Source organism: Leucoraja erinacea, chromosome 20, assembly GCF_028641065.1.
Source record: "Leucoraja erinacea ecotype New England chromosome 20, Leri_hhj_1, whole genome shotgun sequence".
NCBI classification, from domain to species: Eukaryota; Metazoa; Chordata; class Chondrichthyes; order Rajiformes; family Rajidae; genus Leucoraja; species Leucoraja erinaceus.
Genome location: NC_073396.1, coordinates 32,645,261 through 33,092,883, shown reverse-complemented (window position 1 = coordinate 33,092,883; position 447,623 = coordinate 32,645,261). Strand labels below are relative to the sequence as shown.

The 447,623-nt window shown below is 41.8% G+C and overlaps 5 protein-coding genes across 11 annotated transcripts; 2 read left to right on the top strand and 3 right to left on the bottom strand.

Annotated features, from left to right (window-relative positions):
• Positions 1-3,921: 3,921 nt before the first annotated feature.
• On the bottom strand, positions 3,922-59,429 carry dcun1d3 (defective in cullin neddylation 1 domain containing 3). 4 transcript variants are annotated; one of them, XM_055651838.1, is made up of 4 exons: positions 59,011-59,429; positions 21,690-21,773; positions 9,502-10,031; positions 3,922-6,368 (listed from the first exon to the last, which is right to left on the bottom strand). In XM_055651838.1, exons 3-4 carry the CDS (start codon positions 9,936-9,938, stop codon positions 5,849-5,851), a joined length of 957 nt encoding a protein of 318 aa, XP_055507813.1. In that variant the 5' UTR covers positions 9,939-10,031; positions 21,690-21,773; positions 59,011-59,429; the 3' UTR covers positions 3,922-5,848. The 4 variants fall into 4 exon arrangements, with proteins under 4 accessions (XP_055507813.1, XP_055507814.1, XP_055507812.1 ...); XM_055651839.1 differs by having other exon boundaries at positions 9,502-10,028; XM_055651837.1 differs by lacking the exon at positions 59,011-59,429 and adding an exon at positions 48,276-48,396.
• A 185-nt stretch (positions 59,430-59,614) lies between these two features.
• Positions 59,615-74,151, top strand: lyrm1 (LYR motif containing 1). Of its 4 annotated transcripts, none has more exons than XM_055651844.1 (5): positions 59,615-59,813; positions 63,733-63,891; positions 72,372-72,432; positions 72,531-72,562; positions 73,896-74,151. In XM_055651844.1, exons 2-5 carry the CDS (start codon positions 63,733-63,735, stop codon positions 74,010-74,012), a joined length of 369 nt encoding a protein of 122 aa, XP_055507819.1. In that variant the 5' UTR covers positions 59,615-59,813; the 3' UTR covers positions 74,013-74,151. The 4 variants fall into 4 exon arrangements, with proteins under 4 accessions (XP_055507819.1, XP_055507817.1, XP_055507820.1 ...); XM_055651842.1 differs by lacking the exon at positions 59,615-59,813 and adding an exon at positions 60,363-60,501; XM_055651845.1 differs by lacking the exon at positions 59,615-59,813 and adding an exon at positions 60,540-60,689.
• An 11,062-nt stretch (positions 74,152-85,213) lies between these two features.
• dnah3 (dynein axonemal heavy chain 3) lies at positions 85,214-242,869 on the bottom strand. Its single transcript, XM_055651884.1, has 60 exons — positions 242,395-242,869; positions 233,911-234,012; positions 229,666-229,888; positions 227,957-228,011; positions 225,563-225,725; positions 221,687-221,876; positions 215,687-215,882; positions 213,270-213,395; positions 211,537-211,732; positions 210,804-210,983; positions 208,694-208,830; positions 206,784-206,889; positions 205,067-205,245; positions 201,405-201,589; positions 195,953-196,076; positions 195,072-195,225; positions 192,474-192,618; positions 191,597-191,808; positions 189,273-189,364; positions 181,509-181,623; positions 180,677-180,793; positions 179,667-179,846; positions 178,578-178,714; positions 173,671-173,872; positions 171,727-171,819; positions 168,458-168,568; positions 166,153-166,267; positions 163,967-164,165; positions 161,975-162,083; positions 157,713-157,826; positions 156,095-156,271; positions 152,121-152,212; positions 150,625-150,844; positions 149,004-149,138; positions 145,451-145,562; positions 143,018-143,259; positions 140,668-140,768; positions 140,473-140,578; positions 137,425-137,554; positions 134,916-135,152; positions 134,723-134,823; positions 133,845-134,139; positions 132,873-133,052; positions 128,035-128,158; positions 123,463-123,619; positions 121,154-121,297; positions 118,571-119,237; positions 116,603-116,768; positions 115,404-115,620; positions 114,804-114,986; positions 113,912-114,110; positions 109,535-111,676; positions 108,850-109,075; positions 106,270-106,514; positions 105,921-106,037; positions 105,620-105,777; positions 101,691-101,858; positions 96,546-96,794; positions 94,471-94,608; positions 85,214-86,390 (listed from the first exon to the last, which is right to left on the bottom strand). Exons 1-60 carry the CDS (start codon positions 242,407-242,409, stop codon positions 86,037-86,039), a joined length of 12,054 nt encoding a protein of 4,017 aa, XP_055507859.1. The 5' UTR covers positions 242,410-242,869; the 3' UTR covers positions 85,214-86,036.
• Positions 242,870-245,946: 3,077 nt separating this feature from the next.
• On the top strand, positions 245,947-268,668 carry LOC129707064 (lipid droplet assembly factor 1-A-like). Its single transcript, XM_055651832.1, has 5 exons — positions 245,947-246,230; positions 254,944-255,099; positions 257,733-257,901; positions 261,047-261,185; positions 267,875-268,668. The coding sequence occupies exons 2-5, from the start codon at positions 254,992-254,994 to the stop codon at positions 267,960-267,962; spliced, it is 504 nt and encodes a 167-aa protein (XP_055507807.1). The 5' UTR covers positions 245,947-246,230; positions 254,944-254,991; the 3' UTR covers positions 267,963-268,668.
• A 6,196-nt stretch (positions 268,669-274,864) lies between these two features.
• On the bottom strand, positions 274,865-376,735 carry wdr90 (WD repeat domain 90). The gene is given in 45 exon segments (XM_055651822.1): positions 274,865-275,365; positions 279,081-279,165; positions 279,500-279,625; positions 282,912-283,055; positions 283,766-283,896; positions 284,031-284,211; positions 284,441-284,563; positions 285,917-286,088; positions 286,297-286,408; positions 286,483-286,651; positions 288,575-288,765; positions 288,950-289,106; positions 290,697-290,818; positions 291,177-291,276; positions 293,737-293,831; positions 294,688-294,867; positions 296,062-296,172; positions 302,844-302,872; positions 303,971-304,098; positions 304,923-305,051; positions 306,418-306,579; positions 308,124-308,254; positions 309,873-310,003; positions 310,149-310,288; positions 311,475-311,710; positions 313,576-313,692; positions 315,674-315,804; positions 319,328-319,489; positions 326,363-326,481; positions 333,795-333,814; positions 333,817-333,845; positions 335,338-335,483; positions 338,049-338,159; positions 338,887-338,955; positions 339,511-339,573; positions 343,523-343,753; positions 349,645-349,754; positions 351,403-351,473; positions 354,205-354,322; positions 356,561-356,731; positions 364,156-364,294; positions 367,085-367,261; positions 369,138-369,235; positions 370,270-370,400; positions 376,589-376,735. Coding segments are annotated over 44 exon segments (5,574 nt in total). The 5' UTR covers positions 370,289-370,400; positions 376,589-376,735; the 3' UTR covers positions 274,865-275,177.
• Positions 376,736-447,623: the final 70,888 nt, after the last annotated feature.

Below are 447,623 nucleotides of genomic sequence, written 5' to 3'. Positions count from 1 at the left end.
TTCTACCCTGGGGAAAAGACCATCTACCCTCTAATTTTCTCACTTGTGATGTTTTGAACAATTCAATTCATTAAACCACTCCCCTCATGTATGGACACAGATTCCTGCAATAGGAGACTTTCACCCCAGCCTCCCAAAAAAAGGTAATCTACTTATTACAAAGATTAGAACCATCAAAATAACATGTGTACAATAATAGACAACCTTCAAACAGTACACTATCCTAAGCACATTTCATTCTTTCAGTACTAAACTTACAGAAATAACAACTACACCTGAAATACTACTTTTTAAACCAAGCAGTAAACATTATTGCCTAGATCTTGTAATCCAGATTTGATTTTACATATGCAAATTCTGAAGATCCATTTTGTTCATTTCTGGTAAAAAATCTTCCCCTGGGCACTGCACTACTGGTCACGACCCATAATAATGCAGCTGTCCTTCTGGCATCAGTGATCTTTGCAGGTCTATGAGCCCTCGCTTCATGGTGGTACAGTACAGTAATGGTGCCAATGGTCACCAGGTGAATGGAATAGCCATAGGTACAGAAGGTATTCATCATGCATCTTAACCCACCATGTTGTCATGGCAACCTTTTCCACAGCTACTCTGGTTGCCATGAAGATGCTTTTTTTTTTTACAGCTCTGAGAAACTTCAATTTTTGACTTGCATCCTCACCCTCGTACCAGCAATGATGGAGCAGCTGCAGTCTCTGCAGACAGCTATTCTCAGGAATCATCCAAGTTACATCTTAATGCAGCAGATGGGACAAAATGCTCATCATTTGATTAACAAACACCAAATTTAATCCAATTCAGTTATTTTTATGTTCCCCATTTTTTAGCACAAAAAACAGCTGAAAGTTAGTCATAGATGTTAATGATTTTCTTTTAAAAGTTATTTCTGTCATACACCCTATTGTTGCTTCTACCCAACTTTTGAAATTTATCATTGGACACATTTGAACATATATTACAATCTAGGCATTTCTACTCCTGGCCAGCTTTTGACAGATTCAGTGCCACATAGGAAACAGACTTCAAAAAAAGTACATATTTTAACCCAGCATAAAACCCAGTAGAAGATTCAGAGCAAAATGTGTCAACTGACTGAAAAAGCAACCTAGGATGCAGTCAAATGACAAAATAGCCCGACAACTCTCAAACGTCAAATAGCCTGGCAAATGAACATAGTTCCCTCACTTCTTATTTTGTTGTAGGTGTTGAATGAGATAATGACAAAGACTATGCGCTATTGCACCAAACTGGCCCCATTGCAGTTCTATAGGGACATATTTCACATCATTGGATTGGCCAGCTTTACATTATTTAGCAATTACAGGCATCCTCCCAAAGCAAGCTATGCATCTGATGATCAAATTCCCAAGTTGGTAATTTCCAAGAATGTTGCCAGGATCTATGTTTACAACGATGGTGGCAGCATCATAGCAGGCGTGGGCAACTAACAGGTTGTTGATGTAGTCATGCATCACTGGAGGCTCAATATTTTCAATGGTGTGACTTCCAATGGCAATATTTGGGCTGTCACATGCCTAGCATTGCTTGGGTTGCTGTTCTACCTTTGTTCTGGAATCCCATTCCAGATGTTTTCATTCAGGCATAACTAATAGTCAACTACAACATTAAAATATCGAAATTAAATTCTTAAATCAGACACATCATTTAATGTCAGAGACAAATAGGTTTTATTCAATGGCCCTTCCTGAGATAAATGACTGGGAACCATTCACTTTCGTGCAATCAAAAACAGAAAATTGAAAAAGCAGAGAGGTACTGGCGATTTAAAAATTGGCCAAGAGCAGTAGGGAACAAAAAAGTCTTAAAAGTCAGAAAGTCTGAATGTAGAATTGGTAAGGGTGGATTCCAGAAATAAAACAAAGTACACAACTGAGGATGGCTAATAGGCCACAGAATAAAACCAGTGTTGAACACAATGATTATAAAAAAATATATAAAGATTAGAAATGAACAACGGGAATAATAAGTACAGGCCCAGGGGATTTAATTTTCATATATATTGAGCAATTCAAAATGGCAAAAACAGCTTGGAGGACATGTTCATATACACTGGAGTCTTTTTCTTGAAAAACACCAACTTTGAAGAACTATCAAGGGGCCAAACCATCGTAGGTCTGTGTATTGGGACCGGGTTAAAAAGGTAAATTGTCCTATAGAAAGTGATTTCAACATGATGAATTGTATAATTAATTTTGTTTCCCAGGTGTTAAACTTCAAGTGTCTGCATTCAAAGTTAAAGCAAATTACAGGAATCAAATGGGGAGTTAATTTAAAAACACAAATGTTCCCAAAATAATTAGTAATAACAAATGGTTTAAAAATCAATGGAAATATCTGAGAGACCTATTACATAGATTAACAAGAGTAACAAAACTACACTTAAAAAGGTTACAATAGAATGGGACATTGAAAAAAGGCGGATATTAAACCATATTTCATGTTTTGGTAGTTTAAAAAAATACAGAGAATCAATGATCAAATGAACTCGATGAAAACACAAGTAATTCATATTAATAGTGTACAAGAGATGAATAAAACTAAAGAATCATCTAGACCTGCTGGTCTTCTTCATAATGTGTCAAGACATGGCAACAACGTTAGTGGATGTGTAACTAGTTGGCCGTTAGTTAATAGTCCAAATTCTTTATTTTCTGGAACAGTACCTAGGAATTGGAAGGCACCAAAATAATTTTCCTATTCAAGAAAATAAATGTTAAAAACAAACGGAACCGCAGGCCGGTTTGCCGGATACCAGTTGTAGGGGAAATGAAATCTATTGTGAAGGAAGTGGTAACGTGACAATTGGAAAAGCTTATGATTTGTTTTTGGTAAAGGTTAATTTTTTTTGCAATAATAGAATTTTTGCAGGATGCAAGATGGATCCAATGAGGATGTAGAATATTTATATTTACAGAAAGACATTCAACAAATTTCAACAAAAGATGTGTTACACAAGACTGAGACTCACGTTTGCTCGGATTAAAGCAAAGCGTTATCGGTTAAAGGACAGAAAACACAGTCGGAACTGGCAGGTTATTTTCAGAATGGCATAATTCAACTAGTGTATTATTATTTGATCTTAGTTATTTTGCAATCTCTATCAGATGGATTTGATAAATGTCAGATGGGGAAGATGACAGGTATGTAATAGGCTGTGCACCCTTTAAGGAAATGGCAGGTGAAGTGAGAATATGGGGCAAAATAGGAAATGATCAAACAGGTAGAAAAAAAATAAATACATTGGTATTGTTGGTATCGTATAAATGTCGGTGTTTACAGTGATAATGCGATACAGAAATAATATTGTTATCATATAGCATGGCAGCTTTGCAAGAGATTAGATGATAATTATATAGAAACTTTATAGTAATTATAAAGGGGCTTTAGCAAGATCTCACTTGGAATGTGGAGTGCAGTGTTGGTTTCCTTATCTAGTGATAGCTATACTTAAAGATGGCTCAACAAAGAATCTGAAGATGAGAAGATTTATTATATAAATTGAATGAGTCTACATTCTCTGAAATTACAAGAATGCAAATAAAGTATATTGAAATATATATCTATTTGTAATATAACTTAAGCCGAGTTCACCAGCTGGAATGTCAAGAATTTGGGCATCCTTTAATGAACCCAATAAGAAACTTTCCTTGGTGGAATTCTCCATTTTAGAAGATCGAAAATAAGTGAATGCCAAAGGAATCAAGGAACATGATGACATGGAAGAGAAGTGATTTAGGTGCAGATGTTCAGTCACATTTGTTTAGAATGGTAGCAATGTCAGGGCTCCTGTGGGACATGTGGCCCTTCTGTATGATAAAGTTACAAAAGATTTTTGGTTAAAATTGAAAAAGGGAATAAGTAATTGATGATTGAAGTGGCTAAGAATGCAATCGACTCTTTTAATTGGAAAATAATCAGTACGTAAAACATACAAAGCATTTCAACTTTAAATAAATCCATTATTTATACAATATCTGAATACATAACATGTACAGTTGATGGTAACATGACAGTGTATTGGTAGAAACACACCATTAGCAAAATGTTGTTCATTTCAGTAAGTTACCCAAGTGATGCAAGTTTCAGAAATGGAAAAAAAAAGTATCTTAAGTATGGTAACACAATTAAACAAACCAACAAGACTCACAACAATCCCACAGGCCACAGAATTGCAGTCCAGAGTGAAACCACCGAAACTTATTCTATAAAATATACATGTAGCACAAGCTAAATGCACAGATTATATATCAGAATTTTAAGAATTCAATTTGTATTCCAGCCACGGAAAATTCAGGTTTGTTGGTTCTGTTTAAAATCCAAGGTAGGAAGAACTTGTGATCTAAAAGGACAGTACAGACAAGATCGAAAGGTCCTGCAGAAACTATGAAGGAGGGGAAATTTTAAACTGGAAACCAGTCATCAGATGTATTTGTAAAAATCAGTAAAGGTACACACAATAGATGTAACACACCAAACAAAAAGGTGGTAGAATGCAATACGACATGTTAGGACACAAGTACACTCGTCACATGTCACCCATTAACTATAAATGTCTTTGTAACAAAAATACAGTGGACAGTTCACAAAATGTTGAATGGACTCAGAATGGGTTAAAAAAAACCTCATTAGATTAAATAGAAACCTGTAGTTCAGTAATAAATTCAAGAAAAAAAATAAATTCCATTTCAGTTGATTTTAGTTAAGGCAACAGTATTTGCCGGACTGAGCCCGTTCCTTTAAGTCCTGCTGCCTATTGCTTCTTGAATATTCGGTGTTAAACCTGTGCCAAGACTCTGAAAATAGTGCAATGAGCTTTGAGAGCAAACTACCTTGAGACATCAGGGTAACAACACTGTTCCCTCTAGTAAGATGCTAAGGCAGCTATAGATTTTATTTTATTCAAAAGGTTGGTCTTTGAACTCACTAGTAATTGAGGCAAGAATCATCGATGGGGTCATTATGGTACCTGCAGGTGCAATTGTCATTTATGCACATTTTGTGCCCCCAAAGTGGACCGGTACTAGTGAAGATCATCACGCCTCATGTGCCTCAGTTGCACTATCAAAATTGTAACAACTGATTCTAAACCTAACAAGCTGAAACACACCAATGCTTTTATATTAACATCCAGATCACTGTGACTTTATCAGGGGGAATTTAAAATAATCCATATATTTATTAGGTGTACACACAGAAACAGATTGCACAGAGATGGGGCCACACAAAAAATGTGTGTGCGTGTACTGCAAACCCTGGAACCTTGCACCGTGTGCAAGAGTACAGTGCTAACACACTACCAGCTAGATATACTGAAAGATCACAGTGCCAATTCAACTGGCAAGAGTCGAGCACTTTGAATATAGCAATGCTTCTCCAATCCTCGATCAGTAAACTGGTGAATGGTTAATACTGACTCATGTTATATTATTCTCACTGCCACAAGCAGCATTACACACAGCAGTCTCTTACTCATTTAATTTGCAGAAGTGAGCTCTGGCACTATTCAATAGTTTAAATGAAGGAATTCCATAACATCACAATTTTATAAGCAAAGAAAACTCTGCAATAACGATATCAGACTACTTCATACTAGAAGTATTCAAAGGCTGAAACTGATGCTGCTTTTATTAGGGCAACTAGTGAATTACTGCATACTTTTGTGAACAAGCATTTTTAAAAAAGTATTACCCAATTGCTTAAAAAGTGCCTATAAATTATTACAGCATCTTGGAGCCCTTTTAGCAACAAGGCAATTGAGGGTGATGAGGAGCAGTAAACTACATAGATCATGTTTCGTTATTGCTCACTACTCATTATCTGTAACATGGTAGTCTGTAGCAATTTGTCCTAACATTTCCACATTTGCAGCCTCTGTAACTAAATGCAATTTTTCTTCAGCCAGACCCTCTTTTCTTCTTCTTTCCACTTCCCACTCTACAAAAGTGTCAAACAGGCTTGGCCAAGCCTCGTCCTCGCTGTAGTTTGTTAGATCAGGACCTATCACCTGAATAAAATTTAAGAACATGTTCCATGTATCTCGAGAGATTCCCTTTACTCCAGGCGGATTCTCAGTTAAGAAGCTCAGCCACTGGTCCAATATGTAAGGTATGTTCTGCGTGAACACCAGTTTCCAGAGAGCAACAGCTATTTCCCTCCGTAGCGATCGCTGGCCTTCATCAGAGTCTAGTCCAAATTGAAATGTAAACCGGTACAAATCTTTGAACTTGTCCTCAACTTTGGCTTCATTCATAAGGCTCGGGAATCTGGCACGAATCCCTTCAATACTGTCTGCATTTAATGCTTTACATCCCTCAACAAATTCTTTCCTGAAAAGAATTAAAAGAAAATCAAGAGCTTGAATCACATTAGCAGTAAAATTATATTAAACAATGTAAAGCATTACTCGACTGAAAATAAAATCCTTTAGATAAATTAATTTTTTTAAAGTTAATAATTATTCTATACAAGTAACCTTCACTTATTTTGTACATTACTGTGTAAATTAATGCAGTGACTTAAAGAGACTTTACCCTGGAAATAAATATAGTGCCCTCCATAATGTTTGGGACATACACCCATCATTTATTTATTTGCCTCTACGTCACAATTTGAGATTTGTAATTTAAAAAATCACATGTGGTTAAAGTGCACATTATCAGATTTTATTAAAGGGTATTTTTATACATTTTTATTACACCATCTAGAAATTACAGCTGTGTTTATACATAGCAGCCCCCCCCCCCCCCCCCTGAAGAATTCACACTATAATAAAAAAAAATCCCCAAACACCTGTCCGACAGATCAGAAACATTCTTCAGGAGTCAGGTGTGGATTTGTCAATGACCACTGTCCGCAGAAGACTTCGTGAACAGAAATACAGAGGCTACACTGCAAGGTGCAAACCACTGGTTAGCTGCAAAAATAGGATGGCCAGGTTACAGTTTGCCAAGAAGTACTTAAAAGAGTAAACACAGTTCTGGAAAAAGGTCTTATGGACAGATGAGACGAAGATTAACTTATATCAGAGTGACGGCAAGAGCAAAGTATAGAGGAGGGAAGGAGCTGCCCAAGATCCAAAGCATACCACCTCATCTGTGAAACACGGTGGTGGGGGTATTATGGTCTGGGCATGTATGGCTGCTGAAGGTACTGGCTCGCTTATTGTCATTGATGATACAACGCTGATGGTAGTAGCATAATGAATTCTGAAGTGTATAGACACATCCTATCTGCTCAAGTTCAAACAAATGCCTCAAAACTCATTGGCCCCGCGGTTCATTCAACAGCAAGACAATGGTCCCAAACATACTGCTAAAGCAACAAAGGAGTTTTTCAAAACTAAAAATTGGTCAATTCTTGAGTGGCCAAGTCAATCACCCGATCTGAACCCAATTGAGCATGTCTTTTATATGCTGAAGAGAAAACTGAAGGGGACTAGCCCCCAAAACAAGCATAAGCTAAAGATGGCTGCAATACAGGCCTGGCAGAGCATCACCAGAGAAGACACCCAGCCACTGGTTATATCTATGAATCACAGACTTCAAGCAGTCATTGCATGCAAAGAATATGCAACAAAATATTAAAGATGACTACTTTCAAATTACATTGCCGTGTCCCAAACATTATGGTGCCCTGAAATGGCGGCCTGGACACGGATGACGGGGAGAGAGAGGGGGAGAGAGAGGAGGGAGAGAGAGAGGAGGGGAGAGAGAGAGGGGGGAGAGGGGGGGGAGAGAGAGGAGGGAGGGGTAGAGAGAGAGAGAGAGGGGGGGGGAGAGAGGGGGGGAGAGGGGGGGGGAGAGAGAGGGGGGGAGAGAGAGAGAGAGGGGGAGAGAGAGGGGGGAGAGGGAGAGGGGGGAGAGAGAGAGGGGGGGAGAGAGAGGGGGGGGAGAGAGAGAGGGGAGGGGGAGAGAGAGAGAGAGAGAGAGAGGGGGGGAGAGAGAGAGAGAGAGGGGGAGAGAGAGAGGGGGGAGAGAGAGAGAGAGAGAGAGAGAGAGAGAGGGGGGAGAGAGAGAGAGGGGAGGGGAGAGAGAGAGAGAGAGGGGGGGGAGAGAGGGGGGGAGAGAGAGAGGGGGGGGGAGAGAGAGAGGGGAGGAGAGAGAGAGAGGGAGAGAGAGAGAGGGGGGGAGAGAGAGAGGGGGGGAGAGAGAGAGAGGGGGGGAGAGAGGGAGAGAGGGAGAGAGACCTATAATGCATTGAATTTGTACATTCAACCTGGCTTCTCGAGTTTCCACCCACAACACAAAGACATGGTGCTGTTAGGTTCTTTGGCAACTACAAATAGATACTTGGTAGGAAGATCAATGGCAGTGGATGGGCATATGTGAGAGTAGGTTACAGGGTGATATATGGGAAAATGGGATAGTTAAATAGACTCAATTCATGCTAGCATAGACTCAATGGGTTGAATGGCCATACGCAAATTGGAGGACAGGAACAGCACCTCAGATTTTACTTGGGCAGCTTATAACCCAGCAGTATGAATATTGATTTCTATAATTTCAAGTAATCCTTGCATTGCCTCACTCTTCCACTTCCCCACTCTTCTCAAGCTGCCAGTTTTATTCGTATCCCCTCATTATCACCTCCTCCACAGCCAACAATGGACCATTGTGCACTTTCTGGCCATCAGTGTCAGCTCCGATCTGTTCTGTACCTTTTCAAGTCTCTAGTTTCCCTCTCCCCACTCTCAATCTGAAGAAGGATCTCGCCACAATACGTCACCTATTCTTTTCTCCAGGGATGCTGCTTGACCCGTTGCGTTAATCTAGCAGTTTGTGCCTACCTTCGATGTAAACCATCACCTGCAGTTTCTTTCTATCCATTTGATACCTGCCTGGGGCCTGTCTGGAATATTTCTTCAGAAAGTTAATGGGAACACCAGGGGGGTGTTAGTTTCCGTTTCATGGCTCTTTGTGCTCAACATGCAGAAGATGACATAACTCACATTTGTTTTCAAATCCTGCCAGCATGCAAAACCCCACTCCTTGTAAGATGCTGGACTGAGAATAATTCAGGTCGGATGTTCACAATGTTTCTAGAATTTGAATGCAATGAGTTTGATGGAAGGAAACTGGACTCCACCAATATTTTAAAACATTTTCACTCAAACAACTTCAAGTGATTTTAAAGTTAACGTCATTAAGGGGATTTATCAGAATTACAGCATCCACATGGCAAATATCCTAAGGTTAGAATTCACTGGATATCGAGCAGTGAAAAAAAAAATCAGTTACTTTACTATTCCTTCTGGTATCTTTGAACATCTGTTCCATCCATTCAGCAGAATGGGGCCTTGTCAATACTTTCCATTCATTTAGAATACAACCAGTATGGTAATTTGTTATTTGATAAATGAATGCAAATGTCATGATGAGTTTGCTCACAATGTTGCCACCAGAATTAATACAACTAATATATTTCTGGAACGATTAATTTCAAACATTATCTGGAACTTACCTGGTAAACTTGCACATAGTACCTGCTTGAAATTTCCATGCTAACAACAATACTATGAACTCTGTCGGATCCACAGAAAGGTCATTGCAAAACCACTCCATGCCCTCCTCTAAAATGGTATCCTCATGTGCGTCCTTATACCTGGTGAACAATTCTTCAGCTCTCTTTAGCGAGAACTCATCACGATGCAAAAATGATTCATCTTTTTTACTGTCTCCAGAGTGAGCAAGCTGAGGCTGGGTTGATTCCAATACAACATCAGTTTTCTTTGTTCCATTGGCAAGTATATCTCCAGAAGCCTTTTCACACATCGAGTTAAATTCTTCACCAGAGACAGCCAATTTCTTAACATGTGATTTGCTACCAGATTCTTTATCTCCATTCTTACTGCCCAGCGAGGAAGGGGGATTTTTGCACTTGGTGACACACTGGCCCATGTTTCTTCACTGCAGCTCTAAAGCAGTCCCCTTCCAGTCACACTCCCGCTACACTCCTGTCGCTCCATCCACTTCAACTTGCCATCAGGACTACTGATTAAAACAAAACAAAATCATTACACTTTATTGATAATTTCACCACTTACGTTTTTAATATTTCATGCATAATATTTACTCAATAATTTTATAAGCAAAGATATTAATAAAGGATACCTAAAGGATACCACATGAACACTATTGTTAAAGATATATAATGGTGTAAATGACCTTGATTAATAATTTGAGAATTACCAAGATTATCTTGATTGAAAATATAAATCGTGTCTTTTTCAGATCCAATAAATTATTTTTTTTTTTTAAATAACCCTTCTCAAACAAAATCTCACCCCTCTCAATTAGTTTAAATCTGGTAGACAATACAAATATAACTTAATGTGTTTGCTAATTAGTTTCAGTTTAAAAAAAACTTAAACCATGAATATTTTTAATTATCGTTTGTTTAATAGATTTGACAAGTACAACATCTTTGCAGATTTGTGAAAGTCTGCAGCATAATTACACCTAACAAAAACTTTACACTTTATCATTGAGATTTTTGTGAAGGAGAAAAATGTTTTAATAATTTGTCACAAGGTCGATTACTCCACTTCCTCCAGTGGCAACCAAAAGCATAGGCCCTATTGCAACAGTAGTGTGGACACCTGGCAGAATCATAGGAATCACTCCAGCATTAAACACTAGGGGACATTTATAATGGAACAATAAATAATGCAAAGTAATCCAAATCACTCTGAGATTACAATTTGCATGTCAACAGGCTTTGTACAATTGACTGTAACCTTGATTGCAAAGTGAAATGAGAACACAGTTGCTTCAAAACATTATTTAATAAATATCTACATTTATAACATTTCATACAATCATCCTATCATTTCAACTAGTCACTAACAGAAGATTATCCATTACCACTTGTTCAGAAATAGGTTGACTTAATTGTATTTCTTTACCACATAAATAAGAGGATATCCTGTTTACAACAGAATAACAACATTCTCAGGTCGGCACGAAGGAACTCGCATTTCATTTTGAATAAATACCAAGTTGGAATAGAATTGTGGATACCTACAAATCATTTGCCTTATTCCCGGTTTGGTAAAGCTGATCAGCAACCAGCAAATATAGCTCTCGACTGTTTATTCCTCAACAAATTTAGACTACACCTTCAATGTTTTTAATCTTGCAACAACCAATTCTGCTTGTTTGAGATTCACTAACTTCAAACTTGCATTGTCTTATGTTTAGGTTCATGGATGCTTAAAACTACAAATTCCAAAACAATTGAAAGTGTTGCATTGAAAGGAATTGAAATGAATTTACAATCACAGAATCACCATAACATAAGAGCTGGGGCTGTAATTCTGAAATAACAATTCTCTAATGTTAGGAATTAGTTCATGTACACTCAAGCAGCAACAACAAAACAAAAACCTTTGAAGAATGAAGTCTTGGATAATAAAGTAGGCAAGACTTGTCCCAGTCAATAGATCTGATGAGCATTTCCAAAATTATCAACTAACTTTCTCTTGCTGCATTATACACAGCTCCAAGACAGCCTGTTCACAAATAGATTGCTCAACATAGCGCTCCAAAAAAAATCTTCTTTTTGCCTCAGTAGTATTGATAATTTGATTTGATCATTCTACATGTAAATTAAAAGTCACCCATGACTGCTGTTGCACACTTGCTAGTTTTGTATACTATTGCCATGTGCACCAAGATAGAATGGAAAGCTTGTTTTTTTGCATGTTATCCAGTCAAACTAGACACAACTGCAATCATACACAAGAGTGAAACTAACGCAAGTAGAGAAACAAGGATTTGTAATAGGCCTTTCTCATGGGGCGACGACGCAAGATGTAACCAGAGTGAAGTGGTCGTGGTCTAGCACGATATCACACGATATAACAGGGGGGGGGGGGGGGAGTTCCCACGGTACTCGGCATTTCTGTTATTTGTGCGAGTGACTTGTCCGTCTCTCGCACGATATAACGGGGGGGTAAACAAAGAGTTCCCACGGTACTCGGCATTTCTGTTATTTGTGCGAGTGACTTGTCCGTCTCCCGAGCTTTCCCGTTAAATCTTGAATGAACATTGTAACTGTCAAGTGTAATTAAATCATCACATGGCACAAATTATGTCACTTTTTTTTTTCACACACTATAAATATCCTCCCTTGGTTGAATTGGCTCATTTGGAGACATGCCTGTACTAATGCCGTGACTTTACTGCAGGAAGATGCCACATTACTTAGGAGAGAGGGGGAGAGAGACAGACAGAGAGAGAGGCACAGAGGCAGTGTGATGTACTTCGGAGTGACTGGCAGAACAGAAAGAGCGCACATGACCTTGGTCTATCTGTGTGTGTGGGAGCGAAGAGAGACTAAGCAGAATACATTGGTCTTATTGTGTGTGGGGGGAGAAAGAGAGAGGTGGGGGAGGGGGAGAAAGAGAGAGGTGGGGGAGAGGGAGAAAGAGAGGGGAGGAGTCGTTTCGGGCCGAAACCCTTCTTCAGACTGATGGGGGGGGGGGGGGAGAAGGAAGGAAAAGGGGAGGAGGAGGAGCCCGAGGACGGGCGGAGAGGAGGGTGGGAGGAGACAACTCAAGGGTTTAAGGAAGGGGAGGAGACAGCAATGGCTAGCAAAATGGGGAGAATTCAATGTTAATGCCATCTGGACGCAAGGTCCCCAGGCGGAATATGAGGTGCTGTTCCTCCAATTTGCGCTGTTGCTCACTCTGGCAATGAAGGAGACCCAGGACAGAGAGGTCGGATTGAGAATGGGAGGGGGAGTTGAAGTGCTGAGCCACCGGGAGGTCAGGTTGGTTATTTCCTTAGCTCCATAGATGCTGCTGCACCCGTTGAGTTTCTCCAGCAATTTTGTGTACCTGGGAGAAAGAGAGAGGGGGGGGGGGGGAGAAAGAGGTCAAGGGGGGCGGGGGGGGGGGGGGGGGGAGAGAGAAATGAGGGGAGACGTATATACACACACAAAGCAGAATTTTACTGTGTATGTTGGAGACACAGATGGACTGAGCACAGTACCTCGGTCTTACTGTGTGTGGGAGAGGGGGAGAAAGAGACATACACTCACAGAGGCAGAGTCTCTCAGACTGTGTGAGAGGGAGGGAGGGAGAGAGAGAGAGGCACACACAAGGTGGATGTGAAATCTCACCTGCCTGTTTCAGTGACAGACACCCGCCGCCAGTAAATGAAGGCACACCCCCATCTGTCTCCCCCTCCTCTCCCTCGACTCCCCCCACCTTTCCCTCCCAACTCCAGTCCCGTCCCGACCCCCTGGGAAACTGAAGGGAGCAACAATTAACTGCTGCCTGCCCGCTGAGTTAAAGAGTTCCCACGGTAGTAAGACGATGTTAGTTGCGCCCAAGTTTAAATTTCCAACATCCTAATCGGCATTGAGTCTGAAGATGTGTCCCGTCCCGAAACATCACCTATTTTTCTCCAGAGATGCTGCTTGACTCGCTGAGTTACTCCAGCTTTTTGTGTCTGTCTTCGTTTTAAACCAGCATATGCAGTTCACTCCTTTACACGGGTCTCTGGAGAACATTGATTGGTAGCGTTCCAGACCCTGCTTCGGAAAGGCATCGATCGCTGGTCGGCGAGGACTCCGAGCATCTATCTCTCAAAGACGTACATGTGAAAATTTTCTCACGGACCATAAAAATGCGAGACCTTGCAGTAAAGTCCCTTTTAAAGATTATAGTTATTTTCTTGAATCTCATTAACATAACTCATGAATAAGTTGATGTCCATATGCGGATGCAAATCTTTATTTTTTAAATTCAATCCCACAGAAGACAATTTTTACTCCCCTTCTGTCCCCTCTGTCCAGCTTCTGGGTTCACCGTTCGCAGGAGTTCCCACGGTACACGCAAGAGTCAGTGCGGATATCGCACTGGCCACTACGTGCATATAATGTTGCAATGTTCAACCACAAGTGTACAAGTCACTCTTGGAGAAATTCAAGCTTGTTTGAATTTTCTCCCGAGTCACCAAGTTACACGAGTACCTGCCGTTAGCGCCGCGGTGGTCAACGGTGGTCCATGAATGCCGTATGGTTATCGCAAGAGGTTCCCACGATGTTCAACTCTGGTTAACTCTTGCGTCAAGTCGCCCCGTGAGAAAGGGGTTTAAATCAGCATTATGCAGGTGGTGGTTTACAAAAAAGACAGTGCAAGTAGATTCTCTTCTGGGACAACATACAAAGGGTCATCATGTTTCAATCCACCTTGCAAATTTCAATGGCTCAATGGTATTTTATTCTCAAGTGTGTAGGAAGGAACTGCAGGTGCTGGTTTAAACCGAAGATAGATACAAAAATCTGGAGTAACTCAGCGCGACAGGCAACATCTCTGGAGAGAAGGAATGGGTGACGTTTCAGGTTGACACCCTTCTTCAGACAAATCTCAAGTGTCAGGTCTCTGAAAAGTCTGGCCTAGGAAGATGTACAATTTCTTATTTTCTCACTTCAAGGCCTGGGGTCCTAGCTGCACTGGATCAATGATGTTGGAGTCAGCCTGTCCTGGCTGGTTCCTTTCTCTGCCACCATGTACTGTGCGGCCACCTGCCATAGCCACTCCTCACTCTGCCGAGGTCTCAGTGTCCTACTTCCTGTACTGGCCACAGAACTTCAAGGCATTTTCCAATGATGCAGAGGCAAGCTTGTAGACCACTTATATCCACTAACTTTCCCCCTCACGATCCACGTGACCATCTTGAGCATTTGTTATGTGCAAATGTCGACATTACTGCCCTGTAATAGGCATACAAACAATCCATCACATGGTGATGCTTTGCTCCATCCAGACTAATTGTGCATCTTTTCCTGAACCTATACTTTCCCCACTATTTTACTGACTATTCATTCTAACTATGCTACCCCACCTTTTCCTTTTTGCCTGTTCATCCCAATATGAATATCCTGGATATTTAGCTTCCAGCCACGACTCTGCAACCACATTCCTGTATTAACAATCACATTACGTCCATTTTCAACTATTTGAGCTATTAATTTATGCATCTTGTTATGTGCATAAGGAGACAGCATTTTTGGACTCATTGTTTGTGTTCTTAGAAAATCAACATTTTCATTGTATATCATTGACTGACCGATTTATCTTACTGCTATTTTTCTTGCCCAAACACCAATTGTTAATCCACTCTTTTGTTTTTATATGCACCGTCTCTTCCTGCCATGATCTGGTTATCCCTACAACTGTTTCCTGTTTTGCTTCCTGTGCACTTCTCTTCAGCATTCTAGATCCCTGCCCCCCCTCCCCCACCTTTTCCATTTAGTTTCATGTACCTTTCTAGTTATTTAATTCACTCAAACTCTGGTCTTGATTCAGACACAGTTCATCCCAATGAAATGGCTCTTTCCTTTCCCAGTACTGATGTGAAAATCCATCCATGTCAATTAAGTCATATCGTCATCTCACTCCCTGCTCCTAATTAACCTTCTGCCAACTTGCCCATGACTCCAGCAACTATCACCTTTATGCCGTTTCCATTTAAAAAAAATCTCAAGTTACTAAAATGTTTAACGTTCCTTTCCAGCCTAGAGGAGGTGTCCCTGACCTTGGCAAGAGGTAAGCAATGGATCCATCAGATCTATTACCCCTGGGCTGCAGAATGCAATATCCCTGATCACCTGTAAATTCTGGAGTTGTTAATCTAAGATATGTGACAGACCGTTGGAGGAAATGGCAGAACCTAGTCTACACATGGATTGCAAAATAGTCACTTCAATAAATGCTGCTTCACATTACGTCAAATGAATCAGCGAGAAAGTCAAACAGACTCGTGTTTATTATTAAATGTGAGGCGTTGCATTTTAGGAAGTCTATCATGGGCAGGACTTACACGGTGAATGTTAGGGGTCTTTGGAGTGTTCTGGATCAGAGGAATCTAGGTGTGCAGGTAGATAGATCCTTGAAAGTGGCGTTACAGGTATATAGGGTGGTCAAAAAGGCTTTCGGCACATTGGCCTTCATCAGTCAGAGTATTGAATATAGAAGTTGGGAGGTCACTGCAGTTTTATACAAGATATTGATGAGGTCACATTTCGAGTATCGAGTTCAGATTTGGGCACCATGTTATAGGACAGATGTTGTCAAGCTGGAAAGAGTGCAGAGAGGATTTATGAGGATCTTGCCAGGACTCGAGGGCCTGAGCTATAGGGAGTGGTTGAACAGGCCAGGATTCTATTCCTTGGAGAGCAGGAGGATAAGGGGTGACCTTAGAGACGTACAAAATCATGAGAGAAATAGATCAGGTAAACACACAGAGGCTCTTTCCCAGAGCATGGGAATCGAGAACCAAAGGATATAGGTTTAAAGTGAGGGGGGGGGGGGGGGGGGGAAGGAAGATTTAATAGGAACCCAAGGGATAACTTTTCTTTTCATATAAAGGGTGGAGGGTGTATGGAACGAGCTGCCAGAGGAGATAGTGGCGGCAGGTATAATTGCAACGTTTAAGAAACACTTAGACAGGTACATTGATAGGATAGGTTTAGAGGGATATGGGTCAAACACAGGCAGGTGGGACAAGTGTAGATGGGACATGTTGGTGGTTGTGGGCAAGTTGAGCCGAAGGCCTGTTTCCACACTGTATAACTATGACAAGTAGATATGTCACAGAGAGGATGTGTGTTATCTCCTCACATTACTTTCCATCCATGATGTCCCTTATTGGCATCTTAAAACTCTATTACACGGGCACTTTCACATTACTCAACTCACTAGCCAGTCGCATCATCTGTTATATTTTTACAGCAACTATTTGGTCCAATCAAAACTTTAAGTAAATCATAATTACTCCACACTCATTTAACACAATTCCCTCCAAATACCTTGACTCCATCCTATCACCCTTGGTTAAATCCCTCCCTACCTATGTCCAAGACACCTCAGACACTCTCCGTCGTCTCCGCACATTCAATTCTCTAGGCCCTCACCCCCTCATCTTCACCATGGACGTCCAATCACTATACACCTCCATCCCCCACCACGATGGTCTCACAGCCCTCCGGTTCTTCCTCGACCAGAGAAGCAACCCATACCCAGCCACTGACACTCTCCGCCGCCTAGCGGAGCTGGTCCTTACCCTCAATAACTTCGAGTTCGACTCCTCCCACTTCCTCCAAATACAAGGCGTAGCTATGGGCACACGCATGGGCCCCAGCTATGCCTGCCTATTTGTAGGTTACGTCGAACAATCCTTGTTCAATACATACCAGGGCCCCATCCCCAACCTCTACCTCCGCTACATCGACGACTGCTTCGGTGCCACCTCCTGCACCCGCACACAACTGACTGACTTCATCCACTTCACCACTAATTTCCACCCGGCACTGAAATACACCTGGACCATCTCCGACACTTCCCTACCATTCCTTGACCTCACTATCTCCATTGCAGGTGATAGACTTCTAACCGACATACACTATAAACCCACTGACTCCCATGGCTATCTGGACTACACTTCTTCCCACCCTGCTTCCTGTAAGGACTCCATCCCCTACTCCCAATTCCTCCGTCTACGCCGCATCTACTCCACGGATGAGGCGTTCCACACCAGGACATCTGAAATGTCCTCACTATTCAGGGAACGGGGGTTCCCCTCCTCCACCATAAATGAGGCTCGCACCAGGGTCTCTTCCATACCCCGCAACACTGCTCTCTCCCCATCCCCGCACTCGCAACAAGGGCCGAGTCCCCCTAGTCCTCACCTTTCACCCCACCAGCCATCACATACAAAAAATAATCCTCCGTCAGTTTCGCCACCTCCAACGTGACCCCACTACTAGCCACATCTTCCCATCTCCCCCCATATCTGCCTTCCGCAAAGACCGCTCCCTCCATAACTCCCTTGTCAATTCTTCCCTTCCCTCTCGGTCCACCCCCTCCCCGGGCACTTTCCCTTGCGGCCGCAGGAGATGCAACACTTGTCCCTTTACCTCCCCCCTCAACTCCGTTCAGGGACCCAAGCAATCGTTCCAGGTGCGACAGAGGTTTACCTGCATCTCTTCCAACCTCATCTATTGCGTCCGCTGCTCTAGATGTCAGCAGATCTATATCGGTGAGACCAAGCGGAGGTTGGGCGATCGTTTCGCCGAACACCTCCGCTCGGTCCGCAATAACCTAGCTGACCTCCCGGTGGCTCAGCACTTCAACTCCCCCTCCCACTCCGCCTCCGACCTCTCTGTCCTGGGTCTCCTCCATGGCCACAGCGAGCAGCACCGGAAATTGGAGGAACAGCACCTCATATTCCGTTTGGGGAGTCTGCACCCCGGGGGCCTGAACATCGACTTCTCCCAATTCTGTTAGTCCTTGCTGTCTCCTCCCCTTCCTCAGCTCCCCTGCTGTCTCCTCCCACCCTCCAGCCTTCCGGTACTCCTCCTTTTCCCTTTCTTGTCCCCACCCACCCCCACCCCTGATCAGTCTGAAGAAGGGTTTCGGCCCGAAACGTTGCCTATTTCCTTCTCTCCATAGATGCTGCTGCACCCGCTGAGTTTCTCCAGCTTTTCTGTGTAACCTTCGATTCTCCAGCATCTGCAGTTCCCTCTTAAACACCTAACACAATTCCCTTCTCAATCGGATTGTTCCTCGATACAACTTCATCATCAGGCAAGGAATTTACTCAATTTTTCACCAGAAAAGTAAAGAACATAAGAACAAATATTTCCCTTCCCACCCCTGACCTGGCTGTCTCATTGGTCTGTTCTTCAAAATTAGATTGTTTCCAACCCGTTACTCTACCCTCCCTTGTAAAACTGATCTCCACCATGAAACCCCCTCGACACTGTCCCCTCTGCCCTCCTAAAGGACGTCATTACAATAGCTGGTCCCAGCATCCTCGCCATTTTCAACAGTTCTCTGGCCACTGCCACTACACCTACCTGCTTCAAGCATGCGGTGGTCCAACCACTCCTGAAAAAACATAACCTCGACCCCACCTTGCCAAGCAACTACAGACCCATTTCTAAACTGCCTTTCCTCTCAAAAGCCCTTGAAAAGGTAATTTTAAGTCAACTTATGCCTTACCTTCACCAAAATACTATCTTGGAAACTTTCCAATCAGGTTTCAGGGCTCACCACAGCACAGAGTCTGCCTTGCTGAAGGTACATAATGATCTACTGCTCACCGTTGACTCCGGCGACTGTACAATCCTGCTCCTTCTCAACCTCAGCGCAGCATTTGATACTGTCGACCACACCATCCTAATTGACCGTCTCCGGTACGGGGTTGGTATTGATGGCACTGCCCTGAGCTGGTTCATCTCCTACCTCAAAGGTAGGAGTTTCTCGACTAACATAGGCAACTCTTTCTCCTCCCCAGCTAGTCTCTGCTGTGGGGTTCCACAAGGTTCCATCCTTGGCCCCATTCTCATCTCCCTGTATATGCTCCCCTTAGGCCAAGTCATTGAAAGGCATGGCATTCCCTTCCATTGCTACACAGATGATACACAACTCTATCTCCCCCTGAAGCCCAAAAACCAATCAAAGCTGCTTAACCTTACCCGCTGCCTCGAGGATATAAAGTGTTGGATGGCCCAGAACTTCCTCCAACTAAACGAGAGTAAGTCTGAGGTCATCCTTCTCGGCCCCTCGGACTCAATCAAAATGATAGCAGGCAGCCTTGGAAGCCTTACCCCACTACTCAAACCTCACGTTAAAAACCTTGGCGTGATATTTGACTCAGCACTGAAAGTTGACAAACAAGTCAATGCTGTGGTAAAAGCTAGCTTCTTTCAGCTTCGGACGATAGCTAAAATAAAACAATTCCTCCAGTTTGACGAGCTCGAAAAGATCAACCACGCATTTATCTCCTCCCGCCTAGATTACTGCAACTTCCTTTACACTGGCATCAGCCAATCTTCCCTGTCCCGCCTGCAACTGGTCCAAAACGCCGCAGTGAGACTCCCGACAAGCACCCGAAAAAGGGACCACATCACCCCGATCCTGGCCTCTCTCCACTGGCTCCCTGTGCGGTTCCGAATAAATTTCAAGATCCTCCTTTATGTCTACAAAGCCCTCAATGGGCTTGTCCCCACGTACATTAAAAGTCTGCTCACCCACCACACCACCTCCAGGTCCCTCAGATCGGCCGACTTGGGGTTGCTGAACATCCCGCGGTCTAGGCATAAGCTCAGGGGCGATCGCGCCTTTGCGGTTGCAGCTCCTAGACTGTGGAACAGCATCCCGCTTCCCATCAAAATTGCCCCCTCCATCGACTCCTTTATGTCGAGACTAAAAACTCATCTCTACTCCCAAGCCTTTCTTGACGTCCTCTGAGCGAGGGCTATATGTATGTAGTGAAGGTACACAAAAAAGCTGGAGAAACTCAGCGGGTGCAGCAGCATCTATGGAGCGAAGGAAATAGGCAACGTTTCGGGCCGAAACCCTTCTTCATGTATGTAGTGATGTTTGTTTTTAATCTATGAACCACTGTTGTTTGTTACACTATTCTTATACCAATGTAAAGCACTTTGGCTAACGAGAGTTGTTTTTTAAATGTGCTATATAAATAAAAGTGACTTGACTTGACTTGATCAATCCTTCCAGATCAAAGACCACAGATTTGTGTGGAAACAGCAGATAAATGCTTTAGCTATTCGCAATCAGATGTGGCTGGACATCTTATAGGTTTTTCGTATTTGATTTATGAGCTGGAGACCAGCATTCAATTCTATTGAAAATAAGTTGGCTCCCAGATCAATCCCACCAAACTCACTTCCCCCCACTTATTTTCTTTGTAACTATTGTCTTCCACATGTTTAACATCACTACCATCATTCTGTTGCCATTTACCTATACTAGTGTAACCACATAACCTATCAATATCTTTGGGATATGAAAGGCAACCAGATTACCTAAGAGAAACCAATGCCGTGTCAAGAACGTAAATGCCATTCTTTGATTTGCAAAAAAAGGTCAACAGGGAATGCAAAGATGGCACCCCTCTCCCCTCCTGCCAAGTTCATTTCGAGTGCAAACTGTGCTCTTAAATCCCTCTCAGCTTCTCCAACAAACACAAAGAGCTCATACACAAATCAAATGGTCAAACAATTATGACATTTGATTTGCTGCCACTGTGGGCAGCAATTCCCTGAGGGAATCAAAATGGACTGAAAACTGACAAACAGATTAATATGCAAGTGGCCAAGAAGTACTTCAGAAGCTACTGCACTTTTGGTTGAAATTTACAAATTTACAGTGGGAATGAAGTACAATTCTTTTAATTGACTTGTGAATCATATTTCAAAAGTAAAATTGAACAGCTAGAGCATTGTTCTTTTCAAAAAGATATGGGAGTGAGGTTGAGGTAAACAGTATTAAGGTAATACAAAGTGGCTGGCAGCAGCGTGAAAAATCCAAAGCACAGACATCATGAATCACAATGCAATACACAAATGTTAACAAAGGCTATGCTGCCCAAGAATAATCATAAAAAAGGTCCAATATCAAATAATACAAGTACTTCCGGAGCTTCACAAAAGGAGCTGTTGAACTTATATAACTAACAAATAGGGCTCAAAAACCTGTGCCTCCTACATAACCTCTCTATTACGATTTCAGGTAACTATCCCTACAGGACAGAATATAGGAATTTCCCTTTTAAAATCATCTCATGACAGACAATTCGGACAAGAAGTCATAAGCCCACATTTGTACTTACAGAAACAGGTGCAGGAGTTATGGGTGATCTCTAACATAATCGGTTTGTTGTACACACAGGGATATGGTGTCGGCACATCTAATGCTGTAAAATAGAATTGAGAATTATTATCTTCAGCAAGAGAATAACATTCTAAATGGTTGCATGTAGTAACTGTCACAGTCAACCAAAGAGAACACCATTGAGTAATTCTGACAATCGTTGGCAACAAGTGCCAAATTGATAATGTGAACATTTATAAATATTTCACTTCATGTATTTATCTGAAACAAATATTCTGATTTTGTTGGGGCATGTTTCTATAGTTTGTTTCTCTACTCTTAACAAGACTACTTGCTGAGTAAATTATTTGTTTGCTAAAATAGACTGGCATTTTGTAAGCATCGCACCAGCTCAACTCAGTGACTGATGGATGCTGTTTTGCAATAATATCCTTTAATATCAGAATCCCTGATCCCATAAAGAAAAGGTATATGTGCATACGTTTTGAAACATGAGTTACTCAGTTTTTTTTACTACCAAATCACTGCTGCTTCAGGATTTTTTTTTTCCAAACATTTGACAAATACTTGCATCTCCTTAGTCTTAATGTTCGCCTCTTCACTACTTATGATGGTTGAACTATTAATAGAATATAAGATGGAGAATCGTCGTATAAAAACTAGGTGATTTTTCCACACACTATTTTGGTCCCTGCAATTCATTCATCTTAAAATTATGTTCAATAAAATCACAGATGACCCAGTAAATGTTAAACTTTAATCTTCAGTTTTGCAATAACTTTCCATAAATTGACACATGCATAGAAATTGGATAGCATATGCTATGCAATTCAATTACAATGTAAATCACTTGCAAAAGGAAAACCTTAGATTGACTGCGAGATCCACACAGTTTGCATATTTCCTTCTGGGGCCTCCACACAATTAACTAAAGCAGATGAGCGCAGATGTGCATCACTAATTACGAAATCTCTTCGGGGATTTTAGATAACATGCATGTAAAAGCTCATCTTCATAATACTTTGTCTGTTTCCACTTTACTTGAAGGAACTTGCCCAGCTTGTGGAGTCAGGGCTTCAGGTAGTATGCCCACCATACGTTGCAAACATTGCTTAATCTCCAATCCCTTCTTTGCCCCCAACCGTTCACCTACTGCCTTCTCACCACTCATCTTTCAGCATGTCCCTTGCTCCAAAAGCCTATTGACCTCTCAAGCTCCACCAAAGGCTAACCTGAGCATTCCTAATTATTCGATTCCAGCAAGAGACCCAACTAATAATTCCCAGCAATTAACATGTTCACTGCCAAGTTTTTCCCCCCAATATTGGGTATGGCCCGAGTATTCTCAGAGGTGGCAGTGAACAGGTTAAAGATTTCCCCAACATCTTGCATTAATCTTCAGGAAGGAACATCCTGACCTCCCTGCCGATAGAGCCTCAACCTCACCACTTCTTCCACCAACATTTAGTTGATCACAACATTTTTCAATGATTCTATCCTACCCTTCAGATCCTAGAACCACCAGATTGATGGACCTTGCCTGCAACTTCACAAGTCCCCCCCTTGACCAAAAGTTACCCAAGTTTCCTTGCATTCTGTGGAGCTGGCAAAAAGATACTCCTTTAGCAACATTGCCGTATTTAGATACACTGTGCTTGGGCCATATGAGCAAAGCAACTGGACTTTGCAATGGCAAGCTACAAACAAAATCTTGGATGAAATGAAAGGAAAGTAATCACAGTAAATTTAAATTAGTTTTGCTTAGAGATACATGTAAACATGCCCTTTGACCCAAGGTCAAACCAACCATCCATTAACCGTTACCCCACTTTCTCTCCCATTCCCTACACACAAGGGGCAATTTACAGATGCCAATTAACCTGCATGTCTTTGGTATGAGGGAGGAAACCAGAGCACCCAGAGGAATTGCACACAATCACAGGGAGAATGTGTAAACTCCACACAACAGCATCCGAGGTCAGGATCAGACCTAGATCTCTAGCGCAGTGAGGCAGCAACTCTACCACTGCACCACTGTGCAGTCCTAAATGCGACATTAATTGTATGACGAAAACTACATCATACCAATACGGTCTTAGCTACATTAGGTTCTTTTGGAGCCAGCAGCCCTAAATGTCACTGAATGTTCCTACCCGTTAAATTTAGCATCAGATTCTGATTTTTGGCAAATTAGTTCTACAAACCAATTAAGAAACTATATTTGGCATTGAAACAGCCTGGTGAATTGCGAACAGATTTTCTGAATCGCAACCTTCCACAGATATAGGCCAAGTGACAAGGGGCGTGCTAAAGAGCCTCGCCATTCTGCACACTTGTAAACATTGGAAAAGGTGTATTTGAAGCTATATCCAATAATTATAAAAAAGAAACATAAACCAACAATAAATTGCCCAATTTAGTTATCATTGCAGCGTACAATAATTTCTTATTAAAAAAATCAATGTGATGAAAATGCACTAAAGTCAGAAGATTTGAATTATTTGACATACAAATACACTTCCAAAGTACAGCACATAGAAATATCATTCTGCCCAGCAAATCTATGCTGGCTTGTGGTAAAATATCTTATTTTATCCTCTTAATCTCACTCTACCATCAAAATCTTCTATTCTTTCCTTTTGCATCAAATGCATTAAACGCTCAGGAACATTAAGCAATAAGCCACCCCAGATTCCACAAAGTGGGACCTGTTCAGGCAAATCCCTTTTAAGCACAACTGAAACAAACTTTGCAAAAGTTGCACAGGCTTGCTTCTGCATGCAAGTGCAATCCTAAATCTCATGACAGATGAATAGGTGTGTGGTACACATTAATGGATATTACAGTAGATGTCAACGCTCCTCTGCGATTTAGCACACCAGTCATTGTAAAATAAGAATAGGAATAAGCTATTTAGCATCTAAAGACTATTCACATATTTAATGAATCACACAAAGCCCTGCGTAAGTGATGGAAGGCATTATCAGCTCACAAAACCTCTGCCCACTGATCCCATCAGGCACCACCTGCTTCTCGCTGGCCCCATTCACCACTTCACAACCCACTAATACTGGGTGGGAACAAATTGTCCCTAATCCTTACAGATTGATTTTACAGAGTGACAAAAGTGCTTCCTAACTTCACTATAGCACTAAATCCCCTTGCTTAAGACTGAGCAGCCGGCAGAAATTGCTTTACTCAATTTAATCCATTTAGATTAATAACTGGTTTTCAATTTTATGAGCACCATCAAATAGCTCCAGGACATCCAAGTTACAAGAGATTCACATAAAACCATTTCTGTCAGACAGAGGAACCTGGAATTACAAGACAGATCCACGGTACAGGAGGTGACACAATTAAAACCGAGATTAAACAAAATGATCAAACCAGGGAACAATAAATCTCATAAACTCTGTTCCAGAGAGATGCAGATGCACAGTTTATGAATATATTGATGGCTATCATTACTATATCTTTGAGCACTATGGCAGTCATGGGCTGGGCTGAAGAGCAATAGATAATCTTACAGAATGCCAGATGTTGCAGGAGGCTCCATAACCGATTCCCGTTTTTTACATTTAACAGTGACTTTTTCCAAAAATGTATCACATTTTTCAGACATGGCCTATGCATAAAGGTGCTTTCAAATCAACTGAAAATTTTCAAAACATTCAACCACACTATTCTCCATGATAAACTTGTATAATTTCCACAAAACAAAAGCCAGCCTAATTAGTCTAATGCACTTTAATTTCATGCTCACTTCCTACAGTGCCCTCCATAATGTTTGGGACAAAGACCCATCATTTATTTATTTGCAGGTATAAGAGAGCTCTCAGTACCTAGTCTTGCCATCACCTTTGGAAACTTTTATTGCTGTTTATCAACATGAGAACTAAAGTTGTGCCAATGAAAGTCAAAGAAGCCATTATGAGACTGAGAAACAAGAATAAAACTGTTAGAGTCATCAGCCAACCTTCGGCTTACCAAAATCAACTGTTTGGAACATCATTAAGAAGAAAGAGAGCACTGGTGAGCTTACTAATCACAAAGGGACTGGCAGGCCAAGGAAGACCTCCACAGCTGATGACTGAAGAATTTTCTCTATAATAAAGAAAACTCCCCAAACACCTGTCTGACAGATCAGAAACATTCTTCAGGAGTTAGGTGTGAATTTGTCAATGATCATTGTCCGCAGAAGACTTCATGAACAGAAATACAGATGTAAACCACCGGTTAGCCTCAAAAATAGGATGGCTAGGTTACAGTTTGCCAAGAAGCAGTTAAAGGAGTTCTGGAAAAAAGTTTTGTGGACAGATGAGACGAAGGTTAACTTATATCAGAGTGATGTCAAGAGCAAAGTATAGAGGAGAGAAGGAACTGCCCAAGATTCAAAGCATACCGCCTCATCTGTGAAACACGGTGGTTGGGGTGTTATAGCCTGGGCATGTATGGCTGCTGAAGGTACTGGCTCGCTTATGACAATACAACTGCTGATAGTAGTAGCATAAAAAATTCTGAAGCGTATAGACAACATCCCATCTGCTCAAGTTCAAACAAATGCTTCAAAACACATTAGCTGGCGGTTCATTCTACAGCAAGACAATGATCCCAAACATACTGCTAAAGCAACTAAGGAATTTTTGAAGTTATAAATTGGTCAATTCTTGAGTGGCCAAGTCAATCACCCAATTTGAACCTAATTTTATATGCTGACGTGAAAACTGAAGGGGACTAGTCCCCAAAACAAGCATAAGCTAAAGATGACTGCAATACAGGCCTGGCAGAGCATCACCAGAGAAGACACCCAGTAACCAGTGATGTCCATGAATCACAGACTTTAAGCAGTCATTGCATGCAAAGGATAGACAACAAAATACTAAACATGACTACTTTCATTTTCAAGACATGCAATGTAAAGAAAACAATTCCTGAAAAGAAAGAACTTTTAAAATGTTAAATAGAGCATCTGCACTATTCTCACCCGTTTTCTTTAAAACCTCAATTGAAAATAATCTCATCCCAGGAAAATTCCATTTGTAAGTGCCATTTGTCATTACTACTTGTCAATTATAGCAAGTCCTAATTCCCGTCTCTGTCCCTGATTCGCAATTTTTTCAAAGTTACCTTCTTCCTCAGTATACTCCAACCTAAAATAATCTGACCGTTTAATTGGAGGTAGGTAAAACTATAGGGCATAGGTTTAGGGTAAGAGGGAAGAGATTTAGGAGAGATATGAGGAAGGACTTCTTAACACAGAGTCGAAGTAGCTACAATGCACTGCCTGAGCGGGATGGTTAAAACAGGGGCACTTACAACATTTAAATGTCTAGATTAGCACTTGAATCGTTAAGGCATACAAAGCTATGGACCAAGTTCTAGGTGATGGGATTCATACAGAACATTGTCCACAGTTCCTATGCTGTATGATTCTATGGATTATATCTGCAATTTTCTTGGTTTCATTCATAATATCATTTCTGTCCACTTTTAAGAATCCCCATATTGCTCTTGACCAATACCCAGCAAAGCACAAATAATTTTGTGGTGGTTTTGGTGTTTATTTACATTTTCTTTTCATACTCCATTTTGTAGCTTTACATTTTGTCACAGACATTCTTTGTGTCTCTCCCAGTTGCCAAGAGCTGGTGTTCTTTTTTTCCTTTTAAAATGGTTTATTTTTAAGTTTTATGTTATTTTGGACGATAAGGGCAAATTTTGGACAAATCAAGCCTTTATTCCCATTTTGCGCATCAGATTTACCCAGTTTACTGGGAACAACCTCTGCATGTCTATAAACCTTGTACAAATCTTCTTGGTAATCATTCTACATTTCTCGTTTTGCAATGCTACATTGAACACGGTTGCAGTGTGATTATCATCACAAAACAATCAGACACCTGCTGCATTGATCTGATATACAAGAAGAAATGGTCCCATGGCAATTTTCTGCTGTTGTTATTGTTGAACACTCAAGGACATTTCTGTAAGTTGCTGTGCAAGGCTAGAAATCCCCATGACAATTCTTCACTAAGTTAGGGGTTGTAAAGCGCAATGACAACTGAAAGTAAAGTGTAAATATAATGGAGAGGATGCAGCTTTGGAAACCAGCGCTCCAACAGTGTGTTAAAGAACAGGAAAAGGGGGCAGTATTTCTCAAACCTCCTGGTGAACCATAGATGTGGAGATGATTTTAGAAATGAATCAAACCGTAGTTTTACCAAGATTAGACATAAAGCAGGTAGTCTGACAAGACAAGATCTGTGGAAGGAAGTGGTGCAGCGTAAGAGCTGGATTTAATCAACACTCATGTGGAAAATGATGCAAAGGTAATATCACCATGGGTATTACGCAGATGGGAAAAGCCCAAATCAAGTCAAGTCACTTTTATTTCTATAGCACATTTAAAAAACAAATCTTGTTGACCAAAGTGCTTTACATTGGTGGAGGTACTAACATTATACAACATCACATATAAAATCACATTTTGCTCTCAAGAATAGAATAGAATAGAATAGTTTCTTTATTGTCATTGTAACATGAACCATGTACAACAAAATTTAAAATGTCAGCCAGTCAGTGCAGCATTCAAACATTTCTAAAAGCTAACGATACATACAAGGTAAAATATTAAAGATAAACAACTAAATAAATATCACGGACAAAGCACGCATACACACCCAACCCTCCATCCTTCTGTCGATTCCACAGTTACCACAGTCCCTTAGTCTGTATCGCCCCTGCGTTCCTTGGCGGCTACATTTAGTGCTTTTATAGCAGTGGGGTAAAAACTGTTTTTTAGTCTATTTGTCCTTGTAGATCTGTACCGTCTGCCTGACGGCAACAGTTCAAACAGGGAGTGTCCGGGGTGGGAAATGTCCTTTATGATACTCTGGGATTTTTTGATGCAGCGGGAACTGTGTAAGTCCTCCAAGGTAAGGAGAGGGCAGCCGACAATCCTCTGGGCGTTGTTAATGGCCCTCTGGAGCGCTTTCCTCTGAGCCGCTGTGCAGCTGGTGTACCACACGCATACACAGTATGTTAGTATGCTCTCAATGGAGCACCGATAAAAGGACAGCAGCAGCCTCTGAGTGATGTTATTCTTCCTGAGCACCCTCAGGAAGTGCAGTCTCTGCTGGACCTTTTTCAGCAGCGCAGTGGTGTTCACGCTCCACGTCAGGTCCTCCTCGATATGGATTCCCAGGAAGCGGAAATCCGCCACCCTCTCTACACAGTCCCCTCTGATAGTCAATGGTACCATGTCCGTTTTGTTCTTCCTGAAGTCTATTATTACTTCCTTTGCCTTTAAGGTGTTGAGGAGCAGGTTATTTTCTTCACACCACACTGTCAGCTGCTCCACCTCATCCTGGTAGGCGTACTCGTCCCCCCCAGAGATGAGTCCCACCACTGTAGTGTCATCCGCAAATTTGACAATGGTGTTGCTGTGGTGGGCGGGGGTGCAGTCATGTGTGTAGATGGTGTAGAGCAGGGGGCTCAGTACGCAGCCCTGGGTACTGAGGCTGAGGGCCGTGGATGTGTCATGGCCCACTCTGACTCTCTGGCTGCGACCCGACAGGAAGCTATTTATCCACGTACAGGTGGAGTGTGGAAGTCCCAAGTCCCCCAGTTTGTCCACCAGTTTGTGGGGAAGGATGGTATTAAAAGCAGAGCTGTAGTCCACAAAGAGCATCCGCACGTAGCTCCCCTGCTGCTCCAGGTGAGACAGTGCAGCATGGAGAGCTGTGGCTACAGCGTCCTCTGTAGATCTATTCGCTCTGTACGCAAACTGGTGGGGGGTCAAAGCTTCGGGGCAGGAGTGATGTGATGTGACCCCGGACCAGTTTTTCAAAACACTTCATCACCACTGGTGTGAGTGCGACTGGCCGGTAGTCGTTGAGGCTGGAGATGTTGGTTTTTTTGGGCAAGGGGACTATGGTGGAGGACTTCAGACAGGGTGGGACAGTGGACTGGGCCAGAGACTGGTTAAAAATCCTTGTAAAGACTCCAGCCAGCTGGTCTGCGCAGTCCTTCAACACGCGTCCAGAGACGCCATCAGGTCCAGTAGCCTTCCTTGGATTGATGGCCCGCAGCGTGCGCCTCACCTCATGCTCCTCTATCTTGAGGGTTAGGCTGCTGCGGACCATGTGCTGTGATGTGGCTGTCTCGGGTGGCTCCACTTCAAAGCGAGCAAAGAAGTGGTTCAGCTCCTCTGCCAGCGAGGCGTCACCTTCAACAGCTCCAAGGTTGGTCTTGTAGTTGGTGAGATACTGGACCCCCTGCCACACCTGCCTGCTGTTATTACTGTCCAGGTGGTCCTCGATCTTCCTCCTGTAGTTTGATTTGGCCTCTCTGATGCCTCTCTTCAGGTTAGCTCGGGCCGTGCTGTATAAAGCCCTGTCGCCAGACCTAAAAGCAGTGTTCCTCTCTTTCAACAGCAGCTGGACCTCCCGGGTCATCCAGGGCTTCTGGTTGGGGTAGACCCGGATGCGTTTGTCCACTGTGACCGTGTCCATGCAGTTTTTAATGTAACACAGTACACTGTCTGTGAACACCTCCAGGTCCCGGTGTTCAAACACCTCCCAGTTGGTCCTGTCGAAACAGTCCTGCAGCTGCTGAGAAGCACCATCAGGCCAGGTTGTGATGGTCTTTGTAATAGTAGGAGCGGTTTTCCTGAGGGGGGCATATGCAGGAATTAAGAGCAGGGACATATGGTCAGACTGGCCCAGGTGTGGTAGTGGTCTAGCCCTGTAGCCCAGCTTGATGTTGGAGTAGACCTTGTCCAGGGTGTTAGCTCCTCTTGTAGCACATTTAACATGCTGGTAGAATTTGGGCAACAATAATCACTTTCGATTACATTTTACAAGTATTTTCTAATCAATTTGACAATTAAGCAATGATGTTATACTGCGAAATGCAGAAGTAAAAACAAAAAACATTCACAATCAAAATGGATCAGTACCAAGAATTTTCAAAAATAATCATGTTGCCTAGTCTCATTTACATTACCTTTTGAAACAGAGTTTACACCACAGTCATTACACCATAGTACCATAGCAAGATTTTGGGTTACAGAACAGATTCCAAAATTAGCTCCTTTTTTTCAGCTGCCAAACAGAAAAGTACTGTTTTTAGATCAAGACCACAAACTGGTATTAACCTATTAGTTTACCAAACATCTCCTGTATGGTTTGTTGATTGGACCATCTACAACATTAACTTCAAAACACTTTAGCACCACAACGCTGTCTCCATAAAATCTTCCAAATCCATTGGAGGTCTAAAGGAACCAACGTCACCACCCTTTCCCAAGCCAACAGCTCAACATTGTCAGTTACACAGTCAGTTCCATTGAACAGGACATAACCAAGCTCTTGAAATAGAGGTCTCCCACAGCAAGTGGATTCCATGCCAACAGAGAAACTCGAGAACATTTCAACCTCATTGAAAAGAAAAGCAAACATTCGTGTTAACTTGTGAGAATCCATGAACAATAATTGCTTAACAAGAGGCACCTAAAAAGGCACCAAGCATCTTTGAGCAGAATCAAATAAAAATGGACTACAAGAAAAGAGTACAACAGGAAAGGAGGTCTTACTTCAATTGCCAGTCATGTCTCACTCTCCAATCTGGCTATTTACCGCCCAATCAGTCCACTCACAATCATTAGCAAGCTGTCTCAACAGTGCTATCGAGCAGCACGTACACACCAACAGCTATTCATTGCTGCCCACTTAGAAATTCACCAGAATTACTTACACATAGGCTATAATAAGGTTTGCAGCCAGCAATGGAACAACTGAATTCTGGAAGGCAGGCAGCAGTGATTGTCCTTTACATTATGGAGTCATTCGACTGAACCTGACATCAAGGTGCCTGGGTAAAACTGGTCAATGGGCATTGATAGGAAAAATTAGCCAGTGCTTGGAGTTATAGCTCCCACAAAGAAAGATGGCCGAGGTTGTCAGACGTCAATCATCCCAGCACCTGGGCATCCCAGCATGCAGTGGTTTAAGCACAACTTATTTAGCAAGCTTTCCTTCCACCATAAGGTTTGAACTGGTGATGCTTGTACAATTCCATTCAAAACTTTGACGCAAGGCAGTTATGCTTGCATGCAATATGACCTGTGCAACTCTCAAGCATGGCATGATCAGTGGCAAGTACCATTTTCACCACAAAATTGCCAGTTAACAATTATCACCAACAAGAGTGGCTAACCATCTATCCCCAACACTGATACTGTCAAGTCTCCCACCATCACTGTCCTGGGTTCGATGGCTAAAAATTTAACTGGACCAACCATATAAATACCACAACTACAAGAGCAGGTAAAAAGAAAGTCAGCCCTCAGAATGACACACCTCCCAACATCAAGATCTTTCCACTATTTGCAAGGTGCACGCTGCAAATTTGATGGAAAATCTCCTGCGTGGATAAGTAATACACCAACAACACTGTAGATGCATTATAATATTCAGGGAAAAACTACCCATTTGTATAATATCCCACCAATCACCTTGAACATTCATTTCTTCCAACACCAGCTTCGGGTGCACTGTGCCACTTCAAAATACACTGCATTTGCTTCCTACAAGGAGAAAGCCTGGGCTAAGCATCAGGTGGAGGCAAAGCCCACGTTACCCAGGGGAGTTGCGTTCCTAGAAAACAGTCCATATCAGTATTTTCCATTACACAAAGCTACATCACCTGAGCATGAGTCAAGAAATTAAAGTTGAAAAAAAAACCCATGTTTAGTTACTTTCTTTCATCACAAATTCTGAAGGGGCAAATGTTAATCCACATCTCAGTTATCTGTGAATTCTGTAGGGCTGTTACCTAAACAGCCACTCGACCGAGGTCACTAAAGCAAAAGGTATAGTTACATTTCCATATGACAAATGCACATCAAAACATTTTACTCAATGATACCATGACTATTACTATTAGTAATATAAACTTTCCAGCTACTGAAAGTGTCAATTTCTCCAGCATTGATAACATGTTTATTGACAGCTAGAATCTCTCAGACTGGAATGGCATAATATACAAAAAAAAATCATTTTGCTTTGACAGGAAATTAAATAAAAGGAAAATATTAGCATAGTAATTAGGTTGTTACACCACATGGTATATAACTCATACTTCAAGGGTTGTATTTGATTTGCGAGAGCTGACCGTTTTCATTCTGAACAACAGTAGCATCAGATCTGAAACAAGTGTCAATCAGATTTCTGGCTGGCGGAAGTACAGAACATTTTAACCTTTATTTCACCCCATGCATTCAACCATCCATACAGCAAATTAAAACTGATGACAACAAACTATAAGAGGAATAATTCATGTACATCCAAGCACATACATTCCAATTTTAAAGCAAAAAGCATTCCTATTATTTAAACATTTCTTTAATCCTGAAGATTGTCAACTCATGATCAGGAATTTAATAACAGCTGTATGTTTAGGAATAATATTTTGGCAGCTTAAGATTTCTGCAACAGTACAAAATAATTTTTAATTTCTGTATTTCATGCCTAAAACAAAAAGCATTGTGCAGTTCTCCAACACTAAGCTTGGGAGTACTGAAGTGTGGGCAAAGCCAGAATATGCCTAAACACAACATTTACAGTTGTTGGTCAAAGTCTTTAGTTACATGATTTTAAAAACAAGCTAGATTGTTTTCACATCCAAAAAGAAAAACGTTAATAACTTGTAATTATGAACATTTTCTGCATGATGTACTTTTTCTAACTCATGTGAGAGGGTGCAAAATCTGAATAGTTATCCACCTGTCAGTGAAGGGAGACATCAAGTGATGAAAGTGACACCCTTTGGCCAGCTCAAAGACAGGACTTAAACATGACACCAAGCTCACTATCCAAGGAGCAGCAGTGACATCCATTCTCCATATGGATTGAAGACTTGGACAACCTACAGTTTTTGCACCTCAACGCACTAGAGTACATAATTTGAGTAACCAATGCAGATCCTTTATCAATGCCAATACTCACAACATGCAGCAGGTTCCAACTGAGCTCAACCAGCTCCTATGAGCGGGGTACTTGGACAGCATGCTTAATGGCAGACTCCAAAATAAGCAATTTATTTCATGCTCCATCACACGATGCTGTGGCGCAGCGGTAGAGTTGCTGCCTTACAGAGAATGCAATGCCGGAGACCGGGGTTCGATCCTGACCACGGGTGCTGCCTGTAAGGAGTTTGTACGTTCTCCCCGTGACCTGCGTGGGTTTTCTCCGAGATCTTCGGTTTCCTCCCCACACTCCAAAGATGTATAGGTTAATTGGCTTACTGTATGTAAAAATTGTCCCGAGTAGGAAAGTGTTGATCCGTGACAGCGGGGATCGCCGGTCGGCACGGACACGGTGGGCTGAAGGGCCTGTTTCCGCGCTGTATCTCTGAACTAAACTAAATACGGATTTCCAGAAGAGAAAAATAATATTTCAAAGTTTATTTCAAATATTACATCTCAACCATATATGGTTTTCATAGTTTTTTTTAAATGTAAAAGCAAGTGCAAAGGTGCGCTCAACACCCAGAACTACCTACTCTGACAAACACCACAGCCTCAGAGACAGAATCTGTGGATCCCGTATAATACTATTCTGCCACCTCAGAACCCACAGAACTGAAGTGGAAGCAAGTCATCCTGAACCCAGGACTGCCCAAGGAGAGAAGATTTATTAACACATGGTTCTGATTTAGTCAATCTGAAACTTGATCATGTTTAGTTTTCAGACCAGACGGTAAAGAAGAATTTATATCAATTAAATAAAATATGCAACAAAAGTTTGAATGATTTGAGGGCAACACCATAACTTCAGCATTATTTTCCAATCGGAGTAAAATCTTTTTCTTAGCCATTTCCCAGTTTTTACCCTGAAGTGAAGCAGAGAGAATGGCAAAGATATGCTTTTCAAGCTCTACCAACACTATGAGGCATTAAGAGGTCATTCTCACAAGAATGTAGCCAACGAGGCAGAAATTACGTTTTCATCCACCATGTTTCATCCACCATTATTATATTTGGTTAACAAATATACCCCATTTAAGACTCAAATATAAAAATCACAAAAAAACTAAATAAAGGAATGCTTTAGTAGTTAAGGGCCTGTCCCACTACGGCGACCAAATTGGCGACTTTAGAAGAGTTTGCCCTCGACTCATACTCACAGCATGGTCGACACGAGGTCCAAGGAAGTCTTTGTAACTCTCCTTCATGCTCGAGAGTAGTCCCCGCGTACTCGAGGCCTCAGCTAGGTTGCAGCGTATTTTTCCCAACATGCTGAAAAATGCCCGCGAGTGAAAAAAGGCAGCCATGGAAAAATCAATATTTCTTTTACTCGTAAGTTTAGTCGAGGTAGGTTGTAATGCCATTGTATGTAATCGAAGGCAATCAAAGGTAGTCGAAGGTAAAGCTTGTTGAGAAAAAAAAGTAAACCGACCAGTAATGTTAAATGCCCGCTAAACTTTATTAAAAGTTGTTGGGCTTCTTAAAAGTGTCTCCACTCCTTCTCCACACTCTCCCCCCCCCCTCCCCCCCTTCTCTCCACGCTCTCCACCAGTGGTGGGGGGAGGTGGCGGCTTTCTGGAAGGGACTGGTTTCCATAGGGCTAGTATGGACATTGTGGGCCAAATGGATTCTTGCGGTGGCAGCTCAGTCATTCAAGCCTGATGTGCTGGCAGCTCACTCACGGCTGGTGGTCTGGCAGTTGACTCACAGCTATTCCTTGAAATTCCATTTTAAGCAGGGTGCAAGGCCACCAAATTCAAATGCAGTTTCCTACCATTTCAAGCAGAGTGCAAGGCCACCGAATTCAAGTTCCGTTTCCGACCACTTCAAGCAGGGTGCATGGCCAACAAATTCAAGTGCTGTTTCCGACCGCTTCAAGCAAGGTGCATGGCCACCAAATTCAAGTGCAGTTTCATACTATTTCATGCAGGGTGCAAGGCCACCACATTCAAATGCAGTTTCATACCATTTGAAGCAGGGTGAAACCACCATCAGACCGCACAAAACACCCCATAAACACCACACTCACAGTTCAATAGACATTCAGTGTGTTCAGTTGATTCACAGCTCAAACAGAGTTGTGACCTCTCCCTCCCCATCTTCCAGAGACTGAGCAACACCCATACTTCAGGGTTTTATGGCGTGATTGACAGGAGATATTCTCAACATTTTTTAAACACTAACAACACTTTTATTTTTCATTGATGGGAAGAATCCTCTGCACCTGATGAGCGGAGGGGGACGGAGTAAGATGGCCAAAAATCACAGCCGTAAGTGGTAGCATTTTATCTAAAATCAATATACAGTGCAAACAGGAAGTTGTCAAGTTTACACTTTTAATAATTTGCCATTTTGAACTAACCACCACCAACCATTTGCTGTGCTTTATTTCAAACCAACCACATTTTTATTTTCAAACCACATTAAGGGCACTCAAGGTCAGTAAAACCACACTCACAGTTTAGTAGACATGTGTTCAGTGTTATTCACAGCTCAGACTGAGAGACGTGACCTGCTCGCTCCCCCCCATCTTGCAGAGACTGAGGCACTCAACACTTCCGGGTTTTTTTTAAAAATGTTTTTATTTTTTTAATTATTTTATTAGAAGCGTAAACACATCATAGCAACACAGCTTGTATATCAATTACATTCATACAGAGCTTGTATTCTTTTTCTAGAATTTTTTTGAAAGATAGTACAGCTATAAACTAATAAAGTTGGAGATAGATCCGTAGATTATAAGCCATTGTTATTCATCCAATCCTGAGTTCAGGTTTCAGTCCAGATTCTGTGTTGAACCAATTTACCTCTTTAAGAAATCAATAAATGGAGACCATATTCTAGAAAATAGTTCTGATTTGTCAATTAAGACAAGTTTAATTTTTTCCAAATATAAGGTCTCTGTAATTTCTGTAATCCACATTTTAATTGTGGGGGTTGTTGGATTTTTCTTTGATTTGTTGTAGGTTTTACACTTTGTTCTGATATTTCCAGTATTATTAGTTTAGGATCGGGATCCAATTGAATATTAACAACTTATAGTCCCTCCGGGAGGGGCGTGGCCTTCAGGAGAGAGAATCTCAACATTTTTTAAACACTAATAACTCTTTTATTTTTCATCGATGGGAAATATCCTCGTCCTGCACAGCGGAGGGGGACTCTGAGTAAGATGGCCAAAAATCAGCCGCAAGTGGCAGCGTTTTTTCTAAAATTAATATACAGAACACCAAGAAGTGGTCAAGATCAGACTTTTAGTAATTTAGATTAATCACTTGTAAAAAGAGACCAAGAGTATTGTAGCCAAATGTACTGATTACAAATAGCTGGGTTAGCAAACTACGAGAAGAGCCAGGAGTCTGTAAAGGAATACAGGTTAGCTGAGCCAGCAAAACATTGCAGATGGAGTGTAATGTGGAAACTGAGAGGTTATACTCATTGTAAGAAACAGTAACATGCAAATTCTCATTTGTGTGGAGTTAAGCCAAAATGTAGCAGTATGTATCGATCTGGGAACCCTAGTGCATGAAATGTAAAAGACTAGCAAGTAGAGCAAGTGATAACGAAGGTTAGTGAAACACTGGTATTTAATGCAAGGAACATTTCCATATAACTTTACAGAACGCACCTGGAGTATCGAATAGTCTTGATCTTCATATAGATATTACGACCATTCAAAGAACAGAAATTCATCCTAATTAAATTCACAAATCACAGCCGAAAAATTTGAAATGGGAAATAAAATTCACTCAAGAGATTATCGGAAAGAGGTAAATTTCAACAATGCACACACGACACGACTTTGCAATACAGAAAACCACAATGCAGAACATTTTCTAGACACACAACCACTCTGTATTGCAGGGGCCATCAGTATTTATAAAATATTTTCTTCACTATTCAACCATAGCCGACCTTCCACCTTAATATTACTTTCCTGCCCCATCCTCATATTACAGGTCCACCACCAATGTTTCAGCAACTGGTGGCCTGACACCTCCTTTAATCCAGATATAATTACAAGAGCATAACTGAAAACCCACCCAAACTCCCCTCCCCCCATAAAACTTGGTGCCAAGGCCAGGTGAGGTAGCCGATCTTGACCTCATCAGGAATGCTGCGCCAATCAGCGGGTCGAATTTGCCCTATGAGGCCGGGGCTCTGGAACTCTAGCCCGGCCATTGCCAGCGTATCCGTTTCCATAGCAGACTTCTACACTCGATCAGCGAGTAGACTTTGCTGTCTGGGACCGAGGCTCCGGATCTCAGGTGCGGTCGGAGCCAGCAGATCCGTTCCCATAGACTGCGTTCAAGGCAGAATTTGCAGCCCAATATCTCAGCTCCACAGCTACCTAACCAGACCGTTCCAGTAGCATTGGTCTTCTTTAAGAGGACAAGATCTCTGTTGGTCCAGCAAAATGGATAATCCAAAAAGACTCTGGAACCAAGGATGCTAGAAAATTGATGGTGGACCTGTACTTAATTTCTCTCGCATCCAATGAAAAAATAGTAATCTCACCTTTCATTGCTATTGATGACTGAACTTTTGCAACTATTGTTGATACCATTCCGATGAACCTGCTCTGCACACCCTTTCTAACAAGCATCTTTTTAACACCATCTTCAACAGCAAAGGGTCGGACAATCTACTCATCACGAGAGCGGTCGTCCAGTCCGGGAAAGTAATGTTGGATTGCTTCACTAATTGCTAGAAGGTGGGTTGAGATCTCCTCGTGGAAGTGGCATTCAGAATCTGGCGTAGCATCCAGGAGAGTCATCATCTCAGGGAAGATAGTCGTGTCACCGTCCTGGACTCTTCTCTGATAAAGATGAATCTTCCTCCTGAACACTGCCACTTGGTCACTAGCTGTGTGTAGCATTGGGAGGTTTCTTTTAAGTGACAAGTTCAAGGATTTCACCTCGGCGAAGAAGTCAACCAAGTAACCTTCATCACGAACAGTTCATCCTGCAACTTTTCCTGAAGCCGATTCTCCTTCTCGGTACACCCTCTCTCCAAGATCAGCACTATTTCTTCTTGAAGTCACACGATTGAGAACTTTACCACGCGAAAGTCAGCGCACCTCTGTGTGGAATATCAGAACAGTAAAATTGGCGCTAATTTCTTCACACATCGCTTGTGTGAAGATGCTTGAGTTTGTTGTACTCCCTCGGATGTAGTTCACAATCGTCACGACATCTGAAAGCACTTCACGAAGACCAGGAGGGAGAGTCTTTATTGCTAAAACACGGCGATGTATCATGCAGTGCGTGAAAGAGACATGGAGAGCGACATCCTTCATGAAGGCTTTGAAGCCGGATCTGCAACCGACCATGGAGTGTGCCCCATCTGTACACACCCTGACAAGTCGTTCCCAGCCAAGCTCATGTTTGATGAAGAAGACTTCCAGCATTCTGAACACATCTTCTCCCCGAGTGGTAGTGGCCAATGTCTCCGAGAACAGTTACTCCTCCATCATGGCTTCTCCGTCGAAGTAACGAACGTAGACTAGCAGTTGGGAACACGAGGCAACATTTGTTGACTCGTCCAGTTGCAGTGAATACACTGGACTGCTCTTCAAGGAGCTCACTTCTTGCAGTAGAATATCATTACTCATATCCGAGATTCGACTTTTGACTGTGTCATTCGAAAGGGAAACCTGCCTGAACTAGTTTGACTGCTGTTCCCCCAGCACCAACTTTGCTGCTTCGAGAAGGCATGGCTTGATAAGCTCTTCACCAATGCTGTGAGGTTTCTTAGTCTGTGCGGTTCGATAAGCAATCCAGTATGAAGCCTCCAGCGCTGTTTCAATTTGGCGAGCGCAGTGACCCGTCGTATCGATACAGGGAACCCTTGATTGCAGCTTCTTTTTGTTTGAAATAGTCCACGTCCTTCCCCGCCAGATCGCTGTGACAAGAATCCGAATGGATCTTCAGTTTGCTGGGCTTCATGCTCTCGTGGCTCAAAACCTTGGCACAGATAACACATTGAGGCCTGACCATGGATTTTTAAACAATGCTTGTGAAGCCGAACTTGAGAAATGCTTCACTATACGTGCGCTTCTTGGCAGACATGGTTCACAACCTCAATGTAGCACACACTCGTGGCCTCAAAACGACCGTGATTTGTGAGAATTACAGAAATTTGTTCTGTGACCTGAACTAAAGTGCCATTATGAAATGATAGCGAAAATGGGTAAATGTAAGACCTCCTCACAGTTTGGCCATGCACGAATGTTAACACACGGCAGTTGGCAAGCATGAGCCTCCATCGCACATGATCCAGGCCACGCACAGTTTGTGTGCGTATACGTACGCGCATACACAAACAAAATACTGTGAGTGGTATGTACCTTTGTTAGGTTCCTAAAAATGGGCTCAACAAATTGATGTTATTTATGGCCCCTTCATGACCCCCGAAAAACCTCAAACGACCCCAATGGGGGTCACGACCCCAGGTTAAGAACTGCTGCACTAGAAGGTTATAATGCATGGGATCCCGGGGAGCTAACAGAATGAACTGAAAATTGGCTTCATGGAAGGAAGCAGAGGGTGAAGGTGAAAGATTATTTTTCAGACTGGAGGCCTGTGATTAGTGGTGTACCTCAAGGATCCGTGCTGGGCCCATTGTTGTTTGTGGTTTATGTTAATGATTTGGATGAGAGTGTACAAGGAATGGTTAGTAATTTGCAGATGACACTAAAGTAGGTAGTATTATAGATGGCAAAAATGGATATCAAAGATTATAGCAGGATCTTGATCAGTTGGGCAAGGGGACAGACAATGATTAATGGCGTATAATGCGGATAAATGCGAGGTGTTAAACATTGGGAAATCTAACCAGGACCTTCACGGTAAATGGCAGGAACCTGGAGTGTGTAGAGCAGAGACCAAGGAGTGCAGGTAAATAAGTTCATTGAAAGTAGCATCACAGGTAATGAAAGTAGCGTCACAGGTAAATAAGGTGGTTGAGAAGGCTTTTGACACATTGGTCCTTAGTCAGGGTATTGAGTATAGAAGTTGGGGTGTTATGTCACAACTGTACAAGGCACTGTTGAGGCCAAAGTTGGAGTATTGCGTTTAGTTTTGGTCACCCTGCTATTGGAAAGATATTAAGCTAGAAAGAGTTCAGAGAAGATTTACGAGGGTATCGCCAGGATACGAGGGCCAGAGCTATAGAGAGAGATTGGACAGGCTTCCTTGGAGACTGTATTCCCTGGAGCTCGAGGATGAGAAGTGATCTTATAGAGATGTATAAGATTACAAGGGGAATAGCTTGGGTAAAATACTGTGCATCTACCCAGAGTTGGGGAATGTGGAACCAGAGGACATAAGTTTATTAAGGGTAAAGATTTAACAGGATTATGAGTGGCAACTTTCCCCCCACACAGGTGGGTATATAGAATGAGCTGCCGGAAGAGGTAGTTGAGGCAGAAACTATAACAATATTTGAAAGACATTTGGACAGATACATTGATAGGAAAGGTTTATAGGTTGAACCTTTATCCACAAAATTCTGAAATTACAATACATTCAAATGTCGATAATGTAATAATCTATCAAACTAACCATATGCATCCACATACATGCTGAAGCATTGTCCTTGATTTGTCAATTATTACAGATGCTTCACATCCAAAAATAACCACTTCCATTTTATTTATTCCATCTTTTGCCTATTTTCAGTTTGAACGTCATTTTGTCATTTAAATGTTATATGTTGCCATAACCTAAATAATATCCGTTATCACCCAAGTTTCTGAAAGGAGTGGCTACAGATATAATGAATGTATTAAAGAAGCCCTTCCAAAATTATCTTCATTATGGAATGATTCCAGTAGATGGAAATCTATCAATTCCAAGGAGCAAAAAAACAAATTATGGTTTAGTTAGCTTAACTATTTTTTTGGAAAAGACTGTCAATTCAGAGCAATTAATAAAATCACAATACATTTATAGGCAGTCAATACAGTTTCATGAAAGGGAAGTCACGTATGACAAAACTAATAAGAGTTTCTGGGATTTTGTACAGAGATGATAGATTTTCATTTGACATTTGCTCAGGTGCCACTTTAAAGGCGCTGCACAGAGGTGCACAAATTTTTAAGCACACAATTCTAAACATGCAATCTAAATCACTTTGTGGACCACTTATGCAGAGAAACCTCAAATTTCAGCTATCATTCCAGCTGTGCTATACACTGTAATCTAGCAGTACAGTTAGTAGATTAAATCTGTCATATAACTCCATTCAATTCAATTTAAGGAGGCAGGTTTCATGCGATTTACCTGTTTGGAAGAGACTGGATTTTTAATTTCATTTTCTGGCTCACAGTCTGTATATTAGTGGGTGCCACAATGATCAGTACCAGCCACTCAGCTACCTTTAATCTTTATAATGATTCAACAAAATGGCAAAATGTCACATATCAGTGTTGCTGATATAGAGCTTAACAAGAAAATTGGCTACTTAGAGAACAGAAAAACTTTGCAAAGGAATATCAAGGTTAAACAAGTGAACAAGATAGAACCCAGAGTTTATAGAACTATACGACATGGAAACAGAACCTTTGGCCCAATTCATCAAAGCCAACCAAGTTGCTTAACCAAGCTAGTCCCATTTCCCTACGTCTGGCCCATATTCCTCAAAGCCTTTCCTATCCATTTAGTTGTCTAAATGCCTTTTAAAATGCATTATAATAGTAAGATTAAATGAGAACTTACCAGTTTGAAGTATGATCTTTATTTTATGAGGAGTTACGTTGAGGGATTACGTGAAGAACCCGCCAGCCCGCATGCACGTCAATCTTCAAAGCAGCGGTGTGAAATCACAGATAACAGTTGATGAACTGAATATAGTAAGATTCGAGAAACTAGAACTACCAGCTGATCTTTATGAGAGAGGGTTGGGCGCGGAATCTTACTATTTTACTTCAGAGTCACGTGAGTGACTACGTGAAGATTTCAAAGCTCTGTGAATTCATGCCGTGGAAACGGGTCCATGCATCACTCACTGCATCAATTGACCAAGGATGAGTGAACATTAATAATGCATTCAGACATGACATACATTTAGACATACTGATGCCTTTTAATGAACAAAAAATGACAATAGTACCCCTCTCATCCGGGAGGAAACTATGAACAGAACTAAAAATAGAGTTGACAAATACCTCCGGTCTGGCAATGGGTTTGTTATAAAATGTTTGGAAAAATCGTTTGTTTGACCATCCTGCAGTCGCTAAGATGTGGTACAGCGGAAGGTCCATAACCCTGCTGCTGAAATTGTTGCAGCTCTGGTGGAGTGAGATTTGAAAATGTCAGTGTTCACTCCTGCACAAGCCAGAACCCGTTTAACCACCTGGAGATGGTCTGTACTGATACCTTCTTATGAGGTTTTATGTAACTAACAAACATTGCTAGATCAATGCCCCTAAGGCTCTTAGTGACCTTCACGTATTGTAGTAGATATGACCACACACAACCGAAGGTCCATGGGGTATGCCCAAAATCTAGTTTGAGACCTGATGCCCCTGGTCTGCTCCGCTTGACTAAGCCATGAACATAAATTGTTATTTTGCCTGCAGATGTAACCATCCTGTCTAGTCGCAGCTTATGCAATGACTGGACCCGTTGCGCTGAACCAGCGCCTTGAGCATAACCACTTTGTAAGTGAGTTTGACCAAGGACAGGGATGTAGCTGGAGGCCACCAGCGAAGCGGCGTCAGCACAATGTTAACATCCCATATCTCTGCGTACCTGGGCCTGGGAGGTTTGAGTTGAAGATACCCTTCATGAATCTAGATATCAGAGGGTGAGACCCGACAGAGTGGGTCCCGCTCGCTGCAGAAAATATGATGAGAAGGCACGTTTGGCACAGCTAATGGTACTATAACTTAATTTTTGTCAAAGACCCATTCGAAAATGAACTCCCAGATGTCAGTTATTCGTGCCGTGTATATATAAATTAGCATTTAAACAAAATACTTCCCATCTCCTGATGACGAAAAGTACTGCTTATCTGGTGTTATCCCTGCAAACTGCAGTGAGCACATCAATGGTTCGGCCTAACAACCCGAGCATGCAGGAACAGTCTTTTCAGAATCTGCAAGTCAATGAATTGATTTTATCATGCATTGGATGGTTGCCCGAGTCACGGGATGAACCAGCAATTCCATGTTAGAAATAACCATATAAGGTTCTATTATCAATCCCAACATCAGCGGGAACCATGACTGAAAAGGCCAGTCACTACAAAAAATGACTGAAGCCGGATTTTGGTTAATTTTTTGCAACCCGACTGACGAGGCAGAATGGAGGACATTCCTCCCTAGTGTAGCGAGAATGCATGCCTCTGCCATGCCACATTTTTTTCCCTCCTCTTTTTGCAACTGGTGATTGAGCCTGGATGCAAACATCTAGGTCTTTAGTGTTCCATGAGCCACCAAGCCATTAATACTTTGTGATCCAACATCCATTCTGCTTTGACATTGATTTTACGTGATGATACACCAGTGCCAAATGAGATTAGGTAAACTATCACCGGATACTTTGACTTGATTGCACCCATGTGATTAACATATGCCACCACCAAAGTGTATCAACTTGGATTTGCGCATGCAGATTATGCATATTCGCACAAAAACCTTTAACTCATAGAATGCACCTCGTGTCTATAGGTAGTTGATATCATATAACTGAAGAATTGGTAACTCATGCAAATCCCATCACCTCCGTAATTAGAGATGGTATTAGTAATTTCCCATCTTTGAGCACTAGCATCAGTTTGTAATATAACTGAAGATTTTCTGACGAAAGTTAGTGGAGCAATGCTAAATATTGTTCGTCCACCATAGTGACTTTCATGGAGGTAAATAACAAGACCCACTTACCAGCGTCTCTAACTCCAGGTCCCTTACCTTTGCTGGAGTTCCAGCGAAATTTCATTCGCAGACTCTGTCCATGTTGTCATTTCCATTAGATCGCTGATGCTGCTAACCAACTTCTCTTGTAATGGCTAGTCCATCTCTGATGGAGCAGCAATTTTAGAGGCAAAGCACACCTCTTTCCCTCATGCAATTGTCGTGCATTATGCATTAAGCATGGGACCCCGGCACCATCATATTCGGGTTCCTGTTTGGAGTTAATCCATACCTTTGACGCTTTTTTTTTTTTTTAGAGTGGGAGTAATTGCACCTGAACCATCCGTATCCTCACTTTGTCTGTGCATGCCTTGTACCAAGTATGTTTTGCGACACCATCTCCCATGGTCTTATAATATATATGGCTCCATTTTCATCCTTTATACATCTGAATGGGAGGACTTATGCAACCTGAACCAGGGGCTGCCTCACCATCTTCATCCTTCCGAATGGGAGGACTTATGCAACCTGAAAAAGGAGCATATTTTACCTGAAGGCCACTCACGTGACTCCGAAGTAAAATCCACGCACCCCGGCAGTCCTACCCTCCAGATCAAGGATGGGAATGGTACGTACATCAGGGGCCTTTGGGCTTACCTCAAGACCACCGGTAACTATGCAGGTACGTGAGTCTGGGGTTCCGAAACATGGGTTGTGTGGACTAGTTATAGTGTATTCTTTTAAAGTGGTATACAGGGTGGGCATTTATATAGTTGCCATTAGGTCACGTTGTGACTATCATAACCAAAATAAGTTTTTTATTATCACTTACACCAATAAATTGTGTAGTAGAATCGGACCTGCCATGGCGGTCTAGATCCCTGGCTTGGAAAGCCTTGTTGAGCTATACCTATCAGTCACCTGTGCGAGCTACACATGGTGGCGTCATGGTAATTTCGCTCATTTAAGGGACTGTGGAAGATTCTTCCCCAAGACGCCGATTTTATTCATAACAAGAAGTATCAAATCTCTGATTTAACCGGGATGGGCGTCTTCATTCATGTAAATGTCTTTGCCCATGACAAATAACTGGCAGGTTTTTGTTCCAGCATTTCTCCCACTATGTCTGACATAAGGGGGCCAGAAGCGCTCCAGTTCTTCCGGTATACTGCATTGGCATTGGAAAGGAGCAGGATTCGGAGTCACTAGCACGTGCAGCCTGTTTAGGAAAGAGGATACCAACAGAGCATCGATTTGCACAGCTAGTCCTGGCGGCTGCTGAAGGAAGCAACCTGACAACCCCAACTCAGAGTGAGTGGCAAGGCTTGGGCATCTATATCAGACAAGATTGTGACTCGGCGCAGTCAAAGAACGCTCCATCTTAAGTCATGTCAGGCAGCAGCTCCTGGTTCAGGGTTGCAAATTTCCTCCCACTCAAAGGACAGAGTGGTAGAGAGAGAGTGCTACAGTTCAAGTTCATACGCGTTTGTGGTGTCATAGGTTAATCACTTGGGTGCAATCAAGTCCAAGTAGCCTGGGATGGTTTACCTAACCTCTTTTTGCACGAGAGTAGAATCATGTTCAATCTATGTCAAAACAGAATGGATGATGGATCACTAGTATTTTAATGACTTGATGACTTATGAAACACCAAGATCGAGATGTTGCATCCAGGCTCAATCACCAGTAGAAATATATTTTATATACATAGGTGGCATGGCAGTGGCGATAGATGCACTCTCGCTACTCTGGGGAGGTTTGTCTTGCTCCATTTTGCCTTGTTGGTCGGGTCTTGCATTCAGTAATCCGCTTCAGGCATTTTGTAGTGATGGTCCTATGCAGCCATGGTTCCCGCTGATGTTGGGAATCATACAAGAACCTTACATGATTATTCTAACATAGTATTGCTGGTTCAGGCCGTGACTTGGGAAACCATCCTATGCATGATAACTAATTCATTGACATATACACGGCATGGATACGGACCACTAGGAGTTCAATTTCGAATGGGTCTTTGACATAGTTAGTTATAGGACTATTATCTGTGCCAAATGTGCCTTCTCATCATATTCCTGCTAGAAGCAGGACCCACTTTGTTGGGTCTCACTCTCTGATATCCAGTTTCATGAAAGGTATCTTCAACTCTAACCTCACAGGCTAGACACGTAGAGATATGGGATGTTAACATTGTGCTGACGCTACTTCGCCAGTGGGCTCCGGTTTCATCCCCGTCCTTGGTCAAACTCACTTTAAAGTGGTTATACTCATGGCACTGGTTCAGCGCTATAGGTCCAGTCATTGCATAGCGTGCCTGGTCAGCATGGTTACAGCTGCAGGCAAATAACTATTTATGTTTATGGCTTAGTCAAGCAGAGTAGACCAGGGGCATCAGGTCTAACTACTGTTTGGGCATACCCTATGGACCTTCGGTTATATGTGGTCATCTACTACTATAAGTTAGTTCACTTAGAGCCTTAGGGGCATGGATCTAGCTATGGTTGTCAGTTACATAACCTCATAGTAGGTATCAGTATAGACCATCTCCAGGTTAAACGGGTTATGGCTTATGCAGGAGTGATTGACATTTCAATCTCACTCCCTCACGGCTGTCACAGTTCAGCGGTAGGGGTATGGACGTTCTACGGTACTACATCCTTGTGTCTCCAGGGTGGCCAAACGAACGATCTTTCAATACTTTGTACGAACCCTTTGCCAGACCGGGGGTATTTACCAATTCAATTAGTTCTGTCATAATTCCTCCTGGATGACAGGGGTTACTATTGTGATTATTGGTTCATAGAAGAGCATCAGCATGTCTACATCTATGTCATGTCTGAATGCATGATTATGTTTACTCATCCTTGGTCAATTGATGTAGTGTGTGACGCATGTACTCGTTCCACGGCATGAAGTCACAGAGCTTTAAAATCTTCACGTAGTCACTCACGTGACTCCGAAGTAAAATAGTAAGATTAAACGAGAACTTACCAGTTTGAAGTTTGATCTTTATTTTATGAGGAGTTACGATGAGGGATTACGTGCCCTCCGCTCCCAACCCCTCCTCATAAAACTCAGCTGGTAGTTCTAGTTTTCGAATCTTACTATCCTCAGGTCAATGTTTCCTGTCTGTGACTTCATACAGCTGCTTTGAAGATTGACGCGCATGCGGGATGACGGGGTTTTCACGCAATCCCTCATCGTAACTCCTCATAAAATAAAGATCAAACTTCAAACTGGTAAGTTCTCGTTTAATCTTACTATTATATGTGGTACTAGACCAAGTGCAGACCCGTTGGTCTGCTCCCCCAACGCAGCTGTTCCCTACCCGTAGCCCCCACGGGAGACGTGGTCCTCCAACTCAAGCGGCTCAGGAATCAGCAGTGCGGCTGTTTTTAAATGGCGTCTTTGAGGCGAGATGCGGGCGCCAGCAGCCGTTATGGTCGCTGGCCAGCAGGAGGTGACAAAATGAGTGAGTGGGGTGGGGGGGGGGGGGGGGGGGGGGGGGGAGAAGGATTTGATTAAAAAATATGTAGAAATGTAATCAGGAGTGGATACTTTGAAAGAAAAGTGAAATCTCTACCGAAATGGAAAAGATCTCGGCGATTCTGCGTCTGGATTCGGCGTGGCAAGGAATCAAAGGAAGAAAGGCAGCCGTATAATATGTCGGTAAATACGAACTATGAAAAGCAAGAACTTACAATAATGTGAGTGTAATTAAGGCATCGTCCCGTTTGACAGAAGAGCGCACCAAACACCGATGTTGCTGAGTTTTAGCGGTAGCAGGGTTAGACTCAGAGGTTGTACGCAGTCACTGGAAAAGAATCAGTTTTCTGGCTGCTACCAGCTTAGAGAAATGCTACTGCGTTTGGACGTAAGGGTAATGTTGCCGCTAGTAACGCGAGGGGAACTCTGGTATTTTATTCATAAATGTAGAATGTGCCCTGGACACACTTCCAGGGTTGGGGTCAGTCACATACTGACCCTTGCACTCCTCTCCACTTGAGGGGAGATTAGTAAGCAGCCCTGAAGACTGCGCTGCCTTAGTTCCCCGAGGACCTGCGCTGATATGGCCCTGATTTGTGGACCACATCAGGATGGGTTTAACGTCCGAGGACGTACCCTAAAATGACGGAGGGGAACCCTCCTGGCCGGGCTCGTCCAGCCCAGGCCTCTCCAACTCTGTATGGTTGCCCTCCTTTTGGGCTGCCGAAGTCGGGGTCGCTGACCGCACTGTCAGCGAGTCGGGTAGCGAACCCGACGGCCACCCGCAACTCGCTCTACCATGGACCGTAGCCGGCATCACCGTGGTCTGAAATACCCCGCGGCCTGAATTAAAAACCCTCGGGAGTCGCTGACCACACTGTCAGCGACTCGAGCAGCAAACTCAACGGCCACCCGCTACCCGCACTTCCACAGTCCGTAGCCAGCATCCCCGTGGTCTGACCGGGTTTCGCCCATATGTAATATCCAACAGGAAACCCTACGAGAAGAGATTCCTGCAACAAAGGACAACCTGAAAAGTAAGTTTGAACTTACCTGTAGGATTTGAAACTTACCGCTGCAGGAGCAGCGCGCCTGCCAGCCAGTCGTTGCGCCATGCATCGACATAATGACGCGCATGCGGGCTAGCAGGTTCTTCACGTAGTCACTCACGTGACTCCGAAGTAAAATTGTACTGGCCACCATCATTTCCTCTGGCAGCCCATTCCATTTTCCCAGCCTTTGTGTGAAAAGGTAGCTCCTAATATCCCCTATGAATCTTTCCTCTCACATCTTTAACCTATGCCCTTTAGATTTAGTCTCACCTACCTTGGGCAAGAGACTGTGGCTGTTCACCTTATCGATGCCCCTCATGACTTTATACATTTCTACTAGTTTATCGTTCAGCCTCCTATGATCCAGGATAAAGACCCAGACTATCCAGCCGCCATTACAAATGAAACCTTCCAAGTCTGTTAATATCTTAGTAAATATTTTTTGTAGCCTTTCCAATGTAAATTCCATCCTTCCTCTATCAGGACTACCAGAATTGTAACCAATACTCCAAATGTGGCTTTGCCAATGTCTGTATAGCTGAATTATGATATCCCAGCTCCTGTACTCAATGTGTTGAAAGGGTGCTGGTTTATACTGCGTCTGAAGAAGGGTCCCGACCCAAAACATCACATCCTTTTTCTCCAGAGATGCTGACTGACCTGCTGAGTTACTCCAGTACTCAATACCCTGACTGATGAAGGCACGTGTACCGAATGCCTTCACTGCCCTTTCTACTTGTGTTGCCACTTTCATGGAACCATACACCTGGGTTCTACAACTTCCCAAGTCTCCACTATTTTCTGTTGAAGTCCTGCTCTGGTTTGTCCTATCAAAATGCAACACCTCATTTATCCGAATTAAACTTCTTCTGCCATTCCTCGGTCCATTGGATCCATTGATCAAGATCAAGTCAAGTCAAGTCAAGTTTATTTGTCACATACACATACAAGATGTGCAGTGAAATGAAAGTGGCAATGCTCGCGGAACAACAAACCAACCAAACAAATTATAAACACAATCATAACACACATGTATTTTACATAATAAATAATAGACTTTCTGTATTAGTCCCTGGTGAGAAAGGCGTTTACAGTCCGAATTGCCTCTGGGAAGAAACTCCTTCTCAACCTGGGTTGCGTGGCAACGGAGGCGTTTGCCTGACCGTAGCGGCTGGAACAGTCCATTGCAGGGGTGGAAGAGGTCTCTCATGATTTTGTTTGCTCTGGAGTTGCACCTCCTGTTGTAGTCTTCCCATAGTGCCACTATTTTCGGCCCGAACGCACTACTCTCTGCAGAGCCTTCTGTTGAAGTCCTGCTCTGGTTTGTCCTATCAAAATGCAACACCTCTCATTTATCCGAATTAAACTTCTAGAAGCACTGGAGGATCCTCGGAGACCAATTCCTTGCCTGAGGTGGTAAAGGCGCTGCCTTGCCTTACTCACCAGTGCTGAGGCGTGTGATGACCATGTCATATCCTCAGAGATGTGGACTCCCAGGTATTTAAAACAGTTCACCCTATCCACAGGATCCCCATTTATACTCAATGGAGTGTACGTCCTCGGATGATGTGCCCTCCTAAAGTCCATGATCAGCTCCTTCGTTTTGTAATCTTACTGTATCTGCCTGTGTGTGAGTGGTAGACTTTGAGGAGACTTTATCGTCACACTGTAATCTTAGATAACCTACTTTACTGTCAACCACACCACCAATTAATTATAATGTCACCTGCAGAAAATACTAACCTGCCACGCACATTCATACCCAAATTGTTTATAAAAATAACGACCAAAAGTGGACATGGCACTGATCCCTGTGACACACCATTTCTTTCAGGCCTTCAAGCCTCTACCACCTTTCTGTTTCCTACAAGTCAACTTTGCATCGAATTGACTAGTTCTCCCGGGATCCCTTCCCAACCAGCCTACCACACCGTACCTTACCAAAGGGCTTGCTAAAGTAAAGTTCATGTGAGATGTGATGTCCTGCACAGAAAGGAATGGTGACTATCCCTAATCAGCCCTTGCCTTTGTATGCACGTAGATCCCATCTCAGAATCCCATCCAATAACTTACTTATCAGTGAAGTTTGGTACACTGGTCTGTAGTTACCAGGCTTTTCCTTGTAGCTTTTCTTAAATAGAGGTACAAAGTTGGCATTGGAATTGAGAAAAATATGAAGTTATGAAAACCTGAAATACATTAAAGTAACGAGAAACCTACAATGAGATGGGATGGAGGGATCTGTGATTGATGGTGCGATTAACATTGAAAATTAATATTTCAGTAGGTGTGAACAGCAATCAGGAAATCCAATGGAATAGAACCAGATAATGCTGTACATATTCAACAGTGGGGAAAGAAAACATTTCATACCGATTTTACTTCACGGATTTCTTACAGTATAATTCTGAAATGTTAGTTTCAGATTTCATCCGTTTAGTGTGTTTGACTTAGGGCAAATTTAATCAATCGCACAGCATGGAAACAGGCCCTTTGGCACACCAAGTCTGGTATACATTAAGTGCCCATTGATGCCAACATGTTATACTCCCCACATGTGCATTCTCCTCAAAGTCTACCACTCACACACAGGCAAAGAAAATCCATGTGGTCACACATGCAAAGTCCACACGCACAGCCCCAGAAGATAGGATTGTGTCTGGGTCACTTGAACTTTGAGATAAAACTCTACGAGTTGTGTCACACTGCTGCATAGGGTGCACTGACTTTTATTGTAGGCGACCTGCGAGTTCAAGGGTCAGTCTTGCTGCAGCTGTACAAAGATTTGATGAAACTCCACCTAGAGTACTGTGCAGTTTTGATATTTCCATCTGAGCAAGGGTATTTGCCTTGGAGGTGGTGCATTGTAAATTAATTAGATGAATTCAGGATAAAAGATTCTCCAACATGGAGAACGGGGCATTTCTTACAAAGGTTTAGAAGCGACTTTATTGAAACGTATACAATTCCCAGGGGAATTTTGACTCTTCTGGATGAGGCATCTACAAGTCTTATTCAGGAAGCTTACATCAGTCAATTAGGACAGTCTAGAAAGGTTATTTACTCACAGGATGTTTAAGAAGGAACTGCAGATGCTGGAAAATCGAAGGTAGACAAAAATGCTGGAGAAACTCAGCGGGTGAGGCAGCATTTATGGAGCAAAGGAAATAGGCAACGTTTCGGGTCGAGACCCTTCTTCAGACTGATGCGAGTGTGGGGGTGGGGCGGGAAGAAGAAAGGAAGAGGCGGAGACAGTGGGCCGAGGTAGAGCTGAGAAGGGGAGGAGAAAACAGGGACTACCTGAAATTAGAGAAGTCAATGTTCATACCGCTGGGGTGTAAACTGCCCAAGCGAAATATGAGGCGCTGCTCCTCCAATTTATGGTGGTCCTCACTCTGGCCATGGTGGAGGCCCAGGACAGAAAGGTCGGATTCGGAATGGGAAGGGCTGAACCACCAGGAGATCAGGTGGTGTAGGATTTCCTGCGGTTGCAAGGGAAAGTGCCAGGAGAGGGAGTGGTTTGGGTGGGAAGAGACGAATTGACCAGGGAGTTACGGGGCTTTCCGGGGAGACCGCTCCCTCCGTACCTCCCTGGTCAATTCGTCCCTTCCCACCCAAACCACCCCCTCTCCTGGCACTCTCCCTTGCAACAGCAGGAATTGCTGCACTTGTCTCTTTACCCCCCCTTGACTCCATTAAAGGACCCAAGCAGTCTTTCCAGGTGCGGCAGAGGTGCACCTGCACCTCCTCCAACCTCAACTATTGCATCCGCTACTCTAGGCGTCAGCTGCTTGGCGATCGCTTCGCCCAACACCTCCGCTCAGTTCGCATTAACCTACCTGATCTCCCGGTGGCGCAGCACTTCAACTCCCCCTCCCATTCCGAATTGACTTCTCTAATTTCAGGTAGTCCCTGCCTTCTCCTCCCCTTCTCAGCTCTCCCTCAGCCCACTGTCTCCGCCTCTTCCTTTCTTCTTCCTGCCCCGCCCCCCCCCCACCCTCACATCAATCTGAAGAAGGGTCTCGACCCGAAACGTTGCCCATTTCCTTCGCTCCATAGATGCTGCTTCACCCGCCGAGTTTCTCCAGCATTTTTGTCTACTCACAGGAAGAGAATCTTTCAGAACTCACGACTCTTCTCTCCTTGGCTCACATCTCTGGATATCGGCCACCCATTTGCCAATCAACCCCCATTACCTGTATCCACCTATCACTTGCCAGGCTTTGTCCCACCCCCACTCTCTTCCAGCATCCTCAACCAACCCCCCCTCTCCTACTGCAATCAGTCTGAAGATGGGTCGCAATCCAAAGCGTTGCCTATCCATGTTCTCCAGAGATGTTGCCTGACGTGTTGAGTTACTGCAACACAATGTTGTTTTGCTCAAGATATCAGCATCTGCAGTTTTTTGTGTCCACACAACACCAGACTTAGTATAAAAGTGAAATATTGGGATTGTTGCTAAAATGTTAGCTTGAATCATATGAAGGCCTGGAACATGACATCTTTCAACTTAAACATTTTTATTTTCTTCCCACGCTCACTACATGAGATGGTTCTACCAGGCACAAGGGCATGTAACACATTTCAACATTCACTGAAAAGCAATCACTTCATAGCTAGTTTTGTAATTACTGCTCCATTTAAATTGAATCTTAGTTTATTTTGTGATCTGAGCATTCCTTGGGTTCATTTGATTCACAGGTGCCCCCCAACCAAGTTTCTCCCTTTGTCTCCTGAGGAGATTATTATTGAATTAATCTTTTCATGCTCATCCACCACTTATTCACGTTCGTACGTATAGGAGCAGAATTAGTCCATTTGGCACATCAAGTCTACCCCACCATACAATCATGGCTAATTTATCTCTCCCTATTATCCCATTCTCCTGCCTTCTCCCCATAGCCCATGACACTCCTGACCTATGGGTAAAATGCAAGTCACAAGTTGGCCCATCTAAAATCTCATACGGCACATGGACTGCCCTTGAGCAATGGCAATCTGCTACTTCTCAGAAAAATTATAGGGCGCATGATTTGTACTCTAGTCCCATTTCACCATGTTATCACTTAACCAAGCAACTTGGGTATGGAAGTGCTGTTTTGTTTTTAGGAAGCTGTTCAGTCATCATAATGCTGAATCCGATCTTACTTTCAAGTTGCACGTGCCACAACTCTTGAGGGTAGAAAAAGGATCAGCCTAATATTTAGGCATCTATCCTGAAAGTGATCCAAATAGCAAATCTAGCCATTCTTAGACCATCAAACCAAGGAGCCATCCAAGTCCTGCATTAGACCCAAAGAATGCACATTACCACACAAAGTAGTTGACGGGAGATTTTCAGATCAACAACAGCTCAAAAAGATTTTGCCATTCCAATTGCAATTTCAATGACCACGTGCACAAATTTGCCGTCATGATTTCCGAAAACAGTGGCTGCTCTTTAGCACCTATTCAGCTGTGAATTGCTGTAGGAAATGCTGAGGCAATGAAAAATATTATTCGTATAAATTTGTTCTTTCATTATCACCTGGTAACTGAAATAGAAGACTAATTGCACTTGCAAAAAAAAAAACCCATCAAAAGTATGAGAAGTTTTTCGTATGCAGACTTAGCACTCTGTGATTACAACATCAAGTGTGTATATGTAGACCACAAGTGTTTTCACAGGAATAGAAGGTGGAGTTATTTCCTGTGAATAGACCAAGACAGCAAGATATGCCTATAGTTGAACATTTCTGAAAAAATGTAATGTAAATGTATGGATTACTTAACTTTTCGCCCCAAATTATTCCTAGTTTCATTTTGCACCACCCACCAGTTCGGGAAATCCTTTACCAAGATATATTTTACGAACTTCATGATTAAATTATTCTGCTTTTAATTTTCCCTGCAACCTTCATTCCAGAGGGACTGCAGAATCTTTAAATGCATGGGTGATTTCATTTCAGTTAGCGATAGAAGATCCTCATGAATAATGCTTAGATGCTTTGAATTATATCTATAATGGTACTTTTGTATTGTATTTAACTGTTCACAATGCAATGCCTTCAATTGAGACCTTCATTCTGTGTGATTGGTACTCCATCACCCACAGTGTTACTTCAGAAATGCAAATTCAATAATTGTGATTCAGTTGTTTAACAACAGATAATGGTTGGCTAGAACATGTTTGTGCAAAGAAATCCTTAAAATTGAATAAAGGATCATTTTAATGGAGTGAATGCTTTTACTTAACAATACCATGTTGTTGTTATTTAATTATAAAGTTGTTAGAGAGCTAATAAATAATGACATCATTTTTTTATTTAGAAATGTTGGTGAGTCAAAATCTCCAAAAGTAAACAACATCTTTGGCTCAATCAAAACTATTTATCAATCAAAAGGCTTGGATAGAGCAGATGTGGAGAGGATGTTTGTGGGAGAGTCTAGGACTAGAGGTCATAGCCACAGAATTAAATGACGTTCCTTTAAGGAGATGAGGAGGAATTTCTTTAGTCAGAGAGTGCTGAATCTGTGGAATTATGTGTCACAGAAGGCCACTAATGCATATTTTTAAGGTAGATAGATAAGATTTGTGATTCATGTCAGGGGTTATGGGGAGAAGTCAGGATAATGGGGTTATGAGGGAGAGATAGATCAGCCATGATTGAATGGTGGAGTAGACTTGATGGGCTGAATGGCCTAATTCTGGTCCTATCACTTATGACATCCTTGTTCTAACTATTGAATTTGATACATCCAGGAACATTGGTCATCAGTCTCTGACCTATGTACACTGTTACCACTCCATAGGTTAAACAATACTGCAACAAAACTTGCATTCAATTTCAATAAAAGAGGAAAAGGTCACTGATTGCCCAGAATATAGGTCCAAACAGATAGCAATAGTCACCAATACAAAGAAACAGGTAAAATAGAGATGGCACATCAATATATTGTGACTTTCATGAATGCCTGATATCGCTGCTTGGATATAATTGAACAATAGCATTCATTGCTTTGGATATTTATTTTGTAACTTAACATACCTCTAGTAGTCTCTGATTAACCATAACAGTGCAAATTTTACGCAGCATTGAATTGACAAGGATAAATATGATGTAACAGAACAGAGTTCAATGAGGTAGTTTTCTGGGAAAAGATGATGCAGAGATTTAAATGAGAATTTCACAATGCCAGATGGTGTAAGGCATTGCCTTCAGTGGCAGAGCTTAGTAAGTCATGGAACCCATGATAAAGAAAGTATTAAGGTTGGAGGTTACAGCACAACGTATGAATTAAGCACGAGGACATTTCACCTGTGATCATACTGCAAAAATACGAGTAAGAAAGGTCAAGGGACACACGCAAAACAAAAATGATATATTACATATACACTTGTGTATTTGATAGAGGGTAATTGCACCCACCAATCTTTCAATGAATGCACCACCCATATGCACCACACCCCTTCTTTGATTTGGTGCATAGCTTTCAAATATTAATGCCAAATATGACTGTGCATTATATCTTGCATTTTTACCTGATATGTCACCTATCCACATTTGCCAGAGATGCTGCCAGACCTGCTTAGTTAATCCAGTGCTTTGTGTTATTTTTCCCCAAAATATCTACTCCTAACTACATGAAATGATTCAAGCCCTTTTCATTTTGCAAGTCAACATCTATTAGTTAGAAATTATTGAAAGTGGTTCAAACACTTTTATTAATTAACCAATTGTTTTGGCTACAGCCTGCTTACCTACTGCTGGAGTTAATAATATTATTTAAGAGATTTAACATTGTCAATAAACAAAACATTACATACTATGAGAGCAAAGTCAGATTTGTGGTTAAAATGAAGCCACTGCTTGATTTTTTAAATGTTACACTTAATCTATGGAATTGATACAAACATTATATATTGTATCTCTGTTCCCGCTGGGCTCCTTATATTAATCATGCGATTACAACAGTATTCTCAGTAGTTTATCTTTAGCAGTGTTCATTTATAACTTCCTTTCCATGCATGTGCAATTTCGGAGAAAACTCAAGAATATTCAATTTTCTTTAAATTTATTATTTTGTATTAGCATTATATTTGCAATTTGATGCACCAATATTAGTCCTAATCAACAAAACACTTATTGTAAAATGTACAACATTAAACTATTTACTGACTGGTATTTAAACTATTAACAGATGCTGATATTGTACTCGTTGAAAGCAATAGTTCTTTCCATTGTCGTACCAGGCACTATGCACAGTGTGGATCAGATACATCAGAATAAAGCTATTCTCCTCTGGCTCTCATCCTCAATTTCAGAAAATAACTAAGAATGTTTTCTCGACATGGCAGCGTTTCAATGCTTGGCTAATTTAGTATACCAGCAATGATTTGTCAGTAACTTAGTATTGACTAAAGGACTGGTATTGGACCAGTAAAGCAGTTTGGTCAAGTGCATTTGAACCCAAATACCTGAGAATTAAACAGATAATGGAGCTCATAAAAATATTTTTCTGAATGTATTTCAAAATTCTTCAATTCTTCTCATCACTGAAACGATGTAGAGAAGAAACTAACGTTTAGCCTCTTCAGCATATCTCCAAGTGGGAATTAATATTCAAATAACAGTTAGGACTTGAATTTAAATAAAAAAGGAATTGCACTAATTAGTCTCCTAGCTAGCTGCATGTGTTCAGGGAGTAATATAGCAATTTAATCCTATTATTTTGATGACCAAAGACATCCAGGGCACTTTATTGAAATCTGAAGCTCCTGTAAAAAAAGTCTTAGAAAATGTGCACACTTAGGAATTGATCTAATATCTCATGTCAATTTTACATATACATACAACTTAAAACCTTTAGATATTTAAAATGAATGTAATGTACCATGCAACTTGGGTCACAGTTTGTTTCTATGGGCTTGTCTCAACATGTTCCCAATTGGGTATTAGAGTATAGTTCCGACTCAAGTAGAAGTGCTTCTTCTCAAACAAGATGTATTGGCTTTTTAAGAGAAAGTCAGGGACGAGGAAAATATTCAAGAGACCAAATGTTTGTCACTCACCATCAAAATAAAAAAACTTGGTGGTTATGATATTGCAGAACTTGTTGTGCACAAACTGTCTGTCGCAATTTGTTCAACAGTCACTACAACTCACATGCATGTTGGAGCATTTGTAAGATATTTAATGAAGAACATTAAAAAATCCAGCTATTTTATATCGGAGTAAATAATTTGTTGAAATTTCTACAATAAACTGATTCAATATACATGAACATGTACCTTGATTTCAAGTTTAAAACAAAATTAAATCATTAACAAGGCTTCTATGTTTGAGATGTATAACAGTTGTATTATGAATGGGAACAGTTGGTAATCCCAGAAACACAAAATTCTCAAATTTAGGCAGGTGTGGCCAGGTAACACCATGTTCCTAAATAAACCACTGAACATTGCCTACTTTTTCCACAACTTCAACATGTAGCTTATTTTTAGAATAAAATGATTGCATGCATGACTATTGTTTACATCTACTATGGATTAGGCTCATGAAAATTAACCTACCAAAAATCATCTCCATAACAAAAATCTGTAATTTTCCTTTCTAGTCTTACAACTTTTGCTGAAAAACATGCAATCTGCGAAAGTAATAGCACATACCATCTCTTTTTTTTTTATCCACCTGATTTCAAGCAAAACATTTAACACGGTGTTTCACCGTAGAGCACCAACCATATTTAAATATCCAGCACCGAAGAAAAGTTGTCCCACTGATCTTAAATAAAAATGCACAACGTCTTCGTGTTCAGAGTTAACTTCGACAGACTTAGATCAATTGTTACAAACTGTCATTGCTGCCATTCTGTATAATATGTCGGTAAATACGAACTATGAAAAACAAGAACTTACAATAATGTGAGTGTAATTAAGGCATCGTCCCGTTTGACAGAAGAGCGAACCAAACACCGATGTTGCTGAGTTTTAGCGGTAGCAGGGTTAGACTCAGAGGTTGTACGCAGTCACTGGAACAACGACGGGCTTCCCTTCGCCCACTTTAGTCGTCCCAGAGAGAGCAAAGCCAGCAGTAGGCCTTCTTACGACATCACGGTCGATAACCCCGATCCTTTTGGGGACATGCCTTTCAAACCGCCATTAACAGATGGGAAAACTACGATTTCGAGAAATGTATGGATGAAAACACCCAGCGTTCCGCAGATAATTTGAGGAGACAGAAACTTCCCCTCATCACTTCCTACTGCGCCGGGCAGGCAGCAGCTTTTTCGCCTGCGCATTACCTCACCAAACCTTGTGGTCAGACAACAGTGACGCAGGACGCAGGCGGCGCTGGTGCCGGGTAAAGGAAAGTGAAAACAAACGCTTTATTTTCACAGCGATACGGAACGTCAGGGCGTGCCCGGCCCGGGACCGAGCCCGTCTCCATTGTCACCGTTGGCGGGGGCCGCGCGTACTCGTACTCGTGCCCGGCCCTCGTGCCCGCGCTCACCGGCCTGAGTTCCTGCACGAGCACCAGCCGAGGGCTGCGAGGGAAGGAACTGCAGATGCTGGTTTACACCGAAGATAGAGGCAAAATGCTGGAGTAACTCAGCGGGACAGGCAGCATCTCTGGAGGAAAAGGAATGGGTGACGTTTCGGGTCGAGAACCTTCTTCAGACTGAGATTCAGGGGAGAGGGGAGACTAGAGATATGGAAGGGTAAGGTGTGAAAACGACAGGTCAATGCAAACGCTGCTGCCTCAACTCAAGGCAATGAAAGATAGACCGATGATTGATGTATTAGACTATGGAAGATGGATGCTGGTTTAGACCGAGATAGACACAAAATGCTGGAGTGACAGCAGGTCAGAGATCATTTATAATGAAAAGGAATAGGTGACGTTTCGGGTCGAGACCCTTCTTCTGACGATTTTGTGTCTATCTTCGGTGTAAACCAGCATCTGCAAGTTCCTTCCCACACATCGAGGAAATGTAGAATGATGGTTCATTATTGTCTATAGGGAAGTTGACAGCGAGGCATACAAACAGTAAAATGACTCAGGAGGAACCAGTCGGATAACCATGGTGATGAGGGAGGTGGACTGGTCCAGGTGCACGCAGCGGCGCTCAATCCTCGCCTCCCTCCTCCGTGTGTGGGAGAAAGGTGCGTCGGCGCATGCGCGGCGCTCCAGCTGACGGGGGTCATTGTTCGCCGTGAAGTGTGAGAGGGGTCAGTTGGCGCATGCGCGGCGCCCAAGGTCGCTGTTCTCAACGTGTGTGCGTGAGCGAGAGGGGTCAACGCATGCGCGGCGCTTGCACTGAAGTGCTTCGCCGTTGGAGATGCATTAGCGCATGCGCGACGCTTGAGCCCAAGCCGTTCTACGCCTGCGCCGAGGAGCGCGCACAGGTGGGTGTCGGGCGGGCGGGCGGCGCGCGTGCTGATCATTCCCCCATTCCTCCCCCTTCCCATCGCGATGTCACAGGCTACTTGTAAAAAAAACACAACATATTTGACAGGATTATTTTTTTAGGAGGGGGTTCCTGTCAATAAATTTGCGATGTCAGTAATGTAGACCCTCCGCTTTACTCCGAAATGTAGGTACATCGATGGTGTGATCTGGTAGTTTATTTCGTTTTAAAACTTCACCTGTGAGCTTCCAATAGATGCATCGTCCTAAAGGCGAGGAACCCTTTGAGTCGCCGACAGATGTGAGTCACTGTATCTGATCCCCCTCCCTCCCCACCGTATTCATAGAGTGAAAATCAAGTCATTTCCAGAATAGTTTGTATCGACGTTATGGCAACTGAATTTCACATGATAAATGTTTCATGCCGTGGATGCAAGCCATGGTTTTAAATCGCTCTTTCCGTCTACACTACACAATCCCTTCCCACCTATGTCCAAAGCACCTCATCCGCCCTTTTCAATGACTTCCGTTTTCCAGGCCCCCACTACCTCATCTTTAATATGGATGTTCAGTCACTCTACACCTCCATCCCTCACCAGGAAGATCTTAAAGCCCTCCGTTTAGAAACATAGAAATTAGGTGCAGGAGTAGGCCATTCGGCCCTTCGAGCCTGCACCGCCATTCAATATGATCATGGCTGATCATCCAACTCAGTATCTCCGTACCTGCCTTCTCTCACTACCCTCTGATCCCCCTCGCCACAAGGGCCACATCTAACTCCCTCTTAAATATAGCCAATGAACTGGCCTCGACTACCCTCTGCGGCAGAGAGTTCCAGAGATTCACCACTCCTGGACTTCCTGGACTTCCCCAACATCGGGAGCAATCTTCCTGCATCTAGCCTGTCCAACCCCTTAAGAATTTTGTAAGTTTCTATAAGATCCCCTCTCAATCTCCTAAATTCTAGAGAGCATAAACCAAGTCTATCCATTCTTTCTTCGACCGCAGAACCAGCCAATTTCCGTCTACTAACACTATCCTCCATCTAACAGAGCTGGTCCTTACCCTTAATAACTTCTCCTTCGACTCCTACCACTTCCTCCAAATCCAAGGCATAACTATGGGCCCCAGCCATACCTGCCTCTTTGTAGGGTACGTCGAACAATCACTATTCCAGGCCTAAACTGACCCTACCCGCGAACTCTACCTCCGCTACATTGACAACTACATCGTTGCTACTTCCTGCACCCATGCAGAACTCACTGACTTCATCAACTTCACAACTAAATTCACTTGGACCATCTCTGACATCTCCATACCGTTTCTAGATCTCACCGTCTGCATCATAGGAGACAGACTATCGACTGACATCTATTACAAACCCACTGACTCCCATAACTATCGAGCCCCACACTGTCCCTTTACCTCTCCCCCCCCCCCCCCCCCCCGACTCCATTCAAGGACCCAAGCAGTCGTTCCAGGTGCGACAGAGGTTCACCTGTATCTCCTCCAACCTCATCTACTGCATCCGCTGCTCTAGATGTCAGCTGATCTACATCTGTGAGACTAAGCGGAGGTTGGGCGATCGTTTCTCCGAATACCTCCGCTCGGTCCGCAAGAACCTACCTGACCTCCCGGTGGCTCAGCACTTCAACTCCCCCTCCCATTCCCAGTCCGACCTCTCTGTCCTGGGTCTCCTCCATTGCCAGAGTGAGCAACACCGGAAATTGGAGGAACAGCACCTCATATTCCGCTTGGGGGGCCTGCATCCGGCGGGCATGAACATTGAATTCTCCCAATTTTGTTAGCCCTTGATGTCTCCTCCCCTTCCTTAGCCCTGGAGCTGTCTCCTCCCATCCCTCAGCCCTCGGGCTCCTCCTCCTCCCTTTTTCCTTCCTACTCCCCACCACCCCCTATCAGTCTGAAGAGGGTTTCAGCCCGAAACGTTACCTATCTCCTTCGCTCCATAGATGTTGCTGCACCCGCTGAGTTTCTCCAGCATTTTTGTGTACCTTCGATTTTCCAGCATCTGCAGTTCCTTCTTGAACACTTTGGCTATACTTAATGTTGAGTTGGAGGTTGGAGAGTTGTACATTCTGAGCAATATGCGTATTTCTCAATTGGCAAAAGAGATACTTTCCTGGAAAACATTTTTTTTAAGCTAGGTTTTGTGAATCACAATGGCTGGGCAAAATAATCTATGGTATTTTGGTGAAAATAGCCCAACTGTCCACACAAATGCAAAATATTTTTGTAAATCAAAGACCCCTACGCTCTCTGTACAAAGAAATACATAACCAAAATATCTAAATTTTATTTTATCCAACCATTTTACAAAATGTTACTTTACAAAATATTTTCTAGGAATTCTTCCCTTGTGAAAATCAACAAACTGTTGTACAGACAAAGTCCTGTGAATTATTTGAATTATATATTCTAAATATCTTGCATGTAGTGGCATTGAGCAATTATTGTATGTATCATTTTTAATTTCTCCCGCCCCAAAACACCTGTGATCAGTGCTTTCTTCGGGCCACCGACAGTACGCGCTCGGTCAGTGTGCAGCTTCCCTCTCAGCGGCTGTTACTTTTCCCTTTGCTTTGTCTGCTCCCCTGCTGCCACCGCCTCCTCCTCTCGTCGCTTTGTCCACTTGGCCCCCTGCCACTGCTGCCTTCTCCTACCGCGGAGTCGCCAATGTACTCCACCTTGGTGGGTGAGGTAGGAGGGGAGAACGGGTGTATTTTATAGTTGACAGCAGACTAAGCCAAGAGCTGGCAGCCAGGGGCTGCGGCTTGGGAGAAGCTCGATGGTGCAGTTCAGTAACATTGGCATCTAGTTTTAAGGTGAAACAACATAAAATGCTGGAGTAACTCAGCCGAACTAATCAGTCTTAAGAAGGTCTCGAAACGTCACCTATCCATATCCTCCAGAGATGCTGTGTGGCCCACTGAGTTCCTCCAGCACTTTGTGTCCTTTTGTGTATTAACCATCATCTACAGTTGTTTGTTTCAACCATAAAATAACAATACTGTACTGTTACGGTAGACAATCTGCAATAACGCGCACCAATCTTCCCCCCCCCCAATGGTCCATTATAACCAGGGTTTACTATGTATCCTTTCTCTCGACTAAGCCATGTAGAGCTGTTGCTAACCTCTTTCCACTACCACAGTTAACCCAACTGCATATTCGTCTAAATCATAATTATATATTTTTCTTCATTTGATCAGATGACAGCAGCAACCAGAAACGAAGTGCTTGGTCTTTATCGAAGAATCTTCAGAATAGCAAGAACATGGCAGTCAATAACAGGCTTAACAGATGACACTTTAAAAGAAAAACAATACATCGTCATGGAGGCCAAAACGTTATTCAGAAAAAATAAAAATGCAAGTTAATAGTTTTAATTTATTACATTTAATTTCAATGGGGAAAATATAGTACAAAGATGCATTGCCACTCGTGCCTTTTTGATGGTAGGGTGTGCACGAGAGTCAATGTAATCAATTTTAATCTGTTTCATATGTTTGAATTTTTTGTGTAAGCTGTAATACATCGTGCCAATTGATCTACCTTCGATGGGGCATCTTGGTCAGCATGGACAAGTTGGGGCAAAGGGCTTGTTTCCGTCCTGTATGACTCTTTGACATGCCAAATCTCATCAATCTCTGATGAAATTGAGCCGTTGATCAGTTTCCTTTGTGACTGCATTAATCGGAGGTGCACATCCAATAACTTGAAGCAGTTGACTCTCTTCACTACATTCCCTTCAATGAAGGCATGTTCACAGATCCCTGAAGTCAACAAGCATCTCCTTTATTTTGCTAATAGATACCAGATCTCTCTCCTGTACACATTGTTGCTCATTATTTGTCCAACAACAGTGGTATAGTCCTTTAGGTGTCCTTGAGACTCTTGAAAGGCGCCCATAAATAAAATTTATTATCATTATTATTATTATAGTCGGTAAATTTAAGTATTTGCAATATAAGTTCATGACATGGCCTCCACAGTCGTCTGTGGCAATAAATTCCACAGATTCACCACTCTCTGGCTAAATAAATTTCTTCTCATCTCTTTTCTAAAAGTACATTATTTTATTCTGAGGCTGTGCCCTCTGTTCATAGACTCTCCTACTAGTGAAAACATCGTCTCCACAACCATTCTATCCAGGCCTGCCACTATTCAGTAAGTTTCAATGAGACCCCCCCCATCCTTCTAAACTCCAACTAATACAGACCCTGAGCAGTCAAATGCTCATCATACATTAACCCCATCGACCCCGGAATCACTCTTGTAAACCTCCTCTGGACCATCTCCAGAGCCAGAACATCCTTTCAGATATGAGGCCCAAAACTGCTCACAATGCTCCAAATACATTCTGATCAGTGCCTTATAAAACCCCAGCATTACATCCCTGTTTTTATATTCTAATTTTCTCTAAATGAATGTTAACATTGCATTTGCTTTTCGTGCTACTGATTCAACCTGCAAATTAAGCTTTTGGAAGGCCTGCACCAGCACTCCCAAGTTCTTTTGCACCTTTCTGAATCCTCTAACTATTAAAAAAATAGTCTACGCCTTTATTCCTACTATCAAAATGCATTACTAATACCATGGGCTCTCATCTTGTTTAGCAGCCTCACATGCGGTACCTTATCAAGGGCCGTCTAAAAATGCTCACGTTGTGCAATGTCCTTGAGACATTTTAAAGTTGTAACTTAGAACTTTTTTGTTTAAAGCTGAGGTAGTAATTGAATAGTTTGTGACCACCATGACCTGCTGGATCTCCCAGTTGCTAACCATTTTAACTCCCCATTCCCATTCTTTCTGGCCGGGGTCCTCTCCTTTGTCAGAGTAAGGCCACACATAAACTGGAGAAATGGCAGCGTGTATTACACTTTTAGCCTGACAGTATAGTAATTGAACTCTCCAATTTTATGCAACTAACCAACAACCCCCTACCGCACCCCCCCCCCAAAATAAGATTGAGAATCCCAAGACATTCTGTAAATATATCAAGCAAGATGGTTACCTGGAAAACAAGTGAGAGGCCAGTGGATATGGGCGAGGTCCTAAATGAATATTTCTCATCTGTATTCACAATAGAGAACGATGTGGAAGATAGTCTGGGGAGGAGAACGTGGATAATCTGGAGCATCTCAGTATTAAGGAGGAGGATGGTATTGGATGTCAAAGAATGCATAAACATTGATAAATCCCCAGTGTCAGATGGGATCTATCCCAGGTTGTACCTAAGGGAGGAGATTGGTGGCACCCCGATGGAGATCATTGCATCCTTATGAGCCACAGGTGAGGTGCCTTAAAATTGTAGACTAATTCATATAGTTTATTTTATATAGGTAGCCTGGGTAAACTGGATTAAGTTCAGGCCAGTGAACCTAATGTCATTATTTTGGAACTATGAATTAAATTGAATTGGATTGAATGATACAGCTTGAAAACAGGCTCACGCAGACCATCAATCACCTGCTCACACTAGTTCTATGTTATTCCATTTTATCATCCATTCCCTACACTCGTCTAAGAATGTGCAAACGCCACACAGACATCACTCAAAGTCAGGATCTAACCTGGGTCTCTGCGCAGTGAGGCAGCTCCTCCATTAGCTGCGCCTCCGTGCAGTTTTATGGATGTTAGTAAGGCATTTGACAAGATCCCATGTGGTAGGTCAGTTCAGAAGTTGTTAGCACATGGAATCCAAGGCTAATTGGATCCAGTGATGGAAGCATGTTGATTTAATTGACATTTGTGAGCAATGGAGTACCGCAAAGAATGGTGCTGGAACCATTGTTGTTTGTGATATATTATGGCTAGATGTGAATGTGAGAGACGAGATTAGCATCTGTGGATGACACGATGATGTGGATAGCGAGAAAGGTTATCTAAGGCCAATGCAGGATATAGATCAGATGTAGTTGGGCGGAGTATGGCGGAGCTTACTGCCCAGTGGAATGAATATTGATTTCTCTCACTTCAGGTAACCCCGGTATTCCCTCTCTCTCTATCCCTTTCCCACCCAAGTTGCACTAGCTTCTTATTTCACCCCACAAATAGCTTACGATGGCCTGTTTCCTTTATCATCGATACTTTTTTACATACAGTGCCCTCCATAATGTTTGGGACAAAGACCCATCATTTATTTATTTGCCTCTGTACGCCACAATTTGTGATTTGTAATAGAAAAAAAATCACATGTGGTTAAAATGTACATTGTCAGATTTTAATAAAGACCATTTTTATACATTTTGGTTTCACCATATAGAAATTACAGCAGTGTGTACAGTGCTCGAAATTAACACTTGCCCGGTTGCCGATGGCCACCTAAAGTCCCGTTGAGCAACCTGAAAGCCGTGTCATTTCGCTCGGCTTGGCAAGCACCCGGGACTTACTGTTCAACTCTAAGCAGGCCCCCTCTCTATCTCTATCTCTCTATCTCTGTCACTCTCCATCTCGGCCCGCCATCCGTGTCCGGGCCGCCGGGTCTCCGCTCTCCTTATCCACCGGCATGGCCGGCTGCCTTGCACATGCGCACCGCCACGGCCAGCACATCCTCGGCTGCCCTGCACATGCGCATTACCACGCCTGCACATCCTCCCCCTGCACATGTGCACAACCACGGCCAGCACATAATCGGCCGCCCTGTACATGTGCACAGCCACCTCAACTAGTCGGCGCCGGGCACTTTCTCCCTCCCTTTGTATTGTGGGAGATTCCGCCCCGAAACGTCACCCATTCCTTCTCTCCAGAGATGCTGCCTGACCCACAGAGTTACTCCAGCATTTAATGTCTTCCATTATAATTGTATCATATTTGAGTGTCTTGATTGACCTGGCAAAATTGTGCAACAAAACGTCAAAATGAGTTTAAAAACTGAATAAATAAGATCTTTGTTTCCAGTGGCATAAGGATGGTAAGTAACTGGGGAACTAATTCCTTAGTCTGGTTCCGGTGGGCATTAGAATTGCAAAAATAAGAAACTTGGGATGCTGGTTTACCAAGGAAAGACAAATTGCTGGAGTAACTCGGGGGGGGGGGTCAGGCAGCATCCGTGGAGAACATTAATAGGTGACGTTTTGGGTCGGAACATTTCTGATAGCTGACAGCACTAGTATTGTAATATCCACATGGGATGCTTATGATACTTTGCCAAATATTCATTATTAATCTATCCATCCCCATTCATCTGGCTGTGCCATACAACAAAACCTGCAAATGCCTATATAGATGAATGTTAACATAAATGCATAACTAGGTGTGAGCATAGCTGTTTTTTCTCACTTTTTGCCTGAGCAAATCATCTAACTTCATAATATCTCTATCAGCAAGCATGCCTCATTGAACCCCATTACATCGTGTGCTTCTCTTGCAAGCTATCTGTTGCTTCTCTCATCTATTATTTTCCTATCTAAATACTCTGCTAACTTAATGACCCTAATGCCTTTCCCTCTTAAATTTGCTCAGCACAAATTCTGGCAATATCTTTACTTAATCTAGATTTGTAATACTTTAAATTTGATCAACCGTGTTTATTTTTTATCTCTTCAGCCCTGCTACCCTCCAGTATTCCACATTCCTCCATTTGTGTAACTTAACAATTTCCATTCTCCCTCTAGCTGATATGTCTCCGAAATTCCTTTTCTAAATCTCAGCGTCTTTAATTCCCTCTCCGTCATTAAGATATTCCTTAAAACATATCTAGCTTGATGTAAATCTTGTTGTATGATAGCTGATGCACTTTTGGGAAGTTTTACTTTGTTAACAAGGCCATCTGTTCCTGATATCAATGATCATAATCATACCTTATTAGCCAAGTATGTTTTGCAACATACAAGACATTTCATTTGTCATACAGTAGGGATGTTACAACATTGTGAGATGTTAAAAATCAAGCCTGTAATTTATCACATCAGATAAAGCATAAAAACAAATTACATTTGATACCTAATTCACTTTCATAACGTCAGTATTAAAAAAGTTATGATCATTTTCATACTCGGAAATTAGCATCTTGTTCCCTATTGCTTTTCCATTAACTTAACAGAAAAGCTGTGATCAAGGACAGTCAATTAACATAAAAGCCCATAACCTTCTTAAAAATTAAGAGAACTGAATTATAGATTGAAGCATTCTGAAACAAATATGATACATCTTACTTGGATGACCTGAAATTAAAGTATATAATTAGTTAATTACCAAATTAAGTAGCGAATTACAAAAATTTTCGTTGTGACGGAAATAGTAATAAACACCCAGACTGCCTTGAAAATTAAAAAATGTGATATTCTCAAGATCAGAACTTTATTATTGTAATGTTAAACAAAGTAAATACACAACAAAAAATTCATATTCATCAGTCATCAAATCAATTAAATTCATCTAAATTCAATTATTAGATCTAAACATCGATCCCATTCTTAATAAAAGGCTAAAAATAATTGTTTAAATAGTCAAAGTATCCAAATAACAAACTGATCCCATTCACACAAGAATTCACAATACAGGTGCACAACCTTTTATCCGACAGCCTTGGGACCAGACACTTTTCGTAATTCGGAATTTGTCGGCCTTCGGAATGGAAATTTTTTAGCGTAGATTTTAATGGCTGGCTCAGTGGTAGAGTGCTCGGCTCATATCCGCAAGGTCGCGAGTTTGCACCTTGATCCCGGCAGTTCCTCGGTCGCGTGTTTGAGTCTTCAATGTAGTTTTTTCTTGCAGAATAAATGTCTGTATGAAATGCAGTGTGTTGAATGAATTCCTGAATTTGTAAATGTGACCGCAGCATTGAATCACCTCTCGCACTCATGTCACCCTAGCGGGGCTACATGGCCTTAGGCGGCCTAAGGCGACATTTTCACACTCTTATATCCGTGTGCAGCAGAGGCGACATGCGTTTGGCGCCAAACGTGAGTTTTGGTGTGCAGACGACATCCTGGAAAAAATGTCCGGTTTCTTCCAGGTAGGCGATATACCCTCCACTTCTCTTTTATGAAGGGGATTTAGTTCCCCTTTCTTCCAGGACCGACCGGAGGTTCCGCTGTCACCTCTGCGGGCCACCCTCGGTGAACGCTCACTCAACTTTGTCTTGGGATTCATACTCTCCCGCGCAATGTACCCTCACCTTCTCTTTTATGAATGGGGATTTAGTTCCCCTTTCGTCGAGGACCGACCGGAGGTTCCGCTGTCACCTCTGCGGGCCGCCCTCGGTGAACGTTCTGTCTCCCTGTCCCTGGGATAGCAGGGGGCGATCAAACAGCACAATACCCCCCTCCCCCTCCAACTCCAGAGGAATCCGCTCCCCGATGGGCCGCTACGGCGACAAGTGGCAGTTCGCCCACAGCCCGAGCTGCGCGACCCCAAGAACACGACGTACCTTGCACAGCATCAGCTTCTGCCCCTACAGGGAGCGTGTTCCTCTGGAGTTGGAGCGGGGCTGGGCTGGAGTTGCTGATCTGGGATCTCCGTGCTTGCAGTGGGCCTGGGGGTCGGTGTCCCGATGAGGGGGCGCAGCTCGGGCTGTGGGCGAACTGCCACTTGTCGCCGTAGCGGCCCATCGGGGAGCGGCTTCTGGTGGTCCTGATGTCTCCCGCTAGTTTGCAGTTTTCCTCTGGAGTTGGAACGGGGCTGGGCTGCTGCTGGCTGTGGGTCTCTGGGATCTCCATGCTTGCAGTGGGCCTGGGGGTCGGTGTCCCGTTGGTCCTGACGTCTCCGGTGACTGGCATTGTATGCTGGCATCGCCGACATGAAGACAGTGCAAAGCCCCCACGCCGGTGCAATGGGCGGGGAGCTGGAGAGGGGAGGGAAGGGGTCACACACATGGCCGGGAAGCAGAGGGGTGTAGGTGGGGTGAAACTGATGGGAGCGACAATTTGCTGCTCCCTGCCCACTGAGTTAAAAAGTTCCCACGCAAGACTCACGATACACTGTGTATCGTGAGTCTACTGTGGGAACTTTTTAACTCAGCGGGCAGACAGCAGCATATTGTCAATTATTAACCCTCCCGCGCAATATACCCTCACCTTCTCTTTTATTAATGGGGATTTAGTTCCCCTTTCTTCGAGGACCGACCGGAGGTTCCGCTGTCACCTCTGCGGGCCGCCCTCGGTGAACATTTTCAAGGACCTTTCTTCAAGGACTGAAAAAATGGCCGCTATTCGGAGGTTTTCGTTATTTGGATCTTCGGATAAAAAGTTGTGCACCTGTATAACAATTTTTAAATCTCACTTTGTCATGAATTTCTATGCAAAATTGAAGGAATTGAATGTTTAATTCCCATAAATTTTACTCTGTTGGTTTATAACACTGCAGCAGGCATGGGCCGTTTTGCACAGACATGTGTTCAAAATCCACAAACATCCACTCTCAAGATAATCAAAATCATTATCTTTTGCACAATCATGTCATAAGAACATCTAAATGATCTATATTTTGTGTAATTGTTTATCCATGATCAATATTTTCATACTAAATATCTGACTAAAAACTATGCACTGTGGATGTTTTTAGTCAGATATTTAGTATGAATGGATATATCTTGAGAGTGGATGTTTGTGGATTAAGATACAGAGATCGGATTGTGGCTGCCGCCATGATTTTGCTCACATTCACAGCCAGCAGGCAAGACACAGCCGATATCGGGGGCCTAAAACTAGACAAGGGTAAATAACCCCCTACAGTGCATACCTTATGTTTTGTCCTGAACTTACGATCCGTGATTTTGAAGGCGTTGCAGGGGTTCTGGCGATTCAATAGTGATTCAATAGTTACACAACGTTTTTTTTTAATATCGCGAACGGGATTACTTAATGAAATTTCCTCATAAGCTTGTTTTACGAGGATATCCCTCTCTGACAACCAATAAAAACCTACATTTTACTAAACCACCCCCACAGCCTGTCAAGTTGCACGCACAGTCAGTGGGCAGATCAAGAGCGCCACTGAAGGCAGGAATTTGTAACAACGCTACATACAGACATACCAATAAAAAGCAACAGAACACACAAAATACATTTTAACATGAACATCCACCACAGTGACTCATCCGCATTCCTCACTGTGATGGAAGGCGAATAAAAAGTTCAATCTCTCCCTTCTTTGTCCTCCAGCACTCGGGGGCTCTAACCTTCCGTTGATGGCTTGATCTTACTCCCGTAGCCAGCGGCGGGCCTCCTCGTTGGGATGAGCAAGCTCCTTCTTCTTGCGTATGGCGTGCACAGCCTAAAGTTGTAGGACAACTTGTTCTATTTGATCTTATTTGATTGTGCACGCCGGGTTGATTGCATTCATCGACACAGGGTGGACCATGTGAAGGTTGCAATCTTCCACCCCATCAAGGTCCTGTATCGGGGGGGGGGGGATCTCAGCTGAAACTTTGATTAATATTCCATTTAAATTAACAAGTTAATTTTGAATATAGACACAAGGATTTGCTGATGCTGGTTCATATAAAAAAGACACAAATTGCTGCAGTAACCCAGTGCAGCATCTCTGGAGACCATGGATAGGCAACGATTCAGGCTGGGACCTTGCTTCAGACCCTAGAGATAGATTTGGATGGTTATGTTAACTCTTATGAATGTCTTGTTTATATATAATGATTTGACTCAAAATCAAAACTCTGACACAGGTTGACCTGTAAGTAAAAGTTCCAATTTAGATTATTGGTAAATATTTGTACATTTTTAGCCAAAATTACTTGAAACTGAATTGTCTTCCGTGCAAGTTATCGTTAAAAAATCTTCCTTAACCTGAAGGGAGGTTATTATTGCAGGTTAATATGTGTACATTTATGGTAGCTTATAATACATTTTGTCAGTTTTCATTACCTCTGAATGAAATGCTTTTGCAGTTAACAGATGTAGAGGCAATTAAAAACTGCATAATGGAATGCCACACAAGGATAGAGATGGGTAAGAAGAATAATTTAAAAGTTCATCAATATTTTAACAGTAATTTTCTTAGAAAGGTACCCGTGGCATCTAACTTTGATCTTTGGTTTCATTTACAGGATTACATTATAGAATTCCTTATCCAAGACCTGTAAGTTACCATCTTTACATTATACATATATCCTGAAATGGGTTTATTAAATAAATCAATGCCGAAGTAAATATGCTGAACTTGGGTGTTAGCCTTCCATAAATCTCTACTCTTCTGATTCTCGGCAAATTATCCCCAAATTGAATTGCATGACTGTACTGGAATTCTGCCTTCACTTATCAAGGCTCCGAATTCTGCAATTCCCATTCTAAATCGCTCTGCTTCAGTTTCAGGTTTTAAAATGCTCCTCTTTAGTCCTCTGTTGTCACGTGACTCAGTATTTGTTTAACAACACTCCTGTGAGGTTCTGTGTAATTTGACACTTTTAAATCACCAGGTGCCACATTGTACATAATCCACTTAAATGGATACTCCCTTCAAAACAATTTAATGAAGGATATTTTATATTTAGATGTGACGTGATGGATTTTTGATCATATTAAAGAGTGTAAAAATAGGTCTAGAAGCTTCATTTTCCTGGTGGTATTTGCAAGTCTGTCATCTATGGAATTAATTTCCATGAAATGCTTCTTTTGGAGAACTCTGGATCTGAGACCCAAGCTTCAGAGTAACTAAAACTAAATGGTCAATTTATAACGTGTGAAAATCTTCCAACTAATGTTGCAGATGTTGGGTTTTATTTGGAGATGTTGCAGAAGCATTAGTCTTGTTCAATCTAAGTGTTCTGAGTAAATATGTTTTTGATGCTGTCGTTATTAGGCACTGATTGTATTCAAGATATTAAATTACTCTCTATATCTTCCTGTTAGTTTTTCCTTGGATTGCTTTGTCTACATGGTATGGCTAGAAATGTATTTCATTGTGCCAATATACAAGAATCAAACAAACACCTTAAAGTTTTATTCCATGTACTACAACTTGTTTTTCCTTTGCAAGTTTAAATAAAATATTAAACTATGATATTACCAAACTGATTACTTAAAAAAAGCATATAAATCATTTGACCTAAAGGATGTATACTTCATTCTTATTAGATTATTCAGTTTCTATTTTTTTTAATTGCAACTGAAGTATGCAAACCAATCTTATTTAAACAAGATTTGATATAACATTAATATTCATCACCCTCTGCAGGTCAAATATAGAGCTTTACTATTAGTATCAATTCTTGACTGAATGAGGTTGCCAGGAAGATAACTGAATTTTCACCTCAATCTCAAAATATCTGTTCTTGTCAAACAGCCATTTTGGTAGATGTTAAGATGATTGCTACAGAAAACTTGTAAATATGATAGTTTAGAATTGTAAAATCATATTTTTAACTTTAGGTACATCTTATATTGGACTTAATCTTGTTCATGTTTATTTACAGATACATTTACCTCCTATGGGACTTGCTGATAAAAAAGGACGAAAGTTTAAAATGCAAGAGAGGCTGAGGAAATTTGCCAAACCAGTGTACCTGCAGTCACATGAGGAAATGGATTAGTGACACAAAAACATTTTTGATTGTGTGGATATGATTTATTACTTAAGTCGCATTGTTTTTTTAAGTACTAAAGTTTCTATTATGAAAATCCATAGGGTACAGTAATATGTTTAAATGAATAAATATCCATTGGAATTGTCTTTAGAAATATTTTTAACTTTGTCTTTTGGGATATTGTACAATACTCTCAAAATAAGTACATCATGAAAAATAGAATGGCATCCTTCTGTGCTTAATTATTGGCCTTTTTTTTGCCTCTTCTGGGTCTATTCTGTTATAAGGAGTGGAAAAATCAAAGTTGCACTTCATTCATGGGTCAGCTTAATTCAAACCACAATTCACATCTCAAATGATATTTGAGAGAGTGATGTTTGATGACCTCCTGGATATCCGCATTCTGAGTGTCAAGCTGCTCCCATGAATCCTTTGGGTGACAAGTTCAAGATTTTGGTTTAACAACAATGAAAAAATGACTATATATGCTTAAACTGAAATGTTGCAATGGCCCAGATAGGGAATTAGAGATAAAGATATCACCATGTACTTATGTCCTGCTCCTCCATAATGGAGTTCCTCCATGGAAGGTGGAAAGGTAGATATAATAATAAAAAAAATATTATTATATCTGGGCTAGCCTTCAAGTTTTTTGAGTATTTAATGTGACAGAAGATTTCATTGTTCAGAAATATTAGTGTTTTAGTGAATATTGTAATTGTAACTTTATTATTTTCCTTTGCAATTCAAGATTTTTTGAACCTTTTTATTATGGTTGCAATGAATCCCTTTGTAAAGTACAGTATTTTGCAGCTTAGATGGCATTGAGTTACATAAATTAATGATCAAGATCACCAGATTCAGGATAATACTTTGACTTCAGCACACTATCCAGCACTGACTTAGGACAATTGCCTTTTATGGATTAGTGGTTCTAGTCAGAGAGTTATGTCTTCAACAACACATACAGATGGAATGCAATATTGGGACTTTCTCCTACAGATGTTGAATGGCTTATTGTAAGTATCTTTACCTATGCAGTATTATCAATCTAATCTTCTATTGACTGATCAAACATTTCTGTTCTTCAGTAGGCATGGCCTGCGTTTTATTATTTTTCTACTAAACAGTAGCAATGTTACAAAATTTTGAGATTTAAAAAATCAAGTCCGTAATTTATCCCATCAGATAAAGCATGAAAAGAAGTTTAATTTGACACCTATTTCACTTTCATATCTCAAGTATTTAAAAAGTTATGGCCATTTTCATACTCGGAAATTAGCATCTTGTTCCCTATTGATTTTCTATGGACATAACAAAAAAGCTGTGATCGTGTGCAGTCAAAAGCCCATAACCTTCTTAAAAATTAAGAGAACTGAATGAAATTTTCAGTTATCGTAGATTGAACCATTCTGAAACAAATATAAAATAATCTTACTTGGATGATGTAGATCAGTGCATGTTCCTTTAACCATAGTGACCTCCCGTAGTACTAACCACTCCCCATTGTCTCCAGTATAATTGTAGTGTCCCCACCTCTAGCTCGCTCTCTAGCTCCAGTGATGACCACGGACAGCTACAGCATAGTGCCAAAAGAGTTAGTTTAATAAACAGTTACAGTAAAAGACTTGTGTGTGCAGTAAGTCATTTTACATGGTGTCACAGCGGTAGACCTGCGTCTCCTGTTTATCGGTTTTTGTTTTATTATTTCTTTCTCCTACTCCTTCCCTCCGTTCGTTTTATCATGTCCCACTCCTGTCATCGACCAGACACGTTGGTTTTCGACACGGACATTATCCATCGCTGGACCGTGTTCCAGCGCGATTTCGAACACTACATTGCCATTGCCCATCCTGATGCTACTCCTGCTGTACAGGCTCACCTATTGCTCAACCTCGCGGGTCCTGCAGCTATGGATCAGTATGCATCGTTCCATTTCGCCGCCGGAGAGGACCGTAACGACCCGGTATGTCTCATCGCTAAGTTTGCTGCCCTCTGTGATATACCCACCAACAACATCATAGAACGCTTCAAATTCTTCCAGAGGCAGCAGCTGCCAGGCGAGCCTGTCGGCACTTATATTGCCGCCTTGCATCACCTGGCTCAGCGCTGCCGCCTTGACACAATCACCCCTGACGAATTGATTAGGGACGTCCTGGTTAATGGTCTCCGCAACGATAAACTGCGTGAGCAGCTCCTAGTGAAACCCGATCTGACACTGCGGGATGCTATGTATGCTGCCCACATGTCCGAAGCCGTTGGTTCCGTGTCCAGACAGGCTCCCCAGGACATTAACTTCACCGGTCAAGCCGGTCGCCTGACTACACGACGAAACCCACCGGCCCTCCCCATAAAGGTCGCCACCTCGACTGTCCCGCGACGCTGCCCTAACTGTTATTTTACAGCACATCCCTCCAACGTTTGCCCCGCACAGGGCAAGACCTGTCTTTCCTGTGGCAAACTCAACCACTTTTCTGCCGCCTGCCGTTCCCGTGGGAAGCCCGTCCCTGCTCCAAGAAGGAGTCTAAATAACCTCGTCGATCTAAACAACCTTGCACTCCCTGATAGCGCTCTGCTTCCTCAGTACGAGCTGGAGGAGCTCCCAGACTCTGATGCACCCCCCTCACATGAAGATCCAACTATTTTTTCACTCTTGGGTGCACCTGCTCTGATTACGGATCCCTCTGTGCATGTTACTGTGAACGGCCATTCCTTTTCAGCCAAGGTCGATACTGGCGCTTTCGCCAATGTTATGTCAATAAGCCTTTTCAAGCAGATCAGATCTGGTGAGAAAGTTCTTCCTGGCGACACCTGCCTCCATGCCTACGGGGGGGGCGTCCTGGTTCCCGTGGGAAAGGCAACTCTTATCTGCACAGTTCTAGAGACCTCTCGGCCCCTCACTTTCCACCTGCTGGACTCTTGACAACGTCACCCTGCTGGGCGCCCGTGCGTGTCAGGACCTGGGGCTAGTCTCATTCCACCACAGCATTCACCTGGTGCAGGCCCCCATGGACCCACTGACCGAGTACCCCGACCGCTTTGATGACGTTCTGGGCAAGCTGCCCTGCGACTATAACATTGTTGTCGACCCGAACGTCCACCCGGTGATTCGGCCGGCACACCGCGTCTCCTTTGCCATGAAGGGCCGCGTGGAGTCTACTCTGCGCGATATGGTGACCATGGGCATCCTCAAGGAGGTGAGCGCTCCCACCAGGTGGGTCTCCACCATGGTCGTCGCCGCCAAGAAGGACAAAAGCGAGATCCGGATCTGCATTAACCCCAAGGACCCCAACCTTGCCATCAAGCGCCCCCACTACCCCGTGCGGACGGTAGAGGACGTTGCTGCACAGGTCGGCCCTGCAACTGTCTTTTCAGTCCTAGATGCCAAGAGCTCCTTCTGGCAGATCCCTCTGGACGAACGCTCCTCATTCCTCACTACCTTCAGCACTCCCCTTCGGCCGGTTCCGTTTCCTCCGCATGCCGTTTGGGATCAACTCCGCCAGCGAGGTTTTCCAGCGCACCATGGAGCAGCTGTTTGCCGGTTTACCGTGCGCCATCATCGTGGATGACATTCTGGTGTACGGGAGGGATGTTGCTGAGCACGACCTGAACCTCCGCAAAGTCCTGGACAGGGCGCGGGTGATAAACCTCAAGCTTAACCCGAAGAAATGTCGATTCCGGGTCCCGGAAGTCACTTACGTTGGCCATGTCTTCACGGCAGGGGGTCTCAAGCCCGACCCCCAGAAAACATCAGCGGTCACAGATATGCCCGCTCCCACCGACGTCCCTGGTCTGCAGCGCTTCCTGGGCATGGTCAATTACCTGGGTAAGTTCATACCCGACCTCAGTGAACTGAGTGCCCCCCTGCGGGAACTAATCAAAAAGGACTCCGCGTGGGTCTGGGTCCCGCACCATCAGTCGGCTTTCGTGACTCTGAAGTTGAAGCTTGCCGCTACCCCGACTTTGAAATTTTTCGACCTGCACCGACCCATTATCCTCACTTGCGATGCCTCCAAGTTTGGTCTCGGTGCCGCCGCTTGTCTGCAGCTCTACGACGGCCTTCAGCTGCCCGTCTCCTACGCTTCTCGCACCATGACCCCTGCCGAGCAGCGCTATGCCCAGATTGAAAAAGAACTGCTTGCCGTGGTCTTCGCTTGCTCCAAGTTTAAAGACTACATCCTCGGCAACTCTTTCACCATCGAGACTGACCACCAGCCGTTGGTGACAATCCTGAATAAACCTATCCACGTTGCTTCTTCCCGGTTGCAGCGCATGATGCTGCAGCTCCAGCGTTTCACGTTCCAGATCGTCTACCGTAAGGGCAAAGACATGTTTGTAGCTGACACCCTTTCTCATGCTCCGCTGCCTTCCGTTGTCCGCCACCCGTACGAATCCTCCGACCTTCTGGTACTAAACGTCAACATTGTTCCTTCACAGCAGATGCAGTCCCTGGTGCAACACACTGCTGATGATCCTGCCGTGCAACAACTTGCGGACGTTATCCGCCGTGGTTGGCCTGACCGTCGCTCCGAACTGCCTGCTGGCGCTGTGCCTTATTTCCTCGTTCGCGATGGACTGGTGCTTCACGCCGGCGTGGTGGTAAAGGGTCACAAAGTCGTGGTGCCTGCCGCACTCCGGGATCATTATTTCCAGACTGCTCACAGCGGTCACCCTGGGGTGGAAGCTACTTTGTCCCAGGCCCAGAGCCAATTCTACTGGCCAGGTATGGCTCAGGACATCCGTGACAGGGTCTCCGCCTGCGCTGCCTGCAACACCCTGCACCCCCATCAGCAGCGCCAGCCTCTCCTGCAGCCGCCGGCTCCAGAGCTCCCGTGGATGGCCGTTGCCACCGACCTCTTTGAGTGGCGCGGAAAGCACTTCCTGGTCCTGGTGGACTCCTATTCCAGCTGGTTCGAGGTCGACCAGCTGACCTCCATCACCTCTGCCGCTGTCATCGGGAAGCTTCGCCGCCACTTCTCCACCTTCGGCTCCCCGGTGACCCTCCGGTCCGACAACGGCAGCCAATTCTCCAGCGACGAGTTTAAAACCTTTGCTGCCCGTTGGAACTTTCACCACATTACCAGCAGCCCCGAGTATCCTCAGAGCAACGGACTTGCTGAGCGGGCCGTGCGTAGCGCCAAGGAGCTGCTGGAACACTGCCGCCTGTTCCGTGCTGATTTCCACCTTGCCCTGCTTAACCTCCACAACATTTCCCGCGACCCCCCGCTCGGTTCCCCTGCCCAGCGCCTTATATCTCGCACCACCAGACCTCCCCTGCCAGTCTCCCAGCAGTCCCTCAAGCCCTCTGTACAAAATCCTGCCACTGTCACTGAGCGCATTGTCAAAAAACAGGTGATCCAGAGGCGCTCCTTTGACAGATCCGCCCGGCCCCTTCCACGTCTGTTCCCGGGGCAGGTTGTCCGTATGCAGTCCCCCTCTGGCCACTACCGCCTGGCCGTCGTAGTCGGCGACGCCGGTTCTCCGCGCTCCTACTTCGTCGACTACGAGGGGGCTATCTACCGTCGCTCCCGCCAGCACCTACTGCTTGTGAATGAGCCCGCTCCGCCTCCCGCGGATCCTTCCCACCCCCCCATTTCTTCTCGAACTCCCGTTGCCCCTCACGCCCCGACAACACCTCGCATGCCGCGCACCCTACCCTCACAACTGTCCGCCCGTTCCCCTGCCTCGCCTGTCAAGCAGGCCTCGCCCGTCAAACCTACCTCGCCTGCCAAGCCTGTTTCTCCACCCGGAGCCCTGCGTTCCCCTCCGCCTGCCTCTCCTGCCGATCCCCCGGCCGCTGTCCCTTCTGTTCCCGACGATGAGGAGGAGGGCGGCTTACGCACCCGCTCTGGCCGGCTGGTCAGGCCGCCTGTCCGCTACGGGGAGCTCGCATAGTGTTGTACTGTTGCCGGTGCGGTTTGGTGTTCGTAGTGTATGAGCCGTGGTCACTCTGTATAGTACCTGCCATGCTTTTGTTTCTAAGAGGAAGGATGTAGATCAGTGCATGTTCCTTTAACCATAGTGACCTCCCGTATTACTAACCACTCCCCATTGTCTCTAGTATAATTGTAGTGTCCCCACCTCTAGCTCGCTCTCTAGCTCCAGTGATGACCACGGACAGCTACAGCATAGTGTCAAAAGAGTTAGTTTAATAAACAGTTACAGTAAAAGACTTGTGTGTGCAGTAAGTCATTTTACAGATGACCTGAAATTAAAGCATATAATTAGTTGGTTACCCAAGTATAGCTAATTTCAAACTTCAATTACTAGATCTAAACATCTATCCATTTCTTAATAAATGATTAATATTTTTAAATAGCGTAAGTGTCCAAATAATATTCATAAATAATTCACAATAAAACATGATTTTTAAATCTCATTTACATTAATTTGTAGGCCAAATGGAAGGAATTTAGTGTTCAATTGCTGTAAATTAATGTCCATTTAAATCAGCTTTCTAGTGGGTTCCTGTGAACGCGCTGGTTTAGAGCGTTCACATTGCGGTAGGTTTGTGCCTCAAATGCCCAGAAAAATACAGCGGGATATAATGGGCCCAAAATGAGCTACTCGCAATATTAAACTTTTTATAAAGGGATCTTAAGAAGCCCTTTTTAATGTAAAAATAAGCAGCCTACCTTCTGTTATTTGCTCTATGCGACCCTGACAGCTGCCGGTGGTCGCGGGTTTAGAGATTGATTTTTAAACTACTATAACTATTATACGAGGCCTTGAAAACTAATAATAGCTTTTGCGACGGGGTCTTCCAGCGATTTTTCGTTAATAATTAACTAGGTTGAACATCTTCGATTTGCACACCCTAGAGAAAATCGTGTTTTAAACCCGCCCCCCTCTAAACGGCGCCAAAATCGCGCACACCCGCAGCGACAGATTTTCAGCGACGCTTCAGGTAGGCTTTGCAACATACCTATAAACAGTATGACCTGAAATGCCCTGAAAAGTTAGTATCTATTTTGTGCTTAACTTCATAAGATCATAAGTGATAAGAGCAGAATTAGGCCATTCAGCCCATCAAGTCTACTCCGCTATTCTATCATGGCTGATATTTCTCTCCCTCATAACCCCATTCTCCTGCCTTCCCCCCATAACCTTTGACACCTCCACTAATCAAGAATCTATCTCTACCTTAAATATAACCACTGACTTGGCCTCCACAGCCTTCTGTGGCAAAGAATTCCAGAGTCGCCACCCTTTGACCAAATAAATTCCTCCTCATCTCCTTCCTAAAAGAACGAGACACTCCGACTAGTGGAAACATCCTCTCCACATCCACTCTATCCAAGCCTTTCACTGTTCTGTACGTTTCAATGAGGTCCCCCCCTCATTCTTTTAAACTCCAACGAGTATAGGCCCAGTGCTGTCAAACCCTCATCATATGTTAAACTAATTCCTGTGTGATTTGATGATTGTTTTAAGTGTCCATTAGTGAGCAGTTTAATGTGAGTGTGGCAACATTTCTACTTGATTAACAATATGGCTGGGATGAAATAAAAGGGTTTGATAAATGATGTGATTGTCTCATTCTCCATAACACAATGGAGAGGTAGATCTGCGTCTACATCACGTATCTTGGAAAGTGAAGGCTTATCTGTGAGACTGCATCTTCCTTTGCTTTTGTGAATATGTTCTGTCCTATATTTACTCTTCCTAATTAAAACACATTTCATGAGTACAATAGACTTACAATAAAGACGCATGGATCTGCAGATACTGGAATCTTCAATAAAATATTTTGCTGGAGTAACTCGGCCAGTCTGTGATGGGGATGCAGATTGAGAAAGGGCATAGAGGAGTCCAAGATAGTCCAAATAAATTTATGGGCAGGATGGAAATTAGTGGTGAAGTTGATTAAATCAATGTTCCTTACGGGTGCAGGAGGCTGCTCCAATGTAGTCCTCTATGTAGTGGAGAAAGAGTTGAGGGATGGTAACAAGTGAACATTTGAAACAAGGATTGTCTGAAGTAACCTACAAAAAGGCAGTCATTGCTAGGCTCTATACAAGTATCATATCTACATCTTTGACGAAGAAAGTGAGAAGAGTCAAAATAGAAGTTGTTGAGACTTACCATAGTTGTATTAATGCATTGGACCACTTGGACACTAAAAACATAAATGATTGACTACAGCTCAAATTGTGTGTCCCTTTGCAACTGGACCACCTCAAGCTTGTGTGCTCAGTTCCCTCCTCTACTCATTGTATACGCATGACATTGTAGCCGGACACAGTCCCATCTCCATCTTTCAATTTGCTGATGACACTTCTGTTGTTGAACAAATTATAGATAATGATGAGTCAGAATATAGGAGGGGGATTGAAAAGCTGATTAAATGGTGCCAGAACAACAACCTTGGTCTCAATACAATAAAACCAAGAAGCTGATTGTTGACTTAGAAGAGGAAGACTGAGCTTTCAGGAGTGTATCTTCATCGATGGGTTGGTGGTGGAGAGAGTCAATAGCTTCAAGTTCCTGGATGTGCATATCTCTGAAGAACTATCCTGGACCCAGCACATTGATGCAGTCATTTAAAAAAGCCCATCAAGGCCTCTACTTCCTTCGAAGATAGAAGAGATTCAGTATGTCAACAAATACTCTCTTGAACATCTAAAGTGTGCCATTGAGAGCATATTGACATTGCATCATGGCCTGGTTCGGCAAATTGAACGCGCAGGAATGAAAAAGATGATAGGTGGTGGACACCATCCAGTCCATCATGTTTACTGACACCACCCTCCCCAACCACACTGGCCATGTCATCCTATCATTTCATTCCTGTCGTGGGAAAGAATGTACAGGAGTCTGAAAACCATGACCTCCAGGTTCAGGAACAACCTTCGGCTTCTTCCTAACGATCATCAGACTATTGAACACCACAAACACCAACTAAGCATTGAACTACGAACTGTCTTGGTTGCTCTAGGGACTTGCAGCTTTTGTTTTGTTTTGCACTAATATTGTTTTTTTTATTTATTGACTTTTTTTGTTTGTTTCATTATGCTATCTATAGAGAACTTTGTATACAGACATGTTATGCTGCTGCAAGTAAGAATTTCATTGGTCCATTTCAGTATATGACAATTAAACACTCTTGATTCTGTTGACTTTTAATGAGGGAGATAGTCAAAATTTAATTTGTAGCTTTGGGAATTGCCACTTTGTTATAACTACATTGTTGCTTATCAGGCAACCTAATCCATTGTTTAAATTGTGATGGCTGAAATTAATTTAGTTATATCAGTATATACTATGAGAATATTCTATGATAAAGTCAGTAGTTGGCTTTGCCACTTCTATCATGAAAATAAATAATATGTATCAGTAATCCAGTACAATCTCCCCAAAATCCATGTTTTAAAAATGAGCAATAACTTTATTGACCTCAAAGTACATTTCAAAGCTAAAACATGTATTTTGTTTAATTTGAGTTTAGACAAATAATCCTGGAGTACTTTTGTACTGTCACCCAATCACCCTCCAATAAAAGCAAAATGTAAACTTAAGTTCATTTTTTATCAAGCTTTGATAATTATGCTTTAAAATGAAGAGTGCTAAATTAGTCTAGAGTATTGTTCTTTTTTTTGTGACATTTGGAAAATTGGGCTTTTCCTGTTGTGTCACCTTGCAACCCCCTTGTATACCTGACAATGTTTGCAAATGTTGCAGTTTTATACAGGAGCCTTTAATTGAGCACTATATATGGATTGGCAACATACACGCATACTCCGCATAAACATGTGGACTTCAGTAAGGCCTTTGACAAGGTTCCTCATGGAAGGTTGGTTAAGAAGGTTCAATTGTTGGGTATTAATGGTGGAGTAACAAGATTGATTCAACAGAGGCTGAATGGGAGATGCCAGAGAGTAATGGTGGGTGGCTGTTTGTCAGGTTGGTGGCCAGTGACTAGTGGGGTGCCACAGGGATCTGTGTTGGGTCCACTGTTGTTTGTCATGTACATCAATGATCTGGATGATGGTGTGGTAAACTGGATTAGTAAGTATGCAGATGATACTAAGATAGGTGGGGTGTGGATAATGAAGTAGATTTTCAAAGTCTACAGAGAGATTTATGCCAGTTGGAAGAGTGGGCTGAAAGATGGCAGATGGAGTTTAATGCTGATAAGTGTGAGGTGCTATATCTTGGCAGGACAAATCAAAATAGGATGTACATGGTAAATGGGAGGGAATTGAGGAATGCAGTTGAACAGAGGGATCTAGGAATAACTGCACAGTTCCCTGAAGGTGGAATCTCATGTAGATAGGGTGGTAAAGAAAGCTTTTGGTGTGCTGGCCTTTATTAATCAGAGCATTAATTATAGAAGTTGGGATGTAATGTTAAAATTGTACAAGGCATTGGTGAGGCCAATTCTGGAGTATGGTGTACAATTTTGGTTGCCTAATTATAAGAAGGATGTCAACAAAATAGAGAGTACAGAGGAGATTTACTAGAATGTTGCCTGGGTTTCAGCAACTAAGTTACAGAGAAAGGTTGAACCAGTTAGGTCTTTATTCTTTGGAGCGCAGAAGGTTAAGGGGGGACTTGATAGAGATCTTTAAAATGATGAGAGGGATAGACAGAGTTGACGTGGATAAGCTTTTCCCACTGAGAGTAGGAAAGATTCAAACAAGAGGACATGACTTGAGAATTAAGGGACAGAAGTTTAGGGGTAACATGAGGGGGAACTTCTTTACTCAGAGCGTGGTAGCTGTGTGGAATGAGCTTCCAGTGGAGGTGGTGGAGGCAGGTTCGATTTTATCATTTAAAAATAAATTGGATAGTTATATGGACGGGAAAGGAATGGAGGGTTATGGTCTGAGTGCAGGTAGATGGGACTAGGGGAGAATACGTGTTCGGCGCGGACTAGAAGGGCCGAGATGGCCTGTTTCCGTGCTGTAATTGTTATATGGTGATATGTCATATAGGTTAAGATTGGTAAAGACCTGGAATCACGGCCCAGTTGTTTCAACCACAATATCCACTGTTTATAGAGACAAATAAAGATATGTTAAGATAACCAAGCCACAATTTCTGTTATTTGTTCTAACTTCAGTGTATTTGAGTCATTGAGTATGTTTACATTTTAAGTTGTTTTACCAATATTTAATATTGGAACAGATTGCCGGCAAAGCCACGGCTTAAGCTTTACTTGTACTCATTTTGTTTTGTATCTGCTTAGACTTGTTGTTTTGGCACATCATTTTGGACCAGATTTTTGCTTTTTACTTTGGGTAGGTGCTAACTATTAAAACTGCGTCTCAATTAGCAAGATCCATACCAATGAAGTAGAATTTCAATCTTGGTCATTTGTGCCAAATAGAATCAACAATGATTTGTATGCAGCTTCTCAAATTTATTTCTACCAACTTTACTGTTGCATAAGTGAGAACATTGATCACATTACTATACAATAATCCTTAATTATGGATTAGCAATATAGAGCTGTGATTTACAAATGTTTTTACAAGAAGGAAATCTTTTCTTACCCAGCTTGGCTTTTGCATGACATCCAACCCAGAGCAATATTTATAACTTGCTACCGGTCTGATTAAAGGGGTTAAGTGGTGTTGCAGAAAGATCAGAGACAGGAATACTTGTTAATGATCGTCACCGTATAATAAATTATTAATTTGCAGCTGACAAATTGGAAATAACTTTATTTCTATTCCTAACATAGTCCATTCAGTGTGTGCATTAAAATATTCAATGCCTGTAGCTCAAAGGCCAGACAGTGCAAAAATAATTGCATTAGATCTTGTCCACAAGCTGTATGTCCATGTTTCACAGAAGTCATGTGAAGTTTGTACAAAACTGTTACAAACCGTATTGGCTGAAAGTGTTTTATGTTACACCTTTTATTTTATTTTGTTCATGAATATTGAGTAATTTGTTATTGTTAATGACAAATTCATCTCAGTAAATGGTGTGTGCTAATGTTTTATTTGACAAAAAATTATTTGCTTCAACAATGTGAATAAACAACCAGTCGTGTTTTTGGGGATTCGACAACTAGAAAATCTAATCATCCAGTTGACAAAGAGCTGCCACGCCACGATTTATCCAGTGCTGTTCTGGTTGATTAGAGGAAAGCTCTATTGAAAGAACATAATTTGTTGAGTGGCCAGTTGTGGATAAGGTACCTCTGCGAGCACTGGTCTTGTAGACTGGACAGAAATAGATATTTTCATGCAGAAATTTAGCACTAATTCCTGGTTTAAGCCAGATAATAGGCATAACATCAAACAATATTTTGGGAAGTGACTCTCCAATAGCCATTTTTTCCATATCCCATCGAGCACCTTCCAAAAATAATCCCTTAACATATGCTCCATCATTTGGTTTTTGATCCACATTTTTTTCTTCTTTCAATACCTAGAAAATGAAGCAAACTAATGGTTAAAAATTTTGGCTAACAAGACATTTGCTGGAGTCAAATATTGGACTTGCATAATAACGAGAAAATGTTATATAGTAGAAAATAACATTTTACTAAAGATTTAATTTAAATAATGTATTGATTAAATATATAAAAATAAACATCACAACTATAATTCTTGAAGAAAAACAAGTTATACACATAGGGAAGGTTCACTGCCTTTAGAAGCAGTGGTTGATGATCAATATAGGGACTATGTGACCCTTGTACACTGTATCCAGGTATTTGCTAGCAAGTTCAGGAATCCCAGATACGTGGAAGCAAATGTGAGAATACCAAACATGTTGAGAGCTTTTCACCAACACTGGTTCTTGTGAATTTCAGCAATGGAACTATAAAGTTGTTGAAATTCACACGTACTTGTGATGGGGAATTGAATCTGAGAAGAGTATTAAAATAACCTAATTTGCTGAGTGGTCAGTTGTGGACCAGGTACCTATGTAAGACGGGTTTTATAGACTGGGGAGTAATAGCTATTTTCATGCAGAAATGGGGCACTAATATAAAGACAGAAAAATCAACAGGTTAAGCTGCATCTGTTGGAAGAAAAACAGTCAACATTTCAGGTTGAAAACCATTCATTGGACTGAAAAAGAAACAATAACGCTGCAAGAAAGGGAGAGGTGGATCTTTCTAATAGGGACACTCAAGTGTTGTCCTATCAGAGGCATCTCTCTCCCCAATCGTCCTTGTAGGTTTACCACCTTCTTTTGTCTCCTTCACATTGTGACAAAGGGTATCTGATTTGTTTCCTTTTCCATAGATACAGTCGAACCCACTGAATATTTCAAATGTTTTCCATTTCTGTTTCATATTTCAAACATCTGCAGTTTTCCTTTTCAATTTAGCACTAAGGCCTGGTTTAAGCCAGAAAATAGACAGAGCAACCTTTTTCTTGATATTGTTCTATTAGAAATCAAAATAGTTTTTGATAGTTTAAATGTTTTCAAATTATATAAATGCAGAAACCTTATCATTTGATAACCAACCAGGTCATGGGATGTGACTAAACAATTATCTGTTCTGCAGGCTGGGCTTATTTTGCACCCATCAATACATTTCCTCACCCGCATACGAGGGCCACTAGGGAGATGAAGGTTCTGCTGCCACAACAGATGGAGCAGTTTCTTTCAATTTCCAACAGAGGGAACTCTGAAAATTGCTGAAATGATTTTGCAGATCATTAATGAGTGTACAGGGCTGCTATGTGATTTAAATCTGAAATAGATTACTTGAAGAGAACACTTGAAGAGGGAACAAGAGGAGGCTGTGACAAAGTACAGTAAGAACGGGTAAGGTCTTTTAACTTTACTTTTAAGGCTTAGTGAAGTCAGGATGACGTTTATGGTCGTGCCCGTGGCATGTTCTTCCTGAAGGATGCGGGAGATCAGAGATCATATAAAGGAGTTTTAGTGAGGTAGTCACGTTTTATGTGCAGGAACTAGTAGCTTTCTGGTAAACACCAGGAATTGTAAAGGAAATGGGCAAGCAGTGCAGGATCCCCTGGGCCATTCCTTTCGGTGACGGATATCTCTCTTTGGATATCGATCGGGGGAGAGGGTGATTGACCTTTCAGAGAACAGCAGCAGCTGGGTCTGTAGCACTGTGATGGGCATTGAAGGTCAGCGGGGAAGGATGGAGTCGGAGAGAGCGATAATGATCAGAGACCGAAGAGTTAGGGTGCGAAATGGAGATTCTGGGGCCTCAAACGATACACCAGGATGGTGTGTTGCCTCCCACGTGCCTGGATCAAGAATGTTTCTCAGTGATTGTAACACATTGTCCATTCGACATAGAAGCAGAATTAGGCTATTTGGTCCATCAGGTCTGCTCCGCCATTAAATCATGGCTGATCTATTTTTCCTCTCAACCCCATTCTCCTGTCTTCACCCCTAAACTTTTAACACCTTTACTAATCAAGAGACTGTCAATCCATGCTTGGCCTCCACGGCAATGGATTCCACAGATTCACCACCCTCTTGCTAATGCAATTCCTCATCTCAATTCTAAAGGTATGTGATTTTTCCTGAAGCTGTACCCTCTGGTCCTAGACTCTCCCACTACTGTAAACATCCTCTCCACATCCACTCTATCAAGGCATAAGGGGAGTGAGCAGTCAGCTAAGTGTTTATATTGGTATCAACAACATAGATAGAAAAAAGGATGAGGTCCTGCAGAGTGAATATAGGGTGTTAAAAAATAAGTTGAAACAGGACCCCAAAGATAATAATCTGTGGCTCACTCCTACTTTCCATGTGTCAGTGAGCGCAGAAATAGGATATGCCAGATGAATGAGTGGCTGGGGAACTGGCACAGGGGGCAGGGTTTTAGGTTCTTGGATCATTGGGATCCCTTCTGGGGTAGGTGACCTTTCCAAGAGGGATGGGCTGCGCATGAATTGGAGTGTGACCAATAACTTGGGAGGGAGATATGCTTGCATGACTCGGAAGTAGGTTGACAGGGTTGTGGATCCTAGAGCAAAAATTATGCAGATGAGAAGTTGGGCATAAATACTGTAATCAAAGAAAGCAAGTTTAGAAGACAACAGACTGGAGCATAGCAAAAAGAGAGGAAATACCACAACACAGCATGGTGAGAGAAGGACTGCACTGGCAGGTCAACGAACCTGGGTATTGATGCTTTAGATGTATGGAGCTACAGGTAAGAAAGAAAGGGCCCCTCACCCTCTATTTCTTCCTTCCTTGTAGCTCTATAATGTCCATAGCATCTGTACCCTGACTCATTCAGTTGCCAGTGCGGTCCTTCATGAGCGAGTGAATAACAGTATTTAGAGAGGATATTTTTAGAACATCCAGTGAAGTTATATGGAAAGAATTTAGAAACAAGAGGTGAACGGTCATCATGATGGGACTGTGTTATAGACCCCCCTCTAGTCAGTGAAAATTAAAGGAGCAAATGGGAGAGAAATCACAGAAAGCTGAAAGAATAATGGGGTAGTATTAGTGGGAGATTTCAACTTCCCGCATTTTAACTGGTTCACTCGGTGCAAAGTGGACAGGGGGCCTTACACGAGAGAACACAACACTGGATCTTCTCTAGGGGAACGAGGTAGGGCAAGTGACTGCAGTGTCAGTGAAGGAGCACCTTGGGACCAGTGACCATAATCTATTTCACAGCCTGACAAAGTACATCCTTGGACCGTGTGGGAAGCTAGTGACGAAATTGTGGAGGCCCTTGCAGATCATCTATAACCACAAGTGAAGTTCTGGAAGTATGGAGGATGGCTAATGGATTATTATTTAGGAAAGACCGCATAGACGTGCCACAGTACCACAGGCTAGGCAGCCTGACATTATTGGTGGGTAAGTTACCTGATGGTATTCTGATGGGCCTGTCCCACTTAGGCAGCTTTTTAGGCGACTGCAGGAGGCTATGCAGTCGCCACATGTTCTCGTTTAGTTGCCGGGGATTCGCCTTCACGATCACGAGGAGTTCCCGCATTCTGGGAAATAGTCGCAGCCACATTATGGTCGCCGCAAATTTTTCAACATGTTGGAAAATTAGCGGCGACTGGAATGAAGCCGTCATGGAGAGTAGCGAGAGGAATCATGCCGTAGGTGGGTCAACGAGGTCCTAGTGGGTTGCCAGGTGGTCGGAGGTTCTCATAGGTTGTAGCCGGTGCTGACCGGTGAATTTCTTTGGCTCATTGGGGAAAAAAAGGTAATGGCTGGTAATGTTAAATGTCCACTGAGCTTCACAGCCGGGTTTCTCTGGCTTCCATATAAAATTAATCTATATGGACTTTAGCAAGGTCTGTCATTCTAGGCTAACCTGGAAGGTTAGATCACATGGGATCCAGGGATAGCTAGCTAATTGGATACATAATTGGTTGATGTTATAATGTAAAGGGTGATTGTCGAAGATTGTTTTTGGACTGGAAACCTGTGACTGTTGGCAGGGGTACAGGGATCGGTGCTGGGCACATTATTATTCATAATTTGTAAATGATTTGAATGAGAGTGTACAAAGCATGATGAGTAATTTTATAGATGACACTAAAATAAGTGGCTATCCTAAATGAGAAATCATAAACTAGAGAGCATAGGTTTAATATGAGGGGAAAGCTTTGGAAGAGATCAAAGGGGCAACTTCTTCACACAAGATGGTAATATAGCAGTGGCCCAAGGAATGGCAAATGGCATTCAACTCGGATAAGTTCAGTGCGTTGCATTTTAGGAAGTCAAACCAGAGTAACACTTTCACAGTGAATGGTCAGGCCGTGGGGAGTGTTGTAGAACAAAGGGACCCAGTAGTATAAGTACATAGTTCCCTGTAAGTGGCATCACAGGTAGACAAGGTGGTGAAGGAGGTAATTGGCATAATGGCTTTCATCAATCAGGGCGTGGAGTATAGAAGTTGCAGTTGGAGAAGATGTTAGTCAAGCTTCAATTGGAATATTGTGTACACTTTTGGTCACCCTTTTGGTCACTACAGGAAAGAAGTCATAAGCTGGAAATAGTACAAAAATAATTACAAGAATGTTGCCTGAATTCAAGGGTATGAGTTATGGAGAGAGTTTGGGCAGACTACGACTTTATTCCCTGGAGTGCAGAGACTGAGTGACTAGCCTTGTAGAGGTATATAAAATTACTAGACTAAGTGGGACCCGTAGGGTCCCATGTTCACATGGGAGATTGGTCCCCCGACGCAATATTCCACCTCTCCACCAATTCCAATATTGGTGGCCAGTGGGGGGGCTTTCTGGAGTCCTGGCATGGGTTCTTGGGGTGGCAGCTCAGTCCCTCAAGCCTGATCTGCTGGCAGCTCACTCACGGCTGGTGGGCTGGCAGTTGACTCATGACTATTCCTTGAAATTCCATTTTAAGCAGGCTGCAGGGCCACCAAATTCAAATCCATGTTCCTACCATTTCAAGCAGGGTGCAAGGCCACCAAATTCAAGTGCAGTTTCATACCACTTCAAGCTGGATCCATGGCCACCAAATTCAAGTGCAGTTTCATACCACTTTCAGCAGGGTGCAAGGCCACCAAATTCAGTGCAGTTTCATACCACTTCAAGCTGGATCCATGGTCACCAAATTCAGTGCAGTTTCATACCACTTTCAGCAGGGTGCAAGGCCACCAAATTCAGTGCAGTTTCATTCCACTTCAAGCAGGGTGCAAGGCCGCCAAATTCAAATGTAGCTTCATACCATTTCATGCAGGGTGAAACCACCATAAAACCACACAAAACACCAACCTCACAGTTCAGTAGACATTCAGTGTGTTCAGTTGATTCACAGCTCAGACAGTCGTGACCTCTCCCTCCCCCATCATGCAGAGACTGAGCCACACCCACACTTCCGGGTTTTATAACGCCTCCCCCTCCCACCGGAAAAGGTGTGGCTTTCATGGCATGATTGACAGGAGAGAGATACTCAACATTTTTTAAACACTAATAACACTTTTATTTTCATTGATGGGAAGAATTCTCTGCACCTGCTCAATGGCGGGGGGACTGAGTAAGATGGCCAAAAATCACAACCGTAAGTGGTAGCGTCTTATCTCAAATCAATATACAGTGCAAACAGGAAGTAAGTACTTTTGCAATAGTGCCTTTTAACTTCAAGCCAAAGCACCTAAGCTGCCATTTGCAGTAAGTAGTGCCTTTCAACTTCAAGCCAATGCACCCACGCCACCAGTTGCAGTAAGTGGTGCCTTTCCACTTCAAGCCAAAGCACCCGCCACCATTTGCAGTAAGTGGTGCCTTTCAAGTTTAAGCCAATGCACCCACATCACCATTTGCAGTAAGTAGTGCCTTTCCACTTCAAGCCAATGCACCCACGCCACCATTTGCAGTAAGTGGTGCCTTTCAACTTCAAGCCAAAGCACCCGCCACCATTTGCAGTAAGTAGTGCCTTTCAACTTCATGCCACCATTTGCAGTAAGTAGTGCCTTTCAACTTCAAGCCAATGCACCCAAGCCACCATTTGCAGTAAGTAGTGCCTTTCAACTTCATGCCACCGTTTGCAGTAGTGTCTTTCAACTTTAAGCCAACGCACACAAGGCACCATTTGCAGTAAGTAGTGCCTTTCAACTTCATGCCAAAGCACCCAAGCCACCATTTGCAGCAAGTAGTGCCTTTCAACTTCATGCCACCATTTGCAGTAAGTAGTGTCTTTCAACTTCAAGCCAAAGCTGCAAGTCAAGTCAAGTCAAGTCATTTGCAGTACACATACGAGATGTCAGTGAAATGAACTTCATGCTCGCGGAAAGCACCCAACCAAACAAATTATGCAATCATAAGTAGTTTTACCTTAATCAAGGAAAAACTTTCAAGCCAAAGCTCCCTGGTGAGAAACCGTTTGCAGTAAGTCTGGGCCTTTCTCAACTTCAAGTTCTCACTGCACCCAACGGACCATTTGGCAGTAAGTAGCGGCTCAACTTCATGCCACCGTTTGCAGAGTGTCTTCAACATGAACTTGTTTGCTCTGGAGTTGCACCTCTTGTTGTATAGTGCCTGCAGGGGGGTCATGCCACCATTTGCGTTAACGTAGTGTCTCTGCAAGCTTCAAGCCAAAGCAGAGCAAGCCACCATTTGCAGTAAGTAGATGCTTTTCAACTTGCATAAACCAAAGCTCCCGGAACACTCTGAATTTCCATTGCCTGAGGTGGTAAGGCGCTGCCTTGCCTTACTCACCACTTCTGAGGCCAAAGCTGACCAAGCATATCCATTTGCAGTGGACTCCCAGATATTTTTCAACTTCACCCTATCCACAGGATCCCCATTTATACCAATGGAGTGTACGCCACCATTTGTGCCCTCCTAAAGTCCAGTCAGCTTCTTTTTTTTGAACTTCATGCCACCTCCTTTGCCAGAGTGCTAGTCAGCCACCTCTTCCCGGTTCAAGCCCTCTCATCATTGTCTGAGATCAGGCCCACCACCACAATGTCATCAGCAAACTTAATTATTGAATTGGAGCTGAACCTAGCCACACAGTCATGTGTGTACAGGGAGTACAATAGGGGGCTGAGGACGCAACCCTGGGGCGATCCTGTGCTCAGGGTGAGGGACTTCGATGTTTTCCCTCCCATCTTGACTACCTTTGGGGCCTGGCGGTGAGAAAGTCCAGGACCCAGGCACACAGGGAGGTGTTGAGCCCCAATTCCAGTAGCCACCATTTGCAGTAAGTAGTGCCTTTCAACTTTAAACCAAAGCTCCCAAGCCACCATTTGCAGTAAGTAGTGCCTTTCAACTTCAAGTCAAAGCATCCAAACAACCATTTGCAGGCAGTGCCTTTTTTACTTCAAACAAACCATATTTTCATTTTCAAACCACATTAAGGGGACTCACAGTTGTGTAGACATTTGTTCAGTGTTATTCAGAGCTCAGAGAGACGTGACCCTTGGCTTCATCCATCTTGCAGAGACTGAGTGAGGCACACCACTTCCTGGTTTATAGTCCCTCCCCCTCCCTCCAGCAGGGGCAGCAGAGAAAATGGTGAATTATTTTAAAAACATTAATATTTATCTGATTTGTCATCAATGGGGAAAATCCTCCGCACCCGTAAAGCGGAGGGGGGCTCTGAGTGAGGTGGCCAAAAATGACGGCTGTAGGTGGCGCCATTGTGTCAGAAATCGCAGCTCAGTGGGCCAAAAGCGGTCAAGATCAGAGTTTTAGTAATATAGATGAGGGGCAGAGATAAGGCAAATGCACGGCCTCTTTCCCAGAGAAGGAGAATCAAAAACTTGAGGACATAGGTTTAGAGAGGAAAGATCTAACAGGCATCTGAGGGGCAGTTCTTCACAGAGGGTGGTATGTTTTAGGCAAACGCTGTCGGAGAAAGTGGTTGAGGCAGGTAAAATAAGAACTATAAAAGACATTTGCACTGCTACGTAATTAGGAAAGGTTTGGAGGGATATTGGGCACATAGGAAAAGCTTAAGATGGACATATTGGTCAGTCATTATGGATGAGTAGGAGCAATGGGCCTGTATTACTCTGAAAAAAATCTAACATTAAAAGGAGGTCAGAAACAATTAATTTAGAATATCTTACCTCAAATTCAAATCCAATGTGATCGATGGGTATGGTATATTTTCTTGCATAATTCTGAGAGACACCAGTTAAAAAAGACTGGGTAAAGTAGAATCCGGATAACCAAAATACATTGGGAGGCCCTTTGTTGATCCAATCCTAGACACAAAAGACATTTAGTAAACAAGCACCAATAATTATAGCTTTGCCCTACTTCATTATTTAATATCAATTAGCTTTTTATTGTGTAGGAAGGAACTGCAGCTGCTGTTTTAACTCAGTGGGTCAGAAGGCATTGCTGGAGAAAGGGAATAGGTGATGTTTCGGGTCGAGACCTTTCTTCAAACCAACATTTCCTACACTTCCTTACCATTTCCACCAGCTGCAATGAGATCCCACCACTATCTCCTCTCCATCTCTTCGGCCTTCCCCCCTCCGGTTGCTTTTCCCTGCATCTGCAGGAGATGCAACAGTTATTCTTGTATGTAAGTGCTTCAACAGCTTTCCCTGGTGAGGGAGAGATTCACATGCACCTCCTCCAGCCTCATCCTCTGCACTCGGTGCTCTTGATGAGGCCTCGATATCGGCGACTGTAAGAGCAGACCAGGTAACCAATTTGCAGAGCGCCTGCGCCTCTGTCTACAATGGCCATCCAAAGCTCCCAGTTGCAGGCCACTCTTAATTTCCCTTCCCATTCTATCACTGACGTGTCAATTCTCTGCGTCCTCTGCTCCCAGGGAGAGGAACAACATCTCATTCTCTGCCGGGATAGTCTTCAACCTAAACCCCACCTCTAGTGCACTTCTATGTCTGTCTCTGTCCCCTGAATCCATAAGCCCCCTCCCGACCCGTCACCTATTGTTAGTTTCCAACACCCTCATCCTGGTTCCATCCACAACACATTTCAACGACCAGCTCTCCCATCAGGATCCATCTGTCCCTCACTTCTCCCCAAATGATTCCCATTACACCTTCCTTACCAATCAGCTTCTAGCAGTGGTAGCTTTTATGCTCATACTCATCACCCACTTAGTTGTCTCCACTTTCACCTTCCCTCCTCTACATGACTCCATCTGACCTTTTTGTTTGTCTCCCTCATCTATTACCCATCTCTCTCAAATTTACCCCTCCCCATCCCATACCTGGCTCCATCTGCCTGGCATCCATCACCCTTCTTGCCCCATCAATCACCCACATGGCCCTATCTCACCACTCCCCCTCTTCATACAGGGTATCTTTCCTCTGCAGTCTTTGTCCTGATGCACAGTTCTGACTTGATATGGTGATAACTCCTCACCCCTCCCACCAACTCACCCACTGATGCTGCTCGACGCACTGAATTCCTCCAGCAAATTGATCGGTGCTCCATTAAAACTATCGAATTCTAGCGTTTTACAAAAAGGAAGTGCTGGAGGAACTGATTGATTAGGCAGTATCTCTGGAGGGGAATGGACAGATGAGGTTGCTGGCTGGGACCCTTCTTCAGATTGAAGGGTCCTGACCCAAAATGTGATTTGTCCATTTACTTCCACAGCTGCTGCCTGACCTGCTGAGTTTCCCCAGCACTTTGCTTTTTGCTCAAGATTCCAGTATCTGCAGTTTCTTGTCTCCTCCGGCTATTTACATTTCAATGGTTCAATCAATTATGCATGAAAACAAACTCCTTTGAAAAAAGTTTAAACATCAACATTGCTTTAAAAATTGATTTAAAATTGATGGTCATTTTAAAGCTGAAATAAGAAAATATGTATTCATTTGTACAGGATATTTTTATTACCAGGGCTTAAATTAACATTGTTTTGACTATTGTGCCCAGTCCCGCTGCTCTATTTATTGTCCAAGAATCCAAATATACTAATATATAGAAGAAATAAAAATAATTTAAATTATACAGCAAAGCTTTCATATTGAGATGCATAACTATATATTCTAATAGGTTATACTATCATCATAGCAACAAATTTGACAAACAATACCATACATTGGTTTTAAAGTAGAATGTTTCTTAAAATAGCCTGTACCAAAATAGCCAGAGGGATCCTTCTTAAAGTGAGACATTCTAAAACATGCCAATATTTTAAGTAACTATCAAATACCTGGAAAAATTGTAACCTTGAAAGAAGGTCTACAATGTAACTGCCCATTGGTTTCAGAGATGGGTAGGATTTGGCTGCCCACATATTTGGGACTTTGCCCACCAACATACTGTCAAACACATTCTCCAGTTCAGAAGACATTACCACAAGTCCTTTGATAGCTTTACGAATATTTATGAGACTGCTACGTACAACTTCAGTGAGTCTGGGGGAAAAAAAAAGCATAAAAGTAGAACATTGCCAAAAAGGCTAGTATTTAATGCACAGTTCTTGGCATTATTGATGAGGCATCTTGCCCACACTAAATAGAAATGGGCCATTCAACCCATTCAATAAGATTGAGACAGGTCATTATAAACTGAAGGTACACAAAAAAGCTGGAGAAACTCAGCGGGTGCAGCAGCATCTATGGAGCTCCATAGATGCTGCTGCACCCGCTGAGTTTCTCCAGCTTTTTTGTGTACCTTCGATTCTCCAGTATCTGCAGTTCCTTCTTAAACACTCATTATAAACTGAAGTCTGCAGTGATCTCACATCTCCTTGTTTACCACTGCCGTATAAATATTGACAAACTTAAACCCCACCAAGAGATATTATTCCCTCATTTTTCCTAAGTGGGCGACTCTTTATTTCTGAACATTGACACTTAGTTCTAGATTCTCATCACATCAACATCATTAATATTCCACAGCGTCCTGTACTGCCATCTCTCATTTTATGCAGGGCTTGAAAAATAATTTGTATCTTAAAAACATGTATATTGTACAGATTTTCTAACATAAGAATGCATCTAAATGGTACAGGTTAGGGTAAAAGTCATCTAACTGCCTACAATACACAATAAATAGTACAACTACCATTATTCGTTTATCTTTCTCGTTGACAAAACAAATTGTTAATAAAGAAAAAACAGTAAAGACATCTTACAAATTGCTTGATAATAGCTGTGAAGAAACTGTCCCAGAATCTGGAGGGAGGCGTTTCACACTTGTGTACCTCTTGCCTGATGGCAGGGAGAGAAGACCGGGATGAGACTCTGCCTTGATTATGCTTGGTGGCCTTGCTGAGGCAGTGTGAAGTGCAAATGCAGTCAATGGAAGTGAGGTTGGTTTGTCCCGTCACCCTCTGTGTGAAGAAGTTGCCCCTTGGGTTCCTATTTAATCTTTCCCCTCTCACCTTTGCCTTATAATCTGTGCCTTTTTTGATTGCACTCTGCTGGGTAAAACTACTCTGCATTCACCCTATCTATTCTCATTTTAATGCACCTTTATAATAGCTTGCTGCTGCCACTGATGGATGGGAAATGTTTTGTGCAGTTTCCCACTTTTAAAATTTCCGTAAGTATAAGCCCCTCAATCCAATAGCTTTTCTAAATGACAGCAATTTTGTGCAAAATAATTCTCCCAGTTGAACTACTTAGTTTGACCAGAATAAATTGTACTTTCAAGATAATTTGTATAAGTTTCCCCAGATCAATCCAATAAATCAAGTTGATCTTTTTACTAAAAAGAAATGACAGCAATTTTGTTTGTGCAAAATAATTCTCCCAGTTGAACTACTTAGTTTGAGCAGAATAAATTGTACTTTCAAGATGAATTTGATCAAATTCAATGTTTCCCACAGATTTATGCCCCCTGCAAATTTTTTTGATTCTTAATTTGTTAGTAAATCTTTTGGGACTTCAGATTTTCCCAAACAAATAATTTATCAAAAACAGCTTACGCTTGGCTCTGAAATCAACGGTTTCAAAGGTCTTTTATTGTCGCATATACAAATTAAGGTACAGGGCCATTCTTTGGAAAATGAACCAAAATGTCACTCACGTAACTAGATGGCATCACATAAAGTCATATATTAATAAATTCTTGAATCGAATAAGCTCTAAAAGATGAAATCGGCACATTTGGATGCACAGGATCGTGTTCAGCATGGATTTATGATGACTCCTGATAATCTTCTGGACCACTGGAAAATATTAGATGTAGTCCACCTGGACTTTCACAGCCTTTGATAAGGTCCAATAGGAGATTAGTAGGCAAAATTAGGGAACATGTTAGGGGGTAGAGTGCTGACATAGATAAAAATGTCTGGCAGACAGCGAGGTTAAACGGGTCCCTTTCAGAATGGCAGGCAGTGACTGAGGGGTATTGCAAAGATTCTGGGACCGTTATTTACAATATACATCATGATTTAGTGAAATAATTAAAAGCACATTAGCAAATACGCAGATGACACAAAGCTGTGCCAGTGAACTGTTGCTTTGGAATGCAGAGTCTTGGATATTGGGTGAGTAATGCATGGCAGGTTTAATGGGACTTCAGGTTATCCACTTTGGAGGCAAAGAGTGGGAAAGATTATAAAAGGTTTCATTAAAAAAGTACAATGAGACTTACGTATTGGCTCTGAAATCAATGGTTTCAAAGGTGAAGAAAGCTTTTCTTGTTGGCATTTATACCAATTAAGGTAGCAAAGAGGTCCATCTCTGTTGGAAAGGGCCCTGAGACCAAACCTGGAGTATTGTCAGTTTTTGATCTCCTAATTTGAGGAAGAACATTCTTGCCATTGAGGGAGCGCAGTGTAGGCTCACGAGGTTAATTGCCGGGATGGCAGGACTGTTATATGATGAAAAATTGGAGCGGCTGGGCTTGTAGTCACTGGAATTTAGAAGGATGAGAGGATATCTTAATAGAAACATATAACATTATTAAGGGATTAGACATGCTAGATGCAGGAAACATGTTCCCGATGTTGGGGGAGTCCAGAACCAGGGGCCTCAGTTTTAGAATAAGGGGTAGACCATTTAGAACTGAGATGAGGAAATCCAGAGAGTTGTGAATTTGTGGAATTATCTGCTAGCAGGCAGTAGAGGCCGATAAATTGGATGCATTAAAAACAGAGTTAGATAGAACTCTTAGCCGAATCATGGGTTATGGGGAAAAGGCAGGAACGGGGTACTGATTGTGGATGATCAGCCATGATCATATTGAATGGCTCAAAGGTCGAATATATTGCCTATTGTCCATGTATCTATGCTTTAAGGATTTTCTTTTACTTTATCCATGTCATGAACATGAATAGCTGTCATTCCTAATAGTGTCATAATTAATCGAAGTAAGCATTCACATAACGATAATCATGGACCATTTGTATCTATTTTACTGAGTCAGATGGCAGAGAGTTCGTCCCAAACAAAATTTATTGAGGCAACGTTCCACCATAGCAGAAAGATAGTCTGTTTGAATACGCTGCAAGTTCACGTTATAGGAGTAGAATTAGGTCATTCGGCCCATTGAGTATTCCACCATTCAACCATGGCTGATCTCTGCTTCCTCATCCCATTTTGCTGCCTTCTCCCCATAACCCTTGACACCCGTTCTAATCAAGAATGTGTCTATCTCTGCCTTAAAAATATCAACTGACGGACTCCACAGCCCTCTTGTGGCAATGAGTTCCACAGATTAACTACCTTCTGACTAAAGAAGTTTCTAAAAGAGCGCCCTTTACTTGTGTGGCTATGACCTCTGGTCCTAGACTCTCCCACCAGTGGAAACATCCTTTCCATATCCACTGTATCTATGCCTTTCATTATTCTCTAAGTTTCAATGAGGTCCCCCCTCGACTTTCTGAACTCCAGCAAGTAGAGGCCCAGTGCTGTCAAACGCTCATCATATGTTAACCCATTCATTCCTGGAATCATTCTTGTAAATTTCCTCTGGATCCTCTCCAGAGCCAGCACATCATTCCTCAGATATGGGGCCCAAATTTGCTCACAATACTCCAAATGCGGCCTGACCAGCGCCTCTATAGAGTCTCAGCATTACATCTCTCTTTTCCAATTCCAGGCCTCTTGATATAAATGCTAGCAATGAATTTGCCTTCCTTACTGCCGATTCAACTTGCAAATTAACTTTATGGGAGTCCTGCACCAGTACTCCCTAGTCCCTTTGCACCTTTGATTTCTCGATTCCGTCTCCATTTAGAAAATAATCTACGCCTTTAATCTTATTACCAAAATGCACGACTCCGCACTTTGCTACACTGAATTTCATCTGCCACTTCTCTGCCCACTCTCCTAACCTGTACAAGTCCTTCTGCAGAATTAATAGACAATGGTGTAGGAGTAGGCCATTCGGCCCTTCGAGCCAGCAGCACCATTCAATGTGATCATGGCTGATCATCCACAATCAGTACCCCGTTCCTACCTTCTCCCCATATCCCCTGACTCCGCTATCTTTAAGAGCCCTATCAAGCTATCTCTTGAAAGTATCCAGAGAACCGGCCTCCACCGCCCTCTTTGCTTCCTCCACACTGTCTGCCTCTCCACCTATCTTAGCATCATCTGCAAACTTGGTCACAAAGCCTTCAATTCCCTTATCCAAATTGCACTTGACTGGATGAGTGCAGGTCTAAAAATATAGAGCATCACACCAGTGGAGTACTGTGGCAGTACTGCACTGCCAGGGGTATTATCTTTTGGTGGAGACTTGAACTAAAGCTCTTTTTGTCTTCTCAGGTCTAGGTAAATAAATGGCTAGCACTATTGGCAAATGTTATCCCTCAGCCCACATCACTAACAGTAAAGATATGATTATTTTCACACTCATATTTGTGGGATATTGTTGCATGTAAATTAGCTGCCAAATTTCTTACATTACAATGGGGACTACAATTTAAACATTTTATTAACTGTAACATGACTTTATAATGTCCCATAGTTTTAGAAGATACATTATAAATGCATTTTTTTCCCAATAATTACTAATGGGTTGGCACAGCACATCACAAAGGCAAAGTATATATAAATATAAATGACAAAAAACAGAAACTGCTGGAAGCAAGTTAGGCAGAGGAAAGAGAATTGGAGACCCTCCAAATATCAAAGTAACGTGGCTTTACAAAAAAAAATCAAATAAACTAAATTCATACTTTGTATGGTCCATTTCAAAATGATTAATTATTATATAACAAATATATAGTAAAGTTATGGTGAATATATTTCAATAATAGATAATTACGCGGAATTATGTTTCAATTAAAGACGGCAAAGTTATTATATTATTTTTAAATATCGTGTGGGTTTGCAGTTCAGTAAAAACCATCAATATTTTCTACATAATCATCATCCCTCTCAATTGTTCATCTTACTTGAGGAGATTTCGCACCGCCTCCAGACTGCCTGGGAAGAGTCAACAGTACCCCTTCAAATAGCTGATTAGTCTCCTGGTTATCTTTCGTGATATCGGCATTTTCATGAAGTCCAAAGACCTCTGGGTGAGCTACAGCTGGTAGATTTCGCAGGTAATCTATGTAAGACTAAATGTCAAAAATAAAACACATTAAACATTCAAGTAGAAATATGTGTCAGCATTAAAAAAAATCCAGCAGTATATAATAATCATTATTATTATTGTTATCATTTTTATTAATTTGTCATTCAAACATCTAAGTATACATTTCAATGAAATTGTTGCTCATGGGGCTGAGGTGCAAGGTGCATTGTAGTTGATATTGATGTAAGGTGTATTGATGTAAGGAAACTTACAAAATTCTTAAGGGGTTGGACAGGCTAGATGCAGGAAGATTGTTTCCGATGTTGGGGAAGTCCAGGACAAGGGGTCACAGCTTAAGGATAAGGGGGAAAAATCGAGATGAGTATTTTTTCACACAGAGAGTGGTGAATCTCTGGAACTCTCTGCCACAGAGGGTAGTTGAGGCCAGTTCATTGCTATATTTAAGAGGGAGTTAGATGTGGCCCTTGTGCAAGGTGCAGGGTATGTACGGGATACTGAGTTGGATGATCAGCCATGATATATTAAATGGCGGTGCAGGCTCGAAGGGCCGAATGGCCTACTCCTGCACCTAATTTCTATGTTTCTAAGGTGCCAGTGCAGAGCGTGTGTGTGTGTTTAAGATGAGGTGTGTGTGTGTGCGTCGGGGGGCAGCAGGGTGTTCATCATTCTAACAGCCAGGGGGAAGAAGCTGTTGCACATCCTGGTGGTGCTGGCCTTGATGCTCCCGTCCCTCATGCCAGAAGGCAGAGGGGCAAAGAGTCTATGGGAGGGGTGGGAGGAGTCCTTTATAATGTTGGAGGCTTTTTGGAGGCATCTCTTGTTGAAAATGTCTGGAATAGATGGGAGAGGCTCCCTGATGAAGTTCTCCACTGTCCTGACTAATCGCTGCAAGGTCTTCCTGCCTGATGCGTATGTAAATGAAACAGATTTTTGAATATTCACACCACCTTTATATTTCTAATTTCATGCTCTTTTGGAGATTTAAAGTCTCAGGGAAATAGAATTGAAAAATAAATAGAATTTGAAGATGCAAATTTAAGTGGTCCAAGGTAAATGAGATCCCACAATTAAAATGCTTGAGTTCTGCAGGTGATGAGATGCACAGAAAGTAGAACAATGCCCGTCCCACTTAGGAAACCTGAACGGAAACCTCTGGAGACTTTGAACCCCACCTAAGGTTTCTGTGCGGTTCCCGGAGGTTTTTGTCAGTCTCCCTAACTGCTTCCACTACCTACAACCTCCGGCAACCACCTGCAACCTCCGGGAACCGCACGGAAACCTTGGGTGGGGCGCAAAGTCTCCAGAGGTTTCCGTTCAGGTTTCCTAAGTGGGACAGGGGCATTAGGCAAAAGGTGAAGCAGATACTCAGAACTTGGTGCATGAGAAAGCCTGGAAGAGTGTAGAAAGTGTAGGACTACCAAAATCAAAATTGTAGGCAAAAAGATGGTAAAGGAATTAGTGAGTAAAATGATGATGGCACGGTGGTGCAACGGTAGAGCTGCTGCCTTACAGCACCAGAGACTACGGGTGCTGTCTGTACGGAGTTTGTAGGTTCTCCCCATGACCGCGTGGGTTTTCTTCGGGATGTTCCGTTTCCTTCCACACTCCAAAGACGTACAAGTTTGTAGGTATAAATGTAAAATTGTCCCTAGTGTGTGTAAGGTAGTGTTAGTGTGTGGGGATTGCTGGTCGGTGCTGACTCAGTGGGCTGAAGGGTCTGTTTCCATGCTGCATCTCTAAACTAAACTAAACTAAACAAAATATACATAAGAAGAAGAGAATGACTTAGGAAAAAGTAGGGTCCAAAAAGTAAAGCTGTGTATGGAGATAGGGAATCCAGAATGCCACCAATGCTGAGGATAAGCCTGTGACCAACAGAACACCCACTGTTGGCAAGAGTGAACTGCAGGGAGAAGCCTGAGATTGCTACACCTTCTCCTGCGAGACCAGAACTGATTTGCCGTGACAAGCTCGAGTTCAGCAGCACCACTGCACACGAGCCCTGATGGTGAGGGACAAGCCCCCATGTGGTCCTGGACTTTCTTACCACTAAATAAAAAATATACGCGAGTTCACCCTTACTGCGAGTGTTGCGTGGTCAGTGTCAAACCCAGCGTCATCCCTGACACCACACTATCTGATTTCTAAATTTTCTCTACAGCCACATTGGTTTACACATTTCGGATGTGGAAGGAAATCAAAGCACCCAGAAAATGCAGGTGCACGGACCTCTGTGAATTGTTTGTGATGTGGGTAGATGACAGGAGAATTAGAGAGAAGTTGAAATGTGAGGGACAAGTGAGAGAATGTGTTACAGGGAAATAAATAGGACTGAAGAAAAGATCTATGAATGGGGTGGAGTCAATGGACCAAGTAGCCTCTCCCTCTGTCATAAACAAACATGAAATATAAAATAACGTAAAAGGATGATCCACAACCATTACCATAATCAAAACAAAGTACAAATTTCCCTTCAGAATACCCAAAATGAGAACTGAACAGGGTCACTCAGTTCTTTTTTAACTGCAGTAGATCAATTTGACCAGCCGTGCATACGGTGGAAAATAATAATTGGATGCCATTGATCACATCTCTGGATTTTCTTTTCCCAAATAATTTATTTATTAGTAGCTTTAAAAGTATCAATCTTGGAGCTGGAGAAGCTGTGTATTAGCCACACCCGAGAACTTGGGTGATTTACTGATTCTGAGATCTTACAACAATCATTTTCATTTACTGTACATACTCCTTAACACAGTAACAACACTTTACTGTGATTCACAGTAGCATTAGTAAAAAAAAAAGATACTAAATCACATACAAGATATATTTATTTAGTACAGTGAAATGTGTTGGCACCATACAGCCATACGAATAATAAAGAGCACAGAACACGATAGACTTTAACACAGACATCCCCACACAGCGGAATCAAAATTTCCCACTGTGAGGGAAGGCTCCAAAATTCAGTCATCCTCCTCCGTTGTTCACCTGTGGTCGGGGGGCTCCCGAACCCCTCACAGGCCATCACGCTGGGATGATGGAACGGGAGAACAACCTCAACGGCTTGAACATCCGAATCGGCCACTTCCTACCAGAGTCCGCAGCTCCCGAAGTCCACAGGCTTCCACCGTCCACTGGTCGGTGACTCAACGCTGGCGGCCCTCGGCAAAGGGTCCCAGTACTCCTCGATGTTGGTCAGCGCCGCCCGCGCTGGGAGCTCTCCAAACCCCAGCTCCGAGATGTTGAAGCAGCAGGCCCAGCACTCCGGGGCTTCAAACGGCAATCCAGGTAGGCATCACCCGCTCCGCGGTGAATCCAGCGCTGCGCCGCCGCCGCTGAAGCTTTGGTCCGATCCCCGGCAGGAAAGGCCGCGCCAATCCAGTTGGTAGGCCGTGAGGAGGGGGGCGAGGACTCGGAGAATAGTCGTATCCTCGCCAGGAAGTGACTGGGAAACGGTTTCCCCCTTACCCAACCCCCCCCCCCCCCCCCCCCCACATAGAAAAACTAAAGAAACCTCCAAACTGTTAAAACAGACTAAAAATTTAAAAAAAGATAGAAAAACAGACACACTGTAGGCAGAGGCTGCCATCAATGCGGCGCCCCTAGTGGACATTCTTTACTGCCTAATATTGCTCGGAGTAGGGCAGATAATTCTACCAGATAATGTTATGTAGAATAATTGTTATTCTATGTTATAAATTTTGTTAGTCAGAATACATCTCTGGCTTTGCCTCGCGTTTATAAGAATGTTCTTACCTTGTATTTTAATTGTTAATATACCTGATATGAACCATGCAATGGGACAAAATAATCTTCGCCAGGCGCAAGTTTATAATGGTCTTTGTGTATTAAGTTGTCATTGTACACAATCGATAGAAGAGACAAAAGTAGCCGCCTGTCTTTGTCATCTGTAACTCTGCCACCATAATTACATTCACCTTTATGGATTAATAAAGATCAAGTTTAGATTTAATTTGAAGAACAGCATTAACATCACAACAACAAAAATCCATTAAAATGATAATGCTGATATTTAAATTACTGTCAATGATGAAAAATAATAATTGATACAATCACTTGCCTGTTAAATATGTAAGAGCTTCTAGTGGTACCCCTTCATATTCATTCAGAAACATTTGGATCTGTCTTGTGCTTATTCTCAGATCTGACTCATTAAATTCATAAGGGATATTCCAACCTATAAAGAATGCATTGCAAGCGGCTAAATATTTATGATTAAGTATATTATAACATCTTAATTATCGCAGTATAAAATAAATGTTTTATTTTTTATTTGAAAGTTACATGGAAAATATAATTTACTTGCTTGAAAATATTAAATAGAGCCATCACATGGAAAAAGATACTTGTTACAATTATTTTTCAAAACCATAACTATTTGAACCATTTCTGTAATAGTGGAGACTCACCCAAAGGACCAAAGTTCCTCCTCTCTTGCACTAGAGCATGAAAGAAGCAAAGGCCAAAGAGGAGCTTTTGCCAGGTTTCAGGTTTGTTACAACTGGTGAAGAAGGCAGTATCTGAGATTGGGTCATTGAGATAAGAACGTAGCATATTTGCCCTGAGACCCTTAGGTGGTTCATTTGTCATCTTTACCCCATTCTGGAGAATACTGACTGGAAACTTGTCTGATGGGTAGCTGGTCAGCCACAACCTGTAATTACAACTTAGTTTAGTTGGTACAATCGGATAACAATATCATAAAATGCTTTGGCCATAATTCACACGCTAAAAATATCTGTGATTCATCTTTTGTGTTTACATTTCCCTGACATGCAAGCGGATCTAAAATCACAAGGACAAGTTTACAACAATGCAATTAACAGTGGGCATAGTTAAATTAATGGTAGACAAAAGTGCTGGAGAAACTCAGCGGATGAGGCAGCATCTATCCTTCGCTCCATAGATGCTGCCTCACCCGCTGAGTTTCCTTCACTCCATAGATGCTGCCTCACCCGCTGAATTTCTCCAGCACTTTTGTCTACCTTCGATTTTCCAGGATCTGCAGTTCCTTCTTAATCATAGCTAAATTAATGATGTGTGGCACTTAGTCGTTCAATCTATTTTTACATTTCAGTTAGATCATGGTTACTCTGTGCATAACATATGAAAATATTACAAGGATGTGTTTAAGCACATTTATAAATCCATTCCAACTAAAGAAACTGTTCTCATATATTATTTACATACGTGTTTCAGAAAGAACTATGTAAGTGCTTCCTTGGATCTGAAAGATTGAGCAAAGAGATCACTGCAGTGACATTAGATCCTGTCGTTGTTGTACAACCGTTCTCATCTGCAGCTTCTATTTCCCACATCGACCCAATGAATCATTTTAAATCTTCACACATTTTGTCCTGTAATCTGCAATTTTCTAAATGCAATTGCTCATTTTTCCCCCCAAAGGTGGCAACACAGGTTGATAGGGTGGTGAAGAAGACTTTTGGCACGTTGGCCTTCATCAGTCAGGAAATTGGCACACTGGCAGAAATGCCAGAGGTAGAAAAAGGGATGAGGTCCTGCAGAGTGAATATCATGAGTTAGGCAGAACGTTAGAAAGCAGGACCTCAAAGCTGTGATCTCCCGATTACTCCCAGTGCCACATGCGAGCGAGCAAGTGAATGTGAGGCTGCGGAAATGGTGTAGGGGGCAGGGATTTCAGATATTTGAACCATTGGAATCTTTTCTAGGCAGAGGTGTTCTAGATAAGTAGGTTGCACCTGATCTGGGGGGGGGACCAATATCCTGGCAGGCATGTTTCCTCATAAATATGGGGCGGGGGGGGGGGGGGGGGGGGGGAAGGGGGGCATTTAACTAGATTGGCAGGAGGAAATGGGGTCCAATGCAGTAGTGAGCCAGTTGAAAGGCTAGAAGTCCATAAAGAAGGCAATGACAGATAATTCAGTCTACAGGACAGGCAGGGACACAGCAGGGAGCGAGGAAAGGCAGTTGCATTAAATTGCATTTATTTCAATGCTAGAGATCTAACAGGTATGGAGGATGAACTCAGGGGGTAGATGTGCTACTGGGACATTACAGCCATTGCACAAACCTGGTTAAGGGAGGGACAGCACTAGCAGCCTAATATTCCAAGGGACTGATCCTACAGGCAAGATAGAGATGGGAGTAAAGTAGGAGGTGGCTTTGATGTGTTGATTGAGGAGTAGTCCCAGATTACATTCCCCAAAGATCATCCCGTGAGGCTGTAAGGGTGACGCTCAGAGTAGCAGTTTGGGATGTTGGAATTGTACTATAGGCCCCCAAATAGTCAACAGAAACAGGAATAAATATACTGTTCTGAGTGCAAGAGAGAGTGCAAGAGGCAAAGGGTGAATTTAGAGATGTGTTAAATCATGAGAGACAAGATGAATACACAATCTTTTCACCAGGATATGGGATTCTTGCACTTGGGGACATAGGTTTTAGCTGAGAGGTGAAAGGTTTAATAGGAGCCTGAGGAGCAACGTATTCACACGGAGGTTGGCAGTTATATGGAACGAGCTGTCAGAAGCAAGTACAATAATGACATTTAAAAGACGTTTGGACAGATACATGGATAAGAAAGATTTGGAGGGATATAGGCCAAATCTGGGTAAATGGATCTAGCTGAGATGGGATATCTTTGTATGGACATGCTTGGCTACTGAGGCTGTTTCTATGCTGTACGACATGTATTTCTTTTCTCTATTTCTCCAGTTTGGTGCAACTCTGTAATCTTTGATTCATTTCTTTTTAATAGTCACACTGTTGGTCAACTGTGCTATATGTCAGTTTCTCCTTCCAGTTCACCTTTGTGAACTTCATCTCAACCGTTCCAAAATCGGGTGCTCCGGGTTGCTAAGAATCCAATCAAAGATAAAAATAAATGCAACACATTTCTAAAAAAATAATCATTTGGCTGACAGATTACAAATGTTGTCATGTTTTTACATTTTTGAAATTAATTATTCGCAATAAAGTGCATTCAATAGAAATAGAAATATTTGGACCTGAAGCTTTTGTTTGTGCTCTCTGGTATTATGACTTCCTCACATATTTTCTCCAGAGCAGGCATCCAACTGGTTGCTAGATGGCAGTTCTGTAGTACAACCCAGGTTCCAGAACGAAGTGCGCTTGCTATCATTTCTGCTGCAATTGGTCCCTGGCCCTGGCCTAGCGAGATTGTTTGAGTGCTTTCGCCACCCATGCCAATGTCATCTGCAAACTTTAGCAAGCCTGTGAGCAGGGAACAAAGCATTGATAAATCCACACAGCCATAACTTATACTGCTTGGACTTTTCACATGGCAAGAGTCTGAGGTATCTTTTCCAGTTGTGCAGCAGATAAACGTATCAAAAACTGTATCAATGGAAGGGCAAGCCTTCCTGTGGAAAAAACATAAACATTCCAAAACAGGAATGTTTCAAAAATAAAAATAATCAAATATAATTGCGACTTCTTGCATCAGCATTATTTGCACAATGAAAAACAAGATGATGCAACATCAAATATTTTCAGCCTTTATGAGATATTGTACCATTAGCAAAAATATATAGTATGCTGTAACAATGTTCAATATACATCATGGTAGAAAGACAATATACATTGATGAGATTAAAAGGCCAAATTATTTTTTTAAATCCTTGTTTTCTACAAAATACAACAATGAGCTAAAGGTTCAACTGATCAGTTTACCTGCCATAGGGTCGGCTCCAGGTGAGAGAATAAATATCAAAGGTGCACAGCAATGGGAATCATGGTAACTGCCAGCAAGATCAAATGTTGGCGGTTCAATAAACGTTTTTCCCATTATAGTCGTAATGAAATCCTGCACTGCTGGAATGATTTTGTCCGGTCGGAAGCATCTAATAATAATCAAATGATTCATTCCGTTCAATGCATTCCACTGATCAGGAAGTACCTCTTTATGAGGCTTTGCAGAATCATAAATAATTTTCCACTTTGTGATGTTTTGTACCACGTGATGCATCAAACCCTCAAGCTCTGGCAGATTTGATGCTCGTACAATCTCGGCCCAGTTTTTTTCCGATAACCATTCCGAAGCCGGATTGTGAAATGGATTCTCAAGAGCCACACCGCCAGTTAGTAAAAATCGCCAGATATCTTCGTTGACTTCTCCTTTGCCTTTCATGAGCCCCACATTAAGAAGCAGCGAAAAAAGCAGCTTGTCCTTCTCAAAAAGAGAACGACAAACATTGTTATAGATACTCAAGGTGAAGTTTTCTTTAATAGCTGAAATTCTTTTAGTCACATCATCACTCTTTTCACTCTTTGCAATAGCTTGCACATACAAGTTAATGAACCAAGTGAGTGAGTACTGATACATTGGCTCAATGTGAGCTAAGTCGGAGATGCAGAAGAATATAATAGATGAATGCACAGCAACAGGTTTGTAACCCATCCGTGTGATGTCTATTTCTTTCTCTGTTGCACTTGCAATAAACTGCTTTTCAGTTATTTCTTCTGAAAGGTGTTTAGAAGAAGATAGGACCTTAATGGCCGTTTCATCTTCTAGGATATTTCCCTCTGATGATGACAGAACCTCAAGGATTTTGTCTTCTATCTCCTTAAGCTGCTTCTTGTTTTGCGCACTCTCCAAGATCAACATGTTCTTCTTTTCTTCCAACTCAGGCTTTTCTTTGGCTGCCACAATTCCCAACAATTGATCTTCCAGGCCCAGAGGTGTAATCATGAAGTTTAAAAGACAAACTTTTACTGCTACTTCTGGGAGATAGTGTGGGTTTCTCAAACGTGTAGTAATATAGAATTTGAAATCATGTGAATACTCAATGATATTTTCCCCTACTTTCATGACCTCCACCCCCTGCTGTTTAAATGTTTGTTTCAGCAGTACTGGTTCGAGCATTGGATCCAACTCTTCGCCAATATTTTCTAACAAGAGTGGGGTGCCAAACTGGATGGAATTTTCTAAAGTCCTTACATAATTAGTGTCAGTTAATTTTATAACTCCAAGTCTGTTGCTTTTTTCCATATTTTTGATCCATTTGTTTGCCTGACCTTGAGGGTCAATCATTAAGGACCACCTTCTTGAGTTGGATGTAATTATCCCGTTATCAATGGAGAAAGCATCGACAGGCAGGCCTGCAATCTGCCAAGCACGAATTTTCACTGGATCTCCTAATGTGTTGCTGAGGGAAAAATTATCTGAACAAGGGATAATCTTTTCTTGACATAAGATCTGCCATTCAGTTTGGCACTCCACACGAAAATCAACTGTGAAAGCCCCTAAATAAGCTACAGTGCCCGATGACAGAAGCACATCCCCAGTTAGATCTATGTATCTTATCCCCAACAAACGAGCAGCTTCAGTCCATCTATCCTTCTCTCCACCAAGTCCCCCTATCAGCTTCTCAGCGCGCACAAGCTTTTGTGAGCAGAGATATATGTTATCTTCTAAATCCTTCTTTTTGTTATTCATAATTTCAAAGTCGTCATTCAGTGCTTGAAGTTTGTCCTCCAAAGTTTTCAACTCATCTCGTTTAATATTCAACATTTCCATTTGGACTGCAAATTCTCCTTCGGCAATCCTCAGCTTTTCGCGTTTCGGTGTGACCACCTTGATCACACGTTCATACACTTCCATGGCTCTAACCCATTTGCACAATCCTTCACAGGCAGAGGATACATTTCTAATAACTGACGGCAGGAAATCTGGGTGCTCTATAAACCTTTCTCTGATTCTTTTCATGACTGTGGGGGAAATATTGTCCTTGTCATAGCTCTTCAGGCTTTCAAGGAATTTAAGATCTCCAAGAATCTTCTTTGATGGACCCCAATAATCCTCAATCATTTTGCCTGTGTAAAAAAGGAATAAAAAGGCGTAAACATAAATATTTTTTGTGTCATTCCCTGGTGTAACAATGCCTTATTCAGGATCATTAGTGCAAGAACGCAGTAATAAAAGGACACTTTATGCAAGCAGTCAATGTTTTTGGATGTTTCTGAATATTTGAGGAAATCATTTGTGAAACAATTATTTTCCCTTCATCAGACTAACTTAGCTATGATTCTCTATTTTTTCTCTCCTCTCTCTCTCTTTTAAATGTTGTTATTATATCTGTCTCAACTACTTGCCTCTCTGTCTGCAGCTCCTTCAATTTTGGTGCCATGAAATAAACTCACTCACCAACCCATCTACATACATCAACATCTGAAGAAGGGTCTCGATCTGAAACCTCACCCATTCCTTCTCTCCAGAGATGTTGCCTGTCCTGCAGAGTTACTCCAGCTTTTTTTGTCTATCTTACATTTCCGTCTAGGTTGTTTATATATGTCACAAACAGTTGAGGACCCAGTACAGATCCCTGTGGAAATCCACAAGTCACAGATCTCCAGCCAGAATATCTACCTTCCACCACAACCCTCTTTCTTCAATGAATAAGCCGGTTCTCAATCTATATGAATAATCCATCATCAATGCCGTACTTCTTAATCTTCTGGATCAGCCTACCATGTGTGACCTTCTAAAATCTCCATGTATACAACATCCATCGCCTACCTTCATCAATTTCCTTTGTCACCTCCTGCAAAAAATCAAGTTAGTGAGACATGACCTGCTGCATACAAAGTCATGCTGGCAGCCCATTCCCTTCCAAATGGGGGTAAATCCTGCCCCAAAGAATTCTCTCCAATAGTTTGCCTACCACTGATATGAGGCTCACCAGCCTATAGTTCCCTGGGTTCTTTCTACTTCATAACAAACAAAGGAAGAACATTGGCCACGCTCCAGTCTTCCAGGACCTTGCCTGTGGCTGGAGAAGTAGCAAATATCCTCGTCCCCTTAATCTCCTACGATCTCCCCTAATAACATTGGATAGATCCCATCAGGCTCTGGGGATATTCCCTTGATGTTCTTCAAGAGCGTCACCACTACCTCCTCAATCACAAACTGCCCCAGTACATTTGTATTCCCCACACTGATCTCACTGTCCTCCAATTCCCTCTCCTCAATGAATACAGATGTAAAATACTAATTTAGCACCTCACCTACATCCTCCAACTCCGAGCATCAATTCCCTCCTCTGATTGGTCCTACCTGCTCCTTGCTCACCTTCTTACTTTTAACGTACGTATAAAAAGCCATGGAATTTTCCTTAATTTGACACGAAATGACATTTCATGGCCCCTTTTGGCCCTTCTAATTGCCAGCTTGAGGTTTTTCCTACTCGCTTTATATTCCTCATAAGCCCTGTCTGATGCCATCTTCTTAAACCTGGCATAAGCTTACTTTTTCTTCCTGACCAAGTTTAGGACCTCCTTGGTCATCCACGGTTCCCTTACCTTGCCATCCTTACCCTCCTCCCTACTGGAACACGCTGAGCCTGCACTTTGATAAGCTGGCCTTTAAATGACTCTCACATGCCATCTTTGGATTTACCCAATAACAATTGCTCCCAATCTACCCTCCATAGCTCCTGCCTAATGACATTGTAATCTGGCTTGCCCCAATTATGTACCTTCCCCCAACATCCAGACAGCTCCCTATTCGAAACAATCTTAATACTTATGGAGTGATGATCACTTTCAGCAAATTATTCTTCCATCGCAACACCAATCACCTGGCCAGGCTGGATTCCAAATACAAGATCCAGTTTGATCAACTTTGCACCTCTAATGATCCCGGTTTATAAAGGCAGATTAGGTTACAGTTGCTGTCAGTGCAATACTAACTAAACTGAATTGAGGTCTAAATAATCAGCAAAGATTTTGCAATACAATTTTTCATCTGAAGTTTTTAGTTTAAAAGGGGTTTTAGCCCTTCATTGGGGAGAATTGGATGTAGGGCAAATCCTATAATGTGCATTTTACCATTTAGCAGTTTATAGATATCTATTCAGTTTTCTGCCATGCAAAATGTATTAATTTCAGTCATAAAATTGATCTTTCATAATTCAGTCCAATGAAACAGCTCATGATCTGGTTCAGTGGGTTCAAAGCAGATTTGTTTCATTGCCTATATTGTAACTGTACTATAAAGGAGGTATGAATTATTACAGTTAAAATCATCCAATGAATAAATAAGTACTGTACCTGATCCAGTTGGATCTGGCTTTCTTTCTGGTTTTATCCCTTTCATTACACAGATACTTTCCATCACCAGCTTGATGGGACCCGGTGGATTCTGCATAGTTTTTACAACTGTGATGTCAGCTGGCTTCAGAGTATCGAGAGCCGATACAGCGGCCTCTAGTGCTGGCATGGCTTCTGCAAGATCCCCCTCACATTCATCCTGCAGAAAGGTATAAAATAAAACACTGAGAAGCTGAACTTCACTACCCCAAAGAAAAAACTCTAGCTAGTATTTTTTTTTCCGTCAGCAATTCACTTCTTAGAACATATTTTCAATCCCCAGTTTTCCACCAAAGTTAATTAGATCATTGAGTGATTATCTTAAATCAAATCTGGTAAAAAGTTTAACTAACATCTGTAAACAAACCTAGATTGTCAACAATCATATTGTTAACATACAATCCACTACTTTATTTGTGGTAAACCAATAAATAAATTCAATCCATGATTGAATGGTAGAGTACACTTGAGGGGCCAAAAGGCCTAATTCTGCTCCTACCACTTATGACTCCATCGACAATCTTACAACGCAATTAAGAAATACCAGGACAACATCCTGTAATGCAATATACTCAATGTTTAATCGATACGCTTGGTGCAGTTACAAACATAGGGTTCTCCCACCGTCTCACTCCTGCACCAATCATTGCAACAAGAGCTGAGAATATAATTGGGAAAAATACCATTCAGATCCTGGCTTGGAGAAATAAGATTGGTTTACAGTAGTTTGAATGGCAGGAGCAAATCATGCTGCAACCTGACATTACCAAGGAAATTAAATCAGCTTTGCAGTGAAATAATGCAATAATAATTGTTCATCAGAAAGTGGTTTGTGTTCTAATCATGGTCATACCTTGATTGCTTGTGCAGCGGCTGCAGCCTCGTTAGCCACCACCTCGTCAGCTGCCACCAGCTCCCTTTTGGCATCAACCTCAACGGTTTCCTGTTCAATTTTTATCATCATCTTGTCAGTCTCAGCAGATGTCTTAATTAGCTCTGGCTGCAGGTCTGTTAGTTCCTTCTGCATAACTGACACCTAACGATGGATCACAACACAAATCAACAATTGGAAATAGCTGCATAAAATATAATGCGGCCACGTAAAATTCTACAGGTGGTACTGAAATATCAGAGAGCAGAACAATCCTGTGTGATTTGGGAAGATCTTTCCAGTCCTGCCATGAACGTCGACAGCAGAAATAGCTGGATTTCTTTGCTTAATTGAAAAGTAGAACTTTACCAAATAGATGGCAGACTAACAAAGTAATCCACCCACCTACAGCATATGCTGCTCCATCATTGTTAGTTTTTATTGAAGATATAGTCCATATCTTCCTGTGTATTACAATACAAGGAGAATACATCAAAGCTGTGTACCACAGTCACAGGTTATTTCAGGTAGGCAAGGTAAATGATCGATAATGGAAAGACGAGCCAGCATCAGTAAACTCACCTGTGAAGATGCAAATTCTAGTTTATCCAGACCAACAAGATAACGATTTCTCATCAGGTCAATTTCATGTCTTTTCTTATTCAGAAGGACTTTAAAGGTCAGGATCAATTCTAGGTAGGAGGTAGGAGTTACATAGTTGTATCTCCGCAGCGTTGAGAAATACTTTGTTGACAGGCTTCTTGCACTCGCTTGGAAATACTTGCACAATGCAACAACTCTGTAAAAAAGTGGAAATAAAATCTTGATTACAAAGATGTAGCACACAACAAAACCTCTTCACTGTACCTCAGTCCACGTGACCATAAACTAAACTAAGTATTTTTGTTGAAATTTGTTTCACATTGAAAATTACACTGAAACTATTGATCAATTTACAATTTGTAAGGTCTTCATGAACTAGTTGATTTAATCTGCAGTGTGGCTGGAAAACTGTGATGATAGCATAGAATAATGACAGGCATTGCGAATGAGAATGCATTAGCAAAAAAAATACAAATTTGATCGTCCATTGTAGTGCTGAAGGTTAAAACGCAATAACATCTTGATAAAAAAGTAAGCATTCATCTGAGAAAATAACAATGATTAAACAAATTGTGTAACAGTATTATAATGAGTAATAGCCCTGTCCCACTGTACGAGTTCATTCAAGTGCTCTCCCAAGTTAAAAAAAAATCAAACTCGTGGTAAGCACGTAGAACTAACGTAGTGGGTACGTCGGAGCTCTGGGACATCTCTTAGCGGCTCGTAACGCTAACGGCAGGTACTCGGGAAACGCGGTAAGCTCGGGAAGATTCGTGAAGATTTTTCAACATGTTGAAAAATGTCTACCAGAGCCCCGAGTACTGACGAGTGGCCATTACCGTAAATCTCCGAGTTCGAATCAGGGCAAACCCGGGAGAACTCTTGAATGAACTCGTACAGTGGGACAGGGCTTTAAACATCACAGCTGAATTTTGGTTACAAAGATAATCGCTATCAACTTTATTTAAAAGCGAGAAATCTATCATTAACCGGATTCAGAACATCATAGCGACCCACGTAATGTGACATTTACTGCTTTCAGCTTAATTACATTTTTTTAAATTATAATTTGGTTTTAGATTCCACTGTAGATTTGCAAACTTTCAATTAAAAAATAAAATTGTGGACACTACAGATATTGTTATTATATGGAAAGTAAATGTCGCTTGCAAACTTACTCTTTCCTGACTTCATACTCCAATTCTACATCTTCCAAAAATTTGTGTGCCACCATTTCTAAAGCATCAAGTGGCCAAACTTGGAACCAATCGATGGTACAGCAATTTATGAGTGAAGGGAACATTCGCAAACGATTCCGAAAGGCATCTCCAATTGGACTCATGACTGTTTAGAAACACAACAACGAACAATGGGTTATAACATGTGGAATTAGATTTGCCCATAATGTTAAACACACGAGCTGCAAGCCAAGAGGCTGTCATATGGGAAGTGCTCAGTTTTATCCAATATGTCCAATTTAAGGAATCATTTTACTAATCATTTTACTAACATAAATCTAATCATTTTAAGGAATTGTCCTTGGGCAACGTAAATACCACAGCTACTGTATAATCAAACACTTTATAGTATCTTCCCTTATTTTGTACTTGTACTAAGAAGTTCACTTCCTGATACAAGTACCAAATGAGAGAAGATATTGAGGTGCATCCATTTCAAGTACCACATTTTTTTACATGTTTTATGTTGGAATGTATCACAAAATCTCAATCACTGAAAACAATCAGTTACTTACACCAGGTTTCTATATATAAAAACTATATTTGTTCTTTATATCTGTGCAAATAATGTGTTTACAAACAGAATCTGGCAGATGTGCAGAGCCATCATATGATGAGCATTTATCCCAGGTTGGGAACCATCCACTAGGGGCAATTCACAAATGCTAATGAAGCTACAAACCGGCATGTCTTGGAATGTAGGAGGAAACCGGAACACCCAGAGAAAACCCATGTGGTCACAGGGAGAACGTACAAACTCCATACAGACAGCACCCATAGATAGGATAGAACCCGGGTCCCTGGCGCTGTAAGACACTGTGGGAATTGTCTGGCCAGGTGACTGACATGTCAGTGAAAGAGCTTCAAGTAACCAACCTCTCTCCATCCTTCCCCTACCCTAGTTGTGTACTAGTTTCACTGTCTTCCTGGTGAGTTTCATTGTCTGTATAACTCATTTTTACCCAGCCCACAGTTTACAATGGACTGTTTCCTTATCATTGTTGCTTTTTGCAAATCTTTCAATCATTTCTTCAATATCTCTCTATATCACGGTCTATATCTCTCATTTCCCTTTCCCCTGACTCTCAGTCTGAAGAGCGGTCTCGACTCTTAACAGCATTGATAGAGAGATCTTGGGGTTCAAGTCCATAGCTCCCTGAAAGTAGCAATACAAATAAATAGGGTGGTAGAGATGATGTAGGGGCATTGAGTATAAAGAAGTCATGTTGCAGCTTTATAAAACTGGTTATGGCAGATTTAGTGTATTGTTTGCATTTGTTTGTGGAAGCTTTAGAGAGAGTGCAGAAGGGTTTAACAGGATGATGCCCGGATTAAAGGGCATTAGCTATAAGGGGCCGTTGGGCAAATTTGGATCATTTTCTGTGGCGCATCAGTGGCTGGGAGAAAACTTGACAAAAGTATAAAACTACAAGAGCCATGGATAGGATAGACGGCTAGAATTTTTTTTCCCCAGGGTGGAAATATCAGGTATGAGAGGACAGAAATTTAAGGTGAGAGGGGGAAAGTTTAATGGGGATGTGCAGGACAAGTGTCTTCACACAAAAAGTGGTCAGTGCCTGGAACATGCTCCTGGGGTGTGATGGTGGAAGCAGATACAATAATGGTGTTTATGAAGGTTTGAGATAGGCATATGGATCATGTGTAGGTAGAAGGCATTGGTTTAATTTAGTGTCATGTTTGGCACAGACATTGTGGGCTGAAGGGCCTGTTCCTTTGCTGTACTGTTGTATGTTCTAAACCCGTGGAAGCCTACATGGATGGAGAAGAAATACTTGCATTTATATACTGTCCCTTTCATGATTTCGGAATGTCCAAAAGGAATTTACATTTCCTACGGTAGTTTTTGAAGTCTAGTCATTGGTGTTATGCAGGAATATTAAATCTTACCTAAGACAATGTGCAAGTTCGCTTTTACTTTCTCAATGAAGTAATTGTACAATGACAATGGAGTGGCTTCAATTCTCTTCCCATCTGCCCTGGCCACTGATTGCATCTTTTCCAACAGTTCAGCTTTCTCATCTGCTGGGAAGATATTGGGTACATCCCCTGTGTTCAACAACATGTTGATGTCTTCCACAAATGACTCATCTTTAATTTGGCTGTCATTAAACATGAAGACGGTTTGAGTGCTTTCAACTCCAGTTTTGATCATTACCCGCTTAAGATCATCTCTCCATTCATTCTTGGCATAGTTCTTTGTAATTTCAATTTGAAAGAGATTAAAGTCATTCATGAAAGTGGACAGTTTTGTAGCACTCTGTCTGCCACTCCCACCAACACCAACCAGAAGCAAATGGCCATTGTCCTGCTTTAGCACCCTGCATATTCTTGAGATGTGTTCAATAGCAAACTTGAACATAACCAAGGCCATTGGAGTTCTACTGACGTTGTTGTACTCGGACAGATAGTATTCCATGATTGATGTCAGTTGTTTTAAGTCTGTGATCTCATCATAAGCCTTCGCATTAGCATCTGGCTTTAGATAATCTCCAAAAAATAGACTTCGAATATTGTCATCTGTAACTTTTCCTGATGGAGTCAAGTGGCTCAAAACCTGTGGGAGATGGATGGAAACTGAATTTCTTAACATACTGTGATGTATTTCTTTAAAAAAAAACGGAACAAAGGATCATCAGAATAGTTATCAATTCTTAAACCTTAAAAAAAAGTCACAGTTTCAGAAAGTAGCTCATTCCCTGATGCAAGAACAAATTGGTAAGAGTTCCATTCACAAATTATAATTGCAAGGTGCTGCTCACTATTTATCAAATTGAATTGTACATCTGAATTGTTGGAATAAGCAAACGGATAGTTGGTGATATTAATCCTCATCCAACACTGAATTGGCCTCAGCGACCACAATGGAGAACATAAACCCATCAAATCCAATGTGTGCAGCATGGATAGGAAACAAAGTCTGAACAGCAAGAACAACAAATCCTTTTCTTTAGCAACCCCTCCCGCCCCAAAATTCCCATCCACATCACTCATATCACACTATGTTATCATGAAAGGAATGAAGAGAAAGAACAGCAGGACAAAGACCACAAGAACAGACAATATTCAGGGACACAACCTGATCTCCAGACTCGACACAGTTGATCGCTTTCCACCCTTAAACTCTACATAATTGTAGCTCAGAAAAAAAAGGCAGCCCTTGCCTATTCAGCAAAACCTGGGCAATACTCACAGCACATAAGTGTGAGACAATGACGCCACCCGACTAAGAGGAAGTCTAAGCAAGCTTGATCTACTGCAGATGGACACAAAACATTAGAGTAACTCAGCAGGACAGGCAGCATCTCTGGAGAGAAGGAATGGGCAACAAGGAAGCTTACTCCTTAATCTACACTGCCTATCCATTGTCCACATGCCTAAATTGTGGGTTATGAAATAAAATGATCAACTACCCTCCCAAGTCCGATCCCTTCTCTTGGTCACTCTATTTCTGATCCCTTTCTTCTAATTATGTCCTTACTTGGTCCCCACCCCTTTCATTTCCCTAATCCTGTGTTCACCTCCTGCTTGACTAACTTGTTCCCCCTTCTCCTGCTGCAACAGAATCTCCAGCTGCTGGTACTCACTCTCTCTCACCGATGTGACTCACCCTCTTCAGTGGCCAGTTCACAATTGCTAAGTCGCCCTCTTACCCCAGCCATGCCCAGTCCCAGGATTCACACTACCTGAAACCTGAACTCTAGTGCTGAACCCCCAGACCTCTGCCAGAAAACCTCACGACAATCGTTGGACACTTCTGGTGTTGCCCAACGTTGGAGGTCAGTGGTCTCCTGCTGGGAGAAGTGCTTCATTCTGGATGTTAGACACAAAATGCTGGAGTAACTCAGCAGGACAGGCAGGATCTCTGGAGAGAAGGAATGAGTGACGTTTCGGGTCGAGACCCTTCTTCAGGCTGGAGAGGTCTGAAGTTCTCGACCCAAAACGTCACTCGTTCAGTCTGAAGAAGGGTCTCGTCCTGAAACGCCACCCATTCCTTCTCTCTGGAGATGCTGCCTGTCCCGCTGAGTTACTCCAGCATTTTGTCCCTATCTTCGGTGTAAACCAGCATCTGCAGTTCCTTCCTACACATTCTGGATGTTGTTGTGCCTCTTCTGGGTTGCCCAGGGAGGTAGAGAAAATTCCATCATATTCCTGATTTGTGCCTCTTAAATGGTGGAAAGAGTGCCACAAGATACCCAGCCTCTGACCTGTTGGTGTATATGTGGTTGGGCCTGCTGAGTTTCTCACCAATGGTGACTCCCCCCCATAGGATGTTAATGGTGTGGGATAAGCAATGGTAATCCCACCGAATATCAAGGGTAGGTGGTAAGACTCTCTGGTTAGAGATGGCCAATGCCTGGATAAACATAGCTGACTAATTTTCCACATTGCCAGTGTTATGCTCCAAGATCAGTCTATTTTCTACCAAGGCAATTGTAAAAATATAGTATAAACATAATTATTTAACAATACCTTATCAACAGTTTGTTTAAAGAAATTTGATGTGGTTTCTTTGATGATTTGGAAGAATGTCTGCCTGTCTTCTTCCGCAATCAGTCTATCATAAAAGACTCTGTAAACTTCGTGGATCCAGAGGCGAATTAGTTTGTCACCCTCCTGAGAGAGAAAATCATTCACCGTTAGTAACGGAATATATCTCGGGCTCTTTTTTCCTACAAATGCAATAGTCGAGGGCACGAGTTACAATCCTAAATCACCACAGTGCACAACACAAGCACTTCAGTGGAATGTGCTTTTTAATCCCATATTTGAGAGGCTCCAATTTTTGCTTAATGTACACCTGCTAAACGACTACCATTTTTTTTTTCCAACATTGCATCAAATCAATAAACTTTTTTGCAAAAGCGTCGGATTTTCATGGCACAATGTCTATTCATTCTCATGCAGTTTGCAAAGCAGTCGGTAGTGGAGACGCAAGAGACTGCAGATGTTGGCATCTTGAGTAAATAACAAATGAATGGAGGAACTCATCAGGTCCGACAGCATCTTACAGATGCTATAAACAGTTGGAAATGATGCCTTTCTTTAAATAAAATCTCTATGGAGTCTGTCGATGCAGCAAATAACGTCTGAGATGAATTTAAAAGTCTTACAAAAATGGTCACGACATTTATAATATCTGTAGTGTGCATTTTTGTAAGACTTTGTCAGCAGACAATCTTTTTGTTGGGGAAAGGTGGGTATTTCAGAACGTACAAACTCCGTAGAGACAGCAACCGTAGTCAGAGTCTTTGGCACTGCAAGGCAGCTTTACCGCTGCGCCACTCTGGTTGATACAAAGATATTTGCTGAGGAACCTTACACAGAGTAAAAACCTTCTCTGCAATGGACGAATAGGAGTTTTGGTCATTGACCATAAGCAATCTAATACCCCTGGGTCTCAATTTGTAAAATCAACTAGTACAACCAGAGCACTTTGTCCATTCCATATTACGTGGAGGCATTGTGCTAATCAATGTGTCATGGTTATTAGCATGCCCATTTTGCAATTTACTAAACAAATCGAATCAAGGTGGAAAGACATTATGGTAGCTAATTAGTAAATATTTTCAGTCATTTCAAACAAAATTGGTGGTGCTTAACATTGTAACTGGTGTTTGCTAAATGCAATATTGAAATTTAGTTAAGAATTATTTTAGAACAAAATTACACATACACCTTCGGAATACCTAAGTGCAATCTTTGGTGATAATTACATCTATCCATGTAGCTAAAGACTTGAACATTTCCCGTAAGTGTTCCAAGAAGACCAAGGAGCTCATTGTAGACTTCAGGAAGTCCAGAGGCGGCACGCACACCCCCATCCAAATTAACGGGACGGAGGTGGAACGTGTTTCTAGCTTCAGGTACCTGGGAGTCAACATCTCCGATGACCTCTCTTGGACCCACAATACCTCAACTCTGGTCAAGAAGGCTCACTAGCGTCTCTTCTTCCGGAGGAGACTGAAGAAGGTCCATCTGTCTCCTCAGATCCTGGTGAACTTCTACCGCTGCACCATCGAGAGCATCCTTACCAACTGCATCACAGTATGGTATGGCAACTGCTCTGTCTCTGACCGGAAGGCATTGCAGAGGGTGGTGAAAATTGCCCAACACATCACCGGTTCCTCGCTCCCCTCCATTGAGTCTGTCCAAAGCAAGCGTTGTCTGCGGAGGGCGCTCAGCATCGCCAAGGACTGCTCTCACCCCAACCATGGACTGTTTACCCTCCTACCATCCAGGAGGCGTGGGCTACAGGTCTCTCCGTTGCCGAACCAGCAGGTCGAGGAACAGCTTCTTCCTGGCGGCTGTCACTCTACTCAACAACGTACCTCAGTGACTGCCAATCACCACCCCCCCCCCGGACACTTATTATTATTTTTATTCAAATCATTTGCTATGTCGCTCTTCCAGGGAGATGCTAAATGCATTTCGTTGTCTCGGTACTGTACACTGACAATGACAATTAAAATTGAATCTGAATCTGTAAAGGAACGTGTAATCAACTTTTGGTATTTAGAGAGAAATATTCACTACATTTAATAATTATTCAATGATAAATGGGAATGGCTCACTATGATCTTTTTCCACAATGAACTGAACAATGTGACATTGCCAAGCGCATCATGGGATGCATGTTTGCAAAAAAACATGCAAATTAAAGTTCTCCATATTTTAATATAAAGACATATTAGGTTTATGTTTAAAAAAAATCCTCATGTCCATTTCAAGAGATAAAGCATGTTTGTCATTAAAATTACAAAGTAAGCTTCATCACCCACCTTGAGATTGGTGCTTGGGCATAACAGCACTCCTTTAATCACTCGGGAGAAATCTCGCAAATTGAACACGTAATGAGATTTGGAAGGAGTTGGAAGAAAACTGCTTATTGCAGCCTTGTACACTGCCATGGTCGCTTGCACCATTAACCTTCCTAAACTATAATTAAAAAAAGAACAATTTTAACATTAAATTCATACTCCCTGCAAATACTGCAAATTATGAATGTAGATTATGGTGCAAATTATACTGCGCAGTGGTGAAACTGGTAGAGGCAATGCCACACAGCATCAGATACCCAGGTTTGTTCCTTGTAATGAGTGGAGTCTTACACACATCAAAATACAACACATATTTATTAAAGTCCACTTACAGCATTGGTCTGCAGAACGTTACAGTACGTAGCTACTCAGACTGAATTACATAAGCAAGCTCTTGGTAATATAAATCACATATTAGGCCGAGCAACTACTGACAAACACCACAATTGGTTAGTGGGAAATAGCCAATCTACATTCCTGACCTCAGGTACGGTCTGAGTGAAGTTTGCACATTCTCCTTGTGACTCCATGGGTTTCCTCCAGGAGCCCCAGTTTCCTGCCACATCCCAAAGATGTGCTGGTTTGTAGATGAATTGGCTTGTGTAATTGGCTTGCCCCTTGTGTATAGGGAGTGGATATGAAAGTGAGATAACATGGAACTGGTGTGAACAGGTGATCAATGGTGAGCGTGGACATGGTGGGCCGAAGGAACTGGTTCCATTTAATTCAATTCAACGTTACCCAGACAAACAACAACATTTTATCTGGAGCCTTTAACATAAGTAGTCCCACTCATATCATAACATTAAAATGGGGATGTAACTAAATATTTTATCAGAAATAAATTTGATGGCTATCATTGCAGGAAGGAGACGATGCTTTGATAACTTAAATGTTTCAAAGTAACAATTGTAACAGCTAAGATAGACACAAAATGCTGGAGTAACTCAGCGGAACAGGCAGCATCTCTGGAGAGAAGGAATGATGGGTGACATTTCGGGTCGAGACCCTTCTTCATGCTGAGAGTCAGGGGAGAGGACAGATTGTATTTGTACAACACCTTCAATATGGCTAAGCATCCCAAAGCACTTCATGGGAGAATTACCAAAAATAGTCATGTATAATGCAAGGAATATTGTGGAGAAAGCAGATAAACTTGGAGCCTGGATCAGTGATTGGGACAATGATGTTGCGGCCGCTGTGGAAACGTGGTTGCAAGAAGGACATGATTGGCAGCTCAATGTTCCGGGGTTTCGATGTTTCAGACGTGATGGAGTAGGAGGCAGAAGAGGTGGAGGGGTTGCGCTACTAATGAGGGAGACTGCCACGGCTGCACTCAGAGAGGACATATTGGAGGGTTCATCTACTGAGGTGATAAGAGTAGAGCTTAGAAAGAAGGTGCAAACAAGCTAATGGGGTTGTACAAAAGCCCCCCCCCCCCACCAGTAGCACGATTACCGAAAGATGCCAAAGCAACAAGGTTGTCTTAGTGGGTGACTTTAACTTCCCCAAAATTGACCAGGAACTTGATCTATAACTAAAGGCTTAGATGGGGAAGATTTGGTGAGGTGTATCCATGTGATTTTCTTTTGTGTTGGAAATTAGCCTGGCCAGGTGACTGGTGTTTCAGTCGAAGAGCAGGTTGGGGGGAGTGATCGCAGCTCCATTAGTTTTAAGATTGTTTTGAACATGGAGAAGGATGGACCCTGCAGGAAGGCACTAAATTAAAGTAAGGCAAATTACAACATTATTAGGCTGGAGCTCGGGAGGGTAGACAGGGAGCAATTGTTATTGGGAAGCCCACATCTGAAGCCGAGGTATTTATTTGAAGGCCAGTTGATCGAAGTTCAGGACAAGCATATTCCAGTAAGGAGGGATAACAATGGCAAATCAAGGAACCTTGGACGACCAGATTGGTTGTAAATTTGGTCAAAAAGAATCAGGAACCACATGCAAGGCTTAAGAGGATGGAATCATACAGGGCCTTTGAAGAATATAAAGAAAGTAGGAAAGAACTAAAGCATGCTATTAATACGACCTAAAGGGGCCACAAAATGGTTCTGGTGAATCAGATTAAAGAAATCCCCAAAGCTTTTTGTACCTATGCTAAAAGCAAGAGGGTGACCTGGGAGAAGGTAGGACTGCTCAATGATACGGAAGGGAATTTGTGTTTAGTGTCTGGGGATATAGGCGAGGTACTAAAACAAGTATTCAAGGTTTTAATATAAAACTAGAACAAGTGCGGACTCGTTGGGTCCCATTCCCCCAATGCAATATTTCACCAAAGTGTGCAGCTGCGTTCAAAGTTGTGCCATTGACAGCAGAAATTAAGTTAAAGTTAATACATTGAAGAGAGGAGCTGTGGAGGCATTTGTAAAATAGAAGGAAACTTACCCATGGGAGGCCAGACAAGTACAGGCATGAGGAAAAAAAATGGCGATCTGAAAATCTGCTTAGGCCCCAACTGCGCAGGCATGGCTGATGGGTTCCCATTGTGAGGCTCGAGATCCCCGTTGTGACGCGCACAGGAACCCTCCCCCAACTGCGCATGCACGGCTGGGGGCACCATTTTAAGTTAATTTAAGTTTAAAATTCAATAACTTGTAAAATATAACATCAATCTGCACAAAAATTGCTACTGGAGATCACAGGACAATGATGAGTAAGGTAGGCCAAAAATTGTCATGCTATTGTGTACCGTTTTTGCAAACGTTCAGAAACAAATATAGGTACAAACAAACATACAAACAAGATGAGAGTTTTAGTAATAGACTAGACCAAGGGGGACCCGGTTGTGGGGGGGGGGCGCCTTTTGGTGTCACACACACTAACCACACCCCCCCCCCACCCCACACACGAACCACACCCATCCCCGCCCTATCTACTCATGCAAAACCCCCCAACTGCGCAGGCACGGTTAGAGAGGGGGGGTGGAGAGGGAGGGAGGGGGTGGAGAGGGAGAGGGAGGGGGGGGGGGAGAGATTGAGGGATGGGGGGTGGGGCGTGGCATCACAGGGGAGGGCTGGTTCCCGAACGTAATACTCCACCACTCACCCATAGATCCCAATATTCACCACTCCCTAGCGATTGAGGGGGGGCAGAGAGGAAGTGGGGGCAGAAAGGGAGGGCCCCCTCCTCCTCCTCTCTCCTCCTCCCCCCTCTACTCCCCCTATCCTCTCTCCCCCCCTCTCCTCCTCCCCCCCCCCCCCCCCGCCCCCCCCTCCCTCCTCCCTCCACCCCCTCTCCCTCCAGCCCCCTCCCCCTCCTCTCCTCTCTCTCTCTCTTTCTCTCTGCCCTGGGGAGGGTTTAGAGAGGGAGGAGGAGTGGGTAGAGGTAGCACCTACCCAGGTCGTAGAGCAGAATCCTCCCCACCTGGTGCCGGGCCCGGGCTAGGTTGTGGCCGGCGTGGACCAGAGCAAGGCCCGGAGCAATCTGCGGATGGTCAAAAGCAGCAGAGGGCCGGCTCATCAAGGCTTCCACAAGGGGAAGCTCACCCGCCCGCATAACAGACGATCGGGCGGGGGAGATGGAGAGGAGGTCGTCCCCTGTAACGGCCGCCATGGCCACTTTTCCACCACACTTGTTCGCGCACCCGCACTGCGATAACGATCGCCGCCTCCATGTTGTGGAACTTCAAGGAGCCCAGCGGAGCAGGCAGCAAGACTTGAGCACGTGTTTTTAGCGGCTTCAATCCTGAGCCCTGGGGGTGGGGGGGGGGGGGGGGGGGGTGCGGAGGGCGGCTGGGCCACGTAACTCGCAGCTCATGGAAAACAGTGCCCAGCATGCTGCGCGTTGAAAGATCTGCGCAGCTGCCACGAGGAGCAGAGCCATTGTGACGTCATCCAGCTCGCTTCAGCTCGATAGCTTTTAAAAAGATCTCAGTTTGGTGAACAATTTTAGTAAAAATCTCAGGAAATAATGAATCAAATTTTCAGATGAGGTCATTTTCGAGATCATGAGGTAAATCTCTACCGGAATATGTAAAGATTTCACCGTTAGCGCTTCAGAGGAGATGTGAATCACAGACAAACACATAAATCCGCAACAAATAAATACATCCACATCCAAGATCAGAGTTTTATATTATGATAGATGGATAGAAGATGGATAGATAGATAGGATGAGATAGAAGGACACTTGGAATATGTTATGGGAATGGGATGAGGTGATTATTGAGGAAAATGCATTTGAAGACGAAGTTAGATTTAGCGTTGGGACAATGGTTGAGACAGGGACTGACAGAGAGACTTGGTAGACACAAAATGCTGGAGTAACTCAGTGGGACAGTCAGCATCTCTGGAGAGAAGGAATGGGTGACGTTCCTGGTAGACCCTTCTTTCATACTGAGAGTGAGGGGAGAAGAAAACTAGAGATATGGAGGGTAAGGTGTGAAAACAGTTAAAAGCAAACGACGATAAGAAATTGTAGAATGGTTCAATGCTAGCTGAGTTGGTTATGGATTATGTGTCATCATTCCACATACACAAACTAATCATCACCCATGGAGTTAAATTGAATTTGATTGATCCTTACCGCGAAAAGGTGTTTTCAAATCCTTTTGAAAAATGCCATTCCGAAATGGAAGTAAAAATCTTCATCATTGTATCATCATCAAAAGAATCAATGGACACTACATTCAAATGCCGAGTGAAACGTCCTGTCATAAAACAAATAAGTGACTTCAAATCATATAAAGCTTGAGGGAACAGCAACCAAAGTCTGAAAATTAAAATAAAATTTCAGATGTTGAAAATCTGAAATAAAAACAGAAAACGCCAGAAACAGCCAGCCGGTCAGGTTTGGAAAAATGAAATAGTCGAAGTTTCGGGTCCATAACCCTTTGTCAGAATTGTTTCTCTTTCTCGGGATACATCCAGATCTGCCGAGTGCTTCCTGAATTTCCTTCTTTTAAAGCAACTCAGGTTTTATACAGTAGTTTGGAGATTCGGGGAGCAAAACAGCATAGAACCAGATCCTTCAACCCAAATCGTCGATGCTGACAAAAATATATATCATGAGGGATTGTTTGACATTGCTGCGATTGTCCTGCACTTATTGCTGCAATCATGCTATGAATGTGAACCCATTGGGGGACATGTGAATATGCCAGGTACACAAAAATGCTGGAGAAACTCAGCGGGTGCAGCAACATCTATGGAGCAAAGGAAATAGGCAACGTTTCGGGCTGAAACCCTTCTTCAGACAGTCTAAAGAAGGGTTTCGGCCCGAAACGTTGCCTATTTGCTTCACTCCATAGATGCTGCTGCACCCGCTGAGTTTCTCCAGCATTTTTGTGTACCTTCGATTTTCTAGCATCTGCAGTTCCTTCTTAAACAACAATGTGAATATGCCTTCCTTGCTGGGTGACTAGATAATGGTGTCAGTGGGTTATGCCATTTTAATACTAACGTTTGGCATGTTAATGCCAAAGTTGATTCCAGGCAGGCCTGTTTTTAAATAAAATTGCACAGAAATTAAGTGGCAGAGTACTGCATGGAAATAAGAAAAGGACAAGTGAATAGGCTCTGTCCTGGGATGTAGGACTGAATGCCTGGAGATCATTTTATTTAAGGTACATAACTCAAAGTAACAGAGTGGGGGTTGAATCGTGGCTTTCTCATTTTCTATCATAATGTGAATATATGTTATATCTATTGACAATTCATACCCTTGAATCTGTTCCTGTCACCTAAAAGTAGCATAGAGCTGTCTGTAATTTAAATTACACACTTAAAATCATGTGTTAGCTCTGAAGATCTTCTTTCACAAAGCTAAAAGAAACATTTGTGAGAAAGGCAGATATATCATGGTACTAGTCTCAAGGGTACTCTCCAGGCTACACGCCAACTAGCTTCTTTACACCAAGGAACATATAATGCAGAAAATGATGGAGTAACTCAGTGGGACAGGCAGCATCTCTGGAGAGAGGGAATAGATGACGTTTTGGGTCGAGACCCTTCTTCAGACTGAGAGTTAGGGGAGAGGGAGTCTAGTGATATGGAGAAGGTCTGAAAATGACAGATCAAAGCAGATGTTGATAAGGAAATGTAGAAATGGTTCATTGTTAGCTGAAGGGAAGGTGGCAAGGAGGCATGCAATCAGTAAAATTAACCAGAAGGACTGAAACTGGTCAGAGAACTAGGGTGGGGGAGGGACGGGGAGAGAGGGAAAGCAAGGGTTACTTGAAGTTAGAGAAATCAACATTCATACCGCTGGGTTTTAAACTGCACAAGCGACTCCCTGGTTAACTCATCACTTCCAACCCAAACTACCCCCTCCCCAGGTTCTTTCCCCCGCAACCGCAGGAGATGCAACACCTCTCACTATACCATCATTGGTTATTTAATTAGTAAGGATGTAAAACGTTATGGGGAGAAGGCAGGAGAATGGGGTTGAGTAGGAAATAAAGATCAGCTATGACTGAATGGCGGAAGAGATTCGATGGGCCAAATGACCTCATTCTGCTCCTATATCTTATGGCCTTTACTATTATGGAAACTATTATTATGGATATTATTGGCTATCAGAATAATTTCATCAGTGCCAATTTCTTTGTCCACTTACTTGCCTTTAATACATTCTGCTCAGATGCTGTGGAAGCCAACCTGTGCTCGAGTCAATTTACAATAGCCAATGAATCTACCAACCACCATGTCTTTGTGATAAGGGAAGAAACAAGATCATCTGGGAAAATTCACACAGTCACAGGGAGAATCTGAAAATTCCTCACCAGAGGTCAAGTTGGACTCCCATCTCCTCCCCTTTTGGCTTTCCGCAGAGACCGCTCCCTCCGTAACTCCTTGGTCAATTTGCCCCTTCCCACCCAAACCACCTCCTCCCCTGGTACTTTTCCCTGCAACCGCAGGAAATGCTACACTTGTCGCTTTACCTCCCCCCCCCGACCAAAGATCTTATAGCGGAGCAAGATGGGTTACTCTCACGCAAACGTGTAGTACGCTCATGGGCGGATTCATGGGTGATTATATGACCCATTTTAGCAACCAGCCCCCGCCATCTTGCTCCGCCATCTTGTTCCGCCATCTTGCTTCCGGTCAAAGATCGGATCTTTGTTTCCGCAGCGGGGAGAGGGAGTGTGGGGCCCGGGGAGAGGGAGTGTGGGGCCCGGGGAGTGGGAGTGTGGGGCCCGGGGAGTGGGAGTGTGGGGCCCGGGGAGTGTGAGTGTGGGGCCCGGGGAGTGTGGGGCCCGGGGAGAGGGAGTGTGGGGCCCGGGGAGAGGGAGTGTGGAGCCCGGGGAGTGGGAGTGTGGGGCCCGGGGTGTGGGAGTGTGGGGCCCGGGGAGAGGGAGTGTGGGGCCCGGGGAGAGGGACGGGGCAGCGGTAGAGGGGGTGTGCGGCCCGGGGATAAGGCCTAATGTGTGTGAAGTTGCGGGGACGTTTACAATGTTTCTTATTTAATGTCCCTTGTCTAGTCTGAAATAAAGTTCATCATTGGATCAGAAGAAATCTAATTGTGTGTGTTATATGATAATATACATTTATATCACATTCATGTATGTGTGTTTATAAACATTTTATTCTTTAACAAGAATTAACAGAATTATGAACTAACAGAATTATGAATCTAACCCTATATCACACACAAAAACTCCCCCGCAATGTCAATTACCCTGCGAGTCGGGTCGGTTCCGGTTACCACAAAATAAACTCAAACACTGCTTGTGAGCCATTTAAAAATAAATGATTTACAATATACTAAAAAAGACAATTACCAGAGTCAAATTTTATTCTTGACAAGAAGTATGAACTGACAGAATGATGAATCTAACCCTATATCACACACACAAACTGTTTCATTGATTACACTGCGAGTCGGGTCGGGTCAGGTAGGATCCGGTTACTAAAATGGGCGGGGAAAAATGCCCAGGATCCCCTCCTTAGCGTACTACATGTCAGCCCATTGTATTTAGCAGGAGTAGCCCATCTTGCTCCGCTATAAGATCTTTGCCCTCGACTCCATCCAAGGACCCAAGCAGTCTTTGCAGGTGAGGCAGAGGTTCACCTGCACCTCCTCCAACCTCATCTATTGCATCCGCTGCTCTAGGTGTCAACTGCACTACTTCGGTAAGACCAAGTGCAGGCTCAGCGATCGCTTCGCCCAACACCTCCGCACAGTTCGCATTAACCAACCTGACCTCCCGGTGGCTCAGCACTTCAACCATTTCCATTCCGAATCTGACCTGGGCCTCCTCCATGGCCAGAGTGAGTCCCACCGCAAATTGGAGGAGCAGCACCTCATATTTTGCTTGGGTAGTTTACACCCCTGCGGTATGAACATTGACTTCTCCAGTTTCAGGTAGTCCTTGCTTTCCCCATCCTCCCCTCCACTTCCCAGCTCTCCCACAGTCTACTGTCTCCGCCTCTTCCTTTCTTCTTCCTGCCCCCCACCCGCACATCAGTCTGAAGAAGAGTCTCGACCCAAAACATCACCTATTCCTTCGCTCAATAGATGCTGCCTCACTTGCTGAATTTCTCCAGCATTCTTGTCTACCTTCTATCTTAGATACAGCCCAGAAGATCACCAACACCCAACTGCCTGCCCTGGAAGACATCTATAGCTCTCGTTGGCTGTGGAAGGCATCACGCATCCTAAAGGACTCATCTCATCCCACACATCACTTGTTTGCCCTTCTGCCCTCAGGAAAGCGTTACAAGTCCATCAAATCACACATCACAAGATTAACAAACAGTTTCTACCCCAAGGCCATCACCACTGAACTCTGCACTCAACACACAGCCCCCATAGGCAATAATTTGTACTGCCACAACACTATACTGTGAAATATTACACATTCTGACACGGCTTGACGTTTTTCTTGCTGTTTTTGTTGTTTCCATTGTCGTTATTATTTAACTGATACATTGGAGCTCCGCTCGGGCAGTGCACCTGAAATTTTGTTGTATTATTATTATTATTATTAAAGCTTTATTTCAGACACAGGTCCATTTACACATCAAACAGAACAAAGAATTACAAAGAATTTGCATATTAGCCTAAAATATATATAAGCCATTGCACCAATGCCATCTTATGTATGTATAAATGTATTATTATTATAACCCAGGTCACTGGCTGCTATAAGGCAGAGGCACTACCTGTTGTATCATTGTGCAATATCATAATTGTGACCAACGTACATAGAGCAACTCTGTACATAGAGCAATATCAATGTTTTGGTAAGTGTAAATTCGGGTGAACAAATAACAGTTCATCTAAAATGAGAGCTGCCTGCCGAGGAAATTGAGATGCACATAAAAATATTTTCAAAACTTACTGATTTCTGACGTTGGAATGCATTTAAAGCCAAAATACTCTTGATGTTATTATTTGCCATTTGCTACCAATGTTCTTACCTGTTATGTCATTTCTTCCTCCTCCAGGGGGACCCATTGCCGAAATAAACAATACATTTATAATGGTAAGTTTTGACGTATCTTTCCTGTCATACCAATGGCCGTGATCAATCCATTGTCGAAGGAGCTCAATGGGTGGCTGGGCTCCATAAATTTCCTTTGCCGGCATATTAAGATCATCTGGAATCAGCACATGAACATACGGGATCAGGATTCTCTCTTAACAAGTAAAAGAAAAATCAGCTCGTAGCACATCCCAATGCAATTGATAAAGCTGCATTTCCCCATTTCTGAACCTAGGTTATTTTTCATCATTATAGCTGCTGCTACAACTCTTTACGATATGGTACGATAGAACTTTATTTATCCCAGGAAGGAAATTGATATGCCAACAGTCATACTGTTAAAATCTTATCATACTGTGTGCTGCCCACCCAAGTCCCTACAATTCCTAGTCCTCAGATATGGGCCCAAATCACATCCAAATGCAGGCTTCTAAATGGACCGACTCAACCCCCTCTCCCGTTTAGTGAAACTTTATTGAAGGCCTGAAAAATAAAGTGGTGGCCATGTGACAACGAGTTCTAAGGCACAAAACCAGAAGTCATATCTCACTATTTTGGTACTTCTGAATGTCAAGAAATGTGTTCAACTGAATATCTAGACTCTTTCAATAAAGGAAATGTACAAATCACTGCATTTCCACAATCACCAAACACACAGAAGCCGTGCACAATGTGCCAATTTATCTTCAGTATTAAGTAACAGCAGCAAGTTAGATAAATGGATTGATTGTAATCATGTATTGTTTTTCTGCTGACTGGTTAGCACGCAACAAAAAGCTTTTCACTGTACCTCAGTACATGTGACCAAGTAAACTGATAAATCTTTGATCCACTATTAAACAAAAGTCATTTTAAATGAAAAATTATTTATATTGCATCGTATCTAATCAAAAGATAGATCCCTTACCTACAAAGACAATGGATTCTTTCCCCACAGGTGGACCATAAATACCCTTCTTCCTCCTGTCCAGTTTTGACATTATTATATCCTGGGTTTGATTAGCCGAGGTTCTAGCAGAGAGGCTGATGCAGTTGGGAATGTAACGGTCTTTGGGTAGTTGCATGAGGAAGTTGTTTGTAAGTACAGATTTGCCTGTGCCAGTGGGACCCAAAAGTAGCAGAGGTATTTTGTGCGAGATGTAAACCTCCAAGAAAAATGTCTGCCTCGCAGTTTCCACGGTGGGAATGATAAGGTCTGAAACCTGTAAATCAAAAATAAATGTAATGAATAAAAATAAACAAGGTAGCAGCAGTAAGTTAGAAGGCAAGACATTATAGTGTTTAATTTTTGTATGTGCACCCTAAACAATAAATTATTTAATAAGGTTTCTTATCTCTTGGTATACTAAACTCCTGGGGGATCTAAATTTCAAAGCAAGGTAGATAATCAAAGCTTGGGGAGAGACAAGGCAACGATATGGGATAAACGGCACACGCTTTCTCCTGCTTGGAACACAGCACCAAGCCCTTAACTTAAATACATTTTCCAAGCTATATTTTCAAAATCAAAATTACAGGCTTTGAATTCCTGAATTGTTAAGAATGCATTTGAGGTAATTGCAGCCAGAATTCATGTGTGCAAGAACTTTTTTTTAAGGATCAATTTTTGGGGCGGATTTTAGATTAATAATCTAAGTATTAATGCCAAAAATGTATAAATTATATTAATTTAATAAGGAGATAGCTTTGCTGGAAAATCGAAGGAAGCAAGGTATAGTACATTCAACATCAAATATTGTACTGATCTCAGCCGAGGCAAAACATGATAATATAGTGCCATAATACCTTGGCTCCTGAAGGGATCTCATTTTCTGTGGTGATATAATCTGTCCACAGAGTCCACTGTCCACTGCCAACCTTTTTGAAGTAGTAATCATAAACAGTTCCTGGATGATAATAGTAATAATAAGAAAGACAATTAAATACATCAATTAGAGCTCCTGTACTTTCAAAGTTTTATATTTGGTTTATGTCTAACCTCTTTCAGGAAAGATATTGTTTTTTGTCAGTTTGACACTCTTGGGACGAGGATTATTGTCATCCATTCCCAAGATCAAATTACGGAAGAAAGTATCAAACTTCTTGCGGCTCTCCCCATTGATCGTGGCACCAACAGTCCACACAGTAGCAAAGAGGAATAAGCCCTGCAGCCAGAGGGTGATTTGCTGACTCGACATTTCTTCGTTATCATCCTGTCCTGACTTAGCTATTTCACCTATAGATTGGAAAAAGACAAACTAATTGTTAGCTATGCAAGTCATAATTCCCTTTGAAACTGCCGCAAACTAGATTCCAAACCAAACAAAAGCCCAACGTTTGTTATTACATCAACTTAGTGGGAAGGAAGAACGGAACTTCTCACCCTTAACCTCGTGAGGATCGTACATTCTATCCAGATACTCATTATTTAGCTTCCTTGCGTAGTTTTATTCAGCATTACATTGGATTGGGTACCAGTTTAATTCATCCACAGTGCACATATTGTTTAACCAGTATTTTTATTTCTACTATCTTGCACTCTGACCAGACGCTAAACTGCATTTCGTTGTACCTGTACTCGTATTTGTGCAATGACAATGAAGTTGAATCAAATCAAATCAATCAATCAAATCAAATATAGGCATTGAAAGGCTATTCAACTCATCTACTCCCTACCCCCACAATGCACCATTTGATCTTCCTCTCATCTAATTCTATCAGCGTAACCCTTGATTCCATTCAACTGCATCTTTGTCCAGCTTCCCTATACTGGACTGATCAATTCATGAATTTTGTTAGATCTTTTCCTGGAAATTCAATTAGCCTTTCAGCATAATGCATCTCAAAACCGATGATGTGGTATTAAATGTGATCATGGCCGTTTCTACGTTATTTTATGTTATTTGGGAAATCTGACTAGGCTCTCTGACTACTGACCGACATCTACTATAAACCCACTGACTCCCATGGTTATCTGGACTACACTTCTTTCCACCCTGCTTCCTGTAAGGACACTATACCCTACTCCCAATTCCTCCGACTACACCGCATCTGCACCCAGGATGAGGTGTTCCAAACCAGGGCATCAGAGATGTCCTCATTCTTTAGGGAACAGGGGTTCCCCTCTTCGACTATAGATGAGGCTCTCATCAAGGTCTCCTCTATATCCCGTATCTCCGGTCTCACTCCCCATCCCCCCCACTCGTAACAAGGGCAGAGTCCCCCTTGTCCTCACCTTCCACCCTACAGGCAGTCACATACAACAGGTAATCCTCCGACATTTTCACCATCTCCAACAGGATCCCACCACTGACCACAGCTTCCCATCTCCTACTCTTTCGGCTTTCCGCAGAGACCGCTCCCTCCGTAACTCCTTGGTCAATTCGACCCGTCCCAACCAAACCACCACCTTTCCCAACCAAACCACCACCTCCCCTGGTACTTTCCCTTGCAACCGCAGGAAATGCTACACTTGTCGCTTTACCTCCCCCCCCCTCTACTCCATCCAAGGACCCAAGCAGTCTTTCCATGTGAGGCAGGGGTTCACCTGCACCTCCTCCAACCTCATCTATTGCATCCGCTGCTCTAGGTGTCAACTGCTCTACTTCGGTGAGACTAAGCGCAGGCTTGGCGATCACTTCGCCCAACACCTCCGCACAGTTCGCATTAACCAACCTGATCTCCCGGGGGGGGTCAGCACTTCAACTCCTCCTCCCATTCCGAATCCGACCTTTCTGTCCTGGGCCTCCCCCATGGCCAGAGTCTCACCGCAAATTGGAGGAGCAGCACCTCATATTTTGCTTGTTTACACCCCAGCGGTATGAACATTGCCTTCACCAATTTCAGGTAGTCCTTGCATTCTCCGTCCTTCCCCTCCCCTTTCCAGCTCTCCCACAGCCTACAGTCTCCGCCTCTTCTTTTCTTCTTCCCATCCCCTCCCCCCACCCCCACATCAGTCTGAAGAAGTGTCTTGACCCGAAACGTCACCTATTCCCTCGCTCCGTAGATGTTGCCTCACCCGCTGAGTTTCTCCAGCATTTTTGTCTACCTCCGATTTTTCCAGCATCTGCAGTTCTTTCTTAAACAGGCTCTCTGATATCAGTCATTCTTGGAACCTTGATGTGAATCCTACATATGTGGTGCTCAGATGTTATCCTGCAGTTCCAAAGATATTCAATCTGCTCTCATTTGTGCCCAAGGCTGAAGCTTCGAGCCATAACTAAAACAGTCAGTTTGTTTGTAGGCATTAATCGGAGCACCACCCAGGGTGCACAAGAATGTCTTAAAAGATGCACATGGGAAACTGATCTTCCCTCATGTATTCAAAACACCAGAAATGTATTAATTCTTGTTAAAAGTACTGCACAATAAATCCCCGATGTATCATTGCATACTTATTAAAATGTTGCAGCCTACACTGCCAAAATATTAGCCTTTGGCAGATAGCTGAACAAAACAAAAGTTGTTGTGGAAATGCAATAAGAAGCAGATTTAAATGGAACACTTACCCATTAAGCAAGAATAGAGCCTCATCATACTGTAAGCCAGGTGCATTGGAGAGGTCTTTACGAAAAACTTGCAATATAACCGGGTAAAGTCCAAACTTGGCTGTATCAGCCAATGGAACATGTCATTGATCTAAGGAACAAAGCAAATCAGCTGCCTACCTGATCAATTTTATTATGATTTATAGAATCATCAAAATAACTCCCCAATGGCATGACAAATGTATCTATTGATCAATTAGATAAGTACTGATTTCCCAATTTATAAGCCTATGAGCCAAGAAATGGGAAGCAGGATTAGGCTGGATTCCTTTTCATGAAAGGAATGCCCTCTATTCTGCGGTAAAGTTTTGATTCAATCCAATGAACATTGCATGAAAAAGAGCAATAGGTCAAGTCCTCTTAGCAAGACAGCAATAGAGATACTCTAATTACTCTCAATTCTCCTGGATTAGGAAAATAAAATCAGTCAGGGATCCCATTTTTGGCTGTTAACCCCTGTGTATATGAATGCTGGACAGGGACTAGATTGGACTCAGTTGTCACCACCCTGTAGTTGTCAACACTTCCTATCAGGACAGGAAAGGTGACCATGGCAACTACAGGAACCCGTTAAGGTCATAGGAAGAAACATAAGTGAATCTTCCTCATCATCTGTGAAGCTGCATCTTAAAAAGGAGTTAGAATCTTCAGGAGAAAGAGAGTAGACATGAGAAACTGGTTGATTTTTATTTTTCAAATATCAAGCTGGCCAATGGATATTGGTTATATCCCTAAAAGAGTATTCCCATCTTTCACAAGAACCCACAGATGTTTGTGGGTTTTTTTTTTTAAAGAACTAGCTGAAGAAATCAGAAGTAATTTGGTGATTTTCTCTACGCTGTGATACCAATTAAATTGGAACACTGCATATTTTCTTACGGTTTTTTTGGAAACATTTATCCATATGGATATAACTATCCAGTTGGTCTCTATCACTTCCCCATCAACAGTATTTGTAATTTTCTTTACTGCCAGGTTGGGCCTGAATCATTAGTTGGGGTGGGAGATTGCAACCTTCCCTGTTTCGACGAATGCAATCAACCTGGAGTGCACAATCAAATAAGATCAAATAGAACAAGTTGTCCTACAACTTTAAGCTGCGCACGCCATATGCAAGAAGAAGAATCAGTAGTTAGGAAGGTATGAAAGAAATATTTATGTAAATATATTTTTTAATCTCCTGTTTTATTTTATCTTCTTATTTCTCCTGAGGTCAGGAGTAAAGGGGTCAGGTGCCGGGGGCGTAATAACAGTGAATGAGAGGCTGACAATTTGTTTCCATGACTCCAATATTGTTATTTTCATATCAGACACTGGCTATGCATAAACCACGTTTTATATGATTTTCTGCATTTCTTTGGATAAGACCCTGACCATTTCACGATTATTCAGTTACTGGTCATCCCCAACTTCAGTTCCTGTTTACTGTAACCACAACAGTTCGAAAGTCAGAAATATAGCTCAACAAACCAAGTTCCCGTATGGCAGAAGATGTCTGCAATCATATAGCAGCCAGCAAAACCGGACTCTCAAATGCTCATTCGTATCTATGGGCTGTACATGAGCGAGGCATTCGTAACCTGGGGAGGAGTGGCATATGAAAACCTGGCTGCCAGTCGTCTATGATACTTCAAGAATTCCAGATGGGCTTACACGGACTAACTGTGTAGGAAGGAAATGCAGATGCTGGTTTAAACCGACGATAGACACAAAATGCTGGCGTATTGCAGCGGGACAGGCAGCATCGCTGGAGAGAAGGAATGGGTGACGTTTCGGGTCGAGACCCTTCTTAAGTCTGACTAGACCCAAAACGTCACCTATTCCTTCTCTCTAGAGATGCTGCCTGTCCCGCTGAGTTACTCCAGCATTTTGCGTCTATCTTACAAGGACTAAGGCTGACTTTAATCAGGAATCTGCAAGAGAAGTCGGAAATGTAAGTTAACAGGGTGTAGTGTAGGAAGGTACTGCAGATGCTGGTTTAAATCGAAGATATAGCCCTTTCCTTTGTTATTGTTATTTATGCATATCTTTCATTAATTTGTCTATATCTCTCTTTATCACCGTCTATATTCCTCTGTTCAAATATTAAATCAAAAATTCCAAAGGGCATTATGCCAGGTCAGTCTCCAACCAGTACTTACAAGATCATTGAAATAAAGTGGCAGGAGACGAAGATATGGGAAGGGATAAGGTGGTGTCAGGGAGCCATTCTAGAACTTGGGGTGCCTGCATACTGGGCCTGCATATGCTCACCTACCAGACTTGACGTGTGGTTAGGTTTGCATATCGTATGTCAACTAACCGTCTTGTAGTATAGAGATAGCTAAAGAGGTGGTGGGGAGATAGGTTACCAGATATTATAAACATTAATGCAGAAAATGAAATTCACACATTCCACAGAACAGTCACTGGAAAGGTTTTTTTTTCAATCCAATTACTATGATTTCTATATTTCTTCCTTAAAGGCTTTCAATACAGCACATTACTGGATGGATGTTTAGATGAGTTTAACTTAGCACTTAAGCTATGTAATGCCTTAATGATTTTCAGGGCTATTGGTTTTCCTTTATAACATTTGTTGCACAGTGGGTAGTTAATGATCAATACTAAACAGCACTTACACACACCACAGGTGATTCCAGAACCATTTAGCTTTGGACATGGGGAGCTAGGTTTAGATTTTTGTCATGTATTTCTATTTGACGAAATTTCATTCTAATTTACCTTTTACAAAGAGTCAACAGTGACGTCATTAACTATAAACACAGATATTTTTTTATAACCAACCACACATTTTGGGTGGGTGTTGAATTGTGTAATTAGAGGTTCCCTTATCTGGATGTACGGAGAGAATTGCCATGTTAAGAAGGATGTAGAGACATAAAATGAACCTTAAAAATGAGCACCATTTTAAAGCTCAGCATGTGCCCATATTGACATCAGTAATGGTGGCCATGTTTCCCCCATGTTCATCATTGAAACTTAAACTTTCAAAAAACAAAGAGTTACCAGTTCTTTATGTTCAGCGGTAATAGTTGGAGGTAGAGTGTCCATGTAAGAGTCTTTCAGGGGAGCCCAACCAAGCTGATGGGGTTCCAGATAAATCATACCACACCTGTTCAAAAAAGGTTTCCAATTCAGCACATGTGAAGTTATCTGCATCTTGTACCGACTGCTCAAGTTTGATAATGCCACAGTTAATACCTGCTGACTGTCGCTGGAGAAGCCTGTTCCAAATCTGCTGGCTCAAATATCAAATTCATTTTGGAACTCATCTGGATAATTTCACCACTCATCAAACACAACTGGAAGACAAGGGCACATAAATAATTACGAGCAACACAGTGCCATCGAGCATTTCATTAAGCTTATCAGATCATGAAGAGAGCAGGCAACCCAAGTGAAGATTGAGGACCATCTTGGTAACAGTGGCCAAAACAGACTGTTCTCACCAGACGTTACAGTTCGGCCAGAATCTTATTGAAGGCTTGGCGCATTCTTGCACATTGTTCTTCTATTCTAAAACCAAAAATTCCAGAGGCTTTATGCCAGTTTATTCTCCAGCCCGTCCTGGAGGTCACTGGCATAAAATGGCAAGGGATGGAGATGAGGGAGAAGGGTCAGGTGGACCCCCAAGTTGTAATCTATGGAGTGCTTCCAGGCCCATGAGCTGGAAGGATAGGTCAGGTGAATGTGTGGATGAAGGGATGATGCAGGAGAAGGGGCTTTAAGTTTCCAGATCATTGGGATCCCAGTCTGGGAATAACACACGCATGACAAAGGTCACGGAAATGGATTGGAGAGAAGTGAGGAGATTTGAGGAGAAGAGAATTGAACCTGCAAAAATAGCAGGAGAACAGCACCTACTAACAATGATATACTGGGGAAGGCCAGCAATAGGAATCATTCAAACCCGTGTTCAACATAGTTCAGGATAAATGTATTCTGATAAGGCATAGGCAGGACAAAATCCTAAAAGTAGCAATGGCAAAATTATAGAAATATTATTTAATTATTTTGTTTCAGTCTTTACTTGAAAGATGTGCCAGATGGACATGGCATTTTATAATGAGATTAAAAGGATGTAAACCTATGAAACGAGTTGTCATGATATTACTTAATTAAACTCAAAAAGGATAGAATCCCTCCTTCAGATGAATTACTTCCAGGGATTTTCGAAGAATCTATCCAATAGAAGGACCAGACACATTATTACATCATCTTAATACATTGTGATAAATTAATGCCCCTCTGGTAGATTCACGGATAGCTAAATTATTCTCTCTGACTAAATAGAAAAACACCCAGAAATGAAAATGAAACAATGAATAGTTGGTGTGTAGAAAGGGTCAGGCTGCAACTCTGGAGAAAAAGGATGGGTGACGTTTTGGGTTGGGACTCTTCTTCAGCCTTCTTCCGAATAGTTGGTGTAGATTTCAGGAAAATATGTCTTGTTTGATCAGAAAAGGAAGATTATTTAATATTTGTAAAATGGGAATCTAAATTGAATAAAATAGCTCAGGGAATTAAAAGTATAAATAAATAAACCACTATTCATATCCATAAATTCCCTGTAGAGGTAATACAGTGAGAGAGATACAGTGAATTTAATTAATCTATATTTTCAAAAAAGATGATGAGTGAAGCAATGAAAGTTGCAGGAAATGGGACTGAAGTCCCACTATGATATATGATGTGTACAATTTACATGAATGATTCACACTTTAGAACCAAAAGCACGATTTATTAATTTGTGGGTGAAACCAAATTGGAAGAGGTGGTTGGTAATCATTACTATCAGGAGGGCAAGTTTATAAAAGCATCAGTAATCTTACGGAATTTGTTTCAGTGCTACTACGGGTGAGGTATTACATTTTGGAAAGAAAAACAAGAATATATATTATTCGAAAAAATCTAAATAGGATAAAAGAATAATAAAATATTTAAAATATAATATTGACAAAAAGTTGGTTGTAAGCGCATAAAAATACAAACCAAATTTGGAGGGTTTATACCCAGATGGACATGTTTCAAAAGTAGAGAAAGTCAACTAAACATATAAAACTTGGTGAAAACGCAGTGTTAGCAGGTGTGGTTGCCCCTTTATTTAAAGGACACGATCACACTGGACAAGATGGAAAGATAAAAATGATGAGGATACATCATAAATCTAAGAATATAAGCATTAGGAAAGTGTGGACTTTTTCCCTCTTGAAGAGAAATGGAGAAGTACCCTACTTAATGTCACTAACATTATGAACGCTTTTGTAAGAATAGATGCGTTCAATTCATGAACATGAACAAAACTAAACAACATCAATATCATTTTTTTTACAAAGAGGTCCTTTGAAGATTTCAGGAAAATAAACTACCCAAACTGTGGTAAAAATGTGAAGTTTGGTGCCAGTGAACGGTTGAACCGAATAATATAGTTAGATTTAAGGATTAATTAATTAAACAGACGAGGGGGAAGGAAGTGGAGGGTTCTCTATGCTCTCCTCTTTTCTTTAATCATTTTTGTACAAATATCTCAATTTATTTTTAAATCGCCTACTTTCTTGTTATCATCCAATGCAGTGTTCATATTTTCAATCCAAACAGCATCAACTGGTCCATCAAATACAATCCACTTCCTTGCATCAGTGATAGAAGTTGCTTGAGCTCGGAAAGTTGTCGCAAGAACCCCGTCAGTCCATTCGTGGCTTACGAGATCAAAACACCCATACAGCTGTCCCATGGTGATAGCCTTGGGATTTATTATGCAGTATTCAACAGAATATTCATCCATTGACTTAGCTTGAAAAAAAATATGAAAAATTATGAGAATTCAAAATAATTCGACAATTTACAGCGTATATTCACCATGTCCGCAGTTTCAATTGTGTTTAGCACCATTTTCACCTTAAAATTATATCCGATTCTGACTCTCCACCTTAAATACTCTTATTTACCAATGCAAGATCCATTTGTGTGTACTATGTATTCCAACTATTTTAGATTTTATAAATCCATTCTCTCTTGAAGAGCCAAGCTGTGGAATGCCAATGCAAAATTAATAGAAGGATGGACAGATGCTATTAACCATACAATAGATGGACACAACGTGCTGGAGTAACTCAGCAGGTCAGGCAGCATCTCCGAAGAACCCCCTAAGTTACTCGAGCACTCTGTGTCTATCTTTGGCAACTGCAGTTCCATAAACCCCACAAACCGATACAATTCACCTCCTTGCAAAGAATGCTCAGCATATGATAAAATGTTCACAAACTATTTAGTTAAGAAAGGTCTTGAAAAGCAAGCCGGGAAGCTCGTGAGTGCCGTGAGCGCTCGTGACTTTGGAAGCCCTCGTTAACGCTCAGGAGTGCTCGTGAGCGTTCGGGACCTTGGGAGACCTCGGAAGCCCTCGGGAGCTGCAGTAAAGAGCCGACTTTGCTCGTTCTTTCTGCGTCTTTTGAAGAACCGGGAGGGGGGGTGGGAGGGGGGGGGGGCATAATGGGGGGGTGATGTCACTCTCGCTGCGCATGGAACATAGGGCCTCAGGCCGCGAGGAGAGGAGCCATTGTGACATCATCAGCAAGACCATCTCATATATTTTCCATGTTATTTGAAATTTTTGAACATTTTCATAAATAACTCAAGAAATAATGCGTAAAATTTTCAGGTAAGGTGATTTTTGACAGCATGGCGTAAATCTCTGTCGGAATATGTAAAATATTTACCGTTAGCGTCATGTTTTCGAGGAGATGTGAAACGCACACGAACATCACACAAATAAATACACATCCAAGATCAGAGTTTTATAAGTATAATAAAGATAGAATGGTTGTGTGTCAACGCATTGTGCAGAATAAAAGGAACACAACAGCACAATCATCCCTACTGGCAGTAATACCACGATGCAACAAATAAAGATTAAGGTCAGACTATTAAGGCAACCCATTATTTTCAAACAGTGGCCCATAGTTCTGGATTCTCTGAGAAGAGGGGATATCTTCTAAACTTCTACAATCACATCTACTCCCCTCAGGATCCTGTTAATTTCAATCAAAGCCCTTTTCATTCTATCGAACTCAAGTAAACAAAGTCTAGGCTGTCCAATATAAGACAACCATTCCATTCAAAAATATTAGACTAATACACTTACGCTGAACTTCTTCCAAGTTATTAAGATCCTTCCTTAAATAAGAAGGCCAATATTGTATACCATCGTCCAAAGTCTGAAGAAGGGCCTTTCTCCCAAAACGTCATCCATTCCTTCTCTCCAGAGATGCTGCCTGTTCCACCGAGTTATTCCAGATGTTTGCGTCTATCTTTGGTTTAAACCAGCATCTGCAGTTCCTTCTTACACATGATACCAAGATGAAGTGATCTCACCTGTCTGTACATTATCCATATCCTCCCCCAATACTTCCATATCCATGTGCCTATCCAAAAGCATCAGAATTGTATCTGCCTCCTCCTCCACCACTCTTGGCAGCACAATCCAGGCACCCACCACTTTTTTTGCACCATACATCACCTTGAAGTTTTGCCTCAATTTAAAGCTATGCCCCCCTCGTCTTTAATATTTCTACCCTGGGTAAAAGGTTCTGACTACCTGCCTATCTATGCCTCTCATAATTGTATATACTTCTATCAGGATTTCCCTCAATCTCTGGCGTTCCAGAGAAGACAATCCAGGTCTGTTCAACCTCTCCTTGTAGCTAATACCTTCTAATCCAGGCATCATTCTGGTGAAAGTCCTGAACTAGGAGACCCCCTCTGCACCTCAGATCTCTAAAACCTATCCGCATTTAGATGACGTGATTGTTTGTAATTTGTTTTCCTGATATTTCACATTTTCCAATAAAATACTCGATCTCATAGATCTTTGTCCATTGTCCACTTATGTCCTCCTCACAAATTACTTCCCAGCCATGTTTGCAAACACTTTTATTCTGCAAAGCTACAACAAGTACATTGGTTTAAGTATCAGTTAAACCATTACCTGCATACAGATCGCCAAGTGCTCCTGCTAACACTTTGAAGGCACAGGTTTTACCACCCATAGGATCACCAACAATCATAAATCCATGACGTACTAACATCATCTCATAAATCTGTTGAAGCAAAATATAAATTAATTCAATACTTCATTTCAGAAACCAGTTTTTTTTTTCCAATCTATTACAGAATCACGTATAGAAACAAAAAAACCCCACCAGAAGTTAATAAAAACATAGGTTATTATATACAGTGGCTTGCAAAAGTATTCATACCCCTTGAACTTTTCCACATTTTGTCACGTTACAACCACAAACGTAAATGTATTTTATTGGGATTTTATGTGATAGACCAACACAAAGTGGTGCATAATTGTGAAGTGGAAGGAAAATGATACATGGTTTTCAAATTTTTTTACAAATAAAAAACTGAAAAGTGTGGCGTGCAAAAGTATTCAGCCCCCCTGAGTCAATACTTTGTAGAACCACCTTTCGCTGCAATTACAGCTGCAAGTCTTTTGGGGTATGTCTCTACCAGCTTTGCACATCTAGAGACTGAAATTTCTGCCCATTCTTCTTTGCAAAATAGCTCAAGCTCAGTCAGATTGGATGGAGAGCGTCTGGGAACAGCAATTTTCAAGTCTTGCCAGAGATTCTCAATTGGATTTAGGTCTGGACTTTGACTGGGCCATTCTAACACATGAATATGCTTTGATCTAAACCATTCCATTGTAGCTCTGGCTGTATGTTTAGGGTCGTTGTCCTGCTGGAAGGTGAACCTCCGCCCCAGTCTCAAGTCTTTTGCAGACTCTAACAGGTTTTCTTCCAAGATTGCCCTGTATTTGGCTCCATCCATCTTCCCATCAACTCTGACCAGCTTCCCTGTCCCTGCAGAAGAAAAGCATCCCCACAGCATGATGCTGCCACCACCATGTTTCACAGTGGGGATGGTGTGTTCAGGGTGATGTGCAGTGTTAGTTTTCCACCACACATAGCGTTTTGCATTTAGGCCAAAAACGTCAATTTTGGTCTCATCTGACCAGAGCACCTTCCTCCACATGTTTGTTGTGTCTCCCACAAGGCTTGTGGCAAACTGCAAACGGGACTTCATATGGCTTTTTTTCAACAATGGCTTTCTTCGTGCCACTCTTCCATAAAGGCCCGATTTGTGGAGTGCACGACTGGTTGTCCTGTGGACAGATTCTCCCACCTGAGCTGTGGATCTCTGCAGCTCCCCCAGAGTTACCATGGGCATCTTGGCTGCTTCTCTGATCAATGCTCTCCTTGCCCGGCATGTCAGTTTAGGTGGACGGCCATGTCTTGGTAGGTTTGCAGTTGTGCCATACTCTTTCCATTTTCGGATGATGGATTGAACAGTGCTCCGTGAGATGTTCAAAGCTTGGGATTTTTTTTTTTTAACCTAACCCTGCTTTAAACTTCTCCACAACTTTATCCCTGACCTGTCTGGTGTGTTCCTTGGGCTTCATGATGCTGTTTGTTCACTAATGTTCTCTAACAAACCTCTGAGGCCTTCACAGAACAGCTGTATTTATACTGAGATTAGATTACACACAAGTGGACTCTATTTACTAATTAGGTGATTTCTGAAGGCAATTGGTTGCACTGGATTTTATTTAGGGGTATCAGAGTAAAGGGGGCTGAATACTTTTGCACTCCACACTTTTCGGTTTTTTTATTTGTAAAAAAATTTGAAAACCATGTATCATTTTCCTTCCACTTCACAATTATGCGCCACTTTGTGTTGGTCTATCCATTAAATCACAATAAAATACATTTACATTTGTGGTTGTAACGTGACAAAATGTGGAAAAGTTCAAGGGGTATGAATACTTTTGCAAGCCACTGTATTAACATTAGCAGCAACTTCCTTGTCGACTTTTGCCCGATTCATCTTTTATTCACAGATCTGCCTAATGTTGAAGAATATTTGATGATGAGGAAGGTCAACATTGCTTCAGTCCATGACTAAAGAACAATTCCATCTCCCTTGCACACAGTGAGAGGGATAATAATCATATTTTAGATATGTATTGTCAAGTTACATTGGTACCCTATTCCAGCTATGAAAAGGAGCGACAAATGCAGACATAGACGTAAACACTTCCAACACCTCTCCTTTCCAAGTTGTGACCATCCAGGAACATTCTACTTTCAGGCACTTTGAAAGACACTTCACCACAGCCATGGACCTGGCTCAAGATGCCAACAGTACCATCTCACGAACATTTAAGGATGGAAAATAATCCTCTTTTCCATTCATGTCCAGGTCCCACAAATGACTGTTAAAACATTTCTAAAAGGATGTCAAATCAGAAATATAAAATTTATAAATTTACAATACAATTATTCTCCATCACACTGAGAATTAAAGGAGGTAGTCTTTATATTAATCACTAAAAATCAATTATTCTTGGGCTGATGCAATATTGACCTAACTGTATGCTGCTGTTTTTTTGTGAATAAAATAAGGACAATCAACAAACAAACTGGGAGGAACACTGCATTTAAGGAAAGAAATATAACAGAAAATAAATATGACAGATTGATATCTCAGGTAACACCAGGTGCAGTTTTATTGTTCATGGTCACACCTTTATATTAAGGTTGTATTCACCCTGAATGCAATTGTCAAGCATGAAAATTATAAGGCTGTGAAATTCTGGAGAATTTCTATTGACCTCATATCATAACTTTGGCAGCAGAAACCATTGGGACATAGTGACAATAATCATCTACAGCCATCTACAATCAATTACCTGACATTTCCACTGGATTTCTGGTGAAGTTATAGTGGGAGAGCAAGAACATCAGAATTTCAGGACCAGAGTTATGTTTTTGCTTCAATTGTGGGAACAAAGGTCACCTGGTCTCCTGAACCTATTCCATCATTCAATGGGTTACCACTCACAAGCTTAGATGGCCAATTTTAACTGGAATGATGTGCTGTCTAACCCCTGCCATGCCTTTCCAATCCACACCTCCCCCTCTGCCTTTGAAGTGTCCGCCCTTAGCATAGGTCTCACCTACATGACCATCGATCTCACCAATGTAGCCCACCGCCCTCACCTCAATGGGTTTCAAGCCTGCAATCATATTGAGCTATCCTTTCTATTTCTCAATCAAGAAGGCTCGAGGGCCCTGTGGCTCTCCCTAGAATGTAGATCCAACCAGTTCCCTTCTACTAACACTCTTTGCTGTAGGTAAAGCTTGTTCTCACCCGTAACAATTTCTCTTTTGATTCCCCCCAATTCCTTAATTGGGGGTTAAATTGACAGTACAACATTCTGGTTTAAATTAGCCATCTAAGGATTAATTCATAATTGTCTTTGTTTGTGTCTCTCTCAAAGGCCATCCCAGTAATTAAAAGGAGACTATCCATTTTACTATTGAAAGTGCATGGTGTAGTGGGACAGATGTGGTGGTAACGCAACTCAAAAGTAGATGATGGTAATCAAAAATCAGAAACTACTATAAATATATGCTTCTTTGAAACATCAAACAAAAGAAATGATGACAACGTTAAATAATTTAAGTGACCTGAATAATCTTCTCAATAAACCACGGGACAGCCTGCAGCTTCATTCTCTTAATGTTGCTCTTCAAAGCATTAATGAAAACGTCACGTTCCGGTACAGGAAGCACCACACCAGGGAACAGGTCGGATATTATGCCCTGAGGTAATGAGAAAGATAGGCTAGATTTTAACAATAAAACATTTACATTTATACAACCACTTTCACGCCTCTTTCAGGAAGTCTGAAAGTGTTTTACAATCTATGAGGCCATGTTGAAATGTATTGTAATAAATCACAAAGAGCCGGCATAACTCAGCGGTCAGGCAGCTTCCCTGCAGGACATATATAGTTGACGTTTCACCCGAAACGTCACCTAGACATGTCCTCCAGAGATGCTGCCTGACTCGCTGAATCACTCCAGCACTTTATGTTCTCCACAAGATACCAGCATCTGCAGTTCCGTGTGTCTGTATGGTCATAATTTAGAAACACAATAGCAAAATTGTGATTAGCAAGTCCCCACAGTCAAGTGAAAATGACAGAATGACCATGTTAATGTCTCATTCAAGAAGCTATGGCTTAGAAAGTGCTCCACTGGAGGCAGAGAAATGGGGAGAGGAAATAGGATGAATGAGACTGCTCCTCTGAGCGCTGGCAAGAAGCCAATGTACCTATTCTATACCCTACAAAGACATGAGAGCAGTGTACAAACGCCTGTGTATTGGTGAAGCCCAGGCACATCCAATTTCTCACCTCAGTGAGCTGAAAATAAAATAGATAAAATCTCTTCCACTTGCGTTCAGAAATTGGTACTTCCCCAACCCCCTCTTTGAAAAGGCAGTGATACTGGGAGATGTGACAGAGATCAGCAACAGCACACTGTGATCCCGAGATTGGGACTTTGATAATGACTATGAGCCAAACCTCCACAGGCAGATTAATCAAGATACTGCATTGGAGGTTGCAAGAGGTCAGAGATCTGAATGGGGACAAGGAATGCGGTAGAAGTGTTTTAAGAATTATACCAGAAAGGATGACAATCCTGCCAAGAAATTAGATTTATATATCAACAAGTTATGGCACCAAGAATTGTTCAGGATATGGCTCTGTTTTGAGTTGAGTTGATTTTCAGGGATTTTTTTTTCCAGAGCTACATGGGTAGAGTTCTAGGACAACATGTTTTACAACCTTGCCTTCTACGTTTATAGTCTACGTCCAACCTAATGAACCATTGCTGAAACAACAAATCACAAGCCTTTTAATTACAGATTCTCATGTTAGCCCAAAAGACGCCACAACAGTTTTGTTTTGTTTTGAACAATTGGAACTGAAAATGCAGGCAATGAAAAGATTACAAATGAGAAGTTGGAAAAAAAGTTATTTTTAACCATTGAGTCTCAACCAATTTTTCCATGTGGGGGTCTGGTAGTTTGATTGGCATTTTCAACTTTTGTCTCAATTTTCCAATGAATTAAGTTTTGCTTTTATTTAATTGTTAAGATTATGGTCAGTCAGTTCATGGTTCTGCACTATGTCCTTACAGTGCTCACTAATTATTTTCAAGTAAATCTATTTGCAATAAATATGTTGTGCACTGCAGACTCGATTTCCTCCAGTAATGTTTTTATTTCTTCATAATCTACCTGAAACAGAGGTACATCCTGGGCTAAAAACTTGGCCAAATTCACATCCAACAGGGCTTGTAACAACAACACACTCTCATTCTGAGCTGTGTATTTGAGTTTGAGGTTTCCAGCTGCTGTGAGGACTGACTTCACTGCACGCATTCCATAATCATAGTGATGCTGCGATGATAACTGCTCGGAGCACAGGCGATAGGTAGCCACAATCTTCTGAGAAAGACTGGAGAAGAAAAATTAAAGGTAAGAGTTGATGGAGGGAAGAGAGCAACAAGGTGCAGTCAGTTTGGTCTAACACAATTATTTAAAATCGGAATATTGTAAAGAATTAACAGTTGAGAAAACTCAACAGTCGATCCTTTGAACCAGACAGTTGCATCATGTGATATTGTACATTAAATATTCAGTCCAAGGGATTTTAGAAGATCAGCCTAAAAACACATTTTTCTAAAGTTATTTTTCAGTTGTATTGTCAGTCTATACGAACTAGAATGAAAACAAAATACACACACATAAAGGGACCTTGAAAAATAGCCCATGTAGATATGTACTAGATATAGTTAACTAATGATGTTGTGACTCTGACATCGGGGGGAGAGGGAAGTGCAGGGGAGAGATACGTTTTTTTTGCCTTCCATCACAGCGAGGTGGAGATGCGCTGTGATGGATGTCTGTGTAAATTGTGTTGTGTCTTGGGTCTTTTTTTTCTTGTATGTATGACTGCAGAAACAACATTTCACTTGAGCCTCTATGAGGTTCAAGTGACAAATAAATTGTATTGTATTGTATTGTATATGTATGGGATGTTGTTTATACTTGAAGATATACCTCAATCCACCTATCAGTGATTTCTGCTGCTGGTATTGCCAAAATGTGTAAAGTTATGGGAATGTTGCTTGATTCTAAATAATTCTATCTGGCATATGCATCTCTAGTGTTTGGTTGGCAAATAAAACCAAGATCTGCAACCAGATCTGTTGTGTTTAATCAGTGATTTCTACAGTTTACATCCCAAAGATGTTCACCACTGATCAGGTAACTTCCCGAGTTTATCTTTGTCCTGGTAAACTGTTCATCCTGTCTGATGCTTGCAAACCTATGAAGGGATGACAAGGAAGGACTGTGGATTCTCAGTCCTGCAATATCATCACAAGTGTATACACTACTCGACATAGACCTCTTTAACACTGATGCTTGGCACATTTCGTTGGCAGGTATGGCCACAACTTGGACAGGAATTTGGTCCTGCCGTTCCAAAGAAAGGAGATACCTGGTGCATCAGAGTGGAAATGGCTGTTAGTGTGAGATCAGAACAAACTCACCAAAGTGGGCAGGCAATGGGCATTGCACCCACCTTTCATTGATAATGAGTTAATCCCTCATTAGTCTCACACATGATGGCACCTGTCACAGTTCACCGATTTTCCTGTAGGTAAGATTTATGTATTGCTACATTTTAAGAGGATTTAAAATAATTAAAAATATATTTAGTTTTTAACCTTCGTGAGTCAATGAACCCCATTGAATAAAGCGAAATTTCACCAATCAGAGCGTAGTCTGGCACCATCATAGCGACAGTACGGAACAATGCCTGTAAAAATTCAAGAACATGGAGTACATTCAAAATATCAGTCATAAGGAGAATCAACATGATCCAACCATTAATATTCTGGGGAGGAAATGTATCTAAACACCACAAATTAGGTTGTCCTATTCATTGTAATCCATGACATCATCAGTACATCAGCAATAATGGGCTATGGGATTCAAAATCTCCCCTAAAATAATTGATATGGAGATTATTTGGTTAACTGCATATTCATAGAAACATAGAAAATAGGTGCAGGAGGAGGCCATTCGGCCCTTCGAGCCTGCACCGCCATTCATTGTGATCATGGGCGATCGTCCCCAATCAATAACCCGTGCCTGCCTTCTCCCCATATCCCTTAATTCCACCAGCCCCGAGAGCTCTAACTCAAATTCAAATTCAAAAACTCGGCCGCAGAGATCGTAAGTCTGATGACAAACCAATTCTTTGCTTATAGTTATATTAAAAACTAGACCAAGTGGGTCCCATCCCCTCAACGCACAGTTGGATCCCATCCCCTCAACGCGCAGTTGCGGCGGGGGGCGGCCTGCGGTGTCTCACACACACTAACCCCCCCCCTGATATTATATTAATATTATAATTAATATTAATTAATATTTAATTAAGAGAGCGACAGAAGGAACTGCAGATGCTGGTTTACCAAAAAAGACACAAGGTGTTGCAACTCAGTGGGTCGGACAGCATCTCTGGAAGAAGATAAGTAATTTTGGATCAAGACCCTTCATCAGATTTATTTAGTTAGTTAGATTTAAATCCCACAGATGCCTTAGAGGGATTTGAACACCTCTCTCTGGTTCACTGCACTATCAAGCACAGTTTACTGATCAGGAACATTGACCTGTGGAGTAAAATCTGACAATTCCAAGTTGGAAAATATCCAATTTGAAATGGTGCTGCAGGGTTTGTAGTATACGAGATCAGTTCCCCACCTGCTTGCTTCCTGGATTCACATTCTGGAACCTGGTCTATGGTTCTCTGTAAACTGATTTTCCATTGTTTGTTTTATAATCATGACACAAATCTAAATATATTAAACCTGAGAGCTTTGTCTAACAGCAGTCAGGTTCTGGGACCTTTACAAATGTAGTATTGATGTCAAATGTATTATAATAGAGCAGGTCAATGAATTAACTCCCCTTCCCATTCCAAAACTGATCTTTCTGTCCCGGGCCTGCTCCACTGTCAGTGTGAGGACAAATGCAAATTGGAGGAACAGCACATTTTATTTCTCTTGGGCAGCTTACAACCCAGGATTTTTGAATGTTGATTTCTTTAATTTCACATAACGCTTTAATTTGCTCCTTTTTCCCCATCCCCCACCCAATCCACATGCATATCCCCCAACTGCGCAGGGAGTGGGAGGGGAGTAGAGAGGGAGAAGGAGAGGGAGAGGGAGAGGGTAGAAAGGGAGGGGAGTAGAGGGGAGAGGGTGGTAGAAGAAGAAGAGGAGGGGGGGGTAGAGAGTGAGGGGGAGGGGGTAGAGAGGGAAAAGGGTGAGGGGGGTAGAGAGGGAGGGTAGAGGGAGGGGGGGTAGAAAAGAGGGAGAGGGTAGAGAGGGAGGGGGTAGAGAAGAAGAGGGAGGGGGGTAGGGGGGGGTAGAGAGAGAGGGAAGAAGGGTCGAGATAGGGGGAGGAGGTAGAGAGGGAGAGGTGCAGAGGGGATGGGGTTAGAGAGTCGGGGAAGGGGGCTAGAATTGGGGGGAGCGAGGGTAGAGAGGGAGGGAGTAGAGGGGGGAGGGGAGGGTCGGGGAGGGGGGGGGGGGTAGAGAGGGGGGGGGGAGGGAGGGGGGGAGGGGGGAGGGAGGGGAGTAGGGGGGGGAGGGAGGGTAGAGAGGGAGGGGGCATAAGAGGGTGTAGACGTCTGAACAACTCTCCCTACCACCTCTTCTCCCTCAATCCCCTCACTCTCCCTCCTCAACTCCCCAGGATTTTTTCCTCTCCTCCACTCCCCCAATCCCTCCCTCACCTCTTCGAGTGGGGCTGAGCGGAGCCGAGCGTGTGGGTCCCAGCAGAGCTGAGCGGGACCAAACAGGTCCCAGCAGGGCCATGTGGGTTGGAGTGCTGGAGTTCCCCTTGTAGGGGAGTAGAGAGGGAGGGGGAGGGCGATAGAGAGGGACAGGGGCAGAGATGGAGGGGGTTAGAGAGAGGGAGGTAGATTCGGTAGAGGAGGGTAAAGATGGAGAGGGCGAGGGATCCCAGCAGGGCCAAGCGGGTTGGAGTACACCTCGCGCCTGGAGTGGATTGTGACGTCAGTCCAAATTTTTTTCTTCAAAATGGTTGAGCTTGAAGAACTTTAATTTTTTTAACTCTTTTTAAAAGATTAGTAACTTGGGAAATACAGGTTGAAATACAGTGGGAAGATATTTATCGTGTCCGCAGGAAAATATCAGTAGCATGTGTGAATGCGCCGTAGAAAGCATCGGTAGGCGGCGCGACTCTCGTCAGCAGCGGCCTCTGCAGCCCGTCTAGGCGGCGCGACTCTCGTCAGCAGCGGCCTCTGCAGCCCGTCTGCATTTTTATTATTTTTTTGTCTACGTTTTTTATGTAGTTTTTTTGTTATTTTTTTTGTTGGGGGGTGTGTGTGTGGGGGGGGGGGGGGGGGGGGGTGGGAGGGAGAGGGTAACTTTTAATCTCTCCCTGCACGGGAGACCCGACCTTTTCTTTGTCGGGCCTCCGTTGTCGTTGGGGCTGCAACGAGGAGCGGCCTCCAACAGGAGAAGACCGGGGGCTCTGGTGCCGACGACTCACCTCACCGTCGCGGAGCTGGCCGAGTCCAGAGCGGGTGGAGCGGTGGTGGAGCGCTGCTGTGGCCCGACCTCCGGAGATTCGGAGGCTGCAACTGCGGGTCTGGTGGACGGCAGCACCGGGAGCCCGCGGGTCACTGGAGGGAGACCGCTTTTCAGGGCTCCCGCAACGCGACTTCTCCCGCCCGAGTTGCGGGGTTGAAGAGCTCCTGGAGCGGGGCCTGACATCACCGCCCCGTGCGGCTTGGAATGGCCGCGGGACTCTGCGAGCGCACGCCGGGGGCTCTAACATCAAGACCCGGTGTGCGACCTTGCACCACCCGGCGTGGCTTTAAAGGCCGCGGGACAATCACCATCGCCAGCCGGGGGCTTTGACTTTGACTTTGACTCTGACATCGGGGGGGGGGGGGGGGGGGGGAGAGTGCAGTGGAGAGATACGTTTTTTTTGGCCTTCCATCACAACGGTGTGATGGATGTTTATGTAAATTATGTTGTGTCTTGGGTCTATTTGTTTGTAATGTATGGCTGCAGAAACGTCATTTCGTTTGGACCTCAAGGGGTCCAAATGACAAATAAATTGAATTGAATTGAAAATGGGAAGGCTGTGGCCTAGCATTTGGAAGAAGATAGGAATTAAGGAGATTGATAGAAATCAGACACAACCCTGGCCCACAGACACTAGAACACTAGAGAGGGGACAGAGGGGGACACAGAGAGGGGGACACAGAGAGGGGGACACAGAGAGGGGGACACAGAGAGGGGGACACAGAGAGGGGTGTGTGAGTGAGAGAGGGGGACACAGAGAGGGGGACACAGAGAGGGGGACACAGAGAGGGGGACACAGAGAGGGGGACACAGAGAGGGGGACACAGAGAGGGGGACACAGAGGCACTCGCAGCGCGAGCAAGAAGTCAGCGGGGTTTCTCTCAAAGGTTTTTCATCATCGACAGGACGGACCAGAGAGCTCTAGTACAGGGCCCGACTCGCTCTTCCTTGACTCGTTAGAGCGTCTTTTTTTCAAGCAGATGCGATTATACACATTTGGAAATATTTCCAAACAATTTTCAATATCGTGACTAATTTGAAGCATCTTAAAATCCCAAACAAAATTTGTGCCTTACCTTAAGGTTGTCAGGCAGCTCTGCCCGACCCGCGTAGCCAGGATTCATCGTTATGAAGACCGAACATGTTGGGTTGAGAGAAAGTTCAGTACCTTCGAAGTGAAATGTTTTAAGTTTCCGTATAATAGCTTGCTGAATGCTGAGAATCTGTTGTGCAACTACAGACAGCACTTCAACCTAGGAATCAAAACAGCAACCCAATACTGAGATTTGTAATACTCTGCATTCATCCTTATTGCTTCATTATGTAAGTCATAGATAACAAAACAATACTTTTCTGCTTTATGGCAGGATGATGTCCTAAAGAGATGACAATCTGCCATCACATATATCTTCTGAGTTCCTAAGTAATTGCGAAGTGTTTAAAAAAAAACAAGGAAATACGATGTGTAATCCTTGCCAAAAATCTGTATCATTTGCATACGTGAAGCATGATGATACTTCTACTGTAAAAGCAGTGACAGCAAGTAACAGATTTGCTCTGAAGCATTGCCTTCTCACCCTATTGCAATGCTAACATGTTCTCTTGAGCAGGAAAGCGAGTCACCCACAGTAGGTGGAGTCTGTTTAAAAAAGTATGTGGTTTGATGAATATTATTGTTATGCGATTGGCAATTCCAGCAGAGGTCTGAGAAAGAAAGCAGTGACAGCCGCCCTGTAAGAATCTTCCTAAAGCAGTAGCAGTCCAGGTAGTTACGTAATTAAATGCAATTAAGTTTTCTTTTAAATTAGAATGAGTAGCTTTGGACGCCAATTGATCCAAGCTCCCACTATCTGCATTCAGTACCATCCTCACCACAAAGGGAAATGTGGGTTTAGTCCACAGCCTACATTGAGTTGAATGTATAAGTTTAGTCATGGTCTAAATGAATGGAATAGCAGACCTGAGGGATCGGAATAGCTTCTACATGTCCCTATATTCTTGTGTTCCGTTGTATTTAGCCATATCAAAGGCAATTGCAATTTCAGGAAATAATGTAATTGTTCCTCATATATCTATGCCCACCTATCACCCATTTGTTGATATTTTGTTTTAAAATGGTCATCTACGTGTTGTTTTAATGGCATTGTACCTTGTACCTTTGTCACTAAGATTTGAGATTTTGTTTCTAAGTTAATTTGAGGGCCTTGGGACATTCCACTGTAGCAAAGACGTTCCTACTGTTCCTGGACTGGAATATATTACAGTAATCTTCAAAATGCTGGTTTCATTCATGGCTTGTGTTGAGCTAAGTGTTCAGTCAGAGAGCAATAAACCTGGCCATGTCACACCTGAGTTACTGAGCAGTATAAGAACAGGCTAGATGTCAAGCTCCTGGTTGATATCCAGTGAAAAGATTGAGATGTGGAGAATGCTAGAGCTTTTTTTTTTTAAATGGAAGTAAAATAAAATGAAAATAATAGCTAATAAAAGTTTAGCTTTGATTTTTTTTTTTGCCAAACTCCACCACAAGAATTAAGTGTAAATGCTTAACTTATACTCTGAGATAGGGTCACATCAGGTTCCGTTCTTCAGGTGAAACTGAGGATCATCTCTCATTAAGTCCCCGGCCCACGGACAAAAAGAAAATTAAAAATCCCAGCAAAGATCATGATCTTTCTAAGTTGGTGCAATTACCTCTATTCTGTTGAACTCATCGAAGCAGGCCCAAGCCCCAGCTTGGGCAAGACCTTTGAAAAATTTCCCCATGGCTTTATAATCCAGACCATCAGAGCAGTTGAAAACCACACACTACAAGAACAGAGAAAACATGTCCTGTTGAATAACATACTTAAAGGCAACAACTACATAAATGAAAGGCCTTCTTTCTCGTAGTTTGATAAATATATTTTCTTTTAATTCCTGAGATTAAGCACTTTAGTGCCACAACAATTATTATTGGAGGCATAATTATGGCAACAATGTATTTATTAATTGGTTTTTATACTAGACTTTAGCAAGCACCATACATATAATGCGTAGGAAAGAACTGCGGATGCTGGTTTAAATGGAAGGTAGAGACAAAATGCTGGAGTAACTGAGTGGGACAGGCAGCATCTCTGGAGAGAGGTGATGTTTCGGGTTGAGATCCTTCTTCAGAAACCCGATTTCAAATCTGAGCTGTGGAATTTAGTCTAATTTATTATTATTGCCACGTGAACCGGGGAACACTGAAAAGCTTTGGTTTGCATGCTACCTAGTGAAAGAAAAGTAATTTCATTTAATTAAAAAATTATCAATTAAAAGTATCAATAACTACAAAACTACCAGTTCCTTATCAATTCATATGTGATTATCCAAGTAACTAAGAGGAAGATGTCTGCCATTGTGCCTGGTCTGACAACAACATTGATATTTTGTGTGGGAAGGAATTGCAGATGCTGGTTTACATAGAAGATCGAGACAAAATGCTGGAGGGTCAGGCAGCATCTCCGGAGAGAAGGAATGGGAGACGTTTCGGGTCGAGGCCCACCTTCATATTGATGCCTTAGTGGAATGAGGTCAGATATCAGAATGTACTACAGGGTCTACATCAGTTGTGATAGTAGGCCATGGTGGGAGATGTAATTTAACTCCGACAAGGGTGAGGTGTTGCACTTTGGTATGCCAAATCAGGGCAGGAACTGGCACAGTGAATGGTAGAGCCCAGGAGGGTGTGGTAGAACAGAGAGATCGTATTGAAGTGTATAAGATTATGGCAGGCATGGATCACGTGAACGTTCACAGTCCTTTAATCAGACTGTAGATTAGTATGTCTTTACTAATTATATATCACCACACAGATTATGCATGCTACACATTCCTTAAGTAGTCCAGTCCAGATCTTCATCCCTATCCTGGACACACCGGTCCTGTTAGTCGGTGCAAATCTCTCTCTTTTTAGTTTGATGCAGAATACGGGGATGAAATCATGTTGTGTTCCCTCTGCTTGTACTACAATAAAGACTATGAGTTATAACCTCTATGTGTGGGTCTGGTCATTCAACAGGAGTGGATTAAAAATATATAGAGAGTATAGGTTTAAGATGAGAGGGGAGAGATTTAAAAGGGACCTCAGGGGCAAGTTTTTCACTCACAGAGTAGTGACTAACTAAGAGGTTTTTCAATCCCCTCTGAATGGAAAATTTGCCCCTGAGGTTAGAAGTTTTTCACTCTATCTGGAAAGAGCCGTCAGAGGAAGCTGCAGAAGTGGATACAAATATGACTTTTAAAAGACATTTGGACACATATAGAATATGGATAGGAAGAGTTTAAAGGAACTTGGCTGAAAAGCAGGCAAGTGGTTTTAGCTCAGAATACCAACTTGGTCAGCATGGACTGTACGGCATAGCTCTATGACTCTTTAACCTAGAAGTGATTTCAGACCCGCCATTACAACCAACTCTAAACTGGCAAAAAGCTGCTCAATTATACCACGACTGTTACATTGAAACAGTGTAATAAACCTAGATGGACCACTGCCATCGATTTAGATGTCCTAAGGTTGACATGGAAAAGTCTTAGCCAATCTAGCCACCCATACAAAGTCCATCTCACAAACACTTAGGGACTTGTGTCTAAATTGGAAGACCTGTCACATGGTTTTGTCAATAGATGTACTCATAGAGTCATATATTCCAGACAACATGCAAACGCCTCCATCATAATCCCTGGCATCATCCTTATCCACTGGCAGAAAGAACCCATTAGAAAGGGTGGTATAATCGTATTCAAGGAAGAAAGAGCAATCCTGGGAGTCCTGAATATTGATTCCAGATCCAATGAAATCTCATGATATCAGGCCAGTCCTACTGATGAAATCTCCCTCTGATATACAATCAACTGTCCTCCCTCACCTGATGAAACGATGTTCCCCTGGTTGAACAACCTTTGGAGAAAGAAGGGCTGAAAGCAGCAAGGCCACAGAATGTGCAATCTGTGGGAGACTTCCATGTCCATCACCAAGAGTTGCTTGGTTGCACCAACACTCAGTGAGCTAGCTGAGGTGTGAAAGACTAAGCTTCTAGAATGGGTCTGCCACAGGAACCGAGTGAACCAACTCATTAGATAAACCTACTTGAAGCTGTGCTACATCTATTCAACACACCTGCCCCTGGCATGAATGGGAGTAGTCATCATTACAAATGTTTTGGGAGACAAAGTCTTGCTTTCACTTCAGGGGATGCCCTATGTTGTTTTCCATGGCACTGTGAACAGATCTGGCAATCTGGTAAGCAGCAACATTAAACACCAAACATAAAACAGTAAATAGACACAAAATGCTGGAGTAACTCAGTGGGACAGGCAGTATCTCTGGAGCGAAGGAATGAGTAACGTTTCGGGTCGAGACCATTTTTCAGACTGAAGGTCTGAACATAAAACAGTACTACACAAGAACAGGCCCATTGGCGCCGTACAATGGCTGTCTCTGTCTCGTTCCTTTCTCTCTTTGTTGTTTTTTAGTCTGTTGTTTTAGCGTATCTTTAGGTTTGTATTATGTGGGGGGGCGGGGGAAACTTTTTTATCTCATTCCTCGATGGAGATGCAACTTTTTCCTTATCGTATCTCCGTCTGCACTGTGGCCTGACATTGAGGAGCTGGCGGCCTCTTGCTGGGGATCGACCTTGGGAGCTCCAAGCGCGGATGCCTGTGGATTTAACATCTCGGAGCTGGCGGGCCCTTTGCCAGGGATCAATCTCGGAAGCTCCAACTGGGGGACCCTGTAGACTTTAACATCGAGGAGCTTGCCGTCCTTGGTCAGGGACCGGCTTTGAGAGCTCCAAGCCGCAGGAGCTTCGACCGCCCCAATCACACGAGCTTCGATCGCCGGCTGCGGGAGCTTCAATCACCCTGACTGCAGATGGTTCGATTTCTCCAACAACGGGAGAAAAAGGAGGAAAGAAGAGAAGACTTTACTGCCTTCCATCGGAATGAGGAATGTGGAGGAGCCACTGTGGTGGATGTTTATGTTTAATTTTTATGTGGTTGCTGCTTTTTTGGTATGACTGTATGTCAAATCAAATTCCTCGTATGATTTACATACTTGTTTTGTTTTCATACTTGGCTAATAAAATCAATTACAATTACAGTTAAACCAATCTCCTTATTCTGCACATGATTCATATTTCTCTATCTCCTGCATGTCCATCTGCCCATCTAAAATCTCTTAAATGCCATTATCATATCTATTTCCACCAACTCTGCTGGCAGCACATTCCATGCATCTACCACTATCTGTATAAAATGACTCACCCCATACATCTCCCTTAAACTTTCCCCCCTCTCAATGTAAAGCTGCTTTGTCCTAGAGTATTTGACATTTCCACACTAGGAAATAGTTTTCGACCATCTACCCTAGCTGTCCCTCTCATCATTGTAGATATTTTTTATCAAATCTATCCTCAACCTCCAAAGCTCGATAGAAAACAATTCAAGTTTGCCCAACCACTCCTGATAATTCACAGTACACACTCTAAACCAGGCAACTTTCCAATTAACCTGTTCTGCAGCCTCTCCAAAATCTCGACATCGTTCCTGTAATGGAGCAAGTAGAATTACCGCAATATTCCGAATGAGATCAATATTGGTGCAATGAGAGTGCAGCAAGAAATACCAAGAACAGCACCTCACCTAAAAATGAGCTAACACCCTAATAAAGCAATGCTAAATAGCATGCAATCAACAGTGCCAAGTAATCTCACTATCATTGGATCAGATCAAAGCTCCGCAGAGCTACCACACCTCGTTGACAAACAGCTAATAGAAAGGACCTGCACTCCAGAACCTGCACTCCAGAACTGGTCATAGCTCGAGCCAAGAATCATGGGTTATTGAATGAAATCGCAACCCAGGTTAGGTTATTTTTTAAACTATTGCTGTAAAAGCATTACGTGACAATCATGTACTTGGCATCAAATTACCTGCTTAGCTACAGCTTTTGCCAAATCTTTTGTTGTTTCTGTTTTGCCAGTTCCTGCTGGTCCTTCAGGGGCACCACCGAGATTTAACTTTAATGCTCCCATCAACGTCCTTGGTGCCCCATAAGAAAAGACAACATTTCATCAGGAAACCAAAAATAACATGCGAATCTCATGGATTCTCAAAACTACCCGCACACAAATAATATTCTTGCAATAGACTATATACTTTTTGTGCCATAATCTGCCCAGATTTAAAAATGTTTCAATTTATTCTGTTTTCAATTATGAAATATAATGATTTATTACTGATAAATCACAGATCTATTACATTTATAGTCTTTTACTTTGGAGCACCCCATTTTTAATGGTATTAAATTCCATTGATAGTGAATGTGCTGTATATTATATTTAATCCTCTGGAGGATTATACAGATTGTAGTCAGTTTCAATGGAATGATATCCCCCAGTCATGTATTCTCTGAGCATGTGCATCAATTGTATGTCTCATTTTCTGGGTTTAAGGCTGCAAGGAAAAAATGTACTCTTGGAAACTTCAGAAACTTCCTCTTCAAAAATAGAACTCTTGCCGTGTGAAGCAACCTCAGGAAATAAAGCCATCAATAATGTTCTCAGGAAAGATCTTCCATTCTTACATGGTTTGGGTTATATGAGACTCCTGCCCCACACCAATGTATTTGACTGCTCCCTTAAATGGTAGGTTGGGAGATGGTGCAGAAAAGGTTCACCCAAATACTTCTGAGATTAGTGGGGAATTAGCTATGAGGAGAGGATGAACAGACTTGGATTGTTTTGTCTGGAATGCTTAAGATTGAGGGGAGACCCAGGTGGCAGAGGTTATGGGGAGAAGGCAGGAGAATGGGTTTAGGAGGAAGAGATAGATCAGCCATGATTGAATGACGGAGAAGACTTGATGGGCTATTACTATTCCTTATAACTTTATGGAATGTCAATAACTAGAGGGTATGGCATTAAGGTGAAAAGGGCAGAGTATAATGGCGTTTTTTTTTTTACGCAGAGGGTGGTGGGTGGAGAATGGAACAGGCTGCCAGGGGTGGTGGTGGAGGTAGATACAATGGCATTTAAGAGACTTTCAGATAGGCACATGGGAAGGTAGATGGATCACATGCAGGCAAATGATATCAGGTAATGGAAGGCGATGGATCACATGCAGGCAGATGATGTTAGTTTATTTTGGTATCATGTTTGGCACAGACATTGTGGGCCGAAGAGCTAGTTCCTGTACTGCACTTTTTTATGTTCCATTAGAGCGAGTCAAGGAAAGTTGTTACTATCACTTCAATGGCAAATTGAGGTGTGTATTAAATCCTAGGCTTCTCAATGACATGATCTATGCAAATGCATCTACCTGTGTTTACATACTCACATAACTGAAAACAGAATTCATGTTGTTCTGTCAATCTGCTCTGCACTGAATCTTAATAAACATTCATACACATTGCTGAAGTATTGTCAATTTCATAACTATGTCCTAACAATACTGGCTGGGAATTTAACTGAGAATGTCCACATTACTTCAATTGTTATGTATGTTTCCTTACTAGGCTGCGATGTATATATACAAATTTCCAATTAAAATGAACAAAATTTGCTTGACTTCCTATTGCAGGCTAATGCATAGATTGCAAAAATAAAAATTCATTGATTTTATTCACATTTTTTAAACTGAAGGGAATTTGAATCAACTTGAGCAAGTTTGATGAATTTCATATTCTTCATTCGTTTGAAACTGGAGAAAAATAGTATTTTCCTCTATGTGGACATAAATGTTCATCATGCAGACTTACCAACATTCAGCAGACACACATATAAAAAGCAGAAATCTTCATTCAATGACAAGCATTGTGCAAAGATGAAATTACTTTGCAAAACTATTAATCCATTGTCACAAAGCACAAATGATCAATTCAGCAAATCTAGTTTATCTTTTAGAAGAATGAACTTTCATTTTACCTGTAACATCGATCTGTGAGTGGTGTTATTACAAGTCGTGCAGAATTACCCAGGTATTCATAGCCGTATGTCAAAACAGTCGTGATCATACGGACAATAACCTCGTTTGTTTCCCAATAATTTCTCATCTGAGATATCCACATGAAATCATTGAGGCTTGATACATTAGCATCTGTCAATTGGGCAACTACATCACGTGCTGTTGGAATAGAACACACAATGAGGCATATTATGTACTATTCCCGTGAAGTAGAGTCCTAAAAATGTTTGAACTCCAGTTACCCCAAATGGTTTTTATTTACATGAGACCATTAACAACGCTACCTGTCTGCCCAATACTCCATTCTTCTGGGATTGCATGTACATATCACCAGAAAGGGAGGCTGTAAAACACTGAGCGAAAGAAACTAAAACTAACTTCACTTCCCTAAACCAAAGCATTGAGGCCAATTATTGCATGCTTATCTCTGTCGTCGGTGACCAACTTATCAAACCTGGAGCCTCAGGTTCCCCGCTTTGACTTATGCATGGGCATGGTATTACCCATGGTCAGGGTCATAATTTGAACCATTCTTCATGGTCCACTTATGGAACAGGAAGATGGTACATCCTCAGTCTGTGCCTAATAAGTTTCCGTTGGTAGGTAACGTATCAATTACCAGGTTGTGGTTGGTGGTGTTTGTGATCAACCATCAACAGATGGGACTGTCATTAGTTTGGAAGGATTTGGGATGTGCGATTACAATACAGGAAATAGGAAGAGAAGGCACCAACTTGGCCCCTCATGCATTCCCTACCACTCGATAAGATCATAGTTAATGTTTAATCTCAATGTCACTTTTCTGTATTATCTCCAGATTCCTTTATAAACTAAAAATCCATCTATCTGCCTTGAATGTACTCAACTACTGAGCCTCCACAATACTCAAGTAAGTACCACGTGTCAGGTGAAGAAATCTCATAGCATCTCAGTCCAGAATAACCAATCAAGCACTTTGAGATTCAAAACACCAAAACTAGGGAAATATAATTGTTGCATTCATCCTGTCGGCCCCATAAGAAAAATTGATATTTTAATGAGACACCTCTCATTCTTCCAACAGCGATTCACATGCAACTACTCTAACCTCATCTACTGTATTCATTGTTCCCGATGTGACCTCTTTAATATCGGCGAGACAAAGCGTGGACATGGTGACTATTGGCGACACTTGTGTTCAGTCTGCCAACGTCTGCTGGACCTCCCGGTTGCTAACATTTTTTAATCCCCTACCCATACATTTCTGCCTGTGGCCTCCTCCATTGCCAGAGTGAGGCCGCAAGCAAACAGGAAGAACAGCACCTCACATCCCGCTTGAGTAGCTTACAACCTAACAGTATGAACATTGAGCCCTTCACTTCCAGGTAACTAATCTACAAACTTCTCCCCCTGTTGTTCTCTCCCCTCTCTTTGTTGTGCCCCAGCTGGATTCACACTCATTTCTCCCCTTTCCTCTTCCCCTTCCACCTGTATTCCTTTCTCACACTTTAAAATTCACGCCTCTTCAATCCTTATCTCACACTCTTTGCCTTTTCATCTCTGGCCTTTGTCCAACTATATGACTATTAGAGTGTCCCTCACCTGTATCCATTTATTATTTACCAGGCGCCCCCTGCCCTGCCCCCTCCTCTCTTTCAGCTTTCCCTCCACCACAATCAGCCCGAAGAACGGTTCCAATCTGAAACGTGACTTCCACATCACCTTCTCCAGAGGTGCTGTCTGACCTGCTGAGTTACTACAAAACTTTGTGCTTGTTTTTTTAGAAACCAGCAGCTGCAGTTGTCTATATCTCTAGTTTGCCTTTCCCCTGGCTAGTCTGAAGAAGGGTCTCGATCCAGAAAGTCACCCATTCCTTCTCTTCAAAGATGCTGCCTAGAAAGTCACCCATTCCTTCTTTAATTAAAATGAATCATGATCCAGACCAACAAAACTTGTTAAACGATTCCCTTCAAATAAGGGAGTTTGTCACATTCACATAAAATCGCTGACTTTTGAAAGTTTTAGTTGTCTTGGCAACTACTTTTAGAAAGAAATAGGGCTTTATCAGCACTGCCCACATACCTAGAACAAATTATTTTATGTGACTTTTTGAGATAAGCATTTATTGTTACTCCCCCCAAGATGAGAAGCTACAGCAATTATTTACCATGCACATCAATGACAGTAAGTGCTCCAAGAGTCATGCGTTCTCCACCAGATAGCTTTCCTCGTACTAGTTCCACAATTTCACTAATTTGTTCATTGCTTTTCTTTAGATAATCCTTCAAAGTAATGTGAGACGTGTATTAATATAGTAATTAGTGCAATTGCAGAGAAATAGAGACATTCAGAATTTCTCTGTTACAGTAATGATGTAGAAATATTGAAGCCAATATATTTTTGTTACAAATTTGAACAATTTTTCCACTGCTTTAAGGTTTATCCTCACAAATAAACTGATTTATAGCAAGGCACCTGCTCCTATAAATAACACTTTAGTTATTTTACATTATTGCTGTCAGAACCACCAGTGTCCTAATTATCTGTCCATTTACATTGTAAATCAAAGCTTTGCAACAATACATTGAAGTCCAAGCGGATCCAATGAAATGAAAATAGAGAAAATAGAAAAAAGTTTAAAAAGTGAAAATGAATCTATCTGAGGAAGTGGTGTACCATGTATAAACACTGCTGTGATTTCTACATGGTGAAACCAAACTGTATAAAAATCCTGACAATGTGCACTTTAACCACATGTAATTGTTTTCTATTACAAATCTCAACTTGTGGAGTAATAAAGGCAAATAAATAAATGATGGGTCTTTGTCCCAAGCATTATGGAGAGCACTGTACAAGCTAGGTTGGTCATAAAGTGAAATTTGGATGACATTTACATTCATACTGCATTTATATGCAATTACCTTAACTCACCAAAACACTTTCTGGTTGAATGTATCTCAATAGCAATGTTTTGCTGACTAGCTGGAAAATATATAACCTAGTTATCCGTTTCATAGTAAATGATATCTATGACCACAGTCAGTAATTGTTGCATTATTGAAGGCATTGGGTGCACTTTTGATGCAGAATCCTAATGTCACTAAAATGTTACTGTTGCATAATAAATATGAAGTTCTTTACAAATGAATTTGCAAAGGTTTGTGGTAAAAGTAATTGTAAATATTTCCTCTTGAAAATGAACATTCATATCCCTGATGTCCTCAACTAACGGACCATCATGGAGACAACAATTGAGGGCAATTTCATGTTTATCATTTAAGTCCTTTGCTTTAATAAAGTTAATTATAATTTTGTTTCAAGTTAATCCAAGAATTAAGAAAATTATGTGCATGAGAGGGATCGACAGAGTTGACGTGGATAAGCTTTTTCCATTGAGAGTAGGAAAGATTCAAACAAGAGGACATGACTTGAGAATTAAGGGACAGAAGTTTAGGGGTAACATGAGGGGGAACTTCTTTACTCAGAGAGTGGTAGCTGTGTGGAATGAGCTTCCAGTGGAAGTGGTGGAGGCAGGTTCGATTTTATAATTTAAAAATAAATTGGATAGGTAGATGGACATGTTTTAGGTCTCTTCCTTCGGGGGGATGCGACCTTTTCTTGTCGTATCCCCCGTCTCCGTCTGCGCTGAGGCCTAATGGCGGAGCTGGCGGCCTCCAACTGGGACCTCAAGACTCCGGAAGCAGAGTCAGCCAGGACTTACCAACACGAGGCTGGCCGACTTCAGGGCTGTGGTGGCGTTGCGGCGGCAGGGCCTTGGGAGCCTCGGAGGCTCGGCCGCGGGCCCAGTTGACTTGGCCCGCGGGCCCAGTGGGCGACATCGTCGGAGCTCGCAGGTCACAGGTTGGTGACCTGTTTTTCCGGAGCTCCCGCAACAACAGCTTCGTCCGCTGGACTGGAGGGCGGCAGCTTCGACCGCCCTGGGCTGTGGAGTTTGAACCGGCCCGTTCGCGGAGCTCGGATCAGCCACGGGACTTGCTTACCATTACCTGGCGGGGTCACCCGGCGGGGTCTGGATCGCCTCAGCGCAGAGGGAGAACGAGGAGGGAAGAGACAAGGACTTTAAGACTTTTGCCTTCCATCACAGTGAGGAGGTGCCTGGTGGACTCACTGTGGTGGATGTTAAATCTGTGTTTATTGTGTGTTTTGGTATTTTATTCTATGTTATGACTGCAAGGCACGAAATTTTGTTCAGACTGAAAAGTCTGAATGACAATAAAGGAAACTTGATACTTGGCTGTTTGTCAAGGAGAAAAGTACACAATCCCTTCTGGCATTAAATTCAACAAGGACACTGGCATTTGTTGTTTCTGACAGCTGACACTCCTGTCTTCCCAATTCTGCTTAAAATATCAGGCCTCTAAGGTAGCTGATGAAAATTGTATCATATCATGATCTTCTGCCTAAGGATATTACAGAATTAAATAGACGGAAAATGTGCAGATTTAACTTACAGGTAAAGTTCCTTGTGTAATTGCATCAGAAACCTCGCTGGTCCAGTAGATCGAGGACACGGAAATCACTACCTGTCCAGGCCATTGAATAACCCATTTTCTACGAGGAAGCTTCAAAACCAACACATAACACATTTAGGTATTCTCAAATAATAAACATTATTTGGGTTCGATCTCGACTACGAGTGCTGTCTGTACTGAGTTTGGACATGCTTCCCATGCCTTACAGCGCATGGTGCACAGAATATTTTCATACAGCAGTGTCTGGACATTAACACATTTTCTCTAATTTGCAATTGGTACTTTACATTATCCATCTTTTTTTAACTTTGCTTTTCTGACGTATTTCAGCGCATGAACGTAAATACAGATCAGAGAGAGGCCGTTGCACCTGTACCAGCATACGGTTCCAGTAGTGACACTGTGATAAAACTATTGGACTAGTAATCCAGAGCCCTGAGTAAAAATCCCATCTACATCTTCAAAAGTTAAATTCAGATTAATAATCTGAAACATGGACAAAAACCAGGCATTATCTCCAACCTCATCTACTGTATCCGTTGGTCAAAGTGTGGACAATGTGTGGATACATCGGCGAGACCAAACTTAGACTGGGCGATCATTTCACTAAACACCTTCACTCAGTCCGCCTGGGCCTATTCCTCTTCCCATTTCCACACTAACCTTTCTGTCCTGGACCTCCTCCATTGTCAGAGTGAGGCCAAATGCAAATTGGAGAAACAGCACCTCATATTTCTCTAAATTAATTTCTCTAACTTCTGACCTGTTGAGTTACCCCAGCATTTTGTGTCTTTCTTCAATTTAAACCAGCATCTGTTGTTTCTTCCTACATTACCTATAATGATCATGAGTAATGATTATAATATAAAACGCCTACTTCCCAAATGTCCCTCTGGAGAGTAAATCAGCCATCCTTATCTGGGTTAGCCTCTCAACCTGCCCTATATGCTTCACTCTAAAATGGTCCAGTATCCCACTCATTTGTAGATGACCCACCACAACCTTTCGGAAGGACAGTTAAGGACGGGCAATACACGTTGGCCTTAATAGTAATGCTCAGACCATGAACAAATGAATATATAAATAAACATATTGGGCGACACGGTGGCACAGTGTTTGCTGCCTTACAGCGCTTGCAGCGCCGGAGACCCGGGTTCGATCTCGACTACGAGTGCAGTCTGTACTGAGTTTGGACATGCTTCCCGTGACCTGCGTGGGTTTTCTCCGAGATCTTCGGTTTCCTCCCACACTCCAAAGATGTACAGGTTTGTAGATTAATTGGCTTGGGTTTGTATACTTGGTATTAGTGTAAATTGTCCCTAGTGTGTGTAGACTTATGTTAATGTGCGGGGATCGCTGGTCGGTGCTGACTCGGTGGGCCGAAGGGCGTGTTTCCACGCTGTATTTCTAAACTAAATCTAAACTATACAGAATACCTAGCTGATTCATGATTAATCAATTAAATTTAGAATAATTTGAGACTACAGAAGTTGAATTACAAGCTATCGTTTGAACTTAGAGAAGCTATGAAAGAATAATTTAGAAACTGATCAAAGTAGAGTCGGCAAAACTTTTTCAGAATAGGTTAGATTCGAAGGTCTTCAAAGAAGAATTTGGCAGAATAAAATTCCCCCGAATATGTGAAAAGTGCAAGAATTATACTCGATTAATTAAATAAATTTGGACGTCAAGTGATGTGAGGAGTACAAAGCTAAAATGTAAAACAAAGAATGTGAAGATATCTGTGGAAAAGTGATGTGAAAGGCAGCAAAGGGATACTAAAAGTAGATCATGGCAGAATGAGGGATGCAGGAAAAATGAGGGGTGTGAAAATAATGATAATTACAAGCCACTTAAAAATAGAGGTAAATGATTGCAGAAGTAAATAAAGCTTGGAACAGAAAGGTGTACTGAGGCATTTTTAGTTTGACCAATCAAAACTGTAGCAGGCAGAGTTCAACAGAGAGAAAATATCAGGTCTTTCACTTGGACACGAGAAAATTACTTCAAAGTCCTTTTTAAAAGGCAAGAAACTATGAAAAAAAAGTGGAAAAGAGATTTCAGGATCAAAGTATTGAAACCACTTCAGGATAAAAAATATAAAAATCTTATAAATTAAAAAATATCAATCTTACAGAGAACAAGGAAGCTCTGCCAAGTAAAGTTCAAGGGGTAATAAAGGAGTTGACAAATATTTCAGCAGCATTTGAGCTGAGGCAGGGGGGGTAATTAGCAATGTTACAGAGGAGAAAATAGCTTTCTCACTGATTGCAAAGTATATGATTTGATGCTTATTTTTTGGACAAATATAACACCAAGGATGTGAAAAGACCGACTCGTAGCATGCAATTACCAGGGAGAGGGACCTGGTTAGCAGTTGAAGAGCAGAGTTTGTGATGGGAACTGAATACAATGGCTCGGACTATCCTTGATCGGATTTTGCTGGCTTTACCTACCACTAAACGTTATTCCCTTATCATGTGTCATATGTACATGTAAATGACTCGATTGGAATCTTGTATTGTCTTTCAGTTGACTGGATAGCAAGCAACAAAAGCTTTTCACTGTACCTCAGTACACATGACAATAAACTAAACTGAACTAAACTGGCTTCAGATTTTCAAGGAAGTGTGCATTACAAATCAACCATTTTCAATGTTCTTACATATAGGGCCATTGAGTCTACTGCATTTATGCCAGTTCTCAGAGCAACCTATCAATCCTGTTCCGCCACTTATTTCTCAGTGATCCCTTCATTCTAACGAGATCCATTAGATCCCCAACCATTTACACAACGAGTAATTTACAATAGTCCATGAAAATATCAATCAGAATATCATTGGAATGCGGAAGGAAACTGGAGGATCTGGGGAAAACCCATGCATTCACAGGCGAAACTCACAGATTCCATACAGATAGAAGCAGAGGTGGGAATGAACCTGGATCACTAAAGATGTAGGCAACAGCTCTACCTAATGCCACTGTGCACTCATTATTAAATACACAACTTTCATTGGCAGGTAACACTCTTTATAATTTAAAATAGAACATCAAAATATTGTTTGTTTTTAGTTTTAACCGAATCCAGAATCTTTTCTGCACGCATTCCATCTTGATGACTTCCTTCCCAAAGGAAGGTGATCAGAACTGCATGCAATGCTCCAAATCTGGTCTCACCAACGCCTTGTACAGGTGCAACGTGTACACGTATAATGCTATAATTATGATTGCCTGTTGTGTGCCATTACCTCAACATAGTTGGCAATCCCTTCCTTGATCACATGCTTTATGCTGCTGAGCATCATCCCTTCAACTTGCAAAAGCCATTTCTCCACCATTCCCTGTAAGTAAGAAGCCACAAGGTTATTTTTAAGCAAGGTTTGATATAATAGTTTTCAGATCTGATAAAACTAATTGATGTGAAGAATAAATAAGAGGGAACCATGGGGCATAGGTACTGGTGCTGTCGAGAAACTCAAAGCAACCCTTCACAGATCTCTGAACATTTTAAATTCTCTTTAGAAAAGAAAAACTTCCAGGATTTGTGGTAGTCTGATCATGAAAGGAATAACACCAGTCATTCTCTGGATTTAAGAGCCCAATTACATTTAAGAGCCCAATTACATTTAAAAGCCCAGTTACATATAAGATTAACAAGCTTGCATCTGATACTAAAGTGGGTGGTATTGCAGATAGTGAAGATGGTTGTGAAAAATTGCAGCATGATTTTGATCAGTTGGCCAGGTGGGTTGAGGAATGGTTGATGGAATTTTACACAGAGAAATATGAGGTGTTGCACTTTGGGAAGTCTAACATGGGCAGGACCTACACAGTGAAGGGTACAGCTCTGGGGAATGTTATAGAGCAGAGGGATCTAGGAGTGCAGATACATAGATTCTTGAAGGTAGGTAGATAGGATGGTCAAAAAGGCTTTTGGCACATTGGACTTCATCAGTCAGAGTATTGAGGGTAGAAGTTAGTGGGTCATGTTGTAGTTGCATAAGACGTTGGGTGAGGCCGTATTTAGAGTATTGTGGTAAGTTCTGTGCACCATGTTATGGGAAAGATGTTGTCAAGCTGGAAAGGGTACAGAGAAGATTTACAAAATGTTGTCAGGCCTCGAGGGTCTGAGCTATGGCGAGTGGTTGAGTAGGCTGGGACTCCATTCCTTGGAGTGTAGGAGGATGAGGGGTGATCTTATAGAGGTATATAAAATCATGAAAGGAATAGATCAGATAAATGCACAGAGTATCTATCCCAGAGTAGGGGAATCGTGGATCAGAGGACATTGGTTTAAGGTGAAGGGGAAAAGATTTAATAGGAATCCAAGGGGTAACCTTTTCATACAAAGGGTGGTGGCTGTATGGAACAAGCTGCCAGAGGAGGTAGTTGAGGCACGGACTATCGCAACTTTTAAGAAACAGTTAGAGACGTACATGGATAGGTTTGTAGAGATATGGACCAAACGCAGGCATGTGGGACTAGTGTGGCTGGGACATGTTGGGCGGTGTGGGCAAATTGAGCCGAAGGGTCTGTGTCCATGGTGCATGACTCTATGACTCACTCTGGCAGCCCCAATTCATAATTTCACAGCTAAAAATGAAAGTGTCTTTAGTGTCTGTTTAGAAAGTGGTTCTAAGAAATTTCACACCACAAAGCCTTCCAGAATTGGGGAATAGAAAATGCTTGCATTATAAGATGGAAACACTTGGGTTTCTTTTCAAAAAAAGTTTAATATATTTGGTTGGTTGGATAAAACAAAATACATTTCCTATGAATGGTCTGTGAATAGTAAATCTGTTCCTAACTGCAAAGAAGTTATGCAGCACTGTTCTATACCGCATTCTGCAATGTACATATAATTAAATGTTATCTAATTAAATAGTCTCCTTCATCCTTTTTCAGACCTCTTTAGAAATTACAACAGTTTGTTCATCATTAATATTGAAGTTTAATTTTAAAAAAAAGCTTTTTACAGGTATCAAAGAAAACAGATGTTTTATATGTGTTTAAATATGTGATAGACAAATATTTCATTTGGAAAAATTGATATATGGTATATTTAAATTATGATTTTCAAAAGTTTTCAAGTTAAAAGAATAACCGATAATCTTTTGTAAAATTGACCCTTGTGCATAACATGGATTGTTGAACAATCATTGAGGAATAGTTCATAGATTTAAGATGTGTACCTTAGCTTTTGCTGGATTGATACTTTTAACAAGTGGTACGATTTCTCCCTCAGAGCTAATCATTCCTGTGATTTGCATCTGATCAGTGAACTGAAGTTTTGCTATCCCTTCAAAGCATTTCTTCAGATGCGGCTGGACTCTGAGTGGGTCTTTGGTTTCCGAAAGAATTTCAAGCAACTCATCATTGGACAAGAAAAAAAACCTGTAGTGGGAGGAAAACATTTTTTTTCAGGACCAAGAATACAAGAAAATAAATAGTGATTTAGTTTGCTCTTAACATTTCATGAAAAAGTGACGAGAATCCCAATCTTTCTTATCTTTGAATTCTCTCATTCTAGCTCAAATTCTCTTTAATTGACCGAATGCTAATGGTTTAAACAAAAGTAGAGCAAAATGTTGGAGAAACTCAGTGGGTGAGGCAGCATCTATGGAGCGAAGGAAATAGGCAACGTTTGGGGCCTATTTCCTTTGCTCCATAGATGCTGCCTCACCCGCTGAGTTTTTCCAGCATTTTTGTCTACCTTCAATTTTCCAGCATCTGCAGTTCCTTTTTAACCAGTTTAAACAAAGGTTTTATTTTAAGTAGTAACGGCAAAAGAATACTTGTTGGTATTGAATCCGAAAATATTTTCAGTACAGTTGCAAATGAATACGGCCTTTCAAGAGATTATAGCGTTTCCAGTCAGAGGGTGGAGCAAAGAGCAGCAGAGGGAAGATTTGAAAGTACACCATTAAAAAGTAGAACTAGTCAGTTCCTAGCCTGGAGGTGGAACAGAACAGTAGCTGGAAAAGGCCCTAGTTTGAGGAGTATGGCTGGGAAAGCAGTTCTGATTGTAAATTGCGAGACACGACAGCCAATAAAATAAAGGTAAGGTACAGTGGAGCAGCCCTCTTTGGAGTGGTGGCATCTGAGGAATAAACGCTGAGACTTTGGCTTGTGAGACATTTGCAACGAGGCTGAGCAGCAGTGTAGGTAATATTAGGAAAGGTCCTTCAACTTTACTTCTTAGACAGTGCAGTTGGGACAGCAGTTAGGGCTGTAGTATGTTCCTCTTGCAGGATGGGGAGACTCCCCTGTGGAAACTGCGCTCAGCCGCAGCTCCAGATTGACGGTGTCAAGGAATTAGAACGGGTTAAACACATCCAGGATGTTGAGAGTATCATAGGTAGGAATTTTGGATGGGTAGTCACGCGTAAGGTACAAGATGCAGGTAGTTAGGTGACCACCAGGAGAGGTAAAGGGGGAAAGGCAGCCTGGGCCATTCCCCTCAGTAATTGGCTTGGTATAAATGTATAAATGTAAAATTTTCCGTAGTGCGTGTGGGATAGTGCTAATGTGCGGGGATGGCTGGTCGGTGCGGACACAGTGGGTCGAAGGGCCTGTTTCCGGGCTGTATCACTAAACTAAACTGGACTGAAGCAGCATCCAGGCACTGTGGCAGGCTCTGAGGCTCAGCAGGACAGGTGGAGTCAGACAGAGCAATACTGTAGGAGACTAACTCGTTAGATTGACCAAAAGGAGATTTTGTCACTGAAAACAAAAAGCCACGATGATGTATTGCCTCCTGGGTTTCATGGTCAATAATGTTTCCAAATGATGCAGAACATCCTCAAGGGGGAGGGGGAGCAGTCAGAGGGTTGTCGTGCACACTGATACTAACAATATAGATAAAAAAAGGGATTCTACAGTATATGAAGAGCAAGAATGCACAATACGATACGGTCCCTTTAAAGATCAGCATGGATGGCTCTGTGGAGTCACAGGGGATATGTGAGATTTGTAACAAATACTTCTCATCAGATTTTGCTGTCTGGAAAACCATAGAAGCTAAGGAATTGAAGCAAATGATTGGTAATATGTTTCTGGTCCAACACATCACAAAGAGGTGGCATTGGCTGCCTGCAGGTTTATGTTGGGGCATAGGGAAAGGGAAACATGGGAACGCTGAGAAATTTAGAAAGCTTCCCTTAGCCTAGGTCGTTGACAGGAAAATGCCGAACAATTCATAAGGTGCAGATCGCACCACAGGTCATATAAGATGAAATCATCCACAGGCCCTTTTAAATGGCTTGGGAACCACATCCTTCATAACCAGCATCTACTGCATGGGAATCCATTCCCTATAAAACAAAAATGTGCTATCAAGCTAAGAATTTTATGGCTGCCCAGCAGAAAGATTGAAGAACTGCTCCTTAAACATGAATTGAGTTTCAATGTGGTGTGAAGGAAATCAAAGACAGTGAAGATAGGGGATTCACTATATGGAGAAATAGAGTGACAAGTGACTAGAATACTTGCGAACCAAATAGACTTGATTGTAAGCTGCAAGTACAGCAATCTCAACTGCAAGTAGAGTGAATCTTGATTTTATCTCAGAAGCAAAATTTGGACCTTAGATGATGGAAAAGGTGTAATAAAAGAACAGGTTTTTCAAAATGCCCAAAAGGAAATGAGTGAATGGTGCGTTTTGTAATGAAATTGCTTAGAAGGTCGTGGAAATAACTGACATTTATCTGCAGAATGTGACGGTTCTTGAGATGGTAGTGGAATCCTAACTTGAATCTGGGAAAGATCTGGGACAAATAGAACAGAGTGTAAAGTGTATGACTTAAAGCCACAAACATGCTACTGGGATATTACAGTTTGAAATAAAAGGAAGATAACGAGTATAAACCTGACAGGCTTCAATAAACGAGCCACACCGACAGCCAACAGAAGATTTATGAATGAACCGCCGCAAAGGTGTCCGAACTGTAACTATTTCCACAACAAGGGACGGATGTTCTGTCCAGCGAACGGCAAGCCATGCAACTACTGCAAGAAGATGAACCATTTCGCCGTTTGCTGCAGGTCCCATGGGAACCGCAATTCTAGCTTGGCGTCTAATCTGCACCTGCTGCAAGACCAAACATTTTCAGACTCCCAAGACCAGCTCGAAGCTGCCCATGAGGACGATCCAATTAGGAGAGAAGGCAGGTACGGGATACTGAGTTGGATGATCAGCCATGATCATATTGAATGGCAGTGCAGGCTCGAAGGGCCGAATGGCCTACTCCTGCACCTAATTTCTATGTTTCTATGTTTCCATGTTTCTAAATGTATATTGGAAAATACCACAAGAAATCTGATTTTCTATATCCTAAAATCAGACTGTGACTTTACTGGGCATCCATGCATGCCAGGACCTTGGGCTAGTCTCTTTCGATCGCTCCGTTCACAAGTTACTTATATCTGAGGACCCAATTCGAAACTACCCTGATCTGTTCGATGCCAAGCTGGGCAAGCTTCCTATGACATAAAATCGCCGTTGATCCCACCTATCCGTGCTCCCCACCGCGTGCCACATGCCATGCATGACAGAATCGAGACTGAACTTAGAAATGTGGTTTCCATGGGTGTGCTGGCTGAAGTCAGTGACCCCACAGACTGGGTCTCCACCATGGTTGTCATGCAAAAGAAAGACAAAGACGAGCTCCGAGTGTGCTCAATCCAAGAGACCTAAACGCTGCCATCAAGCGCCCACATTATCTGATGAGAATTGTCGAAGATGTCGCGGCCCACATCGGTTGCACAACAGTGTTTTCCGTACTAGAGTTGCAGGGTCAAGTGGTCCATACGCAGACCGCTGTGGGACATACCCGTCTGCGTATCGTTGTCGGCTCATCTAAGGAACCCCGTTCCTACCTTGTCAACGTCGATGGTACAGGCGAAGCTGGCAGCATTTGCTGCTTGTGAACAAATCTCGACCACCTCCAGCTGATCCATATGCTCCACCCCTGCCGTTTAAACCCTCTGCTGCTCCTGCTACCACCATTCCCAGTGTGCGCTCTCCGCCTCGGTTGGTAACCCCATCTAAACCATGCCAACATTCCCGCATGCTCACTCCACCAGTCGCCTCAAGAGTCCCTCCCCCACTAACCTCCCTCCCCCACTAACTTTTCTAGTATGGAGGGAGAGGGGTTGGTCCACACGCGTTCGGGTCATATTAGTAGACCGCCTGATAGATACGCCGAGTATGTTTAATTGCGTGTGTTAACATTTGCCTGGCTGTTTAACATTTGCTTAACAATCTTTTCTCTTTACGGGGAAGGATGTAGATTGGTTATTGCATGTGAACAATCAGAGTAGTGTAGCATCACTAACTCCACTTTACTGTACACTTTATATTAACACCTATTTCCTACATTAAGTAGTCTTGGAAGCGGTAGTGATGAACTAACAACCTACGGTACCGCACTACTATATGCTCAAATTAAAGATGATTTAAACTTCAGACCAGTGTTTATTAAGTCATTTACAGAACCTATCATTGAGCTTTTGCTACCACTGTATGGTCTTTAGATTTATGAGGTGAGCAGTGCTGGGAGGGCAGATCGGTTCAAATGTCTAAAAAGAGTTCCTCCTTGCTTGCTGATTTTAAGTTAAATGGAAAAAAAAAAATTGCATTTCAGTAACTCCATCCAAGTGATATCTATATTTCATATCTGATGAGAATATTGGTTTATTTTTGCAATGCGTGCAATGAAATCAAGATCAGCAAACTTCCAAAAATGTCCATTTATATTTTAGATTACTTTCTGATATTACCCCAAAATCAAATACAGCAAAGGTAGACACAAAAAGCTGGAGTAACTCAGCGGGACAGGCAGCATCTCTGAAGAGAAGGAACGGGTGACATTTCGGGACATGTCGAGACACTTCTTCAGACCCGATCCGAAAAGTCACCCATTCCTTCTCTCCAGAGATGCTGCCCTCCAGCTTTTTGTGTCTATCTTCAGGTTAAACCAGCATCTGCATTTCCTTCCCACACATCTAAGATAGCAACTTTTATTATACTACCATTATCCTATAATTCTATTCCACTTTAATAAAGTAACCCAGTATATTTTCAAAAGGGATCACTTACCTCGGGAAATAGAGCCTTTTCTTCTCCAGGTATAAATTAAGGCCTTTCTGGATATCCTCCAAGAGAATATTAGCCTCCAACAATCTTTCCAACATATTTGGCTGAGCTGTAGCTTGCAAGATATGAGTATCTTTTACCTTGTAACAAAATTAGCAAATTGCATTAGAAAACATGCCTTGTACAACATCTCATTGACTTAAGTTATTTTAGAGATACTGCGCGGAAACAGGCCCTTAAGCCCACCGAGTCCACGCCGACCAGCGACCACCCCGTACACTAGCACTACCATGAACACTGGGGAGAAGTTACATTTTTTACTGAAGCCAATTAACCTGCAAACCTGGACGTCTTTGGAGTGTGGGAGGAAGCCAGAGCACCTGGAGAAAACCCACGCGGTCACAGGGAGAACATACAAATTCCTTACAGACAGCATCCAAAGTCAGGATCAAACCCAGGTCTCCAGTGATGTAAGGAAGTAACTCTACCACTGTGCCACCGTGCCACGCCCAAATATTAGAGCCATTGACAACATTAAGACATATACTCAGAATACAGTATTAAATTAAGGCCAGGGAGAAAGATATCAAAGGATGAGTGAAATTGCTCCCCTTCATTGCAATTCCCAATTCAGAATTAGCAAAGTTTGACAAAACTACAGGAGCAGAACCAGGGAACAAAATTTAAAAGGAAACAAGCAGAAAATAATTTCTGAAAATAGGGAAAACCAAATAAATATTAAAAGTTCAACGCATTTTGATTAGGCATGGCAGCAATTCCGCACCTGCAACTCAACATTAATGTAGACAGATACAAGAAAGCCAAGCATTGCTTTGAAAGCTTTCCCCAACTTCCTAAGTTTTTGGGATGCTATAGGAAATACATAGTGTAGAAAGGAACTGCAGATGCTGATTTAAACCGAAGATAGACACAAAATGCTGGAGTAACTCAACGGGACAGGCAGCATCTCTGGATAGAAGGAATGGGTGACGTTTTGGGTCGAGACACTTCTTCAGACAAATACATAGTATTTGCTTCACCGCCTGAAATCAATATCAAATTTTGGATTGAAGAGATGGATGATTAACTTACTGCTTCAGACATTATGTCTTTCCAGTAGCCATCTACAATACCGAACTTCCGACCTTCTTCTGGCATTTGAGCAATGATGTCCTCAGAACTAAAGATAGGCTCCAGGTAAAGCCAGGTGGCCTGGCATTTTAACCAGGCATCAAGAATATTCTGCATCAGGACTAGCTTGTCCTCCCATACCTAGATTTTTGAAAGTTAAACACAGCATAATTGTTACACTGAGTGCTTCTAATACTTTAAAAATAATAAACAACATCTTGTCTATGTTATAAATGCATATAAAATAGTTTTTAAAATATCATATCTACTGAGGAACATGAAATATAGCTCAAAGATAGGCACAAAATGCTGGAGTAACTCAGCGGGACGGGCAGCATCTCTGGGGAGAAGGAATGGGTGACATTTCAGGTCGAGACCCTTCTTCAGACTGACATCAGGGGGGAGGGAGATACATAAATAAGGAAGAGTGAAGGTGTGTAAACAGGGCAACGGGAATGGAGATCCAGGCAAATGTGGAATAGATCGTTGTTAGCGTGGAGAAGGTAACAAGAAAGCAAAGAGATAAAACGTAGTCGGAGACAGTAAGACTGGCCAAAGATCTGGGAAAGGGGAGGGATGAAGAGAGAGGGAAAGCAAGGGTTACTTGAAGTTAGAGAAGTCAATGTCCATATCCCTGGGGTCTAAGCTGCCCAAGTGAAATATAGCTCCTTGTTTCAATATAGGCAAACCATTATAGAGAACAGTAATGTGGTATTAAATGAAGATTAAAAAATAAGGGCCAATGTCAGGTATCTTATATATTTAATCTTCCCAAACAAATTATTTCAAATTGCATTGTAGATGGAAATCTAAATATAAAGGTGTTTTTTTATTTCATTTAATGTACATCATTCTTTTTGGAGGGGAGGGAAACTAAGATTATTACATAGTTAGAAAAGAAAATCAGCGCAAAAGACAGGCATCATTTTCAGTATTGCTGTTTCACAAATCTCCAATGTCTCAAATCCTACCTTACATTCGTTTTCAACCGGTTTAATATATGGTGATCCACGCATGGTCTGTACCTTAATGATGTGATCGTCCAACAATACCTGGATATCATCCACTGCAGACAGAATGCTTACATCCTGAAAACACAGAAGGTTATATTATAGTATCTCATCTATAAAATCCAGCATTTTGTGCAATTCATGTGCTCCATGTTGCATTATTCATCACAAAATGCTTACAGCTTGGAAGGAGAACACTTCGTCCATCAACCCTCCAGCAACTCTTTTTCCACAGTCCAGCAAATTCTTTCCTTTTAGTTACTTATCCAGCTCCCTCGTGAACAGTACCATTTCACTACCATTACTTCTAACAGACCCCAACCACGATGCAGTGAAAGCTTGATGTTTTGCTTCACTTTTGGTTCTTTTGAGCATTAGTTCATTTTTTTGTCCTCGATTCTTTACCCTTCCACCTGAAACAATGGCTTCATTTAGGGATTAACTCCCTTTCCCTTTTCTTTTTGCTTCACTCGAGGGATCTATGCCTCTCTTCTTTCTTTGGCACTTTCCTTCTGAGCTCTCTGTCACCAGCCTAGTTCTCATTTGTGTTAACAACCTGGCGTCTGTCATACCTTCTTGTCTGATCTCTCTTAATGATTATCACTGCGAAGGAGGTTGGTTAATGCAACATGGTAAATACATGATAATTGAGAGGATTTACTAGACACCCGACTGCTCTGAGGCAGGCATAATTTGATATTAGGGGAAATTGTGCAGGATTAATAACCTGAATTTAGTAGAATGACGATGAGGAAACAATTATCTGAGTTGGCTTAGCATGAAATATACCCACCGTATCCCGATACTTTGTAAAGCTGAAGATGCCATCCACCCATTCTGCTTTCATCTTAGCAAGAGCTTTCTCCAGTGAATACTCTTTGCTTGCTGCTACTCCAACCTCTTCCAATCTAGACAAAGGTTGTTATTAAGTCATTTCATTATGCAATATGTGGAGAACTAACCGTTTGTAGCTTTCTACAACAGTTTTTACTTTTACGATTTGCTGAGACAATATCACAACCACAATCACAATACTTTATTAGCCAAGTATGTTTTGCAACATACAAGGAATTTTATTTGCCAAGTCAGTCATACAAATAAAAAGCAACGGAACACACAAAATACATTTTAACTCCTCCACATTCCTCACTGTGATGGAAGGCAAAAAAAAGTTCAAATCTCTTTCCTTGAAGCGAAGATGATGCAAAGGGAGTGGTTTCTTTTTTTTTTTTTTTTTTTTTTTTTATTTAATTTTTTTATTATTGGAGATAGGTACATAATCTATTACATCATTACTGTTACATCATTTTTAAAATTGATAATATTGTCAGTTATTATTACATTGTCTCCAATACTTTTTGCATTTTTCTTCATTTTTTTTTTTATAACTAGATAGAGCTAAAGGGATAGATGAAATAGAGAGAGGGAAGAAGGAAAAAGAAAACTAAAATAAAAAAAAAGGAAGAGGAGTGAAAGAGGTAATTGAAGAAGAATGGAAAAATTTGTTAGAGTTTAAAAACATCATTCGAGATATGTTCGTACATTTCGAAGTATAGCATTTCATCCAATCTTTAGTCCGGGTGCTAGTCAGGTTCCTGTGCTGAACTATTCTGACCCTTTAAGTAATCAATAAAAGGAGACCATGTTCCAACGAATAATTCCTGTTTATCCAACAGGGAAAATCTGATTCTTTCCATGTTTAAGGTCTCCGTCATTTCTATAATCCACATTTTGATTGTGGGGGCCGTAGGGCCTTTCCAAAATTTTAGGATTAATTTTTTTCCTGTTATTAAACTGTAATCGATAAAGTTTCTTTGTGTTATTCTAAGTGTTTGATTTAATTCTAATATTCCGAGTATTATTAAAGGGAGTGGTTTCTGCAGAAGGAGGGGGATGGGAAGTTTCGACAGGTGGTGGGATCACATTGAGGGTGGAAATGTTGAGGAATGAGGTGATGGCTGCAAAAAGTGCTGGGGTATAAGGTGAGGATCAGAGGAGTGCTATGTGCTATCAGAGGAGTAGGTTCTGTGCTAACCAGGTGACCGGAAGTTCCCTGAGCTGAGTAACAGTGCAGAGTGGAGTTTCAGTACCGTGCAGCCCACGGACGATGAAGCCGAGCCTCCAGGAAGCCAGCCCGGCCGCGAGCACAGCCAGCCCGGCCGCGAGCACAGCCAGCCCGGCCGCGAGCACAGCCAGCCCGGCCGCGAGCACAGCCAGCCCGGCCGCGAGCACAGCCAGCCCGGCCGCGAAACACAAGTCAGCCCGGCCGCGAGCACAGCCAGCCCGGCAGCGAAACACAAGTCAGCCCCGGCCGCGAGCACAGCCAGCCCGGCCGCGAAACACAAGTCAGCCCCGGCCGCGAGCACAGCCAGCCCGGCCGCGAGCACAGCCAGCCCGGCCGCGAAACACAAGCCAGCCCGGCCGCGAGCACAGCCAGCCCGGCCGCGAAACACAAGTCAGCCCCGGCCGCGAGCACAGCCAGCCCGGCCGCGAGCACAGCCAGCCCCAGCCGTGAAGCCAGCAAGCTAGCAGGCCAGCAAAGCAGCAGAAGCCAGCCCGTGAAGCCAGTAAAGCCCGTAAGGACAGCCCAAGAGGTCGCCGAGAAGTCCCAGACTACCTCTATCAAGTCCCCCCTTAACCTTCTGCGCTCCAAAGAATAAAGCCCTAACTTGCAAGGGAGCAGTGGACCAGACAGGAAGAGCGGAAGGAATTACCACTAGACAGCCAAAACAGTAGGTAATTTACGGCTGGGGTGAGTACTTTCCCATTTATAGGAGGTAGGATTATATAAATAAGGGGTGTATCAATACAGTAGGAGATTCTTAAATAGGACCAGTTAATTACTTATATAAGATGGGCGGTCAGGAGATGTGCCAATACTGCGAGATGTGGGAATTTGTCGACACCATTGATGTAGAAGATCCCTACAGCTGCAGTAAGTGTTTGAGGCTAGAGGAACTCCAGCTCCGCATTGATGAGCTGGAGACCCAACTTCATACGCTGCGGTACATCAGGGAGGGGGAGTATTACCTGGATGTTTTGTGCCAGGGGATGGTCACACCGACCAGTTTAACTAATTCAGTAGGCAGTGAGCAAGGAAAGGAAGGTGTGGCCATAAGCGAGGCAGGTAGGGGGAACCAGGAGGAGATGCGGCAGGAGCCACAGCCCTTGTCCCTGACGAGCATGACCGAGGCTCTTACTCAATGTAAGGACGGGATCAGGGGCTGTGGGAGGGATGAGCAACCTGGCTGCAGCACCGTGGATCAGGAGGCCATTCAAGAGGGGGGAGTTAGAAGAAATGCCGTAGTGATAGGGGATAGTATTATTCGGGGGGTAGATAAGGTTCTCTGCGGCCAGCAGAACATGTCCCGAAGGCTGTGTTGCCTACCCGGTGCTAGGGTTAAGGATATCTCTGCGATGCTGGAGAGAAATTTGCAGAGGGAGGGGGAGGATCCAGTGGTCGTGGTCCATGTGGGGACCAATGACATAGGAAGGACGAGGAAGGAGGATCTGCTGAAGGAGTTTGAGCAGTTAGGGAATAAATTAAAAAGCAGAACCTCGAGGGTACTGATCTCCGGATTGCTACCTGAGCCACGGGCCAAATCGGCGAGGGTACGTAAAATTAAGAAGCTAAATGCGTGGCTCAAAGACTGGTGTGGGAATAATGGGTTTGGTTTCTTGGGCCACTGGCACCAGTACTGGGACAGGGGGGATCTGTTCTGTAAGGACGGACTTCACCTGAACGGTGCTGGGACTGGGGTCCTGGCAAATCATATAACTAGGGCAGTAGAGAGGTCTTTAAACTAAGTAGCGGGGGGGAGGTATCAAGGGGGGTAATAACGGCAGGGGTAGAGGAAATAGAGCAGGGTATCAGTGGGGAAGCGGAAAGTCAAAATGTGACAGGAGACAGAATGTGTGAAGATAAAGCTTTAGATGTAAAAGGGGCAAAAACGGAAAGGAAGGGTAGTAAAAATCATCTGAAAGTGCTTTATCTAAATGCACGGAGTATTCGTAATAAGATAAATGAATTAACGGTGCAATTAAGTATATATAGTTATGATATCGTGGCCATTACGGAGACATGGCTGCAAGGGGATCAGGACTGGGAGTTAAATATAGAGGGGTACTCGACAATTAGGAAAGATAGACAAGAATTAAAGGGAGGAGGGGTGGCCCTTTTAATAAGGGAGGGAATAACGGCAATAGAGAGGAAGGATATTGCGTTGAAGGATCAGGATAGTGAAACAGCTTGGGTACAGATAGAGAATAATAAGGGGAAAAAAACACTAGTGGGTGTAATTTATAGACCTCCAAATAGCTGTGACACTGTTAGTCAGAACATAAATCTGCAAATAATTGACGCATGTAAAAAGGGAACTGCTGTAATCATGGGGGACTTCAATTTTCATATTAATTGGGCAAACCAAACTGGGCAGGGTAGACTAGAGGAAGAGTTTATAGAATGCATTAGAGACGGGTTCCTAGAACAGTATGTCACAGAACCGACAAGGGGGGAGGCAATCTTGGATCTGGTCCTGTGTAATGAAGCAGGATTAATTAAAAATGTCATAGTTAGGGACTCGTTGGGAACAAGTGACCACAATATGGTCGAATTCCATATTCAAATAGAAGGGGAGCAGGTTGAAACTCAGGCTAGGGTGCTTAGTCTAAATAAGGGGGATTATGAAGGTATGAGGACTGAGCTGATCAAAGTTGACTGGGATAGCAGACTCAAGAATAAGACGGTACATGAGCAGTGGTGTACGTTTAAGGGTATACTGTATAACCTTCAAGAAAAATTTATTCCTATGAAGAAAAAAAGGGGTAAGGGTAAGAACAGTCAGCCATGGCTCAGTAAAACTATAAAGGATAGTATTCGGCTGAAGGCAAGGGCATATAAGGTAGCCAGAGATAGTGGGAGGGTAGAGGATTGGGAGCATTTAAAGGTCAGCAAAAAATAACTAAGAGATTAATTAAGACGGGGAAAATAGACTATGAAAGGAATTTAGCGAACAACATAAAAACTAATAGTAAGAGTTTTTATAGCTATATAAAAAGAAAAAGGGTGGCTAAGGTGAACGTTGGTCCATTGGAGGGTGAGACTGGAGAGTTGTTGGTGGGGAACATGGAAATGGCAAAGGCATTAAACGAGTATTTTGTATCAGTCTTCACCATAGAAGACACAAAAAATATTCCAACGCTGGATAAACAGGGGGCGGTAGGAATGGAGGAGCTAAATACTATTAAGATCACCAAGGAGGTGGTATTAGGGAAATTAATGAGACTGAAGGAGGATAAATCCCCTGGGCCTGATGGATTACATCCAAGGGTCTTGAGGGAGATAGCGGTGGGGATTGTGGATGCATTGGTGATAATTTTCCAAAACTCCCTGGAGGCAGGAACGGTCCCAGTGGATTGGAAAATGGCCAATGTAACACCTATATTTAAAAAAGGAAGTAAACAGAAGGCGGGTAACTATAGACCGGTTAGTCTAACATCGGTGGTGGGTAAAATGTTAGAGACAATTATTAAAGAAACACTAACGGGGCACTTGGATAAACATGACTTCATCGGACAGAACCAGCATGGTTTTGTGAAGGGGAAGTCCTGTTTAACGAATCTGCTCGAATTCTTTGAGGAAGTAACAACCCGGGTGGATAAAGGGGAACCGGTGGATGTGGTATACTTGGACTTCCAAAAGGCTTTTGACAAGGTGCCACATAAGAGACTATTGCTAAAAATAAAAAATTATGGGATTGGGGGTAATATATTAGCATGGGTAGAGGATTGGCTAACAAATAGGAAGCAGAGTGTGGGGATAAATGGTTCATACTCGGGATGGCAACCGGTAACTAGCGGGGTTCCGCAAGGGTCGGTGCTGGGACCCCAGTTGTTCACAATTTATATAAATGATTTGGAGGAGGGAACCAAGTGTAATATATCAAAATTTGCGGACGATACAAAAATGGGAGGAAAAGTAGGGGATGAGGAGGATAGGAAGAGTCTGCAAAAGGATATAGATAAGCTAGGTGAGTGGGCAACAACTTGGCAGATGAAATTTAATACTAATAAATGTGAAGTCATTCACTTTGGGAAAAAAAATGATAGGGCAAGTTATTTTCTAAATGAGGAGGAGCTGCGTTGTAATGCAACGCAAAGGGATCTAGGGGTATTAGTACATGAATCACTGAAAGTTAGTATGCAGGTGCAGCAAGCAATCAGGAAGGCCAATGGAGTTTTGGCCTTTATTGCTAGGGGGATTGAGTATAAAAACACGGAGGTCTTGCTGCAGCTGTACACAGTATTAGTGAGACCACATTTGGAATACTGTGTACAGTTCTGGGGTCCATACTTAAGAAAGGATGTACTAGCCCTGGAGGCAGTGCAGCGAAGGTTTACAAGATTAATTCCTGCAATGAGGGGATTGACATATGAGGAAAGGTTAAGTAGGCTGGAACTCTACTCTTTGGAGTTTAGAAGAATGAGAGGCGATCTCATTGAAACATATAAGATCGTGAGGGGCCTTGATCGTGTGGATGCACCGAGGATGTTCCCAATGATCGGGGAAACTAGAACTAGGGGACATAGTTGCAGAATAAGGGGGGGTTCTTTTAAAACTGAGATGAGGAAGAACTTCTTCACCCAGAGGGTGGTTAATTTATGGAATTCACTGCCCCAGGGAGCAGTGGAAGCAGAAACTTTAAATATATTTAAGACTAAAATAGATGGTTTTTTAGCTGCCAAGGGGATAAGGGGCTACGGGGAGAGGGCAGGGATATGGACCTAGGTATGGTTAGTATAGTAAGACCTGAGTGATCTCCTGGACAAGTGTCGATCGCCTGGATTGGGGTCGGAGAGGAATTTCCCGGATTTTTTTTCCCGAATTGGACCTGGGTTTTTATCCGGTTTTTTGCCTCCCCCAGGAGATCACGAGGTTCTTGGGGTGGAGAGGGGTGATAGCGGTAAAAAGGGGAGGGTAGTGTCTTGTGTTCTGTGTCTTGTGTCTACTGTTTGTGGGTAAGTGTGTCTGTTTAGTGTTCAGCCATGAGCGAATGGCGGTGCGGGCTCGACTGACCTGGTGGTCTACTCTCGCACCTACTTTCTATGATTCTATGATTCTTGTTCCAACTGCTTTGGAACATTACCTTAAATGCCTTAAAACCTTATTTGTTGATATAAGAATATGAAATATCTTTCATATTTTGCATGAACTGTTACAAAGAAACATAAATCCGACATACTTTAAAAAAAATGCTCGTCTCGCTTTTAATTAACCCAAGATTCAGCTAAAAGACCGATATCACTAACTGACTGAAGGAAGCACAACAATGTCTCCAATACCATGAACCGGTCTCAGGGCTCCTCTCTACCCTTTCTCCAATGGTTCCGCCTTACATCTTTGTAACCAGGACTGGACACAACACCTAGCAGTGTGGAAAAGGGTCCCAACCCGAAATGTCACATCCATGTTCTCCGAAGATGATGCCCAACCCGCTGAGTTACTCCAACACTTTGTGCCTTTTTTGTAAACCAGCATCTGCAGTTCATTGTGTCTCCACAATACTCCATGTTTGATATTGCACTTTAAACATGAATTGCTTCACGCTGATCGTTCTTTCCATTGCAATATTTGTTTTACTATTTTGATAATAATTAGGCATGTTAAAACTTGCATCCATCAACAATTGGTTTGGGCTTTATTATTCATTATTTCAATGCTATTCATGAAGTATTCACGTTACATTTGTTCCGTTGCTGATGGGGTGCTAAACACAAGACACCCAATGTTGAACAACATGGGTCACTCCATTCAGAATACCCACTCCTTAAACAATCCTTCAGCCAAGTAAAAACAATATCGAGATTTTTTTTTAATACTGATGATTCAAATTTGAGACACAGCATGTGTGTAGAATTCTGATAAAGGGATTTCAGCACACTCACAAATAAAAGTTGCATGCCGGATTCCAAGCTACAAACTCATAATATTATATAGCTGAAGTTCATTTCTCTTGTTGTGCATAATATTCCCCCAGAAATTTATTAACTGGTTAATAAAAGGAATAAAATTGAAGAGAAAATTGAATTGCATTTGCCAATTGATTACAATATTGACAGAAATGTGTAATATAGCTAACGCGAAATCATTACAAATCTGATTTTGTATTTTATGTGTGGAGAATACAGTGCAAAGATAACCAGAAGAAATGCCGGGATTGATCATCGAATTTGCAAAGAAATGGTTGAAGTTTGAACCTTTCATCTAGAAACTATAAAAATCCTCAAGCTCAGTGATGCTGGATATCAGACGTCGTGTCACACCGTGAATATCACATACCACCAGCAACATCATAGGGGGTTATTAGTAGAGATTAAACAGTCAATTACTCTGTGCAGGTCCCCTGGTCTGTTCACGCATGAATAGACTACTCTCGGATCAGTATGGGAGCCACAATGGTGGGGAAGTTATGCAAGATCACTCTTTTAAGGGGAACTGTGCAGTTCATGAGAAAATAGCTGAAAAAGAAATTCAAAAGCAAGTGTATGGACTGCTTACTTATCAAGGAACTTTTCAAGTCCAATTTCTAGCATTTCCTGCAAGGTGGTCTCTTCATGGGGTTTCACTTCAAATCCAACAATTGCACTGATCTGTAAACAACACATAAATCAGCACAAATTATATGTTGTCGAGATTTATAAAAGACCTTTCCACCTTATTCATTTCCCTTATGGTTTACTGCAGAGTAACGGGTGGCTAATTGCTCAAGGAACAACTAGTTTATATAAAAATGTTTGCACTACAAAGGTGAAATGCTTTCGAGCCACCCATCTCACCAGTCAATGTTTTTTTCTGCAATCCTTCAGCAACACCAATCTTAGGGCAGGTATAATTATTGGCCTGAATTTAAGGTTAAAATGTAGGCAAAAGTTGCTTCCAGCGTATTTGTCAACTATGCTCCGATACTCATCAAGTTCCAACTGGAGCAATAGCGTATAGAGATTCTCAACCACTCATCATCAAGATTGTTTCTGGGTTTTTTTCACATCTGAAACACTGGCCTAAAGTCTACCATTAGTCATCCGTACTTACCAGTTACTACTGAACAAAGCTCATATTTCTCTTGTGCAGATTCCCCAGCGGGAATTTAGAGTTTAGAACTGCCATGAACTTCAGTGATGGAGCCCTACAAATCAATAGACCCTTTCACAATGAAATAGATTTACTTGTGGAGTACAAAAATAGATGTCAAAGCAAACAAACAGCTGGCTATGTATCATCTCCTTGTTTAGATAACTGACAAAACTCAAATATTTGAAACTTCTAAGAATCCAGACAATCAAAAACATTCATGATTTTAAATCCAGGGTTGGATGCATTAGGATTAGCAGAGATAGAACATCATGCGTAATCTGGGACTTTACGGGGATTATGCCAACAGTAACTTGGGAATATATCAACACAAACATGCAGTACATGCCTCAATCGTTCCAGGTAAATTAGAAGGCGTGGCCTAATCCATTGTCAACATTTTGGAGGTATGCACGTATGCACAAGTAGAAGGGTGTGCTATTTAGCTCCAGCACTTATTTCATTATGGTGAAGACCTTTGCATTGTTCATAAATTCATGTGATAGGAGCAGAATTAGGCTATTCGGTCCATCAAGTCTACATCACCATTCAATCATGGGTGATCTATCTTTCCCTCTTAACCCCATTCTCCTGCTTTCTCCCCATAACCTCTAACACCACAGCTTTCCATGGCAATGAATTCCACAGATTCACCACCCTCTGACTAAAGAAATTCCTCCTCATCTCCTTTCTAAAGGAAAGTCCTTTGATTCTGAGGCTGTGGCCTCTGGTCCTAGACTCTCCCACTAGTGGAAACATCCTCTCGAAATACACTCGATCCAGGCCTTTCACTATGCAGTAAATTTAAATGTGGTTCCCCCCCCCATCCTTCTAAACTCCAGCGAGTAGAGGCCTATTGCCGTCAAACGCTAATCATATGTTAACTCCATCATTCCTCTGATAATTCCTGTAAACCTCATCTGACCTTCTCCAGCACATGCACATCCTTCCTCAGATATGGGGCCCAAAATTGCTCACAATACTCCAAATGCGGTCTGTCCAGAGGATTAGTCAGAGGGTGGTGAATCTGTGGAAATCTTTGTCACAAAAGACTGTGGAGGCCAAGTCAGTGGATATTTTTAAGGCAGAGATAGATAGATTCTTGATTAGTACAGGTGTCAAGGGTTATGCGGAGAAGGCAGGAGAATAGGGTCAGGAGAGATATAGATCAGCCATGGTTGAATGGCAGAGTAGACTTGATGGGCCAAATGGCCTAATTATACTCCTATCCCTTATGACTTTATGATCTTATGACCAGCACCTGTGAAGGGCTTAGCCACGATAGATTAATCTAATATTTTCACTGTATTTCCCATTGGGGACAGTGGCAAATGTAAATATAAATTTTGATCGAAAGTCTGAGGCTCATCACGAACAGAAAACTCTGCCCCTTAGTTTTTTTTTATTCCATTCAGCAGTATTTCTATCAGCAGCAGACTTGATTTCAACCATGATTAGGTAAGACTTCACACACGGTCAATTTGTCAATCAATTTAAATTTCACAAATTAATTGATAACTAATTAATGACCCATTGTACTTGTCGCTCAATTTTCTTATATACTAATTTCATTCAGGAAATCAAATTCCATGTATGTTTACATACTTGGCTAATAAATTAATTACAATGATGAAAGTTGATTCTATCTCCAGTTTATGGTGAATTGCAGTTCTACCGAGTAGAGGCATGTACAAGAACACCCGACACTGTTCACTGTCCTTTTCTCAATGCATTAATTTATCAAACTTTACCTCTTCCCAGTGTCTCTCCTTGATGCCGGGATTGCAAATAGTTGAGATAATAGGTAGATGTGGCTTGAATTTCTCAATTTTAAATTTTGCATTCTCTGCTACACGTTTAGGTCCAGAAATATCTGCGAACGTCTTTGTCAATTTGTACATTGTTCTCCACATATTTGAAACTTCGTTTGTAATCTCTTCAGCATCTAGACCTTGGAAGGGTCCTAAAAATAATGGAAAAATATGGAAGCATTTTTATATATTTATATATACACAAATATATAAATACATATCTTTGTGCACTTCCGAAGAAACTAGGTTTTAATAATTCTCCTCCAAGATGTGACTTCACTGAAGTAAATTTTGTTTCTCATATTCTCTCCTCATGTGAACTCCTCTGTCCTCACCCTCCCCCAGCTCTCACCCCCAAACCCCCAGCCCATGCCCCATGCAACTGCTGATCTCACCCATGATTGACTTGGGACCGACTAGCCATCCTCTTCTTCGCTACTTCCCCCCCCCACCCAAAAGGGGCCACTTTCCCACACCTCCCAAATCTGATCACTTAAACTACCAACACATCTAAACTCAGCAACTCTTCCCCAAATTCCTTTCCCTCACCGGTCACCCCTCCCCCCATCACGACTTTGATTTACAGCCACCTTCTAGAAAGTGCAAAGAAGCAATTTCCAGACTACACACAGAATAGTGCATAATGGATGGTCTGTAACAAGGCCTTCCTGTACTTGTCATTTTCAAGTCTGTGACTGAAACAGTCACTGGTAGCTTCCATGGTGGCTTATTGCATTTTAAGGCGCACATCAGTTTCTAAGCACTCCTCATTTTAGGATCCTGAATGTTTCTTACTCAATTATCTTTTGAAACTCACCATTTAGCCATGTTTCTGATTTGGTATAAAAGTTATATGCAGTGTTCCACAGTTGTTCATAAGGTTGCTTCTGTGCCACCGTGGCCATTAACTGTGGGAAATGGGACACCTGATGCCCCAACAACTCCTCTTCTCTATTTATAGTCTTTAAAAAGAGAAAATGAGATTCATGATGGACATAGCTGGTATCAGAACTTAAAAAAGGCATATTAATGGGTAGAATGCAATGCATTTGAGTAATTCAGCAGGTCAGGCAGCATCTCTGGAGGACATGGATAGGCAATGTTTTGGGTTGGGACCTTTGGTCTCGACACTAATGGGTACATTTTGATCTCAAGGTTTCATTGGTGTATAAATTTAGCAATACTCTACTTACGAATAGTTCCATTATTTCCGTCAACATCCAGAACTGGGAATGTTACAGATGTCAATGAAAGGTAAGAATAAAGCAGATAGAGTCACAGGGTAGCTTGAAATAATGCTTTACTTTTGGTTTCAATCTAATTAATTTCGGTGCTTTTGATTTACAGCATGATGTTGGTATCAGGTTGCTCCCTGTATTCACACCAATGGACCCAATTGCCTTCATCTGATGCAGAAACAAGGAACTGCAGATGCTGATTTACACAAAAGAGCACAAAATGCTGGAGTAACACAGCAGGTCAGGCAGCATCTCTGGAGAACAAGGATAGGTGACGTTTTGGGTCAAGACCCTTCCCCTCCTGGGGGAACATTACCTATCCAAATTCTCCAGTGATGCTGCCTGACCCACTGAGTTACTCCAGCGCTTTGTGCACTTCCCTTTATATGGTGATAAACACCAAAAAAACTGATAAAATAATTTTCTTGCATCTGAAATTGAACTATTGCTATTATATTTTTAAAAAAAGTTCCCTTTACCTGCTCTCAGAGAATTGTGATTGACAATTGCATTTGCATCCACAAACACATATAATAATATTATGAAGCACATATAATATCATAAACTCTAATGAATAAACCACCCGAGGAACGTTTTGGATACATGTTCCTATCCCCAAAGATTATTATGTACCATCAAGAATAATATTTAAATACATTCCATGAAATATACAATGATAATTATTTATAAATAAATTACCGGATTGAAAAAGAAAGAGTATAAATGTCTATATAGTAAAGTTGTCTAGAAAGGTTGTCTTATGAGGGAAGATTGAACAGCTTAGGGCCTCACTACAAAGATCTGATTGAAATATCTAAGATTCTGAATTGACTGATCTGGCCAAATGCTGAGAGGATGTTTCCCTCATGGTGCTGGGAGCTATACCTTCAAAGTAAAGAGTTATCCATACAACCAAGCGGTATGAATGTTGAATTCTCTAATTGACGGTAACTTCTACAAACATTCCCCTCCCCCCCTCCCTGCCTGGGGTCATCTGTTGACGGCCCTGATTTGAGAGAGAGAGAGAGAGAGAGAGAGAGAGAGAGAGAGAGAGACACACATAGACAAAGACACACACACTCTGAAGAAGGGTGCCAATCAGAAATGTCACCTGTCCATTTTCTCCCGAGATGCTGCCTGACCTGCTGAGTCATTCAAACACTTTGTGTCTATATGGGATCAGCCATGATTCTGTTGAATGGTGGAGCAATCCCAAAGGGGAATACAATTCACCTTTGTTTCTATTTCTTATGTTCCCGTAAGAATTATCTGATTATTCCTACAAAAGGCACTTAATTTAGATTTCTAAAGTGCCAGAAGAAAATAACATATCTAAGAACTAGATAAGAACTGAAAATTAATGGTGGCAATGGCGGAAGTGTGAAGTGCTAACTATCTGACATTATAGAACTAAAATGTCAACCACAGATGAGGTGCTGTTGCCCGAGCTAACTTTGGGCTTCATTGTGATAGAGTAGAAGGTTAAGGAGACATAGATCAGAGAAAGACTGAGACACAATCTCAAAGTGATATGTAGTTGGAAGATATTAAATTATAAATGGCTGTAGATAGTCAAGGAAATGACAAAGACAACAGTTATAGGCAGTGTTCCACAGGTTAGGTGTAGGAAGGAACTGCAGAAGCTGGTTTAAACCAAAGATAGACACAAAATGCTGGAGTAACTCAGCAGGACAGGCAGTATCTCTGGAGAGAAGGAATAGGTGATGTTTCGGGTTGAGACCCTTCTTCAGACAGGTCTCGACCAGAAATGTCACCCATTCCTCTCCAGAGATACTGCCTGTTCCGCTGAGTTACTCCAGCATTTTGTTTCTATCTGCAGGTTAGGCTTGGTTCCTGATGTACTTTTACCTCAGCACAATGTTTAGGGATACTTAATATATATAATTTTTCTTCTGGCACTTTAGAAATCTATGTTGTGTCTTTTGTAGGAATACTTAGATAGGGAGAGAAAATGAGGGGAGTTCAGTAGAATAAACGCAAATCAGCCCAGATTACAGAAAGGACCTAAGCCATGGGAGCTGAACATGTGGCTTTTTGAGAGTGAGAAACCTTCATTGAAGTGGACAAGAAAGCATGCTCATGTACTGGGAATACCAACTTAATAAATCAGAAAGGTTACATCTAAAGGTCACATTACACATCAACAGGTTACTAACATCTAGTTCATCCATTGCAGCGGTCAGATTATCAGACAGTTCACTGAGCTTCTCCACATTATTCTTCATTTCATCAATTGTTATAATTTCCTTTTTCTTGAAGCTGTCTACATCTTTGCCATATGCCACAACTTTCTTCTGAAATTCTTTTACTCTAATAACACAAACAATGGCATTAGTGGGAACAAACAAAATGTCAGCTGAAATTGATTTTTTTTTAATGAATTAGTGATGAGATGTATTGAGCTGATTCTGTCCAGGTAACGTTACAATTTTCGCCAGCGCTTTGTTTTCAATATGTGTGTTTAAAACTCTAATACAGTGATTGAAAGAGTGAAGAAATGATAGCCATGGGATATAAGCAAGTTTTGAACTTTAAAATATATATAATTCAGGATTACAGATCAGCTTGTCCAGACCAGAATAGATAAGGTTTGAAGCCTTTTTTTTGTTAGACCAATTAAAATCCAGAGAACCTACATTTAAAGTAAGAGGGGAAATATTTAACGGGAATCCGAGGGGCAACATTTTCACACAGAGGGTGGTTGAACAAGCTGCCAGAGGAAGTTTTTGAGGGAGGTACAATAACATTTATAAGACATTTGGACAGGTACATGGGATAGAAATGTTTTGTGAAGGATATGGGCCAAGCGCAGGGCTAGCCTAGACAGCCCGTCTTAGTCGTAATGGACAATAAAAGGAAAACCTGATCAAAGCTGAATATGCAGAGAGGGTCCCATGCAGGAAATTTAATTTCAATTTGTCAAGAAGATTCTGAGATTTTACTAGAATTATTACTGTTACCATGTTACCACTTTACTTAAAAGGGAACAATTCAACAATTTCTGAAATGCATGGAAGATTTTTTTTGAGGTACAAACCGATTCCTCAGGTTATCATCTACATCATCTCTCTTGCTCAGCAGTCGGTCCCGATGTGAATCAAGCAACTGTACAATCTGTCCCGGCCAGTTGAAGACTTGACTATTCAGCTTCAAATCATCCTCTATAATATAAACGGAAAATGTCAGAGTCAGGAAGAATCATCTGAATGGTGCAAGTTATTACAAATCACATCATAACACTTGTTTATTAACCGGCCGAACAATTTCAGTAGACAATAGATTCAGGAGTAGGCCATTCGGCCCTTCGAACCAGCACCGCCATTCAATGTGATCATGGCTGATCATCCCCAATCAGTACCCCACTCCTGCCTTTTCCTCCTATCCCTTGACTCCGCTATCTGTAAGAACCCTATCTAGCACTCTCTTGAAAGTATCCAGACAACCGACGTCCACCGCCCTCTGAGGCAAAGAATTCCACACTCACAACTCTTACAAGAAAAAGTGTTTCCTCGTCTCCATTCTAAATTGCTTACCCCTTATTCTTAAACTGTGGCCCCTGGTTCTGGACTCCCCCAACATCGGGAACATGCTTCCTGCCTCTAGAATGTCCAAACCCTTAACAATCTTATATGTTTCAATAAGATCCCTCTCATCCTTCTAAACTCCAGAGTGTACAAGCCCAGCCGCTCCATTCTCTCAGCACATGACAGTCCCGTCATCCCGGGAATCAACCTTGTAAACCTACGCTGCACTCCCTCAATAGCAAGAATATTTCAACATATCTAGCTTGCTTTTGGAGTGATGTGGCCATTGTACAAATTAATATATTAACATCAGGTTTGATACCAGCTTTGTGGTGTAATAGTTAACTCCTATTTCCATGTGTAAAGGAAGAATTTATGACATTCCTCAGATACTGAAACATGATCATTAATATCGACTTGTGCAACCAGGCAACCTGCAATTTAATAAGTAGTCAAAGTTAGATAAATGACACCAAAATTACAAGGGGCGTAGAATTGGAAGAGAAAGCTCAGAAATAACTAAATTAATTGAACTACCCTTTGAAAGTCTTTGCCCGTAGTTGCCCAGGTAAACCAAATTTCATCAGCGTACAAAAAAAACACAATAACGACCCAATTGAAACAGGTTTATAAAGAATTCCACTCAGTTTTCCAATATGTAGAGCAATTGAACCATCATCTAAATGTTACCAAACAGAACAATTATAGGTGAAATATGCTGCTGTCAAATGTAATGCACATTTTATTACCTTCTTTTATTTGCCTCATCACCACTTTCTTTATGCAATCTCTCCTGCCTTCCATCCCTTTGTCTTTCCCTGCACTTTAAAATGTATTCTATCTTTAAAAACTTAATTAATCTCTAATATTTCCCAATTCTGGTTTACTGTCTTCAACCTGAAACATTAACTCTGCTTCTCTCTTCACAGATGCTGTTGAAATAGCTGCTAATGGAGTATTTGTAAGTTTGACACAAAATTATATACAATTACTGGATAATGCCAAACAAAAGGCTAGACTGGCAGAATATTGTTGGATTCTCCGCCTCATTTCATTCATTTTGGGCCACGTTAAGGTGACCACAAACATAAAAGGGCTGCTTTATATTCCAGAACATCTGGATCTAAACAAAAACCAGAAAAAATCATCATGCCAACTATCACATTCCAGTGCTTGGAACAGGGGTCCAGGATTTGAGTTTTGGGAACCATTTCAGCTTCCTCTAATAGCAACTAAGGTGTAACGTAAAGGTTAAACAGACTTGTCAGCTAAAATTGAGCTGTCGACTAAACTAGCAGCACTGCATCTCAAACTCTACTTAGGAAAACAAGTAGATTTTTTCTAAGAATGCTAAGGCTAAATCGAAGGGACCAGTATATCGTGAGGACACCTGCAAGGTTACTACGATAAGCTTTGCTTTCCTAGAGACATCAGAGACTAACTCAGCATCTGATAGGGCATATAACTCACGCCATTATGGTACCAAGGAGGATAGCTAGTTTGACACGTTGATTACCATTAGAAGATATCTTCACCAGCAGGGGAGATAGAGAGAGAGAGAGCTTGGACTGTAGTGTGTGCCAGTCAGTGCAGACAGGAGACTCGTGTATGCAGAGGAGCGTGAGACCAGTTATTTTGTATTTTTAATCTACAGATAGTTTTTCTGTACTTTACATGTATTTTGCTTTAATAAATAGTTATTTGTGCTCTTCAGGTTGTTGTTTCTCCTATCCTTGTTCCGAATCCTTGAATCCTGCATATATTTTATTTTGTTACATTTTGGCACAGTTGGCAGGATTCGATGAAAATGTGGATAAAGAGGATTGAAGATGTGGAACCCGCGACATTTCAGGTCCCAACATGGGAAGATAATTCTGAAGGTTATGGCAGTGTGGCCAATGTGTTGAGCGAATGAGGACCTCCTGAGTGTTGGGAGGGAGAGTTAAAGGATAAGTCAACGAAGCTACCACACTTGATTAATAAATGTTTGGAGAAAGTGGGCTTTCCAAAAAGGAAAGAGGACCTCCCACAGATGGGATGGATATTTGCTCCTGCACTAAGGCATCTCAAATTAACAAATTGAACCAGTGAAAATGAAAGATTACATTTAACTGATCTGGAAAGACAATGTGTTACCTTGACTGAGACAGCAAAGACTGCACAGAAACGGGCTGAGAAGGTGGAATTGAAACAAATTAATATCACGTGTAGATTAGCCACTGTGAAGCAGAAATTAAATAGGAAGGAGTGGTATGTGGACCTAGAAAATGTATGTGCAATGTTATCACAGGATGACTGGGACCCCGACCATTGGGACAGGGATATTTGGCACTCAGATGAGTCAGATGCAGAATAGACAGAGGGGGGAAGAACGGGATAATAGACCAGTGATAGGATCTAGGCTAGTCTAGACCAAGGTTAAGACTGAACAAAGAGAAAAGAATCAATTGGCTTAGCTGGACCCAGGGACTGAAATCACTGAGACTGTCGTCAGGGATTATAGTGCGGCTGAATTACGAGAGTTATTGGCTAGAATGAGACAGCAACCCGGTGAACCCTTGGCCACCTGGCTCACCCAACTGTGGGAACAGGGTGCTGGCCAGGATCATTTAAAAGACACTGAGATTAGATGCACGAATGCTTTAAGTACAGATCCACGTGGTGGCAGCAATGCGTGCCGATACAGTGATGGATTATCTCTGGTACTGGATCACCCAGGCCAAGTCAAGATCGCATACCCCATAGGAATCAGAACTCCAGCCCTGGCGCACAGCTCAAGATGCTGTTTCCTGACTGCGAGACATGGCTTCTAAAAAGAGGATGTACGGGACATTGATCCCCACTGCTATCAGACTCCTGAATCCATCACGTCTTTCACATCCTCATCCCTGAGGTACTGCCACATATTCTTACTGTGAACTATACTATATTCGGATATTCCATTAATGTATTTTTAGGCATTGCTTCAGGGATTGATCCCTGGGATGGTGGGACTGTCATATGAGGAAAGATTGAAAAGACTAGGCTTGTATTCACTGGAGTTTCAAAGGATGAGGGGGGATCTTATAGAAACATATACAATTATAAAAGGACAGGACAAGCTAGATGCAGGAAAAATGTTCCCAATGTTGGGTGAGTCCAGAACCAGGGGGCCACAGTCTTAGAATAAAGGGGAGGTCATTTAAGACTGAGGTGAGAAAAAACTTTTTCATCCAGAGAGTTGTGAATTTATGGAATTCCCTGCCACAGAGGGCAGTGGAGGCCAAGTCACTTGATGGATTTAAGAGAGAGTTAGAAGGAGCTCTAGGGGCTAGTGGAGTCAAGGGATATGGGGAAAAGGCAGGCACGGGTTATTGATAGGGGACGATCAGCCATGCTTACAATGAATGGCCTCCTCCTGCACATATTTTCTATGTTTCTATGTGATCTTGCACCATTCTGCTGTTTTACACTTGCCATGATTATTTCTGCATTCAGAATTAATTTCTGATTACTGTTTACCCTATGAGCTTCAAGTGAACAGGGATTTCATTGCTGTGTATAACAATAAACTAGTGTGAGGGAAATGGTTAATTTAAAAGCAAAATACAGAAGATGAAGGAAATGTGAAATAAAACCTCAAACACTGAAAATACTCAGATGGTTAGACAGCTTATGTGAAGAGAGAAGCAGAGTTAATGTTACAAGTTGATGGCATTCCAGCAGAACTGGGAGAAGTTAGCAATGAGTTCATTTTTAAAAGTAAAGAGAAAGACAAAGAGATAGAAGGCAGAAGAGATTGGATGATGACAGTGATAATGAGGGAGGTGAACTAAAGTAGAAATATCAGGAGGCATTCCAGATAGAGCAAGACCAATAAAATCTGAAATTATCTGAAAAAATGAAACATTAAATACTGAAATAATGGCATTAGTCATTGCTTGAAACTATTAAATGCAATGTTGAATTTGTATTGTTTGTCATGTATTAAAATGGAAAATGAGGTGTTGTCATCGAGTTTACGTAAAACTTAAGATTATCATAATTAAATAATGAATGGAGCTTCGGGGAATGTGAACTATTAAAGTTAGTTTGAAACTTCTATTCAAAAGTCTGACATACGAGGCCAAACATCTGCACAGGAATTAATTACAAATAATAATAATAATAATTTTATTTATAGAGCACTTTAAAAACAAACATAGTTGCAACAAAGTGCTGTACATCACTAATCATTGACAAAAAAAAAAGTTAATACACACCAAAAATAACAATCAAAAGAAATAGTAGGAAAAGACATGCAAAATAAAGAAACATCAAAAACACCAAAAACAGAAGCAAAGTCTCAGGCACGGTCAAATGATGGTTAAAAACATTGTAGGAAAGACCACATCGGTTAGGGTGGAGCTACCCGATTAAACAAAAAGGTGACTTTTTAATACAGGTACACCATCGATTTTCCGGCACCCTTAGTTCCAGAGCCTTGAATGATTATCCATTTTGCCGGACTAACTGAGGTCAGGTAATAATTAGTCAACAATACACCTCTGACCCACTAATTTTACCCCTCGCATGTCTCCAATGCACCATGGACTGCTAGAAATGGAAATAAAGATTTAACGATTAAAAAATAAGTAAGCAATGAGCAATGAGTAAGCAATGGATGGAGCATGATGGAGCATGATTCAGGATGGAGCATCCTGAAAGTGCATGAGCCACATGCTCTCGTAATGTTGTCCGGATTATAGGAGATGTCGGACCATCCATTGCTGGACAAGCGGTGGTGTATCTATATAAGGGTCTTCCTTAGCTTTCTTCCCTTGTGTTTCTCTGGTAGGTTTTTTTTTTACTGAATGCATTGAATTTCTAAAAACTACGAAATGAAGAAATTAGAACAGTGTATATATAAATTCAGGAATGATGTGCATTTTAAATAATGCTAATTCTAAAAAATGTACATCATCCTCAAAATATTCTCTTGTTCACCTGACAGTGTGGCAAAGTCCAGTAAAAAGTCCAGTCTATCTGCTGCTTCAAAGATTTCTTCTTTCAGCTTTACAATAAGCACGTCACTGGCCTTTTTCATGTAAGTGTCAAGTTCCACCAGCTCTTCTGTGCTCTCGGGAATTTCATGGATCCGATCAGATATTTCCTCATACTGCGTGCAAATACTGGAGAGAAAGGAAGACCAACCTGTACTATGACATTTAAGATACAGTCACTGCATGCATGGTCATAGGGATCATACATCTCTAACTCAAAAGTAATAGGGAGTCATCAGCAAATGAGTGGATAATCCTCCAGAAATGTCATAGACATATTCATCATGGAAACAAACCTTTCGGCCCAACCCATTCATGCTGACCAAGTTGCCTAACCAAGCTAATCCCACTTGCTGAGCCTGGCTCATATACTCTTATCCAGTCTGAGGGAGGGTCTCGACCCGAAAAGTCACCTATTCATTCGCTCCATAGATGCTGCCTCGCCAACTGAGTTTCTCCAGCATTTTTGTCTGCCTTCGATTTTTCCAGCATCTGCAGTTCCTTCTTAAACAATTTATCCATGTACCTATTCAATCGTCTTTCTAATGTCATAATTGTACCACCTCTACCACTTCCTCTGACAGTTTAATCCATATTCACACCACACTGTTTACAAAAGATGCCCTTTGGATCCCTTTTAAATCTTTCCGCTCTCACCTTAAACCTATGCCCTTTAGTTTTAAATTCCCCTACCTAGGCAAAATAAATTATGACTATTTATCTTAACCATGTGCCTCGTGACTCTATAACGTCACTCTAAAGCCTCCTACACGTCACATTCCAGGGGAAAAAGACCCAGTCCCTCCCTATAACTGAAACCATCTAGAACCATTTATATCCTTATCAAACGTTTTTGCACCCCTTCTGTTCATGATATCCTACTTGAAATGTGGTCTTACCAACATCTTGAACAGCTGTAATATGGTGTCCAATCCAAACTCTTGTACCCAATATACTGGTTGATGGAGGCAAGTGTGCCAGACATTTTCTTCACACCCTGTCCATCTGTGCCACCACTTTCATGGAACGTTGTGCCTGCTCTAGTTTTGGCCAAATTGCCACTCTCTATCTAAATTAAACTCCACCTGCCATTCCTTCACCCTTTGGTCCAGTTGATCAACATCTCATTGTAATCTCTGATAAACCTTTCCACTGTATGCGATACCATAAATTTCAGTGTAATCTGCACACTTACTAACATGCCACCTACATTCACATCCCAATTGTTAATATAAAATGCGAACAACAGTGGACCCAGCACTAATTGCTTTGGCTCACCACTTGTTTCAGACCTCCAGTCTGAAAAAACAACCCTTGTACAACCACCCCCTCTCTCCCACCTTCAAGCCAATTTTGTATCTAAGAAAGACACAAAATGCTGGACTAACTCACCTGGTGAGGCAGCATCCGTGGAGAACGTGGATAGCTGTCGGGACCCTTCTGCAGAGTTTGTATCTAATTGGCTAGCTCACCCTGGATCCCACGCGATATAACCTACCATAGAATATATTGTCAACGCCTACTGCATAGTACTGTCCCCATGGCAGAAGCGTCCACGTCACGGGGCTGGAAACTGGAAGTATCCCGAGCTAATTCTGCTACCACCATCATCTATTGCGACAAGTGATGGCTTCCACTGATTGTCGCTGGAAGCTTGCGTCCTTTTCAGGATGGACGATGACAGCGAGGTCAACGTTTGTAACAAGATGGACACGAAAAGAAGAAGAAGACTGCATAGCACTCAATCTTCTTGGTCAACTCTTCAAAAAACTCTTCAAAAAACTCAATCACGATTTCCCATGCTGACTATCCTTAATCAGTTTTTGGCTTTCCAAATGTCTTAGAACTTGTCTCAAAATCCCCTCCGACATGCTGCCCATCACTGATGTTAGGTTAAGTTCACTAGTCTGTACTTCCCAGCAAAGATCTTAAAGCTCTAAGATCTTTGGTTCCCAGGCTTTTCCTTGCAGTCTTTCTTAAACAGAGGCAAAACACTAGCCACTCTTTAGTCTTCCTGTACCTCATCCATGGCTATTGATGACAGAGGTATCTCTGCCATGGGCCCCACAATTTCTTCCCAGCTTCCTCAGATACACTTTATCATGACCAGGATTTAACTGTATTTATCTGTATTTGGATCTCCAGCACCTACTTTTCAGTAACGTGGACTCTCTTCAAGGCAGCACTAAGTCCCCGTTCCCCCGTGTTCACACCTTTCTCCATAATATATACAAAATATTCATTTAACCTGTCAACATCTCCTGTGGCCCAACAGACAGACAGCCTCGTTGATCTTTACAGGGCCATATTCCCTCCATGGGTACCTCTTTGTTATTAATATAATGTTAGAATTTCTATGTGTTCTCCTTTACCTTATTTGCCAAAGCCTTTTGATCTTCCTATTTTCCTCTTGTGCATTCCTGCACCTCACATATTCTTCAAGGGATTCATTTGAATCCATCAACTCATACCTGACACATACCTCCTTTGTTTTCTTGCCCAGAGCCTCAATATTTATTGTCACCCAAGGTTCCCTACTTCTCCCTTCACTCAGGCACATTGTGGCCCTGAACTCTCCCTATTTCACTTTCAAAAGCTTCCCTTTTTTTTCTCTTCTCTGTGGGGTAATTGTATAGAATTATAGAGAATTGTTTTCTCCAAAAACACGTCACAAATTCCACTCATCCACTCCCTTCACATTACAGCATTCCCAATCGATATTTGGAGTTAAATTCCCCCACTGTTGCAACCATACAGTCCTCTTTTGACAATGAATGGCCATCGAAAAACTCTTTTTTCTGGAGCAGTCTAGAATAGCAGTTCAATTTTAAATTGTGGGAGGCTCCATTGTAATGTTAGTGTTAATTTTAGGATTAAGAATGAATGGAGTTTAGTTTTGGATTTAGTTTCAGCTTCAAAGGTGGACAGAAATTTGAAGTTACTTCAAGTCAAGAGAGTTTATTGTCATGTGTCCCAGATAGGACAATGAAATCCTTGCATTACTCCAAAAAACTTCAAACTTCAAAAAACAGTCAAGGGTAAAATGAAAACAAAAAAATAGCTGTAGATGCTGGGAGCCTGAAACAAAAACAGAAAATGTGAGAAACATTCAGCAAGTGAAACCTTCAAAATCTAAAATGTCTCTGTGCTCCTTTCCACACTTGCTGCCTTATCCACGGAGCATTTATTGATCAAAAAGTTGAGTGTCGTGGCACTGAATACATTCCCTTCACCAAATCTGAACAACCTGCATTCTATAAAATGCCCGGAGACAGCTTTTTTATATTCAGCACGACTTTACTGGAAAATAAAAAAGTCCTAAGACAGCAGGTCTGTAAACATACAGCACCTTGTTTTTTTGCAGGTAGTTTGATGCATCCAAAGAATGAATGTGCATTTAGAGTGCAGAGGTCTCTGATTTTCACCATTGTAATTTACATGGCTATTCCTTCTGCAACTAGAATAAGCTGCAAGCTCCCAGAAGCCACATTGGAAATTCAGGATGACTAGGATAATTAATTAGAGCCTACTTTTATTCCATGTGTTAATCACAGAAACATTACCCATTTTCAACAAACACTGCAAATGTCAAATTGTACAATTTACCTTGTGTTTAATTTCCGATTTTCCTGCACCACGGACTCAATCAAAGTCTCCTTTAGCTTCATAGCACGAGCGCAGAGATCAGCATTCAGGCTGACAGCATCAAGGCAAAACATGGCAAGTGGGACAGTAATGCGCATCAGGGATATTTCATTGCAGAGTTTCTGCAAACTGGCTATTTTCTAGCAGTGAGAGGCAGCGGTTAGTAAAAATCACACGATTCAGCAAACAGTCTATAATGCAACAACTAATCTTTAACAACTCTAAAGTGCAATACAGGTACTGCATAAACTCTACTCTATGCATGTGGAACCATTATATTGAGTCATTGTAAAGCACAAACATATTAGGGCACATTCACTTGCTTCTCCCTTCCCAGGTCGAAAAGAATACGGTTTCAGATTTTTAACCAAATTACAAAATTATTCACCTATTTCATCAATTAGTGTCATTATGCCATTATGGAAGAACTTGCTTAACCTCAATATTCAAACAATGTTAATTAAATGTGGTTGCAATACTTCTACTTATCATTTTTAATTACCAAACAGAATAAAGAAGAAAATGAGGGGAACTTTAAAGTTAACAAAATATGGCGTCTCTTTAGTAGTATGAAGCAATGGCGTCTCTTTATAAAATAAAACAGGTTTCAGATCCCCCTGCGTTATTTTTTGCATAGTGCTGGTAATTGCTGCAACCTGCACTGCAGACTTCAAAGCTAAACACCTCCGTTTGAGTATGGAAACCAAACTTGTAGATACTTCAAGTGGTCTGAACAAATCCCTGGACTATTACAGCAAGACTTATTCTTATATTCAGACTCCTTTCCATAAAAGCAAAACTTGCTATCTTCCTTCTCAACTGCACGCTGAATCCCCAGGTTAAAGAAATAGCAAATAAGTAATTTCCTAAAAATCTAATTTATGCTGGCACAAGGGAAATCCATTAAACTCTACTCTATGCATTTGTTTAATGTGGAACCATTATATTGTCATTGTATAGGTTCATCAAATAATTGAATGTATAATATTGCTCTCAGTTGCTCTTGTGGTGGGAGGGTTCACCAAATGCAGAGTAACCATGTAGCATTTATTTAATTTATGTACTGAAATGGAGACACCAGTTTTCTCAGAATCAGTGTTAATGATGTTAATTGATAGCTACAGGCCAGTGTCAGTCAATGCAAAGCACTGTTGCACAGTTAAGTGATTTGACTTCTGATATAGTTATTCTACTAATTAGAGTGAAATTGAGACTGTACTCATATTCCTGATCAATTTATATTGATATTTGTGCATGTCAGGTGCAAAATGTACAGAACAATGAAATCCATGAGAGTCATAGAGTGATACAGTATGGAAACAGGACCTTCAGCCCAACTTTCCCACGCCGGCCAACATGTTCCAGCTACACTAGTCCCACCTGCCTGCGTTTAGTCCATATCCCTCCAAACCCATCTCATCCATGTACCTGTTTAACTATTTCTTAAATGTTGGGATAGTCCCAACCTCCTCTGGCAGCTGGTTCTATAAACCCACCACCCACTGACAAACCTTTTAGCAAAAGTTCTAAAGTGTTTTCTGAAATAACACCAGAAAGGTTAGAGAGATAAATATGTTGTGGCTTTGTTCCTGAAACAAATGATGATTTGTAATCTTTGAAGTATACAAATGACTACTTATTTGGAAAGGTCTGAAGCAACTGGAATATGTAAACATACCTTTATAACTGCTTCAGTTGAATGTTTCTGTGACAAAAAAGCAGCAATTTCTAGTTCTGCCTTATTATTCATAAGATCACTGTATATTTTATATACATTTAGATAGCTAAACAAAAGGGAAAATAATATTTTTACTTGCAGGTGTAATAAACGGTATCTGCAAATGATCCTAACTTGATATGATCATTTAAAAAAGAATAAAATAAATTCACATAAGTCTTAATGAGCTCCAAGAAAATGTAACCTTAACTCTGGCAATAACCAGCCTAATCAATGCTTTGGTTGGAATTAGTATTGACATGGGAGGAGCTTGTTATGGGCAGAACCACCATAAGCCTCACTATGTATAATAATTATACTAATAGCAGAGATGCACTATAATGATTGTCATTCTGTGAACAGAAAATAATCTGGAGAATAACATTTCCTATGCAACCGGAGGAACTTATCCATTCACCTTTTCCCTGCCCATCATCCAGGTATCCAAACAATTATTCCTGGTGAAGAAGCAATTCACTTGCACTTCCAATTTAGTCTACTGCATCAGTGTTCACAATATTGAATCCTCTGCAAACCAAATGTAAACTGGGGTATCACTTTGACCCTTAACGTACTGTTGCATGCCACGTTAATTCTCAATCCCACTACATTCTGATCTGTCTCTCTGCAGTCTACCCCATTGCCATTGTGTGGCACAATATAAACTGGAAGAACAAAATCTCATCTTCCATCTTAGCACTTTACAACCTTCTGGAAGTAACACTGAATGTTCCAAATTCAGGTAAGCCATGCTCTCATTCCCATTATCGTGCTTTGTGTTCCTTTCTCCCAACCCCTCATTTCTTTAAAATGTCTTCTCATCGGTCAGTACTCATGCTCCATTTCACCAGATCTCTCTTAAACAATCTCTATGTGGTTTGAACAAGGCAAAATAAATTGTAGGTGCTAGAATACGTAACACAAAACAGATTGCTGGAAGAACTGTCAAGCAGCATCCATGGTGGCATAAACCTTAAGTCAATGATTCGGGTCAAGACCCTACATCAAGAGGGATACACAACCTTGCCAAATTAATGAAAGCAAATCATAAATATCAGTGTTACTGTACACTCCCTTGTTTTTGGAAGGTTAACAGTTATTATAATTAAATAATCCAAGGATTTAGTCAGAATGCAGACTGAACACCTATATACATATTTGTAGATATAGGGTTGGAGTACTCAAACTAAGAAAAAAAAATGTAAGTAGGAAACAGCCCATTCATGTCTTAAATTAGGAAACATATTCGCACAAAGGATAGAAAAAGCATGAGATTTTCATATTTAGGAAGGTATGGAATCTGGAAAATTTCCAGGAAGTCCAGTGGTGAGTCTGTGGAATTCTCTGCCTCAGATGGCGGTGGAGGCAGGTTCTCTGGATGCTTTCAAGAGAGAACTAGATAGGGCTCTTAAAAATAGCGGAGTCAGGGGATATGGGGAGAAGGCAGGAACGGGGTACTGATTGGGGATGATCAGCCATGATCACATTGAATGGCGGTGCTGGCTCGAAGGGCCAAATGGCCTACTCCTGCACCTATTGTCTATTGAAAGACCAACAGATGCTTGCTATGCAAAGAATGTTGAATAGAAGAAATAAGCTGTTGAGGTTGAAATTAACTTGGTCTAATGACCGGCGGTATAGGTTCAAGCAATGAATGTGTTCATCTCCTTCAGTCGTAAACTTCAGCTCAGTATTTATTAACCTTGCCAAGTATACTCTGGATGAGGCTGATAAATTTATTCTGTTTGGTGCTCAATAATACATTGGATTGTGTGGTATAAAGTACTACAATTAAATCTGTGTGGTTCCATTAGTTTATAATTTGAGAACTGAACATCCCTGAAACACTCATCAATTACACATAGATTTACCTTTGAGGCCCAACAATATTTACATTAAAAATCTCCATGGATTTATTGATAATTTCATTGACCAGGGCCTCCTCTTCTTGAACTGTACGAAGGGTGAGCTTTTTGTCCATGAGATCAGGTAGCAATTCACATTCCACCTGTGCCAAAAAAGAGCTAAATAAATCAAAAGCAACTGAGCAGCCCTCTGAGTTTACACGTATTCATTACTACAATCAGAATGTTGATCGTTTTCCTGAAATTTATATTTATTCCCGAGGGGAGATTGTTCTCAGATGTTGCAAGAAGATGGGAAGAGGCACAGAGAAGTATTATTTTGCAATCAAATCAAAGGAATAGTCCAAGACCCTGCAGCTGAATAGCCGCCCACAGTGTTGACAGTGGCCAGCAGAAATGCGGTAACGTCGATCAAACATTCTACTCCAAAATACTCTGAGATGAAGGCCAGTCTTTTGATGTTCAAGGTGACCTAGATCCCTCTGCTATTCAGCAGAGCTAGAAACTATGTAGATTAAACCAAAAAAAACACCTCACATTTCTCTGTATTAAATTCCATCAACCATTCCTCAGCCCACCTGGCCAATCGATCAAAATCTGCTGCAATCTTCCACATTGTCTTCACTATCTGCAAAACCACTAACTTCTGTATCATTAGCAAACTTGCTAATCTTGCCCTGTATGTTCTCATCGAAATCATAGATGTAGATGTCAAACAGTAACGGGACCAGCACCGAACCCTGAAGCACACCATAGTCACAGGCCTCCAGTCCGAGAGCAGCCTACCATGCGGAACCTTGTCGAACGCCTTACTGAAATGCATGTACACAACATCCACAGCTCTGCCCTCATTGACCTTTTTGGTCACGTCTTCAAAAAAACTCAATCAGATTTGTGAGACATGATCTCCCACGTACAAAACCATGCTGACTATCTCTTATCAGCCCTTGCCATCCAAATGCCTGTATAACCTATCCCTCAGAATACTCTCCAGTAACTTTCCAACTACAGATGTTAAGCTCACCGGCCTGTAGTTCCCAGCATTTTCCCTGCAATCCTTCTCGAAAAGAGGCACAACATTTGCCACCCTCCAGTCTTCCGGCACCTCTCCTGTATTAAAGGACAACTCGTAAATTTCAACCAGGGCTCCCGCAATTTCCTCTCTAGTTTTCCACAATGTCCTCGGATATACAGTATCTGATCAGGCCCTGGTAATTTGTCCACCTTCATACATGATAGTACCTACAGTACTTCTTTGACGCTAACACTGACTGCTCTCAAGACATTTCCATTGACTGCCCCAAGTTCCTCCGTCCTACTGTCTCTCTCATCGGTAAATACAGAGGAGAAATATTCATTGAGGACCTTATCCATCTCCTGTAGCTCCACACAGAGGTGACCACTTTGATTCCTGAAAGGTCCCACTCTCTCTTTCTCTAGTTACCCTTTTCCTCCTTATGTATTTATAAAATCTTTTGGGATTGTCCTTGAAATAGGTGACATATCGGGTTGGGACCCTTCTCCAGACGGCTTCTTTAGCTACCTAGCTTGATAATAAGTTAAAATATTCTTATGTTATCCAGCCCGGCAGCTGGTTACTCCTGCTACATTAGTACGGTCGTATGGCACAAAGAAGCCATGTTCAAGTCTGACAGCCTCGTTTCTCAGTGTTTGCACGATTTCTCTGGAAGGACATGCATTTTCTCCATGGGTCTCCAGTTTCCCTCCACTTCTCTGAGATCTGTTCTGAGGTTAATGGATCTATAAATTATCATGAGTGCATGAAATGGCAAAGGGCTTAAAAGTGAATTGATGGGCATATGTGGGACAACACACGTGGAGGCCAAATGGCTTCCTTCTGTGTCTGTCTACGTGTAGACTCTTTGGTGATACATGAACCAAGGAATCAACTGCCAACCCTACAAATTTCAACAGAAAATAAAAACAAACGTTCAGAACATCGAACATTTAATCCAGAAGGCTGGCAGGGTAGGATTTTGATCCCCATGTTCAATCAACAGTTGCTAGTTATTTTATGAAGAGTTCATAATAAAATCCATTGAACATTCCCTTTATCAAATGTTTTTTTGGACAAGAAATCAAGAATGATCAATACCTTAAGAATTCCGTTGGCACTGTTTAGAATTTCCACGTAACATCGATGAATTAGATCCCAACACTCATCCAGGCTCGGTTCAAAAATGATTTTAGGCTCTTCCACTTTCAATTTGAATATCATAATCTGTTGCCTAACATATCGCAGCTCATGAAATTCATCTCCAAAGTCATTTCCATCCTGTTTGAAGAATAGCAAAGATTCAAATGCACATTTCAAAGCTTAGAGCATTAGCAATTGATGGATAATTCATTTCAGGATAATGAAGCTTCGTCAGACACTTCAGACACTCTAAGGAGGGTTCCGACCCAAAACGTCACCTATTCCTTTTCTCAAGTGAGTTGAAATAGAGGATAAGAGTCAAGGCATTCCTCAACAGGGTTGAAGCAGGTCAGGAAGCAATTTGGAAATTGTAGAATGGGACTGTGCAGGTTATGGTCTGCTGAAAATGTTTTAAGTGACTCAGGTATACTTAGGGTAGAACAAAAGAGACAAGCTGGGAGGTCGTGGTATAGCAGTGTCCATTGGTAACAAATATGAGGTGTATATCACATGTGTACTGCGTGCGATAAATATTATAATATCAATATCATTTTCTTTGTCTACCTTGAATAATATTCCTAATATTTGCTGAATATCCCCAATGCTTATTCCGTAAAATACACTTTTTAAGCCACTTGATTCATGCATATTTAATGCATATTGACGCATACTGCATGGATTTCAAAAGTACCTTGTGTACTGTAAAAAACGACAGAAGATCCTCCAGAGATTCGATAACAGCCCCCCTTAATTGCAGGGACATAATCGAGGCAGCACATGCAAAGAATTCTTTCACTTGCTGAGTAGAATCACAATCATTTTGCGGTACTAAATGCATCCAATTTTCTTTGTGAGCGATGAAAAGATTGGCACAGGTTGGAATCCATCTGCAATCACAAGTTAACAAGCTAATTTGTTTCATAGAAAAAACAGTTTGATCTGAAAATCCAAGATGGACAAAGTCTGGAAGAACTGGGTTACATTCTCATTTGTAGCTTATTGCAACATCAGTGAACTTTAAGACAGACACAAAGTGCTGGAGTACCTCAGTGGGTCAAGCAGCATCGCTGGAGAAAAGGAATAGGCAACATTTCGGTTCAGAACCCTTCCTCAGTCTGAAGAAGGGTTCCGACCTGAAATGTCGCCTATTCCTTTTCTCCAGAGATGCTGCCTGACCCCGAGTTACTCCAGCATTTTTTGTCTTTGGCATAAACCAGCATCTGCAGTTCCTTCCTACACATTAGTGAACATTACTGTGCTTTTCATCAAGTTTTGTAATTCATTTTTTGGGAGCTGGGCATCACAATAAAGTCAACATTTATAGTAAGGAAATTAGCCAAACAGTAAGGAAGAAGGGTGGCAACCCGAAACATTACCTATCCATGCATTGGTGGGTTAGCCCAGATCAGGTAACCTTGAATAACCTAACAGAACTGATGAGGTTTTAGTACAAGTTTGTTGGTCACCATAACCATGCTGTCTTTCTGACACTTGTACTCAGATATCTGAATTGGTAGTCCAGGGATCTGAATTTCCAATCCAGTAACTAAAACACTGTACACAGGAGGATTAGTTCCACAACATCCTGTGGAAGTTGAATTAGTTTAGTTTCTATGCGAGCCACGATCATCATCCAGTATGGGACGGGTTAGTGGGAAAGGAATGGAACCGATGATTAGACCGCAATAAATAACATTATTTTACGTCTCCCCATAAGCCCACAAAAAAGATTTGAAATCAGTCAGTTTTGGTATTTCAGCAGTGGTTCCATAGGGAAACAATGATCACGCTTCATAACCAGCAGAGTCAATTGTACACTGATACCTCAGAGATACAAAGGTGTCCTTTTTATGATGAGTATAAATTAATGAGGTTCCCGGTTTAATTATAATGAGCTTTGCCCTGCTTCCTGTCCAGCTTTTAAAATTGTAGTGAGCCTGACTTTGTGGAAAAAGAGTGGCAAACTCTTAATATGATCTGGGTCTCACTGTTCTTCAGTTTCCATTTGCAATAGGCAGCTATTAAGATTCTTCAGAACAAAAATGCCCATTTGGATAAAGTGCAAACCTAAGAAGCAGAATCATCATCTGAAATTACCAAAATGTCATAAGCAAAAGGTGAATTAATGAATTCCAGTGTTTAATCCAGAAGATTGAATTCTGTCTGGTTAAGTGAGCTGTTGTTCTTGAGGTTATGCTCCTATTGATTTGGAGGTAACAGTAAATTTGCAAACAAAATGAAGGGAATCTTTACTTGTGATGTTCCTCATCATGTTGTTTGAAGATGATATTAACTACATGTCATTTTCACTGGAACCCTTCACCTCAAAGTAAAACAAGAATCACTGAAATCGTAAAAGATTTGCACCGTACAAATATTCACATTGGTTCAACATGTCGTCTACATAAAATATACGATACTGACATGGTTTCAAGAATATTATGAGCCTCTGCACAGTGCTTCCTGACAAGACCTTCAAACTCCTGAGGCAGCAGTGGAAGATCTTCTGTGTTTATTTCCTTCACTCGAACAAATCGGAAATCGTTGAACCTGTAAACAGTAGAGAGGTGGGTTATAAAAACAGACTGAATTGCACCCACCTATTACTATTTAAGTCTTCTTCGATACTCCATGAGGATCATTAGAAATGTTTAAATGCAAGTTGATTTCCTATCAATTCTAAATGCTGTGGTGGTTAAAACAGCATGCTGCAACATGCTCACAGCACCAAATATGGGCCTTCATATTGAATACTTGTGGCAGATTAAACTAGGCAGAAAACACCCAGAGACAAAGTGCTGGAGTAACCCAGTGGGTAGGGCAGCATCACTGGACAAAAAGGGTCCTGACACGAAATGCCACCTCCATGTTCTCCAAAGATGCTGCCTGACCCACTAAGTTACTCCAGCACTTTGTGTCCTTTTGTGTAAACCAGCATCAGCAGTTCCTTGTTTCTAAATCTATCAGAGTTGGACTAACACATTAAAAGGATATGTAATGGATAGGCATAGAAAACTATATTTTATTATGGTTTTATACAAAACACAGATTTTACTTTTGCAAATAAAACTTTAAAGATCCTAATTTGAAATTTATAACTAATTGCAAAACTTTGCATTAACCTTTTATTATCATTTTCCCCGTTAGATGATGTTATTAGCAACATGGGAAAATTTAAAAAAAAATAAAAGATGATTATAGCATTCATAAAGGAGTGAATATTTAAAAAAATACTAATTTGACCATTTATTGCATTAAATTTAACCAATGACTAGTCAGAAATGAATTTGCATTGCCTTAATCTTGAGATTTTATATTTATAATTAGGACATATTCATGATCCAGTTGTATGTGAAGAGACATCAATTTCTTATTATATTTTGCTTGTTATAATAATATTATAATAATTTTCTTCTTTATTTCGAAAAGATTAAAAAATAAAAAGCAAGTGTGAAACAGCATAAAAAAACAAGAAAACAAAACAAGAATATTTATAAAGTGTCATAAACAATATTCATAAATAAATGAATCGTATGTGTCCTGCAGGAGCAGGAAGAAGCCAAAGCTTATTAATTTGTTATTGTTATTAAATTAATTCGTTATAATGTTATTAAAAGTATAGGTCTGCAATGGAAGATGTTACAACTAATGATTTCCAACAGGGAAATTAACGAAGGGCAATTTAAATTTATAGGTGGTCCAGAAAAGATTTACATATAAACATTTTTAAAGGTTGTAGGAAGAGCTAATAAGGATATTAAATGAACACATTGGGGACTGTCTTTTACTAATAATAGCATTAAATACAAAGGCAAGTTATGGTAGTTCTTAATAGATCACTAGTTAAGCCTGAGTTTGGGTAATTTTAAACATATACTGTACATTAGAACTCCAGTGCAACATTAGTTTTATACTCCACCTGATTGTACTCTCCATACGATCTATCCATACACAGATACTTTTGTAAGGAAGTTAAAATAATATTATCGCACTATGTTTGTTTGCGTGCCTGTTTTTTATATTATTGACATGTGTACCGACATGTAGTAAGAAGCTTTGTTTGCATGCTGTACCATCAATTCACATCATATATACATGAATAAGTCAAGCTATACAAAAGCATAACGGGTTGTGCAGAGAGAAAATTCCAGAGTGCAGAAAGTATGTACAGCATTATAGTATTATCATTACAGCGAAACCGTGAAGAAAAAGTGTTATTGGAAAACTAGGAAAAAATTGGCCTTGGTACACCAGACTGATTCCTGGGATGTCAGGACTGTCTTATGAAGAAAGACTGGATAGATTTGGTTTATACTCTCTAGAATTTAGGAGATTGAGAGGGGATCTTATAGAAACTTACAAAATTCTTAAGGGGTTGGACAGGCTAGATGCAGGAAGATTGCTCCCGCTGTTGGGGAAGTCCAGGACAAGGGATCACAGCTTAAGGATAAGGGGGGAATCCTTTAAAACCGAGATGAGAAGAACTTTTTTCACACAGAGAGTATTGAATCTCTGGAACTCTCTGCCACAGAGGGTAGTCGAGGCCAGTTCATTGGCTATATTTAAGAGGGAGTTAGATGTGGCCCTTGTGGCTAAGGGGATCAGAGGGTATGGAGAGAAGGCAGGTACGGGATACTGAGTTGGATGATCAGCCGTGATCATATTGAATGGCGGTGCAGGCTCGAAGGGCCGAATAGCCTACCCCTGCACCTAATTTCTATGTTTACATATTACACAATAATAAACCTAAACTTAGGAGCATTGCAAAGTTAATGGATGAGCATCTTGGACATTAATTACCAGTGTTTACAGCAACTTCCGTTCCTAAATTGCCAACTTACTTTGTGCGCCATAATTGCTGCAGCAAATTCATCATTGGATTGTCCACAAAGAGATGAGATTCATTCCATGCCCTAGCTTTGGTGTTGTCATTGTGCCAAGGAACTGGTGCACGAATTACTCTTTGAGGGAATGGTCGTGGCACAGATGAAATAAAAAGACGCATCCTTTCAGAAGGATCCTTTAAGATGTAGTCAACTGAAAAGAAATAGAGTATGACACAGAATTAACTCAGTAAATATGCAGTAAAATAGACACGTGATAGTAAGGTAATTATTTTAGTCTAGTAAAATTATTTAAAGTTTAATATAATATATTTAATATAGTAAAAATGAATTCCCACCATATTGAAAGGAGAAAAGCGAAATCACATACAAAAAACAAAACAAAAAAAAATAGCTGGGAATATGTAGGTCAGATAGCATCTCTAGAAAGAAAAAAAGTTAACCTTTCACAGCTAGGACCCTCCGTCAGAACGAGGTAATCCTCAAATACACGCAAAAATCCATTGAAAAGCACAAATAGTAGATGCTGCAGATCTTAAATAAAAACAGGAAGTACTAGGGATAGATAGCATGTCAAGCAGCATCAGTGTAAAAAGTACTTCTTCCTTCCTATCTTGATTGTATTCTTTCTCCTCTTGTCCAGTCCTTCTCATTTACATCCATGACACCTCAGATAAGTTTTTAGTTTCTCAATCTATGCATCTTTGTGATTAACATCTAATTGTTCTACATGTCCATCCGACTCCAAGGATTAAGGACCCTTCAATTTTTACTTGAACAGAGACTCAACCAGTTTCCTCCAGTCTGAAGAAGGGTTTCGGCCCGAAACGTTGCCTATTTCCTTCGCTCCGTAGATGCTGCTGCACCCGCTGAGTTTCTCCAGCATTTTTGTGTATCCTCCATTATCACTCTCCTTTGCCCTTCCGCATTCATTCTTACATTGAACATCATCACCTTCAACTCCATTCACTTGCTGTTCCTATTACTCTAACTCCTCACCCCTGTCCAACAGTGACCACTCTGTTTCCGGCCTCCTTTTCAGTTTTAACAACACCCAACATCATCTAGAGGAACTTATAATGACACAGGAGGAGGTTATTTGGCTCATCAGGCTCTTGCTTGTTCTAGTTGAGCAACTCAATTAGTCTCACTCCCTCTCCCTTTATTTAACTTATTCCCTGTCACACAGGGTCCTCAACACCCTTTTGATTCTTTTCCTACTAACCGAGAATAAAAAATAATTTATAATGGCCAGTTAACCTACCACCTGTTTTTGGGTTGTGGCAGAAAACCAAGGTACCTGGAACAAACCCACATTTCACACAGAGAGTGGTGAATCTCTGGAATTCTCTGCCACAGAAGGTAGTTGAGGCCAGTTCATTGGCTATATTTAAGAGGGAGTTAGATGTGGCCCTTGTGGTTAAAGGGATCAGGGGGTATGGAGAGATGGCAGGTACAGGATACGGAGTTGGATGATCAGCCATAATCATATTGAATGGTGGTGCAGGCTCGAAGAGCTGAATGGCCTACTCCTGCACCTATGTTTCTATGTAACAGAGTGAATATGCAAATTCTATCTGGACATATCCAAGTTCAGAATTGTACCAAGTCCCTGGATCTATATGGCACAGCACTACAGTGCCCTCCATAATGTTTGGAACAAAGACTCACCATTTATTTATTTGCCTCTGTACTCCACAATTTGAGATTTGTAATAGAAGAAATCACACGTGGTTAAAGTGCACTGTCAGATTTTAATAAAGGCCATTTTTATACATTTTGGTTTCACCATGTAGAAATTACAGCAGTATTTATATAGGCCCCCATTTCAGGGCACCATAATGTTTGGGACACAGCAATGTCATGTAAATGAAAGTAGTCATGTTTAGTATTTTGTTGCATATCCTTTGCATGCAATTACTGTTTGAAGTCTGCGATTCATGGACATCACCAGTTGCTGGGTGTGTTCTCTAGTGATGTTCTGCCAGGCCTGTATTGCAGCCATCTTTAGCTTATGCTTGTCTTGGGGGCTAGTACCCTTCAGTTTTCTCTGCAGCATATAAAAGGCATGCTCAATTGGGTTCAGATTGGGTGATTGTCTTGGCCACTCAAGAATGTACCATTTTTTAACTTACAAAAACTCATGTGTTGCTTTAGCAGTATGTTTGGGATCATTGTCTTGCTGTAGAATGAACTGCTGGCCAATGAGTTTGGAGGTATTTGTTTGAACTTGAGCTATACACTTCAGAATTCATTATGCTGCTACCATCAGCAGTTGTATCACCAATGAAGATAAGTGAGCCAGTACCTTCAGCAGCCATACATGCCCAGGCCATAACATCTCCACCACCGTGTTTCACAGATGAGGGGGTATGCTTTGGATCTTGGGCAGTTCCTTCTCTCCTCCATACTTTGCTCTTGCCATCACTCTGATATGTTAATCTTTATCTCATCTGTCCACAAGACCTTTTTCCAGAACTGTGGTTGTTCTTTTAAGTACTTCTTGGCGAACTGTAACCTGGACATCCTATTTTTGCAGCTAAACAGTGGTTTGCATCTTGCAGTGTAGCCTCTGTATTTCTGTTCATGAAGTCTTCTGCAGACGGTGGTCATTGACAAATCCACACACGACTCCTGAAGAGTGTTTCTGATCTGTCATACAGGTGTTTGGGGGGTTTTTCTTTATTATAGAGAGAATTCTTCTGTCATCAGCTGTGGAGGTCTTCCTTGACCTGCCAGTCCCTTTACGATTAGTAAGCTCACCAGTGCTCTCTTTCTTTTGAATTATGTTCTAAACAGTTGATTTTGGTAAGTCTAAGGTTTGGCTGATGTCTCTAACAGTTTTATTCTTGTTTCTCAGTCTCATAATGGCTTCTTTGATTGTCATTGGCACAACTTTGGTCCTCATGTTGATAAACAGCAATAAAAGTTTCCAAATGTGATGGAAAGACTGGAGGAAAGACAAGGTGCTGAGAGCTCTCTTATACCTACATTAAGATGCCAATTAAACACACCTGAGCAATTACAAACACCTGTGAAGCCCAAGTGTCCCAAACGTCATGGTGCCCTGAAATGGGGGTGGGGGGGACTATGTATAAACACAGCTGTAATTTCTACATGGTGAAACCAAAATGTATAAAAATGGCCTTTATTAAAATATGACAATGTGAATTTTAACCACATGTGATTTTTTTTCTATTGCAAATCTCAAATTGTGGAGTACAGAGGCAAATAAATAAATGATGGGTCTTTGTCCCAAACATTATGGAGGGTACTGTAACTGCTGCATTACCATTCACCATGCCACCGAGTTGCTCACCATCCATCTAAGCATGGTGCAGCCCTCATGACACAATTTTGAATCAAACAATTATAGATAACCCTTTTTCCCGTTTATGTCACAATTGGATGAAGTAAGGTCATCCTCTTGTAACATTGACTCTGTTTTCTATCCACGGATGCTATCTGATCTGCTGAACATTTCTGGTATTCTCATACATTTTATATTGCTGCCTTTGTTCGCTTAACCTGCCCTCATTTATCTTCTATTTACACTCAGCCAGACAGATCTGCTATAAATGATGAGTTTTCATTTCCTTCTCTTGGGCAAAAAGGAAAGTAATTACTTTACCTAGTAGCCTTGGTCTGCATCTTATCATAGACATTCCTTTGCTTTCTCCATCACTACAACTTAAAATGTTTTGTTCTTACGTTTCCAAATGTAATGGAATAAATGGCCCGAGATATCAGCTGTTTCTCTTTTCGAAGATGCTGTCTGGTCTGCCAAGTTTCCCCAGTATTTCCTGTGTTTTTTTACTTAAGAAGTCTGTTTGCAGACTCAAAACAATCTCATTGTACATGGTAGTTGGAAAATTACCATGAAACGCTTACAATTACCAGTGATACTATGATGGTAACACTCCCTGCTACTATGTTCTTTAGTTCAATAATTAACTATCTAATATTGTAGGCAAATTGCCCACATTTGTGAACTAATTTAGTTCTTAATCCTGATATGGGTGAGAAATATTTAAAGAATGTGAACATTATTTTAAGGTCGTCAGCAAATCCAGCTCATGTCTCAAACAGAAATGATAATATTTATTCTCACACGTAGCACTTCTTATATTCGGAAACCATCCAAAAATATCTTGCTTAATATTTAGAAACAGAAAGACCAATTCTAACTCTCAAAATTTAGGCCAGGCCACAGTATAAAATCAAAAGTAACAGGAGTCTCAGTTTTCTTCTGCCATGCCTCCAATTTGACCAGTAGACCTGCAGGGTGCAGGTGGGACCTGACTTTAGATAATTGCAACATGGTGGCACAGCGGTAGAGTTGCTGCCGTACAGCGCTTGTAGCGGAGACCCGGGTTCAATCCCAACTACGGGTGCTGTCTGTACGGAGTTTGCACGTTCTCCCGACCTGCGTGGGTTTTCTCCGTGATCTTCTGTTTCCTCCCACTCTCCAAAGAGATACACGTATACAGGTTAATTGACTTGGTGGGCCGAAGGGCCTGTTTCCGTGATGTATCTCTAAAACTAAAACTAATAATAATAATAATACATTTTTATTTATGGGTGCCTTTCAAGAGTCTCAAGGCCACCTTACAAAACTTAGCAAATAGAGTAAAAACATGTAAGCGGAATGAAATAAATAGTAAAGACATCACCAGTACACAAATTAAAGACAGAATTCAATCCAAAGACAAAAATCAAAAACACAATATGAAGAGAGAGCAGCGGCAGCTAAAGCCGTCAGCATACACTCTCCCTTGCAGCAGCCATCTTGGACAGAGTAAAATAATAATTTACACACAAAAAAACATCCCCCCACAATGGTTACCACTGTGGGGGAAGGCACAATGTCCAGTCCCCATCCCCAGTTCTCCCATAGTCAGGCCTATTGAGGCCTCCACAGTTGCCTCTACGGAGGCCCGATGTTCCTGGCCGTTCTCGCCGGGTGGTGTTGCTCCGGCGTCGGGAGAGTCCTAAACTAAATCTCATCCGTTGGTATCATATTAACCTTTGTTGTTTTCTTGTGCTACCTGATACTCCCTGTCCTCAAAAGGTTTCAATGGTATTTTATTGTCACGTGCAACAATTAAGGTACAGTGATATGCGAATTACCATAAAAGCAACAAGCCATACAACCAGATAAAAGTTAACATAAACATCCACCACAGCAGATACCCATCATTCCTCACTGTGATGGAAGGCATTAAAGTCTAATCTTCTTTCCTCATTTTTCTCCCATGCCAGGGCGATCGAAGTTCCTGCGTCGGGACAATTGAAGCCCCCGCGTTGGGCCGGTCAAAGCTCCTGCGGCTTGAAGTTCCCGAAGTCGGTCTCTGACCAGAGACCACGAGTTCCCCAATGTTAAAATCCGTAGGCTGCCGAGGTAGAGCTCAGAGGTTGATCCCTGGCAAAGGGCTTTGTGATGTTAAGTGCCGCAGGCTTCCGCAGTGGAGCTCTTGAAGTCGGTCTCCAGCAATGGCCGCCAACTCCTCGATATTAGGCCGCAGTGCGGACGGAGATACGATGCGGGGGAAAAAAATCACATCCCTGTCGAGGTAAATGATTAGAAAATGTTTCCCCCAACCCCCTCCCCCTCCCCCAACCCCCACATAAAAACAAGCTAAAGAACGCTAAATACATACATTTAACACATACTAAAAAAACAACGAAGGGCCAGAGACTGTTGGCGAGGCAACCATTGCTGGTGCCACCTGGTGGTTCATTTCCTGAGTCAGGCTGTCAGTCTGGAAGGTGATTGAAATGAGACTTTGACTTTCCGATTGCCAAATCCATGTTTCCAATCTTGTTGACTTTTATCAAATGATTCCCTTCTCCCACCACACGAGTATCACTGGCAATGTTGATAAAGCATTAAGAAAAGTAGTCAATAGTATTTTCAAAGGAGGGAAATATAGGGTGGGTGATCCATAAAATAGATTATCTTATCTGCTACTCTTTATTTTAAGATTTGTATCTTACCAATGGCTTTCCTTAGGCTACTATTGTAATCATTATTAACTTCCTCTAACAATTCCATGCGCAGTGGCTGCAATTCTGGCACACTTTTAAGTTCTCTTGTCAAAAGTTGTTCTATCCGGTTTATCTGTTCAGACTTTTGCGGTTCAATCATATAAGATTGGATGCCATTATCAATGTAGTGAAGATACCTCTGTGAAGAAATTGAAAAAAATTTGACTAAGAGTGTCGTCTACGTACAAATTAAATTATTTTAATACATTTTTGTTCCATTAAAATTGTAAATTTGTATCTTTATCAGTTCAGACTGTTGTAACATTGCTAGCAAAACTTTTAGCATTTACTGTCAGTAACCCAAAATTCAGACACCCACATGTACACAGTTAATTCGAGAACTTGCTGTTCTATGATGTGCTATGATGTGCTATGATGATAATTTAATTAATAAACACTGAAATCAGTGAAATCCACCAATAACTTTAGCTTCTTAAATATTATTCACTCTCTCTAAAATACTTTGAAAACCTTGCATGTTGCTAAAGGATGATGATAGCATAAAGAATGAGATTTCTTCATGGCCTACAAAATGTTAATTGTAGCTGAACAATCTCTTGGTCGTGAAAACCCTACATGTATCTACCTTGCATGCACAACATGTATTTCCTCAGTATTCAATTAGTTATTTCCTGATACTTTAGGTAATCTGACAATTTTTAATCTGTCATCTTCTGTGCATTGAAAAGAAAAAATATTGTTAAAGCAATGAGGTCAATTGATACAAATATGTATGTTAAGTGGCAGATGAGTCAGAAATAAAAATCTCAGCAAAAAGGGATGACTTTGAAAGGAATATAGAAACATTATAAGGAATTCCAGATTCAGCATAGGAAAACTACGCACGAGGATCTAGGAATTCATTCCTCTCTTCTCCATTGTCATAATACTCAAGGCACAAAATGTTAATCAGCCCATTAAGTCTAGGACAGTTCTGAGAGCAATCCCATGCCCCAACTTATTTCCTTGCAACCTATTCTCTCTCATATACCCAACAACTCTACCCCGATTCCTCCACCACCCATGTACACTGTGGTTAACATAGAATAGATAATGTTTCTATCAACCAGCACATCAAACGAGTAGAAATCAGAGTATCTGAGGGAAACCCAGAGGGAAAGTGCAAACTCCACACAAATGGCATCCATATTTTATGGATCACCCACCCTATATTTCCCTCCTTTGAAAAATACTATTGACTACTTTTCTTAATGCACAGAAGATGACATGTATCATCATGGGCTACTGGAGACTGTATGGCCTGTGATCCATATCACCCCTTATCACCCTCAGTAGTCGTTCCTTTCCTGTTAGTTCAGGTTTTCAGACAGTTAAACATCGAGGGTGATTTTATGCATCCAGAAGTTAGTCTTACTCCTGACTTCCAGTAACAGATCCCAATTACGAGCAGTACCAATCCTTATAATCCATTCTTATTTATTACAGGAAAGCGATGAGAAATTCAGATGAATATTCCATTCCATCATTGATTTACCAAAAGGATGAAAGTCGAAATGATGCATTCAAAAACGTCCTGTTTCAATTTACCAATCATCTTTGATAATACGAGGGTTGAACATTTATGTCCTATATCCCTTACAATTTTCTGCAATTATCAACCAGGATAAAAAACATAGGACATTGAATAACACAGCACAGAAACAGGCCCTTCGGCCCATCATGTCTGCACTGACCATGATACCAATCTAACTTATACCACCTGCCTGCACAAGGTTAACATCCCTCGATTCACTAACTATTCATCAACTTATGTAATCTAGTCTGGTTTCAGACACAATTTACTATTGACATTCCCACGTGCATATGCCCCATGCCAGAAATTGTATCCTAAATTTTCTGGGGAGAATCATTTTCATAATCAGAGCAGGACGTCTATAGTTGCAAGAGCACCCTAGGGGCCTCAGTCCTAAACCAGCTGTTCCAAATAGAATAAATTCATCTACACAGGATGGGACCAAATCATTTACATTTGCAACAGTCACTGCAATTTACTTAGGAATGAAAACATGGTTCTCAGCTGTGTCTTTCATTTATAGAAGATGTAAAAGAAGAATATTTTAGGGAACCCCTGCACACTGCACAGTAATCAATTCTTGATTTATTGACCAAAATGTCCATCAAATGCTCCCCTCAGTTCATATTAAAATGCCAATGTAAACAGATTGGAATATTGTACAGTAAAGAGATCTCACAGTAATGGTAATGTGGAATATTGTAGAAATCAGGAAATAAGGGTTAAATGCAACAGGGTAGGATACCATTTTGACTCTATCTACCACTTGAGTGGTATAGCTGTATAAAATAAGTATATGAAGGAATTCCCTTTATGAGTGGTCTACATCTGCTCACATCTGTCCACACTGCACATGTGAAAATATATAGGGGGTGCATTTTAATTAGTGCTGTGAATTACATGTAAACTTCCATCAATGTTTTCTATTCCTTCTTGTTTTTTGGCTCAGAAAATCTAGTACCTGTAGTAGAATCATTTAGCGAGGAATTAAAATTCATTCTCTCTGCTGCCTTGATGAATTCTTTCATAACATGATTTCTCATCTTTTCCATTTAGCCTAACCCTTCTAAAAGTTAACTGTCGATGTACTGTATTTAACTCCCCACCTTGGTCAAGATAGAGCCACACCTCTGACGAGGCTAGGCACAAAAAGCTGGAGTAACTCAGCGGGACAGGCAGCATCTCTAGAGAAAAGGAATAGGTGACGTTTCAGGTCGAGACCCTTCTTCAGACTGAGAGTCGGGGGAAAGGGAAACAAGAGATATAGACAGTGACGTAGAAAGATATAGAACAATGAATGAAAAATATGCAAAGAAGTAATGATGATAAAGGAAGCATGCCATTGTTGTGTGTTAGGTGAGAATAAGTTACCGACAATGAGGCTCAACAAAACAACCTTGAAGCTGATATGACTTGGTTGGGGGAGGGATGGAGGGACAAGGGGGATGCAAGGGTTACTTGAAGTTAGAAAAATCAATATTCATACCACTGGGTTTGTAAGCTGCCCAAGCAAAATGAGGTGCTGTTCCTCCAATTTGTATTTGGCCTCACTCTGACAGTAGAGCAGGCCTGGGACAGAAAGGTCCATGTGGGAATGGGAGGGGAATTAGAGTGTTTGGCAACCGGGAGATCAGGTAGGCCCAGGTGGACTGAGCAATATTCCAAAGATTCATCACTCTATGCACACATTTTTTATTAAAGAATAAGCGGGTTTTTTTAAGAAGATGTTTTAGATTTCTTTTCAATCTCTAACAATAATTAAAAGCTGTTGGAATGAGTTCTTCATTTGCAGAATTTAATTTTCAATAGGACTAATCAATCAAGACTTTTCTTATAATTATAATTTTACTTGCACCGAAATGACCTAGGGGTATTTGTTGGGCACCTTTCATGCAAGATGCAAAACTTCACCACGATTCTGGATAATTTTGTAGATACTGATAAAGCATACATTCTGGTACAGCAAGGGTACTTGGACAGCAATTTCCAAATTTCCACATTTAATTGTGCATCCGTGATCATGCCAAATACCAATCGGATAAGGGTGTATTCTTATTTGAGTTATTGATCAAATATTAACGCCAAATCTTCAACTAAACCTACCTGATCTAACCACTGTCTGAAAGATTGGTAATTTTCCCACAGGATGTTTTCCCACATGCTTCTGGGCAGTTGTAAAACGGATTCATTTCAAATTTTGTTCCATTACATGTGCAATAAGAAATTATTATTATTTTTTTTTTTTTTAAATGATAAAGTTCCTTTTAAAAAGTGATTTAGAAAAGAATAACCTCATAATCTCTATCCGTAGGCTCTCCTTCATGCTCAATAATAGCGTTTTCTTGTTCAAGTATTAAATTAATTTGCTCCATAGGAGTCATGGGTCGACTTTCGGTAAATTTGTCCTTTCTCCCAGGTACATATCCATGCTCTCCATTCCAATTAGTCACGTCCCTAAAAGAAACCAAAGTTTTATACTTCTCTCACAGAATCACAGAGTATTTGCAGCACAGAAGTGTATTTAGCCCTCATGTCCTTCATAGTCCTCTCTACTAAAACTAATTTGTTCTCTAACCGTCCTTTTTCCAAATTCTTTCACCTTCTGTTTATTCAAATTCTCTCAAAGGCGACACCAGAATAGACTTCCAATTCCCACCACACACTGCATAAAAAAGTCAAAGCCTCATCTTCCAAAGAGGTCTATCATGCGTTTCAGACTCAACAATGAGTTTAACAATTTCACATGCCAACCTTGAGGCTCATATTTCCAGAATTTATTTTTTCTTAATCTCTCTTGCCCTCTGGTATTTCTGATGTAATTTACCTCTTCAGTTTAGACTTTCCACAAACACGCCGTCTGTTATTCATTAGCCTTACCACCCTCTTTCAGCTGGCACCAATCGTGTTATTTAATCTCTCCCGATCTCCAGCCTAACAAACCCTTCCCCATTTATTATGCAACCTACTTATTGTTAATATTTCATGTCTATTGAAAGGTCATTGACTTGAAATATTAATGCTATTTCTCTTTCCGCAAATGCTGCCTGCTCCATTGTACATTTTTGGCACTTCCAATTTCCAGCATCTGCAGTAATTCTTAGAGTCATATAGCTTGGAAATAGGCCCTTCAGCCCAATTTGAGTATGCCAACCAAAGTCCTTCCATCTAATCCTCTCACCAATGTTTTGTACAACTGCAAAATAATGTTCCAACTTCTATACTCAATTCCCTGACAGATGTGAGCCAGCATCCCAAAACCCCTCACCATGCTATCTATCTGTGAGACCTCTTATAGCCGGAGATCCTTCTGCTCTACAACACTCTCTAAGACCCTATCATTCACTCTGAAGTTCTACCCTGGTTTGACATTCCGAAATGCAATACCTCACACATCTGAATTAAACTCTATTTGCCATTCCTCGGCCCACTTGCCCAGCTATTCAAGATCCTGTTTATTTTTTGACAATCATCTTCACTATCTACTATACTAGTGTCATCTGAAAACTTAGTAATCGTGCCTTGTACATTATCATCCAAATCATTGATACAGATGACAATTAACAATGGGCCCAGCACCAATCCCCGCGGCACACCACTAGTCACAAGGCTCCAGTCCAAACAACAACCTTTCACTGGAACCCTCTATCATGAAGCTAATTCGGTATCCATTTAGCTAGCTCATTCTGAATGCCATCTAATCTAACCTTCCAGAGCTGTCTATCATGCAGATCCTTATCAGAAGTCCATAAAAACGTGTCAACTGCCTTGCCCTCATCAACTTTCTCAATTATTTGTTAAAAAAACAGAATCAAATGCCTTGTTGAAGACCAAGTAAATTGAAGAAGGTCTGAAGAAGGGTTCCGACCCAAAATGTCACCTATTCCTTTTTTCCAGAGATGCTGCCTGACCCGCTGGGTTACTCCAACATTTTAGTGTCTGTCTTCCATATAAACTACATCTGCCCTCATCAACCTTCTTGATTTCTTCTTCAAAACCCCAGTCAACAACAATCTCAAATGTACATTTTAATAATATAAGATCATCAAATCCAGATTCAATTCTTCAATATTTATTTTGAATTCTTAATCACAAATTAAATGTATTAGTCTTAACCAATTACAAATTTAATCATTCAGCAGAATGTGTTTATTTAACAGTAAGTTCTTTGTGATAATGATAGAATTTGGTGCGGCACGGTGGCGCAGCGGTAAAGTTGCTGCCTTACAGCAAATGCAGCGCCATAGATCAGGGTTTCGATCCTGACTATGGGTACTGTCTGTATGGAGTTGGTACATTCTCCCCGTGACTTGCGTGGGTTTTCTTCGAGATCTTCGGTTTCCTCCCACACTCCAAAGACATACAGGTTAATTGGCTTGGTAAATATAAAAATTGTCTCTAGCGTGTGTAGGATAGTGTTAATATGCGGGGATCGCTGGTTAGCGCGGACCTGGTGGGCCGAAGGGCCTGTTTCCACGCTGTATCTCTAAACTAAACTAAAGTAATAGAGCTTAACTAAAGAAGAGATATTATGGTCTCGTGGTTGCAACTATTATGCTCTTCCTTTCTCTAAATCTCACTTTACAACTACTGTCACGTAGATTATTTATAATTGTTTACAACAACCAAAGCAAATTAGTGACCTTAAATGAATCATCATTTGTGAAAAAAATGTATAAATTACCCACTTGGTGCTGTTTGAAAGTTTCTGCCTCTTTGGGGCTGGTTGAGATGCTCGCGGAGCTGAACAAATCGGTTAAGGTTAATCTATTATTCTTTCAATTACTTTTATGCTTTAGATAGCAATGTTTTGTAACATGTATGAAACAATAAAAATTTAGATCCTTTGAATAATTTTTGCTTGGATTTTTTTTACTGAAAGAAAAATCACATTTTTCCTGTAGATCATTGTATCTTTGGCAGTTTTGTTTTTCAGAAATAAGGGGAGTTCTCATTAATGTGTATGAGTAATCAATTCAAAATACCTTTGACATTCTGGCCCCTTAATTTCACTGATTTTACTTATTTGCGGCCATTGCTTCCCCTTCACTTCTTCAGCTGCACGTTGACACCAAAGTGAGGCCCAACTGTCTTGATCACTGCCGAGATGACATCAGCTGTAGTGCAAATATTGTCAGAGCCACGAGGAACAGTTTGGAAAGGAATATTTGCATTGTTTCTGTAACAAATATTCCCTGAAGAACACCCATAATTAGCAGTAAACACAAAATTCTTGAGTAACTCAACGGGGCAAGCAGCAGCTCTGAATAGAAGAAATGGGTGACGTTTCAGGTCATGACCCTTCTTCAGACAATCTGACCCAAAACCTCACCCATTCCTTCTATCCAGAGATGCTGCCTATCTTGCCGAGTAACTCAAGCATTTTGTGTCCATCTTCTGTGTAAACCTTCCTACACACACACACATCATTAACTGCAATTGGAAACTGAAGCACGATTGATTAGGTAAATCGAGAATGTTTTCAAATGAAAGAGAGATGCTTTCGGGAACTATACTCAGTATTTAAGATTAAGGCAGCTAAGGAGAGTGTAAGGAGCCCATTAGTAAAGCCTGCTGACAAAGAGATGGCAGATGCTGGAAGCTGGAGAACCTGTCAGGATCTTGCCATCTAATATGGTGTTTCCTCCTTCACCACTTGAATAATCAAATGCAACTTTTCAGGACATCTGGACAAGTCACCCAATAACAAAGATGTCAAGTCCTTAGTAGACCATCATAATAAATAATAATACATTTTATTTATGGGCGCCTTTCAAGAGTTTCAAGGACATTATTATTCTTTTAAAAGTCACCATATCATGGCATTTTTCTCTTGCTGCAGTCTTTGCTAGATTGGTGTGGTGAACTTGGACAACTTTGTTGCTAAAATTTCCTGAATTTAGACCAACTAAGTAGATGTAATTTATTTCAAGGTTTCTCATCAATTTAACAGGATGATTTCATTAAATTAAGTGTTTGGTTCTTTCCTAAAAACCTTGACAAATTCTACATTTCACTTACCTTAATGCGTAAAGTTAGAAATGAAGTAGTATATAAAGAGAGAAATGGAAATCTTTCTATTAGCAAATAGCTCCAAACATTCACGTAAAAATGCCTGACAGTTTCAGCTCAGTGCCACTGTGTTAAAATACAATTTTATATAGGGTTAAATACATTATTATTCTTTTAAAAGTCACCATATTATGCCTCAGGTAAAAAGTACAAAACAATTTCAGCACCGAGACTGAATTATAGCACATTATATAAAAATAAAGCATTGCTAAGGAAGCAGTTTTTTGTTCTTTTATGTGATTCAGCCACAAATAAATTGATAAACAGATGGCTTCCCTTGATAGGATAAAGAAAACATATCTAGCAATTTTTATTGAAAGGATACGAGAATAATATTTAATTGTGCAGATTGGCATTTCAGGAACTGCCTTATGAATACGACATGACCTCGTCAAATCTTTTATCTTCAGGTTGTTTGCAGTTGGTGTGTAGTTGTTGCCAATTGATTCACTTGGGCTTCTATGGTAGCGTTGCTCTTTGAAAGGGATTGCCAAAGGCCACGATATGTCTTGCATGATGGGAGGATACTGGCTGTGGTGCAAAACAGTCTGAAAAGTAAACCATAGATTAGAAAATATCATGCAATGCTAAATCTAGCATTAAAATATCCTATGTATTATACGCTTGGCCTAGGTCCACAATATTTTTGGCACATTTATTTCTAAAATACATCACTCCATCACTTTGCTTTCAACTCCTATTCCTTTATTATTATATAAATATACAATCACTAGTTGTTAATGGATTCCATAACCTCCTTCCAAACTATTAATATGTCATCTAGGATAATTTAAAAAATATTCTCCACAAATCACACTGAATTTTCACTAAATTAACAATTGCATTCAACAGCTATGCAGCATTTCCAAATCATGCCAAATTCTAATGATTAAGTTCTTGCAAAAATGCTGAATTACATTTTAATTGAGCTTCCTTTTGGTCTTTGGCCAATGCACATCAGGTGATTAACTAACTAATCGCCTGGGACATACTCCAGATAATTTACTTTAACTTTTAAACCTGCTACTGTAATTTTTAGCTATTTTTAAGTTTAGTTTGGTTTTAGTTTAAAGACCCTTCAGCCCACCAAATCCGTACCGACCAGCGATCCCCGCACACTTTCAATATCCTACACACTAGGGACAATTTACACATATACCAAGCCAATTAACCTACCAACCTGTACGTCTTGGGAGTGTTTTCAGCTGTGAACCTAATAATGAATGGTTTCCCATTATAGGTGTATGCCATTGTGATATACCGAGCCGAATAGCCCATAATTAAACATCAAATTTACCCCATGCACAGCAAACAATTGAATCATTTTTGAAGAGCGTGAACATTGCCTTTGCACGCTAAACATAAGGACAAGGCGGCACAAGGAAACAAATGGCGACAAATCTAACAAATAATTGATTTCCTAAAGTTTAAATAAAATTAACTGCATATTGAAATGTTGCAGTACATGTTTTATTTTTTTAAACAATGTGAAAGTAGTTTTCCGAGGAGTTCAATAAATGTGTGCTCCCATTTCAAGGAACATCAATACCAAATGTTTTTGTTCAGAAGGCATTTGCACCATATTTCGATTACATGGAAGGCTTAAGCAATGTTTACCACCAATCAATCCATCAGATTCCTTTGAAGAACAGATCAACCCCATCAATATATTTCCAAGAAATTGAGAACAGAGCAGTTATTATTATTTGCTCCAGTCATGATGGTCTTGAATTGATAATCAGAAATACTGCCGATGGTGTTTTCAAACTTAATGGCCAATTTTAATTGTCCTGCCTTTTGGTAATGAGGTAAGAACGTCAAAATATGATTACACTTCACCGTGTCATATTTATAGTCATACAGTCACGCAGCGTGGAAACCGGACTTTTGGCCAACTTGACCATGGCAACCCAGATGCCCCTGTTTTCCAGTTGTGGAAGACCTTAACATCCTCTTTTGAGCTTCATTTCTCTCTTAAGCAGCAGACCCCTGATTTTTAAAATGTAATACATTATTTTAGATTATTTCTCAAGAGCATTTCTACATCCACTCTGTCATGACCCTTGTCATTGTCATCTTGATTCAATTAAATCCTCTCTCACTTTTCTAGAATCCAGAAGATACAACCAGGCTAGCCTGTCCGACCTGCCCTCATGACAACCTGTCCAATCTCATAAACCTCTGAACTCCTTCCAAAGCATTCATATTTTTCCTTAAGTAGGGAGAAAAATGTACCCATATATTTATGAATGACAAATACTGCATATACTATAACTGAGCCAGAACCTCTTTGTATTAATTCCCCCGGCAAGAAGTGATAGCACTTTGTTAACTTTCCTAAATACTTTCTGTAACTGCACACTGGCTTTTTGCAACTCATACATGAGGACACGAAGATCCTTTTGCAGTTTTGCAGGCAGGCAAAGCCAGATGTCCATGAACTTGTCTTCATCAGTGGGACCACAGTGGAGAGAGTCAACACCTTCAAGTTCCTGGGCGTGCACAGTCTCTAATGATCTGCCCTGGGCCCGGCACACTGCTACAATTTCAAAGAAAGCTCATCAATATCTCTACTTCCTCAGAAGTTTGAGGAGATTTAGAGCGTTATCAAATACTCTATTGAGCTACCACACTTGTATAGTGGACAGCATTGTAACTGTCTTGTAACTGAAACATCTAAGAACAAATTAGACTGCAGGAAGTGGTGCAGGCTGCTCGGTCCATCCATCGTGGGTTTTACTTCACCAGTGAAGGGATCTGCAGCAAGTGCTGCTTTAGGGCAGCTGCTAATATCAAAGACCCACGCCACCCAGGCCACAATTTCATCTCAGTGCTACCATCGGGAAGAAAGGTACAGGAGCCTGACAACCATTGCCAAAAGGTTCAAGAATAACGTCTTCCCATCAACCATCAGGCTATTGAACCACCCTTAAGACCCTCCCTTGACATGGAATTATTGTGGATTTTGTACAAGGGTTGTGTATATGCATGTGTGTGTAATTTTGTTTGTTGTGCCTGTAAAAGCAGAGGCAAGTAAGAATGTCATTGTTCCATTCCTGCTACATATAACAATTAAACACTCGATCGCTTGAACTCAGAGCTCCACACCCTCATAAGGCAATTCTTTAGTAATTTTCCTAATAAAATTACTAATTTCCCCATCTTATGCCATATCAGTTTTGTTACGAGTTGCCAATCAGTAAAGAAAGGCGGCACAGTGGTGCAGCGGTAGAGTTGCTGCCTTACAGCACTTGCAGCGTCGAAGACCCGGGTTCAATCCCAACCACGGGTGCTGTCTGTATGGAGTTTGTACCCATGACTGCATGGGTTTTCTCCGAGATTTCGGTTTCCTCCCACACTCCAAAGACCTATAAGTATGTAGGTAAATTGGCTTGGTAAATGTGAAAAATGTCCCTAGTGTGTGTAGAATAGTGCTAATGTGCGGGTTTCGCTGGTCGGCGCCGAAGGGGCTGTTTCCGCGCTGTACCTCTAAACTAAACCAAATTCATTTATGCCCTGTCTCTTTTTCCCCATGTGCCCATTAATCTTCCATCCATGCCAATAGATTAATTTCTACAGATTAATATTTTATTCTCCGCAAGAATCTTTGACGCAAGCACATTATCATATTTCTACCGGACATACACCTGTTCCCTTTTATCCACAGCTGCTTCTTCAATTCCAATTTATTTCAGTTCTTTGATGTATTCATTCCACAATACACGATTAAACAAATGCGCCTTAGACCATCCTTCTTTGATGGCTCCTTTTATGTAGCTCAAACAGAATAATTGCTCTGCCAATCCTATAGTTTCACAGTAAAAGTATATTTTCATTGCCTTTTTCCTGGCTGACTATAAAATATGGTTTGTGACTCCATATATTGTTGTCGTGATCTTATCATTTTATTTCACAGACTAACACACAAGGTTCTACATCACCACCGAACAAGTTATCTTTTGGAAAACCACTGAATTGTTTATTGTTCAGGCTCTGAAAGATTTTAGTACTAACTCTAGTAATTATATATATTTAGTACATTAACCACTGTTTGATTGCCTCTATAAAACAGTTGTAAATATACATTCTTATTGAAGTATCCAGCATTAAAAGTGATTATTCTTCCAAGGCTCTGGAAAATAATCAGAAAATTAAAATATGTGGCAGAAGAAGGGAAAAGTAGTGGGTGGGAAGTGATCACTGTGGAAAACTAGGGAACTTTAATAAATAATCAGACATCCTGAAAACATTATGTGTAAGAAGGAACTGCAGATTCTGGTTTACACTGAAGATAAACACACACACACACACACACACACACACACACCCATATACATATCACACACATCAAAGTCTATCCTGAAAACATTGCTGGGTTCCCCCAGTGTGTGCCAGTAGCACTTTGATGTAGCATTCAAATGCCCATTTTTACATTGATATTTAGAAATTAAGGTTTAAACACTAATTAAAACCTCCATAACGAGTGAAAATTTACTTAACTATCTTTTCCTATGACAATATTGTAGCCAATATCTTAATTATTTTTTTCTCACTACAAAAAATATTTTACCTTATATAAATCTGAAGTTTCAGAACAGCAATCAGGAGGCATAGGTGGTAAACCAGGCAACCCTCTTGTATAACTACTGGGAAGTATTGGATAATCCTGTGACTGAAGTCAACAACAGCATTATTTGCCTCAAATTTTTCAAATTAATCTAACCTAATAAAACTATATTTAAGAGTTAATAAAAGGTTTGATATGCAAAAATATCAGCTCCTTTATTTTAGTTTTTTTGCAGTTATGAATGCTTACAACTACAGTGACTAAACATGAAGGCATTAAACTGTCTTATGAAACGTGACCCTGCATGTTAATTGTTTGCTTTTCCATTAATATGGCCCAGTTTGATGATAAATTTCATGTTTTCTTATACATTTTTGTTTAAAATAAAACTTAGATTTCCAAGAAAATAAACACAAGGGAGATCTTAGAAATTCCCATCCTCAAGTCTGAAATGCAATAAACTTATTTTGACCGTTTTTCATGCAGGAAGATAATTTCCTAGTTGCCGTCAAGCTCAGATGCAGAGAAATGAAGTTCTGTATTTTTTTTAGCCTTTGGTCACTACCTTCAGTGATTGCTGGGAGGTGCTGGAAGTCAAGGCTTAGTGACTACACAGTTGTTCTAAGCTTTAACCACATGTTAACAATGTCTCAATAGTTAACCTGCTGATGACTGAATAAAATATTGAATAACAATTCAGAATAATTGTTTCTAAATAAAATGATCTTCAATATACCAACTTTCCTCATGGTCTTGGGCTCATGATGCACACTTCCATGTCTCTCCGATCGAGCATTTTGAGAGTTACCCGTTACTCTTTCCCCTGTTTGTTGCACCTCAATCTTTCTGGCACACTGCACATGTACAAGGCAGCATCTACAGCTAAAGATAGCCCAAAACAAAAGAGTTCCCCTGCAAATTGCTACAGCTGATGGGTCATTTGCTGACCCCAAGATCCCTCTGTACACCAACTATTGCGGGTCATGCATTAATTGTATATATTCCCCTTACATTTGGCCTCCCATTGAGCAACATCTCACACTTGCTTGAATTAAACTCCATCTGCCATTTCTCAGCCCATTTGTGTAGCTGATCTTTCTCCCACTGTGTACTTTGACAGCCTTCATCACAGTCCATGACCCCAGCAGTCTTGGTGTAAATTGCAAACTTACTACACAAACCCATCTACGATTACGTCCGTCATTGATATATATATCCCAAAACAGCTGAAGTCACAGCACTGATCCCTGCAGAACTCCACTGTTCAAAACAGAAAGACTTTCTATCAAATCAGCTAAGTATTACATAATCTCCAAATTGCACACCTTTCCTATCTGATTCAGTGTACAAATGAAATGAATGTAACCATACCTCCGCTAGTCAATAGCCTATTGAAATATTTCAAAGCAGAAAGACTCTCTACCAAATCAGCTAAGTGTTACATAATCTTTAAATTGCACACTTAGTGCTCAATTTGGTGATTACGTGATGCAGATATGCATGCGGAGAATCAGGAAGCCCCGACCTTAGCTTCATATTATCCTTTGAAAGTCAGACGTGATGTTGATAACCTGCAGTGATCATAAAGTTATCTTATCTTTTCCTTGCTGTGTGAAAGTACAACATTGGAGGTTGGTGCCAGACCTATTCATATTATCTGACACCAGATGGCTTGCTGGAGACGCTGCACATAGCGAGCTGAGCACTTTGTGGTATACACCTGTCAACCTTTTCTCTATTGACTTGTCCTTAGCAGTCATGTGTTTGTGGGCAAGCTGGCTCATGCACACCTTATCCCTTTGTATTTCCACAATGTTATTTGGCAACTCTCCTAATGCAGATCTCTCTAAGTAACACTCTAATCTGTCTTCTTTGTTGATTTCTGATAAGGTTCCTGCAAGAGTAAGATCAGGTGACTGTGGGTCCAGAACTGACTTCTCTTCCTTCTATTGCCTGCTGCATGAAGGCAGGAACTTAGCAAGACATTGTGGTAACATTTGAATGGCAGCAACATGCCAAAAAGCTGACTGTGCAAAAAAGAGATAGCTGACAAAAAATGGAATAATATGGGCTAATTCCAATGTGTTCATCTGCTGTTTCTAATGTGGTCAGTAGTGTTGTGGATACTGACTCCCTAGCTTAGAGTAGACACAAGGAACCGCAGATGTTGGAGAAGGGTCCCAACCTGAAACATCACAAATCCATGTTTTCCTGCGATGCTGCCTGACCAGCTGAGAAATGATGCAGCACTTTGTGTTTTCCCTGGTTTTGAACTTTGGCTTTCCTTGTAAGGAGGAATGGTGCATGTCAATAGAGTAAAGGTTTATGATATGGTGCATGTCAATAGTATATTAAAATGACACGGAAGGAAACCATAATAGGTATTAACTATGGTTGTAGCAGCAGTAGGCTCGAAAAAATGAGTTGTGATTGTAAGTAATTGATGGAAAATAGGGAAGGAAACTTTGGAAATAGTGCAGCTACAAGTATTTACCCTTAAGCCCTTCTCAAGTCATTACATTTCCTTCAACAATCAGCCTGGTCCAGGGTGCTATAATTCACAAAATTATCTGTTCACTAAAGCTAAAGAGTTTACATAGATAATCTATTGCCTCCTTTTGTAATTAGCATAATGCACACAACTCTTGAACTTACAAAACAACACCAAGAACTCTTGCTCCGCCTGCCACTGGCATTGTACAGACTGACTCAACTAAGGAAAACTGAATGTTACACAGAAAAGCTGGAGAAACTCAGCGGGTGCAGCAGCATCTATGGAGCGAAGGAAATAGGCAACGTTTCGGCCCGAAACGTTGCCTATTTCCTTCGCTCCATAGATGCTGCTGCACCCGCTGAGTTTCTCCAGCTTTTCTGTGTAACCTTCGATTCTCCAGCATCTGCAGTTCCCTCTTAAACAAGGAAAACTGAATAATGTCTCTCCTTAATAAATGCAAGGCTCCTTTAAATAGCACTGTTAGCAAACATGGAAGGAACACTGGCTAACCATTATTGAATACATGAAGCACACACACCCAACTTCACATATGCTTCTCACGAATGTCATCAGGGCATGCACATTAGAGCGATATTGTTTCACTGAAAAATATTTTTCCCCACAAATTTTTTTCCCCTAATTTACACTCCAGCATAAATCCAGAGCAAATCAATTCCAAGTTAATTTGTTTTTTAAAGCTACTTTATATTGACACCTAGGGATCAGATGTGTGTATTTTGGGCTACAAATCCAGCAGACATTGCATCATCATAATTTTTTTTGTGTGATATCATGATATATGGAAAGAATAATAAAGAGAACATGGCACTGATAAGTTTCAAATACATTTCATTCATAATCAAGAAATATTGTAGCTTCTGAGAAAATACAAGATATCAAACTGTAAAAATACTGTTTTCAGATCCAGCCGGTGGAAGCTTGAATGAGCATTCAGCATTTCTCACAAACAGAGAACAGGATAAAATACGATGTTTGCTGAGAGTGCTGATCTGACTATATCAGTTAATATGTTGTTACCATCAATGTACAAATAAGTGAAGCCAATAGGATATATGACATTAAAAACAGAAATTCTGGAAATATTCAGCAGGTCAGGAACAATTCTAATGGAGGGTTCGTTGACCCAAAACTTAAAAACTCTAAACACAGGACTTGGGTTTATGTCAGGTCTCCAATGCCCGCTTTTCAAACAGAGGTTGTCACCACATATCAATGCCATAAATGTGATAATATCCACCAAATCAATCCACGGCGCATCCAAACATTTGGCAAATTTATCGTAAACATTCGATGTTTGATTCAGAAATAGTAACATCTGTATAACTTAAAAAAAAAACATTTGTAATTCCTAATTTCTTCTGGGTGGTTTTAGTCAATACTCCTTGCTCCAGAAAAGATGCCCCTCATGGCCTCACTCTAATTTAAAAAGTTGGAAACTGTAGAACATTAAGCAGAGCAACAGATGCAACCAATCACACTAATGTTGCTGCTTTTATATATGTTACGTGTATAATTGTGTTCTGAGCTTCAATCAAGATCAGAAATCGACTCGCAATTAAAATTTGAAAAATAATGTTCTTCTATTAAGAACATGAATATCAATTAATAACATTTCTGCAATTATGTTATTTGCAATTTCTGATTTAAATCTAAACTGTGGTGAATACAAGGTTCAAGAATGACAGTGAAAGTTACTGGCTACTCTGCAATTAAATTGTTATTAAGATAGACTCCTTTTGATAATATTGCCACAAACTGATAGTACAATAATCTACCACATAGTTAAGTAGACTGTTTATTTAAATAACTAACTCATTAAGTGAATGGTTACCTGTCATGCTCTGCACAATGATCCATAAAATACACATTTGCTGCTGATTATTTGTGTTTAGGTATTAATGAACAAACCAACAACCTCTTTAGTCTAAAGAAGGGTCTCGAGCCGAAACGTCACCCATTCCTTCTATCCAGAGATGTAGCCTGTACCGCTGTCCAGCATTTTTTTTAAATTTAAACCAACATCTGCAGTTCTTTCCTACACAAACAACCTCTTAGGGAGAACACTGATGTGCCTTCCCGAGCCCCCATTCGCCGTGATGGTATTTCGGTCACAGTCACAGAGGCTGACGTCAGAAGATCCTTTAGAGGGTGGCGCTGCCCTAGCAGCTGCGGCTCGCCTGCAGTCCATTCGTCCTTTCTTTTTTTGTTTTCTTTTTGTCCCGTTGTCACAGTTTATTTTCGGTTTATTTCAGTGTGTATGTGTGGGGGGGGGGGGGGGGGGGGGGGGGGGGGAGAAACTTGTTCTAGTCACTTCCTTCGGGGGGGGCTGCGACCTTTTCTTGTTGTAACCCCCGCCTCCGTCTGCACTGAGGCTAAATCGCGGAGCTGGCGGCCTCCAACTGGGACCTACCTCGAGGCTCCGGAGGCAGAGCCAGGACTTACCAACGCGAGGCTGGCCGACTTCGGGGCTGTGGTGACGTTGCGGCGGCGGCGACCCGACTTTGGAGCCTCGGAGGCTCGGCCGCGGGCCCAGTGGACAACATCGTCGGGAGCTCGCAGGTCCCAGGTTGGTGACCTGTTTTTCCGGAGCTCCCACAACAACAGCTTCGTCCGCTGAACTGCAGGGTGCAGCTTCGGCAGCTTCGACCGCCCCGGGCCGCGGGGTTTGAACCGGCCCATTCGTGGAGCTCGGATTCACCCGGCGGGGTCACAACATCGGAAGCCTGGATCGCCTCAATGCAGAGGGAGAACAAGGTGGGAAGAGACAAGGACTTTAAGACTTTTGCCTTCCATCACAGCGAGGAGGGCCTGGTGGACTCACTGTGGTGGATGTTAAATCTGTGTTAATTGTGTGTTTTGTTATTTTATTCTATGTTATGATTGCAAGGCATGAAATTTCATTTAGACTGAAAAGTCTTGATACCCTCAGAAAGCACCTGGACCTGATGGTATACCCGGGCGTGTTTTTAAAACCTGTGTAGACCAACTGGCTGGAGTTTTATCGGACATTATCAACCTCTCACTTCTGAGGTCTGAGGTTTCCACCTGCTTTAAAAGGGCATCAATAATACCGGTGCCCAAGAAGAGCAAGGTGACATGCCTCGATGACTATCGACCAGTGGCACTAATGTTTGTGGTGATGAAGTGCTTTGAGAAGCTGATCATGGCGCAAATTAACTCATACCTCAACAAAAACCTGGACCTACTGCAGTTCGCTTAGCGCAAGAACAGATCAACGGTGGATGCGATCTCACTGGCTCTCCACTCTGCTCTGGACCACTTGGACAACAAAAACTCATATGTCAGGCTGTTATTCATTGACTACAGCTCGGCATTTAATACCATCAACCCCTCCAAGCTGGTTACCAAGCTCTCAGATCTGGGTCTCTGTGCATCCCTCTGCAATTGGATCCTCAACTTCCTCATTCACAGACCACAGTCTGTCCGTATTGGTGGAAATGTGTCATGCTTGATAACAATCAGCATGGGAGCACCTCAAGGCTGCGTGCTCAGCCCCCTGCTGTACTAACTCTATACTCATGACTGTGTAGCCGGACATATTGCGAACTCCATCATCAAGTTCGCCGACAACACCACTGTTGTGGGACGTATCACTGATGGGGACGAGTCAGAGTATAGAAGTGAGATCGACGATTGACCAAATGGTGCCAGCACAATAACCTGGCTCTCAACACCAGCAAAACCAAGGAACTGATTGTGGACTTCGGAAGGGATAGGATAGGGACCCTCAGTCCCGATTATATCAACAGGTCAATGGTGGAAAGGGTCAAGAATTTCAAATTCCTGGGTGTGCATATTTCCAAAGATCTCTCCTGGTCCCAGAACACTGATGCAATCATAAAGAAAGCATATCAGCGCCTCTACTTCCTGAGAAGATTACGGAGATTTGGTATGTCAAAGAGGACTCTCTCGAACTTCTACAGGTGCACAGTAGAGAGCATGCTGACCGGTTGCATCAAGGCTTGGTTCGGCAACTTGAACGTCCAGGAGCAGAAAAGGCTGCAAAAAGTTGTAAACACTGCCCAGTCCATCATCTGCTCTGACCTCCCTACCATCGAGGGGATCTATCGCAGTCGTTGCCTCAAAAAGGCTGCCAGCACCATCAAGGACCCTCACCATCCTGGCCACACACTCAGTACAGGAGCCTGAAATCTGCAACATCCAGGTTCAGGAACAGCTGCTTCCCCACAGCCATCAGACTATTAAATACAACTTCAAACAAACTATGAACTATAACAGCCTATTGCACTTTTTATTGATGTGTGTACATATGTATATATTATAGGGTATATGGACACACTGATCTGATCTATATTTATGACGACAATATCCTGTTGTGCTGCAGCAATGCAAGAATTTCATTGTCCTATCTGGGCTACATGACAATAAACTCTCTTGACTCTCTTTAATTTGCTGTTAACTTGCCACTTTTAAAACAGATACTAGTTGCAGAATTCCTATCTTCTAGTTTCCACATCAGTTTTAGAAAATACTTGAGCACAAAATAATTATGTTATTTTCCAGTAATGAAATTAATAATGGTTCAATATATCTGCAAGTATAAAAACTGAACCTCGATGACTACCATCTACTAATGCATAATTGGTCAGCAAGTCCCATGAAATAAACTATTTAAACAAGACGGGAATTTTATTTCCAAATTTGATGTGAAATTACATTAATTTCTCTGAAGAATCAAATAATTTGGTAAATAAATGAAGATGTATAATTAGTGTAAATGTAAAGTTAACATTCATACTGATGATTTACATCTCATAATATAAAATCATGAGAGGAATTGATTGGGTAGATGCAGAGTCTCTTGCCCAGAGTAGGTGAATTGAGGATCAAAGGACATAGGTTTAAGGTGAAAGGAAAACATTTAATAGGGATCTGAGGGGTAATATTTTCACATTAAGGACAGTGGGTGTGTAGAACACATTGCCAGAGGAGGTAATTGAAGCAGGGACTATCCCAACATTTTAGAAACTGTTAGTCAGGTACATGGATAGGACAGGTTTGGGGGGGATATGGGCCAAACGCAGGCAGGTAGGACTAGTGTAGTTGGGACATGTTGCAAGTTGGGCCTAAGGGTCTGTTTCCACACTGTATCACTCTATAACTCTATGATATGCGTTGAGGTTTTGTTACTGAATTTAATCTTCCAGAGGGCTCTTTTCACATTATATAAAGGCATAATTTTCCTAAATTATTACCACTGTATCTGCTTATAGAATGAATAAGATATTACTAACAAGCAAGTCATCTGCCTTAAATGGATGATGATAATACGACAATGTTGTTCCTCCCAGCACCACAATTGCCATGGTGAAACAAATGGACTGTTCCCATTATGCTTTACATTGGCAAGTCAATCGTAGACTAGGCTACCGTTTTGCAGAACACTTGCACACTATCCAAGGCCTGCTGGGGCTCCAGGGTGCTAATCATTTTAAATCCCCTTCCCATACTGACCTTTCTGCTCTGGGCTTCCTCTATTACCAGAGGTGGGCCACTCACAGAGTGGGAGAAAAGCATCTCATGTTCCTCTTGGATAGCTTACAAACAAGGAACATTGAATTTTCAAATTTCAAGTAATTAACCCCCTCCCTCCTCCAAATAAAAACACCAGCAGAAGGAGTCGCATTTTGTTTTCTTACATTTTGGAATTAAGAGAAATTAAATGAAGCATTACAAATCAATATAATCCTGATATGGGGTCTCGAGTCCACTCGTGTACAATTCCTTTCTTCCCCTACAGATGCTGCTCGGCCCACTAAGTTCCGCCAGCACTTTGATTTTCGCTCCAGATTCCACCAGCTCCCATTAGAATTAGAACTCCCGAAGCTGTATTTCACTCAAGGAAATATAAAACTCAGTAAGCAAAAGAAAAACATTTACAGCGAAACACGCGCAAAGGAAAACGCGCACAGGTGGTTTTGAGATTGTACCTCTTCATCTTCCATTTTTGATAGTTGTGAAGTGAAGATACAACGTTTTCGTTCACAGCATCTCTCGGTCCCCGAGGAAAGTCGCCAACATAGCCTCTAGTTAGAACAGTCTAGTTGTGTTCCGTCACAGACAGCGGGCTCAGTGACGACGATGTGACCTCTCTTAACCTGGCACGCAACTTTTCCCAGGTGTCCCCTTCAATAAACTTTCCATTTGCCAAAATGTCATTATCACATTCTCTTCTTTGACCCAACCCAACGGTCTAAATTTACAGTACTTTTGCGCGCTTCATAAAGTTACAGTCTTCCCATCGCCTGTATCGACTTCCAGTTGTATAACATCCGGCAACACTGTTGCTGTGAGTTACCGCGTTCTTGTTGCTAAGATCCCGGGGATCTCACAGGAAAGTGATAGACACCAACAGAGGGGCTTATCCAGTCCTTGTTCTGGGAAGTTTACTTCAACGTGTAACCAAAATACAATATTGTGCATATGCTCCCTCAACGATCTGACCGAAAAATGCAGTCAATACATAATGATAATAATAATAATAATAATAATAATAAACACTAGTTCTCTCGTGCATCATGAATATAAATCGACGTGCTGTTTTTAAAATTTTAATAGATGTGAACGAAGCGAAAATAAAAACAATCTTTTTCTGACCACAATCACATCATTTGGATTATCCCAAAGGCTCTAAAAGGTGCTTTAAAGCAGTGGAGATATTGCAGAGAAAACCTACCAAACTGAACCCTTGATGATCTCTAATTGTTAAGAAAAGCTGGGTATCTCTTCAAATGGAGAAAAACAAAAGTGTCATTGGTGTTCGAAATTTTCCAACAAAGACTATTACAAAAACGGAGGTAGAAACTGAACGAACTTTATTGAGAGAGTCACACAGAGCCCAAGTGTCTGTGGGAGTCCTCTTTGAGCTAATGCTGAAAACCATCTCCTTTATACATTGATTTAGACAAAAAGCATCCAGACAAATGGTAATGAACAAGGACACTCAGGATTCAAAGGAAATAACATTTAGCTGTGGAAAGTTACACCGGAGCAAGATTAGCCGTTCTGCAAGTTCTGTGATAGACTCTTAATCTCTTGACCGAGACCTGTCAAATACTTGTGCCCTAGGCAGTTTTGGTAAACAATCTTCTACAGACACAGATAGAATACACAAGGAAATAAGTAACATAAATTTTTCCATCAATTGGCATATGTAAACCTAATACAGGGTTCAGGAAGTAGTAACCCAAGGACAGACTCTTTGAAACATTGGTCACACCTCACATTGACTACTGCATGCAGTTTTGGAAAAATACTCCATTGGAAAGATGTGACAGCAGTGGAGAGGATGCAGAGGCGATTCACCTGGATACAGACTGGGATGGACCATTTCAGTTATGATAGAGACGGGAGAGGCTGGATCTGTTGTCCCTCTATGAGTGGTTAAAAGAGGGCATGATTGACGTATATACGAGGGCTAAAGAAATGAAAATGGTCAGGGGCAGAGAAAATTAGAGGTAGCTTTAAGGGTAAGAGAGGATCTGAGTGGAACTTTTTTCACTCAGAGAGTGGTGAATGCCTTTAATGTATTGCTTGAGGGAGTGGTGGAAGCAGAGTCACTAACAGCATTTAAGGAGTGTTTAGGTGAGCACAGGCATAGAGGCGATGGGCCAAGCGTTGGGAGGTGGAATTATTACAGATGGTACCCACTGGTCAGTGTGTTCATAGTGGCTGAATGACCTGTTTCAATGCTGCATATATGATAGTTTATCAAATGGAAATTACATTTTATGATTGGAGGTCAATAACAAAAAAAAACTGCAGATGCTAGAAAACTAAGGCAAAAACAAAAAGTGCCAGAAATACTCAGCAAGTCATGTCTCATCTGTAAAAGAAGAACTGGGTTTCATTTCAGGTTAAAGGCACGTCATTAAAACTGTGAAATCAGAGTTTTATTGAGATTGGAGCATCACCTGCAAGGGCAACATTTATTGCACATTAATTAAAAATAATAATATTTTCAAATTACTTTCAACCATGTCATTTATTTATGATGAAGAACAAACCTACACTATAGAACCATGTACTAAAAAATGAATTATATAATTAATAATTGGGAACTATAATTCCAATCCCAATCATGAACGACAATTCCATGCAGTACACAAAACCTATGTATGACCTTTATAAAGCCATCAGGGATGCCAGAAGGGAATTCATGCCTGGCTAGAGTCCCAGGGCTACAAAGTGAAGTTGGGCAGTATTGCTGGAAACAAAGTATCCCTCATAAGTGGTCATAAGCGAAAGGAGTAGAATTAGTCCATTCGCCCCATCAAATCTTGGCTGATCTCTCTCTATCCAAACCCCATTCTCCTGCCTTCTCCCCATAACCTCCGACACCTGTACTAGTCAAAAATTTATCTATCTCCACCTTAAAAATATCCAGATTTGGCCTCTACAGCCTTCTGTGGCCAAGAATTCCCCAATGAATTCAACTGAGCCTATATAAAAAGGAACTGCAGATGCTGGTTTATACCAAAGATAGACACAAAGCTGGAGTAATTCAACAGATCAGGCAGCATCTCTGGAGAAATCTTTCTGATCCAGAGTTACTCCAGAGCTTTGTGTCTATCAATGCTCGCTTTGAACCGAAAATCAGTGGAATTACATAATCCACGCCGACTGCCTCAGGTGCACCAGTACCCATGGTCACTTTTGCAGATATCAGATCGGCTTTGTTGAGAGTGAACCCACTCAAGCAATGTCAAAGACTCCCTGGCCATGTCATCAGAACCTCTATTCGGGATTTGGAAAACATAAATTCAAAAAATCCAAAAAAAAAATCAATGTAATAGTTCATTATATTTCATAATGATTTGTTTCAGTGCAACTAAAGGAAAAATGTATTAATTATATTTTGTTTATAATTAAATATGTTAATTACATTACTGTGAAAAATATATTTCCATATGAATCTTTTAATTGATCGACATGTTACAGATTATATGCCTCCTTGTCACATCCCCTCAGCTAACAATGAACCATTCTATATTTCCCTATCATTGTGTTATGACCTGTCGTTTTCACACCTCACCCTTCCATATCTCTAGTCTCCCTCTCCCCTGACTCTCAGTCTGAAGAAGGGTCTCGACCCGAAATGTCCAGAGATCTCTCCTGAGATGCTGCCCGTCCCGCTGAGTCACTCCAGCAAATTGTATAGATGCAGTTAATGGGAGGCCTGACAAACATTGGAGATGGGATTCGCAGATTATATTGTAGGATTTAGAAAATGAATGTGGGTCAAGTGGAAGATTGACACTGACATGGGCTGGTTGGGCCAGTTTCTGTGCCATATATTAGAGCTCTTTCAAGATTACAAATTAGATTAAATTGTGGCAGATTACAATTGATGTCCCTGAAAATTGATGTTCAAATATCAGTAAATAAAAAAGACCAAGTACATCCCCTTGTTTCGGAGATGGCTAAAAATAAATTTAAATAATCCAGGGAGGGTGGAAACGGCATCACAAGCACCAACCACAAGTGGCTCAGCCTCTACCCCACGTCATGTGCTCTCTGATGTCTCAGGCGTTCATCAGTAAACAGGGAATCCGGAACAACTTGCAGCCTTTCCGGAGTTTGATTAATTGCGCGATTTCAGGGGCAAATTGTACAGAAAATAAACCAACAAGGGGGAATCTGAGGCGTGAGCAACGGCGCTGCTCGGAGGGTGGAAGAAAACTAGGAGCGAGGCCGAGCAGAGGAGGCTGACCTTGGGCGAGACGACGGCGGCGGCGGCCGGGGAAGCAACTCATCTGATCAGCAGGTGGGTGCCGGCAGAGAGAAAGAAGCAGGCTCACAGCGGCGGCCACATTGCCTCCAGCGGACCAGCAGGCCGTGGACTGGATGCCGTGCGGGTCCCGGCGCCGATCCACGTCGCTCCAGCTCTGGAGGAAAGTCTGGATTCGTTGCTAGGCAGGGCCCGGGGATGGCCATTGCTCCCTGTTGCTATGCTGGGGAATGGGCTTGTTTGTCACTTACAGTACATTACAAATTATTATAGTCACCATAACATGATTTACGGAAGGCTTTTGAAATTCACATTATACAGTACAGATTTCAGAAAATTAAATTAAAACAAAAACGGTAACCTCCTCCAACCTCATCTATTGTATCTGAAGAAGGGTTTCGGCCCGAAACGTTGCCTACTTCCTTCGCTCCTTAGATGCTGCTGCACCCGCTGAGTTTTTCCAGCATTTTTGTGTACCTTCATCTATTGTATCTGCGGTTCCAAGTGTGGACTACTATATAGGGTGATTTCACGAAAGGTCACTGGAGCGTAGATCCGCACCCACGTGACCGAAAATCTCAAGTGGAGGACATGCTAGACATCCGGTACATGTTAGTGGATGGGAAAACATGCACTTTCCCACCTTCATCAAAAGTAAGGCATTATTGACTTACTTTTGATGAAATTCAGCGAGCAAACGCGATAATTCCCGATATTTTGGACCTTTAAATCTCCACGGCAAATGTCCGCTGTTCACTTCTGCTGGATTGGCACCTTCAGCTCCCTCTTTAATTTACCTTAGATTCTATCTTTTTTTTGGACTGGAAATCTAGGTAGCTGTGCCTCACGGTCACCCCGACTGGCACAATAAATTGCAGATCAAAACCTGGCCGTTTTTTATGTTTTTAACGGGTGGGAAAGTGCGTGTTTTCCCATCCACTAACATGTACCGGATGTCTAGCATGTCCTCCACTTGAGATTTTCGGTCACGTGGGTGCGGATCTACGCTCCAGTGACCTTTCGTGAAATCACCCTATAGGGAGGTTTCACGGCAGTCGGGTCACGACCCATGACCCGTACTGTTGCTACGCTACTCCAAGTGGAGTACACACGATGAACTGCAGGCACTTACCATTGTCTCCAGCGTAGCGGGCCCGTTAAAACTCGTTTAAATTGTCAATTTTTGCGCTGTAAATAATTATGGAAATCGGGATAAGCGTGTGAGACATTTAGCCTACTTCAGAATTCCAAAAGTGAGGAGAAATGACGGTAGATAGAAGCGAGAGCTGAAGGGACAACAACAGGCAGAGTGCTTGGCGAACATTGGCCGTTTGCTCACTGCATTTCATCAACTAAGGCATTATTGGGTTTTTTCTTGATTCCTTTGGCATCTAATAAGTTTCAGAAGTGATAAATCTGGTTCTAATTTTTTTAAATCGTCCTTGGTTCCCAAGTGGGTTTTTACATACAAAATGAAAACGCATCTGAAGAAAAATTTACAGCCAGATTTATCACTTCTGAGAATTTTTAGATACCAAAGGAATCAAGAAAAAAAGCAAATAATGCCTTACTTGATGAAATGCAGTGAGCAAACGCGATAATTCCCAATATTTTCAATTCCATTATCTGTACGGCCAATGTTTACCAAGCACTTTAGTGCTGTAGTCCCTTCAGTTCTCGCTTCTCTATACCTTCATTTCGCTTCACGTTTGGAATTCTAAAGTTGGGTACATGTCTCTCGCACGTACCCCGACTCCCACATTTTTTTTTCAGCGCAAAAATTCAACATTTTGGCAGTTTTTAACAGATAGGAAAGTACGCGTTTCTTGTATTAATAACATATACCGGAAGTGACGGATGTCCTCCAGATGGATTTAGCGGCTCTGTGCGTCGAGCCCTATGACCCAGTGACCTTACGTGCAACCCCCCATATCGGCGAGACCAAGCGCAGACTGGGCGATCGTTTCGCTGAACACCTTCATTCAGCCCCTTTGACTCCAGATTGCCCAATACTTTAACTACCTCTCCCATTCCCATACAGACCTTATATGTTGGAAAGACAGCAGATGCTGGTTATTCCTTCTCTCCAGAGATGCTGCCTGTTCCGCTGAGTTACTCCCAACATTGACCTTTCTGTCCTGGGCCTCCTCCACTGTCAGAGTGAGGCCAAACGTAAATTGGAGGAGCAGCACCTCCATTTCGCTTAGGCAGCTTACAACCCAGCGGTATAACTATAGGGTGATTTCACGAAAGGTCACTGGATCATAGATCCTCACCCACGTGACCGCAAAATTTAACTGGGGTACAAACGTCACTTCCAGTACATGTTATTGATGCTAGAAACGCAAACTTTCAAACCTGTTAAAAACCGCGAAAACGGCCCGTTTTTGAGCTGTAAATAACTGTGCCAGTCGGGGTGACCGTGAGACACAGTTATCTTACTTTAGAGTCCAGAAGATAAAGAAAAACGAAGGTAAAGACAAGAGAGCGCTGAAGGGAATATAACAGCGGAAGTTGTTGGCCGTGCAGATATAAAGATCGAAAATATCGGGATTTATCGCGTTTGCTCGCTGCATTTCATCAAAACATCAATAATGCCTTAGGAAGGAATTTAGCTGTAAAGGTTTGAAAGTCCATTTTGTACCCCAGTTAAATTTTGCGGTCACGTGGGTGAGGATCTATGCTCCAGTGACCTTTCGTGAAATCACCCTATTTAGCAATGTTACAAAATTTTGAGATTTAGAAAATCAAGTCTGCAATTTATCCCACCAGATAAAGCATAAAAATAAGTTTAATTTGACACCTAATTCACTTTCACATCTCAAGTAATAAAAAAGTTATGGCCATGTTCATACTCGGAAATTAGCATCTTGTTCCCTATTGATTTTCTATGGACATAACAAAAAAGCTGTGATCATGGACAGTCAAAAGCCCATAACGTTCTTAAAAATGCGCTGGATTTTCAGTGCCCATCAAATTCTGCCCAGAAAAAATACTGCGGGATATAAAGAGTTAGCCCAAAAATGAGCTACTCAATTACTATAGAAAACTTAAATATATTTTTACAGGTGTCTAAATTCAAAATAATTCCGATTTTTTCAACATCAATGTAAAAATAAGGCAGTAAATTACATACCTTTAAGGTGTTTGAACGCGCTTTATAGAAACCCTGGAGCCCTCAAATGCTGCGCGGTGAGGTCCCAAAATGAGCGGGGTTGAGAGAGTGATTTTAATTAAACTACTATAAGAGTATTTAAACTACTATACAAGGCCATAAAAACTAATAATACCTTTTGCGACGGGATCTTTCAGCGATTTTTCGTTAACGATTTACTAGGCTGAATATTTTCGATTGCAACAGCCTTGTAAAAATCGCGTTTTAAACCCGCCCCCTCTAAACAGCGCCAAAATCGCGCACACGGCCTGGGGCAGATTCTCAACAACGATTCAGGTAGGTTTTGCAACATACCTACCCTATTGACTTATCTAACTTCAAGTAACCCTTGCATCTCTCTCCGTCTCCCTCCCTGTCCCCGTCACTGTCTCGATCTCTATCTCCCCCCCCGCCCCACTGTAGTGGTTGTACTAGTTGCACTGTCATCTTGTTGAGGTCCTCTGTCTGTATACGCATGTGTCATCCATCCCACAGCCAACAATGCACTATTGGGTGCCCCACATTTCCTTGATTATTGTTTAAGAAGGAAGGTCTGAAGAAGGGTTTCGGCCTGAAACGTTGCCGTTTTCCTTCGCTCCATAGATGCTGCTGCACCTGCTGAGTTTCTCCACCTTTTTATGTACCTTTCCTTGATTATTGTTGCTTTTTGTATATCTTCCATTCATTTCTGTCTATATCTCTCTTTCCCCTTTCTCCTGATTCTCAGTCTGAAGAAGGGTCTTGACCTGAATTGTCACCTATTCCTTTCCACCAGAGATGCTGCCTGACTCGCTGAGTTACTCCAGCCTTTTGTGTCTGTCTTCAGCAGATTGTAAAATAGTTTTCCTGTCAACTACTATACTCTGAGTGAATGGAATTTTAGCATGCTGAGAGTGATACTGCTTATGTCTTGCATTGGAAAGGTTATGCGAGAGATAATGTTATTAAATGTTCCCCATGCCTGATCAAACCATTCCCTCTTCACAGAAATTTCCTGTCTTTGTTTCCCATTGATTTTAATCATCCTCCCTGGCATAAAAAGAGCAGACAACAGTAGAAATGCTCAAAAGATCATACAATGACTGTTCAAAGAAAATATTCAAAACTAAGATCTTCAGAATGTAAAATGTGCTGAGAAAGAGCAATAGAGGATAGGGAAGGTCTTTGTTATGATGGAACATGAAAGGATTAAGTGATTGTATAGTTCAAACACTTTTTCCAAACAATTTTCAATAGCCTAACAGCTCTAAACCCGCTAACTAAAATGAAAGTCAAAGTTACTAAAAGTGTTGGATACAAAATACTGGAGGAATTTAGCGGGACAGGCATCTCTGGAGAGAAGGAATGGGTGACATTTCGGGTCGAAGCCTTTCTTTAGTCTGTGTCTATCTTCGATTTAAACCAGCATCTGTACTTCTTTCCTACACATTTTGTTTACTAAAAGTGTTGTTTTCAGCTGCTATTTTTGTCCTCAATGAATCAGAAGAGCTGTAAAAAATGTAGACCCTATTTGAGTGTTAGATCAGATCTTTTTACTTAAGACTATCTTTTTTTATCACTATACTTAAAACGGTGATTTTGCTAGGTTTTCAATCCTTTGGTGTTCGCAATGTGAGCTCTTCACCAAATGGGTATAATGCTGGAAATTTAAATTAAAAGCAATAAATGCTTTAAATACACATCAAAAGAGCAAATCTGTGCAGTTTATGTTTAATATTAATAACTTGAATTAATAACTTGAAATGGTATCCCCATTTCAGTCTTCAAATCAGTCAGATTCTGTTTAGTATTTGCATTTTCTCCCTTAATTTGAAATTGGTATGCTTTGCATGTTAAGAGAGCATGAACAATGCACTACTTTGTGCAAGGAAACCATTTCTTGGTTATAAGTGTTTGTTGCTGTTGCCATCAATTTCAGATTTACATATTATCCATGTTCCAGAGTGGCTGCAATAGATAATAGAAGGATTCTAATGTCAAATATTTGTTGAGCAAATATTAGTTGAACAATAGTATAGAAAATTTGGTCTGTGCATGTGTGGAGCATAATTATAGTTCAGTGAAGATCCTTAACCAAATAGCAAAAGTATTATTTATTAAAAAGTAATCTGAACTAAGTGATTGTATTACAATTTTGCATCACTAAGCAATTATGGGCTTATGTATACATAAAACAATATATCGTGTGAATTGTGATATAAATTGAGATTATAACTAGGGCCAGCCCTAAACACACAGGTAATTAAGTCACCATATGATTCTGGTCGGAATTGCAGGTATCAAATATTAACATTTGAAATGGATTAGTGTTATAGAACTGAATGCATTATTTTGGGGGTAGTCTGTTGTCTGTGTTGTTTCAGTGAGCAGATTGAGTAGTTACTTCCAAATCAGAATGTATTTTCTTGTTTTTACCTATTTGACATTAAATAAAATGTGGGAAAATTGAACACATTTTGTAATTGAACAACTTGGAGTTTCCTTTTTTTTTGGTGAAAATAGAGAGATCAATGGCAAAGGCAATAAAGGCAATGGCTGTAATGGGAGATTTTAATTTTCTTACAAACTGAGATACAGAAAATATCATAAAGACAGTTAATTTCTGGAGTGTATGGAGTGGAATTTCCTGAAATAGTGGCCTGATTCTTAGCCTCTCAAAAGTGGTAGGTTGGTGTCGGGTCAAAAGTTAAAATAAAAAATGTGAACACAAGTGAGTTTGCCTGCTAGTTTTACAGATATGGTACAAGAGATGGATGACCAACGCATTCAAAAGAAGTGATTATTCATTTGTATATGATGAAGAGGCTGTTGTCTTAATTTTAACAGCTATTTTACAACTGACTGGGTTTCCTAGATCTGGGAGAGCCATTGAAGCTGATGTACAGGGAGCTTTAAAAATCTTTAGCCCCACTATACCTCTGGTCATTCTTATTCCTGTAAGGCAATATATTATTTCCGAGATGAAGTACACAAAACCAAATGCTGTCCTTCTTAGGGTTGCTACGAGTCAAAATACATTCCCCCTCATTTGTATTCCATCCTCTTTTTAATTTGAAAAATGTTCTGTTCATGAACCTCGAGTCATTTTACAGAAGTTCCATTACAGTTCCTCAACATTTACTATTAATATATTCTAATTTGTCTTTCATCGATTCGAAGTTTATGACACCTGATTTACCGCAGCCTTGCTCACTGGCTTAATAGATTCTGTTCATTTCTAACTTTCTGCTCCAATCTGAGCAACTTATTAGCCGACTGTTGCTTTGAAAAGATACTGTCCACTGGATCCTACTTTTTTTTGTGTTTGTGTAATTCTTAATTGTGTCTCCTGTGTAATTTGTTACATAACTACTTATGTGAAGTTTTTACATTTAGAGATAGATGTATGGATTCTTTGAGTCTGAAGCACAGATTCAGTCTGAAGAAGGGTCTCGACCCAAAACGTCACCTATTTCTTCTCCAGAGATGCTGTCTGACCCGCTGAGTTACTCCAGCTTTTAGTGTCTATCTTCTTTGAGTATTCGTGCTTTCTGTGAGTTTATGCGTTAGTAAACTGGGGTGAATTATTATATCATTAATTTATTTCTCAACCCATTGAAGATGCCATATTTTAAACCTACATTCCTCAAATCAGGTTATTTTGTGGTGTCTATACGATGTTTCTTCACTTTCAGGATACCTATTCGAGTTTGATGCACATCACTAATTCTAATACAACCTACTCCCTTGTTGGTTTTGAAACAAAATATTTTACATATGTTCTAGAAAACTGTTGTCATTGGAGTTCACATGATGACCAAAATCACTCATTGTAGGCGTAATGTTTTTGCTATTTGTTTCTCCAGTTTCTAGTTACTCTGTTGCACCTGTGCCACAATCAGTAATTGGGAGACAACCTTCACTAGACATGTTCATTCTTTGCAATTCCTGCTCATTGAAAATATAGCATTTTCAATCGGGTTTCTGGATTTTCTTGCTTCTTCTTCTTCTTGCATGTGGCGTGCACAGCCTAAAGTTGTAGGGCAACTTGTTCTATTTGATTGTGCATGCCGGGTTGATTGCATTAGTCAAAACAGCACGGACCACGTGAAGGTTGCAATCTTCTACCCTGATTTTCTTGCACTCAAAAGCATTCATAGAATTTAACTTTTTGAAATTGATTGGAGTTTAGGTTATATATCAACTTTAATATCCTATGTTGAATATGGGTATCAAGCAGGGCATCAGGATGAAAAAGAGACAATTTAAAAGAGATGTAAAATGCAGCTGGAACTATTCCAAATTTTCATTTTTATTAACCTACTTAAACACAAGCTTGAAAAAATGATGCTGTTTGTGAGCACAAATAACTGAACCATTTGTATAATATTTAATGGTAGACACAAAATGCTGGAGTAACTCAGCCGGTGAGGCAGCATCTCTGGAGAGAAGGAATGGGCGACGTTTCGGGTCGAGACCCTTCTTCAGACTGATGTCAGGGAAGGGGGCGGGACGAAGACAGAATGTAGTTGTAGACAGTAAGACTAGTGGGAGAACTGGGAAGGGGATGGAGAGGGAAAGCAAGGGCTATCTGAAGTTAGAGAAGTCAATGTTCATACCGCTGGGGTGTAAACTACCCAAGCGAAATATGAGGTGCTGTTCATCCAATTTGCACTGGGCTTCACTCTGAAGAGAATGGTTCAGAGGATTGACAGTATAGAAACATAGCTCTAGTTGCAATTCTTAAATGCTTGCAAAGTGAAATTGTTCACCTCATCATTTAAAAAATGGTGGCTAAATTGTACTTGTCAGAATTACAATGTGCAAAGTTGGAAACTGCTGCAAGTAAGAATTTCATTGTTCCATTTTGGAACATATGATAAAACACTCTTGAATCTCTAGAGGAATGGGGAGTCCATGTACGGGGGGGAACCCCCCCCTGACCTGACCATCTCGGTGTAACCCCATGCTACCTGCTCCGTGGTCGGATAGTCGGTGACTAAACTGTCTCCCCCACCTGGTTTGCCAGGTGAGGAGGGGGCTGTGGAACCACAGCAGGACCAAAAACATGACCTGTCAAAGGGCAGATGAGCTCCTAGCGAGCCAACAGTAGAAGTTGCGATCATTGTCGTACATAGCATTGTAAGGCACTGCGCCCATTGATGTTTTCAACAATGATAATGATGTATAATCATGTCTCTATGCTACCTTCCCACATTAGCCCCATATCCCTTGTATCTAAAACATCGCTTTTTTGAACATACTAAGTGAGTATACCCAAGGAAATTGTTTTGAACAAGCCAGAGTTTGTGATAACTATAGATAGACACACCAAAGGTAGACATTAGACTGGAGTAACGCAGCGGGACAGGCAGCATCTCTAGATAGAAGGAATGGGTGACGTTTCGGGTCGAGACCCTTTTCAGATTGAGAGAGAGAGGAGAGAGGGAGACAGACTGGTCGGAGAACTAAGATAATTATATATGTGGCACTGGTACGAAATTTTCAAAAACGAAAGCTGTGAATTTCAAGCCAACTGTAACTTCACTGAATTTTATTTGATTTTCAGCAATTGTGATTGATCATTGTATATTTTTCTTTAAATCCTCTCAACAGAGCACATTGACTATCTCTTAACAATTCTCCCAGCTGGAAATAAATGATATGCAAGGTGAAATGTCAAATATTGATGGGTTACCGTTATCAAGAGAAATGCAGGATCTACAGAATCGATTTAATACGATGATGCACACTATCAACAGCAACTCAAAGGTATGGTTTCTTTCATGTTAGTTATAATCACTCTGGACTGTTCAAGCTGCACATGGTGCATGTATCACCCTAAATAGTAAATACATTATGCTATGGAACATTTTATGGCATGAAGTAAGCAAGTAAAGAGGGAAGAAGATTAGACTTTATTGCCTTCCATCACAGTGAGGAATGTGGGGAATTTGCTGTGGTGGATGTTTATGTGAACTTTTATGTAGTTTTGTGTCTTGTTACTTTTTTTTAGTATGGCTGTATGGTAATTTGAATATCACTGTACCTTAATTGGTACACGTGACAATAAAAGGCCTTTGAAACCTTTGAAGCAATTGTTAGCAAGGCAAGATTTTAACACAATAATTCTATTTACAATCATTAGAACATTTGCTGTAAGGCATTCCTATTCGAAACATTGTCGCTTTAGAGTTATGAGGGCCGTTGAATGCAAATAATACTTTTGTAAAAAAGGATGATTCATTATTACAGAATTTTAATTACTTTATTTTAAATAATACACAAATGATACTGTAATATTAAGGAGTATAGATGTCTTTAAAAATATACCTTTATTTTAGTCTGAAGAAGGGTTTTGGCCCGAAAAGTTGCCTATTTCCTTCGCTCCATAGATGCTGCTACACCTGCTGAGTTTCTCCAGCTTTTTTGTGTACCTTACCTTTATTTTAAGTTGGTTTTGTAGCCTGGATGGAAAGTTGTTTTGAACATGCCAGAGCTTGCATTTCTTGAGTACTGCTGTAGATACTTGGTCATTGAAAGAGATGAATAAATAATTAATATTTGATTGTCAAACACAAACCACATTGCATTCATTTTCTAATGGCCTAATTTAGTACTGATGTGTTAATATAGAAGCATATGAAATGGAATTAAATATGCTTTTGTGAGTGAAAGTCAACCAGATGCTGTGGAACTGTAATTTTTTTTAAATACTGTATGTCCAATCTTGCTCTAGCTGAATTTAAACCTGTAAAATCTTATTGTCATAATTCAGTACCACATAAATCTACCATTTTGTTTGTTAATAATTGGAATTTAACTTGTTCAGAACATAGAACAGTACAGCATAAGAATAAGCCACTCGACTAACTATTTCTGTGCCGAACATAATGCCAAGACCATCTTATTTACCTGTGCATAATCCACATCCCTCCATTCCATGTGCCTACATATTAGGCATGTGCCGTGAGTAATTACTCGGGGTAGGCGCTAGGCAGTCAATCGACTAAAAAAAATTGTGAAACCCATGCATGCGCAGAAAATCGTAAAAACTGTACATGCGCATTGAGCGTGAGACTCACGCATTTCACAAAATTCTCATGCTCTCACGCTGATCACAGAATTTCTCACACTCAAAAATCTGCGGGTGCTGAAAGTTCAAAATAAAGCAAAAATTGTTTTAGAGGTGAGTAAAAACCATGAGGGAAATATCAGGTGAATGCATAGTCTTTTTCCCAGGTTATGTGATTCAAGAACTAGAGGGCATTGGTTTAAAGCAGGGCTGTCAAACTACAGACCAGCCGGGTGATTTTGGGGGGGGAAAAAAAGTTTTGTTTCTCCCATGCAAATGGTGCGATAGGTGAGACACGGCGGTGGTCCCAGCACCAATCCCCCTCCCTCTTCCCCCCTGAGGCACGGCACACACCTCCCACCCTCACCTCCAGCGGCTCTATGTCAGTCGGCCGCCCTGTCCACACCCCATGGAGTTTTAACCCCGGCCCGGAGTCAGGAGCGGACCGAGTTGGTGCCGTCTCCGGAGCCTACTATGGGAGGGGGAACACACCCTGGAAGAACATCCAACTGCAGCTACAGTTCCTTAACACGGGCCATACGCACCTGCAGGTGTAGTCCTCATGGGCACTGGAAATCCCTCTGACTTCTAACATCCTGTAGGAGGATACCGTACGATTTTGCCTGCCATTTCTATGACACCAAAAACCTAGGAAAAATGACAAAGAAAAACAGAGCTGCCATTACCCTTTGCTCAGCCCTCTCACCAAAGCCTTTTGCACTGCTCATTGGATAAAGTCGCTTAAATGAATTAGGAATGTCATACTGAACTCTAAGTTAGAATAGTGTGGCGTCACTTCAAATTCATGGTCCTCCGCCAATGAGTTCCGCTTCGTGATGTTTTTCATTGGTTGGAGCCTGTACACCACGAATTAAAATGACTTGCTTTTGCACATCTTCAGTAAATTGCGTTATGGTCTATTCAAATATAATATTGAAGAGAAAGGGGAGTAAAATGTTAATGTGTCCTTGGATCCAAAGTTGATGCAAGATTTATTCAGAAATTACAGTACAAAAAAGGGAGTAAAATGCCAATGTGTCCTTTCAGCACAGCTGACCAATACTCAGGAAAATGAAAAGTTGCTGAAAGGAACGGGGGAATACTTAAAACTAATTTGGGAAATGCCTTTTCTGGTGGTGTATGTAGATTAGATTTATGGAAGGATAAAACAATGGGGGAAATTATCATTTTTCCTTCAATCTTTATTATGTCTGTTTTATCACTTTGTAAATAAGAGATAAATTGTTTCCAGTTTTTTTGGCACATTAAATTAAATTGGAATCTATTAACATAATCTCAATGACTTTATCGTGCTGTGTTTGATTTGTAGGTTGCTGCCTTCATGAACTCCTCTTTGGGCCAGTACCTGGATGACCATCCTTTCCTTGCCTTATTACTGCTTGTTTTTACCATAATGTCAGCTGTTCCAGTTGGCTTGTTCCTGATCTTTGCAGTTGTTACATCCCTTTTGGCCTGCATTGGTTTCATTGTCATGGAAGGTACTGAAAGCACCAAAACATTTTTTGTATAACATTTGTTTGTGAAAGTAGTTTATAACTATCACACATGTAGGTTAATGGATTTAAACAAAATGGCCCTGGAATTTGTCCACTGCCAGATCGCAGTCCATACTTTTTCCCCAGGTATAAGGGAACAGAACAAGTTGATCATTTACATTGATCGTGTCTTTTGAGGCACAGCCACTTTGAGTAAGTCAGTCTTGCGCATTGTATCCTGAGATCGGACCCTGCAACCTCCCTATGGCCTTCAATAGCTTGCAGGCTGTCAGGCACTTTTTAACCGTTCTGACCAAGACATTTGGAAATTATTCCAATTAAAATAATTTGTATGTAATAAATACTAACAATTAAGAATGCTAAAATAAATTAAGCACATTGCTTTCTCCACATTGTCGGCAGCCGCAGAATGTGAGTGCCTTCTCTGGTGTAAAGTTGAGGGATGGATGTAAAGTATATCTGGACCCTCACTTCATCTTGTTACTGTTTCACTGGTAGCTGAATGTAGACTGGCCTCAACAGCTGCAGTCAGACATTCAACTTTCAATTCATCTTGGATATCCTCAAACTTCCTGAGATGCAAACAGTTGAAAGTCAGCAGGTCCCTTCAAAACCACTAACTGCCAAGCTGGCATGATTCATCCCATTTCAAATACAAATAAACTTTCAGAACTCTCTCTGGGGAAGGGTCTCAACCTGAAATGTAGACTATCCCTCTACAGTGTGCTGCCTGACCTGCGGAGTTCCTCCAGCTCTTCCTTGAACAGAGACCTAATCAGTTCCCCTCAACTACCACTCTCCTCCACCTGGCGAAACGTGTCCTCACTCTTAACAACTTTTTTGATTCTTCTCACTCTGTACGTTAAAGGTGTAGCCACGGGCACTCACATGGCCCCAGCTATGCCTGCCTTTTTGTTGGTTAAGTTGAACACAGCTTGTTACAAATGCTTCTCGGCACCTTTCCCCAACTCATTCTCCACGGTATCAGAGTTTCCCCCTGCACCTGTGCAGAACTTGTTGATTTCACCAACTTTACTACTAACTTCCACCCTGCCTTCAAATTCACTTGGACTATCTGTGACACCTCACTCCCCTTTTTCGATCTCTCTGTCTCCTTTACAGAGAACAGACTCTGTATTGACCTCTGATACAAACCCACTGATTCCCAGTTACCTTAACTTTATCTCCTCCCACCATGCTTCTTGGATGCCATCCTTTATTCTCAAGTTCTCTGTCTCCACCACATCTGCTTCCCAATTGAGGCTTTCCACTCTAGGACATTTCAGATGTTCTCTTTCTTCAGTAAATGCGGTTCCCCCCGCCCCCCCCCGCTGTCATAGATGGATCCCTTACATGTGATTCTCTATGTCCTGCAATTCTATTCACGATCCCTTCAGACAGAACAAGGATAGAGTTCTTCTGGCCCTCGCCTTTCACTCCACTAGCCTCCACATCCAATACACCATTTCCACCACCTTCAACGTGATCTCATCACCAGCCACATATTCCCATCCCTAACGCTTTCAATGGAGACATTACTTTAGCAACTTCTTGGAATGCTCTTCCCCATCCCACCGATTTCCCCTGCAACCATAGAGGATCTACTACTTGTCCATACCCCTCTTCTCTTCTGTCTAGGGACCCTAGCAGCCCTTCCAGGTGAGAAGGTTTATGTTCACCACTTCAAACCTTGTCTACAGTATTCGGTGCTACCGATGTATCCTCCTATACATCAGCGAGGCCAAGCATAGCCTAGGTGACTGTTCTGCTGAACACTGGCACTCTATCCACCAAGGCTTGCTGGATCTCCTGGTTGCTAACCATATTAACTTCCTTCCCCTTCCCATACTGACCTTTCCATCCTTGTTCTCCTCCATTTGCCAGAGTAAGGCCACACACAAACTGAAGGCCTCCCTGCCCCCCTTCTTTTCTCTTCCCTTCCCTTCATTCTGAAGCACATCCATTTCTTGTACTATCAATCACCCTATTCATTTTCCCTATTCTATCCCCGTTCCCCATTTCCCTTTCCTCCCCCCCCTCTTTACCTTCCCCTCCAGCTATACATTTCACTCTTTTTCTATTTAAATTTCTTTTTTGTCTCCTTTTCACCTCCATCCTTTTGTCAATTACTCCACCCATCTGTGAATCAAACCCCCTATCACTTGCTAGGGTTTGTACTGCCACCATCTCTTCCAGCTTCCACCCCCCCCCCCCCCCAACCCCTACTTCCTAGGTCTGAAAAAGGGGCTTGAAACATTTTCTATCCACTTTGTCCACCAATCCTTCCTGACCCACTGGGTTCGTCCAGCAGTGTTTTATTTTGCTCACATTCCAGCATCTGTAGTCTTTTTTGTCATCACTTTCAGACCTATGTGTTCTTTTATTCTTTAATAATTTAGTGATTGTTTTGAAATTTAATCAATAAAAACAAAGGAATTTACATGGATCAGTATGTATATGTTGAGGCAATGAATGAGCTTTCATCATGATAAATGCACACCATCTTCAACTATTCACATATTCAATTGTGCTGCAGCAAGTAAGAATTTCATTGTCCCATCCGGGACATATGACAATAAAACACTCGTGAACTACTTAAAGCGAAGATACCTGGTAGCAGAGCCTCGTTATGTTTGTTTTATTTTTCCTGCAGTTTGGCATCCATTGTTTAGCATTGTATGTTAAGATTCAAATGTTTGAATTGATTTTGATAAAAAACGTAAATAACTTAATTGAAATGTAGAAACTCCAAGATACAACGTCAATATTATTTCATTTCAAGTTCACAGCTAGACATTGTAATATGGAGTCTGTGTTTTATTGCACAGTATGTTTTAACAATCAAGGTAGCATCTAGTGTGGCATGTTAATATTTTGACGAGACAAACACCAGAGCAGCTTTCCATATACGATAAATTATCTAGTTTTGATTTTTAAAAGCTTTATAAAGATTTTTTAATCATTTCACTGGCATGATATTTTAGCAAAAATAACAAATTATAATTTAGATGTAATAACATCTACAAATTAGAAAAATACAAAACCTTATCTATTTGGTCTCCAATACTGATTGCTCGCAATGATAAAAATAAGTTTGTTTCTCGCATTTGTTTTACTTGTGCTCCAGGCCTGATGCTGTCAATTGGTGGAGTGGTCCTCCTTTGTTTTCTATGCGGGATGGTTCTCATTTCATTGGCCATCTCTTCTCTTCTGGCTATTTGTTATTTTACTTTTTCCACAACAATGAATTATTATCACAATGCAAGGTAAGAACATTTCATTGATATTTAAAATGTCATTACATTTTCATGAAGGAATTTAACATTCATTATTAGAAGAGAGAACTAATTACAGAATTAAGCTAATTGTAGAAATAGGTTTTCTTGGGTACTATTAATTTTAAGCAACTACAATGTTTCATTGTGGCTTTAACAGGTACCCAGTTGTAATATGGTTGTGAAAATCCCTTTGTTTCTCTGGAGGTGTCATGCATTGATATTTTCAGATCACATCTCTGCCAGAAGAAGGAATGTTTTCCCATTGTTATTTCTTTGTTAATGTTGGTAGAAATAGGGCTGGTATATTTAGTGTGAAAATTATAACAGCTTTTATATATTCTTAAAACCTAAGGAACAAAGTCAAATTTTCCTTTTGGTATCTCTCATTTCCCATATTTCCTTATGATAAGAATGATAGTAATTGACCTAATGAGTCTAAGCAGCGGCGAGTGCAATCCCGTTGATCCCATTTCTACTACAGGTGCACAACCTTTTATCCGACAGCCTTGGGACCAGACACGTTTCGTAATTTGGAATTTGACGGTCTTCGGAATGGAAATTTTTTAGCGTAGATTTTAATGGCTGGCTCAGTGGTAGAGTGCCCGGCTCATATCCGCAAGGTCGCGAGTTTGCGCCTTGATCCCGGAAGTTCCTCGGTCGCGTGTTTGAGTCTTCAGTGTCGTTTTTTTCTTGCAGAATAAATGTCTGTATGAAATGCAGTGTGTTGAATGAATTCCTGAATTTGTAAATGTGACCGCAGCATTGAATCACCTCCCGCACTCATGTCACCCTAGCGGGGCTACATGCCCTAAGGCGGCCTAAGGCGACATTTTCACACTCTTATATCCGTGTGCAGCAGAGGCGCCAAACGTGAGCTTTGGTGTGCAGACGACATCCTGGGAAAAATGTCCGGTTTCTTCCAGGTAGGCGATATGATTTAGTTCCCTTTTCTTCCAGGGACCGACCCGAGGTTCCACTGCCACCTCTGCGGGCCACCCTCGGTGAACGCTCACTCAACTTTGTCTTGGGATTCCTACTCTCCCACGCAATGTACCCTCCCCTCTTTTATGAATGGGGATATAGTTCCCCTTTCGTCGAGGACCAACCGGAGGTTCCGCTGTCACCTCTGTGGGCCGCCCTCGGTGAACGTCCGTGAATATTGTCTCCCTGTCCCCGGGATAGTAGGGGGCGATCAAACAGCACAATACCCCCCTCCCCCTCCCCCCCCCCCCCCCAAGTCCAGAGGAATCCGCTCCCCGATGGGCCGCTACGGCGACAAGTGGCAGTTCGCCCACAGCCCGAGAACAAGACGCACCTTGCGCGCCAGCAGCAGCTGCCCCTCTGGAGTTGGAACGGGGCTGGACTGGAGTTGCTGATCTGGGATCTCCGTGCTTGCAGTGGGCCTGGGGGTCGGTGTCCCGATGAGGGGGCACAGCTCGGGCTGTGGGCGAACTGCCACTTGTCGCCGTAGCGGCCCATCGGGGAGCGGCTTCTGGCGGTCCCGATGTCTCCCGCTAGTTTGCAGTTTTCCTCTGGAGTTGGAGCGGGGCTGGGGTGCTGCTGGCTGTGGGTCTCTGGGATCTCCGTGCTTGCAGTGGGCCTGGGGGTAGGTGTCCCGTTGGTCCTGACGTCTCCGGTGACTGGCACTAGCTCCGACGTGAAGACAGTGCAAAGCCCCCGCGCCAGTGCAATGGGCGGGGAGCTGGAGAGGGGAGGGAAGGGGTCACACACATGGCCAGGAAGCAGAGGGGTGTAGGTGGGGTGAAACTGAAGGGAGCGACAATCTCTGCTGCTCCCTGCCCGCTGAGTTAAAACGTTCCCACGCAAGACTCACGATACACTGTGTACCGTGAGTCTACCGTGGGAACGTTTTAACTCAGAGGGCAGACAGCAGCATATTGTCAATTATTAACCCTCCCGCGCAATAGACCCTCACCTTCTCTTTTATGAATGGGGATTTAGTTCCCCTTTCTTCGAGGACCGACCGGAGGTTCCGCTGTCACCTCTGCGGGCCGCCCTCCGTGAACGTTTTCAAGGACCTTTTTTCAAGGACTGAAACAATGTCGCTATTCGGAGGTTTTCGTTATTTGGATCTTCGGACCGACCGGCACCTGTTTAATTAACGCTGTCACTGTCTGCGGGCCGCCCTAATTGAAATCTCCCTGTCACTGGGATTCTTCCACATGTCAAACATCAACCTCCTCCCCCCCCCCCCCTCCCCCCCCCCCCCCCCCCCCCCCCCCCCCCCCCCAATGCCCCGCTACGACAATTCTTCTGCCACTCATCCTCAGTGGAGGCAATTTACAATGTATAATTAAGCTTCGAGTACATCTTTGAGATGCGGCAGGAAATAGTTTGTTGGAGGAAACCCATACAGAGTGGTGAATCTCTGGAACTCTCTGCCCAGCGAGGGTAGTTGAGGCCAGTTCATTGGCTATATTTTAAGAGGGAGTTAGATGTGGCCCTTGTGGCTAAGGGGATCAGGGGTATGGAGAGAAGGCAGGTACGGGATACTGAGTTGGATGATCAGCCATGATCATATTGAATGGCGAATGGTGCAGGCTCGAAGGGCCGAATGGCCTACTCCTGCACCTAATTTCTGTTTCTATACAGTCACAGAGAGAACATTCGAGCTCCACATAGCACCAGAGGTCAGAATTGAACTCGGGTTGCTGGACTTACTGTGCCCTCCATAATGTTTGGGACAAAGACCCATCATTTATTTATTTGCCTCTGTACTCCACAATTTGAGATTTGTAATAGAAAAAATAAGTGCATTGTCAGATTTTATTAAAGGGTATTTTTATACATTTTGGTTTCACCATGTAGAAATTACAGCTGTGTTTGGGACACATGGCTTCACAGACGTTTATAATTGCTCAGGTGTGTTTAAATGCCTCCTTAATGCAGGTATAGGGGGGTTCCACGTAAGGTCACTGGGTCATAGGGCTTGATGCACGGAGCCGCTCAATCCATCTGGAGGACATCCGTAACTTCAGGTATATGTTATTAATGCAAGAAACGTGTACTTTCTTACCTGTTAAAAAAACGCCAAAATGTTGAATTTTTGCGCTGAAAAAAATTGTGGAAGGCGGGGTAAGTGTGAGAGACATGTACCCAACTTTAGAATTCCAAAAGTGAAGCGAAATGAAGGTATAGAGAAGAGAGAGCTGAGGGACAACAGCAGCTAAAGTGCTTGGTAAACATTGGCCGTGCAGATATTGGAATTGAAAATATTGGGAATTATCGCGTTTGCTCACTGCATTTCATCAACAGTAAGGCATTATTTGTGTTTTTTCTTGATTCCTTTGGTATCTTAAAAAGTCTCAGAAGTGATAAATCTGGCTGTAAATTTTTCTTCAGATGCGTTTTCATTTTGTATGTAAAAACCCACTTGAGAACCATGGGCGATTTTAAAATTTTACAGCCAGATTTATCACTTCTGAAACTTTTTAGATGCCAAAGGAATCAAGAAAAAACACAAATAATGCCTTAGTTGATGAAATGCAGTGAGCAAACGGCCAATGTTTGCCAAGCACTCTGGCTGCTGTTGTCCCTTCAGCTCTCGCTTCTATCTACCATCATTTCTCCTCACTTTTGGAATTCTGAAGTAGGCTAAATGTCTCACAGGTTTATCCCGATTTCCATAATTATTTACAGCGCAAAAAGTGAAATTTTCGGCGGGTTTTAACGGGCCCGCTACGCTGGAAACAATGGTAAGTGCCTACCTGCAGTTCATCGCATGTACTCCATTTGGAGTAGCGTAGCAACAGTACGGGCCATGGGTCGTGACCCGACTGCCGAGAAACCTCCCTATAAGAGAGCTCTCAGCACCTAGTCTTTCCTCCAGTCTTTCCATCGCCTTTGGAAACTTTTATTGCTGTTTATCAACATGAGGACCAAAGTTGTGCCAATGAAAGTCAAAGAAACCATTATGAGACTGAGAAACAAGAATAAAACTGTTAGAGACATCAGCCAAACCTTAGGCTTACCAAAATCAACTGTTTGGAACATCAGTAAGACGAAAGAGAGCACTGGTGAGCTTACTAATCGCGAAGGGACAGGCAGGCCATGGAAGACATCCACAGCTGATGGCAGAAGAATTCCCTCTATAATAAATAAAGAAAAATCTCCAAACACCTGTCAGACAGATCAGAAACACTCTTCAGGTGTGGATTTGTCAATGACCACTGCCTGCAGAAGACATCATGAACAGAAATTCAGTGGCTACACTGCAACATGCAAACCACTCAAAAATAGGATGGCCAGCTTATAGTTTGCCAAGAAGTACTTCAAAGAGCAACCACGGTTCCGGTAAAAGGTCTTGTGGACAGATGAGATGAAGATTAACATACCAGAGTGATGGCAACAGCAAAGTATGGAGGAGAGAAGGAACTGCCCAAGATCCAAAGCATACCACCTCATCTGTGAAACACGGTGGTGGGGATGTTATGGCCTGGGCATGTATGGCTGCTGAAGATACTGGCTCACTTATCTTCATTTATGATACAACTGCTGCTGGTACTAGCATAATGAATTCTGAAGTGTATAGACACACCCTATCTGCTCAAGTTCAAATGCCTCAAAACTCATTGGCTGGCAGTTCATTCTACAGTAAGACAATGATCTCAAACATACTGCTAAAGCATTTAAGTAGTTTTTCAAAGCTAAAAAATAGTCAATTCTTGAGTGGCCAAGTCAACCACCCAATCTGAACCCAATTGAGCATGCCTTTTATATGCTGAAGAGAAAACTGAAGGAGACTTGCACCCTAAACAAGCATAAGCTAAAGATGGCTGCAATACAGGCCTGGCAGAGCATCACCAGAGAAGACATCCAACTGGTGAAGTCCATGAATTGCAGACTTCAAGCAGTCATTGCATGCAAAGGAATGCAACAAAATATTAAACATGACTACTTTCATTTACATGACATTGCTGTGTCCCAAACATTATGGTGCCTGGAAATGGGGGGGACTATGTATAAACACTGCTGTAATTTCTACATGGTGAAACCAAAATATATTAAAATGGCCTCTATTAAAATCTGACATGTGATTTTTCTATTACAAATCTCAAATTGTGGCGTGCAGTGGCAAATAAATAAATGATGGGTGTTTGTCCCAAACATTATTGAGGGCACTGTATCTTGCAGCAGCACGATTGCTCAGCTACATTATTAGTCAATAGCAATATAAGGCTCCAACAGCTTGACAGGAGAATGAAAAAAATAGTCAGGTTGTAAATCAGGTTTGCTATTTCACTGCCACCCATTTTGTACTATTATCCCAAGAACAACTTTGACTGGGTGAGAAAAAGTCAGAAATTTTAATTTTAAAAGCAGAAGACATCCGAATTTGATCTATTGAATGGGACTGTTTAGGGTCAGATTGAGATCCAATACCTAATTTATATGCTTAAAAACAACCAAAATACTTTAGCAAGGACAGGTAAATATTATACATTGAAAATTATTTTGTATGACGAGTTCAATGTTGTAAATTGCACATTCATCCTATTATCTATATTTCTGCTCTGTAATGCATGAAGAAGTTAATAATGGAGAAGTCTACAGTGATAGTCATTGAATGTCAGGGCTAGGTGCCTGGGTACTCTTTTGATGGTGGTCACATATGATACTATAGTGGCACAAATGTTTCCTGCCACATTAGTTTATATCAAGATGTTGTTGGACACACATATGAAGCATTTCACAATTATCAGTGAATATCCCTGCTTCTGATTTTGGAATGGAAGTTGGGACATTAATGAAGCAACGGAAGATGGCCGGGCCCAGGACACTGCCCTGAGGGACTCCTGCAGTGCTGTCCAAGGACTGGGTTCATTGACTTTCATCAACTAGAGTAGTTTTCTAACCATTAAAATGTTTTCCCCTTGATGCATATTGACACTATGCCACCAGTCAAATTCTGACTTACTATCAAGGGCAGGCAACTTCTTCTTGCATCTGGCATTCAGCTGTTTGCAATGAGGTCATGAGCCAAGTGAGATTCGATTCATGTAAAAAAAAAAGACAATGTACTGGAGTAACTCAGTGGGTCAGGCTGCATCGCTGGAGAACACGGATAGGAGACGTTTCGGATCCAGAGATGGCGAAGTCCCGACCCGAAACATCGCCTATCTGTTCTCCAGAGATACTGCCTGACTGAGTTACTCTAGCACTTTGTGTTTTATTTTGTGAACCAGCACTGCAGTTTCACGTGTCTTCAATTCATAGCACATTGCCTTTTATCACCATTCTAATTCAGAAATTAGGCAATTACTGAATTTAACAACAATACTACTGTTCAGTTCAGTTCAAAACTTGCATAATTCTATGCTTTTATAACCAATGTTAATTGGGAAAATGCTGGAAGCAATCAGCTGATCAATCAGAAACGGGCAAAGCTGATATTTAGGTTAACTTCAGGTAAGAAATGTTAATCATCTTTACATGGATGCTTTTTGACCCATTGAGTATTTTTTTGGTTTTTATATCATCTTTGACAGTAACATAACTTTTAAGTATTGAGATAAAGTCAACATGTTTGCAATTGAGGGAAATAAGGATTTGTTCTATACCTCATGCTGAAAACATTCATATGTTGTAGATTTATCTATAAAGCATTTATATTGTATAAAGCAGCACACTTAAGGATATTCTTTCTTTTTACTAAGCACTGCAAGTAAGAAAGAAGAAACCATCAGCCCTTCTGCAAACATGTGTCCAGGCAATACTGAATCGAAATCCACTAAGGTGGAATAGATATGAATACACAATTTTTGCATTAACTATTTATGAAAAGCAATTCTATTTTTCTTTATGAAGAGGGCTCTTTATGCATTGGAATAATATTGCAATTTTGTTAACATCTCAAGCAGTTATGTTTAGTTTTATCATTTTTGTCCAGTTTAATACTGCTGCTTTATATTAATATTTTAAACTGTTATTCCATTGAAATCAGTAGCAAAAATTCCACTAATTTGCTGTACAATAGTTTGAAACAAGTGGCAAACTGATATATAAAGAGGTGAAACTGATGAAAACGGGACCAGACCAGTACAGTACAGACCAGTAGGTCCTGTTGTCTGCTTAGTTTAAAGAGGCTACAAAATGAATGAGAAATCCAACATTAGTGAGGAATGCAATTCTGAGTTGGTGGAGATTGCATTTCAATTTCTATGTACCTAATCTCACATTGGGCCTTATGATCATTTTGTAATATTCTCTGTAAAAAGCAGAATTCATAAAATGTTTTTGACTGACATTAATACTTCAAGTTTATTTGTAATGCAATAGTTAACAAACCTATTGTTTATATAACCTTTATTTTAATATAACTTGGAATTAAAGTTGCAGAGTGAATAATAGTAATTTACCTATAACTGTAAAATTTATTTGAAACCATGAATTTCATGTTACCTCTAGCAAAGAATTTTTTATAATTAAATTTGAAAAATTTCAAAAACGAGTATCGTTTGTCATGTTCTTGAAGTTGCATTAAACTCATAAAAGCATAAAGAGTTAGATTCTGGCCATTGTTCCAAATATCTTTCAACAAAATATCATGGAAAGACAAGAGACTGCCCTTCAGCACTGTTTTTGTTGATTGAGATTCCAGCATTTGCAATCTCTCTGGAAAACGAGAAGGATGGGTTACTTAAAATTTGAGAATTCAATATTTGTGCCACTGGGTTGTAGGCTACCTATGTGGAATACAAAATGCTGTTCTTCTGTTTGTGTGTAGACTCACTCTGGCAATGGACAGAGTGGTCGGTGTGAGAAGGGGAGTTATGTGTTTATTTGCACTTTATCAGTTTAATTATTCATGTGTGTATATATTTATTCAATGGTATATGGACACACTTATCTGTTCAGTATTCGTGCCTACTATGTTCTGGTCTGCTAAAGCAAAGCAAGAATTTCATTGTCCTATCAGGGACACACGACAATAAAACTCTCTTGAACTCTTGAACCTCTTAAAATGCCCTGCAACCAGGACCTACATCATGCTTTGGTAAGTTTTCCAAAAGAAATGTGAATGCAATAATAGCTTTTACTTTTTAGGGATTGTTATCATGGTATCAATTGTTTACACGGTGTAGCAGTGCAGGGATTAGGTTTAATGGGAAGGATATTCAAAAGGGGCTGAATGCAGACAAGCAACGAGCTAGTTTTGCATGTGACTGGAATTTAAATGAAAAGTTATGTTGAATAATAGTAAGATTAAACGAGAACTTACCAGTTCGAAGTTTGATCTGTATTTTATGAGGAGTTACGATGAGGGATTACGTGACGAACCAGTCCAGCACGCATGCACAACATACTTCAAAGCAGCGGTGTGGAATCACAGGAAACACAATAATTGAAATAAACATAGTAAAGAAAAGGAGAACTAAGATACCAGATGATCTCTATAATTGAGGGTGGGAGCAGAGGGCACGTAATTCCTCATCGTAACTCCTCATAAAATACAGATCAAACTTCGAACTGGTAAATTCTCGTTTAATCTTACTATTTTACTATTTTACTTCGGACTCACGTGAGATTTTAAAGCTCTGTGATTTAAAACCATGTAACAGTTCATACTTCACTCGCTGCCGAAGTCATTCAAGGGAGGAAGTATGTTATCGTAATCAACCATGAATCTGTTTGTAAAACAATAATGGTATTTATTAAACAATAACAAAAATAAAAATGCTCCCCCGGGCTTAAATTATATATTTGCAGATTCTAAAACTCTTTCTGCAAACAATACAGGTTCTGCCAGCGGCTTATTGTAGAACGTTTGGAACGTTTTCTCCATGGACCACCCCGCTGTAGCCAGGATGTGGTCCATTGGCACGTCCATCCTCTTAGCCGCCGATGTGGATGCTGCCCTGGTGGAGTGAGATGTATATATATCAGTATTTAATTCAGCAGCTCCCAGTACCTGCTTGAGCCATCTTGAGATTAGTTTGGCTCGTCACCTGACCATGAGGTTTCTTGTGGCTGACCCATAAGGCTTTTTCTCTTCCTCGGGGATCTCTTGTTGTGTTGATGTAATTTAGTAAGTGGGTCATGACGCATAACCGTGGTTCAGGTGGGTATGCCCGGAAATCCATAACTAGGCCTGATGTTCCTGGCCTGCTCTGCTTTACCAGCTCCTGAATGGTGAATGAGACACGGTCTGGTGTTATAACCATGTTGTCCAGTCGCAGTAAGTGGAGGGACTGGACTCTCTGTGCTGAGACTAGTGCCATCAGCATGACCGTCTTCAGGGTTAGCTGTTCCAGGGTGAGAGACCTGGCTGGTGACCATCCCCTTAGGTATGTCAGGACCACACTGACATCCCAGATTTTGGTGTACCTAGGTCTAGGGGAATTGGAGTTGAATATACCTCTCATGAGTTTGATCACCAGCGGGTGAGACCCTATGGCCTGTTGTCCTGATGCCTGTATTAAGTAGGCTGACAGAGCCCTTTTGGCAGTATTGATGGCGCTGCAGCTCAGTCCTTCATTGTGGTGAAGGCCTGCCAGGAACTCCAGTACATTGGTTATGGTTGTAGATGAGTATGTAGTTCCAGTATTCGAGCAGTATCTTTCCCACTTCCTGATGCTCGATAGGTATTGTTTTCTTGTGGACATACGGTGGGACGCTGTAATCATGTTGATGGTCCTGTCAGACAATCCCAGGCCCAGCAGTGGTCTTTTCATAATCTGCAACCCAGTAGTTTAATTTTATCATGGCATGGATGGCTTATGCCTGATACCGTGAGTCAATAGGTCTGGGCTACTGGGAAAGGTCATTAGGGTTTTGAGAACCATGTCGAGGACCACTGGGAACCATGGCTGTGTAGGCCAGTCGGGTACTATCAAAATACCTGAAGCAGAGTCCATCTGTATTTTGCGTAGTACCCAACTGATGAGGCAGAAGGGGGGAAAGGCATAAATGAAATATTTTCCCCAGTCCAGCGCGAATGCATTTATCGCTGCTGCCTCAGGGTCTGGTTCCCAAGCGACATACATTGGTACCTGGTGATTTAGTCTGGATGCAAAGAGATCGATATCTGGTGTGCCATATTGCTTTGTAATTTTAGCAAATGCTTTGGGATTTAACATCCATTCGGTGTTATCATTGAATTTGCGTGACCTGGTGTCTGCCACTGTATTTAGCTTACATGGTAGGTAAGTTGCTGATAGCCAAATATGTCTGTCGACACATCATTGCCAGATTGTGTTGACCAAATTGTCACATGATATCGATTTTATTCCGCCCATATGGTTAATATAGGCCACCACCGTGGTATTATCAATATGTAAACGAACATGCAAGTGGTGCATATTCGTAGAATATGCTTTTAAACCATAAAACGCACCCAACATTTCCAAATAATTTACGCGCAGTGTCTGTAGTAAAGATGGTTCTAGGTTAGTCCATCTACCACCTGTGCTGGATATGGTATTAGTTGCTCCCCAGCCTTGAGCCCCGGCATCTGTTTGTATAGTTAACGTTGGATTATTGATGATGATAGGGCTGGAACTATGCCAAATGATCACTATCCACCATTGTAACTCTGATATCGCTTCAATGGGTAATTTCATGGTTCGGTCAAAGTTTCCTGTATGTCATTTTAACGCCTGCACTTTTGCCCTTTGTAGGTTTTGATAGTGCAGAGGTCCAAATTGTGTAGCTGGAAGTGTTGCTACTATTTTGCCAATTACTCTTGCCACTTGTCGAATGGTTGGTCGATCACTAACCATTAAATTGTTACACGTCTGTGCCAATTCTGCTGCTTTATCTTTTGGCAATGTTACAGACATGTGGACTGAGTTAATTGTGAATCCCAGATAGTCCATAGTTGTGGACGGTGTCAACTTAGATTTATCTGGATGCAAGACAAATCCCAGGGTTTCAAACAATTGTTTGGTAGCTAATACAGCTGATTTAGCCAATTCCATGGTTTTGCCTACTATTAGAATATCATCAAGATATGCCATGACAATATGTCTCTGTTTTCTTAATGTTGCCAAGGCTGGTTTTAATATCTTGGTAAATAGTCTTGGGGCTGATGTTAACCCATTAGGCAACGCTTTAAACTGCCATTGTTGCCCCATCCAGGTAAATTTCAGGTATCTGCGATGATCCTTTTGAATGGGTACTGAATAGTAGGCATCTTTTAAATCGATGCTTGCCATAAAGTTTCCTTATGATATCAGTTGTTTGGCAGTTACAAATGTTTCCATTTTGAAATGTATATACTTAACAAAGGTATTCAGTGAGGTTAAGTCAATGATGATGCGACATCCACCATCTTTTTTTGTTTTTGGTAAATATATTTGACACAAATTCCAAAGGTTCACGTTTGGATTTCTCAATGATACCCTTTGTGAGTAACCTCACCAGTTCTGCTTGACCCTCTAGTTTTTCTTTGACTGAGAGGGTAAAGACCCATTGGGGTGCATGCTGAACTGGTGGCACGTTTTCTTGGATGAATTCTATTTTATATTCACGAATACTGTTAAGTATTATTTGTGATAGACCTCCATGCTTCCATGAACAGGTATAATCTCCCCCGTTAGTAGTTTCCCCACTTTTCATATGCTGGTAGGAACCAGACCCAACTACCTCCATAGTTATGGGTGTGTGCCTTTCTTCGGTTTCTTCATCCGACGTTGTGCTGCTGGATGTACTGCTGGTTGGGGGTGGCGCATTTTTCATGGGGTCCGCTCTGGGCCCTGGCCTAAAAAAGGCTTTCAGGGATGTGGACCCCGAGCTTTCACCAGTCCCATGGGTTTGAAGTCGACTGGTGGACGCGGTGGGGTACTGCCGTCTGGGTTGTGTGGGCCTGCTCGTTCTGGGGCATGCCCTCATGAGGCCGAATGCTTTGGACTCTTCCTCGAGGTCTTTTACTTGTTTTGACAAGTCCTCGCCAAACAGCAGGATCTGTGGCTCTGAGGCCGGTGTTATGCACAGTCCTGCAAATTTGGGGTTGAGGGCAGGTCTTATTATCTCCTTACAGAGGTTGTTTATTTCATATTGGGTGTTGCAGAGCTGGAGTGTCTTGCTGGTTGGTGGTCATGTCCACCCCATCCACGGAACGAGCATAGGATGTAATAGCTGCAATTTCAGTTCCTGGTTTCGGATACTCTTCCCAACGTACCCCCAGATTTGGCTGTTGATGGCCGGTACGTTGAGCGAAATGCAGTTCTCCGGAGGCGAATATAGTTCTAGTGCCTCATTGACTACCTGTTCTTGTAGGGATTTGAAGGACAGGTAGTCAATGCTGGCCGCCAATTTTGGCTGCAACGGCCGCCCTGCTCGTGGTGTAGACGCGTAGCGATTCACCAAACCCAGCAGCTCTTCCTGGTCATGTACTCCGTGCCTACTCCCGACATCTTCGGCCAGTGACCCCTGTTCCTGACCAGCCCAGTCCTGGTCGCCAACGCTGTCCTCGGCTGAGGGGGAAGCGATGGGCAGTGCATTGTAAGGCACTGGGGGAGTGCCTGAGCTCCCTTGGCGAGACTGCTCCAGCTCCCGAAGCACGTCTCGCTGGAGCATTTGCTCCATGAGTCTTTCCATGCGGCTCAGGCGGCTGCCTTTGCCGCTCTCGGGTCGAGAGTCTTCCTGGTCAGTCATCAGTGATAGCGTGTGTGGTCCAGGTGCCGCCTCTCGCCCCCCACTGATGAAACACTCCTGTTCTGTTGGAGTCGAACAGGGGGGCGGTCTTTTTCCATTGTCGTGCCGTGCTCATTTTCTCCAGTTTTTTTCTCAGTCTGGAGAGCACAAAGCAAAACAAAGTTTTCCAATAACGACCTCAGAGTTAGTACTTACCTGACGGTCCGTCTTTTTAAAGCTTGTAGCGGGAGCGCCTGTATTCCCATTCGTCGCTGTTGCACTGCGTGAACGCTCATGTCACGCACTGCGTGAACGCTCATGTCACGCATGCGTGCCGGACGGGTTCTTCACGTAGTCACTCACGTGACTCCGAAGTAAAATTGTCCAACCTGCTGTAGTTGTTAATTTAAATTATCAGCAGCCCTTAGATCAGCTTCTTGGACTTGTGGGCCAAATTCAATGAGAATGTGAATGTCATTTGCTTGTCAGTGTGTCACAATGTTTCTGCACCATTTTGTGGGGTGCTGCATCAATGCCTGCTATTTTTAATCCATCCGTGTCATGTGAACATCCTAAAATGGAACAAAGTGTTCATCAACATTTGAGAGATCCTGTATGAACTAGTATAATTATCTTTCATATGCCATTTTAAAATGCAAACAATTGACTAGTGTATGATTGTGATTCTCCACTTTGTTTCAGGATTAAGAAACAATTAATATTTTAGAATTTTCTATTGAAATTGTGCTCAAGATTTATAGTCATCACTTATAAAGCGTTCATAAAATGAGTGGTTGTTTCTGTCTGAAACGATAAGACCCAAGCATGACGTGCTATAGGCTCTTCTCTTCAGTTGTACTAAAGAGGAATGATAAACCAGTCGTCTACAAAAGGATCTACAGGCGACAGCAGCACGTGTACAAAATGAAGCTTACATCTCTGCACTCCAACCTGATGAACAACATGAGAACAAGTGTTGACTGCCCTAACCTGGGTAATATTTCAGTGAAATGTTTGATGGAATCAAAACCAGCAGAAAAAGCATCATGAATTCACAATTAACACTCAAGTTGGAGACGAGTAAAAAATTTATTAATGTAGAAAATAATTTGAATAAAAATTAAATGATCAGATTACATACAAAATCTTGCACTAAAACCTTGTCCAGATTTAAAAACATCTCAGTGCAGCTATTTATAAAAACTCCATGTGTACAATGCACCAACATTATTAAATGATGATTGAACTATCAATATTTTACATTACAAATCGTGTACGATGGTGTCAGAAATAAACTCCATTATGCAAAATATGATCCCACTGAGTATCTATATTCATGAAAACAGTCACACAGCTAGTATGACCTTTGTTTGAAATGCAACCTTAGAGATATTGTATACTGTTGAGATCGCTAGGTGTTTTTTGAACCTGCCAGACCAACACCTCATTGTATGCAATAGATAGGAGGAATTTTCCAGATGGTGCAAATCGAATGAAGTGAACAGTATCATTGTGCCCAGTGAAATCTTGGCATTTTCCATTTGGATAATGAATTATCTTCATAAGTCTCTCTGCAAAACATGAATAATACAACCTATGAAATCTGAACAGTGTATGACATAAAATGTGTTAAAGATAAAGTTTTGGCTTCAAATAATTCTTACTTAATGCATAAATCTCATTGGTTTGAAGCTTCTACTGTTGACTTTCTATTTACCATTTAATCCACAACAAGTATATTCCAAAGTTTTCTATTCACAGATTGAAAATATTTTACAATATTTGTTTACTGGAATTACAAAAATGTGAACCAGTCTTGATGCCACATTTAGGTTTTAACAGTCTTTTGTACTAATCAAAATATTGCTCAGTGTTTTAGTCCATGCATTATAACAACCTGTAGACCTCATCTGGGAGAAATACATTTTATTTTGAAGATAGGTTCTTATTCCTGATGACTAGATATATTTTAAGCATTTCAATTAGAAATATATCATGTGGTCCTTGTGCTCTTCCATTTCTTGGAATATTTAAAGGCAGAGTTACACTCAAAACCATAAACTAGAGAGTAGCTTGTTGGGGTTGTACAAGAAAATTGGGTGATGGTGGAGAATTGTGTTAACAGGTTCCATGTAGGCATTAAGCTGCAATCGCTTTGTTTATGGCAATGAAACAAATTGACAAGCAAATTATGTTTACACAGTGCTGTTTATCAATGTTTTGTTCTGTGATGATATGGGAGATTATGCTAAATCATTTAATTTAAACAGAAGAACATCTGATAAGTATCGTACAGTGCCTGAAAGCATAAGGAAAGAAATAGACAATAGACAATAGACGCAGGAGTAGGCCATTCGACCCTTCGAGCCAGCACCACCGTTCAATGTGATCATGGCTGATCATCCCTAATCAGTACCTCGTTCCTGCCTTCTCCCCCTATCTAGCTCTCTTGAAAGTATCCAGAGAACCGGCTTCCACCGCCCTCTGAGGCAGAGAATTCCACAGACTCACAACTCTCTGTGTGAAGTATTTCCTCGTCTCGTTCTAAATGGCTTACCCCTTATTCTGAAACTGTTCTCATCCTTCTAAACTCCAGAGTATACAAGCCCAGCCGCTCCATTCTCTCAGCATATGACAGTCCCGCTATCCCTGGAATTAACATTGTAAACCTACACTGCACTCCCTCAATAGCAAGAATGTCCATCCTCAAATTAGGGGACCAAAACTGCACACAATACTCCAGGTGTGGTCTCACTAGGGCCCTATACAACTGCAGAAGGACCACTTTGCTCCTATACTCAACTCCTCTTGTTATGAAGGCCAACATGCCATTCGCTTTCTTCACTGCTTGCTGTACCTGCATGCTTACTTTCATTGATTGATGAACAGGACCCCCAGATCCCGTTGTACTTCCCCTTTTCCCAACTTAACACCATTTGGATAATAATCTGCCTTCCTGGTTTTGCTACCAAAGTGATGAACCTCACATTTATGCACATTAAACTGCATTGCCATGCATCTGCCCACTCACCCAACCTGTCCAAGTCATCCTGCATTCTCATAGCATCCTCCTCACAGTTCACACTGCCACCCAGCTTTGTGTCATTGCGAATTTGCTAATGTTACTTTGAATCCCTTCATTGAAATCAATGATGTATATTGTAAATAGCTGCGGTCCCAGCACCGAGCCTTGCGGTACCCCACTAGTCACTGCCTGCCATTCTGAAAGGGACCCGTTAATTCCTACTCTTTGTTTCCTATCTGCCAACCAATTTTCTATCCATGTCAGCACTTTACCCCCAATACCATGTGCCCTAATTCTGCCTAGTAATCTCCTATGTGGGACCTTATCAAATGCTTTCTGAAAGTCCAGGTACACCCCTTGTCCATTTTCCTAGTTACATCCTCAAAATATTCAAGATTAGTCTAGCATGATTTCCCCTTCGAAAATCCATGCTGACTCAGACCAATCCAGTCAGTGTTATGCAAATGTGCCACTAATTAATCTTTTAAAATTGACTCCAGCATCTTCCCCACCACCGATGTCAGGCTAACTGGTCTATAATTCCCTGTTTTCTCTCACCTGCCTTTCTTAAAAAGTGAGATAACATTAGCTACCCTCCAATCCACAGGAACTGATCCTGAATCTACAGAACATTGGAAAATGATCACCAATGCGTCCACGATTTCTAGAGCCACTTCCTTAAGTACCCTGGGATGCAGACCATCAGGCCCTGGGGATTTATCAGCCTTCAGTCCCCCCCATCAGTCTACCCAACACCATATCCTGCCTAATGTGGATTGCCTATCACCCCAGATCCTCTGGCCACTACTATATCAGGAAGATTGTTTGTGTTCTCCTTAATGAAGACGTATCTAAAGTACCTGTTCAACTCATCTGCCATTTCCTTGTTTCCCATAATAAATTCACCTTTTTCAGTCTCCAAGGGTCCAACTTTGGTCTTAACTATTTTTTTCCTCTTAATGGCTCCTTAACCTCAAGTTCCTTTATCAAATCCGGTTCATTACATAACACTAAATCCAGAATTGCCTTCTCCCTGGTAGGCTCCAATACAAGCTGCTCTAAGAAGCTATCACGGAGGCACTCCACAAACTCCCTTTCTTGGGGTCCAGTACCAACCTGATTTTCCCAGTCTACCTGCATGTTGAAATCTCCCATAACAACCGTAGCATTACCTTTACTACATGCTAATTTTAACTCCCGATTCAACTTGCGCCCTATGTCCAGGCTACTGTTTGGGGGCCTGTAGATAAGTCCCATTAGGGTATTTTTACCATTACAACTCCTTAGTTCTATCCATACTGACTCCACATCTCCTGTTTCAATGCACCCCTTGCAAGGAACTGAATTTCATTCCTCACCAACAGAGCTACCCCAACCCCTCTGCCCACCTGTCTGTCTTTTCGATAGGAGGTTGAATATTCAGTTCCCATCCCTGGCCCTCTTGCAGCCATGTCTCTGTAATTTCCACAACATCATACTTGCCAATTTCTAACTGAGCCTCAGGCTCGTCCACTTTATTTCTTATACTTCGCGCATTCCTATACAACACTTTGACCTCAGTATTCACCTTCCCTCTCGCACCGCTGCCAAATGGGCCTGACCTTACTCTCTTATCCCTTCTCGAACTTTCCTTCCCATTAATTCGGGAGTCTTTTGTAACTTTTCCTGTACTCACTTCCCCTTCAACTCCATCTTCATACTCCCAATTTGTCAATCCCTCCTCCGCACTATTTAGTATACCATATATACTATAATATTAAATGGAAATTCTCAGCTGCATCTATTGGAGAGACACATAAAATGCTGGAGTAACTCAGCAGGACAGGCAGCATCACTGAAGAGAAGGAATGGGTGACATTCCGGGTAGAGACCCTTCGTCAGAGAAACATTTTGGTCAATGACCGGTCATCAGAACTAGGGAAGTGAGGGAAAAAAAAAGCAGTTTTGGCGAGGGATAGGGCAGGAAAGAACAAAGAGAATGTTAAATTTGTCACCTAAACAACCTTGTTCACCAGCTTAATAGACATTTCCCCTCTTCCCCCACAACTTAATCAGGTTAATTTCTCACAGATTTATTGGTACGTCAACATGAAATACCACGGGCATAAATTCACATTCCAATATTGTTAAGTTATTTATTATTTTAATGCATGCAATGTGTTTGACTGATCAGGAGTCACATTAATATTTGGTGCCTTTTCTGGTTGAATTTCATTTACAAGAACTAGTGGTACAGATCATAGAACAAAAATAATTCTTACCACAGGTCCCCACAGCAATAAGTTGTCCTGTTGGAGAGAGGCACAAACTTGCAGCCCAATGAGGTAAAGCTATTTGTTTAATTGTCTGAGATAAGAAAAAAAGGGGCAGTTCAGTTTATTCAAAGAATGTCACAAATAATATAGGTAGAATCATTTTTGTAAACCTGATATTTGTTCCTCCAGATACTCAAATACACCCCCCCCCCCTCTCATCCCTGTTTGTTTCACCCATACCAGGTGCAACTATCCAACATAGTTAGTGAACTGTTCCACAAATGTGTGCAATTTCACATGGCAACTGTACTTTAGTTTGATGCTCTGCCAAACAACAATGTTACTTTACATTCTCGAACACTATGTCAAATTATCAAAGCACAAATATATAGTACTGTGTTATATAAAGCTGTTTTTGGCTATACCTGTTTGCTATGGAGACAATACAAAATAATTTCCGGTTTCACTCCAAATCCCACGTATACCACAATGCCACTCTGACGAGGAGAGAAGGCAGCCAGACTCGGTGGGAGACTATTCTTGTCACGTATCTGAAACAAAAATTGAAATCAAACAATGTATTCTAATTTGAAATGCCTTCTGATTGTTTATTCTAATGTTTATTTAGTGTGCAGAATGCCAGAGTTGCTCATTCTTAACAAAGGAAAAACGTACTTTGTTTTCCCCTAATATATCATAAATGGCTCCATAGACTGTAGTCAACCTCCACTCCAGAGACCCAAGCATATGACACTTCATTACTGTATTGCTGGGAGTGTCAACCTTTCTGCAATATTTTGCCATGACAACTCATCCCATTAATGTCAAGATGGATACAAGATATAGGGGAGCTCTGACCTATGCTTGGTCAATTAAAACCATGAAAAAATAAGTTACTTTGCTTAGATAAAATAATGGAAGGTTTTGCAAAAAAGGGGCGGTGCAGTGATTGAGCTGCTAACAGAGCTCCAGAGATCCAGGTTAGATCGTTGCCTCGGGTGCATTCTGTGCTGAGTTTGTATTTGCTCACAGTGACCACACGGTCACTGCAGATGCTGCGGTCTTCTCCCATATTCCAAAGACGTACAGGTTTGTTTGATACAAATACATCTATAGATGCTCCTGAACACATCATCAGTGATGTAACCTGGGGTCATTGGGTGTTTCGGGTCTTTCAACATCAGACACCCTCACCCAGGCGACCCAGCCGTGGTTGATCAGACCACGACTTGTGTTCAGGTGGCATTCACTCCTCCCCATGGACCTCCTCTCCTGATCCAGAGCCATCTCGAGGCCTTCTCCGCTGCCCATGTGGTGTTCTTGATGGCCTTCATCCTCGCCACTCCGTTTATGCCCATGTAGAGCGATTGCCCTGCAAAACCTCTGCAGCCAACCTCGATGGGCATACACCTTGCCTTCCAGCCCTGCTTGCGGCAGTCTATGACCAGCTCATCATACTTGGCCATCTTCCTCTTGTGGGCCTCCTCCAGCCGGTCCTCCCACGGCACTGTCAGTTCCAACAAGACGATGTTTTTGGTCGTCTCTGAGACCAGGAGGATATTTGGCCCCACGGTGGTCATGGCAATGTGCCGTGGGAACTTCAGCTGTTTACCAGGTCTACGGAAAGCTGCCAGTCCTGCGCAGTCGCCAGGATTCCTGACTGATTCCTGGCTGCTGTGGTTCTTGGCAGCTGCACTCCGGCCTTCACGTAGCTGATCATCTGGGTGGTGGGGCATTCTCGTCTGCAGCTGCTGATTCCCATGCTGATGGCTTCTGCAATGGGTTTAAGAACCTGGTCGTGACGCCATGTGTACCAGCCCTGCACATGAGTCTTTGGCAACAGCTCAGGATTTGCGGGCAATCTGGAGATTCCGCTTTGCCCCAGATGAAGAGGTTCGATGGGCTGGGCAGGACATCATACACTGTCTGGACCAGGAACTTGATGCGCTGTGGTTCAGCCTGCCAGAGCTCAGTCCATGTGACTTTTCAGTCCATGACCTGCTCCCACCTTGTTCAGGATCCCTGCTGCCTCAATCCAACTGCTCTGGTAGACCTCTCCTTCTCCACCACTGCCCTCACTTCCTCCTGGACCAGCCTGCGCCTCTCCTTCCCCTTGACCTTGTCAAACTGATGGGAAAATTCCCAGGCCTGCTCTTCCCGGAGTCACTGCTCCCACCAGGACTCTGTGGCATATCCGGGACTCTGCTTGCAGCGCGGCTTCGCCGGCTCTCCACCTCCTCCCAGTTTTCACCTCCACCCCTGCTTGAGCCACCTTGGGGTCGCTGGAGTCCCTGTACAGCATCACCTCTCTGGCCCGAGTCACCCGAGTCCAGGGACTTCAGGGGCAGCTGGAGCTTGGTGTTATTTCCGTAAAGGGCGATGCTGCTAAGGCTCCTGGTCAGTCCCAGCCACCTTCTGAGAAAGCTCTGACTTTCCTCTCCAATCTCTCTACGATGGATATTGGGACTTCGTAGACAAGCAGTGGGCAGAGTATTCTTGGCAGGATACCATGCTGAACTTGAACTTGCCGGGAAGCTCCGACTGCTCTAAACCAACTCTCCAGCTCCTGACAGGTTGCCTGGACAGATGCTGTATCCTTCAGGCTGCTGTTAAACAACTTGCCAAGACTCTTCACTGTCCTTTTGGAGACAGTTGGGATTGGTGTCCCTTCGATGGTGAAGCTGAACCTGTCCATGACTTTGCCCTTCTTCAGCAAGAGTGACCTTGATTTTCCTGGCTTAAACCTCATCCTTGCCCATCCAATCAGCTTCTCCAACCCCTGCAGGATCCACCTGCCTCCTGGCACTGACTCAGTGGTGACAGTCAGGTCATCCATGAAGGCTCTGATTGGTGGTTGGCGCATTCCTGACTTGGTCCGAGGGCCCCGGCACTATGGCTCAGCAGACTTGACGATCATGTTCATCACCAAGGCAAAAAGGATCACAGAGATGGTACAGCCTGTGATGATCCCAACCTCCAGTCTGTGCCACTCTGATGTTACTGACCCTGATGAGACTCTCATGCTGAACTGGTTGTAATAGTCCAGGATGAGATCTGCCACTTGGCCCGGCACATGATGCTTGGCCATGACTGTCTGGATCAGCTTGTTAGTTAGGTTAATTATTTTCTGTAAATTGCCCCAAGCGTGTAGGACATAGAACTGGTGTACTGATGGTCAGCATGGACTCAGATGGCTGAAGGGCCTATTTTCCACACCGTATTTCTAATCTAAACTACATGCTTCAGTGGATTCTGCAGTGCTCAAATTAGCTGCTACCACAAAATAATGACAACAATTTAAAACAATTTACTTGACTGTAAAGTGCAATGGGACATTTAAGGTCTAAAATATTATTGTTCCTCCTATTTCCAACAAATAGCAAACTTGGCTCAATCTGTGTTGACATATGATTTTTCCAGTTCACATATGCACGAGAATGTTAATTTTATCCTGCCTCATTTCTGACATACCAAAAGCAGTATAACCAGTTACATATTTTATTCATAGATAACATCCCACATACCGTTAAATTCTTAAATCATAATATTATACCATTTAGACTAACACTGTGTCTTAAATATAGCATTGGGCTTCATGTTTTCTACAAACAATTCTGTCATAAAACAAGATAAATTTATCAAAGTGGAGCATTTCTAAACAGGGTCAGTTTTCCCATCCACACAGTGATAGGCTCCAGTGAACAACTACCAAAATACAATCAGGCTAGAAGAGAAATAAACCTGTTCAATGTCAGTAAGCTAATGTCAGTAGCACATAGATGATGTTTCACATAGTCCATTCACCTCCCTAACAAATAAAATAGAAATTAATCTCACCTGAGGTTCAATAGGTGCTGGGAATGTCAACCAGTCAATGAGTTCACACTGGTCTTTATGCCAGTCAGCAGCCCAAATACTAACGCGCCGATCAGAACTGACCGCTAACCACATTTCATCACCTTCAAGACCAAATTCATCATACTTGGAAAAAAAAAGAAAATAATCAAACATCATTAATTCAAATTCAACATCCCACTGTCAGCAGAAGGTAACATGATATTAACATTTTTTTAATAGTGGCATTATCTTGAAAAAACATAAGATCTTTTTTACTGTAGCAAACAAAGCTACACAAGATATTAGTGTAAATGATTAAAAGTCTTGTTGCACAGATCAGTGTTAAGGTGCATGCTCAAAAAAGAGTTCAGAGATTAGTAAGAGGGAATTCAAGAATTTAAGGTCTTTGCAAATGAAGGAACAGCAGCCAGTAGTGGAACAAATACATTCTGGGATGATAGACTTCCTTTGTCACAATCACAAGGTTGGTGACTCTAGTAAGAGCTGTTGTGGTAATATGAAAGGAACCTGTGATCTGGTTGCAGGGATTTGAGGAGTTTGAGGAATGAGTTTACAGCATGTTCAAGCACTGGAGAGGATAAGATGATTGGAAGTGGGCTGTAGTTTGAATGGATGGGGGGGGGGGGGGGGGGGGGGGGGGGGGAGAGATACAGGGTAATTTCTTTGAAAAACAGGTGACAGATTTTAAAGAGGGATGAATGGTACCCAAGGGCAAGTGGTAAGAGAGAGAGGGGTCAATTGTAAATTGAAACTAATTTTTATTTAAAATATATGATAGATCTAGATTTCACTCTAAATTTGATGCCATAACCTTTTTTGAATGTGAATCTTACTCTTTTCTGTGTACATTCGATTGTTGTAATTGGAGAACCTTTATGATCACTGATAATACGGATGGTAATTCCTGTACGAGGACTGCTCACGGCCATCAAGCCATCTTTACCTCCTGAAATAATGACCTCACCTGAGGAAATTACAAAAAGTTTGTCAATGTTAATAACACCTTGCATTAAAGGCAGAATAGTTGCTGTGCATTCTTGGTAGAAGCCATGCATTAGTGGTGTGAATATTGTGTGATCTACACAGAGTGTATCGTACCATCCATAGAGTATGTAATAGCACTGACTGCCACAGGATGAGGGTGAATCTTCAATTCCATTTCAGTTTTCAAGATTCCAAAAAGGCGGATTGTACCATCGCTGTATCCTGCAACTATTTGCTGTTTGTCAGCACATTTCCTTGAATTGATTGTGGGGCTCCAAGCCATACACAAGCAACTCTGAAGAAAAAACATATTTACTTGAGTATCAATGCTTCCATCGTTTTTTTCCATTTCCTATAGCATGCCAAAACTCCACAGTGCAAGTGAAACAACTGCTAATAAAAAATATGCTCAATAAATTTTAACTGTTGTATAATGACTTTATAATATGCTAATAAGAATTCCCTCCAATAGAATAAACAGCATGTCAACCCATTTCTAGTCCTTTTCCCATTTGGTAACATACCTGGTTAAGGACATGAAACTGAACAACTAGCTCAGTGCCGTTCATGACCCACACCCTTAAGCTGCCATCCTCTGCACATGTGGCAAAGCGGCTTTCATCTGGACTAAAAATGACCTGGTTAACCTGAATGAAGGAAAGAAAAATAAACTGATCAAAGTGTTCAATAATTTCCAGCTTATTTATATTCAATGAGTACCAAACAACCACATTCCACTGCCACAAATACTGATACCCATTTTTTCAGTCTAACAGTATGGACTGAATTTGTCAAAAAAAAACATGATTCATTACAAATAGAAATACAGGATATTAATTTCTGCACTGTAAAGTATCATGGTATATTTTATTTAAAAGCAGCTGGCTTCATTGGGTTTCTTTATTTTGGAGTGCTGTAAATTTCACTTTTGGACTAATGAAGATGATCAAGGTCAAATGGCAGCTGTACAAAAATATTTTGTTTATTTTTTTCCTCTGAATTTCTTTGTCAAAGATGAAGATTTATCCATTCTTTCACAATATTCAACGATCAGACTTTTAAAGATTACTAGACCAAGTGCAGACCCATTGGGTCTGCTCCCCCAACGCGGCCGTTCCCTACCCGTAGCCCCCACGGGAGACGTGATCCTCCAACTCAACCGTTCCCGAACATAAGATTCCAGCAGTCAGCAGTGCGGCAGTTTTTAAATGGCGTCTTTGAAGCGAGAGGTTGGCGCCAGCAGCCGTTATGGTCGCTGGCCAGCAGGAGGCGACAAAATGAGTGAGTGGGGAAGGGGGGGGGGGGGGGGGAGGGAGAAGGATTTTATTAAAATTGTGTACATAAAGACGACAAAATTTAATGAGGAGTGGATACTTGGAATGAAAAGTGAAATCTCTACCGAAATGGAAAACATTTAGGAGTTTATAGGTCTGGTGTTGGCGTAGCAACGAATCAAAGGCTGGCACCCACAAGTCAGGCAGAAACACACAGACACACACAGCCAGCCAGCCACAGAGTTTTAATATTATACTAGACCAAGTGCAGACCCGTTGGGTCTGCTCTCCCAACGCAGCCGTTCCCTACTCGTGGCCCCTACGGGAGACGTGGTCCTCCAACTCATGCGGTTCAGGAATCAGCAGTGCGGCTGTTTTTAAATGGCGTCTTTGAGGCGAGATGCGGGTGCCAGCAGCCACAAGTCAGAAACACACACAGCCAGCCAGCCACAGAGTTTTAATATTATATAGATAGATTTTATGCCACAGTATAGCAAATTCTACTCCCCTTTCTGCTGTTCAGAGAATCAGCCTTTTCTGTCACCAATGCAAACTCATGATGAACTTTCCTCTGTAGGAGAGCCCATGGCTATCCTTCAAGTTCCAAGCAGAAATAAGCAGGTCACTCAGTGTGCCCTTATTTTCCCCATTGTTCCACATTTGATTGTTATTATTTTTCCAACCTGTAACTAATCTCAGTATAGAACAATTGGGAAATGACCTTGCCTTGTTTCTGTGGCCACTGATCAGACGGATGCTGGTATTTTCAGCCCAATTTATATACCACAGTGTTCCCGCTGTGGTTCCCACGATTCCCATGTCCATTATATCATCGAAGACTGCACTAACCACAGTGCCATCCAGAATCATTTCATGTTCTAGAAGCACTGAATTTGATCTGAAAGAAAAATCATAACTTTCAGCACAGATGCAAGTAGTTGTTGTAGACCACAGTAATGTTTCAAGCTAGAAATCACAACTCTATTTCATATTAACCAGCAGACCGAAATTTTCAGGCTTTAATCTTTCCTACTGTTATGCAATTTCTCCTTCTATGTATAAATTAAAATGTCCACACTAATGAAGGTTCAGTTCAGCAGTATCACCTTGCTCCTGTTTCTTCACATCTCATTTCCTGCACTGCAGCAACTGCCCACAGCCGGATTTTCTTTGTGTTGCTGCCACTCATCAAGCGATAACCCCGACATTGCACAATTCCTAGAAAATAAATCCAGTAGAATCAATAACACCGCCACACTACAAGTGCTGGGTCTTATTGTAACATCACATACCAATCTCCCCTTCGTCTGCATCCCAAGTCATGAAACATCTATTGTGCTGCGTGTCCCAAGCACAGATCTTCCCTGTGTTGGTCGCAGTGTAAAGAACTGAATCACCATTGTAGCATAAAGCAGTAAGCTCCCCAGCATTCACTTCATCTGGGATTGAGACCCTGTGAACCTGTCACAAAAGAAAATTACAAATAACATTTAGAAATATTAAACCAAGATGAAAATATTTCCTACTCAAATGAGATAAGATGGGGATAAGGGAAAGAAAGTTAGGCATAACGGAATGAAAACCAATAAGCTAAGTCTAAGCTTTACAGGCATCGGTTACAAGGGAGCATCAAAACACATCAAAATGCCTTTCCTTTTACATGTGACCCCGTGTTGAAAAAGTGGACACGATTTACGAAGACTTGCAGAAAACACACTATTCAGTAATATATTCAACTGAAATATTACAATTAGGCCAAAGTGCTGGAGTAACTGAGCGGGTCAGGCAGCATATCTGGAGAACATGCTTAGGTAATGTTTCGGATTGGGACCCTTAAAACAATTAAGACTTGGTTGTAATCTGAGTAAATTGAATTACAACAAAATATTTTAAATGCAAAGTGCAATCAAGAGTAAGACTGGATGAAGATGATGACCCATGCTGCTGCATGAGCTATAGGGAGAGGTTGAGTAGGCTGGGTCTTTATTCTATGGAACGCAGGAGGATGAGGGGGATCTTATAGAGGTATACAAAATCATGAAAGGAATAGAATGGGTAGATGTACAGAGTCTTTTGCCCAGAGTAGGGGAATCAAGGACCAGAGGACATGGGTTCAAGGTGAAGGGGGAAAGATTTAATAGGAATCCGAGGGGTAACTTTTTCACACCAAAGGTGGTGGGTGTATGAAACAAGCTGCCAGAGGAGGTAGTTGGGGCTGGGAATATTCCGTCGTTTAAGAGACAGCTAGACAGGTACAGGTAGATAGGACAGGTTTGGAGGGATATGGACCAAGCGCAGGCAAGTGGGACTAGTGTAGCTGGGCCATTGTTGGCCAGGTGTGGGCAAGTTGGGCTGAAGGGCCTGTTTCCACACTCTATGACTCTATGACCATTTCAGTTCTGTCTCGGGGAAAAAAAGTCAGCAGATGCAGAGAAGAAAACAAATCAACCATGTGCTCAGTCTCCTTGAAAAACATGGCGATATCTCCACTGTCTCCTGGGAATTTTGATCCATAACAGCTCAATGCATAGTCCATATTTTGGCATACTCAGACCCAGTGATGAAAGAGCACACTACTTTGAAAACTACCCACAAAACCATTGAGGCATCTCCTACCCATCGGCGTAAGAGTAAAAAAACTCCATCTCCAGCAGACAGAAAAAGGAGATAGAAGGTAAGTTGCTGCATGGGTTGTGTTATTCACTCTAATTTTAAATTTCTTGCTGGCCATAATCCGAGGAGCAGATAGAGGGATTCTAGCAGATTATTCACCCTAAATTGCTTCTTAAATGATTACTAGACGACCCGTGGACCCGTTGGGTCCCCATTGTGACGCCAGTCAAATACACATGGAAGTATTACAGCAAAAAATGGCGTTCTGAAAATGGCGATCTCATCCCGTCAGCCGTGTGCGCAGTTGGGGGAAGGTTGCTGGGCCCAGTGCCATTTTCAATTGTGACACGGCTAAGTATTAGAAGAAAATGGCGATCTGAAAATGGTGGCGGTCCCGGCAATCCTCCCCACATCTGCGCAGGCGCGGCTGACGGGCCCGGCAAGTGGAAGCACAGTGCCGTTCATGTAATAAAGTAATTTAAAGTTTATAAATTGAAATACTTTGTGAAATCAAACAACACTTGCTACTGCACACCCCAGACAAACGGTGAGTAAGGCACCCCTAAAATGTTGCGCTATCGTGTACCGTTTTGGCTGTATTTCGGGAACATACATACATACAAGAAGATACTTTTAGTTATGTATAGATATAGCTGTCAATTGAGGCATCTGGCTCATAGAAAGTTAAGGTGGAATATTGAATTGACATGTAAAATTAAAGCTGAACAGTAATTATTATTACAGAAATAAATACAATTTGCAAAAACTGACCTTCAGTTGTACTTCATTCCCAGACTGTTCTACTAGCCAGAAATGCACAGCTCCAACCCCAACACATGCAAACTCATTGTATGCAGTTGGATCAAATGCTAAATCATGAATAGGACTGGACACTCTTGTTGTTGCTAAAAGCTCATAATTCCTGGTATTCCACAAAGCAATTGTCAGATCCCTGTAATCTCCTGCAAACAATTATAGATCAATGTCAGAGATTTTGAGGAACAAAATCTGCAATCAGACAGCTAATTGAAACGTTGACCAATTAACAATAATTCATGTTAATTAACAATAATTTGACTAACTCCCACAAAGAAAACGGTTACGCCACCAGATTATACTGCTCAAACAAAGCGCAATAGACCTTACCTGCAGACATCAAGAGCCTGTCATCTCTGGAATATGCCATAGCTTGTACCTCGCTTGCATGTTGAGAAAGTACCTTCTTACAACTGCCACTCATCACATCCCAAATAAAGATGCAACAACCAGTTTTATTTTGCTCCCCTGAAGCTGATGCAAGATCCTTGCAAAAAGAACAAACAGCAATAAAAAGGAATGTTCTCTAAATTTTTAAAACAGGTAATTAGTAAGTGAAGAAATCCTCCAGTCCCATAAAACTTACTGGAAAACAGTCACAAAATTAATACTGAAGAAACACCAGCAAAGCATGAAAACATTTACAAAAAGCCATGCACTTCAGCAGCAGGTCATCTTCCTGACGATGCTGCCGACAGGAGACAGAGAGGTGAATGGAAAAAGTTACATCTTCCTTTGCCTATTTCCCTCAGCCTGGACTGGTCATTCAATTAATTAATTTGCTCCCCCCCCCCCCCCCCCCCCCCCCCCATGCGGAAACAATAATGGAGCATGATTTAGGCTCCGTTTGTAACCAATATCTATGAAAACCATGTTTTGGGGCGGAAAAACTTTCACACCTCCCAAGGGAATTAATTGCCTTTTCTCCAATCTGGGAGAGGACTGCTCATCCACCCAGCTTACCAATGAGCAAAACTGCATAATGCAGATGGCACCACTCAACCTAAAAGGTTGAAGTGAAAGCCACTTAATGTAATGTAATGTCTCCAATCTAGAATGTTAAATTCTAAACAGGGACTGGAGATTATATACACACATTATTGATTAATATTATGCATCAATAAATAAAGTATAACAAATGGAAAGCAAAACATTATCTCTTCATTCTCATCCCCGAACTCAAAAAACTCACTTGAAGACAGGAAATATTTTGTACAGTACACATCTATGGACCAAAAGCAAGGCTACAACTCCAGAAGGAACTACAAATGCCAGTTTACAAAGAAAAGACAAGTGCTGGAATAACTCAGACAACATCTCTGGAGGACGTGGATAGGAGACAGCCTGGGTCGGGATCCTTTCTTCAGACTGATGGTAAGCTGGAAGAGTGCTAGGGGCAAGACAAAGTTTGACAAGTGATAGGTGGATAAAAGGTGAGAGGGGTTTGATTAGCAGATGGGTGGATAAAAGCCAGGGATGAATATGTGACAAAAGGATGAGATAAGGATAAAAGAGGCATGAAATATGAAGCCAGAGGACGGGATAGAGGTGGAAGGGGATGAGGGGGTAGGATAGCAGAACAAATGGGTGTGCACCCAGGTGGTGCACATCAAAGAGAGAGGAGATTAAAGGGGGTGGGTGGAGGATAGGTGTTACCCAAAATTGGCGAATTCAATGTTCCTACCATTGGGTTCTAAGCTACCCAAGTGGCATATGATATGCTGTTCCACCAATTTGTGACATCTGGCAATGGAGGAGACCCAAGTTAAATAATCAGTATGGGAATGGAAAGAGAAGTTAAAACGGTTTGCAATTGGGAGATTCTGCAGGCCTTGGCAGACTGGCAGAAGCATTCAGTGAAACAGTTGCCTAGTCTACACTTGGTTTCACTGATGTAAAGGAGGCTACATAAGGAGCACCAAATATTGTAGGTTAAGTTAAAGGTGGTGCATGGAGCTACAAAGAGAGACTATTAATATCACTTGGTCTTCTGGTTCTTACTGATGACTAATATGATACGATTTACTGAGATACAAAAGGATATCAACGACTCAATCAAATTTCATCTCAAACGTACCTGTGTGTCATGGCTGACTGCAAGAGTGGAGATTTCTCCTGTGTGGCCCGTTAAGTGCCTCTGAGATCCAGAATGCAAGTCCTCAATCACCACCAAACAGCCACAAGAATACGCAAAAAGAGCTTGAAGATGTAGGTACACAGAGAGATAATCAACATAATGGCAGGGACTTATTTTTACATGTTATAGTCTGGCTCCTGCCTTGTACAGAATTTGTACTCAGCTGTAGCCAATATAAATGTTAAATTGTAACCAATAAATATATAGTTAATGCAGATGGAAATTAAATTAAACAGAATAAACAATAAATATGCAAACCAAGATGTTAATGTTTCAAAGATACATCAGTCATAAATAACATCTGCCACATAATGTATATTTCCTTTTGAGAGTACTGGTTATGCATCTGTATCCCAAACATTCGATATATCACTGTTTCACTCCAATCTGGGTTTAGATCTTGCTCTAACAATTCATTACCTGTATCAGGGTTCCAGACCATATTTCCTCTTCCATTTCCATTGTATCCAATTACAACTTTCAGTTTCAGATCATCTTTTCCTTCAGAGAGGACTGCACCCTGATGCAAATTCAAAATATGAGAAGAGAAAGGGCATGGGGATGCCATCAGACAACATAATGCAGAGTCACAAGACCTAAGGGTTTAATTCATTGAGCATTTCTATAGAACGTGAATAGGTAATTTGTCAAATTGGGGCCGCTCTTCAGACTGACTGTGGGGGAAAGGGGGGAAAATGAAAGCTGGAAGAGAGGAGGGGCAGGACAAAGCCTGGGAGTTAACAGGATGATACTGGGGAGGGGGGGCTTTGATAGGCAGATGGTGGACAAAGGCCAGAGATGAAAAGACATGAGTGAGACAAAAAGATTGAAGAGTTGCAAATTGTGAAGCTAGAGGAAGGAATATAGTTGGAAGGGGAGAGGCTATAAAATGTCCTGGTTGCTCATCATTTTAACTCCTCTTCCCATTCCCACATTGACCTGTGAGATAAACCTGATGAATAATAAAGCTGCTTTTTGAATACCACGGCATTTTCTATTGGATGGGAGCATAGACATTTTCTGCCAAACATTTATCCCTCAAACACCAAGAAAAATTGCAGTTTGCACAGTCTTCTTTAATAATTTATTTAATAATCCCTAAAAACACTATTTCCATGTGTTGGAAATCTCATCATGGCAATTCAGATGGAATCAAAAGCTAACTTTTTCAATCTTTCATTGAATTCAGCTTCACCAAACTCATTTTTATATTGTCCTGATTTCCTCAATGATATAGGAGGATGCAGGGCATTTAGCCTTTTGAACCTGCTCCGTCATTCATCAAGATCATGGTACATCTTGCACGTTGGTCCCATATTCCAGCTCTACCCATAAGGCCCTTTATTCCTTTAAACATCCAGAAATCCAGAAAGTTTCGAAGAATGAGAGGGGACCTCATTGAAACATACAGAATAGTGAAAGGCTTGGATAGAGTGGATGTGGAGAGGATGTTTCCACTAGTGGGAGAGTCTAAGACTAGATGCCATAGCCTCAGAATTAAAGGACGTTCTTTTAGGAAGAAGATGAGGAGAATTTTCTTTAGTCAGGAGGTTGTGAATCTGTGGAATTCTTAGCTAAAGAATGTTGTGGAGGCCAAGTCAGTGGATATTTTTATAGCAGAGATAGATAGATTCTTGATTAGTACAGGTGTCAGATGTTATGGGGAGAAGGTTGGAGAATGGGGAGTAGAATGGGAGAGATAGATCAGCCATGATTGAATGTCGGAGTAGACCTGATGGGCCAAATGGCCTAATTCTACTCCTATCCCTTATAAATCCATCAAATTTCTGTTTAGAATGAATAAAACTGAGCCACCACTGCCGTCCAAGGTAGACATTACCAAAGGGCTACCACACTGTGCAGAAATTTCTCATCTCTATTCCAAATTACCTGACCTCTATTTTCACACTTTGCCCCATGATCCTTTATTCCACAGCTGGAGGAAACTATCAAGCACTTTATAAATTTTCCAATTAGGTCTTAAAGTGTTTTAAACTCTAAATACAATCCCAGTCTATTCAATCTCTCTTTACATGACAAACCTGCCATTCCTTGAACCAATCTTTTAAAGTCTACAATATACTCCCTCACATCCGCTAAAAATTAAAAACGAACATTTTTCTATGATCTAATAACTAAGCCAAATAACAGATAATTAAGTCTAAACTATAAATATCAGGATGTTCCATTGCGAAGTATAGGGAGCATTGTATGGGAGTCTAACACAATCATCCTTAACAGCTCTGATAATACCCTGAGGCACAAACAAATTCCACTATTGCCTGGAAGATGTCTAATAACCCAGAGGGGCAAAAACTGGTTTTTGCTGTACATCAACCTACTAAGCAATCGAACTCAGGGTATTTTCCAAAGGAGGAAATTGAAACACACTGATGATGCAGGCAATTAAACTGCTCTCTCAAGCAGATCACTGTCCCTAGAGATCGGATGAAACAAAGGAAAAATGCATTTTTATTTTAAGCATCTTTAGTTTGGCAATAGGAATTTTTCAATTTGAGATATAACCAAATTCTGCGACAAATTTTATTGCAAACAAAACACACAACATACAAAGCTGTAATACAATCTTCACTTCCACATTTTGCAGTAAATCATAGGAATAATATTGCAAAGATTGACAGAAAAGGGCTTCAGTTATACATGATTATCTGAAAGACTAATGTCATTTCAACTGTATGTTTGTGATGGATGGTAATGTGAGGTGCATAATGAAACCTAAACAGACTGGCCCAATGTAGTTTCTCATGAAGCAGTACAAATATAGCTCTTTCCAAATCTGGCAATACAAAAATTTGGAGAAGACAGCCAAGACTTTTTCCACAATTGTAGCAGTCGTCATGCAATCTTTCATATATGTAGAGTTGGATAGAGAGTGAAAACATAGCACAATAAAGCATCTCCAGATCTTCTTGCAGAGTGAAACAATGAAACACACAGAAATTAAAAAATTCAAGCATACCTGAGAGACAGAGGTTTTGAATCGAGCTGCAAAATGTTTGTATGATTCTGGCCGTGAACAATTATGTTGAATATCACCATCTCCAACAAGAGGTCCTTTGAAAGAAATATTAATATCAAAATGCACATGTGGAAGATTTAGAACTCCTATAGGAGATAAACTGCTGTACTGATATGACTCAATTTACAACAAAAAAGCTGGAAAGCTGTACTTCTTTACGTCAAAATTGAGGGCTAATTACAACACACAGGGACAATTTCATTGCCATAAAATTTTAATAAAATAAATCAGTCTACTTCCTAGTATTGGATTGTTTGCTGAGTATAAGAGAAGCAAAGACAACATTTAATTGTTCTGTGGATGAGAAGATATTTGCTCTCCAACTGCTAAACAAAAAATAAATGACATTGTAAAAATCCAAATGGCATTTAAAATAAGATGGAATAAAAAATCTTTAATGCTGAGTAATTATTAACAATGTTTTCAGATATGAACTGCACATCAGCAAAACCCTTTCATCTTGCATGGTAAGAATTTTCACTTTTCCATTTACTTTAGACATGTATGCCAGTGAAGAAATATGCTCTCTTAACAATCAATTTATAATAAACAGTCAAAATCCAGAACATGCCTTCTGCAACATAGAATGAGTTATTTCAGGCAGTTATCTCATTATATATAAAATATTTTCAAAAAGTGTTAAAACCTTTTACAACATTTGATAAAGTATGATCCAAACAGTTAACTACACAATTTCAGTGTTGACAACTTGATTCAGAAAAACTTTGGAGACATCAGTATGAAAACAAACAATCAAGTGGCTAAGATAGGTCTATGTGTACTTTATTTAGTTTCTCAGGATGATTCCTGTGACTATCATCTATGTGTTAGCAATTAATGTTGAGATGGAGACAGTGGTTAATAGAAAATATATGGGTAACTTGGAGCTACCTGGTTCCTCAAAATCTCCCTGGTCCTCCTGGGATGAAACAGGTCTCAAGTGAGAAAATACGTGCTCTCCGCAATGCAGGTCATCATTGACTTGCAGGGGCAAGTCCCTACTTCTTCCAACTCTAATCGATTCATCTCTCTGTCTGCAGCCATCTTTATTTTCACTATAAGGCAAAGACCCTTGATGTGGAGAAAATGGCCACCAAAACTGTTAATGTCAACAAATCAATAGAAATATAGTGTTAAATACACATTCGTAAATGACATTACAATATTAGCTGGAGCAGATCTGGATGTATTACACGGAGATAACCATCTAAAAGGTACATCTTACCAAGTTCATTTTCTAATTTGATTGAAAACAAACTCAAATCATCTACAATAGCTACACATCCTTCATTTGTGTAATTTTTGCAATTTACTACTTGCTTAAAAATCTATCAATGAAATTTATATGTGGTAAGTCTCCATGACTTGAAGTAACTACATATTAAATGTGTAATCTTGAACATATTGATGCAAAACTACTGCATTTTCCAACGGAAATAAATTGCGTGTTTTGACGAGTGGGCAGGATACCTTGGTATTCTGATCAAAATTTATCAATACACTGAAGTAAAAAAAAAACATTTAACTGGCTACTTACTTCAGTGCTTTCATGGGACCTCATTTCACATAGGTCCATTTTCACTCTACTCATCTTTGTAAAAGTAATCACACTTCAAAAGTATTGTTAGACATCTTGAGTCCTTCCAAGATCATAACAGCCACAATAAAAATGATAATTTATTGTACACTTTAAAGGCGATGTGTTGATGGTGAAGTGTTTGAGCGTCCCGAGTATGTTTGTGATTTAAAAGTTTACCCTCTTCTAATTACACTGAAATTCGTTGCTGTGCATACTCAAAAGAGTAGGATAAAAACCAAAGTAGAAACATGGAACTGCCGATGCTGGTTTATACCCAATAGGACACAAAGTGCTGGTGGAATAACTCAGCAGGTCAGGCAGCATCTCTGGAGAACATGGATAGGCGACGTTTCAGATTGAGGCCCTTCTTCCGACTAGACAATTCTCCAAAACATCACCTTTCTATGTTCTCCAGAGATGCTGCCTGACCTGCTGAGTTACTCCTGAACTTTGTGACCTTTTGAGGATGAATAAAATGCAGCTCCCATATCTATGCTGCATGTTCTTCGTGCAATCAGTTGTACCCAAGAACACATGCTCATAGACCCATTTGGTGAAAATACTGATCCATCCCCTTACCTAGAATTCAACATTCAGAACTTGTAGAAAATGGATGAATGGGGATAAAGAGGCATGGAGTCTTAAACTGCATGTTGAAATCGTAATCTTCCCTTTGCAGTACTCACCATCCTGTTCATTTCTTTCAACACCATGAACGTGGATGTGCGGTGGGGAAAAGCTAGGGACTGGTACAAATTGTCGAGGATGTTCACTGTTCTCTGCGATTAAAGGAGCTTCTAGGACAGAGAACAAGTAGCAAAATCTCAGTTTAAAGTTTTGATTCATTCTACTACTAATCAATCTAAGTCAGATGGAGAAATAATGATCTACACTGTAAATATATTTGGCAAAACAAAACCTCTGCCTGATAAGTGGTCCAGCTGATAACATTAGATCAAAAGGCTTATAAGTTTACCAAAAAGATCACTAAGGCTGAGCATTGGGAAAATACAAGAATTTAGAAAAGGAGGGTCTTGATGAGGAAAAGGAAAGAAGAATGCAAGAGTATTCGAGCAAGGAACAAGTAATAAGATTCTATAGAAAACAGAAAAAAAGGTAACGATCAGTAAAATTTAATACGGCTCTTACGTAGACAGAAACAGAAAAATAATCGAGAATAATGAAACAGCAGTAAAAATCCACAAATACATTCATAGATTCTTAGAAACAATCCTTTGGACCAACTTGTCCATACTGACCAAAATGCCCCATTTAAGCTAGAACCATTTGCCTACTTTTGGCCCATATCACTCTAAAGCTTTCCTACCGATATACCTATCCAAGTGCCTTTTGACGCTGTCTTAATACGTGCCTCAACTATCTTCTCGGACAGCTCGTTCCATATACCCACCACCCTTTGAGTGAAAAGGTAGCCCTCAAGTTCATATTAAGTCTTGCGCCTCTCAGCTTAAACCAATATCCTCTGGTTCTTGTCTTCACTCTTCCTTGCTGTGCCTCAGATGATGTCACAGACATGACCGCTGCTGCTCTCCCTTTGACTGGCCATTCCCCACACAGTACCAAAGGGGCATACCTGTGGTCGATGGTAATGGCCTTAGGGGCCAAGTTCACAAGTTATAGGAGTAGAATTAGGTCTACTCCGCCATTCAACCTCTGCCTCCTAATCCCATTTTCTGCTTTCTCCCTATTACCCTTGACGCCCATTCTAATCAAGAATTTGTCTCTCTGCCTTAACCTGCCCACTCTGCCTACTCTGTCGTAGAGGTCACCCATCTATTTTCTGCCTGTTCCTTAGGCATGACTACCTCACTGGATCCTATTTGTGACCTTCTCATACTCCCAGATGATCCTGAGGCTGTCCAGCTGTTGTTCCAGTTTCCTAACATGGTCTGTAAGGAGCTGTAGCTGTATGCACCTCATGTGTAAGCTTCAGGGACACTGGAAGTCTCCCTGGCTTTCACAAGCTGTAAAACTGAAAATCAAGTCCTCAAAACCATCCCAGAAATAGCAAGGAACTACAAGTCAACAGGTAAATGAAGAGCTCAAAGAATTTAGCAATAGACAATAGGTGCAGGAGTAGGCCATTCAGCATCCCCATTCAATGTGATCATGGCTGATCATCCCCAATCAGTACCCCGTCCCTGCCTTCTTCCCCCATATCCCCTCTCCGCTATTTTTAAGAGCGCTATCTAGCTCTCTCTTGAAAGCATCCAGAGAACCCACCTCCACCGCCCTCTGACTCGCCACTCTCTGTCAGAAAAAGTGTTTCCTTGTCTCCGTTCTAAATGGCTTACTCCTTATTCTTAAACTGTGGCCCTTGGTTCTGGACTCCCCCAACATTGGGAACATGTTTCCTGCCTCTAGTGTGTCCAAAACCTTAACAATCTTATGTTTCAATGAGATTCCCTCTCATCCTTCTAAACTCCAGAGGGTACAAGCCCAGCTGCTCCATTCTCTCAGCATTTGACAGTCCTGCCATCCCGGGATTTAACCGTGTAAACCTACGCTGCACTCCCTCAATAGCAAGAATGTCCTTCCTCAAATTAGGGGACCAAAACTGTACACAATATTCCAGGTGTGGTCTCACTAGGGCTCTGTACAACTGCAGAAGGACCTCTTTGCTCCTATATTCGATTCCTCTTGTTATAAAGGCCAACATGCCATTGGCTTTCTTCACTGCCTGCTGTAGCTGCATGCTTACTTTCATAGACTGATGTACAAGGACCTCCAGATCCCGCTGTACTTCCCCTTTTCCCAACTCGATGCCATTCAGATAGTAATCTGCCTTCCTGTTTTTGCTACCAAAGTGGATAATCAAACATTTATCTGCATTAAACTTCATCTGCCATGCATCTGCCCACATCCCAACCTGTCCAAGTCACAAGATACAAGATACAATTTATTTGTCATTTGGACCCCTTGAGGTCCAAACGAAATGACGTTTCTGCAGCATTACATTACAAACAAATAGACCCACGACACAACATAATTTACATAAACATCCATCACATTGGTGTGATGGAAGGCCAAAAAAACTTATCTCTCCACTGCACTCCCCCCCCCCCCCCCCACCCGATGTCAGTCAAAGTCAAAGTCAAAGCCCCCGGCTGACCATCCCGCGGCCATTAAAGCCACGCCGGGTGTGATGCAAGGTCGCACACCGGGTTCTTGATGTTAGAGCCCCTGGCGTGCGCTCACAGAGTCCAGCCATTCCAAGCCGCGCGGGGCGGTGCTGTAAGGCTAACTTGGGCGGGAGAAGTCGCCGTTGCGGGAGCCTGAAAAAGCAAACCAGGGACCCGCGGGCTCCCGGTGCCGCCGTCCGCCAGACCCGCAGTTGCAGGTCCGAATCTCCGGAGGTCGGGCCGCATCAGCGCTCCACCACCGCTCCGAACTCGGCCAGCTCCGCGACGGTGAGGTAGTCGGCACCAGAGCCCCCGGTCTTCCTGTTGGAGGCCGCTCCTCGTTGCAGCCCCAACGACAACGGAGACCCGACCCTCCCGTGCAGGGAGAGATTTAAAAGTTACCCCCTCCCTATACACATATCCCAACAAAAAATAACAAAAACTACATAAAAACATAGACAAAAAATAATAAAAACGCAGACGGGCTGCAGAGGCCGCTGTTGACGAGAGTCGCGCCGCCTACCGTATGCACTCTCATAGCATCCTCCTCACAGTTCACGCTGCCACCCAGCTTTGTTTCATCTGCAAATTTGCTAATGTTACTTTGAATCCTTTCATTCAAATCATTGATGTATATTGTAAATAGCTGCGGACCCAGCACTGAGCCTTGCGGTACCCCACTAGTCACTGCGTGCCATTCTGAAAGGGACCTGTTAATCCCTACTCTTTGTTTCCTGTCTGCCAACCAATTCTCTATCCATGTCAGCACTCTACCCCCAATACCATGTGCCCTAATTTTGCCCACTAATCTCCTATATGGGACCTTATCAAATGCTTTCTGAAAGTCCAGGTACACTACATCCACTGGCTCTCCCTTGTCCATTTTCCTCGTTACATCTTCAAAAAATTCCAGAAGATTAGGCAAGCATGATTTCCCCTTCTTAAAACCATGCTGACTCGGACCAATCCTGTTACTGCTATCCAAATGTTCGGCTACCTCATCTTTTATAATTGACTCCAGCATCTTCCTCACCACCGATGTCAGGCTCACTGGTCTATAATTCCCTGTTTTCTCTCTCCCGCCATTCTTAAAAAGCGGGATAACATTAGCTACCCTCCAACACACAGGAACTGATCCTGAGTCTATAGAACATTGGAAAATTATCACCAATGCATCCACAATTTCTAGAGCCACTTTCTTAAGTACCCTGGCCACTTCCTTAAGTACATCAGGCCCTGGGGATTTATCAGCTTTCAGTCCCATCAGTCTATCCAACACCATTTCCTGCCTAATGTGGATTTCCTTCGTCACCCCAGATCCTCTGGCCACTACTATATCAGGAAGATTGTTTGTGTCCTCCTTAGTGAAGGCAGATCCAAAGTACCCGTTCAACTCATCTGCCATTTCCTTGTTCCCCATAATAAATTCACCTTTTTCGGTCTTCAAGGGTCCAACTTTGGTCTTAACTATTTTTTCCTCTTCATATACCTAAAGAAGCTTTTACTATCCTGCTTTATATTCTTAGCAGAAGGAAATAAAAAGATTTGGAGAAATTAATGGGGCTGAAAGGCCTCACATCCTCCGGGCCTGATGACATTTGTCGTAGAGTCCCTTATAGCCATATAACAATTACAGCACGGAAACAGGCCATCTCGGCCCTTCTAGTCCGTGCCGAACACTTATTCTCCCCTAGTTCCATCTACCTGCACTCAGACCATAACCCTCCATTCCTTTCCCGTCCATATAACTATCCAATTTATTTATAAATGATAAAATCGAACCTGCCTCCACTGGAAGCTCATTCCACACAGCTACCACTTTGAGTAAAGTTCCCCCTCATGTTACCCCTAAACTTCTGTCCCTTAATTCTCAAGTCATGTCCTCTTGTTTGAATCTTCCCTACTCTCAGTGGGAAAAGCTTATCCACGTCAACTGTCTATCCCTCTCATCATTTTAAAGACCTCTATCAAGTCCCCCCTTAACCTTCTGCGCTCCAAAGAATAAAACCCTAACTTGTTCAACCTTTCTCTGTAACTTAGTTGCTGAAACCCAGGCAACATTCTAGTGAATCTCCTCTGTACTCTCTCTATTTTGTTGACATCCTTCCTATAATTAGGCGACCAAAATTGTACACCATACTCCAGAATTGGCCTCACCAATGCCTTGTACAATTTTAACATTACATCCCAACTTCTATACTCAATGCTCTGATTTATAAAGGCCAGCACACCAAAAGCTTTCTTTACCACCCTATCTACATAAGATTCCACCTTCAGGGAACTGTGCACAGTTATTCCTAGATCCCTCTGTTCAACTGCATTCCTCAATTCACTACTATTTACCATGTACGTCCTATTTTGATTTGTCCTGCCAAGATGTAGCACCTCACACTTATCAGCATTAAACTCCATCTGCCATCTTTCAGCCCACTCTTCCAAATGGCCTAAATCTCTCTGTAGACTTTGAAAATCTACTTCATTATCCACAACACCACCTATCTTAGTATCATCTGCATACTTACTAATCCAATTTACCACACCATCATCCAGTTCATTGATGTACATGACAAACAACAGTGGACCCAACACAGATCCCTGTGGCACCCCACTAGTCACTGGCCTCCAACCTGACAACAGCCATCCACCATTACTCTCTGGCATCTCCCATTCAGCCACTGTTGAATCCATCTTGCTACTCCACCATTAATACCCAACAATTGAACCTTCTTAACCAACCTTCCATGAGGAACCTTGTCAAAGGCCTTACTGAAGTCCATATATACACATCCACTGCTTTACCCTCATCAATTTCCCGAGTAACCTCTTCAAAAAATTCAAGAAGTTTAGTCAAACATGACCTTCCAGGCACAAATCCATGTTGACTGTTCCTAATCAGACCCTGTTTATCCAGATGCTTATATATATTATCTCTAAGTATCCTTTCCATTAATTTGCCCACGACAGACGTCAAACTAACAGGACTATAATTGCTAGGTTTACTCTTAAAACCCTTTTTAAACAATGGAACAACCCTTCTATCATCTTACAAAATTCCATAGATTTTGTAATGGCTTCCACAGACTCAAAAGGTACCAATTGTAGCCCCGCTACTTAAGAAAAAGGGGAGAGACAATTATTGGAGAGTTAGCAGCTTTAGAATACTTAAAAGAAAACTAATAGAATTGGGTGGTGTCGGCATGGATTTCTAAAAGGAATGGTGGCGCAGCAGTAGAATACAGCGCCAGAGACCCAGGTTTGATCCTGACTACGGGTGCTTGTCTGTAAAGAGTTTTTGTACATTCTGCCCATGACCGGCATGTGTGTCTCAGAGATCTTCGGTTTCCTCCCACACACCAAAGACTGCAGGGTGACTTGGATAGGTTGGGTGAGTGGGCAGATGCAGTATAATATAGTTAAATATGAGGTTATCCACTTTGGTGGCAAGAACAAGAAGGTAGATTATTATCTGAATGGTAGACACAAAAAGCTGGAGGGTCAGGCTGCATCTCTGGAGAGAACGAATGGGTGACGTTTCACACCCTTCTTCAGACTGAATGGTGTCAGATTAGGAAAAAGGGAGGTGCAACAAGACCTGGGTGTCCTTGTACATCAGTCACTGAAAGAAACCATGCAGGTACAGCAGGCAGTGAAGAAAGCAAATGACATGTTGGCCTTCATAGCGAGAGGATTTGAGTATAGGAGCAAGGAAGTCCCACTGCAGTTGTACAGGGCCCTGGTGAGACCGCAGCTGGAGTATTGTGTGCAGTTTTGGTCTTCTAATTTGAGAAAGGACATTCTTGCTATTGAAGGCATGCAGCGTAGGTTCACTGGGTAAATTCCCGGGATGGCGGGCCTGAATATGATGAAAGAATGGGTTGACTGCGCTTGTATTCACTTGAATATAGAAGGACGAGAGGATATCTTATAGAAACATATAAAATTCTTAAAGGATTGGACAGATGTAACAAAAATGTTCCCAATGTTGGGTGAGTCCAAAACCAGGGGTCACAGTTTAAGAATAAGGGGTAGGTCATTTAGGACTGAGGTGAGGCAAAACTTTTTTACCCAGACAGTTTTGAATCTGTTGAATTCTCAGCCACAGAAGGCAGTGGAGGCCAGTTCACTGGATGTTTTCAGGAGATAGTTAGAAATGGCTCTGGATTGTACAGTTTTGCAATACAAAGTTGGGGGGCAGCTGCAGTACGCTGACATCCAGCTCATCTCTGACCTCTGTTTCTATACACTGATGTGGAGGCATACAACAAGAGACAAGTACTTTTATTACTCGAGATGAAATAAAAAGTTTATAAGTGCTGCAATCTCACCAGGTCTCCGAAGCTCATTTGGGAGAACACTGCGGGGCAAAAAAAGAATTGATTAAAAACATCAAAAATACACTATAAACAATTAAATGTCATCTAGGTGGTGCGAGATTACAGACTTCTGAGATGTAAAGGGGTCTGGGAGCCCTAGTGCAATATTTGCATAAAACAAGTATGCAGGTATTAAAAGTAATTGAGAAAAGCAAATAAAATGTTATTGTTCACTGCCAGGGGGAATCAATAACAATGCAGGGATTATGTACTTATGCAGGTTTAGGTTATGAGCAATGGTGAGACCAAATGGAATATTATGTATTGGTCTCTTTAGTTCAGGAAGGATGTTAATATATTTGAAGCAATTCTGAAAAAAATACTAGCTTAAAGTCTGGAAATGGACAAGTTACTTTATAAGGAGATTTTGGATAGGCTACACTCATACAGGTTACAGGCCTGGCTGTTGAGAGGGGATTTGGTTGAAATATACAGGACCCCGAAGGATTTTAATTTTTCTTTTAGTTTTTAGAGACAGTGTAGAAATATGCCGTTTGGCCCACCGAGTCCGCACCGAACAGCGATCCCTGCACACTTACACTATCCTACACACACTAGGGACAATTCACAATGATACCAAGCCAATTATCCTACAATGCTGTACATCTTTGGAGAGTGGGATGAAAACCCACGAAGGTCATGGGGAGAACGTACAAACTCCGTACAGACCAGCCCCCTTGTTCAGGATCGAACCTGGGTCTTTGGCGCTGAAAGGCAGCAGCGACTCTACCGCTACGTTCCGTGCCGCCCTCTAACAGGTTGGTTCTGTAGGGGTTCTGACACAATTTGGAACAAGGCATCACTGTTTAAAAGTAAAGGGCCACCCAAATGAGGCCCATGGCAGAATGGGCTTGAAGGGCTAAGTATTCTATTCTTGTTCCTAATTCTTACAGTTAAACTCTCTGCTAAAACAGTCTAATCTACGAAAATCAGAAGTCTAATTGCTTACTTGTAGACAAACGCATTTGTAGGTTATCAAATTAAGTTATAGCAAGGAGTTTCATGAATCCATTCAGACTCAATCACTGAAAGAAGACAATTTTTTTTCTAGAGTAAAACGTCAGAAAGATTTTACTTGCTTTGTCTCTTGGTCCAGAGCAGCAGCGAGGAAATCCCATATAAATATTGCATCTCCAACACTAATTACACTTAGCTGATCTGGAGAAAAAGCAGCTTGTTGAATTGATTCAGAATGTCCAATGAACACCTTATAAAACAGAAAAAAACACATGTCTTGAAGAGCACCTGATGAGAAAGTGTAAATAGGGTGGGCAAAATTTCAAAAGGAGCCAGCAAATAAAAACAAATAGATGCACATTAGTTGTGCAGACCAAAAAACGTAATAACACAAAGCAGAAATCTATCTGATGTATTTAAAGACATGGCCTTGTGAAGAACAAGGTAGGTTACACCAAAGTCAGGGCATGCCAATCACTCAGGGCACTCAAAATGTAACACCTTTACAGGACTATGACATTTTCTATTGACATTTTGGTACATATGAAGGTGATGACATGATTTGGTGGTGGGGGGAGGGAGGGATGGGGAAAGATAGGAAAAACTTTTTTTTTTTTTTAAAGACCTCCGATTCACTTTGAAGGAAGATTGTTTCCGATATTGGGGAAGTCCAGCACTAGGGGTCACAGTTTAAGGATAAAGGGGATGTCTTTTAGGACCGAGATGAGAAGGTCATTTTTTCCACAGAGTGGTGAATCTGTGGAATTTTCTGCACAGAAGGTAGTTGAGGCCAGTTCATTGGCTATAATTAAGAGGGAGTTAGATGTGGCCCTTGTGGCTAAAGGGATCAGGGGGTATGGAGAGAAGGCAGGTACAGGATATTGAGTTGGATGATCAGCCATGATCATATTGAATGGCGGTGCAGGCTCGAAGGGCCGAATGGCCTACTCCTGCACCTATTTTCTATGTTTCTATGAAAGTACAATCTCATTGTTTTAGAAATTATATATGTACTTCATTCAGAATTAGGTTGTTAATTTAATTTGTTCAAAAACATTAACAAAGTAATTATACCTGGAAATTAATTTCTAGTTTCATTTTATAATCCCAGATTTTGACGACCTTCTCCCCAGTTGTCAGTAGATACTGAACATCCTCAGTCACAGCTAAAGAGGAGGGGACTGTCTTGTGAATATTACACATCTGTTGAAACAATGCAACATGAAAAGTATGTTTAAATAATCAATACCAAATAGACCAAGATTAAAATTAATTTGTGCATAATCAAAATCAATAGAAGATTTGATTATTCCTAATGGTTTTACAAATGGAAATAAAACTCAGACTTTGAATTAACAAGTTTCATAGAACAAAGATCTGCATTCGGTGTTCCCAAAGTGGCCTCCTGTACATCGGCGAGACCAAGCGTAGACTTGGTGACCGTTTCTTTGAACACTTGCGCTCAGTCCGCTAGGCCTATTGAATCTCTGGGTTGCTGACCATTTTAACTCCTCTTCCCATACTGACCTTTCTGTCCTGGGCTTCCTCCATTGCCAGAGTGAGGCCATGCATGAACTGGAAGAACAGCACCTCATATTCTGCTTGGATAGCTTAAAACCCAACAGTATGAACATTCAATTCATCATTTTTAGGTGACCTCTAACTAACCACGCCCCCCCCCCCCCCCCCCCCCACCCCCACTCCTTCTCCCCCATGCCCCTCGCCCACACCCCCTTTATCTTCCCTGTAGCCTATCTGGATTTCTACCCGCAACAACCCTCCTGCTACTTTCCTCTGGCTTCACAATCCGCAACTCTTCAAACCCATGTCACACCTTCTGCTCTTATCTCTGGGCTTTGATCCATCCATCTTCCACAATCAGGCTGAAGAAGGGTCTTAATCCAAAATGACACCTATCCCCGGCGATATTGTCATTCCTGCTGAGTTACTCTAGTACTTTGTGTCCTTGTGTATTAACCAACATCTGCAGTTCCTTGTTTCTATAGATTTCTTTCAAATTCTTCCAATATTTGGAGAACATATATTTTGCAATGAGGGCAACTGCCAAAATCAGCAAGGACCTGCAGATTTATGATAATTAGCATTACTAGAAAGATAAAATTGCAATTAATGTAATTCCAGGGGATAACCTAACAGACGACCTGATGCTGCGATTTTAAAATTGCCTATTTAACAAACATCTTACTTTGAAGTTTGAATCTAAAATTGTAGCACCCTAGTCAGTGTCCTGGCTGGATTATCACAACTCAAGAACAGAAACCAAAACCTTCATGTCGAAACAAGGAACTGCAGATGCAGGTTTACAAAGTGAGACACAGTGCCAGAGTAACTCAGAGGGTCAGGCAGCCTCCCTTGAGAACATGGCTGTTTTGGGTCGGGACCCTTCAGACAAAATCTTCATGATCTATTTGGGGCAATTATCACCTTGATCAACTGAGTCACCATGAAACTGTAAATAAATGTTTAATAATGTGAAATCTATTACGGTATTTTTACATTTACAATTGTTGAAAGTCCACTAATGATTTGATTTACTCTGACATTGTACCTCTCGAAGCAGTTTCCCAGTCTTTGCATTCAACCACAGTATCTTATTTGAGGATGTTGAGACTAGAAGCTGGTTGACTGCAGCGGGAGGATAGCACACTTTGATGGCTGTGTCAAGAGTGGTCGTCTCCAGGTCCAGAATACTGACATCGACAAGCATTAACTGTAAAACAAAAGAATGTGACTAACTAACTCCGACTGTTAACCGTATAGATAAGCACATATTATTGTAGTTGTCAGATCCTGGGAATGAGTTAGTTTCGGAAATTACCCAATATTATTTACTGATCCACTGCAAAACAGGTCCAAATCACCAATGTAACTCTGATCGATTGGCCAGGTGGGCTGAGGAATGGTTGATGGAATTTAATACAGAGAAATATAAGGTGTTGCATTTTGGGACGTCTGACAAGGGCAGGATCTACACAGTGAATGGTAGGCCTCTGGGGCGTGTTGTAGAGCAGAGGGGTCTAGGAGTGCAAGTGCATGGTTCCTTGAAGGTTGAGTCGCAGGCAGATAATGTGGTCAGAAAGGCTTTAGGCACATTGGCCTTCGTCTGCCAGAGTATTGAGTATAGAAGTTGGGAGGTCATGTTGCAGTTGTACAAGTCGTTGGTGAGATCGCATTTGGAGTATTGTGTTCAGTTCTGGGCACCATGTTATAGGAAAGATATTGTCAAGCTTGAAAGGGTTCAGAGAAGATTTACAAGGATGTTGCTAGAGGGTCTGCTATAGGGAGAGTTTGAGTAGGCTGTGTCTCTGTTCCTTGGAACGCAGGAGGATGAGGGGTGATCTTATAGAGGTGTATAAAATCATGAGAACAGATCGGGTAGATACACAGAATCTCTTGCCCAGAGTAGGCAAATCGAGGGCCAGAGCACATAGGTTCAAGGTGAAGGGGAAAACATTTAATTGGAATCTGAGGGGTAACCTTTCCACACAAAGAGTGGTGGATGTACGGAACAAGCTGCCAGAGGCAGTAGTTGAGGCTGGGACTATCCCAACGTTTAAGAAACAGTTAGACAGTTACATGGATAGGACAAGTTTGGAGTGATATAGACCAAACGCGGGCAGGTGGGACTAGTATAGCTGGGACATGTTGGCCAGTGTGAGCAAGTTGGCCCTAAGGGCGTGTTCCCACACCGTTTCACTCTATGAAACCCGAATCATGCTTCACTGATTCCCTCAAGGGAATCAGATAATAGTGCATGCACAGGTTATCAGTTTCCAAAATCCCAGAGATTGTAAAATTATTCTCATAGACTGGAAGGTACCAAATGTAACCTCACTATTCAAGAAAGAAGGGAGAGAAAAAGCAAGGAACTGTAGTTTACCCGACATTCACCAGGAAAACACTGGAATCTTTAAAGGAAGTGGTAACAGAAAATAATAGGTTGAATAAAGTCAGCATGTATTTATGACAGAGAATTTATGTTTGACAAAACTTTTAAAGATTTTGAGATTGTATCTGGCAGAAGAGGTAACGACTAACCACTTCCATGCTGTATTTGGACTTAGGTGTTTATGAATCTTTTATATAGGCACATGAATATGTAGAAAATGAAGGTATGTGGAGGCAGAGGAGATTATTTTAACTTGGCATCACTATCAGCAGAGACATAGTGGGCCAAATGGCCTGTTCTTGTCTGTACTGGTCCATGTACTTGTTAAAAGGATAAATTTGTTCTGGTGAACTATATCAATTTACCTCATCTAGTGAGTGAGCATCCATCACAGTGACGACAAATTCAGATGGGCCGACAAAAGCCAAATGACCACTATCACTGCTCACTGTTAATGCATCTGGACCATAGCAACTGCCCCTTGCCACAACGTTACCTAGAACAGTGTAAACATATTGATAAATTAATTTCAGATAAAGATTAAAGCGTCATTTGGCAGATTTAACATTAACTCCATATGAGATCTATTCTTCATGAAAATAGTTTTTCTTTTGGTACATATTGCCTGGTCCATCATAGATTCTGACCTCTTCAGCATCAAAGGGACCTACAGGGAGCATTGCCATAAAATAGTAGCCAATATCATCAAAGTCCCATGCCACCTTTGCCACGCTCTCATTTTGCTACCACCATTGGGAGGAGGAACAGGAGCCTGATACCATCAGGTTCAAGAACAGCTTCTTCCCAGAAACCAGCAGGTGCTTGAACATTGCACAACACTAACCCGACCTCAGCAACTGCAATCTTCTATGGACTGTGTCTTTGCTTGCACTCTGAACCATTTAGCAGTATTTGGGTTACCTAGCATTAAGGTTAGCATCATTGTATTATTGATTATTATTTATCTGTGTGTTATTGCATTATCGGGGCAGTTAAGCTGCAGAAAGTAAGAATTTTATTATTCCGCTGCTGGTACATATGGCAATTAAACACATTTGACTCCTGATAAGGTTTTACTTGGGCAGCAAGGATAAAGAACATTTGCCAGAAATGGCTCTGTTTGTCCACCTCATTTATATAAACAGAAAATTGAAAAACTCAATTTTGATATGATTTTCCCCATCATATTTCCCTATGCAAGACAATAAATATCATTTATTAGAGGACAAATAGCAAAAACCCTTTATAGTAATATTATCAAATGAAATTTGATGTTAAGCCACATAATTAGGAAAGGTGATCCAAAGCAAGGCCACGCAGCTAGCCTTTAAAGTTTGTTTTAAAAAGGACCAATAGAACTGGGCAAGTGAAAAGGAGAAGATGGGAATGGAGGATCGCCAATTCAAAGCTTAGTGTCCATTCAGCTAAAGGCACAGCTATTACTGGTTGCATAGTCAAAATGTCCAAAAGGCCAGAGATAGAACAGAGCAGAAATCTTTGGGGAATAAAGGTCTGAATGACCTTATAGAGCTTAAAATGACGTAGGTCATAAAAGGATTCAAAAATAATAATAATTTAAATAAATCTAGGCAGCTAGAAAGTGACCCTATTCAGATTAGTAAGCAATAGAGGTAATAGATGAGTAAGACAACTGAAGTTAGAGGAAATAAGAGGCAGCAGTTTAGATTATTAGAAACAGCAAAGATTAAGATTAAAAGGTCAGTCAGGGGAGCAATTAAATAATCAAATGTAGATGTAAGATGGACAAAGTAATCATCAAAAACTAGAGCGTTATTTCCTGGCTATCTTTATCTAACTTTGCTGGGATATTTCAGAGGGCTGTTAATAGTCATCCAATAATCATTGCTGAAGATCTAGGGGTACATTTACAGGCATATTTTTATCCCCAAAGGACGAGTAAACCTAATGATTTTTTTAAACATCAATCAAGCAATTTCATTTTCACCATCACTGGTGCCGGCTCTTTATTCAGAACTTGTTAAATTTCACAGCTGCCAAAGTGCAACTTGATGTTTCCAAATCAATTACCATGCATCTGGTTTCCTGTCTAAGAACATAGTTCTTCAACTTTTCACTTAAATTGTACAACTTACCTAGGATCCTGATAACATGGTGATCCTCCTTAGTAGCATCGTACAGAGCTAAAGACCCCAGAGACCCAGCACTGTACATATACTCTCCATTGGGTGAAAATATAAGTCCAATCACTTGTCCTCTATGCTGTCTGAAGGCCAGAAAGAAAAAGTCAGCAAAATCTGAGAAAACTTATTCATTTACTCAGAATCAATGCAGGGAAAATAAAATTTGTTGCTGGAAATATGATACAAGATGAAAAAAAAACCTCATGATCAGTAAAACTGAATACTCACCGCTGCTCAGCCAGGAGACTGGAATTTCCAACATTAAAAATTCGTACTACGCCACTGCTGAATCCGCAAGCAAATACTTGCCGTGACGGATGAAACGTCACAGCACACGGAGTCTCTTCGGCACTCACAAAGTCATATAACTGTCATTAAAAAGAAATGTATTAATTTCCAAGAGAACTACATTAATGATTTGCATATCAAAACGTCACCACAGAATTTAAACTAATCCCCTCCCTCTTATATAGCCTGAAAAATAAAATTTGAAAATTGCAAATAAGGCGCAATGAAACTAAATAATCTCATAACTAATGGATCAGATGGACTCTTCAGTCCAATCATGTTTTGTCACAATCTTCAGCAAAGTGAGGAAGCTAATTCAGTGCTCTCAAGGAGCACATAGATATCAATAAGCTATTCACCAATGCCCAATTTGTCTTACTTGGCTCACCCAAATCCAGGCTTTATTACAACACTCATCCAAACCTGGGCTAAATAGCTGAATTCCAGGGGTGGGTTGACAGTAATTGCTCTTGACATCAAAGCAGCATTTGACCAAGTGTTTGTTCAAGATGCCTGGCTAAAATTGAAGTCAATGAACATCCAAGGAAACACTTCAGTGAAGATAGACACAAAAAAAACAGGAGTAACTCAGTGGGACAGGAAGCATCTCTGGAGAGAAGGAATGGATGATGTTTCGGGTCGAGACCGTTCTTCAGACACTTCAGTGGTTGGGGTCGTGCCTCATTCAAAGTAGAATAATTGTTGGAGATCAAAACACTCTAGCCTTATGACTTCACTGAGGGAGCTCCTCAGAGCCGCATCCTCGGTCTCAAGCATTTCATCAATGACCTTTCTCCATGATGTCAGAATTTGCTGATTGTACAATGTTCATTCCATTTGCAATTCCTCAGCATGCATCAAGACCTAAACCATCTTGAGACCTTGGCTAATAAGTGACAACTATTCATGCCACAAAAGTACCAGGTAATGACCATCTTCAACAAGAGAGAAATTGACCATCTACTCTTGACATTCAACAGCATTATATTCACCATCCGAAACAGCATTTCCCATAGAGAAACACTTCTTAGAGAACTAGTTATGAAGTAACGTACCAAATATTTTTCTAACCATACACCCAGATTCACAAACAAGAATTAGATTCCTATTGTTTTTTTCTTTGGCTTAAAAACACAACAAACCAATAATGACAAAAAAAATAATCAATAGTTTGAGGAAATGTTTAAAAAAGATACGAAAGCTACCAGACACACACACATGAAGGCAGAAACTCAAAGCTTTAAATTTTCATTCCTGCAGACACACCTGTTGCATAGAATCTATGTCCCATACTCGGATAGTGCAGTCTTCAGATACAGTAACCAGATGTCTCCTTATTCCATCCACTGAGAAAGCCAGAATTTTGTTTATATGTGATCTCATTAGTGTAGTGTAGCCTCTGCTGGGTATATCCAGATATCCAAGATTACCTGCAGTAGTAGCTGCCAGCACCTTCAGCCCATTGGGGTCAATGCTTACAAAGCTGACAGCGCCTTCGTGTTCTAAAGATAAATGCAAGGGTTAGTAATTTTAAATGGGCAGCACTTATTTAATGACGCATCATGCTGCAATTCCTCTATCAATGTTTTTTAAATACTCCAGGATAAGTGAATAAGAGCCATACTGCCATCAATGTCCCGTGAACAAAATATATCAGAAAACTGATTTTGTACCAATTTCCCTCGTGGTTAACCGAGTGTCTAGTATGAGCAGAAGTACAAAACAAACCTCTTGGAAAATTACATCTGTAAATTTAATAGTTTGCTGATACTGAGAAAACATTCTCATGCCATAAGGAATAGTTATCACTTTTCCAAATCAAGTGCATTTACGTACAAATTGACAAGACAGGATTTAGAAATAAATGTTCATAGGGATCTTATTATAGTTTAGCCAACCACAATGTCAGCCTATCAACCCAATACAACCTTATAGAGTCTCCAGCTAGAATCAGGTCACTTGATATTGTACTGCAATATCCTTTGGAGCTGGATATAGAGATTTCCAACACCTACACAACTAATTAACAGAATAGTAATATGTACTACATCAGTGAACTTCCCAATGCCCTAAAGATTGTAGAGCTACTTCGCTCAAGAATTTGACTACAGATATAACAGACCAGTTTACTTTGAACCTACTTAATTCTCATTTGTTCAGTCGCATAGTTACATAGAAACATAGAAACATAGAAATTAGGTGCAGGAGTAGGCCATTCAGCCCTTCGAGCCTGCACCGCCATTCAATATGATCATGGCTGATCATCCAACTCAGTATCCCGTACCTGCCTTCTCTCCATACCCTCTGATCCCCTTAGCCACAAGGGCCACATCTAACTCCCTCTTAAATATAGCCAATGAACTGGCCTCAACTACCCTCTGTGGCAGAGAGTTCCAGAGACTCACCACTCTCTGTGTGAAAAGAGTTCTTCTCATCTCGGTTTTAAAGGATTTCCCCCTTATGCTTAAGCTGTGACCCCTTGTCCTGAACTTCCCCAACATCGGGAACAATCTTCCTGCATCTAGCTTGTCCAACCCCTTAAGAATTTTGTAAGTTTCTATAAGATCCCCTCTCAATCTCCTAAATTCTAGAGAGTATAAACCAAGTCTATTCAGTCTTTCTTCATAAGACAGTCCTGACATCCCAGGAATCAGTCTGGTGAACCTTCTCTGCACTCCCTCTATGGCAATAATGTCCTTCCTCAGATTTGGAGACCAAAACTGTACGCAATACTCCAGGTGTGGTCTCACCAAGACCCTGTACAACTGCAGTAGAACCTCCCTGCTCCTATACTCAAATCCTTTTGCAATGAAAGCTAACATACCATTCACTTTCTTTACTGCCTGCTGCACCTGCATGCCTACCTTCAATGACTGGTGTACCATGACACCCAGGTCTCGCTGCATCTCCCCCTTTCCCAATCGGCCACCCAATTGTCTAATGATCATTATTACTTGATCATTAGACAATTGCAAATATAATTTTATTTACAAGATGAAGTGATTATTTAGGAACTCTTTTCAAGTGGTCTACGGAACCACATAATTCAGCACATCAGGTAAATACATTGCCACCTTTAGCAGATCATTGCAGTCACTCACTGAACCCTGTTGCATTATCTACTTGCATAATCTTATTCTGGCATACTCTAAACGGTATCTGACAGTTGGCCAGGCAAATTAAGTTAACTTCCTGATCCGACTTTCAAATGATACAAAGAAAATTCAAATTCAATTAAAAATAAAATGATTCCAAAGAAGGCAGCAAAGATTAAATTTTACAAATGAAAATAAAGTTTTAATCATTTTCAAAAAAACATTTTAAAAAAATGTATTGTTCCACTGGACATCGCTGTCAATACAGTCACCTGCTTCAAGAAAGACAGTCGAGAAATCCAAGGGCCAAAGACGCAAGTAACCATCGTCAGATCCTGTGGCACAGAAAGCGGCAGAAATACTGATACTGTTGATGGCAATACCAGACCCTGCAATTTGAAAAAAGGATTTAATGTTTAATTTCAGGTTGCTAGAAGAAGTTGAGAAGTATTTAAGTTTCAAATGCAAACACTGATAGGAATCAAGATATTCTTATAACCACCTATTTGTTTCCACCAAACTTCATTTGCACTTCCAAAAAATTCCCTGCTTAATGCTACAGCATATATTCTGACAGTAATGGAACAAAACTTGTTTGACAGTAACCTTGTAAAAAAAATGCAATTTCTATGAGACCGTGGACCATCTATGACACAAATTATTTATAGAAGAGTTCTATTTGGAGAAAGAAACAGTTTCTGAAATGTTTTGCTCCAAAACAAACAGTTCATTGCTGGACGTCAGAGTCACACAGCATAGAGACCAGCCCATCACCCCAACTCGTCCATGATGACCAAGCTAGTCTCATTTGCCCATGTTTAGTCCATGTCCCTCTAAACCTTTCCTAACTATGAACACATCCAAATTTCTTTCTAATGTTATTATTGTACCTGCCTTAACTACTCCATCCAACAGCTCAACCCATATACCCACCACCCTCTGTGTGAGAACGTTGCCCCTCAAGATCTTGTTAAATCTTTCCCCTCTCACTTTAAGCTTATGCCACTAATTCTTGAATCTGGGAAAAATACCCGGTGCATTCACCTACCTATTCCCCTCATGATTTTATATACCTCCATAAGATCATCCCTCGGCCTCCTGTGCTCCAAGGTATTAAGACCTAACCTGCCCAACTTCTTCCCATAGCTCATGCCCTCATAATCTTGGTAACATCCTCGTAAATCTCTGCACACTTTCCAGCTTAAAGGGCCTGCCCTACTAGGTGATTTTTTTTCAGCGACTGTTGCAGTCGTAGCAGGTTGCCGAAAAAATAGCGACTGGAATATTTACCGGCTTGGGCCCTCGTCATGGCAGCCATAGAATTTCCCGAAGTGAGTACTGGCGACAACCCACGTCATCCTGGCGACAAGCTACGTCAGCCTAGCGACAACCTACAATCATTGGCGTCATTTCAAAATCCAGCGGCGACCAAAAAAAATGGTGACCATGTGGCGACAGCCTAGTCGCTGGCAGTCGCCCAAACAATCGCCTTTGTGGGACAGGCCCTTAATGGCAACTTTCCTATAGCAGGGTGACCAAAACTGAAGAATACTCCAGATGTGGTCTCACGAGTGGCTTGCACAGATCATTCCAACTTCTATATGCAATTCTCGACTGATGGTTCACGTGCCAAAAGCCTTCCTTCACTACCTTAGGGCCCTCCCAATTACTTGCCTTGTTTGACTACCCAAAATGTAGCACCTCACAACATCTGAAATAAACTCCAATTGCCATTCCTGGGCCCATTTGCCCAGCTAATCGAGATCCTGTTATATTGACATATATCATGATTTTTTTTTTTAATCTATAAATTCACACTCAAAAGTCTGAAACTTGGTTTAAGATTATAAATTACATCAAAGATAAACGGAAAATAATCCTTGTAATATTAATCCAACAAACCCCTATTCCACCCCAAACATTTTGGATCTCACACTTCCCTGACATGAGCCATTTGCCAAATTAAAACAGGAATGGTGTTTAGGAGAAATTATGATGGGTCTGCATGATGTCAGAAATATGACTGACACATTTATCTGATTAATTTTCTTTATTATGTGGCATTACATTACCCTAACATTCATCTCTCTGGACTGGAAAATGTAAGTTGGAGATGAGGAGATAAAGAGAGGAAATAAATTTCAACACAATTTTTCCATGTCATGAACAATGAAAGCAGAATTTTTATTCCCTCCAAAATTGCAGAATAGGCAAGTTTCAAATAATAATTTGGTTCAGACAAAAGCTCCATTAGTACAATAAAATCAATTTTCAAACATGTCATTATTTGCTTGTGAAGTTTCATTTAAATGTATCTCCTATGCACACTACTATAAGTTATTGATTTTTCACAGAAGTGTAGTTTCTTACCTGTATTCGAAGACACTGTTTCCGGATGGCTTGAGGGATTTTGCTGTGAGGGAAATAAGCGACGTGCTTTCCTAATAACAACATTTTTATAATCGATTTCAATGATGTGTCCACTTTTACTGCATGCAAAGCTGAAATTATACAGGAAAAGAAATAAGTAACTTATAAACAAATACAAGTATATCTCCATTAGATTTTTTTTAAACCTGTATTAATTTGACCAGGACATTCTTGTGCATTGCAGTCAACACTACATCTGGAGTGAAATTACTATTACAGCATAGGAAACTCAGCAGTCAATACACACCATGCAGCAAACACACAATAATGGATGGGTAAGCAGTTTTAGTTAAGAGATAAATATTACCTAGCAGAGGATTACACTCTTGTTTTTGTTCAAAAATTAAAATGTTTAAAAAGTCCAAATATTAAGTAAAGTTACAGTTAAACATCTTGTCTACAAGATGACATCATCAGCAGGGCCGTATTTTATCATCAAGATACCAGCTTTTGTGCTCAAATACCCATAATGATGCTCAATCCCACGGCACGAGGTCGCTATACACACCTTGGCTGAATCTACAGCGAAGTGTACTGATGTTTTCATCAGAATCAACAAGAATTATATTATCTGGGAAGTAACTTTGAGAATAATGAGGTAACATTAAGAGTATCCTGCGTGAACAATATACATATAATTCCCTCATTAAATCTCCTTGGTAATATGGATAATCTTTATGCATCACAATTTACAATTCTTAACTAAAAATAATGTGGTGAAAATCTTGGCATTTCCTTGAGCAACTATGTACAACTTCACTATTTCTACATGAATGCACACCTCCCAGAATTGTGGTCAAAGGTTGACTGATCATAGAAACATAGAAACATAGAAATTAGGTGCAGGAGTAGGCCATTCGGCCCTTCGAGCCTGCACCGCCATTCAATATGATCATGGCTGATCATCCAACTCAGTATCCCGTACCTGCCTTCTCTCCATACCCCCTGATCCCCTTAGCCACAAGGGCCACATCTAACTCCCTCTTAAATATAGCCAATGAACTGGCCTCAACTACCCGCTGTGGCAGAGAGTTCCAGAGATTCACCACTCTCTGTGTGAAAAAAGTTCTCCTCATCTCGGTTTTAAAGGATTTCCCCCTTATCCTTAAGCTGTGACCCCTTGTCCTGGACTTCCCCAACATCGGAAACAATCTTCCTGCATCTAGCCTGTCCAACCCCTTAAGAATTTTGTAAGTTTCTATAAGATCTTCTTATGAATTAGATCATGAGCCCCACTGTGGAAGCATGAAGCTTATCCTGGGAGCACAAATGCACATAATGGTATAACTAGGAAAGCTGCTGCTGCAAAGCTCCTGCGACTGATCTCCGATGCAGTCTGTGTGGAGTTTGTATGATCTGCCTATCATTGTGTGAGTGTCCTCCATGTGTTACGATTTTCTCCCACATCCCAAAGATACGCGGTTTGACAAGAATCATTGGCTATTGTAAAATTGCCTCTAGTGTGTAGGTGTGTATGTCTGGGGAACAAAAATGGTTCAGTGTAAATGAATGCCTGATGGTCAGCAGGAACAGGGTAATCTGTAGGCTCCATTTCCATGTTATATGTCACTAAAACTGCGATAAGCTACCATTTACAGTATGGATTAATGCAAGTATTCGTGCAACAATTAAACATTTTAAACATATTTTGGCGAGAGTTTTTTTAACTGAAGTTTTTATTTGAAAGTTTTCAAGTTGAGACATGAAACGTGGTGTTTTAAATATGCAATGACTTTGAGCAGGAGCATAATGTTATTTATCCCCTGTTTTGAGTGCCACCCAAGTTGCACTACAAATAGTATTATGTCATAGAATGATCTCTCCTGAGGGACAAATGACTGGTTCCTGCAGGCAATTAAAACAGCTACTCCAGTTACTTCTGATCCAAAAAAAAGGTTCCATGCTAAAATGTTTGTTTCTAAGTAACCAATCGTAAAGTTCCAGTGCAATGATTAGCCTACTCCATTGCATTTTTTGCAGCTTATGGAGATTTAACCTGTAAATTCAGAAATAGCAACCCACAGATTTGTTTATGTATTGAGAAGTAGCAAAAAGTAAAAAGTAACCCATTCCAACACAAAGTCCTTCAGAGCAGTTACAGGTTGATTTGCAGTTATATAAATATATGACACACATTGTCTGATTATACCGTCTACAATCATAGTCATAGAGCTATACTCCTTGCGTAAATAAATAGACATTACAACATTGACTACATATTTAAAATACTTTACTAGGATATAGAACAGTACAGCACTGGATCAGGTCCTTTGGCCTGCAATGTCTGTGGAACACCAGTGTAAGTTTATCCTCTCTGCCTGCACAAGATTCATATCCCTCCATTCCCTGCATATCAAAAGGCCTATCAAGAAGCCTCAAATGCCACGATCGTCATGCTTCCACCACAACACCATTTCCCATTTCTCCGCCCATATCTGTAACTGATCTAAACCACACTGTTTCGTTTGACAGCATTTCTCACTGTTCACAACTCCAAGTCTGGTGTCATCGGCAAACTTACTAACTAACTAACCCATTACTTTTACATCAAAGTTGTTTATATCAGACATCAGAGGTCCCTGAACAGCTTGCTGCAGAACACCACTGCTCACAGACTCCACCACCATTAATAACACCCACCTCTAACCTCTGTCTTCTACGTGCAAGCTAGTTCTGAACCCAAACTGCTGAATCACCATGGATCCCATGCATCTTAATCTTCTGGATCAATCTACCATGAGGAACCTTGTCACTGGAATTTAGAAGGATGAGAGAGTATCTTATAGATAGAAACATAAAATTCTTAAGGGATTGGACAGGGCAGATGCAGGAAAAATGTTCCTGATGTTGGAGGAATTACCAGGGGTCACAGTTCAAGAATAAGGGGTAGGCCAGTTATGATTGAGATGAGGAATAACATTTTCACCCAGAGAGTTGTGAATCTGTGGAATTCTCTGCCACAGAAGGCAGTGGAGGCCAAATCACTGGATGTTTTCAAGAGAGAATTAGATATCGCTCTTCGGGCTAACGGAATCAAGGTATATTGGGTGAAAGCAGGAATGGGGTACTGTTTCGGGATGATCAGCCATGATCATATTGATTGGGGTGCTGGCTCGAAGGGCCGAATGACCTACTCCTGCACCTATTTCCTATGTTTCTAAATACCTCATCCACTGCCTTACACTCATTAATCACCTCCCGAAAAATCTCAATCAAGTTAGTAAATGTGACCTGCCACAAACAGCCAATCTGAATGTCCCTTGTTATCGCATTCTCTTCCAAATGCAAGTAAATCCTATCCTGAAGAATGCTCTACCATTGACGCAAGGCTCACCGTCCTTTAATGTTACAATTATCTCTACTTCCCTTCTTAAACAAAGGAACCCCATTGCTTTCTATTCAATTACTTCTACTTCAACTAGCTTTCTATTACATTGGAACTTCCTGAAATATGAAAGCCTCTATAATAAGTGAAATTGTAAACAGGACATCAAATATAAATTGGCAGGCCTGCTTAAATCATGTGCAAGTGCCACACAGATTAGATCATGGTTTACTGGTCTGGGCACACTGCTATATTTGTTTTGTTCTTACAGTGTTCTCTCCACAGGGTCTTTGTCAGCCAGATTCCCTTCTTCAAATGCTATATCTGTAAATGCCAAACAATGATATTCACCCAGGTTTACTGGGCAAGACCGTAGTGCCCCATTTCGAACTCGCCACAGACGGATATTATCTCTTCCACACGACACCATCCTGTTAAACAATGTCAGGCAATCACTACAAGCAGGCAATAATCAAGAATATACACACAAGAAAATAAATGGATTTTTAAAAAAACAGAGGAATCAAGAATGAATAATTAGAAGCAGTATTACAGGTGAGAAAAGCAATTAAAATGTAGCAGCATAGGAGACTTACATAAAACATCTGCTGCAAGCCCACGTAGACAACAGTATTTGTCTTGATACTATGATTAGCAATGTTACAACATTTTGAGATTTTAAAAATCAAGTCTGCAATTTATCCCATCAGATAGCAAATAAATGATCCAACTTAGTTTAAAAATAACTGTAGAGAACGAATGTCGCAGTGATTTTTCGTCAGCAAACTAAACAGGCTGAACAACATCGATTTCAACAGCCTGGAGGAAATGGCGTTTTAAACCCGCCCCCCCCCCCCTCTCAAAGGCGCCAAATTCGCTCACACGGGCAGTGACAGAACTGCAGCGCCGCTGAAGGTAAGTTTTGCAACATACCTATATAGACTTGGTGACCTGTTTCCAAATGTTTGTGTTAGCTTAAGAATACTATTAACAATTCCAGCCACAGTAGCTTCTGCAGAGAGGTAATTTAGCAAACTCAAGCTGATTAAGAATTATTTAAGGTCTACAATGTCTCAGGAATGTCGCCAGGCTAAGTATTAAATTAATCATTGGCAGAACAATACATTTTTATGCTGCGATTCGAAAATTTTCACAAAAAGGCCGGGAAAGCTCTTTAATTATGTGTAAATAATTATGTCTTTTGATGATCTGATCTGCTTTGAAATACAAAAGGAAGTTTGTGTGTGACCCAGTAATTCCTACTCTTTGCATTCTGTCTGCCAACCAGTTCTCTATCCATGTCAATACCCTACCCCCAATAGCATGTGCTCTTATTTTGCATACTAATCTCTTGTGTGGGACCTTATTAAAGACTTTTTTAACGTCCAAATGCACCACATCCACTGGCTCTCCCTTATCCATTCTACTTGTTACATCCTCAAAAAATTCAGGAAGATTAGTCAAGGAAGATTTCCCCTTCATAAATCCATGCTGGCTTTGACCGATCCTGTTACTGTTTTCCAGATGCACCTCTATAACATCTTTAATAATCGACTCGAGCATCTTCCCCACTACTGGTCTATAATTCACTGTTTTTAGGCTGTGGACCGAAGTGTTTTTTGTCTAAGTTTGTGACCCAAATCACGTGACTACCTGAATTTTTAACGTATTGTGTAAAAATATTATAGAAATCATACCTGAAGCTCGTCAAGAACAAAACCTGCATATTTTTAAAATATGAGAAAAACCTCCAGTTTTCCGAGTAGTAATTGTCCAATCAAAGCACCTTTGACATTGAGATCAGACGCCAATTGACCATTCACTCGCTTTGTTTCATGGTCGCTAGGTAGCGAGCACTCTGGAATCATGGCTGCCTCTGAATTACATCAAAACAATAGCAAGGTTTCCAAGGAATAAAGGTAATGCTAACCTTGCTGATAATTTTGTTTTAGAACTGATTTATCTTTATAAAGTTATGATGTGAACTGTTAAATAAAAATGATAAATAACAAACGTAGAGCTGGGATTAGGATTAGGATTAGGGTCAGTCAGTCAGTAGGAATGTTACAACATTTTGAGATTTTAAAAATCAAGCCTGTAATTTATCTCATTAGATAAAGCACAAATAAAACTTGATACCTAATTCACTTTCATATCTTCAGTATTAAAAAAGTTATGTTTATTTTCATACTCAGAAATTAGCATCTTGTTCCCTATTGCTTTTCCACAAAAGCCGTGATCAAGAACAGTCAATTGACATAAAAGCCCATAAGTTTATTATAATTGAGAACTGAATACAATTTTCAGTTATTATAGATTGAAGCATTCTGAAACAAATATGACCCATCTTACTTTGATAGGCTGAAATTAAAGTATATAATTAGTTAATTACCTAATTAAGTAGCTAATTACAAAATTAACCGTTGTGACGGAAATAGTAATAAACACCCAGACTGCCTTAAAAATTCAAAAATGTGATATTCTCAAGATCAGAACTTTAATATTAATCACAGCAATGAAGGAGGAAACTATATCCTGGCCTGGATCTCACAGGGAGCAAATGAAGGGAGGGAGAAATGAGGGAGAAAAGAATGCTGGGGTGAAGTTTAATACTTGCAGGGAGAATACTTACTGATGAGCCTGGGCTAATACATGCCTGATGAGCCGAATGAGCTCTTTAAAAAAATCTGAGCAGATTCTCAGTGAAAGGGAATTTTTCTGGACTTTTCCTGGCCTGGCACGGGCCTTTTGGGCCAAAATGCTCCCACTGGGCTAATAAGGGCATTTTGGGCTAAAGGGACTCGTTTCTCGGCTAATAGGGGTCTTGTGGGTCGAAATTAGTGGTTTCGCACTGGGCAGGCGAAGACAAAGAGCTGATGGCATTTTCACTTAATTTCCATTGCCATTGCAATTTCAAGCACAGGGCAGGCTCAAGCCAAACAGCTGATTACATTTTAACTTCATTTATCTGCAGCCATCAGGCTATTAAACAATACAACCTCCAAATAAGATCTGAACTACATCGACTTCAGAGCAGCGGTTTGAGAGAACTGGGAAAAAGTGAGAAATATAAGCTTGTTTTATAGCTTCTTCCAGTTCTGATGAAATGTAATGAAATCAAAAATAAGTCTCTTGGTTAGAAACCCTGGTTGGGAACAAATGAATTGCAGAATAATTAAATGCTGATCAGTTCTATCTCCACAATGGAGGCCACAATTAATGCCCTGTCCCACGGTACGAGTTCATTCCAAGAGTTCTCCCAAGTTTGCCCTGATTCAAACTCGGAGATTTACGATAATGGCCACTCGTCGGTACTCAGGGCTCTCGTGGACATTTTCCATCATGTTGAAAAATCTTAACGAGTGTTCCCGTGCTTACCTGCCGTTAGCGAGTCTTCCCGAGTACCTGCCGTTAGCGCTAAGAGACGTCCCCAAGCTCCGACGTACCCGCTACGTTCATTCTCCGTGCTTACCACAAGTTTGATTTTTTTTTAACTCGGGAGTTCTTGGAATGAACTCGCACCGTGGGACAGGGCTATTAGCTTTCTATAGATGTGGAAGGTAGGAATCAAAAGAAATCGATGTTAGGATTAATGACATAGTGTAGGTATGTTACAAAACTGCCGCTTCCCGTGTGCGCGACTTTGGCACCTTTGAGAGGGGGGCGGGTTTAAAATGCGATTATTCTGCAGCCTATTCAAATCGATCTCTGTTAGGCTGTTTAGTTGCTAAAGAAAAATCGCTTTGACTGCCATTTTATTAAGTTTATTAAAATTAGCACTGGATAATTTAATTGTTAAGAGAGAAAATTAAAAATCATCTTCTAAAGCCGTGAATGCCGACAACGGGACGGATCTCACATAGGGGAAAAGGCAAGGTAGGCTGTTTATTTTTACATAAAAAAGTACTTCTTAAGATGCCTTTAATCAAAATTTTAAGTTGCGAGAAGGTGACTTGGAGCTCATCCGAACCGGCAGTATTTTTCATGCCGACATGGCGCTCAAAATCATTGCAACCGCAACGTTCCAAACCAGCGCGTTCCACAAAATCCCACTCGCAAGATGATTCAAATGGCCATTAATTTACAGCAATTAAACACTAAATTCCTTCCATTCGGCCTATAAATTTATGAAAATGAGATATTAAAATAATGTTATATTGTGAATTCTTGTGTGAATGTTATTTGGACATTAAGGCTATTTAAAAATGTAAATCTTTTCTTAAGAAATGGATAAGAAAGTTATGGCCATTTGACTGTCCTTGATCACAGCTTTTGTGTTAAGTCAATGGAAAAGCAATAGGGAACAAGATGCTAATTGCCGAGTATGGAAATGGCCATAACCTTTTTAATACTGAAGATATGAAAGTGAATTAGGTGTCAAATTAAACTTCTTTTTATGCTTTATCTGATGGGATAAATTGCAGACTTGATTTTTTTATCTCAAAATTTTCTAACATTGCTACATAGTGCTTGCAGTTTGGCGATAGAAGCAGGAAAGCTCTGAAGTTTGATGATCTACTTCCAGTGGACTAAAGAAATTTGATGTGAAAAATTATTTGGATGCAGGAACAAACTGAAACACCTCCAATAATCTATATTCTATTCTATGGGGAGAAGGCAGGAACGGGATACTGATTGTGGATGATCAACCATGATCACAGTGAATGGTGGTGCAGGCTCAAAGGGCCAAATGACCTGCTCCTGCACCATTCAGGTAATTGTCATTTGACATTGTCTATTGTCTATAAAATGGAATTCAGAAAATTAAACAATGCATGGTTGCCAAGAGATGGTCTCTAATGTTCCGTTGCTGCGGTAGCATTAGATCAGTTAAAGAAACTGAGGGGACAGTATCTTTCTTTGAACTGGGAGTGTTGGACATTATACGTGACTATCAGGAGGCTAAATTCAATCTGGAAATTATCCGCTTGGGGTAAGATCAAATATTTTTAATATATTGTGACATTTGGATTGATACAGGTATTGTAATTTTCTTTTCCACTTACCTTGTATAGTGCTGATAATTTACATAAGATGTTCACTCCTGTATATCTGTATGAGTGTGGGAAGCCAAATGTTTCAGGACATTTTATAGTGGAGACTTGTGTGCACAAAATTACATATGTTTTCCAAGTAATTTCCATCACAAAAGCAAAATAATTAAGGAATTTCACAAGCTCTTGGTTTGAAGCGATTTTAATATAGTTTAGAAATACAACATGAATCAGGCGCTTCGGACCAGTGATTCTATGGTGACCATCGATCACCCGTTTTAGTTAAGTTGTTCATTGTCATATGAAAAGCTTGAATTTGCATGCTATCCAGCCAAAGGAAGGCGTATGCATGATTGCAATCAAACCATCCACAGTGTACAGGTGAAGGGTAAATAAAGATTTTAGAGTGGAATGATTGTAATGGATGACAGCAGACCTCTTACAGTCCGCACGCAGACGCAGACCAGCACGCAAAGGATCGCCTTGCTCAGGCGCCAGTTGGTCTCGACATTCATACTGGTTCAAGAGTGTTTTATTGTCAAGCATGTTTTATTGTCTTATGTCCCAAAAGAGGCTATTTTGGCGAATCAGAGACGGTAAGTTGGCTTGAATTGTTTTATTTTAACGAAACAACGAGCCAACGAGAGTCGATAAAACAACCACATCCTGGATGATGTAGAGGTTAGATCACATGAGGTATTGAAACACAAGGTAGATCAATCAAATCATGTTATATACACTCGAAAATTAGCATCTTGTTCCCTATTGCTTTTCCATTGACTTAACACAAAAGCTGTGATCGAGGACAGTCAAAAGCCCATAATTTTCTTAAAAACTAAGAGAACTGAAAGAAATTTTCAGTTATTTTAGATTGAAGCATTCTGGAACAAATATGAAACAATCTTACTTAGATGACTTGAAATTAAAGCATATAATTAGTTAGTTACCCAATTGTAGCTAATTACAAAATTCAATTACTAGATCTAAACATCTATCAATTTCTTTAGAATAGATTAACATATTTAAATAGCCTAAGTGTCCAAATAACATTCACACAAGAATTCACAATGTAACATAATTTTTAAATCTCATTGTCATGGATTTATAGGCCAAATGGAAGGAATTTAACGTTTAATACCTGTAGATTAATGGTCATTTAAATCATCTTGCGAGAGGGTTTTTCTGGAACGCGATCATTTGGAACGTTGTGGTTGCAGTGAATTTAAACCCGTATCGGCATGAAAAATACTGCCGGTTCGTATGGGGAAAAAATCATAGTTTCGCAACTTAAAATGTGAATTAAAGGCATCTTAAGGAGCACTGTTATACATAAAAGAAACGGCTTTCTTTTACCTGTCCCGTACGTGAAATCCGTCCCCGTTGTTAGCGTTGATGGCTTTAGAAGCTGATTTTAATATTACTCCAGCGCTGAACTTGTCGGGCGATTAAAAAAAATACACAGAACGCCCGTCGGAACAATTCTTCAGCAAAAGCTTGCACTCCTACCAAATATAATCCAGGATAAGGTAGGAAAAAAACGCGTTTTAACCCCGCATCCCCTCAAAGGCGCCAAAATCGAGCACATGGCCAGTGGCAGAATTGCAGAGCCGCTGAAGGTAAGTACTGTAACATACCTACTATGATATAAAAATAAGGACGATTGCACAAAGAACTGAAAGATATTGGCCATTGTGAAAGATAGAATAAATTGGAGATGTTTTTTCTTTTGTGGAACTTACAGGAGACCGGACAAGAGTTTTTTTCCCCCCCAATTTTGAATGAAACGGACGATAAGGATGTATACAGAATAGTTGCACTTGGAGGGAAATGTAAAGCTGGGGAACAGTAAATGGTAAAAGGCTTTTAATAACCAGCTGAGAAATAAAGAGAACATGCTTTACTCAGAGTGGTTAAACTTGGTAACACAATACCAAAGTATTTTAAAGAAGAAATTGGACAATAAAACACAAGAGGACAAAGATATAGTGAAAGATTGAGATGAGAGATGCAATTGGAGAGCACTTGTATGAATCAGCATCAGTAAAATTCTACTGGGCTGAAATTCTTGAAGTGCATTTAATTTTCAAACAAAAACTAGTTTGAAAAGTACTTCATAATCACTGTTTCCAAGGCATGAGCTGACATCTATTCGAACACAGAGGTAAATTGGAAAGCATGATAAACAACATGCATTATGGTGGAAATGCAAGGAAACATGCCAAGACTATATCGTAGAAAAGAAAGATAAACGCCACATCATAAAGGGAAATAAATACATAATTTCACAAGATAAAAGCAAGATCTGCTTACCTGGTGTCATCAAAAGCAGCTATTTTCATCACCTGAATATCAACTTCAGTGTGAGCTTTTGCCATCACTAATACTTCACCATCCTGATTTACCTTTGATGTGTTCCATACCACGACCGTCTAAAAACAAAAATCCTGTAATTTTGTGAACTACTTTGAATGCTTGTACATTATTTTGACTATTGAAACCAAAGAGTAATTCCCTCTACTGTCAGTTTTAATTTTCATTCTAATTTATACTTTTTTCTATATCTCTTCAGTAGCACACATTGCACCTGATATAGGGGTGTTTTGACGGTCTCCCCATTGAGACTGGATTACTTAGATGTTGTGGATTTAAATTCATGATCTCCGGTCCACAATAATGTGGCAGCCCGGGGCAGGTGTAGGCATCTGGGATCAAGTATATCCCTGGAGGAGTTTTGGGGATATACTTTTGGGCAAAAAGGGGACAGTAGATAGCTCTGACTGATAATATTAACGATAATCCCAAGAGATTTTATAAGTACGTAAAGGGAAAAAGTGTAACCAGAGAAAGAATGGGACCCCTCAGTCAACTCTGTGTGAGCTATAAGAGATTGGCAAGGTCCTCAATAAGTATTTCTCCTCTGATTTTAACGTGGAGAAAAATCATGAAGAACGGGTAACTTGGGCCGTCAATGGAAGTGGCTTGAGAGCAGTCAGTATTTACGGTCGAGGAGGTGCTGAATGTCCTGACGTGTACGAAGGTAGACAAATCTCCCGGGCCTGATCAGATATATCCAAGGATACTCAGGGAAGGGAGAGAGGAAATTGCAGTTGCCTTGGCTGAAATTTAGGTCGTCATTAAATACGGGAGAGATGCCAGAAGACTGGAGGGTGACAAATGCTGTGCCTCAAATCAAGAAGGGCTGCAGAGAAAAGCCTGGGAGGCTAGCGAGCCTAACATCTGTGGTCGAAAGGTCACTACAGAGTATTCTGAGGTATAAAATATACATGCATTTATATGGACATGGGTTGATTAGGGATAGTCAGCACAGTCTTGTACGGGGAAGATCGTGCCTCACCAATCAGCCTGGGATCCAAAGACAACAATCTGTTCTGTCACTCGCGCTTCGGTGTGAAGATGGTTGCCAAACATGGGCGGTGGTGGTGGTATTGTGGGGGGGGTGTGCGTGTGCGTGTGTGTGTGTGTGTGTGTGTGTGTGCGCGTGCACGCGTGTGTGTGTATGTCACCGCAGTGGGACGGACCCTTTACAAGCATGCGCTTGAGCTATAGGGAGAGGATGAGCAGGCGAGGGCTATATTCCTTCGATGGCAGGAGGATGAGGGGCAATCTTGTATAGGTGTACAACATCATGAGAGGAATAGATCAGGTAATCTTTTCCCGTCAGTAGGGGAATTGAGAACCAGAGGACATAGGTTTACGGTGAGGGGGTAATTACGCGACCCCCGAGCTCAGGTCGGAGGGAGTTCCCCCGCCACGGGTACTTTGTAATCCTGTGCTACCTGCTCCACGGTTGGATAGTCGGCAATTAAACCATCTCCCCCACCTGGTTTGCCAGGTGAGGAGGGGGCTGTGGACCCCTGGCAGGACCAAAAACAAGACCTGTCAAAGGGAGGATGAGCTTCTAGCGAGCCAAAGGCCATCCACACTTCGGTAGAAGTTGCAATCACTGTTGTACATGGCATTGTAAGGAATGATGATAAAGCACACACACCAAAATCCTATACTTCCAGCAGCGGAAGTGCGCAGGAACTAGAGGATAGAGATGTGTGGTGCGCCTGTCACCGTTCCCGTCGGAACCCAGCACCACTGCGTCGTTAATGTTTTCTACGATGATGAACTGCTGTAGATTTGGGAGCAACAGCAGGAGGAGATTAGCAAGAGATCAGACTGATTGGCTCTAGCCCGAGTGGGTGGAGAGAAGTGAGTCAGTGAGTTGAAAACTGAGGAATTTGTTTTGTAAATTGGTAAATCAGGCCATTTATCAGTCAATTTAAGCAGGACGGCTCTTAGGGAGCGGCAGTGAGTGAGCAGCCTTGTGAGGAAAGTGAGAGTCCTTGGCTCGAGAGTCTTCGGAGAGGAGACCACGCAATACGCTTGAGAGGTAGAGACGAAAGAAGGAGATGTCAGGCAAGCTGATTCAGTGCGATGCTCGCAGTAAGTGGGAGGTCAAGGACACCGCTGGTGCCTCTGGCTGCTACAAATGCAAGAAGTGCATCCAGGTAGAGCTCCTGAAGGACAGTGTTGGGGAACTGGAGAAGCAAGTGGATGACCTCCGGTTCGTCCGAGAAACGGAGTGGTTCCTCGACAAGTCCTACAGTAACATTGTTACACCTAAGGTACTGGAAGAGAGAAGGTGGGAGACAGTGAGAAAGGGAGGGCAGCATGGAATGCCAACATCCCCGGGTGTGGTACCTCTTGTGAACAGGTTCACCCACTTAGAAGCTGTCGGGACAGAAGACGTGTTTACACTGAGCGGCGGACTGGCTTGCAATGCGAATAGGGCTGTTGAGCCAAAACCAAAAAGGCCTAAGGCAGGCAACGCCATTGTAGTGGGAGACTCCATTGTGAGAGGTATGGACAGGGGTTTCTGCGGCAACAGACGGGATGCGAGGATGGTGTGCTGCCTTCCCGGTGCCAGGATCCAGGATGTCACGGACAGAGTGCAGAAAATCCTTAAGGGCGAAGGTGAACATCCGGAAGTGGTAGTGCATGTCGGCACAAACGATGTCGGAAAGAAAGGGATGAATATTCTGCAGCGTGACTTTAGAGAGCTCGGAAAAATGCTGAAAAGCAGGACCTCCAGGGTTGTTATCTCCGGTTTGCTTCCAGTTCCTCGTGCTGGCGAAAGCAGGAACAGGGAGATATGGGACCTGAACGTGTGGCTGAAGAACTGGTGCACGGGGCAGGGGTTTAGATTCTTAGATCACTGGGATCTGTTTTGGGGTAAGGGGGGGGGAACTGCACAAAAGGGACGGATTGCATCTTAACAGGTGTGGGACCAGCATTCTGGCAGGCAGGTTTGCCACTGCTACACGGGTGGTTTTAAACTGAATAAGGGGGGTGGGGTGTCGAATGGGATAGTGGAGGATGGAGTTAAAGGGAAAGGGTTTCTTAAATGTGTGAGCCTAGAGACAGAGGGGTGTGAAATGAGGGTAGAAGCAATAGGTAGCAAGGTGAAAAGTAAAAGTAGCAGGCCGGCAAATCCAGGACAAAAATCAAAAAGGGCCACTTTTCAGCATAATAGTATAAGAAGTAACAGTATTGTAAAAACAAGCCTGAAGGCTTTGTGTCTCAATGCAAGGAGCATTCGTAATAAGGTGGATGAGTTGAATGTGCAGATAGCTATTAATGACTATGATATAGTTGGGATCACGGAGACATGGCTCCAGGGTGACCAAGGCTGGGAGCTGAACATCCAGGGATATTCAATATTCAGGAGGGATAGACAGAAAGGGAAAGGAGGTGGGGTAGCGTTGCTGGTTAGAGAGCAGATTAACGCAATAGAAAGGAAGGACATTGGCTTGGAGGATGTGGAATCGATATGGGTAGAGCTGCGAAACACTAAGGGGCAGAAAACGCTAGTGGGTGTTGTGTACAGGCCACCTAACAGTAGTAGTGGAGTTGGGGATGGCATCAAACAGGAAATTAGAAATGCGTGCAACAAAGGTAAAACAGTTATAATGGGTGACTTCAATCTACATATAGATTGGGTGAATCAAATTGGCAAGGGTGCTGAGGAAGAGGATTTCTTGGAATGTATGCGGGATAGTTTTCTAAACCAACATGTAGAGGAACCAACGAGAGAGCAGGCTATTCTAGACTGGGTATTGAGTAATGAGGAAGGGTTAGTTAGCAGTCTTGTTGTGCGTGGCCCCATGGGCAAGAGTGACCATAATATGGTTGAGTTCTTCATTAGGATGGAGAGTGACATCGTTAATTCAGAAACAAGGGTCCTGAACTTAAAGAAAGGTAACTTTGAGGGTATGAGACGTGAATTGGCCAAGATAGACTGGCAATTGATTCTTAATGGGTTGACGGTGGATATGCAATGGAAGGCATTTAAAGACTGCATGGATGAACTACAACAGTTGTTCATCCCAGTTTGGCAAAATAATAAATCAGGGAAGGTAGTGCATCCGTGGATAACAAGGGAAATCAGGGATACTATCAAAACAAAAGATGAAGCGTACAATTTAGCCAGAAAAAGCAGCCTACCAGAGGACTGGGAGAAATTCAGAGACCAGCAGAGGAGGACAAAGGGCTTAATTAGGAAAGGGAAAATAGATTATGAAAGAAAACTGGCAGGGGACATAAAAACTGACTGCAAAAGCTTTTATAGATATGTGAAGAGAAAGATTAGTTAAAACAAATGTAGGTCCCTTGCAGTCAGAAACGGGTGAATTGATCATAGGGAACAAGGACATGGCAGACCAATTGAATAACTACTTTGGTTCTGTCTTCACTAAGGAAGACAAAAAATCTGCCGGAAATAGCAGGGGGCCGGGGGTCAAATGAGATGGAGGAACTGAGTGAAATCCAGGTTAGCCAGGAAGTGGTGTTAGGTAAATTGAATGGATTAAAGGCCGATAAATCCCCAGGGCCAGATAGGCTGCATCCCAGAGTACTTAAGGAAGTAGCCCCAGAAATAGTGGATGCATTAGTGATAATTTTTCAAAACTCGTTAGATTCTGGAGTAGTTCCTGAGGATTGGAGGGTAGCTAATGTAACACTACTTTTTAAAAAGGGAGGGAGAGAGAAAACGGGGAATTACAGACCAGTTAGTCTAACGTCGGTAGTGGGGAAACTGCTAGAATCAGTTATTAAAGATGGGATAGCAGCACATTTGGAAAGTGGTGAAGTCATTGGACAAAGTCAGCATGGATTTATGAAGGGTAAATCATGTCGGACGAATCTTATAGAATTTTTCGAGGATTTAACCAGTAGAGTGGATAAGGGAGAACCAGTGGATGTGTTATATCTGGACTTTCAGAAGGCTTTCGACAAGGTCCCACATAAGAGATTAGTATATACAAACTTAAAGCACACGGTATTGGGGGTTCAGTATTGATGTGGATAGAGAACTGGTTGGCAGACAGGAAGCAAAGAGTAGGAGTAAACGGGTCCTTTTCACAATGGCAGGCAGTGACTAGTGGGGTACCGCAAGGCTCAGTTCTGGGACCCCAGCTATTTACGATATATATTAATGATTTGGACAAGGGAATTGAATGCGACATCTCCAAGTTTGCGGATGACACAAAGCTGGGGGGGGGCAGTGTTAGCTGTGAGGAGGATGCTAGGAGGCTGCAAGGTGACTTGGATAGGCTGGTTGAGTGGGCAAATGCATGGCAGATGCAGTATAATTTGGATAAATGTGAGGTTATCCACTTTGGTGGCAAAAACAGGAAAGTAGATTATTATCTAAATGGTGGCCGATTAGGAAAGGGGGAGATGCAACGAGACCTGGGTGTCATGGTACACCAGTCATTAAAAGTAGGCATGCAGGTGCAGCAGGCAGTGAAGAAAGCGAATGGTATGTTAGCATTCATAGCAAAATGATTTGAGTATAGGAGCAGGGAGGTTCTACTGCAGTTGTACAGGGTCTTGGTGAGACCACACCTGGAGTATTGCGTACAGTTTTGGTCTCCTAATGTGAGGAAAGACATTCTTGCCATAGAGGGAGTACAGAGAAGGTTCACCAGACTGATTCCTGGGATGTCAGGACTTTCATATGAAGAAAGACTGGATAGACTCGGTTTGTACTCTCTAGAATTTAGAAGATTGAGGGGGGATCTTATAGAAACTTACTAAATTCTTAAGGGGTTGGACAGGCTTGATGCAGGAAGATTGTTCCCGATGTTGGGGAAGTCCAGAACAAGGGGTCACAGTTTAAGGATAAGGGGGAAATCTTTTAGGACCGAGATGAGGAAAACCTTTTTCACACAGAGAGTGGTGAATCTCTGGAATTCTCTGCCACAGAAGGTAGTTGAGGCCAGTTCATTGGCTATATTTAAGAGAGAGTTAGATGTGGCCCTTGTGGCTAAAGGGATCAGTGGGTATGGAGAGAAGGCAGGAACAGGATACTGAGTTGGATGATCAGCCATGATCATATTGAATGGCGGTGCAGGCTCGAAGGGGCGAATGGCCTACTCCTGCACCTATTTTCTATGTTTCTATGAATGAATGGGTAAAGACTTAATTAGAACCCGAGGCGTAACTTTACTGCACAAAGGGCGGTGGGAATATGGAATGAGCTGCCGGAGGAGGTAGTTGAGGCAGGTACTATCATAACATTTAAGAGACATTGGTCATCTATGCCTTAAAATCTAGAAAAAGCTTACAGAATAAGAAAATCTTGAAAAAGTAAAATTATTCAAGAATCATGATCAACATTCTTTGTATATTCCAGTTCTTCAGACAGTTTGAAAACTTATTAAGCAATAAATGCTCAAATCAAACAATAGAGAAAGGTAACTAGACCGAAGAGCTTTGACCAATCATTTTTTCATTTTACTTCAATAATTGTAAGAATTAACTTAATACTATTATTTGCAGATAAGATCATCTCTGACCCCTCTCACCCTGGCCACAAACTCTTTGAATCACTTCCCTCTGAAAGGAGACTGTCAAAGCCGCCACAGTCAGACATAAAAACAGTTTTTTACCAAGAGCAGTAGCTCTACTCAATAACCAAAAGTCTGTCGCCTCCTTTTGCCGTGGTATTTTATTTCATTCTCATGTTTAAACTAATGTTTTATTATTAATGTTTTATGTGTCATTCTTAATTGTTACTGTATGTCGTGCGTGTTGTTACTTGCGAGCAGAGCACCAAGAGAAATTCCTTGTATGTGTACATACTTGGCCAATAAACTTATTCATTCATCCATTCAAACAAGCGTTCCAATGAAATTTTAATGCAAAATTACTTTTTTTTTTTAAAGTACTATTTAAAATATATTTTACTTTAAAAAAAAGTTTAATTGCCATATTCTGATAACAGAGCCTTGCCTCACGACGAGCTAATAAACATTTCTTAAACTCAGATGTAGGGTTTACTGGCTTTCACTTGCTCTAATGTCATTATATCCAGTGTTTTATATATTATATAAGGGCTTTGACTTTGACTCTGACATCGGGGGGGGGGGAGAGTGCAGTGGAGAGATAAGTTTTTTTTGGCCTTCCATCACAGCTATGTGATGGATGTTTATGTAAAATTGTAATTATGTTGTGTCTGGGTCTATTTGTGTGTAATGTATGGCTGCAGAAACGGCATTTCGTTTGGACCTCTAGGGGTCCAAATGACAATTAAATTGACTCTTGACTCTTGACTCTTGATATTAATGTTCAGTGTTGCATGGTTGCACCATTCATATTGCAATTAGTGATTTAGATTTATCAGTATATATATATGATCGAGGTTGTCCATACAAATTTTGGAAGTACTTACAGTTTTGCCATGACCATCACACTGCAGAGTACTCCCCCGTTGAATGAAAAGCTAAAGGAAAATAAATATTATTTTACTTTCCTTTTATCTGAACCATTCATTACAACTGAGAACCATTACATTTAATTATTCCAACAAGTAAACAAATTCAAAGTAATTCCACTGTAACGTTGGAGCAGCAGAGTTCCGTTATAGTGATTAATATTTGCTACATACTGTGTATGTATGCTGTAACCAAACACAGGAATATCATTATTGATGTCTTGAACCTTAATTTAAATTATTCATACAATAAAATTGATGGTTGGACAAATATTGAAAAACCATTAATATAATACGTTTCCCAGCATAAGAACAGAAATGGAGGAATGCAGAAAGTTTAAAATACATTTAAATGTCTGCTTTAATACATTTTACGATGTTAATTAAATTTCTTATTGTAAACATTCCGGCTGCAGGAATGAAAAGTACAGGAATGAGATTGGGAACCTTACATCACAGTGTCAGAACAGCAACGTAGCCTTTAACCTCAGAAAGGCAAAAGATAAAGAGTTGATCTAAAGAAGCGGGAAAGATAAACACAACCCTGAACTCTTCAATGGAGCTGCCATCCATATCACCAGTAATCCAATTGGTCCCTTCACAGTGATGCGGTGATCAAGAAAGCTCATCAGCATATTTATTTTCTTAGCATCTGAGATTTGGCATGTTCACAAGGATTCTCTTGAATTTCTAGATGCTTCGGTTGCAGAATGTATTGTGACAGGATACATCTCAACCCAGTATAGCAACTGCTCTTCTCTTAACCGCCTGAAGCATTCATTCAGTGGCAAATATTGCTCTGTCCATCAACAGGCTTGTCACTTCCTTCCACCCAGTCCATCGTCATAGTGCATTGCATTAAGAAGGCTGGAGGTATCATCACGGATGCTTGCCAACCTGGCCACTCCTTTTTCTTTTTTCTGCCTTCTGGGAGAAGAAAGCCTGGATATCCAAACTGAAGAACAGCTTCTTCCACATGGCTACCAGACTCCTGAACACTCACTTCTTTCATATTCCCTTCCTGGAGTTGCCGCCATATACTCTTAATTCTACCTAATTCAATTATTCCATAATTACAATTTAGTATTTGTTTTGTACTATTTCAGATTGCACCATAATCTTTACATATTCTGCTAATTTGTATTCATAGTTGTGTTAATTGCTGTTTCTATCATTATCATGTATAATGTATTTATTCTAGAAGCTTCCTGCAAACAAGGAAGTGCATTGCACCTGTTGCATATGACAATAAAGTAATCTGAATCTAAAGATAGAAATCATAAAAACAAATAAAGATCTGCGATATTTCATACGCTATTATCTAATTTGATCTTTAATAATTAATACATGAAAACATTAAAGTTCGATACGTGTTACTTCTGCACATAATCTTTGCCCATTAGGATTTGTGGAAGGACAAACGTTTCTTTAACCACTTAGTTCATCTTTGTTATACCAACCAAAGGAGGAATAAGAAAGCAATAGTGCAGCTCATCCTTACCTGAGGGAAGATACTGAATGCACATGGGTTTTAAACATTGCGAGGCAGTTCCCTTGGTTGAAATTCCAAACTCTGATCAGACTTACATTTCCAGTTTGTGCAGATGCTAGTAGTGTTGTGCTGCCATTAAAGGACAAGGCAGATACCTAGTGTAAAGCAGACATAAGAGAAAGCGCGTTTTAACTGCACAGCACTTAAAATGCATTCCGCCGAAGGGCACCGATTCAACATGGCGCTCTTGGTTCTCCACCTTTATTCTCAGGTACATTGCCCTTGCATCAGCTTGGTCGTGCACACTACTGACCTGAGAATCTGGCATGAATCCTTATCCCCCTCTATTGCTTCTCTGGAGACCTGGTGCAGATTCCTACACTCTATGACTCAATGTGGAAAAGTGTGCCTGCCCAGCACCAACCTCGCAGGCAGCCTTATACACACTGAGCCCAAGAGGGAAAGCCGCTCATCACTGCCTTGTGGGGCTCACGGCTCACTCTGGCTGACATGGTGGATATAGACCATTGTTGAGGGACTTTTATAGTGAGCCAGCTTACAGGCACTCGGGTTCCTTGCATAGCAATGGGGAGGGCAGGACCTTGCAGTAGGATCCTGCCACTAAGGCCAAAGTCACCCAGTTCCTGCATAACGGCAACAAGGATTTACACGAGGTTTAGGCATTCAGTGGAGAAAGCACAGGTCTACAGGTCCTGTCATAGTGGTGCTGCCAATCTTGCATCTCCCTTGATATACTTAATACTTTAGTTCCTGGAATTCCATCTATACATGAAGCAAGGTATTAGTGTATATATGACTGCCAGATTAGGTCCATTTACAGTGCATCCAGAAAGTATTCAGACCCCTTCACTTTTTCCACATTTTGTTACGTTACAGCCTTATTCTAAAATGGATTAAATTCATTTGTTTTATCATCAATCTACACACAATACCTCATAATATAAAAGCAAAAACAGGTGTTTAGAAATATTTGCAAAGTAATTAAAAATAAATAACTGAAATATCACATTTAGATAAGTATTCAGACCCTTGGCCGTGACACTCAGAATTGAGCTTTGGTGCATCCTGTTTCCATTGTTTATCCTTGAGATGTTTCTACAAGTAGATTGGAGTCTACAAGTGGTAAATTAAATTGATTGTGCATGATTTGGAAAGGCACACACCTGTCTATATAAGGTCCCGCAGTTGACAGTGCATGTCAGAACAAAAACCAAGCCATGAAGACGAAAGGATTGTCCGTAGACCTCCGAGACAGGATTGTGTCGAGACACAGATCTGGGGAAGGGTATAAAACAATTTCTGCAGCATTGCAGGTCCCGAAGAGCACAGTGGCCTCCATCATTCTTAAATGGAAGAACTTTGAAACCACCACGTCTCTTCTTAGAGCTGGCCACCCGGCCAAACTGATCAATCGAGAGAAAAAGGCCGTGGTCAGGGTGGTGACCAAGAACCCGATGGTCACTCTGATAGAGCTCCAGAGTTCCTCTGTGGAGATGGGAGAAAATTCCAGAAGGACAACTATATCTGCAACACTCCACCATTCAGGTCTTTATGGTAGAGTGGCCAGATTGAAGCCACTCCTCAGTAAAAGACACATGACAGCCCGCTTGGAGTTTGCCAAAAGGCTCCTAAACATGATTCTCTGGTCTGATGAAACCAAGATTGAACACTTTGGCTTGAATGCCAAGTATCACGTCTGGAGGAAAACAGGCACCGCTCATCACCTGGCCAATACCGTACCAACAGTGAAGCATGGTGGTGACAGCATCATGCTGTGGGGATGTTTTTCAGCGGCAGGAACTGGGAGACTAGTCACGAACGAGGGAAAGATGAACGGAGCAAAGTACAGAGAGATCCTTGATAAAAACCTGCTCCTGAGCATTCAGGACCTCAGACTGGGGCAGAGGTTCTCCTTCCAACAGTACAATGCCCCTAAGCACACAGCCAATACAACACAGGAGTGGCTTCATGACAAGCCTGTGAATGTCCTTGAGTGGCCCAGCCAGAACCCGGACTTGAACCCGATAGAACATCTCTGGAGGGACCTGAAAATAGCTGTGCATTGACACCCCCCATCCAACCTGACAGAGCTTGAGAAGATCTGCGGAGAAGAATGGGAGAAATTACCCAAATAATGGTGTGCCAAGCTTGTAGCATCATACCCAAGAAGACTTGAGGCTGTAATTGCTGCCAAAGGTGCCTCAACAAAGTACTGAGTGAAGGGTCTGAATACTTATGTAAATGTAATATTTAAGTTATTTATTTTTAACTACTTTACAAAAATTTCTAAACACCTGTTTTTGCTTTTTCAATATGGGGTATAGTGTGTAGATGGATGATACACAAAAATGAATTTAATCCATTTTTAGACTAAGGCTGTGACGTAACAAAATGTGGAAAAGGTGAAGGGGTCCGAATACTTTCTGAATGCACTGTAACGCCTATGTTATAAAGTTCAAATGTTTATGGATTTTCAACCATGGTGTATCAAATTGCAAGTTATAAAAATACAACGCTTAGGAGGGGCAGAAACAATTATCTACCTGCTCTCTCAATCGAATCTTGGTTAATCCAGAACTGTAAATGTTGGTTACAGGTATCAAACACCTTTTGACAAAGCACTGACCTAAATAATGTATTTCAAAAGATTTCTTAATGCAACATACAGTAATTAAAAACAATAAATGCATCACTACTACCTTATCTGTGTGTCCAATAAAAAATCTCTGTTGTCCTGTATCAATTTCCATCACTACAACAATGGCATGACAGGGATAGGCCACAGCTGATCCAGACTTAGTCCATGCAGCCTGAAAAATGAAGAACTTTATAAGATCTATTCCACAATCATTACCAAAATGTTTTGTTTGCACTTCCTGTGAGGCAATTGAACTGGTTTGATCACTAAAACCACCAAAAATATTAAATTTGAACATTCAGTAATTTTAGTCAATTGGCAATAATGGTCACTGCAAAATCATAGTGGTACAGCACAAAAATGAGTCCTACAGACCTTTTTGACCATCTACATGAATCCACATTTAAATGCCAGTCTCAATTTCTCATAAAGGTAATGACTTTCTGACCTCAGCTGAATCTATGTTAACAATGGTATATATATGAATCATCTCTTTTCAGACATCTACTTCAAATTTTCTGGAAACGCCTTACAAAATCAATACATAATTACTCTGTTAGAAGTAGCAATATTTTATCAGTAACTTTTGCCTTTCTGACCGGTTGAAATAGAGACTTCTAGATACAACAACCACAATGTACAAATCTACACCCCAGAATCAATCACGTCTACCTTTTCATAGGGCACACACCTAAACATTGACTATTCTCACAATTAATTTGGTATAGCTGTTGCTGAAAAAGCATTGTAGACTTTGTGAATCTTCTGTCAACAGATTATGGAATTGAGATGAAGTTTCACAGCAATCTATCTGGCCAAAAAAGTAAGTGAAAGGCAAAGGGTAGGGAACAAGATTAAGAGACACCTTAAGTACAGCTCTGGATTTAGAACACACTTACACATTTCACTGTACATCCTCCATATCCAATAATCTTCTTTAACTTTAATATAGGGTCTGGCTGCAATCCCTGACAAAAATAGAATTTAATATATAACCATTCAATAAACTGTGAATGTTTAATCATGCAGAATTAATTTAAACAGACAATTCCCTAACTTTTATTTTGGTTGCTTTAAAGCAAAAAAAAATCTAAATTATTATTTCTAAAGAAACAATTTGAATGAAAGTCACGGGTCATTAATGGTGGAGCTTTGAGAAATATTCATTACGTTTTAGTCCATATGTAACAAAAAGATATTGTATAAAAGAGAAAGAAGAACAGATTGAAACAGGCAAAACATGATTAAAGATTGTTGTAGTTTGGAATGCTAAGGACAGCATCTCAAAGATTGTGGCATTAATCGAAAGCAAATTATAAACTTAAGAAGTGACCCAATATTGCTCAGTCAAATGCATATGGTAAGACTCCTCAACCCGACAGATTATTCGTTTTGAACTCCTTTCAAAGATATTCTGAAAAGAACGCTATCCATTTTTTTTCCACCCCCTGCAAAGATCTCCAAGTGCAAAAATATATTGGAAATTGAATACCTGTCAGAAGAAAAACTTCAAGTCAGCTTACCTTACGTTTTCTGAATTTTTCAGTGGAAAGCCTGGTGGGCGTAGAAACCTTAGTGCGTAGAGTCTAAAAAACAAAGTCAAAATGGCCTATATATTTTATGGAACACAAAAATTGATTGATGGTAGACTTGCTGCCTCACAGCTCCAGAGACCTGGGTTCGATCCGTTCTGTATGATGTTTGTATGTTATCCCTGTGACCACGTGGGTTTTCTCCAGGTACTCCTGTTTTCTCCCACATTCTAAAAACGTACAGGTTTGTAGGTTAATTGGTTTTGGCAAGTTTTACAATTGTCCCTAGTGTGTACAGATTAGCCTATGGGTGATCGCTGGTCAGTGCGGATTTGGTGGGCCAAAGGGCCTGTTTCTACGCTGTATTTCTAAAGTCCAAACTCACTATATTATTTTTGTGCTATCAAATAATCAATATTACAACCCTGGAATAAGAAAAATGCATTTAAGAAACAATCTATTCATTTTTTTTGTTGATGTTCTAATCTCAATTGCAGTAGCTTTCACATGCCACCAGAAGACAAACTGCACCATTGTAGCATGTTTTTCAATTGCTGCTCCACTGTAGAAAATTGTACAATAACAGTGCTGTGCTAAAAAATTCTATCATCTGTCCATGATATAGCAAATCAGGACGTCTAGCTCTTGTCACAGCAGTTCTGCCAGGACAACAAAAATAACAGAATGCAAGATATCGCATGAATAGAGGTGCGTGTGTATTTTGTGTGTGGGGGTGGGAGGAGAGGGGAAGAGGCAAGGAAAACCTATCTTAAGAACCTCCTAATAATTAATATCAACCATCAGCAAATTATCAGTGGCCAAGGAAACACAAATCTTCCTTTCTTCCCAAAAGCAAAATACAGCAGTCACCGAAAATGAGAAATAATAACAGCAATATTTCCAACAATTTGCTTTTAAAGTATTAGTCATAGAACTGTGCAACAGAGAGACAGGCCCTTCAGCCCATTTGTCTATGCTGATCAATTTGGTATATTGGGCTAATCCTATTTGTCTGCAGTTGGCCCACGTTCCTCTAAATCCATCCTATCCACATATCTGCCAAAACGTATTTTAAAGGTTGTAATTGTATCCACTTCTACAGTTTCCAATGGCAGCTCTTTCTAGATGTGGATAAGCTTCTGAATGAAAAAGTTGTCCCTGAGGTCTTTCTAAAATCTCTCCTCTCATATTAAGCCATGCTCTCTAGTTCTATAATTCTCTCCCCTAGAATGAGCATTCACCTTATCAGTGTTCCTCATAATCTTGTACACCTCAGTCTCTTTTGCTCCAATGGAAAAAAGTCATAGCACATCCAACCTCTCCCTATAACTCACACCCACCAGCCCGGGAATCTCTTTTGCCAAACATCTTCATCACCACACTATCCACCTGACTGTGCGCCTGTATTCCCCGATCTCTCCATTCTGCAACCTCTCCAGCCCTGCCCTGGTTTGACATACCAAAGTGTAATTAATTCATTTGTCATTCCATTTGCCATTATTTGGCCCACCTTCCCAGCTGATATAGATCCTGAAGTAACTTGAATAACCTTCCTCACTTCGATCGTACCATCTATTATGGTGTCATCTGCAAATCTTAAAAACAATATTAATCACATTATCATTCAAATCATTACTGAATACAAACAGTGGACCTAGCATTGACCCCTGCAACTCTCCACTGGTCACAGGCCTCTAATTAGAAAAACAACCCTCCACAGTGAGCCTTTGGCTCTTTCCTCCAAGCCAGTATTGAATCCAGTTGGCTTGCTCACCTTGAATTCCATTCAATTTTCCAAAGTAGCCGATCATGCAGGACCTTGTCAAAGGCCTTTCTAAAATCCATATAATGTCCACTGCCCTGCCCTCATCAATCGCCATGGTGATTTTTGAGACACTATTTCACAAAGCCATGTTGACTATCCTATTCAGTTTGTGCATATCCATGTGCATATCCTATTGTGCATAGGTAGCTCCTGTCCCTAAGAACCTTTCCAGTAATTTTTCCACCAATGATATCAGCTCAACTGCCTGTAGTTCCCTGACTTGTCTTTGCTGACCTTCTTAAATAAAGTTAAAACTTGAGCCACCCTCCAGTCTTCTAGAACATCTGAACAATTAAAAGATGTACTTGGTTAGACCATGAAGATTTATCCACCCTAATGTGCTTTAAAAGCACCAATACCTTCTGCTTGGTGATTTGTATACGATGAAAGACACCACAACAACATAGAAACATAGAAATTAGGTGCAGGAGTAGGCCATTCGGCCCTTCGAGCCTGCACCGCCATTCAATATGATCATGGCTGATCATCCAACTCAGTATCCCGTACCTGCCTTCTCTCCATACCCCCTGATCCCCTTAGCCACAAGGGCCACATCTAACTCCCTCTTAAATATAGCCAATGAACTGGCCTCAACTACCCTCTGTGGCAGAGAGTTCCAGAGATTCACCACTCTCTGTGTGAAAAAAGTTCTTCTCATCTTGGTTTTAAAGGATTTCCCCTTTATCCTGCAGCTGTGACCCCTTGTCCTGGACTTCCCTACCCTCGGGAACAATCTTCCTGCATCTAGCCTGTCCAACATCTTAAGAATTTTGTAAGTTTCTATAAGATCCCCTCTCAATCTCCTAAATTCTAGAGAGTATAAACCAAGTCTATCCAGTCTTTCTCCATAAGACAGTCCTGACATCCCAGGAATCAGTCTGGTGAACCTTCTCTGTACTCCCTCTATGGCAATAATGTCCTTCCTCAGATTTGGAGACCAAAACTGTACACAATACTCCAGGTGTGGTCTCACCAAGACCCTGTACAACTGCAGTCTCATGTCTCAATTCCTTAGCTCCCATGATCTTCTCAGTAAAAATCAGATGGAAAGTATCACTTAATATTTCCTCGGTAGACAAAAATGCTAGAGAAACTCACCTAGATGTTACGCTGAGTTTCTCCAGCATTTTTGTCTACCTACCTTTGATTTTTTTTCCAGCATTGCAGTTCTTTCTTAAACACTTAATATTTCCTCCATCTCTTGTCATTTACACAAACCTAATATTTCCCTAGCTACCCTTTTGCTTTTAATATACCTGTAGAATTTATTGGGATTTTCCTTTGTCTATCTGCCAGCTCCATATTATGTTCTCATTTCGTCTTCCTGATTGGGGGTCATGACAGAAGCCACCTCGTGGCGATCCCTGGAAGCAACGACGCAATGCACTCTGTGACGCATCGGGCAACAATTCTGTCAACATGTTGGACGACGACAGAAGCCAACAGCGAGCTACATCGTCTGACACACGAGCGAACGAACGTCTTCCTGATTGCCTTCTTATGTATACTCCTAGACTTCTTAAGTTGAAGAGGGATTCTCTTAATCCCAATAGCCCAATTCTGACGTCTCTTTTCTGGCCAGAGCCTCAACATTTCTCAACAAGCAGGGATCCCTAAACTAGCCAGCCCTGCCCTTCACCCGAACAGGAACCCGCTTACCCAGCACTTTTGCTAACTCACTTTTGAACGCCTCCCCCTTATGAACAGTCTCCTTACTAGTAACCCCTAATCGACCTCTGCAAGCACCCATCCCCAATGCCTCCAAACTCAGTCTTGCCCCAATTAAGATTTTACTTTGTGGGATAGTCCTATCCTCCTTCATAACTACTTTATTCTCTTCTTCCTAGATTGTAGACGGTGAAAATGGACAACAGAAAAACGGGACCAAATCTCTTTGCAGATTTGTTTCTAAAATTTCTTTGACACATAGGAGGGTGCCATTCAGCTGTGGCTAAAGATCAACAGATATATAAAAGCAGCAAATTTTCATTGGGAAACTACAGTTTAGGCTTTTTCCCGTCTGTGACAATCTCTACATTTTTACTAACAGGTCTCCTCTATGAGGAAAAATTACACAAGATTGCTTCAAAATTACACTGATCTAGCATTCACAAACTATGAACTTAAAATGAAAAAATAGATGAAACTCAAATATAATTGATCATATTTACATCTCACCTCAATATCACTGTCAGCTCTGTGGATTACAGCTCTACCACCTTGATCCGCAAAAACATGAATTCCACCATCATCTGCTGGAATCACTTTCATACATTCAAGACTTTTTGTGATTTCATCATTCTCCCAGTCTCTGCTACTTCTATCATGATTAGGTGACAACGTTATATCTAAATGTATTTCCGGGATGCTCCTTACGATCCGAGGGGATCTCCGATGCCTACACATTTCCTGAAAAAAGAAAAAAAACACTAAGAGTAGGCAATCAGAGAGAAATTGTTTACTTTGCTAGAACATCTAATCTGAAGAAATTTTAAATGATTTTGGTACTTCCATTCAGGTAAAAATCTGAGAATGAGGTAACCACGACAGTACTCCAAGGGAAGTGTCAGTTTTGGTAGTTTAGTTTTAGTTATGTAAATGCCTTGGCCTGCCCAAAAGTGCTTGCTGAAGGTAATTTGGATCTCATTGCAGGGGATATTGGTGCCAGTTCACTTTTCCTTCCAGTTAATTTGAAGGATTTTGCAGAGCACCTTGAAATAACCGCAGAATGGCTCAGAAGCTTAGGTCTCTGAGGCATAAAAGGGGTAACTGATCATTGCTTACTCAGTGGACCTTGGGTTTGTGCCAAGTCACACACTTGACCCTTAAATACCCTTTTCCTTGCTCATCGAAGGCTGTGCTGGCAAATTATCGGTGAAGGCGAGTTTTATCATCACTGGTGGCTGGTAAGGGAAGTTTTTAAACATCTCACCGGTGTTGTACAGTGGACCAGATTGATAGAGGTCCTTCGTCTTGCAGATGTTGAGCACACAGACCATCCTCTCATATGATACAAAACATTAATGGCTCGATATCCGACCTCAGAATGCATCAAATGAACAACTGACAAACCTGAGATCCTGAGATCCGAAGCAGTCATCATAGGGTAAACAACTTTCCATTATTTCTGTCGATCAACCGCACTTCCTCAGGAAGTTGGTCAGAGGTGAAATGCAGGCTTGTGTGAGAATAATGAAGCAGTCTTGTTTCGAACTGTTTTTCAGTTTTATAGATCCATTAGATAAAATCATGGCATGAATAACATCATAAAGAAAGCACAAAATAAATATACATTTTCATAGGCAACTGAAAATGAGTAGATGCACATAATCTCACTGGTTGATGGAGTCAAAGACATAAATGAAGTCAAGAAAGAACGTGTAGGGTCTGGTGTGCCTTCCTGCATTTCTCATGGCGTCATCATGCTCGAAGATCAAGTCCACATTGGACAGAATCCATACAGCAACTGAACGTTCTCTTCAACTATTTTCCTGAAGATTATCATGACTGCCACATTTTGGGTGCTCTGATATATCATCCTCTTTGCAGAGGTGAATGATGAAATGATGGATTCATGACCAAACAGTTCTCCTCAGTCATGCTTTAAAACTTCAATGGAGATAGTACCTGCTCCTGAGGCAGTGTTGTTTTTGTAGTTGGGATGCTCCCATTTTAACATCTTAATGGTTAGGAGAGATGGCAAAGCTGAACCAGAGGCTGCGGGGTACAGGATCAAGGGTGTTCACATCAATTGCAGAGCCACCGATGAGTTCTTCTCCAAAGTGTTCCATCCAGGAGACATTAATTCCTCTTTATCCTTGATAACTTCATCTCCCTTCCTGGTTCCCAGTGGTGTGAGGCCTACATCACTGAAGAATCTGTGCGTGACATGGCTATCATCTAGTACCTGAACACTGCAGGTGACATGTGCATGTTTTTTTTATAATGTGGGCAGCCATTGCACACTAGCTATCCTATTTACATGACAGAAAAAGGATTTCAGACAGTACATAAAAAGACACAACATGCTGTAGTAACTCAGCTGGTCAAGCAGCATCTCTGGAGAACATTTTGGGTCAGGACGCTTCATCAGACCGTTTGTAGTAGGGAGGAGAAAGCTGGAAGGAATGGTGGAACAAAACCTGGTAAGTGATATGCAGAAACAGGCGAGGGAGTTTTTTTGATTGGCAGATGGTTGGATACTGGACAGAGATGAAGACAAAAGGTGTGAGATAACCAAAGATGAGTAGAAATGTTAAGCCAGGGAAGGTACACAGGTGGAAAAGGCTGGCGGGGAGTGCAATGGGAGAAATATGGGTGGGCATCCATATAGAGTGCAGGGATGGGCCCTCTAAAATTGGTGAATTCAATGTTCATACCATTGGATTTTAAGCTTCCCAAGAGGAATATGAGGTGCAATGAAGGGGGCCCAGGATAGAAATGTCAGTAAGTATTGTGGAGAGCTGCGGTGGCGCGCTGCTGCGACCCGATTCCGGTGGATGGTGACACCGGGAGCTCGCGGGTCCCCGGTGGGAGACTGCTTTGCGGGGCACCGGCAACGGCGACTTCTCCCGCCCGAATTGCGGGGTTGAGAGTGACCTGGAGCGGGGCCTTACAACGCCCGGCGTGGCTTTAATTTGCCGCGGACTTGCTAGCGCCCGCCGTGGGCTCCAACACCAAGACCCGGGGCAGGGCCTTACATCGCCCGGCGTGGCTTTGAGTGGCCGCGGACTTGCTAGCGCCCGCCGGGGGCTTTGACCTCGACTTCGGGAGAGGAATGGAGAGCAGGGGAGAGACAAGACTTTGCCTTCCATCACAGTGAGGAGGAGACTCACTGTGATGGATGTTTGTGTAAATTGTGTTGGTGTGTGTCTTGGTTCTTTTCTTGTATGGCTGCAGAAACCAAATTTCGTTTGAACCTCATGTGAGGTTCAAATGACAAATAAACGGTATTGTATTGTATTGTACGAGTGGGAAGGGATGACTGAACCAAAGTGTTGCGTAGGAAGTGGTTTCCGAAGAAAGTGAAAAGGAGTGGGGATGTTCTCGTGATGGGATCACATTCAAAGTGGCGGAAATGTCACAGAATGTGTTGGATGTGGAGGCTGGTAGGGTGTAAGTTACAGACCGGTAGCAAGAGCAGAAATCCGGGACAGAGGAAACATGGGTGAGAGATCCATGTACAACCGCAGAGTGGAAACCACATTTAAAGAAAAAGGACATCTCGGATATCCTATAATGGAATGCCTCATCAGGGGAGCAAATATGGTGGAGTCAGAGAAATTGAAAGTAGGGGATTGTGTGGGAGGTATAGTCCAGATAACTGTGGGAGTCGGTGAATTTATAGCAGTGTCCAGATAACTGGGAATCTGCGAGTTTACAGTAGAATATAGATAACTGTAGGAGTCAGTGGGTTCATAGAGGAGTCAGGAAAAACTGTTGGTGGACAATAGGTGGACACTCCAGAATTCAGTTCTTGATATTGACTTCATACCTCGCTCCAACCACAGACCTATTAATATTCCCAGCCCATGTCTCCTAGCTATTGGCCATATTCCTGGTCCTGGCCACACATCTGCCTCAAATGAACAAATACAACTTTAAACTAAAATTCCAGTCTTTCAGGAACTTAAAATATCCCCTGGTGCTTACAAAAAGATTTGGAGTTTACTGACCTTTGTTCTGCAGAGCTGTTTATTTCTCCACATAACATTTACAACTTATCAAAAAGGTCGCCATTGCTTCTGAAATCTTTGGAATGTCTTGAATTTGTAAAATATACTAAATAATTATAAATACTTTGTCACAGTGCCCTCCATAATGTTTGGGACAAAGACCCATCATTTATTGATTTCCATCTGTACTCCACAATTTAAGATTTGTAATAGACAAAATCACATGTGGTTAAAGTGCACATTGTCAGATTTTAATAAAGGCCATTTTTATACATTTTGGTTTCACCATGTAGAAATTACAGCAGTGCTTATGCATAGTCCCCCCATTTCAGGGCACCATAATGTTTGGGGCAAAGCAATGCCGTGTAAATGCAAGTAGTCATGCGTAGTATTTTGTTGGATATCCTTTGTATGCAATGACTGCTTGAAGTCTGCGATTCATGGACATCACCAGTTGCTGGATATCTTCTCTGGTGATGCTCTGCCCGGCCTGTATTGCTGCCATCTTTAGCTTATGCTTGTTTTGGGGGCCAGTCCCCAATTTTCTCTTCAGCATATAAAAAGCATGTTCAATTGGGTTCAGATCGGGTGATTGACAGCCACTCAAGAATTGATCATTTTCTAGCTTTGAAAAACTCCTTTGTTGCTTTAGCAGTATGTTTGAAATCATAGTCTTGATGTAGAATGAACCGCCAACCATTGAGTTTGTTTGAACTTGAGCGGATATGGTGTTTCTATACACTTCAGTACCTTCAGCAACCATACATGCCCAGGCCATAACACCCCCACCACCGTGTTTCACAGATGAGGTGGTATGCTTTGGATCTTGGGCAGTTCCTTCTCTCCTACATATTTTCCTCTTGCCATCACTCTGATATAAGTTAATCTTCGTCTCATCTGTCGACAAGACCGTTTTCCAGAACTGTGATTACTCTTTTAAGTACTTCTTGGCAAACTGTAACCTGGTCATCCTATTTTTGCAGCTAACCAGTGGTTTGCACCTTGCAGAGTAGCCTCTGTATTTCTGTCCATGAAGTATTCTGCAGACAGTGGTCATTGACAATACCACACCTGACTCCTGAAGAATGTTTCTGATCTGTCGGACAGGTGTTTGGGGATTTTTCTTTATTATAGAGAGAATTTTTCTTTCATCATCTGTGGAGTGCTTCCTTGGCCTGCCAATCCCTTTGCGATTAGTAAGCTCACCAGTACTCTCTTTCTTCTTAATGATGTTCCAAACAGTTGATTTTGGTAAGCCTAAGGTTGGCACAACTTTGGTCCTCATGTTGATAAACAGCAACGGTGATGGAAATGGCGGCGCTGTTGAACTGCTGCAGGTCGCCTGCAGTCCGTCTGTTTTTACTTTTTTTTGTTGTTTTTTGTCATCTTGATTTAGTTAAATTTTAGTTTATTAGGTTGTGTTATGTGTGGGGGGGGGGTGGAAACATGTTTTTTGTCTCTTCCTTCGGGGGAATGCGACTCTTTCTGTCGTATCCCCCTTCTCTGCCTCCGTCTGCGCTGAGGCCTAATGGCGGAGCTGGCAGTCTCCAACTGCGACCGACCTCGAGAGCTCCGGAAACAGAGCTAGCCAGGACTTCGGAGTTGTGGCGGCGTTCCGGCATCGGCGGCCCGACTCGGGGCTGAGGCGGTGCACCGGCGTCGACTCGGGGCTGAGGCAGTGCGACTCGGGGGGGCTGAGGCAGCGACCTGAATCCGGGGCTCGGCGCGGGCCAGTGGACGACATCGTCCACAGCTCGCAGGTCACAGGTTGGCGACCTGTTTTTACGGAGCTCTCACGGCAACAGCTGCGTCTGCTGGACTGGAGGGCGGCATCTTCGGCAGCTTCGACCATCCCGGGCCGCGGTGCTTGAACCGGCCCGTTCGCGGAGCTCGGTTACCATCGCACTGTAGGGTAACAACATCGGAGGCCTGGATCGCCTCAGCGCAGAGGGAGAATAAGGAGGGAAGAGACAGCGACTTAAGACTTTTGCCTCCATGACAGTGAGGAGGTGCCTGGTGAACTCACTGTGGTGGATGTTAATTTGTGTTTATTGTGTGTTTTGTTATTTATTATTATATGTATGACTGCAGGCAACAAAATTTTGTTCAGACCGAAAGGTCTGAATGACAAATAAAGGAATCTAATCTAATCTAATCTAATCTAAGGAAAGACTGGAGGAAAGACTAGGTGCTGAGAGCTCTCTTATACCTGCATTAAAGAGGCATTTAAACACACCTAAGCAATTACAAACAACTGTGAAGCCATGCGTCCCAGACATGATGGTGTCCTGAAACAGGAGTACCATGTATGAACACAGCTGTAATTTCTACTTGGTGAAACCAAAATGTATAAAAATACCCTTTAATAAAATCTGATAATGTGCACTTTAACCACATGTGATTTTTTTCCCAATTACAAATCTCAAATTGTGAAGTACAGAGGCAAATAAATAAATGATGGGTCTTTGTCCCAAACAATACATAACAATGGTAGCTAGCTCTATTTCAAAAAATAATCTTCTGAAACCACTCAGAATCTTGATATCTCTTGTGCGTGATTAGATAATGAATAAAAACTATTAAGTATCCAGTCAGCAGAATGCCATTGCTTTGTCAGGTACTCACTGCTTCTGGGCTGGTAATTTGTTGGATGAGGGAAACTCTGTCTTTGACAGCCTTACTGACGCTCACTGTGTGAGAATTCGTTCTAATTGGAATGTAATGTGTTGAATGACCTAGACAAGGCAAAATTAAAAATTATAAATTAAAACATAGCACAAAGAGATGCAAGGTTTTGATGCTGATCAACGACTTCCAAGCAAAAGAAATATTCTACCATTATACTGTGCTTTATATCACCAAGTTCATAAGTTCTAAGAGCAGACCCATCAAGTCTACTCCACCATTCAATCTTGGCTATCTTTCCCTCTCAATCCCATTCTCCTGCCTTCTCCCCATAACTGCTGACATACTTGTTAATCAAGAATCTGTCAATCTCTACTTAAAACTTTCCATTGACTTGGCTTCCACAGACGTCTGTGGCAATGAATTCCACAGATTCACCACCCTCTGAGTAAAGAAGTTCCTCCTCATCTCCTTTCTAAAGGTTCAAACTTTTATTCTGAGGCTATGGCTTCTGATCCTAGACTTTCCCACTAGTGGAAACAGCCTCTCCACATTCACAGCCAGGCTTTTCACTATTCAGTAACTATTCAGTCAATTTTGGATGCAATTTGCCTTGCTTTAACTTTTTGAATAATCTCCCATGGTAAACACCTTGGTAAAGGCCTTGTGAAATCCACTACATCAACTGCACTCCATCATCAAAACATTTTGTATCTATTTAAAAATATTCAAATTGGTCTGAAGAAGGGTCTTAACCTGAAACATCACCCATTCCTTCTCTCCAGAGATGCTGCCTGTCCTGCTGAATTACTCCAACATTTTGCGTCTAACTTCAAATTGGTCAGACAGGATGTATCCATCTAACAAACCATACTGATTATCAATGATTGATCCCTACCTTTCCAAGCACAATTTAATCTTGTCCTTCAGTAGTTTTTCCGATGACTTCCCTAGATCCACAGGCCTATAGCATCATACAGCAAGAACATATTCTCCTTTATATCCCTCCTTTCCGCACGTCACACTCATGGTGAGTTGTAAGTACTACCCTCCCTTCAACCATTTTACCATGTGCTGGTCAATGCTCTAGGTTCGCCTTACTAGTCAGATTCCTTGCATTCAAAATAAATACAATTTAGCCTTGCATTGGTTACCGCTTCCCACCCCCCCCCCCCCCCCCCCCCCCCCCCCCCCCCCCCCCCCCCCCCCCCCAGAGCCCATCCCCGCTCTCATGTGTCTGAGAGGGGCATGGCCATGGATAATTCTTGCACTATCTACTCTTCTTCTGCTCAGCTCTATAGTCGCCAATTGCTTTTCTGCCTATGTAGCAATTCCAGGATGACCAGCTCACTAAACATATCCATAATGTCCTCAATATCAATAAGCTTTACAGTGAATCCAGTTATCCAGTATGGTCAGTCAAATGTTACATCTGGCCATACTTCCCACATACATAGTTACCGAGAATATTTCCAGTATCCCTGATTTCTCTCAGAGCACCATGTGGTCGAGTTCTCCATGGATTACTATTGAATGACCATAGGTCTCCAAATTGTGAGGGTAATTAATTATGAAAGAGCTTTATTCCACTCTAAGCACACCTATTACAAACTAGATTCACTATCTTCACTCAGTCCTTTGCAATGTCAATTTTTTTTTTTAAATTATGGTGCCAGTAAAAGAACTAAGAATATAAAACCTTAAGATCTTTGAAATACTTCACATTTATCTTGAAATTAAATTAACAGTGTTTCTAACCTGTTTTATGTGGGCTTGTGTGTCCCTTCTGAATTGAGTCGTATGGCATCTTAACTCCATCTGAAGGAAATCTAAAGATAAACATATAAATGAAATTACATCTAGTTGCAGCACTATAAAGTCAAATGGATTAGGTCAGAATTTACTTTTTTTTAAGTTTAGATTTCCTGCAATTTGTGTTGGGGTTTATTTTTTGCATGCACTACGTGGAACAAGATATAATTAATCCTTTTTACACAGATGTACTTTAGTGTTAAGTGAACTGCAGAGTTTCTGTGAAGAAAATCTTTTAGTCAGCCAAGAAGGCAATGGCAAGATTAAATTGTTCCTCTTGTCAATTGTTTGAATTTTTTTTTTTTTTTACTATCAAGCTCCAGAAACGGAGTAAACCACGACATTCAGTTAAATTAACAAATTCACATTAATGTAATTAAATAGTAACCAGCAAATCATGACTCATTGTTCAAGTTGAATCTCAGGTTAGTTGTGAAAATCAATGGGTTAGAGTGGACTGCCCAATGCACTTGCCTATTTGGCACATTTAACCACCATAAGCAACCAACCCCAATTCCTAAATGCACATGCAACAAAAAATAATATCCTGTTATACACCCCTGTGAACGCCTGCAGCCCAACAGCTTTGGTGAATTGCACGTTTCTGTGATTCCCCTGAAGATATCTTTGAGCTATGCCTCTTCCCTAACTATACCAGGGTGTATTAAGAACAGAAAATGCTGGAGATACTCATCAAGCCTGGCAACAACTGTGGAGAGAAAAACAAATTTCAGATTTTCAGCAACTGAATTGTTTTGCATCCCACAATTCTAGTTTTGTTGCTTTATTTCCTTCTCTGTCCTAATTCATGAACAGTTACTTATATATCTTCCAGACAAATCCACTTTGATTAGCAAACTTTGGCCACCCTCTCTTAGATGGTGCCAACTAGGGTGTCATCTAGCTCTCTGAGTCACCACTGTTTCACATCCCCATTATTATCTCAGAAATGAAAAAAATAGTAACTGCAGATGCTAGAAATCTGAAATGAAACAGAAAATGTTGGAAACACTCAACAGGTTCACAGCATCCGTGAAAAGAAAAACAGATTTATTGTTTCATGATGAAAACTCTTTGTCAGAATCATTTATATTCTCTTTGGTCCTCACCCTTCTTAAAACATTTTGATTTACTTCATTTTCCAGTTCTGATGAAATGTCACCAACTTGGGAACACTAACTCTTTTTCTTCCATAACAGGTGCTGCCTGACTTCCTAAGTAGTTTATTTAAAGCTACAATTTCATTTTTACTTTTAGAGAAAGTCATTGTCCTGTTAGTGACTCTGGTCTCAAGTTTTAGATTGCCTTAATAAGTGCCACTTAATCCCTACCTACACCTTCACCACCATTCATGAAGTTAATTTGCCTAATTTCAGGGTTAATCCACCTAACAATTCAATTTTTTTAAGATCAGCACTGCAGTACTTGGGACAGGTTTCTGTATTAAAGGCTTCATATTTGATGCAAATTTCAAGTTGCAGATCCAAAGATGGCACGTAGAAATTCATGGTCACATTCTCGGATACCAAACTTCAGTCATCCTCACTCAGTACTCCATCCTTACTCAATCCCTTTTTTAAAATATCAGTCGGCTGAGACAGTCACATACCACTACAATGAAAGAGGACCTAGACTGGGGTAGCACGGTTTGGTTGCAAGTACAGGTGCACAACCTTTAATCCGGAGTTCCGGAAACCGAAAAGCTCCGAAAACCGGACATTTTTTCCAGGATGTCGTCTGCACACCAAAGCTCGCGTTTGGGGCCAAACTTGACCCGAAACGATCCACGGTCAACCCAGGTCTGTACTACTATAGCGGCTGCCTCCTCCCCGGAGACCGGGGAGACACTTAAACATCTGTAAATCATTGCTTAAATGTTAGTCAGTTAGTTTGGAGGGCTTTTATGTGAAGGGGGGGAACTTTAATTCTTAGTCCCCTACCTGGTCGGAGAGGCGGGGAACCGGGCAATGCCTTACCGGGTCGCGGAGCTGGGGCTGCAGGCGTCCGGCCGCGGGCGGCGCCGGTTGGAGCTCTGACCCCGGCAACACTACCCGTGGCTGCGCGGCGCACCAAATCCAGCGCTGCCCGCGACCGGACGCCCGCAGCCCCAGCTCCGCGTTGTTGGGAGTCGGCGGCCACAGCGCTCCGGAACTTACCGCACGGCGACCCGGTTAGGCATTGCCTGCTCCCCTCTGGTATCCCAGCGCTGTGGCCACCGACTGCCAACATCGCGAAGCTGGGGCTGCGGGCGTTCGGCGGCGCTGAATTTCTTGGTTCTTGGAGCGCCGCGCAGCCAGGGGGTAGAGTTGCCGGGGTCGGAGCTCCAACCGGCGCCGTCCGCGGCCGGACGCCCGCAGCCCCAGCTCCGCGATGTTGGGAGTCAGCGGCCACAGCGCTCCGGAGCTTACTGCACGGCGACCCGGTAAAGCATTGCCCGCTCCCCGCCTCTCCGACCAGGTAGGGGACTAAGAATTAAAGTTTCCCCCTTCACACCCCCCCCCCCCCCCACATAAAATCCCTCCACACTAAATCCCTCCAAACTAACAGTTAAGCAATGATTTACAATGATTCCCCGGTCTCCGGGGAGGAGGCAGCCGCTCCAGACTTTTCAAGCCGCCCGCGCGACCTACCTAATCTATGCTAAAAATCTTCCATTCTGTGCACCTGTAGTAGAATTTCAGATCTTTTTTTTTTTGATAAAACATCACGTGACCACAGTATTCCTTCTTATTGCACAGTGAAGCTGACCTGATGCAATCATAAATATCGTGCCAGTTTTCTCCTTTGGGCACAAGAAAAGCCATTTCTCTTGGCATTGGCGATACATCATGCAGTCCTGCCCGCTTCGCCTCATGGACTGTCACACCTGAAATGCATAAATGAAGAATTATATGCAGAAGTGGCACATACTAACAGTTTGGGTGTCTTTCATCAGTTACCATTGACCTTTACTTTCAGAAGCGACAAATGAGAACCCAAGACTTGTTTCGAAAGGAACTGAATACTGTCATGTTTATTTTTGGTCCACGTAAATGAAACATGTCCAAATCTCCAAGTTTGCGGATGACACAAAGCTGGGTGGCAGTGTGAGCCGCGAAGAGGATGCTATAAGGTTGCAGGGTGACTTGGATAGGTTGGGTGAGTGGGCAGATGCATGGCAGATGCAGTATAATGTGGATAAATGTGAGGTTATCCATTTTGGTGGCATGAACAAGAAAGCACATTATTATCTGAATGGTTAGAATAACTGTAGATGCTGGTTTAAATCGAAGGTGGACTCAAAATGTTGGAGTAACTTAATGGGACAGGCAGCATCTCTGGAGAGAAGAAATAACGTCACCCATTCCTTCTCTCCAGAGATACTGCCAGTTCTTCTGAGTTACTCCAGCATTTTGTGACTACCTATTATCTGAATGGTGTCAGGTTAGGAAAAGGGGAGGTGCAACGAGACATGGGAGTCCTTGTACATCAGTCACTGAAAGTAAGCATGCAGGTACAGCAGGCAGTATAGGAGCAAAGAAGTCTTACTGCAATTTTACAGGGTCCTGGTGAGACCACACCTGGAGTAATATGTGCAGCTTTGGTCTCCTAATTTGAGGAAGGACATTCTTGCTATTGAGGGAGTACTGCGTAGGTTCACCAGGTTAATTCCTGGGATGGCAGGACTGACATATGATAAAAGAATGGGTCGACTGGGCTTATATTCACTGGAATTTAGATGGATGAGAGGGGATCTTATAAAAACATAAAATTCTTAAGATATTGGACAGGCTAGATGCAGGAAAAATGTTCCAGGTGGGGGAAATCCAAAACTAGGGATCACCGATTAAGAATAAGTGGTAGGCCATTGAGATGAGGAAAAACGTTTTCACCCAAAGAGTTGTGAATCTGTGGAATTCTCTTCCACAGAAGGCAGTGGAGGGCAATTCACTGGATGTTATCAAAAGATAGTTAGATATAACTCTTAGGCCTAACGGAATCAAGGGATATGGGGAGAAAGCAGGAATGGGATACTGATTTAGGATGATCAGCCATGATTATATTGAATGGCTCGAAGGGCCGAATGGCCTACTCCTGCATTTATTTTCCATGTTTCTATGTTTCAATGAATCCAAAAACACGTTTTTTTTTTAAATAACCAGCACACTGGGATGGCGTCTTCAATTCCTGCATGATTCATGATACTGACCTTCCTGGACCTAAAAATGAAATTACCTGGACACAAACATGGATATGTCAAGGTGGCTGTCGTTTATGGCTCTGCCTTACCACTCATTCTATTATTGTGTTATCTGACTGATTTTCTCAGCTTGCTGATTTAAAAGATAATTGCAGAAAATAAAAGCCCATTGTATAAGAGGTAACATATATGGATAGAACTGGCTGACTAACGCGAAACAGAAGATTTGCATGAATGGATCTTTTGTAATGTACGGAATGCCATTTGGATTATATGTAAATGACATAGATGAAGGTAACGAATGCAAGGTTGATAAATTTGCTAATGTTGCAAAGAGAAGCAGGGAAGTAAGTTTTGAGGAACACATAAAAATACAATAAAGAGATAGGTTAAGTGAGTGGGCAAAGATCTGACAAATGTGAACGTAGGAAAATCTGGAAGAAAATCCGGGCTCACTCTCTCTGCTCCCGCAATCGGAAGCATGCGGGTGCAACAGGAGCCTCCCACCGTTATCAAGCGACGAGTCATGTGTAGCCAGGGCAACGCAATGTACAGAGGTAAATGCTATGTCTGCATCCAATACCCTGGGATCTCGCTGTGCTGTTGCATCTGCAAACCTGTCCCCAATGATGTCAGGAAATTCCTGCATCTAGCTTGATCAGACTGTACTTAAACTACAGAAGGAAAAATCCATAAATTATTAAAGAATAATTGGATACAGAAATGGGGGCTAATTTACGATCTTTTGATCTAAGACGTCAAATGACTGTTCATCAGCAATTATCTCATAATATTGTGCACAACCACAATTTAATTTTCTTATGCACAACATCACCAAATATCAACCATCACACAGTCACTGTGATATCACAGAACTGCCATTGTATTCCTCGCTCAGTCCACGAGAATGATGTGATTACTTACTTGGCTCAAATAACAAGTCACTGGTGAAGATGTTCTTTACATACATATTAGAGCAAAGTTTAATGCTTTTCAGGTGGCTGTAGTGTCTCTTTAGATAAAACAATAAAATATAATGAAGGTCCATGATCAGACATGTCCACTTCACACCAACAGGAGCAAGGCCAACCAGGTCTGTTGAAAGGAAAAGGGAAGAATTACAAGCATATCAACAAGCAATAAATCAATACAGCTAGCCGATTTGTATCCATGGCCGTCCGAAGGGGAGGTGCGTTGGGTGCGACCCGCCCCCCCCCCCCCCCCCTCCCCAGAAAAAAAAAAAAAAAAATCAACATTTCCACTTTGAAAACAGCCAGTTCTCTGTTCTCCCGTCGCCGGGCAAGAGTGGCTGAATCTGAACCCAACGGCTGTAACCCCAACACCAGACGCCGCTGCGGCGGAGCCCGTTCCCCTCGCCTCCCCCCGCCGCCGGGGCCCGAGCCATCTTCTCCCCACACCACCCGCGCTGACCCCCACTGGGCCCCACGCAACCCCCGCTGAGCTTATGCCACTCCCGCTGGGCCCACGCCACCCCCGCTGGGTCCACGCCACCTCCGCTGGGTCCACGCCACCCTTGCTGACCCCCGCCACCCCCGCTGGGTCCACGCCACCCCCGTTGACTCTCATTGGGTCCACGCCACCCCTGCTGGGTCCACGCCACCCCTGCTGGGCCCACGCCACCCCCTCAGGGCCCATGCCATCCCCACTAACCCCCGCCACCCCCGCTGGGCCCACGCCACCTTCATCACCCCCCGCCCACTGGGCCCTCGCCACCTTCATCTTCGCCCCCCCCCCCCCGCAAGAAAGGGGGGGGGGGGGGGATGTGAGAGGTGGGAGTGGGAGAAAGAGAGGGAAGGGAGAAAGAGAGATGGGGGAGGGGAGAGGAAAAGGGGGATTATCTATAGTGAGATTGCAAAATTAAGGTAGGTTTTAGAGCTATTATATTTTCTCCTCCATATGAATAATATTAAACATCAAATAATATCAAACAATTGGAACTGCTTTCTTTTCCTTGATAACAATACTGAAAAATATGAATTCCATAGTTTGTGACATAAATAGTGACTGGCAGTGACTAGTGGGGTAGCGCAAGGCTCAGTGCTGGGACCCCAGCTATTTACAATATATATTAATGATCTGGATGAGAGAATTGAAAGCAATATCTCCAAGTTTGCGGATGGCACTAAGCTGGGGGGCAGTGTTAGCTGTGAGGAGGATGCTAGGAGACTGCAAGGTGACTTGGATAGGCTGGGTGAGTGGGCAAATGTTTGGCAGATGCAGTATAATGTGGATAAATGTGAGGTTATCCATTTTGGTGGCAAAAACGGGAAAGCAGACTATTATCTAAATGGTGGCCGATTGGGAAAGGAGGAGATGCAGCAAGACCTGGGTGTCATGGTACACCAGTCATTGAACGTAGGCATGCAGGTGCAGCATGCAGTGAAGAAAGCGAATGGTATGTTAGCTTTCATAGCAAAAGGATTTGAGTATAGGAGCAGGGAGGTTCTAATGCAGTTGTACAGGGTCTTGCTGAGACCACACCTGGAGTATTGCGTACAGTTTTGGTCTCCAAATCTGAGGAAGGACATTATTGCCATAGAGGGAGTGCAGAGACGGTTCACCAGACTGATTCCTAGGATGTCAGGACTGTCTTATGAAGAAAGACTGGATAGACTTGGTTTATACTCTCTAGAATTTAGGAGATTGAGAGGGGATCTTATAGAAACTTACAAAATTCTTAAGGGGTTGGACAGGCTAGATGCAGGAAGATTGTTCCCGATGTTGGGGAAGTCCAGGACAAGGGGTCACAGCTTAAGGATAAGGGGGAAATCCTTTAAAACTGAGATGAGAAGAACTTTTTTCACACAGAGAGTGGTGAATCTCTGGAACTCTCTGCCACAGAGGGTAGTTGAGGCCAGTTCATTGGCTATATTTAAGAGGGAGTTAGATGTGGCCCTTGTGGCTAAGGGGATCAGGGGGTATGGAGAGAAGGCAGGTACGGGATGCTGAGTTGGATGATCAGCCATGATCATATTGAATGGCGGTGCAGGCTCGAAGGGCCGAATGGCCTACTCCTGCACCTAATTTCTATAGAAACATAGAAATTAGGTGCAGGAGTACTATGTTTCTATGTTTCTAAATACACATTTTAATGGGATCATTATATACAGATGTAACATTTCAATTTCGAGGTCGGGGAGGAGGGTTGGGGGCAAATATGCGTCAAACTGATAGCCTAAAAGAGTTAAAAGATAGCCTAATCGATAAAGAGCTGAGATGAGGAATCAGAGCTGCCAAGGAAAGGTACTCTGAGAAGTTGAGGTGCAAGTTCTCAGCTAATGACACTTTTTCAGTTTGGAAGGACATGCAAGAAATCACCAGCTATAAGAGGAAAGCCCCTCGCTCTTTCGACAATCGTCAGCTGACAAACGACCTAAATGAGCTTTACTGCAGGTTTGAAAATCAGAAACGTAACCCTGGTACCCCTTCCCCAACAAACACAGCCAGACCCCAGTCGACAAAGAATGGACCCTGCACCCTCTCCTTCCCATTCACCACTTCACACCTACTTAAGGCAAGACTCCAGTATGAAAAGAGTGGACTCTTTCCCACCCCAACCAACACTTCACACCCACTCACAGCCTGACCTCAGTCTACAAAGACTGGGGCCTTCTACACCCACCCCACTCCAATCACCAGTTCACACCCAATTACTAATTTTTAACCAGTCCCTGCTTGCTTCAAAGTCTCCACTATTGTCCCTGTACCCAAAAAGGTAAGGATTACTGGTCTTACTGACTACAGGCAGGTTGCACTGACCTCTGTAGTCATGAAGACCTTTGAAAGGCTTGTGCTGGCCAAACTGAAAAATATCACAATCCCTCTGCTGGACATATTGCATATTGGGCCAATAGATCTGTGGATGACGCAGTCAATCTGGGCCTGCACTTCATTCTCCAGCACCTAGACCTCCAGGGAACCTATACGAGGATTTTGTTTTATTGATTTTAGCTCTGCATTCAACACCATTGTGCCAGAGCTACTACGCTCCAAACTTTCTGAGTTGACTGTGCCTGAACCCCTCTGTCGGTGGATCACCAGTTTTCTGACAGACAGGAAGCAGCATGTGAGGCGGGAAAGCATATCTCGGACCCACAAACTCTCAGCATAGGAGCATCGCAAGATGCGTACTCTCCCCTCTCCTCTACTCTCGTCACACCAATGACTGCACCTCCACAGACACCTCTGTCAAGCTTCTCAAGTTTGCGGATGACACAACCCTGATTGGACTGATCCAGGATGGGGATCTCGGTACTCTTTTCAGTTTGACATCTTCCCTATAACATGGTACCCAGAACTGAACACAATATTCTAAATGCGGTCTCACCTAAGTCTTATACACCTGCAACATGACCTCCCAACATCTATACTCAATACTCTGACTGATGAAGGCCAAAGTGCCAAAATACATTATACCTGCGACACGACCTTCAAGGAACCATGCAACCATTACTCTGCCCATCTGGTTAATTGATTCAGATCCTGCTGCAATCTTTCACAACCATCTTCACTATCTGCAAAGCCACTCACTTCTGAATCATCAGCAAACTTGCTAATCTTGCCCTGTTCTATGACATTTCACAGAATGCTGGAGTAACTCAGCGGGCCAGGCTGAGTATAGAAGTTGGGAGGTCATGTTGCAGTTGCATAAGAAGTTGGTGAGGCCGCATTCAGAGTACGGTGTTCAGTTCTGGGCACCATGTTATAGGAAATATGTCATCAAACTGTTAAGGGTACAGTGAAGATTCATGAGGATGCTGCCAGGACTAGAGAGCCAGAGCTATAGGGAGGGGTTGAGTGGGCTGGGGTTCTATTTCATGGAGCATAGGAGGATGAAGGATGATCTAATAGAGGTGTATAAAATCATGATTTGAATAGATATGGTTGAGTCTTTTGCCCAGAGTAAGTGAATCGAGGAGCAGAGGACATAAGTTTAAGGTGAAGGGCAAAAGATTTAATAGGAATCTGTGGGGTATGTTTTTCACACAAAGGGTGGCAGGTGTATGGAACAAGCTGCCAGAGGAGGTAGTTGAGGCAGGGACTATCGCAACATTTAAGAAACAGTTAGACAGGTACATGGATAGGACAGGTTCGGAGGGATATGGATCAAACGTGGGCAGGTGGGACTAGTGCAGATGGGACATGCTGGGCCGAAGGGCCTGTTTCCACACTGTATCACTCTACGGCTCTATCTTTCCCTCTCAAACCCATTCTCCTGCCTTCTCCCCATTACCTCTGACACCCGTATCAATCAAGAATCTATCAATCTCCTCCTGAAAAACGTCCATTGACTTGACCTCCACAGCTGTCTGTGGCAATGAATTCCACAGTTCACCACCCTCTGACTTAAGAAATTCCTGCTCATCTCCTTCCTAAAGGAATGTCTTTTAATTCTGAGGTTGTAGCCACTGGTCCTAGACTCTCCCACTAGTGGAAACATCCTCTTCAAATCCACTCCATCCAGATTTTTACCAGGCTGGGACAGACGGATACAGCTTCACACCGTGTCCCAAAGCTTGTGTCCTGTCCTGCATCACCCAAGGCAGCAGAGATGTTATAGGAGAGGGCAAGCACCATAACAAAGTAGCTCACGATGGTTTGGGTATCATTCAGGAATGTCTATGCATGTCACATCATGAATATTACTGAAGAATGGTCTTGACCCGAAATATAATCTATACCTTTTCTCCAGAGATGCTGCCTGACCCACTGAGTTACTCCAGCACTCTGTAACATGCCACCTATCCATGTTCTTCACAGATGCTGCCTGACTCACTGAGTTACTCCAGCACTCTGTGACATGTCACCTATCCATGTTCTCCACAGATGCTGCCTGACCCGCTGAGTTACTCCAGCACTCTGTGAAACGTCGCCTATTCATATTCTCCGCAGATGCTGCCTGACCCACTGAGTTACCCCAGCACTTTGTGACTATTTTCCCTTCACCCATCTGCCCAAGCCCACTCTCCCCCCTCCTTTCCTATGTTCCTTTCCACCCATAAAACTCTCTCTGCCTTTACATTTCACTCCTCTTTCAAATCTGCCCTACTTACCTACATGCATTTTTCTTCTTCACTTTTTAGTCATAGAATGACGCAGTGTGGAAACAGGCCCATCAGCCGAACTTGCCCACACCGACTGACATGTCCCATCTAAACTAGTCCCACTCACACGCGTTTGGTCCATATCCATCTAAATCTGTCCTATCCATGTACGTGTCCAAATGTCTCTAAAACATTAGGATAGTCCCAGCCTTAACTACCTCCTCTAGCAGCTCGTTACATACACCCAGCACCCTTTGTGTAAAAAAGCTACCTCTCAGGTTCCTGTTAATTTCTAAAATATTGGTCATAAATTTGGTGCAAAAATGCTCCAAAATAAGGCCCAGAATGCATCAGAGAGCATCTAAAACCCCTGAGCTTCCAGGGCCCTGGACCCTAGCATCGAGGGACTTCATTGCGCACATTATTTCACATTGTTTTTTTGTAATCCTGTCATGCCCACCCCCCTTTTTGAAAAGCTTCGTACGGGCCTGGTATCCTGTAATAACTAACCCTATTTCTTCTAAAATCACTACTTATGATTAATAGAATAGCTATAACAATGTTTTTTATGTGGCACCTTTAATATATTAAAATGTCAGAAGGCAATCCACATCAAATAACTGCTGCCAGAAGGAGAGATATAGAAGGGGCCTAAGACGTAGTCAAGGAATTTAACACGGAATTTTAAAGAAGTTGAGAGGAAAAGAGAGAAAGGTTTTGGAGTATGAATTCCAGAGCTCAAGGCAATGGCAATTGAAGGCATTGGTGGTGATGGTGGAACAATTAAAAAAAACAGGAAACCTCAGAAGCCCATTGGTGGGCAAGTGATAACATGGAAGATATTAAAGATGGGGGTTGAGAGGAAGATTTGACAACAAATGCAACATTTATTTTTAAATGCAATGCTTGATCTGCAAAATAAAATTCATATTTGACATTCATCTTGTAATCAAATAAGCTTCTGTATAGTTTGGATGAGTTCATTGCTATGGGAAAGAACATGCCACAAGTTAATCATGATCAATCATGCTTAAACCAACACAATGTCTTCTGGATGTAGGCAGTGCAGAGAGAGATGCATTTATTGTCAAAATCCATTCATTTAAGGCACTGTCTTTTTTAAACCGACAATTGGGACAATTGAATGAACTGCTAGACTATTTCAGAGGGCAATAAGTCCAGGACCAGGTTGGAATACGTTGCCTTTTCTGAACGTTGAATTCATAGAATATATTCTTTGATCAGTTGCCATATTATTGCCAACTCACTAAGCTTATCCATATCCCCTTGAAGCTTCTGCACATCATCATTAACACTGCTCACATTCCCACTTATTTGTGCATCATTCGCAAATTTAGAAACGTTATATTTGGTCTCCACAGTGAAAATGTTGATACAGATTGTGAATGGCAGGTAGCTAAACACTGCCCCCTGTGGTACCCTTCAAGTCATAGTCTGTTACTTGTGCTGAACCCAATTAATCCCACTTCGCTCTTCGTTTTCTATCTGAAACTTTCAATTGATACCAGTGTATTACACTCTTAACAAAACCCTTCAGAAAATCAAACCATATCCTGTCATCTAATTGATAGGATACATCCTCAGAGAATAGTAACAGATTCATCAAATGCAATTTCAGGATCCATGCTGAATCTGCTCAAACATATTATTTTCAGTGTTTGTACTTCACTTTTGAGCAGCTTGTCTGGTTTCTCCCATCTTTCCTAAATAGGAGGATAACATTTGCTATCGTCCAATCTGTAGGAATTATCCCAGAATCTGTATAATTTAGGAAGTTGATGATGCCCTTTACTTACCACATAGAAATTAGTAGTCTTGAGATTTGTGTTTTTTTTAGAAAATATATAAAATTAACTCATGGATCCACACAAGGAAACGATAAAGATTTTATCGCTCCATTTCAAAGAACAGCATGTAAATACTTAACTGCCACCAAAACACTTCAAAGCATCTTCAAATTCATAAAGCACTGTCCTCCTGTTTAATTTTACTGTTTGTATTCCTCGTTGTCACCTTTCCCTCAGCCAACGATGAACCATTCTACATTTCCCTGATCACGTTTGCTTTGATCTGTTGTTTTAAATTTTCTTTGAAACAATTCCATATCTCTAGTTTCCCTCTCCCATGACTCTCAGTCTGAAGGAGGGGCTCGACCCCAAACGTCACCCATTCCTTCTCTCCAGCGACGCCATCTGTCCCGCTGAGTTACACCAGCATTTTGTGTCTGGTGTAAACCAGCATCTGCAGTTCCTTCCTATACTATATAAATATAAGTCTTTACATTCTCATCAAAATATAACCTTGGATAATGAAGTCAAAAATCATGGCCAAATGTTATCAGAAAACTAAATACAAATTTGTACTATTCTTTCTGAATAGAAGCAACTGAAAAATGTATAAAATAATAAAGCCAAACATGTTATGAAAACCTACCTTGCTTTGCAGATTTTGCAGTGGTGTTATACACAGAGCCTTTCACAGCACCACAAACAAATGGAAACTGGAGCCACGTGACCGTGCATTTAAACTCTTTAAATAGGTTGGAGAATGAAATCCGAATGACTTGACTATCCTGGAGAAAAATGATTCACAGAAAGAGTGCATGAAATAATTCCTTTGAGGACAAAAAGTACCAATGCCCAGATTCCCTGCCCTGAGATAGCCAGTCACTCACGCTTAGATCAAACCTCAAATTAACGGAATTGAATTGAATATATTTTATTCACCAAGTACTTATACATGCAAGGAATTTGCCTTGGTGCTTTGCTCACAAGTAACAACACAATATACAATAAACAATTAAGAATAAAACATTATAATTTAAACATGTGAAAAATGAAATAAAATACCAGAGCAAAAGGAGGCTGAAAAAAATCTGTTTTTATGTCTGGCTGTGGCGGCTTTGACAGTCCGGAGTCGCCTTGCAGAGGGAAGTGCTTCAAAGAGTTTGTGGCCATGGCGAGAGGGGTTACAGATTATCTTACCCGCTCGCTTTCTTGCCCTTGCAGTGTATAGTTCGTTGATGGGGGGGAATGTTGCAGCCAATAACCTTCTCGGCTGATCGAATGATATGCTGCAGCTTCTGGATGTAATGCTTGGTGGCTGAACCAAACCAGACCATGATGGAGAAGGCGAGGACAGATTCTATGATGGCAGTATAAAACTGGACCATCAGTGCCTGTGGAAGATTGTGCTTTCTCAGCTGCCGCAGGAAGTACATCCCGTTGGGCCATTTTGACTGTGGAGTCGATGCTAGCCTCCCATTTAAGGTACCTGGAGGTGATGGTTCCAAGGAACTTAAATGACTCCACAGATGTGACTGTGGTGTTGTTGATGGTGAGTGGGGGGAGGGGGAGCGCTCCTAAAGTCAACAATCAATTCCACTGTCTTAAGAGCATTGATCTCCAGGTTGTTGCGATGACACCAGGACGCCAGCTGTGTTACTTCCTGTCTGTAGGCAGATTCCTCCCCAATCAGGGTTGTGTCATCCGCAAACTTGAGAAGCTTGTCAGAGGAGTCTGTGGAGGTACAGTCATTGGTGTAGAGAGAGTAAAGGAGAGGGGAGAGCACGCAGCCATGCGGTGTTTCTTTGCTGAGGGTCAGCTGGTCCGAGATGTGCTTTCCCAGCCTCACATGCTGCTTCCTGTCTGTCAGGAAGTTAGTGATCCACTTACAGAGGGGTTCAGGCACAGTCAACTGGGAGAGTTTGGAGTGTAGTAGCTCTGGCACAATGGTGTGAATGCAGAGCTAAAATCCACAAACAAAATCCTTGCATAGGTCCCCTGGCGGTCTTGGTATATTGTGCGGCACAACTCCATGATCCATATTAGTGTTTGCAAGTCGCAAAGCAGGGAGTACCTAGCATTATTTGCGAATATAGATCAAACCCATTTTGCACAGAAATGCATGCATTGGAACAATTTGATCAGCCAGTTGCATTTTTGAGGAATACTATGGAACACTACAGCCAGAATCAGGATGCAGTTTGAGAAGATATTAAAAAGAAAATAATTTCCTTTCATCTTCCCCCAAAATCAATTTCAAATTTATCAAAAATTTCAAAGAAAGCAACTCTGCACATGTTATTTCCTTTTAAAAAGGTGATCTCTGTACTCCACAATTAGAGATTCGTAATAGAAAAAAAAAAATCACATGTGGTTAAAGTGCACATTATCAGATTTTATTAAAGGGTATGTTTATACATTTTGGTTTCACCATGTAGAAATCACAGCTGTGTTTATAAATAGTCCCCACATTTCAGGGCACCATAATGCTTGGGACACATGGGTTCACAGGTGTTCGTAATTGCTCAGATGTGTTTAAACTCATGCCTCCTTAATGCAGGTATAAGAGAGCTCTCAGCATCTAGTCTTTCCTCCAGTCTTTCCATCACCTTTGCAAACTTTTATCGCCCATTGCACCGGCGAGGGGGCTTTGCACTGTCTTCACATCGGCGATGCCGCGGGTCAATGCCAGTCACCGGAGACGTCAGGACCAACGGGATACCGACCTCCAGGCCCACTGCAAGCATGGAGATCCCAGAGACTCACAGCCAGCAGCAACTCTAGCCCAGCCCCGCTCCAACTCCAGAGGAACCCGGGTTGCGAATGAGGGGGCGCAGCTCGGGCTGTGGGCGAACTGCCACTTGTCGCCGTAGCGGCCCATCGGGGAGCGGATTCCTCTGGAGTTGGAGGGACAGGGAGACACAGCGGCTTTTGAGAATGGTGGGCAATCACTTCCAAAGTTCTGCCCACACAGTCAGTACACCTCTCCTATACTTGTCTCCCGCACTAAGATCATCTCGCAGAGAATGATCCCAGCCTAACCCTCCCAATTCTCTCCTATTCTGCAAGAAAAAACTACATTGAAGACTCAAACTCGCGATCGAGTAACTGCCGGGATCTAGGCGCAAGCTCGCGATCTTGCGGATATGAGCCGAGCACTCTACCACTGAGCCAGCCATTAAAATTGATGCTAAAAATCTTCCATTCCGAAAGCCGACAAATTCTGAATTACGAAAAGTGACTGGTCCCAAGGCTTTCGGATAAAAGGTTGTGCACCTGTAATTCCATGTCAATCTACAGCTTTCAACCAACAATGAATTCTGATGAGAAAATATACTCCCATCAGATCTTATTGCCTATTTTGCTTTATTACGCCTGAAACCTATGAAATCTATGAAAACAAGAAATTAACATTTTGAACATATTACTAAGGCTCAACAGTTTGGCAAATGATCTTGGTAATTATGGTAGCATTGAACTATTAATCTTAATATAGACTTTTCAAGAACCGTCTAATTCCAACATTAGGTTCAAGCAAACAAATGCACAATATCCAGATAGTACTAATCAACAAATACCTCAGTCACTGCATCAAAATGAACCACAAAGTATTTGGATACAATTGGTTTGAAGAGGATGTACAGGTAACGGCCAACAAGTCCGAGGGATTGAGTAGTCGTTTTTGGTAGCTGAATGTAGTTGCCAGCAGGGATGGAGCCTCGGATACGATAAACTGTACACTTCAGAGTTTTATCCTTATAACAAAAATATCCAGATTAAACAGTTATCAGTTAACTCTGCAAAATGAACAAAAATCACTTGATATGGTAACCGTATCATTATAGTATTATAATGCATGATTTCAAAACCATACAAGACTGATAAGAACAATGACCAAAGTGGGGAAAGAAATGCCATTCATAAGAAACAATTGAATATATGCGTTTAAGAAGGAACTGCAAATGCTGGAAAATCGAAGGTACACAAAAAAGCTGGAGCAACTCAGCGGGTGCAGCAGCATCTATGGAACGAAGGAAATAGGCAACGTTTCAGGCCAAAACCCTTCTTCAAGTGTCTGAAGAAGGGTTTCGGCCCGAAACGTTGCCTATTTCCTTCGCTCCATAGATGCTGCTGCACCAGCTGAGTTTCTCCAGCTTTTTTGTGTACATTGAATATATACATTGCTTCCAGAAGTCAAGCACTCTACCACTGATCTTGTTTGTCTGGCTGACATTGAGAGAGGGGTTGTTGTCTTAGCACCAGGTTATGAGGTTCTCAATCTTCTTCCAATACGCCACCTTGTTATTTGATATCCGGCCAATAAACGGTGGTGTCATCTGCATTCATGTAAATTATGTTGGATTGGTATTTTGCTGCATTGTCATGAGTGTATAAGGAGTATAGTAGGGGGCTGCGAATGCATCCTTGTGGGGCACAAGTGTTGAGGATTATCGTAGAGGATGATTTGTCACCGATCCTCACTAATTGTGGTCTGCTGGTTAGGAATTTGAGGATTCAGGTGCAGACTGCGGACTCCAAGGTCCACAAGCTTGGAGATGAGCTTGATTGGTATAATGGTATTAAAAGCAAAGCTCTAGTCTAAGACGGACTGTGCAGAATAATCGTGTATCCAGAAAATAGATGTAATCCCCATTTCCACTCCTCTAACGCAATTTCGGCGGCGATAAAATAGGCATAGTTGTCATAAAATACGGGCACCATTACTGAATCAAAAAAGGAATACTTGACAAGGTAAACCAGGGACATCTCAACAAGCCCACTAACAATGAGCTATAGATTAATCATGTGCACACATTTCTAAGCAGCAACAGAAATTAAAAAGGAAAAACCTTTAAGACAGCATGCATAATCTACATTTTTCTCATAATAACCAACTTCAAGGATGACTAAATAGATGTTTACAATTAAATCCCTATGTTGATTGCCACTATGTAAGATGCAATTAAATTGGGGGCAGACACTTGCTTCTTGCTTCCATCATAATCTAATTTTAGATTGTGAAGTCTTGTAAGCAAGTGAACAAAAAAACTTGCAGGAAGAGTTTCACATTAAATATCAGGTGAAAACTCAAATTATGTCATGGATTGGATCTGCAATTTTGGTAGAAACTCTGAATGATAGAACAAAGACAGAGAATGGAAATGGAAACAGCATGGCAATTGTTATTTTCTTTTTCTTTTCTGGACCAAGGAGGACAGGAGAGCTTCCTAGCTTCACAAGGAACGAGTAGAAACAGGGATTTACATCTATTTTCTGGATACAAGAAAGCTAGACCCTCACTTGCACTGGGGCCCCTGCTGATCTCTGATCTCCACCCAAAATGATGCTACTGCAACCATCAAGAGTCATTCCAGAACAATTCCTACAGGTCCTAGATAATGGTCCTGTAGTTCTGGAACTATCTAGATCAGTTAAAGCAACTTTATTCAAATACAGATCGCAAAGGCCCACAAACTTCCAGATGCACATCCCATACTAACCTGCTCCTTCCTGTAAAACTGCAACAATGTCACAGTACATGTACATAAAATATGATTTTTTATGTACTGACAGAATAGAGCAGAAATTAAAAAAAATTGGAGGAAAAAGTCTCCAAAAGGTAAACTATACCATAACAGGTGCAATATCTCCTTCTTTTGTTGATTTTTTCCATTCTTCCAATTTGAAATGTTTGAAGATATTCACATATGGACGCTGCCACACAGACTCTATAATTGAAAAACAATCAGGTCAAAATAAAGTCAATTGCAAAGAGCTTAAATTTAGATGTAGAAATCTAGCAATATTTAAAAAAAAAGGGGGGGGAGGTGGGAAGAAAAGTTAGTAGGTTAGTTCTCTAAAATTGGAGAATTTGATGTTCATACTGTTAAGTGACCCAGGTGGAATACGAGTTGCTGTTCATCCAGTATGCCTGTGGCCTCTCTGGCAATGGAGGAGGCCCAGAACAGAAGAGTCAACATGGAATGTGAAGAAGAGTTAAAATCGTTAGCACCGGAAAATCCAGCAGGCCTTAGCAGACCGAGTACAAGTGTTTGGCGAAATGGTCTCTCACCTATACTTGATCTTGCCGATGTAAAGGAAGCCACACCTGGAGCTACGAATGCTGTAGATGAGGTTATAGCAGCTGTACGTATACCTCTGTCTCACCTGGAAGGGCTGCTGGGGTCGCTGGGCGGATGCGAGTGAGGAAGCATAGGGGTCGTGAGTGAACCAAGTAGTTACAGAGGGAGTAGTCTCTGCAGAAAGTGGAAAGGGGTGGAGATGGGAAAATGTAACTGGGGGTGGCATCATGTTGGCAGCATTTCACATTTAACCTACGTAGTCTTACATTGCAGGATTAGGTACATGTGGTACTCATGGCACTCAACACAACTCGTTGAATCAGGATGAATGTTTTGCCATTATGGTACCGATAAGACAAAGGATATGCCTATGATCATATTGAATGGCGGTGCAGGCTCGAAGGGCCTACTCCTGCACCTATTTTCTATGTTTCTATGCCGAGCCAAGCGATGGACTACAGTCCTGCAGATTCTGAACACACACTGCCTAAGCTTGGGCCTGCCACATCTATTCTGAATTAATCCCATTTAGGATTGTGATGTAGAACATGGATTCTGTGTAAGAAGATACGACTTTCTCTCATGTGTGGTTGTCCACTTCCGCCATTGTTGCAATGCGTAGATCCATCTGTCACAAGTAGAATGTTAAAGATAATTTCATCAACCATTTCTTTTCTCACCTATCTTTGGCTTCTCCATGTTGGTCAAAGTATCATTCGCCAAATACTCTTATTTCTTTGGTCCTTGAAGATCAATTTTAGTAAATGTGGTCATCAAATTTAATTCCAGAGAAAATGTTCATACAAGACATCTGAAAGAAAAATACCCATAAGCAAAGCCTACCAAGTAAAAATTCGAAAGGTGTAGTTCAATAATTTACCTTCAGCATGTAATAAGTTTATGAGAATAGCCTTTTTGATTGTCAATATCAGTCAAAAAAAAGAAAATGCTGCAGTCTCAGTGGAAAGAACAGGCAAACATAAAAATTAGGATAGACACAAAAAGCTGGAGTAACTCAGTGGGACAGGTAGCATCACTGGAGAGGTAATGGGTGCCGTTTCGGGCCGAGACCCGTCTTCAGACTTCTCGACCCAAAACGTCACCCATTCCTTCTCTCCAGAGATGCTGCCTGTCCCACCGAGTTACTCCAGCTTTTTGTGTTTATCTTTGGTTTAAACCAGCATCTGCAGTTTCTTCCTACACATAAAAATAGGAGATCAGGCCACTCAGTGCCTCAAACGTGTTCACTATTTAGTACGATCATGACAGATCTAATTCTAACCTCAGCTCTGCTTTTCCGTTAATTCGTTGTAGCTTTTTACCTCCCTGCTTATCAAATATCAATCTACTTTTGCTTTTAAAACATTCAACAATTATGCTTCCACCACTTTTTAAAGAAGAGTTCCAAATACTCTCAAACCTCAGAAATAACCTCACTTCATGTGTTTTAAGCTAACAACCCTCCATTTTCAAACAGTTGCCCTTATTCTAGATCAGCCCCTAAAAGAAAGTATCTTATCATTCCTGTCAAGATCTTGCAGGATCTTGTATGTTTCAATCAAGTCACATTTTGCTCTCATATACTCCAAAGGAGGAAAAGTCGAGAGAAGAGAGATGATGAAAATAATTCTCGTGTTTAGCTTCCCATACCTGAAACCAACATGGTCTTTATTAGCTGTCCATCGGCCTGTAATATAACATATAACTGTCACTGGCAAGGCCAGCATTCATCACTCTTCATTAATCCCTTGAGAAAGTGGTGATTAGTCACTTTTTCAAACTAAATCAGTCCACAGGATGAAAATACTTTCAAATTGGAAAGGAAGTTTCAGGGTTTCAACCCGGAGACATCAAAGAAATTATGATACATTTGAAAAAGGACCGTGACTTAAAAGAACATTTATAGATAGTGCTTAGAATCTTCCAGGCTGCAGAGGTTACAGATTTAGGAAGTATTATTAAAGAAGCTTTGAAAGAGTTTGCACTTGTATTTCCTGTAGATGGTGCTCACTGAAGTATAATCTGCACCTAATGGAGGGAGTAAAAGTATACCATGGACAAACGTCTTTAATATTATTGTGGTTGCATCCATTCAGACAGGAGAGTTTTCCATGATTACACAAAAAAGCTGGAGAAACTCAGTGGGTGCAGCAGCATCTATGGAGCGAAGGAAATAGGCAACGTTTCGGGCCGAAACCCTTCTTCAGACTGATCGGGGGCGGGGGTGGGTGGGGACAAGAAAGGGAAAAGGAGGAGTAGCCAGAAGGCTGGGGGATGGGAGGAGACAGCAGGGGGGCTGAGGAAGGGGAGGAGACAGCAAGGACTAACAAAATTGGGAGAATTCGATGTTCATGCCCCCGGGGTGCAGACTCAGCTGGAGAAACTCAGCGGGTGTTTTCCATGATACTCGTTATACAGCCTGGAGATAGTAAAAAAGGATTATGGAGTGAATCATTTGCTGCAGATCTGGCCTTGCAGCCACTTTGATTGTTCTGTACATCCAGTGGAGTTAACATTGCTGTCAATTGTGATAACCCACCACCTCTCATTTTCCTAACATCTGATGTGAGGCTAGATCTCTCTTTTCTCTCGCTCTCCTTTCATGAATTGCATTTAACTTCCAAACCATTGTCACAGACATGGAAACAAGGACAGAAACCCATACATGCACATGACACCCCCACACCATATTAGAGGACCTCAGACCACTTGACAGAGAGGTTCTGTGAGCATTTAATAATGGTAATTTTTAATACTGATTATTTGAAGTTCTTAGGTAAGGTCTAAGCGGAAGCTCAGAGGGAATAGAGCCTTTTCTGTTGCTGCCCCGGCACTCTGGAACACCTTGCCGCTGCAGATCAGACAGGCCCCTTCACTGTCCATCTTTAAATTCTCCCTAAAAACACACTTTTATTCACTGGCTTTCGACACTGGCTGAGACATTGTTCCTGTTTTAGTGCTTTTAATGTCTTTTAATTTTTACTGTTTTTATAGTCCTGTCGTCTTAATGGTTTTAGTAGTTTGTAATAACTTTTTGTTGACTTCCCATGTACAGCAATTTGTGGTAACTGATGTTGTCTAAAAGCGCGTTATAAATAAAGTTATTATTATTATTATTATTCACTCTCATAGACCTATGGCTCACCACTATTTCTAATATATTATTTGGGTCAACCCTTAAAGATAGGCATGACTTTATTAATATCTCAGCCATTGTTTTATAACTTTTATAATTGCTTCTGACTTGTAGAAACCAATGTATATTTTTACCAATCCTTAATTCATTTATTGCTCTCAAATTTTCTTTTCTACATTTCTTATTAATCTTCTTTAATTATTTTTGGCCATCCATTTTTTCAAAAACTCCCTAGTCTTCAATCATAAGATTTTTCTTGACAACTAGTTCTATTGTCACACTCTTCGGCAACTGTTCTTGTACAACTTTCTTTTCACACTTTTAACAGGATTGTTTAAGTAGATGGCTCTACAGTTTACAGAATACACTCACGACTATAGGACAAATTCAGCACTAATCCCATCTACAAGTTTATATATGACACTAGAGATAAGCACAGAATGCTGGAGTAACTCAGCAAGACAGGCAGCATATCTGGAGAGAAGGAATGGGTGATGCTTCGGATCGAGACCCTTCTCGACCCAAAACGTCACCCATTCCTTCTCTCCAGAGATGCTGTCTGTCCCGCTGAGTTACTCCAGCATTTTGTGTTTATCTTTGGTTTAAATCAGCGCCTACAGTTCCTTCTTACAGATGACACTACTGTGGTGGGATGAGCCACAAACAATGGCAAGAGAGAGTAGAGGAAGAAGATAGAGAATTTAATGACATGATGTCGCGACTATATCAGCAAAATGAAAGAGCTAGTTATTGACTTCAGGCAGAGTACCTGCCCCAATCTGCATTAATGCTATAGGGTGATTTCACGAAAGGTCACTGGAGCGTAGATCCGCACCCACGTGACCGAAAATCTCAAGTGGAGTACATGCTATACATCTGGTACATGTTAGTGAATGGGAAAACACGCACTTTCCCACCCGTTAAAAACATCGAAAACGGCCAGTTTTTGAGCTGCAATTTACTGTGCCAGTCGGGGTGACCGTGAGGCACAGCTACCTAGATTTACAGTCCAAAAAAAAGATAGAAACTAAGGTAAATTAAAGAGGGAGCTGAAGGCGCCAATCCAGCGGAAGTGAACAGCGGACATTTGCCGTGGAGATTTAAAGGTCCAAAATATCGGGAATTATCGCGTTTGCTCGCTGAATTTCATCAAAAGTAAGGCATTATTGACTTTTATATATCTTTATTCATTTGTTATACGAGAAGTTTTAAAAGTGAAAAATCCCCCAGTAAAATTGCAAAATCGCCCATGGTTCTCAGGTGGGTTTTAACATGCAAAATGAAAACGCTTCTGAAGCTACATTTACCATTTAAATAATAGTAAACTATCAATGCATTTTGAAATAAATTTTACTCAGATGCAAGCTAAGGAATGGGATAATTGTCAGCTGTCAGTTGGACAAAATTAGGACATTTTATTATTTGCCAAAATATATTTCTCAATGTTTCTTGTTTAAAGCCTGCACATTCACCCAAACTACTTATTTATTTATTTATCATCTAATAACAAACAAGCCTGCTGATGTTATTAGATGATAAATAAATAAATAAATAAATAAATGAATAAATAAATAAGTAGTTTGGGTGAATGTGCAGGCTTTAAACAAGAAACATTGAGAAATATATTTTGGCAAATAATAAAATGTCCTAATTTTGTCCAACTGACAGCTGACAATTATCCCATTCCTTAGCTTGCATCCGAGTAAAATTTATTTCAAAATGCATTGATAGTTTACCATTATTTAAATGGTAAATGTAGCTTCAGAAGCGTTTTCATTTTGCATGTTAAAACCCACCTGAGAACCATGGGCGATTTTGCAATTTTACTGAGGGATTTTTCACTTTTAAAACTTCTCATATAACAAATGAATAAAGATAAAAAAAGTCAATAATGCCTTACTTTTGATGAAATTCAGCGAGCAAACGCGATAATTCCCGATATTTTGGACCTTTAAATCTCCACGGCAAATGTCCGCTGTTCACTTCCGCTGGATTGGCGCCTTCAGCTCCCTCTTTAATTTACCTTAGTTTCTATCTTTTTTTTGGACTGTAAATCTAGGTAGCTGTGCCTCACGGTCACCCCGACTGGCACAGTAAATTGCAGCTCAAAAACTGGCTGTTTTCGATGTTTTTAACGGGTGGGAAAGTGCGTGTTTTCCCATTCACTAATATGTACCGGATGTATAGCATGTACTCCACTTGAGATTTTCGGTCACGTGGGTGCGGATCTACGCTCCAGTGACCTTTCGTGAAATCACCCTATGGAAGTTTAAATGACCGGAGCTTCACATTCCTCCTATGAGTCAATATTACCAATGGTCTGTTGTGCGCCAATTGCATAGGTGCAACAGCCAAGAAAGCACACCAACACCTCTGCTTCCTGAGGGCACTGAGGAAATTCAGCATGTCTTCAGTGATCCTTACCATCTTCTACATGTACCATAGAAAGTATACTGTCGGGCTGCATCACATGTTGGTTTGGGAACAGGTTTGCCCAAGACCAAAATAAACTTCAGTGTTGTAGATATACTGTATCACTCAGATCAGACTTTCCACCATTGACTATCCATATTTTAAGCTGCCTCTGAAAAGCAGCCAACATAATCAAAGACTTGTCCCACCCCTGCTAATTCCTTCACTCTTCACCCGGCATAAGATACAGAAGCATGAAAGCACACACCACCAGACTAAGAAACAGATTCTTCCCCTCTGTGTCAGGCTTTGGAATGGTCTAGGACAGGCGTATTTATTTTCAATTAGTTTTTTGCGACCTTAGAACTGTAGCCAGTCCTGGGAATGCAAGCTGATCTGGGAACTGCAGCTAGTCCCGGGACACGCAGGCGTCCTGGGCGCTGCAGCCGGTCCCGAGGCAAATATCTTATAGCAGAGCTATAATCTTTGCTGAGAACTGCAGCTAGTCCCTGGAGCGTGAGCTGATCTAGGAACTGCAGCTTGTCCCGGGGCACGCAGACGACCTGCGAGCTATAGCAGGCGAGTCAACACGAGAACTGCAGCCAGTCCCTGGGCATGCAAGGGACCTGGGAACTGCAGAAAACGAATTGAAAAACATGAAAACTAAAAACAACACCAAATGTCACACGTGTTTAAGAAGGAACTGCAGATGCTGGAAAATCGAAGGTACACAAAAATGCTGGAGAAACGTCTTCAGGAAGGGTTTCGGCCCGAAACGGTGCCCATTTCCTTCGCTCCATAGATGCTGCTGCACCCGCTGTGTTTCTCCAGCATTTTTGTGTATCAAATGTCACACTATGGCGATAGATGTGGCCAGCCATCTGCTCACAGACATGGGTCCTGGGCCCCATGCAGAATAAGGTTGCCGATTCCTGGTCTAGGAGCTAGGATTCTGTCTGATTCACCTCCATCTCGTTGACACCATTGAACTTTTTGTCTATGGAACTGATGCACTACAATGCTGAGAACCGCAATGTGCCTTCTTCCCCTTTGCTCTACCTATTTACTTGAGTCTGACTCGATTGTTTATATGTATGGTATATCTGATCTGCTTGGATAACATACAACAAAGGTTTTCACTGTACACATAACAATAATTAACAAACATATTACCAAAAAATGGCAATTTAAAAAATTCTACAATATTACCACTTTTCTTAGACTTCGAGATCCCCTCAATACATCCCCATCACCAACACTCCTCCTGTCCCTAATACCTGTTCATAACCAACCCGCCCCCACACCCACCCTGTGCCCTCAACACCCACCCTACGACCCAACACCAAAGCCTGTGCCCTCCCACCCCTACCCAAGCAACCACTAACCATCCAGTTCAACTTCGACCGCGTCTCACAGACATCTCCTCTGCATGTCCCGCTGAGTTACTTTACCTGTATTTACCGACTCAACGTCCCTCCCGCCGCTGACGGGTGCGGCGCCGCCTGGTCACGGACACCCCGGGCCGCTACTGCTGCTGCCGCCGCCGCCGCTCCGGCTCCCGCTCCCGCCCCCGCTGCCGCGCGCAGGGTTTGCCCAACGGCAACGGCCGTTCGCTACGGCACGTCATCACGTCGTCGTGCCTCGGCCTCGATCCCCTGCAGCCAGGAACATTCCCGCCCCGTCCGCGGCGCCGGTCTAGTTTGATATAAAATGCAAGAATCCTCACCTCCACTAAATGCTTCAAGGGCATTGCGTTGTACATTGAGTAACCAATGAAGAATCAATGAATATGTTAGTAGACAGTCAAAAGCCCATAACCTTCTTAAAAATTAAGAGAACTGAATGAAATTTTCAGTTATCATAGATTGAAGCATTCTGAAACAAATATAAAATAATCTTACTTGGATGACCTGAAATTAAAGCATATAATTAGTTAGTTACCCAATTGTAGCTAATTTCAAACTTCAATTACTATATCTAAACATCTATCCATTTTTTAATAAATGATTAACATTTTTAAATAGCCCAAGTGTCCAAATAATATTCACAAATAATTCACAATAAAACATGATTTTTAAATCTCATTTACATCAATTTATAGGCCAAATGGAAGGAATTTAGTGTTCATTTGCTGTAAATTAAAGTCAATTTAAATCGGCTTTCTAGTGGGTTCCTGTGAACGCGCTGGTTTAGAACGTTCACATTGCGCTGGATTTGTGCCCTCAAGTGCCCAGAAAAATACTGCGGGATATAAAGAGCCCAAAATGAACTACTCGCTATAGAAAACTTTAATTACAGGGTTATATACAAGCCCCATTTAATGTAAAAATAAGGTACATACCTTTAATTGTTTGCTTTATAAAACCCTGGGGCTGCGAGAGGTTGCGGAGTGAGAGAGTGATTTTTAAACTACTATAAATATTATACAAGGCCATAAAAACTAATAATACCTTTTGCGACGGGGTCTTTCAGCGATTTTCCGTTAATGATTTACTAGGCTGAACATTTTCGATTGGAACAGCCTAGTAAAAATCGCGTTTTAAACCCGCCCCCTCTAAACAGCGCCAAAATCACGCACACGGGGTAGGGCAGATGCTCAGCCACGATTCAGGTAGGTTTTGTAACATACCTACATATACCAAACACAAACTATGGGTGCTGTCACATGTTAGTTACCCAACTCGTGAACATTTTTGAGGAATTGCACCCCATTTAAACGCTTCAAACTATGATTTTCCCAGTCTACATTGGGAAAGTTAAAATCCCCTACTACAACAACCTTCTTTAGTTCAGTTTAGAGATGCAGCGTGGATACAGGCCCTTCGGCCCTCCGGGTCCATGCCGACCAGCGATCCCCGCATTGGGACTATTTTTACATTTACCAAGCCAATTAACCTACAAACCTGTACGTCTTTGGAGTGTGGGAGGAAACCGAAGATCTCAGAGAAAACCCACGCAGGTCACGGGGAGAACGTACAAACTCCATACAGACAGCACCCATAGTCGGGACCCAAGTTATTTACAATATAAATGATTTAGACAAGATAATTAAATGTGACATCTCCAAGTTTGCAGGTGACACAATGCTGGGTGGCAGCATGAGCTGCGATGAGGATGCTATGAGGTTGCAGGGTGACTTGGATTGGTTAGGTGAGTGGGCAGATGCAGTATAGTGTGGATAAATGTGAGGTCATCCTTTTTGGTGGTAAGAACAGAATGGCAGATAATTACCTGAATAGTATCAGATTAGGAAAAAGGGAGGTGCAACGAGACCTGGGTGCGCTTGTACACGGGTCCTCTGAGAGGAATTTTATCAGTGGGTACAAAGTTTCTTTCGGGCCCCGTCCCTTCTCCATTAGTCATCCTGTTTTTCTCCACTGCCGGTTTATGCCATGAGCTGTAGCCTGTAAAGCAAAAAGGGGTATGAAAGATGAGAGAGGGGTGGAATGGAGCGTTCTGTTGATTTTCTGCATTTGAGACCTCATTATATTTATCATACTCCCTCCATGATAAATATAAATAAAATAAAATGATCAGAAAGAAGAAAGCACATTTGTATTGAACATCATTTTTTATGCTACAATACAGATAAGGAGGAAGAATTCACACAAAAACATCCTTTTGTATTTCAAAGCAGATCAGATCATCAAAAGACATAATTATTTACACATAATTAAAGAGCATTCCGGACCTTTTTTGTGAAAAATTTCGAATCACAGCATAAAAATGTATTGTTCTGACAATGATTGATTCAATATTTAGCCTGGCTAAATCCACAAGACATTCCTGAGACATTGTAGACCTTAAATAATTCTTAATCAGCTTGAGTTTGCTAAATGACCTCTCTGCAGAAGCTACTGTGGCTGGAATTGTTAATAGTATTCTTAAGCTAACACAAACATTTGGAAACAGGTCACTAAGTCTATATAGGTATGTTGCAAAACTTACCTTCAGCGGCGCTGCAGTCCTGTCACTGCCCGTGTGAGCGACTTTGGCGCCTTTGAGAGGGGGGCAGGTTTAAAACGCCATTTCCTCCAGGGTGTTGAAATCGATGTTGTTCAGCCTGTTTAGTTGCTGGCGAAAAATCGCAGCGACATTCGTTCTCTGCAGTTATTTTTAAACTAAGTTGGATCATTTAATTGTTATAGTAAATTAAAAATCATCTTCTAAAGCCGCGAACGCCGACAACGGGACAGATCTCACATAGGGGACAAGGCAAGGTATGCTGTTTATTTTTTACATAAAAAAGTACTTTTTAAGATGCCTTTAATCAAAATTTTAAGTTGCGAGAAGGTGACTTGGAGCCCATCCGAACCAGCAGTATTTTTCATACCGACATGGGGTTCAAATTCACTTCAACCGCAACGTTCCAAACCAGCGCGTTCCACAAAATCCCACTCGCAAGATGATTTTAAATGGCCATTAATTTGCAGGTATTAAACATTAAATTCCTTCCATTTGGCTTATAAATTTATGACAATGAGATATTAAAATCATGTTATATTGTGAATTCTTGTGTGAATGGTATTTGGACATTTAGGCTATTTAAAAAATGTTGATCTTTTCTTAAGAAATGGATAGATGTTTAGATCTAGTAATTGAATTTTGGAATTAGCTACAATTTTGTAACTAACTAATTATATGCTTTAATTTCAGGTCACCCGAGTAAGATTGTTTCATATTTGTATCAGAATGCTTGAATCTATAATAACTGAAAATGTATTTCAGTTCTCTTAATTTTTAAGAAAGTTATGGCCATTTAACACAGTTTTTCTGTTAAGTCAATGGAAAAGCAATTTTAAGCAATTAGCAACAAGATGCTAATTGCCGAGTATAAAAATGGCCATAACCTTTTTAATACTGAAGATATGAAAGTGAATTAGGTGTCAAATTAAACTTATTTTTATGCTTTATCTGATGGGATAAATTGCAGACTTGATTTTTAAAATCTCAACATTTTCTAACATTGCTACACAGTGCTTGCAGATTGGCGATAGAAGCAGGAAATCTCTGAACTTTGGTGATCTACTTCCAGTGGACTAAAGGAATTTGATATGATAAATTATTTGGATGCAGGAACAAACTGAAACACCTCCAATAATCTATATTCTATTCTATGGGGAGAAGGCAGGAAGGGGATACTGATTGTGGATGATCAACCATGATCACAGTGAATGGTGGTGCAGGCTCAAAGGGCCAAATGACCTGCTCCTGCACCATTCAGGTAATTGTCATATGACATCGTCTATTGTCTATAAAATGGAATTCAGAAAATTAAACAATGCATGGTTGCCAAGAGATGATCTGTAATGTTCCGTTGTTGTGGTAGCATTGGGTCAGTTAAAGAACCTGAGGGGACAGTAGCTTTTTTTGAACTGGGAGTGTTGGACGTTACACTTCTGTGTCTCCTGTCCTATGGTAACAGTGAGAAGACAGCACGGCCTATCCCATTTCAGCTATTAGTTGAGCAAACTTAACCTGAACAACTTGTTATTCTTAACATCTCTATATTCTGAGACCTTTCCTGTAAAAGATCTTTCAGGGGAAGTGTCGCGAATATCCGCAGAAAGTAAAACGTAATCTGCGTGCCTTTGTAATAAATTCCCCTAGCAGTAGACAATAGCCTTCTTTGTGTTTATCTAATTACTTGCTCTACCTTGTGCAAGTACTTGACTATCAGGAGGCTAAATTCAATCTGGAAATTGTCCGCTTGGGGAAAGATCAAATATTTTTAATATATTGTAACATTTGGATTGATACAGGTATTGTAATTTTCTTTTCCACTTACCTTGTATAGTGCTGATAATTTACATAAGATGTTCACTCCTGTATATCTGTATGAGTGTGGGAAGCCAAATGTTTCAGGACATTTTATAGTGGAGACTTGTGTGCACAAAATTACATATGTTTTCCAAGTGATTTCCATCACATAAGCAAAGAAATTAAGGAATTTCACAAGCTCTTGGTTTGAAGCGATTTTAATATAGTTTAGAGATACAACATGAATCAGGCGCTTCGGACCAGTGATTCTATGGTGACCATCGATCACCCGTTTTAGTTTAGTTGTTCATTGTCATATGAAAAGCTTGAATTTGCATGCTATCCAGCCAAAGGAAGGCCTATACATGATTGCAATCAAACCATCCGCAGTGTACAGGTGAAGGGTAAATAAAGATTTTAGAGTGGAATGATTGTAATGGATGACAGCAGACCTCTTACAGCCCGCAGACGCAGACCAGCCGCAAAGGATCGCCTTGCTCAGGTGCCAGTTGGTCGCGACATTCATACTGGTTCAAGAGTGTTTTATTGTCAAGCATGTTTTATTGTCTTATGTCCCAAAACAGGCTACTTTGGCAAATCAGAGACGGTAAGTTGGTTTGGATTGTTTTATTTTAACGGGCCAACGAGAGTCGATAAGACAACCACATATACAATGTGGCTTCCACAAGTGTGGGCGCTAGACTGAGTTACTGACAGTTACAGCAAAGAAACTGCCATTAGAACACCCACGCTCAGTGACTCCTCCAGTCAATCACGAGGGTTTGATTACCCAGAGCCACCACCGGGTGTCGCTACACTATGTTATTCCCCTTTTTCAAACACTCCCAACACATTAGTGGCAATTTTATGGAGGCCATTTACGGTAACCTAAAAAGCTGCATGTGTTTGGGATGTGGGAGGAAACTGGAACACCCGGAGGAAACCCTCACAGTCACTCAAACTCCACAGCACCCAAAGTCCGTATCGAACCAAGGTCTCTGGTGCTGTGAGGTAGTAGCTCTACCAGCTGCGCCATTGTGCTGCTCATTTTCAAATTCCATTGTTTTCTTTGTTTTGAGTTTTAGTTACTGAGAATAGAGCAGGATTTGCTTTTGAGTCAGTTTATAGACACATATCCTGCGAGAATTGCCAATCCAGTGATGAGGAAGTGCTATACTGTCCGAGGTGCCAATTCTGGATGAACTAGAGGCCTAATCTGTCGTCTTACGTTCAGTGGTACTATTTGATGAATACTGGGGATTTTTGATGCCTAATACTTAAACAGGAACCAACTTCACCAGAATATTTTATCTGGTTATTGGGGGAACTTTGCCATGTCCAAATCAGCTGGTTTGTTTTCCTGTATCCTAGCAGTGACAATAATTCAAAATTATTGGAATGCTGAAAAATGGAAAGTGCTCATGGAAAAAGCAATTTGTTTGTGTCCTTGCACATGGAAATGGAAATGGGATGAAATACAGATGTCCAATATCAGCAAAGAAAATCTATATATAACTTTGGCCATACTTAGTAGAATTAAATAACAGCTGATAGGAGGTGCTGTAAGGCACAAGTTTGTGTCACAGTCTGCCCTCTCCTCATTCTCATCCACTTCACCTCCCAGTACTTTTCCACCGGTCCCTCCTTCTCCTCACCTGCCTGCCTGCCACTACCCTCTCAACAGCCCAACTCTCCTCACCTGTTGCACTCAGTTGCCTCTGATCACCAATTAACCCGGTATATAGACTCTCCTCACCGTTCACACAGTGCCAGGGGGATTCGGGTTTCGGCCCGGGCGAGCGCGGCTGGGCGAGGGGAGCTCCCGTGTGGAAGGGAGAGGGGGACTAGGAGTTGGCGGTTGGCATAAAGTGGTTTGTGACTGGATCAAATGGAAACTCAGGTAGGATTAGAGGATGACGAAGACCAAGATGATGGGGCTTTTGGTGACTGGACGTCAGTATCTAGTCAGAGATCAGAGAGGAATTGAGGAGAAGGAGGAGTCAGGCAAAACGAGCTCAGCGAAAGCAGCAAAAGGAGTTTTGAAGGGAACAGTTCAGAGGAGGATAGGAGAACGGTTTGAAAAAAGGTTGAAAGGAAGGAGGTTAAAATAATACTGAAATTTAGAAAGGAAGATGAGCATGTCAATTTAAGTCTGATTTCTTTAGCTCCCTGGATAAAGCTGAAGGTAGGAGAGCTGGAAACAGCTAAGATTTTGAGAGACGGGAACTTGTTAATAATATGTAAAATGGAGGAGCAGAAAAATAAGGCTCTGAAGATTGAAAGTGTTTGCAAGAAGATGGTTAGTGAAAGAAAGACTCTGGGTGAGAGTAGAGTGACAAGGGGAGTAATAACAGGTATTCCTGTAGATGAAGACCTGGTGAAACTCAAACGGAGTATTTTTGGGGGCCAGGTGAGTGTAGCTAAGAGATTGTTAAGGACAGTGGAGGGTAAGAGGGTAGAGAGCTTGTCTGTGCTTCTGGAGTTTCAGCAGTCTGAACTACCAGAAAAAGTGAGAATCGGATGCATGAGTTTTCCAGTGAGGCCTTATATCCCTCCACCGCTCCGTTGTTATAAATGCCAGAGGTATGGACATATAGCAGCGGTGTGTAAGGGGAAGCAGAGGTGTCCCAAGTGTGGAGGAGAGCATAGATTTGAAGAGTGCAGAGAAAATATGCAGGATAAATGCTGCAATTGCGGAGGACCGCACAGGGTAATGTATGGGGGATGTGAAGTCAGGAAGAGGGCTGTGGAGATTCAGCAAGTGAAAACAGTAAGTAACATAAGCTACTCGGAGGCAGTGAAGAAGGTGCAAGGACAAAGGGGAAGAGTGGATATAATTGGGAGAGAGAATCATCCGGTTTTGAGATTAGAGGAAAGTCAAGCAGTCAAAACTCACACAGAACTAACAGCTGATAAGCTTATTGTTTTCATTGCATATGTAATCAACTGTACTGATCAGGTTAAACACAAAACAGAAAAAATAAAAATCATTGTTAAGGGAGCAGAGACGTTTTTGGGTTTAAAAGAAGTATCATGGAAGAGTATCAATAAAAAGCTTGAAGCAGATGGAAGGCAGGAACGTTCTGGTGATAGGTCAAATTGATTATATTACAATGGAACGCAAGGAGCATAATAGCAAATGGACAAGAGTTTAAAGGATTCATTAAAGAGTTAAAGAAGAAACCAGAAGTCATATGTATTCAAGAAACCTGGCTTAAGCCTTCATTAGACTTTGTCATCAAAGGTTATGATAGTATCCGTAGAGATAGGGGGGAGGGGAGTGGAGGGGGGTGTGTAATATTTATAAGGCAAGGAATACATTATAGATTGTTGGTGAAAGGAACAGAATTAGAATATTTAGTGGTTGAAATTTGGACAAGAGAAGGTAAGGTTAAAATTGTTAATTTTTATAATCCGTGTAAAAGGCTTTCAATGGAGTTGATGGACGAACTTGCTGGGTATTTAGGGGGGAAAGTTATATGTTGTGGAGATTTTAATGCTCATAGCACGTTGTGGGATGATTCTAATGATGAAAATGGGATGGTGATTGAGGATTTAATGGAGAATAAAAACCTTGTGTGTCTTAATGATGGAAGTGGGACACGAATCAACATCAGAACAGGGTCAGAATCAGCCATAGACCTCACACTAGTGTCAGACTCATTGGCGGGTGTTTGTTCATGGGAAATAATTCAAAGAACAACGGTAGGAAGTGACCACTACCCGATAGAAATAGTAGTAGGAGTGAGTTTAGAGGAGTATAATACAGAGAGAATACAGAAGTGGTCTTTTAGTGGTGCTGATTGGGAGAAGTTTAAGATTATTAGTGATCAAGAAATGGAGAAAATTGATATTTATGAAGATGTGGATAATTTAAATATTTCTGTTTGTGAAGCCATTTTAGAGGCAGCAACGAAGTCCATTAAAAAGAAAGGAGGTAAGCACAACAAGAAGAGTGTACCATGGTGGACTAAGGAATGTGACAAAGCAATTAAGTGCCGAAATAAAGCTTTTAAAATTTTGAAAAGAAATCACAATTTTCAGAATCTTATTGAATACAAAAGGTTGCAAGCAAGTGTAAGAAGAGTAATAAAAAAATGCAAAGAGGGAATTTTGGAGGACATTTTGTAACTCAGTGGGAAGGGAGACAAAAGTAGGTCAAGTTTGGGGAATGATAAGGAGAATGAAAGGAATTAAAAGAGAATACAAATATCCAATCCTAACTGACGGTGAAATTACAGCAGTGAAAGATGAAGAGAAAGCAGAGATGTTGGCAAAATCTTTTGCTAAAATTCACAGTTCAGACAATGTTAGTGAAGAAGGAAGAAAAGGAAAAGAAAATACTATAGCAGAGAATATACAGTTAATACGATATGAGGAAGACACTAACGATGTTTTTAACAAACCATTCACAAAGACAGAATTCAACTGAGCTCTTAGAAAAACCAAGATGTCAGCACCAGGTAAAGATCAGATTTGTTACACCATGTTAAACCATCTCAGTGAAACATCAAAGGATTTTTTGTTAGAATTTTATAATAAAGTGTGGGAGGGTGGGAAATTACCACAAAGCTGGAAGGAGGCAGTAGTAATCCCAATAGGAAAACCAGGTAAAGATCTGACAAACCCAGGGAATTATAGGCCTATTGCGTTAACATCCAACATATGTAAAGTAATGGAAAAAATGGTAAATGAAAGGTTAACATATTATGTAGAAAATAAAGGATATGTATCCAATTACCAGAGTGGTTTTAGGAAGGGGGAGAAACACCATGGATCCAGCTATATGTTTAGAACATGAAATTAGGAGAGCACAAATTAACAGAGAAAGTGTAGTAACTATTTTTTGATATTGAGAAAGCATATGATATGATGTGGGGAGAAGGGTTATTAGTGAAACTAGGTAAATTGGGGATTAATGGTCGTGTATTTAAATGGATTAAGGATTTTTTATTTGGGAGGTCAATACAAGTACGAGTTGGAAATCAATACTCAGGAACATTAGATATTGAAAATGGAACACCTCAAGGGAGCATAATAAGTCCTTTACTATTTTTAGTAATGATAAATGATGCATATGAAGAAATTGTAAATGAAATGGGAGTTTCACTGTTTGCGGATGATGGGGTAATCTGGAAAAGGGGGAGAAATGTGAACTTTATTGTGCAGAAACTACAGAGGGCTATAATAAAGGTACAAGAGTGGTCATATAAATGGGGATTCAAATTTTCTGTGGAAAAGACAAAGATAATGTTTTTTTACTAGGAAGAAAATTGATAGTGAGGTAAAATTAAAATTATATAACCAGGATTTGGAGAGAGTAAAATACTATAATTTTTTAGGTTTATGGTTTGATGAGAGGATTACATGGATGGTTCATATTCAGAAAGTAGTGGACAAATGTAAGAAGATACTTAATGTAATGAGATGTTTAGTTGGATGTGATTGGGGGGCAGATAGAACAGCTTTGAAGGCTATATACACTGGGTTAATTAGATCTGTGTTAGATTATGGTTGTGTGGTGTACGGGTCCGCATCAAGTACTTCTCTTAAGAAAATAGACAACATTCAATACCAGGCATTGAGAATATGTACAGGTGCAATAAAAACAACTCCAACAGCAGCATTGCAGGTTGAAATGGGGGAGATGCCTCTCGAGATGAGAAGGATACAGCTTTCATTGAATTACTGGATTAACCTACAGGGCCACAGTCAAGAACACCCAGCACAAGTTACTGTCAAACCATGCTGGGAAAAGGAGAGAAGGGAAACAAAAAGTTTTGGATGGACAGTGACCCAGAGAGCATTACAAATCAGCATAGCACAATTAAATGTGGTTCCAACGGTTCCATTACCTTCAATTCCACCTTGGATACTTCCAGATGCAACAGTAGACTTTACAATATTAGATCAGAAAAACAAGGATAAACAGCATGTATAATTCAGTCATCATACAGGAATACATTGACAGATACTACAGTTTTGTCCAAATTTATACAGATGCATCAAAAGATTCAGTAGATAAAGTAGGAGTAGCATTTATTGTACCAGAATTTCACATCAAAGTAGGGAAGAGGATCAATAATGAGGTCTCAGTATACACAGGTGAAATGATTGCAATATTGTTAGCAGTAAAGTGGGTCGAGGATACTAGGCCTTTATGGACAGTTATTTGTTCAGATTCAAGTTTAGCAATAAAGAGTTTACAGCACAGCCATTCAGACAGTAGACCAAACATTTTGATTGAAATACAACAAACACTATTCAGAATTCAAATTATGGGGCTTACAGTCATATTTTTATGGGTACCAGCACACATTGGCATTAGAGGAAACGAAATGGCAGATAAGGTAGCAAAAGAGGTAACAAAAAGAAGTAAGATTGATTTAAGTATTAACATAGGTAAAATTGAAATCAAAGACATTATTAAGAAAAGACTGAAGGAAAGAAGGCAAAAGCAATGGGAGGAAGAGCGGAAAGGATGGTGGTTCTACAGAGTCCAGAGGAAAGTGGGAGAGATGAGACGTGCAGGAAAGAACAGAGAAGAGGAGACAGTAATTTCAAGAATTAGATTTGGACTCACTGGTCTGAGCAGTACACTTTTTGTAATGGGCAAGCATAATACAGGCAGATGTGAATACTGTGGGCAAGAGGAAACGATAGAGCATGTCATTGTACATTGTGAGAGGTATGAGGAGGAGAGAGAACGGATGAGTGAGCAGTTCAGAAAAGAAGGAGTACAATTTGATTTGGTAGATATTTTGCAAGGGAGTTCAAATAAGTGCTATCAAATCCTGTTGCTTTTTCTTAGGGTAACCAATTTGTTTGGAAGGATATAGGATATTAGTATATGTAATGGTGTTGTTTGATCCACACTCCATGCCAGTTGGTGGCGGTAATGCACCAAAAAAGTTGTTTGCCAACCGCCAAAAAACACTATATAGAAGAAGAAGAAGACACACAGTGCCAGATTGTTCTCAGCATTCATGCAAAACTCTTCAGCGATTTCCCGACTGACTACACAGATTCGAACCTGCCTGCCCCTGACCATTCTGTCCTGTCGTCTTCCCGGATATCACCTCAGCCTTCTGTCCCCGACCACGGCCTTCGTCCCGTACCTCCTGGATTCTGTCTGCCTCTCTCCTGGGCTGTTTGGTGTATCCCTGCAACGGCTCCTCGACTTCCTGCCTGGCTTCGACTCTCCTTTCGTCTGTCCCTTGCTGGTTTGTTTGCATCGTGTGTTGGATCTCCTGGTTACCGGACCTTCCGCTACCCCGACTACATCTCCTGCCTGCCCCTCTTCGGAACCCTCGCTCAATCCTGAGCCTCTGTGTGAGAACGGTGTACCCATTCCTGTGTTACTACTCTGTGTTACAGTATCGTAATAAAGTTCATGACCAATTACACCTGCCTGATTCTGTGCTGCTATTGGGTCCAAGCTATACCCGTTACAGTACAATCTGGCCAACAATGGACTCAGCGCGCACACAACGTCTCCGTCAAACCGCTTCGAGAGGATTGAGCACACGCTCCTGCAGCACGAAGCTATGCTCACTGCCTCCAACTCCGAGGTTCGACAGGCTGTGTCAAACCAAGATCAAGCATTGGTTGCACTAGCCACCCAGGTCCAACAGCTGACGACCACCCTCGCCCAGGCTACACCCCATGCTTCACCTCCGGCTCCGACAGCTCCAGCTCCCGGTCCGCCAGGACCATCACCTGAGCCCTGGGTGGGAACCCCGGAGCGCTACGCTGGAGACCCAGAGAGCTGCAACCCATTCATCACGAACTGTTCCATTCTCTTCGCCCTACAGCCCTACACCTTCGCCCAGGAAGCGGCGAGAGTGGCGTTTACCATTAATCACCTGACTGGCAGAGCTTGGCTGTGGGGAACGGCTGAATGGGTGCGACGCACGCCGGCTTGCTCTTCTTTCCAGGCCTTCGCCGCGGAGCTTCACAAGGTGTTCGGTGAGGTTTCGATGGGTCCGGACGCTGCGGGAGGTCTGCTGGGGTTGAGCCAGGGGAACCAGAGCGTCGCTGACTTCGCCATCAACTTTCGTACCAGGGCCCGTCAGAGTGATTGGAACGCCCCGGCCCAGTGTGATGCTTTCTTGCTGGGCTTGAATGACTTTATCAAGGATGAGTTGGTGTCCCACGACCTTCCTTCTTCTCTGGATGGGCTTATCGAGCTAACGACCCGTCTGGACCAACGCATCCTGTCGAGACGTCAGGAGAGGCGACAGGGACAGGCGGTCTGCCAGCTCTCCACACAAGCTCGTTTTCCTCCGGAGACTGGACTACCCTTGTCGGGGCAACCGTCGAGGCAACCCGAACCCATGCGGGTGGGTCGCACCGGTCTCACCCCCGAGGAACGGGAACGTCGGCGTCAGGGGAACCTCTGTCTCTACTGTGGCCTGGCGGGTCATTACATCTCCAAGTGTCCAGTAAAGGGGCCAGACTCGCCAGTAGCGGAGGAATTACTGGTGAGTCGAACCTCTGAACTTTCCTCTGCCCGACACCCTCTTTGTCATGCCTATCTGCTGTTGTCTGATGGTTCTCACACCCTCGCCACCTTCATAGACTCTGCTTGCGACATTAATCATATGGACAGGGAACTAGCCCGCCAGCTAGGCATCAGTTGTGTTCCCCTGCCTAAACCTGTTCCCGCCAATGCCCTCGATAGCCATCTCCTGGGGACTGTTTCTCACCAGACGGTCCCAGTGCGCATGCTCCTGTCTGGTAATCACCATGAGACCATCCAGTTCCACATCCTGCAGTCTCCCCGTCTTCCCCTCATCCTGGGTTACCCCTGGCTTCGGCGACACAACCCCAACATCGACTGGAGGACGGGGGTCATCTTGGGTTGGAGCTCTTCCTGCCACCAAGTGTGCCTGAAGCAAGCCTCAGCTCCTCAACCGGCCACCTGCTCAAGTACTGCTCCAGATCTGACGGGGGGGTCCCAGCCGAGTACCATTACTTTGGGGAGGTTTTTAGCAAGTCTAGGACCACCCCCCTTCCTCCTCATCGGCCCTATGACTGCGCCGTAGACCTCCTGCCTGGTTCCGCTCCTCCTAGGGGTCGCCTTTACTCCCTGTCCGCTCCTGAGAGAAGCGCCATGGAGAATTACAGAAACGACTCCTTGGCTGCTGGTCTCATCCGTCCCTCCTCGTCTCCTGCTGGGGCTGGGTTCTTCTTCGTGGAGAAGAAGGACAAATCTCTGCGTCCCTGCATAGATTACCGGGGGCTCAACGGCATCAAGGTGAAGAATCGCTACCCTCTCCCACTCATCTCCTCTGCTTAGAGCTCCTGGAGGAGGCCACCATCTTTTCGAAGTTGGATCTACGCAACGCCTACCACTTGGTCCGCATCAAGGAGGGAGATGAGTGGAAGACCGCCTTCAACACTCTCACGGGACATTATGAATACCTGGTGATGCCCTTTGGCCTCACCAACGCCCCGGCCGTCTTCCAGGCTTTGGTCAATGACGTTCTCAGAGACATGTTGAACAAGTATGTGTTCGTCTATATTGATGACATCCTCATCTTTTCACGGACCAAGGAGGAGCACGTACACCACGTCCAGGCAGTTCTACATCGGCTCCTGGAGAACTCGCTCTTCGTTAAAGCTATGTTCTACTTTTGTGCAGTGCAGGATGGCAAACTTTCTTCACAAGTAGAGCCAGTTTTAACAACAGTCGTTGTAAATAAGCTGATCACAGTTATGGAATATGATGTTAAACTAATTACATTGAGATGCAACTTTAATCTGTGTCTTAACTTTTAATTTGCTGTTTTTGCACCATTTTGTGAGGTGATGTAATCTGTGAAATTAAGGTAATTTGGGACGTTTGTGTATGATTTGATACAGGTAGTTCTGCTGTAATGGTTATTTCCATTGTGTGAATTGGATGTAATGTGGATTTTGTGAACATTATTTATATTAAGTGGACCTAATTGATAACATGATTTGATTGATCTACCTTGTGTTTCAATACCTCATGTGATCTAACCTCTACAATCATCCAGGATAGAAAAATTCAGATTCATTATCCACTGAGAGAGGAAATTCTTGCACACCTCTGTTTTAAATCGCATCTCCTTTGTCTTGTGATCCATACATGTTACACCTTTCAGTTGCCTCCGTTTTATTTCCATTATTGCATCTAGCGTGCTCAGGATATTTCCTATTTTAACCATTTTGTTCTGTAATAGGCTGGCTTTCCATTGGGTAGAGAAATATTACCCTAAAACTATGTGTTGATATTATGTGTTCATTGAAAGCTACGTTCATCAAAGTGAAACCATGTACATGTTCAATGACCAAAGGTCAAGTGAAATTTGACCCTGCTTTCAAAATAAATGAGGTCCCAAGTTCCACGTATCCACTGCCGCAGAAATATTTTGTGTATTGCATTGCATCCTAATTTGTCCATTGTTGCAACTCCCCAATATTGAGCATCTTTGAGCCCTTAATCCTGCTCTGCTTATTGGTTGTAAGGAATTTAGATGTATGATCATTTAACACATTGGAACTACCTGAATTTTAGAGCCCAGCTGCCTTCATACTTGTTGCCTTCTCCCCATAACCTCCGCACTAATCAAGAATCTATCAATCTCTGCCATAAAATATCCATTGACTTGGCCTCCACATCCCTCTGTGGCAATGAATTAGACAGATTCACCACCCTCTGATTAAATAAATTCCTCCTCTCCATTCACTTTAATGTCTCTTTATTATCTGCCACTCACTTTCTTCCATTGGACCCCTCTGGCATTTGCTAATCTCATCATTCGCATCATTAGTACTGAACTATTATCTACCTCTTTGATGACCCTTGGACTATCCTTGATCAGACTTTGCTGGGTTTACCTTGCGCTGTAAATGGGTCGATTGCAAACGTGTGCAAAATTGTCCTTCTACTGACTGGTCAGCACGCAACAAAAGCTTTACACTGTACCTCGGTACACGTGATTACAAACTAAACGTAAACGCAAGAGCATAGACCATAGAAGAGTACAGCACAGGAACAGGCCCTTTGGACCCACAATGTCCGTGCCACGGATGATGCCCGGTTAAACTAATCTCTGCTTTGTACCAATTCTATTTAATTATTATTTTGGTTGTTTTGCAGCCACATTAAAATAAAAGCATGTGGAGGTGCATTTGCGCAAACGAACTGTCCCTTGCATCGGTGGGGGTAAGCATTTTTGTAATTTCCTGTTGTTGCATTGCATTTACAAAATTTGGATTTGTATTCATGATATATTTTGGAATTTTGCTTTTCCTTGTATAAAATAATGTGTGAACTACAATCACTTGCTTATAGAAACATAAAAAATAGGTGCAGGAGTAGGCCATTCGGCCCTTCGAGCCTGCACCGCCATTCAATATGATCATGGCTGATCATCCAACTCGGTATCCTGTGCCTGCCTTCTCTCCATATCCCCTGATTCCTTTAGCCTAAGGGCCACATCTAACTCCCTCTTAAATATAGCCAATGAACTGGCCTCAACTACCTTCTATGGCAGAGAATTCCACAGATTCACCACTCTCTGTGTGAAAAATGTTTTTCTCATCTCGATCCTAAAAGACTTCCCCCTTATCTTTAAACTGTGACCCCTTGTTCGGGACTTCCCCAACATCGGGAACAATCTTCCTGCATCTAGCCTGTCCAACCGCTTAAGAACTTTGTAAGTTTCTATAAGATCCCCCCTCAATCTTCTAAATTCTAGCGAGAACAAGCCGAGTCTATCCAGTCTTTCTTCATATGAAAGTCCTGACATCCCAGGAATCAGTCTGGTGAACCTTCTCTGTACTCCCTCTATGGCAAGAATGTCTTTCCTCAGATTTGGAGACCAAAACTGTACGCAATACTCCAGGTGTGGTCTCACAAAGACCCTGTACAACTGCAGTAGAAACTCCCTGCTCCTATACTCTAATCCTTTTGCTATGAATGTTAATTTCAATTTCAAAAATATTTCATGAAAATGCTTTTCCTGTGCTTAACTTAATTTGTCTGTTATATTTTGCCTCTGAATTTCCCATGTTTTATTATTTGTTATTGGCATTGCTAATTTTTAGTAGATGTGTTGTGCATATTGAGGCCGAGAAATGTTTGTTTGTGTAATGTGACTGGTTCACTACTTGAAAAAATACATTCTCCTCTAAGTAAACGTGGGACGTTTATGACATTCATGATTTTCTTCCTGTCCTGTGCAGTGATGTGCAATGGTGGGCCACTAATGTAAAAGCAACCCTGGAAAAGATGGGCATCCTGTTTGTTTAAGATAAAGGGGATTGGCCTGAGTAGCACACAAGGTGCAGGAAAACCTGAAATTAAAAGTGCAAATAAAAGAAAAAGACATGCGACTGTTGGCTGGCTGCTATGTGCACAACGCCTTAAACGGAACAAACAAACAAACAAACGCAGGCTTATCCCCAGAGCAGAGAATTATAAAAGTAGAGCATTTCCCCCACACCGGGACCCACATTGCTCTACCACCATCCCACATGGCAGTCCCCCATCGCCGGCTCCCCATTGTTCTTCACGGCAGTGGGGGGACGCCTGGTCCCCATTGTCTTCCCCTACCCCCCTCCCATCCCCACTATCATTGAACGCTGATTGCGGGTTGATCGTGAGGCACCACTGCCGCTGAGGCTCCCGCTGCCACTGAGGCTCCCGCTGCCACTGAGGCTCGCGTCACCGCTGAAGCTCCCATTGCTGCTGAGGCTTCCATCACCGCTGCTGCTGAGGCTCCCTCAGCCCAGGCAAACCTCGCCATCCGGCTTCACCTCAATCCCCTGGGAGGCCTGTGGGGCGAGCCTAGCCAACCGGTGCACGTTCCGGTCGGCTGCGCGGTTGTTCGGTGGGTTGATTGGGCCCGCGCGGCTCCTAGGGTCACTCCCACCTCGCGTGTGTGGCTCTCCAGGACACTTCCCCTTTTCCCAGTATTACTAGCAAATCAGACTTGCATCCCGGATACAAAGAAATGCAGATGCTGGTTTATATCAAAAATGGACACACTGCTAGAGTAATGGTGGTGCAGCGGTAGAGTTGCTGCCTTACAGTGCCAGGGAACCGAGTTCGATCCTGACTACAGGTCTGTACAGAGTTTGTACGTTCTCCCCTTTACCTGCGTGGATTTTTTTCTGAGATCTCGGGTGTCCTCCCACACTCCAAATACGCACTGGTTTGTAGGTTAATTGGCTAGGTATAATAGTAAGATTAAACGAGAACTCACCAGTTTGGAGTTTGATCTGTATTTTATGAGGAGGAACGTTGAGGGAATACGTGAAGAACCCTGCTTCCAACGCATGCGTGTCATTCTTCAAAGCAGCAGTGTGAGGTCACAGAAACTATAATGACCTAACATAGTAAGATTATCAAAGAGATACCAGTTTTTGATATGATCATAGGAGGGTGGGAGCGGAGGGCACGTATTCCCTCAACGTTCCTCATAAAATACAGATCAAACTTCAAACTGGTAAGTTCTCGTTTAATCTTACTATTTTACTTCGGAGTCACGTGAGTGACTACGTGAAGATTTCAAAGCTCTGTGACCTCATGCCGTGGAACGTGTCCATGCTTCACAACTGCCTTGGGTATTGGGAGAGATCATCATTAGCAATTTTAAACACACTCATACAAAGACTTGTGTGATATAACGAAAAATAAACTTATTAATTGAAATCATAGCCCTGTAACCTTTCGGGCAAATTATATTATTGAACGTAAAATGCTTTCCGAAAACGATGATGGCTCCAAAACTGGTTTGTTATAAAACCTTTGTAAAGTCCTTTCGGATGACCATCCTGCCATTCTGAGGATTTGGTCTGTGGGCACCTCCAGAATTTTTGCTGTGGATGTTGCTGCAGCCCTGGTGGAATGAGATTTAAAAACATTAGTGTCTATTCCTGCCATCTTTAGGACACATTTGAGCCACCTTGAGATAGTTTGGGTCGTGACCCTTTTGTGTGGTTTCTTGTAAGAAATTAACAAAGCCATTTCCTGACCTCGAATGCTCTTAGTATATTCCATGTATAATTGGATATGTCTTGCTATACACAAGCGTTCGTCATATGGATATGCCATAAATTCAATCACTTGACCCGATGAACCTGGTCTGTTTTGTTTTATTAAATCCTGTATGACAAACACCAGTTTCTCGGGTGAGATGATCAAGGAGTCCAGGCTCAGTTTGCTTAATGACTGGACTCGTTGTGCGGTAACTAAAGCCATGAGCATAACCATCTTCATGGTCAGTTTCTGAAGTGATAATGCTGTTATGGGCGACCAGCTCCTCAGCATGTTCAAAACGACACCCAGATCCCAGATTTTGGAGTACCTGGTTTTAGGGGGATTTGCATTGAATATGCCCCTCATAAGTTTTGTTACCAGGGGGTGCGTTCCCACCGTGTGCCGCTCCGTTCCTTGTGATAGGTAATTGGAGAGTGCACTTCTGGCACTATTGATGGCACTGTAGCCCAATCGTTTATCACAATAGAGGCTTGTTAAAAATTCCAATACGGCCGGAATGATCTTGGCCCTTTGGTCGAGGTTGTTGTCAAAGCAGTATATGCCCCATTTCTTGATGTGTCCGAGGTACTGCTTCCGTGTTGACAGTCTTTGTGCGGATGAGATGAGATTCATCGTCCTGTCTGACAGCCCCATGCCATGTAGTGGGTCTTTCATACTCTACAAATCAACAAATCCATAGTCTTATGGCATGGGTGACTGCCCCCAGTTACTGGATGAATTAATAAATTCAGGCTATGTCCAATAAGGGAACATGGTTCTAACACCATCCCCTGTATGACCGAATACCACGGTTGAGTAGGCCAATCGGGTACTATGAGAATCCCAGATGCCGAGTCTTGTTGAATTTTCCTTAGTACCCGATTGATGAGGCAGAACGGGGGAAATGCATAAAAAAGCCATTTCCCCCAATGCAGTGAGAAAGCATCTGTAGCTTCTGCCCCAGGGTCTGGTTCCCAGGACACATACCTTGGTAATTGGTGATTCAACCTGGATGCAAAAAGATCAATATCTGGTCTACCATATTTTGCTGTAATTTCAGCAAATATATTTTTATTTAACATACATTCCGTGTTTTTGATAAATTTGCGTGACCTGGTGTCTGCCACTGAATTTAGCTTACCTGGTAGGTATGTTGCCGATATCCAAATGTTTCTTTGGATACACCATTGCCAAATTAAATTTGCCAATTGAGCACAAGATGTCGATATATTTCCACCCATGTGATTAATATATGCCACCGCGGTGGTATTATCAATTTGTAATCGTACATGCTGGTGCTTAATTGCTGAGCAATACGACTTAAGGCCATAAAATGCCCCTAACATCTCTAGGTAATTAATACCACGTGTGTTAAGTAATACTGCCTCTTCTTCCTTCCACCTCCCTCCACAACTGGAAACAGAGTTAGTGGCTCCCCAACCAAAGGCGCTGGCATCTGTTTGTAATACCATAGACGGGTTGTCAATAATGATGGGGTTGGAGCAATACCTAATGTTATGTTCCCACCACTGTAGTTCAATTATAGCTTCCGTAGGCAGCACCATAGGTCTATCAAAATGACCCTTGTTAAATTTGAGTGCTCTAATTTTTGCTCTTTGCAAATTTTGATAATGTAATGGCCCAAATTGTGTGGCCGGGAATGTAGCCACAATCTTCCCAATTATCCGGGCTACCCGTCTAATGGAGGGTCTGTTGGTGTTAAGATGCTCGCTGCAATCCTCCTGTAGGGCTGCGGCTTTATCTATTGGTAAAGTTATTGACATATTGACCGTGTTAATGGTGAATCCTAAATAATCCATATTAGTTGCTGGTATCAATTTACACTTAACTGGATGGATGATAAACCCTAGTTGTTCAAACAATTGTTTTGTGGCAAGTACTGTTTGATGTGCCAATTCATAAGTTGTGCCAACAATAAAAATGTAATCTAAATATGCCATCACCCTATGGCTTTGTTTACGTAACAATGCCAAAGCTGGTTTCAGAATTTTAGTAAATGATCTGGGGGCTGATGTTAGCCCATTTGGTAAGGCTCTATATTGCCATAGTTCCCCCATCCAGTTAAATTTCAAATACCGTCTGTGTTCCCCTCTGATGGGTACTGTATAGTATGCATCTTTTAAGTCAATGCTTGCCATATAGAACCCAGCTGACACTAATTCTTTAGCAGTGATAAAGGTATCCATCTTAAAATGAACATATTGAACGAATGTGTTTAGGGTTGACAGGTCAATGATAATCCGGCAACCCCCATCTTTTTTATTTTTAATCAATATGTTTGATACAAATTCTAATTGTTCATGAATAGTATGCTCAATCACACCTTTTGTATACAATCGTTGTAGCTCCATGTGGGCTTTAGATTGTTCGGTTTTTGTAAGGACGAAATGCCTTTCTGGTGTATGTTGTACTGGGGGGTTATTGGAATGAGTAAATCCTATCAGATAACCCTGAATACTGCTTAGAATATACGAGTCTGTAGTGATTTTGCACCATTCGTAACTGTAGTATTGCAACCTCCCCCCCCCCCCCCCCCCCACCGTCGTGGGTCCCTTTTTTACAAAAGAACCACACCCACCTACCTCCATGGTTACTCGTGGTTGTGTTATTTCCTTGGTTTTTTGAAAAAGGGGGGGGGTTCTGTTTTTATATCTCGTGTTCGGGGTTGTGTGGGAGGTTGAGGCTTCCGCATCTTCCAGGGTGGCCGTCCCTGGCCATACCCTAAAAAAGGCTGCTGCGGGTTGTATTGGTTTCTGGCACTGCCACTGGTATGAGCCACACTTTTCGGTCTTCCATGTGGCTGGTACCGTGCTCCAAAATAAGCTTTTGCGCTGGCTTTGATGAGCCCCAGTGTCCTGGCATCTTCGTCCAGTTTTTTGACTTGTGCGCTCAAGTCTTGCCCAAACAAAAGGGTTGGGGTTTTAACGGCTCTTTGTTTGCAAATTGTTGCATATTTGGGATCCAGTGCTGGCTGAATAGCAGCCTTCCGCATGCTATTCAGCTCATATTGTACATTACAAAACAGAGCTAGTGCATCTTGGTGGTCTTTAGTTAGCTCTGTTTTGTCCAGGGTGCGGGTGTAAGCTGTGATCCCTGCCGTCAGCCCCTTTAAGGTTTTCTGGATCTTGAGGTCATGGTTCCTGATGTCCCTCCCCATATGCTTCCAAATGCATTGGTTGACAATGGGGACTTGTAATGCATCACAGTTACCAGGTGGCAGATGTCTGGCCAGTGTCTCTGTGAATATTTGTTGGAGTTGATGGCCAGACATATAATTAATACTGGCTGTCATCCTGGAATCCAAGTCTGCCCCTGTTTGACTTGGTTTGAAGTAATCTGCCACCATGTCCAGCAGTGTATCTTTTTCTGCAGTTTCAGGATCATGGGAAGCTGTGTGATCAGGGTCTGGCCCATCAGGGTCCTGCCCACTCTCCTCCGAAGAGTTTGAGATTTCAGGGGGCCCCTCACGGGGTACCCATATGGGGCTTGCCTGCCCACTGTGGCTAGTCTCCACATTCATGGGACTGCCACTGTGAAGGAGCTCCTCCAGCAGCTCCTTTAGACGGTCTTTGTGTTGAGCTGCACTTGCCATTTTTGGCTGCTCCCATTCCTGCAGCCTTTCCGCAGTGTGCTGCTCTTTGCTGCATCCCCGCTGTTCCCGTCCCCGGTACTCACGGGTGCTGGTTTGCGGGCTGTCCTCATCCCGCCGCTGGCCACACCACACCTGACTGTATAGTTAAAAGAAGCAAGGGTGGAAACAGCTGAGGTTCTGACTAAATGTTTTCAGTCTTCCCTTGCCAAAGGAATGGTGCCAGAAAATTGCTCAAATTGTAGAGGAGTGCTTCCTGTTAGTATATAATAGCAAAGATGAAATTGTACAGGAGAAGATGCAGATGGGATTTAGTTTAGTTAATTGTCACATGTATCGAGTAAACTATTAAAGAATACAAGTTTCTGACAAATTTTGAGAGGTTGGGTGAGGAGGCACTGTGTTGGGTGGCACGCTGGCACAGTGGTAGAGTTGCTGCCTTGCAGCACTTGCAGCGCCAGAGACCCGGGTTCCATCCCAATTACGGGTGCTGTCTGTACGTTCTCCCCTTGACTGTGTCAGTTTTGCTTTCGTTTGTTTTTAGTCCATTTTATTTGTATGTGTTAGCGTATCTTTAGTTTTGTATTAAGTGGGGGTTGGATAAACGAGAAACTTTTTTTATCTCTCCCCTCGACGGAGGTGCAACTTTTTCCGTATTGCATCTCCGCTGGCATTGTGGCCAAACATCGTTGAGCTGGAGGTAGCTTTGTTAGGGATCAACGTCAGGAGCTCCAACTGCAGGAGATTTGATCGCCAACGGCGGGAGCTTCGATCGCCCCGACTGCGAGTGTTTCGATTGTCCCGACCGTGGGAGAAAAGGAGGAAAATGGAAGTTATTCGCCTTCCATCACAGTGGGGAATATGTGGTCGCCAAAAAACATGATGGAGGAGCTGCCTGCCCTGGTGGGTAGTCGGAGGGATTTCTGTGAGTGCAGTGATCCTGGAGTCTGGTTCGAGTGTGGACGGCTTTCTGACTTTGGGCGGACAGGGACTGCAGAGAGAGTACAGCGGTCGGTGAAGGAGCATGTGTGTGGCCCAGACATTGAACTGATGGCTGTGGGTCTCTGCTTATCCTGGGTGCCCTAGGGATTCTCACACGCCGCTGTGGTGGCTGTTTATGTTTAATCTTTATGTAGTTTTGTGTCTTGTTGCTTTTTTGATATGACTGTGGTAAATCAAATTTCACTGTACCTCAGTACACGTGACAATAAAGGACCATTAAACCATTGAATGCAAATTAATGATTTCATCCCGTGATTTCATTAATGATAATTTTAATTTTAATATCTTAATAACAAGGTGGAATTGAAGTTATTGGTGCACTTGAATTACAAATGTTGCGTGTGTGTGATTTCCATTCTATGTTGCCCAGTTTTTATCACTGTTAGGAGGTATTAATCACATTAACTTCCTCAGTTGCTGAAAGACCTCAAGATAAAACTCCGTGAAAAAGAAGAGACATTATTGGAAAAGACACAACTTGTGGAGGTGGTGAAGGAAAAGCTTAATGGAAATAATCGGGAGCTAGCGGTAAGTACATCATTGTTTGCTGCTGTGTGAATGTCTATTACAGGGAAAGATCACTGCAACCAGCTAAGGAATTCTGTTGTAACTGGCAGCAAAATAAAAATAGGAGGGAGCCACTTGGAATAAATCTGTAAATATGAAAAAATGTGAACATTTTCTTTTGTATAAATCTTCCCATTCTTTTTTTTTTCTAAATCAGCCCATCAACCCTTTTATGATCTGTTATAGTGAAGAATCACATTTTACGTGGAGCCTTGTCATTGACATTCTGGTTATGACAGGTTGTTGCCATTGCTGATCTGTGCCACCAAATTTTTGAGCCCTGATCAAGATCAGAAGAGATTTGATATTTAAGATGCCAACAACACATGAACTCTTGATTATAATGCAACAGCGTCACTACTGATTATATCTATCTTCCATCTATTCTATTCCATATATATTACCAAAACTCTCATCTTGACCACTTCCTGTCTGCGTTGTAATTAAATTTGAGCAAAAACGATCCTGCTTAGTGCTACGATTGTGTATATGGGGAATGGGACCAGGCCTCCTTTGTGACTGGGACCCAACAGTTTAGTTGTTCTTCATTTTCCCATCCACTAGTGGGAGAATCTAGAAGTAGAGGTCATAGCATCAGATTTAAAGAACGTTTGTTTGGGAAGGAGATTAGGAGGAACTTCTTTAGTCAGAAATAAGTGGTTGCCCATTTAATGCATTAGGATTTTTGTTTCTCTGACAACGGCATGCGTGTTTGGAACTATGTTTGTCAAAGTGTAGACAATGCAGGCTCGTAGAATATTTTCAAGACAGTGGGGATTGATTCGTGATAAACAGGTGAATGTATGCATTAGGTCAGTGATGATCTTAATGCAAGGCAGAACAGACCCGATGGACTGAATCGGTATTCTGCAGAATGTGAAAACAAACAACTGCAGATGCTGGTTTATACCAAAGATAGAAGTGCTGGAGTAACTCAGTTGAATAATAAGGATCCTGACCTGAAACATCATCCATCCTTTTTTTCCTAAAGATGTTGCCTGATCTGTTGAGTTATTCTTTGACTTTGTGTCTAACTTAGGTACTGCTCCCTTGAGGAGGCACATATCTGTGAGCTATAGTAGTCCTGTGAATATCCCTCATCCACACCATCTTGTACATGGATTTTAATGCTTCGCGTTTTTGATTAGTGAACCATTAAAAATGTATTTACGCTTGATATTACCGTTTATGAAACAAGCAGACAAGTTCTTTGTCCTTTTTGACATTTCACTGTATGCAATTTTGTAACGATAGTCAGCAGTTTCAAGTAAATGGGTGACTAAAGACCACCGTAAGTGGCAGCCTCCACATACAGCCTCTCGTCATTTTCTTCTTTTGGTTGTTTTTATTCTGTTTTATTTGTATGTGTTAGCGTATCTTTAGTTTTGTATTATGTGGGGGGTGAGGGTGGGGGAAACAAAACTTTTTTTATCTCTTCCCTCGACGGAGATGCAACTTTTTCCGTATTGCATCTCCGCCGGCATTGTGGCCTAACATCGTGGAGCTGGAGGTAGCTTTGTTAGGGATCAACGTCGCGGGTGGATGATTGCAAGCTTCACGTGGTCCGCCCTGTTTCGACTAATGCAATCAACCCGGCATGCACAATCATTTTTAAGATCAAATAGAACAAGTTGTCCTACAACTTAAGGCTGTGCACATCATACGCAAGAAGAAGAAGGATCAACGTTGGCAGCTCCAACTGCAGGATCATTGACCACCCCGATTGCGGGAGCCTCGGTCGCTCCAGTGTGGGGGGCTTTGATCGGCGACTGCGGGATCTTCGATCCCCCCGATGGCAGGTGTTTCGTTGCCCCGACCGCAGGAGAAAAGGAGGAAGATGGTGAAAGTTATTTGCCTTCCAACACAGTGGGAATATGTCGTCGCCAGAAAACATGATGGACGAACTTCCTGCCCTGGTGGGAACTCGGAGGGATTGCCGTAAGTGCAGTGATCCTGACGTCTGGTGCAAGTGTGGACGGCTTTCTGACTTTGAGCAGACAGGGACTGCAGAGAGAGTACAGCGGTCGGTGAAGGAGCGTGTGTGTGGCCCGGATATTGAACTGATGACTGTGGGTCTCCGCTTATCCTGTGTGCCCTAGAGATTCTCACACACTGCTGTGATGGCTATTTATGTTTAATCTTTATGTTGTTTTGTATCTTGTTGCTTTTTTGGTATGACTGTGTGGTAAATCAAATTTCACTATACCTCAGTACACCTGACTATAAAAGACCATTAAACCATTGAATGCAAATTAATGATTTCATCCCGATTTCATTAATGATAATTTTAATTTTAATGTCTTAATACCAAGGCGGAATTGAAGACCTAACTATTGGTGCACTTGAATTACAAATGTTGCGTGTGTGTGATTTCCATTCTATGTTGCCCAGTTTTTATCACTATTAAGAATTTTTATCACTATTTTATCACTATTAGGAAGTCCTGTGAGGACTCTCCCGACGACGGAGCACCACCACCCGGCGAGAATGGCCAGGAACATCGGGCCTCCGTAGAGGCAACTGTGGAGGCCTCAATAGGCCCAACTATGGGTGAACTGGGGTTGGGGACTGGACTTTGTGCCTTCCCTCATGGTGGGAGCCATTGTGGGCGGATTTTCTTTGTGTTTAAGACTCTCATTGGTGTTATGTCTGTATTCTTTTGTGTACTGCAAAATGGCAAAAAGCATTTCACTTCATTACACCTCGGTGTATGTGAATGTGACTAATAAAAACCTTTGAATACTTTCAATATTAATCACTTGTGAACTTCCTCAGTTGCTGGACGACTGCAAGGAAAAACTGTGTGAAAAGGAAGAGGAACTGCTAGAAACAACACAACTTGTGGAAGTACTGCAGACAAAGCTCCAAAGGAAGAATTGTGCACTAGTGGTAAGGGAATCATTGTTTGCTGCTGTATGATTCTCTATTACAGGGCGGCATATTACTTCTGTTACGGCGTAATCTCTATTACTTCAGTGGCGGGCGCAGCACGGACAGAGCGGGCGAGCCCTCGCCAGGGCTCGCCGGAGGGGAACGCTCTGTTTTGTTGGCCCCTGGCAGCCTGATGTCTGCAGAGCTCCAGCCGGCGCTGTGTCTGCACCCTGGGAATCCCTCGTGGGGGACCCGGGGGAAGAAGAGCTCCAACTGCCGGCCCGCGGCCTACTTCTACCGCGGGCGTGGCGGGGACTTGCCATCAGGAGCAGGGTCCCTCGCCGGGGATCCCTTGAGAGGAGCTCTGACCGCCGGCCCTGCAGTCTGCGGTGCTTCTGGCTGCGGCGCGAACCTTAAATCTCCGACCACCGGCCTGTGGCCTACACCAGCCTGAAGCCGCATTCTCCGGTGTGGACGGTGTGCACATCTGGACGCCCGCAGCGGCGGCTGCGGAGGGTTGAGGTCCCGACGACGGGGGAAAATGGAGGAGGACTGGCCAATTTTTGTGCCTTCCACCACAATGATGAATGCTGTGGTGGATGTTTGTGTTACATTTTTAGTGTGTTTTTGTGTGTTCTTTATCATTGTACCGCTGCTGGCAAATTCATTTCACTTGCACTTTATGTGCAATGTGACGAATAAAACGGATTGTGATTATGAGATCTCTGCAACAAGCTAAGGGATTCTATTGTAACTGGCAGTGAAATAAAAATAGCAGGGAGCCTCTTGGAAATAAATCTATAAATATGAAAAAAAATTGAAGATTTTCTTTTGTATATATCTTCACATTCTTTTTTTCTAAATCAGCCCATCAAACCTTTTGTGATCCAGTGCAGAATTACAGTTTATGTAATTGCAGCATTGTCATTCGTGTTATGACAGGTTGTTGGCATTGCTGATCTGTGCCACCAATTTTTCTCAGCCGTGACCAAGATCAGAAGAGATCTGCTATTTAAGATGCCAACAGCACATGAACTCTTGATTATAATGCAACAGTGTCACTATTGGCTATATTGTCTTCATTTTCCCATCCACTAGTGGGAGAGTCTAGGACTAGAGGTCATAGCCTCAGAATTAAAGGATGTCCTTTAGGAAGGAGATGAGGAGGAATTTCTTTAGTCGGAGGATGGTGAATCTGTGGAATTCATTGCCACAGAAGGCTGTGTAGGACGTCAGTGGATATTTTTAAGGCAGAGATAGAATCATGATTAGTACGGTGTCAGAGATGAAGGGTAAACAGGAGGGAGAGATAGATGATTTGGATGGCGCAGGAGACTTGATGGGCCAAATGACCTAATTCTGGTTTATCACGTGACCTTATGATAACTGCTTTAATGTTGATGACTACTTGACAATTACATTTTGACAGGTTCAACTTTTCTTGCTTATCTGCTTGGCTTATTCATTTAAATCATTTAATGTTACTTTAGAAAGCTGCATTATTTTAAGCTTAATGGGACTGTCCCACAGGTGACTTTTTAGGCGACTGCAGGAGACTATGCAGTCGCCACATGTTCGCAGGTGGTTGTTGGAGAGTCGCCTTCATGGACGTGAGGACTTCCCGCATTCTGAGAACTCGTCGCGGCCTCCTTATGGTCGCTGCAAAGTTTTCAACATGGAGAGTGGCGAGAATTCCCGTGCTATAGGTCTGAATGGGTTGCCAGGAGGTCGAAGGTTCTTGTAGGTTATAGCCGGTGCAGACCAGTGAATTTCATTGGCTCATTGGGGAAAAAAACCCCATAAACAGTCGTTTTCAGAACCAAGGAAAATCGACCGGTAATGTTAATGTCCACCGAGCTTCACAGCCGTGGATATCTGGCTTCTTAAAAGTTGTTTCCACTCCTTTTTAACCCTTCTTCCCCCCTCTTTTAAAAGACTTACTGTCCATTGTGCTTTAGCCGTCTTAATGACAGTGCCAATCTTCCTGTTCATCGCGGTGTGTGTCTATCACCTTGGCTATGGAACAAGTGCATTTCAGAGAGCGCCACCCCTGCTTGCCCTGTCTCCCGCCTGCATAATGGGCTGGTGAAGTGGGGGGGTGGGGGGTGTGGGTGTGTGTGTCTGAAAGCCGCCGATCCAGTTGCCGGTTTTTCAGGCGACTGCCGGCAACTTGACAGACGCCTGACAAATCGCCTAAGTGGAACAGGCCCATTAAACTCCTGAAAGTCTCTTTACTTTAATTTGGCAACTTTTTAATGTTTTATGAGTTGGTTGAAGATATGAGGCACCTTGAGATGGAAAATGAAAATCTCGACAACAAGCTTCTGGCTGAAGACTACGCCATGCATATCAACGTCCGAGATCTGACGGAAAGTCACAAGGCAGATTTACAAATTCTCAAAGGTAAACACAGCACTCAGCTCCGTAAAATCAGGGAGAAACATGCACAAGAAACATCATAGAAACATCAGTGCTGTTTACAACTTCACAAAGATCTCCCACTTTTAAAACCTCACGCCAAGTTCTGTGCACCACTTGCAGAACAGGCAACTGGTTCTTTAAATTATTTCACCGAACGGAAGATTAAAGAACTGGAAGGTAATTACTCAAAGTTGACCTGTTAATATTTTTGGCCATAAATGGTCCTACCGCAGATTTGTACATCTGTCGTCTCGTGGTAGGGAGTAGGTTTGCCTTAAAATATTCTAGCATTAGAGGAATGGAGTGGATTTTATGCCAAAACATCACTTCATTTTTGTTTTGCCGTGTAATTATCTCGTCCCTGTAACCTCATGAGATTTTGTGTATGCAAATTGGTTGCTGTAATTCCCATATTTTATCACTGATCACATAATGAGAAGCATTTGTGAGAGTCTGCCAAATGGCTGACAGGAACACACAGTAGTCATTTGGACAGATTCGTACAGATGCTTTTAAAAACATTATCTTCTTGAATCCTTTAAACATCGCTTTCACTGAATTTTAATTTTGAGAGGATGCTGATAGTTAAAACATGACATCGTGAAGGGTGGCCTGGTAGCGCAGCAGTGGAGTTGCTGCCTTTCAACGCCAGATACCTGGGTTTGATCCTGACTGTGGTGCTTGTCTGTACGGAGTTTGTATGTTCTCCCTGTGGGTTTTCGTCCAGGTATCCTCACGCTACAAAGACGTACAGGTTTGTAGGATAATGGACTTGGGTTAATGGTAAATTATCCCTAGTGTGTGTAGGATAGTGTTAGTGTGCGAGGATCATTGGTCGGCACAGACACAGTAGGTCGAAGGGCAGGTTCCACGCTGTATCTCAAAATAAAATCATTTGAAGACATTTCACCATTCTCAATGCCCTTGCGGGAAATACTACATCAACGTATTTTAATTTCAAATAGCTGTTAATGAGAAGACCAAAAAGCAACCAGGACACTTCATTAACTCCATGAATGTCTTATCTCTGTGTGTCTTGATCTGTGTTTGCATGACAGTTTACGGAAGAGGGTGAAACCAGGGACAAGATACAATGATGGCGTAGAGAGACTATACTCAGCAGCAGAAGAGGATTTTTGATTGGAGTAATTTAAAATATATAAGGGTTTTAATGCATCAGTCTGAAGAAGGGTTTCGGCCCAAAACCTTGCCTATTTCCTTTGCTCCATAGATGCTGCTGCACCCACTGAGTTTCTCCAGCACTTTTGTCTACCTTTGATTTTCCAGCATCTGCAGTTCCTTCTTGAACATATGATTTTCACTCATTGCCATTAAGTGCGGTGGAAAAAATTGCAAATTGTTGAGGTGTTGCTTTTTTTTGCAACAAATATCAGATAACTATGGGTGTTTTTTCCTTTCTCTTTCTTAAACAAGTGGTGCTGATGACACAAGAGGCTGAAACATCAGAGGACAAGTTTATGACAATGGAAGCTTCGTTCCAATTGAAAATCAAACGGCTTCAAGAGGAGCTGGACAACGTACAGGTACCCCAAATAAAAACCCCTTGCGCCTGGTGATGATTAACTGAATATTAATCTGTTTGCCATTTACCAAGAAAGAAATGACTTTATCTTATAAAAAAAAAAGGAAAATTGATGGTATCTTATGCCGTGAGTTGTTGAAGCATTATGGGAACCACATTTTTTTTATTTTTACTGTTAGTTATGTACATTGTAGATTTTTAATCTGGGCTCAACTGTATGACGGAGTGCTTCCCTACATTTCACAGCTCACTCCACTCCGTGTAGAACACCTTTCTGAAAAGTAAGTGACATGGGATAGATGTGAGCCTGCAGGAAAATTCAATCATGAAAGAGTTGTGGTAGAATGGAGATGTCGGCAGTAGCACATTAAAATATAATGCATGCTAAAGTTATTTAGAGAGTCATACTGCTCAGAAACAAGCCCTTCAGCCCAACTTGCCCACACTGCCCAACATGCCCCATCTACACTAGTCTTACCTGCCTGTAGTCATAAAGCAAAATATTTAATCTAGAATTTAGAAATCCCTTGGCTTTAACTGACACTAAACTTATTTCTACCCAGCTTGTATCGTCTCAGAAGCTGCTGCTGGAGCTCAAAGACGCAGCGATTGACTATGAAGAGGAGAACGACCAGTTACACCTGATAGTGAACTTGCTACAATAGGTCGAGGCACAAAATGGTTTGTGTATAGTGTGACTTTAATTGGGTAAGAAGGAACTGGGGATGCTGGTTTACACTGAAGATAGACACAAAATGCAGGTCAGGCAGCATCTCTGAAGAAAGGAATAGGTGCACACCCGGATATTTATGGTTATAATACAAAATATTCAAAGAATAAAATATCCCTATATGCCGATGATGTACTACTGTACATCACAAAACCACAAATTAGTATACCAAACATATTAAATTTAATTGAGGACTTTGGATCCTTTTCGGGATATAGAATAAATTGGAACAAAAGTGAAATTATGTCGATAAAACCAAAAGACTCAACACATCTCCGGAAATTTCCCTTTAAAATAGCTACAGAAAAATTCAAATATTTGGGAATTGAAATTACCAGGATATGTTTAAAGCCAATTATAATCCCTTAAGAAATTGAATAATTTGATTAAATTCTGGAAAACACTTCCGATGTCCTTAATAGGCAGAATAAATGCTATTAAAATGATTTTCTTACCACAAATTCTATACCTATTTCAATCAATACCTATATATCTCCCAAAAAAGTTTTTCAAAAAATTGGACTCGGACATTACAAATTTTATATGGGATTATAAATCCCATAGAATACAAATAGCACACCTTAATAAACGAAAAGAGCTGGGGGGTCTAGCGCTCCCTAATTTTATGTATTATAATTGGGCAGTAAATATTAAAAATATGATTCACCTGCTGGACAATTCTGCACAGCAGGCGGACTGGATGGTAATGGAAAAAGGGGACTGCTCCCCGAGTAATATAGGAGCGACTATCCTCTCACCAATAAATTTGAATAATAAAAATTATAATAAAAATCCAATTATACATAACACAATAAGAACATGGAAACAAATAAAACAGAATTTAAAATTAAGAAACCTATCTCTTTTAATACCAATAGTCAATAATCCATCGTTTAAACCATCAATCATAGACAAATCATTTATACAATGGGAAAGAATGGGAATTAAAACGCTCGAAGATCTGTATGAATTGGGGAATTTACTATCATTTCAACAACTACAACTGAAATATAATTTGAAAAATAACCAATATTTTAAATCTTCAAATTTGTGATTATCTGAAAAAACACACAAGACTATCATAATATGCCTTCCGACTTATTGGATGAAGCAATGAAGACCAAGGCGGAATCAGCTAATTTAATATCGTACCTATATAATATCATTTTAAACATAGAAATACCCACAACAGATGGAATTAGAAAAGATTCGGAACAAGAATTAGCTATAAAAACCTCAAAAGAGACCTGGGGTAATCATTTACTACAGGTGCATAAATGTTCGATCAACGTACGACATACGCTCACCCAATTTAAAACATTACATAGATTATATTATTCAAATACTAAATTAAATAAAATCTTCCCTAATGTTTCACCAATCTGTGATAAATGCCTGTGTCAAGAAGCTACCATAGCGCACTCTTTTGTTTTTTGTACAAAAATCCAAAAATTCTAGTATGAAATATTTGATATTTTTTCAAAATTGATCAAAATAAAACTGGTACCAAAACCAGAATGGATTATCTTCGGAATATCGGAAGGTAACCCTGAATTAAACGTGTTTCAGAAGAATTTATTTAATTACGGGCTAATAATGGGAAAAAAGCTTATACTTAAATTCTGGAAAAATGCGCCCACACCAACAATAAAAATGTGGATATCAAATATGTTTGAAACATTACATCTGGAAGAGATGAGATTCCTCTTAGCAGGTAAAGCAGACCAATTCCAAAAGACGTGGTCTATGTTTCTGGACCTATTACAAGTATGAGGTGCAATAGTAATTTAAAAAAAATAAATATATAAATAAGTGGTATCAGGACCTGGTAATGGGAGGTAAATCAACAAAAACAGACTTGGTTGGTAGTCCCCTTTCTGCGGAGTTTAATGTTATAATAGAGCGATTGTTTCTATTTTCTCTTTCTTTCTTTTCTAGGGTCTATTTTCTCACTTTACTTCCTTCTCTAACTTCTTTTCTAAGGGGCTTTCTTTTCCCAACACTCTTGCACTTCACGACTCTCGCGCACTTTCTTTACTTTCCTTACTTCTACCTTTTTCTTAAAGCTCAAAAAAAAAATGAAGCGGTACAAAAAATGTATTAAGATATATGTGTTGTGTAGGATTGTAATTTACCGTACTTCTAATAAAAATAAAATTAAAAAAAAAAAAAAAAAAAAAAGAAAAGAATAGGTGATGTTTCAGATCAAGACCCTTCAACAGACTGAGAGTCAGGGAGGGGGAAATTTGAGGTATGGGGAGGTACAGAATAAAGTAGAGCCTGCATCGATGACTCGCGGAGGATGGAGCTGACAATGGTCCATTGTTGGCTGGGGATGAGGTGATAATGAAGGAATATAAATGGTGAAATTAGCAAGAGGACTAGGGTGGGGGAGAGATGGGGAGAGAGAGAATGGAAGGGTTATTTGGTTAGAGATCCTTCATTCTCTTGTGTAAGAAGGAACTGCAGTTGCTGGTTTAAACTGAAGATAGACACATAAACTTGGAATAAGTCAGCGGGCCAGGCAGCATCTGTGGAGAGAAAGAATGGGTGACTTTTCAGGTCAGGGACCCTTCCTTATTCTCTTTATTTAAATGGTGATATGTGTTTTCTTAAAGAGAAGCTTCAAACATTATTAGAAGGATATGAAGAACAACACCAGAACATACAAGTTACCAAGGGAGCAACTTCCCAGGTTGGGAGAATTTGTGATGCATTTAATTCCCCCACGTACAGTAATCTTAATTCCAAGTGTGCGCATTCTGCACAGATTCAACACTCAAGTATCCTGCTAATTAATATTACATTGTATTTTATGTTGCTTATTCAGATTTGTTTTTTAAATGGGTCATTTAAGTACATTTTTATTTTGCTCTTTTCAATCATCATCCTTACTTTTTGGCTTGATTCTTGAATCTGAGGTGCTATTTGCTTCCACACCAGATGGTTTCTGTATGCATTACTACACACCTTGGACATGGAGAAAGTCTACTGAATTAGCTAGTGTGGTTGAGGAAGCAACAGAGTATTTCCAGACTTTTTAATATGGTTGGGGAATTTTAACTATTAATATTATAGGGTCATAAGGAATAGTAGAATTAGGTCATTCGGCCCATCAAGTCTACCCCACCATTCAATCATGGCTGATCAATTACTCCCTCCTAACCCCATTCTCCTACCTTCCCCTCATAATCTCAGACACCTGTACTAATCAAGAATCTATCGATGCCTTAAAAATATCCACTGACTTGGCCTCTACCACCATCTGTGGCAAAGAATTCCACAGATTCACCACCCTCTAGGTAAAGAAATTTTACCTCATCTCCTTCCAAAAAGAACGTCCTTTAGTCTAGACCTAAAGGGCATAGCCTCAGGATAAGGATTGGCTTCAAAGCTGCAATAGACAATAGGCAATAGGTGCAGGAGTGGGCCATTCGGCCCTTCAAGCCAGCACCGCCTTTCAATGCGATCATGGCTGATTATCCCCAATCAGTAGCCCATTCCTGCTTTCTCCCTATATCCCCTGACTCTGCTATCTTTCAGAGCCCTATCTAGCTCTCTCTTGAAAGTATCCAGAGAACCGGCCTCCACCGCCCTCTGAGGCAGAGAATTCCACAGATTCACAACTCTCTGTGTGAAAAAGTGTTTCCTCGTCTCCGTTCTAAATGGCTAACCCCTTATTCTTAAATTGTGGCTCCTGGTTCTGGAATCTCCCAACATCGGGAACATGTTTCCTGCCTCTAGCGTGTCCAAGCCCTTAATAATCTTATCTGTTTCAATAAGATGCCCTCTCATCCTTCTAAACACCAGAGTATACAAAGCCCAGCCGCTCCATTCTCTCAGCATATGACAGTCCCGGCATCCTGGGAATTAACCTTGTAAACCTATGCTGCACTCCTTCAATAGCAAGAATGTCCTGCATACAATACTCCAGGTCTAAATTTCAGATTAGTCAAGCATGAAACCCTTCGTAAATCCATGCTAACTTGGACCGATCCTGTTACTGCTATCCAAATGTGCCGCTATTTCATCTTTTATAATTGGCTCCAGCATCTTCCCCACCACTGATGTCAGGCTAACTGGTGTATAATTCCCTGTTTTGTCTCTCCTGCCTTTCTCAAAAAGTGGGATAACATTAGCTACCCTCCAATCCACAGGAACTGATCCTGAATCTATAAAACATTGGAAAATAATCACCAATTTCTAGAGCCACTTTCTTAAGTACCCTGGGATGCAGACCATCAGGCCCTGGGGATCTACCCAACACCATTCCTGCCTAATGTGGATTTCCTTCAGTTCCTCCGTCACCACAGATTCTCTGGCCACTAGTACATCAGGAAGATTGTTTGTATCCTCCTCAGTGAAGACGGATGCAAAGTACTTGACATTTCTCCTCTGAGGGTTGAGAATCTTTTGAGTTCTTCACCCTCCAGAGTTGTGGGTGGAGAACCATTCAGTATATTCCAGGGTTAGCCAGCTAGAATTTTACACTGCGGGAAAATTGAGGGTTATGGGGATTAGGTAAATGTTTAGATCACAGATCAAATCAGCCATGATCACGTGATAGAATTAATAAGGCTCAAGGGCTAATTTTTTAATGTAATAAAAGTTTCCAATTCCAGTTCCACCTCCAGTTTAAATTCCAGTTGGAATATTTTGGAGGACCAAGTAACCAAGAACCAATTATCCAATTCTACAACTTGCAATTCTAATGACATGTACCTTGAAGGTGTACATTAAAAGGAACAAGTCAGTGCTTCATTGCCCATAGGTCCATTTATCTTAAAGACAATTAAAATAATTTTACTTATATCTGAAAATCACTGAAATCATCAAATCATTTCCAGCAGAGAATTAAAAAATGGTAAACTTTTAAAAACTGTATTTTTCACCATGAAGTTCTGTTTTTAATGCTTATCACACCTCTGGTCGTCTTGCTGAATAACTCTAAACTTCAAATCAGATTGCTATTTTGTTAATCAAATATGTCCGGGAGGCAAACATAGAGAATCATTACTCTTGTATCATGCCGAAGCACTTCTGTTTCTTATGGCATCAAGCATCTAATTGGCCAGTCAGATGAGTGGATGATGTTGCTTTGTGTGTAATGTGTCTGTAGACAAGTGAATCTGAATCTGCAGAGGAACTGATGAAGTGGCAAGAAACGGTTTCTAAGCCAATACCGAGCCATGACAACGATGAGAGGACTGTCATGGAATTAAGGATGAAGCAAGTTGAGGAAAAAAGAGAAGGTAAGTTGTGGTACTCTCTGGTTCTCACTTGCAATGAATCATACAGTTTACTTTGTTTTAATTTAAAATATTTAAGAAGTGAATGACTTGATTTGATCTTGATGACTTGAAAATCGCGTGGACCTTTATTTAGGGATCTGTTTGTTGTCCATATGTTGGTCGAGACAAAGGCACTTCTCTAACTAAATTGTGCTGTGACTTAATTGTTATTCACAGAACATACCCTGCTCAGAAGTGTTGATGCGCAATTACTGTGGAATATGATTTGGCATTGATCATTCCCACCTTCCTATGCACAATAGTGAATGTTTGGCCAACTTTGCATGAGGCCATAAATTATTGTCTTTAAACGTTCTTTGTTGCTTTGTATGTTGAGTCAAATTTCATTTGAATATAACACCCTTTGCAAAACACAAAACGGATGGGAAAATTATTTTTGCCACAATCATTTCACTTTTAATATTTGCTAATGAGTTAGTTGGCAAATGCATTAGCATATAGTTTACATCCCACCCTCCCCAGATATTCGGTTTATTTTTACGCCCAAGTATTCCTGTCCCTCATTGAAGTAAAATATTATCTTGCCATTGACAAGCTAATGATTGCTGTGTGTCTTGCCTGTTTGTGTCTATAAGCCAGTGACATTTCTTCCGTGTTTTCCCCAAGGTAGGTTAATTGTAGATACAGAATATTTATGAAGATAGTTGTGCTGATATTAATACCTCTGATTTTGAGGTTGTTGTAATGTTTAAATGTTTTTAATTATTATATTATGAACGTGGGAACTTTGGATTTTGGACTTGACTTTGGAAATCATGAAGTTGTCCCATGGTTTTGAAAACTGATACAAACTATGCTGCTTTGTAGCCTTCTCCACAACAATCCAGGAAAATCTACTTGAATGGATGAAATTTCCTGGATTTGCAAACTGGTTACATCTGCTATCCATAATCTGATGGCCCCTAAAATTAAATATTTGGATGATTTCTTGCATAAATATTTCATAATACAATCCACTTTAAAATAATTTAAAATAATAAAATAATTAAAATATTTCTGTATTTCATTGGACATCTTAATTTTGATCTGATACTTATTTAGTTCTAATTAAAATATGTAAATGCTGATTAAACATATCGCACAATGCGAGACTAATTCGACCAACAAAAGTGTTGTCCGATCGTAAGCAGCAAGGGAGTTGAATGTGTTCTTTGGTGTTTGGAGGAATTAGGGGTGGCCTTATTCAAAATTCTAAACATCTCAATGGAGCCTGACCGTGAAGATGTTGACATGTTTCCATTTGTGCCCGAGTCTTGAACATGTGGATAGACACAAAATACTGGAGTAACTCAGCGGGTCAGAGCAGCATGTCTGGAGAAAAGGAATAGGGGATGTTTTGGGTTGGAACCCTAGATACAAGATAAAGGGACACTGAGATGTGTAGGAATTTCCCATTGCGAAGGGTGGTGAATCTCTGCAATTCTGTACCCTGAAAATTTGTTTGGAACTGAATTTTCTCCCCTTGTTCCATCCATTTGTTCAGAACAAATGTTGCTTGTTAGCTGCTACAAGCTTTCTTTTATTTGTGAATCGCTTTAGTCCATGGTTCTTTAACACCCTTATAAGCCTCTCATGGCTGCTTATAATTACTTACAGCAATGCTGAATTGTTTCTGTAATTAGTTTATGATGACAACAGATGGTTCAAAATATTTTGCCTAGTATGATGATGTAATTAGAATGAGTTGTGCAGCACAGGAATGGGCCTTTCATCTCACCAGGTCCATGCTGATTTTTGTTTCCCATCTACACTTACCTCATTTGCCTACATTATATATGTCTCCTTCTATGCTTTTCCTGTTACGTGTTTGTCTAAAATCACTTTAAAAATGTTTTAATTGCATTTGATTCTGCCTCCTTTGGCAGCAAGTTCCTGATCCAAAGCCCTCTTGGGGGAGAGAAATAAACTTTCCCTCAGATCGCCTTTACAACTCCCTCTTCTTACCTTAAAGTTTTGTTCTCTTGTTTTGTAACTCTACCATGGAAAAAAGATTTTGGCTATCTACCCTGCCTCACATAATCTTTTTTTTTTTTATTTTATTTTTATTAGAAGTACGGTAAATTACAATCCTACACAACACGTATATCTTAATACATTTTTTGTACCGCTTCATTTTTTTTGAGCTTTAAGAAAAAGGTAGAAGTAAGGAAAGTAAAGAAAGTGCGCGAGAGTCATGAAGTGCAAGAGTGTTGGGAAAAGAAAGCCCCTTAGAAAAGAAGTTAGAGAAGGAAGTAAAGTGAGAAAATAGACCCTAGAAAAGAAAGAAAGAGAAAATAGAAACAATCGCTCTATTATAACATTAAACTCCGCAGAAAGGGGACTACCAACCAAGTCTGTTTTTGTTGTTTTACCTCCCGTTACCAGGTCCTGATACCACTTATTTATATATTTGTTTTTTTTTTAATTACTATTGCACCTCATACTTGTAATAGGTCCAGAAACATAGACCACGTCTTTTGGAATTGGTCTGCTTTACCTGCTAAGAGGAATCTCATCTCTTCCAGATGTAATGTTTCAAACATATTTGATATCCACATTTTTATTGTTGGTGTGGGCGCATTTTTCCAGAATTTAAGTATAAGCTTTTTTCCCATTATTAGCCCGTAATTAAATAAATTCTTCTGAAACACGTTTAATTCAGGGTTACCTTCCGATATTCCGAAGATAATCCATTCTGGTTTTGGTACCAGTTTTATTTTGATTAATTTTGAAAAAATATCAAATATTTCATACCAGAATTTTTGGATTTTTGTACAAAAAACAAAAGAGTGCGCTATGGTAGCTTCTTGACACAGGCATTTATCACAGATTGGTGAAACATTAGGGAAGATTTTATTTAATTTAGTTTTTGAATAATATAATCTATGTAATGTTTTAAATTGGATGAGCGTATGTCGTACGTTGATCGAACATTTATGCACCTGTAGTAAATGATTATCCCAGGTCTCTTTTGAGATTTTTATAGCTAATTCTTGTTCCCAATCTTTTCTAATTCCATCTGTTGTGGGTATTTCTATGTTTAAAATGATATTATATAGGTACGATATTAAATTAGCTGATTCCGCCTTGGTCTTCATTGCTTCATCCAATAAGTCGGAAGGCATATTATGATAGTCTTTTGTGTGTTTTTTCAGATAATCACGAATTTGAAGATATTTAAAATATTGGTTATTTTTCAAATTATATTTCAGTTGTAGTTGTTGAAATGATAGTAAATTCCCCAATTCATACAGATCTTCGAGCCGTTTTAATTCCCATTCTTTCCCATTGTATAAATGATTTGTCTATGATTGATGGTTTAAACGATGGATTATTGACTATTGGTATTAAAAGAGATAGGTTTCTTAATTTTAAATTCTGTTTTATTTGTTTCCATGTTCTTATTGTGTTATGTATAATTGGATTTTTATTATAATTTTTATTATTCAAATTTATTGGTGAGAGGATGGTCGCTCCTATATTACTCGGGGAGCAGTCCCCTTTTTCCATTACCATCCAGTCCGCCTGCTGTACAGAATTGTCCAGCAGGTGAATCATATTTTTAATATTTACTGCCCAATTATAATACATAAAATTAGGGAGCGCTAGACCCCCCAGCTCTTTTCGTTTATTAAGGTGTGCTATTTGTATTCTATGGGATTTATAATCCCATATAAAATTTGTAATGTCTGAGTCCAATTTTTTGAAAAACTTTTTTGGGAGATATATAGGTATTGATTGAAATAGGTATAGAATTTGTGGTAAGAAAATCATTTTAATAGCATTTATTCTGCCTATTAAGGACATCGGAAGTGTTTTCCAGAATTTAATCAGATTATTCAATTTCTTGAGTAAGGGATTATAATTGGCTTTAAACATATCCTGGTAATTTCTAGTAATTTCAATTCCCAAATATTTGAATTTTTCTGTAGCTATTTTAAATAGAAGGGCGACAGATAGCACAATGGGCTAAGAGTTCGGCTGGCGACCGGAAGGTAGCCGGTTCAAATCCCGCTTGGAGTGCATACTGTCGTTGTGTCCTTGGGCAAGACATTTCACCCACCTTTGCCTGTAATGGAATGTAATTACGGCGGCAGGCGCGGGCACACCGCGACGCCCTGTGTCTCCCTTTCAAGGGAGATGCTAAAAATGCATTTCGTTGTCTCTGTACTGTACACTGACAATGACAATAAATTGAATCATTTCATTTTTTTTTAAAGGGAAATTTCCGAAGATGTGTTGAGTCTTTTGGTTTTATCGACATAATTTCACTTTTGTTCCAATTTATTCTATATCCCGAAAAGGATCCAAAGTCCTCAATTAAATTTAATATGTTTGGTATACTAATTTGTGGTTTTGTGATGTACAGTAGTACATCATCGGCATATAGGGATATTTTATTCTTTGAGTCTTTTGTATTATAACCATAAATATCCGGGTGTGTTCTTATTTTTTCAGCAAGGGGTTCAATTACCAAAGCAAATAACAGCGGTGATAATGAGCATCCTTGTCTATTGCCCCTTGATAGTTCAAATTTCGAGGATAATATATTATTAGTTAATATTCTAGCCGTAGGTTTGTTATATAATAGTTTTATCCATGCGATAAAGTTTTCTCCCAATTGGAATTTTTGCAATACTTTAATCATATAGTCCCATTCTACTTGATCAAACGCTTTTTCTGCGTCCAGTGAGATAATAGATAACTCTTGGTCATGAGATTTATGTGAGTGCATTATGTTAAGCAAACGTCTCAAATTATTGAATGAGTGTCTCTTAGGTATAAATCCTGTTTGATCTCCATTTATTAGTCTACTAACGTACCTGCTCAGTCTACTGGCTAGTGTTTTCGCTATTATTTTTTGATCCGTATTTAACAAAGCAATAGCTCTATATGAGCCTGGTTCTTCTATGTTTTTATCTTTTTTAAGTATTAATGTGATCGTTGATTCTGCTAATGTTTCGGGTAAGCTTTGCTCTTTAAAAGCGTATGTATACATTTTCTGTAATCGTGGGGTAACTATATCGTAAAAGGCTTTATAGAATTCACTACTGAATCCGTCTGGTCCTGGTGTTTTGCCATTCTTTAGTGTTTTTATTGTGTCTTCTATCTCCTTAGAAGTAATTGTTGCTCCCAGTTCCTCTTGTTCCCTCAATTCTAATTTTGGGAGGTTACAATTTTCCAGAAATTCTGAAACTTTATTATTATCTATTGACGTTTTAGATGTATATAGATTTTCATAAAATTGAGCAAATCTTTTATTGATATCCTTGGGTAATGTTAATAATTCCCCACTATCTGATTTAATCTTTAGTATTGCATTCTCTTTTTCCCGTTTTTTCAATTGGCGTGCTAAAGGTTTGTGGGGTTTGTCCCCGAATTCAAAGTGTTCTTGTTTTGTAACTTGGAATAATGTTATAACTTTCTCTGACAATAATTTATTCAGCTTGAATTTCAATAATAGGATTTTATTATGTTTATCCATAATGCCTCACATAATCTTACATACTTCTATCAGTCACTCCTTAACTTTCTCACTCCGGGGAAAAAGAGCCCCATCCATCCAGTTTCTCCCCATAACTAAAGTTATCCAATCCAGGCAACATCCTTGTGAATTTTCTCTCAAATTTCTCCAAATCTATCGCTGATCAGACTGCAGAAGAGGCCCAACCTTTCCATGTTACCGGAGATGCTGCGTTACTCCAGCACTTTGTGTCTGTTTTTTTAAACCAGCCTCTGCTGACAGGAACTGCACACAACCCTTCAAGTGTGGCCTAACTCGTGTTTTGTAAAGTTGCAATAAAACATCCCAGCTATTATATTCTATACCCACATCTATGACGGCAAACATGCCATATGCTTTCTTCACCAGTCTGTTGCCCTGCTAAATTTTGAGAACTTTGGACTTGGACCTCTAAGTCTCTATTCATCAACTTTCATCAGTGCCCTGACCTAAGTCCTACAACCATTTTTATTTCCCAAATTCTATCTGCTTGTGCTCCGGCCAACTTTCCATCTCATCTATATCCTGCTGTAACCTTGGACAAATCTCCTCGCTCTCCATAACCACCAATTTTCATGTCATCTGCAAGCCTATATCCTACATTGTGATCCAAGCTGTTGTCACCAAACAACGGAAGTCTCAGCTGTGATCCCTGTGGTACCACAATAATCACATATTTCCCATCAGAAAAACATCCTTCCATCACTGCTTCCTATTTAATTCCAACTGTACTCGCCTACCATGTAGGACCTGATGAAATGAATGCCCTAGTAATGTACTAAAATGATTAGTAGAATCCAGTTAAAGCTACTGCTCATTTTCCAAAATTGATATAAACCCCAACTATAATATACTTTCATTGAATACTTTAGTTAATTCAGTAATCTAATCATTTTATAACATTTAGCTCTGCATTATACATGCAGTTAAATTTCCAATTACATACTTTAGAGTGAGTTTTGATGAATACGCAAGTTTCACTGAAAGACTAGGTTTATTTAACACAGGCAAGTGAGGTTAAAATAGATGGCATGATAGTTGGCACAGACACATTGGATGGAAAAGGGCATGTTTCTGTGCTGTACAACTCTTTGGACTATTTAGTAGTGAAAGGGAACACTGTAGTAGGAGATTAGCAAGAGATATGACTGATTGGCTCTAGCCCAAATGGGAGGCGAGGGGTGAAAACAGTTGAAGGAAAGGCCAAGGACAGGCAGTCTTTACTCAGAACTGCTGTAGATTTGGGAGCAACAACAGCAGTAGGAGATCAGCAAGAGATACGACTGATTGGCTCTAGCCTGAGTGGGAGGAGAGAAGTGAGTCAGTGCTGGGAAAACAGTTGAAAACTGAGGAATTTGGTTTGTAAACTGGCAATTTATCAGTCAATTTAAGCAAGATGGCTCTTAGCGAGCGGCAGTGAGTGAGCGGCCTTGTGAGGGAAGTGTGAGTCTTTGGCTCGAGAGTCTTCGGAGAGGAGACCACGCAATACGCTTGAGAGGTAGAGACGAAAGAAGGAGATGTCAGGCAAGCTGATTCAGTGCGATGCTTGCAGTATGTGGGAGGTCAAGGAAACCGCTGGTGCCTCCGGCTGCTACAAATGCGAGAAGTGCATCCAGGTAGAGCTCCTGAAGGGCCATGTTGGGGAACTGGAGAAGCAAGTGGATGACCTCCGGTTCGTACGAGAAACTGAGTCGTTCCTCGACAAGTCCTACAGTACGATTGTTACACCTAAGGTACTGGAAGAGAGAAGGTGGGAGACAGTGAGAAAGGGAGGGAAGCATGGAATGCCAACGTCCCCGGGTGGTGTACCTCTTGTAAACGGGTTCACCCACTTAGAAGCTGTTGGGACAGAAGACGTGTTTACACTGAGCGGCGGACTGGCTTGCGATGCGAATAGGGCTGTTGAGTCAAAACCAAAAAGGCCTAAGGCAGGCAACGCCATTGTAGTGGGAGACTCCATTGTGAGAGGTACGGACAGGGGTTTCTGCGGCAACAGACGGGATGCGAGGATGGTGTGCTGCCTTCCTGGTGCCAGGATCCAGGATGTCACAGACAGAGTGCAGAAAATCCGCAAGGGCGAAGGTGAACATCCGGAAGTGGTAGTGCATGTCAGCACAAACGATGTCGGAAAGAAGGGGATGAATATTCTGCAGCATGACTTTAGAGAGCTCGAAAAAATGTTGAAAAGCAGGACCTCCAGGGTTGTTATCTCCGGTTTGCTTCCAGTTCCCCGTGCTGGTGAGAGCAGGAACAGGGAGATACGGGACCTGAACGTGTGGCTGAGGAACTGGTGCACGGCGCAGGGATTTAGATTCTTATTTCACTGGGATCTGTTTTGGGGTAAGGGGGAACTGTACAAAAGGGACGGATTGCATCTTAATAGGTGCGGGACCAGCATTCTGGCAGGCAGGTTTGCCACTGCTACATGGGTGGTTTTAAACTGAATAAGGGGGGTGGGGTGTCGAATGGGATAGTGGAGGATGGAGTTAAAGGGAAAGGGTTTCTCAAATGTGTGAGCGTAGAGACAGAGGGGTGTAAAATGAGGGTAGAAGCAATAGGTAGCAAGGTGAAAAGTAAAAGTGGCAGGCAGACAAAACCAGGGCAAAAATCAAAAAGGGCCACTTTTCAACATAATTGTATAAGGGGTAAAAGTGTTGTAAAAACAAGCCTGAAGGCTTTGTGTCTCAATGCAAGGAGCATTTGTAATAAGGTGGATGAGTTGAATGTGCAGATAGCTATTAATGACTATGATATAGTTGGGATCACGGAGACATGGCTCCAGGGTGACCAAGGCTGGGAGCTGAACATCCAGGGATATTCAATATTCAGGAGGGATAGAGAGAAAGGAAAAGGAGGTGGGTAGCGTTGCTGATTAGAGAGGAGATTAATGCAATGGAAAGGAAGGACATTAGTTTGGAGGATGTGGAATCGGTATGGGTAGAGCTGCGAAACACTAAGGGGCAGAAAACGCTGGTGGGTGTTGTGGGGAAATTGCTAGAGTAGGTAGTGGGGAAACTGCTAGAGTAGGTCCAGCAGTAGTGAAGTTGGAGATGGTATCAAACAGGAAATTAGAAATGCATGTGACAAAGGCAAAACGTTTATAATGGGTGACTTCAATCTACATATAGATTGGGTGAATCAAATTGGCAGGGGTGCTGAGGAAGAGGATTTCTTGGAATGTATGCGGGATAGTTATCTAAATCAACATGTAGAGGAACCAACGAGAGAGCAGGCTATTTTAGACTGGGTATTCAGTAATGAGGAGGGGTTAGTTAGCAATCTTGTTGTGCGTGCCCCCTTGGGCAGGAGTGACCATAATATGGTTGAGTTCTTCATTAGGATGGGGAGTGACATTGTTAATTCAGAAACAATGGTTCTGAACTTAAAGAAAGGTAACTTTGAGGGTATGAGACGTGAATTGGCCAAGATTGACTGGCAATTAATTCTAAAAGGGTTGACGGTGGATATGCAATGGAAGACATTTAAAGACTGCATGGATGAACTACAAAAATTGTTCATCCCAGTTTGGCAAAAGAATAAATCAGAGAAGGTAGTACATCCGTGGATAACAAGGGAAATCAGGGATAGTAACAAAGCGAAGGATGATGCGTACAAATTAGCCAGAAAAAGCAGCATACCGGAGGACTGGGAGAAATTCAGAGTCCAGCAGAGGAGGACAAAGGGCTTAATTAGGAAAGGAAAAATAGATTATGAAAGAAAACTGGCAGGGAACATAAAAACTGACTGCAAAAGTTTTTATAGATATGTGAAAAGAAAGAGATTAGTTAAAACAAATGTAGGTCCCTTGCAGTCAGAAACAGGTGAGTTGATCATGGGGAACAAGGATATGGCGGACCAATTGAATAACTACTTTGGTTCCGTCTTCACTAAGGAAGACATAAATAATTTGCCGGAAATAGCAGGGGACTATGGGTCAAAGGAGTTGGAAGAATTGAGTGAAATCCAGGTTAGCCGGGAAGTGGTGTTGGGTAAATTGAATGGATTAAAGGCCGATAAATCCCCAGGGCCAGATAGGCTGCATCCCAGAGTACTTAAGGAAGTAGCTCCAGAAATAGTGGATGCATTAGTAATAATCTTTCAAAACTCTTTAGATTCTGGAGTAGTTCCTGAGGATTGACGGGTAGCAAACGTAACCCCACTTTTTAAGAAGGGAGGGAGAGAGAAAACGGGGAATTACAGACCAGTTAGTCTAACATCGGTAGTGGGGAAACTGCTAGAGTCAGTTATTAAAGATGGGATAGCAGCACATTTGGAAAGTGGTGAAATCATTGGACAAAGTCAGCATGGATTTACGAAAGGTAAATCATGTCTGACGAAAAGTATAGACTTTTTCGAGGATGTAACTAGTAGCGTGGATAGGGGAGAACCAGTGGATGTGGTGTATCTGGACTTCCAGAAGGCTTTCGACAAGGTCCCACATAAGAGATTAGTATGCAAACTTAAAGCACACGGCATTGGGGGTTCAGTATTGATGTGGATAGAGAACTGGCTGGCAAACAGGAAGCAAAGAGTGGGAGTAAACGGGTCCTTTTCACAATGGCAGGCAGTGACTAGTGGGGTACCGCAAGGCTCAGTGCTGGAATCCCAGCTATTTACAATATATATTAATGATCTGGATGAGGGAATTGAAGGCAATATCTCCAAGTTTGCAGATGACACTAAGCTGGGGGGCAGTGTTAGCTGTGAGGAGGATGCTAGGAGACTGCAAGGTGACTTGGATAGGCTGGGTGAGTGGGCAAATGTTTGGCAGATGCAGTATAATGTGGATAAATGTGAGGTTATCCGTTTTGGTGGCAAAAACAGGAAAGCAAACTATTATCTAAATGGTGGCCGACTAGGAAAAGGGGAGATGCAGCGAGTCCTGGGTGTCATGGTACACCAGTCATTGAAAGTAGGCATGCAGGTGCAGCAGGAAGTGAAGAAAGCAAATGGTATGTTAGCTTTCATAGCAAAAGGATTTGAGTATAGGAGCAGGGAGGTTCTACTGCAGTTGTACAGGGTCTTGGTGAGACCACACCTGGAGTATTGCGTACAGTTTTGGTCTCCAAATCTGAGGAAGGACATTATTGCCATAGAGGGAGTGCAGAGAAGGTTCACCAGACTGATCCCTGGGATGTCAGGACTGTCTTATGAAGAAAGACTGGATAGACTTTAGGAGATTGAGGGGAAATCTTATAGAAACTTACAAAATTCTTAAGGGGTTGGACGGGCTAGATGCAGGAAGATTGTTCCCGATGTTGGGGAAGTCCAGGACAAGGGGTCACAGCTTAAGGATAAGGGGGATATCCTTTAAAACTGAGATGAGAAGAACTTTTTCCACACAGAGTGGTGAATCTCTGGAACTCTCTGCCACAGAGGGCAGTTGAGGCCAGTTCATTGGCTATATTTAAGAGGGAGTTAGATGTGGCCCTTGTGGCTAAGGTGATCAGAGGGTATGGAGAGAAGGCAGGTACGGGATACTGAGTTGGACGATCAGCCATGATCATATTGAATGGTGGTGCAGGCTCGAAGGGCCGAATGGCCTACTCCTGCACCTAATTTCTATGTTTCTATGTTTTAACCCATAGTTTATTCCATCCATTACCGGATGTAAGTAAAATGAACCAAACTTCCTGATAACTTTTCAATGCGAAGGGATTTATTTTTTCCCCTATATTTACATTGGTAATTGCAAAGGTAGAACACTTACCTTTTTGTCCAAATGGCCACGGCACAGGCGTCACTCAGTTTATAAATGGATTTGCAAATCTGCCTCTCCTGATAAAATACTGAAATAATATCAATACATAAATCAGTATTGGTATTAGTTGTCTCTGGAATACCAGTGATGTCAATTTAGCTTTGTTACTGCAAGCTTTTAAAATTTAAAGCCAGCCAGCTGCAAGGTGTTTTAGCCCAGTCAGAAACTAACACCTTAACTTGGGGAAGCCACAATGTAGCGATGGTCACCAGGGTCCAATCAGTCCATATTGTGTCTGTGTTCATGCTGTCTTTCTGAATGACGTGTCCTCCTGTGGCACAAAACGGATTGAGGATGACTGGTTCTTTCCTGTCTGCTCTGATCCAGATTTGATCTCGGAACTGCAGGAGCTAGAGGAGGAACTGGGGGATCTTCATAGACGAGGACAGGATCAAGGATGGACAAAGCAGACCATAGCTGGCCAAAAGCTTATGGTATGTGCTCAGTCTGACACTTTCAGTTTAAACTTTGATTTAATGTGGAAATTTAATGCTTCAGTTCATTCAACATTTTACGCTGTTATTAATTTTAAGCTATGCCGAGGTGAATAAAATATTTTTCTGTTTTTGGGGGGGGTGGGGGGGAGGCAGCACAGTGGCACAGTGGTAGAGTTGCTACCTTACAGCACCAGACTCCCAGGTTCGATCTTGACCAGTGGTGCTGTCTGTACCGAGTTTGTACGTTCTCCCCGTGACCACGTGGGTTTTCTCCGGGTGCTACCGATTCCTCCAACAATCCAAAGGCGTACAGGTTTGCAGGTTAATTGGCTTTGGTAAAAATTGTAAATTGTCCTAGTGTGCAGGATAGTGTCCGGGGTGATCACTGGTTGGCCTGGACTCATTGGGCCGAACAATTAGAGTTGCGCCGCAATGTCGAGACGCGTGGGAAAAAAACCAATATAATTTCATAGCTTGAACAAGAAATAAAAGCTTGCCAGCAGGAGACAATGAACTTCAATGAAAAAGTCAAAATTTTAGAGGATGACAAATCTCTTCTCCAGGAAGAACTTGAACATTTCCAGGATGTGTCAGAAAAGGTAAAAAATGAGAGAGTATTTGGAGGCAGAATGACTTGTCGATGATTAATGTCGACAAGATAGATCAGTTAATTGAAGCATGGAAGGCACTTCTCATAAAGTCTTGCTCTAAGACACCAGAACTGCAACAGAAGGTTCTCGAATGCAGTTCTGTTGCTTAGGGTTCACAGAAGATCTTCGGAAGAATGAAGAACGAAGGGAAGACAAAAGCTCAAATTACTCAGAAGGAGAAGGAACTACTTGAGATTTTAGATCAACAGAAAACAATTCATCAGAGAGAAATATTGAGATATCAGGATAAACTGGATTTGCTGGAACGGGACAAAGACAGAGTGGTTGGAAATTGAGAGGCATTTTCCAGCAGCCGAAGCTAATGTTGAGCAGTAACGATGCAGAGTTCTCAAAGCTTGCCTCATCAAAAGACAGTAACATTTCTGACTATCTAGTGGAACATAGAAAGTAAATAGATGACTGCGAAAAGAATTTTAGGAATCTCCAACAAGATAACCAGAAAGGAGCCAGAGCCATGTAAGAGCTGGATGTCCAACTTGTTACGGTTAGGGAAGAAAAAGACAAAGCTGTTAGCCAGGCAGGTGACTTCACAAAATCGATGGCCTCCTTGCAAGATGACCGAGACCGCATCTTATCAGAATACACGGAGCTGGAACAATGGCATCTCGACATGCATTGCCAGGAACATCGCATAATCAAGAGTCAAGAGTCAATTTCAAGAGTCAATTTAATTGTCATTTGGACCCCTGGAGGTCCAAACGAAATGCCGTTTCTGCAGCCATACATTACACACAAATAGACCCCAGACACAACATAATTACATTTTACATAAACATCCATCACATAGCTGTGATGGAAGGCCAAAAAAACTTATCAAAAAAACTTATCTCTCCACTGCACTCTCCCCCCCCCCGATGTCAGAGTCAAAGTCAAAGCCCCCGGCTGGCGATGGCGATTGTCCCGCGGCCACCGAAGCCACGACGGGTGGTGCGAGGTCGCACACCGGGTCTTGGTGTTGGAGCCCCCGGCGTGCGCTCGCAGAGTCCCGCGGCCATTCCAGCCGCGCGGGGCAGTGGTGTCAGGCCCCGCTCCAGGAGCTCTTCAACCCCGCAACACGGGCGGGAGAATTCGCCGTTGCAGGAGCCCCGAAAAGCGGTCTCCCTCCAGGGATCCGCGGGCTCCCGGTGCCGCCGTCAGCAGACCTGCAGTAGCAGCCTCCGCATCAGCAGCAGCGGCAGCAGCAGCAGCAGCAGCAGCGCTCCTCCACCGCTCCACCTGCTCCGGTCTCGGCCAGCTCCGCGACGGCAACGGTGAGTCGGCACCAGAGTCCCCGGCTTCTTCCCGTTGGAGGCCGCTCCTCGTTGCGGCCTCAACGACACCTGAGACCCGACGAGAAAAGGTCGGGTCTCCAGTGCAGGGAGAGATTCAGGAGAGTGCAGCTGAAAACAATGAACTGAAGCAAGAGATTGGAAATTTTCTCAACCAGATGGATGACCTTAATTCTGACAATGCGCTGCTAAAAGTACAGTTGGTTCAGTACAGGGAGGAGCTAAACCAGATCTTGTCTTTGAAGGATAATCAGTTGAAGGAGTTGCAAAAGCAACAACAACAAATTAAGCATCTTGTGAATGAGAAATCCATCTTCAAAGAGCAATGGATAGTTGCACAAGGACTTAAACAAACTAATCTAAAACAAAGTAATGAATGCCTAAAGCCTATGAAGAAACTGAATTTGAAAATCTGGCTCAAGTAAGGGTGGGAGTGAAAATGTCTGAAAGTGCTGATGGAATAGCGCAGGAGAAACCTGAAGAATATTTGGTGGGATTGTCAGTGATGAAGCAAAGACTTTTGGATGTTATTAACGGGAACAAGGAACTTGCTTCTCGGGCAGAATCTTTTGAGAAAACGTTGCTGGCGGTACAGACGGAGAGAGACAGATGTCTGGAGGATATTTGGAAACTTCAAGTAACATGATCTCAAGGTAGAAATTAATGATTTTTAAGCACAAATCTTAGAAGGGACTTTTTAAAAGACCACTTTCATTTACTAATAACATGCACGGAAACAAGCCCTTGCATCAATTAATAAATTGAGCAGGATACTAAATCTCAAGGTACTAAAGATGAAGCCATGACATTGCTCATTGGTGGGACTTGTTCCTCAGGATGCATATGATGACTAAATATTTGTGTATTTATTTTTTTTAAATATAAAAGATTCCAAGATGGACACAGCAAAGATATGTTGTAATCTTGTTTTGCATTCATGTGTGTATAAAGATTGAGCACTATTTTCATTTTGCAGGAAAAGGAAGACCTGGAAAACCTTCAGCAAGCAACACAGCAGGAGCGCACAGAACAAGATCCGTCCTCCTGCAATAATGAATTGGTTGAGCTAAGGTTTGGTTCAACTTGAACTGGGATATCAGTTGCATTTCTATTGTGCCATACGATCAAATGGGAATATCCCTTGATGCTTTGGCCAGCAAACAACGTTTGAAGTGTCGATGATGGTAGCAAACACGGCAGTCAATTTTCGTAGGGTGGTGTCGTAGAGCCACAAATTATTCAACTCCTTGACGAAGGAGAATCCGTCTGGTTAAAGGAGGAGGACATTCAGTATCGAATGGCTGAACAGCTTCCTTTAGTTTGTTTTAGATTAGTTTAGTTTAGAGAGAATCTAAATCCAAGCTGACTATCAACACGCATTTGGGATTGTTTCAGTGCAATAGGCTCCCATTTGGCATATCATCAGTCCCCTGGGATTTTTCAAGGGTTTATGACACAAATTCTAGACGGAATTGAAGGTGTGGTGTGTTACTTGGATGACATCCTCATCTCAGTCCCTGGCAGGCAGGCACATGATGAAAGGTTGGAAGCGGTACTCAAACGCCTTGAGACACACAGTGTAAAAGTGAAGGCACAAAAGTGTGAGTTCTTTCAGAATTAGGTAAAGTACTTGGGTCATAAGATAGACAAGGATAGTCTACACCCCACCAAGGGTAAAGTTGATGCAATCAAGAATGCGCCCACTCCCAGAAACATATCTGAGATACGATCCTTTTTAGGATAAGTGCATTATTGTGGGAAGTTCGTGCCATGTCTGTCCACCTGTTTACATCCCTTGAACGAGCTCTTGAGAAAAGATGTACCATGGAAGTGGACACGTGAATGTGACCTAGCTTTCAAATCATGTAAAGCTCAGTTGGTAGAGAGTACAATACTTGTTCATTACGATGTCAATAATCCAATGAAGTTAGCATGTGATGCTTCACCATACGGTGTTGGTGCTGTCTCTCATGTGCTAGTAAATGGAGAGGAGAGGCCTATAGCCTTTGCGTCTAGTACACTCAGTTACAAATAGAACGAGAGGATCTTGCATTAATTTTTGCCGTTAGGAATGTTTCACAAATACTTGTATGGTAGAAGGTTTGTAATCGAGACAGATCACCAGCCGTTGACAGTGATCCTAAATCCAAAAGCACACATACCAACTCTGGCAGCAGACAGAATGCAAAGATGGGCATTGATATTGACTGCACACCAGTATCAGCAATGCTGACGCCATATCTTTGGAATCGGAGGTTACCCCAAACAGAGAGAACGTGTTTTATTTCTCTCATGTAGATGAGTTACCTATCACTTCAGGGGACATGCGGAAGGCTACTCGCACTGACAGACTTTTGTCAAGAGTGCAGGAGTATGTTACAAATGGATGGCCAAACAAATTGCCGGATTCAGAGGCAGAACTGAAACCATTTTTTTGTACGTAGGAATGAACTCTCAGTAGACAAAGGGTGTGTCATGTGGGGAGCGAGAGTTGTAATCCCTGAAAGATACGGAGTAAAATTGCTCGGAGATCCTGCTGATCAGCATTTGGGAATGTGTCTAACAAAGAGTCTAGCTAGAAGCTATCTATGGTGGTCTGGTGCAGAGTTAGATGGACAACAATTGTTCATTGTGATTGATAGTCACTCCAAGTGGGTTGAGATGTTTCCAATGAACAAAACGACATCCAGCAAAATGATAGACATTTTGCGAGGACTGTTTGCATCCTATGGATTTCCAGAGGAAATTGTGTCTGGTAACGGACCTCAATTCTGTTCACAAGAGTTTGCACAATTCATGAAAGGGAATGGTGTAAAACACACTACAGTCGCTCCATATCATTCCACTTCAAATGGAGCAGCAGAATGCACAGTCAAACAACGGCTGGATCCACATCCAGAGAAAAGACAGTTGTCTCTGTTTCACAAACTGGCTAACTTGAGATGATGAACTAAGGAGAGGTTCTGCAGAGGAAGCATTGCTTGAGGTTGAATTGAGTCACTGAGTTGAATGTAGGTGCTTGTTTGTTAACATGGTAATAGAATGGCACATCCATTTCGTCCATCACTTTTAGCAACCTTCTTCCTACTGAGTCTGCGCCGGCCAGCAACCATCCCGTACACTAGCGCAATCCTACACACTAGGGACAAATTACAATTTTAACCAATCCAAATAGCCTACAAACCCTCCCGTCTTTGGGATGTGGGAGGAAACTGTCACTTGATAGAATCTGAAGAACCATGTGGAATTACAGAATTCTGCTTGTACTAGCACTGAACGATTTATCCACTTAATGCTACCCCCTTTCCTCTTTGACGCGCCTTTGAATTGTTTTAAAAAATATATATTGTTATTAAGTTTTTTTTTAACCACTTTTTAAGGGAATATAACGGTCATAATTTGCTTAGTGAAAAATAATTTCTCCTCCTCCTCTTCCCCTGGCATTTTTGCTAGTTTCTATACCCTTGCTTCCTCCAGTTCAAGAAATGGTCTTTCCTGTTCTACTCCATCAAACCGTTTGTAGAGGAATCCACTTACTGCAGAAAGCAGCTGCTTCAAAGTCCTTGGAGAAGATTCCTTGAAAGCCGTGTGTTCTTCCCAGCCCTTGGTATCGATGACATTTCTTTGAGAAGGTGGGGTTACTGTGTTACCGTTCATACTGCTGTTTTCTTTCCAGACATGGACCTCTTCTTGTCAGACAAGCACCCAGGGAGCAAACCATTGAAAATGAAACATACGAGGAATGTGAGGAGGCTTTGGAGATAGACCCCAGTGAACAGGTGGTGGTGGCACGGAAGGTGTGTATTGCCAATCAATTCATCGTTTTCTAGTTGTAGTCTAATTTCCTGACATTTTACATATATCTTGCCCCCCCACCCCACCCCAGTGAACTGGGAAACTGTGGAAAACCTGCTTCTATGTACTTACTAACTAATAAATAGGATACATAGTGCATTGGTTTGGAGTGGGTGATTCAGGCATCAACACAGAAAACCTGGCCTGGTTTCTTTGTCCAGCCTCGAGGTCTGCACGTGGTGCCCGTCCCCTCACCCAGCAACTCCTCCTCTCCTGCGAGACATGAGGTGTTTGAGTTACTCTCATGTCGCACTCACGCGAATGGGTTTTCAAATGCATATCTCTAATCTCTCTGTTTCAGTATGAAAGAGCGCAGTGAATACAAGCCAAGGTGTAAGCCAAATCTCGAAAGAAATGCAATAAATTTAGTTATCTCATCTTAACCAAAAGAAGATCTTAAATGTAGAGACACCTTTCCAGGAATACAGAGAGCAGGAAAAACAGCTGATGAAGGTTCATCTTTCCCCACCTTCATCATGCTGTATAGTGTAAGAATGGATACGTCACCCATCACCAAGGAATCCAAGACTAACCATGGAAGCACTGTCATTTTCTGATTGACTGCGATAGAGGATTGTTTAGAATCTAGACCTCCTGTCCAATAGTTCACCAAGGAATCTACATTGCTTGTTTACTCATAGAATAGTGCATTCATTTGGACCATTGTATTGAAGCCGCTGCCACCCATTCGTACATTATAATGCGGATCTTTATAACATGATAAGTAAAAACAAATCTTCACATCTGTACCTTGGTATTTTACTAATTAGTTTAATTCTGAAAGAACTAATTAGTTGAGGTTCATAAGTGATAGGATAAGAATTAGGTTGTTTGGCCCATCAAGTCAACTCCTTGATCGAATCATGGCTGATCTATCTCTCCTTTGTAACCCCATTCTCCTGCCTTCTCCCCAAGTACTCTGACACCTGTATTAGGTTGATGTTAGTTAGCTATTGACCTCTGTTTCTGTTTTGCAGGGGAAGAGGCGAGTGAATTTCTTCAAGCGCTTATTTACTGCTCGAAAATGAAGACTTCCCGGACCAGGTCACGCTACTTGGTCTTGGCGTACTTTGCAACACCACATTTGCTTGTTTACATGGGCCTGGCGAGGCTTTTGTAGACGCACTACAGATGGGAATGACATCAATGTATTTATCAAAGTTGTTAATGAGTTGAACACTGATCTCTGGTGTATAAATGAATACTGTATTGTTAATGTATGAAGGCAGCCCCCAGCGATGCATGTTGGTGTTGAACCGGCCGACCCCTGTACGGAGCCGGTTCAGGGCGACCCACTCTTTGCAGGGCATGTCCGAGCCAGGTGTGGCTGTGGTGTTCGGTGCAACAGTGAATTGAAGAGGTCGGGAAGTCTGTTCCCAGCTGGTTCTCCAAGCTCCTAGTGTGTTGAAACCGGAGCCACAGAGGGTGGCTGCGTGATGGGAGAAGTGGCGACGAGATGACAGGCGTTGAGGTCCCAGTTGCTGTGAGTTCTGGGCGAGGTGGTGCAAAGGATGTTTAGCATCCGATGGGGCCTTGCACACCAGCCTGTGGGTGAAGTACTCTCTGCGAAGCTTGGCGGGTGTGATACCTGCGAGCACCGGCAGAAGATCCGGAGTAGGACGTAGGCAGCCGGTGATGATCCGCATGGTGTCGTTGAGGATGGCGTCTAGCTTGCTAGTATGAGCGCTGCGGCAATCATGCTGGGGCGGTGTACTCAGCGGCACTGTACACGAGTGCAAGAGCACTGGTTCAGAGAGTAGATGTCCTGGCGCCCCATGACGATCCAGCCAAGCAATGCAGGAGGTTGTTCTGCGCCGAGACTTTAGCACGGAGAGCTTCAAGGAGTGCTTGTAGGTCAGCTGCTGATCTAGTTTCAACCCAAGGTATGTAGGAAATGGGTTATAGGTTAGGGGTGACCCATTGAGGGTGACGGTTAGCTGGCGTTGAGCTTCCTTGAGAGCATGGGAGCCAGTACCGAGCCTTGGGGGACTCCGTTTCTTAGCCGTTGCAGTCGGCTAGATTGTCCGTCGCTGGTCTTGAGTACAAAACTGCAGTTGGCCAGGATGTTAGCAAGGAACCGCACTAAATGGCGGTCAGTAATGGTGTGGAGGAGCTTCAAGATCAGGCCCTGGTGCTACATTGTATCGTAGGCGATAGTGAGGTCCACCAGTGTGACGCTCGCCTTGCGAACCTTTTCGAAACTGTCTTCGATGTCATTGGTCAGCTTGACTATTTGGTGGGTAGTGCAGCGTCCAGTACAAAAGCTTGTACGGGACACAGAGGAGTGAGATGGACCGATAGTTCCTTGGGTTGTCCACACGCTTGTTTGGTTTTGGTAGTGCAATGACGGTGGCTTTCTGCCAGATCTTCGGAATGGACTGACCAATGAGGCAAGAGGAGTAGAACTCATGGAGCCAGACCTGGCATTTTGGACTGCAGTGTTTCAGGAAGTCTGGGGGGATGCTATCAGGACCCTGGGCTTTTCCGCATTTCAATTGAGTGATGACAGGAGAGAGTTCTGCAGAGGAAAAGACTGCTGACAGGAGCCCATCAGCGCTTTCCAAAGATTAGTGGTTTCCTGTTTGACAGAACGAATATGATTCTTGTCCGTGTCTTTGAAGTGGCCGTTGTCCAGGAGTTGGCCATGACAGGGCAATGCTTTGGGCGGGTATTTCGACCAGTGAGGCGATTGAAGGTTTTCCAAGCCACCCTACTGGAGTGTGTGAAGTCGATTCCTTGGACTGTCTCTTCCCACCACTCTCTGTGCTTCTTGTCAAGGCGGATTGTCAGTTCCGTTGCCTTGGAGGCAGCCTCGTCGCCAAATTCTCTCTAGAATTTAGGAGATTGAGAGGGGATCTTATAGAAACTTACAAAATTCTTAAGGGGTTGGACAGGCTAGATGCAGGAAGATTGTTCCCGATGTTAGGGAAGTCCAGGACGAGGGGTCACAGCTTAAGGATAAGGGGGAAATCCTTTAAAACCGAGATGAGAAGAACTTTTTTCACACAGAGAGTGGTGAATCTCTGGAACTCTCTGCCCACAGAGGGTAGTTGAGGCCAGTTCATTGGCTATATTTAAGAGGGAGTTAGATGTGGCCCTTGTGGCTAAGGGGATCAGGGGGTATGGAGAGAAGGCAGGTACGGGGATACTGAGTTGGATGATCAGCCATGATCATATTGAATGGCGGTGCAGGCTCGAAGGGCCGAATGGCCTACTCCTGCACCTAATTTCTATGTTTCTATGTTTCTAATCAGCATCCAGGAATGCGTCGTAGCATGCGTTATGCTCTTCATCCCATGTGGGGATGTAGCGGCAATGATAGTCGCGAAGAATAGAACTCTTCGCTGCCCTGATGAGTTTACAGAAGGCTGAGTAGGCTTTGTCCAGATAGGTGGGGGTGGGAAGGCTGTCGATCCAGAAGTCCACCAGACTTGTGAACTGGTCCCACCTGGCCTTGTGGAAATTCCAACTCTTCGCAGGTTTGGCTGGGACCGGCTCAATGGGGTTGTCCGGGATAATCAGAGATGGGCGATGTTGTGATTTCTGGAAGTGATCCAGGATGATACAGTGTGAGGATGGTCCATTCAGGTTTGCAAAAGCCAAGTCAATGTTGGTAGTGGTGTTCCACCTGCCAGAGTGGAAGCTATCCGGTTGTTTTGGGTCGTACAGGAGTTGAACGGCAGTAGCTGAGACCCAGTCTTCTAGTGCAGCGCCATCTGAGTTAGTTGAACGGTAGCCCCAGGTGGTGCTGTGGCAGTTAAAGTCTCCGGTGTAGATGCAGGGCGAACCAAAGGTGGGGATGGAGTCTTTGTGGAGCTTGGTAGAAGGTGGCTTGTATACAGTGGCGTAGCGTGGGGGGGGGGCCAGCGGGGCGGTTGCCCCGGGCGCTAAAGTTTTAGGGGCGCAAAAAAATTGTTGGATACATTTAAAAAAAATAAAATTAAGAGGCCCGGGGAGCCGTTGGAGCGAGGAGGGGTTACCTGGAGCTGTGAGTATAAAAACAGCGCCGCCGCCCCAGCCACTGCCACCGCCGCCGCCCCAGCCGCCGCCGCCGTCGCCCCAGTCCCCGCCGCCCCAGTCCCAGCCGCCTCAGCCGCCACCGCCCCAGCCGCCACCGCCCCAGCTCTGATGCCGGGCGGTCGCTGCCGCTGTCCCCGCTCCAAGGCCAGGTCGCCGCCCCAGCTCCGAGGCCAGGCTGCCGCCGCCACAGCTCCATGGCCAGACCGCCGCTGTCGCTGCTGCTGCCGCCGTCCTAGCCACTACCGCTATTGATTGTAGAAACAAAGAACTGCAGCTGCTGGTTAATACACAAAAGGACAAAGTGCTGGAGTAACTCAGCAAGTCAGGCAGCATCATCGTAGAACATGCACAGGTGACATTTCAGTTTGAAATCCCATTAATGGTTACCAATCCTTGTGAATGTTTCCTGCTTATGTAGCAAGCTATATTCACAGAAGGCACCAAAATCCTTGGCATGCTGAAGAACCAAGAGGCCAGTGAAAATGAGGAAGTAAGAGGAGAGTGTTAATAATAAAAGGTATTGTATTGGTTAATGTGTCTGAAACCTGATACATCTTAAACATCTGATGATATATATTCCAGTTTGCAAAATATGCAAGGGATTACTGCAGTGTTGTAGCTTTTTCCAGGTCTAAGGGCTTGATCACAAAGTACCTTCACAATTGACCAAAGGCTGTGCAAATACATTGAAAACACTGGTAAATTTCATCAGAGATGTCTGATTTTTGGAGAGATCGTTCCTGAGATACAAGAAGTGATCAACATTTTCCAAGGTTTAACTGTGAAGCTTAGTTATCAATGAACATGCTCCTTGGTCCAACTCTGACCAAGCTGTCCCATCTAAACTTGTCCTATTTAGTCCAGAGCCATCCAAACCTTTCCTATCCACGTACCTGTCCAAGTGCCCTTTAAATGTTGTTATTGTACCTGCCTCAAATACCTCCTCTGGCAGCTCGTTCCATGAACCCATCATCCACTGAACATTGGGCAGCTAAACTACTTCAGTGATTGATTCACTGAATATTACACTAGTTACTGAGTAGAATTACTGCTTTGTTTGATAAGGGGGCAAAACAAAATCTTTCACATCTCCCTGAACAGGCAATCGGGATATCATTCTGATCACCATAATGCAGCACTCTCGGTACTGCACGACAATACTAGCAGCAGCAACCAAAGGCAAGAATACTGCAACTGAATCGAGTGGACGCTTAATAAAGGTAATTTGTCTTTCAGTATGTTTGTACTGAAAACACAGAAAGGTTCGCCTGGACTATTGAAAGAATGAGGTAACACTTAAACATGGCAAGATTTTTTTGATTACGAAAAAAAGCTTCACTATTAAAGAAAAATGTTGAATCATCTGATGGGTGTGGCCATTTCAACTTTTATTGGAAAATTTGAATAATTGTTTAATTGGAATTGGGTTTCAAGAGTTTAATCAAAGGTTAATTAGTTTCATTAGCAGCTACCAGCAGAGATGCAGGCGGTAAAGTCATTGTTACATTTTGCGAGAAGGTTCAGCTTTCAATAGCTAATGAGAAGTCTACTTTTTGTAGGATTTTTGTTGGAATATAAAAATTAGTATGATTGGGGACATTCTCCCTGATGTCCTGCCTAATTCTGGGAGACATTACCTGTTTATTTTTTCTCATTGCCATTTTTGGACATTACTACAAAAAAGTTAATATTTCAGAAGTATTTCATTAGCCGTAACTATTTCTGTGAAAGGTGAAGGTGCCTTATAACTAGAGTCATCGAGTCTTACAGCGGAGAAACAGCCTCTTCGGCCCAACCTGCCCACACCGGCCAACATGCCGCATCTGCACTGGTCCCATCTGCCCTCTAAACTTCTCCTATACATGAACCTGTCTAAATGTTTCTTATTTGTTGTGATAGCACCTACCTCAACTACCTCCTCCGGCAACTCGTTCCATTCACCCACCACCCGTTGTTGAAAAAGTTACACTACAAACTATGATTTTTTTTCTTCTTTAGAAACTTAAACATTATAATATTGTAAAATCGTGAACAGCACTGTAGTGCAGCTGGTAGAGAGCTGCTGCCTCACTGATCCAGCAAAGTGGCTTCAGTCCTGACCTCTGATACAGTCTCTGTGGAGTTTGTATATTCTCTCTGTGACTTCAAGGGTTTCCTCTCAGTGTTCCAGCTTACCCCCGTCTTGTAAAGATGTGGAGCTTGATAGGTTAGTTGGTTGTTTAGAAAGAACTGTAGATGCAGGTTTAAGCCAAAGATAAACACAAAAAGCTGGAGTAACTCAGTGGGTCAGACAGCATCTCTGGAGAGAAGGAATAGTGATGCTTCGGGTCTGTAGAAGGGTCTCAACCTGAAAAGTTATCTATTCCTTTTCTCCAGAGACAATGTGTGACCCACTGAGTTACTCCAGTTTTTTTTGTGTGTATCTTGGGTTATTTGGTTGATGGGTGAATGGGTGGAACTGGGAACGTTAATAGGAATGTGGGGAGAATAAAAGATGGGGTTCATGTGTAAATGACTGGCTGATGATCAGTGGTACTATTCCTCAGTACCCTACTTCCTTATTGTGTGTCCCTTTAACTCCCTATCATTAATTCCCATTGGGAGTAACTTTCATCGAAAAGACTGCTTTCCTTTTTACTGGTACCATGCACTTTGTAAGCCTCAGATTTCTGACAACACTTGCTTGCGATTCAACTTCAAGAATAATCCAAGGTAAATATTTAATTAAGTAGAGAGATTCAGGTAGCACTTATCAAACTGTTGGTGGAAGTGAATGATTGGTACACGTTGGATAATTTTTATTTTGCACTGGCTATAATGATTTAAGATTTTTTTGCCTGGTTGGTTACCTCTGCCAAATGTAATTAAAGCGGGGTCTATGAATGACAATGTAGACAGAAAGAGAAGGAAATATGTTGTTTTAGTATCTTTGAGAGGGGAAACAGTCATGACAGGGATCATTGAATTAGAAAATAAATTAACTTGATCTAGAAAATACCACCAAGATATTTTTTAAGAGTTCATGATCACTGTTTACTTAACAATTGTTAGCGGATTAAGTAAATGGCTGAAACTGTATGGCATAAGGTGTGAAGAATTTAGGTTAGTTTATTGTCCCGTGTACCAGGGTAAAGGGATTGTTGCGTGCTAGTTAGTCAGCAGAAAGAAGGTTAGTAAGTGGGGAAGCAAAACAATGAGTTGTGAGGACAGACAGCACTAAATGAATGGTTACAGAGAATATTTTAAAAGGCTAATGGGATATTGTTCTTTTATCTCAAGTCATTTAAAGCAGAGGGAAAAGTTACCATTAACAAAGCTTGGTTTGTCATTGTTCAGTGTACTGTTCAGTATGTGCTCAGCATTGTGGGGAGATTTGTGTTACTTTTGGAATGAGTGTTCCACATTCATCAGAATTAGTATACTTCTGAAGTAGTATGATGAAGGGTCTCGACCTGAAAGGTCACCCATTCCTTCTCCAGAGATGCTGGCTGACCCGCTGAGTTACTCCAGCATTTTGTGCCTAATCTTTGATTATAACTTGTAAGCACAGGTTACATGGAGAAAACCTGTAGCCCTTAAAAAGAAACAGAAGGATTCTAGTGACCAATTGGAGGTATTCAACTTCCTTGAGGAATTGGAATGAGCTGACAAAGAAAAGATTTCCTCTGGTTTCCAGAACAAGTTGACACACGGAACTCGGGATATTAATTAGCCATTGAATTTGGAGATTATCCAGGAGTTTACAGAATTATGTGGAATTATGTTTAATTAAAGTGAGAACCAGTCTTCAAGAACAAACCCCTGTTCACAATTTAATGTCCACAGAAACTTAAAAGTTATTGACACCAGTAATTGGGTGTGGTACCAAGATAGACTCACAGCGCTGAAGTAACTCAGCAGGTCAGGCGGCATTTCTGGAGAAAATGGATAGATGATGTTTCAGGTCGGGACCCTTCCTTGGACTGAGCTACTCCAGCACTTTGTGTCTATCTCTGGTGTAAACCAGCATCTGAAGTTCCTCCTTATTACAGACACAAAGTGCGGGAATTATTCAGTGGGTCAGCAGCGTCTCAAAAGAAAAAGGATAGGTGACGTTTTGGGTCTGGACCCTTCGTCACCTTTTGAACTCCTTTTTTTCCAGAGATGCTGATTGACCTATTGAGTTACTCCAGCACTTTGTATCATATCTTTGTTATCAGCCAGCACCTGCAAGGTGACAAATGAACGTTTATGCTAATCGACCCTCGTGATGAGGTCACTATAAACAACAATGAAGGAATGGACGAGACAGACTGTTGACGAGGCAGCTGGCGCCACCTGGTGGATGCTATTTGTATGATGGTACATTGTAGATGAATGAAATGAAACCATACATGAGTGCAACAAACTATTCGAAGAGAAATTACCAGTGCAGAATATCGTTTTTTTCAGCAAGGTGGCATAACAGTTCCAGAGAACTGTCTAATACCAAATGAGGTATGTTGAGAGGATCGTTACTATATCTTAGATAGACACAAATTGCTGGATAAACTCAGCAGGACAGGCAGTATCTCTGGAGAAAAGGAATGGGTGATGTTTCGGGTCGGGACCCTTCTTCAGTACTATATAGCAACGTTGCAAAATTTTGAGATTTAAAAAATCAAGTCAGATAAAGCATAAAGCATAAAAAGAAGTTTAATTTGACACCTAATTCACTTTCATCTCTTCAGTATTAAAAAAGTTATGGCCATTTTCATACTCAGAAATTACCATCTTGTTCCCTATTGCTTTTCCATTGACTTAACACAAAAGCTGTGATCGAGGACAGTCAAATGGCCATAACTTTCTTAAACATTAAGATAACTGAATGAAATTTTCAAATATGAAACAATCTTACTTGGATGACTTGAAATTAAAGCATATAATTAGTTAGTTACCTAATTGTAGCTAATTACAAAATTCAATTGCTAGATCTAAACATCTATCAATTTCTTAAGAATAGATTAACATTTTTAAATAGCCTAAGTGTCCAAATAACATTCACACAAGAATTCACAATATAACATAATTTTTAAATGTCATTGTCATGGATTTATAGGCCAAATGGAAGGAATTTAATGTTTAATACCTGTAAATGAATGGCCATTTAAATCATCTTGCGAGTCCGTTTTTCTGGAACGGGATTATTTGGAACGTTGTGGTTGCAGTGAATTTAAACCCGTATCGGCATGAAAAATACTGCCGGCTTGTATGGGGGAAAAAAATCACCGTTTCACAACTTAAAATGTGAATTAAAGGCATCTTAAGGAGCACTTTTATACATAAAAGAAACGGCTTTCGTTTACCTGTCCCGTACGTGAAATCAGTCCCCGTTGTCACCGTTGAAGGATTTAGAAGCCGATTTTAAAATTACTCCAGCGCTGAACTTGTCGGGCGATTTAAAAAAAAAAAAGATATGCAGAACGCCCGTCGGAGCGATTCTTCAGCAAAAGCTTGCACTCCAACCAAATATAATCCAGGACAAGGTACGACAAAAATGCGTTTTAACCCCGCATCCGCTCAAAGGCGCCAACATCGTGCACAAGGCCAGTGGCATCCATTCAGACAGGAGGAGAGTTTTCCATGATACTCATTATACAGCCTGGAGATGGTGAAAAAAGATTATGAAGTGAATCGTTTGCTGCAGATCTGGCCTTGCAGCCACTTTGGTTGTTCTGTACATCCAGTGGAGTTAACATTGCTGTCAATTGTAATAACCCACCACCCCTCATGTTCCTAACATCTGATGTGAGGCTAGATCTCTTTTCTCTCGCTCTCCTTTCATGAATTGCATTTAACTTCCAAACCATTGTCACAGACATGGAAACAAGGACGGAAACCCATACATGCACATGACACCCCCACACCATATTAGAGGACCTCAGACCACTTGACAGAGAGGTTCTGGGAGCATTTAATAATGGTGATTTTTAATATTGATTATTTGAAGTTCTCCACTCTCATAGACCTATGGCTCACCACTATTTCTAATATATTCTTTCGGTCAACCCTTAAAGATAGGCATGACTTTATTAATATCTCAGCCATTGTTTTAGACCCTTTTACAATTGCTTCCGACTTGTAGAAACCAATGTATATTTCTACCAATTAATTTATTGCTCTCAAATTTTCTTTCCTACATTTCTTATTAATCTTCTTTAATTATTTTTGGCCATCCATTTTTTCCAAAATTCCCTAGTCTTTAATCATAGGATTTTTCTTGACAACTATTGTCACACTCATCAGCAAATGTTCTTGTAAAACCTTCTTTGCACACTTTTAAGGATTGTTTAAGTAGATGGCTCTACAGTTTACAGTATACACTCACGACTATAGGACACATCCAGCACTAATCCCATCTACAAGTTTATATATGACACTAGAGATAAGCACAAAATGCTGGAGTAACTCAGCAAGACAGGCAGCATATCTGGACAGAAGGAATGGGTGATGTTTCGGATCAAGACCCCTCTTCAGACGTCTCGACCCAAAACGTCACCCATTCCTTCTCTCCAGAGATGCTGTCTGTCCCGCTGAGTTACTCCAGCATTTTGTGTTTATCTTCGATTTAAACCAGCAACTACAGTTCCTTCTTACTGTGGTGGGATGAACCACAAACAATGGCAAAAGAGAGTAGAGGAAGAAGATAGAGAATTTAATGACATGATGTTGCGGCTATATCAGCAAAATGAAAGAGCTAGTTATTGACTTCAGGCAGAGTACCTGCCCTAATCTGCATTCATGGTATGGAAGTTTAAATGACCGGGAGCTTCGCATTCCTATGCGTCAATATTACCAATGGTCTGTCGTGGGTCAATCGCATAGGTGCAACAGCCAGGAAAGCACACCAATGGCTCTGCTTCCTGAGGGGACTGAGGAAATTCAGCATATCTTCAGTGATTCTTACCATTTTCTACATGTACCATAGAAAGTATACGGTCGGGCTACATCACATGTTGGTTTGGGAACAGGTTTGCCCAAGGCCAAAAAAAATTTCAGTGTTGTAGATGTACTGTATCACTCAGATCAGACTTTTCACCATTGACTATCCATACTTTAAGCTGCCTCTGAAAAGCAGCCAAAATCAAAGACTTTACGATCAGTTCCTGTCCCACCCCTGCTTATTTAAGCCTCATTCTCTCTGCTTATTAAAATCTTCTTACAAAAGACCATTAAGTATGTTTATATATCCTCTTTTGGACCCAAGGCATAGCAGAGCTGCCAACTCTCACGAAGAGGTAAGGGAGGGAGAGATGGAAGGGAGGGAGAAGGAAGGGAGGGAGATCGCGAAGAGAGGGGGAGAGAGTGAGAGAGTGAGAGAGAGAAGAGACGAGAGAAGAGAGGGGGATCGGAGATTCGAGGGAGGGGAGAGAGAGATCGAGAGAAGAGAGAGGGAGAATGAGAGGGGGGAGGGGGAGAGGGGGAAGGGAAAAGGGGGGACAGGGAGAAGGGACAGGGACAAGGGGACAAGGGGAGAGGGAGAGGGGGGAGAGGGAGAGTGGAACGATAGCACATTATAACGCGCAGCCGTCCCATTCCGACCAAAGATTATAGAGCAGAGCTCCACTAGTATCTTTGATTGCGGCCGCCGCCACCGAACCCCCCCCCGACCCACCATTGCACCCAAAGATGATAGAGCAGAGTTATAATATTTGATTGGACCTTCTTCACAGCGGGCTTGTGATCTGTGTTGTGATGTCTTGTACGTATGGAGTGTTGTTTGCTACGTCCCTATGTTCGAGGAATATAATGGGTAACAGCCAGCCCGCCTCATTCTCGGACTGTGAAAAGCACAAATTTTCTCACCTTTCTTTTTTATTGGGGAACCTAAAGAATGACAGGTCGGGTCGTTTAGATTTACGATTAGAATACTTGATCTGTGAGATGAAAACAGATAAGGACGCCATGACCCACCCCTGCTAATTCATTCTCTCTGCACCCGGCATAAGATACAGAAGTATGAAAGCACACACCACCTGACTCAGGAAAAGATTCTTCCCCTCTGTTATCAGGCTTTGGAATGGTCTAGGACAGGGGTCGGCAACCCACGGGCCTGATCTGCCCCGTAACCCAAAATCATCCGGCCCACAGGTGTATTTATTGTCAATTCGTTTTTGCGACCTGGGTACTGCAGCCAGTCCCGGGGCATGCAGGCGACCTGGGCGCTACTGCCAGTCCCGAGGCAGGCGAGCCCACCTGGGAACTGCAGTCAGTCCCAGGGCATGCTAGCTGATCTGGGAGCTGCAGCTAGTCCCTGAGACGCGAGCTGATTTGGGAATTGCAGCAGGTCTCGGGGCACGCAGGCAACCTGGGCGCTTCAGCCAGCCCCGGGACGTGAGCTGATCTAGGAACTGCAGCTTGTCCCGGGGCACGCAGATGACCTGCGAGCTACAGCAGGCGAGCCAACATGAGAACAACCTGGGCATCCAAGGGACCTGGGAACTGCAGAAAACGAATCGAGAAACATGAAAACGAATGCCAAAAACAACACCAAATGTCACACTATGGCGATAGATGTGGCCAGCCATCTGCTCGCAGACATGGATCCTGGCCCTCATGCAGAACAAGGTTGCTGATTCCTGGTCTAGGAGCTAGGATTCTGGCTGATTCACCTCTGTGAGGAAAGGGTTAATAGGGATAGTTGATTTAGACTAGGACAAAAAAAATATAGCTGAGGTAGAATACTAGTGAGCTTTCAGCACAGGCATCAGAAATGCGCTAGGCTAGATAGTAATATCAGAAGAACAGGCAGAGACTTTCAAGGTTGAGAAATTAACAGATAAAAAAAACTTCAGCAGAAGCCTTTAAGGGAACTGAGGCAGAGTGTAAAAGGACACGAGGTAACTCTCTAATGCGCAGACGTGATGAGGAACATGAATATGAAGACAACACCCACTATGACAAGATGCCTCATTTAAATGCACATGCGATGCATGTTGTGGGAGGTAACTTTGACGTCGGGAGGCGTTTCAGGCCGTTCTCATGGGAATGTAAACCTTAGTGCTCTGATTGGAAGGAGCCCAAAGGGGAGGGATGAGGGTGTGACAATTGTAAACTGAAATGAATAAAAGTTGAGACACCCAAATTTCTGCAGAATTTGATAATAAAGAAAACTTCTTGTTTCCACGACTTTGTCTCTGGCATTTTGTGATTGTGAGCGCACACATTTATATCTCACACCTCCACCTCATTGACAATATTGAACTTTGTCGATGGAAGTGATGCACTACAATGCTGAGAACTGCAATGTGCCTTCTTCCCCTTTACTCCATCTATTTTACTTGAGTCTGACGATTGTTTATATGTATGGTATATCTGATATGTTTGGATAACATACAAACAAAGATTTTCACTGTACACATGACAATAATTAACACACCTATTACCCAAAAATTGGCAATTTAATGTAAAATTCTACAATATTACAACTTTTCTTAGACTTTCTTAGATCCCCTCAATACACCCCCCTCCCCCATCACTAACACTCCTCCTGGCCCTCAAATCTGTTCATAACCAACCCGCGTCGTCAAGTTATTCCACACCACCCTACGCCCGCACATCCACCCAAAGCCCCAACACCTACCCTGAGCCCCCAACACCAAAGCCTGTGTCCCCCCTCCAAGCAACTACTAGCCATCCAGTTCAACTTCAACCGCGTCTCACAGACATCTCCGGCCGTCTCCACTCGCTCCGTTGCCCATAACTGTACAGTACAGTATCTGCACGGCCAATGTTCGCCAAGCACTTTAGCTGTTGTCCCTTCAGCTCTCGCTTCTCTCTACCATCATTTCCCTTCACTTTTGGAATTCTGAAGTAGGATAAATGTCTCTCATGGTTACCCTGATTTCCACAATTATTTACAGCACATAAATTGACCATTTTGGTGTTTTAACAGGTAAGAAAGTACGTGTTTTGTGTATTAACAGTGTATGCCATAGGCTGCCATGTCCTCCACATGGATTGAACTGCTCCGTGCATCATGCCCTTTGACCCGATGACCTTACATGCAACCCCCCCATATTCCACTTAAGTGTTTCATTTGTAAGAAGGAACTGCAGATGCTAGTTTAAACTGAAGATAGACACAAAAAACTGGAGTAACAGCGGGACAGGCAGCATCTCTGGAGAAAAGGAATGGGTGGCGTTTCGGGTCGAGACCCTTCAGACTGGTCAGGTATAAGGGAAACGAGAGACATAGACAGTGATGTGGATAGATAAAGAACAATGAATGAAAGATATGCAAAAAAGTAATTATGACAAAGGAAACATGCCATTGTAAGCTGTTTGCAGGGTGAAAATTAGAAGCTTGTGCAACTTGGTTGGGGGAGGGATGGAGAGAGCAAATGCTGGGGCTATCCGGAAGTGGAGTGAAATCAATATTCATACTACTGGGCTTTAAGCTGCCCCATCAAAATATGTGATGCCGCAACTCCAATTTGCATTTAGCCTAACTCTGATAATGGAGGAGACCGAGGACAGAAAGGTCTGTGCAGGGATGGGAAGGAGAATCAAAGTGTTCAGCAACCGGGAGATCAGTTGGTTCACACGGACTGAGCGAAGGTGTTCTGCAAAACGATCGTCCAGTCTGCATTTGTTCTCACCGACGTATAAAAGTCCACATCTTGAACAACGGATAAAGTAGATGAGTTTGGAGGAGGTGCAAGTGAATCTCTGCATAACAACACATAATCCTGCAAAATTTCCACCTCCAACGGGATCTCACCATTTGTCACATTTTCCCATCTCCATCTCCTTCCGCCTTACGGAGAGACCGTTCCCTCTGCAACTCCCTGGTTAACATCCCTTCCCAGAAGCTGCAACACCTGTCACTATACTTCCTCCCACGAATCTGTCCAGGGACCCCGACAGTTTCAGGTTCGGATGAGGTTCATTTGCACCTCCTCCAACCTCATCTACTGTATCCATTGTTCAAGATGTGGACTCTTATACATGGGCGAGACCAAACGCAGACTGGGCGATCGTTTCGCGGAACACCTTCGCTCAGCCCGCGTGAACCAACCTGATCTCCCGGTTGCTGGACACTTTAATTTTCCTTCCCATTCCCACACAGATCTTTCTGCCCTCGGTCTCCTCCATTGTCAGAGTGAGGCTAAATGCAAATTGGAGGAACAGCATATATTTTGCTTGGGCAGCTTACAGCCCAGTGGTATGAATATTGATTTATCTCACCAGGTAGCCCTGGCATTCCCTTTCTCTCTATCCCTCCCCCACCCAAGTCGTACAAGCTTCTCATTTTCACCCTACAAACAGCTTAAATGGCCTATTTCATTTATCATCGTTACTTTTTTTTGCATATCTTTCATTCATTGTTCTTTACCTCTTCACATCTATATTTCTCGTTTTCCTTATCCTTAACAGTTTGAAACATAGAAAATAGGTGCAGGAGTAGGCTATTCGGCCCTTCGAGCCTGCACCGCCATACAATATGATCATGGCTGATCATCCAAATCAATATCCCATACCTACCTTCTCTCCATACCCCATGATCCCTTTCGCCACAAGGGCCACATCTAACTCCCTCTTAAATCCAGCCAAATGAACTGGCCTCAGCTACCTTCTGTGGTAGAGAATTCCACAGATTCACCACTCTCTGTGTAAAAAATGATTTTCTCATCTCTGTCCTAATAAAAGACTTCCCTCTTATCCTTAAACTGTTACCCCTTGTTCTGGACTTCCCCAACATCGGGAATAATCTTCCTGCATCTAGCCTGTCTAACCCCTTCAGAATTTTGTAAGTTTCTATAAGATCCCCCCTCAATCTTCTAAATTCTAGCGTGTACAAGCCGAGTCTATCCAGTCTTTCTTCATATGAAAGTCCTGCCATCCCAGGAATCAGTCTGGTGAACCTTCTCTGTACTCCCTCTATGGCAAGAATGTCTTTCCTCAGATTAGGAGACCAAAACTGTATGCAATACTCCAGGTGTGGTCTCACCAAGACCCTGAACAACTGCAGTAGAACCTCCCTGCTCTTTTATTCAAATCCTTTTGCTATGAATACTAACATACCATTTGCTTTCTTCACTGCCTGCTGCACCTGCATGCCTACTTTCAATGACTGGTGTACCATGACACCCAGGTCTTGTTGCATCTCCCCTTTTCCTAATCGGCCACCATTCAGATATAAGTCTACTTTCCTGTTTTTGCCACCAAAGTGGATAACTCACATTTATCCACATTATACTGCACCTGCCATACATTTGCCCACTCACCCAACCTATCCGTCACCTTGCAGCCTCCTAGCATCCTCCTCACAGCTAACACTGCCCCCCAGCTTCGTGAAGAAGGGCCTCGACCCAAAACGTCACCCATTCCTTCACTCCAGAGATGCTGCCTGTCCCGTTGAGTTACTCCAGGTTTTTGTGTCTATCTTAAGTGTTTGATGTAATTATGCATTCCGAGTTCAGACAATTTAGAGCTCCTCTGTGGTTTTTTTTCTATTTGAAGAGCAACAAAATGTGTTGGGCAACGAAAAAAATAAGATGAAGTAGGATGAAAAATAGTTGACTTAATTTAAACTCGTGGTGTTAATTTTGTACAACTTCAGTCCTATTATTAGTGGATTCTCATAGCAGTTTGCAATGTATATAGTATCTCACCTTTTGTGCAACTAAGAGATGACCTTGAATGCTTCCAACTCATGGTGTATCCAGGGTTGAATTTCAGTCTGCTGTGACCAAAAAGACCTAAAAACTGAAAATTCACGGGCCTGTTAACTCTTCTGATTACTACGTTAAGATATTTAGTGTAGTTGGCTTTAATGGTGCTCCCCAATACCAGTGGCATTACCCCTTTTTTAATCATGATTCTTTAACAACAGTAATGTTATGAAATATCCACTACCAAGCTAGAATTTATTCATTTACATGAACATATTGTTCATCAGATAAATACAATCGTCAAATTTAAGTACAACAGAGCAAAGTGCAAGATATAGATTGCAGAATAAAATTCTAAGCATTTTAATGCATTAGTTCCATAGACAAAGTACAATAGCATCAATGGGGTAGTGATGAATCGGACAGTGCCCTAGTTTATGAAAGGACCATTGATAACAGAGGAGGAGAAGTTGTTCCTGAGTCTGGAGGTGCTTCGAGCATCTGTAACATCTGCTGTAGACAAAA

Bases quoted from the DNA above. Each gene is read 5' to 3' on its own strand.
- dcun1d3 (XM_055651838.1), bottom strand. From the start codon at position 9,938: ATGGGCCAGTGTGTCACCAAGTGCAAAAATCCCCCTTCCTCGCTGGGC. The intron at 6,369-9,501 runs GTAAGTTCCAGA...AATTCTTTTCAG, and splicing joins ACTATGTGCAAGTTTACCAG to GAAAGAATTTGTTGAGGGAT.
- lyrm1 (XM_055651842.1), top strand. From the start codon at position 60,397: ATGCGCGGCGCTTGCACTGAAGTGCTTCGCCGTTGGAGATGCATTAGC. The intron at 60,502-63,732 runs GTGGGTGTCGGG...TCATTTGATCAG, and splicing joins GCGCCGAGGAGCGCGCACAG to ATGACAGCAGCAACCAGAAA. The intron at 63,892-72,371 runs GCAAGTTAATAG...ATGCTTTTGCAG, and splicing joins TATTCAGAAAAAATAAAAAT to TTAACAGATGTAGAGGCAAT.
- dnah3 (XM_055651884.1), bottom strand. The intron at 210,984-211,536 runs GTACTTTTGAAA...TTCTTCAAACAG, and splicing joins CGTTTTTTACAGTACACAAG to GATGGAAATGACTTTGGAGA. The intron at 168,569-171,726 runs GTAATGGCACAC...TTGGTTTTGAAG, and splicing joins GGATTGCCAACTATGTTGAG to CTTCCTCGTAGAAAATGGGT.
- LOC129707064 (XM_055651832.1), top strand. From the start codon at position 254,992: ATGCAAGGTGAAATGTCAAATATTGATGGGTTACCGTTATCAAGAGAA. The intron at 257,902-261,046 runs GTACTGAAAGCA...CTTGTGCTCCAG, and splicing joins TGGTTTCATTGTCATGGAAG to GCCTGATGCTGTCAATTGGT. The intron at 261,186-267,874 runs GTAAGAACATTT...CTTTTTACTAAG, and splicing joins AATTATTATCACAATGCAAG to CACTGCAAGTAAGAAAGAAG.